The sequence below is a fragment of the Thermobia domestica genome, chromosome 17, assembly GCF_964235325.1.
Source record: "Thermobia domestica chromosome 17, izTheDome1.hap1.1, whole genome shotgun sequence".
NCBI lineage: Eukaryota > Metazoa > Arthropoda > Insecta > Zygentoma > Lepismatidae > Thermobia > Thermobia domestica.
Genome location: NC_137470.1, coordinates 145,648,945 through 146,193,483, shown reverse-complemented (window position 1 = coordinate 146,193,483; position 544,539 = coordinate 145,648,945). Strand labels below are relative to the sequence as shown.

Below are 544,539 nucleotides of genomic sequence, written 5' to 3'. Positions count from 1 at the left end.
AAGCTAGTACAAAAAAAAGGCACTATACCTCATCTGAGGCCTCATTCATATAGATTTTTCGCAAAACTTGAGGATCGCAACGCAACGGAAAAATGCAACAAGCAATTATAACTTCTATGGCAATTATCGCCAACTAAAATGCAAAATTTACGCTGCGATAGCGGAAACCGGTACGCAATAAGATCCCTAATGTATTAGTACTATTCATAGTAAGATTTTTAATCTCTCTTTTTTTTTCTTTCTCAGAACTTGTTACTGAATGCAAGCTCCTAAATTTTTCATAGCCTCTCTGTTTTATACTTTCTTACAAGACCGTGTCCTGTCACTTTTGTTTCCCCAAACACCCGAAAGGATAGCCTTTCGTCAACATTCGTCCACGTTCGTTGCATCGTGTTGAATTTGTGTATTGCTCATGGTTTTCGTCTGCTGAGGGTGACGGGAAAGCGATTGTCTCCGCCCCATTCTCAAGATTACATGGGAAAGGCGAAAGGCTAGCGGCCTATAGCCTACAATGCGTACTTGCGAAAGCTTCAATCTATTCTCGCGTGATGTTTAAACAGCGCATCATAAAATAAATCCATTTTAATAAAATTAATTGTATCAATGTCCAAAAGCAACATTTCAGGCTTAGCCTTATAGCCTCAATGGATACTACGTCCCTGGAAATGCGTACTCTCTAAAAATATAACAAAATAACATAATACCGTTCAGAATATACATTTTAAAGAATTTTCTTTAAATAACAGTAATTGAGCTGAGCGAAGTGAAGCTCTTATACTCGGGTTAGCCGTTTGGTTGTCCGCGAACTCCTCCTAGACCGTTTGGCCGATCTCAACCAAACTTAGCACGCTGATAGAGTATGTCGTGCTGAGTGACAACATAGGTCGAAATCAAAAATCCGATGTACCATCGAGGAATAATCACCGAAAAACGCTTCCTCCTAGACCGTTTGGCCGATCTCAACCAAACTTACCACGCTGATAGAGTATGTCGTGCTGAGTGACAACATAGGTCGAAATCAAAAATCCGATGCACCATCGAGGAATAATCACCGAAAAACGCTTCCATAGACTTAACATGGGGAAAAGTTTTCACGCGATTTTTTTGTCAACAATTAAAAATGGCATTTATTATTGCATAATGGCCAGGAATGATTACGTAGTTTAAGCTCGCTCAGCTCATTTCATTGCAATCGGGTACATCCATTGCATTCCTAGTAATAAATATACTTTGATTTAAAAAAAATGATTTTTATTTTGAAATCATAATATACCGTCAAATGGGGTAAATAGAAACATGGGGGTGAATAGAAACTAAACTTCCAGATTAGTTTTGGATTTATCTGGACTATAAATTAATCAACAAAACTGAATTTTTTAAAACATAGTCTTTTACGGTTAAAATGTTCAGAGAAGAGACAAAAGGTTTTAGTGAGTTGGCAACATTTGGCGCTCCACAAACTTTCTTGGAAAGTATGACATTTTCATGTTTGTTAAATTTGAACATATGCTTATTTTGTAGTTTGTTGCTTCATTTAATGAGATTCATAATAAAAGTTTTCCTTTCGTAAATGATTTCTATCAAAATTTAACTTTACTGGGTTATTGTTATGATTTTTATTTGGTGGGGTGAATAGAAACACAACATTGTTGGCAGATTGAAATTATTATTCTTATTAAAAGTAACTTACAAATTGTAATAATCTGAAGACTAGGTAAACAATAACTAAATTTGCATTGTAAAAATGTTTTTGTGATATGTTGTATATATTTGTGATTAATTCAAGCCATATTGTTTGGTTTTTGTTTGTATCTTTCAGATGTTTGACGTCTGCATTACCGTACATTTGCCACGCCTCGCACCTACAAACCTGTTTTGGGTGGAAAAACCTATAATAGTGCGTGGAGTTAGCATAAAAATATTTCACTTCCGGCTACCAGTCTGCAATTTTACACAGTTCTTATATGTATACCAAAGAACAGAAAACCGCCGGGAGACACTCGATCCAATGTCCAGAACTCGTGTAATGACGTCATCAAAATGGCGGACAGCTCGATTCATAAAATAAGCCATATCTCCGTTATTTATGATCCAATTTTCTTTAAACGTGGCTCATTTTAAAGGAAATTAAATTTGCAATAAAACATGTTACCAAAATATTTCCTCTAAAATTAACCATTTCGGAGTTATTTAAAAATTTAATAAATTAATAAGTATTTATTGAAGAAAAATACAAAATAACTCCGAAACCGGAACCTTTAGTTTTAGACGAAACACTTACGTAACGTGTTATATTATTAATTTCATTACCTTTAAAATGAGCTATTAACGAAGGAAATCGGCCCATAAATAACTGAGATATCACATATAACGTGTTAATTACATTATTAAAATGGCGGTCACGACTTTTAACAAATAGCAAAAAATTCAGCCAAAATACTTCACTTCCATATACCAGCCCCAAATTTTACACAGTATTTTTATACATAATAAATAATTTTAAAATACTTGGGAGGCACTTGATTTAACACGCTGAACTCCTATGTTGACGTAATCAAAATGGCCGCCGGCATTAAAAACATAAGTTTGATTAAATACACTTAACTCCGTTACCAATCATTTTATTGAGTCTTCCAATTGTTCCATTTGAAAGAGTATGAAATAAGCTACAAAAATTTTATTCGATTTTAAATGGTTTATGGCGATGACAGCGTGGAAGGGGATAAAAAATGAATGTTTTGAAATGGTTGCTTTTGGCTTACTATATTTTGCAATGACATTTCTGTTATTACAAGAGGCGTTAACTCAAGTAAATACACATTACATCCATTGCAATGTTGCATGCTTGTATAATTTTTTTTATGAGTGATTCGTCTTTAATTATAAATTATACCACAAAAGAGTGAACATGAAAATAAAAAGTTATTTACATCTTTTAGTGGATCCAATGCCTTCTTTTTACTGATTGGCAAAAATTAAAAAAAAAAACTTTTCTTTTTTAGAAAGGGTAACAGATATTTACAACAGTTTCTCACAATGAAAACATGTACAGTCCATATGGATTATTAACGCGGAAGGCACAACTATTTAAAACAATGTAAACTTTAAACAAAGTGACAAGTTTGTAAGATTAAACTTAATTTCTGCATTGACCCTTACAACTACAAAGTAAAGTGCGAAGTTCGTGTATTTTTACACATCGACAGCGCGTGCAAATCTGTTTGCACTTGCATGCTATCAACTCTTTTAGCTTTTCCATGGTGAAGTTTGGGCTTGTCGACCAGAGGGGTTCATAGTCATCTGCGGTCTTCTTCCATCCCCACTCACAAGGAACCATGCGGTGACTGTTCCGTTGAAGACATTTTGTCCACAAAGAACATTGTAGGATGGCCCTCTTCAAGTGTTGCAACAGAGCGTTGCTGGTTGGTGGAATATTTTCAATGGGTCTGTTTTGCTGGGTAAAGAGAATCCGCCTGGTTTCATTGACGGCCTCTGCAGAACTTGATGAATGGTACATAAGAAGTACAAAGCGTTGAATGAGTAAAAACGTGTCGTCATCTTCAGAGGCGTTGTCCAGAACTTGAGAATATGCCGAAAAAGCTTTGTCTAGGTCTCGGAATGTCATCCACGTTTTCCATGCAGTTGTTTTACCAATATTTGCAAAACTTGACACAGTGTCAGCCCCCGCAAATGCATGGAAGAAAGGCAAAAGATCTGGAACTCCTCGTGGAACGTTGTTGTGTAACTCATGGCTCGGAAGGTATTGGATGTGCTTTCCACTGCCGTATTCCATCCAAAATTCTTTCAGTGTATTGAGTCTAGAAAAGACATACATAACAATTACTACCACGTCACTATCAACAGTTTTCACAATGACCTTAGAACAACCCGAGTATTTCATGGCATGACATATATGAAGTAGGAGAGTGGCATCGGCTTCTTCATGGAATTCGGAAGATATAGCTTCAAATGTCACCTCCATTTGCGATCCAATTACCGTGTCTCTGTAGGTGCAAATGACTTTTTTTCCCGCCGGGGAGATCCATTATGACCAAATTTTTAGCTAAAAATTCAGAGTTCTTCTTTGTTTTTACTGTGAGCAAGGAACTTACTGAAAGATTTGGGGATGACAACATTAGATTTTACATTTATTCTGAGCCCAGACCCTCTCGACTGTCTTACGTCATTTTTTAGGCTTCCTTCTAGGTAGCGGTCAAAAACACGGGCAACTCTTTCCACAGATCTTAATCTCATTAGAATGTATGGTTTAACAATCTGGTTGCAGTACTCTTGAAAGGTCCGGCTGGATTTAGGGAAAAGCATATGGATCAAAGCTGCTGCATCGATTATGAGCGAAGAAACTTCGGGCTCATGAGCAGTGGTCACTCGAACTCCACTTGACTCGACGACACAGTGGCCCACGCAATAGCCCACGTCGGATTTTTTATTGGGTTTCTGAGCTTACCGCGGTCGGATATGGAAGGTGGACATGAGCTATTTTTATGGGCAAAGAACTTTTTGACGTCAATTCCCCTTGATTGACTAGCAACGTACAACTTGGCATAAAGAGTACTGTCTTTTCTCAGGTCTACTATATTTTGCTTGTCTTTGGACTTAATTGTAACTTCCTTAGCACTCATCAAGGGAAGGTTGTTACTGTTGATGACTTCATTGATGGAAACTTTCCTAAGGATCAACCGATCTTCGACAAACGTATCAAATTGGCTTTTCTCTGTAGCATTTGTCGACATGACACTCATCGCATTTTCATCTGGGAGAATGATTCTACTGCTGTTGACTGTAGTTAACTCGTCATCTTCGAATGGGTTGCCGTGTGATTCAAACACTTCAACAAGGGCAGAAACAAGGTTTTCGAATTTCTTATGAAAACTTGGAGTATCTTCATGATCCTCCTCGAAAGTGATGTTAGATTTCAGGTTCCTATCCTTTTTCGAACTCTCCAATCATGCGAACAACTTCGGGTCCTGCAACCATCCATTGCAATAGCCCCTCCCCTTGACTTAGACGGGATAGGTTAATAGAAGAATTTTTAATTAGTTTGTTGTTCTGCTCATGTAATTGGTCATGTGCCATCCTGGAAAATTTTCTTTTGGTTTTGCAGCCAGATATATTTCCGTTTTGGAACTCACGGAACATTGTTGGATGCATCTTCTTTGGCAGTTGCTTTAAGTTGTACAAAAACACTGGCAGCCATCGCGCATAGTTAGTATGATCGAGAGCAAACATCCATGGACAAATTTTCTCCAGAGTAGAAATAAAGTCTATCAAACTGCCCTGTCGAATGCTGTGGACCAAATCTAAAAGGAGACATTCTAGCACCATGGTGGTCTTCCAGTACATTGTGTGATAGAATATTTGTTTCTTTTCTAATAATTCGGTAAGTAACAGAAGTTACCACTAGTAAAAACAAAAGAAATGTTTTTGCGTTTTCTTCAAGTAGGAACTTATGCCATCTACTAGAAGAAAATGTACAGATCTTCTTTTCATCCACTTTCAAGTTGTCATCGCCATATATAGTTCATAAACCATTTACCTATAAACTAAATCGAATAACATTTTTGTAGCTTATTTCATACTCTTTCAAATGGAAGAATTGGAAGACTCAATAAAATGATCGGTAATGGAGTTAAGTGTATTTAAGCAAACTTATGTTTATAATCCCGGCGGCCATTTTGATGACGTCAACATAGGAGTTCAGCGTGTTAAATTAAGTGTTTCCCAGGTATTTTAAAATTATTTATTATGTATATAAATACTGTGTAAAATTTGGGACTGGTATATAGAAGTGAAGTATTTTGGCTGAATTTGTCGCTATCTGTTAGAAGTCGTGATCGCCATTTTAATAATGTAATTAACACGTTATATGTGATATCTCAGTTATTTATGGGCCGATTTCCTTCGTTAATAGCTCATTTTAAAGGTAATGAAATTAATAATATAACACGTTACGTAAGTGTTTCGTCTAAAACTAAGGGTTTCGGAGTTATTTTGTATTTTTCTTCAATAAATACTCATTAATTTATTAAATTCTTAAATAACTGCGAAACGGTTAATTTTAGAGGAAATATTTTGGTAACATGTTTTATTGCAAATTTAATTTCCTTTAAAATGAGCCACGTTTGAAGAAAATTGGATCATAAACAACGGAGATATGGCTTATTTTATGAATCGAGCTGTCCGCCATTTTGATGACGTCATTACACGAGTTCTGGACATTGGATCGAGTGTCTCCCGGCGGTTTTCTGTTCTTTGGTATACATGTAAGAACTGTGTAAAATTGCAGACTGGTAGCCAGAAGTGAAATATTTTGGTGGTTTCTGACACTAACTCCATGCACTATAAGAAGCATCGACAGGATAACATTCAACGTGCATTAGAAGAAATTCGAAATGGTCTCTGTTTAAGGAGAGCAGGTGAGAAGTATAACATTAATTATTCGGTACTTTACAGACATTTGAAACGAGGTGACAACCTAAAAAAACAAGGTGGTCAAACTGTACTAACTTCAGAGAGAGAACAGATTCTGGTAGAGAGACTACATATATGTAGTGAATGGGGATACCCCGTAGATTCTTTAACATTGAGACTTACAATAAAAGAGTTTCTAGATCGAATGGAAAAGACTGTGAAGCAATTCAAAGAAAACTTGCAAGGTCCAGACTTTGTTCATTCATTTCTAAAGAGACATAAACAAGCTCTCTCAATGAGAATATGCCAAAACATCAAAAGAAGCCGCGTAGCCATCACTCCACAAACAATAAACAGCTATTTTGATCATCTGGAACAGGAGCTGAGTGATGTACCATCCAGTAACGTAGTTAACTATGACGAGACAAATTTATGTGATGACCCCGAGAAACGAAAAATTATAACACGAAAGGGCTGTAAGTATCCGGAGAGAATAATGAACTCAACAAAAGCGTCAATGAGTGTTATGTTTGCTGGGGCGGCCGATGGTACTATATTTCCCCCGTATGTCGTATATAAAGCTGAACATCTCTATACTTCTTGGACGGAAGGTGGTCCGAAGTATGCAAGATACAATCGAACAAGATCCGGGTGGTTTGACCAATGTTGTTTTGAAAACTGGATAGAAACAATCGCTATTCCATATTTTAGAAAAACTAGTGGTAAGAAAATATTAATTGGTGACAATTTGTCATCACATCTCTCTCCTGAAACCATTAGATTGTGCTCAGAAAATGGTATTCGTTTAATATTTTTAGCTACCAACTTGACTCATCTTACACAGCCACTAGATGTGACATTTCTTCGCCCAATGAAGATTCTCTGGAGGCAAATTCTTGAGGAGTGGAAAAAAGGATCTTATAGGAATGAATCAACCATCCCTAAAGATAAATTTCCAAGTCTTCTGAAAAAAACTGTGTGACAAACTGAAGGAGGAAAATATCAGGGCTAGATTTAAAAAATGTGGAATTTTTCCCCTTTGTCGAGACCAAGTACTGAGGATGCTGCCAAAAACAGACACCGAACGAGAAGGAATAGAACAGCAAGAGACAGCTCAGGCCGTAGACCGTTCTCTTATTGACCTTCTCAAGAGCATGCAAGATGAAAAAATTAAACAACGAAAAAAGAGAGTACGAATAGATGTTGTTCCTAGTAAGAGTGTTGGTTTTCAGACCATCATCTTCATCAAATGACAAAGAAACTCAACCTGGATCCCCTTACTCCGACAGCAGCGGAACGGATCTCTCACGGCAAGTTGATGCACGTGGAACACTCGTCATCAGAGAGCTCTGACGATTATTCTATTCACGACAGTGACGAAGATTTAAGTTTAACCGGTATATTATCGGAAGAGGAGAAAAATAACACTCCAGAAGATAATATTCCAGACGATGACGAACTCGATGATGGTTTTCTAAAAGCTGGTAAAGGTTTATGTTAAGCAAAAATGCTCGGCGAGACTATTCGTTGCCCAAGTGCGAAGATGTGAACATGGTGGATATGTGGGAGTGTTTTATAAGAGAGCACCGCAAACAATGAAATTTTCAGAAACTTCTGAAGAATCGTTCTTTCCATATGAGGATATTGTGATGAAGTTGTCGCCACCTACTAGAAGTTCGGCAGCACGCTTTGAGGATGATGATTTCAGTGGTTTAAGTGTTTATTAAATATCACCTAAACTGTATGATCATTTCTACTCACTTTATGTACTGTATTGTTTTATAATTTTGTATAACTTGTGTAATACTGGTCTCATTGAACTTATATGCTGAAAGTATCATGTAAATAGTACGTTTTAATAAATACGCTGTTTCCTTTCACCTTTTCAATAGTATAAAAGAAACAACAATGAAAACAAAGTCATTGTTTCTATTCACCCCTACACATGAGGTGAATAGAAACAAAGAAAAATCAAGGTGAAGAAAAGTGGAATTGATAAATTAATATGACGTTTACTGAATTTCATCAGCATAATAAGACCGGTTTTTTGGAATAATCTAATACGCGATACCTTTAATATAACCAAACTTACATACTCATATATCCAAAAATGTGTTTCTATTCACCCCATTTGACGGTAGTAATAAAATGAAATTTTCTTTGTATTTGTACATAAATTCCTGGAACATTCCCATTTTTGGGAATCTTCCCGAAAAATATATTCCCGGGAATTTACCCATCACTATCTGGAGTCGATTCTGTATTCGGTTTTATTATGCTCAGTTTCTGACTTTCCTTGCTGGTTCCACGTTCATGTACGCGCTCTCTCTGGAATCGATTCTGGATCGGTTTGGTCAGGGGACTCTCGGGATAGCCTTTCTGCTCTGATTTTTCCCAGGATTCTTTGCGGTCAGTGATGTCAGGTGGAGGTATCGCGGTATCAAAATAACAAGTGAAATAGTGAATGAACAACAACACTACTGTTTCAAGATGGGCAAAAGTCATCTTACTTGTGCAGTAGCTCAGTGTAAGAATAGAGGAAGTAATACCAATGAAATATTATTCCATAGGTTTCCTAAAAATGAAGCACTTAAAAGAATATGGGTTTCCCGCTGTAAGCGAATGGACACTTTCAATGTGAATAATGCACGAGTATGTTCGGCTCACTTTTCTCTTCAGGATTATCTCAGGGATTTGAAAAATGAACTTTTAGGTTTAAAGCAAAAGAAATGCTTAAGATCAGACGCTGTTCCCTCATTATTAATACCAAACTGGCATGGGGAAATAACTAAACAAGACACTAGTAAAGTTGGGGAACAGGTGTGTAACAATAATAATTTATTTTACATTTATTGGCATTTGATTCTGAGGACCTAAAACTTAAGGAGTTCATGCAGGTAAAGCGAGGTGGAGAGGGCTACCAACGAGAATATAAATGTATATTCTCATATATTCTTTAGTTTAATGATATTCTTAAGTTTTGTTGGGGGCCGCGGTGGCTCAGTGGTAGAGCGTTCACCTCTGGTGCTTGGGGTCCCGGGTTCGATCCCAGCCCCCGCCAAGTGAACTTTGTGGTGGATAAACACCGTGTGCGTGGGCTTTCTCGGGGTTCTCCCGTTTCCTCCCACTTTCTTCATTCCACCATTTCATTCATCACTCATCATCACCGTCTCCTTTAGCCTAACCGGCATAACCGTGGGACGTAAAACTCAAAGATTTCATTTCATAATAGACATAGACTTCATAATCGTAAACGCGTACTTTAGAAAAATGAACACTGAATTCCTAATATTATCTATAAACTTTGACTCTCCTGGTATTTCATTTTTTTCGGCAATTGAAATTTATTTTTGAAAGATGGCTTAATGAAATTTTAAAAATCTTGTAATGGCAAACAAATTAACTAATTAGACATTACTTAAATTGCAAATATTCCCATTTTTATTTTCAAACGTATAAAATTGAAATTCCTGATTTATACTTTCCACAGATCTTAAGTGATCGTCAATCGAGACATGAAGCGAGGGAAATTCGGAAAAGAGCTTTGGTAAGACTAGAAACCTTATCACCAAAGAAGCGAAAAATAGACCAAACAACGAACACTGTACAGCTTCCGAGCATACCAGATGATAAGGACAAGGAAATTGAATATCTTAGGAAGCAGGTTAAGCAACTGGAAGAAAGAAACAAGGCAAATTTGAATCAAATTAAAGAATATGAAGAAATTTTGAAAAAGGCAAAACAATCAAACCTCAACAAAGCAGCTAAGAAAAAATTTGTACAAGCTATCCACGAGAAAAATATTAGTAGGAGAATGCAGCGAGTTCTTTCCCAGTGTTTTACACCTGGGCAAATAAGATCTCTTCTAACGAATAAGAAAGTAAAATGGTCGTCAGAAGATATTGCTAATGCCCTCACATTAAGAGCTCTTTCAAAGAAAGCTTATGAATATTTGCGAAAGCGTAATATTCCACTGCCAGGAAGCTCCACTCTTCTCAGATGGATTAATGGTTGTAAATTCCAGCCAGGCATCTTAAATGAAGTCCTGAATTTGTTTAAAGCTAGAGCCGTAAATTTTAAAGATGTGGAACGATACGCCATTTTAACGTTCGACGAGATGAATATAGACGGGCGTATTTGCTATGATCAATCCAACGATGTTATTCTGGGACCTTGCAACAACGTACAGATGGTCATGGTTCGAAGCCTGTTTTCTAATTGGAAACAACCTGTTTTTTTATGATTTTGATGTCCCTATGAATTATGCGTTATTATTTGACATAATTCGTAAGATTGAATCTTGTGGAATAAAAATTGTCGGAGTAACGTGCGACATGGGTGGCAAAAATCAAAAAGTGTTCAGAGAGTTAGACATTGGCATGGATAAAACTTATTTTATAAATCCTGTTAACAATAATAAGATTTGGGTTTTTTGTGATGTGCCTCATCTATTAAAATTGATGAGAAATCATTTGCTTGACGATAGATTATTTCTTCCAGATGGTACTCAACTAAAAAGAGATATTTTAGAGCAACTTTTAGAACATCAAGGAGAAGACCTAAGTATAATTCACCATATATCACAATCCCATCTTAGTGTGACAGGGCGAGCCCGGCAAAATGTTCGAATGGCAGCTCAACTATTTTCGCGACGTACTGCACAGGGCATTAAATATATCTTAAACAAGCAAAAAGAAAGCACTTTTATCGAATTAGTGAACGACACTTTCGACGTATTAAATTCGATAATGCCAAAAGATGAAAGGACTCCTCTCAGAAGTGGATTTGGACTATATTATCGAAGTCAGGAAAACACATTGCAGCGGTTTATGGATGTTTGCCTTCAGATGCGTGTTAGAAAACGAACTGGTTTGCTACCATTTCAGAAGGGATTTATTATATCCATCAAATCGGTTATTGGACTTTTCCAAGATATGAAAAAGCTAAACCAAGGAATCTCATACATTCTTACATCCAGACTAAATCAAGATTGCCTTGAAAACTTTTTCTCTAGAATCCGAGGTTTGGGTAGTTTTTACAACAACCCTACCCCCTATGAAGTGAAAAATCGAATTCGCCTTTTGTTACTTAGTGGCAATATTAATGATATTCCTATTTCCAGTAATAGTTCTGTGTGTGAAATGAATATCCATCCGTCGACAAGTACCGCAAGTTCGAACGATTCCGAAGATTTTATGTCTTTCATTACCATTGAACTGTGCATTACAGTAACTGATCAAGCAACAACAACTGCCATTCCCAACAGCATTAACACAGAAGAAGCAGAATTGCTAAATGTAGAATGTGGAGAAAGTTCAATTGAAACGCAAGACGTTAATCATGATGCCTTAATATATCTTGCTGGCTACCTGGCATTTAAATGTAATCCAATTGATAACAGTTTAGGTATTCGTGACGAAAATTGTATCATATCTCCGACAGAGAGCAATGATTGGCTTAAAATTATTTCGAAGGGAGGGATCACATATCCAACCAAAAAGTGGTTAAATCAAGTGAAAGAATTTGAAGTTATATTTGGAAGTTTTCATGGTTTACGAATATCAAAATCTAAGGACGTTATGAAAACTCTAACTACAATAATAAAGTCTAAATTTCCACATGTATACACGACTCCAAAAGTGCATTACCACCTGCAATTCTCCCTTTCCTGCAATAGCAGGCAACCCAAAAAGCTCAGCGCTTGGGTTGGTTGCACATTCGAAAGGCGTTGGACCAAACCTCAATTTTGTTACAAATATATCAGTGTGGCAAACTGCAAATAAGAGAATAAAATAAATTGTTAAGACTTACCATTTTATTATCGTGATGGCAATGGATGACATAAAAGTTACAAAATCATCTTACCTAAGCAGTTCAAACAAGGTGAATGGTAAGAAACACACATAAGAGGAAAGCAGTTTCTTTCCTTTTCCAAAAGAAAATCTCGTAAAAAAGAAAAAAGATTATATAATGTAACGGTTTAATATAAAAGCCTAATACCCCAAAACAAACATCCACACGACACAGAAAGAGAGAGAAACACAGAATGAGGAACACCAATGGCTTAGCTGACTAGCGGGCCTCTCATACAAGATAAAGAGATGGGACCCTAGTTGTAAACCTAATTGTTATAATAATAATAATAATAATAATAATAATAATAATAATAATAATAATAATTATTATTATTATTATTATTATTATTATTATTATTATTATTATTATTATTATTAAAAATCGTCTACTTTCCCAATCTCTGACCTACCTAAGAGCATGTCTGTATATAGCGGTCATGTGAGTACCTTTTGTCAATGAGTGGCCCTAAAGGTAAAAGGGATGCAAATCTCTGAGAGAGGGGAACAAAAAACTTTCTTATGATAAATTCTAGGGGAAAGTTCGAGGAATTGCTTTTGACGGGTGCTTTCTTGATTTTCGGGGACAGAAAATTGTATCGGCGAAGAAATTGCAGTATATAATATTGCAAATTTGCAAGTGCATTTATTTACAATGCAATTTGAGGTAATAAAGAAATTGAGGACTTCGGGAAAAACGACTTGTCAAGTCCAAGAAGTGAAACTATAAAGGAGATAGCTTCACAAGCATTTCTATTCACATCTGATTTTCTTGAAACTTGGCACATATATACTAGACCGAAAATAAATGCACACATGTTTTTTTTTTGTTTCTTTCGGAGAACAGGTTAAAGGAAGCAAAGGGTCCCTTTTAAAAAGGGTACCTTTGATTTAAAAGGACCAAATTAAAGGAACGATACTCTGCCGATGCAAAGATGACTTCAAAGTACAAAATACGGGTTTTCAAGTTTTTCACAGAGAAGTTTTGCAGAGGCAATGCTCCTTCGAAATCAGAAAGGACCCCGAACAATCTTTATGGAAATTGGATTTCGGTGGAATTGCTTGGAACCGTGTTATGTTGTAGATATTATGTTCCTGAGAAAAAGTCTCAATGGACACAACCAAAAATCGTTGGCCGTTTGGCCACCATGAGGCCACTTTCTTAAAAAAAGCCGAAGAAAACAACATTCGAGATTTTGAGCAAAAATACTAGAACCGTGATGTTGTAGATATTGTGATTCCGAAAAGGTCCTAATGGCCATAAACACCAAACACTGATATTTGGCAACTACAGGGCTACTTTTTTCAAAACAGCCAAACAGTGATATTCTGGATTTCAATGAAAATCAGTAAAACTGTGATGGGTTGTAGATGTTGTGATCTTGAGAAAAAGTCTCAATAAGCACAACCACCAATCACTGACCGTTTGGTAACTACAGAGCCACATTTTTGCCAACAGCAGAACTTAACGTTATTTTGGATTTCATAGCAATTGCTTGAAACGGTGATATGTTGTAGATATTGTGATTCTGGGAAAAGGTCTTAATGAGCACAACCACTAATCACTGATCGTTTGGCCACTACGAGGCCACTGTTTTGAAAGTAACCGAAGATGGCGATGTTTTTGATTTCGGTAAAAATGACTAAAACTGTGATATGTTGTAGATATTGAGATTCTGAGAAAAGGTCTTAATGGGCACAAACACTAATTAATGACCGTTTGGCCACCACGAGGCCACTTTCTTGAAAGTAACCGAAGATGGCCATGTTCTGGATTTCGGTAAAATCACTGAAACTGTGATATTTTGTAGATATTGTGATTCTGAGAAAAGGTCTTAATGAGCACAACCACTAATCACTGATAGTTTGGCCACCACGAGGCCACTATTTTGAAAGTAACCGAAGATAGCCACTTTCTGGATTTCGGTAAAATGACTGAAACTGTGATATGTTGTAGATATTGTGATTCTGAGAAAATGTAATAATGGGCACAACCAATAATTACTGACCGTTAGGCCACTTTTTTGAAAGTAACGGAACATGGTGATGTTCTGGATTTCGGTAAAAATGACTGAAACTGTGATATGTTGTAGATGTGGTGATTCTAAGAAAAAGTCTTAATAGGCACAACCATTAATCATTGACCTTTGGCCACTACAGGGCGACTTTTTTGAATGTAACGGAACATGGTGATGTTCTGGATTTCGGTAAAAATGACTGAAACTGTGATATGTTGTAGATGTGGTGATTCTAAGAAAAGGTCTTAATATGCACAACCATTAGTCACTGACCTTTGGCCACAACCAGGCCACTTTCTTGAAAGTAACCGAAAATATTGATGGCCTGTATTTCGGTGAAATTGACTAAAATTGCGATATGTTGTAACCATTGTGATTGTGAGAAACAGTCTTAATGGGCACAGCCAATAATCACTGGCCGTTTGGACACTACGAGGGCACTTTTTTGAAAGTAACGGAACATGATGATGTTCTGGATTTCGGTAAAAATGAGTGAAACTGTGATATGTTGTAGATGTGGTGATTCTGAAAAAATGTCCTAATGGGCACAACCAATAATTACTGAGCGTTTGGCCACTACAGGGTCACGGTGATGTTCTGGATATTGGTAAAAATGACTGAAACTGTGATATGTTGTAGATCTTCTGATTCCGAGAAAAGGTCTCAATGGGCACACCCACTAACCACTGACCCTTTGGCAACAACCAGGCCACTTTCTTGAAAGTAACCGAAGTTGGTGATGTTCTGGATTTCGGTAAAAATGACTGAAACTTTGATATGTCATAGATCTTGTGATTCCACGAAATGGTCTCCATGGGCGCACAAACTAATCACTGACCTTTGGCCACAACCAGGCCACTTTCTTGAAAGTAACCGAAGATGGTGATGTTCTGGATTTCGGTAAAAATGACTGAAACTGTGATATGTTGTAGATCTTGTGATTCTGAGAAAAGGACACAACCACTAATCACTGACCGTTTGGCCACTACAGGGCCACTTTTTGGAAAGTAATCAAAAATATTGATTTTCTGGATTTCACTAAAAATGACTGAAACTGTGATATGTTGTAGATATTGTGATTCTGAGAAAATGTCCTAATGGGCACAATCAATAATTACTGACCATTTGGCCACTACCGGGCCACTTTCTTGAAATAACGGAACATAGTGGTGTTCTGCATTTCGATAGAAATGACTGAAACTGTGATATGTTGTAGATATTGTGATTCCGAGAAAAGGTCTCAATGGTCACACATACTACTCAGTTTCCGTTTGGCCATTACAGGCCACTATCTTGAAAGTAACCGAAAATGTTGATGTCCTGGATTTCGGTAAAAATGACTGAAACTGTGATATGTTGTAGATTGCTGATTCTGAGGGAAGGTCCTAATAGGCACAACCACTAATCGCTGACCATTGGCTAGAAGCAGGCTTCTTTCTTGAAAGAATCGAAAATATTGATGGCCTGGGTTTCGGTAAAAATGACTGAAACTGTGATACGTTGTAGATATTGTGATTCTGAGAAAAAGTCTTAATGGGTACAGCCAATAATCACTGGCCGTTTGGACACTACGAAACCACATTTTTGAAAGTAAGCTAAAATGGTGATGTTCTGGAATTAGGTAAAATGACTAAAACTGTGAGATGTTGTAGATATTATGATTCTGAGAAAATGTCCTAATGGGAACAACCAAAAAATTACTGACCGTTTAGCCACAACCAGGCCAATTGAAAGTAACCAAAGATGGTGACATTCTAGATTTCGGTAAAAATGACTGAATCTGTGATATGTTGTAGATATTGTGATTCTGAGGTGCATTTCGCCAGCTCCCCCCCCCCACCTTGGAGTTTCGAAAAAAACTATGCCAATCGTTTGTGCTACGTTTGTGCCGGAATGTATCGCAAAAATTTTCGTTTGTACCACTTCCGGTACGAAGTTATAATAGTTTTAAAGTGGGGGCTGGAGAAACGACAGCCCCCCCCCACCTTGGAATTTCGAAACGAAACCTATGCCAATCTTTTGTGCTACGTTTGTGCCGGAATGTACCGCAAAAATTTTTGTTTGTACGACTTCCGGTACGAAGTTATAAGGGTTTTAAAGTGGGGTGCTGGAGAAACGGCAGCCCCCCACCTAAAAATTTTAAAACAAAACCTATGTCAATCGTTTGTCCTACGTTTGTGCCGGAATGTACCGCAATAGTTTTCGTTTGTACCACTTCCGGTACGAAGTTATAAGGCTTTTGAAGTGGGAGGCTGAGGAAACAGCAGCCCCCCCACCTAAAAATTTCAAAACTAAACCTATGTCAATCGTTTGTCCTACGTTTGTGCTGGAATGTACCGCAAAAATTTTCGTTTGTACCACTTCCGGTACGAAGTTATAAGGGTTTTAAAGTGGGAGGGGGCAGGAGAAACGGCAGCCTGCAAACTTGGAATTTCGAAACAAAACCTATTGCAATCGTTTGTGCTACGTTTGTGCCGGAATGTACCGAATAAATTTTCGTTTGTACCACTTCCGGTACGAAGTTATAAGGGTTTTAAAGGTGGGGTGCTGGAGAAACGGAAGCCTCCAACCTTGGAATTTCGAAACAAAAACTATGCCAATCGTTTGTACCGGAATGTACCGCAAAAATTTTCGTTTGTACCACTTCCGGTACGAAGTTATAAGGGTTTTAAAGTGTGGGCTGCGGAAACGGCAGCCTCCCCCCCACCTTGGAATTTCGAAACGAAACCTATGCCAATCTTTTGTGCTACGTTTGTGCCGGAATGTAACGCAAAAATTTTCGTTTGTACCACTTCCGGTACGAAGTTATAAGGGTTTTAAAGTGGGGTGCTGGAGAAACGGCAGCCCCCCACCTAAAAATTTCAAAACAAAACCTATGTCAATCGTTTGTCCTACGTTTGTGCCGGAATGTACCGCAATAGTTTTCGTTTGTACCACTTCCGGTACGAAGTTATAAGGCTTTTGAAGTGGGAGGCTGAGGAAACAGCAGCCCCCCCACCTAAAAATTTCAAAACTAAACCTATGTCAATCGTTTGTGCTACGTTTGTGCTGGAATGTACCGCAAAAATTTTCGTTTGTACCACTTCCGGTACGAAGTTATAAGGGTTTTAAAGTGGGAGGGGACTGGAGAAACGGCAGCCTGCAAACTTGGAATTTCGAAACAAAACCTATTGCAATCGTTTGTGCTACGTTTGTGCCGGAATGTACCGATTAAATTTTCGTTTGTACCATTTCCGGTACGAGGTTATAAGGGTTTTAAAGTGGGGGGGGGGGCTGGAGAAACGGAAGTCTCCAACCTTGGAATTTCGAAACAAAAACTATGGCAATCGTTTGTGCTACGTTTGTGCCGGAATGTTCCGCAAAAAATTTCGTTTGTACTACTTCCGGTACGAAGTTATAAGGGTTTTAAAGTGGGGAGCTGGGGAAACGGCAGCCCGCCACTTAGGAATTTCAAAACAAAACCTATTGCAATCGTTTGTGCTACGTTTGTGTCGGAATGTATCGCAAACATTTTTGTTTGTATCACTTCCAGTACAAAAGTATGACAGTTTTAACTAGGGGGCTGCCGTTTCCAGAACCCCCCACCTTGGAATTTCGAGATAAGACTATGTCAATCGTTTGTGGTACGTTTTTACCGGAATGTACCGCAAAAAATTTACGTGCCTGAAGTTGGCCCCCACCTCTCCCAAATTACACCAAACGTTGCACATCGTTAACGCATCGTTAGTGCACGTTAGTGCATTTAGAACTAACGTTAGTGCTATCAGCGTTTACGAGATATTGAAGATTTTGGTGGGGCACCAACTTCATATGAAGTTAGCCCCCCACCCATCTTTATGCAGACAGATTTTCACTAAACTTAGCGCATCCTTAGTGCATCGTTAGTGCACTTAAACACACTAAGCACTACCGTAAGTGCTACCATATTTTGGGATTATTCAAGATTTTCGGTGGGGGGGGGCAACTTCAGAAATATCAAATTCCATACAAATAGAGGTAGAAACATGGGGTTGACGGTAATCGTTAGTGCATCGTTAGTGCACTTTAAAAGCACTAAGCACTAACGTTAGTGTTACCACATTTTGAAATTTATTCAAAATTTTTGGTGGGGGCCAAATTCAGAAATATCAAATTCCATACAAAGTGTCAGTATTTTCAGGAATCAGGAACGAATGCACTAATTACTTTGTTAGTGCTTGAAGAGGCCCCAAATTCACGCTGACCACCAAAGATATTTTACTTATAGCACCTACACTAATTAAGCACTAACGTTAGGGGTTGGTGCACGAAGAAGCACTAACTATGCACTAAGGATTGTACTGGAAATGATCATTAGTGCTTTTTAATTTGGCAGAAATTGGATACAGTGAAAAACTCCCCTTAAATTTCTTATGTGAGTTTCCTGATATGTAACTGGCCATAACTACACTAATAGTGAAGCACTAATGAAAACGGCTGTATTTTTTTCGTTATTGGTTGAAGTGGGGCGCCAAGTTTATGAAAGCTTCCAAAGGTTTTTTTTTTTTACTTGTAAGACCTACATTAATGAAGAACTAACGTTAGGTGTTAATGCACTAAGAAGCACTAACGATTTCAGTAGAAGAGGTCATTAGTGCTTTTGGTTTTGGCGGAAATTTGACGCAATGAAAAATTCCACATAAATCTCTTATGGGATTTTTGTGGCATATAATTGGCCATATCTACATTAATAGTTAAGCATTAACGGAACTATGAGTGTTTTGCAGAAGCGCTAACGATACATTAACGAATGGACTTATTTTTCGTTACTGCTTGAAGTGGGAACCAAGTTCACGCTGGCCCGCAAAGGTTTCTTACTTGTAGCACCTACACTAATGAAGCACGAAACTTAGGTGTTGGTGCACTAGGAAGCACTAATGTTACAAGGAAAGAAAACTTTCGAAATTATCGTGAACTTAGCCCCCACTACAAGCACTAACGAAAAAATTAGTTTTATACGTTAGTGCATTGTTAGTACTTCTAGAAGATACAAGTAGTTTCGTTAGTGTTTCACCATTAGTGTAGAAATGGCCAATTATAAGTCTCAAAACTCCCATAAGAAATACATGGGGAATTATTCATTGTATCAAATTCCCATTGCATTCAAAAGCACTAATTACTTCTGTTAGTGCAATTGTTAGTGCATCGTAATTGCTTCTTAGAGCACAAACACCTAACGTTAGTGCTTCATTAGTGTAGGTGTTACAAGTAAAAAAAACTGTGGGGAAGTCAGCGTGAATTTCGCACCGACGCTTTAAGCACTAACAGAAAAAAAGTCCAATTCGTTAGTGCTTCTATAAAGCACTAACAATTTCGTTAGTGATTCACTATTAGTGTAGTTATGGCCAATTACATATCACGAGACTCACAAGAAATTTAGGCAAATTTTTCATTGAATCAAATTTCCGCCAAATTCAAAATCACTAATGATCTCTTCTAGAGCGATCGTTAGTGCATTGTTAGTGCTTCTTAGCGCATCTACACCTAAGGTTAGTGCTTCATTAGTAAATGTGCTACAATTAAAATACCTTTTGAGGCCAGAGTGAACTTAGCGCCACCACTTCAAGCACTAACTAAAACTTAGTGCCATTCGTTAGTGCATTGGTAGTGCTTCTGGAAAACACTAACAATTTAGTTAGAACTTCAATATTAGTTTAGTTATGGCCAATTACATGTAACGAAACACATAATAAATTTATGGGAAATTTTTCATTGCATCAAATTTCCGTCGAATTCAAGAGTACTAATGATCTATTCTAGTGCAATCGTTAGTGCATCGTTAGTGCTTCTAGGAAACACTAACAGTTTCGTTTGTCCTTCAATATTAGTGTAGTTATGGACAATTACATGTCACTAAACTCCTATAAGACATTTATTGGGAATTTTTAATTGCATCAAATTTCCGCCATATACAAAAGCACTAATGATATCTTCTAGTGCAATTGTTAGTGGTTCTTAGTGCACCAACCCCTAACGTTAGTACTTCATTAGTGTAGGTGCTACAGGTACAATATCTTTGGAGGGCACGGTGAACTTGCGTCAACTTCAAGCACTAATAAATAGTTAATGCCATTCATTAGTGTATCGTTAGTGCTTCTAGAAAGCACTAAACGTTTGTATGGAATTTGATATTTCTGAAGTTGGCCCCACCAAAAATCTTGAATAAATCCCAAAATATGGTAATGCTAACCTTAATGCTTAGTGCATTTAAGTGCACTAACGATGCAATAACGATTGTCTTTAACTGCATGTTTCTACCTCTATTTGTATAGAGTTTAATATTTCTGAAGTTGGCATCTTGAATAAATCCCAAAATATTGTAGCACTAACGTCAGTGTTTAGTATTTTAAGTGCACTAACGATGCACTAACGGTTGCCGTTAACTCTATGTTCCTATCTCTATTTGTATAGAATTTGAAATTACTGAAGTTGCCCATTCCACCGAAAATCTTGAATGAATTCCAAAATATGATAGCACCAACGATAGTGCTTAGTACGTTTAAGTGCACTAACGATGCACTAACGTTTGCCATTAACCCCATGTTTCATCCCTATTTGTATAGAATTTGATAATTCTGAAGTTGACCACTCCAAATTTTTTCAATAAATCTCAAAATATAGTAGCACTAACGTTAGTGCTTAGTGCGTTTAAGTGCACTAATCATGCACTAATGATTGCCGTTAACACTATGTTTCTACCTTTACTTTATAGAATTTGATATTTCTGAAGTTGGCCCCCCACCAAAAATCATGAATAGGTCCCAAAATATGATAGCACTAACGTTAGTGCTTAGTGCTTTTAAGTGCACTAACGATTGCCGTTAACTCAATGTTTCTATCTCTATTTGTATAGAATTTGATGTTTCTGAAGTTTTCCCCCCACTTTAAAACTATTATAACTTCGTACCGGAAGTGGTACAAACGAAAATTTTTGCGGTACATTCAGGCACAAACCTAGCACAAACGATTGACATAAGTTTTGTTTTGAAATTCCTAGGTGAGAGTCTGCCGTGTCCCAGCCCCCCACTTCAAAACTCTTATAATTTCGTACCGGATGTGATACAAACGAAAATTTTTGCGGAACATTCCGGCACACAAGTAGCACAAACGATTGGCATAGGTTTAGTTTTGAAATTCCTAGGTGGCGGGCTGCCGTTTCCCCAGCTCCCCACTTTAAAACCCTTATAACTTCGTACCGGAAGTGGTACAAACGAAAATTTTTCCGGTACATTCCGGCACAAACGATTGGCATAGTTTTTGTTTCGAAATTCTAAGGTTGGAGGCTTCCGTTTCTCCGGCCCCCCCACTTTATAACCCTTATAACTTCGTACCGGAAGTGGTACAAACGAAATTTTTTCGGTACATTCCGGCACAAACGTAGCACAAACGATTGTCATAGGTTTTGTTTCGAAATTTCAAGTTTGGAGGCTGCCGTTTCTCGAGCCCCCCACTTTAAAACCCTTATAACTTCGTACCGGAAGTGGTACAAACGAAAATTTTTGCGGTACATTCCGGCACAAACGTAGCACAAACGATTGCCATAGGTTTTGTTTCGAAATTCGAAGTTTGGAGGCTGCCGTTTCTCCAGCCCCCCACTTTAAAACCCTTATAACTTCGTACCGGAAGTGGTACAAACAAAAATTTTTGCGGTACATTCCGGCACAAACGATTGGCATAGGTTTTGTTTTGAATTTTTTAGGAGGGGGCCTGCCGTTTCCCAGCCCCCCACTTCAAAACCCTTATAACTTCGTACCGGAAGTGGTACAAACGAAAATTTTTCCGGTACATTCCAGCACAAACGTAGCACAAACGATTAGCATAGGTTTAGTTTTGAAATTCCTAGGTGGGGGGCTGCCGTTTCCCCAGCCCCCCACTTCAAAACCCTTATAACTTCGTACAGGAAGTGGTACAAACGAAAATTTTTGCGGTACATTCCGGCACAAACGTAGCACAAACGATTGGCATCCGTTTTGTTTTGAAATTCCTAGGTGTGGGGGCTGCCGTCTTCCCAGCCCCCCACATCAAAACCCTTATAACTTCGTACCGGAAGTAGTACAAACGAAAATTTTTGCGGTACGTTCCGGCACAAACGTAGCACAAACGATTGGCATAGGTTTTGTTTCGAAATTTCACTTTAGGGGGTTTCCGTTTCTCCAGCCCCCCCCCCCCACTTTAAAACCCTTATAACTTCGTACCGGAAGTTGTACAAACGAAAATTTTTGCGATACATTCCGGCACAAACGTAGCACAAACGATTGCCATAGGTTTTGCTTCGAAATTCCTAGGTGGGGGGGTTGCCGTTTCTCCAGCCCCCCACTTTAAAACTCTTATAACTTCGTACCGGAAGTGGTACAAACGAAAATTTTTGCGGTACATTCCGGCACAAACGTAGCACAAACGATTGGCATAGGTTTCGTTTGGAAATTCCAAGGTGGGGGGGCTGCCGTTTCCCCAGCCCCCCACTTTAAAACTATTATAACTTCGTACCGGAAGTGGTACAAACGAAAATTTTTGCGGTACATTAGGGCACAAACGTAGCACAAACGATTGGCATAGGTTTTTTTTTTCGAAACTCCAAGGTGGGGGGGGGATGGCGAAATGCACCTGTGATTCTGAGAAAAGGATTTAATAGGCACAACCACTACTCACTGACCGTTTCGCCACTACAAGGCCAATTTTGGAAAGTAATCGAAAATGTTGATTTTCTGGATTTCGGTAAAAATGACTGAAACTGTGATATGTTGTAGATATTGTGATCCTGAGAAAAGGATTTAATAGGCACAACCACTAATCACTGATCGTTTCGATACTACAGGGCCACTTTTTTTGAAAGTAACGGAACATGGTGATGTTCTGGATTTCTTAAAAAAATAACTGAAACTGTGATATGTTGTAGATCTTGAGATTCCGAGAAAAGGTCTCAATGGGCACACCCATTAATCACTGACCGTTTGGCAACAACCAGGCCACTTTTTTGAAAGTAAGCGAGGATGGTGATGTTCTGGATTTCGGTAAAAATGACTGAAACTGTGATATGTTGTAGATCTTGTAATTCCGAGAAAAGGTCTGAATGGGCATACCCACTAATCACTGACAGTTTGGCCATTACAGAGCCACTTTTTTAAAGTAACGGAACATGGTGATGTTCTGGATTTAGGTACAAATGACTGAAAAGTGATATGTTTTAGATCTTGTAAGGTCTCCATGGGCACACAAACTAATCACTGACCTTTGGCCACAACCAGGCCACTTTCTTGAAAGTAATCGAAGATGATGTTCTGGATTTCGAAAAAATAAAACTGATATGTTGTAGATCTTGTGATTCTGAGAAAAGGGCACAACCACTAATCACTCAACGTTTGGCCACTACAGGGCCACTTTTTGGAAAGTAATCGAATATGTTGATTTTCTGGATTTCGCTAAAAATGACTGAAACTATAATATGTTGTAGATATTGTGATTCTGAGAAAATGTCCTAATGGGCACAACTAATAATTACTGACCGTTTGGCCACTACCGGGCCACTTTCTTGAAAGTAACGGAACATGGCGATGTTCTGGATTTCGACAGAAGTGACTGAAACTGTGATATGTTGTAAATCTTGTGATTCCGAGAAAAGGTCTTAATGGGCACACACCCTAATCAATTTCCGTTTGGCCATTACAGGCCACTTTCTTGAAAGTAACCCAAAATGTTGATGACCTGGATTTCAGTAAAAATGACTGAAACTGTGATATGTTGTAGATATTGTGATTTTGAGAGAAAGTCTTAATGTGCACAACCAATAATCACTGGCCGTTTGGACACTACGAGATGACTTTTTTGAAAGTAAGCTAAAATGGTGATGTTCTGCATTTAGGTAAAAATGACTGAAACTCTGATATGTTGTAGATATTGTGATTCTGAGAAAGGGATTTAATAGGCACAAGCACTACTCACTGACCGTTTCGCCACTACAGGGCCAATTTTGGAAAGTAATCGAAAATGTTGATGTTCTGGATTTCGGTAAAAATGACTGAAATAATGGAGTGTCAGTGGGTCAATTGGATTAAGATTTTTAAGTGGGTTGTGGGTCAACAGGATATGACTCACTGCGACACACAACCCACCGTGACCCACTTTGACCGAACAATCCGTTCTGACCCACGCTGACCCCCCGAACTACTGTGACTCGCCAACCCATTCTGCTCAGTGCATTGTAGACAGCTTCTGAGAACTGGTGAATTTGTCTACGTTTTACTTTCAAGACCTTCTTTTTTCTTCTTTTTCATTTGTTTCTATTGAAGAAAGAACTTCAGGCACTCTTGCAGAACTTTAGGAAACTGATCATATTTGCAATTGTAATAATAGCAATAGGACTTACTTCTTGACTTTTCAGACACAGCCTAAGAGTTTTTAGAGGAGCTAACTACTTGTTTTATTTTGAATCATCTATAATGTATGAATTATTATATAATAAAGAACAAATAATAAAGAAACTAAGTCTACCTGATGGATAAAAATAAGAAATTATATAAAATGCAATGATCTGATCAGTACGGTACTGTATACGTACTTTTGGGCCACCCTGTATATTATTAATAATTTATTTCTTGCATTTAATAATAACTAGCTGAAAATAACCACTTTTCGCATGGGTCAGATAAAATATCTATGTAAACAAACTGAACAACGAAACGAAAATATATCTGTAATTTTCTACTACTTTTACATATCGCGGGAAACGCCCCTTAGACCCCCTGGTTCAAAATTTAAAAAGAACGCCTCTGGCTCCCAAGCGATGGGAGCTGTATTTAGAATTCAACGCCTCTGGAAGAATCACCATTCATCTCAGCGACCGTGAAAACTAAGGATTTGATACTAATATAGGTCATTTTGGATTATTTTTACGTGTTTTTGTACCTCTCCCCCCTCCCGGTGACCCCGGCCCGCACGTAATGGTAGCTGATTTTGAAAGTCATCGCTAATTGAAGTGTCACCATTGATCTCAGTGACCGTGAAAACTATGAATTCGACACAAATAGCGGCAATTTTCTAATATTATTACATGTCTCGGTAAATGTCCCCCTCCCCTGAGACCCCTGGTTCGATTTTTTAAAAATAAAAACCACTTGGTCCTGGTCTGGGGCCTGGACAAAAGTATCCGTTATTAAAATTATTAACTTTTTGTCAACTCGTCTGATCCCCAGGCCGCACACAGACAGACACACAAGCAAACTCGAACAGATAGAACAAACAGCGTTCTTTCGCATAGAATGTTGTTGCTTCCACCCAGCCTAAGTGCCGGAGGGCTTCTTTTATACGTAAACACGTCTATTGAATCTGCCTCTTCTATCGAAGTAATGGGTCGCGTGTAGTGCTAGTATTAGCTATTTTGTTGTTATTGACCTTGAAGAACTAACAAATGGTTTCACATCAAGTCACAAGTCGCTTTGGTCCGTGAAGTTGATATACAGTAGAAATGACCTATGCATTACTCATCCGTTGTGAAATAGAAATATTATGTTGGTTTTATCTGAACACCCACAAATCTGTTATAGCAAGAGGCCTTTCCACAACTACTTCCAATCTACATTAAATTTCACGGCTAACTTTTTGAATCATACACAAGAGTATCATTGATATGTTAGTGTTAATAATATCTATGGAACCAAAGACAGGTTTTAAACTACCAAACTGTGCTGTGCATAAAGTCGGAAATCTTATAGAGTGGTTTCATCCGTGTGTCTGTTGACAGATACCAAAGCAAAGACAGAAAGTGATATAGAGACAGGGGCGGATCCAAGGGGGGGCGATCGGGGCGATGCCCCCCCCAGAAGAGGAAACTTTCTTATTTTTTTTATATAAATAAAATCCATCCCAGAGTTTGGAACCCTTAAAAGTAGCATTATGACAACCCACCGCCCCCCCCCCCAGAAGTCGGTCCTGGATCCACCCCTGTATAGAGAAATGGTTTTCTGCTATTGATTCTTCATCCAATGAATAGAATAGGTTCCATCTCATCCGTTAACTTTATATTGAACCCAGAAGTGGTTCAAATTAGCAATTTCCGGTTCTAACATTTAACCCATAGATGAAAACGGTAACATACATGAAAACTTTTTTTTTTTTTTTTTTTTGTAAACGATTGCACGTGTATAGGCAACATATCATGGTCATTCACAATCTCTACTAAAATTGAAAATGGTTTAAATTTATTATTACCTCCGGTTTCAACAACAGTTTCAACTTTCATCGTCATAGCATAAAACGGCAACATAGCGAGAACTGATTTTTGAAAACGAGTTACCATCTAGAGTCAACATCATGGGTACACAAAATATTCTACCGAAATTATAAATGGTTGAAATTTACTATTACTTCCGGTTTCAATTTCCAATTTCCGCCTAATAGAAATAGTAAATGCTTCAAGATGTGGTCTTTTGCAATTAATTCAGTATCGAAAGAATATATTTTATTTCCTCCGTTAACATTCTACTCAAACCGGAATTGCTTCAAATTAGCCATTTCCGATTTCAACGTTTGTCGATATATAAAGAAAATGATAACGGATAGTGAGAAGTGGTTTCTACAAACGATTTAGAGTCTAAAGACAAATATCTACAATACTAAATTCGGCTGTAGTTAGAATTTATTATAACTTCTGGTTTCAATAACAGTTTCAACGTTTATCGCTATAGAATGAAAACGGCAGCAGATAGCTAGAAACGGTTTTAAGCAAACGATTCAGCCTCTCAACAAACATATCGTTACTATCCATATAACTCTACTAAAACTGGAAATTGTTCAAATTTACTAGTACTTCCTGTTCCAATACTGATTTCCGTAGAGCAAAAATGGTAAAAGATATTAAAAAGTGGCTTTTTGCAATCGATTCATCGTCTCAAGAATAGCCTCCTCCATTTCCGTGGCAGCTTTGATCAAAGCAGAATTTGTTAAAATTAGCCATATTATGTTTGAACGTTCCTCGCTATAGAGCAAAAACAGTAACAGATAGAACATTTTTGTCCAAACGAATTACCGTCTCGAGGCAACATACCATAATTATTGTCAACATCATACTGGAACAGGAAGTGGTTCAAATTAATTATTACTTCCTATCTCAATTCTTTTTTCCATAGATCAAAACAATAGGAGATATCAGGATACGGCTTTTTTTAACGATCAACAGGAAGTGGTTCCAATTAACTATCATTTCCTATTTCAATTCTTGTTTCCAGGAATTAAAACAATAGGAGATATCAAGATACGGTTTTTTTAAATATATCAGAGTCGTAAGGAAATGTTCCTCCAAGAATTCAGCATCCCAAGAATACTTTCCACCAATTCCTATTCAAAAAAGAAGTAGCTGAAGTTAGCCAAGCTCGGTTTCAACGTGTATTGCTACATTTTTAATCTATGACGAAGAGTTTCAACTTGTTGCATATATTAGAGGAGTTACCAGTACCAATACCAAACTAAAAGAAGTGAGTATCGTTTCACAGAATGAAACGAAGATTTCCAAACAATATGAATTCAATAGTGAAACTTGAAGTAGTGTTATCATCTGTCACAAAAGAAAATGTACGTTTTTCGCGGGATAGTATGTTTCTATCACCTCTCGATTTAATTAAATGTTTTAAAGGACCAATCCCTAACCATAAATCGATAAACGTATTACCTCTCGTTTTGCAGCTCAGACAAGATACGATAGAAATATCGTAAATCTTAATAGAAAGACAAAACAGCTACGTTCTTTTACAAGCTTGAAACTTACGAATATTAGCAGTATATATTTACAGAGTAGGGAGTTTCTGCTACGTTATTCCGTAGTTCATTGGATCCGTACAGAACTACCACCCAGATGCTATGTGAGCTTTGTGGTGGACAAATACCGTGTGCGTTGGAGTTTCCGGGGTGGTCCCGCTTCCTCCCACTGTTTTCATTCCACCAATTCATACCATCATCATCCATACAGCCTGAGCCGTAGTTACCTAAAGAACGTATGACAAAGTCAAGTACTTGACCTACTAAGTAGAATTTGGTACGCTACCTTTAGACCACGGAGGTCAAAACCGTGAACTGGCGTGCTCATAAGATCAGTGCAATTTGTAGTTATGTTCAATTAGCAAGCCAAATACCAAATGATGTTACATGTTCCTGTATTCTTTATATCATAGTATGATACTACAAATATAACAAAATATTATGATAAAATAAATCACCAAGACGCCAGGGCGGATTAGGTGTTCCTGGAACGGTGGCTCAGTGATTGAGCGTTCACCACTGGTGGATGGGGTCCCTGGTTCGATCCCAGGTCTCGCCAAATGAAATTTGTGGTGGACAAACACCGTGTGTGGGGGTTCTCGACGTTCTCCCGTTTCCTCCCACTTTATCAATTCCACCATTTCATTTCATTTATTCCACCATCATCACCGTCTCCTTTAGCCTAGCCGGCATAACTGTGGGACGTAAAACTCAAAGATTTCATTTGCATTGTTTTGTTTTCGTATTACTAGTAATAGCAGTAGTGGTATTCGCTGTCGTATTAGTATAGTAATATGTAGTAGCAGTAGTTGTAATAGTAACAGTAGTAGCAGTGGCGGCAATAGTGGAATTAGCACTAGCATTCGTAATCGCAATAGTAATAATAGTATTAGCAGTAGTAGTTGTAGTATTAGTATCACATACGGTGTAGAAGTTTTACATATCTTCTCTGTTACTTGTAATGCATTAATGAGTGTAGTATAAGACTTTTACGTCCATGAGCTGTATTATTGTATAATAAACATGGCTGGACAGAGCAAGCACAAATAACAAATAGACAGACAGTATAGGGATATAGAAAACAAACCTTGGGTAACTTTTCACACGATTTTCCTATTTGAGAAGGACAAATAGACAGTGCAACATTATGACGACATATTTCTCATTTTCCATTACATATTGAAGGATTGACTTGATTTATCAACTTGGTTGTTCTCAGGCTGGTTACGCCCGGCCCGTTTAGAGCCCGGCTCCTTTGTGCCCGGCCAGTTTAGAGTCCGCCCCATTCTCTGCCCGACTCGAGATTCGGGCCGGATCGGGTCGAGACGAACACAGAATACAGATCCATCCGGGCCGTCTTCGGGCCTGGCTTTGCAGGGCTCTGGTCTACAGACACACGGATAAAACCGTTTTATAAGACTTCCAGCATTTATGCACAGCATAGGTTTGAAGGTCATTTTTATATTAACTTCATGAATTAAAGGGAACTTGTATTCCTCGAAAGGCATTTGTTGGTCCTTCAAGGTCAATCGAACAATGAAAAAACTGATACTAGGAGTATTTTAACATGCCACTCACTACAACGATATAACAGAATGCTGCCTCCGGCTGTTAATAAAAGGCTTAACTAGCTGGAACTCGCTAGTACAGGAGCAACGTTATATGCCAAACAACGTTGTACTGTGTAAGAAATGCTAGGGGTTGTTCTGTCTATGTGCGCCGCCTCCTTGGTGTTCCCTGGTTAAAGCACTCACACAAATAATCTTGTCAGGGCCGCTGCAGGCAAGATTTTTAATTTCGAAACATAATAAACATAATAAAATAAATATTTCTCGCTTGACACTATTAAAAAATAAACAATTAAAACATAGAGATGGGAGTTAAAATTTCTAACCTCTAAAACATAATTGATTGTTTCAAGTGTGTTTTTGCAAAGGCAACCAAGGAACACACTAAGTTAGTCACTTTATACTTTGTGTCCACAACAAAATCCTTGCAGGGGGCGCGGTGCCTCAGTGGTAGAATATTCACCTCTGGTGCTTGGGGTCCCGGGTTCGATCACAGTCCCCGCCAAGTGAACCTTGTGGTGGACAAACACCGTGCTCGTGGGTTTTCTCGGGGCACTCCCGTTTCCTACCACTTTCTTCATTCCACCATTTCATTCATCTCTCATCATCACCGTCTCCTTTAGCCTAACCGGCATAATCGTGGGACGCAAGACTCAAAGATTTCATTTTCAAAATCCTTGAAAGTTCTTTTTGCAATACCATTAAAATTATTTTCTTTTATGATGATATTTTCATTTTAATTTGTATGAATGTGGTATTTTCTTTTAGTAACGTTTGATAATATCACTGCCTCTTGCACTCATTGTGCATCATGTAAGTTGTTGAAAATATACACTAAATACCACGATTATATATGTTGGGAATATGCATTACAGGAATTAAACTTGAACCCGGGTTTCAATCTGTTTCTTTACGTTTAAGTCAGCCGTGTTACCGACTGAGCTAGAACAGTCCCAACTTATCCTTATATTACCGGTATATTTTACTTTATCACAGCACAGCCCTTTATGACAGTGTTCATAAAAGATTTTAACTAAAAAGAAATCAATCAAAAAAAATCGAGACTCCCCTGAAAACATATAACACGCCCCGCCATTGATATGCACCCACATACATTTTGGAAAGTCGGCGCCGTTGGTTCTATCTGTTGTGTTTGAAATCAGTGTTTCTTTCAGAAACTATGTTCCCGGGGGGCACATTTCGTATTCCGGGGGCACTATCGATAACTTTCTATTTTTTATTATATTATAGATGTATTATTTTGGTCTCTTCCGGGGGACACTCTCAGAGCTCCGAGCGGGCAGTACTCCTAAAAACACTTCTGGAAGAAGCACTGTTTGAAATACACCTAATCTAATATAAATAAAATAAAAAGTTTATTTGTGTGTCTGTCTGTCTGTATGTATGTATCTGTGTGCTGCCTGGAGACCAGACAAGAGGACCGAGAGTTACCAAATTTTGATCTTGGGTACCTTGGCCCAGGTTCCGGATCAAGAGGAAGCGTTTTTTTATATCGAACCAGGCAGTCTCAGGAGACGTTTACAGGGACATGTAAAAGTAGTAGAAGATAACCGATATTAGTGTCGAATTCAAAGTTTTGGCGGTCGCTGAGGTCAATGGTGAAACTCCGATTGTATTAACTTCCAAATTAACCTTACTTAGTTGAGGGTCAGGGTACCGGAGATGATAACTGACATGTAAAAATAATCCAAAATAGCCTATATTAATGTCAAATCCAAAGTTTTCGCACTCGCTGAAATCAACGGTGATACTATAGAGGTGTTGACTTCCAAATACAGCCACCATGCGAATAATGGGTTTTTCTGATAGTTATTAATAAATGCAAGAAATAAATTATTAATAATAAATGGGAACAGATAGGAATGCATTTTGAAAGAAAGAAACGAAATTGTAAACATACATAACCATGTCTGACTTTACATAATCTATCCTAAACCACGATCACTAATCTAACAAGAAGAAAGTAGACTTTGGTAAATTAACTTCGGGGTCATTTTTCGCGAGGTAGTATTGCACATTTAAAATATGAATATTTAGGTATGCGCACGAGTCGAGACATGTCTCGAATCTGGACTGAAATTCGAGTTGACATACTTTGTAAAATTCGAGACGAGTCAAGACAAATTTATTTCTCGACTCTAATTTTCGAGCCGAGACACGAGTCGAGTCGAGACTTTTCGTAAAAATCTCGACTCGACTCGAATGTGTCGAAAATCTTTCTATAATTTTTAATATTATTTTGAAGAAAGTATTCAGTCAGAAACAGCCTTGAAACCAATTCCAGTATTTATTACTTTAGAAAGGTACCGAACGCATAAACTTAATGGTTAATCTTTCGAAATCAAGATTTAATTTTCAGCTCAATTCCGTTAATTAAAACTAATAATTAATGTTGTGATATTTAATTGTACTTCAAATATAATAATAATAATAATAATAATAATAATAATAATAATAATAATAATAATAATAATAATAATAATAATAATAATAATAATGCTCTGGGGGACATACACGTGAGCATGTATCTAGTATAGCTCGAGCAAGGCACAATGACGGCCGACGCGTATCGCACACTGCATGCAGACTACGTACACCCCTTGATGACGACCATGTTTCCCAACGGTAGTGGCATTTTTCGACAAAATAATGCACCATGTCACAAGGCCAGGAGTGTGATAAAGTGGTTCAAGAAATGTTCAACAATGTTCTATATCTGTTGACGATGTGCGAATTACAAGGGGGATGAGGGAAATCCCCATTGGTAATACTATATGTTCCTATAGCCAAAGGAGATTTCCCTCCATGTCAAAGAACTATTTGCTGTGTAATTAAAATGTATGAGTTGTTTTATCTGTTGTGTGTATGAAATAAATTATTAAAAAATGCAACAAATAAATTATTAACAATACATGTGATCAGATCAGGGCCGGCGCTACCAGTTTTGCCGCCCTGGGCGGTACTTTCAAATGCCGCCCCTTTAATCCGCAAACCTTATTTTGACAGAAGACGTTCAGGTATTAAGAAAAAGTAAGATACCATATTTAAAAACATGTATGAAAGGAACCTTCAGGGGACTAAAGGGGCGGCAAAACTGCTAGCGCAAACATAGCGCAAAGTATTTATACTTTTGTAAATAAAAAATTGAACTATCTCTCTCGAATGCTTATGTAATTTAAACGACTCCATACATGACACAATATTCAGTATGATCGATTTCGCTGTACGTGATATATAGCAGGGCATACAGGATTTTTTTTTAAATGTACTTTAGTCCGGCTTTATTACAAAAGGTGTTTCCAATAGAGTATGGAGCAAAAGGATAATATAGTGAATCAAATATTACGGCAAAAGTAAGTAATTAGCTTAAGACTTATTATGTACTAAAACACAATAGAAACACACAAATGTAACATACTTTAATTGAAAAAAACTTTTCTTGTTTTGGTATGAGCAAATTCCTTTATCACATTCGCGTAGTCCAATGTTTCAGCCAATTAATGTCCCATTGATATCATCACTAGACCACTTAAACGTGTTTGAGATATGGAAGAACGTAGATAGGTTTTAATAAGCTTAGAGTAAGTTTCGAAAAATTTCTTTCTCTACTTGCCACGGTTACTGGTAGGGTAAACACAATCATAACTGCAACACTGACATAGGGAGCAAAGTCATATTTCTTAATTAATTTTAGTTTCTTTTGGTGAACTTTTAGGCTTAATTATAGCGGTTAATAGTTTCAGTTCGTCTTTCAAATCACTGGGGTTAATATCTTTTGATTCTTTGCATATTAAAATGCAGGCACTTTTCAGACAAATGTCCAGGTGCCATATCGTTCAGATTACTTATATCATAAAGAAAATCGAAATATTCGCTGTAATGTTTAAGTTGCTCAAGCCATTCTCTTAAAGCTAACACAATCACGTCTAGAAGTAGTAATAAAAATCGATCTTGTATTTTGTTATGTGGGTCTTCAATAGCTTCATCCTCTGCCTCGTACTGAATCTCTCTTTTTCCATATCCGTGGGTCATCCATATCTAATGCTGATGCCAAATCATATCAACTAAGATATATTGAAATTTTACATCATTTCAGCTCCTCTCAATTTTCAAGAAACCCCGACTGCATTCAACACACGAGAATCAATGTTTTGGAGACTTTTGCTTACTATGTTTAGGTGGAGTAAAAAGTCATACCAGATAACGAAAGAGCAAAGGAAAGTAACGTCACGCAGCTAGTTTGCCATACACAGAGCATCGTAGGGGACCATTCTATGTATTCTATTATCGTTATTTATTTGAAATAAGGTATCATAAACCTCTATTTGATATCTAAGTGGAGTCAGAGCATCAACTCGGCTCTCCCATCTTGTGGTGCTGGATAACTTTAAAGTGAGGCTGCTAATATATTCCTTTAGTATGACCCAACGTTGAACTGACGCAGAAAAGAAGTCATAAAAATTTTTTTAACTATACAAAAAAATGAAACTGTGGACTGAGATGTTTTGGCTGCATCGTTAACGACAAAGTTTAGTAAAGGAACATAGAAGGCTTGGGAATTTGGTTTTGCTTTTCATATTGGAACTATTGTCATATCTTTGGCCCTTCATGTCTTCGATAGAAGTTCATTTCTTTTAGCTGTTTAATTATTACTTCTGTCAGTTCTAGACCAGTGATGCCTTTTACTGGTACGGAACCAAGAAAGTGTTCGCAAATTTTTACAAGCCATTCTCCATTACTGTATGCAATTTGCACAAAACGAACGATCCTTTGCTCTTTACCAGAAATATCTGGTGTACAGTCTAGCATTATAGTGTAAGATGTTGCAGCTTTCAACAAAAACAGTATTTTACTTTCAATTTACTCACTAAGAATTGGAATAAAAAAATGGACGTCTTTTTGTAGTGGTATTTATTTTGTCCTCCCATGGTTCTTTTAATGTGTTCGACCATGACGCAGTCAAACTTGTATTGTTTGAATATAAAAACAATTAGATATAAATATATATATTGTTGATAAGATATGATAATGAAAAAATTTGTAAATTAGTTAAAAACTCGCTGCTAGAATCTAAAAGTCTATAGAGGTGCTGTAGGCTAGAACGGCTTGTCTCAAGCGGGAGTGTGCCTTTTGCGTACTTGGAGTGGAGCATTAGAATATTGCTAAATAGAAAAAAAATATAAAAGATACTTGACAATCTTATCCGTCCTAGCTGAAAATCTTATCTACGCCGCTGCAAGGGAAATCTTGAAGAGATACCTGTGACTAGTACTTTTATAATTGAAAATAAGAGGGAATGCTCTGAATTTCCCGAGTGAGTATTTTCCTGAATGTGAGTGAAGTTTAATTACATTCTCAGGGAACACAATTTTATTTTTCCATGTGGGCCTATTACGAAGCATTATATTTTAATAGTATTCTTTTCTTTTTCAAATTTTGCCGCCCATTAGACGTGCCGCCCTGGGCGGTGGCACGGCTCGACCCCCCCTCGCGCCGGCCCTGGATCAGATAGGAATGTATTTTGAAAAAAAGAAAAGAAACGGTAAACATACGTAACCGTATTTAACTATACATAATGTGACTAAACTAACCGATGGTAACTAATCTAGAATAATGTAGGAAAGATGCAAGAAAGCAATTAATAATAATAAATATCAATATATAGAAATATATTTTGAAAGAACAATGTTTCCCAGATGTAACTTTGTAAATTTAGGATTTAGGATTTAGATTTCTGGGCTTTCGGCATCTGAGACCATTTAACCCGTCACGTTCGAGGGATGACATCTCTAGGCGAACACACTTTCCGGGGAAAGGGAAGGAAGAAAGGATTGGGGAAGAAAGGAAGTGATCTGAAACCTAAGGTATCACCCTGGCATCTTCCTGGTGTGAATGTGGAAAACCAAGGAAAATCTCATTCAAGGTGACTGGCCAGAAAAACTTTTAAATTTTTCGACCGAGTGCCCCCACCAGGAATCGAACACGGGACCGCCTTCATGTAACCATATAAACGTATGTTTGTCTATTCCATTACATTGCGAATAGGCGAAATTGGAACAATGTTGCATCGGAGTCAGTCAATTAGTTCGAATAAAATCTGTTATTCATAGCACAATCCCTTCGAGGACATTTCCAAGATCGAGGCAGTAACCCACATGGTCGAAAGTAGTGTTTCCACGAGATGAGACGAGAGAAGACTTCAAGCTCTCTAGTCTCGTGAGACGAGACACGAGAAATGTCTCGTCTCGTGGCAACACTAGAGTGGATGAGGCCCACAAAAAGGAGTTGTTATACAAAGTGGTTAAAATTACAGCTTTTAACCACATTTGTTTGGTCATCAGCACAACACACAACACGACTACAATCTTCCAATCAGTGTTTCTTTCAGAAATAATGTTCCTGGGAGGGTATATTTAGAATTCCGGGGGTACTGCTGGTATTATTCTATTATAGATGTATTATTTTGGTCTCCCCGTGGGGGGTACTCTTAGAGTTCCAGGGGGTAGCACCCCAAAAACATGTCTGGAAGAAACACTGCTTAAAACAACGACTACTTAGTATCGACCACGGGTGCCCGAAGGGAGGGGGAAGGGGCCCGGCCGCCCTTGCTCACGAAAATATATGTGTAATATAGCAAACTACGTATATTAAATATCAGGCGTAATATAGCAATCAAGGAGATGACCCCCTTAAAAATTCTTCGGGCGCCAATGGTTTCCAGTAATGAATTATTACGACAGGAATATTTGTCAATATCGTCGGTACAGTCGAAAGGCAAGCCTTCCCCACTTATTCTGAAATCCTTTTTTCAAAACCTCTGGAGCCACTTCAAAATATAAGAAGGCCCATGTGACTTTCTGATTTCAAAAATGACTTTGGTTCGAATAACAACATAAAACAATAAAACGAAACTAAATTTTATTGTCAAACCAGCATCCTTTCAAACTCAGTACAGGAAAAGGCCTACACGTTTCTGTCTTTGTTCGGAACGAGAAAACTCATGAACAATGGTTAGTTGCTGATGAAACTGGCATTAAGAGAACTTGTATTTCTATAAAGGATTTTTATACATAGATATAACCACCAGCCCTCGGAATGAAATATTCTGAAACACTGATCTCAAAGAATGGTTTAACATTTTACTTGAATCTGGAACAGTATCACTAAATATTTAAACTTGAATCGGTTGGAAAATAGAAATAAAAGCTGTTTGTAAGAATCATTTAAAAAATAACTTTAGGTCTTCCTTGTTCTTTTATCATAGTCCTCATTTGAAATAATAAACGCTGGTATACTTTCGAAGGCAATAATTTATTCCGAGTTAATAATTTTTTAAACAATTTCAAAAACTGTCTTTTCATTTTTGAGATATGAGACGATACGAGGCATTTCAAGAGACGTCTCGTCTCGTCTCGGAAACGAGACGGGACAAGTAATCTGTCTCGTCTCGTGTCTCGTATCAAAGGTTTCTGTCTGGTCTCGTGGCAACACTAGTTGAAAGAAAGAAACTAATGAAATCTTTGGGTTTTACGTCCCACGATTATGCCGGTTAGGCTAAAGGAGACGGTGATGATGAGTAATGAATGAAATGGTGGAATGAACAAAGCGGGAGAACCCCGAAAAAATCCACGCACACGGTGTTTGTCCACCACAAAGTTCACTTGTCGGGGACTGGGATCGAACCCGGACCCCAAGCACCAAAGTTGAACGCTCTACCACTGAGCCGCCGCGGCCCCAAGAAAGAAACAAATATGTAAAGATACATATATGAGTACACACACACGGATAAAGTAGTCATACATGTGTTTTAATCTTCTGACTACTTAACCCCGACTAATTTAAGATTGCAAGAAAGTAATTATTAAGAGGAAATATAAACATATAGAAACGTATTTTGAAAGGGAAAAAAAGTAAACCGTACCAGCCGTGATATGAATCTGGGTTGTCCACTCAACAAGCAGACACCTTACCGAATTATCTGCGGCAGAACTTGCAATTTGTGGTTTTGAAGCTTTATTTATACTGTGTGTGTTACGTAACGACGCTACGGGATGTCATTACTAGTGCGACCACCTCATTCAAGACCCTTTTTGTAAATTGTTTGAGGAAAAAAGAGTGATTTCGTAAATCAACAAAACGGATCTTGTATATAGAGGGTGTAACTAAAAGGTACGACAAAACTTCATGGGTGGATTCCTTATTGGTAGACAAGCAAAGACGTTCCGATGACCATATGTCGGGAAATGCGTCGTTCCAGAATTACGGCCTTTGAGCCGACTACTGGTGTGAAATAGTCACATTCTGGTCGCTCCTTAATGTGTCTCAATTTAAACCTCAATATATCAAACTCTGATTAAGATAGGAAGGTAATTTTAGTAGCAACGTGTTCTGCAAAAATTAAGCTTTCCGCTGACATGCATTTTATGAGTGTATCCCCAAGGAATGCCATCTCCAAAATGCTGATGCAAAAATCAAACAAAAAACAAATAATTACCCTCCCATGTCCACCGTGGTACTCCCACACATACATAAAATATACAGGGTGAGTCAAAAGTCCTTGGACACCTGCATAAGTGAAAATCGACGGGAAAAGTAAAAAGTAATGATGGGAACAGAGGTTTGATGAGGGGCCGCAACTTTTGAAGTGTATGTCATCTTGAAATCCGCCATTTTGGATTCACGTCATTTTTTTAAATGGGAAGGGGGTGTATGACCCATCAAATAACACTAGCTTGAGCTCAGGAATTTAGTGGTGTAATTTGTTTTTCCTATCTAGTACAGTTTAGAAGTTATTAATGTTCAAAGGTGGGAAATTACTTTGATACTGAATGCTACAACACATGTTCTACGTGTTGTCCATTTCGTGCAATGCACAACTATAGTCCCTGCAACCACTCTGACTGGAGTCTCATACGGAGGAGATGTCTCCTGAAGTTTGGTCACAGGCTTGTTGGATGCGTTCCTCCAGGTGTCTCAAATCACGGATTGTCTCAGCATACACTATCTGCTTAAGATGTCCCCATAGATAAAAATCAAGGGGCGTTAAGTCAGGGGATCTGGGCAGCCACTCCACGGGACCACGGCGACCAATTCACTTCCGTGGCAGTTGTTCATCTAACCATTGACGGACACCAAGTCTATAGTGTGGAGGGGTCCATTGTGCTGAAAATAAGATGGGAAAATGCCGTCAGCGTTCAGTGTGGCAGGGAACACAAAGTCCTGCAACAGCATCAGATACTGTGGTGCAGTTAAGGTGTTGTAACTGAAAAATGGCCCAATGATGCGGGTGTCCCATATGCCACACCAAACCATCACCTTCGCTGGACTATGTTCTCGACTCGGGCCAACCCAGATCGGATTTGCGTCACACCAATGTCGACAATTATGTCGATTAACCTCCCCGTTCAAAGTGAGATACGTCTCGTCACTGAACAGTATGCCCTTGACAAACGCAGGATCCAGTTCGTGTTGTTCAGTAGCCCACATGCAGAACTCCAACCGGCGATCAGGGTCATCCTCGTTCAATTTATGTTGCATGTGCAGCTTGTAAGGATGCCACTGATTGGTGTGCAATATCCGGATAACGGAGGATTGGCTTATTGGACATGCTAGGGACACACGATGGGTACTTCGTGTAGGACTTTTCACAAACGACGCAACAACCGCCGTTGCAGTTTCGTCATTGGTGGCAGTCTTTGGTCGCCCACTACGTGCCCTATCTTGAACAGAGCCCGTCTCTCGGAATTTGGTGATCACGTGAGCCACCGTGCTGTGCGATACCGGTTCTCTGTCTGAGTGCCGTCGGTTGTAGTCAGCTGCTATTGTTCGGTAGCTGCGTTCCACTGATATAAGGATGATTTCGATCTTCTGTTCACGTGTCAGGCCTATTTTAGATCACCTGGAACAGAGAGAACTGGGTCAGTATCAAGGTAATTTCCCACTTTTGAACATTAATAAAATAACTTCTAAACTGTACAAGATAGAAAAAAAACAAATTACACCACTAAATTTCTTAGCTCAAGCTAGTGTTATTTGATGTGACATACACTTTCCCATTTAAAAAAGACTTGAATCCAAAATGGCGGATTTCGAGATGGCGGCCATGAATGACATACACTCCAAAAGTTGCAGCCCCTCATCAAACCTCTTTTCCCATCATCACTTTTTACTTTTCCCGTCGATTTTAAAACTTATGCTGGTGTCCAACACTTTTGACTCACCCTATATATATAAGCGGAAAGCATCGTCCTTTAGAAATACATAGATATCAAAAATATCTTCCTAGGTTAATTAGGGTCTGAGTTATTGAGGTTTAAATTGAGTCACATTAAGGAGCGACCAGAATATGACTATTTCCACCATTAGGCGGCTCAAGGGCCGTAGCTCTGTAATGATACATTTCTCGACATATGGTCATATGAACGATTTTGCTTGTCTACCCATAAGGAATCCACCTCTGAAATTTTGCCGTACCTTTTTGTTACACCCTGTATATATGTGTGTTGGTGCAACAATAAGTTCCCAAGAATATAGATTAATTCATTTTTGATTTTAATCTATACAAAAAATGCTTTTTATGAAAGCAAGGAGCCTGCGAGTTAAAGATGGTTAAAGACCGTAAATAAAATTGAGGATCTGAATTGCAGAACATCCGAAGTCCACCGGAGTACTTTTTTGTTTTTAGAAGAAAGACAAGAAGATTATACTTGGAATGCTATTCTGTTTAGCTGAAATTATTTTGATTTTTTTTTAAAAAGTTTTGACTTGGACTTACGTATTATGCAAGTGAATATCTCTGAAACAGATGCTAACATAAAAAACAGAAAACGAAAAATACGAAGAAAAAGAGTGGACTTGGGATGTTTTGTAATTCTGGTTTTCAATTCAAACTTCAAATGGAACTGGGGTAACTCGCAGACAATGGCTGACTTAACACTTTGATAATAGCTGGTGTAATGGCTGGTTTGAGAACACAATTGATATGGCCTCTGTAGCTAAGTAGACTCCCACCCTTCCCCCTCAACATTGGATACGGAAATGAAAAACTTATTTAGAATTTGATTGTTGATTCCAGTATATTTCAAGCATCACTTCTCGGAATCTGGGCCTGTGATATGTCGATATATCGCTATCATCAATATCTATATTATCATATATCAACATTCGATATCGCAAATATATGGACATGAATATAATCATTCTAAATTTTCGATATCGATATTCGGGGTGTGGGGATGCGAGGTATAAAGGTCCCCTAAGACTTGCGATGGATGAAGAAATTAAACTTACTTTTTGCAAGATTGCTTTCTAATCATAATATCTTTATTACCAAACATTGCAATGTAAATACATCCACTTGCAAATTTGCAATATTATATGATGTAATTTCTTAGGAGCTAGAACTTTTTTGTTCCCTGAAGAAAGAAACAAAAAATGACGTGGAAAAGCAAGTACTTCGAACTTTGAACTAGAATTTACCGCAAGAAAGTTTTTTGTTTCTCTTCCTTGGAGATTTCCATCCCTTTTGGCCTTTGGGACCGCTAATTGACAAAAGGTGCACACATGATCGCTATATGCATTTATGCTCTGAGGCAGAGTCAGAGATTTAGAAAAGGAAACGACTTTTTAATAATAATAATAATAATAATAATAATAATAATAATAATTATTATTATTATTATTATTATTATTATTATTATTATTATTATTATAACAATGGGGTTTACAACTAGGGTCTTGTCTCTTTATCTTGCATGGGAAGGCCGCAAGTCTGCTACGCCACTGGTGTCCCCTATTCTGTGTTTGTCTCTTTTTCGTTTCGTGTAGATATTTGTTTTTGTGCTGTTAGGCTTTTATATGAAACTTTTATATTATGTAACTTTTTCTTTTTATGAGTTTCTTTTTTTTGGGTGGGGCGGGGGGAAAGAGAGAAATGCTTTCTTCTGATATCTGTTTCTTACCATTCATCTTGTTTGAACTGCTTAAGTAAGTCATTTTGTAACTTTTGATGTCATCCAACTCCATCACAATAATAAAATTGTCATTCTTAACAATTTGTTTTATTCCCTTATTTGCAGTTTGCCACATTGATATATTTGTGACAAAATTGAGGTTTTGTCCAACGCCTTTCGAATTCGTAACCAACCCAACCGCCGAGCTTTTTGGGTTGCCTGCTATTGCAGGAAAAGGAGAATTGCAGGTGGTAATGCACTTTTGGAGTCGTGTATACATGAAGAAGTTATTTCCCTCTATGTGAGAACACGCACATTTATCCGTATTCGACATCTCAACAAAAAAATGAAAATATTATCCATGGAAAAGAGTACCGCAAGAAAGAAGAGAGAGTTGGCATCTTCCTCTGCTGCAAAAATTTAGAATTTTATTGTAACGAGTATTGTAAATTTCTTCACAAGTTGCATGTTTGAAATTATATTTTACTACAATGATTGCTTTAACTGACTGTAGTAATAGGTTATTTCCTTTGTTTGTTCACTCAGAGTGTATTATAAGAAAACAGTCTGCATTCTTGTTTGAAACTGCAAAATAAAATTGACAAATTTTAAGAAGTTCACTGAACGTTTCATTCATTTAGTGCATTTGTTAATTAAGTAACCAGATAGATAGGGATGGGCAGGAGCGAGTTTTCCTTGAAGCTTGACTCGACTCGAAACAGACTTCTTTCAGCTTGGCTTGAAAGATTTCCTCCAACACGACTCGAAACTCGACTCGAATTCAGGTCGAGTCGAGCCAAATCGAGGTAAATCCTGTGTGTAGTTTCAAGTACTATTTTCAAGTATTCTAGATAGACAATATAATTAGTATCAATGATATTCCTACTACTAGTACTACTACTACTACTACGTATAATAATAATAATAATAATAATAATAATAATAATAATAATAATAATAATAATAATAATAATAATTATTATTATTATTATTATTATTATTATTATTATTATTATTATTATTATTATTATTATTATTATTATTATTATAACAACATCGCATATAACAATGAAAGGTAAGCGGTTTGCATCTCAATACTTAAAACTAGTCAACTGCAGATCTCGGTTGTCGAAAAGTCTTCAGGAAGCAAGGACGTCGTTTACGAGGTTCTGGATTTGAGTTCCGGAGGAGCAAGTGTTCGGACTCGAGCCAAAAGTTGTTAAAAGTTATAGGGCGCCGGCCAAACATGTTCAAAACTGCTCTGCCCGGGTTTAGGGTTGCCAACAGCTCGAGTGGCCCGGCTTCAGCTCATTCACTATCAAGCCGAACCAAAAAGTGAGCCGAGCCAACAGCTCACCCAACCGAGCCGGCTCGAATCGATGGCTTACCCGAGCCGAACCGAACCGAGCTGATGTCTCACCACAACCGAGGTGGTTCGAGCCAACGGCTCAGTTGAGCCGAGTCTAACCGAGTCGGTGGCTCATTCCAATCGAGCCGGCTCGAGCCACCGGCTCAATTGAATCGACTCGATGACTCATCCCACCCAAGCTGACTCGAGCTTTTCACTCAACTGAACCGAGCCATACTGGTTGATATCACTACCTGGGTTGGGCTTCTGCTTCGGCTCAAAACTTAGACCGTGCATATCTCAGCCTTGATGGTAAGAACCATACTATATATTTATATTGATGCTCACGACATTTGAGGTTGTCTCTTTATAAAAGTCTATTGTCGTCCCGTTATCGAGACGAGGCGAGATGCTAGTAGTGCCCCCTATCATGAGCAACACTAAAAGTATTCCACATTACTGCTTACATTTCTTATGACTTTCGCATTCCAGTTTAATCAAACCATGATTTCAAAACAAAACTAAAACGAGCTGAACGAGCGAGCCATTTATCAAACTACACTCTACTCGAAACTCGACTTTAGAAACAGGGATACGGCTCGGAACTCGACTCGACAAAATTACCTTTGACTCGAATCGAGCTCTAACTCGACTCGTGCCCATGGATTCTTGCAATTATTTCGTAGAGTTAATTCAATATACTCTGAATATTTTGAATTCTGTTTATTTATGTATTTTACTACCTGAAATGTTCTCATGGAGAGGATAGATTTATGTAAAGTATTGAACACCATCCTCCCTTAGAATTCATGTTTCAATGAAAGCGCAATGACAAAAATTCATAATGCCACCCCTTCCCCACGCCCAAAGAGAATGAATTTGGATTTAAACGGTATCTGGAAGGGACACTATTCCTCTCAGTGACCCCGAAAATTATGGATTGGACACCAATTTCGGCTGTTTTCGATTCTTTGTCGTCCCCTTCCTAGCTCCTCTCATCTCCGAGCCGAAAATATGATAAGATCCTAAGTTAGACCTGGTTGCATTAAAATACCAAATATAATTAAAATTGGTCGAGGATGAGCTAGCCGACAAACATTGTTACAATTATTGTTATTTATATGGATATAAAATGCTCCCTCTTTCCTTAAAACGGAAATTTTCAAAAACAATGGGACATGTTTTCCCTTAAATTTAATGAGAGTTTATATACCGAATTTCATCTTTCTAACTTGATAGGTTCGTGAGATACTGTAGTTTAGGCAGTGTTGCCACAGTCTTAACTCTGGAGTGGGCTGAAAATAGTACCAAATTGAAACAAAAAGGGCTGAATTCATTATTTTATACCAGTGTATTACATGGCTCTATAACATAAAAAAAATAATAAATGAATTTTTTGAGTTTTACGTCCCACGGTTATGCCGGTTAGGCTAAAGGAGACGGTGATGATGAGTAATGAATGAAATGGTGGAACGAAAAAAGTGGGAGGAATCGGGAGAACCCCGAGAAAATCCACGCACACGGTGTTTGTCCACCACAAAGTTTACTTGGCGTGAGCAGGGTTTGAATCAGAGACCCCTAGCACCAGAGGTGAACGCTCTACCACTGAGCCACCGCGGCCCCTATAACATGAAATTAAAAGAGGTAAAGTTGTAGAACACTACCCTCCCCGTCTTCCAAGAGTCCAAATCAAGAAAGTGCTCTTTTTAAAATTTACTTTTAAAAAACATCTAAATAGGAGAACCCCGAACAACTATGCAAGTAGATGAAACTTTTCTCGCACGTAGAAAGTATAACAGAGGCCGAAAATTAAAAGAAAAACAATCATCATCTTCGGTATGTATTGTAAAGAAACCAAACGCCTCTATTTCAAAGTCACCAATAAACCAATATAAAATGGTATTATGGCCATATATAAAAAAAAAATTATAAAACGAGGAACAAATAAATAATCTCCGAGTTCATGTGTAAACAGTACGTTATAATTGCACCTTATTCTCGTTTATTTCACGGCCGAAGGAGGAGGATAGACTGTAAGAAGAATATAAGGCAAGTAAACTGACATTTGTAAAAAAAAAAAAAATGTGCAACTGGTTTAGTGTCTTCCTGAAAACGTGACAAATATTTATTAAATGGTGCTGAATTGGGTAGAATTGTACCAACTCTTTCACAAAAGGGGCTGAAAATGCCAGTGTGGTACCAAGGGGCCGATGAATGACAAAAAGGGCTGAATTTGGTACAATTGTACCAAGTGTGGCAACACTGAGTTTAGGTACAAATTTTGAACCCCTTCTACCCCTTAGGATTCGCCCTTTAATCAAAGTAATAAGGGCCAGGTCAACTCATGTACGGTACTAAAAATTATAAAAATCGATCCAAAGTTCTAGAATGAATTATCGAGTAAACATTATATTCATTTTTATTTATATAGATAATTAATCATTATTGACGGTATTTATATATTTATTACATTATATTGTCTCATCTGTGAGTAGAAATAACTCATTATTTGTATTTGGAAGGACAAGGAATATCATAACTATGTTTTGAATCCAGTTTTACGAATACAGCGCAAGTGTAACAAGCAGGCAAGCGAAAAAAATCTTCACCGTTACCTCCACATGACGTCAGGGACAGGGAGCCAATCAGAACGCTAATCGCGAACTGGGGCTACCTGTTATTTTATATACCTTGGGTTTGGTTACGCTCACTTACTGGCTCGCCTCTCTGGCAGTGCATTCACCAGCATGCCGCGCCACAGAACCCATTTCTGCTATTCGTACATCTGCTTATGGGAAAATAATCCTAAGGCTAGTTTTAGACGGAAGCATTTATCGTAGCATTTATCGTAGCAGATGTGCTGTCAAAAAATTCATATAATATTCTATGGCATGAAAAGTATATGGTACTTTTAAGCGGTAGCATTTTGATAAGCATCTGTTGTGACGTAGCAAACAAATCACGGGAGAAGAGCGCAATTATGGCTCTGAAATTAAGCTTGAGGTAGCTAAAGCTATAGTAATTGTAACAACAGTTCTCGCCGGCCATATTAAAAAACGAAAATCACAAAGAAGTATGTGGACAAAGAGCATCCCTAATCCAACTCATTTTTTGTTTACTACAATTCAATTTCCCACCCAAAACAAAAAGCATGGATATTTGGCCCAAAATCTTTCGCTTCTTTTTAACACACCACGGCGCTGCAATCGGACCAGAAATGCTGGGGAAAATGCTACGAAATAAAGCAGGTTCTATCGATAAGAAATGCCATAGGATATGCCATGGCATGGGAAATGCTATAGCATTTTCTACTTTACACGGTAGGATATCGATGATACGATTTTTGCTATGAGAAATGCTACGATAAATGCTTCCGTCTAAAACTAGCCTTACACAACCGAAAGAGCTCTAACTGAATTCCTCTTTCGTCTCGATATCAGTGGAGTGGAGGGCCAGTAAATTAAGGCAATCAATCAATAATAAATTCGAAACAAGAAAAAATCCAGACTAGCAGAAACAGTAAATACTATAGTGATCGCAACTAGTCGTGAAGCTTGATCTACATCTATCGATTTCAGCATCCATCAGAACGCGAGGGTGTATCTTGGTCGTCGATCCCGATGCATCAAATTATGCCAGTTTCGTCTCTCTTGCGCTACACGGAGAACATCTTCAGAGATTACAGTGTTGTCGGATTGCTGCTGTTTCGTTTTGTTGTTATTGTTGTCGTTATTTTATACTTTTGCTAATATTAATCGTATTGATAGAGATAATTTCAAGTGCTTCATCCATTTTGCTCTGATGACAAGACACAACCTCGATGTCATCATTCTTAAATATTAAGCAAAAATGATACAAATTGCCCCTATTCTTCACTTAATACCGAAATTTCTAAACACGGTAGGACACGTGCACACTCGTTTTAAATAAGATTTTATGTATATCAAGTTTCGTCTCACAAACGTTAAATATTCTATTTTGGCATAATTTTTTAACCCCCTCTCTTCTGTTAGGATACACAATTTAATGAAAGTGGCGTGACAACACCCAGTCCGAGGCAGGTGTTAAGTACATAGTATGTTAATAAAATTCATTTCAAACGGTTCAGCCATTTTTCGCTATGATAGACAACGTATTTTTCAATTATATACTATGTAGATATAGATTAATAATATTATGTGATATAGATTAGTAACAGACATTCTAGAGGGAGCTTTGCAGACCATTTTCTTCATAATATTTTTCTCTTTTATACCAAACAGAACAAACATATATGTATAATTACAAGCATTCTGTAAGACCTTTCGAAGTATTCAAACACCTAAAAAAATATGTAGGAAGTTCCAGCAAAAATAGGTTCTAGCAGGCAAAGTAGGCTATTTTTGGCATCATTCAATTTGATCAGTTGCTACATTTGCTAATGAAATATTGACGTTACATGTTCTCCCTGAAATATATGCAAAGAAAAATGTCTTTCGTCCTAAAATCCGACGTTAAATATGTTAATTTATATAAATTCCGGAAAACAGGAGCTGCTTCAGTGAGCTGCTCCCTGTATTTATCGCTAGTTTAGTCAGTTAATAACGACAATAATATAACCATGGGACGTCAAACTTGTGTTGCGTTCTTCAAGTTTTAAAGTTCTTAACATATTTCCGATTCTATAGGCAGTAAAATTTATGGTGTATATTTCAAGGTGAAGTTTCCTTATCTATTCAAGAAACTTGTATTTCAGCATATAAGTGCAAATATTTTTGCTAACTTCAAATACCGTGCATTTCATTGCAGTTTATTTTATTATACACCATTTCTTAATTTTGTTATAGAATTGTTCATTATATTTGTTATGTTATCTTTGACATTCCCAACTTTAAATTATCATTTTTTAATTTATTTATATAACGAAATGTAATGCCATAGTGACATTTTGCACTATGATCTCTGCTTCGTTAAGAACTAATGGTGAGTATTTTATATCTGAACGAAAAGTGAAATTAATTATATTTAGTTCCAGAATTAAAAATGATGGAAACCAATATGCTGATCATACACAACTGAAATCCATCTCCTTGACCATCTCCTGGACCACAATTGAAGAGAATTCAATTTATTTTTGAGCTGTAAACTTATTCATAGTTTTTATTAATAGTCAAATTTAGAACAGTTTTATAGTACGCTTATAAAATTCTACTTCATCTTGTTCGCTTGACAATAAATATATATAAATAAATACTTGCAGAATATCGAATAACACCTTAAACTGTAACCATATTTTTCCTTTTTACTAGAGTTCTATCAGATCAATGAAAACATAAAAAATAAAAAAGTAGTAGGACGAAGATTCGAACACAGGTTGCGGGAATAGGAATTCTACATTGATCAAACGAGCTACAGAACAAGATACACATGTCATCCACTCTATAAATATATGGAAATAACCGTAAGCTTCACTCTGTGAAAAAACGTTGTTTTTTTCCTTTTTATTAAGTTTTACGATATTCCTGTAGTGTCTTGTGTTAACTGCAAAGAGAGAGATCATGTAGTTTTCAATTTGGTTAGGGATTGAGATTTTAAAACCTTTAAAACATTTAATTAAATCGCGAGGTGGTAGCAAGGAATGTGTACCGATTTCATTCTTTTAGTAAGGGGCAAACGATACTATCCCGCGGAAAATATGCATAAACTTATGTGACAGATAATACAAGTGTTCCTGAATGGTGGCCATCTTCGATGTCGGTGGAGTGCCACTTTTTTGCATTTGCAAGCGTTTACGGAAACTACAGTTGCTCAGGACGTACATATCAGACGAACACCAAAGAAAAACGAATGTTTAGAGGAGAGACTGAGGTACACGGAGAACATAAACTCTTGCTTCTAAATAGATATGCAGGGTTGCAAACCAATACATGAAATCACTAGAAAAAGTACAGAAAATTACACTTTGAAAGGGCTGCATTTTGGAATGGCATAAAGTGGAGGGTTCATAAGTTTTGTGCTGAATACTATTTTATGTAAAGAGTCTGCAGAAATATCTACACCTAGGATACTACTAGCCCTAGGAACTTCATAATTCCAGCATGTGGTTCATACGGACTGCCACAATGAGTCTGCCTAAATCGTAGAATGGACTGAACGTGAAATTCTAGCTGAACTGCAAGTCTTCCTGTCAGTTCCTGATGTAATAGTCAATTTCCTAAAAACATTGCCTATAGACAGAACTTCGTGGTAAACTAATTCCCATTCTGCAACATATTATTTTCGCCGGTTTTCTCCATTTATCCGCCACTGGATTTTTGACTCTAGTTTATAGTTTGTTCTAAATCCATATCAGCTTCCACAGCATTGAATTGAGTATTTGTACGCCGAACAACAAAATGACCTTCAATAAATTTCGTATAGAGGTTTGGATGATCACTGCTCAGCAAATTCATAGATTCCAAGTACAACGAACACCATCTGACATAATTAATACAATTAAAAGTTGTAAATATTGGTAATAACTGTTGTACTCTCTCCAAATATAGTAGCCATAGTCGTTCTCTAATGGCATTTTTAGAAGTGTTACCTTGTGCAAAAATCCATTCCAATAACAAGCCATTTCATTTCTTTCCATGCAATCTAAGACAAAAGCTCTTAATTCGTGACGAAGGTCAGAAACTAAATCACTCAGCTTTTGATATTGTCCTTGAGCACAAGGTTTGTTCCTATTATTCACTTCTTCTAAGAGGATTTTTGCCTTATCTTTTAATTTTTGAAACTGCTCCACAAACGTCTGGAAAAATATTTCGATTGCATACGTTCAATAGCATCTGCTAGCATTAAAAAATGCTTTTAACGAGCGATTGTAATTGTTACATTTTAGAATTGATGGCATAATGTTGACACCGAATACCCTATTCTCTGTAAAAGCATGCTCAATTCCAGTTCCTAACAAATACTTCCCAATGAATTTCATAACAATTTTGGAAATGTGGAACGATCCTAACATCAAGATAATATCTTTAAATTCTTCTGTGTTCAGAAGTTTTATAGTTGCAGCAATATGACAGATTCCTTCATCACAAACAATTGGTAGTGCTTCTTGACGCAGCTGTTTCCTTATATCTTGGAAATTCTTCATATCCGTATATACAGCTGCCTCACTTGTTGCAGGATATGGAATAATTGAAAGAAATCGTACCTTTTTCTTTGGAACGTTGGCCGAAGATATAACAGCATTGAAGCTATTCCATGTAGGCACAGTAGAATCAAACTTGTCCTCTACATGAGGTAAGGCTCGGCACAAACTGATAACTTTCTCTTTGTTTGCAGCTAAGTTACTTTCTTCATATGGTGTTCGCACGTCTTCTGGAAATTTCATTGATTCTGGGAGATGTAATACCCTTTCACGATGGTGATAATTGGCATTCTCTTGCGTTCATTATATAAATTCATGGATGAAACAGTTGGCTTTGTCGGAAGAGTCGTTGGGGCATCTTGAAAGAGCAACTTGGCAATATCATGTATTCCATGTAATCCACATAAAGTAACTTCCTCCTGATAAAAATTATCGAAAGCGCCTACAATAAACCCATGTCCTGTTACATTACTAGGTAGTGGCACACTACTGTTGCTTGAGCTAATGTCATATTTAAATAACATTTGACGATTTCTCATAAGATCATCTTAGCTTACAGATAAACCTAGCGTGTTGAAAGATGTAATAAGTAGCTTGCTTTGGCATTTTTCATATATCGCTTGAGCATTCATTAAATGAAGAGGAGTTTTCTTCTGACCTCTGTGAACATTGTAGTGAAGAATTTGGAATAATGACATTGCTTTCAGTCCTTTCCCTGTCACATTTCCAGAAAAGTTCTGTGGTTCCCTTCTTCTTCACATTCCTCCTCAATATCTTCGTTATTTGGAAACTTTTCTGATCGTTTCATACTAAATAACGCAACAAGAAAACTTTGAACAACATTTTTTTTTTGTACTTCTCCATGCTGTGTTAAGTTGCGCAGCATCACAAAATTGATCTCCCAAACATTTCTTAAAGCTGATTTAAGGAGTTGGGCTGCTTCTTTAACAACATCATATGCTCTTACTTTGTCTGCAATTTCTTCTGCACTAATTTTAGATGGAAACACCATCAAAGACTCTGTTCTTTCTTCACGTTTAGAAAAGCTAATGGCTCCTCCATATTGTCGCAATAAAAGTTTCAAAACTTCTTTCTTGCTTACTACAATTTCGTTAGCAGTATTGTTTATCATATCTTTCGCTTAGTGTAAATCCCCAACCACTTTCAAGCAAGGATAAAATTACATCATTCACTCTCTGAAAAGCTGAAACTTTAATATTGTCCACCTTAGACACATTCTCACGACATTGACGTTCATATTTAGCAAAGGATCCCTCACTGTGATAATATACATCGGCACCAAACACAGCAGCAGGATCTTGTGAATCACAAACACGTATAAATACCTCATCTTGAAAGTGCATAGTAGAATTTAGAAATCGCGTCGAGTAGTAGAAAATGGATCGATCTGGGCCATATTAGAACATAAGAGGCCAACTCACGAGCCCCTGGGAAATTGAGCACCGTACACCGTCAACCCACGGTCTTTTACGACCTCCATTTTAGGGGTGTATTTGTTCCCTTTTATGACCACTTTTTAGGGGGTGTACTCGTTCTCTTTTATGAGCACATTTTAAGGGGTGAACTCGTTCCCTTTTATGAGCATATTTTTCCAACCCCTACGAACACATAACATAACAAGGGTATATCCGTTCTCTTTTATGAGCATATTTTAAGGGTGAACTCGTTCCCTTTTACGAAACATGGCAAGGGTGTATTCGTTTTCAACCCCTTAGCATCAGACTACATAACATAACAGAACTAGTAAAAGAGTATGGTATATTTTCCAACATAGCGCATCAGACAGAGACTACGAAACATGGCAAGGGTGAACTCGTTTCCAACCCCTATTTCAACACATAGCAGAGCATAAGACTACGTAACACACAACCACCTCCATTTTAGGGGTAAACTCGTTTTCCAACCCTTATTTGAATATAGTCCATTTTAAAGGGTGTACTCATTCTCTTTTATGATCACTTTTTCCAACCCTATTTTAATGTAACATAGCAGTTGGCCTATTTGAACTCGTTCCCTTTTTCAACCCCTATTTGAACTTAGCAGAGAATACATAAGGTTGTATTCGTTCCACCCCTATTTGAACAGCAGAGAATAGGGGTGTATTCGTTCTCTTTTATGAGCACATTTTAGGGGTGAACTCGTTCCCTTTTATGAGCATATTTTTCAACCCTTATTTTAATTACGAAAACATAGCAGGGGTGAACTCGTTCCACCCTTATTTGAACATAGCACAGCTAATAAAAGAGTATGGTATATTTTCCAACCCCTATTTGAACATAGCAGAGATTATTTTCTTTTATGGGGGTAGCAACACCCCCAACCCTCCTCCTTTCTCATCCAGGGCTTGGGACCGGCAATGGCGGAGTTTAAAAATAGCAAAGATTCTTTTAAGGAGTGAACTTGTTCTAACCTATATTTAAAGATTGCAAAGAATGCGAACTTCCGTGTTTTGTTATCAGTTACATAATAACTTCCGCCATATGTGGATAATTCTCATTACGTCATTCATCCGGATTTTAAAAAACATTGAGCTAGTTTTCTCTTCAACAGACAATAACTTGTCATTCAACGATAGGATTGAAAAAAAGGAATCCCTGAACGTAATGCAATCAATCACAAAGGTATATGTTGATCGCTCGCGGTATAACTTGTCATTCAACGATAGGATTAAAAAAAAGAGGGGAATCCCCGACCGTGACTCATCCCTATTGCGCAATATGACATAATGCGATCACACAGGTATAAAAGACTGACCGAGATGTTTTTTTGTAATCACTTCCTTCTTGGTGTTTCAAGTGTAAAGTTCAGATTTTTTTGTGTGTGTGTTTATATTATTAGTATAAGATTTTTTTCAACCCCTATTTTAAGACAATGAATATCTATGTAACATAGCGATTCGATACACTCTTTGAACCGATTTGAATGAAACTCGGCATATGGGGGTTTTCGACCATGCTGAGTATGAATATCATACTTATTTTTACGTGGGTCCTATAGTTTATGTGGCATACGCCCTTTGCATGACACTTAAAACCCAATCTCGAAAACAAAGCAACGTATTGAGATGCTCTTTCCACATTTAGTAATTGGTCATCAACTACTACAAGTTCCAAAATAATGACCATCGAGGTCAAAGGACAAAATACTTAAAACCTAATAACTCGAAAACGGAGACAAATATCGAAGTGGTGTTTCCACATTTAGTAATTGGTCATCAGGTACTACATGTCCCAAAATTAGTGGTCATCGAGGTCAAAGGTCAAAATACTTAAAACCTAATAACTCAGAAACGGAGCCACATATTGACATGCTCTTTCCACATTTAGTAATTGCTCATCAACTACTACATGTTCCAAAAATAATGACCATCGAGGTCAAAGGTCAATCTCGTAAATGAAACCACATATTGAGATAACGTTTCCTCATTTAGTAAATTTGTGTGATCTATTCAATTTTGTACAAAGCAGAAAAAAAAAGTGAAGAAGGAATAAATTTGAGTGGCTTATTTACTTTTGTATTAATGAGAAAGAAATCAAAGGAACACAATTTTAACTAGCGCAGACTTTCTGTACCTTTTTGGGCTATTCAAATGGATTAACAAGAAAGAAAGCAAAGATATGCCATATTAACTAGCTATGTATTATTTAAGCAAAACGAAGGGCTAAATTTGAGAAAGCGAACATGGACCATTTTACTCAAATTTGGATGGAGTATTTATCTTTGTATGAACCAAAAAAATGAAGAAGGTTCAATATTTCTGTACAATTTTGTACTACCCAAATAAACGAAATTTTATTTTTGTACCAATCACAAGAAAATCAAAGAAGGGTCATTTCAACTAGCTCAGCATTTTATACCTTTTTGTGCTATTCAAATAATAGAGGGAACAAATTTCAGTGGTCTATTTTATTTTTGTACCAATCAGAAGAAAAGCAAAGATATGCCATTTTAACTATTTAAACAAACGAAAGGATACATTTGAATGACTTCAATTTTGTACCAACGAGAAATACCATTTTGTACTACTCCAATAAACGAAGGAATACCAACCAGAAAAAAAAAAGAATTGAAGATTAGGTGGATTATTTTCTTTTGTACCTACTAGAAAAGAGAAGAAGAGCTACTTTAACTAGCTCAGAATTTATGTATCTTTTGAACTACTGAAATGTTCTATTTTTGTATTAATCAGAAAAAAGTGAAAAAAGACCATTTTAACAAGCTCAGAATTTATATACATTTTGTACTAATCAAATATACGAAAGAATAAATTTAAGTGACCTATTCAATTTTGTACCCATGAGAAATTGCATTTTAACTGGCTCAGAATTTTACTACTCAAATAAACAATGGAGTATTTAGTTTTATATCACCGAGGAAAAAAGAAATTGCACCATTTTGGAGTATTCAAATAAACAAAGGACTTATAATTTGTGTCAACACAAAATCAATTAAACGAAGTAATGCATTTGAGTGAGCTATTTAATTTTAAAAAAAACCGAAGCAGGATCATCTTAACTAGCTGAGTATTTTATACCATTTTGTATTATTTCAACAAACAAAGAAATAAATTTATATTAACTAGAAAAAGCAAAAAAAGACAATTTTTACTAGCTGCGAATTTTATATTATTTTAAACTAGTCTAATAAACGAAGGCATAAATATGAGTGAGCTATTTAGCTTTGTACGAACCAGAAAAAAAGTGAATAAGGTTCATTTTATACCTTTTGGTGCAATTCAAATAATCGAGGGAATAAATTTGGGTGGTCTATTTTATTTTTGTACTCATTCGAAAAAAGCGAAGAAATGCCATTTTTAACTACCTCAGAATTTCTAGACCATGTTGTACTATTTAAACAAACAAAGGGATAAATTTGAGTGGTTATTCAATTTTGTAGCAAGAAGAAAAAGGAAAGAACTAACATTTTGTACTAATCAAATAAATGAAGGAATATTTAGTTTTGTACCAAGCAAAATAAGAAAAAGCAGTGAAGAACGAATAAAATTTGGATAGACTATTTTCTTATGTACCAACAAAAAAGAGAAACCGAAGGAGGAATAAATTTGGGTGACCTATTCAGTTTTATACTACTAAAATAAACGAAGGAATAAAATTGAATGTTCTACAGAAGAAAACGGAGAAGGGCCATTTTATTTAATTTTGTAGTACTCAAATATACAAAGGTATAAATCTGTGTAACCCATTCAGTTTTTGTACTAAGCAGAAAATTTGTTGGCTTTTTTTTTAGAAAGACAATTTTATCTTTTGTATTCAGATTTTCCAGCTACTTTTTGCGCTCTACAAATAGAGATCATTTTATGTGCCTTTTGTAACGAAGGAACAAATTTGAAGGAGGCTCATTTTAACTAATCCTGCTTCGAGTAGATCAATGTGGCATTTTTGCGACTTTCATTTTCGAATACATACGGATTAAACCACTGTGGCAAAAAATACTACTCTCTTCTTATGCTTATTTGGAGTAGACTTAAAAGGATCAACAATTAGAAACACACTAGTAGGGCGTCGATTCAGTAAAACCCGTTATGCTTTAGAAAACAAATTCTTTCTTCTACGGTCTTCAGCATGCATTTTAAACCAAGAGCAGCAAGATTAATATTTGTATTCTCCTGCTGGATAGAAATTCGATACTTGGAAATTGACCCAATAAGCATCTGTTAAATTTATCCATATCCGTAAAATATTCTTTGGTGTGTAAAATTGGATCCACTCATCAGTATAGTAGTTAAAGATAATTGCTTCCAATCTCGTAATACCCTGTAAAGGCTTGTCTGAACAATGAACAAAATCAATTAGATAGTTACCCAAAAATTTGGCAAATAAATTTGTTGTAAAATTTAATGGAAGAATTACCTGTATTCCATCTAAGACAATCTACACTCACGGAATCATCGTTGTTACAAATAGTGTTAATATTCTTGTCCTTCCATTCAAAAATTATAATACCTGCAAATCTTGTATAATATTCTGTTTGTAGATGTTCTGAAATTTTTCTATTGGCACATCTGCTAACTCCATCCTAGTACTTCTTACTATATCTCCCAAATACTTTTGCACAATTTGTGGTACACCTCTTCCTAATTTAATTTAGCCTTAAATCTGACAAATTAGATGGAATAAATGTGTTCGGAACATTGTCGCAGAATGGTGGTGTAATTGTTATCGGGTAAGTTTTTTTCTTTACCTAATAACTCTCTCAGAGATCATTATTGCTGGTAGACTAGAAAATGTACACTACAATACACCTTTAAAACTCTTGTGCAATGTAACCTATTTAAAAAGTTTTAATGTTCTTGTAAAAACTACTCTCATTCGAAAAATAAACTGCACTATTACAGATTATTATTATATTATAAACACAGTGCAATACCGCTATTAATTAGAAATTCTTACACAATGTATCATTCTTGTAATCGAAGTATAATGTAATACCACCTAAATTCTCTTAAGTCTACTCCAAATAAGCATAAGGAGAAAGTAGTATTTTTTGCCATAATGGATTATTCTGTATGTATAGCTTTATTGTGAGAAAAAACATTTGTTATTCTTTTCCACCAAGTTTCCAAATACTGCGAGGCCTAACAGATAGGTATCAGGAGATACCGTAAGAAGACCAGTTTTACTATATCGTGTAAAGAAACCAAGTAAATCTGCAATCTGGATACTTGACCTGAACTCGCACTCATGATTCCAAAACTGTAGTAGCTCATCCAAAGTGTCCTGTGTTCTCCCATAGCGAAAGAAGCGATAATAGCGACCATTAAACAAATATCTATCCATCAAATAATTGTCTACCACATCGTTATAGTGGGCACAACAAAACATGGCTGTATACCATTATCCAACCGAAAATATCTAACCTACAATACTATGCCTTGGTACAAAACTAAATATTCTATCCCAATTTATACCTTCATTTATTTGAATGTTTTTTTCTCGGTGGTACAAATAGTACAAAATACTTAGTTTGTAACAATGGTACAAAACTAAATTCCTTCACTTTTCCCAGCTGGTACAAAAGAAAATATTCCATTCTTCACTCCTTTTTTTGCCCGGTACAAAACTAAATTCCTTCGTTTATTTGAGTAGTGCATTTCCCTACATTTGTTTAAACAGCACACGATAATATAATAAAATGGCATATCTTGTTCGTACATATGACACTCAAATTCATTTATTCTTCCCTTTGACCTCTAAAATAATAATAATAATGATTTAAAATTTAATTATTCATTTCTTCACACTCTCTCTTTATCTCTACTTAATTAAAAAAAACCTTCGTTTCTACTACTGCAGTATTTACCCATATGGAACTGTATCAAAATTATCTATTCGTTTTCTTTTACTAGCTGTAACCTCATAAATTCTAAGATATGGATAAATTTAACAGATGGTTATTGGGTCAATTTCCAAGTATCGAATTTCTATCCAGCAGGGGAATACAAATATTAATCTTGCTGCTCTTGGTTTAAAATGCATGCTGACGACCGTAGAAGAAAGAATTTGTTTTCTAAAGCATAACGGGTTTTACTGAATCGACGCCCTACTAGTGTGTTTCTAATTGTTGATCCTTTTAAGTCTACTCCAAATAAGCATAAGAAGAGAGTAGTATTTTTTGCCACAGTGGTTTAATCCGTATGTATTCGAAAATGAAAGTCGCAAAAATGCCACATTGATCTACTCGAAGCAGGATTAGTTAAAATGAGCCTCCTTCAAATTTGTTCCTTCGTTACAAAAGGCACATAAAATGATCTCTATTTGTAGAGCGCAAAAAGTAGCTGGAAAATCTGAATACAAAAGATAAAATTGTCTTTCTAAAAAAAAAAAGCCAACAAATTTTCTGCTTAGTACAAAAACTGAATGGGTTACACAGATTTATACCTTTGTATATTTGAGTACTACAAAATTAAATAAAATGGCCCTTCTCCGTTTTCTTCTGTAGAACATTCAATTTTATTCCTTCGTTTATTTTAGTAGTATAAAACTGAATAGGTCACCCAAATTTATTCCTCCTTCGGTTTCTCTTTTTTGTTGGTACATAAGAAAATAGTCCATCCAAATTTTATTCGTTCTTCACTGCTTTTTCTTATTTTGCTTGGTACAAAACTAAATATTCCTTCATTTATTTGATTAGTACAAAATGTTAATTCTTTCCTTTTTCTTCTTGCTACAAAATTGAATAACCACTCAAATTTATCCCTTTGTTTGTTTAAATAGTACAACATGGTCTAGAAATTCTGAGGTAGTTAAAAATGGCATTTCTTCGCTTTTTTCGAATGAGTACAAAAATAAAATAGACCACCCAAATTTATTCCCTCGATTATTTGAATTGCACCAAAAGGTATAAAATGAACCTTATTCACTTTTTTTCTGGTTCGTACAAAGCTAAATAGCTCACTCATATTTATGTCTTCGTTTATTAGACTAGTTTAAAATAATATAAAATTCGCAGCTAGTAAAAATTGTCTTTTTTTTGCTTTTTCTAGTTAATATAAATTTATTTCTTTGTTTGTTGAAATAATACAAAATGGTATAAAATAATCAGCTAGTTAAGATGATCCTGCTTCGGTTTTTTTTAAAAATTAAATAGCTCACTCAAATGCATTACTTCGTTTAATTGATTTTGTGTTGACACAAATTATAAGTCCTTTGTTTATTTGAATACTCCAAAATGGTGCAATTTCTTTTTTCCTCGGTGATATAAAACTAAATACTCCATTGTTTATTTGAGTAGTAAAATTCTGAGCCAGTTAAAATGCAATTTCTCATGGGTACAAAATTGAATAGGTCACTTAAATTTATTCTTTCGTATATTTGATTAGTACAAAATGTATATAAATTCTGAGCTTGTTAAAATGGTCTTTTTTCACTTTTTTCTGATTAATACAAAAATAGAACATTTCAGTAGTTCAAAAGATACATAAATTCTGAGCTAGTTAAAGTAGCTCTTCTTCTCTTTTCTAGTAGGTACAAAAGAAAATAATCCACCTAATCTTCAATTCTTTTTTTTTCTGGTTGGTATTCCTTCGTTTATTGGAGTAGTACAAAATGGTATTTCTCGTTGGTACAAAATTGAAGTCATTCAAATGTATCCTTTCGTTTGTTTAAATAGTTAAAATGGCATATCTTTGCTTTTCTTCTGATTGGTACAAAAATAAAATAGACCACTGAAATTTGTTCCCTCTATTATTTGAATAGCACAAAAAGGTATAAAATGCTGAGCTAGTTGAAATGACCCTTCTTTGATTTTCTTGTGATTGGTACAAAAATAAAATTTCGTTTATTTGGGTAGTACAAAATTGTACAGAAATATTGAACCTTCTTCATTTTTTTGGTTCATACAAAGATAAATACTCCATCCAAATTTGAGTAAAATGGTCCATGTTCGCTTTCTCAAATTTAGCCCTTCGTTTTGCTTAAATAATACATAGCTAGTTAATATGGCATATCTTTGCTTTCTTTCTTGTTAATCCATTTGAATAGCCCAAAAAGGTACAGAAAGTCTGCGCTAGTTAAAATTGTGTTCCTTTGATTTCTTTCTCATTAATACAAAAGTAAATAAGCCACTCAAATTTATTCCTTCTCCACTTTTTTCTGCTTTGTACAAAATTGAATAGATCACACAAATTTACTAAATGAGGAAACGTTATCTCAATATGTGGTTTCATTTACGAGATTGACCTTTGACCTCGATGGTCATTATTTTTGGAACATGTAGTAGTTGATGAGCAATTACTAAATGTGGAAAGAGCATGTCAATATGTGGCTCCGTTTCTGAGTTATTAGGTTTTAAGTATTTTGACCTTTGACCTCGATGACCACTAATTTTGGGACATGTAGTACCTGATGACCAATTACTAAATGTGGAAACACCACTTCGATATTTGTCTCCGTTTTCGAGTTATTAGGTTTTAAGTATTTTGACCTTTGACCACGATGGTCATTATTTTGGAACTTGTAGTAGTTGATGACCAATTACTAAATGTGGAAAGAGCATCTCAATACGTTGCTTTGTTTTCGAGTGATTGGGTTTTAAGTGTCATACAAAGGGCGTATGCCACATAAACTATAGGACCCAGGTAAAAAATAAGTATGATATTCATACTCAGCATGGTCGAAAACCCCCATATGCAGAGTTTCATCCAAATCGGTTCAAAGAGCGTATCGAATCGCTATGTTACATAGATATTCATTGTCTTAAAATAGGGGTTGAAAAAAAATCTTATACTAATAATATAAACACACACAAAAAAAAATCTGAACTTTACACTTGAAACACCAAGAAGGAAGTGATTACAAAAAAACATCTCGGTCAGTCTTTTATACCTGTGTGATCGCATTACGTCATATTGCGCAATAGGGATGAGTCCCGGTCGGGGATTCCCCTCTTTTTTTAATCCTATCGTTGAATGACAAGTTATACCGCGAGCGATCAACATATACCTTTGTGATTGATTGCATTACGTTCAGGGATTCCTTTTTTTTTTCAATCCTATCGTTGAATGACAAGTTATTGTCTGTTGAAGAGAAAACTAGCTCAATGTTTTTTAAAATCCGGATGAATGACGTAATGAGAATTATCCACATATGGCGGAAGTTATTATGTAACTGATAACAAAACACGGAAGTTCGCATTCTTTGCAATCTTTAAATATAGGTTAGAACAAGTTCACTCCTTAAAAGAATCTTTGCTATTTTTAAACTCCGCCATTGCCGGTCCCAAGCCCTGGATGAGAAAGGAGGAGGGTTGGGGGTGTTGCTACCCCCATAAAAGAAAATAATCTCTGCTATGTTCAAATAGGGGTTGGAAAATATACCATACTCTTTTATTAGCTGTGCTATGTTCAAATAAGTGTGGAACGAGTTCACCCCTGCTATGTTTTCGTAATTAAAATAAGGGTTGAAAAATATACTCATAAAAGGGAACGAGTTCACCCCTAAAATGTGCTCATAAAAGAGAACGAATACACCCCTATTCTCTGCTGTTCAAATAGGGGTGGAACGAATACAACCTTATGTATTCTCTGCTAAGTTCAAATAGGGGTTGAAAAAGGGAACGAGTTCAAATAGGTCAACTGCTATGTTACATTAAAATAGGGTTGGAAAAAGTGATCATAAAAGAGAATGAGTACACCCTTTAAAATGGACTATATTCAAATAAGGGTTGGAAAACGAGTTTACCCCTAAAATGGAGGTGGTTGTGTGTTACGTAGTCTTATGCTCTGCTATGTGTTGAAATAGGGGTTGGAAACGAGTTCACCCTTGCCATGTTTCGTAGTCTCTGTCTGATGCGCTATGTTGGAAAATATACCATACTCTTTTACTAGTTCTGTTATGTTATGTAGTCTGATGCTAAGGGGTTGAAAACGAATACACCCTTGCCATGTTTCGTAAAAGGGAACGAGTTCACCCTTAAAATATGCTCATAAAAGAGAACGGATATACCCTTGTTATGTTATGTGTTCGTAGGGGTTGGAAAAATATGCTCATAAAAGGGAACGAGTTCACCCCTTAAAATGTGCTCATAAAAGAGAACGAGTACACCCCCTAAAAAGTGGTCATAAAAGGGAACAAATACACCCTGCAGTTACTTCCGATTGCCGTACTGGGCGTTCTCTGTTTATGAAATCTCCATTTTCTAATTCTTCATCATCGTTAGTTCCTTCAGACGTACTTTTAAGTTTGTCAAAAGTCTTCTTCATTGTATATGTTTTGTAACATTCATTATTTGAATGGTACACAAAAGATTGATTTTCTTTAAGTGTCTTCAATCGTTTCCAAGAGCATCACATCGTATGGCATTTACGTCTAAAATTCGTTTGCGCTCATATTCAGATGTAGTTCGAACTTTTCCTGGTATGTCTTTTTGACAGACAACACATTTTGACAGATTAAAATCTTTCTGTTCAGTAGACTTGTTAAGGGGCACTCCTTTCCCAGATTTAATAACCATAATATTGCCTACTCAAATTCATCTGCAAGAAGAAAAGGTGCAATTAACAACTTTGAAATAAGAAACTGAAAAATAAGTTTACATCCAATTTTTAACAATTTAACTTACTAATGCCATACATTATAACATTAAACATGTAACTTTCCTGGTTTAACATCACACAGTTCATTAAAAATAGCTTCAATTGTGAGAGGAAATAACCAGTTCCGAGCAATACCTCTGTAGAAATTTCATACTTGAGGACATTTTTCTTCATATTCAAAGAGAACATAATTGTTCAAATTAAAATATCCGAAGTAGACGTTCTGCGTACCGGGCGTAACCTCAGAATTCGCCACATCGGAAAATTTTGATTACTGTAAATGTATAAGTGAAATATATCATACTTTACACTGAGAAAAATCCATTATCCGGACAGCGGTATATTGTACAAATACAAGGATTCGTTATGTTTACTAAGGAAATCTGTACGGAGTGTACTTTATCCATATACTACACAGGTACTGCCTTTTACCCGCTTAGATATTACATCATGTCTCTGCAGGATGTCTGACATCTAACAATCTTCTGTATTTTACATACGTATACGTATGTTAAATACTTCAGCTATATGTTATATACGTCCATCTGTGTGTGAGATCCAGACCGCCTATAGACACTCTTTCTTTCGAAATGGCTGACGTCATTGAACTACCGTCTTTTGCTTGCGAAATGAGGTTGTTTACAAACGGAAAAGAAGAGAGGAAGGAAACAAAACCCTGGGTAAGTACAATAGTTAACTATTACTTTAGTTAAATATTCCATTAATTATATATTCTTTTAGTGTAACTTGCTTTAATATAGTACTAAGTAAGTAATATAGTTTATGACTACAATTCTTACTATTGTAACTCGTTAATGATTGAGGAGAATGGAATGGGTGAATCTGAATTTTGAGAAATCTTTGAATATTAATGTTTTGAAACATTTTACGTCTCAAGGTATGAAAATGAATGTTACGAGTTTATTCATTCCGTTTTATATGTGACGATTTAGTACTTGGTGCAGAGCTACTACAGGACTGCTTATCATAATTGCTAAGAAACCGTTTCCAGCGCGAAATTTTTCCTTCTGTAGTGAAGATTTAGGATTTAGATTTCTGGGCTTTCGGCATCAATGGCCTTGTTAGTCCGTCACACATGAGGGATGACTTCCCTCGGTGAGCACACTATCCGGGGAAAGGAAAGGAAGAAAGGATTTGAGAAGGAAGAAAACGGCCTGGGACCTATATGTTAGGTACCACTCCAGCATTTGCCTGCTGTGAATGAGGAAAACCCAAGGAAACCTCATTCAGGATGGCTGGACATAAAATCTTTTGATACTTTTTCGACTGAGTTCCCCCACCGGGATGGAACCCGGGACCGTTCGCACCGAAGGCGAGAGCGTTAGCGACTACGCTACGCGGGGCTACTTGTGTAGTCTAGAAAACTCATTTTTACTAGGATATTTGCAAGATTTTTTTTCTTTTAGTTTAACGCCCCATGATTGTACATAAATGTAAGTGAGAAGGTGACGATGAGATACATGATAATGGTGGAATCAAGAAAATGTAAGGAAACTGGAAAGTGTTAAGAATAACCATACCTACAGTGTTCACCAAAATCCTATTTGTCGGGAGCAGGAATCGAACCAGGGACCTAACGGGTCAGAGGTAAGCGCTCTACTACAGAGCTTTCTTTTGTTTAAAGAACTTGTTTACATTGAAATATATATATTTTACGAAGATATTGACATATTTTACAGCCTCACGGATTTTTTTAAAAAATAAAGTAGTCAGGGAGAGCTTACTTGTCAGGTTTTTATTTTTTTATTTTATTTTATTTTATTTTTATTTATTTATTTATTTTTGCTTGTTATGTCCCCTAGTTAATCAATGTTTAGGTTACTGAGAATTAAAACCTTTTTTAGTATCATTGTTATGTCATCACTTTGGAACCAAAAAGTTAGAATTTTTTTCTTGTGTTTTCATATAGGAAGTTGGTGAGTTGGTGCCTTTGCGTTGGTTTGGTTTCTAGAACGTAATTGAAGGTTATGTTGAGTTGAATCTTGGCAGGTTTGAGTTCGTGAAGTGTCAGGCACTGCTTGTGCCCCTGTCTTCTGTCTGTGATGTTTCCTGGCTTTGGGCTGTGACGTATTTATGTTGAGGAGTACCAACGCAGGCCGCGTGATATAGCTACAACAGCTTCAACAGCTACGAGTGCCAGGGGTTTGAATTTCACCTTTCGTTACGGCGTGAGTAATGCAGTATAGTACTAGGTTCAAATTCTATGGCTGGTAAAAACGGTATATTACTTTCGTCGTGTGGTAAGAAATACAACGTTAATAGTTATTAGTTTAATTAGTGTTTCTTAATAGTATTGTTTCACTATTTCTAAAAGGAATTAAGTATTAACGAAGTAATGAATAAGCAAAAGTACACTTTGATTGACGTTTACTATTTCTCATACTCCATTGAGAACGTTTTAATACTCAGTTGCGCAAACATCCAGTGTTTTTTGTTGTTGTTGTTGCTTACACTGCCTTACAGATGAGTTCCCTCGTGGCTAAGTGATTAGTGTACACGCCTTTGGCGTGGGACACCCGGGTTCTATTCCCAGTCGGAGCTTATGTGGTTCGAATTCCACGTTAATCTGTAGGTCCGAGTCTCATACAGCCTTACTGCTGAAAAGAGCGTTAAAATCAACTCCGCACTGCTTTACAGATGCAATTGTTCGATTCCGAGTCCGGGCAGGGGGCGACTTTTATATATACAATCCAAGCATTTTAGTTATCAGTCAGTCATGCTATATATGTATATATATATATATATATATATATATATATATATATATATATTACAAAATTGAAAGTGACTATGTTTGTGATTCATAATCTCTTAGGGCCGCGGTGGCTCAGTGGTAGAGCGTTCACCTCTCGTGCTTAGGGTCCCGGGTTCGATCCCAGCCCCCACCAAATGAACTTTGTGGTGGACAAACACCGTGTGCGTAGGTTTCCTCGGGGTTCTCCTGTTTCCTCCCACTTTCTTCATTCCACCATTTCATTCATTACTCGTCATCACCGTCTCCTTTAGCCTAACCGGTATAACCGTGAGACGTAAAACTCAAAGATTTCATTTCATTTCGGCTCTTCCCGCAACCAGTGTTGCCAAAATGTTGACAATAAGTTTGCGAAACGAGAGGTGACGACTCCAATTTTGGGTGAAAAGTCGCTATAAAAAATAATCGAGAAATTCATTGTCTCTAAGCATTGTTTTAAAGTTGTAGATGTAAACTAAACAATATGTTCTACTCACTGGCGCAAATCCCTGGGGGGGGGATGACGGATACATGCCCCCTCCAATCTTGGAACTGAGGGGGACTTTTCCCCAATAATCCGATTTGAAATGTGTTTTTTTGGGAGAAATTTGATGATTTTTGTCCGATTGCTACAAAAGAACGTGAGATAAAATAGACGTCTTCTAGAATAAGACTCAAATCTGCAGCCTCCCAACGCTGAAGACAACTCTGATCCTCCACAACATTGTTTTTCAACTTCATAAGTATTTTGGACATCGCAAAAAAAAAAGTATGGAACGGTCTTACCCTTCCCCCCCCCCCCAATGTTGAAGACAGATTTGCGCCGCTGGTTCTACTCACATTTTTGTAAACAGAGTGCAACCAATCCTTGAATTCAGGGGTCATTTCAGATTGTTTCGGGTACTTTTGTTCATATTGTGGAGTCAAAATAGTTCCGAAAGAACTAACACTACAGTACTTACGTTAAGCAATTTTTTGTAAAAAAAAAAAAAAAAAAAAAAAATACAGAATAATTAAAAGACCCCAAAGGACAAATATAACAAACACCCACTTCGTCTTTATTCACGCATTTATAGCTAATCTTGTTGCTATCGGTAATGATGTATTACGTGTGTGTCTCAACGGAAACTGCGAACTAAAGGACATCAAGTTTGTAGTTGTTCTTCGTTAGAGGGCAAGGGTAACATAACAATGCAGGATTGTGGGGCAGTGAGTACGCTGTATTTCCAAACTCATCACTTGCGCTGATTAAAACAAACAAACAGAAAAAAAGAACGTAAAAACTGTTTTGAACTAATAATGCTTCTCTACAGATGAACATTTTGTTTGCAGCAAAAGGTCGCTAAATGTGCAAGTAACTAAATCGTCATTTAAAAATCACCGAAAAAAGTCTCCAATCGGGAAAAAAAATTTGTCGCTATCGTAGAGCGACCATACGTCCCGTTTTGACCGGGACAGTCCCATTTTAGGGGCGTGTCCCGGCTGTCCCGTTAGTAGATGGAAAAAAGTAGTATTCGTCCCGTTTTATGCAAATGAAAGAAGTAAATAACAAACCCAGTACCTTTACTCCTTTTAAAAGTAATTATAATTAATAACAACAAAGAAGCAAAAATTGAACTGAAATTCCCTATATTAAACATACTCCATAGTTCGCAGTACTGCTCGAAAGGCAGCATAGGCTTTAGCAGTTTGTGTGTTGAACAAACTTCAACGTGTCTTTCCTTTTTCATAAGTGCCCGCTCTGTAATAACTGGGGGAAACTGATATCAAGGCAGGGGGCGCGGTGGCTCAGTGGTAGAGCGTTCACCTCTGGTGCTTGGAGTCCCGGGTTCGATCCCAGCCCCCGCCAAGTGAACTTTGTGGTGGACAAACACCGTGCTCGTCGGTTTTCTCGGGGTTCTCCAGTTTCCTCCCTCATTCTTCATTCCACCTTTTCCCTCATCTCTCATAATCACCGTCTCCTTTAGCCTAACCGGCATAACCGTGGGACGTAAAACTCAAAGATTTCATTTTTTGATATCAAGGCACTGATAAGAACAAAGGTAGACCTAAAAGTCTAGGGTTGCCAGAACTGAAAATTTTATGGTCACCCTACGCTATCGTGGAGGTCGAATTCTCCTGATTTAACGACTTTTCCCAAAATTGTCAACATTGACCCCCACCGAACAACACCCCCGACATCTTTAGCCTAGCCAGCATAATAGTGGGACGTAAAACTTAAAGATTTCATTTCATTTCGAACAACACCCCCAGAAACCTACTGTTATACCATTCCCAAAACACCCTTTTGTACAGTTCTCCCTATTCGAAAAACCTGTAAATAGCAGGGTTCATACATAAATATGGAACTCAATTTCCCTGAATTTTCCAGGTTTTCCAGGTATTAATTTTGCAATTTCCAGGTATAGTGGAAGAAACTAACAATATGAGAACACATAAATTTTAAGAATAATATATTTATATATTTGAGAATGGCCACCCTTCTCCCCAATGAACGATTGCAATTAAATATTGAGTCACAATAAACTAAATAATTAAAATAAATAAAATTTAAGTTGAAAAATATTAAGTTGAGAAGCCTACTAAGGGAATTAATTAAATACTTTTGTTCCGTACTTGAATACATTCAAAATATACAAAAATATTGGGAAAGAAAAAAGTGCCCGCGAGATTTTAACCGATTCTTGTAGTATTCGACGACAGAAATCGATTACTGAAAGAATTTTCAAAATCGGCGCATGCAAACATGGAGAAAATCGTATTTTCATGTACCGGTTCAAAATGGGGAAGAAAAAAGGACCACGAGATTTTAACTGATTCTTGTAGTATTCGACGACAGAAATCGATTATTGAAAGAATTTTCAAAATCGGCGCAGGCAAACATGGAGAAAATCGTATTTTCAGGTACCGGTTCAAAATGGGGAAGAAAAAAGGACCACGAGATTTTAACTGATTCTTGTAGTATTCGACGACAGAAATCGATTATTGAAAGAATTTTCAAAATCGGCGCATGCAAACATGGAGAAAATCGTATTTTCATGTACCGGTTCAAAATGGGGAAGAAAAAAGGACCACGAGATTTTAACTGATTCTTGTAGTATTCGACGACAGAAATCGATTATTGAAAGAATTTTCAAAATCGGCGCAGGCAAACATGGAGAAAATCGTATTTTCATGTACCGGTTCAAAATGGGGAAGAAAAAAGGACCACGAGATTTTAACTGATTCTTGTAGTATTCGACGACAGAAATCGATTATTGAAAGAATTTTCAAAATCGGCGCAGGCAAACATGGAGAAAATCGTATTTTCATGTACCGGTTCAAAATGGGGAAGAAAAAAGAACCACGAGATTTTAACTGATTCTTGTAGTATTCGACGACAGAAATCGATTATTGAAAGAATTTTCAAAATTGGCGCAGGCAAACATGGAGAAAATCGTATTTTCATGTACCGGTTCAAAATGGGGAAGAAAAAAGGACCGCGATATTTTAACTGATTTTGGTAATATTCGACGACAGAAATCGATTAGTGAAGGAATTTTCAAAATCGGCGCAAGCAAAGAGAAAGAAAATCGCATTTTCATGTACCGGTTCAAAATGGGGAAGAAAAAAGGGCGCGCGAAATTTTAACTGATTCTTGTAGTACTCGGCGAGAGAAATCGATTAGTAAAGGAATTTTCAAAATCGGCGCAGGCAAACATGCAGAAAATAGCATTTTCATGTACCGGTTCAAAATGGGGAAGGAAAAAGGGCCCGTGAGTTTGAACCGCTACGACGTATGTCCACGAATGTGCCCGTCTTCTCAAATTTAGTTAATTACTGTGACACTGAAACATGTGACACAGAGTCACATTGTGGATGACTCTGCAATCGGCAACCACTGGACACATGCTCCTCCCGCCCTACAGTTTGATTATTTCGATCCATTCCTCACGTGCTAATGGCATCTGCAAGAAAGATGTAAGTGTAACGTTCAATTGGCAATAGCTTTTCACCAAATTAAGCTGCATGAAATCTGATTGCATATTTGACATACTGAGAAAATTCTAACCCGTGGCCATATGTATCATATATCCCACCAGTTCATAATAAAAATTTTGAACACAAAATTACGGTCGTCCGTGTGACGTACTCCCAAAAGGCCTAATGTGTATCACCCACCTCACATTCAATGTAACCACATCCACCTCACATTCAGTGTAGAATTTAGAAAGGAACTTCTTATGATGTATACAGGATGTTTCAAAAGTTCCTTAACATAGGGTAACTCTGTTATCAGAGTTACAACAAAATGTAAGAGGAAAAAAAAGAAATCTCGAAATATGACGTTTTCAATCTAAAGTGAAAACTTTAAAAAAAAATCGGACGAGATGTTTGTGCTGTATACTCTTTATGCACCCAATTTTAAATGAAAATGCAACGTTGCCATTTACCTGAACCCACAACATAAGTGAATGAAGTTACTGTTTGAAACGGAGGCTGGCCATCAACATGTTAGCGTAAAAGACAGTAACTTCACTCACTTATGTTGTGGGTCCAGGTAAATGGCAACGTTCCATTTTCATTTCACATTGGGCGCATAAAGAGTGTACAGCGCAAACGGGCCATCCAATTTTAAAAATTCCTTCACTTTAGATTGGACACATCATATTTGGAGATGCTTTCTCCTCCGACATTTTGTTGTAACTCGGATAATAACAGTTACCCTATGTCAGGGGACTTTTGAGACACCCTGTATATCTTATTTAATATATGTTTGATGTCACTATAACTGTAGTATAATTTAGTTTGTTTAAATTTACAATTTAATACAAGTAGATTCGGATTTACATGCGTAGGATTTTGTATGCATCTAACTAATGATTTCTTTTATTTCCATGCTTAACTTAGTGACTTCGCTTTGGACTGCAACTGATTATTGTAACCCATTATTGCTTGAGAAGAAACAAGATATCCGAATCTTCATTTGGAGAAATCAAATGTCTATTGGAAAGCTGGGAATTACAACCATTAATTTCTACATTTCAAGGTGCGTAAATTATATATTCTGTGTTTACTATTACTATTATTGGGTTTAGAATTAATCAAGCACTTCATGATATTTTAGGGGGATCAAGATGGGTGCCGGATAGATAAGTATTTGAGCGTCAGGCTCTTATTTCTTTTCAATTTAATATTTAATCAATGATTATTTTTCTCCCTCATTATTCCACCAAATCGTATTCCAAGATCATAAATTTTCATTGCTCATTTGTGACCGTCAGCCTACATAACATATTCGTAGGACGTAAAACAAAGATTTCGTTATTTTTTGTTTCTATCTCTTTTCTCCATAGCTGTGAAAAATAATGCCTTCAACATCATAAATTTGTATGCCACTTGCCTGCTTTCGCCTTCAGTCGTCTTACTCTTCGGACATCACGAAGCAAAGCAGGTACTTTGCAGTTGGCATAGTTTTGAAAGGATGTGACATAACATAATGATGTTGGTGTTGCGATGTTCAGTACCGTAGATAATTAAACAATGCTAGTAAACAAATCGAGTAGCAATTGTAATTTTTTAGCTTACATGCCTTTCAGACCGGCCATTTTTTCTTACAACATATTGTTATTTCTACTCTATATGAAATATATTCTGAGGTTGTGTTTTGGGGGACGTGGTAGCTCAGTTGTGGAGCGTTCACCTCTCCTGCGTGAAGTTCCTGGATCGATCCCAGCACGTGCTAAATGGGCTTTGTGTTGGAGAAACACTGTGTGTGATTTTTCTCGGGGTTTTCCCGTTTTCTCACACATTTTTCATTCTACTATTCCATTCATTCTCATCATCATCGTCTCCTTGAGCATACCCGGCATAATCGTGGAACGTAAAACTCAAAAATGTCATTTCATTTCATTTCATATAAACTTTGTTGCAAAGTAACCTGATAGCTGAAGATACTTTGCAACACATACAAAAAACTATTTTCAGCATACGAACATAATGTTTCTGTGCAGTGTTTTCTCTCCTGTATGGATACATTTCACTTCCTACACAAAACTGCATGCAGTCTACAAATATTGAGGTCAGTACTTAGTACGAATTATTGATATTTGTAAAGAAAATTATGTATTTTCTGGTACCGACATAGGAATCACATTCTGATAGTTTAGTATGTCCCACAAAAATGGCAACTCAAGAACAGCAAAAATCTTCGAGATCTGATTTGCCTTGGTTGCTCTTTATATCCAAGAATATCATCCCAACCGTAATCAGTGGAAGATTTACGGGATTTGAAGCTTTCAGGCTGAAGCTCACCCAAATTACAGGATTTCTTTTTTAAAAAAATCTGATGTTAGTCATTCCTATGCGTCTACGCTTCAAGCCCTTCAAAAAGTCTAGTCGTTTCTAAATAAAAGGAAGTCTTTCTGTGTGAAGTCCCTCTCAAACTATTTTTCTGAATCCGCCGCTGTTCGTAATTTATTTTCCAACAAGAAATCCATCCCGACATTTACCTGAATAGGAAATTTTCCTAAAGTTAGATGGCAGGAGGTACCCGTAGTAATAATTTCCTATCTGAGGGGTTACGTTTGATCGGTGCAAAGTAGCTCCGATTAGAGGCTGAAACAACCTTCTCCCAGTTTTATTTTTCTATGACTTTAAAACGTTTCACACTTCAATTTCAACTATTGTCTCAAAGTCCCATTATACACAGAGTATTCTACGAAACTGACTTTGACGAAAATTCTTGTCTTTCTACAGGTGATATCTTTCAAATTTTGTCGGCCTTTACAGTGACTGCTTTCCATACCTCTACAACAAACCCTTCAGGTAATTAGAACTGATGTTAACCGCCAACCAAATAATCAAAACCCAGTTAGATGTTCTATCTTACGGTGACAGTTGAAACTTTCTCTTTACAGTCCATCATTTTACCGACAGAGGACTGTGAAACTTTTGCCGTATTTTGTGCAAAGTTAATCCTGAAGTGCAAAATAATCCCGTCTTATGTTACTTACAGAAGATTAGTCAGCAATTTTCACATTAATTTTAAAGATGACAACAGTTGGAGCCTAGGGCTGTGTGATATTTAGATCGAACGGTTGATATTTTCAAATATCAAAACATCGATATCGAAATTTTTGATCGATATATCCATATTTTTTTTATCTCTTTCGTATTTCTATATTTTCGATTTTTGATATTGTTTATATTTCGATATTGCTGTATTTTTCGATATTTCGAACAAGTTTCGATAGTTTGTCGATATCAATTATCTATATCTAAATTCGGATATCGCAAAGCCCTATCGAACCCTTCGGAAATGAAGTTTTTGGCTATGGACCTGATTAGGGATGCACACGAGACAAGACGAGACAGAATTTTGGTTACGAAATTCGAGTCGAGACAGAGCTCTTCCAATAGAAACGCATCCAGTTTTTGAGACGATACATACCTTTCGCGGCACCTTTTCGAGAGGAGACAATCTCAAATCTTTTCTCTTGCGCATCCCTAGACTTGATCATGAGTTATCAAAAAAAATGTTAATGAGAAATAACATGTAAATACAATATAGGTAGCTAAAACATTTTTGTTTTTATTCTTCAGTAATGCATTGTTATTAATCTCAGTATTTTATAGTGTATTCTTAAGCTTAAGGTGATGTATAATTAAATTTTGAATTCAGTGAACTTATTTTGTTTCTCATATTGTTTTTAAAATGTATGTAGAAACGTTTTTCATTCTTGAGTGTTTAAAGTGACGTATAGTTATTAAACATAGTATTTAATATTGTACTCTTAACGTGAAAGTGATATACAGTTAACTTTTGAATTCAGTTAACATTTTTCTTTTTAAAATTGCTTTAAAAAGTATGTAAAAACGTTTTTATTTTCTTTCTTGAGTGCTAAAAGTGATGCAAAGTTATTAAGCTTACTACTTTATATTGTATCCTTAACCCTAAACTGATACACAGTGCGTTTTTGTTAAATTATGTCAAGTTATTTGAGTGACGAACACTGGTAGAAAATCCTGACTACTACTGGAACATTTTGATTTTAAGGTGACGACTACTGGTGCAAGGATTTTAAAATATTGTATTTCCTTCAACGGCTACTTCTTTTTTTAATTCTGACTACATGGTCATTATAGGAAGGATCAGTGAGTCTTTCCAACTATGGTACATCTCCGACAGATGCACGATGCTCAGAGAAGAGACAAAATAGTATGTTTTCAACCTTAAAGTGAGAACCACTGGCGTTTTTACACTGCTATGCAAAAGTAAGTGGGTACTCCAGTGGGGTTCCAATGCGGTACCTAATTCCTGCATTTTAGATATTTGGAAATACATGTCTCTAAAATGTAAAGAACTGATTATTTTTTAACTGAAAATTGCAACTCGGTAAGCCTTATGGATACCGATATATGGGAAAATAAAGAGCGATACCATAGGTATGTGGGGCTTGCATACTTGACGCTACAATTCGGAAAATGGATTAAAATATGACTAACGGCTATCAAGATGTCAAATAAAGGGAGGACCAACACAGTTACGAGGGTTTCGTGTTAGATGCTAAAATTTCCGAAACCAGTCATGGAAAGTTAATAAGCACAAGTAGCAATTTCACCTTAAAGTAATTAGATATCTTCATGGGGTGTTAGAACATCATGGAGTCTACCAAAATTAAATTTTAAAAGCTTTTGAAAATATAATCTGACATTTGTAAACAGTATTTGAAATATGTGTTTACCCAAAACTTCCAGCTAGTACATCTAACATCTGGAGAAACACTGTGAAATAAAAGTGTATGAGATCTTGAAATTTCGGAAACAATTATTGGTCGCAACAAAATTAAATAAGATGGTACTTCTATGGGTTGAACGAGTACCTCAGTACAATTTCGATCGAAAGATTAGTTCAGTCCTAGGTTTTCTTCAGGCAATTCCAAGGGTTCATCGAGCTGTGAAAAAGAATGAAAATTCGCTGTCGATATCTAAGATAGTAACCAAGATATAAGGAATTATATATTTTATGACGTAAAAATAGAGATCTTTATGGATTTGTACTTTTCGGTCTTTCCTATAAGAAAAAGATTCAGAAAACTACTGTATATACCTTAATAGACAATTCAATGGGCGGGGACACAGTAGCTTAGTGGTAGGGTGTTTAACTAATCTTTTTGCAGAAACTATTGGAGTATTCACTTAACCCATAGAGATAGATCATACTTAACTCCCTATTTAATTTTAAAATTAAATAAAAGGAAATATTTCAGAGTAGCGACCCACGATTATGCATTTTAGTCTCAGGGAGATTATGATTAAAGCAAGTGAATGTTGTTGACAGAATTGATGGAATGCAAAGGTAGGAGAAAAGAGAGTACCCCGAGAAAACCCACGAATACGATGTCCACTACAAACTGACGGCCGCGGATCGAACCAAGAACCCAATACACCTGTGGTAAGCACTCTACCACTAAGCCACCGTGCCCCCCGCCCATTTATTTGTCTATTAAGGTATATACGGTTGTTTTCTGAATTTTTTTCTTCTTACAGTAAAGACTCAAATGTACAAATCTATGTGGGTCTCTATTTTTACGACGTCATAAAATACACAATTCCTTATATCTCGCTTGCTATATTAGATATTGATAAAAAAATTGAGTCTGTCTGAGGTATTCACTTAACCCATAGAAGTACCATCTTATTTAGCTTTTGTTAGGATCAATAATAGTTTTCTGAAATTTCAAGATCTAAGCTAATATCAAGATCTACGCTTTTATTGTATGGTGTCTCTCTAGCTGCTAGATGTACTAGCTGGAAGTTTTAGGTAAATACATATTTCTAATCAGTGGCGTATTTACGATTTTGTTTCGGGAGGGGCTTTGCTAACTTTCGGGGGGGGCTTTGCCTGGAAATGTGAAAATTCTGCAAGATATTTCATTTATTTTACTATACTAAGTCCGAAAGCTTAAGTCCGCTTAAGCCCGAAAGCCTAAATACGCCACTGTTTCTAATACTCTTTAGAAATGTCAAAATATATTTTCCAAAGCTTTTAAAATTTAATCTTGGTAGACCCCATGATGTTCTTAAACTCTATGAAAATACCTAATTACATTAAGATGAAATTGCTACTGATGCTTATTAACTTTCCATGACCGGTTTTGGAAATTTGACCACCTAACACGAAAACCCCATAACTGTATGGATCCTCGCTTTATTTGACAAAATCTTGATAGTCATATTTTAATTAATTTTCTAAATTGTACTGTCTAAAATGCAAGCACCAAGTACCTATGATGTCGCTTTGTATTTCACCATATTTCGGTAACTGTTAGGCGTACCGACTTGCGGTTTCGGTAAACACACATCTCTAACGTTCTTTAAAATGTTATTAAGACATATTTTAGAATGTTTAGAAATGAGAGTTCTGCGAATGTCATGGTACCCGAAAACCCCCATCAGGGCGTGTGTGTAGTGTATTTAATTGAAACTACTTTTGAGGTTGTTGTAAGCCCTCGTAATTACGTTTCCGAAACTGCACCATCTAGTACGCAAACTCCACACTTCTGTAGTGTCGCTCTTTATTTTCCCATATCTCGATATCCATAAGGCTTACCGAGTTGAGATTTTCGGTAAACAGATGTCAGTTCCTTACATTTTAGAGACATATATTTTCATATATCTAAAAAATACAGACATTGGGTACCCCATGGTACCCCGAACACCATTGAGGTACCCACTTACTTTTGAATAATAATACATTTTGAGTTGTTGTTCAGCATCAATAAACACTTCATAGTTTTTCTACGTGCAACCCAAAAGTCCATACCTGACCGAACAGATTTTGTCCATTTAATCTCAAAAATGTTAAGATACTTTGTATTGTTAAGTACAACCAAATTAAGCACACTGAATGTAACATTTTAAAAATTTTCTGATTTTTGTTTCAGGTAATTCGTGCATCAAACCACGAAGACAGTCGGACCAACAGGATTCTGCTTGAAAGACAGTCAAAAGAAGCAGTGTAGGTTGTGGCTAAAAGTACGTCCTTTCTGAAGACAGACCGAATTGTACTTACATTCTTTTGTACGAATATATAACCCTAATAAAGATACTGTACTACAAATTATTTCTTTCTTCCATAAATTAGAATAAAATATTTTCTCTGTTTAAAGAAAATGTTTGTTAGTGTTAAGTCATTTCAACTCTTTTTCTCTGTAATAAGAACATTATCCCTCTCAATATTTTTTATCTTTGTGCTTTACGATTGGATGAAGTAAAATTCTATACGAAGCACTATTATTTCAGACATGCATTAATAACTAATGTATTGTTCTGTATGTAAGACAATGTGTATACTGAACATGTCTAGCGAAAGTGTTGTTTTAATACAGAATCTATAACTCAGCTTTTCAGTAGTCAACTTTATTGGGAATTCGAAGAAAGAAGTAAAAAAAAAATATGTTGGACTTACCAACGTATGTGTGTTCGAATTCTAGACTAATCCAAATTATCCAGAGAAATCATTATATATTTCTTTGTTGCTATTTCAGATGTATCCTTTATCCAAGTCGTATGAAACGGAGACTTCATACATCGCTATACTTTGTATGAACTATGTTCCGTATTTACTTAATCACTTTGTAACTTTCTCTAGTGTTGACAAGGCCGCAGGTGTCAATCGAACAGTTTAGTGTTTCACTCATGTCACCTTGTGACTAAGGTACGTCCTGTCGGTATATATATGGTACTGGGTTCAATTAGCGATAAAATACATTTTTAGCATTAAACAAATGCAAAAATCTACACGAAATGAGATACCGTGATCTCTGACTTACGGATAACACCAAGCAACTAATGGTACTGAGTGTGATTGAGTTTACTAGTTACTAACTGGCTAAAATTAGTGTTCCTTTAGCTATACTTCTTTTCGTGCTCTAAATTGCAAAGTTTGAAATAACCGTTTTAAATTATTGTACATATATCTTCCGAGTAATTCTGAGAATCATTGCTCTTTCTTTAACCAATGTATGAGACTGTTAAACTGCTCGTTGCTTAAAATGTTGCACTAAGAAGGATGCAGCCAGGAAAGTCCAAATTTGTAGAATGTCTATAGCAGGGAAGGATAAATATATTTAGTCGATGGCTGCACAACACCTCCGCTGTCACCACGTTGTCACACAGCAAATACAGCGGATGTTAAGAGTATTCTGCACTTACTATTAGATATCGGCCTGGGAACTTTGGCGCAGCTATCTTGTCTCCTTCTTGGTGTTGCATTTTTAATGGCGAGTACTGAGTAAGAATCATCTTTTGAGCGAACACGTTTTCGGCTGATACCATACTTTTAATTATTGCGACATAAAAAAAAACATACCTGTTAATTAAAATGTACAGAGAAGTTATTTCTGGAAAATTCTATTTAGGCCTCTTGTGGTAACAACTGCACTTTAGAAGAAGATACTATTAAGGAAAAGAATGAGGTAAAATAATCTTTATATCGTACAGGCAATGGATGATAACAGCTTAATAAATGATTGTACGTAAATCTTGTTTGTTTGAGTTTGAATATAGTATTGTATATGGCTGTGCATTTTGCATTATTATTGAAGTGCTGCAACTAACTGCAAACCTATGATAAATTCTTACAGTAATATATCACATATTGATTTACTCTGTATGAAAACGAAAATAGTTTAACATATGGTTAACCTCCTTTGTGCAAATAATTTGAAAATTAACGATTGTGTCACGTTTCAACGTTTGGCTTTGCAGTAGCTTTCCAACGAATTAGCAGGAAGCCCAAACTTATAGGACACCCTGCAGGTAAATACATTCCTTTGGACAGTTTCACTGCTCCAAACTAAGATTTGAAAAGTGTAGTATTGTAAATTTTATTATTATTGGCACAAAGGAGATCAGTCGTATTTTAAGCTATTTTTGTTTTCTTACAGAGTAAAACAATATTTGACAACATTACAGTAAAAATGTATCATGCATTTTGCAGTATGTTGCAGCACTTTAATAATGGTGCACTATACGTACAATCTAGATCCTGCATATGTCCAATCCATATATTACAAGAAGGCAATACGTATGCGATACAGGTAAAATCCGTATATTTCATATAGAGAACCAATTAGCTACATACATCCAATCCATACATTACATATGGCCAACCTGTACGCGACATAAGTATAATCTATATGCTGCATGCAGACAGTCTGTAAGCTACGTATGTGCACTCTGTATGGTGCATATGGATATTCTGTATGTTGTATCTGGACAAGCTGTGTGCGACATAAGGAAAATCTGTATAATACATACGTACAATACGTATACTGTATCTAGTCATGCGTACGGGGCATAAGTACAATATAGATGCTGTCTCAGGGTTGAACGCAAAAAACATACGTACAGAACGTATATTGCATACTTCTTGAAATTATGCTCTGTCCTGATAGTCAGTGAGTGTCGTCATTATTAACCCACATGCTACATACGATCCTGACGTCACAAAGCTAGATATTACCTCCGTATATACTTGTTACTACAGATGACGTCACACGAATGACGTCATTACACTTATGCGGACAGTTCGTATAATGCATACTTTTTCAGCTATACGTTTGCTGCAGGATGTTATATACGGTTGTACGTTAAGTCCAGAAACTACAGGAATTACGAATGTAACCTACGTTTTTAAGTATGCCACCTACATTTTTTTCTCTCAGTGTATATGTTAAATTTTTCCTCATATATGACGCCACAACATTTATAGTCTAAGTTGAATTATATATGGACAAGTTAGTTTCAGTTGCGTAGTGGTTGTGGAGAACAGTATGAAAAGGGGTGGGGGCTCCATAATTCTAAATAAATGTGCTTCATTGACAGTATTTGATTTTTGATTTTTTCTTACTTTGTATAACATCGATCTGCATGATTGTTGCGTATGTTTTACAGAAATATCTAACAAGTAACACTTCCCAAGTGTAACAATTCGATTTTGAAAACATTTGGCAGGTAGATAGTACATATGAAATACACGAATAGGTGTTTTTTTTATTTCCTGCGGAAAAACGATTTTAGATGGCAAAACCCCTATTCAAAATTTTGGAAGTTGACGCCCGAAAGGCAAAACAAGTGGACCAAAGTGAACGAAATTGTGCACAGATATTACAGACGTAAAATGAGGGAATACGTGTTTCGTATTTTCCTGGAAGAAACGGTTAGGTGGGGCACGGATCCCTCCAAACCTTTGATCACGAAATATCAAAAGTGCTAATAACAGTATGTCAGATGTGTCTAAAGGACATGAAGAATTGCAACGAAACTTTATGTAGGGACAATGCGCAAAAGTGAACGAACACGGGATTTTCTGCATTCCCATATTTTACGTCTACAATATCTGTACACAGTTTCATTCACTTTGGTTAATTCTTTTTGTTTTCGGGCGTCAAATTTCAAAATTTTGGGTGGGGGCTTTTGCCTCTAAAACCGTTTTTCCGCAGGAAATAAAAAACCCGTATTCGTTTATTTTTGCGTATTGTCACTAAGCAAAGTATCATTGCAATTCTTCATGTCCTTTAGGCACTTCTGATACACTTTTATTAACACTTTTGATATTTTATGATCAAAGGTTGGAGGGGTCCATGTCGCACCCAACCTTTTTCTCCAGCAAATGCGAAACCCGTATTCCCTTATTTTACGTCTGCAATATCTGTGCACAATTTCATTCACTTTGGTGCACTTCTTCTTGATTTTCGGGCGTCAACCTTCAAAATTTTGGGTGGGGATTTTGTCCGATAAAACCGTTTTACCGCAGAAAATAAATACGTATTCTTTTATTTTTTGCGCCTTGTCACTACACAAAGTTAAGTTTCTGTTCTTCATGTCCCTTAAGCACTTCTGACATACTATTATTAGCACATCTGATATTTTATGATCAAAGTTTTGGAGGGGTCCGTGCCCCACCCAACCGTTTAATTTAGGAGAATACGAAGCTCGTATTCCCTTATTTTACGTCTACAATATCTGTGCACAATTTCGTTCACTTCGGTCGACTTGTTTCTGCCCTTCGGACGTCGAATTCCAAAATTTTGGGTGGGGTTTCTGCCCCTAAAACCGTTTTTCCGCAGGAAGTAAAAAAACCCGTATTCGTTTATTTTTGCGTATTGTCACTACGCAAAGTATCATTGCAATTCTTCATGTCCTTTAGGCACTTCTGATGTACTGTCATTAGCACTTTTGAAATTTCGTGATCAAATGTTTGGAGGGGCCTTGCCCCACCTAGCGTTGTAAAAACCTGAAAAAAAACGGAAATTTTGGGTAAAAACAGTTTTTTACCGTTTTTTGCTGAGCTTGGAAAAAATGGAAAATTGGGAAAAATTGAAATTTTCGAATATTTTGCTACATTATGCTTTTAAAATTAAAACTATATTATATTTACTGGTTTACAGTAAAGATCATTGAGTAGTTATTTTTCTTGTATTAGAATAGGAAAATTTTGTAGCAACGAATATATTTGCACCACTCTTTTAAAGTTATCACCGTGATATGTCTACAAAAGATACTAAAATATAATTCTAGTTAGATTACTTAATATAGACGCATTTAAATTATCTTAAATTGTCTTATAAAGTTACTGTTTTATGGCAGGGAAGTGTTAAAATAACAAGGCCAGAACCATTTTAGTTAATAGCAGTATGCTAAAATCAAATATATATTTTATGGAGATACATATTTTCCTTGTGCTGTGTAAAATTTCCGGAAATTTGGAACCCCTTAGGAAATAATCTTTTGTTCGGAAATATTGGCAAAAACCGGAAAATATAATCTAAAATCTATTTATTCGCCTGATGACAATCTTATTTGCTGTAACGTGTCTGCAGTATATATACAATGTATTTGGCTAGCAGGAAAAATACTTAGAGCGATAGCTTTTAATTTTACTTTTTAGTTTTCTGATTTCTGGTAAAAATCCCTCTTTATTATTTGTATATTTTTCGAACAACTCAAAAAGAGAGATGGTCTTATTTACACATACATATATACACCGCATAATTGTAAATTTGAGCAGCGAGAAATATATTAAAGAACTTAACATGTGAAACTTCCGTTCGTTATTACTAAAGACTAGCAGAATACCCGTTCTTCGCATGGGGTTCATTTTGGATATAAGGGGCACCAAAACTGTCACCAATGAACTTAGGAACTTGAAGTGGGACATTATTATGAACGAGAGGATAAGAAGGCTTGGTGTATTTGCCACATAGAGCATGAAATATTTTCCAGAATTTGGTTGGGTGGCTGGTTTCGTTGAGATTATTGTAGGTCTTGACCCAGTGCCAGAGTTTGTACGCTTTGATGTAATTGCGAACAGTGCGCTATAGTTGAGTGTGATGATGGAGGGTTTCAGGGTTCCTAGTACGGAGATAATTACGATATAACTGACGGGAGGGGCGAATCATGGATAAATATTGAGGTGGAAGATGTGTTTATAGGGAGTAGAGTAAGTAATTGGAATATACAGTTCGGAGGCACGACTGAGAGTCGAGTTTATGGTAGTGATGCTGTCGTACAATTACTCTTCTGTAGCAGGTGGTGTGTGATGTAAAGACTGAGAGATGTAATCGCGATATTTGTGCCAATCAGCTTTATTGTGTCTAAGTGTTGAGCGTGGAGGTGGTAGATTAGTAGATTGAGTGGCCTGGGTATGATGATACGTCAGCTTAATAGGTGCGTGATCGCTGCCAGGCAATGCTAGTACTTCAACGATGCAGTGGGAAGAAAGAGTGTTGGAAGTGATGACTGTATCGGGAGTTGTCTGAGAAACAGGTGGTCGGTGTGGAGAATGTCCAAAAATACCGGATGGTCTGTTTGGATGCGAGAGCTTATGTCCCTAAGACGAAGTTGTGCAAGATGCTCGGTGATCTTTGGGAAGTCTATGTATTCCTATGTGAGCCACGTAGGATATGGAAGTTTAATTCGATATGCCAGTCGAATAGCATGTCGTTCCAGTGTACTAAGTTTTTCATAGAAAGAAACAGAAGCATTGCACCCAGCTGTATGCGCAAAAGTAAGGATGGGACGAAGGAATGCTTTATAAGTATACAGCAAAACATCGGCTTTTAGTCCTGTGAGACGTCGCAAAAGATTTAATCTAAGTATATATAATAAACGACTGAGAGATGACCCTTGTGGTACTCTAGTAAGAGGAAATATTGGTCAAGAGAGTGCTGTACCAACTGTAACATAAGCAATGCGATTTGAAATGAAAGAATATATTAGCCTGAGATGGCATATGGGAAGTTTGAACGACTGCAGTTTTTTAATGGAGGCCATAATGCCAAACGTTATCGAATGCCTTCTCTAAATCCATGAGAATGAGACACGATGGTAGAACTTTGTTATATTGATTAGTAATTATTGAGCTGATACGAAGTAGATGGTCATTTATGGAAAAACCAAGGACGAAAGCCCACTTGATGGATATGTAGTTTAGAAGTGGAGTCAAGGTACTTATCAAGTCGGCACACGAGAATTTTTCCCAGGATCTTACTGAATACTGAAGTGAAATGAATGGGTCTGTAAGAGGTTACTGAACGTACATGTTTATTCGGTTTATGAAACATGCAGATTTTGAAGACTTTCCAATCTAAACGGTAAAACCCAGTTCTAAGAATGAAATTGTATATTGTGACGAGCAGTAGCAAGAGAGATGGCGGGGCTTCTTTGATGTCGGTAAGATATCGTATCGATCCCAGGTGCTGTATTCTTTTTCCGTTTTAGTGCAGTGCGCAATTTGTCGACAGTGATGGATGAAGTAAGAGGATGATCTAGGTCAAAAATATGCTCCGTGGAAGGTTGTAAGGTAGGAAAACAAGAGATATCTGTCCGTTCACAACGATTGGAAACAGCTGTAGGCTTGAAAACGGTCTGTAACTGAACAGCAAATGCGTTTGCACTATCTGCGTCAGAGAAGAGAGGAGTACCGTCGGCTATTATAGGATAAGTTATTTTTGTGCTTTTGCCAACAAGCTGGTGAAACCGCTTCCAATAGCGAGAAGAATGTGCTTCCTTTGATCAGTTGTAACAAGTTTTTATCCAGTTTCGACGTTTATACGCAACAAGATAGTTACGAACGGCTCTTTGCCATTGATGATGTAGGCGTAAATATGCATCATTCCCAGTTCTATAGTATTCTAGAAATTGTTGGCAAAATTGTTGTATGAGTGTAACATAGGTCGGTGGTAATTTCAGTTTGTGCGGATGCACTTGTTCTGTTGGGATATGATGCTTAGCACTAGTTGGTATTGCCGTGGTGATAGTTGTGAGACAAGAAGCTAACTCGGTTTCGTTAGTTAGAGGTGTTTTACTGTGAAGTCTGCGCTCAAGGTCTTGTCGGAAGAGAGGTCAATTTGCCTTATCATATCGTGGAACCTAGCGAGGTGCGATTTCTTGGCGTGGTCATTGTCCTCCAGTGAGTGTTAGTTTTACTGGATGGTGATCGCTCCCGATTGAGTCTAGAACTTCAAGCTGGCAGTTAGTAAGAAGATTTAGAGATGTAATTGCAACATCGGGTGTAGTCTGACTTATAGGTCTGATGTGCGAAGGAATGACATGAAGATGGAGTTGGAGATTGTCAGTTAAATACTGTTGAAAATCTGCATTTAACGATATATTAATATGTATATTAATGTCCGCCATGATAATAATATTTCGATAATTATTGACAATGTATTCGAAATAGTCTAGCGGGATAGTCTGTCGTGGTCGAATATAGATCGTACTAAAATTGATGATTATGGACGGATAATATATGGAGCAAAGGAGGTATTCCGGCAAAGTACTAAAAAAGCATGCGGGTTGTACGATCGAACTGGATACTTTGCAGAAAAGCCTATTGCAACTCCACCTTGCGCACGAGCCAGTTGATCACGATAGTCATGACGTTCTAGTTGATAGACAGGAATGCGGGCTAGCATGCTCGGTTTTAAACCGGATTGGTTAAGTGCAAAGACATGTTCCTTCAACAACAACGCTTCTAATAACGGTTTATGATGCGAAAAGGATCGAATGTTGACAAAAAAGAAAGTAAGTTGATGAACACTATGCAGATTGTATTAAACAGTAGTTTCCAGAGATCCGATATGAAAATGGACATAGTTATTAGAATATGTTGCATGAAGATTGATGTGAAAGATTGATTTTGCGGCTCGCTGAAAGGGGAATATATATTTTGGAGCACCAAACTGATGTAGCGGAGAAGATCTACGACTGTTATCGGTGGTAAGATGGATTGGTTAGGTTGAGTTGTCGTGTCGGTCGTTTTTAGTGGTACTGTTAGCTTCGGGTGTTCTGGTTTTGGTACTGGTTTCTCTTTGCAACGATAGCTATATGTAGGGTGATCCCCACTGCCACAGGTGTTACATTTATGTGGTCCTCGTAAGTTGGGACATGCTTTGATTTCATGTAGCCCCGAGCAATATCCGCACTTAGATGGATTGGAACAAGCTATGGTCATTGTATAGCTGACATTTTTCGCAGCGAATAGGTAATGGTCCTTGTGTTTTAGATGGTTCTACACGATGTAATTTCTTGTAAATAGGTGCGCCGAAACGTAATAAGTAGTCAATAGTATCTTTTTGCTTAGAAAGTACATGAACCATGTACGTCGGATCATTATTATTTCTAATTCGAATGCATTTATCCACTGAAATCCCTTCTTGTTTCAGTTCTTCTTGGATTTCTGCATCGGTAAGCTCTGGGGAGACACCTGTAATAACGACCGATAGAAATGGTTGTTTTCGAGGTGGTAGAGGTTGTTTCTGCCGCTTATCGGTCAATTTTATTAGTTTAGCGCTCTTACCGAAGATTTCGTAGGAGGCTTTGTTGCTAACAGTAATTCCAAAATTTGGATCTTTAGATTTTAGAAGTAACCGTTTCTAGTGGGAACAATTTGAACCAGAGTATCCCGTACATGTAGAACGTATTTCATGATTTGAAGAAAAATCGTTTTGGGATTGGTGTAATTTGTGTCGTAATCAGTGAGTATGAAATGATAAAGAAGATCGACATTTGATTGTATTGAGGATGTACCTTGAACCCTAGTAGCAATATTGGTATGCTGCAGATTGAGTTCTACATCCATTGGTACCGTTGGGTGACCGTGACCGTATGCGTTTCGCTGACTGTGTAGAATCATTAGAATTATCTCTATCTCTAGATACAGACGGTATTGATTGTCTTCCCCAAGAAAAGTGCCGAGTCCGGTTAGAAGGTGCAATAGGTGCCGTTTGTGTAGACTGTGTGCCTAGGGTTGAAGAAACTATAGCGGGTAATTCGAAATGTTTGCCGAGATTCGATTGTCCGTTAGTGTTGCTAGAGTCCGCCTTCATAATGAAGCTGCCGAGAGCCGAAGCCCAGCCGAAAATGAAAAAGATGATAGGATGAAGTTCAAAAAGCAAGTTTGCCCTTCGAAAGTGAAAACTTCCGTCAACCCTCTAAGTGGTGTATGTGTGATTTGCTCCCAAATGCGTATTGCAACACTTGATCCTCTCTGGCACACTAACTAGCACAAGAGAGGTTAGGCTCCTTGGTTCAGTATGTGAACCACCTCTTTTTTTATTATTTATTTTAATTGCTAGCCGAAGGCTAGCTCCCTTGCGAGGGTTACACCCTCTATTCGGGGTGAGAGGTGCATAGACTGGGGAAAGAAGGATATTAGAGGTGGTCTATGGGAAGAAAGGATAAGCTGAAAATCATTTACTTTGTTTTAGACCATAATGATAGGTTATGATTTTTATTTTATTTTATTCAATTGCAACGGACATTATGAACTTTGTTCATAATCATGAGGACAGGAGAAAAAATAATGACAGTGAAGTGCATATCACAGGACAACACAAGGAAATGTTAGTTAGACGAATGCAGATTATCTTCTTATCGAGGGGCTGCTCTGGACAGTGATGCAGACCCTGTTAGTACAATAGGTTACAGTGCAACGTATGTAGGTGATATATGAAGTGGAAGGTGATCAGAAGAATAACCTGAAGCGACAAAATGATCTGGATGGTCTGGTGGAATGGTTTTGAGATATAAAGAGAAGAGTAGGGATAGGGGGCAAGTAGAAAATTTATATCCTAAATCATAGTTGCGGTCGGCGTCCATAGTATCCAGAAGTAATGGATGACATTGCTGAAACCGGTTAGTAATGAACTTTACTCGTAACTGTTCAAGATGACAGAGAATGGTAGGAAAAGTGATAAGATCATAAAGCTCCTGCATCGGACTGGGAAGCTTGATTCTATAAGCCAAACGATATGCATGTCTTTCAAGAACTTGTAATTTCTAATAGAAAAAAGGTAGTGCAGCGATCCAAGCGGGATGACCATATGTTAGAACTGGGCGTAAGAATACCTTATACGTATTAAGGATTGTAGTGGGTTGCAATCCCCAGGTGGTACCAACTAGACGTTTTATTAAATATAGCCGAGCATACGCTTTGCGAATGATTGCTTGAAGATGTGGTCGCCAAGTTAAGTAATGATCGATGATGATACCAAGATAGGTGACCTGTTTTGTAGGTGATATCCGTGTACAGTGGACCTCAAAATTGAGTACATTGGGGTTTTCCTGAACTCGAGAACGTTTTCGAGGGGGTATTAAGACTATAGCTTGAGTCTTAGTCGAGTTTATATGAAGGAGCCACTTAGTGCACCAGCGGAGAAAAGAGTCTATTGCTAGGCCGAGAGCAGAATTGATTTGTTGAATAGTTCTGGCCGTGCAAAGAAAGGCAGTATCATCTGCATATTGAAAAGTATGAACATTAGGAGGAAGTGTTGGCATATCAGGTACAAACAGAAGGTAGAGAAGAGGCGAGAGAGCGGAGCCTTGAGGTACCCCAGAATGCATAAAAATCTTATGTGATGAGGAACTATTGATAGTAACATAAGACAGGCGGTTAAGAAGAAAATGGAATATGAAGCGGAGGTAGGAGAGTGGACGCCTAAAGCGATGAAGTTTGAACATGAGAGCTAAATGCCACACTTTATCAAAAGACTTCTCTAAGTCAAAAATAATGAGGCATGAAGGCCGAGCGGTGTTATAATGATTCGTGATTAGATTGAGAAGTCTGAGTAATTGATCATTGACACTGAAATTAGGTCTGAAACCTGTTTGGTGTACAGGCAAGAGATTATGTTGAGAAAGATGGTGATGCAGTCTGATGACAATGATGCGCTCAAGAATTTTGCTACGTACGGAGGTTAATTGTATCGGACGGTAAGGAGCAACAGAATCTGGAGGTTTGTTGGGCTAAAGAAACATAAGAGTGGAAGAAGTCTTCCAGTCACAACGGATGTAGCCGGTACGGAGAACAAAAGAGTGGATATATGAAAGAAGCATAAGAAGACAATAAGGAACCTCTTTGATATGACGATAAGTTATGCGGTCGATGCCAGGAGCTGTGTTGCGCTTGCGACTTACGACAGTAGTGATATCAGATGTTGAAATTGGAGCTGTGAGAGGATTGTCGTCTGGAAGAATGTGTGCTGCACTGGATTGTAAATATGAAGATAAATTCAAGCGATCAGTAGGATGTCTTTGAACAAAATCAGATGAGAACGGGGTGAAGGTAGTCTGCAGGTGGTCTGCAAAGGCGTTTGCTTTCTCTTCATTTGTGTGTAATGGTTGGTTATTAACTAAGAGCGGATATGGTGTGCGAGTAAGCTTCGCAGTTAACATATGAAATTGCTTCCAAAACTTAGTGTGGTGTGAGGTTTCGGCTAAGTTGTTACACGTCTTTACCCAGTTGCGAAGCTTATGTGCCTTGATGTAGTTACGCACAGTGCGCTGGAGTTGGCAATGATGAAGAGCTTCTAGGTTACCAGTGCGCTGATATTCGCAAAAGAATTCGCGAGAACGATGTACGAGAGGTAGGTAGTTTGGCAGTAAACGTGGTTGGTACCTGGAGACTTCAGTTGTAGGTATATGAAGGTCAGAAGCTTGATGGATGGATGGAGTGAGTGATTTCAGAGACCCGTGCGTAGAGATCATCTTCGGTAGTAGGAGTCTCGATAGTAACCAGATCTTCAGCAATAGTATTGCGATAATAATCGCACTTTGCTTGATCAAATTGTGGAACACGACAAGGTTCAGGTAGCAAGCGAAAAGTAGGAGCCTGTGGTTGATCGATATGAAGTTTGATGGAAAGGTGATCACTACCTATGGAATCGAGCACTTCAAGAGTGCAGCGCTGGAAGAGATTGCCAGAAGAAATAACGACGTCAGGTGTGGTATTCGTGATGGGTATGGTTGCTTTAGGTATATCAAAAATATGACCAGTGGTATAAGTAGTAATGAGGTCAAGGAAGCTTTGTTTCTGATTATCCGGACGGCAGTGAATATTGATGTCGGCTGTGATGATATAGTATTTAAAGTTATTGAGGATGTATAGAAAGAATGAGCGTGGGATGGGGTGTCCAGGGCGTACATATATTGTAGCTATGGTAACATAAAGGGAGTTGAAGTACAACGTAGTAATGAGATACTCTGAAACATTAGTCAATGCAGGATGATATTGGCGGTGACTAATCAAAGGATGGAAGCCAATGGCCACTCCCCCATTTGCTCGGCGTGCTGTGATGGTAGAATCAGAACGGAAAGGATGTATCGAGGTATCCTGAACGTCATAGACGGAATAAGGAGAGTCTCGTTCAGAAGGAAGGCCTGAATAGTTTCTTCTAGAAGTAGCTGTACGAAGAGAGTGTACTGGGTAGTAAGTGATCCAATATTAAGAAACAGTAATGAAATACCCATGACTAAGGTGCAGGAGTAGTGTTTGAAGTGACGGAGGAGGCATGTAATTCCTCAAGAAGGGTGGCGTGAAAATAAACATGAGGTACAGAGTAAGTAGCTTGGAAAGAATATTTAAAGATAATGCGGGCTGCATGATTGACCACCTGGAGAATATGCTGACGTAGAAACGGGTGAACATTTTGCAATGCGATGGTAAAGAATGAAAGGAGTTGCTGTACAGAAATTGCTTCACCAACTGGTTGTGGTGCTACATTTTGTTGAACTTCTGGTAGGATAGGTCGCAGCGGAACAGTGAGCTCCGGATTCAAAGGTTCGGCCGTTGGCCTTCCTTTGCAACGATAACTACATGTGGGGTGTTGTTCCTGGCACGTAGAGCATTGAGGTGGCTTTGTTAGGTTAGTGCAAGCTTTCGTTTCGTGGTTTCCGCTGCAGCGCCCACACTTGCTGGGCTGGATGCATTTCGATGTTGGATGCGAATTGTATGCTTGGCAGTGCTCACATCTCAATGGTAAAGGTGGCGGCGACTTTGATGGCTCAACTCGATGTTTCTTTTTATAGATGAGGGCACCATGAGTGAGAAGATCATCAGTAGTGGTTTGTGAATTTGTTAAGACTCGTACCATATAGGTAGCTCCTTGGTCGTTTTTAATACGAAGGCACTTTAGAATAGACTGTCCTCAAGAGTGAGCTCTTCCACGACTTCGTCCTGTTAGAGAAGGGTCAACCCTTCTAATGACAACCGAGAGCGCCGGTGTTTTGCGTGGTGGCGGTGCTTTTAGAAATGTCTTAGGTTCGAGGCGCTTTATACTTGCGTGCTTACCAAAGATTTCAAAATTGCACTTATTTCGCACGGTACTTATGAAAGTGGAATCGTAAGATTTGAAAATGATTCCTTTGCGAGTGCGAACTATATGTGCTACAGAAGCGCGTGGCAGATATTGTACAAGCTGTTGGAAAGCTAGTTTTGTATTTTCAAACTTGGTGTCAAAATTGGTTAGTAGAAATGAGTACAGACATGGTTTGGTGGTATCCTGAAGAGATAGAAATTCATTGTCGTCGTCTAGATTCATTGAACTGATATATTGTTCAGAATCACTTACAGTATGATGACGTTTAGACGGTGGTTGATGAGAAGTGCTGTTAGCTTTATCCGGAGTACGAGAGCGGGATCTACCAGTATTCTTGCCTTGAGATGTAGTTGATTGTCGGCCCCGTTACCTACCGAGGTAGGTTCGATAGACAGACCCGGAGGTAACGGCGGTAGTCTTGGATGGCCTCCTGATGCCATCCCGTAAGAAGTAGACGACAATGATAATGAAAATGAGATGAGATGATAACAGATGAGATGAAGAGTGAAAAGGTACAAAAGACGACCTCGATCGGGTGAAACCCTCTGAATCCTCTCCACAACACTTCGCCCTAAATTCAGATCTGCCTGATCTGCGTCCACAGAACAGTAATAATCTGAATATAGACTTGGTACATAGATGCCTCTCTGGGAAAGTCAAGGACGGATAAGTATGACCACCTCCCTGGCCGATATAATATAAATATAAATTTCACTCAATATGATTCACAGGGACACAGGTGTCGTTATGTCACCTCACTAGATACCACAAAGTAATTATACAAATCTCTGTAGGTTAAACAATTTATATTTTGCATTAAATTTAAAACGAAAATTCAATTCTTAAACACTCTATCTCACTTTCTGCAATGCCAGAACATGCTCTGATAAAGATGCCATCTGTTGGCCGTTTTACAAATTAAAAATACTAATTCCAGAAATCAGAACTTTGGTTGTAGAACTAGAACCTACTTTTCTTATCCACCAAGGGCACTGAGTTTTGTAAATCAGTGTGAGTGCTCTCCCAGCTCACGACCGGGGATCTCGTAGTATGAAATACCACTAAGGTTTAGTGGAGTGTTCGGGGGTTCTCCCTAGAACATTTGGGAAATACATCATCCTGAAAATGCAGTTTTAGGTATTTTTGAATGAAAATGGAACTTTTTAGCCTTTGTTTCCTCCTTTATTCACAGTGGATATACAGGTGTATTCTTGAAAGAAATTGTGAATTCGTAACCAGGGACGTTCTAGGTTCTAACTCCCGACTTAAGTTCTCGTCACACCACTCTGAACGCCGACCATTTGCGATATAATTGAGTGGAACAAATTTTAGACGAAAACACTTTTCCACGGAGAAATGCTCGTTTAGTTTGTCACTTAGAAAATCTTCAGCGCTACAATTTCGAAATTATGTGTGTTTTCTTCCCTGGTAAATACTGTATGAACTTTATCCGCCTTGTGCAGAGTCCTCTTAACGTATGATTAGCGTCAAACTATAGGGAGTTAATCGCAGAGAGTATTCCTTATTTATTAGTTGTTTTAAGAACATACAGCAAAAAATAAATGTGTACTTAGGAGGAATATATGGAAAATGTTAGATGTAAATTAGTTGGTGGGATTGAAGTTTAGCATCCTTTTAAGTTCCAAGGCTATATAAGACAAGGAGCTACAGCTTAACGTGGGATCCAAACCTCAGAAGCTCCCACCACGTATTGGAGTCGCGTCTCCCGTGCCGAAGGCTCGCATGCTAAGCAAATCGTGGAGTGGTGGTCCTTATCAGCGTAAAGGAAGTCACGCATACACAAACCAAAAATTCATATGTCATTAATGTTCAATGGGTGTACAGAGTATCCCCTGCAGGGTGAAATTCCCAGACATGCCATCAACTGAATTTTGAGATTTGCTCTGAATTTATGATTGGTCCAAAGTAGGCAAACGTAAGGCTTGACAGCAGTGAACATGGAATCCTTTGGTGCTATGTTGGAAGTGTTAAGAATCGTCAACAGCACCATTTCTGGTACTCGGTAAAAAGCATGTTGCGATGTTTTCTTTTACGCTTATAGGTGAAGAAAACATGAAATATGTCGTGACGAAATACATCGCATCACACGTTATTCCGAACACACACACTCACAAACACACACACACACACACACAAAACGGTTACCTCCTGCCTAGTTTGGACCCTCCTGAAATAAGGTATATCTGAAAACTCTATTGAGAGCATATTTAAAAATGAGTACCTGTACAGAATACCTTGCACATCCATTGAAAATTGATGCAATATGCATTTTTGGATTGCCTATGCATACGCTGATAAGTTCGAAATAGGGCCTCTTAAAATTTAGCTTTTTCGCAATTTTGTAGTCCTATCTCTGGAACTACGCACTTTTCGCAATAGGTCCATATGAACTTTTCTCTTATTTTGATGTGAAGAATCACAGCTTAAAGTTTGTGGGTATAGTTCATTAACACCCTGTATATATATATATATATATATATATATATATATATATATATATATATATATAAATATATATATATATATATATATTAGGTTGTGGGTCAAGATTTGTGAGTTGGTTAGTGGTTCGTGGGTAAACAGAACGCAACCCACCACCCTGCGTGACCTACCGTCTCACTATGGCCCACTCTGACCTACCGACCTCAGTGCATTGTAGACAGCATCTTCTGAATACTGATGAATTTGTCTACGTTTTACTTTCAAGGCCTCCATTTTTCTTCCTTTTTCATTTGTTTATATTTATTACTTGAGGTGAGTAAAAATACGAAAACTCGATTTAGGGGCCATTAAAAATTTTCGGGGGTCTTGATCCAAAAACTCCAATGTTTTTCATTCAATTAGAAATTTTCTTGTAGGCCTTGGAACCTGGAGAACTACATATACTGTAGCCAAACCAAACCTACCACTTAACTCAGTATGATGTGCTTATTCCGCAAAAAATATGAAATTTCGATGTAGAGTCCATTCAAAAATTTTGTGGCCCCTGATCCAAAAATCTAATATATTTCATTCAATCAAACATTTTCTTGTACACCTTATATCTCTACATATAGTGCAGCCAAATCAAAACTACCACTTAAATCAGTATGATGCCCTTATTCCGAAAAAAATACGAAAACTTGATTTAGGGGCCATCCGAAATTTTTGTGGTCCGTTATTCAAAATATCCAATGTTTTTCATTCAATTACAAATCTTCTTGTTCGCCTTATATCTCAATAGCCACATGTACTGTAAGCAAAGCAAAACTACCACTTAACTCAGTATGGTGTGCTTACTTCGTAAAAAATATGAAATCTCGATTTAGAAACCATTCAAAATTTTTCTGGTCCCTCATCCAAAAAATCAAATATATTTCATTCAATCAAATATTTTCTTGTACGCCCTTTATCTCGAGAACTACATATAGTGCAGCCAAACCAAAACTACTACTTAACTCAGTATGATGTCCTTATTGCGTACAAAATACAAATCTCGATTTAGGGGTCATTTAAAATTTTTGTAGCTCCTGATCCAAAAAAATCCAATATATTTCATTCAACCAAACGTTTTCTTGTACGTCTTATATCTGGAGAACTGCATATAGTGTATCCAGGAGCGTCATTTAGGGTTGCAGGGAAGGGCATTTGCCTCCCCCCCTCAGTTGGAGATTTATATAGATTTTATCAATATAATAATAGTAAGTCAGTGAACAACGCGAAATTTTACTTATGTCAAGGGGTCTTGTCCCCTTCAAGCCAAATCTGAAATGACGCTACTGAGTGTATCCAAACCAAAACTACCACTTAACTCAATTTGATGTGTTTATTCCGTAAAATATACGGAAACTCGATTTACCTAGAGGCCGTTCAAAAATTTTGTGGCTCCTGACTAGTGATGGGTAAATTCCTGGGAAGATATTTTTCGGGAATATTCCCGAAATGGAAATTTTCCCGGAAATTTATGTACAATCACAAAGAAAATTGCATTCTATTACTATATTATAATTTCAAAGTTAAATTCGTTTTTTATCACAGTATATTATTACAGCTGTCTCCAGAGGATACTTTAAAATGTATAGTCTTACGGTACTACGTTACTTTATTAATATTTTATTATATTTAGAGAGTACGCATAAATGTATATTTACTTACAATATGTTCTATGAAAGTAAATATGTGGAAAAAATGGTATAGTAAGTCAATTTAAATTTAAATTTATTAATTATACCGCTAAACAATTTAAACTTATAAGTAAGTGGATTTTCTAAACTTCACTCTAATACTGATATTATAAACATATTAAATTTTTAAATGTTATAAACAAATTAGATTGGATAACTTCCAGAAGATACATGTCTCACCAATTTATCAACATTTGCGCATACATATTTATGTTCACAAAATTTGCAAGATACTGACATATCTTTATAATTTACCACGTAACATTGCCATACACAACCTTTCTTCCTACCTATTTCTCGAAATTCCATGCGTTAATTCACATATAAGAGAAGTCCGAGTACCTCTTCAGAAATTCGAGTCAGAGACAGGAGACAGACCGACGTCTATTACTAACGATGGTTCGGGGTGTATTAAGTGTACTTCATCTCTATTTCTACATAATTTCTATATTACTTTACAAACTGGTTTCTTTTCGTCATTTGTAAATTAGTATTTTGCTACTTTTTAGTGCAAATGGAAATGGAACTAATAAATCATATGATTAGTTATATAAAGTAGTCAAAGAATTTTATTTTTTTATTCTCCAAATTATTTAAAGCCTAGAAGTAAATCATAATAAATGAAAATAAAGTAATTAGTCATACGGTTCTTATAATTGGAAGATAAAATAAAGAAATGGAAATAAATTCCTTCTCGGGAATTTATATGCCAAGGAAAAAACGCGGGAATATTAACATTTTTTATTTTCATTCCTACCGGGAATATTCCCACTGCCCATCACTACTCGTGACCCAACATCTAATTATTGGCCAAGAGCGCAGTCTTTTGATCCATTTTTTTGGATCATTCCTAAAATTCTTGTTATTTACAGCAATTATAGGTTTCATTTTGCAGTTGTGTTTTAAAAGTTCTCCAGAAAGAACGGTGTAATATATATTTACAAAGTTAAGCCCGAAAAGGCCCCGGAAATATGGTTGTATAACTAAACATTTACGGCCCGAGCCCGACCCGGGTTCGAAGTGATATATGCTTTGTCGGGCTTAGGCCCGTGGGCTCTGCCCGAGCCTGTGCAGACTTCTACAACAGGACTTACTAATTGGCTTGGCCTCCTTTACCTTGATTTGAGACTTTCAAACATCATCTCATTTTTTTTTTTTTTTTTTTTTTACTGAAAACTATCTGCAGTTGAACAAGGAAATAATTATATATGATAATTAAATTGAAATTCATCGTAATATAGCCCATGAGAAACACATTACAATTGTATATTGTAAAGGTTAGATCCATCAGAATTGTAACAGAGCGGTGTTTGAGCGATTGGCTGTAGAAATTCAAACTCCAACTAAGTTTAGTGATAATTTCACAGCCTTTTTTTATTACAAGTGTAAACTCTTTAGTCAGTGGAAAGGAGGGTGTGGATCATGGGTCAAGTTTTGAATGCCCAACATCTCTGATATATATATATATATATATATATATATATATATATATATATATATATATATAGATAGATAGATAGATAGATAGATAGATAGATAGATACATAGATAGATAGATAGATAGATAGATACATAGATAGATAGATAGATAGATAGATAGATAGATAGATAGATAGATAGATAGATAGATAGATAGATAGATAGATAACGCTTGCAGGGACATGGGTTTAGAAGTAAATGCAGAGAAAACTAAATACATAGAAGTGCGTCGGGACCGTAATACAGCAAATTATGGATGCGTTAAAATATTAAATAATACTTTTGATAAAGTGAATAATTTCAAATATCTAGGATCAATATTAACAGAGGAAAATCATATCCACGAAGAAATTAAATGTCGAATAAAAGCAGGGAATTCGTGTTACTATTCGGTTCAAAATCTCTTGTCGTCGCGAATTCTGTCGAGGAATTTGAAGCTTAAAATATATAAAACGATAATCATGCCTGTTGTCTTGTATGGCTGCGAAACATGGTCACTTACTCTGAGGGAAGAACATAGACTGAAAGTATTTGAGAGCAAGATCCTGAGACGAATATTCGGACCCAAGAGGAACGGGAATGGGGAATGGCGGAAACTTCATAACGAGGAACTACATAATTTATACGGTTTACCCAACATTGTTAGGGTCCTCAAGTCTAGGAGGCTTAGGTGGGCAGGTCATGTAGCTAGAATGGAAGAAAGTAGAAACGCTTTCAAAGTCTTGACTGGAAGACCAATCGGAAAACGACCATTAGGAAGACCTAGGCGCAGATGGGAGGACAATATTAAGATGGATCTCGCAGAGATTGGAATACAAAGTAGAAACTGGATGCAGTGAGCTAAGGATAGAAGTCAGTGGAGAGCTTTTGTGAACGCGGCATTGAACCTCCGGGTTCCATAGGCCATATAGTTAGTTAGTTAGTTGTATATATATATATATATATATATATATATATATATATATATATATATATATAGAGAGAGAGAGAGAGAGAGAGAGAGAGAGAGAGAGAGAGAGAGATAGATAGATAGATATAGATATATAGATAGATGTAGACCCTACCAAAAATAAAAATTTCCATCTTAAAAAATGGTTTTATGAGGAACTGAAAAACACCATCTTTTACACCCCAAAGTGTTTAGGCACTTCCGGCAGGATTAGAATGATAAAATTTGGTATGATTGTAACCTTCCGGTACTAACCCACAGAAAATTGCCAGAAGTGAATATTTTTAGTTTTCAAGTAGTCTAAAGGGAGGAAGAAGAAATTCCCATGTTATTCAAATAGGCGTTTTCTTGGGATACAAAATCTTATCTTTTAAATAGTTGAAGTACAAAAAGAAACTTGAAATTTAGTAGAATTTTGGGTTAAAAAGATGTAAGAATCTAGGCTGAGTAAACGTGGGAGTCAGGTGGCGAAGCCCCTAGCGGAGCCAAATTCAGGAAATGTTAGGAACAAATGCATGAAATTCATTCTTGATGCAAAGGCTTGATGCATAAGAGACTCGATACCGTAGACCGAACAAACTCGGGGGGTCTGTGGTCAGAGCCCCAATCTAACCAATCACTAGTATATATAATACTAGCTTTTGGCTAGCTGGGGTCTCCGCCCTAATGTCCCCGCGATTACTCGGCCTACGGCCTCGCATTTCTTTAACCCACAATTCTACCAAATTTCAAGTTTCTTTTCGTATTTCAACTATCTAAAATATAAGATTTTGTATCCCAAGAAAACATCCATTTAAATAACATGGGAATTTCTTTATTCCCTCTTTAGAACACACAAAAACTAAAAATATTCACTAAAACAAGAATTTTAGAAATGATCAAAAAATGGACCAAAAGATTGCGATCTTGGCCAATAATTAGATGCCGGGTCAGGAGCCAAAAAATTTTTGAACGACCTCTAGATAAATCGAGTTTCCATTTATTTTACGGAATAAGCACATCATACTGAGTTTAGTGGCAATTTTGGTTTGGTTAAACTATATGCAGTTCTCCAGACATAAGACGTACAAGAAAACGTTTGGTTGAATGAAATATCTTGGATTTTTGGTTCAGGGGCCACAAAAATTTTAAATGGTCCCTAAATCGAGATTTTATATTTTTTACGGAATTAGGATATCATAGTGAGTTAAGTGGTAGTTTGTTTTGGCTGCACTATCTGCAGTTCTCGAGATATAGGGCGTACAAGAAAATACCTGATTGAATGAAATATATTGGATTTTATTGATCAGGTGCCACAAAATTTTTGAATGGACCCTAAATCGAGATTTCATATTTTTTACGAAATAAGCACACCATACTGAGTTAAGTGATAGTTTTGCTTTGACTACAGTGTATGTAGTTATGGAGATATAAGGCGTACAAAAACAAAATTGCAATTGAATGAAAAACATTGGATTTTTTGGATCAGGGGACAAAAAATTTTGGATGGCCCCTAAATCAAGATTTCGTATCTTTTACGGAATAAGCACATCATACTAAATGATAGTTTTGGTTTGAATACACTATATGTAGTTCTTCAACGTTTGATTTAATGAAATATATTGGATCTTTTGGATGAGGGGACACAAAAATTTTGATTGGACACTAAATCAAGACTTCATATTTTTTCAGAATAAGCGCACCATAATGAGCTAAGTGGTAATCTTGGTTTGGCTACAGCATATGTAGTTCTCCAGATCTAAGGCCTTCAAGAAAATTTATAATTGAATGAAAAACATTGGATTTATTGGATCAGGGGCCACAAAATATTTGACCGGTCCCTAAATCTAGATTTCATATTTTTCGCTGATTAAACACATCATACTGAGTTAAGAGATAGTTTTGATTTCTCTGCTCTTTATGTAGTTCTCGAAATATAAGGTGTACAAGAAAGTGTTTGATTGAATGAAGTATATTGGATTTTTTGGATCAGGGGCTACAAAATTTTTGAATGGCCCCTAAATCAAGATTTCGTATTTTTTACGGAATAAGGATATCATACTGGATTAAGTGGTAGTTTTGGTTTCGTACACTATATGTAGTTCTCCAGATCAGAGTTATCGTGGGTCAATGAAAACTTGACCCACGACCCACTAACACCACCCACCATGACCCACTGTGACCCACGATAACACACTGTGACCCACCATGACCCACCATCCACCGTGACTCACTCTGACTCACCGTGACCCACCGCCCACCATGAACCTTTCTCATCCACTGTGATCTACTCTGACTCACCAAAATCCATCGTCATCAACTCTGGACACGATCCACGGCTTCTTCTGTATTGACTAAAGAGTTTACACTTGTAATAATACAAGACTGTGAAATTGTCACTAATCGGACCGGAGTTTGAACTTCTAGTCAATCGCTCAAGCACCACTCTGTTACAATAACGGTGGATCTTATCTTTACGATACAATATGGTAAAGTGTTTGTCAGTGAGGAAATTGAAACAGTCCGAGGTGGGGGGAAATTAGTGTATGCCTAAAATATACTTGTATTAAGAGAGTATTCTTGCAAGTGTTAATTTCTCAACGCATTCCAAAAGAAACCTCTATTCAAAGGAAAATGCCCCTGTACAATATGGAAAAGGTTATGGTTTCTCAGTTCACAGTATTTTTCTCACAAAATGCTTGAAAAATCAGTTTTTCATAGTGTGTAAAGGTGCTCGGGTACCCTATGTGAGAGCATCTCTATAAAGTATACTCATAATTGTAATTTGTGTAATCACTAAAACACAACGTTAAATTTAAGTTACAAATATGCATAATTGTAATTATGAATATTTATTCAAAGTAGTTTACCTAAAGCAAAGAAGAGACATTAAAAATTGGGCACAAAGTTAAATAACACAAATAAACCATTAGTAATACAAGTATTCATTTTCCATAACTCGTAATTTTCCACCTTAAAACAAATCTGAAATCGGGTTTAATTCCTGTTGGTAACTTTTTCGTGGTAAATCATCCGCAGCGGAATGATGTCCATCCTTCAGCCAAGAAATAACTAACTCGTCTACTTTGAGCTTGTCTAGCGGTGGGCCATTAACATTGATGAACAACAAGTTAGACAATGTTTGAGCACTTAGTCTATTTCTAATATAAGTCATCTGTAAATTCATAAGGGGAAATCCCCGTTCGCACTCTGTCGTGGAAATTGATATTAGATTACCCGATTTCTGCAACTCCTCGTCGACAATCTGCTTGTTAGACTTAAGTCTGATAACGATTTTTCTTGGTCAGTTTTGAAATACTCAGCAAGAAGTATCACCTCTCTATCACCATACAACATCTTTTCCACATCGACCATGTCAGTTGGCAATGTCGACTCATGGAGAACAGAAACTTCATCTACCACGCCTTCGATAGGGAATCTTGTGAATAAATTATTAATTAAAGCCTGATAAACTGATGATTTCTTATTTGTTTATAAATTTAATTTTTGTAATTACACATGAAGGTTTGATGCCATTACCAAGTTCCCTCCTCTCTCTAGAAAGCGAAAGGGAATGAGGTTCCTGGAAAGTGTTCAGAGGTGAATGGGAATTTCCCTCCTTCTTCCCCTTCAATTACCACACTGCTGTTTGCCATGTGCCAAATTACGAGAAATTATCATAGTATAATTATTTCCTTGTTGAATTATCGATACTTTTCAGTGGAAAAAAGGATGAAATTTGAAAGTTCCAAATCAAAGTAAGTAAACCAACGTAAAGGGGAAAAAAGTGGAAAATTTTCAATATAATTATGCGTACAATCCAAACTTAAAACTTCCGTGTAATTAAGCTTACAGTACAAATTTTACACCTATTTTTCTCACAACTTTATGGGTTGATTGTCCTGTGCTGTAAGCGCTCCATATAATAAACATAAGCTTCAGCAATTATTATAGTAGAAGGCAATGGATATATGAAGCCAAGCACTGTATTTTTTGTTTCTGATTATTTTCTTAAATAACATCGATCGTTTTCGATCATTTTTACAAACCAACTCACTACCAATTTTCCATATATAGAAAGCTCCCCCCCATAAAGGAGAATTTTAAAAAATGCCAGGACACATTCTGTTTATTTTGAATAAAGAGTTAATACACTGAATTTCAGCTTCGTAAGTTTAACGGCGTGCGAGATACTATTTTTTTTTTGCAAAACTTCGGATCCTCACTACCTCCTTAGGATATTATGCATTATAATGAAAGTATGCATTATGCATATAACATCCCAGTTTGGATTAAGGCCTAACTATATACCAAAAGTAATTTCATTTGACTTTGCAATTTGACCGTGATTATCAGGCACACATAGTTACATTCAATTTTTTATATAATAATTTATATATTACAGTTATTCAAAAATGTATTTTTTGTCAGTAGTTAGCTCCTCTAAGAACTCACAGGTCTCGAAAGCCAAGTAGTAGTATAAGTCCTATTGCTATTATTACACTGAAAAATATCAATATCCAAAAGTACCTGAAGTTCTTTTTTTCACTTGGTTAGGTATAGTCACCTCAGGTAGGTAAACAGAAACAAATGGAAAAGGAAGGGAAATGAAGGTCTTGAAAGTAAAACGAAGACAAATTTACCAGTCTTCAGAAGACACTGTCTACAATGCAGTGAGCAGAGTGGGTCGGTAGATCATACTGAGTCGGTGGGTCACAGTGGTTCATGGTGGGTGATGTGTCGCAGTGGGTCACTGTTGGTGGTGGGTCACATTGAGTCACATGTTGTTGAGCCACGACCCACTGACCCACTCGGAAAACTTTACTCACCGACCCACTGACTCACTCCATCTCTGCTACAGATATAAGGAGTACAAGAAAATATTTGATTGAATGAAATATATTGGATTTTTTTGGATCAGGGACCACAATGGTTCCTAAATCGAGATTTCGTATTTTTTACGGAAAAAGAACACCATAGTGAGTTAAGTGGTACTTTTGCTTTGGCTACCCTATATGTAATTCTCGAGATATTAGGTGTACAAGAAAATGTTTGATTGAATGAAATATATTGGATTTTTTGGATGAGGGACAACAAAAATTTTGAGTGGACCCTAAATCGAGATTTCATGTTTTTATGGGGAATAAGCATATCATGCTGAGTTAAGTGGTAGGTTTGGTTTTGCTACAGTATATGTAGTTCTCCAGATATAAGGCCTACAAGAAAATTTATAATTGAATGAAAAACATTGGATTTTTTGGATCAGGGCCCACAAAAATTATTAAAGGCTTTAAATTGAGTTTTCGTATTTTTTACGGAAGAAACACATCATGCTGAGTTAAGTGGTGGTTTTGTTTTGGCTATACTATATGTAGTTCTCCAGATATAAGGCCTACAAGAAAATTTCTGTCTGAAATATATTGGCTCTTTTGATCCAAAAAATAAAAAAAATATAAAAAATTGACTTCCAAGTCATTCAACAGTTGTGGTAAGGTGTCCATCACCGCAAGGTCGTACAACGTTGCATGGGAAAAATGATTTTTTTCCGTCATAAAACCGAAACAATCATGCACATTGAACAACAGTACAGTTGGTTTAATGTGCACCTCATGCCAAAGCCATCGTATTTAGATTCAAAATGTCATTTGGTAGCCGAATACACTTTAGTTATGCCGCTTCGCCATCTAGTTATACACTGTGGAAGTTTTTTCTTACGCCACGCAATTTTTTCCTTCTTCAAGTATATTCAGTTCAAATTTGAAGTCATTCTGACCAGTGGTTGTTTCTTTCTTTCCTCTTTTTACAGCATTTTGAAGGTGAGACTGATTAGAATCACCTTGTATATAGGACTTTAGCATTATGCCATTTTGTGTTATTCTGTTGTTTCAAGCTGTGATATTTAGTCCATAACTATATACATACGTCTATAGTTATTTCAAAGCATTGGTTGAGAAATATTCTTTTGCTACATTCTTTTGTTTTGTTTTTCAATGAAATTGCCAAAGAAAAACAGTGTCTGATTTACAGTTTTAAAAAAATTGAAAAGCGAACTACGCTGGAGCAGTATCTGCCTACAATCCGCCTTATGGAGAATCGTTTTGAAGTATGATTAACGTCATACTAAGAGCTAGACTACTGCAGGAATAATATGCTTATGTTAGTCGAACTCTTTAGTATGGCACTAATTACGCGTCAGGAACGACCCTGCTAAGACCCAATGGGCCTTATGCAGAGTCGTTTTGATGCGTGATTAGTGTCATACTAAAGAGTTCGACTAACATGTGTTTCCTGCAGTAGTCTGACCTTTAGTATGGGGCTAATCATACGTCAAAACGACTCTCCATAAGGCGGAATATGACTTAGAAAATTAACACTTGTGTGAAATTGAACTATTGCGGTTTTATCATAAAAATTAAAGTTCATTTTCGTTAATGGGCTACATAATGTCAATTTCCTGTCTCGTTACGGTATTACGAATTTTGTACGTGATTAAATAAAGTCCATATGGAGAAACTAAAAGCTAGGTACCACCTTGGGGAATCTGTAGAATGATAAACTTGCAGGTTACTTTTTTTAAAAAGTATATATATGTATATGACCTAATGGACATTACTTTTTCACTATCATACATGTTTATTATATGTAAAAATGTTTATTTTCATTACCATATTCCCACGTAGAACAGCACAAGTAAGTAAATAATACTACTAATTTCCATTTCTATTGCTGCCTAAAGTGCTATATAAAAATTATAAATTGCAATGCAAATTTAAATTTTCTTCGCAAATTGCTACGTAAAACGCTACGCATAATCTAAAAAACACTGTACTAGCATCAATTACCCGCTTCGCTGGGTTAAATTAAGAAAAAATAGTAATATGTTCCGTTAGTCAGTCACTTTTTATAATACGGGCCGCGGTGGCTCAGTTGTAAAGCGTTCGGGCGCGTGGGGTCCCTGGTTCGATCCCAGCTCGCGCCAAGTGAACTTTGTGGTGGAAAAACACCGTGTGCGTGGGTTTCCTCCGGGCTGTCTCGTTTCCTCTCACTTTCTTCATTCCACCATTTCATTCATTTCTCATCATCACTGAATCCTAGCCGGCATAACTGTAGGACGTAAAATTCAAAGATTTCACTTTTTACTATTACTAAAGCGCTGTTTGGTATCGGTCATTTTCGATCATTTTTATATATCCCCTGCCGGGCCGTCCCCACGTTGCGGGAAATAGCATCGGAAGTGTAATTATTCATCTCAGAGACCCCCAAAACCATGAATTCTACACTGATATTGGTAATTTCGATCATTTATATATATATATATATATATGTGTGTGTGTGTGTGTGTGTGTGTGTGTGTACAGGGTGTTTGAAAAAGAACACCCTAGTTTTAAGTATAAATTTAATCGAGGAATGAATGAAAACTTACATCAATGAGTAGGCCTACATATCATGAAGAGAATTACTTCAAGTTTTCTTTAATGTTGGTAGACTTAAACGTGGGATCCATTTGTGGCCTTGTACACGTCGAGACGATATTCCACTTCTCGCCACGTATTCACCAACATTTCAGGTGTAACTGTCCCAACCGAAGCGACGATTCTTTTCCTTAAATGATTGATGTATCTGATCATTTCACTGTACACAAAATTTGTATGTGGCCCCAAAAGATAATGTCCAGTGAGGTTAACTCTGAGCTTTGTGGTGGCCAAGGTATTTTGCCAGCCCTGCCTATCCACCTTCCTGGAAAACGAGTGTCAAGAGCCGCACGTACATGATTACTGTAATGAGGTGGAGCGCCATCTTGTTGGAAAAAAGCACAAGCCCCTTTTCCGCCTCAATATCGTCCATTTGGGGAAAGACGTACTCTATCAGCATGTCATAGTAAACGTAACCGTCTATTGTTTTCTCTACAAAAATGAAAGGACCAATCACACGATCATCCATCAAACCGCACCAGACACTAAGTTTTGGAGAGTCAAGTTGATGCTGAATAACTTCATGTGGATGCTCTGCCCCCCAAATTCTGCAGTTATGACGATTAACTATTCCACTGACATGAAATGTAGCCTCATCAGAAAATAGATTTTTTTTAAAAATGACATCATCGTCAATTCTGTGTAGAAAGTCAGCAGCAAAATCATACCTTTCGATTTTATCAGTAGGTTTAATTTCATGTAACAGTTGCAATTTATAGGCGCGCAACTTAAGTCTTTTACGCACAACATCATACACAGTACCTTTAGGCACTCCTAATTGTAGACTACGTCTGGCCAATGACTTCTTAGGGATCCGAACACAAGAAATACGGATCTGTTCAACAACATCTTCAGAAATTCTCGGTCTACCTGGTGATTTTGCTTTTAAACACTGCCGGTTTTCTTGAAAGACTTTTGCCAATGACGGATAGTTTTTGCTGTAGGTGGTTCACTACCATACTGACGTCTAAAATTACGTTGCACTGTTATAACTGACTCAGTTTTCACAAGCCAAATTACACACTGCGTTTTCTGTTGCGGAGTACACATTGTTGCTGAGTTGCTCTGCACTGAACGCCTGCCTGAACTGAACTGAGGAAACAGAGGGAAAAAACAGTACTGGTGCCTTCTCAAGCTCAAGCAAACCTGCCAACTGCAGGGGAGCCAAACTTGGAGAGTTGATTAATCGAACACCACAAACTAGAATAGTGTATGTCACTTTGTACAGATTCTAGGACACATTAAAACTAGGGAGTTCTTTTTCAAACACACTGTATATATCCCCCACGTAGCGAGGGTGAATTTGGATTTAATCAGCATCAGAAGTGTCACTGTGCATCTCAGCGATCGCGAAAACTATAGATTCGCAACTAATATCGGTCATTTTCGATCATTTATAAATATTCTCCCGTCCTTCCACCTCTAAGTTGCACCGAAAAAGTTATATGATAAAACCATCTCACAAGGGACATCACTCAATTGTCCGGCTCCGATTTCAATGATTTTTTTTTTTTTTTTTTTTTTTTGCTGATAGAGGACTTGTATTCATTACTTGTGATGACAGAAATGTTTGCCATGGTGCATGTTTTCTATTTTTCTATAATTTTTAAAAGTTGTGATGTGGTTAATAGAGATTACTGCAGAAGTCCCTTACTCCCCTTTGTAAACGGAGTGCTAATGAAAGAACAACCATGTAGATACATATAGATACATATCAGGCTTAGGAGAAATCGTATGGTACGTATGATCTTGACGGCAGCCATCTTGAAATCCGCCATTTTGAATTAAAATGGAGTTTGAAAAATAAGTTGAGTTGAGTTGATTTTGAGTTTAATGTCCCGTCCAGTAGCGAGGCTATATGAGACGTGGACCTACTGATTAACGTGGAATCCGAACCACATGAGCCACGCCAAAGGCGCGAACGCTAGTCGCTTAGCAACGAAGGAGCTCCAAGTTTGAAAAATGGAAACCATAGTATGTGACACTTCATTTTAATAGCAAATTTTCACAAAAAGCCAATTGTATGCTTATTTTTGTTCTATAGTTAACCAGTATGAATTTAAAACTGCTTCTAATGTGTACCAAATGTCCATTATTCAATCTTTCAAATTGGCAACATTCCTAAATTTCACCGCATGTTTTAAGATTCCAACTGGCAGTTTGCAATTGTTACCATGGCTCATATTCTCTAAATTTATTACATTTTTTTTTTTTTTTTAAAGTTGCGATTTGTCAGTTCGTGAATAGAGTTGGGATAAGCATCCATCAATCTTTCTAAATTTTGAAAACTTGCAGTGTAATGATTTATTTTAACCTAGAGTACATGAGGAACCTATGGACCTATGTGACGTAAAGAAATACAAATGAAATTATAACAAATTGGTGTTATACGAACACAAAATTATCATGAAATGTAGCAAACGAAAAACAGTATTTTTTTAAAAATAAATACAACTTTAAAGGAACTGCAGCAATGATAGAAAATATCAAAGAGACATAATATGACTGTTCCCAACACGCTGTTTGTACCATGAACAAAATATGAAAATAGGTAACTTGTTTATAGGTGTAACTTAATCGAGTTCCCGATCAATACTGGTTATAAATCTTACAAACATGAACCATCGACAACAATCGCTAGAAAACGAATGACTTTCTTTGTCTGACTAGCTAAAATATTGCCATAGAAAATAAATAAATAAATATACAATAAACAAATAAATATAAAACAAAACAAAAGACCATTGATTTACACAACAATCATATTTCGTTTTCCTTTTTGAAGTGAATTTTCATTTGATTTTTCGTTTCATCTACTGTACAAGCTACGTCTTCGGTATTACCTGAATGCAAAGTTGGAGTTGTTTCGTTCTGCGATGATTCATGTCAGTAAACGAGGTTTTGAAGGGCAGATATAGGAAATAAATAATTACATTGCCTAGGAAATTAATAATTATATGGCAAGTCTTCAAAATTCAAAAAGATTGCTGGATGCTTATCCCAACACTATTCATGAACTGACAAATTTAAACTCTTAAACGGTTGGAATCATAAAACATGCGGTGAAAATTAGGAATGTTGTCAATTTGAAAGATCGAATAATGGACGTTTGGTAGAAGAGTCCTAAATTCATACTGGTTAACTATAGAACAAAAATAATACCATTGGCTTTTGGGGAAAATTTACTATTAAAATAAAGTGTCACATCTATGGTTTGCATTTTTCAAAACTTCACTTTAATTAAAAATTGCGGATTTCAATATGACTTCCGTCAAGGATACCCTTACCGTATCACTTCCCTCTAGGTGTAATATTTATTACCGGAACCTTTATCCACTTATTATCATTAATACGCGGGTTAGAAGCGGAGGTAAGGGACTTACGCACATAGTAAGTATAAATAATTAATATGCCTGTAACTTTCCCCAAATGGGCGTATTTTAAAACTAACTTCACCATTGTCTTCCTGATTGAACTCTAGACCGAAATTATGTATCATAATACACTACTTCCATTTAAAAACTTGACCTTAATTCAAAATGGCGGATTTCAAGATGGCTGCAGTCAAGGTCATACGTACCATACGACTTCCCCCTAGGCCTTATACGTATCTACATGGTTGTTCTTTCATTTACACTTCGTTTACAAAAGGTAGTAAGGGACTTCTACAATAATCTCTATTAACTACATCACAACTTTTAAAAATTATATATATATATATATATATATATATATATATATATATAATAGAAAACATGCACCATGGCAAAAATTTCTGTCATCACAAGCAGTTAATACATGCCCTCTATCAGAAAAAAATCATTCAAATCGGAGCCGGACAATTGGGTGATGTCTTTTGTCAGGTTTGAACCTCATTTATGTTGAAAATTTTATTGAGATCGGTCAGGCGGTTCAAGAGATTGAGAGTCACAAACATAGTCACTTTCAATTTTATAATATATACTAGCCTTTGGCTCAGGGTTGCTAGATGTAGTAAACGAAAAACCGGGACACTAATCTCAAGTTATATACATGGTATTTGAAAACAACACCGACAACGTTTGGGAGGTGATTCCTGACATCAAGATAAGAAAAAAGTATAGACAAACCTGGATGCACAAATGCTTCCTTTGGGAGTTATAGGCTGCTGAAAACATGAAAAACTGAACTTTAAAAATTCATAGCTCCAAAACCATGGAACCTACCCTAACAGCACAACTACATAGCAGGCATATGCCTATTATGTTCTCTCAGGTACACCTTGTCTCAAAAAGGTTGAGCGCATTCTTTATTGCTGTTTCGAGGCAAAAATTTTCTAAGTCCAACTTCGGGTATCTTCGGGAAAATGTAAACCAGGTTCGAACCTCGAAGCCAACCTTTGCAATCGGGAAAAATCTTGCAGATGTGTTTTTCTTCTTTTAAATATAATAAGACTTGTTACCAATTATATATAAAAAAGCAACATTGATTGAAATACTTAATGATACAATATTTCGAAACCGTATTAATGCCAGCACATGCTTGTTTGTCATTTTGCTCTCCATACTTAATGGAATATTTAGATACGTAAACGAATCTTTCCATATGTAAAAGAATGGTGAAAGTTAAGACATAGAACATTATTCTCTCCTGAGTACTAAAATGAAAGTCAAAGTAGAACAAAAACAGCGTTTGCAGTGGATATGAATGTAATTATTATCTTAAATACCGTTATATATCGCTAGAAGTATCATTCCTGGAGCGCTTGTGTTAGCTCAGTGGTACGCCGTTGGATTTCAAATCGTAAGGTCGAGGGTTCGATTCCCATCTGAGTCAATTTTTTTTATGAAATTCTATTTTCCGCAATGCATGAAAAATTATATAAAATAATTACATTAAAATACGTCAGTTGTATATATATAACATACAATCATTGCAGAACAAAGTGATTATTATGCTTAAAATATAACAGGTGTTCACAGTACGTTGGTATTCTATGATATATGTGAATGTTAAATACAAATTAAGAAAATATCATCGCAATGAATAAATTATGTAGTGTATTTATTTGGAGCTATTTGTCATCGGAAGTTACTTCTGAATTTTCTCATTACAGCAGGTGATTTACGCTTTCTGAAAGGTAAAGAGACTATTCGGGTATAAACAGAAATTATTATACAAACTCCAATCTTCGTTACAGACACAAAACTCCCGATCCCCAAAACTATGTAAACAGGAAATTTACGAACACGAAGTCATGTCTAAGAGACTTATTCATACTCGAGAAAGAAGGCAGAATAGGATTTCTTTCCAAAGGATTTCAGTTCAATAATCTGCAAGGCTTTTGTATATGGATGTAGTCCCTTTCTCTCCGTCAATATATATAAAGTAAAAGCGATCGATATTAGTGTCGAATCCATAGTTCTCGTTGTTGCCGAAATTAATAATTACAACTCCGAAAGCGTTAAAGTCCAAATTTAACTCTCATCGTAAAGCTCCTTTGTGGTTAAGCGTATAGCGTACACGCTTTCGGTGTGGGAGACCCAGATTCGGCTCCCAGCGAGAGCTCATGTAGTTCGCGTTAATTAGTAGGTCTACGTCTCATATAGCCTCACTGCTGACGGGACGTTAAACTCAAAATCAATTCAATTGATTCTAAACCCATTATTATGGCGGGCGATAAAGGATGAAAAATAAAATGTCTCAAGTGACTGAGAATAGTGTCAAATCCATAGTTTGAGTTCGTGACACTGTTACAAACACAATGTCATTTAATGCCACGTTTTGGTATGAGCGACTATGCCTCCTGAATTTTGAATTTACAGGAGCAATATCAAAGGCATTGCTCACACAGCTCTAAATGTTTTGATGTATGTATACGTGTATATTCCAGCGAAACCCCGGAACAGTGTTGAATTCAAACATTTTCACCCGGGGGGGAATGTGAACTCCTCGGGGGGAAGGGTTGTTTTTCTGTATTTTTGCAAGAAAGCAGCATATTTAACAATTCCATTCACATGCACATCTTACCTAATATTGAGACTAATTACTGATAAATATTCAATGAGAGATTAATTTTAAAAAAAAACAATCGTTTAATTTTATCTAAAACATTAAATAAAGACTGGCAAAAATATTTTAGACTAAACTTTAACTGCTATTTACAGTAGCTATTTTTGTTATTATTTCCTATGTTCAGTAGTTACTGTTTGTTACTAATGTAGAAGTTTTCAAAAAGATTTAAATTAACGCAATTTTTTTTTGTCCTAAAACAAACATACATAGGAAAATCTTAACAAAAACTTATCATTCTTTCTCACACTTCTGATTCTGAATCAAGCATATTAGCCTTGGTTTCTTCATTGCATACACATCAATAGTTTAGTTTACGAAATCTTCAGTAGGACTGTCTTCAGTAGGATTTTCCACGACTTTGTGCCGTGTCATGGAAAATCAGCGCTTGGGGCGAGAGTATACGACGTTAGCCCCGTACGTGTAAGTGAGGTCGACAGACCAGCTGCGAAAGGTGAGAAAATTTTAAAAAGTAAACCCTGCTTTTCCTTGATTTTGAGCACTTTTTATTACTTTTTTTCCTTTCATTTTATATATGTGCACATGCCCACATGTGCATATGTGTTTCATTCCTCTCTTTTTCTTTCCTTCTTTTCTTTTCCTTTTCCCTCCCGAATTTTGCGCCCCTTACTTCGGCGCCCGGGGCCGTTGCCCCTCCCCCATTGCACGGCACTGAGCAGGATCTTCGTCACCTTCAATAGCAATCTTTCACTTATATACTACTATTATATTGATAAATTCTATATAAATCTCTAACCCAGGAGGGATAACTGTTCCTCCCTGATCCCTCTGAATCTCACCCTTTAACTCACTTATTTTCAGTTAAAGAAAGGTGTGTTTACTTTAACAATCGTCAAACACATGGAATTTAGGCGCTCTATTTCAAATAATGCAAGAACCGTACATTTTCAAGAACTGAATGAAGTCTGCTTACATCAGAGATCATATGGAATGATCAAAGCCCTATCTTTCCTTTCCTATCTCAATCTGTGCTAATGTTACCTACAGTACTAATATATAATATAGGGCGAGAGTATAGAATAGTACTTACTAAAATGCAAACCTTTCTTCAACAGTTGAAAATTTCATGTTCTGCCAAACTCGGTCATAGCGTTAAGAAATATAGGTTTTATTGACTATTTTGGTATTCTATCTTAGATGTTAATTGTTTAATATTTATATACAATGGGTCTGCGTCATTTATATGTATATTGAGAGATCGGATTTCGTCTGCACGTGCACGGAAAGAAAAGCAAATAATTGGGTGAAGTAATTTCTACATTTTGTGACTGAAATTTTGGAAGTTTCTCTGGGGGGAATGAATTTTCTTCGGGGGGAGATTCCCCCCCGGGCTACCCCCTGAATTCATCCCTGCTCCGGAATGTCTGGAGCAACTTTTACCTAACATGGGAGACATATTACTTTCAATCTAAGGAAAAAAAATTGTGGAATTCAGATACCTCAAGGGATTGAAGTTGGGAAGAGTGGCATGTAAAAATAGTGTAAAATGACTGATTGTAGAGTGTTATCCATTGTTTTCTCGGTCGTTGAGATGAGTAGTGAGGCACTCAATGGCGTTATATCCAAATTCATCCCCATCTTTACAGGATGAAGGGCTTGGAGATATGATTAATAAAATGTAAAAACTTACTTAAATATTTGTCGAAGTAATAGTTTTCTGGGGTCGCGAAAGCGTTTCTAATAACTTTGGAGTGTAGTTTGTAACCACTTCAAGATGGGCTCTTTAATCATATCAATTTCTCACCTTAAGAAGAAATTACCATCTCAACTAGTATATGTATCAAGCTAGCCTTCGCAATCGAGAAAAAATTGTGTAGATGTATGTTTCGTCTTTTAAATGATACCGGTATACTAAATGTAAAATCAGAGATTGAGTTGGTCGGTGGGTCAAATGGGTCAAGATTTATGAGTGGGTCAGTGGATCGTAGGTCAGCAAGGCGTGACCCACTGCGAAACACCATCACTGTGACTCACACTGACCCATTGACCCACCAACCCATTCTGCTCAGTGCCTTCTAGATAGCATTTTCTGCACACTGGCAACTTTGTCTACGTTTTACTTTCAAGACCTCCATTTTTCTTCTTTTTTTTCATTTGGTAGTAATGAAGAAAGAAGTTCAGGCTCTTTTGGATTTTGATATTTCCAGTTGTAACAATGGCAATAGGACTTACTGCTTGGCTTTTGAGATGCAGGCTATGAGTTTTTAGAAGAGCTAACTACTGGAAAAATTGGTTTATTACAAATATAACCTCTTAAGTCAGTAGAGAGGATGGCGTGGATAATGGATCAAACTTAATGACGATGTATTTTAGTGGGTCGGAGTTGGTCACAATGGTTCAGAGTTGTTTCTAGTTGGTGGTGGGTCAGAGTGGGTCATGGTGGGTGAATGGGTCACGTTGGGTGTTGAGTCATTGTGGGTCACGATGTGTAGTGGGTCAGTATTTTGTGGATCAAGGTTTCATTGACCCACACCATCTCTTGTCAACATTGCACTAAAGAGGAGAGTTTCCGAAGGTGCGCGTCGGCGATTTTCTCAAATTTTGCACATAGATAGTACCCCACCAGAAAGCAATAAATCTTGAAACGGTTCACAGTACCATCTCACAGAACTCGAGATAGAGGGATTTGTTTGATTGGCTAAATTAAGACCTCAATAATTTATCCTTCTACAAGCAAGATTTTCTTCATCGTTTCCGTGGCGAAGTCAGAAGAATATGCGGCAAGTAAACTTAAGGTTGAAGGTTCGCGCCCACCTTGGGATACTTGCTTTTTTCCCCTAGTGTTTTTTACACTCACCTGAATATAAACAAATCAAGCATATGGGCGATTTAACATATTTTGGGGGAGAAATTTTGTGGTTCGTTGGCGTTTCGTTGAGTCTCTGCCGCTGGTGGTATAATTTTCAAAACCGAAGTGGGGCCACCACGGATCGTAGCTGCGGGATTACCAACTTTTGGCGAAATGTCGCCAGTTGCGCATCGGTGGTCCACTGACGCTTACGACATGGGGGTTTGTATCTGAAAACTAATAGAATAAAGAAGCGTGGTATCCATGAAGCCCGTTGACACTAATAAAAGTCTGAAACGATGAAACAGATGTCAACACCGGAAAACATGTATTTTATAATTTGAAAGGTTCGACCCCGTGTCGAGGAAAAAGATTTTCCCCAAGGTTCCCCGGTGGGTCTCAGGAGGAGTGCAACTCAAAATTTGAAAATGGTAAGGGGAATCAAGTAGTATGTCATTTAAAAGTATTACTAAAATTTTAAAAAAGTGGTAAGAGTCCCGAGTCTTTATGCTAACTTGTGTTCAAGATGGTAATAAATCCTTCATTGAAAACTCCTTGACCACCTCTACAAATTTGAAACTGTGAAACTACCCAGAAGAGGTAAACACTTGTCTTACCATTGCAAAAGTATAATGCACCAAGGTAAAACAAGATGCGACCCATTATGGGTTTATTACATCACTAATATTAAATTCTACGTTCCACAATTGTGTCTTTAAGCTAAAGGACAGGGTGATTGCGAATTATGAAATTAATGGTAGAATACAGAATTGACCCACAACCAACTATGAACCATTCTGAACCATTGTGACCAACTCCGACCCACCAACGTAATCAACTCTGACCCATGATCCACGTCCTTCTCTCCATTGACTAAAGAGGTTACCCTTGAAATAAAACAAGACTGTGAAATTTTCACTTATCGATGTTTGAATTCCTACCGTCAATCGCTCAAGCACCGCTCTGTTACAATACCGGTGGATCTGACCTTTGCGATATACAATGGTAAAGTGTTTCTCATCTTTCAAATTAAGATGAATTTAAATTTATCATATATAATTATTTCTTTCTTGGCTTACATATACATTTCAGTAGAAAACAGGATGAAATTTGAAAGTATCAAATCAAGATAAAGTAGACCAACGTAAGAAGAAAAGAAAGAAAAACTAGTTTTCCATATAATTAAGCATGCCGTACTAATTTAAAATGCTCATGAAATTAAGCTTGGAATACAAATGTTATGTCTATTTTTCTCACAACTTTGTGGTTTGATTGCCTTATGCTGTGAACGCTCCATATATTATACACCAGCTTCACCAATTATTATATTAGAAAGCAGTGGGTATAAAATGCAAAGGACTGTAGTTTTCATTCTCAATTAGTTTCTCAACTAATATCAATCGTTTTCGATAATTTTTACAAATCAACCCACTACCAATTTTCAACATATAGAAAATCCCCCCCCCCGCTCATAAAACACATTTTAAAAATGCCAGGACACGTTCTGTTTATTTTAAGTAGAGTTATATACTGAATTTAAGCTCTCTAAGTTGAACGGCTTGTAAGATACTCAGTTTTCCGGTAAAATTCGGAAACCTACTCCCCACTTAGGATATGTGTTATAATGAAAGTGATATGCGTATGATAACTTCCCAGTTGGGATTGGGGCTTGATTATATACCAAATGTCATTTCATTTGACTTTGCAATTTGACCGTGATAATCACGCAGACATAGTTACTTTCAGTTTTTTATACTAGGTATAATAATTCATATATTACAGGTGATTCAAAATTTTTTTTCAAGCAGTTAGCTCCTCTAAAAGCTCACAAGCTTTATCTCAAAATTGAACTCCTATTGCTATTGCCACTCTTACAATTGCAAATATCAAAATCCAAAAATGCCTGAGCTTTTTTCATTAGAAATGGAGATTCAGAAGAAGAAAAATGGAGATATTGAAAGTAGAACGTAGACAAGCTCACCAGTGTTCAGAAGATGCTGTCTACAATGCGCAGAACAGAATGGGACGGTGGGTAGTTGGGGGTCGTTTCGTCCAAAGATATTTCGTCCAAAGGATTTTCGTCCAGAGACATTTAGCCCAAACACATTTGGTCCAGGGACATTTGGTCCAAAGGGCAATTTCTTCAAAGAACATTTTGTCCAAAAGACAATTGGTCCAAAGGACATTTCGTCCAAAAGACATTTGGCCCAAAGGACATTTCGTCCAAAACACAATTGGTTTAAAGAACATTGCGTCCAAAGGACATTTCGTCCAAAAGCCAATTGGTCCAAAGGACATTTCGTCCAAAAGCCAATTGGTCCATAGGACATTTCGTCCAAAAGCCAATTGGTCCAAAGAACATTTCGTCCAAAGGATTTTCGTCCAGAGACATTTAGTCCAAACACATTTGGTCCAGGGACATTTCGTCCAAAACACAATTGGTGCAAAAGACAATTGTTCCAAAGGACATTTCGTCCAAAACACAATTGGTCCAAAATATATTTAGTCCAAAGGGCATTTCGTCCAAAAGACAATTGGTCCAAGGGACATTTCGTCCAGGGATGTTTAGTTCAAAGAACATTTGGTCCGGTAACACTTGGGGGTCAAGGGTTTGCTTCTATTAGAAGAGTAAAAGTGATGCATATAACATTATGACTCACAAGTAATACCTCCCAAGTGCAACACTCCGATTTTGCAAAAAAAAAAAAAAAAAAAAAAAAAAAGGCAGGTAGATACTACACACAAAATAAACGAATATATGTTTTTCTGCGGAAAAGTGGTTTTAGGGGGAGCAAAAGCCCCTCTCAAAATTTTGAAAGTTGACGCCCGAAAGGCAAGAAGAAGTGGACCGAAGTGAACGAAATTGTGCACAGATATTGCAGACGTAAAATGAGTGAATACGTGTTTCGTATTTTCCTGGAAAAAATGGTTACGTGGAGCACAGACCCCTCCAAACCTTTGATCACGAAATATCAAAAGTACTAATAACAGTATGTCAGATGTGTGTAAAGAACATGAAAAATTGCAACGAAAATTTGAGTAGGGACAATACGCAAAAGATAAATAAATACGTTTTTTTTATTTTCTGCGAAAGAGCGGTTTTAGGGGGCAAAAGCCCCAATCCAAAAGTTTGAAACTTGAGGCCCGAAAGGTCACAAGAAATGAACCAAAGTGAATGAAATTGTGCAGAGATATTGTAGACATAAAATGAGGGAATACTGGTTTCGTATTTTCCTGAAAAAAAGAAAAAGGTTTGGGTGGGACACAGACCCCTACAAAACTTTGATCGTGAAACATCAAAAGTGCGAATAACAGTATGTCAGAAGTGCTTAAAAGACATGAAGAATTGGAACGACATATTGTGTATGGACAATACGTAAAAAATAAGCGAGTTCATTTTCTGAGGAAAAACGGTTTTAAGGGACAAAATCTCCCACCAAAAATTTTGAAATTTGAGGCCTAAAAGGCGAGAAGAATTGTACAGAATTGAATGAAACTGTGCACAGATATTGTAGACGTAAATTGAGGTAATTGGGCTTCGTATTTTCCTTTTAAAAAAACGGTTGCGTATATCACGGACCTTTTAAACTGTTGATTACGAAATGTCAAAAGTGCAAATAATTATACGTCAGAGGTTCTTAAAGAGTATGGAGAATTGCAACGAAACCTCGTATAGGGACAATTCGCAAAACAATAAACGAAACGTGTTTTAATTTGTGCGGAAAACAGTGTTGGGGCCTAGGCCTTCTCCGAAAAAAAGTAAATATTACAGTAATAGCGCAGGAAGTAGTGGACCAAAGCAAATGAAATTGTGGGTAGACATTTTAGAGACCCTATGTAAAATAAGGTCTTTCGTGTTTCTGAAGTATCCCTATCCATTTTGCTTCAAATTTGGCACATCAACAGCAAACAGGAAATTAATCGACACGTGTTTTTGTTTATGCGGAAAAACATTGTAAGGGTTAAAGGTGCCTCCTGAAATGCTATAAAATACACTATACTGTTTGTGCTTGTTGTTGATCTGCCAAAATTGAAGAAATCAGATGGAAACACTTGTGAAACACGAAAGGCCTTATTTTACGTATCCAATATCTACATACAATTTCATTCACTTCGGTCCACTTCTTCTTGGCTTTCGAGCTCAACTTTCAAAACTTTGGGTGGGAGTTTTTGCATCCTATAACCATTTTTTCGCAGAAAATAAAAAAAAAAAAAAACTGTGTTCATTTATTTTTTGCATATTGTCCATACACAAAGTTTCATTGCAATTCTTCATGTAAATTTAGGCACTTCTGACATACTGTTACTAGCACTTTTGATATTTCATGAGCAAAGGTTTGGAGGGGTCCGCGCCCCACCCAACCATTCTTTCTAGAAAAACACGAAACCCGTATTCCCTCATTTTTCGTCTACAATATTTGTGCACGATTTCATTCATTTCGGTCCACTTCTTCTTGCCTTTCGGGCGACAACTTTCAAAATTTTGGGTGGGGGCATTTGCCCCCCTAAAACCGTTTTTCCGCAGAAAATAAAAAAAACACGTATTTACTTAGTTTATGTGTAGTATCTGCCTGCCAAATTTTTATCAAAATTGGAGTGTTACACTTGGGAAGTGTTAGTTGTGTAGCTTCTTATTTCTAAAGGAAATTTTGAAATAGAGATTTATTCCGCAATTTTCTTTTCGATAAAACAAATATATGTTAAGATATTCAGAAAAAACGTAAACGCCTGAAAACTAAATGGCCACCTTTCTTTGCTTTCATTAATAATTTTACAAAAATACAGTTTTAGCTTCGCAGAAATACAGTTGTAGCTTCGTTGGTTAAGGAATTCACCTCCCAAAATAATAAACAACCCTTTGAAGAGCATACTCCCTCTTCCTTTGCGGACAACATTGCCTCCGCATGGTCACGTGAATCTTGTATTTGGTTTGAGACTTTGCAATGGATATCTTAAATGTACTGTGCTGTACCGAGAAAATTAATATGAAAGCAAAAGTATATAGTATATTTGCATAAGGAGTAACACTGAAATAAAAATACAAGACAAGTTAACAATTCTGGTTTGTCATACAACTCACTAATTATGTAGAAACGTCTGCCGAAGTTACACACTATCAATAGTCTACAAATAGAAACCAGACTTGTGGTTGACCTGAAAAGATACGTATATTCTACACGAAATGGTCCAACTTTCATCTTATATTTGTCAATCACTTTTCACAATGTTGCAGCCAAGAATGTGACTGTTTAAGAGTATTATCTTTGGACACTCAGAATATATTTCACACATGTGTATTTTTCTATTCTCAGTATTTCTTCAAAGATACTTGACACATAATTTTTCACTTTTCTAACACAAGGGTTTGAATACCTAATATTTAACTTACTCAAATTTAAACTCCATTAATTTTAGTTACCGGTACTTATTTTAGAACTATTTCATTCACAACATGAAAATTTTAGATGTCATGTTAGCAGTTATTACAGCAACATACTTCACACTACAACCTTTCCCTCATTCCTGTTGTTCGGCCATGTTGTGTTCAGGCGTTTACGTTTTTCTGAATATCTCAGCACTATTTGTTCTATCAAAATGTAAATTGCGGAATAAATCTCTATTTCAAATTTCCTTTAGAAATAAGAAGCTACTGAGTCATAATGTTATATGAATAACTTTTACTCTTCTAATAGAAACAAACCCTTGACCCCCAAGCAGTAGCGTAGCCAGGATGTGTGTTTGGGGGGGGGCCCAAGTGCTGTTATAGGTACATATAGAAAAATTGCAAACAAAAAAATATATGAACATAAAAATATATAAAAAATTACAAACATCAAACTACCAAAGTACATTGTCGGACCTCTTTGGGGGGGCCCGGCCCCTCCGGGCCCCCCCTTCCCTACGCCACTGCCCCCAAGCGTTACCGGACCAAATGTTCTTTGGACGAAATGTGCTTTGAACTAAACATCCCTGAACGAAATGTCCTTTGGACCAATTCTCCTTTGGACGAAATGTCCTTTGGACCAATTGTATTTTGGACGAAATATCATTTGGACGAATTGTCCTTTGGACCAAATGTCTTTGGATTAAATGTCTCTGGACGAAATGTTCTTTGGACGAAATATCTTTGGACTAAAATGGTGGCCACCGGGTGGGCCAGTGTGAGTCACGGTGAGTGGTGTTTCGCAGTAGGTCACGTCCTTTTGACCCACGATCCACTGATCCACTCACAAATCTTGACCCATTTCACCCACTTACCAACCGACCAACTGACCCACTCCATCTTTGATTTTAACATGTCTTGTTTCATTTAAAAGACGAAACATACATCCACATAATTTTTTCATCGATTGCGAAGGTTGGCTTAATATCATAATTGTAATGGTAATTTCTTCTTAAGGTGAGAAATTGATATGATTAAAAAGCCCATCTTGACGTGGGTACAAATTACCTTCCAAAGTTATTAGAAACGCTTTTTCACCCCGAAAACTATGAATTCGACAAATATTTAAGTAATTTTTGAGATTTTATTTTTAGCTCTCCCAGGCCATCATCCTGTGAAGATGGGGATGAATTTGGATGTAACCTCCATTGGGAGCATCACTATCCATCTCAACGACCGAGAAAATTATGGATAAAACACTAAGATCAGTCGTTTTACATTATTTTTACATGTCACACCTCCCAACTTCCATAACTTCATACTACTACAATATTTTCTTCTTAGATTGAAAGTAATATGTCCCCCAAGTTTGATAAAGGTTGTCCCAGACATTCCAGAACTACGCTCTCCTTATTAGATGTGCTGGGGGATCTTACTCTTACTGGAAGTTGAACTTAAACTTAAAGGTCATCAGAACTGCTCCCAATGAACTTGGCGACCACGAAAGATATGGGTTGTATACTAACATTGGTTATTTTCAATTATTTCTACATGTCACAAACTTCACAAACTCCTTCATTGTGTTAATGAGGGCTTAACTTACATAGCATCTGAAGTTCCAATCTTTACCTAAGAGACCCCCAAAATTATAGATTCGACACTAATGTAGGTCTTTTTTTTTATAATTTTGATGTCAGTCCCTTTCATTCCTCCTAGGACAGCAAACGAATACTGCCACTGCTAGGACTAAATTTGATCTTAAATGGCATTAAAATTTCTACCAATTAATTTAGCGAACAGTGCTGCATTTAGAAGCTCGGCGTCCCTACGCACTTTTGCTCCCGGCGCCCCCAATAACTACACATTTCTCCGCCCCTTGATCCCTAACTTACAAATAAAACTTAATTCGAATATGCTTAATTAGTGAATTTATTGCAGTTAAATACCACTCACTAGATGCTACAGCTACAATTACGTAACAAAAAATAAATGGGAAACATGTTCTGAATTATTTTCAGATTTCTTACGCTATCATTAAATATATTAGAATAGTAAAAGAGGACTGCTCATGAAATAGTATATTTGCTCTCGATTTTTTTAAACTTTTTCATACGAAAAAAATAAAAATTTAAACTTTGCGCTCTTCAAATATGTTGCCCTCTAGGCACGGGCCTAGTTGGACTAATGGGAAATGCGGCACTGAAAACTTACGCTTCGGCTAGTAGTTGTGGGCAAACTACTCGCCCAAATGAATATTCATGAGTGTGTACTTTTTTGACATTTTAGCACTTCCTAATGCACGTTTAAAAAAAAATGGATACACCCTTTTACGCATACTAATGACACATAATGTATGCAGGTGCATCCGGAGGTAACATGACATATAATAAATGTTTCCGGTTAAAAGAAATGTTAATGGGACAAGCAGAATACAGAAAAGACCTTTTCGGAAATAAAATATGCAGATCACACACGTAGAACAAGGTAATTCATTAATATTCAGCACATGTAACGCGACAGCTGCTGCTGGAGAACATTCTAGAAATTTGGATCGTTGGTATGAGTGAAAGAAAGTACTAGAAACTTCGAGATCTTTTTTAAATTTATTATTGTTGGAATAGGGGGAAGAACACACTCGAAACTTCTAGAAAGATTGAAGGGCATATAAATACTGATGCATTTGCATGATGTGTACATTTAGAAAGAAGACAGCAGGAGCATCAAGTGTTAACTTTGCGAAGAAGATATTTTACTACTAGGAGAGATTGGAAGATTGGTAAGTACTAACATTGTAGTTTTCTTGTATTATACTTGTTTACTTTTATATGGGAAAGGGACATATTGTAATTGTTGGAAGTATAAGGGGACGGAACTGTTTTGTTTTATCGGAAAATTGATTGCGGAATTTCCGGCATTGAAAAATGATATGACTCGGTGTACTTTTATGGAATTATAACTTGTCTAAGATATAGTATAATGTAATATGTAGGGAATCAACATTCATGATTGCACCGGGAATCGAATGAGTATTCTCCCAGGTGGAGAACCGTACGCTAAATTTTATGCTTGCAGTGTGAACTTATTACTTATATGTAGCTATGAATTGTGTATGACACAACAGGTATATACAAATTATATTGTACAGAAAGTTAGCAGAATGTGCTCCCGGGAATCGAACCAGTGCTATTCTACGTGGAGAACCGCACACTTGCTTGCATTGTAGACTTTTGTCAGTTATAAATGGTATATTTTACAATCTTATATTGGATAGGTAGTTAATAGAATCTGCACCGCGAATCGAACCATGGCTCTCTTACATGCAAAGCAAATATGGTTGAGCGTTAGTGTTACGTTGAATATCATATTTTGTAATTTGAAAAGTCGTAATACGGTAACTAATTGCATTTTTTTTTCTTTTCTGTTTTAGGTGCTGAAGCAAATAAGTGATAGAAACGAGAAAAAGCAGAGAGCACGAAAGACGTGGATTTCAATTGGATTATCACTTAAACAGAGATAAACTAATATTCGGTAAGTATTATTATTATTATTATTATTATTATTATTATTATTATTATTATTATTTTCAAAATTTTGTTTGTTTTCAGGTTTTTAGTCATTGTATACATATATTGATTGCACTTTTTTTGTCTTGTATTTTACAGAAAAATGGAGTTTTACTTTGAGGAATTTAACGTGATTGATGAAACCATTTTCCAGGGAAGACTGAGAGGCTTGGATAGTGCTGAACGTGTTTTACAGACTTGGCAACAAGTAGTGGACCTGCAAGCAGCAGGGTATGTTGGATCGTCTGAAATTGTAAGTGATCTACTATCGCTTTTGTACCTATATTATAAACATAATCAATATATCATTCTGAATAATGTTCGCTCAGCAGCGGATATTATAGAGCTTTTTGACCACGGATTTTTCCGTGAAGATCGACTGTATGATGCGGCATTTATGTCATATTTAAATTATATGGCTTCTGAGAAGGGGCAGTTAGAGCGAGTGAGTGACAAAAGTGTATCCGCGTTCTTTTCATTTACGGGAAATCGAGAAAATGTTCAATCAGAACATAATGATGATGATGATGATGACTCATTACATATTGATTGGGCACTATTAAATGAAATTAATTTGGATGAACCAGTAGAAATTCAAAATTCCGAAACTGACTTTACAGAGATGTTGTGGCAAAAATTACAAGAAATTGAGGAAGAAAATGCGCGTGTTGATCGTCTGAATAATGCACATTATTCAGAAGATATGCGACCCACAACTTCTCAGCACCCTCCATTGCGAGGATATGGAGGGAATGAAAGAGAGTGTAATATGTTTGAAATTGTGGGGAGAAATGTGAGAGAGTACCCGCGTTTCAATATGAAAGGGGTGGAAATTATTGTAAAACCAACGGTGCAACATATAATTACAAATCCCATGGATTATATTACATCCATGATGGATTATGCGCTTTCTACCGTTCTGAGGGATACACGGCCCCACGATTTTGTTGGTTTAAGAATAAATTCCGACCGAGATCTTCTGAATAAAGAAGTGTTTGTTCCATGGAGAAAACGTCAAAATTTGAATACCGATGTGGTTCTTAGAACGGTGGAGAACGTACTAAATAGCAATGAATCATTTCTTTTAGGAAATCAATTAGAATTCCGGTTTGACATCGTTGATGGATTACACGGACAGGGTATATCTAAACGCGCAGCGGTAAGAAAATATGCAGAAATGAGTATGTTTTTCAAGGATCATGTGGTGGCCACAAAGGCTAGCGATTTTCTTTGTCTGCCAAAATCCATAGTATATTGGATTACGAAACATGAACAAAGTAAGGATGCACTATACAATATGACCTTGCCTACGAAGAAAACATGGGTTAATAAAGCACAACAATTGTGTAACGATGCGAAAATGTACGTTGAACGGAAACAGGGATTTGATTTAGAAGATGTAGTTGCTTTTCAAAATTATTTAGTGAAAAAGAATTATCAAATTGTAATATATGAATTACCGGAAAATTCCAGAACACCTGTGGTACGCTACCCAGGAATAAATGCTGAGAAAAAGATATTTATTTTGTATCAGAGAGGGGATACTGTGGGCCATTTCCAGCCCATTAAGAATATTACTTCGTTTATGGGTAAGAGAAATTTCTGCTTTTCGTGCTTGGAAGGATTTAGATCAGATCGTAGTGCTCACCAATGTCAGATGAGATGTTCGTACTGTGAACATTTTCATAGTAAAGAAACTAATGCGAAATTGGTACATTGTACACAATGTAATAGAAACTTTGCTGAAGGCATTTGCTTTAATAACCATTTAACACTAAATAAAGTAAAGAAATCCACATGTGATTACGTAAAATTGTGTAACGCATGTGGTGTAATTTACGATGTGAGAAAAAGAAAATCAGCTCATGTATGCGGCGACTACTATTGTAGTCTTTGTAAAGTGCACGTAACTGTTGGCCATCGATGTTTCGTTCAAAAGTGTAAACTAAAACGCACTGAACGGTTTTTGTATATTATATTTGATGTGGAAACCATGCTATTAGCACCAAATGAGGAAGGTGAACGGGAGCATGCCGTAAATTTATGTTGTTGTTTGAATGTATGTTTTCACTGCATAAATACTGGAGTAGATAGTTTGTGTTTCAAGTGCGGAGATAAAATATCCGGGAACCGTATGTTTTCTTTCACAACCATGGAGGCGTTTATTGAACATGTGCTTATGGAAAGACCAGAGTATCAGATCATTGTGGCACTTGCTCACAATAATTCGCGATATGATGGTCTATTTTGTGTGCGGACACTTATTGAGAAACAAAAAATAACTCCACATGTTCTTATGCACGGTCAAAAGATATTTCAAATTAGTATTAGTAATCGTTTTTATTTTCGGGACACTTTTCTTTATCTTGGTGTAAAATTATCCAAATTACCGAAAACCTTAGGATTGAATGTGGAATTGAAAAAAGGAGATTTTCCATACCTCTTTAATACAGAGGAACATCAAAATTATGTTGGAGAATGGCCGGCATTGCATTATTATGACCCAGACTCACGTAGTACGGCAGACCGGGCAGAACTTATGCTGTGGCATGAAGAGCGAGTACGGAATGGTGATATTTTTGATTTTCAGAAAGAATTGATGGAGTACTGCCGGAACGATGTGCGTATATTGGCGGAGGCAGTAATTAAATTTACCTCCATGATTGAAGAGAAAACAAATGGTATTCAATGTTTTATTTCCAGCACAACGATCGCTAGTCTAGCAATGTTGACGTACCGGTGTCATCACCTGATTGAAAACACAATTCCAGTTATTCCTCCAAACGGGTTCCAACTTACTCAACAACAGAGTATTAAAGCATTAAAATGGTTGAAGTATATGGAACATGTAACAAAGAGATCTATTGTTACTTCGAATAATGCGTTGGAGGAACGGTTTGGCAGATATAAAGTCGATGGTTTTGACGCTAAAACAAACACTATATATCAGTTCATTTGATGTTACTGGCATTCCTGTAAAAGCTGTTATAAAGATAATAGAAATAGCATTTTATGCAAAGAAAATGGTGCGTACAACACTTTTGAAAAGAGATACGAACAAACAGTGCACTGCCGCAACTATTTGAAAAAATTAGGTTATAATTTAATAGAAATTTGGGAATGTGAATGGGATGCAATGGTAAAACGTGATAAACATATACAGAAGATCCTCGAACAACGGTGCAAACATATTCGTGATCCTCTCATTCCGAAATCTGCCTATCAAGGAGGTAGAACAGAAAATTTTAAGTTATATGTAGACTGTGCAGAGGACGAATACGTAGTTTACGTAGATGTCACTTCGCTTTATCCCGCAACAATGTGTAAACGAGGCATGCCTGTGAATGTACCTAAGTACACAATGGCCCCAATTTCCCCAATGTGCGAAACATTCATGGACTTGTAAAATGCAGTGTTCTTCCACCCTCCGATTTATATTTTCCAATCCTCCCGTATGTTACGGGAGGAAGATTAATCTTTGGATTGTGTAAATCGTGCATGGATGAACAAAATGATGATGAATGTACGCACATAGATCTTGAACGTATCATTACCGGTACGTTTTGTACCCCGAACTGCACAAAGCATTAGACAATGGGTATGAGCTAATTGAAATTCATGAAATATGGGAGTTTGATTTATTAGTCCCGGAAAAAGATGTTTGTGAAGGATTATTTGGGTCATATGTGAAATCCTTTTTACAAATGAAACAAGAAGCTTCAGGCTTTCCTGCAGAATGCACTACAAAAGAAGAGCAGGAAAAGTACATTCAAGAATATTTCAGGCATGAGGGAATACAGTTAAATTATGAGAACATAGAATATAATCCAGGCCTGCGCAGTACAGCGAAACTGTTTTTGAATTCGCTGTACGGGAAATGGGGACAAAGAACAGACCTTTCACAGTGCACAATGGTTGATACAGCAGAAGATTTTTTAAAAATTTTAACAGATCCTAAATATGAAATTCAAGCTGTAACACCAGTTGGTGAAACTCATTTAATTGTTCAATATAAAGACTGTGAGAGTGAAAATATCCCATTAGCATTTTCAAATGTTGTGCTGGCAGCATTTATAACCTCATGGGCACGACTGTGGCTGTATGATCTACTAACAAGTGTTGGAGAACAGAATGTAATCTATTGCGATACGGACAGTATCATGTTTATACAAAGAAAAGATGAGCAACTCCCATTAAAATTAAGTTCGTATTTGGGGGGGTTAACAAATGAAGTTCCCGAAGGTTGGGAAATACGTAAAGTAATAGCATTAGGTGCAAAGAATTACGCCTACGCTTTACGCAATGCTAGTGGGGAAATGAAATATGTCTATAAAATACGTGGAATAACATTAAATCACAGAACAAGTGATAAAATTAATTTTGATAGTTTTTATGATTTAGTGACGGGGAATCGGGAGGCAACTGTAATCGAAATGCCATCCAAAATTGTTCGGAAACCAGATTTGCGCATCTTTTCTCGAAGAGAACTAAAGACACATCAAATGGTGACCAGTAAACGCAGACGAATAGACGCTGACATTGTGACTGACGTACCAAAAAGTGTTACTGTTCCGTATGGCTATAGATCTCATAAATGATTGGCCAGAGACTCGTTTTTTGGGGAATAAAAAGCAGAGTTTCTATCACATTGTGTCATTTGCAACGAAGATGTTACGTTTTAAACATCCGTGCACTATTCTCATAGCCGGCCCTTCCCGTGCTGGTAAAACTCACTTTGTGAATCGATTAATCAAAGAAAGAAATGATATGTTTAATGTTTCCTTTAAAGAAATTGTATGGTGTTATGGCGCAGTTATACCAAACTTGGACGTTGATGCAAAAATACGTTTTCTGGAAGGAATCCCCGATATAAATACTTTTGATATAAGTGAAAATTCATTACTCATATTAGATGATTTAATGTCAGAAACAAATGATGATGTGGCCAAATTATTTACCAAGTACGCTCACCACAAGAAATTAACCGTAATATTTATTGTTCAAAATTTATTTCTAAAAAACCGGCATGCTCGAGATATTAGTTTAAATGCACATTATATAGTGGTATTTAAGAATCCACGTGATAAGTTACAAATTGAATATTTAGCAAGACAAATTATGCCTCGTGAAAGCAAACAACTCGTAAATGTCTTTGAGGAAATTACACAAAAACCACACACGTATTTATTGTTTGATCTTACACAACAAACACATGATGCCCTACGACTGAGAACAAATATATTTCCCGGAGAAATAATGCATGTGTACAGTAGTGTTAAAAACGCGGCCACACCGTTTTATGTTTAGTTGGCATCAAGATGTTGAAGGTAAAACATCATTACAATACGCTCTGCACGCTTGCGAAATGCAAGCCATCCGATCGGAAAGTTATTCTTCAAAACGCACCGGATGATTTGATTCGTACCATATCACAAGTAGCAAAAAATACTATAAAAGGAAATATCCCCATATCATTAATTCAGAAGCAAAGGCTCCGTAGACATAAGAAGATCTTACGTGCTCTCTCCTCAAAACTTTCTCTTAAAAAGAAAAAGAAATTATTACTACAGAAAGGTGGTGCATTACTTCCATTAATTCTCGGGCTACTCATTGGTGCCTTAGCCTCAACAATTTTTGGAAGATAACATGTCGGAATTACGTAAAATGCTATTAGTTCCAGAAAATGCACTTCATAGAATACAATCTAATTTAAAGACGCATGAAGCACATCAATCAAGACTAGATAAAGATATGAGCGAAATCTTACATCGTACAGATTTGAGTAGAGAACAAAAATGGAAATTGTATCAGCAAGTATTACATCAATATTTACATTATAAATCGGGTCCCACACCGGAAAATCCTATTGCCTTACCCATTGTTGACTCAGAAAATGCAAGTAGTCGTACAGATAGTGGTATTTTAACTCTTGTACCCGATAAATTACAATCAGTACCAAAAACACTTCGAAGGAAAACGGATTTATTACTTAAACAACTCATTAATTCACAGAAAATCTCGTGGGATCAAACAGGTACAGTAGCTATCGATGGAAATATCATTCCCGGTTCCAATATTATCGATTTAGTAAATGATGTCGTTCGTACACGAAAATATTCAACACAACCAGTAGGATTACAGCCATTTAAAACGTTATTGGATGATATTAATGTTCCTCGGGAATTTATTAGTTCACGTACACCAGGACCGCCTTCACCTGCTTTTACAACCCCGAAAGTGACTGGCAGTAAAATTAGAAAACGGCATTCTTCTTCGACTGCAGTATCTCCCGCAATTGCAGCTAACGTATTTCGGTATTGGAAAGAATATAAAATGTAAATAAGAAATGACAAAATTATCAAAAATATATTACAAGTATTCAGATCCTGCATCTTTATCCAGTGTTAGTACATTAGAACGTAAAACAAAATTATCCCGAGAGAAAATTAAAAAATGGTTAGCATCACAAGATGCATATACAATGCACGCTCCAATACGAAAAACATTTCCACGGAAACAATATTATGTTAGTGGTCCTAATGAAACATTACAATGCGATTTGGCGGACATGCAAAATATTGCAAAGTATAATGACGGATATCGCTATATTTTATGTGCAATTGACATTTTTTCGCGGTACTTGTATTGCATTCCTGTGAAAACAAAGAAAGGGCCTGAAATGGCTAATGCAATAACTTCAATTTTAAATCAAGTGCCATTACTGGTTCACGTTCAAACTGATTTAGGGTCAGAATTTTATAATCGCCATGTAAAGAAAGTGTTTAAAGATTTTGGGATTAATCATTATAGTGTACATTCGGAAATGAAATGTGCGTTAGTAGAAAGAGTAATTCGTACCATTAAAAGTAAAATATATCGTTATTTTACTGCAGAAAATACGTATCGGTACATTGATGTCTTGGATCAAATTGTACACAATTATAATCATAGTTATCATTCAACTATTAAAATGGCACCCGCAGAAGTAAATGATTCAAATATCAATCAAGTGTGGAATACGCTGTACGGAAAGACTGTACATAAGAAGAAATTAACTTGTAAATTTCAAGCAGGAGATTATGTTCGTATTACTAAATATAAACATAAGCTTGAAAAAGGATATTTGCCCAATTGGTCTCGAGAAATATTTCTCGTTGATAAATGTATAAAATCAAATCCTGTAACTTATAAATTAAAAGACTGGAATGGTGATGAAATTAAAGGAATATTTTATGCTGAAGAATTACAAAAAATATTTCTAAGCTCAAACAAAACCTATTTAATTGAAAAAGTTCTTCAACGTAAGAAGGGGTGGGTTTTCGTAAAATGGTTAGGCTACCCAGAAAGTATGAATTCGTGGATTCGAGTATCTAGTATTCAGTCTGCATAATGAATTCGTCATTGAAACACGGTTTTTACGTGACGTTACCTTCCAATGCAAGTAGTACACTTTTTGATAATACAACATCCTCATTTCGAGTAAAACTTGCAAGGGCCATAGATTTAACGGACGGAGAGTGGGTTGTGGGCTTAACACAAATTAATATACCGTGGAGTTTTTATAATGTTGGTCCGGGTGAACAAATTACAATCGATACATTTATTGATGGTGAATATATTCGATATCCTGTTAAAGTAACGGAGGGATATTATGCATCCATTAAAGCCATCTTAAATCTAATTCCCGAGAAAGTACGTATAATAAAATATAATTATTTTAAGAATCAAGTGTATATTCAACATTCCTTCCGGTCACGTGATCGGTGTATTCTAGACATAACAAAAGGTTTACAACATATACTCGGTTTTATGAATGAAAATTCAATTTTTTATAATTCAGTGGTGTATATAAAAGATCAACATAGGGAACAATTTCTGGCTCCTCAGGGAAAATATCCCTGTAACCTTGATTATAATATTCCAACAGAAGTTAACGTATGTGTGGATATTGTAAAACAACAAGAAGAAATTGGACCTTTACTTCGTAAAATTAGTATATTTTACGAGCGGTATGGACGAATCAAAAATATTTTATTTCATAACCCGCAGTACGTGAAAGTTGAAAAGAAATATTTTGATACGATAGAAGTAAACTTAAAAGATGAACTCGGTATAAACTTACCATTTCGTTTTGGAACTTCGAACTTGACACTTCACTTTAAACGAAGATGATTTCTGAAAGCATTGAAGACAGTTTCTACATTACACTGGTTTCAAATGCAAGTACAGATGTTTATCCTAAAAATAGTCCAACTCATTTCATTAATAATTTGAAAAATACTGTACGTTTAACAGATACGGATTGGTGTGTCGGATTAAGTGAAATACATATTCCTTTAACGTGTCATAATGTCACCGAAGATGAAAATATCGTTTGGTACAAATTAGAAGGTCATGAAATTATGAAAAGTAAAATTACTCCTGGATATTATGCAAACATTGAACACATACTGGAAGAATTAAATAAAGTTTCAGAATTTATACGATTTAACGCTTCCAATATTATTCATGTTACTTCTGAACCAAACGTTGAATTTATAACACTTTCACCTACTTTGGCTATACAACTAGGTTTTCATGAAAAAAATGACCTCATTATTCAAAAACAGGGATTTAAACAACCATACTTAGATATTGGATATCCTTTTCAAATTTTTGTGTATACTGATCTTATTGAATATCAATTGGTGGGAGATACGCAAGCTCCCTTACTACGTATTGCAACTGTTGGCAATATGACTTATGGAAAAGTTCAAACGTTACGATATCAAGATATTCACTATATACCACTCTCTAAATTTTGCTTTAACAGTGTTGAAATACTACTAAAGGACCACGCAGGACGAAATTTACCATTTCGTTCCGGGACATTGACAGTAACACTTCATTTTAAACGTTCTCCTGGAAAATGAAAAAGCAACATACGTATTATCAGCGGGGACGTGGCCTTCCCTTCTTTTCAGGTCCAGTTTATCAACGGGGTCATGGGATTGGTAGTTTCTTTAAAGGTTTATTTCGTTTTGCATTGCCTTTATTAAAACAAGGTGCCAAAGCTGTAGGCCGGCAAGCGTTACAAACAGGAATACAAGTTGCAGGTGATGTACTAGAAGACCGTCCATTTAAAGAATCCGTTCGTGCTCGCGTAGAAGAAGCTGGAGAAACATTAAAAACTAAAGCTGCAAATAAACTTAGTCAGTTGTTAACCGGTAGTGGTAAGAGACGTCCACGAAAACGTAAGGCTCCTGCTATTGTACAATTCGGTCCTCCGGTCAAACGTAATCGAAAATATTCCGGTGATATATTTAGTTAATCATGGCTTTACTCAGTGGAAGTAGTCCTGAATGTTGTACAAGTGAACTTGATTTGTTTACTATTCCAATGACTCAAACTGCTATTGAGTCATCTTCCACTGTTGAATATCGTCCGGTTTCTACTTTATCGTCAGAAGGACCAATTGAATTTGTTGTACCTGGTGAAACTGGTGATTTTATTCACACTGCATACTTGTATCTCTATGTAAAATGTAAAATTACAAAAAACGATAATACAAATTTACTTGCGGCGGATATTGTTGCACCTGTAAATAATTTTCTTCATTCGTTATTTAGTCAAGTTGATGTTTTATTAAACGATAAATTAATTAGTTCATCATCTGGTTCATATCCGTACCGTGCTTATATCGAAACATTATTAAATTATGGTAGTGATGCCGCTCGAACCCATTTAACTGGGGGATTATGGTATAAAGATACTGCAAACCAATTTAATGTATTAGGTAATGCAAATACTGGATTTACAAATCGTGCCCAGTATGTTAGAAATAGTGCATCATTCGATATGTATGGCCGTATCCATGCTGATATTGCCGGTGTGGGATGTATGCTTCCTAATAAAGTAAGCTTACGTGTAAAATTACATCGTACAAAAGATACGTTTTGTTTAATGTCTGCTGAAAATACAGCATATAAAGTCAAACTTGAAGACGTAACACTTCACGTGCGGCGTCTAGATATTGCTGCCGACTTAGCTATGCAAATCAATGCTGGCATGGAACACATTCCGGCCAGCATACCTCTTACTCGTGTTGAAACTCGTACCTATACCATTCCCGCAGAAGTAAGTTCATATAATCTCGATAATTTATTTTTGGGTAAAGTACCAAAAGGTGTTGTTATAGGTTTTGTATCAAACGCTGCATTTAATGGTCAACCACATGTAAATCCTTTTGAATTTCAACATTTTAACGTTAACAAACTGCAATTACAAGTTGGTTCAAAATCATTTCCACCGACACCCCTCACTCCTAATTTTGAAAATGGATTATATGTTCAAACATATTCCACTCTGTTTTCCGGTACCGGTATATATTATCAAGATCATTCACATACAATTTCCCGTGAAGAATTTCGACATGGATACACTTTGTACCCGTTCATTCTATCTCCAACAGGAACATTAGATGATTCTACGTGGGATGTCATACGTGATTCCCCTGTCAATTTAAAATTATCATTTTCTCAACCTCTACAAAATTCCATTACATGTATTGTGTACGCTCAATTTGACTCTCTCATTCAAATCGATAAAGACAGGAATGTATATACTGATCATACAATGTAAAATTTCGTCATTTGAGTGCCATGAGGGTTATTGTTCACTTCTCCGCGTTCAACGATAATGATGATCATATTATTATTAAGGAACTTGCAATTGTAAATCCTGATATCCCCTTTGTACAAAGCTGGATTTTTAAACCACCATATCCATTACATGAATTACGTGTGCCGCTCATACTTTCGAATAAACATCTAGTACAACATGATTATGGTATTGACTGGTACAATGGCGATGTAGATTACTCATTGTTACCTACTATATTGAAACAATATTGTGCTAATACCTGTACCTTGTATACTTATGGTAAAACACGTCAGGACTATCTGCAGCAACTATTGGAACGGACTGTTGTGAATTTAGAAGATTTACAGTGCCCAAAAGCGTCTTCCTTGGGATTTCATGTTTACTCTTGTGCTTATTTAAAACATAGATTTGGACAATTTAAGTGTTGTGTGCGTGAAGCTTTATTATATGCCGAATACTTAAAAGTCTATGGTTATGTTTTATACGTAAATCCAAATAGTGCAACGTATGTTCCATCAAAAATAAAACAAGAGGAGGAAAGTAAGGATGAAATAGACTAATAAACATGTATAGTGATCAATTATTACAAGTGTTACTAAAGGACTGTATTACCGGTGCAAATGTGACTGGAATTTATCCCATTGATCGTTTACCTATACTTGTTCAACACCCTGTAGGACTGATTATTAATTTGGACAAGTCTGATTTACCTGGTAGCCATTGGGTAGCGATCTATATCAATAACAATAAACATGGATACTATTTTGATTCTCTGGCACAGGGTGTGCCTAAACTAATTCAACAGTTCCTACAAAGGAATTGTAAACTCTATTTTGTAAATACTGTACAAGTTCAAGATAATCATTCTATCATGTGTGGATATTTTGTATTATATTTTCTGTATTATATGATACGTGGTGTTTCATTTGACAAATGTATTGCAATGTTTAATCATAAAAAATTAAAAAATAATGATAAGCTTGTCAAAAAACATGTAGAAAACATAATGAAAAAGAAAAAAAGTAGATGTTTGTAGATTTTTAGAAATAAATAAATACCAATTTTTTTAAACTTTTATATTTTTATTTCTCCATAAAATATATCTTCCTTACAATAATTTTAAGATTACAATGAAAACATTAAACTTGCTATGCCCTTAGTAAGGGTTGTGGATCGCTCATTTTTCCACCAATAATTCAATTGTTGTGCATTTCGATATGCACATGCCGATTTTGATTCTACTTGCTTATGAAATGAACAAATTTCATTACAAACGGTACCTTGTAATTCTGTTAATGGTGGACAACCTTTTCTTTCCAGATCCACAACGTTTGCTAACGCAAAGATTTTCTTTATCCAATTGGCTTTTTCCCCACCTTTACAAAGGAAAGTTGCATCTGGTGCACAAAAATCATACATAATATTCCGAATATGTGATACGAGATAGCCAGTCTTACTAGACCATGACAAGCCATGCAAGTGGTTTGTAAGCCAATCGATTTGTTTTTGGCAACCTATTGGTAAATCGTTAAATTCACATGGTACTTTTACTAAACAATGAAAATTTAAAGTATCATCACACGCAGTAAGACAAAATTCACGTATCACAAATTCATTCGGGGAAATCTTAAATCCCTGTATGTCTACAATATACATTTTATGGCAAACTGAAATTTCACACGAACGTTCCATGACAACTGGAATAAGTTGTCCAATAAATTCAGTATTTTTTAAACATTCACCAGTTTTTAACATAAAGTTTGTGATTGAAATTTCACGATGCCGTTCATGAAAAATTTCAAAGAGTTCTACTAAAGTCTTATCATTCAACAAGTGCTTTTCAAGAAAAGTTCCAGGATTATGCTGCATACCACTTATTCCATTTGAGCGTAAGTATACAGTTATCGTTTCTAACACACAATTTTCACTAATGTTTTGTCTACAATTCTCACTATCACAATACATGATTACTAATAAAAGGAAATCAAACAATACACAATTTAACATATGTCCACGTATTTCCCATAATCTTTTTCTAGTAAAATTTTTAATAAAATGGGTCTGTATTCAAAGTCCCACACAAGATCTCGGAAACGTTCAATGAAATTCCATATCATCGCAAAAGGCTGTCCATGCTTTTTTCTGTAAATTGATAATAATTCTTCACGAACTTCAAATTTCGTTACAGCTTCTATAGCTTTCCGTTCAAGAGATTCCGTATCCAACACCAAACAATCATGTGTCCATTGACTGCCGTCTCCGAACCCGCAAGCAAAACAAATACATATATCGTCTGGTTTCCAGTATATTATACAGTCTTTTATACAATCCAATGATGTACACCTTGTCTCAAAAAGGTTGAGCGCATTCTTTATTGGTGTTTTGAGGCAATAATTTTCTAAGTCCAGCTTCGGGTATCTTCGGGAAAAAAGTAAGCCAGGTTCGAACCTCCAAGCCAGCCTTTGCAATCGGGAAAAAGTTTGCAGATTTGTTTTTCTTCTTTTAAATATAATAAGACTTGTTACCAAGTGTTTAAAAAAGCAACATTGATTGAAATACTTAATGATACAATATTTCGAAACTTTTTTTTTTTAATGTCAGCACATGCTTGTTTGTCATTTAGCTCTCCATACGTAATGGAACATTAAATACGTTAAAGAATCTTTCCATATGTAAAAGAATGCTCAAAGTTAAGAAATAGAACATAATTATCGCCTGAGTACTAAAATAAAAGTCAAAGTAGAACAGAAACAGCGTTTGTAATGGATATGAATGTCATAATTATCTTGAGATCCGTTATACATCGCAAGAAGCATAGTTCTAGAAGTCCTTGCGTTAGCTCATTGGTAAGCTGTCGGATTTCTAATCTTAAGGTTGAGAGTTCGAATCCCGTCTAGGTTAGTCCTTTTTTTTTAAATTATATTTTCCGCAATGCATGAAAAATTATATAAAATAATTACATTAGAATACATAAGTTGTGTATATATATAACATAATCATTGCAGAACATAGTAATTATTATGTTTAAAATATAACATCTGAGATAATTTTCACAGTAGGTCGGTATTATATATGAGGATGTAAATACAACTTAAGAAACTCGTTCAATAGCAATAAATAAGTTATGTAGTGTATTTATTTGCATCTATTTGTCATACAGATGTAACTTCTCAATATTCTCATTACAGCATGTCATTTACATTCGTGAAATACAATATATTCCTACGGATATAGAAAGTGTATAAACAGAGTATCCAAAGTCGTATCCTGCTTCAAGACACATAACTTTTCCCGATCCCCTTAACGTCACGGGAAGAAACACAAACTCTCTTTAGAACGGAATGTCGTTACTTAGAGTCTCATTCGAATACGTTGAATATGCTTTTGTGTATTCATCTCTCTCTCTCTCTCTCTCTCTCTCTCTCTCTCTCTTTCGCTTTGTTTATGTATGTGTGTGTGTGTGTGTTGCGGAATATCCCAAGTTGAATACAACATTTGCCAAGTATATGAGCATCATTGTCATCGAATACCAGAAATTGAAAGTCGTGTTTCTTCAGGTTGGGTTTGCGTGTTCATGTTAGCTCACTGGTAGAGTACGGACTTGACAATAAAGAGGTCTTGAGTTCAAAGCCTACAGCTAATAATCATTCTTTTGTTAGTAGGATTGCACAGAAATCGGATACAAGGAGTGGTTTATTTCTAGAAATATTTTCAGAAGCGTTTAGGTAGCCCTGAAAAGGGCTGTTTTCGGTAGTTAAGGCGGGGACATTAATATTGTGTCCAAGACCCTTCTGAATTTATTACACGCTCCATTCTTCTGGGCATGGAATCTATTACATGGGTGACAAATCTATCTCCTTCCCCTACCTCCAGCCATGCTTCGGAAACAAGATGCCACAGGTCATCCTGAGTTCTTGGTGGATCTGCCTCAGGCCAACTTTCCCTTAGAGTACGCTTCACTTCTGCCCACATATTTTCCATGAGATTGAGGTCTGCTCCACGAGCGGCCAGTCGATTAAATCAATCTCAGGATGCCCTGCGAACCATTCCTGAATCACACGGGAAGTATGTATTGGCGACTGGTATTGCTGGAACTGAATTACACCATCAGGCTGAAATACTCGTACAGATAGCACCATGATATTACTGATAATGTCTAAGTACTGAGCATTGTCCAGATGTCCTTCAATTCTATGAAGCTGTCCTGCTCCGCGACTGGAAATCCAACCCCAACATAAAATAGATACATGGCCACTGCGATTGCAAGCAGCCACATATCCATGGTCATATCGGGTGACTCTCGGACGATACACAAAACGGCGTCCCTCCTTTGATGTTGTGAATATGGATTCATCTGAGAAAACTACGTTTTCCCAATTGAGACCCACATTCGCCTATGCAAACGCGAGACGGTAAATTTTGTGGTCGTCTGAGAGTTTTTCCTTCACGGCAGCAACACGGCCACGTAACCTAGCATGACGAAGCCTTCGCAGAGCTGTATGCTTTCAACCAGGAAAGAGAGAAACTTCCCTTAGCTGTCTAGACGTCCTTAGTGGGTCTAACCGGGCTTCGTTTACTAATCTCGCATCTTGGGCTTCGGTTGACACATGCGGACGACCAGGAGATCGTAAATTATCAGTCTGACCTGTAGCACCATATTTCCGAATCCATAGCCTTCCTGTAGAGGCCGGGTCACCTACTCGCCTGCTAGCTGCAGTTGCAGAATAACCTTCCAACTCCCATAAAGTAATTACTGCTGTACGTCTATCCATAGTTACCAATGTTCTGAGCTGTGAGAAGGAAGCAATAGGTAAAAGCTAGTACCTGACGTGTGATTGGTTACTTGCACGACACGCCTATTGTGGGGAACAGCGTTGCCAGATCTAGCATAATGATGCTAGATCTAGCATAATTTGCATGTCTAGCATCTTGCTTTTAGCATCCTGCCCAAATCTAGCACAATTTCAGCAAGTTTATCAGAAAGCCGTAAAACCTGGAGATGAGAAAGAAGTTGGTCGTGGGAAGAAAAAGAACGGCAGAAATGTATCCTCTTCCATTGATTCATACAGTCGGTAAACCATACAGGCAGTCTTATTTTCCGAAGTAAGTTCGAAACGTCTTTGGGATTTTTTGTGGCTCCACCCAGGGTTTTCTAATCCTTTAACTCCGAGGCATGGGCGGAGCCATGGGGGCCATTCTCCCCCCAACTTTTTGACAACTTCGCCATCTTTATTTCTGACTTCACGATCATATTTATTCCTGAAATGACAGCTCCGAGACCGACCAAAAATCTGCCGCCCCCCCCCCCCTAGCAGACGATTCCCAACTCCCCTTATGCTGCGAAGTAATTTTCTTTCAAAATATGTAAACAAAAACTTTGCATTCATTTATACGATATATACGCCATTGAGTCTGGCAACGACTGCATTAATTTAGCTGAGTTAAAATTTTGGTGCGTGAAGTATTGCATTCTTGCTCTCTGTGTATTTTAAGTTACGTTATCGTATCTCAACTTCGTTTTTTTAAACTCCTGAATTAGTAATTATGAGGATCTAGCATAATTTGACCGAATCTAGCATAAGTTCGATCAGGTTTTGGAATAATTCCGAGCTGTGAGTCTGGCAACGCTGGTGGGGAACGACTTGGTCAACGACTCGCGAAAGAAATCTGAAAATGGTGTGCCGTAATAATAATATCAAAAACAGTTTTTATAAAGGAATATTAATACATACGAAAAGCTGTTTAAAGAATGAATTGTTATACTGACTTTACACGTATAAAAACATATACCAAACAGATTGAGCGATATGATGATAGCTGTTTTGAGACAAACTCTTTCGAAGTCCAACTTCGGGTATCTTCGGAAAACAGTAAACTAAAGCTGCTGGTTCGAACCTCCAAAGCCAACCTTAGTAATCGGGAAACGATGTACAGATATGTTTTTCCTTCTGTTAAATATAATAAGACATGTTGAAATGGTATTAAGTGTAGAAAAAAGTAACATTGAAATACTTAATGATACAATATTTCGAGACTATGTATTCACACTCTCGTTTCGTCATTGTGATTTCCATACGGAAAAGAGCATTTACGTATGAGCTCAGTTATATTTCAGAAGCAGCTTCCGAAAAGCGGTCATGTTAGCTCAGTGGTACACCACCGACCGTTTAAATCGTGAGTTCGATACCCGTTCAGGTGAAATTCTTTTATGATATTCTACTTTCCTCAATGCATGAAAATTATGTAAAATAGTTACATTACAATTCATCAGTTGTATATATCAGTTGAATATATATATTCATATCATCAGTTGTATATATCAATTGAATATATATATTCATATCATTTCACGACATAAGTAATTCTTATCTTTAAAATATAACATCTGAGGTATTGACAGAACGTCGGTGTGTTATGTGTGAATATTGAATACAAATTTTAAAAAATCGTGTAATAGCAATAAATAAGTTATGTAATGTATTTATTTGCAGCTACTTTCATCACAGATAACTTCTCAATATTTGTATTACAGCATTTAGGTAGAGCATATCGAAAATCGGATCGTGGTCCAAGACAAAAAACTAGCTAGCCCCAAACTGTCACGTAAGAAATTCGCGAATCGCAAAAGTAAAGTGAAGAGATTGAGAGCGGTAATTCCTTAATCGCTCTCTCTCAACTCTCTCTTATCTGCATTTATACACATAAAAGTGTATGTATGTATGTTCCAACATAACTCATGTATGCCTAGGGCAGGGTTTCTCAACCTGGGAGTCGCGGCCCCTAGGGGATCGCGAAGATAGGCGGAAGAGATAAATATAGTTAGAATCTAATACCAGAAATTATTTTTAAATATTATTTTTAATTTTGTTCTGATAGGCATACTTTTGTTTTTTATACACACTGTAAAGAACAATAAAAAATAAGTCTACTGAACATTTTCAAAGGGTGTAGAATTCGTGTTACTATTCGGTTCAAAGTCTTGTCGTCGCGAATTCTGTCGAGAAATTTGAAGCTTAAAATATACAAAACGATAATCATGCCTGTTGTTCTGTATGGTTGCGAAACATGGTCGCTTACTTTGAGGGAAGAACATAGACTGAAAGTATTTGAGAACAAGATCCTTAGACGAATATTCGGACCCAAGAGGAACGGGAATGGGGAATGGCGGAAACTTCATAACGAGGAACTACATAATATATACGGTTTACCCAACATTGTTAGGGTCGTCAAGTCTAGAAGGCTTAGGTGGACAGGTCATGTAGCTAGAATGGAAGAAAGTAGAAACGCTTTCAAAATCTTGACTGGAAGACCAATCGGAAAACGACCATTAGGAAGACCTAGGCGCAGATGGGAGGACAATATTAAGATGGACTTCGCTGAGATACGAATACAAAGTAGAAACTGGATCCAATTGGCTAAGGATAGAAGTCAGTGTAGAGCTTTTGTGAACGCGGCATTGAACCTCCGGGTTCCATAGGCCATAGAGTTAGTTAGTTAGTAGAGTTGTTTAAAAATGAATTTAAATCAAAGAGGTATGATATAAAACTAATGAGAACTGTATATAGAAATACTAGAAAAATACACATGCAACAAAACCTGCACATTGAAATACAATTAAAATTAAAACCTAATGAGACACCTAAGCATGGTGTAATTTCACTAGTTCAGCAATGTCCGGTTCAATCTTCATGACGAACATTATCAAGCCACTTTCAACTGATAAGCGATTTCTTATCTTTGTTTTAATGTTTACCATAAAAAACACACTTTCGCACAAGTACGATATAGCAAATGGAATTATTACTTTTAAAGCAGCAATCCCCAGACCAGGATATTCTTCTCTCCTCATCAGGCAGAACTTGTCCAAGTCTTCGTTACAAAAAAACAGTTGCAAAGACTTGTCGCATGATCATTCTATTATTTGGTAGAGAAGTTGTGGGCTTAGATCGGATACGTTAATGGCCTCTTCAATGAAGGAGTTTAACATCCATCTTGAACCAGCACCTTCGTCGTTGGGAATATTGATATTATAGTTACTGTATCCACTGTCAGTGCCGGGCGCCGAAAAAAGGGGCCACACATTTCGGAGGAAGTGTGTTACTCATGTTAGGAAAGTGCATGTGCACATGGGTAAAATAGAAGGAAAAAACTAATAAAATGTGCTCAAAATTAAGGAAAGGTAGGGTTTATTTTGAAAATGTTATTGAGCTTCGTGCCAACCATGGTGGCGCTTCGTAGCTAGTCTGTCGACGTCACTCATATATACGGTGACATCGTACTATACTCTCGCCCCGGGCGCTGATTTTCCATGGCACTGTTCACTATAAACAAAAAAATGGATTCTACTATTATAGAAATAGGCATGTTAAAAATCCCACACAAGCTTATTATAAAACAAATTATAAAAGGGTCGCTGGCAAGAGCGTGTGATAAAAGGGGATCGTGATAGGAATTAGATTGAGAACCACTGGCCTAGAGTAATTTTAACCACATTTCTTATAGTTTCGAAAAGAGTGCTGTCGGGTTACCTATGGTGAATGGGAGGGGGATACATATAAAAGATTGGTAGAAAATGATCGATATTAGATTCATAGTTTTCGGGGTCGCTTAGATAAATAGTGAGACTTTCAATTTCGCTTAGCTCCGATTAAGCTCTCATTAGTAGGGATGGGCACGAACGACTTTTCTTTGAAACTCGACTCGACTCGAAACAGACATCTTTGAGGTCTACTCTTGGACTCGGCGCGAAAAATATCTTCCAACTCGACTCGGATTAGAGTCAAGTCGAACCAAAACGAGCAAAATCCTGTGTGTAGTCCTACCTGGACAATACATAGACAATAATTATTCTATCATCAATTATACTACTATTACTACAAATAATAATAATAATAATAATAATAATAATAATAATAATAATAATAATAATAATTATTATTATTATTATTATTATTATTATTATTATTATTATTATTATTATTATTATTATTATTATTATTATTATTATTATTATTATTATGACAACACCGTCTACAAACATGAACAATAGATGGTTAGTAAAGGAATACTAAAAGCTAGTTGACTGCCGACGTCGGTAGTCATGAACTCTACAAGGCAAAGACATCGTTCATCACTCTAAGCTGTAAGCGTCGGTGGACTACAGATGGTCAACTATTGACCTCTCGCCAGAAATTGGTGGCCCCGCAGCGACGATCCGTGGTGGCCCAAGTTTCATTTTGAAAACTTTACTACCAGCAGCAGAGACGCGATGAAACGCCAACGAACCACAAAATTACTCTCCCAAAATATGTCAAAATGCCTATATGTGTGATTTGTTTATATTTAGGTGAATCAAAAAACACAAAACAAATACCCGGGGTCGACGCAAACTATCAATATTACGATTACTAGGCACGTGTTCTTCTGACTTCCCCACGGAAACGATCATAAAAAGCTTGGTTGTTGAAGGATAAATCATTGACGTCTTAATTTAGCCAATCAGACAAACCCCTACATCTCGAGTTCTAGAAGGTGATACCGTGAACCGTTTCAGATTTATTGCTTCCTGGTGGAGTACTATCCATGAGCAAAATTTGAGCATAATAGCCGACATGCATCTTCGGTGCCTCTTATCTTTAGTACAATTTTAACCAGAGATGGTGTGGGTCAATGAAAATTTGATCCACGACCCACCATGACCCACTATCACCCACCACCCAAATGCCCCATTGGCCCACTCTGATCTATCAACCATCGTGATCCACTCTGGCCCACCACCAACTATGAACCACTCTGAACCATTGTGACCAACTCCGACCCACCAAAACCCATCGACATCAACTCTGACCGATGGCCCACGTCCTCCTCTCCATTGGCTAAAGAGGTTACACTTGTAATAAAACAAGACTGTGAAATTATCACTTATCGGAGTTTGAATTTCTACCGTTAATGGCTCAAGCACCTCTCTGTTACAATACTGGTGGGTCTGACCTTTACGATATATAATGGCAAAGTGTTTCTCATCTTCCAAATTAAAATGAATTTAAATTTATCATATATAATTATTTCTTTGTTGCCTTACAGACACATTTCAGTAGAAAATAGGGTGAAATTTGAAAGTTTCAAATCAAGGAAAAGTAGACCAACGTAAAAAAAACAGAGAGAGAGAGAGAGAGAGAGAAAAACTAATTTTCCATATAATTAAGCATGCCGTACTAATTGAAAATGCCCATGTAATTAAGTTTAGAATACAAATTTTATGGCCATTTTTCTCTAACTTTATGGCTTGATTGCCTTATGCTCGGAACGCTCCATATATTAAACACCAGCTTCAGCAATTATAAATAGAAAGCAGTGGGTATAAAATTCAAAAAGAACTTTAATTTGCATTACTCAATCTGTTTCTCAACTAATATCAATCGTTTTCGATTATTTTTACAAATCAACCCACTACCAATTTCCAATATATAGAAAATGCACCCCCGTCCCCCCGCTCATAAAAGATAATTTTAAAAAATGCCAGGACATATTCTCTTTATTTTTAATAAAGAGTTATATGCTGAATTTCAGCTCTCAGTTGAACGGCTTGTGAGATACTCAATTTTTCGCTCATGTGGTTCGGATTCCACGTTAATCAGTAGGTCCACGTCTCATATAGCCTCGCTGCTGAAAGGGACGCTAAACTCAACTCAACTCAACTCAATTTTTCGCAAAAATTCGGACTTCTACTCCCCCTAAGGATATGTATTATAATGAAAGTGACACGCGTATGATAACTTCCCAGTTGGGATTGGAGCCTGATTATATACCAAACGTCAATTTATTTGACTTTGCAATTTGACCGTGATGATTACGCAGACATAGTTACTTTCAATTTTTTATGATACATATCCTTATTTCATATGTTACAGATGATTCAAAAATACTTTTTCAAGCAGTTAGCTCCTCTAGAATCTCACAGGCTGCATCCCAAAATCCAACTCCTACTATCCTATGACAATCCAAAAGTGACTGAACTGTTTTTATTAGGAGCAAATGACAAAAGAAAAATGGAGATCTTGAAAGTAAAATGTAGAAAAGCTCGGTGCCCCCAATAACTACATATTTCTCCGCCCCTTCATCCCGAACTTAAAAATAAAACTTAATTCGAATATGGTTAATTAGTGAATTTATTACAGTTAAATTCCACTCACTACATGCTACAGCTACAACTATGTAACAAAAAATAACAACTGTGAAACATGTTCTGAATTACTATTAGATTTCTTACGCTATTATTAAACATATTAGAATAGTAAAAGAGGATTGTTCGTGAAATAGTATATTTTCTCTTGATTTATAACTTTTTCATACGGAAAAAAATAAAATATTATTCAAGTTTTAAACTTTGCACTCTGCAAATATGTTGCCCTCTAGGCAATGGGACTAATGTGAAATGTGGACTATTGTGGACTAATGGGAAATGCTGCACTGTTAGCGGCGCTGAAAACTTACGATTCGATTCTAATATCGAATGATTTCGATATCTTTATGTCGCTACGTAACCACCCTGGGTGCTAATGGGAGCTTAGTTGGACTTGAATTGAAAGTAGAAACATTCACCTAAGCGACCACGAAACTATGGATTCGATACTAATATCGACCCGTTTCTAGCATTTTTTTTATATGTATCCCGACAGTACTCTTTTTCCAGACTGTAAGAAATATAGTTAAAATTGCTCTAGATATATCAGAATTATGTTGAAATACACACATAAATCCACTTTTATATTCTGTATAAATAGAGAGTGAGCGAGCGAGCGAGCGAGAGAGAGCGACTGAAGGCATCACCATTTCCACATTGCAAAAGCATATATCAGGAATTGAATTGAAAATCTATGTAAAGACTTTCTGCTGTGGCATGCTTCATAAGGACAATTCCAGTCTGCTCACGTGACCTTTGGGGTTCATGAATTTTTTTGTGAGCGTTCCGACTTTGGATTCTCTGTTTATACCTTCTGTTTATGCATCGAATAACTTTTCAAGAACATAAATGACATTCTGTATTATGAATGTTGAGAATTACCCTCTATATGACAAATAGCTGCAAATAAATACACTACATGATTTATTTATTGCTATTGAACGAGTTTCTTAAGTTGTATTTACATCCTCATATATAATACCGACCTACTGTGAAAATTATCTCAGATGTTATATTTTAAACATAATAATTACTATGTTCTGCAATGATTATGTTATATATACACAACTTATGTATTCTAATGTAATTATTTTATATAATTTTTCATGCATTGCGGAAAATATAATTTAAAAAAAAGGATTAACCTAAACCGGATTCGAACTCTCAACCTTATGATTTGAAATCCGACAGCTTACCAATGAGCTAGCCCAAGGACTTCTAGAATTATGCTTCTAGCGATGTATAACGGATCTCAAGATAATTATGACATTCATATCCATTACAAACGCTGTTTCTGTTCTACTTTGACTTTTTTTTTAGTACTCAGGCGATAATTATGTTCTATTTCTTAACTTTGAGCATTCTTTTACATATGGAAAGATTCTTTAATGTATTTAAATGTTCCATTACGTATGGAGAGCTAAATGGCAAACAAGCATGTGCTGACATTAAAAAAAAAAAAAAAAAAAGGTTTCGAAATATTGTATCATTAAGTATTTCAATCAATGTTGCTTTTTTAAACACTTGGTAACAAGTCTTATTATATTTAAAAGAAGAAAAACACATCTGCAAACTTTTTCCCGATTGCAAAGGCTGGCTTGGAGGTTCGAACCTGGCTTACTTTTTCCCGAAGATACCCGAAGCTGGACTTAGAAAATTATTGCCTCAAAACACCAGTAAAGAATGCGCTCAACCTTTTTGAGACAAGGTGTACGTTCCACAGTACACTCACATGGCAAATTCAAAAATTCTTCCAACTCCCAATTCTGCACCGGGGAATTACTCACTGTTGGTGAAGGTGTAGGGGGATATTCTTCTATTTCGTTTTCAACATCAAGTAACGGGAAAACTTCTGTTTCCAGTGGCGGAGGTTGCGGGCTCACCAGCGGTTGGGATGAAAATTCTGTTCCCGGTAATACATCCAAGTTGGCCGGGGTAACTTCTGTTTCCAGTGGCGGAGGTTGCGGGTTCACCACCGGTTGGGATAAAACTTCTGTTCCCGGTAATACATCCAAGTTAGACGGGGTAACTTCTGTTTCCAGTGGCGGAGGTTGCGGGTTCACCACCGGTTGGGATAAAACTTCTGTTCCCGGTAATACATCCAAATTGGCCGGGGTAACTTCTGTTTCCAGTGGCGGAGGTTGCGGGTTCACCACCGGTTGGGATAAAACTTCTGTTCCCGGCAAAGATGATGATTCTGCGAGATCGCTTTCACCTCTTGTACTAAGATCCAACGGTTTCATTGAATCCATGCTTTAAAACCAATCTATAACTCCTTTTCACTAAAACACCGGCTATTTAATATGCTTCGTCCATCACGTGATATCCCATACCAACGATCACAATTTCTAGAATGTTCTCCAGCAGCAGCTGTCGCGTTACATGTGCTGAATATTAATGAATTACCTTGTTCTACGTGTGTGATCTGCATATTTTATTTCCGAAAAGGTTTTTTCTGTATTCTGCTTGTCCCATTAACATTTCTTTTAACCGGAAACATTTATTATATGTCATGTTACCTCCGGATGCACCTGCATACATTATGTGTCATTAGTATGCGTAAAAGGGTGTATCCATTTTTTTTAAACGTGCATTAGGAAGTGCTACCATGTCAAAAAAGTACACACTCATGAATATTCATTTGGGCGAGTAGTTTGCCCACAACTACTTCGGCTCTAATATTGGTTGATTTCGATATTTTTTTTCGCTACGTATCCACCCTGGGTGCTAATGGGAGCTTAATTGGACTTGAATTGAAAGTAGAACTGTTTACCTAAGCGACCACGAAACTATGGATTCGATACTAATATCGATCCTTTTCTAGCATTTTTGATATATATCCCGACAGTACTCTTTTCCAGACTGTAAGAAATATGGTTAAAAGTGCTCTAGACATATCAGAATTATGTCGAAACACACACATACATCCACTTTCATATATATAAATACAGAGTGAGCGAGCGAGAAAGTGAGAGAGAGCACATTGCAAAAGCATATATCAGGTATTGAATTGAAAATCTATGTAAAGACTTTCTGCTGTTGCATGCTTCATAAGGACAATTCCAGTCTGCTCACGTGACCTTTGGGGTTCATGAATTTCTTGCGAGCGTTCCGACTTTGGATTCTCTGTTTATACCCTCTTTTTATGCCTCGGATAATTTTTCAAGAATATCAATGACATGCTGTAATACGAATGTTCAGAAGTAACCCCTATATGACAAATAGCTGCAAATAAATACACTACATAATTTATTTATTGCGATGATATTTTCTTAATTTGTATTTAACATTCACATATATCATAGAATACCAACGTACTGTGAACACCTGTTATATTTTAAACATAATAATCACTTTGTTCTGCAATGATTGTATGTTATATATATACAACTGACGTATTTTAATGTAATTATTTTATATAATTTTTCATGCATTGCGGAAAATAGAATTTCATAAAGAAAACATTGACCCAGCTGAGAATCGAACCGTCGACCTTACGAATTGAAACCCAACGGCGTACCACTGAGCTAACACAAGCGCTCCACGAATAATACTTCTAGTGATATATAACGGTATTTAAGATAATAATTACATTCATATCCACTGCAAACGCTGTTTTTGTTCTACTTTGACTTTTATTTTAGTACTTAGGAGAGAATAATGTTCTATGTCTTAACTTTCACCATTCTTTTACATATGGAAAGATTCGTTTACGTATCTAAATATTCCATTAAGTATGGAGAGCAAAATGACAAACAAGCATGTGCTGGCATTAATACAGTTTCGAAATATTGTATCATTAAGTATTTCAATCAATGTTGCTTTTTTATATATAATTGGTAACAAGTCTTATTATATTTAAAAGAAGAAAAACACATCTGCAAGATTTTTCCCGATTGCAAAGGTTGGCTTCGAGGTTCGAACCTGGTTTACTTTTTCCCGAAAATACCCGAAGTTGGACTTAGAAAATTTTTGCCTCGAAACAGCAATAAAGAATGCGCTCAACCTTTTTGAGACAAGGTGTACATGGGAATGTGCCCAGTGTGTGCCTTATATACCTATTAGAGAGAAACCACATGGGTGGCAAGTGATAGCCACAGTCTATGTCCGCCCCTGGGCACATGCCTGACATGCACCTGGGGAACTTACCTAGGATGTTCTAGGTATGTTCTTCCCCATACCGTAAGCAAAAATTACTACCCGAAAATGTGTTAAATCTTCTTTATGCGTAATTTGTTTATATTAAGGTGATTCTAAAAAACAGTTTAAAAAGTAAGAAAAAACTACCCGTGGGTGGGCGCGAACCACCAACCCTTTGATTACTAAGCGCGTGTCTTTCCTACTTGGGCACGGAGGCAATAAAGAAAACGTTGCTTGTAAAGGGATAAATCCTTGGGTTGTTTTCAATTTGGCACTAATCGTATGAAGCCTCTGTAAGGTGGAACTAGGGAAGTCGTAGTTTTCATAAATTAACACTCTGAATTCGCAACTTTGCTTACGTTTCAGTGCACCAAAAGGTGTGTTAAGGATCTGTCTACATTATGCAATTCCTGAAAACAATGAAAAACAAACTTTGAAATTATCATGATAAAACGTTTACTTACATGCACCCGGCAACACTGCTACTATCAGAAATGAGTTACAAGCTCTACAGCGGATGCTGGGAGTATCCCCTGTTTTGACTCAAACATTGGTTCACACGTTTCACCAGATTGACATCAACTTTACGAAGATTAGACGTGTTAGTGTTCTCAATGGCACTGCGAATGTTCGTTTCCAGGTCTTGAATAGTTCGAGAATTGTTCTTGTATACCTCTTGCTTTAAATAGCCCCATACAAATGAATAGCAGTGTTGCCGGATGCATAAGTAAATATTTTATCATGATAATTTCAAAGTTTGTTTTTCATTTTTTTCAGGGATTGTATAATGTAGACAGATCCATAACATACCTTTTGATGCACTGAAACATCAGCAGGGTTGCCAATTCAGAGTGTTAATTTATGAAAACTACGATTTCCCTAGTTCCCCCTTACAGAGGCCTCATTCGATTAGTTATGGGTGGAAATGAAAAATTCTATTTTCTGCTCCATAGTTTCCAAGCCACTCCAACTAAACAAACTAAAAATTAACTACAGAACATCCATACGTATGAGCTGAGTCAGTTTACATGTTTTGCACAAAAAAATATACCTTAGGTTACATCTGGCAACACTGTTCAGTTCTTAGTGTACTTCAATCCTTGCTTCCTAGTTTAAAAATATATACATGAACAAGGCTTCATTTTGGTATAACCATTATTTGTGTATCATTTCAGATTCAAAAGTTCTACTATCCCAAACTCCGGGTTGCATTGTATATTGGACACCCTGTAGTTGATATAAAAGCCTCTTAGGCGGGCCGAACATTGACCAGAGGACAGGACAGCCGAGCCGAGGTAGAGTACTGTGAGCAATGTAACAAAGCCTCGTACCGTGCATTCATTCCACTACTTGCAAGGGAAAAGCCTTTCTAACGTTTTGGTTGAGACGTACGATAAACTCAGATCTCTCTTTGCATTATCAGCTGCCTCCTTCTGATAGTTCGGAAATAAATTTATGATGGTGAGGTTTTGGCCTCGTAAAATTTTGGGCGGTCATATTTCGGCCCAAGATTATGTCCGTAAACTGTATTATCCTTGAAGAGGGGACAGAAAGAATATACTTTACAATGTACAAATTTATTTGGCTCAGTAGGCTATATTACCCAAAAGCAATAACCACAAAATGTTAATTTACAAGTAAATACTAGCGGATCTAGCGGATTTGTTATTTGATGCTTTTGCATATTATTGCTGCAGCGCTGAACCAAATATGAATTATTTCTTTGATATTTCATAACTAAACGTAGGGTAAATAGTACACCTTTCAAAGTTTTGAGTTATAGTATGACAATTTAATATTTTTTTACTTGTGTAGTTAATCAAGAACTTGACTAAGGTTCGTGTCAGTTCAATAGTTATCGGCTTCATATAACAGATTGTTTTAACGGAAATGGACTAATCAAATACTAGCATATATTACCCACTTCGTTGGGTTGAAATGAAAATTTAAATGCACAATTCTGTATCTTATGTGTTTAGTAGCCGTGAAATATGCTGTTTTCGCTTTTAATGGCATGGATTTAAACAGCATCGGAAAGACCATTGATCATCTCGGCAACCCCGAAAACCATGGATTCGACACTAATATTGGTCATTTTCGATCATTTATATATATATCGGGTGTTGCAAAATAAGTGTTACAACTCTTGGGAGGTGAATCCTGCCACTGAGACAAGAAAAAAAGTTCTCTTGAACTTTCGGCTATCGGACATAGATTCAGATCTACAAGGTGCCGAAAGCGTGGGAAAATGACTTTCGGGCGCTAATAGTTCGGAAACTATCCAACGTAAAGAGTGGCACCTGTTCACATTTTTCCATTAGCTACATGTCGGTTTCAACACACAAATTGTCCGCATTTCAATATCGATTATGTGATCCCACTAGAGATATTCATTTAGTTTACTCAGTTTCTTAGTGAGTCCCTTTGCACAATTTCAACTTGGCCTCAGTTGTTGCATCCTTATTAGTATGCAACCGTGCACATCATATTGCGTCGGTTTGAGGGAATATTATTGGTGAATTGACTTTCATGTTCTTGACGCTAATCCTTACATTTCCGACGCTTTGAACTCACGTTTACTGAGTATGAGTGCGTTTCTGGGCATTTTTCGTTACGTGTTTCCACACATGTGAATCACCCTGCTCAATCTGTTGTGCTCTACCGACACTCCAGATGTCTTTCTAGAGCATCTGAGTACAAATACGCTACACTTAATACTCAGAACTTCACTGTTGCCCATCATCCGTACCTGGCGATTATGCAACCACACACAACGGGCATGAAAGTGTCCGCCATTTTGTTTTTGTTCTAGATATCGACTTAATACAAACGAATTATTGTTACCTGGTAGAAACGCCATCAATTCATATCCATTTAGACCAACTTTCATTTAGCAGATTATCCGGGACTCCCTACGTTCCTTTGGGGAATCCCTTGCGCGTGCATGGTAGGATTGTGAAACATGGAAAATTCAATACAGCAGGTATGACTTCTTCAGTGAATTTTTTACCCGCCCTCTTTACGTTGGATAGTTTCCGAACTATTGGCGTCCGAAAGTCATTTTCCCACGCTTTCGGCACCTTGTAGATCTGAAACTATGTTCGATAGCCGAAAGTTCAAGAGAACTTTTTTTCTTGTCTCAGTGGCAGGATTCACCTCCCAAGAGTTGTAACACTTATTTTGCAACACCCGATATATGTATTAAATATATCCTCCTCCCCCATGTTGCGGGCCATGGCATCGGAACTGTCACCGTTCATCTCAGCGACCCCCAAAAATGTGGATTCAGCACTAATATCGGTCACTTTCGAACATTTTTAAACATCTCTTCCTCCCCCAAGTGGCGGGGTTGAATCTGAATGTAAACAGGATCGAAAGTTTTGCTGTTCATCTAAGCGACCCAGAAACCAAAAATTCGACACTGATAGTGGCCATTTTCGATCATTTATATATATATATATATATATATATATATATATATATATATATATATATATATATATATCTCCCCCTCCCCCAAGTGGCGGGACTGATTTTGAATTTAAACTGGATCGGAAGTGTCACTGTTCATCTGAATGATGTCGAAAACTATTTTCGATTATTATTATTATTATATATAGCTTCCCCTCCCCCTCCTATGTGTTGCGGCACACAGCATCAGAATTCTCACTCTTAATCTCAGCTACTCCTAAAACTATGGATTCGGCACTAGTATTAGTAATTTTCTATCATTTTAAAATGTTTATCCCCCTCCCCCACGTTGTACCCTCTCCCCCTCCCCAACGATCAGGGCTAAACTTGGATTGAAACAGTATCAGAAGTGGCATTGTTTCTCACATCGACCCCGAAAACTATGGATTCAACACTAATATCGGTCATTTTTTATCATTTTTAAATTTCTCTCCTCCTCCCCCTCCCCTAAGTTGAGTCGTCAAAGTGAATAGTCTAAATTAATCCCTGCCCTTAAACTCATCTATGTTGAAAATTTAATCGAGATTGGTTGGGTGGTTCAAAAGTTATTAGGTTTTATTAGTTTTTATTTACGCGTTCCCCTCTTCTCCCCCTCCCCGAGGATTTACCGTTAAAGTGAATGACAAAAATGTTTCCAGATCCGATCCTCACGTATCTTGAAATTTTAATTGAGATCGTTCGGATAGTTCAAGAGTTATTAGGTTACAAAAATAGTCACTTTCAGAATGTATAAATTGATTTTTATATATCTCCCCCTCCTTTTCTTTCCCTACACTGTCCCGTCAAATTTAAATCATTAAAACGATCCCAGGCCAGAACCTCATCTATGTTGAAAGTTTGATCAAGATCGGTCGTGTGGTTCAGGAGTTATTAAGTTTTATTTATTTTTTTCTACCCCCTCCCCCAACCCGCACTTCTACAAATCAAAGTGAATAGCCTAAAACCAGCCTAGTCTCGAACCTCATCCATATTACAAATTTGATCGAGATGGGAAGGGAGTTTCAGGAGATTTAGAGTCACAAACATAGTGATTTTCAATTATATATATATATATATATATATATATATATATATATATATATATATATATATATATATATAGAGAGAGAGAGAGAGAGAGAGAGAGAGAGAGAGAGAGAGAGAGAGAGATTAATGTACTCATGGCAAGGAAAACACATTTAAAATTTGACACTTTTTAAGCCTCAAATTCAAGTTTTCTCCTTATAATGTCAACAAATAGTCCTAGACTTGTTACTTCTGTACTTTGCATAGCAATGTTTATGAGATATGAAAGTAAAGAAATTCGGGTAAAAACAGAGGATTAGAACGGGAGAGGAACAAATTAAACAAATTCTTTATTACTTAATAGGTGGAAATAGTGTAATGTTATGAATGCACAATCTGAACTCGAAATTTTCTTTATATCTTTTCATTTCATGTACATTTCATTGTTTTGAGAAGTTCCAATTTCACCCTATTTTCCTCTGAAAAGTACCTGTAATTTAGAAAGGAAACAATTATATATGATAATTTAATTCAAATTAGTAGAAACATGGACCACGGCAAACACTTCATTCTAATTATGGTATAAAGATGAGATCAACTAATATTACAACGAAGGTGTTTGAGCGATTGGCCGTAGAGAGCGACAGTCCGACAAACAACCTTTGGATGTTCTTATCTTTCTTCTTTCCCGGTGTAGCATTTATTGAGTAATCATTTAACAGTTTTTTTTTTTTATCACAAGTGTCAACTTTTTAATCAGGAGATGATGTCAATTGTGAATCAGAGTGGCTGACGGTGATGGTGGGTCAGAGTGGTTCACGATGTGTGGGTCCGCAACAATTGTATATGATATACAACAACTGTATACTGACTTATCCTCGTATTACTGTACCGTTTGGATCTGTAAAAAATAAATAAAAAAAACTCCGAACCAGTCTTCTTTGTACAGCATCGTAACACAATAACTCCAAAATGTAATTGAAACTGCTATGCCGCACAGTGGAGTATTTGCGCTGAAAACCTGGCCAAAACTCTTTGCCCTGATATTGCAGTGTTAGTTTTGAATAAAAAGGTTATATTTGAGTAAAAAAACAGTTTACACATTATAAATACTCAATACTATAATGGAAAGTGGTGATAAATAATATATTCTTAAGAAGCTAAGGATTTGTAAAGTTGGACATGTAAACATACATAATTGAATCAACACGCACTGTTATTTAATTAGAAAATGAGTGCTAGTGGAAATAATGGAATCTTTTCGCATCAAAAATAAGATATTATTTATTATTATCGGCTTCCTCGGAGAGTTGTCCTATCGGTACTATTGCATGTCTTATTACAGTTGCTCCATGCACTAAGACCTTATGCAATGTCGGTGTCATGGGGTGCCATCCATAATGCTCTACGCATAATTTGGCTGTTGCATACTATATTCTTCAAACCTTTTCTCATCAATGTGGTGTCCACTTGTTATTGTTTCGAGGATGACTTTCAGTCTGGTGATCAAATCTAAGTGTATTCCTGTGATTTGTGAGGCTGTAGCCGGATTTAAAAAAAAAAAAGCCGTCTGGCCGTGTTTCCGTCATTGGTGCTACCAAATCCCTGTTTAGGTACATCAACTAGGAGTCCTAATTCTTCCTTACATTTCATCTGAATTTCCTTTTTTCTTTCACTAACATTCTTCTTCTCTTCCGGACTTCTCGCTTGCCACTTCTTGATGTTCAGTTTGTATGAAAAATGGAGAACTGACTCGAGGAATCTAATCCTCGTGTGGAAGGTTGAAAGACCAAATTTCAAATTTTCAGGGTTTACAGCACCATGTTTTTCAAGGTTATTAAAATCTTTTGACGTCAATCCACAGATATAACACCTTGCAGTTGACGTTGTTCCTGATGCCGCGTTACATACTTTTCCGTCAACCATTGTAAGTAAAAGCGTGTGTTTGATGATAGCTGGGTTGTCACCTAACTGAACTTCAGTGTTCTTTAAGGCTTTTATTTGGTCTTCAACATACTTGATCTCTTCTACTGTTATATCTGTACTTTCATGTACAAATCGTATACGTATCGGTCTGCACAACCTAGTGGAAGAAGGGGTTGGGTTTTGCCAAATAACTTTTTTCTTATCCTTTACGTTTGCCATCAGTTTAAGGGGAACAAACGAACTCTGGAAAATGTTTGCATCACTTTCACTCAAATTCTGGAACTTTTGCTTAAATTGTGACTGCTGTGACCCATCACACCCCCATTTTGAGACCAATTCTAAGTTTTGTTTCTCTTCAACAGAGACATGTTCCAATACTTCCTCCAGATACTTACATAATCGGGAGGTTGTGTGGTCTAGCAATGCCTGCAGTTTAAGTTCAGAGTTATTAGGTAACGGTAATTAAATCCTCAGGTGGATAGCACTAATTTGTAGCCTCCTTTACCAATGAATAGCAGGAGTAGTAGTGGTCCCGTTATGCCCGAATGACTCATCCTCACTCTTGTGACGTCATAGGTCAAAGGTCAATGACCTTGGCCCGGGGTCAATGACCGAGGGGTACCTAGGACCACCCCCTCTAAATTTTGGCAGGGGTATCTTGGCCCACCCCCTAAATTTTGGCAGGGGTACATAGGACCACCCCCCTTAAATTTTGGAAATTGCCAAATCTAAAAATTTGGTATGGTAGCCTAGGACCATAGTATGTACCTCTATCAGTATTGGGTGTCTATGTCGTTCCCTTTCATGGGTAAAAAATTGCCAAAAATTCAAATTTCGGGGTTTTTTGACCTAATTTATCCCCTTTGATGAGGTGTTATTACCCTATATAGTTATATGAGCGTATACAGGGGTCCATTACCTTTCATAACATATGGGTATATTAATGCACCCCTTTAAATTTTTGGGAGGGGTACCTTGGCCCACCCCTTAAATTTTGGAAATTGCCCAATTTAAACATTGGGTATTATAGTATAGGACCCTAATATGTATCGTGATAAATTTGGGCGGTCCACCTTGTTTCCTTCTAGGGGTACAAAATTGCCAAAATATAAACGTAAGCAATACGTTATACCACGTGTTTGGTTTTCGACCTAATTTATCTCCTTGGATGAGGTCCTATTACCTTATATAGTTATATGGTCATGTATAGGGGTCCATTATCTATCATAAGACATGGGTACATTGGTGCACCCCTTGAAAAATTTGGGAAGAGTACCTTGGCCCACCCCTTAAATTTTGGAAATTGCCAAATCTAAAAATTTGGTGTGGTAGCCTAGGACCATAGTATGTACCTCTATCAGTATTGGGTGTCTATGTCGTTCCCTTTCATGGGTAAAAAATTGTCAAAAATTCAAATTTCGGGGGTTTTTGACGTAATTTATCCCCTTTGATGAGGTGTTATTACCCTATATAGTTATATGAGCGTATACAGGAGTCTATTATCTTTCATAAGATATGGGTACATTGGTGCACCCCTTTAAAAATTTGGGAGGGGTACCTTGGCCCACCCCTTAAATTTTGGAAATTGCCCAATTTAAACATTTGGTATTATAGTACAGGACCCTAATATGTATTATGATAAATTTGGATGGTCCACCTCGTTCCCTTTTAGGGGGTACAAAATTGCCAAAATATAAACGTAAGCAATACGTAGTACCACGTGTTTGGATTTTGGTCGATTTTATCCCCGTTGATGAGGTCCTATTACCTTATATGGTTATATGGGCGTATACAGGTGTCCATTACCTTTCATAAGACATGGGTACATTAATGCACCCCTTGAAAAATTTGGGAGGGGTACCTTGGCCCACCCCTTAAATTTTGGAAATTGACCAATTTAAACATTGGGTATTATAGTATAGGACCCTAATATGTATTATGATAAATTTGGATGGTCCACCTCGTTCCCTTTTAGGGGTATAAAATTGTCAAAAATATAAACGTAAGCAATACGTTGTACCACGTGTTTGTTCTTTTGGCCCATTTATCCCCTTGGATGAGGTCCTACTACATTATATAGTTATATGGTTATGTATAGGGGTCTATTTCCTATCATAAGACATGGGTATATTGGTGCACCCCTTGAAAAATTTGGGAGGGGTACCTTGGCCCACCCCTTCAATTTTAGAAATTGCCCATTTTACACATTTGGTATAATAGTATAGGACCCTAATATATATTACTATACATTTGGATGGTCCACCTCGTTCCCTTTTAGGGGTACCAAATTGCCAAAATTTTAGTACAACCACGTGTTTGGACTTTTGACCTAATTTATCGCCTTTGATGAGGTGTTATTATCCTATATGGTTATATGGGCGTATACAGGGTTCATTACCTTTCATAAAACATGGGTATATTAATGCACCCCGGGAGAGGTACCTTGGCCCACCCCTTAAATTTTGGAAATTGCCCAATTTAAACATTTGGTATAATAGTATAGGACCCTAATATATATTACTATAAACTCGTTCCCGTTTAGGGGTACAAAATTGCCAAAATATAAACGTAAGCAATACGTTGTACCACGTGTTTCGTTTTTTTTACCTAATTTATTCCATTGGATGAAGTCCTATTACCTTATATCGTTATATGGTCACGTATGGGGATTCATTTCCTATCATAAGACATAGGTACATTTGTGCACCCCGTTTAAATTTTTTGGGAGGGGTACTTTGGCCCACCCCTTTAATTTTGGAAATTGCCCCTTTTACATGTTTGGTATTATAGTATAGGACCCTAATATAGATTAGTATAAATTTGGATGATTCACCTCGTTTCCTTTCATGGGTACGAAATTGCCAAATTTTAGTACAACCATGTGTTTGGTTTTGGCTCAATTTATCCCCTTGGATGAGGTCCTATTACCTTATATGGTTATATGGCCATGTATGTATTGGTCCATTTCCTATTATAAGACATGTGTACATTGATGCACCCGAGGGAGAGGATTCGGTATCATAGTACATGCCTCAACATGTATCATGATAAATTTGGATGGTCCATCTTGTTCCCTTTCATGGGTAAAAAATTGCTAAAATATAAACATAAGCAATATGTTGTACCATGTGTTTGGTTTCTGGCCCAATTCTTCCCCTTTGATGATGTTCTATTACGTTATATGGTTATATGGACATGTATATGGGTTCATTTCCTATCATAAGACATGGGTACATTGACGCATACTTTAAAAATTTGGGAGGGGTATCTTGGCTCATCCACTCGGTTTTAGAAATTGTTTAATATAAGCGTTTGGTATCATAGTACAGGACCTCAATATGTACCACTATAAATTTGGATGGTCCACATCGTTCCCTTTCACGGGTAAAGAACTACCAAAAATCAAATTTTGGAGGTTATTGACCCCGTCTTATAAGGTTTTAACGCGTTATATGGATATGTACAGAGGTTTATTACCTTCATATGTTTATGTTCCCTTTTAAATTTGGGAATTATCAAATAACAAAATTCGGTAAACGTTTTTTAGGACCCATTGGTGTCCCTCTTATGGCCAAATATTCAAAATTTAAAGGTTATTGACCGGCTTTATTATTGAATAAGTACAGGATTTATTACTTTTTTCATAAGACACAGGTGTGTTTGTGTACCAATCTTAAATTTTGGGAGGGGGTACATTTCTTATTGTCATATCAATAATTGGTAATTGTTCTTAGAATTGGGTGGTATCTCTTTCTTTGGGTAAATCATTGTGATCACGTGATCAGTTATTGACCTATGATGGGATTAGGAGCCCAGGACATTGGTACATTTAAACTTTATAGGATAATTTGAGAATGCGTCATTGGTATTGATTATTACAGCCAAATATAAACGTAAGCAATACGATGTACCACGTGATTGACCTTGATGAGGTAGTGTACAGGGATACATAGCTAACCTTATTGAATCTTATGACTCATAGTCTTAAGGAAATACATGCTACAACACTGGCAAAGTTATTGTTGATGCAATTTGATTGGTGGATCACTATCTTTCGTGCAATCTGATTGGCTGATCACTATCTTTCGTGCAATCTGATTGGTTGCTGATGTTCAAATCTTTGCTGCATTCAGTTTTATTTTAACATTTAAAAAGTTTGAAACTTTGGTTTGACATTTTTTCGTTTGAAATTTTTCGTTTAAAAATTTTTGTTTCGTAATTTTTTGTTTCAAAATTTTGTTTGAATTTTTTTGTTTCAAAATTTTGTTTGAAAATATTTTGTTTAAAATTTTTTGTCTGTAAATTTTTGTTTCAATTTTTTTGTTTAAAATTTTTCGTTTCCAATTTTTTTTTCTGTTTCAAGATTTTTGTTTGAAAAAATTTTTTGTTTCCAAATTTTGTTTCAAATTTTTTGTTTGAAAGTTTTTGTTTGAAAATTTTTTTGTTTGAAATTTTTTTGTTGCAAAATTTTGTTTGAAAATTTTTTGTTTAAAATTTTTTCGTTTGAAATTTTTCGTTTCCAAATTTTTTGTTTAAAATTTTTTTTTTGTTTCGAATTTTTAAAGAACCGGAACTGTTAGAACTAAAACCTCTGGCAACATTGTGGTGCACGTCAGAACATGGGGTTGTACTTGAAATGAAAAAAACACTTCATTGAAATGGATCATTTTATTACACTCCACATACATCCATACCAGATAGTGGTTCTGGATATTGTCGATACAATGTATTTTGAACTTCGTGCACTAGTTTGTCTTTAGCATATAATTTTAATTCCAATTGAAGTCTTTTAAGGTCTATTGCGATATCAATTGGTGGAAACTCAATGTCCATTTGATCACAAATAAACTGTTTATCAATACAGGTATGCACCCACGAACGATGTTGACAACCATCACAATATCTAGATACATGTTGTACAATATGCATAACACATTTTTCAAAATAGTACTTTTTCAGGAATATACTTGTTTTGTTACACACTTCCACTGCATGTTTCACACACTGAAATACGTTGATAAATTTGTTCCATTCAGTTTGTGTTAGATACACCATGTTGCGAGGGACATGGAATGTACTCTTTTTACGTAACAGCATCATCTTCTCTTCGAGGACCACTTCATGATTTGAGCCTAATGATTTGACTATGGTCACATTTAGCTCATCGTTCATTTGGTCGATTCGTGCCATTCTTCACAGGTCAGTTGTACACCAAATTGTTCTGCTTTGCCCAATCGAATCACTAGTTCAAATGTTCTAGCACTGATACCAATCATCACATGTTTTGTTTATTGGATAATAGCTTGCGAAGATGAACTCTTTATCGTTAGAAGTACACATCTTTCCTCCTGAAAAGCACTTGCTCAAATGATTTCGTGGGATGACACTGTATTTGCTGGTTTATAGTTATTGCTGATGTCGAATGTGCTGATTCATGATTTCATCACAGTTACAGACGTCATGCCGACCAACCAAATTCATACAACTATGTCTAATGTGCTGACGTTTGAATCACAATTGCTGACGAATCCGGCTGTGTACTGATGACTTCGACCCAAGAATCCTTTGTAACATAAAGATACAGATCCAGTATTTAAGAAACGCAGCAGTTCTTCTTGTTTTGATGCCTCCATGGGTAAATATCTTGCTGGTAAAATTATATTCTTATCATTTTCAAGCTTCACTACGATTCTTAATCCAAACTTTGTAGGGATTTTTTGGCTAGCTAAGATTCTATAAGGTACATTCTGTTGTAAATCAGTAATCTTGGTAAATGATTTCATCACATCACGCGTATTTAGAAACTGCAGACAAGTAGCCATGATGACGTTACCACGAATACTAACTCGATCGATGATGCAAAACCGATGTCGTTGCATTATCATGTTCTGACGTGCACCACAATGTTGCCAGAGGTTTTAGTTCTAAACAGTTCCGGTTCTTTACTAATGAGTGCACAAACTTAAAAGATGTCAAACCAAAATTTTCCAAACAATAATTTCAAACAAAAAAGTTTACAAACAAATATTTCGAACAAAAACCTTTGAAACAAAATTTTGAAAAAAATTTTTTGAAACGGAAAAACTTGGAAACGAAAAAATTCAAACAAAAAATTTCAACAAAAAATTTTAAACAAAAAAATTCAAACAAAATTTTGAAACAAAAAATTTCAAACAAAAAATTTGGAAACGAAAAATTTCAAACAAAAATTTTAAACAAAATTTTGATACAAAAATTTTTTTAAATTTCAAACGAAAAATTTTTAAACAAAAAATTTTGAAACAAAATATTTTCAAACAAAATTCTGAAACAAAAAATTCAAACAAAAATTTGAAAGCAAGAATTTTCAAGCAAAGTTTCAAACAAAAAATTCAAACTAAAAATTTTACGTTTCACGGTTAACCGTCAAACTTTATCCGGTTTTTTAACTATTCGATTAACAAATAAACGGTTTTCAAAAAAATTCAAACAAATTTGAAACAAGTGTTTTTAACAAAAACTTTCAAACAAAAAAATTTTACGTTTCACGGTTAACCGTCAAACTTTATCCGGTTTTTAACTATTCGATTAACAAATAAACGGTTTTGATCATATTTATCAGTGAGTGCAAAATGTTGAACGAAACCAAGATTTTTAAATGTTAAACAAAACTTAAAACTGAATGCAGCAAAGATTTGAACATCAGCAACCAATCAGATTGCACGAAAGATAGTGATCAGCCAATCAGATTGCACGAAAGATAGTGATCCACCAATCAAATTGCATCAACAATAACTTTGCCAGTGTTGTAGCATGTATTTCCTTAAGACTATGAGTCATAAGATTCAATAAGGTTAGCTATGTATCCCTGTACACTACCTCATCAAGGTCAATCACGTGGTACATCGTATTGCTTACGTTTATATTTGGCTGTAATAATCAATACCAATGACGCATTCTCAAATTATCCTATAAAGTTTAAATGTACCAATGTCCTGGGCTCCTAATCCCATCATAGGTCAATAACTGATCACGTGATCACAATGATTTACCCAAAGAAAGAGATACCACCCAATTCTAAGAACAATTACCAATTATTGATATGACAATAAGAAATGTACCCCCTCCCAAAATTTAAGATTGGTACACAAACACACCTGTGTCTTATGAAAAAAGTAATAAATCCTGTACTTATTCAATAATAAAGCCGGTCAATAACCTTTAAATTTTGAATATTTGGCCATAAGAGGGACACCAATGGGTCCTAAAAAACGTTTACCGAATTTTGTTATTTGATAATTCCCAAATTTAAAAGGGAACATAAACATATGAAGGTAATAAACCTCTGTACATATCCATATAACGCGTTAAAACCTTATAAGACGGGGTCAATAACCTCCAAAATTTGATTTTTGGTAGTTCTTTACCCGTGAAAGGGAACGATGTGGACCATCCAAATTTATAGTGGTACATATTGAGGTCCTGTACTATGATACCAAATGCTTATATTAAACAATTTCTAAAACCGAGTGGATGAGCCAAGATACCCCTCCCAAATTTTTAAAGTATGCGTCAATGTACCCATGTCTTATGATAGGAAATGAACCCATATACATGTCCATATAACCATATAACGTAATAGAACATCATCAAAGGGGAAGAATTGGGCCAGAAACCAAACACATGGTACAACATATTGCTTATGTTTATATTTTAGCAATTTTTTACCCATGAAAGGGAACAAGATGGACCATCCAAATTTATCATGATACATGTTGAGGCATGTACTATGATACCGAATCCCCTCCCTCGGGTGCATCAATGTACACATGTCTTATAATAGGAAATGGACCAATACATACATGGCCATATAACCATATAAGGTAATAGGACCTCATCCAAGGGGATAAATTGAGCCAAAACCAAACACATGGTTGTACTAAAATTTGGCAATTTCGTACCCATGAAAGGAAACGAGGTGAATCATCCAAATTTATACTAATCTATATTAGGGTCCTATACTATAATACCAAACATGTAAAAGGGGCAATTTCCAAAATTAAAGGGGTGGGCCAAAGTACCCCTCCCAAAAAATTTAAACGGGGTGCACAAATGTACCTATGTCTTATGATAGGAAATGAACTCCCATACGTGACCATATAACGATATAAGGTAATAGGACTTCATCCAATGGAATAAATTAGGTAAAAAAAACGAAACACGTGGTACAACGTATTGCTTACGTTTATATTTTGGCAATTTTGTACCCCTAAACGGGAACGAGTTTATAGTAATATATATTAGGGTCCTATACTATTATACCAAATGTTTAAATTGGGCAATTTCCAAAATTTAAGGGGTGGGCCAAGGTACCTCTCCCGGGGTGCATTAATATACCCATGTTTTATGAAAGGTAATGAACCCTGTATACGCCCATATAACCATATAGGATAATAACACCTCATCAAAGGCGATAAATTAGGTCAAAAGTCCAAACACGTGGTTGTACTAAAATTTTGGCAATTTGGTACCCCTAAAAGGGAACGAGGTGGACCATCCAAATGTATAGTAATATATATTAGGGTCCTATACTATTATACCAAATGTGTAAAATGGGCAATTTCTAAAATTGAAGGGGTGGGCCAAGGTACCCCTCCCAAATTTTTCAAGGGGTGCACCAATATACCCATGTCTTATGATAGGAAATAGACCCCTATACATAACCATATAACTATATAATGTAGTAGGACCTCATCCAAGGGGATAAATGGGCCAAAAGAACAAACACGTGGTACAACGTATTGCTTACGTTTATATTTTTGACAATTTTATACCCCTAAAAGGGAACGAGGTGGACCATCCAAATTTATCATAATACATATTAGGGTCCTATACTATAATACCCAATGTTTAAATTGGTCAATTTCCAAAATTTAAGGGGTGGGCCAAGGTACCCCTCCCAAATTTTTCAAGGGGTGCATTAATGTACCCATGTCTTATGAAAGGTAATGGACACCTGTATACGCCCATATAACCATATAAGGTAATAGGACCTCATCAACGGGGATAAAATCGACCAAAATCCAAACACGTGGTACTACGTATTGCTTACGTTTATATTTTGGCAATTTTGTACCCCCTAAAAGGGAACGAGGTGGACCATCCAAATTTATCATAATACATATTAGGGTCCTGTACTATAATACCAAATGTTTAAATTGGGCAATTTCCAAAATTTAAGGGGTGGGCCAAGGTACCCCTCCCAAATTTTTAAAGGGGTGCACCAATGTACCCATATCTTATGAAAGATAATAGACTCCTGTATACGCTCATATAACTATATAGGGTAATAACACCTCATCAAAGGGGATAAATTACGTCAAAAACCCCCGAAATTTGAATTTTTGACAATTTTTTACCCATGAAAGGGAACGACATAGACACCCAATACTGATAGAGGTACATACTATGGTCCTAGGCTACCACACCAAATTTTTAGATTTGGCAATTTCCAAAATTTAAGGGGTGGGCCAAGGTACTCTTCCCAAATTTTTCAAGGGGTGCACCAATGTACCCATGTCTTATGATAGATAATGGACCCCTATACATGACCATATAACTATATAAGGTAATAGGACCTCATCCAAGGAGATAAATTAGGTCGAAAACCAAACACGTGGTATAACGTATTGCTTACGTTTATATTTTGGCAATTTTGTACCCCTAGAAGGAAACAAGGTGGACCGCCCAAATTTATCACGATACATATTAGGGTCCTATACTATAATACCCAATGTTTAAATTGGGCAATTTCCAAAATTTAAGGGGTGGGCCAAGGTACCCCTCCCAAAAATTTAAAGGGGTGCATTAATATACCCATATGTTATGAAAGGTAATGGACCCCTGTATACGCTCATATAACTATATAGGGTAATAACACCTCATCAAAGGGGATAAATTAGGTCAAAAAACCCCGAAATTTGAATTTTTGGCAATTTTTTACCCATGAAAGGGAACGACATAGACACCCAATACTGATAGAGGTACATACTATGGTCCTAGGCTACCATACCAAATTTTTAGATTTGGCAATTTCCAAAATTTAAGGGGGGTGGTCCTATGTACCCCTGCCAAAATTTAGGGGGTGGGCCAAGGTACCCCTGCCAAAATTTAGAGGGGGTGGTCCTAGGTACCCCTCGGTCATTGACCCCGGGCCAAGGTCATTGACCTTTGACCTATGACGTCACAAGAGTGAGGATGAGTCATTCGGGCATAACGGGACCACTACTACTGCAGGGATATATCTTTTTATTTGCATCCTGTATGACTTCATACTGATGTTTGATAAATTCTGCATCTATCAAAATGCCTAATGCCTCAGTAGGTGTATGTTTCTTTATTTCAGTATGTTCGGAACTTCCTAATACCTTTCTGAATTTAGAAGCCCTAGTTGGGGTTTCCGTGATTTATTTCAACAAATCTGCTGCATCAGGATTCCCTGCAGCCCTCAGGCTCATGGAAGCAGCAAATGTTAATTCTTCAGGGGTAGTCTGCTGTCTCAACTCTTCAGTTTTCCTCCGTTTATCCCTTTCGCTAGACTCTTGAAATTCTTTTTCAGGGCGGCCTGGAACTCTAGATGAAAATGTTGGCACCTTTACATCACCCGCCAACCAATCTTCATTCTGCTACAAAAATCATTCCTCCTTGTTGCGTGACTGTGACCATCTTTGTTTAAATTGGGTTTAAAAATATCGGAGAGACCGTTTCAGGGCACTTCTTTGAGCTTCGGGACATTTTGTCATTTCTGCTACTCTGTTTTCCATGTATAGTAACTTTTCTTCAATAGCTCTGATTTCGCATTCCTTAATTTACTCGTATTGTTCTCGCCTTTTAAACACTTTCTCCATCTACAGAATCCCAAAAATATAATAAAAAAAATAAAAGCTGAGTATATAACGATAATAATGTTTTATACTTATTAAGTATATTTTATGTGAAAGTCAATTAAAATGACGGTTAAAGGGTTTCGTTTCTGTGCATTTCTGGCTCATATGTATATATTTTGTATATAAATACGTGTGTATATATTTACAAAATCAATGTTTTACAATTCTGTTATTTATATTCACCCCTTTTACGCACGTACATACAGTATAATAATTTGATTTTTGTGTTTCAACCTCATTATGGGCAGTAATTATCACTTCGATTTACTGAAAATCTATCTGCATCATGTTACAAAAGTATATACATACGAAAAAAGCAACTGGTTGCGGGAAATTTTATTTTTGAATCAAGTAAGTAGTATACCACTGATTCAGAATATCAATGGGATAAAGCTTGACAAAGCTTGACACAGTGTTAGAATCACTGTGGTAATAAATGTTCTGCAAAAATTTATAGTAAAACAAGTATTCTATGTTTAGACAACTAGAAAAAATAAAAGGAATAATAGTAATGCAAATATACGTACATAAATCAAAAGCTCTTACATTCCGTTACATCCAAGAAAAGTACGAAGTTGATCCTTTTATATACAGTCTCACAGAAAAATATAAACTGAACGAATACGAAAAGAATGAACTTGTGAAACACACACCCGCGCAGACTGATACCCAACCATCAACTAGGTTTGTGACCCACCAGGAGTGACTCAGGCAGCGGAAGTGGTCATTGTGTGACTCACAGATATGTCCCCTTGGCGCGGGAGTGCTTTTCACACCTATGTGACGGATTTTAAAATTTGCCTTTTTGGCCAGGTTTATGGCTGTAATACTCCACTGTGTGCCGATTACGCAAATTTTGGGTTTTGTTGATATAAACCGTTTCGGAATATACCTGAAAGTCTTTTTTGCATTGCTTTGAGGTCCCTACATTTTGTGAAGATCTGTAGGGAATGAGGTTCATGGTAGTGGTTTCATTTTCGAAACCAAATTGGGCAACATTGACATATTTTCTCAGGTTATATACTGTGAATTGCTTCCCGAGTAATTTGTATACAATTTATTTAAAAATAACAAAAGTACGTTATGTGTACGCGGGAATATTTATGCAGCTTAACGGTAGTAATTACTTGTTTGTGTAGTACAGAAAGAAATGAAACATAAGGGAACACTGATATACCGTAGTACGTACTCGTTTCAGGTTGGTATATCTTGTCAACAATTCGTAAAATATTCGGGGTAATTACGTGTTTAATATAGCTACATAGTTTTCTTCACTGATTGTATATATGTACAATTCATGTATTGCATGGTACTATTAAATAATAGGCTGGCATGGTCTGGGAAGTTACGGATAAAGTATGTTCCTCCCAAAGTAAGAACTTGGCAGACTATGTTCTTTTAAACTATTAAGTTAGAAAAAGAAGAAAAATGAAAAAGGAAACACATAACTGTCACTAACTTCTTCTCTCTGAAATAATTAGTTCCTGTACACACTTCCTACATTTGACACGGAAGACAATCTAAACAACGATTTAAAGAGCGCCCGCTCTTGCTCTTTCTGCTCCATAACAGTCTGTACTTTCCCTCTATTTATTCGCTCCGACTTCATTATTTGTAGTGGTTTATGATACAAATCACATGAAATGACACTTAGTAATAAAATATCTTAATCGTCCATGTTTGGTTTAGGTTCACAATGATCTAATTTTGTGAGTAAAATTTGTTGCTTCAAATTAAAACTAACTAATAGGAGACAATATACTTAGGAATGTTAATATGTTTAGGGATTTTAAGAGCCATCTCATTTACTTTAAATTCTGATTTTTAAAACTTCCTTGCACTTCTACGTTTTAGGATTTTTCCTCGATCTTTTTTAATGGAGAATAAAAGTAGATGCCATCCATGGAAGAGCAGGCAGAATCACCAGAGAAGAGCAGGAAAGATACACTTGTCTATTTCTGCTTGTTACTTGTCAAGTAGAAACACGGCACAGTGTAAAATGAACAAAAAAACTCACAAAATAAGACAGCCATTTTATTGTCATTGATGGTTCTAAAAAGCTAAAACCAAACAAGACCATACTTCCAAATACTAGTTTATGAAGGCTAATTAAAGCCATTAATTAATACACATTTAAAAATAGTTCTGGTAATACAAGAAAACGACTATAAGAATATACAGGAAAGCTCCATAAAGGTGAGTAACTTGGGAAGTTCACACTTCAGACTGATGAAGCTAAGATAACCTTTCATGATGTAAAATACATAGCAGAGGTCCGGTAGAAAAAAAATTCAAAATATGAATTTCTTTAAGCAGAATGATTAAACAATGATTAATAAGCAGTATCTCTAATACCAAAACTAAAAATAAAATAAGTTGCTTGAAAGCTTTTTAGCTTTAGCATTGAAGGGTAGAAGTGCACTTTGTGCAAAACATCCATAGGAACCGATACAATGAATAGCAATACGAGCAATTACACCCTGTTAATTTTAACAAAATGAGTCCAAACTTGCCTAACCCTAAGCTAACCCGACCCTGCCTTCTGATTCCTACTTTGTGTCATGTCAACAGCGTCGCAAAATCACTTCTTCTGCATAAAGTGCACTCTTGCCACATGGAAGTCATGAAGATACAACTGAAACACAATTAAGAACAAAATAATAGAAATATTGCAAAAGAGATCCAAATTCAAAAATAACATAGAAAATAGAATAATTGTACCTTCAGATTTAATTCTAACTGAGAATGACTAAAACACTCCTAAAATTCGTTTGCACAGAAATCAAATGCTCAAAATTAGGGCTACAGAACTGAATAGACCCTAGTACGCCTATGAAACTCCGCAAGTTGGTACTCAGATGATCTTAACAAATATAAATAAAATACCTTTGTAGCCACCACCTTGAAAAATGAGAGAGAATAGTATAACATGAAAGAAAAAGTAATGTACCCACTTTTCAATTTCAGAAGGAATGGTGAAGTTATGCAGTCTTAAAAACACCGGATCGAAAAAAAAAAAAAAAAAAAAGAAAGTAAGAAAGAAAACTCAATACAAATGGGAGAAATTTAGATAAGGATTGAAATCTTTTGGTGTGGAAAACGTGGGTTTGCTTCTTGGCTAGAGCTCATCTAGTTCTGATCCCATGTTAAGCTGTGTATCTACTTGTCATCTAGCCTTGTCGCTAACTGGGATGCCAAACTCAATTCAGTGCAAAAGAATTGGAAGATTACTATAAACAACTTTATTAAAAAAAAAAAAAAAAAAAAAAAAAAAAAAGAATCAACTTTACAACAGCCACATACAAATTCTACATATATCCCAGATTATTTAGCTTAGTCTTACCACCACTGACAGATTTGAAGTTAAAAGGTGTCACGTATTTTTAGAGGGTTAAAGAGGGGATGAAAAATTTCCCCATGTTATTTAAGTGGGACTCTTTTTGGATCTATAATCTAAAGTTTTAGGTACTTAGAATTAAAATAAAAATTGAAATTCGGTATGCTTGTACGTTTTCGTTAGCACTACCCAAGTAAATCAGTAAAAATAGAAAATTCAGACTAAGAGTGGTTTTATGGGGAAGTGAAAAATCTTTCCCATGTTATTTATATGGAACACCTTTTACACCCCCAAATTATTGAGCACTTCCTGTAGGGCTACAATGATTAAATTTGGCATGATTGTAACTTTTCGTGACAAACCCACAGAAAAATTGCCAAAGGTAAATTTTGGTAACTTTTAGGGGGTCTAAATTAGGGATCAAGAATTTCCCCATGTTATTTAAATGGGCCTTTTTTTGGACTTATAATCTCATGTTTTAGGTACTTAGAATTGGAATAAAAACTTGAAATTCGGTATTCTTGTACGTTTTCGTTAGCGTTACGTAAGTGAATAATCAGAAATGAAAATTTCCGAACGTAGAGTGGTTTTATGGGGAACCGAAAAATCTTTCCCGTGTTACTTATATGGGACGTTTTCTACACCCCAAAATGTTTAGACATTTCCGGCAGGATTAGAACGATGAAATTTGGCATGAATATAGCCTTTCAAGACTAACCGACAGGAAAATTGCCAAAAGTGAATATTTTTAATTTTCAGGGGTCTAACGGGGGTATGAAGTAATTCCCATGCTATTTAAATGGGCGTTTTCTTGGGATACATAATCTTATGTTTTACATAATTAAAACAACAAAAAAGAAACGATAGAATTATGGGTTCAAGAGGCACGAGGCCGTAGGCCGAGAAAAGACAATGAGTGCGGGCGGATCCCTCGGACGGGCAGATTCAGGAAATAAGAAGAGCAAGTTCATGAATTTCACTGTTGATGGAAAGAGCGATAGATAAAAAAAAAAAAAAAAAAAAATGCTAGGCCGTAGGTCGAGCAGATTAGGGGGCCTGGGGGCGGAGCCCCCAGCTAGCCAAGGGTTAGTCTATATTATAAAATTGAAAATGACTTTGTTTGTGACCCTTAATCTCTTGAACCGCCAGACCGATCTCGATCAAATTTTCAACGTAGATGCGGTTCTGGCCTGGAAGTATTTTTTTAGCTATTTACTTTGACGGTACAACTTAGGGGAGGGAGAAGAAGGGGACAGAAAAATAAATAAAACTTAATAACTCTTGAACCACCCGACCGATCTTGATCAAATTTTCAATGTAGATGAGGTTCTGGACTGGGATGATTTTTATAATCTCACCTTGACGGAGCAACGAAGGGTAGAGGATGGAGGGGGAGATATACAAAAATCAATAGATATAAAAATAAAAGTGACTATGTTCGTGAATTAATTACTTTTCAACCATCCGATCGATCTCAATCAAATTTTCAACATATATGAAGTTCAAACCTGGGAAGTTTTTTATCATTTCATTTTGACAGTAGATCTTAGGGATGGGGGAGAGGGGGAGGTTAAATATATGAAAATAAATAAAACTTAATAACTCTTGAACCACCCAACCGATCTCGATCAAACTTTCAACATGGATAAGGTTCGGGCCTGGGATGTGTTCTTCATTTCACTTTTACAGTGCAACGTATGGGAGAGAGAGGGGGAGATATATATCAAAAAAATAAAAATAAAAGTGACTGTCTTTGTAACTTAATCACGTTTAAACAACCCGACCGATCTTAACCAAATTTTCAACATAGATGAGGTTCAGATATAAAGTGGTTTTTATCATATCACTTTAACTGTAGAACTTAGGGGTGGGGAATGGGAGGAGAGAACTCTATAAAAATAAATAAAATTTAATAACTCCTGAACCATCCGACCGATCTCGATCAAACTTTCAACATACATAAGGTTCGGGCCTGGGATGTTTCCTTCATTTCACTTTTACAACGAAGGGGAGGAGAAGATATATATGTAAAAAAAATGTAAAAATAAAAGTAACTGTCTTTGTGACTTCATCAAGCTTAAACTACCCGACCAATCTTAAAAAAAATTTCAACATACATGAGGTTCAGACCTGAGGTGATTTTTATCTTATCACTTTAACTGTAGAACTTAGAAGAGGGGAAAGGGAGGGGAGAAATCTATAAAACTTAATAACTCTTGAAACACCACGCCTATCTTGATCAAACTTTCAACATAGATAAATTTCGTGCCTGCGATGTTTTCATTGTTTCACTTTTACGTTGGAACCTAAAGGAGGGGGAGGGGGAAGATATATATGTAAAAAGAATAAAAATAAAAGTGACCGTCTTTGTGACTTCATCACGCTTTAACCACAGGACCGATCTTAATCAAATTTTCATCATAGATGAGGTTCGGGCCTGGGATGGTATTATCACCTTGACGATAGAACTTAGGGGAGGAGGTAGAAGGGTGAATTCTATAAAAATAAATAAAACTTAATGACTCTTGAACCACCTGACCAATCTTAATCAAAATTTCAACATAGATAAGGTTCGGGCCTGGGATGTTTTCTTCATTTCACCTTTACAGTGCAACGAAGGAGAGGAGGTAGATATATGTAAAAAGAATAAAAATAAAAGTGACCGTCTTTGTGACTTCATCACGCTTTAACAACAGGACCGATCTTAACCAAGTTTTCAACATAGATGATGTTCAGACTTGAGGTGTTTTTTTATCATATCACTTTAACTAGAACTTAGGGGAGGGGAGAAATCTATAAAAATAAATAAAACTTGATAATTCTTGAACTACCAGACGGATCTTGATCAAAATTTCAACATAGGTAAGAAATATGGATGAAGTTCGGGCCTGGGGTGGTTTTTATCATATCACTTTGGCAATAGAGCTTAGGGAGGGGATTAATATATCAAAATAAATAAAACTTAAAAACTCTTGAACCACCCAACTGATCTCGATCAAATTTTGAACATAGATGACGTTCGGGCTTGGGATGATATTTATCTATTCACTTTGACATAGACATAGAACTTATGAAAGGAGGTAGGAGGTGGAGATATATAAAAATAAATAAAATTTAATAACTCTTGAACCTAGGACCGATCTCGATCAAATTTTCAACCTAGATGAAATTCGAACATGAGATGATTTTTGTCATATCACTTTGACGATGTAACTTAAAGAAAGGGAGAGACATTTACAAATGATCGAAAATGACCGATATTAGGGTCGAATCTGTAGTTTTTGAGGTCGCTGAGATGAACAGTGACACTTCCGATGCCATTTAAATCCAAATTCAGGCCTGCAAACATTGTGGAGGGGAGGGGTTATATATATATATATATATCAAAATATCAGGGGTTATAATATCAAAATGATCGATATCAGTGTGTCGAATTCATACTTTTCGGAATCGCTGAGGTGAACAATGACACTTCCGATGCCGTGGCCCGCAACATGGGGAAGAGAGGGGATTTATAAAAATGATCGAAAATGACCAATATCAAGGAGCGCTTTAGTAATAGTAAAAAGTGACTGACTAACGAAACATATTACTATTTTTTCTTAATTTAACCCAGCAAAGCGGGTAATTGATGCTAGTATATTAAATTTTACTGTCGGAGAGATTTTTCAAGTAATAGGAAACTGGTATTTTATGTTCACAGGTATAATGTTATAAGTATGAAACTATAACCAGAGGTATACTACGGTTAAAATTAATTAGTGCATACCAAATAGTTCTACGTAACATTAATTTCGGCATTTATTTCGAAGTTGGTCATCCACCTAGTTTTTGGCTAAAAGCGTAATAATTGGTTCATTTCTGTACCAAAGTTTAATATTTAATTCACATAGTATTGCCGAGCGAGCGTTAGCGAGTGAAAGCGGGTTAAACGCCTTGGCGTGGGAAACTCGAGTTTAATTCCCGGTGGGGGCTCGTGTGATTCGGATTCCACGTTTAGCAGTAGGCTCATGTGTCATATAGCCTCGCTGCTGAAAGGGTTGTTAAACTGAAATGAAAAAAAAATATTTGAGTTTCGCGTCCCACGTTTTTACACCGAGGCTAACGGAGCCGACGATAGTAAAATGGATGATAGTAGTGGAATGATGAAAGGGGGATTAAACGGGAGAACCCCGAGAAAAAACACACACACACACGATGTTTGTCCACTACAAAGCCCGCTTGACGAGAGCTGTAATTGAACCAGGGACCCTACACGCCAGAGATGGACACTAGCAATGAGGCATCGCACCCCCAACGTAAATTTATTTAACCTAAGTTTAACTTCCGTAATCTAAGCTGAGAAATAGATTTACTCCAGGAAAGAGACATGGTTAATTTCTTTGTCTACCTGTAAAGTAAATCCAAGATATGAAATGTGAAATCGCATATCAAATACTGATATATAAGAAATATATTCGTTGTTATAAATCCCTTGGCACAGTCTTGAGAAGTAATGCGTTACCTTTTAGGTAACGTTTCCTAGTAACGCGTTACAGTTTTCCACATTCACTGTAACGGTAACGCGTTACAGATTTTTAAGTAACGTACCTAGTTCGCGTTACCTTTGTTGCTTTACATTTCGAATGAGTAAGAACAATATTATGTCCATATTTTTTTTTCGGAAATAAATGTTTCTTTCCCGTAAGTGAATTTCTCAGAATGAAGCAATGGAGCATGAGCTATAACTGGCCTGCAAGTTATCTGCCCTTTAGAGTAGCTTTAATAAAGGTGGAATTTTAACAGGGTGCGCATTCACTTTCGGTAGGAGTTCAACGTCCCGTTCAGCAATAAGGCTATCGGAGACGTGGACCTAAAGTGTAACGGGAGATCTGAACTACATAGCTCTCACCGGGAATCGAACCTGGGTCTGCCGCATTGAAGGGGCGTACGCTAACCATGTAGACACGAGGGAGCTCTACTATGCCATGGCAATGTTGGGTAAGTTACTTGTAAAAATGTAACGCGTTGCACGTTAGTGTACTCTCTCTTAAAATGTAACGCGTTACATTTATGTCCGTACTTTTGAATGTCCCCATTTTCGTACTCATATATTATTATTATTATTATTATTATTATTATTATTATTATTATTATTATTGCACGTACGGAATCACCTGTGCAATAACAAATGCATGTAGATGCAAGAACAAATTCTTAATTGACAGATGTGTAAACATTTTCTTATAATGTAACACTGACTAAAATGCCATACCGCGTTAGAAAAAATCGTTGCTTATATTTATTGTGCTAAACTAATTATATAATAATACCAACCAAAGTAAACTAAAATACCATTGCACTCGCTGTTCACTCACTGAATGTATTGATTTGAAACTGACAAAATATTCCAGGTGCTTGACTACATACCATATTACTGGAGACTGGTCGTAGAATTGACGAAGATACCTTGTATACTCTTACATTATATTGTATCTAAAAATGAAATGCTTTAATGAGATTTCGAGATGCAAGACTCAATCTTACGTTTCAGAAATAAGATGACTAGCTAAGATACGGGACTTCAGTAGTACCCTCGTTTCTGCCCTTCTGCCTGTTCATAATTGTTTCAAAGAGTTGATAAATGTATGTAAGGGGGTCATAAATGACGCATCTAGTTGCTACATAGCATTGGTCCAGAAGTTCTTTTTTGCCAAACCCTCTTGTTTTTATTGAAAATGTGAAAAAATGTAATGTTTACTTTCCAACTTTCAGAAAAGTGAGAAATGAACTGGATCCGAGTAACATTTGGCTACGAAATCAGTTACGAATTAAGCATGTCTATGAAATTAACTTATTTTATCTATATTCCAGTACTCTATTACGTGACGACGTTACGAATCCAGTAAAACTCGATATGCACGCATTCGAAACGTGCTGCCAGCTTAGACAATCAATAGGATGAAGTTAGTACTTTAAAAAATTAATGCATTTTTTATATTCTTTGCAGTACATGCCCATATAAAGATATCTCCTAGCAATATATCTGTCTCTTTACTGGAAAGGATATCACTACAGTATTTCGAGCACAGTACAATATTCCGATATTAAAGTACATGTACAACTTGTATTTACTGTATACAGTATACAATTACTTCATGAGCTGTGAGTAATCAAAATTTGTGTACCCGCCCCCCCCCCCTCTTTTAACGGACATCTCTCATTTACGGACAAAAATTCATGTTCCAACTGTGTCCGTTATTCAGAGTTCTCACTGTACTTTCTTCTGAGTTGTGTTCTATTCACAACATTCATGGATTGCCACTTGGTGCTTAGTAAACATACGTAGTTAGTCATTTTATGCTGTTGCATGTTCAACATGCTATTGTAGCTCGTTGACATTTTTATATTTTTTCCGTAATTAAATTGATTAAAGCAGTATAGTTTCAGTTACTCCTGTAATTAATCTCCAGCATCTTAATAAAACCAAACGAAACGTGGATGATAATTTTTTTTAAAGATTTGTCTTAATATCTCAGTTTTTATTAGTTTAAGCTACAATGTGGTATTATATTCTGTGCCTGTCAATTGAAACAGTTATGAACTTTTTATAAATTCTCTTTATGCATTTCCTAGTAGCATTTAAATGCATACTATTCATATTTTGACAGAATGTATAATATAATGATAATAATATAAAAGAATAATATCTTGTTCCATTTACTGTTGTTAAATTATTTGATATGGATTAATCTGTTGTAGTATGCATTATTCTGTGTTACATAATTTCCTATCATTGCCGTTTCCCTTCTTATGTCGATTCTGTGTGGAAAATTTTAAATGTGATTGGTATTACCTAGTTTTGTTTTGCACAGTCGTATGTACATTTTTACTATTTATGGTATTGTTGTAATATTATAATTTTAATTTATTATACAGGGTGTCCCAGAAGTAATGGCGAAAAAGGAAACCACAGATTCCTGACACCAAAACAAGGAAAGAAGTCTATATGACATATAGTCCGGAAGTGGACAGGAGCGGAGCTAGACAGCTTCGAATATGGAGGGAAAGGAATTTCACACCTGCCAACCGAAATAATGAGAGAAGCTAGGAAAAAGATTCCGAAATGCCTCAAAATCATATCGGCTTTACCTGTTAAACGCATGTTACATAACTGCGCCAGAGAGTCTCCATACGTCATTTAGAGATTTACCGAATGTCTGTACTGCAGGGGTAATTGAATAGTGCAGTAAAGATGGAAAACATACAGGAAAAAGTTGTTACCCATGGCACTATTGCACACACATGTACAATGGGAGTCAAAGCAAAGACCACTTAGCATGCTAGCATAATCTTAGGGCACAATGGAAAGTAGTATACCAGATAGAAACTTGCAGAGAGAGGATAGAAATTAGAACAAGGGTAACTAGTCGTGTAATGTAATGAAATAACAGGCGGAATCCACAACGACGTACTGTATTTGTAACGTAGTATTTTACACATAGTAGTACTACAAACTACTAGATCATACGTGCTAATAATAAATGTATCTACTAAAGATGTTCAAAGTGCTGTCCTCCCACATCTATCTAACGTGTTAATCCTGCGTTTCGAATATATTCCATTACTCCCGGTGAGTTGCGTAACTGTTCACACGCATCTTCAATGCGGTTTTGTAAGTCGTCAAGTTCCATTCCTTAAGTGTGAAGTTCCTTTCCCCCCACATTCGAAGCTATCTAGCCCCGCCCCTGTGCGCATCCGGATTATATGTCATACAAACTTTTTTTCTTGTTTTGGTGCAAGGTATCTGTGGTTTCATTTTTCAAATTTTCTTTTGGGACCCCCTATTACATTTAGTGTTCAAATGATTGTGTTTGCGTATAGCTTAGCCAATCCATTAAAAAAAAGTTGATCAGGATCCACGTCTTTGAAACACTGAAACAAAAAAAAATATATAAATACTTTAATTATGTAACATAATTTAACCGTCAAGTGTTTATTGTTTATTGTGTGAGTTACTGAAGTGCTATTAACTCTAGGACTAGGACAGTGTTTTTTACTATAGGAGCATACCCGTAAAATGTTTATGTGACTATGAAGACTAGATGTACAGACTCGTGAATTACGTATTCCGATAGCGTTATTATTTATAAATTCAGTATTTACATCCTAACTATATATAAAACTACATGAGCTGACATAAATTATTGATCAATTCCTGTAGGGCTACAATGATTAAATTTGGCATGACAGTAGCTTTCCGAAACTAACCCACAGGAAAATTGCCAAAAGTGAATATTTTTAATTTTTTTTTAGCGGTTTAAAGGGGGATGAAGAAATTCCCATGCTATTTAAATATTTTCTTAGGATACAAAATCTTATCTTTTAGATAGTTGAAATAGGAAAAGAAACAATAGAATTGTGGGTTCAGGAGGTGCGACGCCGTAGCCGAGCAAAGACAGTGTGTGGGCAGATTCAGCCCCCGGATGGGCAGATTCAGGAAATATGAAGAACAAAAACACGAAATTCACTGTTGATGCAAAGGCCGATAGATAAGAAATGCGAGGCCGTAGGCCGAGCAGACTGGGGACTGGGGGCTTCACCCCCAGCTAGCCAAATGCTAGTTCTATATTATAAAATTGAAAGTGACTATGTTTGTGACTCTTAATCTCTTGAACCGCCCGACCGATCTCGATAAAATATTTGACGTAGACGTGGTTCTGGCCTGGGAGTGTCTTTAGCTATTCGCTTGCACAGTAGAACTTAGAGGAGGGGCAGGAGGGAATTATAAAAAAAATAAAGTAAAATAAAACTTAGTAACTCTTGAACCAAACGACCAATCTCGATCAAACTTGCAATATAGATAAGGTTCTGGCCTGGGATGTTTTTGTTATTTCACTTTGACGGAGCAACGTAGGGGGGAGGGGGATGGAGGAGAAGATATGCTAAAATCAATATATATAAAAATAAAAGTGATTATGTTCGTGAGTTAACAACTCTTGAACCACCCGATCGATCTCAACCAAATTTTCAACGTAGATGAGATTCGAACCTGGAAAGCTTTTATCATTTCACTTTGACGGTAGATCTTGGGGGGGGGGGGAGGTGAAGGAGGGGAAACGTATCAAAATTAATATAACTTAATAACTCTTGAATCACCCGACCGATTTTGATCAAACTTTCAACATAAATAAGGTTCGGGCCTGGGATGTTTTCTTCATTTTACTTTTACAGTGCAACGTAGGTGAGGGGGGAGATATATATGTTAAAAATAAAAATAAAAGTGACGGTCTTTGTGACTTCATCACGCTTAAACCACCTGACCGATCTTAACCAAATATTCAACATAGATGAGGTTCGGACGTGGGATGGTTTTTATCATATCACTTTTACGGCCGATCTTAGAAGAGGGGAGGGGAGAGATCTGTGAAAATAAATAAAACGTAATAACTCTTGAACCACTTCACCGATCTCGATCAAATTTTCAACATAGATGAGGTTCGGGCCTGGAAAGTTTTATATATATATATATATACACTTTGATGGTAGAACCAAGGGGAGGGGGAGATTTATATATAAAAGTAAATAAAACTTAACTCTTGCACCACCGAACGATCTTGATCAAATTTTCAACACAGATGACGTTTGGGACTGGGATAATTTTTGTCTTTTAACTTTGACGGTGCAACATAGTGGAGGGGGAGGGGGAAATATATGGAAAAACTAAAATGAAAGTTACTGTCTTCGTGACTTCATCACTCTTGAACCACCCGACCGACCTTGATCAAATTTTCAGCATAAATGAGGTTCGAATCTGGGATGGTATTTTATCTATTCACTTTAACGATAGAACTTAGGGGAGAGGGAGGGAGGAGTTAAAAAATAAATGAAACTTAATAACTCTTGAACCAAACGATTAACTTTGATCAAATTTTTAATATAGATGAAGTTCGGGCCTGAGATTTTTTTTTATCATTTCACTTTGTCTGTAGAACTTACGGGAGGCGATAGGAGAGTGAGATATATAAAAATTAATAAAACTTAATAACTCTTGAACCACCGGACCGATTTCGATCGAATTTACGTCTTAGATGAAGTTTAAACCTGAGATGGGTTTTGTCATATCAGTTTGACGGTGTAACTTAAAGGAAGAGACATTTAAAAATGATCGAAAATGACCGATATTAGTGTCGAATCCGTAGTTTTCCTGGTCGCTAAGATGAATAGTGACACTTCTAATGCCGTTTAGATCCAAGTTAAGCCCGCAAGTTGGAGGAGGAGGGGGGAGATACATAAAAACCATCGAAATTGACCAATATCAGTGTCAAATTCATAGTTTTCGGGGTCGCTAAGGTGAAAAATGACACTTCCGATGCTGTGCCAGTTACATGGGGAGGGGGGAATATATAAAAATCATCGAAAATGGCCGATATCAAAAAGTGCATTACTAATAGTAAAAAGTGACTGTCTTAATTTAACCCAGCGAAGCGGATAATTTATGCTAGTCTATATTATAAAATTGAAAATGACTATATTTGTGACTCTTAATCTCTTGAACCACCCGACCTATCTCAATCAAATTTTAAACATTCATAAGCTTCGGGCCTGAGAGTGTTTTTATCATTTCACTTTGACGGTAGAACTTAGGGGAGGAGGAGAAATTAAAAAAATAATAAAACTTAATAACTCTTGAACCAAACGACCAATCTTGATCAAATTTTTAACGTAGATGAGTTTTGGGCCTGAGATATTTTTTTTTTTTTTTTTTTTTTTTGTTTCATTTTGACAGTAAAACTTAGAGGATGATAGGGAGAATATATAAAAATAAATAACACTTAATAACTCTTGAACCACCAGACCGATCTCGATCAAATTTTCAACCTAGATGAAGTTCAAACCTGGGATGGTTTCTGTCATTTAACTTTGACGGTACAACTTAAGGGAGGGGGGCTGGGGAAAATATTTAAAAATTCGAGATGCAAAAAAGCCGGCTTTTTTGAATCGATGGTTTTTTTCACATAAAAAGCCGGCTTTTTGGGAAAAAAACGAGAATTTTGGAAATTTTGGCTTTTTTCATTTTCATGATTTTTCTATCTAAATAGCTTTCTTATAGTATATTCTATAGTTAGATAAGAATTCCATGACGTAAATGCCATATTTCGCTCTGAAATTTACCATCAAGATGGATGGAGCACATGTTTTACGAATTAAAGCAAACATGAAGAATGTAGTATTTGAGGGAAATTTTAGAGGCTATTTAACTTTATTTTAACTTTTGAGTTATCGACATTTATTTTCTTCTCTAGATCATTTTAATTTGTCATTCGTGTTTCATTTCTAAGAGCTTAGTACTCTAGCTTCAAGCGCAAACTTACGTTTTTCTATATATCCGTCAAAGCGTACGGTGCGTTTTCAATATATCCGTCAAACCGTACTTACACATTTATGTTATACTGTAGCTGTGTAGTGATGTAGCATTAATTTTCCAGACACAACCTTGATTTAGAAAAGTATTTTAAGAGGGGTTTCTCTGATTGTTTCGTTTTCTAAAAGGTCCTAATTTTATTTGGGAGGTACTTGAAGTTTATGAGTACAGGCATAACTAATATTTTCTTTCGTTTATATGTTTAGCAATAATCTTCCGGATAGAACCTTAAAGATCATTTTATACTGAGACTCAGTGGCGGATTTAGAAAAGTATTTTGGGAAGGGTTTTTCTTACTAATGTGTAGTTTTTCTAAACATTCGTAATTTTTATTTGACGGGAGCTTAAAGTTTATGAGTAAAGGCATAACTAATAGATATTTGGTGTTTTGCAGACATTCCGTAACTTTGGGGAACAGGCTTCAGTCCAAAAGACCGCCCCCCTAACCTTCGCAAAACCGTCATTGCTGGTAATTAGTAATAATAACGATTTAAAAACAATAAGAAAGGAAGTCGACCAACTCACAGTATACGCACTATTTCTACATTCACAGATGGAATGAAGAAAAGCTTTGTCAGAATGGTCGAATGCTGGGTTGAATCCCTGACTTCCCGGTAGAAGCGCAAAAGCTAACCACTCAGTCATGTTTGTTGTGCAGTTGTATTTAGCTTAACTTAAATATATTCCGTAGTCCTTTTTTTTGGGGGGGGGGAGTTACGTAATGATATGCTGAATCCCTCTTGTTAAAAGGGGGCCGCGGTGGCCCAGTGGTAGAGCGTTCACCTCTGGTCCTTGGGGTCCTGGGTTCGATCCCAGCCCCCACCAAGTGAACTTTGTGGTGGACAAACACCGTGTGCGTGGGTTTTTCTCGGGGTTCTCCCATTTCCTCCCACTTTCTTCATTCCACCATTTCATTCATTACTCATCATCACCGTCTCCTTTAGCCTAACCGGCATAAACGTGGGACGTAAAACTCAAAGATTTCATTTCATTTCCCTCTTGTTAAAAGTAAAGAAAACTCGAGGATTGGGTAAACCGTGATGGTGGTTATACTCTGTATAAAACAACTGTAGAATTTCAAGAGTATACAGAACCAAAAGCTCTAGATGTGCAGCCTTTAAGTGTATCATATAAATCTAAGTATTTCTCTTATGTTTGTTTTAATTTTATTTTGTTTCAAAAAAGAAGATATGGAATATTTGAAGTAAAAATACTACATACAATTTTGCTAGTTATTTGTGTATTTTTTAAAAGAAGTGTTTACTTTTAGGGTTGGCTGGTTTACACCAACTTTTTTTTTTTTTAATAACTGGTTTAAACCAAAAAATAAAAAGAACGAAAAATGCGAATCGTGTGAACTTCATGATGACGTTTCCACATATCAAACCACCTGCAATAGTTTTATTTCCCTTTCACCTTTTAATCAAGGTGTTCCATGTTCATTCGCCAAATACTCGAAAAAAAAGTGGGAATACAATACCCCGGTACATCAACTATTTATTGATTTTAGAAAGGCGTACGACTCGGTTAGGAGAGAAACATTATACAACGTTCTTACAGAACTTGGAATACCGAGAAAGCTAATTAGATTAAGATATGTTTAAATGAATCCCAAAGTAAAGTCCGGGTAGGAAAATTTTTGTCCACGAGCTTTCACGTCGAAAATGGCCTGAAACAAGGAGATGCGTTGCCGCCATTATTATTTAACTTTGTTCTGGAATACGCTATAAGGAAAATCAAAGATAGCAACAGGGCCTAAAGTTGAACGGTATTCACCAGATTATGGAATATGCTGATGATGTAAATTTAATAGGGGATGATAGGAGAACAATAGAAAGAAATGCAGAGATCTTATTAAACGCTTGCAGGGACATGGGTTTAGAAGTAAATGCAGAGAAAACTAAATACATGGAAGTGCGTCGGGACCCTAATACAGCAAATTATGGATGCGTTAAAATATTAAATATTACTCTTGATAAAGTGGATAGTTTCAAATATCTAGGATCAATATTAACAGAGGAAAATCATATTCACGAAGAAATTAAATGTCGACAAAAAGCAGGGAATTCGTGTTACTATTCGGTTCAAAATCTCTTGTCGTCGCGAATTCTGTCGAGGAATTTGAAGCTTAAAATATACAAAACGATAATTATGCCTGTTGTTCTGTATGGCTGCGAAACATGGTCACTTACTCTGATAGAAGAACATAGACTGAAAGTATTTGAGAACAAGATCCTGAGGCGAATGTTCGGACCCAAGAGGAACGGGAATGGGGAATGGCGGAAACTTCATAACGAGGAACTACATAATTTATATGGTTTACCCAACATTGTTAGGGTCGTCAAGTCTAGGAGGCTTAGGTGGGCGGGTCATGTAGCTAGAATGGAAGAAAGTAGAAACGCTTTCAAAGTCTTGACTGGAAGACCAATCGGAAAACGACCATTAGGAAGACCTAGGCGCAGATGGGAGGACAATATTAAGATGGATCTCGCAGAGATTGGAATACAAAGTAGAAACTGGATGCAGTTAGCTAAGGATAGAAGTCAGTGGAGAGCCGGATTCCATAGGCCATAGAGTTAGTTAGTTAGTCCCATGTTCAATTCTCGGTCGAACCACAACCCTTCTTTCATGCGTAAACCAAGTAGCGGTTCGGATGTCACTTTAAGCAAAAGTCTTCTCCTTGACAACCTCGGTATTACGTAAGGATGTTGAGCCTAAACATACGAAACGAAACCAAATTGTATATTTCTGCATACCTAAATGCCTGTTGTTTTATAAAGAAGCCAAGATTGCTTAAATATATTGATAATTGGCAAAATTTATCGGTTGCGTACGTAGCTTCCAACATTAGCTTGGATTGGACTTTCAATTATATCTACGTACTAAATTTGTAATTTAATACCTCAGTTTTAGCGTACTGATTATGATATGTTGACCTTTAAAATTTTACATGCAAAGCAATAACAGGATTTTCCCGTTATTGTTTTACATTTCAAGTAATGACGGGATTTTCCAGATGACTAGGGCAGGAGCTTCTCAATTTAAGAAATTTACTGACCGGACTTCTTTAAACTTATGGGACTTCTTCCAGCATAACCCCGCTGTTGCATAACAACACCAAGGCGAAACAAACTTATTTCTGTGAATATGTAATATAAATACATAAAACAAAATATCTAAATCAAAAAACATGGTTTAAACCAAAAAAGCCTGGTTTAAACATCCCCCCAAAACGGGGTTTTTGGCATTTTCAAAAACAACCATGGTTCTTGCCAGCTCTGCTTACTTTTGTATATAGGAGGTTAAAAAATTCTTATTATATACATTGGTTAATCCTTTGGAATTCATAATGTAAATATGTTGAAGAAATATTGAAGTAAATATCTTTTCGAAATTCATGGTTTATTTTCGAGGTTTAATATTATTATCAGCATCAACCACTAATTAAATAACGTTTTGTGTTATAGAGAAGCGAAATAAAGTCTGCTTTATCAATTTAAAGCAGAATTTTGAAAAAAGCCCAAAATTTCCCAAGCAAAAAAGCGAACCAGAAAAAACCGTGTTTTTTCCGAGCCCTTGCATCTCTAAAAATGATCGAAAATGACCGACATTAGTGTCAAATCTATAGTTTTTGGGATCCTTGAGATGAACAGTGACACTTCCAATGCTGTTTAAATCTAAATTCAGCCCCGCAACTTGGGAGAGGAGGAGAATTGAGATATATAAAAATGATCTAAAATGACTTATATTAGTGCCGAATCTACAGATTTTCAGGTTGCTGAGATGAACAGTGACACTTCTGATACCGTTATATCCAAATTCAGCCCCGCAACTTGGGGGAGGGAGACATAAAAAATGATCGAAATGACCACTACTAGTGTCGAATTCATAGTTTTCGGGGTAGCTGATATGAACAATGACACTTCTGATGCCGTGTCCCGCAACATGGGGAGGGGAGGGGATATATAAAAATAATCGAAAATGATCGATATCAGAGAGTGCTTTAGTAATAGTAAAAAATGACTGACTAACGGAACACATTATTTTTTTTCTTAATTTAACCCAGCGAAGCGGGTAATTGATGCTTGTTTTGTAAGTCTTGCGTAGGCTAGCGGTTAGAGTATTTGCTCTGCAGTCACAAATCGTAGGTTTGAATCCCATGGATGTGAAATTACTCGAAGTTCTTCAAGGGTTTTTTTTATAGTTCCATCTGGCGAATGCTTAGATGGTAATTTTAAGTACAGGGTATTTCAAAACAACACCAACAACAACGTTTGGAAGGTGATTCCTGACATCAAGATAAGACAAAAAGTATAGACCAACCTTGGTGCACAAATGCTTCCTTTCAGAGTTAGAAGCTGCCGAAACACATGAAAAAAAAATGAAATTTAAAGGTCCATAACTTCAAAGCTATGCGACTAGCGTAGTCGTGTCAAGACTTCACTTAGGAACTAGTATGTGCGCTATCCAAAAATACAGGTTTCAGAATCCTAAAATATTCACGCAGCAATTTTTATTGAGGGAGTTTGGCTACGGGCATATAATTTGAAGTACTCACAAACTCCGAAAGGAAGCATTTGTTCACCCAGGTTGGTCTATACTTTTTATCTTATTTCGCTGTCAGGAATCATCCCCCCCCCCTCCCAAAACGTTGTCGGTGTTGTTTTGAAACACCCTGTATATGCCCTTACCTTTCACTTTCTTATGATTGTACTTAATTGTTGACGTAAATTGGGCTCACATGCTTTAACCGGACCCTTATTGAATAAATGGATAATATACACCTAGGTTAGTGCAAGCACAATAGTTGTGGTGCAGTCTAAGTGGTCCAAACGGTCTAATACCGAATTGAGGAGTGAAAATGGGCGGTTTCTGTAGACAGAGACTGGGCAGGCACTGGCACATTAAGAGGCCTCATCGCTGCGAAATTAAAATACCGCTAATTTTACAGTAATTATGTGATATCTTCACATAGATAAAAGATAATCGTAAAGTGGAACAAGACCTCCCCAGACAGTATTATTTTGCGTGAGATACCGTTATCACGACTCATTTATCTGCTTTCGATTTCCAGCCATATAGAAAATCGGCATTTATTTTCGCATTTCTAAATAACAGCAAACGAAAAGCTACTACGTGACTCGTGAGAACGGTACCTCATGCAAAATAACATCGCCTAGGGAGGTCTTGATCCACTTTTCGATTATCTTTTATCTATTTGAAGATATCACATAATTACTGTAAAATTAGCGGTATTTTAATTTCGCAGTGATAGAGACTTAAGCGGGAGACCCGGTAACAATCTCCAGTTCAGTCTAATTTTTTCACCCTTTAAATTTCTTTTCATACCTGTAGAGAATATAGTGTAAGAAAATAACGGTCGTAATAAAATATTTCCTTACTTTACTTGAATATTGCTTTGTTTCCTGTAATGTTGAATGTAAGTACCTGGAATCCATTCTTTTGAATGAATGAGTAGAACGGAATTTTCAACAATGCTTTAATAAGAAAATTAAATTTTCTCGTTTCTTTTCTATTTGTAGACTAGTGAAATTAGAACACAAATGAATCAGCGACGAAACAAGACATTAATAGAAGAGTGTGAAGAGACAGACTATGACTTAAGATAAACGTAAGTATATAGAATAATCAAGTGAAAGGTCTCAGTTTTCATGTTTCTGCGGTTTAAAAAAAAAAAAAAAAAAAAAAAAAAAAAAAAAAAAAAAGCCGTATTGATCTAATGTGTAGAATTCTATAATAAGAGAAGTGTTATGGAACGCCAATATACATACGTAATGCCGACAGGTATCAGAGCAAGAACAGTCAGAGATAGCGAGAAGCGGTTTTCTGATGTGGATTCATTCCAAGAATAAACTCCTCTTTCGGGTTAAGTTCCAAAGTTGGTCGTCCGTTTCTAGCAAAATTTTGAAAATTTGCCGGGAAGAAATTAATAATTTGTTCGTTTATATGCTTAATAATATGTAAGAAGAGTGGATGTTTTGTTTATTTTATACAGGGTGTTTAATAAGTAATGGTCATAAATTAAACCGTAGATAGTACACGCCAAAACTAACAAAAAAGTCTCAGTAAACATGTGTCCGCAAACGCTTCGTAACGGAGATAGGGGCTGTTGAAAGTGTGGGAAAATGAAATTTAAAGACGAAAAAATGAAATGAAATTTTTGAGTTTTACGTCCCACGGTTATGCCGGTTAGGCTAAAGGAGACGGTGATGATGAGGGATGAGTGAAATGGTGGAATGAAGAAAGTGGGAGGAAACGGGAGAACCCCGAGAAAACCCACGAGCACTGTGTTTGTCCACCACAAAGTTACTTGGCGGGGCTGAGATCGAACCCGGGACCCAAAGCACCAGAGGTGAACGCTCTACCACTGAGCCACCGCGCCCCCTAAATTTAGAGACGAATATCTCAAAAAGTATGAATCGGACAGAGGGCGGTCCAATGAATGACTATCGAAGTCAGACTTGCGCTATGCAGAAATACATGGTTGATAACTATGCAATGCGCGCGCAAGGGATTCCCCAAAGAAACGGAGGGATTCCCGGAACGCGTGCTATAGGCAGTGGACGAAAACCCAGGAACGAGCACAAGACGTGTGGGACTTGCCGAAGGCGTATCCAATGCTTTCGTATGGCACATTCTCCATGAACAGCAGTTGTACCCATACCATCTGCAACGTGTCCAACCTCTGACCCCCACAGACTTTCCGGTGAGAATGCAGTTTTGTCAGTGGGTCCGAAGACAAATTACTGGCAATCATCATTTCACTGATGACGTCCTATTTACTGATGAAGCACAATTCACCCAGGATGGCATTGTAAATTTTCACAAATCTCATATCTGGGCCACTGTGAATCTACTTGCAATAGTGAAATTAGGACATCAACGTAGGTTTTCCTTAAACGTGTGGGTAGCACTTAGGTGATGAGCTCGTAGTGCCATTCTTTCTTCCTAATGCATTAACTGGGATCTCGTATTTGAGATTTCTCCAACACGATTCTACTCGAAGATATACTTCTCGATAGGCGTCAGCGACTGTGTTTTATGCATGATGGAGCGCCAGCATATTTTTTTTCAACCGTGTCAGAGAACATTTACGTGCACGATTCGGACGAAAGTGGATAGGACGTGGAATTCCGATTGCTTGGCCACCGGACTTAAATCCTTTAGATTTCTTTCTCTGGTGCCATGTGAAATCGCAAGTTTATTCTACCCATGTTGCAACATTAGAAGACGTTCGAGAAAGGGTTGAACAATGTTGCGGACATATTCAACAGGATGCCAACATGTTATCACGAGTACGTGGATCTTTGCGAAGACAGGTACGAGCATACATTCGCATGAATGGACGAAACTTCCAACATTTACTTTAATGATTAAGTAAGTTAATTTCATATGCAACTCTTCTGTAGTTACACATCTGGGTATTTACTGTTTACCTTATGATTAATACTGTACACATTACCAACATGACGATTCTGGTTGTTGATATGAACAAACACGACATGTCCATCATTTTTCGCTTGTTGTAATACACTTACGCGTTCAACATGCGGAATGTTTCAGATTCGCCTCCCACATACTCGAATGTTGTCATGCTTTTTCCATTGCATTCCAGTTTGCGGATATTCGTTACGTTAACTGCTTAGCACATAATGCTTCATCAGTGCCTTGCTTACCGTTTGATTTACCTAAGTGCTGCCACACTTGTACGTATGCATTAGTTGTCGGAATTCTTCCTGGAGCCATTTACAACGTACATCACCACACTTCAATTGCCTTCCTCATTTCCTGCTGGTTATGCAACCACACACGGCACGTAAACATTGCCCGCCATTTTGTATCTTTTCGAACTTTCGAACTGGTACGACTTATGAATTACTGATGGATAGACTCGCTCTCGATGTTCATCTCGAGCCTCATTTCCTTGGACAATTTTCCGGGAATCCCTCCTTTTCTTTAGGGAATCCTTTGCAGAGTTATCAACCATGCATTTCTGGATAGCGCAGGTCTGACTTCGATAGTCATTCATTGGACCGCCTTCTGTCCGATTCATACTTTTTGAGATATTCGTCTCTAAATTTCATTTTCCCGCACTTTCGACGCCCCTATCTCCGTTACGAAGCGTTTGCGGACACATGTTTACTAAGACTTTTTTGTTAGTTTTGGCGTGTACTATCTACGGTTCAATTTATGACCATTACTTATTAAACACCCTGTATATATATATATATATATAAGCAATTATAGACATGGAATTATGGACATTAGGACGGAACTACTTCGCGCAAGGTTACCGCATGGTTGGATTGTAGGAAAATAACAAACATTTGTACTCTGAACGTGGCTGCAGGTATACAGAGACGCGCCGTTTGGTGTCCTTACGCAGGAATGTGAAATTACACTCTATTATTTTTAACAAAATGGGTCAAAATTTCCCTAAACCTAAGCTAACCTGACCCTACCCTACCCTTCTTATCCTTGCCATACTCTACTCTATCCTATCCTACTCTATTATACACTTTTAAGCGATCCTAAAAATTGATTTTTGAACTTTAGTAGCTGTTATTACGTTTTTTACGGAAAGCCAGGCGGACGACCAACTTCGGAATAAATGCCTCTTTTTCACTTCTTTGTTTAATAAGCAAGTGGTACAAATTTATTACTGCATCCAGTTTCAAGATTCACATCGAAAACGCTAATCGCAAAAAATGTGTACGAAAAGGGAAAATACTTAGAGTCTAGGTGCGCACGCAGCTATAGTGTTGGGTGCACAAAAGGGTTTATATCGAAAGTTAACATTGGTGACCAAAGTACAAAATAGTCATAAGATCTGACGTAAGTTGCAGAAACTTGTCACGTTTTTAGCATTTATTATAAATGTGATGTGTCTCCAAAAACTTATGTAACTTTGTAGACACACGTCGTAGTGTATAGCTCGGGAGTCCGTCGGTCAACCTTCTTTTCGGCGTTTGTAGATCTAAATTAACCGACGGACTTCAACTGTAACTTACTTTCTTTTAAGCATCATTTTACAAATAAATTGAGATATTAAATTCGTCTCTATTATTCAAAGTGTACTTGCACCCCCGGATCTGTCTGCAGCTAAAGATTAAGAGAGATTTAATATGTTTGTTGTTTATTCACGTGTGACCGCTCGCATACTGTTAATCCTGAAGTTGAAATTGTAAAGTACGTTCCGCTCGCGTACTGGAGCTGCGACATTATGGTATTTGTCAATGCATGAACTGACACGATGACTTGTGAAAGGTAGCTGACTTTAGTATTTGGAAACAATTTTAAAGACAGAATTACATAGCAGTTTACAGGTAAAAAATTCATTAGTTAATCACAATTGAGTTTTGAAATATTTAACTTTTTTTTACTGTTTTTTTTAAAAGTCATTTGAAGAGTAATAAACTATAAATACAGTTATGGACAAAAGTTTAATAATTAAGTTGAATAGCGTCCGTGACACTATACTGACGTACAAATCCTTTGATGAACTTCACTCTTATTTGGACGATGTTCTGAATTAACTTTGTATTTATATAATTTCATGGATATTGTTTATTTTTGTTAGATCTGATTTCGTAAAGAATACATTGTGTCACATTTAAGTTCGATTTTTAACATCGATGTAACAGCGAGATAGTTGTAAATACACATTTGTATGATAGACGCAAAGATCATCATAATCTTTTCTGCTTGATTTATCGGTTATGACATCTTGGTCGCAGGCCCGTATTTATGTATTGTGCGCCCCCTGTGCTTTAAATAATCTACCTCCCCGGCACAGAATTTTCCGACCCCCCCCCCCCCCTCCAGAAGAAAAACTATCAATATTAAGAGTTGAAATCATAGTTTTTGGGGTCACTGAAATGAATAGTGACAGTTTTAATCCAATTCAATTTCAAGTTTATCCATCCACTTTCCAGTCATATTGGAAGGCGGAAATTTTGGCACCAGTAGTTTTGACACGGTAATTTTGGCACCAAGAAACGAAGAGAACTGAAATTTTGGCACCATTTATAATAGAAGTACAGAAAATGTGAGAAAATACTCTGAATGTAATAGATGTTTAAATTTATATGTTATTAACTATAACTGCTCCAGCGCGACGAATCAAACCAGTGACGAATGTACAGTCAGCGACAAAATTTCTTTCTCTTCTGTAAAATTTATTTTGCTTATAACTTTGGAATTGATGGACTGATTTGAGTAGTTTTAGCAATAGGGCTTGTGGATTACTTCGACCAGACCTACGTTTCCGGTACATACTGGCGTGTTCGGGCCTTTGGAAGAAACGACGATAACATCCATCTGAGAAATGTGCGCCCTATTTTCCCTCCAGAAGTATGGAATGGAATGTTCACGACGTCAGACTAAATAGCGAACCGAGAACAAACAACATGTGCGAGTCCTGGAATAACAAGTTCAAACATCTGGTTGGAGTCTCTCATCCGTCAATGTGGAAATTAATCCAATGCATCCAGCAGGATGAAGCCATGGTCTCGACACTGCTTTTGCAGATTGCTGTAGGGGAGCGTCCAGCCAAGAAGACGAAGCGGATCTATGAGCATTTGCAGAAAAGACTTCAAAATTTGTGCTTGGCCTACAATGGTGGAACAAAGAGCATGCAAGAATTTTTGCATGCTGTTTCATTTAATGTTGTGCACAACAAAAGTTAAAGATATAAAGAAAAGGTGCAATGTTTTACAGTTGGGCTTATTGTGAACCATATGCTATTGCAAATCATGTGTTATTGAAATTCATTTATTGATTTGTTCATTTTTCTTGCGTGAGTGTGTATTTAAGTTTTCTTGAGTTCAATAATTTCCATTTTGGCTTGCTTTGAATACCTAATGAAGCTACCAATATTACCTTTTACTGGTGTTTGTATATTCGTCGCTAGTTTCATTATTCGTGCTGATACAGTTCTAGTCATTAACATGTGAACGTAAATATCTATTATATCCAGAGTATTTTCAATTTTTTTTCTCTGTACTTCAATTTCCATGATTCGAATCAGCTGTTACTGTTTGCACTTGAAAGTAAAATACAAACCCATTAGGGGATAATTTTGACTTGCTTTGAATACCTAATGAAGCTGCCAATATTCTTTTACTGGTGTTTGTACATTCGTCCCTGGTTTCATTATTCGTGCTGATACAGTTCTAGTCATTAACATGTTGACGTAAATATCTATTATATCCAGAGTATTTTCTATTTTTTTTTTTTTTCCTCTCTGTACTTCAATTTCCATGGTTCAAATCAGCTGTTACTGTTTGCACTTGAAAGTAAAATACAAACCCAGTGCAGTGAACATAGTGCAGTCTTCAGCAACTCAAAGAAGATACAGTTTTCCATAAATTACAGAAAACTACTCAAATCAGTCCATCAATTCCAAAGCTATAGGCAAATAAATTTTACAGAAAAACAAATTTTGTCGCTGACTGTACATTCGTCACTGGTTTGATTCCTCGCGCTGGAACAGTCCTAGTTAATGACATGTGAATTTAAATATCTATTACATTCAGAGTATTTTCTCACATTTTTTTCTGTACTTCAATTATAAATGGTGCCAAAATTTCCGTTCTCTTCGTTTCTTGGTGCCAAATTTACCGGTGCCAAAATCACCGTGTCAAAACTACTGGTGCCAAAATTTCCGGTGCCAAAATTACCGCGCCCCTACTCAGGGAGGGGGGCGAGATTTTAAAAGTAATCGAAAACGACATATATTGGTGTTGAGGTCATAGTATTCGAGGTCGCTGAGTTTAACGATATCAGTTTTTCATGATGATCAAGTTCATCCTCACCCTTTGAAAGGGGTAGGGGCTGGGAAAGGATGACTTTTAAAAATAATCAGATAAGTTAGCTAATTAGCAACTACCGTAATTAGAGTGAATTAAACACATTTTCTCGCGCTTGTGCGGGACTCTGTGGGTTGCTAGTTTTAAGTATTACTTTATTGTGAATCCTAAAAGAAATTACAAAATTTTGCCGCCCTGTGCTCAAGCACAGAATAGCACTTACCTAAATACGAGCCTGCTTGGTCGGAGTCCGGAAGCTAATTCTTTTTCACTGTTACATGCAGTCTTGCGTTTCGCCATTTCTTCTTCCTCAGTGGCTCACCAAAACTGAGAATGAGGACAACAATGACAGGTAATAAGAGGGAGCTCAAATATCTGAGAGGGGGCGCAGTGGCTTAGTGATAGAGTGTTCACCTTTGGTGTGTGGGGTCCCTGGTTCGATCTCAGCTCGTATCACGTGAACTTTGTGGTGGACAAGCAACGTGTGCGTGGGCTTTCTCGGACTTCTCCCGCTTTCTTCCACTTAATTCATTCCACCATTACATTAATTTCTCATCACTGTCTTCCATAGTGTATGTGCACAACCGTGCATCGTTAAACTGAAAGAAAACCTCGGAGGTATTTCAAAATTAAATGAAAATAAATCTTTCAGTTTTATGCCCCACAGTTATGCCGGCTAGGCTAAGGGAGACTGTGATGATGAGATGGATGATAATGGTAAAAATGACGAAAGTGGGAGGAAGAAGAATCCCTATAAAGCCCAAGCAAATGGTATTTGCCCACCACAAACTTCACTTAGGTGAGGTTGGAATCAAGTCAGGAACCCGACGCGCCAGGTTGTACGCTCTACTACTGAGCCATCGCGGCTCCAAATGTGGCTATGTTTGCCACTCAAAATCTTTCGGCGGGCAATGTGAGCGCAGAAAGTCAAATAAAAATTATATTTCAATTAGGGATGGGCAAATCCGGTTTGTGGAAAACCGAAAACCGACACTCGGTTTTCTCGAAACCTGTTCGTTTTTCCACCTAAACCGGTTTTGATAGAAAACTAAACCGGTTTTATAACCGATACTGGTTTTCATGGGTACTATTAATTTCAGTTACATCTTTTATTCTGTTTTACAAGTAGCCTAGTATTTCCGTCAAGAGTATGCACGTCATATTTAAAAGAAGACGAACAACAGCCTGCTGTATTATCGGGTGTCCCAGTTAAAACGGCACGGATAACTTCTATTTTGGCGTTCATAAATAATTGGGTGTTGGCCTTACTGCTTGTCAGGCTAATATAGTTGGCTACACTGAAATATGGCATTACTTATAGAGAGACATAATTGTTGAGTTGTGTTCGATTGTTTGTAAGTGATCGTCGTGGAAGTGTCATGGGGAAATCGTGCAATTAGCAATTGAACGCTGAATTGACATTGTGAAACAAGAATTTTAGGAATGATAAAAAAAAAAAAAAAAAAAAAAATGGATCAAAAGAATGCGATCTTGACCAATAATTATATTTTGGGTCAGGGGCCACAAAATTTTCGAAAGGTCACTAAATCGAGTTCTCGTATTTTTTCACGGAACAAGCACATCATACTGAGTTAAGACATAGTTTGAGTTTGACTACACTATATGCATTGCTCGAAATATGACGCGTACAAGAAAATGTTTGATTGAATGAAATATATTGGATTTTTTGGATTAGGGGCCACAAAATTTTTGAACAGCCCCTAAGTCGAGATTTTTTTTTTTTTTTTTCGTAATAAGCACATCATACTGAGTTAAGTGGTATTTTTGGTTTGGTTATGCTATGTGTAGTTCTCCAGATATAAGGCCTAAAAGAAAATTTTTGTCTGAAATATATTGGATCTTTTGATCCAAAAACAAACTCCATTGAAGAGACTAAAGAAATGTTTGTGGTGAAATACCTTGTTATGAAGCCTCCCACAATCAGTAGAATTCAATATCTGTTCAAGAAATGGAAGGATGCAGGGTCCATTAGGAATGTAATGAAGAATAAGCGTCCGACATAAACCGGGCGCATTCGTTATAAACCGAAACTTTTAAATAGGAAGTTTACATAAGATGTGATAATATAGTGCTACATGCTTTGAAAGTCGGTAACTTTGCGATATTTACATGTGAAGTAATGTAAAATGTCTTTTGCGTGAAAAGTAGGTAGACAGTGAGTCGTGCCGGTTTTATGTGGACACCCTGTATATATCCGATACATAGATAAATAGCAGTCCCTTCCAGCAAAATAATAAAAAAAAACTATAAACTATTATTGACAGAGAAGGACATACTTTTAGCACCAGGGTTGGGCCCACCTGAAAAAACACCTTAAAACCCACCTGGGTTTTTGAGCTTTTTGTTATTATTTTATTGGGACAACTAAGGTGATCACATTGAAAATGATTTTTATCAGATTTTGGACTTTCCTTGGGCGAATTAGTTGCTTTCACGTTAAGGTATACAACAACGTTCAACATTAAGACCTTTATCAAGTTCTGAATGCACTGAATGGATAAGAACCTTAGCTTAGCTTGAGATAGTTATAGAACAAATTAATGTATGGATTATGCTTATAGCCTATTTGAAGTAAAATATGCAATTTTATATTTTAAAAAATACTTTTCGTGAATAGTGTGCTTCCTGACTCGGCGCTGCCGAGGGATGTTATCCCTTATACCTGTGATGGGTTTAAGGCCATAGGTGCCGGTACTACCAGTAAATATGTAGTGCATTAGTAAAACTATTAGTATTATTTTTTATTACCTTTGATGTTAACACAAATATTCTTCAGTAAAATTTGGTTTTCCAACAACAACAGTTTAGTGCAGTTATTTGTTGCTACTCTTCAAATAAGCATTCTGTAGAATCAACACCAGCAATAGCGTAAAAATTCTTGTCAAATTTAAGAAGCTTAATGCTCAGAGTTCCGAAAACCACGTAACGCTTATTATTTCAAGTACCGAATTCAAACTTCCATACTAGTGGAAGTTTCGATGTACAGTAAGGAAAGTTTGCATTTTCGAAGGGGAAAAAAAGTCGCGAAAGAAGTGCTCGGGAAGTTCCTGCAATTGAACGTACAAAGCATCAGAAGTGAATACTTCAACAATAAATCTATTTGTTTTACGCTGGAAGACATTTGATTTCATTTAAGACATTTTAAAACATTTAGCTTATAAAATATAAATTATATATTTGTTAATTGTTTTAAATTAGTTTTCTGGAAAGAACCGTCTTGCAACAGGTGCTCGGGAAATTCCCGTAATTGAACAACCAAAGTACCGGAAGTGAACTTCAACAATAAAACCATTTATTTTACGTTGGAAAATGTTTAATTTCAGTTGAGACATTTTGAAATGTTTATTTTAAAAAAACATATATTTGTTTTAAATCAATATATTTGGTGTTCATATGTGGCGAACATCACTGAGGTTCCTGGGGTGATTCGATCTACATTTGTTCGTTAGTCTGCCTGTACCGCGCATATTACAGGGTACTACTTTCGGTCTTTTAGGTTTAAATTTTCAGGGTACAAGCACGAGCCACACTAAATTTCCTGTACAGATTTTGGCGGCAAAGCAACGTAAAATTTTAAAATGGCGGTCATTTTTTTCAAAATAGCGCCTATCCGCGCTACAAAGCGCAGTTTTCCGTCTTTTAAGTTTTTTTTTTTTTTTTTTTTTTTTTTTTTTTTTTTTTTTTAAGAGTAGAAGCACGGGGCACTGTAAATTAGCTGTATACATTTTGGCAGCGATCCTACGTAAGCTTTCAAAATGGCGGCCATTTTTTCAAAACAGCAGTGAATAGGAAATTGTTGCTAGTTGTGACAATGATAATATTGAAATATAAATCATATTTCGACACTTTTACCCCAAAGACATTGAAATATTTCGAAAAAAAAAATAATAAACCCGAAAAAACCTATATGGGCCCAGGTGGGTTGGTCTTTTTCTTTTTTTTTTCTTTTAAAAAAAAACGGGTTTTCTCAAACTGTTTAGCACCATAGATGTTCGTTTTCGATTTCTTCCAAAATTACGCATGAGGATTTCCAGTCGCTCGGACTTTTTTTTCTGTACGCTAATGATCGAGAATTTATCTGAATAAAAAGTAGTTATCAATATTCTCGTTAGAAAGAAAACATTTGCAGCAGGGTTGGCTGGTTTAAACCATGCTTTAAACCAGCTGTTTTTTCGTTAAAAAAAAAAAAAGATTTTTAAAAAAAAAACGAAAAATGCGAATCGTGTGAACTTCGTGGTGACGTTTTCACGTTTCAAACCATCTGCATTAGTTTTATCTCCTTTTCACCTTTTAATCTAGGCGTCCCATCTCTCGGTCGAACCACAACCCTTCTTTCAAGTGCAAACCACGTAGTGGTTCGGATGTCACTTTAAGCGAAGGTCTTTTCCTTTATAACCTCGGTATTGCATAAGGATGTTAAGCCTAAACATACGAAACGAAACCAAATTGTATATTTCTGCTTGCCTGAATGCCTGTTGTTCTGTTAAGAAGCCACTGTTGCTTAAACATATTAATAGAAATTGTCGATGTGGCTTCCAACATTAGCTTGGATTGGACTTTCAGTTTTAATTTTATTGAATGATATCCACATACTAAATATGTAATTTAATACCTCAGTTTTAGCGTACTGACAATGATACGTTGACCTTAAAATTCTACATGCAAAGCAATAACTGCATTTTCCCGTCATTGCTTTGCATTTAAAGTAATAACAGGATTTTCCCGATTTAAAAAATTTACTGACATGATTTCTTTAAGCTTGTGTGATCCCTTCCAGTATAACCCTGTTATTGCACAATATCACCAAGGCGAAAGAAACTTACTTCTATCGATATGTAATATAAATATATAGAGCAAATTATTTAAACTAAAAAAAAAAGGAACGTTTAAACCAGAAAACCTTTTTTTTTTCAAAAACCCATGCGCCGGCGGGAGCTCATGTGGTTCGGATTCCACGTTAATCAGTAGGTCCACGTCTCACATAGCCTCGCTGCTGAAAGGGGCGCTAAACTAAAATCAACTCAACTCAACTCAAAAACCCATGGTTATTGCCAACCCTGGCCTGCAGAAATAGTAAATAGCTTTCACTTATTGACATGTAAACTATTGAATACGTAACAATCTATGAGTTCCCTTGATAGTTTTCAATGACTTGATTAAACTGTACGAGGGTATTTTCAAAATTTTCCGGTCTGACACAGAAATGTTTCGCAACTGATAATAAGCCCCTCATGACGTGACTATCGAAGAAATAATGTATCAGTTTCAACTGTGTAGCTGCGTCAATTCGTTGTAAGCAGTCATTTGAATCAGTCACTGTGGGTTAACACTGAAATATCACCCCACTACTAGTGAGCCATTCACGGCATGTAGTGCCATCTATGAAAGAAATAAGGTATCAGTTGTTTCATCTGTGTACGTGCGTCAGTACGTTGGAGGCAGTCATTTGAATCAGACACTGTGGATTAACACTGGAATATGGCGCTACTAGTAATAAGCCATTCACGGCATGTAGTGCGATCTATGGAAGAAATAATGTTTCAGTTGTTTCATCTGTGTAGGTGCGTCAGTACGTTGGAGGCAGTCATTTGAATCAGTCACTGTGGATTAACACTGAAATATAGCGCCACTAGTAATAAACCGTTCACGGCATGTAGTGCCATCTATGGAAGAAATAATGTATCAGTTTCAACTATGTAGTTGCGTCAGTACGTTGGAGGCAGTCATTTGAATCAGTCACTGTGGATTAACACTGAAATATGGCGCTGCTAGTAATAAGCCATTCACGGCATGTAGTGCGATCTATGGAAGAAATAATGTATCAGTTGTTTCATCTGTGCAGGTGCGTCAGTACGTTGGAGGCAGTCATTTGAATCAGTCACCGTGGATTAACACTGAAATATGGCGCTACTAGTAATAAGCCATTCACGGCATGTAGAGCCATCTATGGAAATAATGTATCAGTTTCAAATGTCTAGCTGCTTCAGTTCGTTGGAGGCAGTCATTGGATCAGTCATTGTGTGTTAACATTAAATATCACGCTGCTAGTAATAAACCATTCACAGCATGTAGTGTTATCTATGGTAGAAATAATGTATCAGTTTCAACTGTGTAGCTGCGTCAGTACGTTGGAGGCAATCATTTGAATCAGTCACTGTGGGTTAACACTGAAATATGGCGCGACTAGTAATAAGCTTTTCACAGCATGTAGTGCCATCTATGGAAGTAATGTATCAGTTTCAGCTGTATAGCTGCGTCTGTTCGTTGGAGGCACTCATTTGAATCAGTCGCTCTGCATTGTGCTCGCATCCTGCATGACAATGTTCCAGCCCGCACGGCTGTTGTTGCTAAGGCTGCGACTTCGAGGAGATTCAGCACGCACCATATAACAGATTTAGCACTACAGCTTTGGCAACAACAGCTCAATGCACAACGACTGATTCAAGTGATTGCCTCCAACGAACTGCTGCAGCTAGATATTTGAAACTGATACATTATTTCTTCCATTGTTGGCACTACATGCCGTGAATGGCTAATTACTAGTGGAGTGATATTTCAGTGTTAACCCACAGTGACTGATTCAAATGACTGGCTTCAACGTACTGACACAGCTACACAGTTGAAACTGATACATTATTTCTTCCATAGATGGCACTGTATGCCATGAACAGATTATTACCAGTTATGCTATAATTTCAGTGTTAGGCCGGAAAATTTTGAAAATATCCTCATACACATGCCAAAACAAGTTTAATTATTATTTGTGTCAGATTTGTCATCTTCAGTGTATTATTGCTAACATAATGAATATTAACACTTGGTTCTAGGCGCAGGAAAGACTCGCGCACGATGAGACACAGGCGAAATAAACCGTCAGTCACTATGCTGCGCATGGAAATTTTCTTTCGTAGTAACAGCTAGAGATGGAATTAGACGTAAGTACAATTCAGTTATTGTCTTAGATATTGTTTTGTAAATTCTCAAAATTTGTCTTAAGGAAAATTTATAGTAAAAAAAAAAAAAAAAAAAAAAAAATCAAATCTTGGAAACTGGTGAATGGTTGAAGTTGCCTAACGTAGAAGTAATGCTACTCACGAAGACACAAGACGGAATTTTCGTTGCGATATACGAAACCGAAACCACTTTTACGACATCTCAAGTTTTTGTCCTTTATGCAGTCAGTCATACGTGGAAGTCACCAATATACTAGTATATACTGGTCAGCAAGTTTACAGTGAGCTAAAAGGGAAATTAAAATCAGTCACGGATTAACAGAAATATTTCAAAATATGCCTAAAGTCAGGGAGATCTGCTATATTTTATAGAAAAGTCGAGGATTCTTTTTTTCTGCCAACGAAAGATATGAAGAATGTCTCTGAGAATCAGGGAGATTCAAGAGGATGATAATAAAAAGACTGAAGAAAGAAAATTATCCCCAGAAGTAAAAAAGTTTAAGGAGCGCCGAAATATGTTTAAACTTCATACTTTGATAGAAAAATTATAAAATAAATTAAAAAATTTAAATGCTGCAGAAGAAAGCTAATATGTTGTTTGTAGATTAAAAAAAAAAAAAAAAAAAAACATATGTTGGTTGTACGTAACACAGCCACAGACACACAAAAAAAGTTCTATGTACCGGACCCCACGGCATGGATTCGATGTATTTTGTTATGGGCGAAAAACCTGAGCGATGTTGGAAATGAAATCTTTAATTTTCACGTCCCACGGTTGTGCCGGCTAGGCTAGAGGAGACGTTGATGATAAGAAATGAATGAAATGGTGGAATGAAGAAAGTGTGAGGAAATGGGAGAAATCCGAGAAAACCAACGCACACGGTGTTTGTCCACCACAAGGTTCCCTTGGCGCGAGCTGGGATCGAACCCAGGACTCCATGCACCAGAGTTGAACGTTCTACCGTTGAGCCACCGCGGCCCCATTGAGCGATTTTGGATAGTGATCATACTTGTAATACAGCTATACAAAAGGAAAGAAAGTTCCGGGCAGCGAACCCCAGCGTATGGATTCGATCTATTTTGTTGCACAGAATCCAACTTTTGAAACCCCAGGACGATTAAACATGTCATTCTTTTTATGGGCGAAAAATGTGTGTCCTGCCTATCCAAAATCGCTCAGATTTTTCGGTCTTAAAAAAAAAAAATTGACACGTTCAGTCGTCTTGCAATCGGGTTTCGAAAGTTGGATTCTGTGTAACAACATACATCGAATCCATATGCTGTTGTCCCCTGCACAGAATTTTTTTTTTTTTTTGTATTACTGTGTTACATGTATTCGCCTTATCCAAAATCTAACAAGTTTTTCACCCATAACAAAAAATTGACACAATCGATCTTCCTGGGGTTTCAAAATTTGGATTCTGTGTAACAAAATACATCGTATCCATACCTGGGATCCGCTACACAGAACTTTTATTTTATTTATTTATTTATTTATTTATTGTGTGGCTGTGTAATTAAACAAAATGTTAGGATTGTTGTTTGTAGGAAATAAAAAAAATACGTTAGGTATGTTGATTATAGATAATCAAAGAGGAAGGCTAATTATGCTATATGTTTGGTGGTTTATGTAGTTTATAATTATTTTTTTGGCATTAGTGCTTAGTTGTATTCTAAATACAGGAAGCTTAACTCAATTCCAATTTACAGTAAGAAAGTAAGTATATATTATATTTTAACAATAAAAATAAGAGGGTTTCGGGGATGGTGAAGGCTTTTTTTTTTTTTTTTTTTTTTATCTTTCTTCAAACCTTAGCATAAATGACAGTGTTGGCGACGTCATATGCCAGGAAGAATTCACTTAATCACGGAAAGTCAGGGAAATCAATAGCAGAATTTCAGTGTGAGGCCTCAAATATGTCTCTAAAATAAGTTCCATTTTATGATTAAAAAAAAAAAAAGAAAAAAGAAAAAGAAAAAGAAAAAAACTACTGTACATATCATTTGTGTTGTGTCACATGGTGCATTAATCCCTAATGTTTTGTAGTAGAATAAAGACATTACATGAACTCAATGTGAGTGCCGTGTATGGTGCGATAAACATCGATGTGCTAACCTAGCTCTTGCCGGACTCTGGTTAACATGCTTGGTGCGACTATAGCGGCAGCTTTTTCAATTCGAATTCGCAGTTCATAACGGTCTTGTGGAAGAAGAAGCACGTAAACACTGTTCTTAACCCCACAAGAAGAAATTCAGTGGGGTTAAATCTGCTGATCTTTGAAAGTCTTTTCAGCAGCACTGAACTCCATTACGGTTACTTTGATGAACAGAGGCTTATGCGGTCAAATTTAAAACCTGTAATGAAACGAAGAAAAAAGAAAGGAGAAGAAAAAGAACCGTAGGGACCTGTGTACCATGTGCAACTAACGTCATAATCTAAAGTACAATACTTTTCAAATAATAAAATTTACTTTAGAGACAATTAACAAAAAAATGGTTACTTACCAATAAATCCCTCCGTGAGAAAATTAAACAGTCTCCATACGTTCCGTCTTCACTGGTAGAGTAACAAGGATAAAAACGGATAAGTCCTTAATGTTTTATACCACCGAGGACGGAACTAGCTTGGTGTTCTGAAACGTATGCAGAGTGTTTAGTTTTCTCACGGAAGGATTTATTGGTAAGTAATCAATTTTTTCTTAATTTGAATCATCCCCTCATGCGCCTACATAATTTTAATTTTAATTTTTTACTTTAGAGACCTCGGTTATTTTGCTGATAATGAAATTGACGTAGAAGCAGCATGTCGAGCGCTTGTAAAACACGAGTTGATGCAAGAATAATTAGTTCAAGAAATTCTAGATAGACGTCATTTGAGTAGGGAGATCAAAACATGCCAGAATAATATAAAGATGAACCGTAGAAAATGAATAATGACTAGCTTAATTAGATTGGTTTTAATGATATGATCCACTAGCCAGCTCTTCTTTCTGCGGCAATGAACTTTCTCGTTCGTTAAGCCATGGTAAGTTCGTTTGTAGTTTTACATCTCAGGGTAGCGACAAACTCAAAGAACCAGGAAAAGTCGGGTAATTTGAAAAGATCGAAAACATCAGGGAATTTGAGAAGATGGGAAAAGTCAGGGAATTGTGAGAAGGCCGGGAAAAATCATGGGATTCTGCTAGGATTCCAAGCGTAGCGATTTGCTAGGAATGAGATTTTAAAAATATTTAAATGAAAATTTTCAGACGACTTCATATGTAGTTGAATGCTTGTTTTTTAGTTGACAACTTCAAACTTAGAAACTTATCTGTGGTTTTCACTAACGATCTGTAAACGAACTTATATTCTTTAGTTGTGCGCATTATCTTTTTCTTTCGCATGTGCATTGGAAGATCATATTGGTGAATCATCCACAAAATGCAGTTGGGTCAACGAACCAATGATAAATTAATTCTGACTCACGCATAATTCCAATCTTGCATCTTTTTTATTCGGAGTTTCTTATCGTGCATTAAGTGAGGGTAGCTTATCGCACAAATAAAAGTATTTTGATATACGATTACTCGTATTTGAACTTTTGTGATTCATTGTTATGTATTTTAATTCGCAATTAAGTAAAGAGGCTTATTTCGGAAGAGTTTACGAAAATAACTGATAATGTTGCACATCAGCTTATCCGTTAGGTCAATGCTCAGTTGATAGCTGGACTAATTTCATCGGACTCTTAATCTTGAAATTTGGGATATGTCTATGGATACCAAAGTGTATTTTCTACTTCGTGTTTATAATGCAATTGTATTAATTCTTACACATTTATAGGTATATTTTTTTTTCTCCTCTGATGATTCTTCCCGGAGATCCGAACGGGGGACTATTTTATTTCCGGAATTTTTTACCTCTGGAAGAACCATCAATATTTTGTTCTCTTCCTTCGTCCCTTCTGGGAAAAAGATAATGTGGTAGTATTCCCATTTCCTTTCCACATCTCCATGCTGTTGACGACCTGGTGGTTCAGCCACCTTTTAGGACAGTTTCCCCTCCTAAGGACAAGAAGGTATCCTGACCTCCACCCTCTCATCCGCCCTCCGAAAAAGCCGTTGGCACTTGGTAGAAGCTGACTCCTTATCCCGGGAGTCAGTCGGTCGCCACCGACGATAGCCGTCCAAGACGTTGCCTGCTTTCTTCGGCGAGGAGGTGTAGGTTGGGATTTTCTCTTTGTTCAGAATGAGATTCGAAGGCTTTTCTCAAACCTCTCCAGTACTTTTAGAAAGCATAGGTACATATTTTATCATTTTCCATCAATGGTTATACATTCGTAATGATTTATGAATGTTGATTCGTTTCATAAATTTAAGAAAAGTATAAATCATTTATACTAATTTTAAAATTATTGACATTAAAAATGATGCAGCAGTTTGCGAACAGTATTTATAGTAGATGGGTTCAAATGGATTTACATTCTCCCTCTCCCTTTTGTTATTCTTTGAGCCAAATTTATGTATGCTTTTAGAATGTCATTACGACATGTTCAAAGTTTTATAAAACCATTTTTTCAAGATGTGTAAAAAGTATTTTGTAACTGAAACCAACTTTTGAGAGGAGCACAAAAACTGTTCTGGGAGCTGGAGGGTGGTCCATGATGGAAACGCCCCTGCTTAAAACCCCTCTTCAAAAATACGTAAGAAAGACTAGATTTCTTTACTTAGTAATTCTCATTAAAACGAAAAAAAAAAAATGGGAGAGTCAGAATTTGCTAGTCAAATTATCTAATATAAATAAAATATAGAGTTTGTTTGTGTATATGTCTGTGTGTGACCTGGGGACCAGATGAGTGGACCGAGCTTGGTCCATGCCCCGTGGTTTTCAAAATTCGTACGAGGGGGGTCTCACGGGGGCGCTTACCGGGACATGTAAAAGTGGTAGAAAATGACCGATATTAGTGTGAAATTCATAGTTTTCGCGGTCGGTGAGATCAATGGTGATATTCTTACGGGCATTGACTTTCGAATACAGCTCTCATCGGCTGGGGGTCAGAGGAGCTTTTTTTTTTTTTTTTTTTCCAAAACTGGAACCAAAGGGTCTCTTCAGGGGGCGATTACCGAAATGTAAAAGTAGTAGAAAATGACCGATATTTTTTCTTTCGTTGTTCAGTTTGTTTACATAGATATTTTATCTGGCCCATGTGAAGAATGCGTATTTCAACTAGTCGTAAAATAATAATAATTTGTTTCAAGTACGCTGTGGAAGTAATGAAGATTCATGGTGTGTGATTCCTGTTTCAGTGTTTACATTTTCATACTTTTATTGTAGGAAAAGAATCGTAAATCGGATCTCCATCATGCACTTGTATTGTTTAGTATCTGGTTTCCCGGCAAAAATTTTTAGGTTTTGGAATTAGGGAAGCAAAAAGGTTTTGGAACTACAGAAGCAAACAGGTTCCTTGTTGCGGACAGTTCATTATGACGTATTACGTTGAATGAAGGAAACTGATCAAAGCGACCCATTTTGCGGGTTACAAATATTGTACATGTTGATACTAACTTGAACATAAGTTCAGTGTCGTGGTCGGCAGAGCGTTGACTTCTTCGTCCCAAGTTCGTGCGTTCATTTTTTTTTTATTTTACAAATAAACACCAAGTGGGCAGGTTTTCCGGAGTTCTTTTGTTTACCCTTATTCACATTTCTTTTGTTCTTCCATCATTAACTCAGTAATTACTCTCTCTTTTCTTCAACTGTAAACTAATGCTTTAATGTGAAGTATAAATATTAGGCAATTAATTTCGTCTGTTAGTCACCTTCGGGCATTGTGAAACTACGAATTTTGAATGATTGACTTTACCTGTGTATACGTTCCGGGACACAATTTTATTTTTCTCGGGAATAAGATGTTCTCTTGCTCACATTCTGACATGGCAATTTAGTTTACTTTTACGATAGTATTCGTTGCTGGAAAATAGAATTTGGTAAATACCCAAATGTGGGAACCTAATTGTTAATACAAAGTAGTAAAGACATTATTACAAGAAATTTGAAAATGATTGTATACGCTTTATAATCGTGTATTAAGCGGAGAATGTTTACGTGCTTTAGTTCAGTATTTTATTTCTTATCTTAGAAACTTACCAATGCTACGCCTAGGCGAAACATGGAAACTGACTGTGTTCCAAAAATTAAAAGAAATAGTAAATGTAAGTTGGTTGATGCAGTGGATCGAGGCGGCGTACGTAGAAAAAAAAATGCAATCTTCAACAATAGGCTTTTATTTACGAGAGTGTATTGTTGTATAGAAAGGTGGTCGAGAAGTTTGGGGGCGGAGTGCATAGTAACAGCTTTCTGCTGGTTTAGCGCGATTATTCAATTGCAGCGTCAGGATCAAAAGTGAGGTGATGTAGTTGTGGTGTTTGGTACAACCATCTCAATTTCCAACTTTTCCAAGACCACGTTCAATCCTGGTTGTTAGGTGCTTCTTTATCATGGATTCGGGAAATACCAAGTGATAAATTTTCTGCGTGTTGCAACGCTTGCCAGAACTTCCTTTTGTTGAGTAACATGAGACGGCAGGCGATAATGTTATGAAGAGTTATGGCCTTGTGAATCAATAAAGCAAATCCGTGCCTTTTGACTTGGAGTGTCATAAACATAAAGGTTTCTGATGTTGCATGCTCAAATGTGGAATCTACGATGCAAGTGGCTACGAGTTCGGGAACGAAACAGTGTAGTTTATGTACTGAGATTGTTACTAAAAGATTGTATTATAAAAGCAGAATTACTATGATGTATCTAAAGTGTAGTGAATGTTATCAATGTGGACTGCTGAAAACGTGTGGAAGTATCACTTATGTTACGAAGACGGTAAGATTGCCAGGAAAATGCAGCTTCAACGTAACAAAATAGAATGGGTTTATGGGTTATCGCCATACTTCAGAAGTGAACTAGTTCTGTTGTTGAAGGAGACATAAATGTGTTATTCTGATGTACCGTAAAAGGGCAAGTGTGCACATGTTTTTTAACATGGACGATTTTAGGGAATTCTACAACTTCTCACATTTTAATTACTTTGAAAGAGACGTTTTCACCCTTGAAGTTGAAGAAAAGACATCGCCAAATTACCATGTAGAGGAAGTTGGGGGTTACTTACTTTGCATGGAGCATTTAAAGCTGCAGTTGAGGTAACGAACTGGAGAATCGTTGAATTTTTAAGACTTCTGCATAACTTATTTAAGGTTGTTCCAGTGAGCCGTGTCAACTACCTTTCTATAGAGGCGCAGAAAATTATCCAGTGAAGTTTCGTTCTGTGTTACCTTGAAAATAGTAGTGTTACTTAGCGAGCCACTGACATTTATCCTTACCCTTTGTTGTATATTCAACATGTTAGGAAGGATCAAATTTCCAGCTTTTCGAGCTGTCAGATCGTGTCAAATAGGTGGGAATAAGATAAAATGCTTAATCCTAAAATTACATGTTTTAAGGTGCTTGCTTCAGAAGTAAAACAATTCCTTACTGAATTTCAGAGTGACTCTAATCTCAGTCTATTTCTTTAAAATAGTTTGTCACAGGGTTGGCTGGTTTAAACCAGAAAACGAAAAATATTCGTAAAATCTTGATGAACACATAGTTGTGGGTTATCACGTTTCACTCCCGTATATTATTCGTATTGTATTCAGACCTAAATTCCCCATTTATTACTCAAAGAGATTACACTATAAAAGCAAGTTTTTTTTTTTTTTTTAAATAAGTTTATGAATGTTTCTTTTGTGATTTTTTACAGTGTGTTATTGCTATGCAATTGCAATCAAAGAAAAACTCCAAATATTGTTTCGTTGTAATATTGTTTACTATTGATAAAACACTTAGAGATGCCGTACTTTTCTTTTGGGTTGGGGGAAGGGAAGTCATACAAACTCCACGATAGGCATTTATTGAAATCAGAATATCTTTGGTATCTATTTATGTATAAATGGGTCAGAGCCAAAGTGGACTCAAATAATTCGTATCTTTATTCACTTTTCTTACTGGTATACAAATTAAGTAGTTGTATTTTTTTTAACTCGGACTAATAAAAGTCGTAGTGAATTAACTTGGACTAAATTAGTTCTTCTGTACTCGGCAGTATTTTGAAATTGTCCATATGTAATTCTCTATAATGGTTTCACTTGTGCAACTGTTTATCTTTTTGTCTTTCTGAAATGACTCTTTGACAGTTTTATTAACAAGTATGTAAAGATCAGTATAACGTATTTTTTATCAGGAGTCCTTCGTGAGTGAATCGGCAGAGGTATCGCACTATGCGGCCAATTAGTCCCGGTTTCGAGTTCAAATGGAGGACAATTTGTCTGGGATGTAATCCGAGAAGCGGGTTGGATTCCGCTGTAAGCTTATGTGACCCCTTCCAGCATAAGCCGGTTGTTGCATAATAACGCCAATTGTAAAACAAACTTATTTCTGTTCATATGTGATATAAGTATATAGAGCAAATTATTTAAACCAAAGAAACCTGGTTTAAACAAAAAAAAAAGGCTTAAACAAAAAAACATGTTTTTTGTTTTGTTTTGTTTTGTTTTTTCAATGAAAACCTTGGTTTTTGCCAACCCTGGTTTGTCAGACGTGACAAAAAATGTGCACCGAAATAAGTTTACAAAAAAAAAAAAAAAAATAAGAACCTTTTAGTTCTTTGAATTAATCTATATGAATTGATGTGTAAAATTAAAAAAAAAAAAAAAAAATCTTCCTGTGAAAAACGTTGACATTGGTTTTGCTACACATACTGACTTGAAGAAATGTTAACCAATAACGGATTTGTAGATTCTGAATTTTCGCTGAAATTGCACAAAGTGTCTACAAAAATCTGTTTTCAAAGTTTAGGAGAAGCTTTAACTATAAACTGACTAGAGCTTTTTCGTATTTGGATCTTAATATTTCTACAGGATGTGATGTTGGAGTGAATCGCATGAAAAGTTTCTTTTAGCTGAACTCAGTGCCGGATTTACGTATTAGCTAAACAAGCTGTAGCTTAGCGCCCAACTCTCGTAAAGGCTCAAAAAAATTTACAGAAAAAACTGGATGTATATTTCCAAAATATATAAGATAAAAAATAAGTAAAATAAAACTTGTACATGAACAGTATTTGTTTTTGTGTGTGGGGGGAGGGGGCAGGCTTCTGTGATGTAAATAATGGGGCTTCTCCTACTAACCTGCCCCCCAAAATATCACTAGTTTGCCAATTTTGCACATAGGGTAGCTACGTTCTTCATGGACTGATTGCATGGCAGTATGTGGCATGCAGCTGCACACTGAAATGCAGAAAATTTGTCATTGACAAAGGACAACTGGAAATATAAAATTCCCCATTACCTTCAATAGCTTAGAGCCTCATCAAATCTAATCTGACCCTGGCTAAACTAATTGAAAACAATTGTTTAGATGGCAATAGGGCAGATAGAGTTGTGTTGCAGTTCAAAGATTTTTGTTGAAATTCAAATCGTAAAACAATTATGAGTCGTATTCTAGAACTGGAAAGTATTTGGATGCCATTTGGTTAAAGAATTTGGATACTTCAGAGTAAAAATGACGTAGGCATTAAAATTTTTTTCAGTGAAAATCTAGAATCTCCAAATTCGAATCCTTCCTGATAATACGCATGAAAAGTCTGTGCCCGCTCCGTTTATACCGTTGAGTACGTATCAATCACTCTGGGCCTTATAGCTACCATTCCATTATTCGCTTGTTAGCGCTGAGGAAAACCCTTGTTCCTGATTGCTTTATCTTGAGATTGAACGTAGAACCTCTGATTAATGAAGTTTGCATAATTGCTATTCCAAGACAGATTGAGCATCTTTACCGTACTGGGATGATATTTTGTCTGTTCCCCATGTCTTTAAACATAAATAGTAATGAAACTTCGAAACTAAGTCCTGTATCTTTAATAAATTATTAAAAAATAGATCACGTTATAGGAGAATAAAAGTTTTACAAAGCAAACCTACAGACTGCATGTCTTAATGCTGTCATGAATTATGTCAGCAATTCATGTAATGCTTATTTTCTGCCTTATGTTTCGAAATTTTTCTAAGTGGAAACAATAACCAGCCAGCTACGGAATGTTATTCCCGATACTTGATATATTCCATAATAACGTTTACTCTTATATTGTAAAAATCAGACATATAATTTATTAAATTATCTATAATAATACAAATTTAATTTGAAATTTGATAACACACACACACATACAATATATATTTAAAATTCTGAAAAAAATATGTTAATCTATAAATTAGGCATGGAATTTTTCGAAAAATCTCTTTTTCGATTCTCATTTTTCGAAAAAAAATCGTTTTTCGATAATTTTTCGTTTCTCAAAAAAAAAAAAAAATGGACTTTCGATGTTTTTCTGTTTTTCGATAATTTTTCGCTTTCCGCTTTTCGAAAAAATTTGAAAACTTTTTGGCTGCTTTGTTTTGTGTTCGTCCTTCCTTTGGTTTTTCTTTTAAAATGTCAATCATCATCCTTTACTTGACTTTTCTTATTAAAAATCAAACAAGGATAGTATAAATCGTAAGCAATAGACGAAACCATTCGATTTTGATTGAAATTGGCATGGCCGTAAATTTGGCCAAGGTTCGTAACCATGTGTGCTGTTATGGTATACATTTGGTTTCCGAGTTATTGGCCATCAAATGTGGGTTTGGATTTCTTTGTATGTCCCACGATTATGCCCTTTATTCTAAGGGAAACGATTGAAACAAGTGAGTAATGGTGGAATGATAATGTAGGAGCAAGCGGGAGTACTCCTAGGAAACCCACGGACACGATTTTGTCTACCACAAACTTTCTTGGGCGGGAATAGAACTAGGGACTGCAGGCTCCAGAGCTAAGCGCTCTACCACTGAGCCACCCGCCCCGTGGGTTTGGATTTAATGAAAGGATATTGTATAACGCATACTATCGATGAAACGCGCCCAATCACGATCAAAATTAGTGTGGTTGTGGATTGCGATGTATTTAGTAAGTACGAGCATGTGTATTAAATGCTAGCTGAATATATCCATTCTTCACATGGGGGCTGTATTTGGAAGTCAACGCGTGTGGGAGTACCACCATTCATTTCAACGATCGCGAAAATTATGCATTTGACACTAATATCGATCATTTTGGGCGATTTTTACATGTCTCGATATCCCCCCTCCCCGGTGACCCCCGGCCCGCAGCCGAATAGGATGAATTTGGAAGTTAATGCAATCGGAGTTTCACCATTGATCTCAGCGACCGCGAAAGCCATGAATTCGACACTAATAACGGTTATTTTCTACTACTTTTACATGTCCCAGTAAACGCCCCCCTGAGACCCCCTGTTTCGAATTTAAAAAAAAACGCTTCGTCTTGGTCTGTGGCCTGGACCGACATCCGTGACTAAAATTTGGTAACTCTGGGTCAACTTATCTGGTCCCTAGGCTGGACCCGGTAAACGCTCTCCCTGAAACCCCCTGGTTGGAAATTAAAAAAAAAAAAAAAAAGACGCTTCATCTTGATCTGGGGCCTGGACCAAGGTACCCGTGACCAAATTTTGGTAACTCTCGGTTCACTCGTCTGGTCCCCAGGCCGCACACAGACAGACAGACAAACAAAGTCTATTTTATTTATATTAGATTGGAGTGTGTGGGATTTCTGTTCCAGAGTTATTGTCCATCATATTTGGGTTTTAACTTACGTTAGTGATATCAAGAAATTTCACAAAGACGCATATGATCTTGACCAAAGTTGGTATGATCGTAAATATTGACAAACATAAAAGCTTAGTATGAAATATTATGGTGTACAGACTTTTGGCTCCCAAGTTATTAGCCATCGAAGTTAGGTTTGGATTTCACGAATGACTATTGTTTAACGCATACTATCGACGGAAATAATAATGTATGTTGGTAGATCTTGACGCAGTTTCTACGCATGTTAAATATTGTAGTATATTGGTAAATATTCCCGATAGGGTTACCAATTTAGCCAGTTTGTGACTATTTCTGTCCATTTTGAGATCCTGGATAGCCATAGATTTTTGAAAAAAGGCAGTAGTTGTTTTTCTAAGTTATATATTCTTGCTTTTAGCCATTTTCTGACTTCAGCAACTTTTTGATACATAGAAGGTTGCTCGCTTTATATCCGACCATTTCTGACGGGTACTTACCTTATGAGATACTGCGCCACCACAATTGATCATTGTCTGTTGGACCTCCAGCATTGTGGACTATCACAAGTATTGCAGTTTCCAATGCAGCAAGCTCCCACGCAGGACGGGTATGCGGATTCTATCTCACTCCTCCCTTCACGCTTTCCATAGACCAGGGGCCGCGGTGGCTCAGTGGTAAATCGTTCACCTCTGGTGCTTGGGGTCTCGGGTTCGATCCCAGCCCCCGCCAAGTGAACTTTGTGGTGGACAACTTTGTGCGTGGGTTTTCTCGGGATTCTTCCGTTTCCTCCCACTTTCTTCATTCCACCATTTCATTCATTACTCATCATCACCGTCTCCTTTAGCCTAACCGGCATAATTGTGGGACGTAAAACTCAAAAATTTCATTTTTTCATTTCATTTCCATAGACTATCCAGGATGCGCGGGCGGCGATGTTGAAGACGTCGTTTCAACAGCCCAAAAAGCAAAAATCAATTGGACTGATGTCTGGGCTTTTCACAGGAATGTCTTCAAACGGAATGACACGAATTCCTAATTCTTCTGCTATTTCCTGATAAAAACGTAGTGATATTCTGGCGGTATGACTCGAAGCCTTGTCCATACGGATCATCACCTGGTTCGCGTCCATTCCATACAATTGTGGGATGTCTCTCTTATAGATAGGTGTCAGAATGGAAGTATCTTGCATTCAGTTTTACGTTTTTGTCTACTTTGCGTATCAGCAGCTTACCTTCATATCCGAATTCCGTAACAACCATGAAGCCACAAGGGAAACTTTCCCTGCACTGACGAACAAATTTGCTGCTCTTTGCCAGCAATGTAACGGTATGGGACCACCAGCTGCAAAATAGACATATTACTCATCCATTGTGACTTTTTTTCATTTGGAACTCGCCAGGTACTTTTCATAGCGTTTTCTGGAGTTCGTCGTACGTTCGGCAATGTGAGGTGGTAGCAGATATTGTACATGGGCCTTCACTTCAACTTGAGGGGCTTGCGAATTATGTTCACAGTTGACGGTGCTAAGTGGAATCTGTGGTCCATACCATGTTGCGTCGGAGGGTTTTCTTGGCAAGCCAATCGACAGATCCCCCTTAGTACTACAGGTGTCACTTTGCTTGCAGCCCTTATCATGGTGGTTTTCTGAGTGAAAATTTCGCAAGGGGAGCCTGTTATGCGTAACGGGATACAATAGCCTTTGCATTAGTCACCACAAGTGTTAATCCATTCTCCCGACACTGTTTCACAATGCGTACGTACGAAAATTTAGCATGGGAAAGGGCCATTACGTAACCATTAGGTGCAACCACCGAATCGAAAATGGTCGGATATACAGCGAACAACGTTTTGTATTCTATGCGTCATTTTGCTATTTTGTGAAGTTTGCTTCGTTTTCTAATTTTGGTAACATTATAACCTCTACTGCTAGAATTGACCTCCTAAAAGATAGCATTAGTGGTCATATTGATGCCTCCCCATATCCTGGTTACACAGAAGAGGAGCTCGAAACTTGTAAGTTACCTGTAGACGTTGAGAAAAATCTTCGGGGAGGACGTGCAAGTTTTAGTTTTTAAAAAAAAACCTTAAAGAAGTGCAGACTTCCTGATAATACATACAGGGCCGGCCTTAGGTGGTGCGGGGCCCGATTGGGAACATTTTGCGGGGCCCCAGGTTTACAACTAACTTGCATTAAGGTCTGTAGAGCATATATATATATATATATAAATTGAGCTCTCTCTTTGCTGGTCTAGTGGTTATATCCGTTTCCCTTTAGGTTTATAACGTTTTTCCATTTGCAAACTGTTCTGGTGAAAACGCTCACTCTGTTCATTGCTTATAGCATATTTTTTTTTTTTTTTTTTTAAAGAAATACCTCAAATGGAAATGCAGACACTGAATGAATTTTAAAATACATAAATTTCATTCTTGTGCCTCGCAATTTTTCAAGAAGGTTTTGTACCACTATTTGATAGTTTTCTTTTCTTACAAGTAAAGCTATCGATGTTGAAATCTAGTTTCTTGACCAAACTTGGCAAAGAAGTGTGGATTATCAAGAAACAACCGTAAGCAAAATTGAAAGTGCTTCCGTCCATAAAGACGGCCGCAGTGGTCAAAAACCTGATTGATCAGAATAAGGAAGCCATAACAATGTGTTTCAAGTTTGAACATTTCATTTTATTTGTAAAACGGGTAAATGGATGAAAAACAAAACCACATTAACCGACACCAGGAGGAAGTAGACATCTATTTGAGGGTATGCTTATTATGGCCGCTATCTTGAAGTCGGTCATCTTGTATCTCGCTCGACTTTTTTAAACAGGAAGGAGCACGGGCGCCCGAAGAAAATTTTATAGGGGGCTCATCTCGCTGGTTGCTATATTACGTTTGATATTTTTTTATTTGTAGTAAGAAACACTTAAGAAATTTAATACATTTTCGTGAGCCAGTGAGGGACGGGGCCCCACCCTGCCCTCTTCTTCAGGTGCCCATGGGAAGGAGGTCATATAATAAATCAAATTGGGCTAGAATTTTACGAGAAATACAATGGTCTATTTTTTTCATAAGTTTATATTTGTAAGACATAATGAAATGCACGTTTATATGAATTCGTTGGTTCAGAGATTTCTTAACAGCTGTATCTTTTTGAAGAGAGTTCAAGTCAGGAAAACCTAATGTACGGTAGTGAGAACATCGTAGAGAGCTACTATGAAAAAGTATAATCAGCTTGAAATCGTTATCGACTGCAGACAAAATGAAATGATGATGAGACTATCACAGGAATTGATGGAAGATGAATGACATATTTTCTATTTAATTATTTTAGCTAGAAGACAAACCTTCATACACACTAGTATACATTCCGTTTTCCTAATTGATTAAAAAAAAAAAAACATCCACGTGATATTTAGCAATAGAAGGCAAAGTTTGTCCTCTGGTTTTGCATTTTTAATATAGCTATAATAAGAGAAAGGATATGCAAAGAAGTCGCACATCTCGCTATTCACGGTAGTATCATATGACATAATCAGTAAGAACGCCAGAAACTTTTACTTAGTAGGGTGTTCAAAATAAAAGAGGGTATGCACTCAGAATAATGATATACAATTTTACACAAAGTCAAAGAAAACATTTTACGCCCAGGGGTGTGTAAGGAAATTTGGGGGAGTGGTAGGGGTGTTGGGGGTGTGCAGAATACCCCCTGGACATAATATCTATTTTTACAACAGAAGTTGTAAATATATATATATATAAAAAATAACAAACTATTGCAGCATTAAATTCAGAAAATATTTACTTATGCCTAGAAGCTTAATACAAGCTATTCATTTACTTGTTCGGAAGAGGCCATACCCTTCCTTGTAGAGTCCATGGATGTACCTGTATTGCAATAGTTGTTGTGTCTACTTGACATCCGAGAGTACCAGAGCCATCCCAACGATATCATAGCCACTTGGTTGGGGGCCCCGCGAGCAGAATGGCATGTATTAATTACATTTGTTAAGAGCAAAATTTAGTTATAGGGAGCACAACACACTTGTTTGCTCTTGCAGCTAAAACGGCACTGGAGAGATTAGACTGGAGACTCGACAGTAGAATAGACGGCACTAGCGCGGGGCCCGATTAGGAGCAATCGCTCCAATCCGGCTTAAGGCCGGCCCTGAATACATATACACACCCTTCAGAAAATGGTGCTTTTCAGTGTCAATGAGAATTTGAAACCAGTGAATTTGTCCTGTACTGACTTAGCTTTATCTTTAGCTTAGGGATTTGAAGATAATATCGATAAAATTGATCATCAGCGGCGAATATAAACTTCATGAAATGGGTAAATGAGTCTTCAACTTAAGAATTTCGGCAAGAGGTAAATTAGTACACAGATGCTGGGCGAGAGAGTCTTTTTGAAAATTTGTTTCGTGGCTTTCATTCTTTCTTTTCATACTAATGGTTACAATTTCGAACGCGGAAGTGAAGAGTGTATCCAACCAGGTGAATATGGTCAAAAACAAACTCAGAAACAGGTTGGAAACAAAAACGCTTTTTTCAGTTTTAAGAATGAGATTTGGGTTGCGCCGTGTGCGAAAGTGTTATTTCCTACGCGAAATTTTACACACAGATTTGGAACTACAGTAAAACGCAGATTATCCTCTAGTGCCGCGAAGATTGTTTTTAATCCTACTGCATTCGCGCTCATTTATTTTTCATAAGTATTTTTCACAATTATTATTATTTTTTTTTTTTTGAAAGGCGTAACTGGAAACGTTTTGTTTACAGCACAGTATTGCTTTTGTTTACTGGTTTTTATTTTAGTGATTTAGACGCAGAACAAAGATTTCTGCTGTACTGTACATATTTTAAAAGTGTTATTGTTTTTTGTGCAATAAATCATTGTTTTTATGCTGAATTATTTTTCGTTTTTGCACCAAATTTAAGGTCTTTTCGGGTTATCCGCGATTTTCGCTATCCACTGTGCCCTTGACACTCTATTCCGCGGATAGGGGGGCGCGGTGGCTCAGTGGTAGAGCGTTCACCTCCGGTGCTTAGGGTCCCTGGTTCGATCCCAGCTCGCGCCATGTGGACTTTGTGGTGGACAAACGCTGTGCTCGTGGGTTTTCTCGAGGTTCTCCCGTTTCCTCCCACTTTCTTCATTCCACCATTTCACTCATCTCTCATCTTCACCGTCTCCTTTAGCCTAACGGTCATAAGCGTGGGACGTAAAACTTAAAGATTTCGTTTCATTTTTTTTCAATTCTGCGGATAACTCAGGCTTTACTGTAGTTGGAACAAAAGCAGCGTGGTACAAGCAACCGAAACACAAGAAGGTTCGCCTTAACCTGAAGAAGAAGAAGAAGATTATGACATTTACTGTATTTCTGTTAGGGGAGATTTGATTTAATTTTATATTATTACTAGCCTTTGGCTAGCTGGGGACTCCGCCCCGAGACCCCACGTTTGCTCAGCCTATGGCCCCGTGTTTCTTATACAGTGGGTAAAATAAGTATTTGGACAGCTAGACCTAGGATGAAAACACAAGTAAATACCATATATGCAAGTCAGTATAGACCAAAAGATTATTGGAGTATTAACACCAGAGTTATGATAGTTTTGTCGCCTACTGAATACTGCCATGTACCCCATATGACAGCCGTGAGTGAAGGAAAAAGAAATAGGTAGGTAGGAGGGTAGCAAAAAAAAAGTATTTGGACAGCGCTGTGATCGCGAACAAATCACGCAAAAATTGGAGCAGAAGAGTTGCTTCAGTACATCTGGGTAGTCTACACTCTGTAAAGAGAAAATAGCGACACCTCACTTCTCAAGCTAATTTACACAAAAAAACATACTTGCAGCCTGTTAGAAGAGGAATAGAAGGAAATGAAGAGTGGGATAGTTCATTTGCGTTATCTGTAACACCTGTGGTGTACGACATCGCTTGCCAATTGTTTGTGTATCAGTAATATTTTCGCTAGATGGCACTGAGTGCGTCTCGTAAATTATTGTAGTGAGAATTCTGCATTGCATTTGTGATGTGTAGGTTGAGGTAAATAGCATTTTATGATTGTTCTTTGCTTTCTCATTGTTTGGACAGTGTCAAGTGGCAAAATTTTTGTTGTGCAGTGTTGTTTGTGTGTGATATTGTTGCTACATGTGTACTGTAAACAAATAAGATGGGTAAGAAATGTGACTTGTTCCCATGTGAACATGACCTAATTCTTGCTTTGCGCAGCGAAGGCAAATCTCTAAGAAAATAGATGGAATACTGAAAATCCATCATTCTACGGCAGGAAGAGTAATTCACAAATGGAAACAGTATAACAAATCGTCCCTTCGTCAACAGTGTGAAAGAAAGCATCACCCAGAGCAGATTGCTAAATGAAGTCAATAGCACTGCAGAATTGGGAGTGATTTCCCCCAAAATCGCTTCTGTGGTTTGATATGATCTTGGAACTGCAGTTACTCGTACAACTGTATTGTCTTGGCTGTATGAAGAGGATATTACAAAGAATAAACCGCGTAGAAATTCGAAACAGACAAAACACAGAGGACTTCAACATGTAATTTTGTGAGTCGATATGCAACTTGGACTTATGACAACTGCAAGCACGTCGTCTTCTTCGTTGAAAAGAACTTTAGAATAGTGGGAAACGATGCTGGTTTAAAGTGTGGATACGAACAAGCAAGGAATTTAACAAGGATTTTGTTTAAGAGACTCAAATATTCAGTTACTGAGTGATGATATGGGCTTGGTTAACTGTTAAAGACGTCAGAACGACGGATATATGTGAAGGATCGTTTGATGCACGAAAATATCTTCAAATTCTGGTACGAAAAGTTTTTGCAACAGCTAAAGATGACTTTTCTGAAGAAAATTTGGACTAATTCCTTTTCCAGGACGATAATGCCTCATGTCAGCGAGCGAAAATCGTTAATATGTGGTTCAAGAATATGACTGTTTAGAGACTCATGTGACCTACAAACTCACCTGACATGAATCCAGTTGAAAATTTATAGATCAATATGAGTAGAAGATTCAACAGACAACTATCTCAAATAGAATGGAATTCAAGGGACAGATAATCTGGGTGTTATTATGTGAGATCGAGGTTGCAGTTTGCAATAGCTTTGTTACCAAAGGGCTCCGATGATTCGCTGCACTGCAAAAAGCTCATGGTGCACATACAAAATACTAGTTTGGTGTATGGTACTTCCCGATGTTTGCACACAATATGTCTTACCCTTAAGAAATTCAGTTTCTTGTTTTCTGCTATTGTTGTTGATCTTTTTCAGTTTTGTGTATAACTCTTCCTATAAACTATTTTGCTCAAAACACACATAGCTACTTATATATGCATATAAATTCATTAAATTCATGTCAAAAGCCTGAAACTCTGGCGCAAGTATTAAGAATGAACTGCTTATTAGAAATATGCATTGTAATATTATCAGGAATTCATGTAAAAAATCATATTGATTAAACTATGTTGTGAAAACCATATCCGAGCAAGTGTCGCTATTTTTTCTTTACAGAGTGTAGAAAGTAGAGTGAGGCAGTTCGTAGCTGCTGAAGACGAAACCAGTACCATGGGGAGAAAACAGAGAGAGACAAATTTAGAGGAACGAAAGTTAATTGTGAAATTGTATGGAGAAGGTAAAAATTACCGAGAATTTGGCCGTATAGTGGACAAGTTACCTTCCACTATTAGTTATATTATAAAGAAACACAAAACAGAAAGAAATACTACAAAATAAACCGCGAACAGGCCGACCAATGAAATTAAATCCCCGACAAGAAAAGTACATCATTAGAACTTGTGAAGAAAAATTCACGAACAAGTGCAAGACAGGTCGCCACATCACTCGCCCAGGACATGCAAGTCAATGTTACACCTCAAACAGTAAGAAATACACTTAAAACAGCAGGTTTTCGAAGATGTACAGCAAGAAAGAAAAACATACATTTGTCAGACAAACAGAAAGAAATGACTAGAATTTCCAAAGAAGTACCAAAATGAACCTGTGGACTTTTGGCACAATGTGATTTTCACAGATGAAACTAACATCAACGAATTTGGAAATGATGGATACCAACATGTGTGGCGAAAGAAGAATAAAGCATTCGGAAAACAGAATATCGTTCCAACAGTTAAATATGACAGCTGTTCAATGATGGTGTGGGGGTGTGTAAATGCTAATGGAGTGGGAAATATCCACGTGATTGATGGTATTATGACTGCGAGAGTGTATTTGGAGATCTTACAATCAAGCTTAAAGGATAGCGCGCAAAAAATTCGCTAGGATGATAAGTGGATATTCCAACAAGATAACGACCCCAAGCACCGAACTTCCGATGTTCGCCAGTGGATCCTTTATAATACACCCCACTAGCTGGAAACTCCGCTGCAATCACCAGATTTGAATCCACTGCAGAACTTATGGTTTGAACTAAAGAAAAATATCCGTAAACGCAACCCTACCAGCAGACAACAGTTGATTCAGTATGTTCGACAGGGATGGGCAAAACTTGATTCCGCCATTTGTTATAAATACATCAATTCAATGCAAAACGTCTTCAAGCAGTCGTCCCAGCTAAAGGGTATCAGGCAAAGTACTGAGAGGTCCTCTTGTTTTCATTTCATAGCTTTTTATGTTCATTTTTCGTTGTGTCCAAATACTTTTTTGTTCTACTGTCAAATGTTCTTATCTTTCGTTCGATATTATAGCGTATAATTTTGAGATTTGTTAATACGTATACATGCAAATAAAAGATTGTATTTGCCCCTTGTTTCCAACATACAATCCAATCTATTACCTTGTTATGTACGCTGCGAAGTAGCGGCTCTTTTGTTTTTGTGCGAGGTGTCCAAGTACTTTTTTACCCACTGTATATATATATATCAGACTTTGCATTAGGAATGGATTTTGTGCATTTACTATTAACATTTTCTGCATTTGACCTACGGCCTCGCACCTCTTAAACCTACAATTTTACCAAATTTCAAGTTTCTTTTCGTATTTCAACTATCAAGATTTTTTATCCCAAAGAAAATGTCCATTTAAATAACGGAAATTTCTTCATCCTCCCCTTAGACCCCCTAAATATTAAAAGTATCCACTTTTGGCAATTTTCCTGTGGGTTAGTCCCAGAAAGGTAGAATCTTGCCAAATTTCAACTTTCCACGTGAACCGGAAGTACCCGTTATTTAATGTCAATTCATGTAGTTTTATATATAGTTAGGATAGGAATCAAATTTATTTAGCTTTGTCTCAGCGCGAAAGCTTGCTTTTTTCCTAGTCATTTCTACAATTTTTTAGCTCTTGATTTTAGCCACTTTTTCTGGTTGAGTGTTTGCAACACTACGCTGTGCAAAAGTTTATCATTCTGTGACGTCGAAAATGAGTTGATTTTAAGGTTGCAAGATTTGAGGGCGCGTATGAACCATTGTAAATTTAAAGAAAAGCTGTAATTCGGTACAACATACGAAGAAAAGATATGATCATATCCAACCGACATGAAAGGTTATAAAGTTAATGTTTCTGATTGGTAGTACCATGTACAGTTGGCACCTATGACTAGTAGACGCAAATTCTGTACGTGACTAAAGAGCCAAACAAACTGATCATATACGATACATACAGCTTGCACGTGTGTGCCTGTGTACAGTGACAGCCTTTTAATGCATTTTCATTTAGTTTTTACAATTTGAAACTCTGGTCGTAAAGAACGATGTAATGAAGCTTTTTTCTATATCAATGTGAGTGTTTCTATGACTCATAATTATGTTCTATATGTTAATTACACGAGCAAATGAATTATAAAAAAGAAATTAAAAGAATGATTGACTGCTGGATTGTAGTAACAGAAAGTATCGTGATCAAAATAAAAATAACCAAGGTGACCAGAATTTTTACTTTCAAAAACGGGACGCATACGAATCGTCGAGGAGGAGGGGGGAAGACTTCCACATTGCATTTTGGGACAGCAGTGTTTTCAATTTACAAAATACACAAGTAAGAATGATAATACTACGTTTTTAACTTAAGTACTAGACCTACCCAACAATACGTTTAACTACTTGAACACTCAGAATTCCCACTTAAACCACAAAACACTCCATTCTCATTTGAATATTCAGAAATTCTAGGCACGCCTGAACCTTACCATTGACTGTTGGTACGGAAGAGTAGAATTTGCATTGACCATTTATATTTTGAATAATAATTACGGGATAACTGGGTCAGTTTTGCTTAAAAACGGGACATTTAGGCGTCCCGTTTGAGAATCAGAAAAAAACCGGGACAACAGTTGAAAATAAGGGACTGTCCCGGCTAAAACGGGACGTCTGGTCACCTTGAAACAACCTTTGTATTGGTTCAGAATCATATGTGCAACACTTGCATTTGCATGGGTCGACAAAATCTATCACCACAATATTATCTTCTTATATAAATAAAATGAAGAGTTTGTTTGTGTGTCTGTCTGTGTGTAGGCCCTATGTGTGCGACCTGGGCAGGGGTGTAGCCAAGAGGGGGCCATCGGGGCCAGGCCCCCCAAATGGTTTCCTCCCCCCCCAAATGACCAGATTTTAAAACATCATAGTAAAATTATCTCGCTTCATTCATTTAAAAGTAACAAAGTTTATTGACAATTAATAATTTACGATAAAATAGTATGGAGAAATATTGTTTTTCTATACCGATCGAAAAATAGTATAGTATCTCTTCCTTATACCGATCGAAAAATAGGATACTTTTTTGTGACAGCAAATTACACAATTTACTGCGATTTATATTTGACAGTTTGAAGACAAACATCTTAACAAGGTACTACAAATACAGCCATAAAACAAAGGTACAAAACTGATTTGTAAGTACAGTATATTTTATATGCTTTACAAGTATTTTAAAAGACATAGAGGATGGAAAATTTGGTGAGAAACAATGATTTTATTCAATTAGGAATTCATTCGCGCTCTCTTTTATTTCTACTCAGTGTAATAAAATAATTATGTTTTTTTAGTCACGAATAATAAATAAATATTTTTGTCAGAAAACCGTAAAGAAATTAAGTGAAATTTCAAAGCAAATCAATCTTGTGTAGAAAGGTTCTGCATACAAGGTCTTAAATTTAAATATAAAGGCAACCAAGAGAAGGTTTGTTGCTTTTTCACCCACCACCTTCGAACATCGATATGTCACCTAACCTGGAAGATCAAAAATAGTCCCCATCAGCATCGACGACCTTCTGAAAACGTTCTGGAAGGCTATGTAATCCATCGCGGTAGAACTTGGTGGGCCGTGAGACGAAGAAAGTATCAGGTGCATTTTGGAATTTTACTAGGGATTTGAACTGGCGTCCTCTAAGGTGATTGTCCAAAGAATGGAACAGGTGATAATCGGACGGTGCAATACCCGGGGAATATAGTGGTTGCAATATTGTTTCCCATCCAAGGCGAAGAATGGTGTCCTGAGTCATCCTAGCCACGTGGGACTTAGCGTTGTCCCGTAAACGAGGACCCGTTTGCAATTCAGAAGTGATGGCTCCAGAGTTTTTGTTGAGCGCAGCTCAACTGCTGACACTACACAGTTGCATTGATACTCTGACCAGCTGGTAGCAGTTCCCGATGCACGATGCACCAAACACACAGAAGGACCTTCTTCTGGTATAGTGCTGGTTTTGGCTGTTTTGAAATCGGTTCATGGGATGCTAACCATAATAGATAATTATTAGAAAAAACAGACACGACGAGATTGTATTTGTAGTGTTTAGGCCTTTCTGAGTGCGAGTGTACTTTCCCTCCCCTTTGTTGTTCATGATGGAATAGCATACTTAAAATCGTAGCTTCTTAGGATTTGTTCTTTCTGGAGAAAGGGGGCGGCAAATGATGCTATTGCACTGGGCAGCAAATTGCCTAGAGCCGGCCCAGATTCAGAATTAACATCACACAGACTAGTTCAAATAGTCAAGTAGTTAACATCAAATATGATCACCTCTCATGAGTAAGAGAGCAGGGGTCTTATTCAAAATCGTTTTTAGCGTTATATGAAGAGCGTGAGTAATGCGCGAAACTAACTTCCGTATTTAGTCACACGTAAGTGAATTAATGATCTACATTGAAAAAGGAAAACCTGAGCCTTTTCACAGGGTTGTCCAGAGACTTTAGGAGAAATCAAGTGAGTCCTGTTCTCTCTCATATTCATTTTCCCTTTTATATCTGGACAATTCTGTGGAAAGGTCGTGGTTGGCCTGTTTCTATATAGATCGTTGTTAACTTCTTCTTCTACTTCTTCTTCTTATAATAATAATAATAATAATAATAATAATAATAATAATAATAATAATAATTATTATTATTATTATTATTATTATTATTATTATTATTATTATTATTATTATTATTATTATTATTATTATTATTATTATTATTAAGTATTCTGCCTTTCGGCAGGTCATCGGACTAATGGGGATTTTTTTTTAAATTTTAGATTTTGGCCTGCGAATATTTCTTGCATGTTTCTCCATCTTCAACTTCCTTTTTTAACTCCCAATATTTTCTTCTATTTGTCAACTCATCGATCTGTTGTGTTGTTCTTCTTGGTATTCCTCGCTTTCCTTTCATCTTTCCTTCCATTCCGGTATGAAGAAGACAACTTCTTCGCAAGATGTGTCTAATCCAATTGCCTTCCTACAAAGGATGCTTGCTAAATGCATCCTCTTCTCTTCTACCCGTTTTAAAACATCTTCGTTTGTTACTTATTGTGTTCATTTTATCTTTTCCATCTCCCTCCAGCACCAAATTTCGAAGCTCTCTGAATATTTTTTCTTCACTTACATGTTAGGCTTTCAACACAATGCTAAAAATTACTCTACATAAGACCCCGGATGTTTAATTACTGAAAAAGGGTCGAAAACAGGCATTAAAATTCAAAAGGTTGGTAGTAAAATAGACACTAAAATTTAAATTAAAACTATTAAAATAAACATCAGACGACATACAAAAACTGAAATCAAATCACCTACAGTGTCCTAAATATAAAAGTGAATCATGTTAGTTTGTGCATCACGTTATCCTGGAATTTTATACAACCTTGCTTAAGATATTTGTAATGGTAAGGTTGAGGAAAGGCAAGGGGCAAAATGAGAATTTATTATAATAAACGGCAAACGTCTCAATGCCTCACTTAAATTTCTAATAATAAATAGTCTCTCTAGTAGGTGTCGCTACGTGCACTATCACTTACATGCATGATGTTAATAGATGCCCCTACTTGGGGGATTGTGTATAGCAACGTCTTGAACAATTGCTCTAAAAATATGGTATAGAGTTTGAGATGGTTGATGGGTACATTTTAAGAGAGAGTAAATAATTTGAGCTTTTAATTAGGCACGATTTTAACCTATACCGTACATCCAGTGGTTCCCAATCTTTTTCCACTGACGACACATTTTACGGAACGTCCTCGACACAATCGACTTTCTATAATTAATAATTATAATTCTGTAAACCTACAAGTTTGTCTAAAAGTGCTAACACTTGGTAGTACTCAGCATTGTTGCTGCCATTGCAGGCGTTGACTGGTACATTCTGTCTCAGAATTGATTTTAATTTATCATCAATTACTTCATGATTTGTATGTTGAAAAATTTTGCGACATACCGGTTGAGAACCACTGTTGTACAGAGGCAGACTCGAAACCTGCCACAGAGCTTTTGGGGGGGCTTGAATATGTTAGGGGGGCCAAGTCATTAAAAATTATCTTACAAATATTTAAATTTTGCATTTTGTATTGAGGTCTGGAGGGGCCATGAAAAGTTTAGGGGGGCCAGACCCCGCTAGCCCCCTCTGGTTGCGGGCCTGTACAGAGGGACAAAATATTAAGGAATAACTAAATCAATTGATTTACGAACATCCTGATCGTTGTTAATAGTGAATATTTTAAAGAAAGAAATGAAAATGAAATTAAATCTTTGAGTTTAACATCCCACGATTGTGTCCTTTAGGTTGAGGGAGACGCATGATTAAAACAAGTGAATGGTGATGGAGAAATTGGTGGAATGACAAAGTGGGAGGAAACAGGAGTGCCCGAGAAAACGTATGCACAAGATGTTTCCCACCACAAACTTAACTTTGCTAGGGATCGAACTAGGGATCTCTCACACCAGAAGTAAGAGCTGCACCACTGAGCCACCGTGCCCCCTTTTCTTAAAAAGATGAAATTCTTTCCATGTACGCATGGTAGTTTTTTTACTATATTATTTACAACAAATAGATGATTATTCTATTACTAACTTGCTTGGGGTCCCTGGTTCGGTCCCAGCTCGCGCCAAGTGAACTTTGTGGTGAACAAACACCGTGTGCGTGTTTTTTCTCGGGGTTCCTTCCTGTCCTCCCACTTTCTTCATTCCATCCATTTCTCATCATCATCTGGGGGCCGCGATGGCTCAGTGGTAGAGCGTTCACCTCTGGTGCTAGGGGTCTCGGGTTCAAACCCTGCTCCCGCCAAGTGAACTTTGTGGTGGACAAACACCGTGTGCGTGGGTTTTCTCGGGGTTCTCCCGTTTCCTCCCACTTTCTTCATTCCACCATTTCACTCATTACTCATTATCACCGTCTCCTTGAGCCTAACCGGAAAAACCGTGGGACGTAAAACTCAAAATTTCATTTCATTTCATTTTTCTCATCATCATCTCTTTAGCCTAGTGGACATAACCGTGGGACGTAAAGCTTAAAGATTTCATTTCATTTCTATTACTTAACTCTACCCTCAACAAAGAAAAATCATTCCATTTTGAGAAATGTTTGTTTATTAAATTAAATTGCACATGTCAACAAGGTACGGTACAGTATATATATGCATACAAAAAATAAAGGTACAAAATTGGAAAAGAGAAAAAAGATAGAAAATTGCACAAATACAGAACAACAAAAACTAAAAGAAAACAACATGAATATTAAAGTCTACGGGTGTTAATACCTAAATAATGTATAGGGTGGCCCAAAAGTAGATATACAGCCCTGCATTGTTCTAGTACAATCCTCTAGCTTATAGGTTTATTTCCTCCGGCTGTTCCGAGCTTAAGATATAAGTAAAACACACACTATGAACAAATAATAAATGAACTAAGTCTATCTCATGGATAGCAATAAGAAATTATATAAAAAGCAATGAGTTGATCAGTATAGGGATGCGCACGAGACGAGTCGAGACAGAATTTTCGTGACAAAATTCGAGTCGAGACACAGCTCTTCCAATAGAGTCATATGCATTTTTCGAGTCGAGACATCGCTTTCACAGCACATTTTCGAGAAGAAACAGCCTCAAATCTTGTCTCGTGCGCATCCCTAGATCAGTACGGGACTGTATACCTACTTTTGGGCCACTCTGTATAATAGGTGGCTCTGAGTATTACAAAGCATATGTACAACGTTTGCATGCCCTATTTGCTAGTATTTGTCATAGCAAGCATAGGAATAGGGAAAGAAGCCTTTAGGAGGAAGAAAGTGGTGTTTTGTGGGACCTAGAGAAAGACACACAAAATGCTTGGCGTGGAGTATTGTACTGTATGGGTAAGAAACATGGACATTACGCAAAAATGATCAAAAACGACTGGAAGCTTTCGAAATATGGGTGTGGAGAAGAATGGAGAAAATTAGGTGGGTCGAGCGGAAAACAAATGAGAGGATATTAGAAATAGTGGGGGATAAAAGAAAAATATATTATTAAGAATAGGAAGAGAAACTGTTTGGGACATTGGCTAAGAAGGAATTGTATCATGAGGGACATTTTAGAGGGTATAGTGGCAGGAAAGAGAGGGAGCGGTCGAATGAGACTACAGTTAATGGATAATATCAATACATAAAAATCGTACGTGAAGACAAAGATGTTAGCGGAAGACCGTGGAGCATAGAAGATTCTCAGTTGCAGCAAGTCACCTGCCAATAATGGCAAAATACCCATGATGATGATTATTATTATTTGTCATACGGGAGACGGAAATCTAAATCTTTCTGTTTGTAGATAAGGTAATTATACGATCAGTGAAACACATTCTTATCATAGGTTAATTCTTAGAATGTTCATTTTTAGATCTATTATATAAAAGAGAACGCACAAATCCTTTGTTAGCTCATCACGCTAATACGGCTGAACCAATTTCTTTTATTTTTGGGGGGTTATTAGGATTTGGACCCTAGATGGTTTTTATCATATCACTTTAATTTTTAATTACCAGTGTCTTGAGATAATTGACCATTCAAGTGTCCATAACGTACAAATCCTTTGTTAGTTCATCATAGGTATAAAAATAAACGTATTTATATGCAACCCGCATGACCGTGTCACTCGGCGGGTTAACATAAATGACAGGCGCTATAATGTTAACATTAATGCAATCTTCTATGGTTTTTATCATATCAATTGAAAGCGAAAAAGTAAAAATTATCTAAGTAACAAAGTTTATTGCGTTCCGGGGTGACCGCAGCGAAGCGGGGCGGGTTAACATAAATGACAGGCGATATAATGTTAACATTTACTGCAATCTTCTATGGTTTTTATCATATCACTTGAAAGCGAAAAAGTAAAAATTATCTAAGTAACAAAGTTTATTGCGTTCCGGGGTGACCGCAGCGAAGCGGGGTGAACGCTGCTAGTTTAGAATAAACTAAAAAATGGTCTTGGTTTCAAATTAGCCTTTTTGATATTATATCCATTTTTCATAAGTAAATCACAATTATCAAGGTCATTAACAACCAATTTATACAAAAATATTTTGTGAGGCAATACCAGTGACGGATCTAGAAAGTAAAAACTGGGGGAGAGCAGCCAGAAGCCAGGGCCGGATTAAGGGACTTTAGGGGGCGATAGCCCCGGGCCTCCAGGTGGACAGGGGCCTGCATTCTGATCTGATCAAAATCGCAACTGGCTACGGTATAAAGAATTATGAAGATACAGTCATCATATTAAAATAAAATATGACCAAAAATACGAAACATATTCCCTTAACTTTCCTACTATACTTTCACAGAAATGCATTAGGTGTCGGCAGCAGAGGCCACATATTTTTTCTAGCCCCGAACCTCCAAATGGGTTAATCCAGACTGCCAGAACCCTGACTATGATAGGTATATCATGAGTTTACTATAAACTTCCAAATATATACATATATAGGGTGTTTCAAAACAACACCGACAACATTTGGGAGGAGATTCCTGACACCAAGATAAGACAAAAAGTGTAGACCAATCTGGTTGCACAAATGCTTCCTTTTCGGAGTTATAGGCTGCCGAAAACACGAAAAAATGAACTTCAAAGACTCATGGCTCCAAAACTATTGGACCTACTGTAGTCGGGTCAAGATTTCACTTAGGAACTAGTATGTGCCCTATCCGAATATCCAGGTTTCTGAATCCTGCGTTACTTCCGTAACAATTTTTATAAAGGTAGTTGGTGAGTACTTCCCAATTAAATGCCCGTAGAAAAACCCCCTCTATAAAAATTGTTGCGGAAGTACCAGAGGATTCTGAAACCTGGATTTTTGGATAGCACAGATACTAGTTCCGAAGTGGAGTTTTGACCCGACCACGGTAGGTTTCATAGTTTTGGAGCTATGGACCTTCAAAATTCATTTTCTCATGTTTCGGCGGCCCATAACTCCAAAAGGAAGCTTTTGTGCACCCAGGTTGGTTTATACTTTTCGTTTTATCTTGGTATCAGGAATCACCTCCCAAACGTTTTCGATGTTGTTTTGAAACACCCTGTATATCTGTGGCTTCGATCTAAAAGAGCCAATGTCACTTTTTGACAAAAATCAGATGTTCGTCAATTTTAACGCTTATAAATTGATATTTTCTTGTGCAAGAAGGCAAATATTAATATGAATGGTATATATTCTAAGCTATTTCGTGTTGACATTTGCTCTTCTTGCACAAGAAAACATCCATTTATACACGTTAAATTGAAGAATATCTCATTTTTGCCAAAAAGTGACATTGGCCCTTTTAAGATCCAAGCTACAGAATAAATTATTTTTGTCACTCAACAAACTGGGTGACCTAGGTCCCCCCGGCCCCGAGCTAGATCCGCCATTGGACAACACCTGTACTCAGACTCAGTCTGTGATGTTTTATAAGAGATTTTGTTCAGAAATGTAGATTATGTGATTCTTTTAAAATGTATTATTCTTATCACTTTTAGTATTATTTCAAATTGGGCAGAAGTGGGAAAATGCAGATCTTCGTTCCCTTAGCGAATGCACCAAAAACCGTTGTGGTGAAAGGCCGTTTTCAGTGCTTGCTGTTGAAATTGCATTACAGGAGTCAGTGTCCTGAGATCACGGAATTCTCTTCCGCTTGGCAATCCTCTTTTGTTCCTGTTACAGCAACTGGGCAACCAGACCTGCCGGTTCTTTCCGCGTTATCTTTGCTTTCACCAGTGTAGACAACTACGTGAATTGTAAATTTACACTCCAACTTGCATAGAAATCAGGAGTGAATTTGACTTCATCTGCCTATTTCCGAAATTCTGGATCTTAGAATCTTATGTGAATAAATTGTACATTTGCTGATGAACGCCTCCTTTCCCCTACAAGCAGTTTCAGGCATGAAAATATAGTACGAGGTGTGTACCAAAATTACGTACCGGTTTGCACAGTTCAAAAGCAAAGATAGTTTAATATAATTCACAAGCAAATTAAATTCAGACTTAAGGCTTAACTGTGCAAAATTAAAAGCGTCTAATTGTGTACATTTGTAATATAGTCACCTTTCAAATAATGATCCGGTTTCGAAATCGAATCCTAGTGGAACACTCGGTCGAAAAGGTGCAGCAGTTTTTTCAGGCCAGCCATGCTGAGTGAGGTTTTTCCTGGGTTTGCTTCATTCCTACGAGGCAAATACCGGGATAGTACCTAACTTAATGGTCCCAGGCCGCTTCCTTCCTTCCCCATTTCTTCCTTCCTCTCCAATTTCCCGGGCAGTGTGGTCTGGAAGGGACGTCATTCCTCATATGTGTGACAGGCTAATATTGCCATAGGTGCCGAAAGCCCAGAAGTATAATTCATAATCCTAAAAATTTCCAAAAATGATTTTCGTTTGTATATAGTGACCTGAAATGGCGGTTTCACCGTGGAGAAGCAACATGCTGTAATAAAGCTTTTGTCTTTACGTTGTGATTTTATCCTCATCATAAGTATTCTGCCATTATTGGCAGGTCACTTGCTGCAACTGAGAAGCTTGCATGCTCCTCGGTCTTCCGCGAAGCTCTTCGTCTTTACGTACGATTTCTCTGTTTCAATATAGTCCATTAATTGTAGTCTCTTTCGTCCCCTCCCTCTCTTTCCTGTCACTATACCCTCTGGCACGTCCCTCATGATGCAGTTCCTTCCTAGCCAATGTCCCAAACAGTTTCGCTTCATCTAAAAGTGTGCTTTTCTCCCCCACCATTTCTAACACTGTCTCTTTCTTTTCCACTCGACCAGCTAATTCTCTCTATTCTTCTCCACACCCACACTCCCAATCGTTTTTCATCGCTTCTGAGTAATGTTTATGTTTCTGACCCATACAGCACAATACTCCACACGAAGCATTCTATGAGTCTTTCTCTCAACTCTATTCAAGATCCCACAAAATCTTTTCTCCCTAAAGGTTGTTTTCCCATTCCTATCCTTATTATTCACGTTACGTTCACACTTCATATCATCACTAATAATACTACTCAGGTATCGAAAAATAGTTATCTGTTCTATTTTCTCCCTTCCTACTTCTGTATTTGACCGATCGCTTCGTTCCAGTCATCGTCGTGTATGGCTTTTGTCTTTCTAACATTCATTTTCATCCCATATTCTTCACAGCCCGTACTCAAGTTTTCTAACATCGTGTTAGAAAATATGAAAATTCATTTTGAAAAAGCAAAATATACGGTATTTAATTAGACTTTCGAAGAAATCAGTAAAATAATATTATTAAATTAAATAAAAAATGTCATACATACATATTCAACATCACAAATCCCCTAATTACAATCCCTTATCATTATAATAGCAACAGCTCCACTGTATAAGCCACGCTTCTAATACGTTGCTGAAGTTGTCTGCTGTGAATTCTACTGGGCGCAGCCATATTGGTTACAAACAATCGGTTGCTAAGGCAGTTTCAATGGCGTTGTATGTGGCAGCTGTCAGTCTTGTGCCAGACGAACTTAAAATTATGAAAAAAAAAAAAATGCTCATTTTTTTACGAATAGCAGTGAATATATTTACTTTATACGTATAGGAAGGCTATATTTATCATAATATGAAACAAAATTGCTCTACATTTTAATTCCTTCAATTGCCAATAACTTACTGGACAACAAGTGAGTGAGAATCCCAAACATGTACATGAGCGCCCCTTAATAATAATTTTAGATTGAGTTTAATTAAAGTTATTGAAAATTGTTATGCTATATACTTCTGTCGTATTGTTTGTTTAGCTTCAGTGAAAATGTTTAATATGGAAGAAGCTTGATTTTTATAAAATTAGTGATCAGATATTCGGAACAAAGGAGTACAGCGCTAGAATAACCAATGCATTTTAAAGCATACAATTACGAATACATAATCTCAGAAACTTAGCATCTTCGTAGAAAAAATTCCTAATTTATTCTTCATTCTTTTGTTAGCGGGTGTCCATTCTTTGCTTGGCACTGGTAAAGTTGAAATGCGTCACAAGAAATAATTAAATAATTTAAAAGGTATAACTCTCTAACTATCCTATATAATGTCCTAATGTTATCTGAATTATTTTCTTTGCGTCTACTACAAAGAGTGTACAGAATTCATAAGGAGAACACATACCAACTTACGCTGGGTGGTCACTCTTCACGTAACACTACATCTATGATGATTAAGGGCAGCTTGAAGCTCGAACGCATATAAGGATGCATCTGTAGGGCAGGCCCGCAACCAGCTACAGAGGTTTGAGGGGGGCATGAATATGTTAGGGGGGCCAAGTCATTAAAAATTCTCTTACACATAGCTAAATTTTTTTTGTATTAATAATAGCATTTTGTGTTAAGGTGTAGGGGGCCACGAAAAGTTATGGGGGACCTAGCCCCCTATAGTTGGGCCTGCTGTAGGGAGCAGGTAGATCAGTGAAGTTAGGTATGCCTGAAAGAAAGACAGGTACTAAAAGCGTACACTAGCCAGGGCTAGTAATCACTACAAGTGGATTTGCATTTCAATTTCTTAGTAACCATGGCACATTTTTAACGCAGTTTCTATGTTCTCCCTCTACATAATTTTCTTGCACAAAAGTATTTTCGTAGATTAGACAAATTTTACACATAAATTTTCAAAAAATGACCCCGTATTTTTCACGCGTACTTAGCGTAGATCGATAGGATCGAGCAATTAGATCTATATTTTATGTCAAACGGGATTTGACAAATTAACAAGTCGGATTTAAACTTTAGGGCCTACTATATTGCCTGTACTATACTCTTACCAACATTCATATGCGGTAAGGTACGGTTAGGTTAGCTTGTGATGCGCTTGTCTTACATATATGTATAACACCGATTTACCAATTTTAAAATCATCCATTGCCTGTAAATCTCAATTGTGTCAAGAGTTTCAATTTTTTACACATATATGTAACCACAAAGGTAAAATTGTTATCGAACTTACGCTGGTGAGGATCGGAAAGAGTGGAGGCAGACGAATATCACACTTCATGCTGGGGCAGGCATTGTTCGAAGATTATAGTGGGCCTTTAAACGTGTAATTCAATTATAAGTTTACTAAGAAACGATTTTACAGTGTTCTCAGTATCAATATATATTAGACAGCGAAATTAGCTTAAAATGTCACAAACAAAGAAAAAAGATAGAGCAAGGGAGCTCTGATAAAAATATGTGTATTTTAATTTCTTTCTGGCAGAATATGCAAGGAGAAAATGTTCTTCGAAAAGATTGAGATATATCTGTTCGCTCAATAAGTAATTAATCATTAACCCTATATCACTTGTTGTACAGTGTTACTTTGTTTTTGTTTCTCTTTAATATGTTATATAGTACAATATTTCTAATTTCATTCTTGGGGAAACAAAAAACATTTCATGTACCTCCTAAACTGTTTTGGTTATATCCGAAAACGAAAGAAATAATTTTCATAGGCGATTATCGTGTAAACTTCTTCATATTACCCGCTCAAAACTGGTTTGTTTGTAACCAGCTAGCTGAACAGGAAGCGGAAATAACGTTTACTTCACCAGCGTATAGTTAACAAAAGTTGTCGCTAGCTATGCAGCTTTCTGCGTAGCGGCAAGAGATGTCGCTAGCGTACGGGCAAGTAGCAGACAGAATGCATAGGGAGATGAACAACTAGTTATGGTAAGTAAAATGGAGTACTAAAAAAAATCCATACAGACACAATTCCGTGTAACGTGGGTTCCTGTCACCACGGCTTGGCGCGTCCTCAGGTTGCGGATCGAGGAGAAGGCCTCTAGATATAGAGGTTAGCTGCGAATATACTAAATAAGCAGTCGCAGACAGCCGACTAGGAGTGGTACTCCAGCTTGGGGATTTGGGTAAGGCTAACAACCTCATCCTGTTTAAAAAAAAAAAAAAAAAAAAAAAAAAGAAATATTCACAAAAGCCACGGACAAGGACTTGGCACGACCTCAGCAAAAGAAAATGGACATGAGATTTGGAACATGGAATATTAGAAGTCTTTATAGGGCAGGAGACTTAAAATCCGTAACGAGTGAGTTGGAGAAATACAGGATGGACCTAATAGGAATTCAGGAAGTTAGGTGGGAAGGAAATGGATCTGAGAATTCCGGAAATTTTACGTTCTTTTACGGGGAGGGAAATAAAAATCACCAGTTAGGAACAGGGTTTTTCGTTCACAAACGAATATTACCAGCAATTAAACGGGTTGAATTTGTTACTGACAGACTTTCTTTTATTACTCTTAAGGGAGGGTGGTGTGATATTATTGTTTTAAATGTACATGCCCCAACTGAAGATAAGGAGGATGATACAAAAGACAGTTTTTATGAAGAAGTGGAACGGATATTTGACCAACTCCCGCGATACCATATGAAAATTCTATTAGGGGATTTCAGTGCGAAGATAGGACGAGAGGATATTTTCAAACCGATTATAGGGAACAAAAGTCTGCATAAGGAAAGTAATGACAACGGTGTTAGACTCGTGAACTTTGCAACATCCAAAAACCTAATCGTGAAGAGTACAAAATTCCCACATCGCGACGTTTCATAAATACACTTGGACATCACCAGACGGAAAAACATAATCAAATTGATCACGTTTTAGTAGATAGAAGAAGGCAATCTAGCATAATTGATGTTCGGTCGTTTAGAGGGGCTGATTGTGACACTGATCACTACTTGGTAGCAGCGACAATACGAGAGAGATTATCGTTGAATAAAGGTAATATTCATTGTCCGAAAACGGAGAGATTCAATTTAAGGAAATTAGAAGAGAGCCAGGTAAGAGAGGAATACCAGATTGAAGTTTCGAATAGATTCTCGGCTTTAGAAGATTCGGAGTGCACTAGTGTTGAGGATACCTGGATTGAAATTAGAGATAGCATTAAAAGTTCAGCAAAAGAAAAATTGGGACACGCAGAAATACGTAGGAACAAACCATGGTTCGACCAGGAATGCATAGAACTAGCAGAGAAGAGAAAACAGGCAAAATTACGCTGGCTACAAAATCCGAATGAAATAACTACACAAAATTTCGCAGATATAAGGCTGGAAACTTCCAGAACTTTTAAAACAAAGAAGCGCGATTTTCTGAAAGCTAAAATTAAAGAACTTGACTATAATAGTAAAAATAAAATCATCCGGGACATGTATAAGGGAATCAGCGAATTTAAGAAAGGTTATCAACCTCGTGCTTATATAGTAAAGAAATCTGACGGTACAGTTCTCACTGACACAGATAGCATCTTAAATAGATGGAAAGATTTCTTTAACGATTTGCTTAACACACAACCAAAAACTAGTGTGCATGGAGAAAAGGAGATACACACCGCAGAACCGTACATTCCAGAACCCAACCGAATGGAAGTAGAAACCGCTATAAAGAAATTAAAGAAACACAAATCTCCGGGTGTAGATGAAATTCCGGCTGAGTTAACTTTAGCTGGTGGCGAAAAAATGTGGAACAAGATACACAAACTCATTCTCCTTATCTGGAACAAGGATGAATTGCCAAAAGAGTGGAAAGAATCAATTAGTGTTGCCACGAGACGAGACATTTCTCGTGTCCCGTCTCGTCTCGTCTCGTAAACGAGACGAGACACGAGACGAGACGGAACCCTTTTAGACGAGACACGAGACGGGACAGACTACTTGTCCCGTCTCGAAAACGAGACGAGACACGAGACGAGACGGGACGTCTCGTGAAGTGTCTCGTCCCGTCTCGTGTCTCGAAAATGCAAACGCTGGCGGGAATGGCCAAGATTGAAATTGCCAGTGGTCATATAGATTGCAAAAGGAAAATCCCCTTTGTGAGAAAACATGTTGAAAAGCCATCATAGAAAAGTGTCCTCTGTCTATTGAATGAATCAATCGTGATACATGAGCTTCCAGGAATATCATCCTTAATGTCTTGTCCCCAATTCCCCTTGCTGTAAACTGAGGAATTCTCATTTCTTTTTTCTTTTTTTTTTTTCATTTCTGGCTGGAATGATGACAAACAAAATCAAAGACAGGGAAGATTTTTACAAGGTCAAGAAACCGAACTACCACCCCATCTATTCAATTTGAAAACTGGATAAGGTCTACACTCATTACAGGCTGTAGTTGAAAGTTCTGGTTGAGATGGCGGATTCTCTGGTGGCGGTATTCTTTTTGCTATATGAACCGAAATTAACCGAAAACGGCAATTGAAGTATGTCATCTTGCAACTAATATTTTGTCTTCTCTCTCGTTCTCTCTCTCTCTCTCTCTCTCTCTCTCTCTCTCACACACACACACACACACATACACATAAAAAAACACTTTTAACATTTCACCAATCGCTCGCTTATTATACAGCAGTCATGTTGTTAAATTCACCTCTTCGTTTGGAAGGCGGGCGCAGGACAAAAAAAGCAGATATTATCGACGAACCCTTCAAATTGTTTGCTTTCAGCAAATTTATGATACTAACAATAACACTTTAAATGAAGAGGTTTTACAGGGGGACCTTCGTTTTGTTACGCGGAAATGTTTGATCTGACCAGTGTGCGAAATTGCCCTCTGCTTCCAAGGTTCGCCGACCCTACTGTTCCTTTCCTCTTTTAAGGTCGCGTCATAACTACCCTTCTTTGAAAACCGAAGATGCAGTAAAATTGTGACGTCACGGCGGGAGCAGAAACAGCTTTTGCCCAAGGTCCTTGTCATCCACCCTTGTTTGTTCCTTTGATTTTTGCAGGAAAGTGAGTGATTCTTGCTTTCCTGTATTAAGAAAACATTAATTACTGTAGTGCTCGTGTTAGCCTATAAGCATGTCGAATTCTACACTAAGTATTTGTCGCAATTATAGTAGAAATACTACGGGTTCCAAAGTTATTTATCATATATTTCCCTCGGTTCCTTTGCGGAAAGTTTGGCGAAAGAAATGCTGTCGGAAAGATATCTTTAAAGTTGAAAACGCCAGCGTCTATTCCGATCATTTTATTCCCGAAGCTTATGGACATAATTTAAAATGTGAGCTTCTAAATATTCTACCCAAGAAAAAGTTTAAACAAGACGTGCCTTCACTAAACTTACCTTTACTATACGGAACCGTGTTGATGTAAATAATGAAAGAATTAAATGTACGGAAGTTAGGTGTTTAAAGAAAAAACAAATCAGACATTGGGGTGCAGCCAGATGAAATAACTATTGTGACTGAAATAAAAAAATAACTCTTTGTTTATGTTATTTTTCGTTTGTTTTGTGGAAAGCGAGGGGCATAAACCAAAGAAAGAGCTCTCCTTTTTGCGTAAAGAGAACGAAAAACTGAAGTCTAACAGTATGTACAAAGCCAAAATAATATGTTTATAAACGAAGTTAAAAGAATTGGAAAGCAAATATAATAAAGAATTAATTTCAAAGGCCAGTTCTAAAATATAATATTGTGAACGTTTCAATAAAGTGGTTAATAACCGGTGGTGGATATATTACGAAAAAGTTTTATACAGGGCCAAGTAAATATGCTAATGAATGGCAAGAAAAAACTAAGATGGATTGATTAAGATATCATTCGTGCATTAACACAACATGCCTCATTGATAAATTATACAATCATCTGCGGTTACAAGTTCGAATCCCCGTACCCAATGTGTCAACATTTCGACGTTGTATGATTGCGAATAGATCACGACAATATAAGAAACTTTAATCCAAAATGGCCACCCAAAAATCAACTTTTTTTTAGACCACTAGCTAATCTGGGTGTACTGTCATGAGTTTGTTACACAAACGGGGCAACCACCATATAGTGGCACACACCCTGCGGTTATGGGAACAGATTTGTACCATGGAGGTGAAGACTGGCCCCAAGCATTCTTTGGTCCGATGTGTCGTTCAGCTCCCATTACTATGGCACTTTAAGTAGAGCTTACTGTGCAGTAACATAAAATTTCAATCAAATACTTTCCATTACTCAATAAAATTATTTGGTTCCGAGCTTTTTTTTAAAAAAAAAAAAAAAATAATTGCAACAAATCTAAACATGCTAAAATGAAAAGTAGTTTTTTGATTGGTACGGAAACCTAAAGGCTGGAATATATGAAATCAAAGTGTACACACATATCTATCTCTCTATCTCTCTATTTATCTATATATCTTTCCATCTCTTTGTCTCTCTGTCTGTCTGTCTGTATAGACACTATAAAGCAAGTGGGCTGATAGTACACGATAGTGTCGGGGATGGTGACACCTTTACATCGAACTTTGCTTATCGTGTAAACATTATTTGACATTAGTGTCTTCATCTTCAACGTACCTATGAGCAATTTACTGTATATTCGTGTATTGAAACTGGTGAAACAAATTTCAGTTTCAGAATGTAAAAAAAAAAAAAAAAAAAAAAAAAAGCCAGGGTCGAGAAGCCTAGACAACTAACAGCAGAGATATATTATCTTGTAAATTATTTGTCCTTGCCTTGTGAGCTTATTTGAATTTATTTTTAAGACCTTTAGGCAACTTTGGCCCACCCCGAATGGATGATGATGGGAAAATTAGTGGAATGAAGAAAGTGGTAGGATACTAGACAACTTCGAGAAAACACACACATTCGAAAAATGAAATGAAATGAAAAATTTGAGTTTTAGGTCCCACGGTAATGCCGGTTAGGCTAAAGGAGACGGTGATGATGAGTAATGAATGAAATAGTGAAATGAAGAAAGTGGGATGAAACGGGAGAACCCCGAGAAAACCCACGCACATGGTGTTTGTCCACCACAAAGTTCACTTGGCAGGGGCTGGGATCGAACCCGAGACCCCAAGCGCCAGAGGATAACGCTCTACCACTGAGCTACCGCGGCCCCAACACACATTCGATGTTTGTCCACCACAAAGCTTACATGGCACTAACCGAGATCGAACCGACTACCACATACACCAGAGGTGAAGGCTTCACGGTGTAGTTACCGTGACATTTCTTGTCTTTGTGTTCTGGTTAATACTTGTAACTTAGTTGTATCTTGATTAGCATGGGGTAGCCTGCTACATTTAACTTTCGTTCCCATAGTATGCTGCCATATTTTTTACGAGACAAGACGAGACAAAACGAGACGAGACGAGACGAGACGGGACAGAACCTCTCGAGACGAGACACGAGACGGGACGAGCGCATTTTTTCGAGACGAGACACGCTTTAGACGAGACGAGACGAGACAGCCTGAAGTCTCGTCTCGTCTCGTCTCGTGGCAACACTAGAATCAATCATTGTTCCAATTCACAAGAAAGGAGACAAAACTGACTGTAATAATTATCGAGACATTTCTCTTCTGTCAACATTCTATAAAATCCTTTCAAATATTCTATTAGCAAGATTGACCCCATACGCAGATGAAATTATTTGAGATTATCAGTGCGGATTTAGGCGAAATCGATCAACTATCGACAAAATATTTACCATTCGCCAAATACTCGAAAAAAAGTGGGAATACAATACCCGGTACATCAACTATTTATTGATTTTAGAAAGGCGTACGACTCGGTTAGGAGAGAAATATTATACAACGTTCTTACAGAACTTGGAATACCGAGAAAGCTAATTAGATTAATTAAGATATGTTTAAATGAATCCCAAAGTAAATTCCGGGTAGGAAAATTTTTATCCACGAGCTTTCACGTCGAAAATGGCCTGAAACAAGGAGATGCGTTGCCGCCATTATTATTTAACTTTGTTCTGGAATACGCTATAAGGAAAATCAAAGATAGTAACCAGGGCCTAGAGTTGAACGGTATTCACCAGGTTATGGCATATGCTGATGATGTAAATTTAATAGGGGAAGAAAGGAAAACAATAGAAAGAAATGCAGAGATCTTATTAAACGCTTGCAGGGACATGGGTTTAGAAGTAAATGCAGAGAAAACTAAATACAGTGAAACCTCTGAATAACGGACACCAATGGGACATGAATTTTTGTCCGTTACTGAGAGGTGTCCGTTACAGAGAGGTTACTGAAATTTAATTTATCATAACGGTAATTGTATGCAATAATATACAGTAAATACAATATGTATGAGCATAAAAACGTAAAATTCAATACGAAAATACTTTATTTAGTACGTATTTGTATTACTGGCAGAGATGAAGGAGAATCTGATGATGAATAATATGCCAAAGATGTTTGGATATTTTCCTACATGGGACGGGATAGCGGGAGGGAACGTTTTTCATTTGTTTCAAATTCTCAGAACCTTCTCAGAAGATGCGTTAGGAACCAACTAACCGGGTAAACTCTGTTGTTTAGCACGGTTTTCCCTCTACAAGTTTAATAAAATTCATTAAAAGTGTCCTCTGAGAATCCTTAGTACGGTTTCGGAAGAAACATCTGTGTGTTTGTGTACTGGCGCGGTATCTTCGTTGGCGGAATGGATGAAAAGGCAAGTTATTGTGAGTGCATATGTTTATTGACCCAGCCCCAGTCACAAAAAAATATATTCTTAGAGAAAGTGAAAAAGGAAGCCGGAAAAACTCCAACCCAGACTTTTCAGTATCATAAGTAAAAAAAAAATGTTCCTTTTCCAAAAAAAAAGTAGAGAGGAAACATTGGTCATTGAAAATATTATTGTAAAACAATGTTTTGTTACCTATGAAATTGTCGGGAAAGATGCAAGACCGAGAGGGAAAAGGACTAAATTTGTTAGGGATGGGAACTTTCGCATATAGTTCTCGGCCATACGACTGACCCTGCATGAATTTTATTGCTTATTGAAGGTTTTCTAGGATTTCCACCAGAAAACAATTTATTGCGGGCAGAAAAACTGAATTTCAAGTTCAGCTTGAAAGTGTTTTGTTTGATGGTTCAGTAGGTCTAGATTCATGATAGATACACTTGTAGGGAAAAGACTTTTCTGTCTACTGTAATATATCGCAGAACCGAGAATAATTCCTAGTGTCCGTAAAAGGGAGGGTTTTGTTCCGTAAGAAAACATATATTTTTTGCCGGGACAAAAACATCTGTCCGTATTATAGAGGTGTCCGTTAAGGGAGGTTTCAGTGTACATGGAAGTTCGTCGGGACCGTAATACAGCAAATTATGGATGCGTTAAAATATTAAATAATACTTTTGATAAAGTGGATACTTTCAAATATCTAGGATCAATATTAACAAACGAAAATCTTATTCACGAAGAAATTAAATGTCGACTAAAAACAGGGAATTCGTGTTATTATTCGATTCAAAATCTCTTGTCGCGAATTCTGTCGAGGAATTTGAAGCTTAAAATATACAAAACTATAATCACGCCTGTTGTTCTGTATGGTTGCGAAACATGGTCACTTACTCTGAGGGAAGAACATAGACTGAAAGTATTTGAGAACAAGATCCTGAGACGAATATTCGGACCCAAGAGGAACGGGAATGGGGAATGGCGGAAACTTCATAACGAGGAACTACATAATTTATACGGTTTACCCAAGATTGTTAGGGTCGTCAAGTCTAGGAGGCTTAGGTGGGCGGGTCATGTAGCTAGAATGGAAGAAAGTAGAAACGCTTTCAAAGTCTTGACTGGAAGACCAATCGGAAAACGACCATTAGGAAGACCTAGGCGCAGATGGGAGGACAATATTAAGATGGATCTCGCAGAGATTGGAATACAAAGTAGAAACTGGATCCAGTTGGCTAAGGATAGGAGTAGAGAGGTTTTGTGAACGCGGCATTGAATTTCCGGGTTCCATAGGCCATAGAGTGAGTGAGTGAGTTAGTTATACAGACACAAATTACGAAATTGATGAAGAAATATATCGACTCAAATGTAGGTTCCTGACGAGGCAATGCCTTATGCAAAAAAAAAAAAAAAAAAAAGGCCTTTTTAGTTATCCATAACTGTCATAAGGCATCACTTTGTTATCACTCTCCGCTGATCTGCTACCTAGCGCATGCGCCTTTGTTACAGGAGAACCCAGGTTGAATTCCCGGAGAGCGAACATTGAACTCATAACGGTGGCTCGGATTCAACTGTAGGTTCACCTCTTAAATAGCGTCGGTGCTGAAAAGGTACGCTAAAGTTAACAACCAACTCATCAGCTTCTTTGTTGATAATACAAAAGTGAGATGAAGATATAAATGGTCCTTGAGAACGAAGAATAGACCACCTGAAACAAGCTCGCACAAAATGAAATTAACATTTCATATTTATTATAGGAGTTTTAAAAAGCAAATTAATAATGATGGGAAAGAAAGTAAATCGAGGGAAACGCTATTTTCCTATGGCAGATTTTTTTTTTAAACTAACTTTTTAAAAAAATCAAGAAGTCAATAATTTATAGCGCTTTCGAAGAATGATACCAATTTTTTTTCCCCCACGAATATCCGAAATTTTTATCTCCTACCCACAATATATCTTAAGCAGAGGCGGGTCTTGACGGAAGGCACATTGGTCAAAATTTAAACTGTATCGCTACAAAGTAAGGGAAGTAAGCTTCAGAAAGCTCCACACAAGAATCAATACACTATGTATGCTGTCATACATCAGCTTGTAGCAATAAAATTATTTTTTTTATTTTTTAACAATCACCAGATACAGCGCAGAGGCCATTGTATACTGGATATCTAAGAGCAACAATAATAACATTGGGAAGGTATCGGCTAGGTTCTGTTTAGTAGGTACTAGGGTAGAGTGACCAAATCGTCAACTAGAAAAAACGGGAAATTTTTTTTTCTGAATAGGTTGCTCCCATAAATATATTTTTTTAGCCTCTCCTCTCTCTCTCTCTCTCTCTCTCTCTCTTTCTCTCTCTCTCTCTCTCTCTCTTTCTCTCTCTCTCTCTCTCTCTCTCTCTCTCTCTCTCTCTCTGTCTCTCTCTGTCTCTCTCTCTTTGTATCTCACAAAAAAGGGTAAATTTACACTTTTCACTACTGAAAAGGTTTTGAAATTAATTAGATAACAAGTAACTATCAGCAGCTAACAAAAAATGAAATATTTGAAAACATTACTAAAAATATATGAGCACTCAAATCTGTCACCAACAGGATTTATAATTCTCTCTCAGCATCGGATTCCAACTCCTTTTATTTGCATTTTCTTACTTTTAAACATTATTTCATTTACAACTAGTTTTCTTTTTACTTTCACTTTTATAGTTCTGTACCTTTGTTCCCCTTTCGTAGTGTGTTACATCTAAGTCAAATTACGGAAATACTGTACTGTACTGATGACAGTGCCTCAATCTTCCACCGCCCGAAACAGAGAGTAAAAACAGATTACATTTGTTCTTCATAAAACTTTCAGCCCCTTGCACTGTTGTCTGCGGAATGGGGAGGCCTGAGGGGAAAACAGTGCAGCCACCACATCCAATATCGCAAACGTCGTAATGACGTTACTCAGTAATTAGACGTTACTCCAATATAATCAAATAGCTTAGAAAATAATATAAATTAGGAAATTTTAGAGATTCGAAAGATTTTTTTGTGCCCAATGTACGTAAATACGGGACATTTTGGCGTCCCGAGAGAATTTTTCGAGACACCGGGAATGGTAGTGAAAAAACGGGACAATCCCGTTTTTACGGGACGGTTGGTCACCCTATACTAGGGATGCCCAGAATTTTCCAGAATCGGAAATTTCACTTTCCGGATTTTGGAAAAATAAATTCGGAATTCCGATATCTGAATTATTCCGGATTTTCCGAAATCCGGAATTTTTTCGATTTTACTTTCCGGATTCCGGAAAGTAAAAATTCCGGAATTGGCGATCCCTCGTACGAACCATCCCAGAATTTGCTAGTAATACTGGAAAACTGGAAAATCTCTGTGAAGATGGTCGGCAGCGGGAATCAAATCCACGACTTCCCGAATGCGAAGCCAACCTTGAGCTGCTTCGCTCGGTTAACAGGTGTTACTTGCTTTAAAACCTTCCCCAGTTCATGAGCATTCGATTACGTAAAATAACTGCATAGTGAAACATATGATGGGTCAGATACATTGAACAATGCTGTGAACAGAGAATTAGTTTGTGTGAACAACACTAGATGGCAGAAGCATATCTCTCAGAATCATCGCTCTGCGTGCACCAGTGTTGCCAATTAGAGCGACAAGTCGCTAACTCGATCGTATTTGGAGAGGTGGATAGCGACAAAGTTTTACAAAAGCGACTAACTACTTTTTCAGCAACTTTTGACGAGTCTTGGCGACAGAACCGGCGAATTCTAGTGGTGCTTTTGCTTTGTAAAAATTTCAGTATTACTTACTGGGCGCTTCTCACGTGATTGGCGAATAAAACAAACGCGAATCATTGTGTGTGTGTCACTGAGCATAATTCGGGAATAACTCATCTGGTGCATGACTGATCAAGGCCTATACCGTGTATGACAAATTCGAGAATTCTCTGGTAGTTCTTGACAACTTACAACACCGTTCCTTATCGTATTTGTGCGTCAGGTCAATTGACACAGTTCAGGGGGGAGCGAGGTTAAAATTATTTGTAGATCATTACTGCACGTGGAAGAACGAATTATGATATTTCAAACGAATTTTTGACTATGCCTAGTTGCAGTGCGTAATGTGTAGTGATAATGCTCCGTAACTCATAAATTGAAGTGACTAGAGTCACAGAGAAAATAACATTTATTATTTTCTGTGTGCTGGAATGTTTTTATTCCCCCTTAAAAGTGTCGTTTTTTTTTAATTGGCTGGTTCCGTTCAATAAGTGCCTAAGTCCGGAAAAGTAAATGTTACAGGAGAGCAGTTTAAAGGTAAATTTTACAGCAGTTACCTGGTTAATTTTGACATAACTGGTTATGCAAAAAGCTGTAAATTCCTCAATTTTATGAATTCGCCTTAGCCGCTTCTACACAATATAGAACTCACACAAAGAAGCTTATACCTGTAAAATCTCAATTTTCAAAAAAAAAAAAAGTCGACTTAGCCGGTTATTCACTGGAACCAGCCCCAGTTCCCCATGGGTGAATCCCAGTTTCAACATTATTTATCTCTTTCCCGACCGATCTCGATCAAATTTTCAACGTAGATGAGGTTCGGGCGTGGGATGTTTTCTATCATTTCACTTTGACAGTGCAACTTAGGGGAGCGGTAGGACGGGGAGATATATAAAAATAAATAAAACTTAATAACTCTTGAACCACGAGACCGATCTCGATCAAATTTTTCACATAGATGAAGTTCGGGTGTGGGAATGTTATCATTTCACTTTGGCAGTGCAACTTAGAGGAAACGGGGATAGTTGAAAATGATCGAATATGACCGATATTAGTGCCGAATTCATAGTTTCCGGGGTCGCTGAGGCGAACAGTGACATTTTGATACCGTTTAAATCCGAATTGAGGACTTTATGTCCAAAATAAAATGTATTCACCCCGTGCAAAGAACGGGTATTCTGCTAGTAGAGAATAAAGTTAAAAAAACAGTTTTTAGATTTAAAAGCGACAAATACGTGTTTCAACACTTTTTGGCGATTTTCAGAGTTTAATTCAGCGACATTTTGTCAATAACAGTTGGCAGCAGTGGCATGCGTGCAGTCGTACCATACCACCGATGAAAGAAAGAAAAAGACAGGAATGAAGAAGAACTGAACAGACTGAGCTGCGAAGGGAGAGAGTTAGTTCCATGTGAAGGAAATGGTATAGCTAAGTTTGATGTGCGGCAACGCTGTTGGAATTCTCGATGGGAATCAGGCATCAATACCGAGCAAAGTGATGACTTAATCGTACAAAGTACTGACGGTCGTGATCTGTGTTGGCTCAGGTTCTCTCATATATTTGATGATTTTTTTCCTTTGTTGAGGGAAGATTATACTGAGAGATAAAAATGGTGCTTGTTGTTCCTATGTTCGATTTGAAAAACATGTTGGACGTTAAGAAAAAGTAATAATATTGTGAGAGCCCAGTTTTCCCACTATATATATATTGTGTGTGTGTGTTTTTTTTTTAAATAATATAACCAGTAGCGGATGATGAAGGAAATAACACTGAAAAGTAACATTTTATACCTACAAATTGTACACAAGAATTAGTGCATCTCTTTAGTTCACTTAGCGTTCTTCTTCAAGAGCCGCTACTGTACATAGCATTAACTTGAAGAAAAAAACACAAGCACAAACTAATCAGTGAAAATGTAATTATTTCAGCAAAGAGCACTTTAAGATACTTCTTGTTGCAAAGTTCGATGCTTTAAAGAAAAAGCAAACATTTTTCGATTTAGAAATTAGATTTGTAGGCTTTCGGCATCTATAGCCATCTCAGCTCATCACGTGTGAGGCATGACCTCTCTCGGTGATCACACTATCCGAGGAAAAGGAAGCGGCCTGGGAGTTGTGTTACATACCATCCCGGCATTTGACTAGTGTGAATGAGGAAAACCTCTCTCAGGATGACTGACCTGACAAAACCTTTACACTTTTTCGACGGAGTCCCTCCACCGGGAATCGAACCCGGAACCGCTCGTATCAAACACGAGAGCTTAGCAAGTACGCTACACGTAGCCACACTTAACGTTTTACGAATGTTTTGATAGAATCCGTATTGATTTCTATTGTACAGGCTTTGCTTTCTATGGACTTAAATTTGATTTAGAGGCCACGGTGGCTCAGTGGTAAAGCGTTCACATCTGGTGCATGGGGTCCCTGGTTCGATCCCACCTCGCGCCAAGTGGACTTTGTAGTGGACAAACACCGTGTGCTTGGATTTTCTCTTTGTTCTCCAGTTTCCTCCCTCTTTTTCATTCCATTTATTTCTCATCACTGTCTTCTTTAGCCTAGCCTACAATAACTGTGGAACGTAAAGATTTAATTTCATTCAAATTTGATTTAAACCACTTGCTGAGCAAAAGAATATGTTTATTATAAAAATTATTAACGTGTAAAGGGAGCCATAGACGCACACACTTGCATGACCAACATGCGTGAAAGATAGAGTTGCCAACTGTAGAAAATAAAAAACCGGCACCCCTCAAAATTCTCTATGATATACAGGGTGGCCCAAAAGTAGGTATACTATACCGTACTGATCAGCTCATTGCATTTTATATTATTTCTTATTGTATCCATCAGGTAGACTTAGGTTCTTTATTATTTGTTCTTAATGTGTTTTTACTTATATCTCAAGCTCGGAAGAGCCGAAGCAAATAAACTCATAAACTAGAATGTTATACTTGATCAGTGCAGGAGTATATGCCTACTTTCGGGCCACCCTGTATCTCTAAATATGAAGTATTTCTGTTCGGACCCATCCATGGAACGAAATGTACTATCGTGAAAAAAGTGCATTAGTGACTCGGGATCGATTCCCGGCGGGAGCTCGTGTGTTTCGGATTCCACGTTAATCAGTAGCAGTGTTTCCTTCAGACATGTTTTTTTGGGGAGCACTGTCCCCTGAAGCTCTGAGAGTACCCCTCGGAGGAGACTAAAACAATACTCTATAATATAATAATAAATAGAATAATACCAGCAGTGTACCTCCGGAACATTTTTTTTTATGAAAGAGACATTATCAGTATGTCCCGTCTCATATAGCCTTGCTGCTGGAAAGGATCTTAAACTCAAAATAAACTCAACTCAAAAGTTCATTAGCACTTGTTCATTCTGTATATCCGTAGTATATTCACTAATAAGTTTAATAGACACATTGTGCTATAAATGAAAAACTGAAATAGGCATTGATCGTTCTATTGTATTTACCAGTAACTGCCACTTCTTTAAAATTATCGAAACAGATGAACAAAAGTATATTAATCCTTACGTGACAATTTTGGATTTACAAAATGAAATTTACTCTAAACTTATACTTGAACTACAGGTAGTCACTTTAAGAAGTACTTTTTCACTCTCAATAAATGTGTAAAACTCCTTACAAGTAGATTTTAAATTTTCCCTGACAGTTCCTGTCATCTCTAAAATTATCTAAACAGATGAACAAAATATAGTAATCGTTGGTAGATAGTGAAAGGTGATACTTTTGGATTTACAGAATGAAAGTTACTTGTTAAATTTTTAATTCCAACTAGATGAAATTGCTTCGAGATAGATACAAATTTAAAAAAAGTGGTCATAAAGGGGCTAGTAAGAAGTTTGTACCGGTCATCGGCTTTAACCAAAATAACAGCAATATAGCCGGCCAGGCTGGTGAAAAACCGGCCAGTTGGCAACCGTAATAAAAGATTTGCTTCATCATGCATGTTGGGAAAATTTTTTGCCCACACATGTACAGTTATGTCCAAAATTATTGTCGCTTGTCTATAAATATGTTGTTGTAGGAATATAATTTGATAAAGGATTCGCCCGGTATTTCTTATAATGTTAGTATGTGTATAATCGGCAAGGACATGTATGTGGCAAATTTCATGTCAGAAGAGCAGTAAATAAGAACAAAACGAAAATAAAACTTTCTTGTCCATTTAGCAACATTTTGTTTTACTCATTCTAATTTTCGTATGTATAATTCTTTTCCTATGAAATTTACAACAAATATACATTTCCCGGTTATACATGTAGTATCAGTATTAAAAGTACCATGTAAAATCATTATCAAATTATATTCTTACAAGAAGACAGTTATAGATATGCGACAATAATTTTGAACATGAGTGTACCAACTTGCTGTCCAACTTACGACCTTGGCATTACGGAGGAAAGAGTCACGTGGTTTCTTCCGCTGTCGTGATTGGTGGACCTAGATATAAAACAACCAACTTGCATGAACGAGCACATACACAATAAACATGCAATAAGAACTTCAAAACCATCATGCATGTTTACAGAATATTTTGAAAACTTTCAACATGCATCAACGTCCATATAGGATTAACTTGCCTTTGGTTTTATCATTTTTCATGCATGTTGGTAGGTTTCTTCATGCATGTGTCTGCCTGTATGGGTTCCTTAACAGTTTCTCCAACTATTCTGATTGCACTCAGCAAACCACATGATCGTAAAGTTTACCACCTTCGGTACGAGTGAGACGCACATGGTTCCCCGATATTCCAGAGACTAAGTTCAAGCCCCTTTACGAATAGAGAAACGTTAAGAAATACCGAGAAGCGGTTTATGGATCATCAAACGTAACAAACAGTTTCGGCATAATCCCAAATTTTGATGTTTCTGTGGTAAAAATGAACAAAACTTGCATTTTTGGATCAAAAGATCCAATATATTTCAATTAAAAAATTCTTGTAGGTCTTCGCCTTATATCTGGAGAACTACATATAGTGTATCCAAACCCATACTATCACTTAACTCAGTATGATGTGCTTATTTCATAAAAAATACGAAAACTCGATTTAGAGACCGTTCAAAAATTTTGTGGCTGCTGATTCAAAAACTAATTATTGACCAAGATCGCAATCCTTTGATGCATTTCTTGGATCATTCCTAAAATTCTTGTCAAAAATTTTTTTTCAGAATGTTTTTGTTCATTGAGATTTCGAAAAAAAATCAGCTTTTCGCCTGAAGATGATGATCGAAAATAATTCTGCTTTTATGGAGCATATTCCATTTCTGAATACAATTAACCACTTACCCATTACTTCACAAAATATGTCTATGCTATGAATAGTGGCGCTTTTGGCGTGGGAGACCCGGTTTCGATTCCCGGCTGGAGCTCATGTGGTTGGGATTCCACGTTAATCAGTAGGTCCCGTCTCATATTGCCTCGCTGCCGAAAGGGACACTAAACTAAAATCAACTCAACTCAACCTATGAATCGTTTCTGATAAATGCAAAGGAAATAATTTACGAAACCGTTACCTGTTAATATTTTTTTACAATAAATATGTTTTGCTTAGCAAGTTGTTTAAATCAAATTTAGAATCCGTAGACGCTGATATAATTAAAGCTAATATCACGGCTATTTCAGTGGTTAATGGCTGTTTATTGGTAATGCACTCGTCTCTGTTGCGGACACTTCGTGGTTCAATGTTAAGAGTTACAGAATTGTGGTTTGGAACATTGGTCATTTTTTCGGGGAGTGGTTAGTTTCTCTGTGTTTCCTTCCACAATCGTGTGCCAAGATCCAATTTTGCTGCAGAGTTCCTCCGTGGCTAAGCGGTTAGCGTACGCGCCTTTGGCGTGGGAGGCCCGGGTTCGATTCCCGGCGGGAGCTCATGTGGTTCGGATTCCACGTTAATCAGTAGGTCCACGTCTCATATAGCCTCGCTGCTGAACGGGACGTAAAACTCAAAATCAAATCAAATCAATTTTGCTGCACGATTAAGATAACATTTCATTCTCATCAGTGAATTAATAGTTTCTCAAATATGATTGATTGTTATTTATTTGCGATTTAAGTTCAACGCAGAACACCTTTCTTATGTATCTAATGAACTAAATAATTTATCTTAAAATTTTAATATGCGTCATAATGCTATGCTGCTGTTGTATAAAGTACACAGAACGCTGTTTGTGAATGTTTTGAAATTCCTGTTAGAGCTTTTTGGGAGGTGACTACCCACGAAAATAAGTGGAGAGGTTCTAATGGATGGCGTTTATGATTTAGAAACGTGGTGATGTCTACGAAAATAAACTTTGAGCGTAGCATAGTCATTTCCATCTGTTCTCTGTGATGCTACAGCTCGTTGTTCCTCTTGTCAGTAAACTTCAGAGTATATCTCTTTAAAGTTCTACGTCCCAGGTCAGTATAATATCGTATGTAAAATTGTCAGTTTCTTTTTGGTACGCCCTCGGATACCTCATTAGAAAAACTAACGTTCCAAAATTTAAGATCTGCTTGAGTTACGCTATATGTGGCACAAAAACCCGTTTTCTTTGTTTTCATTTTTAGAAAAACCGATACCTGTTTTTGAAAAAAAACGGTTTTTGAAATCGGCCCCGTTTTCTATCCAAAACCGGTTTGATTTATATCAATAAACCAGTGTCAGTTTTCTATCAAACCGATTCGGTTTACTATGAAAACTTTTTCTTTGTATATATCTAATTATTGTTTTGAAATAAATACTAAACAGATACTAGCTTCGGTGAAAACCACCTGGTTCCAATAAAATGCCAGAACGTTTTTAGTGAAGAAGAAAACTAGTTTGGGTGAAAAATTAGAATGTTGGGTTTTGTGTTTTACTACTAACCAATTCTTTTCTTTTCTTTTCTTTTCTTTTCTTTTCTTTTCTTTTCTTTTTATTATTATTTTTTTAAACTTTTACTCATCCCTAATATGTAGCTGTGTATGTTGTAAGGGCCGAACAGAGGTTTCTAAGAAAGAGAAGCTCTTCATGGGGTAGAATAAGTTAAAATGAAACGATATGAAATCTTTATAAGTTTTACATCCCACGATTATGCTGGCTAGGCTAAAGGAGACAGTGATGATGAGAAATGAATGAAATGGTGGAATGAAGAAAGTGGATGGAAACGGGAGAATCCCCAGAAAACCTACGTACATGGTATTTGTCCACCACAAAGCTCATTTGGCGCGAGCTGGAATCGAACCAAGCACCCCATGCACCAGAGGTGAACGCTCTACCTATGGGATAGAATAAGTGTTCAGACAAAAATGTTTCCCTTGTTTTCAGCACAAAGTCATTCTAACATTGATCAGAGAACCATGTAATCCCGTATCAGTAAAAATGGTTGATTAATGGTGTTCTTGCAAATCGGCTTTCCTGTTAACAAGCAATCTGAGAAGTGGATTGGTATTGCAGACCAAAACCTTTGATTTCTCAGCTGTTATCTGAAAATCATGTTCCATTGGGCCGATGGTTGCTGAACAGTGAATTTTCTCACATGATTGTCAGCATGACCTGCATTCTATTGTGAAAGCACGTGACGTCAGAAGAATCGAACCCCGATACTTGGCTCACAAAGTGACCCACATTCCTTAGCTAACCAATATAGCGGCACTTGTGGATGCTGCGTTCTACATACTCATCTCATCATAACTGGAGCGTGTTCTACTCTCGGATCTTCACTTTTCCAGTCTTTCCACAGCTAACATTTTTCTGAAAAAAAAAAAAAAATAATAATCTGATTGCCTGTACTGTGAATGTGCAAATCAAACCGTAATAAAACTTGCAATATTTGTTTTTCATCTTTCATTCCTTTCTGAACAATAGAAATGACATCTTCCAATTTAGCGACCCTCATTTGTCCTTTAGGCTAAGGGAGATGATGTTTAAGGCAAGTGAATGATGATGGAAGAATTGATGGAATGAAAATGTTGGGGAAACGGGAGGAACTTAACCGGGAATCGAACCAGGAACCCAAGCACCAGAGGTAAGTGCTTCGCCACTGAGTCACAGTGCACCCTTTTTTGAACAATTGTTCATATATAGTTGTTGAAGCGAACGGACGCCAGCTTAGATCATTTGATTTAGCTAGCATTGTGCGTCTGTCTGATTGTCCGTCCGTCTGGGCGTTAGGAAATAAGCCTTGTATTGAGTGAAAATACGTGAAGAATAAATAGGTAAAATGAATCAAATCCTTCTATCTAGCAGTCCTATTTATACAAGATGTCTCAAGAGTCCCCTGACATAGAGTAACTCTGTTATTATCAGAGTTACAACAACATGTAAGAGGGGAAACCGTATACAAATATGATGTTTTTAATCTAAAGTGAAGGGTTCTTTTAAATCGGACTACCCGTTTGTGCTGTACACTCTTTATGGGCCCAATGTTAAATGAAAATGCAACGTTGCCATTTACCTGGATCCACAACATAAGTGAATGAAGTTACTGTTTGAAACGGGGGCTGGCCATCGACACGTTAGTGTAAAAGACAGTAACTTCATTCACTTATGTTGTGGGTCCAGATAAACGGCAACGCTGCATTTTCATTTAACATTGGGCGCATAAAGAGTGTACAGCACAAAAGACTTGTCCGATTTAAAAGAACCCTTCACTTTAGATTGAAAACATATTTGGAGACGGTTTCCCCTCTTGCATTTTGTTGTAACTCTGATAATAATAGAGTTAGCCTATGTCAGGGGACTTTTGAGACACCCTGTATATGGTAAACGTCTCAGTGCGTCACGCTAATAGATGTTGTTACGCCGTTACTTACATGAATGACGCTGATAGATGTCTCCAGCGTGCAAGCAATTTGTTGATTTAGAACACTTGTGAGGTTTTAATTGGACTTCAATACTGTATTGTTTCCATAGGCGCCGACTTTTAAGTTTATCAATGGGTGCTCAGGTGTCGGCACCAACGTCACATCTTTTCACTATCTTCTTTTAGTAGATCCAGTAGAGTACTGTTTCCCAGATTCTTCCTGAGAGGCAAGGAAGACTTACCAAGAACTGTTTAAATTGGAAACGTTAAAAGTAGCCCTCCAATTAAGCAAAAATGTTCCGAAATTTTGAAAATATTAGTAATAATAAGTGTGAACGAGAAGTGTGTAATAATGAAGTGTGAACGTGAAGTAAAAACAAGAATGGTAATGTCTATATAAACTCTTAGCAATAATAATAATTTTGTGGGTCGTAGAATAAAGAACATTAGGATAAAACTCATAAAATGTTTTGTATGGGATGTTATTGATGGCATACAAATATGGAAGCTGTGGAAAAGTGACAAAGTAATGAAGGTTTCGAAATGTGAGTGTGGAGACGAATCAGTGATAATTAACCTGGATTGAGCGCAAGAAATCTATGAAGAAGTGTTAGGGTAGAAAAGAACAGCATTGGGTATAATTCTTGGAAGTGAAAATAATTGAGACATTGGCTAAGAAGAAACTATGTTCTGGAGGGTAGATGAAAAGTGGAGTGGAAGGAAAATGAGGGAGTGGCGAAAGAAGCTGCAATTGCTGAATTGTATTAAAGCAGAAAATCGCTACGTGAAGACGAAGACGTTAGTTGTACCCTCGGAAAATATGTGAACTATACTTCGGCTCAACCAACTTCTCTCTGTGACGGATGAAACCCACCCTTTGCTCAGGGAAAAGAAGTGAATAACCTCCGCTGTGTTGCCAATTTGTCATTCAGTCGTTTGGTCTTGACTAGGGATGGCCTTTTTCGAAAAATCTGTTTTTCGATTTTCGGAAATTTCATTTTTCGTTTTTTGAAAAATTTTTCGTTTTTCATTTTTCGAAAATTTTTCGTTTTTCGAATTTTTTTTCGTTTTCTGTTTTTCGATGACTTTTCGCTTCTCGAAAAGTTTTCGGAATTCGTGGAATGATCATGTGGGAGGAAATGGGAGTACCCCAGGAAAATCCACGGACACGATATTGTCTACCACGAACTTACTTGGCCTGAGATCCCATGCACAAAAGGTAAGCGTTCTAACACTGAGCTACCGTGCCCCCTTGGATTTGGATTTAATGAAAGGATAGTGTATAATGCCTACTATTGACGAAACTCATCCAATCACTACCAAAATTATTATGATTATGGACTGCAATGTATTTAGTACGCACGTTAAATATTATGGTGTTTGGGACTTTGGTTCCAGAGTTATTGCTAATCAAATTTGTGTTGTAAGTTAGTGATATCAAGAAATTTCACTAAGACGCATTTGATTCAACTCAAATGATCTTGACGAAAGTTGGTAGGATCGTAAATATTGACGATCTTGGTATGCATGGAAGCTCAGTATAAAATATTATGGTGTACAGATTTTTTGTTCTTGAGTTATTAGCTATCAATGTTAGGTTTGGAATCCGTGAAATCAAGAAATTTCATTAAAGTGCGAAAGATGGAACTCATCCAATTTTTTACCAAACTCGGCATGGTGGTAGATCTTGACGAGCTTAGTAACTATAAAGGTAACCAAGAAAGATCTGTCGCATTTTCACCCAACACCTTCGATCATCGATATGTAACCTAACACGTACCTGGAAGATCAAAAATAGTCCCCATCAGCATCGACGACCTTCTGCCAACGTTTTGGAAAGCCATGTATTCCATCGCGGTAGAACTTGGTGGGCCGTAGAGCGAAGAAGGAATCAAGTGCATTTTGCACCTCTACTAGGGATTTGAACTGGCGTTTTCTAAGCTGATTGTTCAAGGAATGAAACAGGTGATAATCGGACGGTGCAATATCCGGAGAGCTGGCGGATGCAATAGTGTTTCCCATGCAAAGTGTAGAATGGTGTCCTGGGTCATCCTAGCCACGTGGGGCTAAGCGTTGTCCTGTAACAGGAGGACCCCTTTGCGATTCAAAATTTCTGGCTCCAGAGTTTTGTTTTTTTTCTTGAGCACGGCTCAACTGCTGACAGTACACAGTTGCATTTGATCCTCTGACTAGCTGATAGCAGTATTTTTTTTTTCAAAATACTGTCCAAAAAATTTGGACTTGAACTTAGTAAAATCAAGGAATTTCATTGAAACGCATTAAACTCATCCGATATTGGCCAAAGTTGATATGGTCATAGACTTTAACGAGTCTGGTACGAGTGCGAGCTCAGCACGAAATATTGTGATGTACAGACCTTTGGTTCTCGGTTCTTGAAAGATATAAATTAGAAATAATAATTCACAAAGGTAAACAGTGTAAAATTTATGCTTTACAGAATATTAAAATATAATTATTCACTAATAGTGATTATCAATGCGTTATCAACAATATATTTTATAATGTAAGAAAAGACTAACAAATAACGAAATAGAGGGATCCCTTATAAACTGATCGTGATAGTATCAGGCAACTCTGTAATAAATTGACTTTTAGCAATTGGTTTTAACAAAATATGAAACATGAAGTTATTATATGTACTGATACTGATTCTAAAGACTCTTCACTAAGATCCCCCATTCATTTCTCATATTTTCAATAACTAACTAAGTCAGTATCAAAAACAGTTTGATTGCTTTCAAAAATAGGCAATTAAATACTAACAAAATATTATTGAATGGTTTATTTGTTCTAAAGATGTTTTATATACGGTAGGACAAAGAACTAAGTATCTGACTATAATAATCTCATCAAACGAGAATTCCATTTTTAAACAGATGGGTCTTCGTTTTCGTATTAGTTTTTACTGCTACTAACTTCAATAGAACTACTAAGATGAAATATTTTTATTTGGTTGTTTATTGAAGTTCAGTGTCCCTTTTCAGTATCGAGCGAGACTATACAAGACGTGGACCTACATTTTAAAGTGGACTCCGAACCACCATAACACGTTGAGTTGTTTCCCACTCGGGACCCTGTGCATCAAAGGAATACGCGCTAACCACTAGACCTATGGGCAGGGCTTGAAATCTTTTCTTGGGATTATGAAATTATATATTTAAAAGAAACGTTTGTAGCTTCCCAGTATCTCTCTCATTCTATGAGAATCAGTATTGTGACCGGGGATTTAGTAAGTATTTATCACTTTCCCTTGCATTAGAGATGGAAACTACCATTGTGGCACAGAATCCATATCAAAAACTGCTTCCAGCTATCGTTTTTTTCTTTACTATGAAACTGGAAACAGTAGCTTCTCACAATTTCCGGTTTACATAGAGGGATAGCAATCGAGATGACAATCTTCGAATTCTGGATTCATATTAAAAAAAAAAAAAAAACATATCTCCTTATCTCGTCATTTTTGCTCTATAGTGATCATTATTGAAATTAGAAGTGGCAGTAAATTTCTACCAGAGGATAAAATTTAAAAATAGAGTTTTCCCCAAGGTACTGAATTAATGCTTCTCGCTAACTATTACCATGCTCTATAGTGATCAATACTGAAACCGGGAGTTGTGATCAGGGGCGGATCCAGGACGGACTTTGGGGGGTGGCGCTGGGTTGTAATACTGCTACTTAGAGCTACTTTTAAGAGCTCCAAACTCTGGGATGGGTTTTATTTATATATAAATTAGAAAGTGTCCTTCTGGGGGCGATCGCCCCGATCGCCTCTCCTTTGGATCCGCCCCTGGTTTGATACATTTCTTCTACTTCCTGCTTTTGTAGAGAAACAAGTGAATTTCGTTTCACAGTATAAAACTGTGGTAGACTTCCAATCTATGCGAATTGAATACTCAAACTTCAATAAAACAAGTAGCACAACTAAAACTCCTGGTTGGAATATATTAATAAGATCAAAGATAGAATCTGTTCCTCGAATGCTGAACCCGTATCAAAAAGCCATTATTAGCTATCACGTATCGTTTTTGTTCTATGGCGATAAAGATTGAAAGAAGGAATGGTTAATTTGAACCACTTCCGGCTTGAATAGAGGGTTAAGGAAGGAGATGGAATCTATCCTTAGGACGCTAAATCGATTTCAGAAAACTTCTTCTCGATATCTTTTATAGTTTTTGCTCTATGAATATAAGTAGTGGAACCGAAAGTAGTAGTAAATTTCAAGCATTTCGGGTTACAAAAGAGTGAAGCAGGTTATGACGATATGTTCTCTTGAAACCCTGAATTGGTTCCAGAAAATTGTTTGTCGCTATCTATTACAATTTTCGTTTTATCGCGACAAGTGTTAAAACCGGAAATGGTTAATTTTTGAACACTTTCGGTTCAAATAAAGTGTTAACGAAGAAGATGAAATGTATTCTTGGGATGGTGGATTGATTTTTAAAAGATGCATCTCGATATCTCTCACCGATTTTGCTCTATGGAAATTATCATTACCCATAAAATCAAAAATAGTAATAAACTTCAACTATTTCTGCCTTTGTGGAGTGTTGAGGATTGTAATGATATTTCCTCTTGAGACCCTGAATCGATTGTAGGTGAACAACTTCTCGCTCTCTGTTACCAATTTTGTTCTGTGGCGATAAATGTTGAAACTTGTAATCGTTAATTTGAACCACTTCTGGTGTGAATAGAGTTCAAGGGAGAAGATAGAGCCTATTCTTAGAACGCTTGGTCGATCGCGAAAAACCGCATCACGATTTCTGCGATTTTGCTTTATAAAAATCAGTATTGAAACCAATATACTAGTAAATTCATCCACTTTCGGTTTCGATAGTATTGTGGGTTGTGATGATATATAGCTTATATACTCTTGAGACGCTGTATCGATTCGATTGAAAAAAATACTTGTGGCTATCTATTTCTATTTTTGTTGTATATCGATTAATGTTGAAACCGAAAACGGTTAATTTGAACAACTTCCGATCTGAATAGAGGGTTAATGGAAAAAATAGACCTATTTTTTGGAAGCTGAATCGATTGCAAAAATCTACATCTCGATATCTCGTAATTCTGTATTGAAACCGGAAATAATAGTAAATATAAACAATTTCTGGCTTTGATTGAATGTTGTGGTTGCAATAAATCGCTTTTCACTATTACCCTTTTCGTTCTATAGCGATAAAAGTTGAAACCAAAAAAGGGTATTTGAACCACTTACTCCTTGAATAGAGCGTTAATGGAGGAGATGGAATCTATTTTAGGGGCTCTAACTCGACCGCAAGAAACGACTTCTCAATATCTGTTACTGTTTTTCCTCTGACACCTGTCGACAGACAGACGGACAAAGCCATTCTAAAGACTTCTGACATTTATGCATAGCTTAAGCTGCAAGTGTAATAAGGTTGAACATTGAATATATTCTTGGGACACTTAATTGGTTGTGGAAAACCGCGTCTTTCTATATATTATCGTTTGTGTTCTGTGGTGATCAACAATGTAGCAGAAAGCGTTAGATCTCTACCACTTCTGGATTAAATAAAAGTAAAATGGATTAGATGAATCTATTCGTGTTGCAAAAATTCGCTTCCGCAAAAATTCATTTTTCCAAAAAGTATTTTTCAAAAAAAATGGGGCCATCCCTAGTCTTGACGAGTGAAGATCTTACGACTTCTTAGAGTGGCTAACAAGGCACAGCATAGCGAAATCCATGAAATAATTCGTTGTGGCAACGCTTCCGCATCAAACAATTGAAAGATTTCGGCCTCAGCAACTTGTTCCTCCCTTTTCAAGGGAGGTACAAGAAATCACATATCGCCAGCAAGGGCACAGTTGAAATAGAAAGGATCGAGTAATGTGTACGATACGATAACGACGATAATAATAGTAATAATAATAATAATAATATAGCAAAGGATTAGAAATGAAATCAAATTGAAGTTTTAACGTCCCATGATTATGTCCTTTGGGCCAAAGGAGACGGATTATTAAGGGAAGTGAATGATGAAAGAATTGATGGCATGATAATGTGGGAGGAGACGAGAGTAGTCTAGAAAACCCACGGACACGATGTTGTCTACCACAAGCTTACTTGTCCGGGAATCGAATCCGGGATCTCAAGCATCAAAGATAAGCGTTCTACCACTGAACCACCGTGTCCCCTAACGAAAGGGTTTAATAGGGTGAATGGTAGGTAATTTTACAGTTAAGCGCGGAACAGAGAGTGAGTTCTGAAGTCGAGAGCTCACGTAAGTATTTTATAGCTCATGTTCTTTTTATCTTGATATCTGTGCGGTCGACGATTTATTACCACCTCATGAGATTACCACCTTTGTTTTAGATTAACCTTCTGCGGAGTTTGAATCCCGGTTCTAAGCACACAAATCAGGATAGTCGGACCATTCACCCACAATCATTGAGCTCTGTGAGCTGGGGAAGGAGGAATAGAAGACTATAAATACATTTGGTGTTTATTTTCTTACGAGTTTTTGTCCTTGTGCCCACATACCTGTATCAGAATAGTGCCAACGCTGGAGGGGTGCTTATGGAAGTTCCACATCAATATAGGGTTCAGTACTGAAAACTGTCATGTCCTACCTGCTACATTTGTATCAAGTTTTGAAGGCTATTGTCTTCAAAACTATAGAAAAACTGTCGTTTTCCCTTTCATGATCATAATGGGCTAAAAATATAAAGCACCTGGACACGGAATTCAGGTTAGAAGGTCAATGACCTCGAACACGCGACAGGGAATCACACTGACTGCAGCACGCGTAGTTACAGGAGAGCGTCCTGTCATGGCCTTACTCCAATCTTGGTTTCACTTTTCCTTTTTTTGTTTTGGAAATAAATTTCAAATTGGAAATAAATTGTTTGTATTCTGGAATAAATTACAAGCTGCTTTTATAAACGTAATGTAACCCGTAAGAAGTAGCCTTTGTGAGTAATTTCCAAGTTCTACGTAATGACATTTGAATTGTTTAATGAATTTAACCTGGGTCCAGGATAATATTGAATACCTGTATTTCATGGCACTTTTTTCTTTAACATACTAGACAAGACAAATTCTGAAGCGTTTCTCGCTAGTCCAGCGGCTACCTCGAGATGCCGGGTTCGATTCTCAGCAGGAGAGCATCTAATAGGGTGAGACCTCTCTTGAATAGGCCGCGATGGCTCAGTGGTAATGCGTTTACCTGTGGTGCATGAGTCCCATCTCGTGGCAAATGAAGTTTGTAGTGGACAAACATTGTGCGCTTGGGTTTTCTCGGGGTTCTCCCCTTTTCTTCATTAGACCATTCATTCATTCCTCGTCAACACAGTCTCCTTTAGCCTAGCCGAAATAACCGTGGGACATAACACTTATATTTCATTTCCAGTCTGTTCTAGGGCTAAAGGAACTTATCACCCAGTAGTTACAAACGATAAAGCGAGCTTTGTGGTAGACAAACATCTTGTGTGTGGGTTTTCTCGGGGTTCTCCACTTTTCTCCCACTTTATTCATTTTACCAATTCATTCATTTCTCGTCGTCACAGTCTCCTTTAGCCTAGCCTGAATAAACGTGGGACGTAAAACTGAAAGATTTCATTTTTAAATTAAAAAATTGTGAAAATTTTAATAGATTCATTTAATCGTTAATTTTGTAACGGCTTAATTACAAGTCTGGTATTTAGATACACTACTTTTGCTTTAAAGATGGAGCTAGTAATGAGGTAAAAGATACAAACAATGAATTTCAGGATTGCGAAGATTTGTCGTTCATTCATTTCGGCAAATCCGTATTCAGTCATGTGAGAAAATTCACTGTTCACTAAACGTCAGCCCAATGGAACATGATTTGCAGATAATAATAATTGAGGATCAAAGGTGTTAGTCTGCATTACCAACCCACTTCTTGACATTGCTTGTTAACAGGAAAGCCGGTCTGCAAGAACACCATTAATCAACCATTTTTACTGATACGGGATTACATGGTTCTCTGATCAGTGTGTTAGAATGTGACTTTGTGCTGAGAACAAGGGACACATTTTTGTCGCAACGCTTATTTTATCCCATGAAGAGCTCCATTTTCTCACAAACTTCCGTTCGGTGCTTACACAATACACAAATACATATTAGAGATAGGTATAAGCCATTTTTTTTTAGAAAATAGAAACCGGAAATCGGTTGCTAGGAAAACAAAGAAAAAAGAAAAGAAATTTCGGTTTATTCAAAACTGGTTGTTTTTTTTTTCACTAGAGTCGGTTTAGGTTTTCTTCGAAAACTGGTTTAGTTTTTCACCGAAACCGGTTTCATTTTTTTTTTTAAAGAAAAACGGTTTGGCGCTCTAAAAATCGGTTCGATTTTTCACCCAAACCAGTTTCACCAAAGGAATTATTTTATTATTATTATTATTATTATTATTATTATTATTATTATTATTATTATTATTATTATTATTATTATTATTATTATTATTATTATTATTATTGGAACAAGCATCATATTCGCCGAAGCCGGTACCTGTTCTTTTCATAAATTAATTTCGCTCGTAGAATCTAATTTTTCTATACTATTACATTTCCAAAAATAATACTGTTACATTTCACGTTAGTCACATGAAAAATGGGGAATGTTATAAAACGTTTCTGATCAGAGACAATAGGGTTCTTATTTAATGGGTATTTACATCTTGTAGTACTTGTTTGAAAACAATAAACAAAAATGTTTTAATAGTAAACTGAACCGGTTTCTGAGGTTTCGTTGATATATTACCGAAACTTTCACACATGTTACTAATAATAAGCGTTTGCTTCAGTCAGATTTTAACGGGTGTTTCAGTGAAAAAGCCGTGATTTTGAAGTGCAACAACGTATTTTATTGATGATCATAGTAAAAGAAATTTACATGGTATGATAAGTGAAAGACTAAAGTTTAATGTAACACATGTTCGAAGTGTCCACCCTGACGATTGGACACTTTCCTGACCCTGATGCGCATATTATCAAAACCCTTACCAAGGGTGACGTGATTAACTGCTGCCGTACACTGTTCGATGTGTACTCTTAATTCATTTAAATATCGAGGTTTAGGCTTGAATACCTCCTGCTTGAGGTAATCCAGTAAAAAATAATAAGGATTAATGTCTAAGCTGCATGGAGGCCACTCTAAGACTGTTCCAAAAAAAAAAAAAAAAAAAACAATGGATAGCGATTAGAGATTACACGATTGCGGAATTTTGTGTGATGGAAATTAAGGACAGGTTCTGTTGTATGCGGTTTAGCTCCATCCTGCTGGAATCATTGCCGACGAAGTGGACACCTTTTACGACAAAGACTAGTATAGAAGTAATGCTCAAGCATTTCCAAATAATTTTCATAGGCGTCAAAGAAGAAAGGTCCAATTATGCCACGTTTTGTTACAGCACACCAAACCGAAACCTTTTTCGGATGCAGATGTGAGTCTACCACTTCATGCGGATTTTCTGTTGCTCAAAATCTTACATTTTGTTTGTTTACTTCACTGACTGACAAAAGTAAACTTACCCTGTTCAGAAAGAAGGCGTCTGTACACCACAAGTTTTCAATAATGTCTGGGTCATCAGCAATTAATGCACTGAACTGATTTGCAAAATGCAGACGCCTTCTTTTTGTAATGTCTGTTAATTTTTGAAGCATCTTCATTTTGTAAAGGAACATTTGCAAATCTTTTCGCAGAATACGCCAACATGATATTACGGATATTGCATTTTCTGCTGACAAACGTTGCAGAGATTTTTTTAGTCAGGCTAATCACATTAGATGCTGGAACTACTGCAATACACTGTTCTGTACGCACAGTTGATCTGGATCCCCCCTCTTCGAAGTCCTGTAACATTGCCAGTCTTATTCAACTGATCAACATAACGCCATATGGACTTGGTGGATGGTGCCCATGAACAATGATTCTCCAGTCGGAACCGTCGTTGGAGACCAACAAGGGAGCGTGATTCAATGAACCAAGGCACCAACGAGATCTTCTGCTGCTACGTAAGTCTACGGTCCGCCATTATTATACTGGACTATGGAACCTTAGAAAAACATTATAAAACAAAATTTATCCTTTTTCGCTGTGTATTTACATATAAATATTACTATAGTATTATTCAAATAAATTTTGTAGCCGCTAGAAATCACGGCTTTTTGGGTGAAACACCATGTATTTCTGCTTTTCGTTTCACTTTGTGAAATTGTGGTAGACTTTCAAACTACAAAGATACAATATAGAAACCGAATTTGATAGAGAAATGCTGAATCCATATCTAAAAACAATTTCTTGCTAGTTCTTACCGTTTTCGTTCTATGGGCATCCACCATTGAAACTAGATGTAAATCTACGATTTCCAGTTTCAATAAAATGATAAGGACGAAGACGCAATGTGTTCTTGGGACGCTGAATCTATATAAAAATCATGTTTTGCCACCTTTTAAAACCACTTTTGCTCTATTCAAACCTAAAATGAGAGATTTGTACCACTTTTCGTTTGAGTATAGAGATGAAAGCGGAGACCAAACCTATTCTTGGGCTTCTACCGGCTTCAATGTAGAGATAAGGGCAGAGATGAAACCTGTTTTTGGGGCGTTGCTGCTTTTCGCGTATAGATAAGGGCGGAGAGGGAATCTGTTCTTGGGCCGCTACCGGTTTCAATATATAGATAAGGGCTGAAATGGAACCTGTTCCTGGGCCGCTACCGGTTTCAATATATAGATAAGGGCTGAGATGGAACCTGTTCCTGGGCCGCTACCGGTTTCAATATATAGATAAGGGCTGAGATGGAACCTGTTCTTGGGCCGCTACCGGTTTCAATATAGAGATAAGGGTGTAGATGGAACCTGTTCTCGTGCCGCTACCGTCTTCAGTATAGAGATAAGGGTGGAGATGGAACCTGTTCTAGGAACACTGAATGCGCATGAAATATATTTCTTCTGCTGACAGAGGGCGTGCGTGTGGACAGATTTCTCCAATATGTATAATCCTTTTGATATTTAAGAACTCCCCGTATATTTATTTGCATCTCTGTAAATATTTTGTGACAAAGCCAGTTATGTTTATCTTTTAAACCACTTAGTTCAACAAGTTTCTAATGTAGCCAATCAAATGCCGTTGTTATGGTTATTGCTACAAAACATCATCTACTGATTATGAAAATGTTTTTCATTTCTTTCATTTTTATCGCTTGTGTTCAGCTGCTCATTGAAGTTCTGAATGACTGGGCGGGGAGAAAAATCGTGTGTAGACACGTACGTTCTCGGCTGCCACCTTACAATCATACGTGCTCATAAGAGTTTTTCATTCATTCTGCAGTTTATATTGCTCCATAACACCCGAGTCTTTCCACAGTGTTGTCAACCCTGTTCGAATTGAAGTTAAGCATCAAAGTCTCGAGATAGAATTTTAGAAAGAAGTATTTAAAGTTATCACACAATATTTGGGTTAGGATTACCATATTGCCTGCTTTTACCCGGTGCCGCCTATTTTTCTGATTGCAGCAGAAGGCCTGATTTCTTGAGCTCCAAGAAACACGAAAAAGAAAATCATTCCTTTGTAGTTCATTTTAATTTAATGCCTTTACGTTTCTATTTCTCCTCCACTTAAACCTCTTAAGATACGCATTATAATTAAAGTGTAATAATAAAGGTCCATAATGTCACCTCACTTTCATGCTGAAAAGGATTAATTTAAATTTAAACGTCATTGTGAGTATACTATTCATCTTAGCGATCCCGAAAAATATGGATTAAACAGTAATATCGGCCGTTTTAGATTATTTTTACATGTCACCAGTTTTTATATATATATATATATATATATATATATATATATATATATATTGTGCATAAAATATGACCCCGCTTCACCCTTAGGATATATATTTCAATAAATTTAATATCATTTTGTCTTTCGGTGGCCAATTGCACCAGGTATCATTTGAACTGGTTCCGTGGTTATTGCATTATATGATCAGGCAGAAACTCTCATTAACTTTTATATAATAAAAGGACCCCGTACGATTCTTATGGAGATTGGATTTCGGTTGAATTGCTTGAAACTGTGATATGTTGTAGATATTGTGATCTTGAGAAAAAGTGTCAATGGGCACAGCCACCAATCACGTATCGTTTAGCCACTCTAGGGGCACTTCTTTAAAAACAGCTGTAGATAACGATATTCTGGATTTCAGTGGAAATGAATGAAAGTGTGATATGTTGTGGATGTTGTGATCTTCAGAAAAAGGGCTAAGTTGTGGCTGCCGAGAAACTGTAAGTCAGTTGGTAAAGAATTTGTTCGCATTTGGGAGGTTTGACCCGGGCCAGCCATCCTGGATGGAGTCTTCCGGGGTTTTCCATTGTCCGGCAAAGTGAATATCGGGGGGTTACCTAGTGTTGGCCGCTATTCTCCCCGTCCGTTTCCTGTGTTGTGTAATTGCTTAGGTACGTCACCCCTGTTACGTGACGGGTTTAGGTGAAAGTTAAAAACCTGTACAAGAAAATGTAGATGTCAGTTGAGGTTGCAAATATCATAGCTGCCGCGGCTCTCCACTGTCTGATGTGCAGTGACACTATGTTGATACTCTGAAGACAGGTGGGCTCAACCTCTGCTGCAAACGCTTTGACTGACGTTTTCCAGTTCTTTTACACAGATGGATGCCCTGAAAGTACTTGAACGACAACCCTGGTCATTAACGTCTCTGTCTTGGTATTTGGATCAGTGTTCGCCGAGGAGTGTTGTACTCTTGACGTAAAATATGCATCCATCACAATCACCAAAGCAGTCTAGAAATACCAACGAAACATCGGTTTAATAATCATACATACTTTCAATGAATAAAAGCCTTTGTTAGTGAAATATGCACATACTGTGTATATGCACCACTAAACAGTCACTGATAGGTTTGCGTTCAGCCGTGACGTTTTCTAAGGATGAGAAGTTCCAAACCTTTTCACGGTTTCATGAAATTCCGCCGAAATCCAGAATATCGTTATCTTTAGCCGTTTCTAGAAATAGTTTCCTACTAGTGGCCAAACGGCCAGTGATTAGTGGTTCTGTAGGCCTACATTCAGACTTTTCCTCAGAATCACAATATCTGCAACTTATTACGGTTTCAGTCATTTCAACCGAAATGTATTTTCATTTTATCCATTATAAAGGGTGTTTCAAAACAACACCGACAACGTTTCGGAGGTGATTCCTGACACCAAGATAATACAAAGAGTATAGACCAAATTGTGTGAACAAATGCTTCCTTTCGGAGTTATAGGCTGCCGAAAAAAAAAAAAACTTTAAAGATCCATAGCTCCAAAACTACCGTAGTCCCAAGATCCATAGCTCCAAAACTACCGTAGTCCCAAGATCCATAGCTCCAAAACTACCGTAGTCGGGACAAGAATTCACTTAGTAACTACTATTTGCCCTATCCAAATATCTAAGTTTCACAATCCTGCGGTACTTCCGCAACAATTTTTATAGAGGTAGTGGTGAATACCTCAAATTATATATGCCCGTAGCCCAACTCCCTCTATGGAAATTGTTGCGTGAATACCGCAAGATTCTGAAACATGTATTTTTTTATTTTTATTTATTTATTTTTTGGATAGCACACATATTAGTTCCTCAGTGAAGTCTTGACGGGACTACGGTAGGTCCCATAGTTTCGGAGCTATGGACCTTAAAAGTTCATTTTTTTTTTATGTTTTCGGCAGCCTGTAACTCCGAAAGGAAGCATTTGTGCACCCAGGTTGGTCTATATTTTTATCATATCTTGGTGTCAAAAATCACCCCTCAAACGTTGTCGATGTTCTTTTGAATTATCCTGTATAATCAACGTTGCATCCAAAAATCGTAGATTTACACCAATTGTGATTGTAAAAGATAGATAAAAGACGTGATATAACTCTTTCTTAGGACTCCAAATCTGCGTAGAAGAAAACGCTTTCTGGCATGTCTTACCGTCATTGCTCTATTGATATAAATATTGAAACCGGAAGTGCTAGTAAATTTTAACCACTTCCGGTTTCCGTAGCGTTGCGAGTCGGAATGGTACGTTCTCTTGAGACGATGAATCGATTGCAGAAAACTACTTGGCGCAATGTATTACCGTTTCTGTTCAAGGTTGATCACCGTCGAAAACGGAAATTGTTGAGTTCTACCACTTCCGGTATGAGTAAAGTACTAATGGATGACATATAAGCTATTATTATGACGCTGAATCGATTGCATAAACTGTTTCTTGGTGTCTCTTATTGTTTTATCTCTGATACGAGTGGTCGATAGACGGACGGACGTAGCCGTTGAATAACAAAATGATATCAAGTCTTTAAGTGTTACGTCCCATGGTTTTGCCGGCTATGCTAAAAAAGACGGTGATGATGAGAAATGAATGAAATGGTGGAATGAAGAAAGTGGGAGGAAACGGGAGAACCCCGAGAAAACCCACGCACACGGTGTTTGTTCAGCACAAAGTTCACTTGGCGCGAGCTGGGATCGAACCAGGGACCCCATGCACCAGAGGTGAACGCTGTATCACTAATCCACCGCGGCCGCCCGTTCTATAACACTTCTGACATTTATGCATAGCAGACTTTTCAAGTCTAAAGTCGAAATAGTACGGTACTACTTTTACGGAGAACGTATATATTTTAGTATATATATGTATATAATTGAAGTAACTATGTGACTTCGTACTTTTTGAACCACCCGACCGATCTCGATCAAATTTTCAACACAGATGAAGTTGGATCCTGGGATGGTTTTTATCACTTCACTTTGACGGTGCAGCTTTTGAGATGGAGGGGGAAGATATTAGTGTCAAACCCAGTTTTCGGGGTCGCCAAGATGGAAAGTGACACTTCCGAAATCTTTAAGTTTAACGTCCTACGGTTATGCCGGTTAGGCTAAAGGAGACGGGTGATAATGAAAAATGAGTGAAATGGTGGAATGAAGAAAGTGGGAGGAACGGGAGGACCCCGAGAAAACCCACGAGCACGGTGTTTGTCCACCACAAAGTCCACACGGCGCGAGCTGGGATCGAACCAGGGACCCCAAGCACCGGAGGTGTGACACTTCCGATTCCGTTTAATCCAAATTGAACCTCGTAACGTGTGGAAAGGGCTAGATATACAGGGTGGAAAGAGAAGGTCATTACAAACTTCAGGAAGTGATTACTGAAATCAAAACCGGTTTCAAAGTAAAGGGTTGCCAACTTTGAATCCAAAATCGACTCGTGACAATTGAAACTGAACAAAACGTGTGGACTAACTTCGGGAGGTGGTTCCTGAGATCAAAGCAAGAGTAAAAAGTCTTATTGCAGTTTCTCGAATTCGTCTTCGTTTGCGAGATACAGAGTGTCCAACCTAAACTCCAAAAAACAATTCCGTTCAAAGGAAATACACGGAATACTTCTATGTAAATCAGAAGCGAAAGATTATTAGAAAAGTTGCTTGTCAGAAGGTAATGTGTAGCAATACGCTGGGGATTAGAGAAGAACAAGTGATTCAATCAGGCTGTCAGTGCTGCCATCCTGGTATATCGAGTTTGGTTTGCATATTGCACTGTCATATTATTAGGCATCTAAGTATTAGTTAATGAGTGCATGCAACATATGAAGCAGAGAATAGAGTCATTGTTGTCCTTGTTTTACAATACACTCGTTTTTGGAGTTTATTTTGTATTCCAAGTTGGCAACCCTGTATCTCGAAACTGAAGCTGGATTCGAGAAACTGCAAGAAGACTTTTTGTCTTGTTTTGATCTCAGTAATCACCTCCCGAAGTTTGTAACGAACTTTTCTTTACATCCTGTATATCTAGCAACTTCTCCAAGTTACGAGGCTGAATTTGGATTTAAACGCCAACGGAAGTGTCATTGTTTATCTCAGCGACCCTGAAAACTATGGATTCAAATCATAACGGTCATTTTCGGTCATTTTTAAATCTCCCCCCTTCCCTCTCCTGAGCTGCACCACCAAAGTGAAATAATAAAATCCATCCTAGGATCCAACTTCATCTATGTTGAAAATTTGATTGAGATCGGTCGGGTGGTTCAAAAAGTACGAAGTCACGAACATAGTTATCTCATATATATCTCTTATCTAATATAAATAAAATAAAGAGTTTGTGTGTTTGTCTGTATGTCTGTCTGTGTGCAGCCTGAGGACCAGACGAGTGGACCGAGAATTACCAAATTTTGATCAGGAGTACCGTAGCCCAGGCCGCAAATCAAGACGAAGCCATTTTTTTCAAATTTCGAACCAGTGGGGTTTTAGGGGGGGTGTTTACCGGAACCGGCTTCGGAACCAGACAAATTGACCGAGAGTTACCAAATTTTAGTCACGAATACCTTGGTCCAGGCTCCAAACCAGAGTTAAACGTTTTCGTCCAAATTCGAACCAGGGGGTCTCAGGGGGGTATTTAGCGGGACATATAAAAGTAGTAGAAAATGACCGATATTAGTGTCGAATTCATAGTTTTCGCGGTCGCTGAAATCAGTGGTGACACTTCCATTAGCGATGACTTGCAAATTTAGTTACAATTGCATGCGGGCCGGGAGTCAGCGGGAGGGAGGATATCGAGACATGTAAAAAATAGCCCAAAATGACCGATATTAGTATCAAATCCATAGTTTTCACGGTCGCTGAGATCAACGGTGATACTCCCACAGGCGTTGACTTCCAAATACTGACCCCGTGCGAAGTATGGGTATATTCAACTAATATATATGCATAATGCTATGCATAAATGTCGGGTGTGTTATAGAACTGTATGAAGGAGTTGTGTAATCAAAGTTATTATTTCAACCCATCGAAGCGCGCAATCAACGCTAGTTTTTGATAAATTCTACTTCCTTCAGAACAGGAAAGGCACACACTCCACTGGGAAATTAGAGAAAGGATACATATTTGCCCTTATATAAGTAATCAGTGGGTCGGATCCAACCCGGATCATACTATTTGAAAGTTAATTTCGTAATCAGAAACATGCCTTAATATTTTCCTGCATACAACTGATATTCTGTAACCCCTATGGAAGATGATTGGAACTGTCTTCGCCAGTTGTCAGTGTTTTTTTAGTGTAGACAGGTTACTCTAGTATGAACAGTCTTCGATCCACCCAAGGTAAAATAGAGGCAGACGACGGCGCTCGATAGCTTTCTGAGACGAAGTGGGTGTTCACGTGTGTTCGCAGAATTGCATTACCTGATAGCGTTTCATCCATGGCAACGTATAGTCAGGCAACATCTAAGAAACGATCGGTCAGCGGAGTGCGCAGGCGACAAAATTCGTTTCGTGTTCTGTTACTGTGGTCGCAGAATATTGTAAGACGAGAGAAAAGGCATGCGCTAAGGTTTAACCACACATCATGTCGCTTGTTTCTTTTTCTTCCTTTCTTAATTTTTATTTATTTTCTCTTTCTTTGTTGTGAATAACTTAGTAACAATAAACAATGTGATTATTTTGTAAAGTGGGCTTGTTTCTATTGTTTGAAGACTGGCCTTACAAAGAAAAAAAAAACGCTTCCGATTTTTTACGTTGATCGCTATAGGGCAGTGGTTCTCAACCCAATTCCTATCACGACCCCCTTATAATTTCTGGTTTTTAATAAGCTGGTGTGGAATTTTTAGATCAAAAGATACAATATATTTTTCATTCAAAAATTTTCTTGTAGGCCTTATATCTGCAGAACTACATATAGTGTAGCCAAACCCAAACTATCACTTAACTCAGTATGATGTGCTTATTCCGTTAAAAAAAGAAAAGAAAAAGAAAAAATAGAAAGAAAAAACTCGATTTAGGGGCCGTCTAAAAATTTTGTGACCCCTGATCCAAACACTAATTATTGGTCAAGATCTCAATCTTTTGATGCATTTTTTTCGAACCATTCCTAAAATTCTTGTTAATATACCTATTGTGGATAAAATAAAGAAAACCATTAGAACTGTTCCGAAAAATTGCGATATTTTATTTTCGTCCTGAAGCAGGCTACCCTTATTTTGGGGCATAGGGAGAAAGATGTTGAAAAACCTCATAAAAGCACTAAAATTAGAACATGATCTGCATACCTTGAACGGTATGCCTTCTAGACAGGGGCTCACCCACGCGGGGTGTCCACCGATTTTGAACACCCCTAAAAACTCCACAACTCGACTAACATTTGTACACTTTGTTCGTAGTACTATACTTGTTTAGGAGAGAAGTAATTGAGGTACCCTAAAGATTTCATTTTACATCTCATCTGTACTTTTCTTATAAAAATAATCTAGTTCTATTATCTTTTTTCTGAGACTATGAGTAATAATTGCTTATTGTGTTTTTGAGTGCAGAATAACACAGGTTCAATACTACATAGATGTATAGACTCCTCCCCCCCCCAAAAAAAAAATTTGGACCTTTCCCAACAAAAAATTCTGGGTACGCGCCTGCTTTTAGACAAATATACCTATTTACATTGGGACGGACAGATACCCGAAAATCATGTTTTCTGCATGTAAATCAATTGAAATCTCGATTGGATTGGAGTTCACCACTTTCAGCAGCGAGGATATATGAAAGGTTGACCTACAGTTTAATGTGAGATTAAAACCACATGAGCTTCCTACGGGAATTGAACTCAGGTTTCATGCATCGAAGACGCATAGGCGAACCTAATAGCCACGAGAGAGCTCTTGAAACCTCGAATTCAAGTTGTTTTTTTTTCTCACGTTCACCATACTTGTCTCCTGTCGTTGCCGAATAGTATAAAGGGGTGGGTGGACAGTAATGAAGGCTTTTAAAATTTGCGCAGTGGCAAGCAACAGTGCACACTTTACCCTTCGTGATTTTAAAGGTAAATTTTGAACTTTCAGTCAAGCAGCTACTGCATCATCACTATTTATCCTAGAATGTTGTTTTGTCCTTCATTCTCTTCAGAACAAAGCAAACCTTCCAAGAGTTACCATTCACATGTCCGTATCATATACCTGAAAAGGGGAATTCGTCAAAAATGAAGATTTTTCTGAATTTTAAACTGAAGACAAGTGGCTCTTAACTTGAAGCAAACAATACTAAATAAATTTTAGAGGGGGAGAGGATAGAAGGAGGAGGAAAATGCCATAACACTTGTACTCCATCATCGTCGACGTATAGTACTTTTTTGGATCTCATAAAACATTTTAGACAGCATTTGAGAGAACAAAACAAGCCTTTTAGATTGAACTATGGAAGGTCAAACAGATGATGTCATGACCCCACCAACTTGATGAGCTTCTTAAAACACATGGAACCTATTTCGTAATGCATGTACGAATGAACAATAAACAAACTCCAGCAGTAGTAGATGTTAAGTGAGCGTTTTAAATCAACGCTCACACACACACACACATATATATATATATATATATATATATATATATATATATATATATATATATATATATATATATATATATATATATATGTGTGTGTGTGTGTGTGTGAGTGCGCCATAAATGCCGAAAGGGTTAAAGCACCTTTGGCTGGCGTGAGATTAGAACAAAGGACATCTGACTAGTTCCAGAGCTGTACGACATTTCTGTATATCAATCGATCAATATCAAGATATTAATATTCAAAATGTTACTAATCTATGATTCAAAGCTTTTCGCAAGAAAGGTTCTTACGTACAAAATATCGAAAAAAAAACTATCTATTAAAATGCTACAATAGCAATCAAAAGCGCCTGAGCTCCAACCTATAACTTTGGCTTTCAAATCTTTCATTTACGGTTGTGTGTGATTTCACGTTTAACAGAGACAAACATTTTAAGTATTTGTACTTTAAATAGTCTAAATTAGTTAACTATATCTTTTTCATAAAGTTTATGATATAAAATTATTGTTCAAAGCCTTTTTGTTTTAATAAGCCTTCTCTAAAATCAATGCATGTGAGTTGTGCTTCCATCTTCCGAGTCCTTTAAACTATGTTTATATGTTTGTGGTCAATCCTTTCGACAATGAGATCTCGGAAACTACAGGATCTAGAAAGATGACGCTTTCACTGATCGATTGGAAATTTTGCGTAGATTGTCCAGTTTTAATTGAATATTTAAAAAAAAAACCATGGCTATTATTTCTTTATTACATTTTTTAGGGTACGCTGGAAGCGTTGAAATTTTTAAAAAAGTAAAGCATAATATCCTATGTGTTATACATTCCAACACCACCATGTATATTGGGGTTGTATATGTCTCAGGCGTTTGTTCCATGACCAAATGATAGTGAAAAAGGATGGATAACCATTTCTCGAGCCTTAAGATAAATCTATTTTTTGAGTGTTTCCCCCAATGAACACCATATATAACTGACATTATAATTAATTGTACGGTATATGTAATGTATTTGCTAATTACATACCACATGCAAGAAGAAAGAAAACACTGGTCATACATGAATTAGAAACTCCAATCGGAAGTAGGCTCAAATCTTGCAAACGGTGCGAGATATTGAGAAAAAATAATCGAAAAAATCTCCCCTTTATGATACTCCTTGCCGATTTTTTGTTTAAAATCAAGATGTCTTTCACTTGTGTCTGTAAAGGGACATGTACATATGTTGTGAGGAAATTAGAAGGAGATTTATGCTCATATGCGAATGATGCGCTGTGTAGAGAGCGCAGGTTCAGCTAGTTAATTATTAAAAAATCAAATAATTCTTCGAACGCCTGAGGAAAACTTATCCTAAAGTATGCTGCAACCAGATACTCCACAAAGTAAGACTGGTTGCATATAACTAAGGGATTAAGCCCCTTTTTTGTAGCCAGCTTTCTCCAAATAATTTTTCAGTAGTCATTGACGATGTCATTACAGTTTACTTGCCGGTCTTGCACAACTTTGGCAAAATATCATTCATTTTTGCTATGATTGATCGCCCACTGCGAGGAGCATTTGGAACATCGAAATTTCTGGAATGAAAACGAATGGATCATATTTTGTTTTTTCATGTTGATTTTGATAACGTATCATGCTCATGAACAACACCAATGTCTTCACGGGCCTGCGAAGCAATTGCGCCATTATGGAAGTAAAATTGTGTAATGTATCTCAGCAGTTTTGCGGAAAGTTCATTCATCTTCACGGTGCAATACTTTACGTCTGAGTATAAGAATTACAACTCTGTTTGCACATCTACTAGAGTCTTTCTATTTCAAGTGTGCGCCAGCTAGCGCTGCTGTCAGTGTGTGTTTTCCCGTACCTCCCTCCCTCCCTCAAAAGAGGAGGGACAAGTTGCTGTGGCCGGCGTCCTTCAATAATTGGATGTGGACAGGATTCTTTCCCCAAAGGAAGGGGAAGGTTCCTCTGAGATGGGGCCAAGGTATGATTCACATATTTTCGAAGGGCACACTTGAAATACAAAGTCTCTAGCTTCAACTGTCAAGTGTCAAATGGCGTCAGCCCTGATCCACTGTGACTCACATACTGGGTGATGTGCAACACTAATGCCGTCTTGTGCGCAAAACGCTCACTACTTTCTTTTACACTACGTCACATCTTGATGCTATTTTCACTAATATAACGAGCTATTTCCAAGGAAGCTTCTTAGAATAATAATATAGTAAATTTGATAATTAATTATTACGTATAAATATTTTTTCACGGATATTTTATAGAGAGACACATTTTATAGGAAGTTTGTGTCGTACTTTTAGCTCAGGTATCTAACTAAACTATTTGGATAACAATAAACCGGGGAAATTAAAAAAAAACTAAAAAGATTAATTTGGTCGGCTTGGTGCGACTTCAAATTTTTTTATGGATAATAGTAATAAATTATTTTGTACTTTAAAGCTCTTTATTATTATTATTATTTTGTGCTTTTAGAGCTTTTATTATTTTCTACTTTTAGTGCTTTATTATTATTATTATTATTATTATTATGTGCTTTTAGAGCTTTTATTTTCTACTTTTTAGTACTTTATTATTATTTTATGCTTTGAGAGCTTTCACCTTTCTCTACCTTTTAATGCTTTATTATTATTATTATTATTATTATTATTATTATTATTATTATTATTATTATTATTATTATTATTATTATTATTATTATTATTATACGCTTTTAGAGATTTCATTTTTTCTACTTTTAAGCGCTTTATTATTATTATGTTGCGCTTTTAGAGCTTTTATTATTTTCTACTTTTAAACTCTTTATTATTATTATTTTTTGCTTTTAGATTTTTTTATTATTTTGTACTTTTTAGTGCTTTACAAAGTCGATTCATATTTTTAAAAAGTTTTTATTGATGCGTCGATCAAGCTACAATATTTCGTCGATTTCTATTTTTGATATCGAAATCCGGATTATCTCAAATTCTATACCAGACGTAAGCTTTTTTGACACTTTTTGAAACCGCTAAACCCACGAATATGATATTGTTCACCACACGCGAACATACCTTGGAATCGAGCTATAATCCCATTGCATCAGACGTAAGTGCTCTGTCACTGGCCCCACCGTGGCCTCCAAATTTCTAAACGTTATCGTGATTTATCACTAGTACCGGAAGTTGAGGGAAAATCCTCTTTTTTACGAGTGCCCGAAGACGAGGCTTAACGTATGTTCATTTTGGGTGATTGTAGGCTAGAAAATGGTGGGTTTTATTTGTCCTTTTTGCCTTTCTCGCTTTTTTTTTGTTTGTTTATTGGTCCTTTTTTTAAGCTTTTAATAGGTCTTAACGTCTTTTTTTTCTTTTTGCCCTTTCATCTTTGGACAATAAATTTACTGATCATTAACTAGAATCACCACCACCTCTTACACGTAAAGAAAATTCAAAAGATAAGACATTCTTGAACGACTGGACTGATAAGACTAGATCTGCATCAATCACAAATCAGATAAGGATGCGTAACAATGTCCTCCAGCAAGGGAGGGTGAGGTTGGGGATGTTTTCTGATTTTAGTTTGTACTTCAGTTTCTGGAAGAAGGGCAGACTGTTAACCTACCAGAAGCTTGTATTTCTTGAGCATTATATTCATTAAATATGTAATTCTAATTAAGTTGGGTCTTATTTTTATGTCCATTTTTCCAATTTTTAGGTCCGTTTTTAAAGATATTTTAAAGTGTTCTTATAGGTCCTTTTTAGGTAATGTTTAGGTCTTCAACTTCCGAGACATATTTATCACCAAATTTTCAAAAGATGATTTGCACTTTCAAAAAAAAAAAAAAAAAAAGTATTTGGTGTATGTAGCCGACTTAGGATATTGAGCTCTCTTTGTCCCCATGCGGTTGTGTCAGTGTTTGCTTGGTGGCAGGTCCTGGGACTATGATTTCTTTTTTCTTTTTGTTTGTGTGTATAAGGTTTGGGCCTCAAAATGTTTCTTGCATATTTGTAAATCTTCAGCTTTCGTCTTTTAACACCCAATATTTTCTTTTATTTTTCAAATTATCGATCAGTTGTGTTCTTATTCCTCGCTTTCCTTCCATCTTTCCTTCTATGAAGAAGACAATTTCTTCGCACGATGCGTCAATCCAATTGGCTTACCTACGAAGGATGGTGGCTAGAAGCGTCCTCTTCCCTCCTGTCCGTTTCGAAATATCTTCATTTATTACTCTCTCTGTCCATTTTATCTTCTCCATCTTCGTCCAACACCACATTTCAAAGCACTCTAAATATTTCTTCTCTAATTTCTGTAATGTCCAAGTCTGAACCATACAGTCTAATTCTCCATATATGCACTTGACCAACTTCTTCCTTAGTCCAGTATTAAGCATAATAGTTAAGAGGGACCTTTTCTTGTTGAATACTTCTTTGGCTATTGCAATTGTTGACTTGATCTCTTTCGTGCTGTAAGAGTCTCTCGTCAAAACATTTCCCATATATTTGAAATTAAGAGCATTTTCTAGTTCTGTTTGTTCTACTCTCACCCGTAAGGGCACGTTTCCACGAGTTATTCTCATGATTTTCGATTTTTTTAATATTATTTTCCATTCCTTATAGTTTCTCAGTATCAACTATTTTGTCAATCTTCTCCTGTAGCCCTCCTTCGGTTTTGGCTATTATAACCGTATCACTTGATCTTGTTAATGATCTGCCCTCCAATCTTGAAATATCCCGTTCCCATTAATACGTCCTTCTCCGATGTAAGTATGCATGCAAAATTCATATAAAATCGGGCCGTATAAGTGAATAAAAAAAATGACAAAATCGAAGAGAGAAAAATAGAGATAGGAGGCTAAGTAAAATCAAGTTGAAACAAGATTGGAACCTCAACATATTTCTAAAATCTATGAAGAAGTGCTTTCCATTACAGAAAAAAAAAGAAAAGAAATCAGTAGGAAGATACAATGGGTTATTGATACCTAAGAATTTCTTCCTCAAATGTGATTTATTAGTGCATTGGAAATGTGAGCAAAAGGGAAATTTACCAATCTCTTGAAAGCACTTTCATACACTTGGGTGTGATTATTTAGGTCGAATATGTTAATAGGCGTCGTGCAGCGCCTCGCGTGTGCGTGCATGCTTGCGATTTTCGTTTCGCTTCACATAATCTCTTGTTTCGAAGTCTACTGTTTTTCATTTATTTACGTTACATTGCATTGTTTTGTGCACACAGTTAGTTGTCTGTTCCCATGTGTTCACTTAGGAATACAGAAACTTCCGGGTTCAAACTTTGGTCGAAATTCAGAACTGCTTATGGTCTCAACTAAATCTTGACACTCATACGCGAATATTTTTTTTCAGACAAGTTAGGCAAACAGAAAAAAAAATATAAAAGTTGCGTAACACCTTACAAACAGGTGTGATCGGGTATACGGCTTTTAGTTGAGTGATGTGTGTGATCAAGCCATTGGATTCCATCACACTAATTTCTGGCTTTCTGGGTGAACTTTACTACCTATTAATTCGACAATTCTACTATTGTCTTACAATGAGTGGCGTACGCAGAAGTTCATCAAGGGAGGTTCGAGCTGCCAAGTTCATATAATTTTATAAAATGTTTGTAATTTTTGCATATCATCTTGCTCAAGGGATTTAAAACCCCGAACTTCCCTTGTGTACGCCATTGCTTATAATATTGGTGAATTCAAAAGTGTCTGCAGAAGACATGATGCCTCACTGATGTGGAGTCCAGCTGCTGTGTGAAGAGTTCCTGTTTAGACACCCGGCCATGAGAGTTGTAGTGGACATTATATTGTGCAAGGGCTTCCCGTTTTCTCTCAAATTATCATTCTACTAGTTCTTCCATATACTTTTACTTTCACTAATAAACCATTTTCTTTTGCCCATAAACGATAAACGTGAAATGTAAACCTAAAAATATCAGGATTTTTTTTTTTTTGCGCCCAATCAGAAACATATTTAATAATAAAGTTTACGTGTCTTTTCCTTAGAATGAATGAGTTTTAGAATATATGTACAGTATAGGCTTTACATGCAAAACTTTTTTTTTTCACGTCAGAGGCAGGCGAGAATATTCAGTTAAGTAATTACTGCAAATTTCATTCATTTTCCAGAGTCTATTCTTTTCAATTCACTTCATACAAGGATCCGTTTCTGTGTATGGAATCCTTTTATTTCACTTCATTGAATAATTCTGAGTTCCTATGTGATTTTCCAATTTTATCTCCCTAAACATGATTTCGTTCTTATGGATCGAATTCCATGGTTCTGCTAAGTTGAAATAGTTCCGATTTTCTATACAAGTTTCTAATCTTCATTTCGTTCTTCATGCAAAGTTGCCATACCAGTTTCATCGAATGAACAAGTATAAGAAGTTGGGTTGGGAGGATTAATATCCCTTCTCTGACCTTCTGTCCGTTTTGTAGCATTATGATTATCAAATTCTGTGTATCTGAATCCATCAACTGAGCCCACCTGTCTAATTTGCTCCATCAAGCAAATCCAAAAAATAGATTCGTCTTTTGATTCCGCCCAAATCCATCCGGTTTCTTTCAAAGATTCGATTCTTTCATAGCACAAAGGATTCGTTCTTTTGAAACGAATCATTCCGCAATTATCCATCACTGCAGTTAAGGTTTAAAACCAGCTAATGTTCCATTGCCAGCTGTTTTGAGTCTATAACGTCTCATTCTTTGCAATTGGTCAGTTAATGGAATTTAAAATTCCCATTCTGAAACCATTAGCCCTTTTAGGATTTCCACTTTTTGAGGTAAATTTTAGACTTTCACTCAAACAGCTACTGCTTCCTTTCTATTTATCGTAGAATCGTGGTTCATAAGTCTTTTTTTTTTTTTTTTTTTTTTTTTTTTTTAATAAAGCATATTTTCCAACGGTACACTGGCTTGTCCGTATTATATACCAGAAACGGAAAACCGGGAGATTTTTCGCAAAAAAAAAAAAAAAAATCGAAATTTTTGCGCTCCCATTGGCCCGGGCCTGTGTTCACGTAGGGATCTGAATTTTTAAAAAAAATGTTACGTGCACTCATGCCCAAAATGATTTGATTTTCGCATATCTATAACTGTCTTCTTGTAAGAATATAATTTGATAATGATTTTGCAGGGTACTTTTAATACTGATACTATGTGTATAATCGGGAAAAGTATGATTGTGGTAAATTTCATAGGAAAACAATTATAAATGCGAAAATTAGAGTGAGTAAAACAAAATTTTGCTAAATGGAGAAGAAAGTTCTATTTTCGTTTTATTGTTCTTATTTACTGCTCTTTTGACATGAAATTTACCACATACATGTCATTGCCGACTATACACAGACTAAGCTTATAATAAATACCGGGCGAATTCGTTATCAAATTATATTCCTACAACAACACATTTATAGACATGCGACAATAATTTTGGACATGAGTGTACATAATGTGTGCAAAATTTCAATCTTGTATCTTGAAAAGTAAGATCTTGAGAAATTTTTGAATGTCTGAAGGTGGCCCCATTTTTCATATATATATATATATATATATATATATATATATATATATATATATATATATATATATATATATATATATATATATATATATATACCTCAAAATGTACTGCGTCATTATTATTTGACCTAGAGTCATGGTTTAAGGCCATTTTCTTCAGTATAACAAGCTCTTCCCAACGGTACCCCTCACATGTCCGTATCATACACCTGAACCGGAAAAATCGGGAGAAACCGGAATTTTTTGAAAAATCACGCCCTCTGAACACTTGGGCCCGGCCCCGGTTTCACGTAGGGATCTTAAAAATTTTGGGAAATGCCCAAAGGTACTCACAATCCGTATGCAAAGTTTCAATCTGATATCTTGAAAACTAAAGTCGTGAAAATTTTTTGAAATTTGCCTTAAGAAGAAAAAAATGTCACCCTGTTCCAAACCCCTCCTAGAGTGTTCTTTGGTTTATCCTTGACTTGACCAATAAAAATAAAAACCGGCTTAAATACCTGTTACAGAACTTAAATAAGCGGTCAAAGACGATATTAAGCCATGGTATATAAATATACCATAAATCCTAAAAGGATTAATCTGCTGCTCATTTTAAAGAAAATTACAAATAAATGATGGGACAAACTAAGATGTCACATTTACGTCACTGCCTTAAGAATTTGATAAAATCGAATGTGAAATAATTGATAGGATCACAGCACCTAATTCTCGAGGAAGCTTTCGTGTTCGAGCTTTGCTCGCCTCTTTTAAGACTTTGGAAGTGTCTAAATAAATTAAAGCTGGCGACGTCACTATTTTCTTCCCATTGTTATTATCATTGATTTTTCTGATTTTCATGTAAGTTGGCCTCCCTTGGTTTATCTGGAAGTTCATTGCGTAAATATTTACTTTTTATTTGTTTATTTATTTATTGTTGATCTTTGAAGGGGGAAACAGGAGTGAAAAAAGAACTTAGCATTGGAATGCCTCACTATACATTGTTTATATCCCGGGTCAAGAATTGGAGATACTGTTAAGCACTATTTCACCCATCGATTACATGTAAAATACATGTTAATTACGTATCAACCGGTGTAATTAATTTGCAAACGTCTGATAGTAGTGTCACTTCATTCACCTACAGTCAGTCCTCGAAGCGAGAGGGTATGGAATACTCTACCTCAAAGAACATGGACATTAAGCAAAAATGTTGGAAAACAACTGGAAACTTTCGAAATGTGGGTGTGGTGAAGAATGGAGGGAATTAGTTGGGTCGAGCGGAAAACGAATGAGAGGGTGTTAGAAATGGTAGGGAAGAAAAGGATGCTTCTAGATATTATTGAGAAGTGGAACAGAAGCGGATTTGGACATTGGCTAAGAATGAACTGTATTATGAGAGACGTGCTAGAGGATATGGTGGCAGGAAAGAGATGGAAGGGGCGAAGGAGACTACAATTAATGAACGATGTCGAAACAGAAAAATCATAAGTGAAGACAAGGATGTTAGCGGAAGACCGTGGAGCATGGAAGCTTCTCAGTTGCAGTAAATCACCTGCCAATAATGGCAGAATACCTATGATGATCTCCGAGCTCTTCCTTTTTTTTTTCGCGACAAGAGCTATGCTTACTCTGAATTGTACTGAAACATGTTGCTTTTTTAGGTTGTCCACTTCGCGCACTGTCCTTAGTAACTTAATAGTAGGGGTAATTTCTCCCAGGATTTCGTAACCTGCGTTGATCTACAGACTAAGGTGAAATCCGAACGGCCGTAATGCGTTCAAATTACAGTAGTGCCTCCGGGAATGGAACCTGTGGCCCTGTGCATTAATTGGAGCCGCGGTGGCTCAGTGGTAGAGCGTTCACTTCTGTTGTATGGGGTCCCTGGCTCTATCCCAGCTCGTTCCAAGTGGACTTTCTGGTGAGCAAGCACCGTGTGCGTGGGTTTTCTCGGAGTTCTCCCGTTTCATTCCACTTTATTCATTTCACTGTTGCATTCATTTCTCATCATCACCGTCTCCTTTAGCCTAACAGGCATAACCGTGGGACGTAAAACTGAAAGATTTCATTTCCTGTGCACCAGTGTCGCGCGCTAGTCACAAGACCAGAAGGAAAGTGTTTTTTTTTTTATTGTTTATCCATCTTCCATAATATTGTTGGTAACAATGATGTAAATTTAAAAAAATTATGGAACATCTATCTACTCTTGTAATAGAATTATATTTTGTTTTAGGGCGTTCCAAGATTTTAACATGTAGCTATATGGGCGAAAAAATAAGTTTCTTGTGCATGTCGATTTATCGCAATACATCATCACGATTTCGAAACCGAAGGGGCATTCCGTTGACATTGTGGAGTCGTGTGGACAGTGATGTCACTATTTAGATGAAGACAAGTTATCTTCAAATCAACTCATCCGTAGTAAATAATTTGAGGCATTCCTGATGTGAGCAATGGAAGTTTGAACCGTCTGCTAGCAATCCAACTCCGCCCCCTTTAGTTCTTATTGGCCATTCCTAAATATTTTTATTTTCCTGGAAGATTTTGCGCAGAAAAATCAGTTTTGATTTTTCCGCGGTTCAAGTGGTGTGGATGCGGAAACTGTATACATGCCTACCAAGGATGCCCGTGCTGCTGCACAAGGTAAAAAAAAGCATAAGAACAAAAGAAGTTGAAACATATTATGCCTTTTTCCCTATATACTGTATTTCTTGAATGATATTAATTTTAAGTTAGCCATTGTCCTTAAGTGCATGTTTAAATTTTGAATGCCCTTGAACTGTTGATGCGCGCGAAAGGAATATATGTATATATATAATGTATCTACCGTATATGTTGTTAGTCATATCGTAGCTGTGTGGTCACTGCAGATTAGAGTATTTATATTGATTCACGACGTGACTAGTCAGTAAACCCTTCAAGTGGTTATTTTCCATTATCCTATAACAATGCTTTATTGAACGATAATGTTACGTTGTAATTTCATAAGGTGATTTCTTAAGAAATATTGCAGTTTAAAGGTGTAATCTGTTCCAAGTGTGATACAAACTAAACACAAAGAAACACATTTTTCATTTCCTGCTGGTATGCGCTCTTAAATACGCGCGGGGAAATTGTATGAGAGTCAGTATTTTTTTTCTTCGAATCTTATGTGCATTGAGAAAAAAAGAAAGAGATGTAAAAAAAGAAAACAGAAAATGCAGAGTGGAATTGATGTTTACTACTTTTAAGTTTTCATGTTCCTTTTCCCGTCGTTTACGACGTACGTTGTTGACCTGCCTCCTGATAAGCGGGAGAACGCACAGGAGGATGGGGAGAGAAGGAGAAACATGGCGGAATGGTTGGGGTATTGCAGACAGTGTTGGTGGAAAGACATGTTTTTATTTATAGTTTGATAGTGTCGTACAAGGATATTAACTATAGTGTAATTCTCTTTATATTCAGGTCTATACAATGACCCACCCTCAGGAACAACGTGTGACCAGTTCGCAAGACACTTTCGGTTTGTCGGAAGAGAGCAGATCGGGTGAGTAGCACAAAACACTAACATGGCCGCTTCGGGAAATTCATATGATGATATCTCCCTCAATATGATGTGGGTTGCAAGATATTTGAACAAACTTTCTGCATGCTGTAGCGTTGAGGGAGTGTAATATGTTAATAAATAACTTTAATGTGATTGTACAGTGCTTTACTGTTACGTGTAGTGTGCATGTTAATAGGTTAGAGAAACGTATACAGTATATTGTCGAACATTCCCGATACGTATAATGGAATGATAAAAAGGCCATTTCGAAGAATTCACACAATGTAATTCCAGTAGTCAAGGTAATGTATACAAACCAGCCATAAAGACATAGGAAACATTGTAAAATAAAAAGGAATGTTATGGTCCCGTTGTGTGTCTTATGTAGTAGCAATTCAAATACCTTAGTTTTGAACAAGCATTAATAAAATAAATACTCAATTACAGTCAAAATAAGTAGGTAGGGAGTATTACAATAAAATATATTATTTATAAATAATAATAGAAATTTTAGCGGGAATGGTTAATCTGTTTTTGTTTATTTAAAAAGACCGAACGTGTATTGTGTGCTACTTTTTCCTTGATTGCAACGTTGCCAAATTTCTCGTCGTGGGTTGTAACTGCGGGAGATGGTTCGGGTCAATATAATAACATTCCGTGATTTTTAAACGTTATAAAGTGTACATTATATAGGTTTGTTGCGGAATATTGTGTCAAGAGTAGTATTGATTACTAGTAGACAGCTGAGGGGTGACTGAACCAGACAGTTTCCGTAGACGAGGCTGATGAATTTGGAGCCGGCTTCCTGTTGTTACATTTATCGTCCGCAAGGTCGTGCCCGTGTACTGGCGACATAAAAATTCATGATTTATGTAAACCACGGTGTATGTAAAGAGAGAACTACTTATAATGACGTGCAACTGTCATATCGTACCATGTGATAAGTCTCGTGTTATAAGAATCATTATAGCCCTCTGTGATCTAGTACGAAAGCTTATTTTGCATTATACCTATGAGAGAGAGGATGATAATAATACGGTGTATTGGATTCACATCTAGAAAGTTAAAATTTTTGGTCAAGTGTTTATGAATGTGATCACGTAATTCATTACTGATTATAATAAAAAAACTTACAATTTTTACTTTGTTTGGTATTTCACTTAATGAGTTTTAAATAATTTGAATTTTATGCGTATTCATTAACTTTTACATGCCTGCACTTGCGTTTTCGTCAGTGGCGGCTTTAGAGGAAAAAAATTAGAGGATATATTGCATGTTATGTGCTGTCCTGCTGTCCATAATTTACATTCTTTTTTTCTCTCTCTTTTGCTTTCCCACCAGGGGAAGGGTGAAATTCCCCCTCACATTTTAGATTTTTTGTCCCTGGAGGGAAATAGTATAAGGGAGGGAACATTGTTTCATAATGAAAATCTATTTTACATCTATTATTTTTGTACCGCAGTCTAGTGCCCTAACCATCAGGCTAGAGAGAAGCTCATCAGCCCATGGAACTTATGGAATTTACAGAGATAAACTTACAGTTAACTGCCAAATTTACAGCTGATAAAAAATCTTGATTGGATTTTACACTATAGGCTATAAAATGGCATTACAAGTCCCCCCCCCTCTCTCTCTCTCTCTCTCTCTCTCTCTCTCTCTCTCTCTATATATATATATATATATATATATATATATATATATATATATATATATATATATATATATATATATATATATATATATATAATACACTTGCGTTTTCGTATATATATATATACTTAAAAAATCTATAAATACCATACTGGATATATTGATATAATTCAACACCAATTTAGATTATTTCAAATAATAATAATAATAATAGAAAAAACAGCAACAAAGATTTCCATTTTTTATTTTTTTTAAGTGAAAAGAAAGTTGGACAACGATTAGCGTTCTGTCATTTTCGGTATAAGCTGCTGGTCAGGGGCGGCGATTAGGGGGGTCAAGAGGGGACACTTGCCCTCCACTTTTTTGAAGTGACCTTTTTAATATACATATAGTTTCATTTGGAAATGTAGCCTTTTCGTGTGTATTAGTGGTGTATAGAAAAAAAATGATGCTTTATATTTGCCGTTGCGTGAGTACGTATTCGTTATTTGTCTTTCCGTGGGGTTAAGAAAGCTACAGGAATTGCGTTTTAACTATTAATATTGCAATTGCTTATTTCTTTAAATATCGTAGTATGTGCTTGTAATATTTACTGTCTTTCATTTTCTGAGAGTAATAACATACATTTAATTGCTTGTGTGGAATTAAAAATATAAGTTGTTCAGTAATCCTCAGTTTCAATGTAACTTCTACTAAACAAGCCTCATTATTCATTACTATGATTAATATTATCCTTCCCTTTATTTGTTTGCAAATTTGTTATTAAATAATCTGATCACACAATTTTCTAGACAGATTTTTAAGATGTTCATGAGCAAGGAATCAAATCTCTTCTTACACTTTCGTTGTTTAAGTGTACAAAGGGCTAGTACCTACTTGCGTTGCTCTTATCAATTTACTTAAAATATGAAATACGATATACGGTATTTTAACTGAAAAGTATAGTATCCTATTAGTTATACAACCTTTCGTCAAACATAATGTTAAAAACAACCAGGAAAACTAACATTGACATATAAATATTCAGATCATGTCTTGTCCCCACTTTTAATGTTCAATCGCCGCCCCTGCTGCTGGTGGTATAATTTCGAAACAACACCGCATTGCTTATAAGCAATAAATTAATTTTTTAGATGATGTGGTCTTCCCTTTGTTACAATGTTGTTGATAGTGATGAAGACTTCTAAAATGTTTTAAAAGCAAAAATACTGTTTTACACAACCAAAATAAATACATAAATAAATAAAAATAAACACTTGAAACTTGTTCGAAGACATTAAAAAATCGTTTAAAACTCGACAGAATGCAGTTTCTAATATACACGATGACTCCTTCCTCCACCCTATGTTTATAGACGCAGGTTATTATGGTACAATTCATGTTCAAGAATCGATAGCATTAAACTTCTTGCAAAATAAATATTAATTATACTATTGTAAATAATTCAAGACAATTGAAAATATTAGTTTATCATCACTGCAAAATGCTGGGATCTAGGCCCTCCCGGCCCCGGCCTAGAATCGCCACTGGTTTTCGTTAATATTCCTTTCTTATGTGCCTGCACCTGTTTTACTTGCAGTGCGATTATACTAAATTAACATTCATATTACTATGAAAGGTTTCTCACAACAGCAAGTTTTTGTATGTTTTTATTTATCCAATTAGGTTTATTTCGTAGTCTCTCTCATCCACTGCATTTCTTTTATTAGTTTGTTGGCAGAGAAGTTGTTGCTTAATATACATGCATTCTATATATCATGAGAGATGTCATTACAGTTTTGCAGCCTCGAAAGATACAGATTGTTAAAGTTCTTTTTTTTTTCTTTTTTTTCAGTTTAAGTATATTGCCCCCAGAAAGCCGAAAGGTGCTAAGCGCCAAAATGCAAATTTCTCAGGGGATGAATAAAAACGAATGAAACACTAATTCCGATTCTTTCTTTCTTCTAGAATTCAGTTTTCACTGCAGACCTTTCATATTGTCTCCTGCCACTTGTCTCCGTTCTGCACAAGATAAAACATGAAATGGGTAGTCAAAATATGCACTTAATTGGAAATCAAGGAAAGTGACGCTTAGCACCTACCTGCTATCTGGGGGCGATATACGAAGAGACTAATTTGGTTTGAGTTCAATGTCCCTTTCACAATCATGGCTGTATGAAACGTCGACCTACAGCTTAACGTGAGAGACGTACCACATGAGCTTCCTCCGGGAATCGAACCTGGGTCTCGAACACCAAAGGCGCGTATGGTAACAGCTTAACCACGAGGGACCTCCATAAAGAGGTTAATGTAGTAATAATAATAACATGTAGTATTTATAAGAAATTGGAAATAAAATAAAGGCGATGGTTTACATATGAAGAGAATAGTCTTCTTTGGTTTCAAAATAACACATCACTGCCACAAGGTTACCTATTATTTTAATTTATTTATTGAAATAACATCCTTAATGAAAGACAATACTAAAGGAATAAACAATCACGGCAAACAAGTACAAACAATACATTTAGTTTTCGGATGGTATTTTGCATTAAAATCAGAATCGGAAAATAAACTAAATCGCAAATTGGAATTGTAAACAAAGTTTTACTGAAACCGAAAATAAATTCTGTGGGGGTAAAGGGGGGAGGTTATAGAGAAACAGAAAGATGGAAACAAGCTAAACGTAAGTCATGAGAAGGTAAAAGAAGAATTTTGCTTCTTCTGTAGTGTGAGTTGGAAATAAAGAGAAAAGTATTTGGAGTTCTAGTGTTTCAAAGTAAAGCCTTTTACGTAGTACCCATATTAGTATTTGTGGTCGAAACTTTCGTTAGCAATTATCACGTTTTTTCATTACCGACACACTATGATACGTGGATTTACAAGCTAAAGTGGAATCCGAATCGCATGAGCCATCAGCAATCAAACCCGGGTCTTCCGCGGCGAAGGCGCATACGTTAACCTTACAGTTGTGAGGAAACTCTTCAAAACTTTAATGTAAAGCTTAAGTTGAATCAGGGAAAATGTTTTTGGAGAAGGTTTGAAGGGAGGAGGACTAGTTAGACCACTGATGGTTTCAGGGGTTGTTCCAGAGGGGGAACTTCGCCCCAGGACAAACTTCCGATCGTACTCAGCGAGAATTGCCTATATTTTCACAGTACTGCTTTCACCCCGCGTGCATTGAAAGTCCTCTCCCAGGGAAATTTTCTGAAATCCACTGAATTAGACAGCATAGAAAACTAATGATGAAGTGCTTAGGGGAATACAGGCAGAAAGCGAGTTGATAAAGTTGCAGACTAAAGGCATCTTCTCTAGCAGAATATCCTCTTACATAAATTTCGAAGGCAAAATCGTGGGCTAGAAACTGAGCAGGCGTTCAAGAATTTCCTATGTCAAAAATGAGGACAGTGAAATGGGATATAAATCCTATAATTAGGTGAAAAGTATTTTTGAGGACCTAAAGTTGCGACAGAACGACAAAGCCGTGAGGTATGAATGAATGATTAAGCATTTATTCACATGAATTATGCACTGTTACCGAAATTCGCAAACACTTTAAAACTTACGATTAGTCATGTAAGAAATTTAATACCTAAACAACTTGCACGGTTTCCAGAAACTTGGTAAAAATTTTACATGTTTTTTATTGATAAATCAATTTTTAGAAAATACTGCGTTTTTGCTTTATCTATTAATGCTCGTTGATACCTCTAATTTTTCGGATTCTCATTATATAGTTTATATCTTGTAGTTAACATAGAAGTTGTAAAGTCATAAGCTTGGCTCGAAAAATTTGCTTGTAATCTAGGCACCAATTCTTCAAGCCAGGTACAAGGAGCACGGTGGCTCAGTGGTACTGCGCTTACCTCTGGTGCGTGAGGTCCCTTGTACGATCCCCGAACAAGTAAATTTGTGGTGGACAACATCGTACTCCCGTGGGTTTTCTCGGGGTACTGCCATTTGCTCATTCCAGCAATTTCTTCATCGTCCACTTGCCGTAATCATCGTATCTCTTAATCTGAACAGCATAATCTAAAGGGTACATCGCAAGAGCGTGTTAAACTGAAATTTTTCATTTGATTTCAATTAGAGATCTTTTACTTCATTCACACTATCCCCAAGGCCCTGAGTGGAAAAAATGAAATGGAATCTTTAACGTGAACACGCTTTTGCCGTTTAAGTCAGAAGAGACAGCGGAGTAAGGAAAATGAAGGATTACGAAAGAATTGGTGAAATGAGGCTGTGGAAGGAAACTAGAGAATAGAGAACTTACGAGCACAAAGCGCATGATCTCAGATCAAACCAGGACGTCTCACACTAGAGGTAAGCTCTCCAACACTGAGCAGCCGTGCCCCCAAGACTGCAAATTGAGTGGTGGTGGAAAGATAACTTCCTCTAAAATAATTCTTCTTTAATAATTTTCACTATATATCTATATATATAAAAGAGAACGCACAAAATCCTTTGTCCGCTCATCACGCTAATACGGCTGAACCGATTTCTTTCATTTTTGGGGGGTTGTTAGGATTTGGACCCTAGATGGTTTTTATCATATCACTTTAATTTTCAATTACCAGTGTCTTGAGATAATTGACCAATCAGGTGTCAATACGTACAAAAAATCCTTTGTCCGCTCATCACGCTAATACGGCTGAACCGATTTCTTTCATTTTTGGGGGGTTGTTAGGATGTGGACCCTAGATGGTTTTTATCATATCACTTTAATTTTCAATTACCAGTGTCTTGAGATAATTGACCATTCAGGTGTCCATACGTACAAATCCTTTGTTATTAGTTCATCATAGGTATAAAAATAAACGTATTTATATGCAACCCGCATGACCCTGTGACTCGGCGGGTTAACATAACTGACAGGCGCTATAAATCACTTGAAAGCGAAAAAGTAAAAATTATCTAAGTAACAAAGTTTATTGCGTTCCGGGGTGACCGCAGCGAAGCGGGGTGAACGCTGCTAGTAACCTCTATAGGGAGTTTGTAATTTTCTACTGTGTATGACTTTCTCTAAAAATTTTGCAGTTGTTTGTATGATTTTCTCTCAAATTTTCCAGGCATCATTGTGAATCAATGGTAGAGTGTTCACCTTTACTGATGGAAGTTCCTGTTTCGATCCCAAGCCAAATGAGTGTGTGGTGGAAACATCGTGTGCATAGGTTCCTCACGGTTCTCCCGTTTCCTCCTATATTCTCATTCCACAACTTCTTTCATCATCATCCACATTCATTTATTATCCATCATCATTAACCTATTGCAGAAATTTTTTCTATTTCCAAAATTTTCCACCACATAGGCTGACTTTCTTTAAAATATTCCACCATGTAGGACTTCCTTGATTTTTTTCACACAACTTCTTGTAAACCCAATAGCTTTTGTAAACAAAAAATGGAATAAAATCTTCCAATTTTACGTCTCACGGTTATGCCGGCTAGGTTAAAGAAGACTGATTGTGAGAAATAAATGCAGTGATGGAGTGAATAAAGTGGGAGGAAACGGGAGAACTCTGAGAAAACCCACGCACACGGTGTTTGTCCACCACAAAGTCCACTTGGTGCGAGCTGGGGTAGAACCAAGGGCTCTACAAACCAGAGGTTAATGTTCTACCACTGAGCCACCGCGGCCTCACCAATAGCTTTTGTTTTATTTTACCGAAACCCATTACTAGAAACAAAGTAGATTTTAACTTCCATTTACATAGATTGTGACGCGTTTTTTCTGAATAGAATGAATTTACAAACGTAAGGTAAACTCCTTTGTGAGGTGCTTTATCCCCTCAATTATTTGAAGCATTCTCTGATTTCCTCAACATTAGAAGCTTTACAAAAATACTTTTCTCATTAAAACTATCGCGAGTCTTTTTACTTTGTCTGCAGAAGTGTCTAATGCATGTGCCTTTGGTGTATGTGGTCCCATGTTCGATTTCCGGTGGGTGGATCTACATCTCATGTAACTTCAGTGTTGAAAAGGGATATTAAATTTCTACAAAGAAAGTCGAATTTCTGTGTATACTCCACAATACCAAGTTAGGTCATCGCAGTGCTGATTTCAGGTTTCCCTCGGGTAGGGTTGCCAGACGTCCCGGTTTTCCGGGACAGTCCCGGTTTTCAATGAAATAATTAACTGTCCCAAAAAAGACTTTCGGGACGCCCGTTTGTCCCGGTTCTCGTACTTCAGATTGAAAAAAAAAATCAACCCCCAAGAAATAGTATGTCTCACTTAAAAACGGAAGATAGTATTTCTTACTCAAATGATGACGCAACAAACAAAAAGCCCGATGGCAGAACTTTCTTTGTGTTTCTGCGATGAGCTTTTGTAAGTCAAAAACATTCTGCAGAAATTCTGCAAAAAATTTTTGCAGAAGAAACACTTGAAGGGTAAGGGGAAAAAACAAGGAATGTCCATGTATGAGGTTTTTCAGGTGCTTTGTCCTATCTGTTGGTGACTCTTGGTACTATTTGACTGTATATGCCATGCATGCGTAGATGTAGAAATGTCCATGTAAAATGGGCAAAAGATTTAACTAACACTATTCTTCTTACGCGGTTTTCAATATTAAAACGCCGTTTTCTCAAAAAGGCAGTTTTGTGACATTTCTTCTTTTTTCCCCATACCCTTCACTTGTGATTGTTAAAAATACGCTTTACGCGACGAAGAAAATAGTTCAAACCATATTTATGCGAGTCGTCCGTGCATTAAGACATCTACTCATAGCAGGCATGTTTTTACACATTTCTGTTGGCTATATTTTTTTCCTCTGGCAATTTTTCTGCATAGGCGCGGCAAATTTTCTGCGATAAGATCGCAGATCGCGGCACATTCTGCTATGGGGACAAAAAGTATTTCTTCAATCATAAATGGGAGAGTGTGTCGTAATTGGCGCAATATTTAGGGCCTGTTAAGCACAAAATATCGGAATTCGGAATAAGGGACACCAGGCAGCTCTCTTTATGTTACCTTTTCACATACTTTATACATCTTTTGTGAGGCTTCATTTGTGTAACTATATATAGAATGAACTGAAAAATTATTATTAATAACCTGGAAAAGATAGCTAATTAATTGATTCTGACCAAATGAGTAGGAACCGTGATCTTATATATAGAGCCTGAGATTTGTGTCCTGGTTTTTCGCTTACAAATCTGGCAACTCACCCGGGGAGGACTTTCAAAACACAGAGATGCAGTACTGTAAAAATGCCGTTAACCTGCTAGAGCACAATTGAAGAAATGTCCCGGGGGGATGTGTAGCTCCGGCGGGGATTTCTCCCGAGCTAACCCCTGAAGTTATCACTGTTTCCAGGGCGTCATCAAAGAAGCTCATTATGTAGGAATGTCCTTCGGTCTTTTGAACTAACACGATTATAAAGATTAATGTCAAATTTAGCTTATGTAAAGTTAATCGATCTTTGTTGCTTTTTTTTTTTTAATTAGGAGCTTATTTAGTCAGTGGCCATGAGTGAAACAGTAACTTTGTTCTTGCTTTTAGACTCTGAATGTCGTATAACTTGAACACATTAAAACACTTTTCTTCTGTTGCTCCAAACTCACCCCACAACAGTCATAAATTTTCCTCGGTGAAACGGTTGCTGCATGAAGAAGAGAAAGAAGGAAAAAAAACTGGAAACTTTTTCAGCGAGACGTTATACGTTGCAACACATATGTGTACTCGGTGCTTGTTCGCTAATAAAAACTACGTTTAGCATCAATATTCTGAGACAATTTCTTTCAACATCAAAGGTATCGGCATAGAGAGCTTCAATGAAGCTGAGTTGCCTTCAGTTTTTTACAATATTGAACTAACCAAACCACAGAATAATCAGTTAACTAATATATTAGGTAGTCTAAAAAGTATTGAGCCTTTTGCGCACGAGATGGCGTGAGTGTTCTAAATCTCAAGGTATATTAGTCTTGGCCATTTGGTAACACAGATGAAACTAAACGGCGTGACAAACACCTTGGCATTTGAAGGCGGCGCTCCAAGTTCCCTTTAAATGCTGCTAGCAAATGAGAGACCAGCGGTATTGCCACGTTTATTTTGTACACATCCACATCTATCCTCTGCCACCTGATCGCGCTATAGTTCGTCTGCTTAACCATAGCCACACCCTTTAGCACTCGGCTACATCGCGTCGAAGCTTGCGTTTTATTCGTTTAGCTGAAATGCCAAGATGTTTGTCACAGGCTTTAACTGTAAGAGATGTGTAAAAACTATTGGAATTCCTATAATCAGGCGTAATGGGGGCCATAGACGCATACACTTGTATGACCAACTTGCGTGAAACATTTATCATGCATGTTGGAAGATTTTTTTGCCCACACTGGCACCAACTTGCTGTCCAACTTACTAGAAGAATGACTCGAAGGAAAGAGTCACGTGATTTCTTCCGCTGCCGTGATTGGCGGACCTATATATAAAACAACCAACTTGCATAAACGAGCACATACCATGGTAAACACGCATGAAGAACGGCAAAACCATCATGCATGTGTACAGAAGATTTTGAAAACTTTGAACATGCATGAGCGAGGTCAGACACGATCAACTTGCCTGTGGTTTTATCATTTTTCATGCATTTGGAAAGTTTCTTCATGAATGTGTCTTCTTATATGGGCCCCTTAAGGTATTGTGCCGTAAGGATGAGTAAACTTTCCGCAAAACTGCACTATATTTTACAGTTCCATTTCGATAAAAAGTACAAATGACGCACAGACCCGTAAAGACATGTGTGGTTAAGACATGTTATCAATATCAACAACATTCGCTTTCGTTATGGGAATTTTGATGTTCAAGATGTTCCTCGCAGTGGGCGAGCAATCGCAGCAAAAGTTGATGTGATATTCTGGAAAGTCGAGCAAGACTGGCATGTAAACAGCTATGACATTGCCAATGACGTGAATATTTGTCAGCAGTGTTAAAGGTTTTGGAAAAAGCTGGGTACGAAATGAAGCTGGATGTTTGAGTGACACATTATCTGACTGAAGACATTTATTCGATCGAATTTCTGTCTGTGAATCTCTACTGAAACTTAACTAACTCGAACCATTTCCGAAGCGGTTGCTAACAAGTTATGAAAAGTAGATTACTTACGACAGATTATGGTCGAAATATACAGTTCGCAGTCTGTATGGAAGCCCACACTGACACCCAGGAATGCTATGCTCTGCGTTTCGTGACATTGGATAGGCATCGTGCATTATGACCTGCTGTCGCCGTGCGGAACAATAAACTCATGTTTGTACTGTTGAAAGTTATCTTGTGAACGTAGCAAGTCAAAAAACGGCCAGAACTGGTGAACAGAAAGAATGTGTCGTACCACGCCGACTACACCACATCACATCCATCTTTAACGAACGACACGGCAGAAGTTGAGAGCACTTGTATGCGAGGTTTTAATTCATCCAACGTATATCCCGACCCAGGCACCAGGTATCATTTGTTTAGGTCTCGGAAGAATTCCCTGAATGATGTTAAATTCGTTTCAAAATAGGCTTGTGTAAACCACATGGCACTTTTTTTGGGGCCAGAAACCACAAAAGTTGTATAACAACAGAATTATGGTGTTAACGGAAAAATGACAGAAGGATAATCGAACAGAGTGCTGCATATGTCGTTTCATAATGAATATGCTCTCCCGGTTAATGAGTGTCAGGGTGTCGAGACAAGCCATGTGTTCTATTAAGCGGCGTTCCATCTATTTGGTACATAATCCGGCACTGGATATTAAGAGTGATATCTTGCAGTGCAGAAGGTAAACGTTGAAAGAAATCTTTCGGCTCTATTCAGAGGGCTTTCAGCTGCATGCTTGCCTGTACATATGTAAGTATGCATAGTTAGGTTTTGTCTGTAGTATAGAATACGAGTTGGTATCAGTTGTACTCTGGATTTGTACTGTCATTTCAACCGAAACTGCCTTGGACCTATTGGTTGCCAGTGTCCGTGAAGTACGTTCCCATCTGTAAGTATAGGATGACGTTGCGAGTTTACAGATTTTGAAATGCACCCTGAAAGTTGTCTTTGGTCAGAACGTGTAGCATAACTGCATTTCTGCTTTATTCATATCAGTTCCATTGAAATAGTAAACTTTTAACTCCACTTTCGGTCTGGGAATTAGAGAAAAATCGCAAGGGTGAACAAAAGAGGTAGAGAATGATACTCGTGATTTTTTTTATATCAAATTAATTCTTCGTGCTATTTTCTCTGATCTACTGTGAAACCATCACCACCACTACCCACATTGGCATAATGGCTCCGTGGGGGCACAGTAGTTCAGTGGTAGAGCGCTCACATCTGGTGCGTAGTTCCCTGGATCGATCCCCGGCCAAGTAAGTTTGTTGATAAACAACATCGTGTCCGTGGGTTTTCTCGGGAACTCGTTTCCTCCCACTTTCTAATTCCACCAATTATTCTATCATCATTCACCTGCCTTAACCATTTGTCTCCCTTAGCTGCAAGAGACTAATCGTGGAAAGTTAAACTCAAAGATTTAATTGTTTCCAAAGTATTCTCGTGGTACTGTTTTTGTTTGTTGAAATTTAGCGTCTCTTTTCGGCACTGGGGCTATATGAGACGTGAATCTACAGTTTAAGGCGGAATCCACCGTAATGCGTTCAAAGTTTTTAATGCTGTCCCATTGGGAATCAGACCCGCGACTATGTGCACATAGGGCGCATGCGCTAGCCAGTAGACGAACGGGGAAGGTCCTAGTGCTGCTGTTGATCAATGTTTTTGCTGTTATAGCAGTTGTTCATATAGCAGCACTAATCCTGAATATGAGGGCGGCAGTAGCTTAGAGGTACAGCTCTCTGGTGCATCATGTCCTTGGTTCGATGCCAGCCCTCGGTAGGTGATTGATTGATTGATTTTTGAGTTTTACGTCCCGTTCAGCAGCGAGGCTATATGAGACGTGGACCTACTGATTAACGTGGAATCCGAACCACATGAGCTCCCGCCGGGAATCGAACCCGGGTCTCCCTCGGTAGGTGAGATGAAATGAAATTGCTAGATTCAGATCCTACTGTTTTGCTAAGGGAGGTGATGATGATGATTACAACGAACAAAATGGTTGAGTGAAGAAAGTTGGAGGAAACTTTTAAAAAGCCAGGAACACGGTATTTATTCACAACAAAGTCGACTTGGCGCTATCTGGGATCGAACCAGTGGTTTTTCCGTTTTCTTCTACTTTGTTCATTTCACTGTTTCATTCATTATCATCAGCATCTCCCTTATTTTCAGAGGATTATCATGGGACGTTAAGCACAAATAAAAAAAATCCAGAATATATTAGTTTCTACTTCGTAGGAAGAATCTAGTTTCATCCACTTTTTTAATACACTAGTTCATTTCTGTTCGATTGTTTTCAAGCTCAACGTCGCTTTTCAGCGTCGAGGTTGTATGAGACATAGAACCAAAATTTAACTTAGGTTCGGAACTATGAGCTTCCACCAGAAATCGAACTCGTTACTCCCTCATCAAAGGCGCAAACACAAATTATGAGTGAGTTCCGACTTCTCCAGTCTTCGGTTCATAGCAACTAGATACCGTAAGCCAGTTGAAGATTGAACACTGCACTAAACACAGAGAAAGAGTTTTACGTGGTTTGATTTGACAATTTTGTTAGATCTCGTCTGGTCGCTACCAACAAATATTCAAAAACTGTAAAGCAGATGAAATTTGTAAAGCCTAATGACTGAAATGAACGCTTAAAATGACAGATCAATAGCAATAAAAATAAACGGTTATACAGTGAAACCTGTCTTTAGCGGAATCGAGCGGGACTTGCAAAAACTTCCGTTAAAGTCAGGTTTCCGCTTAGTGGAGGTAGACTTTTCCTTTCTTAAAAAAAAAAAAAATACATGCTTATAAAGGGGCATACTGAGAAAATATATTGCTGTACGTACATTGTTCGATTACAGTACTTCTTTCTTCTACGAATAAATACACAAAAAAATTAAAATGAATACGAAATATGCTATGCACACTTTTTGTTTATTTCTCTAATAGCCAAGGAGAGTTTTATGTGTACGTTGCTGCTTGGCTGCTTGGCTGCTTGACTTTCCGCATACAGTTTAGCCTGAGAAATTATACTAAGTGAATCAGAATCATTTTTTCGTAAGGCAAATTTTCGAAGTTACTTTAAACTTCTGAGACAATCTTGATATGTATTTATTCTACACTGTTCTTGGAACTCGGTATCGTATTCCTCTATCTCGTTTTCTTCTTTCCGATATTCCGTATGATTCTTCATTAAGTTTCTGGGATGAAGGACAATTTGTGGTGGTGAATATGAGCAGTGGTTGGGAAAGGTCAACATTGTCCATAAATATTTAACAAAAGAACGAACATTTTATCGCAGACAGCATAATGTATATGTCTCACAAAATGTCTAAACATCATCTAAACGTAGTAATCCGAAACTCAGAATTTTCCGTTAAATGTTTATTTTTCTTTCCGTTGTCCGCGTAACACAGTTTCCGCTTAATGAAGGGAGTTTTACATGTTTTGTTCTCCAAAATTCATGGGACCGTGAAATATTTCCGTTTAAGACAGTTTTCCGTTTAATAAAGGGTCCGTTGAAGACAGGTTTTACTGTATAACATTACAGAATAACAAGAAATTAACAATAACAACTGATAAAAGAAAATAGCATAAAAATTCAAAAATACTTTTATGGTCAGTAGATATTCCTTTTGTGACACAAAAGAAGGGAACGTTTCATGAATTTGGCACTTCTTTTGAAAAATTCGTTAGCTAAGGACATCCTGCAATGAAGGCTGCGACCATTATACTCATATACAATTACCTCCTGCAATATTAAGCTTTCTGTTTGTATACGAGACCCGTTGATTGGTTGGAATTGAGCCGTTGCTCTTCGAAGAAAGAAAAAAAAAGGAAAGAAAAAAAGAAAAACTCATCCCCAATAATAAAGTAGGCCCTACCCCTTGTTTGTTTTTTCAGGATAAATTATTTTTGACGTATTTTCAGGTTAGTAACGAAATATTATGGAATATGAACAAAATCGCCTGAGATTTGAGAAAGTGCCCCGGAAAAATCTCACCCCCAAGAGTAAGCTACTCCTTGTGAATATTTTCAGGACAAATGAATCACGCCCATTGAGATAATATAAACAACTAGAGATCCCCGTTCCTATGTCACCGTTGATTCGAGCGTACTATCGAGTTCCCCCGTAGCTAAGCGGTTAGCGTACGCGTCTTTCACGGTGGAGACCCGCGTTCGATTCCCGGCGGGAGCTCATATGGTTTGGATTCCACGTTAATCAGTAGGTCCACGTGTTTTAATGGGACGTTGAACTCAAAATCAACTCAACTCGAGCGTGCTCTCGATTGTAGCGTTTGATTTGAGATATCATCTTCCAGGATGGCGTATTTCGCAAATTTCAGTCAGCTGATACATGTAAACAAACAAATCTGTTTAAGGCAAACTTGGAACAAGTGCTTAAAAAAGTTACCGTAGACTTTGAACAACACCAAATGCTACAACCCTTTACGTTATCCGCTCTACGCTTTACGACACTGAAACGGAAATTAATATTTTTTTTAAACGTTAATCGTAGCGCCTGTGATTTTTAACTAATAAATTCCACCAAAACAAAAATAATTATATACTATATAAGAAATATGAATTTTTAATTTGGTAGAACCGTCTGCTAAAGTGAGCGTGAACCCGTTCACAAATATATATATATTTGGTACAGGATATCGATAAATAATGTGCGACTTGTATGAGAGATATAGGCCTGTTGTTCCTTTTAATAGTGAGAATTATTTTATGCAGTAATTGCTATCATTAGCAATTTGTAACGTATCACTGCTCCCTCCACAACCAAACAGTTGCCTTGCCAAGGTGTCACAAAACACTTGTACGTTACATAATTTTGACAAAATTTCCATCAACTCATAAACATGTAGTTCAATAAATAAGCAAACTTAATAATAAGGTTGACAATTCTCTAGAGTTTTTACGACTGTAAATTCAATGCATATGCCTATTCACCAATGTTACTACAAGCACACAACCACTTTATATTATTGACTGTTACAGGGTAAAAGAAGAACAAAAATGGCTTACCTTTGACGTATTATGAAATTCAAAAGAACGCTGATTTTTTTTTCGGCATACAGTTTTTCCTAGGAGCACAGACAATCGACAATAAAACAGACATAAATTACTATGGAGCCTTACGTTAAAGACACCTCTGTATCCTCTTCCAATATGGTGGATCGATTTCGATATATGCGAGTTCGATACCATCAAATATCTCGCATCAGGGCGTCTCTGGTTGTTTATATCATCTCAATGATTACGCCATATTGTCAGGTTGCTAACGAAATATTTATTTATGAAATATGAACAAAATCGCCTGAGTCGTTTATGAGAAAATCTTACTAAATGAACTTATCTAAGAGTAAACACTCTCTCTTCTGGATTTTCTCCACATAAATAACTTCTACCACATAATAGTTAATAAAATATTGATGTATAAAATTTAAACAAAATTGTTAGAGCAGTTTTTCAGAAAAGCACAATCTTCAATTTTCACCCTTCAGTAAACTACTCTTAATTTTGGAGGTAGGAAGGAAATTTGAGAAACACCCCTAGAGAATCTTATAAAAATGTTAAGTTTAAAATGTTGTGGGAATACGTTGAACGGTACGGCCTCTAGGGAAGTGAACACAGCACGCATTCAACTTACGGTGTGAGAGCCAATGGAACACAGACCTCCACAAAAAGCGTAGAACTTTGTTGCTTATCTCTATAAAAAATGTTTTAACTTTGAAACAGCTATATCTCAAAACTAATATTTTGTACTTAGTGACTTCTGCCAAGAAGACGACAATATATTTTACATTCTGCAAATGCCTCCATTATCATTGTGTGCAATAACAAAATCGTAAATGAAATAAGAAATGAGGGTATGTCGGAGAATATGTTACAAGTGTGGGAGTTGCTATAACAACATTGTGATATTGAGTACTGTCTTTTTATTTATTTATTTAGAAAAACGCACTGTGATGAATTGTTCATACCTTTGAGTAAACGAAGAAGATACATATCGATTCAATTCTGGTCATTTGATTTCGATATATTAAACCATGTTTACTCCTAAGCATCCTGGGGAAGGAGGGGCACGGTGGCTCAGTGGTAGAGCGCTTACCTCTGGTGTGGGGGGTCCCCGGCCAAGTAAGTTTATGGTGGACAATATCGTGCCCATGGGTTTTCTCGGAGTACTGTCGTGTCCTCCCACTTTCTCATTCCATCAATTTTTCCACACCATTCACTTGCTTTAATCGTCGTCTCACTTAGCCTAACGGGTATAAACGTGGGACGTTAAACCCAAAAGTTTCCTCAACATCCTGTACAAGCGGTGAACATTCCAAAACCACTATATCGACAGATAGTGGTGATGAAACGTGTAGATTCTTTGAAATGCCGAATTCGGTTATTTTATTAGTACAGTGAAACATGCTTGTGTTGTCCACTTACTAGACAGTACGGAAAATAAGATATGGGAATACGTAGTTTGAATAAGAAAATAATAGTACTGTCAGTGCTGTTGTAAGGCAGTTTTCTCTTCTTGGCAATTGACAAGGCCTGACCGCTTCGATCACTGGTCCTCGCAATCTGTTCAGTTGTTCACAGTAGAAGGGGTAGCATTAATGGTTCCAAGACTTCCCAGTAAATTATTCCTTTCGTGTTCCACCATACACTTAACAACATTCTTGGGATTAAATTCTGGTTTGGAATTCGATTTGTGGTAGTTCCGTAATGCGATATGTATTCCTTCGACGCTTGACGTTCCGACAGATAGCCCACTTTTCATTGCTTTGACAATCCGTGGCAAGAGCTAGTCATTTTTATATTGGAAAACCAAGGAAATAGCTCGCGACTCACCCATTTCAGTGATTTGCACTCAACTGATGCGGAACCAAATGGCTGAAGTGTGTGGTGAATCCTAATGCTTTGAGCCATCTTTTAATCGTTGTTTCGTGTAGTGACGTCCACTAAACCACCACATTTGGCTTCGATCTGTTTCTTATGGCTTGTTCAAAATTCTCTTCAGAGAACACTTCTGGACGTCTTGACATTTTGTGGTTGATTCTAGGTCATAGGCAGTCCCTAATAACGCATGTACCTCTTTCAACATGAAACAAATATCTTTCAATGTCGTTTGACATTTCGATATTTTTTGTCCAATGTCGGCCGACAGCATACATGGCTGTTTGCCTTAATGTCTATAACGGAAACATATACACAGTATGTGTATATTTCAGTAGCAAAGTATAGTATCCATTGAAAGTAAGAACGATGATTACATCGACGTTTCGTTGGTATTTCTAGACTGCTTTGGCGACTGTGATGGAGCACGTACAGTGCAAGGTTACAACAATCCGAGGTGAACATTGATCAGAATATGAGACAGAGCCGTTAATGATTAGGCCTGTCGTTCGAGTGCTATCAGGGCATTCGTCTGTGGAAAAGAACTGGAAAATGTCAATAAGAGCGTTTGAACCTACCTGTCCTCAGAGTGAAAACTTTAGTGTCACTGCACAGCAGACAATAGGGAGGCACAACATTTGTGGTATTAGCAACAATTGACATTTACATTTTCTTGTACAGATTTGCAACTTTCACCTGAGCCCGTCACATAAAAGGGATTATGTACTAAAGCGATTACACAATTCGGTAAACGTATGAGGATAGCAGTGCCCAACACTATTTAAGAATAGGTAACATCCCGATATTCACCTTGCGAAACAAAGGGAAAACACCGGAAAACCACAGACAGGATGGCCGGCCTTGAACAAACCTCCCGAATGCGAATAAATGCTTTACCAACCAATGCTAAGTAGCCATAGCGTAACACTTCTTCTCAGGATCACCTTATGTAGAACATATCATAGTTTCATTTATTTTCACCGAAATTCGAAATATTGTTACACTCGTGTTTTTTTAAGTGGACTTGTAGTGGCCAAACGGTCGTTGATTGGTGGCTGTGCCCATTGAAACTTTTTCACAGGATCAAAATATCTACAACATAACACGGTTTCAGTCTTTACCACCGAAATCTAGAATATCATTATCTTCTGTTTTTAAAAAGTAGCAATGTAGTGGCCAAACGGTCAGTAATTGGTAGTTGTGTCTATTGAAACTTTTTCTCAGGACGAAAATATACAACATAACACGATTTCAGTCTTTTCCACCAAAATCTAGAATATTATTATCTTCGGTTGTTTCCAAAAAAGGACCCTGTAGTTCTCAAACGGTCAATGATTGGTGGTTGTGTCCATTGAAACTTTTTCATAGGTCCAAAATATCTACAATATAACACGGTTTCAGTCCTTTCCACCGAAATCCAGAATGCCCTGTTCTTCTGTTTTTTTAAAAAAAAGTGGCAATGTAGTGGCCAAACGGTCAGTAATTGGGTGGTTGTGTCCATTGAAACATTTTCTCAGGACGAAAATATACAACATAACACGATTTCAGTCTTTTCCACCAAAATCTAGAATATCATTATCTTCAGCCATTTCCTAAAAAGTGTCTTGTATTGGTCAAACGGTCAGTGAGTTGTGATTGTGCCCATTGAAACTTTTTCTCTGGTCGAAAATATCTGCAATATAACACCGTTTCAGTCTTTTCTACCGAAATCTAGAATATCATTATTTTCGGCCATTTCCTAAAAAGTGTCTTGTATTGGTCAAACGGTGAGTCAGTGGTGGTTTTGCCCATTGAAGCTTTTTCTTGGGATCACAGTATCTACAACATATCACAATTTCAAGCAATTGCACTAAAATCCATTTTCCATAACGATTGTGCCGGGTCCTTTGACGTGCTCATAGATCTGGACATTTGTTTTACTTATTTATTTTTTTATTTCCAAATTTGATACACAGTTAGTCGGGAATCAAAAATCTGCATATCGTATTTCATCCACCCTGTGAATTTATCAAGGTGTAGCATCATTTGGCGTAGTGGATACTTTTGGTTCCCGAGTTACAAGTTATCAAATTTAGGGTTTGCACTTAAGAAACCTGTTAAATGTGTAGTAAATGAAGTTTATACTTGTAATGAAGATTTGATAAGAATCAGTGAAGGTTATTTAGTTTACCACTGTAGGGAAACTAATTAGTTATTTTAATGTGGTGTGTTTTTGCTGTACTTTTAAAGATACGTTTTTGAAGGCACCTTTCGAATTTTTTTTTTTAGAAAATAGGCAAGTAACCCAAAAGTAACTTTCGTTGTCTGTAGGTAGTATTGGGTAATTTAAGGTATCGTCAATCAATTTACACGTAATTTTTCTCATTTTCAGGCGTCAATGCCTTGGTCAGCAGGCTTAACTCTTCCGCTTTGGGTGTGGAGCCTTACTGCGAAAATGAAAGGACAGACGTTACATCTGAACATGAAAAGAAGATCCAAGATACATTCCCCTGGATGGCGAGCTTCTGCAGTCAATGCCAGGCTGCAGTGGGAAGTAAAAACATTAAAGTGTTGGAGAATCTTGTGTCAACATACACGCAGTAAGTTTGTGGAAAATACATAGCTGTTTGTAGATGTGAAGTCACGATGAATATGTTCTTATGTTTACGTTCTCTCGAACTTGTTAATGACAGTTCGTGCACCGCGTTCTACAATGTAGTCCAGCTTGCCAGGGAGGGTAGAGAAAATTAGGATAACGAAATGCAACATTCTAGGTTTCATCCATTAAATCACTTTATGGCCCACCCAGAACTACTCTCAATTTCACTCAGTTCAATTCCATTCCAAAGTTATATCAGGGTTCCTACTGGTCATGAAAGTCAGAGAAAATGGTGCAGGTCAGGAAAGATCAAGCGGAAAAGACTGCAAGTCAGGAAAATGTTATAAAATATATTTTTCTAACATTAATTGTGCACCAATTTCAGCTTAGCCAACTATTATAGTAGAAACAGACGTAAAGCAAAGGGAGATTACAACTCAAATTGATGACTTTGAAAACTAAATAAGCAATATTGCACAAGTCACAGATCTTAATTGAAACGAAATGTGGATATTTTAGCGTAGCCTTGTCACTTTATTAATGAATGTATAAGATGTGTAGTGTTCTTTCAGTGTCAGATGTTCATAGGTAATGTAATAATAGCAGTATTGGATAAGTAACATATCTTTATTGAAACTGGAAATGGATATTTTAAAAGAGCCTTGTCATTATTAAATGAATGTGTAAGAAGTATCGTATCTTCAGAGTAATTGATTGTCAGACGTTTGTGGGTAGATATTAATGATCACTGTATGGGACGTTGCTCAGATTTTTATGGGAGGTAAGGCAGTTGAATGTTATTTGTCTCTATAGAATAAATGTTCATATATAAATATTCACCGGTATTTATTCCTTATTTATATGTCAACGTCATCCCACACCTGTCACGGAAGTCAGGGAATTTCCTGCCAAAGGTCAGGAGAAGTAAAGGATATAGATTTCTCCAGATCAGTAGGAACCCTGTATCGAATCTTCTGGTTCGTCTTATTTTCTATATTTCCATCCAAGACTAACTGGGAAGGGTAGGGAAAATTAATGAAACACTGTAGCTGTCATTCGATAGAACTCTTTATGGTCTACTCAGAACTGCTCTGAATTTCATCCCGTTTGATTTATTCCAAAGTTATATCGAGTCTGATGGTGTGCTTTCATTCATTTATTTCTTCCAAGCTAAGTGTTTTTCTCCACACAAACAACTGGACGATTGTATTTCGTGAAGATGTACCATTGTTTGTACTACAGTTTAAAGCAGTTCGAAAGAAATTGTACTTCATAAATATTATTATTAAGAGACACGATTTTGTGGTAAATAAGAATTCGTAATTTCGTTATAAAAATATGCGTAAAGCGGGATAAAATCGGTGAACAAAAGTTCAATGTAAGAACACTATTTTCAGTGGCAATTACGTTTAGTTACTTTTTATTTCACCTTAATTTACACTCACCAATCATCATGACATGAGCTCATGCATGACTATATTAAACAATATTTGAAGTTTTGAAAAATAACACTAAGCATCCTCATTGAATGAAAGTGTCATTTAAAGAAAGAAACAGACAAAGAGAGAACATCAATAGAAAAAAAAATAACTTTTAGTATTCACAGTTTACTTATGCAAATAACACGTAACCATTGTTTCAATGTTTTTTCGTGTTAAATTTGTTCTTTTGTCGGTTAAGTATGGCATTGTAAGAAGAGCGAGCTCTCTCCACATCCACATTCGAAACTGATATGTACATTAGTTGGAGACACTTTCCAGCGATTTCTGAGTGCTCATCTAATATACCGCGCAACACTCCTTCCACACTATCCACTTCACCAGTAGATACCGTTTGGAGCTCATTTTGTAACTGCATGTAAAATTTCAAAAATTCATGGTAGTTATTTTCTCAAATATGGAGATTTTCACCACATTGCTAATAACTGCCTAATAATGGTAATGAACAAATCGTAAAAACTCAAAAAATTGTCGCTTTTGCCTGAATTTCGTGGAATATCGAGACTTGTAAGTTTCGCTAATTCGACAGAATTTCGCGTTCAATCGCGAGTGTTATATGGCCTAACAAATAGTGAAAAATTGTATATTTTAGGTACACAACTCTTTCATACAAAACTGATAAATTTTTTTGCGTTTTCGCGTGTCACCAAATAATCGTTTCTCTAATTATTATTCCTGGTAATATATTAGTAACGTAAGTTAATTAATTTCGATTTTAAATAACTCGCTGTATCTGAAAAATAACAGCAAATTGCTCTTGTCACGTAGGGTTCCGTTTTTGTAATAACTTTGTAGCTCATTTGATAAGTGACTAAATTTGTCGAAATTGAAGATAATAAATTGTTCTCGATATTAATGTTTGTGAGTGAAGCTGATAAATGGAATAATATAGTTTACATTCGATAAAATGTGTAAAATTTTAGATCATTTCCAACTGGTTGTGGTTTACTTTTTACACCAACAATGGCGCATTCTTCACGACATATTGTTCAGTAGTTGACGTTGAAAACATGCCTTAGTTTGGAAGGGAAAAAATGGTTTGGTACAGCTTTAGAATAGAATCGTAGGAGGTGAAATTGAGAGTAGTTCTAAGTAAACCATGATGAGATCTATTGGATGAGATCCAGAACGTTTGATACCGTTGTCGTAATTTTCCTTACTTATTGATTAATACTACATAATCGCTTCATTATTTAAAATTAAAAAAAAAAAAAAAATCTTCCTTCAGTTTCGGAGAGATGCATTATAAGTCCAGTAGATCGATCAAAAATAATTCAGCCGATTGGAGATACGTTTACGGAACACACTGACTTTCATTATACGAGGTTTAAGCGTTACAACACAGTTCCAGGCATAAGCTTCTCAGTGAAAGAACATGAATGATAGGCAATAGTGAACCTTTAGTGCAGCCTACGCTATGTTACACTTGTACACAGCATGTTACACTTGTACAGATGTATGACTCAAATAAGTAATTAATTAATTGTTTTCGTGTGCTTTTATTAATCTTTGGAAACTAGATTAGTATTCCGCAAACATACGAATATTCATCTCAGCTGAAGTATCTTCTTTGTAGGTTCAGTAGTGGAAAAGTAGCACTGATTCTTGACTTACTGAAGAGAATAATTCAGTTTTGTTATTCACTTCCATTTCGATGATTCGGAATCGAGCATTTCACTGGAGTGTGTACACAGATAATTAATATATTGGCTTAGGAATGAGCTGAAATCGATTTAAAACTTGAAACAAAAGTTTCTTGTAGCATCAGAATTCTTTTACACACACTAGAATAGATTTGTGTAGGTGTACGGAATTTGAACACCAGTAGATGAATTCTTCCAGGGGTTTTGTAGTAAAACAAAATTATTTGGTTTAGAGCTAGATGAAAACTTTCTAAACTGTGTTTACAGAATCCTTCAATAATTTTAGAAATAAGGGTGAAAGAGCAGGAATGATATACATACGATTTATTTTTACATAATTGCATTTCTTTCATTTTCTTCTTCTTTCAGCGGTAATGCATTATTGGTGGTGAATTGTTACTTTACGTTTCTCTATCCCCTTTTAAGTCCTGGCTTTTTTGGGGTAAATTATAGACTTTCAGTCAAGCAGCTACAGCATCATCCGTACTTATCCTAAGATCATGATTCGTATCTCATTCTCTTCAGAATAAAACAGCCTTTCAAACGGTACCATTCACATTTCCCTATCATGTCCTCCAGATTTGAAATTTTGAGAGAAATCGCGATTTTTTCTTTTTTCTTCTTTTTTTCCAAATTTTGATCCCCTCTCGACCGCTGCTCTTAACGCACAGATCTCAAAATCAACTGAAAAATACTAAGGATATACTAAGTTTCAAGCTTCTATCTTGAATAGTAAGGGCGGAGAAAATATTCACTAATCAGCCCCACAATGCCCGGATGTAATATAAAATTTTTTTGAGACACCCCTATTTATTCTAGAATCATGATTCATACATCATTCTCTTCAGAATAGAACTGACTCAAACGGTACCATTCAGTGTCTTCATGATATATCTAAGTCGGGTAAATCGCGAGAAAAGGGATTCTTTGTTAATATATATATATATATATATATATATATATATATATATATATATATTACCTTTTTACCCCTCTGTACCCCCTGTTTTAACGCAGAAATCTGAAAAATAGACTTTCACTGAATGTGTGTGGAAAATTTCAATCTTCTAGGTGCAAAAGTAAGCCCACCAAAAAATAATAAAAATATTCATAAGAAAAAAAATAAGATTATGACGACATCACATCCTATGTCTCGGCGCAGAAAGGCGTAGGCACTAGAAGTTAGAAGGGATATTCATGTCAACAGAAAATATTACAGCAGGTTTTGCTGAATCTACTACTGCCTTGTACACACCTTACTTTCTTTTTACAGAAAAGTGGCGGTGAATGTGAAAGACTGCTATATGAAGCCTAACAGAGCAGCAAAACTCAAGAAATTCATGAGTGAAATATTGGTGTTTTTCCATCTACGGTATCAGGAGATAAAAGAGGTAAGTTTAGTTTCTTATTGTAAATCAGCATTTACAAGTTATTAGAGATCTTTATAGCACGCCATTACGGTTACATCTCATGTAGCATCAAAGTTTTATTAAAGATAGCCCAGGTTTAACAGTAAACAAAAACAATCGTATTATTATTAGTATTATTTTAACTGCCTAGAATTATGCAATAATCAAAAATTGAACTGCAAAAACTTGAGAATTTTACCTATGGGATATTCGGATTTCTTCAAGGAAGCTGTTGGAGGTACAGATACTTAATTACTTACTATGTGTAGGGGAACAGTGGATGAGCGGTAGAGCGCTTACCTCTGGTGCGTGGGGTCCCTGGTTCGATACCCGGCCGAGTAAGTTTGTGATGGACAATATCTTGTCCGTGGGTTTTCTGGGGTGCTCCCGTTTTTTCTCACATTTTCACTTCACCGATTTTTCCATCATCATTTACTTCCTTGATCATCCGTCTCCCGCAGCCTAAAGGGCATAGTTGTAGAACGTTAAACTAAAAGATTTATATCAAATACGGCGAAAAATCGACAAGTAACACACAATATTTTCTTTTTCTCTCAATAGTTTTACAGCTGTCTAAACCAAAAGCATTACACAATGATACTACATAACTTATCCATTTTGAACATAAGAACCAAGACATGTCTCGTAGCTAGTCTTAGTATCCGTGTTCATAAAAGTTCGTGTTTCTCAACGTAGAACCAACCACCTGCGGACGGCGGATTAAACTTCTTCGGTTTAATTGCTGACCGCACATGAACCGGTTGAGACGAGCAGACAAGAATCAGTAGGATCAATGTTAGGATTGTTGTGAGTGTTGGAGTATATCCCAGCTAAATTGAGCAGTTTCGCCACAAATGTGTCGAACAACAAGGAAGGTGGGGGTGGAGGTCCTTGTTTTGAAAGAGTCTCGTTCCATGCTTTTGACGAAGGGCACGACGGATGTATATCAATCTAACATCCAACAATCATGGTCCGCGGCTAAGGGAGACGACGATAATTAACAAAATTATTGAATGATGAAAGTGGGAGAACTTCCAGAACCCCCCCCCCACACACACACACACACTGTTTGACCACCACAAATCCTACTTGGTGCAAACTGGAATGCATCTGGACCCACGCACTGGGACTTGCCACCCTTTATTTATGTACCTTTCAAATAGTCAAGTTCTTCATAATGGACCAATTGGTCCAAAAATTCGATTTGTTACTCACACTTTCGTATGTTGGAATGTACGAAATGTTGAACTTCCCTGCCAGTGTTGGCAGATAGATCCGTTGATCATTCCGAATTCCTCGTGAATGTTTCTGATAGTGGCTGATGGTTATGGAATGACTAGAACGAGGTAAACCGGTAAGGTTTACCCGGTAATTTTTTATAGAATTTATGTATTCAGTGCCATACGTCAGTAGTTCCTAATCTTTTTTGACTGACGACACACTTTGAGTTTTTTTTATTAATAATAATATAATTGTGAGTGCCTAAGCGTTCGTATAAAAGTAGTGACACTTTGTTATACTGAGCATGGTTGCCGCCTTTGGTGGCGCTGACTGGTTCAGCATGTCTCAAAATTGAATTTAACTGATTATTAAATGCTTTATGTTTTTTTAAAGTCTAATGTTTTCCGAACACATTATAAGACTGCTGCGCATTGTATCATTTGTGGTTGATCGATACATTAGGGAAGTTTTAGATGCCGAAGTCGAAACTTTTTCTTGAGACAACTCCGGACCCATATTTCTGCAGGATAATGCCTGGCCACGTGCAACCCTGAATGTGCAAGGAAGCTTCTTTGAGTGACAGCGGATACCGATGCTTCCGTTACCTCTGCAGTCGCCCATTGTCCACGTGTGGGATATAGTTAATGTGCATCAAGAAGTTGTAGAATGTCGAGGTCATACTCTATTTTCAGACAATTCCAGACGCCATATTTTAGGAGGATATGCCTGGACACATGTATCCCGTAATGTACAAGCTTTTCTCGAGAAACAACGGATACCGGTGCTTTCATGAACTGCGTCGTCACCTGACATCTTGAACATCATGCCTGTAGGGGATATAATTGGTCGTCACCATGTTTGATACAGTTCTGTAAGTTTGAATGTCTCATGGACTCATATGGAAGCAGCGTGACAGACAGTTTCTCAGGAATACTTCCAACCTTGATTCCGTACCGCGATGTATATAGAGAGGCTTTGGTTGCAGTGCGTGTTGAGGCTTCAACCCATACTGATTTATTAGAAATATTGTTGAGTTTAGAAATTGCAGTTATTTACGTAGTCATGTAACGAATCTATAGTAAAGATTTTATTCTTTTCCTCTTTTGGTGTTACAATTTCCACCAAGAACGATGTGTTTGTGACGTTCACCACACGTCTTCCACCGAGGTGAAATACAATCCCCATGAACGTCAAACTAATTGTCTGCTTATTTACAGAAGTCATAAGGCACATATTCATAAGAAAAGTGACTTGCTTTGCACTTCCGTGTTCGTTGAATATTTCTTTCCTCTCAGCGAAATGAAGGACTTTGAAACGTTGACACGAGCAATTTGTCTGTTGGTAGTTGCAGTTGACCCTGGATTGGTATACGTGTGAGCGGGACTCTCACTTGCGGGGAAACTCGTTCATTTCTCAGACATTACTAACAGCAGCATTGTGGAAGTGTTTCTAACTCTTTTGTACTTCTGTAGTCAAGGGGTATAGCTACTGTAGTGGTGCAACGTTGTCAGTTAAAGATCAGGCATTGTTAAAAAATAGCGTGTCATGAATGTGAGCGCGGTGCTCACACGTATACCAACGGCGATAGTTTTTTTTTTTTTTCTAGACGCACAGTTTGTTATTCTTTTTACACGTGTAATTTTGTACTTTCCTGTGATATGAGTAATCAAAAGGAAGTCCTAGCATGGCTAGATGGTTTCAGTGCAATGTATCATTTTCAACGCGTTTATGTACTGTGCTTGAACTAAGATTTCTGTATGTAATTGTGCCTTAGTGAGTACTTATTCTGTTTTCTTCTATGTAGCAACAGCGACTTTGTTAGTGTTATTTATATATTCACTATGTTTAACTTCAAATATGTCTTAATTCTTGATACAGACAAAACAATGGGGTCAATATAACGCAAGTAATATTTTCTATAACATTAAAACTATTTCTGTTTGTAACATCTAAAAATTATATGTCTATCAATATGAACCTGAGTATATTTAATGACGAAAACAATTATTTGCTTTTATCAAGTAAAAATGATGGACCACCGTACGCTATGTTTATTATTATTATTATTATTATTATTATTATTATTATTATTATTATTATTATTATTATTATTATTATTATTATTATTATTATTATTATTATTATTATTATTATTATTATTATTTGAGTGAATATGAGCTGTCTAAATACATGATAACACTATTAATCATAATTAAAACATTATTAAACAAAGTAATATTTTTTTATTATTAATGGTTCTCATATCTTTCTGAAAATATCGTGATAGACAGAAGCTAACAATACCAAAAACTAAAGAAAAACAGATATGAGCTCGGCGCTCACACGTATATCAACAGTGTGACATCAGACACATCCCAATTTAGGATTAAATAAGTAACAAAGTTTGTGGTGTATACTTTTTCTAAAACAGGCTATTTGTGTGGAGAGTGGCCTAGTGCCTTGCAATTTTGACAAGATTAACAAGAGATTTACTGTTAAATATTAAACGAAAGAGAAAACCATAGCTGTTCGGAACAACATAGCGCTATGCATAAGGAAGGATATATCAATCGTTAAGAAGAATAACAGTCTTATCAAGGAAGCTAAATAGGATATCGACAAGTGTTTCCAGAAGATTTTTCAGATCACTTCGAAAGTTGGATCTGGCCACATTTAACCCACTTTGAGGTGAATTGTCAGTTGAACATTATTTTGAAATTCTATTCCTACTATCAACAAAAAGCGTAGAACTTTAGCTTGCAAGAAGAAATCGTATGGACAATCTACACAGAGCCAAAATAAGTGTTCACAATCATATAAGTCCTAAATTTCAAAAAGTTTTCGGAGTGTTAAATGTGCCAGCAAAATTACTGTTTATCCAGCCAAGAAAATGGATTGAAGGACAGACACATTAGATCAATAAATTAGATATATTGTGGAGTTCCACATAAATATTAATGTTAGAGCTTGCCAATTTCAGCTGTGCCCTCGGAAAATGTGGGAAACATACTTTGGCCCCATCCCCGCTGTCTTCTTGCTGAGGAAAGCTTCCCTTGATTTTGAAAAAAATGAAATGAAATCTTTAAGTTTTACGTGCCATGGTTACACCGGTTAGGCTAAAGGAGACGGTGATGATGAGAGAGATAAGTGAATTGGTGGAATGAAGAAAGTGGGAGGAAACGGGAGAACCCCGAGAAAACCCACGAGCACGGTGTTTGTCCACCACACAGTTCACACGGCGCGAGCTGGGATCGAAGCAGGTCCCTTGGTTTTGAGGGAAGAAGTGAATGATCTCGGCCGTTTTGCCAGTTTTTCATTTAGTCGTTTGGACTTGGCGAGTGAAGATGGTAAGCTACTTAGAATGGCTAACCAGACAGTGCAGAGCGAAGCCCGGGAAATAATCCAGAATGGCAACCCTCTCCGCATCCAACTATTAAAGGATCTCAGCCATAGCAACTTGTCCCTCCTCTTTTAAGGGAGGTACGGGAAAACACACATCGTCAGCAGTGCCAACAGCGACACACTTTGAAATAGAAAGGCTCTAACAAAAGTTTCTAAAAATTTGAATTGAGAATAAATACAGGGACATTCATTAAGGGTAATCAAAAACAGAAATTATGTCTACAAAGTACTATGTACGAACTGTTCTTTTAAAACAAAATAAAGACCACAAAGAGATGTAGAGGTAAGAATCCGTTGACGGAGTTACAAAAATGGAGTTGAAGACGTTCTCAGAGAGGAAAGAAATATTCAGTTAAAGTAACAAAACACAGAGGCACAATGTAAGTCACTTTTCTTGTTTGTCTGTCTCTTCGTATATTAAAGGAAGGGTACGTTATTTGTCGATCTTGTCGCATTTATGCTTAATTTACATATCACGTCTTCTTAGTAAACTTCGAAAATGTAATTAAATCAGTAAGTTAATGAGATACTGTAACTCTTCATAAAATTGTTTGGTATACCTTAGCAACAACCAGGTGTGTGTGTGTGTGTGTGTGTGTGTGTGTATGTGTAAACAATTGTACTCTTTGATTATTATTCAATCTTTAATTACAGGAAGGGGTCGTGGCTGCACATAAACTTGCTAGTATGTTGTACACTATGTTTTAGGAATACATACTCAACTTTGCTGTTATTTGTTATGTAGGTTAACACTTTTGTATTACCGTGAAAAATATAGCATAGGAGATACCATGGGGTACCTTAGAGACTCTAATTAAAAATAAGTAATTATTGGTGTTTCGTAAATGAATTGTATACGAATACATTTCAAAACAATACTTTATTGCATTACACTCCAAGTCATACTGTCACCTTCGACATCACTACCATTATCATCATCCAAAATAGAAAGGAAATACTTGACGACCTTGTCACCAGGTAATAGGCACAACTACAACTCAGAATAGTCATGTCATCTTCTTAGGATTGTTGCTTTAAGTAACGGGCTTTAGCCCTTTGAAACTAGTCACTTTATTATTCATAAACTGTTCAGAAACATAAGCAGGTTTCAAGATATGCATTGCTTCAAACTGTAACCTGAGGAAACAAGAGACAAAGTCACAAGAAATGTAAGAAAACTTTTTCCTACTACGACCCCAGTAGTAAACAATCATGTTTTACATAACAGAAAAACAACAGCAAACTATATTTTGTGTCGAATACAGTGTTCGAAGTGGAAACAAAGCAGAGGCGGTATGTTTTATTATGATTTTGACTCAACATACCGGCTGTTTAGATATTGTATTGATCACTGAAAAACCAGAGATGGTATGTCCTCATTACAGAAAAACCAGAGGCGGTATGGCATACCACCGCATACTGTCTCACTTCGACCACTGGTTGAATATATTTAATATACATTGGGTAGAAAATATACATCCTTCCTTTCCCAGTCCTTTCTTTCTTCTCTTTCCCTTTCACCGCCAAGAGACGTCATCCCTCATACGTGACGGCCTAACATGGACATTGATGCCGAAAGTCCAGAAATCGAAATCCTAAATCCTTAAGAAATATACTACATTAAATATCTCTGATGTCCCAAAAGGGCCCTAAGGTAGTACACAAGTATTAAATGCTTAACTGTGTATATTAAATGAAATCTTAGAGTATTGCATAATAATTACAAACAAATTTGCATATAGTTTCATTGTGAGTTAAAAATAATAATAATCTACTTACTCTTGCTTTCATTTCAGACCTTCGAACATTCTGCGTATCTAGATAAAATGACCGACCTAGTAGCAATGTATATGGATATGGAATTTAAAGCTTCGAGGTAAGTATTGCGTAATTTTGATATAGATAATAGTTGTATTCCTAGGCCTAATTCGTAACCTGGCTTTTCACACGGTTTCCAATTTCGCTTTTCTCACTTCTTTTCAAGCGCAAGAACTACCTACTATATTCCTGCTGTATTGAGTTGTTGGCTTCATCTAACTTTGTTAAGTACATAAAATATTTCTGATTTCAAGATAGTATACATATTCTTCCCTATTCTATTTATTTAGTTTTTATTGCAGTGGGCTAATTGATATTTACGGTTTCACTAGCAATTGGCATGGTTACTGAGGAAGGTTTTTACTTCATCCACGTTTGTTCACTTATTTCAAAGAACTGCCGTCAGACTTCTGAAATGCGTTTCTTTCCACTGCAGAAGGCTTATCGATTCTTTACTACTACTGCTACACATAGTGATCTCTCTATTTCTCAAGCATGCTTGGACGCCAGTTTCCAGGCTTCAATGTAAAATCTACAGTAACCCATTGATAATTCATTTTAGATCTTTTCAAGAATCTGTTTAGGGAAACTTATGCAGTTTTCTCTCCTAAACTGAATTTACATTATAAGGAACAATGGGTTTCTTGTAAATATATCTAGTGGGCCAAAAATAATGCACTTGTACCGTACAACCGAAGGAATATTTTGTAGCAGAGTTATTTTGGAACTTTTCTTTGGCAGTGTTTAACATTTTTCTTAATATTTTTAGCTGCTTGGTAGATACGATGTTTGGCATGTTTCTAATGAATCCAGCTATTACTGGGTTTGTTTCCTGAGTTCCGAAAGTAAATATGTCTGATCACAAATATGTTCAAGCTTCGTCATGATTAAAAACAAACTTCAACGTATCATTTGTTAGGAAGGTAGAATTTCTCGTACTTTGTTTCTTTGCAGTTTGTCTCTGGACAACCATGACTTCTCGTATTGGGATTCCAAGAGAATTGATTCCCATCTTCGACCTATTTGTGTACCGTGGGGCCATGGTGGCTCAGTGGTAGATCGTTCACCTTTGGAGTGGGGTTCTTGGTTCGATCACAGCTTGCGCCAAGTGAACTTTATGATTAATAAACGTCGTGCGCGTGGTTTTTCTCGGGGTTCTCCCATTTCCTCCCACTATTCATTCCACCATTTCATATTTCTCTTCATCACCGTCTCCTTTAGCCTAACCGGCATACCGTGGGACGTAAAACTCAAAAGATTTTAATTTTCTACACGTCAAAAGATTAGAAAATGTTCATATTGACCTATGGCGAAAAGTACATAGTTGAGAGCTAAAGTTATCCAAAATCATCAAAAAGGTAAATTTCAACACGGGTTATTCTGAATTCGGGAAAACGTACAGTGGCAGTCCATAGCAGCATAAACGAAGTCACACATACGACATTCAAAATGCATATTTTATCAGTGTGTAATGGGTTTCCAAGTTATTCCCTACTGGAAGTAACAGGTCACGGTGGCTCAGTGGTAGAGCGCTTACGTCTGGTACGTGTAGTCTGTGGTTCGATCCCCGACCAAATAAATTTGTGGTGGATGACATTGTGTCGGTGGGTTTTGTCGGGGGTACTCCCATTTCCTCGTACTTTCTTCATTCCACCATTTCATTCATTTCTTATCATCACCGTCTCCTTTAGTCTACCCGCCATAACCGTGGAACGTAAAACTGAAGGATTTACGATTTCTGTTTAGCCTAAGATAGCTCTTCAATCTTGGTATATTGTATCCCAGCTATACTCCATTTCTATCACTTTGGAAGAACAGTTGTCCAATCTCTGCAGAGATTACGGTCTCTGTGACGTCAATATCGGATGAAAATCACTTCCCGAACAGATTTTCTTTCAATTTCTAGAAGAGTTTAGTGGTTTGAAATGGAGTGAGGGGAGGTCAGGTAAAAAACAGAATGTTCTTTGAAGTAATTTGAAGTATGCGAACGATTCAAAGTATACAAAAACAGATTAACTTCACGAAAAATGTTGAAACAGCTTTAAATCCATTTTTAGGGGTAAATTTGTTCTAATTTTATCACCTATTTACGCGATTCGTATTATTATTATTATTATTAGCCCAACGCGTTCTCTCCAAGAAGCATACGAGTAATCGAAAACCCTCTTCTGAATAGCACTACCTGAGTGCCGAAAATTATTTACCTGTTGAAGTTCACTTGTTTCACATTTTCAGTACCCTATAACTCCAAAACTATCCACTTTTGAGCACAGGTCCATATCAATTTTTTTTTCTTATTTTGATGGGAGAAATCTATTTTCTTATTTTATTGTGACACATTTTGTAACTCTCTCTATTGAATTTTGAGCTCGCGGTGTTGTTAAATGAAATAATCTTGATATGCAGTTATGATACTAAGGTTTAATGTGCAGTCACTAATATATATTGTACTGCGCTGTATACAAGTGTATTTTTCGTGTCCTTCTAATTGTTGGAAAGCTTTGAAATGTAGAAGTTTCGCACATTTCCATGGAAGGAAGCGAAACACATATCATGTAAAGCACTTCACTTTTTTTGTATGATTTCGTTATTTTGTTGGCTGCACACTGATCATCTTCTGTTTTGTCCTGTAAGTAATATGTGCCCAGCATTTGATGATCGCACCACATTTGAAACATTTCTACCTCTGTTTGGAAACACACTTTGGTCGAGAACTAATATTTCAGTGCCATGTACCAACAAAGAGTGCGTGCAATTTTCGTGTAAGAGCTAAATGGTCTAATGTGGTTCCACAAGCTCTTCCCTAAACTGTGTACTGTTCATAGCCACTTCAAACGCCCAAGATAAAGCATAATTAAAAAAGATCTTATACATAAATCATAAATGCACAGTAAAATATCATGTTTACAATAGAAATCGTTATTATTCATTTCCTAAGTGTGAACTCTCAACAACTGTCATGTTAGAAAACGAATTTAAAATATAAAACTTCAGGCAAAATTAAACCATGCAGGTAGAGTTAGAAATATTTATATTTTTAATTAAAATATAATTTTTCCCCTTACTTTTTATGCAGATGTTTAAAAAAACATTAATAAGGTGCGTAGAATCTCACAACTTCTCTCGAAAAGGTATGATATTTACCCAAGACGTCGTTAACGATCCACTAAAAATTATATGGAATAACACGTAGTATATAATATTAGTGCTCATGAAATTATTGTCAACGTGACAGACTACGCCTACGCTTTCTAGAGTAACATCGAAACCACAAAACGAACAATATTGTATTACTGAAAAATAATAAATTATTCTATGACGGTGTAGCGTTAGTTACATAATAGGAAGAAAACCATGTAATTTGTGCGAGGATTATGAACTTTTCGTTCATATTAGCAGATCCAATTATTCAGTTAGACCCTAGAACACCTGTACAAAACTACAAGTATAACAAAAAATAAAGTACGTGTACTAGAAGTGACTTTATGTTAAGTGTGTTGTTAACGACCTACTTGGGCATAAATGGTTAATAAAATAAGAAAACATTTAAGAATAGTGACCATAACTAGAGACAAAACTTCTGTTTTATGACCAATGCAGTAAGTACTATCCAGATTGAAGTTAACCCTTAACTAGTGTGGTGGTACGGGTCAAAATGACCCCAACGGTATTTAAACTAAACATACTAAATATAAAAGACGAACAATATGAAAACATTTTTTATGTTCATTCACATACCATTTGTGTGTATTTATTGAATAGCAAATTATTATACAAATTACAGGAAAATATACTGAAGCTGCGTTTACATTTTCACAGTAGCAAATTTTAGCATCGTATTTGTTTTGTTATTCGAAAAGTATTATTTATAATAAAAGTAATTTTCTTCTTTAATTATGTTCTAAACGCGTCTTCAATACACACACTCAGAAAAAAAAACTAATCCACTGTTTAGTTCTTGTCCGTAGTGCACACCTCATTCTACATGACAATTTACACAAACTCTAACTGTGCAGTTTCCAGAAATTGGTCGTTTGCACTTCTTACATGATTCGATTGTTCACTGCCCGTATCATGTTCAGTCTCTTCCTGATTATCTTCACCCACAGGAACATCACTTTTAAATTCACTGATATCCGAGTGAGTTTCATCCTCGTTACTTAGCACTCAGTTTTGACGTGAACTGCATGCCATATTCACAAAATGTGATGTACAGAATCATTGGGCACACATCTTAGTCAAAATAGAATGGTTAATAAATACACAGTTCGAAAATTTAGCAACGGTAGAATAAGCTTGAACAAAATTTGTAACACTAACCGTGTTTTATGGCTCTTGAAGACCCGAGCGCGCTATAACTACCCAACTGGATGATTCACGCTTTCAGCGACAACTGTTTCTCAGAGAGCAATGCAAAGAATTCAGCTACTGGTTGGTACAACCATCTAGCGTGAACAATAAAAAATATACATCCAAATTCTTACTTGTTACAGCGATTTGACCCGTACTACACTAGTTAAGGGTTAAAGATTATTGCCTGTGGAATGTTCTTAACGTTTTTTATATGTTGCTTCTGATTTTAAAGCTGATCTTTTCTTGTTTTGTTTCAGGCGAGGCAAAGAAAGTATGAGAAAGATTGCTGCAAGGCTCACCGTTGCATTATATATATTCTTAGGTAAGGATGTCCAACAAGGAATAGTATTCATGTGTTTTCTTCTTCCTTACTATTAAGAGTTCCAAACTATGAGAATTCTTATAAAACGATAGTGTCTGGCTGGCTGTCTTCCGACAGATATCAGAACAAAAATTAGTTCTCCCCTTTCGTCGTTCGAAAGTAAATAAAACGTACGGAACACCGCACTAAACTTTCTCGCGCCAATACCTTAAACTAAATCATATTATGCTGCAGTTATTAAACACTTTCTTGTGAAATAGGGACAAAATTACATGGCGTTTCCGGAAAACTTCACTTGAAGGAAACTTATCCGAAGAGTAAATTATCCTTTGTAGACATTTTCGTAAGGAATAAAATTATTAGTGAAAAGATAGGCTGAAACAACATTATAGTTCAGGGGTTTTCAAACTGTGCGACGCGCCTTCTTGGGGAAACGAAGAATTTTGTCAGGGAAGGCGCGAGGACTTTTAGAAAAAAATCCTGCAAAGGAACATATTTGTAATGCAACACGCATACTTAAGTCTGCACCCTTCTTCTTTAGTAATATATAGTGGGCTAAACATTTGTATCACCTCGTTTCACATATGATCAGGGATGACCCTTTTACCTTTGGCTTAAACGTGTTTAATGCTTGTTAGATGGCTAGTAACGATCTTCTGTTTATCTTTGTAGAATAATATGTCTTCTTAAATGTCTGGAATTTTGCACGACATCATGTTAGCTGAATTTTTCTTTCTCTTAACTTTCTGTTATTATATTTGAGACGATTCTTGGTTTTAATATTTTCTAGAGTACTACCGCCATTCACGAACAGTCTTATCTGTTTTACTTTCATTGATCGAAGCCGTCTTGCCGTTTCAAAATATGTGCCGAGATTTAATAACTTGTGCGACTCAGAACAAGGTCATACATCCCATTGACTTTGCTCAACATTTAAATGTGCCGGAATTATGTGCCACCAATTCTCTCTCTGCTGGTATTTTTCAACTATAACATAAATATGTGACTTACCACAATTTGCAATTATTAACACCGGTTAATAACATTAAACGATGTAGTCAGTGCATACAATGTAGGTCACCTGTATTAATAAATGAAACATAGTTTATCATATTGATAGTCTTTCTCTTAGGGACACATGACACATTTCATTTTTGACAGTGGAGGCGCGTTCAGATTTTGGTGGTTGAGGGAAGCCTCAACTGCAAAAAGTTTAAAAGCCATTCTTATAGTTATTAGTGAAATGTATAGTTATGAAATATGAACAACATCGACTTGGTTCTTTTAGAGAAAATCGGCCGAAAAATCTCAAACCAAGAATAAACTACTACTCGTATATATTTTCATGAAAAATGAGTCATGCCATATTGTCAGGTTATTACGTAAATATTTATTTATGAAATATGAACAAAATCACTTCACTCGTTTCTGAGAAGTTACGCCCATAAATAAATTACCCCGCGTAGATTTCTCACAGTAAAATGATATATCTATACCAGGGTATAGCGTTGTTAATGAAATACTGATGTATATGAAATATAAACAAAACCGTGAGGGACATTTTTGAGATAATCACTTTTTTTATTTTTACCCTTCTGTAAACTACCCTTAAGTTTGGGGGTAGGAAGAAAATTTCAAAAGTCCCTCTGAAGAATCAAAAATCTTAATTTTAAAATTTGGTGCGGACATGAACGGCACGGCCCCTAGATAAGGGAACAGACTTAGGCTGGGACGAGCTTTTTCGTGTTGTAGGGGCCATGAAACGTGTAAATCCGTTGCAATCTCAAATTCCATTTTTTTTTTTCACTATCATAGTATTTTCTTTTCTCCTGTCGTCGCTCGAAAGTAAAAAGGAGCAAAAGAAATTAGGATTAGGAATTAGATTTCTGGGCTTTCGGCATCTATGGCCATGTTAATCCGTCACGTATGAGGGATAACGTCCCTCGGCGATCACACTATCCGAGGAAAAGGAAGAAAGAAAGGATTGGGAAAGGAAGGAAGCGACCTGGGACCTGTATGTTAGGTATAATCCGGCATTTGCCTGGTGTGAGTGAAGAAAACCCAGGGAAATCTCACTCAGAATTGCTAGCCTGAAAAAGCTTTTACACTTTTTAGACCGAGTGTCCCCACCGGCAATTGAACACGGGACAAGATGGGTGATTAATGAAAGTAACTGACAATGAAAGAGTTCCAGGACCCCTCGCACCAAAGACGAGAACGTCAGCGACTGCTCTACGCGGTGTCATGAGTGAAGGAAATAATAATAATAATAATAATAATAAATCAGGGAAATATAGAAAAATAGACTCCCCGGAGAACACCAGTGAAAATACCGTATACCTTGTCAATTTCTGTTCTTGTTACAACGTGTGAAAAGAAAAGAACTTACAACTTGAGCCTGCCACTTTACAGCTTGCCACACTACTACTTGGCGAGTAACAAGCCGCAATTGACCCATTGTATCTTTACTGCTCGTTTCTTAAATTCCTTTATATTTCTTTGATGTTTTTTTTTATTCTTTTTACCCAATTTTTTTCCTCCATGAACTAGGCCCCCAGTAAAGCCAAACGCTTGAAAGTGTAGAAAGTTTTGAGTAAAGTAACGAACACCTTTAAACTGCAACATTTTCATTCTTTCGTGAGCCACTGGGTTCCATTTATTAACTGCACGGTGGTTCAGTGGTAGAGAGCTCACCTTTGGCGCATGGGGTCCCTGGTTCGATCCCAGCTCGCCCCAAGTGAATTCTGTAGTGGATAAACACTGTGTTCGTGGGTTTTGTCGGGGTTCTCACGTTTTTCATTCCACCATTTCCTTTATTTCTCATTATCACCGTCTCTCTTATCCTAGCCGGCATAACTATGGGACGTAAAACTGAAACATTTCATTTTCCCATTTATTAACTCTTTCCCCAGGAATAGGCTGCATGTAGTGATTGTCGTATTAGCTGGAAGTGTCCTTTTTCCCACGGCACCAGACAAAATTAATGGAAAATATTTGAAGCACATATTATCCGTTAGTTTCTGGCTCGGAAAACTGACAAACGTTAGTCATGAATTCGAGTTCTTTACTAGAGTGCCAAAATTTGTCACCCCGAATTCGCTGTAAGTCGAGTAGAAAATAAATGAAATTAAGAACAGAGAACGAAGCAACTGGAAAATAAAATGGTAAACTAATATCTGAAAACATTATACCATTTGGGGGGGGGGGGATAACTAACTTCACGAATATTATGGAAAGGAGAAAAACATATGGCATCTGAACAGATGACCCAATAGGAACAGGACGAACACATTGAGATGTCAAAGACAATAATTTTAGGAATGATCCAAAAAATGGATCAAAAGATTGCAATCTTCGCCAAGAAGTTTAGGAATGATCCAAAAAAATAAATCACAAGATTGCGATCGTGGCCAAGAATTAGTTTCGGGGCCACAAAATTTTTGAACTGCCCCTAAATCAAATCTTTGCATTTTGTACGGAATAAGCACATCATACTGAGTTAAGTGAGAGTTTGGATTTGGCTACACTATATGAAGTTCTCCAGGTATAATGTGTACAAGAAAATTTTGGTCTAATTATATTGGATCAGGGACCACAAACTTTTTGAACGGCCCCTAAATCGACTTTTTGTATTTGACGGAATAAGCACATCATACTGAGTTAACTGATAGTTTGGGTTTGGCTACATTATATGGAGTTTATCAGATATAAGACCTGCAAGAAAATTTTTGATTGAAATATATTGGAGTTTTTGGATCAGGAATCACAAAATTAATTAATATCGGATCTTTTGATCCAATCACTTTTTCGGTTTCTGTGGGTGGGTTGGAGGTTTCTGTATAAATATGTAGAAATATCATTTTTTTTTAACGGTCATCTATACTTTCTTCTCTTTTTTTGTTGCTCGGAAATATATATATAAAAAAAGTTAAGGGTTTTCGAAGAGTAAGTGAGGTAACTAATTTTATCTTCTAAAACACGTTGTGACACACTGTACTGTTCGCCGAAACATGTATATTTATATCGAGTCGGTCTAGTCCCGTTATCATTTTTCAAATAATTATATCTTAGTGCCGTAGTTTTCAACATAAAATATTCCAGAAACTAATTTACCTAACTTGCAGCAGCCTCTGAGAGAACATGATATCCAATTCATGATTTTTAGCAGTTTATTTGATCAGAACTTGTTGTTAAATTCTTGATACGAAATTTGTGTTTACTGTATGTTTAATTTGGATTTAAGTTTGGGGTTTATTATCTTTAGCACTTCAGCGGGTCAGAAGAAAAATTAACTAGCGTTCTCGAATTAACTTCTGGTATTATTATTATTATTATTATTATTATTATTATTATTATTATTATTATTATTATTATAACTGTGAAAAATAAGTGTAACTCTCCTATATCTAAAATTTTTTGAAAGCTATTTGATTAGTACAACATACCAAATTAAAATTGAAAATCTCCTGTCAGATTCATCCACTATCAGCACCGTGTTCCTCAAGGTTCTCTTCTGAGTCCATTACTTTTCTCAATTTTTATTAATGACTTACCAACAATTTCAAATCATTAGTAGTAAACAATATTGAGGACAACGTTAGGTTACAAGAAAAGAAGACTTAAGTAGAATCATTATATAGTGCAAAGGTAACGGTATGAATATAAATTGTTTAAAAACTAAGTGTATGACCTACAGTCACAAGTCACAACCAATACGAAATACAAGGTAATATATGATTTAGGTGTAACATTTGACAGGTCATTAGGCTTTAGTGACCATATACAGAACATATGTAATGAAGCAAGAAAAATAATTGGTTACCTGTTTAATCAATGACTTTCTTTTTGTCAGTAAGATACTTATGTGCTTTTATATAATTTACTAGTAAGATCGAAACTAGAACATGGATCTGTGATTTGGAACAGCCTAACAAATACTCTCATGAACAAACTTGGAATGGTCCAAAATGCTTTCTTAGAATACTTTGTTTTAAGTTAGGACTGGATTATTAATCTAGCACGTATAAATACTGGAAAACACATTTGAAATTGGTATCACTGGCTGACAGGAGAAAATTAATTGACTCTGTATTTGTAGAAAAGATACTTGACAACCGATGTAACTCGGACTTTTTTTTTAAAAAAGGATTTTAAAGTTCTAATATACGGTACAAGGGTAAAAACATTGCAGCCACATAATAGGAAATATATTTTAATCTCTATAAACTTTTAACAAACTATAATAGATGCATATGTTAAAATATGACTTTATTTTAGAATGTTTAATATAACTTAGTAGTTGTTTTTATTTTTGCTTTTTGACGTCTCAGTGTTTTAAGAATTGACATACATACATTGCACTATCAGTATTTATCTTACTATCAATTCATGTTTAAAAGTTAATATTTATCTCTTTTACTATATTATAATGTTAAAATAATGTAGAATATGACAAAGTCCTGTATTTTTGCTGCATTTCAGTTGTTCTCAGCACGTAGAAATAAAGTTTATTATTATTATTATTATTATTATTATTATTATTATTATTATTATTATTATTATTATTATTATTATTATTATTACAAATTTGAAAATTATGAAAAATTCTCATTTTAACGAAAAAATGATAAATGTATTGAAATATGATTTTACTTGTATGTACTTAAAATACTTAAAATACTTTTTAATACTTAAAAAAATTAAACATTGTATAATATTGAAGCTTGGTATTCTGTATATTTTCAGATAACTCCGAGGAGCACATTTTGGACACAATTTTAAAAAGTAAATTTGTCACGAAAAACTACAATGAGATATGTTACTTAATCTTTGGGTAAGTTCTAGTTATTGTTTATAAATAGTACATTTAAATTTAGCCCTGTCTCGTTTCTATATAATTATTAGATCGTTGGTACGGGACACCCGGGTTTGATTCCTGGAGGGATTTATGTGGTTCGGATTCTACGTTAAGCTGTATGTGCACGTCTCATATAGCCTCGGTGCTAAACGGGACTTAATAAGTTTTTATCAAGCCACCTAACAATGAGTGTGACTGCTCCCTGGGGTTGCTAACGGAACCGATAACCGTCAATGAGTTCTACTAGGTTTCGGTCCGAACCGAGTGGATATATGTATATAATTAGTGTCGTAACAAATTATATGCAATCCCATGTACATACATTGTTATCTTGGTTTGATTTTTTGCTTGCTTTAAAATGAAACGTGTTGTTCCAAAAATTAGGATATTCAATTGTTGAAAAATGAAAACTTTTGAGGTAGACTTGTGGTTTTACTTTCTGTAATGAATTTTAGTGTATATATAGTGCTAGTAATTTCTTCATTGGTATACGTGAGAAAACGAAATTTAATTTTGATATGTTTTTAATATAATTTAGGGTAGTATGTTGTGTCTGCGTGTGAATGGGGTAACAGAATCGCTGACTGAAGACGAAATATAGCATTTGACTTCAGCACACTTGTTTAGATGAGAATATTGTCTGTATAATTTGATAGGACAATTTTCAGCTCACTTTTTGAAGGTGTTGATCAACCTGATTTTCCTTCTAGATTTTCTTATCTGGTCATCCCGTAGCGATCTAGCTTGCTACAGGTTTACTAGTAAATGTTATTGTTACATGTGCTGTCCAAACAACAGTTTGTTATTTTCACATAAAGGAAAACACTATAAAAATGTGTGCTAATTATTAAATACCAACACATAATACGCCTACAAGTAATAATATACTGTATGTAGTATATCGAAGGTTGATAGTTATTTCAATTGAAAAAAAAAATGTAATTTTGGTCCTCTAAGCACGATCGCGGTAGCGCTTTACACACGAAAGGTTCTCCCTCACACACTGATAAAAAAAAACTGCTTGGGAGTGGCCTAACTAAATTTTGAAGAAGGGGAGGAAAGGAACCAGAATGCGAAACTCCAGGGTGGAGAAAAAGTGACCCCATGAGCCATCTGTCCTCAAAAATTGGCACTACTAATTTGAGAATTTCACTGTCAATAGATCCAAAAAATTGAATATGAGGCTGTCTTTAAAATTATTATTAATTATTTGGCAGAGGACAGCATGGCCCAAACAGTTATCATAAGCTAACTAGTAGAGCAGTGTTTCCTAACCTTTTTCAACTTGCGGCACACTACGGTTGTAACTTGAATTCTCGCGGCACACTCATAGATATTATTATTTGTAAATATATATAATACCGTTGTATTTTTTTCTGTGATTACTGATCTGCTTCTCACAGAGAAGAAAGCTCGATCACTGTTTCTTTCCCGTGGTAAATCATTATGCTTATTTTTCATTCTAATTTAAAAATAGAAAACAATTGCAATGAAATATTGGACTCAGGTTTTTAAAACTAAGCTTTCTTTTTCGAAAAGTGTATCCAACTTTTCAAGAAGAAAGATCACTAAATAACGAACGAACAAACAAATCTCTTTTAGTTTTAAATCACAAATGTAGGTAACTTGTATGCATGTTTGGTTTGTCGAAAGGATTGAATGATATTTTAAAATTTCAAGTTAACGAAATAGTCTGCAGCAATAAAGAAGCAATAATAGTCATAACAATGATAACAAATATTTTTTTCAACATTAAAAATGTACAGAAAAGTAACACAGTATGAAACTTAAAGTTGTAGATTCATAGTAATGTGAAATACAAATATACATTTTTCCTTTGTCTTGCAATTTGATTGCTATAGAATTAATAATTTGTTTCGATTTCCTCGCGGCACACCAGCGGCCCATTCACGGCACTCCGGTTGGGAAACGTTGTAGTAGAGAGTCGATAGCAGTAGATCGTAGTAGATGTTGGTCAGACCTAAGTTGGAATTCAGGGTCCTTCTAACTCTTGATATTTATTGCAATATGAAGTCTTTTAAATTCAATACTTGTTATTTATTTTGGGTTTTTGAACAAGGTGTTTGTATGAAAAATAAAAGTTTAGCCTGTATCACATCTATTTGACATAATTCACAAATGCAATGTTGTGCTGTCGAAGTTCCGGTTGCGGTATTTTGGATTGTGGAAATTAGAAAATGAAATCAACGGTAGCTGAGAGAGAGACTGCTGAGGGGATGAACGAAATGGTGGAATGAAAAGAGTGGGAAGAAACTGTAGAATCCCAGAGAAAACCAACGCACACGGTGTTCATCCACCAGAAAGGTCAATTGTTGCGAGCTGGGGTCGAATCAGGAAGCACACGCACCAGAGATGAATGCTCTACCGCTGAGCCACCACTGTTGTTGTCATACATACTTTTTAGTTTTTTTTTTTTTTTTTTTTTTTTTTTTTTTTTTTTTTTTTTTTTTAAACATAAAGTTGCAGTATAAGCGTGTACTACCTCATCCACACACGTGTTACATATAGATAGAATATTACTCATTTAAGAAATTTTTTTAGATAGACAGTACACTGGTAAATTGAGACTAATATATTGTTGATCTTTTACAATGTAATAATAATTCATTCTTTTCAGGAAAATATTGGGAGCAATTCCAACGTATCCGTTGCACAAGATGCTTTATGTGAGGTATCTCTTAGTCTTCAAATTATGGAAGAAAGTAGTTACAACTGCCGAAGAAAGACGGATGATAAACAAAGTGGCATCACAAAAAATTCCTGCTCCGCCAAACGTGACGGAAAAGTGCAAGTATCTAGAGAATGTCCTCCCGAGAATCCCAAAGAAGAAGAAAAACATCACTTTGTTTTTAATGCAGTCAAAATTTAACTTAAAAAATGCCTGCCAGGTATGGAAAGTAGCAGTAGTGTTTACAAAGTGATTTTTCAATGTTACATCTTAGCAAAGTTTCGTTCGTGTATTAACTTCCCTTGATTTTCTGTTTCTGTTCTGTAACCCGTTTTGGTGCACTGTGTCTGCCATTAGTAGAAAAGAAGTGGTGTATGCCCTATGTTGACAATAGAAAATAATAATGAAGTCTTGGTGGTCGGGGTGAAAACTGCCAGACCCACCAATGTAATTTGTATATCAAAATGTAAATATTCGTGTTTATTTATATTATAAATAATCTCTTTTGAATCCGAAATTACGTAATAATTTGACATTGTATTAGGATCATTCTGATAAGTAAATACATATTGGTAGTATTATTATATTTAGGGAAATTATTCATATTATATTTAAAAAATCCAATAATAAATCTTCCTCTGTTTAAGAAGGCTTTCTTCCTGTAAAATTTAAATTTTTGCATCACACAGCGCAACAGTGATCGAAGTCGGAGGTCAGTAACTTCTACAACAAATATTGTTGCTATCTTAAATAAGAACTAAACCCAAAGAAAAACAGTTCATATAGTGTATACCCTATAGGGAACAGAAATTAGAGAAAAACAAAGTGAAGTTAGAAGCACTGACTAGAACTACCGTTACTTGGAAACCTATTCTATTGGAGAATTTACAGTCACATGCGAAATTTTTGTTACAATAGGTGTGATCTTTGATTTGGTCTGTATTTTCACACAGTCAAGAAGGGACGCGTCGCTAGTCGACCAGCCTTACATACAAAAAGAGAAAAAACCTTGGCTTCTGTATCAGGAGTACCAGATTCAGAGGGTTATTATTAATAACCAAAATTAATATTAAAATGTTCTTGGAAATTCCGACACCAATTAAGAAATGTGTTGTATGTGATTTTGCATCGATATTTCCTTTACAGCATGATTTTAGCGTGTTTAAAAGGAGTTCGCCCGGCCACTGATGGACGACGGAGCGAGGCATGTCTGACGGGAAATAGCACAGGTTAATTAGGCATGTTAATTTTAGAAGGATAACAGACGTGGAAAAGTTAGATGAAAATTTCAGTTGTGTAAGGATCATGAAAACGTAATTGGTCAACTAGAAATTATATTTACATATTAATTTCACGTGCATCTAATTAGTTTAAATAAATAAGTACTCTGAGTAACCCAAGCTACATATTATTTTACGTAATTGAGTAGAATCGAGCACAGCAATAAGGTGGATACCACTATTTTCTCTTGGAACATGGTGGAAGTACAGGTAATAAGGGTGTCCCAAAATAACTTACAAAGCATTGAAAGAGATACGATAACTACCTTAATCAGCAAGGAAATGATCACATTTCTGGAATTACGTGTGCTGTCTATTCAATCGATTGCAAGTACCCAGGTTTCCTGACACTTTTCAAATGACTGTTGGAACGCTGTCTACGAACCTTCCACAATCTGTTATGGCTTGTTGATCAATCTCAGAGTTTGTTCCACGTTAACGGTTATTCTAAATTTGGAAGTTTCATGATCACAAATCTCGACTATATGAATGTTGTGACATTACTGTGACATTCAGTTTTTATAAGAAGTAATTGTATTGGCCGTATGTGGTCTGACGTTATCATAGTGTAACACGCATCTTTTTGTGCCACACGTTTCCTCGATGTGTGCAACTTTAATAATCAGTATTTACTATAGTGTTTGGGGAAACAATGTGTTGATAAATCAGACTTCGGGAGACAAAGAATGCTATCAACGTAATTTTTTTTTCAGCTGCTTTTGGTGGGCAAACCTGTTTTGGCTTAGGTATTGAAGGCGATTTTTCCAGTGCTGTTTTCTGCTTTCTGTGTAGATCATCGTACAGAAGACGGTTTCTTCAGTTGACAAAACAAAACTTCATGGAACACCTCTGCTCTTAATTCATATCTACTTTTCCATGAAACCTCAAACACTTGTAAAGGTTCAGAAATCACTGCTCACTCATCTTTGGCTACAATCCCCACAAATGCAATAAACACCCATTTTCCGTTGCTGTCGCTACTAGATATTCTTTCTTATAGCCTCCAATATTCCCTTTGCCATTACATATGGTCTTATCAAATGACAGAGGCAACTGTTTCTGTACTCGTAATTCTCACTCTTAAGTTCCTATGGTATTCCCTTCTCTTTTTAATAATTGGCCTCAGTTAGGGTGAGCTTAGACCTTTTTCTCACATCCCTAATAAGGATCTATTCGGTTTGCAATAAGGACCAGACTGTGTCACGTGATCAGGTCAAAAATTACGTTGCGTGCTAACTCGAATCTGGAAATTCCAAATTCAGATGTGAAATATTTCAAGCACGTAACCTGCGCGTAGGGCGCCCTGAGTAATTCGAAGAATATGTATATACTTTATCATTATTATTGATTTTACTCAAACAGTTTGACTTTTGACAATGTTCTATCCATATTTCCTTTACGTGCATCGTTTTTAAGCTCTTCATAATGTCTTTGCAATAAGCTTTCAATTAGCCATCTCATTATAGTTTTTGAGATATATAGGGTATAACAAAAAGGTACGGCAAAATTTCAGGAGTGGATTCCTTATGGGTAGACAAGCAATAAAGTTCACATGAACTTGTGTCGGGAAATGCATCGTTACAGAGTTACGGCCATTGAGCCACCTGACGATGTGAAACAGTCACATTCTGGTCGCCTCTTAATGTGACTCAATTAAAACCTCAGTGGCTCACCCCCTAAATAAGCTAGGAAGATAATTTTGGCATCAATGTTTCCCTGAAGGACAAAACTTGTCGCCTATATGCATTTTATGTATGTGAGGGGTACCACGTGGGAGGGTAAAGTACGTAATTTTTCAATTTTTACATCAGAATTTTGGGGATAACATTCCTTCTCCCTTGAGGGTACACTCATAAAATTTGGTATATGAAGTAGTTCACTCTATGGTAATACCGTGTATGTGTACTTGTTGCGTAGCAGTCTTATATGGAGCCGCCCTGAAAATAGATGTATTTTTCAAACTGAGACTCAAAAAATTGGCCAAATTTGCCCTCCCCTTCACTCCCCATAAAAACAACAAGTACATAAGGCTATTATCATATAGTGGACTATCTCATTGCTTCATATACCAATTTTTATGAGTGTACCCCTAAGAAGGAAGGAATGCCATTATCAAAATTCTGATGCAAAAAACAAAAAAGGACATACTTTATCCTCCCCCATCCGCCGTGGTATCTCTCCACATACACAAAATGCATATCGGCGGAAGCTTCGTCCTTCAGGAATACATTGATACCAAAATTATCTTTCTAGCTTAATTAGAGGCTGAATTATTGAGATTTAAATTGAATCACATTGATGGGCGACCAAAATGTGATTATTTCAGACCGTCAGGCGGCTCTACGACCGTAATTCCATAATAATGCATTTCCCGGCATATGGTCATATGAACTTTTTTGCTTGTCTATCCATAAGGAATCTACCCTTGAAATTTTGCCGTACCTTTTTGTTACACTTTGTATGTGGACGACTTCATTTTTTTTCCGCTGATTTTCCATTCATGTTTAGTAATTTTTGATTTTTTTTATTTTATTTATTTATTTATTTTGATTGACTATGTTCCATCCATTTTAGGACAATTTCTTTTTTAAATGTAAGATAAACATAGTCTGTTCTATATTTAAGCTGATTTTCAGCCATGTTCCTCTTCGGTCTTTGGGATAAGTGAACGAATTATTTATTTTTCATTGATTTTCCATTGACATTAATGTTTCTTGCTTTTTGACTATATTCCATCTATTCTAGAACGACTTGCTCTTGGAATGTAAAATCTACATAGTTTCTTGTATATTTAAGCTGAATTCCAGCCATCTCCCTCTTTGATTTTTGAGATAAGTGGAGGAATTATTTGTTTTTCGTTGATTTTCCATTGACATTAATGTTAATGTTTCGTACTTTTTGACTATGTTCCATCCATTTTAGGATAATTTGCTTTCGGAATATAGAATCTGCGTAGTCTGTTCTACAATTGAGCTTAATTTCAGCCATCTCCCTGTTTTGGTTTTTGAGATAATTGGAGGAATTATTTGTTTTTCATTGATTTTCCATTGACATTAATGTTAATGTTTCGCGCTTTTTGACTATGTTCCATCCATTTTAGGATAATTTGTCTTTGGAATATAGAATCTACATAGTCTTTTCTATATTTAAGCCGAACTTCAGCCATCTCCCTCAAATCTTTTCACATCAATGCAACTAGATGGGCCCTTTTAAAGCATGCCCTATTCTCTCTTTATTTCTTTATTGTTTTATTTATTTATTTAGTACTAGCAGCGTTCACCCCGCTTCGCTGGGGTCACCCCGGAACGCAATAAACTTTGTTACTTAGATAATTTTTACTTTTTCGCTTTCAAGTGATATGATAAAAACCATAGAAGATTGCAGTAAATGTTAACATTATATCGCCTGTCATTTATGTTAACCCGCCGAGTGACACGGTCATGTGGGTTGCATATAAATACGGTTAGATTTACCTATGATGAGCTAACAAAGGATTTCTACGTTATGGACACTTGAATGGTCAATTATCTCAAGACACTGGTAATTGAAAATTAAAGTGATATGATAAAAACCATCTAGGGTCCAAATCTTAATAACCCCCCAAAAATGAAAGAAATTGGTTCAGCCGTATTAGCGTGATGAGCTAACAAAGGATTTGTACGTTCTCTTTTATATATATAGATTATTTTGCAAAACCTGTAAAGATATAAGCTAAATATCGTTACTACAGTAACTGAACTAGACATTGCCGCATTTTGCCTGTGGTGTTTAGTAACAATAGTTTCACCTAACACACTATCCACCTTAGTACTTGCGCCAAATAACCGCGCACCAACAATTTGGCCTCTTTGACACTCAGAGAGGTCTACCCGCTTCAATACACGTATACCCGATTTGAATACTACAGACGATCACTTAACACACCACTGACAACGGCCAGATGCTGCAAATACATCCTCATATCATTTGGTACTTACGTGTTCCAAGCTACAGATGTTTCCAGTATTTTGACAACCACTGCACAATCGTTCCAATGTTTCTGTTGTAGTCTTTAAGCTAGGTAATATGTCTTCTTTTGTTGAAGGAAAATTTCTTAGATGTAATGTCTATTCATGCCTTTGTAGGTAATGAATAGTATGCAAGATTCATAAAGAAGTTAACATTGTTTGAATGTTTCTCTCGTATTTTCAACGAATGATATTAATTAATAATATTCTTGTCATTAAGAATTTTACTACCCTGAAAGATGGTGGAATCGTTTAAGGATTGGGAAGCAGGAACGGTAATGTTATGAGAGTTGAGAATAAATTTGAAAGAGTTTCGTGAACTTGAAGATAAATCTCACTCCTTCAAACGTGAAAGCTAATATAGTCAGTTTAGAGATAGAAACGACAGATCGTGGTACGCGAGCAAGGAATCTGGAAATAGTCAGGAAAGGCAATGTGCAAAGGCACTTATATTGTGATTCTTTGGCACCTGTAGTAGACTTTGAAGGCTGAATCACACCAAAACTTGCGATACTATAGACTAATTGCAGGTCTCTAGAGTCGAAGAGTGGATGACTGAATCCATAAGGCTGTTTAAGAAATGTTTGAATATGTTTCAAATGTCTTCCGTATTTCCTCGTCAGAGTTTACACGTCTCTGTCTGGTAGAATAACATACATTTTGGTTAACTTACACGCCTATAGCGTGGAAAACTCAGGTTTGATTCCCACCTGGAGCTCATGTGATTCGGTAAGCTGTAGGGCCACGTCTAATATAGCCTTGCTGCTGAAACGGACGCTAAACTCAAAATCAAAATACGTTTTGGGGATTGTTGTCGAATTAGATTTTAGAAATAACCTTAACTTAATTCATTCAATTCCGTCTGTTGTCTATGTATTCAAGCCAGACTTAAAGTATTTGCATAATTTTTCGAAATACAAAATGTAAACATATACAATTTACATTAATTTCATAGCTTTGATTTTGGTGTACTACAATATATCAAGGCATTGATATATTTTTCTCTCTTTTTCAATATTTATAATACTTCATTCATTCAGAGACAATAAGAGATCATGAATATGTCGAGGTACAGATTAGGGTTAAGACGTAATTTTACGAAAGTGTTTCCGTTAGAGCTCCCGTTTTCAAGTTACAGCTTTTGTATACTGTAGATATAAACAGCAGATTTCGTATGTAAATACATACCATTTAGAGGCGGTGACACAAGGATGTTTGTAGAGTAATATATGGGTTGGTAAGATTACATGTGAAGTAATTTATGGAGAACTGTGTACTTAGTTTTTTTTTTTTAAATAAAAAAAAGTTGACCAAAAAGTGGTTGGGCGCAGTGCAGTGATAAAAAAAAGATAATAAATGAAATAATAATAATACCATTAGAATAATCTCACAATGTTACGAAGCACAGAGGGTTGGTTTGTTCAGCAGATTATAGGAATAAAAGGGAACACATTAAAAAGTTTTAGGACGTATTCTAGACCTGATGGTGATATTATTATTATTATTATTATTATTATTATTTTATTATTATTATTATTATTATTGTTGTAAATAATATCTCATACGGAGTACCAGTTCAAAGCGAAAGGAAAACAAATTTATTGTGTAAGAACGGTACGAAGAACTCTGCATTAAGTACCTTATTTATATATATATATATATATATATATATATATATATATATATATATATATATATATATATATATATATATATAAAATTGAAAATCACTGTGTTTGTGACTCTGAATCTCCTGAACCGACCGACCGATCTCATTCAAATTTATAACATGGATGAGGTTCGAGGCTGGGCTAGTTTTAGGCTATTCACTTTGATGGTAGAACTGAGGGATGGAGAAGAGGGGCTATAAAAAATAAGTAAAACTTAATAACTCCTGAGCCACTCGACCGATCTTCATCAAATTTTCAACATAGATGAGGTTCAGTCCTGGGATCGTTTTTATGATTTAAATCTGACGGAGCAACGTAGGGGATAAGAAGGTGGGGAGATAAATAAAAATCAATTTATATAAGACTGAAAGTGACTATTTTTCTAACTTAATAACTCTTGAACTATCCAACCGATCTCAATCACATTTTCAAGATACATAAGGTTCGGATCTGGAAACATTTTTCTAATTTCAATTTAACGATAGATCCTGAGGGGGGGGGGGTTATAAATAAAAATTAATAAAACCTAATAACTTTTGAACTATCCAACCAATCTCGATCAAATTTCCAGCGTATATGAGGATCGGGCCTTGGGTGTTTTTTTATCGTTTCACGTTGACGAGCCAACGTAGGGGAGGAGGGGGGAGATATATGTTAAAAAAAATAAAATAAAAATGACTGCCTTTGTGACTTCATAACTCTTGAACCACCCGACCGATCTCAATCAAATTTTCAACATACATGAGTTTAGGGGCAGAGATTACTTTAGGCTATTCACTTTGACAATGCAACTTAGGGGAGGGGGAGAGAAATTTAAAAATGATCAAAATGACCGATATTAATGTTGAATCCATAGTTTTCGGGTTCGATGAGAGAAACAGTGACACTTCTGATGCTGTTTCAATCCAAGTTCAGCCCTGATGGTGGGGAGGGGGATAAACATTTAAAAATGATCGAAAATGACTAATATTAGTGTCGAATCCATAGTTTTAGAATTAGCTGAGATTAACAGTGACAATTCTGATGCCGTGTGCCGCAGCACGGGAGAGGGGGAGCTTTATATATAATAATGATCGAAAATAACCAATATTAATGTCTAATACATAGTTTTCGGGATCATTCAGATGAACAATGACGTTTGCGATCAGGTTTAAATCCAAAATCAGCCCGCCACTTGGGGGAGGAAGAAATATTTTAAAAAGATCGAAAATTACCGATATTAGTACTGAATCCACATTTTTTGGGGTCGCTGAGATGAACGGTGACACTTCCGATGACATGGCCCGCAACATGGAGTAGGGGATATATATATATATATATATATGGTCAAAAATGACCGATATTAGTGTTAATAACAGAAGACCGCACTCTTAGAAATTAGGGTTGTGTTACGTTTTTTAGTACTTTTATAATGTTTTATCCTGTTATAACAACAAATCATACATGAATCTCTTTTATGAATACTTATATTTATATTTTATTATTAGACAATCTAATCATTAAGATTGGGGCTATTTTAGTGTTTCATCTTGTTATGTTTTACTTTATATGACTTAGTTTTGAACTGTGAAATATTACAATTGTACTCTTATATGGTATTAACATTGAATTTTAAGTCTTTAAGTTGTATTACAAAGGGTACTAGGAAAGTTTTGCAATACAACCTTTTTTTTTAATACTTTTTCAAAGTACTTTCCACCACACATTACACATGTTTCCATTCTTCGAAACCAGTTGTCGAAGAAACTGCCATCTTTCGGCAGAGATCTGGGCACATCCATCACCCCAAGTCATCGCATGTAAAACGCCTTCCATTTCAGTCAGGTCTTAACATGGAGGAACACCGCGAAGTCACAGGGAGCGAGATCTGGACTGTACGGAGGATGCTCTAGCAGTTTAGACCAGTGCTGGCCAAATACTCTGAGCAAACTTTTGAACGGTGCGTTGGAGCGTTCTCGTGGTGAAGAAACCATGTGTTCATCCTTGAGTTTGGGCGCAACTTCTTGAGAGCTGTAAGAACTTTAGGCAGACGTTCCTCGGTATACGACTTCCCGTGACTGTCTCCTGTGTTTCTAAGACAACTCCCTTGATAATTCCTCGCACACTAAAAAATAACCGCCACCATTCTCTTCTTCGCTAATGTGAAGTTACCAACAGCCACGGTGGTCTCCTTATCTTCGAACAGCCACACTTTGTTTTGAGCCTTGGTTGGTACGTCATAGTAATACAGCAAAGTTTCGTCACCTGTTACACTACTGTTCACAGAGAAAGATTTTCCATTTTTAAATGTTTTCAACATTTTACGGCACCATGAAACACGGTGTGCCATCTGCTCGTCGGTCAAGTCATGTGGTACCCAAAGGGTACAAAGCTTTCTAACTCGAAGGTGTTCGCGGAGAATAGCACGAACTGCCGGTGCATTAATGCCCAATCATAACTCTATTTGATGGTATGTAACCCGTTTATCTGTCTCAAGCATTTTCCTTACTGCAGCAATGTTCTGTTCAATCACAGATGAGGATGGCCGACCTGATCCTGGAGCGTTCTCAAGGCTGAATTTTCCTTTTTGAAACTCTCGGTATCACCTAAATATCGTTGTACAATGAGGACAATCCTCTCCAAGCACAGGAGTCATTTCCTCAACACTTAAACCAAGTGCAAAATTGCCGGGTATTCAGTTTTTGACAGGATGACATCTCCACCTCTTTTCACTAACACACACAGCTGAAAATAAACTGACATTGAGACAATGACTAGAGCTTCTACAATGCAAGTTTGGACGTGTCTAAACACGAATTTAGTTGCAAACCCCTGTGATTATCCGTACTGTTCTGTTGCAAAATTTTCTAGTGCCCTTTGTATGTACAAAATATTCAATTACTTTGTACAGTGCTATACTTCACTAACGCTGTTCTTGGCACTTTAAATATGTTCTTAAATTATTATTATTATTATTCAAGAGAGAAACTTTTAGAGTTCTCGTCTCCTTCCGGCTGTGCTTTGAAACGGTATGGAATCATTTTTGAAAGTGTATTCCTTGTGCAATATCTAGTTTAATTATTTCAGCATATTGATAACTGACGTGTTTTTCAGGCGTTTCTCAAGTGCTCCAAGGAACAACAGTTGACACAAAATCTTGTTGGCATCGACAAAAATTTGTTTTTCGTCGAACGCGGTACGGAATCCTCAAAGCTCGGTGAGAAAGGGGAAATGGTAAGTACTAAAAAGATGGGTCTCCAAGTTCTTTGACAAAGTTTATATGGAAGGTGAATCACCATTAAGGTAACACGTAAAGCACTTATACATACAGCACTTAAATAACGTTGGAAGAACATCATAGAGAGTCTAACAGCTGTTGGTAGGGTAAGGTAGTTGGGCAAAAATACATCGGTGACCTCTCAGCCTGTTTCACATTGTGATCCACACAGTATAAGAGGTTGAGTAGGGCGTATAAAGCGTTGGGACAGACAGCTATTGAAATGGAATTAATTACATCAGTAATTCGTTTCTTCAGTTCAACAGTATTGTTCATTTTCTGTTGCACATTCTTTACCACACTACCAAAAATTCATGGTTTGGAGAATAAGTGGGGAGGCTGTTACTAAACTCCATCTTCTCCTGTCCGTCGCCTAATGAACACCTTATCAAAGAAAGCATACACAGCACGCGCAAAGTAGGCAAATGACCCATTCTGTGTTAGTAGCCCTGTGCACAAACTAGCAAAGGAGGGTGATCAGCGGCGTAGGACTCAATATAATGACGTAGGAAATAGCAATCAGTCGAAATAACAGTACCAGTGACAGTATCAACAGTGACGACACAACTGGATATCAACCTTTGGGAACACGCGTTCGTGCTCACGAATAATGGGAGAATTTTTGGTTCCTCACGAGATATTTAGTCGGTTCAACTGTCCATTAACGTAAAATGTGGTACTATCACTAAGATACTATTTAGTACACAAATGTCCGGTTGGGTATGTGGCATTTTTGCTCAAATCTGCCAGCATGCAGTCACAGCTTTGATACTATATTTAAGGGCTGAGTGGTTTGAAGGCAATAGGTGAACATGGAAGTCTTGCTTCACTTCTTCTGTGAAGCTTTCGCAGGGATCCACATTGACTTTCCAGGTCTACACAAAAGTGCTTCCTGCACAACAGCGATGTTCACTTGGTATTCTAGGGTGTTCGGAATTCTCTTTGTAGTCATATTTGTCACCGAGCCCGGTCGCACAGACTCCTCGTGGACACGATAACTTAGATTCTTAAACGTCTCAATACATGTTTCCATTGTAGACTGTCTTATCCTAGCACGATATTCTAACAGACGATATCCTAGCACACCGCTAACAGCGGTCACATGATGCACTTGTCTTACATGTTACAAAGAGTAGGTATTTCCATTATTTCTACTATGCAAATAAAATTTACCCTTTTCTTATATAAGGGAATCCATAACGGAAAACATATTTATTTGAGGGTGGGGGGACTGTTTATCTTACACAAGGTTGTAGAAGTCATACTTACGGAAGGTTTGTTTTTCTGAAAGTCGTCTTTGTCACAATTCGAGTTGATGAAGAGCCAGAGGTCTTTGAATAAGTTCTCTCCTCTAGTCGGGAGCTTTCCAACACCAAAGTAACATGACTAGACCTCCGAAGGCAACATTTTCTTGTCCTCCTCAAAAACTTGCTCTAAATACAAGGAAAACAGTATTAATTGAAAATGCGGGTTAACTTTTTTCTCTAAATTCGTATAGGATCATCAGATGTTAGCTATTTATATTATTGTGTTTATTAAGCTCTCCATTCAAAATATTTTAACATATTCAGTGTAAACTGATTGGGATTAGGATACCAAAATAAACGTTTGATTTAGACTTTCATTTTTAATTAAAAGAAGAAAGTCAAGAATTCTGTTTTTTGAAGTTTGTTTAATTTTCATAACAGATTGTTTACCCTATTGACCACCACATACAAAAAAAAAAAAAAAAAAAAAAAATATTAACTAGGTTTCGGGACATTGCCAGAATCATGACAATTAATTAAGCATTTTTTTTTTTAAATTTAGTTTACGTAATTTTTGTTTCACTTCCGCGTCGTTTCTAATATTTGAGACCTGTGCACGAGATACCTACGCATTTCACTGCAAAAATGAAGACGGCATTTCAGTAGGAGGTAGAATGATTAGGTGTACATGGTTTGCAGATGATATGGTGCTACTTGCGGAATCTGATGAGAAAATTAATAAGATATTAAAAAACGTGAGGAAGGGCTGTGAAAAATATAGGATGAAAATAAATGTTAGAAAAACAAAAACCTCGGTGTTTGGAAATACGGGGTCGGTGTCAAATATGGAAGTACGACGGAAGAAAATAGAACAGATGACTAGTTTTCGATACCTGAGTAGTATAATCAGTAATGATATGAAATGTGAGTGTGAAATAAAAGCAAAGATAGGAATGGCAAAAAAAGTCCTTAGAAGGAAGAAAATACTATTTTGTGGGTCCTTGAATAAAGAGTTGAGAGAAAGACTCATAAAATGCTTCAGTGTGGAATATGGTATTGTATGGATCAGAAGTACGGACTGGAAGCTTTCAATATGTGGGTGTGGGGAAGAATGGACAGAATTAGCTGGATCCAGCGGAGAACAAATGAGAGGGTGTTAGAAATGGAAGAGATCAATTTTAAATAATATTAAGAAAAGGGGGAGAAACTGGTTGGGACATTGGCTAACAATGAACTGTATCATGAGATACATTTTAAGAGGGTATGGCGGCAGGAAAGAGAGTGAGGAGGTGAAGGAGACTACAATTAATGGACAATATTAAAACAGAAATCATGCGTGAAAACGAAGAGGTTAGCGGGAGACCTTGAAGCATGGAGGACTCTCAGCTCCAGCAAGTGACCTGCCAATAATGGCAGAATACATATCATAAAGATGATACACGAGATTGAAAACAAATTATGTTAGGAGAGTTACTCATATTACTTGGAATGCCTTGATATACACCAACTGTAGTAATTTAGATGCGATTGTTTAGGTGGGTCTGTATAAACAGTTTTGTTGTACATCACAAAAAAGGATGAAAGACAGTGAATCAGGATTGTTTTCTTTCAGCTGATTAACTTACAAAACTACCGTTGAAGCCCTCTTGTATTTACTGTTATCCTAGGAGTCATTCGTTATCGGTTAATTTTTCTGTAAATTAAATACTTGTTTTGTTAACAAGGTATATTTTCACAAAGAAAATATGATTCAGTATTTAAAGTATTTCAAATTATTTATTAATTCGTTAGTGAGAATGCAAAAGCCCTGCTCAAGAACAGAAAAAGAGTGCTTTACGTATAAGATCAGACTTAAAGCTTTTGGATTAAATCAACATGTCTTTTGGCAAAGCTAGATGAAGGTAGTAGTTTGTTACATCTCCGTAATACCTCTGGAATACCGACATACAAAATTTAACGTTAAGTTTTCTTTACTGTATTCTTATAGAGCAAAAAGTGAGAAGATTTAGAATAGTCCTTTTTTCGCATTCATTATTACGTTTTAGAACTGTATGTGTGAAGTGGTAAGTAACTTTTATTTATTTTTTTATTTTTTTTTAACTTAAGTAGATTGTTAAAGATAAATTTATCTAATCGAAAAAGAGATTTGATTGGTGGATGTTTACAGCTGTGATAACAGACGGGTCCAGAAAGTAACGTTACAACGACTGGTATTCATTAAAGAAAGAAAAAAAAATGTGTATTTGACACACACACACACACACACACACACACAAAAAAAAAACAGTTTACTACAACGTATTCAGTGATACAAGGTTCAATTTTCGATGTAAGTGCCGACACTGTTCAGACACTTGTTAAGTCGGAGCATTAGCTGCTGTATTCCCCCGCCATAGAATTGTAATGCCTGCTGCTGGAGCTTTGTTCTTCATCTCTTTGTCGTTGTGTAGGTATTGTCCAGCAAGAGGTTTCCACGAATGGGATCAAGAGCTTTGTGATTGTGCTTGGAAAAAATGTATGACGAAACGCGCTTCAGATTTGGCGGAATTCTAAATCGGCGCAGCCATTGTAAACATGTGTTAATCGCATTATACTCCAAATGGCAATAAGTAATAACCACAAAAGGGAAGCAGAAGGCTAATAGTGAAAGCTAATGTAGCTTATTTACGTATGAAAACATTACTTGTCCATCTAGAGGAGTTGTAACGTTACTTTACGGATACGCTTCGTACAAGGTATAAATGAATAAGAGGAAAAGTACAGTAAGTTCGTAAGATTTAGTTGCATTCTTTCATTGTACTGATTTATTTTCAGTATTTTAGACAACGAGTATGGTAACCAAATTTTCCATTGTTTATGAGAAGTGAAGGTGTTCCAGAAAAACTCGATTTTTTAAAAGCTATATGTTTTACATGAATGAAAATAGAACCTTGCGGGAAATATTTTAAATACAGTTCGAAACTCATATTTTTCCTTAGTGTTAGTTTCAAGCCGCTGGTTGACGTGTTTGTTGGCACGAGTCTTCCTAATGCACTGCATACAATAGTCAAACTGAACCCATACTTGTGTGAACATGATTGGTGCTACAGCAACCAATTCTGTTTGTATGTAATGTCGTAGTGCGTCGACACTTGTTGGAAGGGGAAGCACATAGACGGAGTCTTTTACAAACCCAAATAAAAACAAATCATACTAGGTACTGTACGAGCGACCAAGCTAGCTAGCTACACTTGGGAGACTTACCGACAACCTATTAAATGAGCAACTTGCACCAATGGCAAATTTGAGTTTAGATCTGTATTTTAAAATTTTCCGAAATGTTCTATCTTCTTTCATGTAAAAGCAGTGTTGCCAGATTGGGCTACAAGTAGTGGATTAGGCAATTTTTTAAGTGCCCTTCCTACCAAAATTTCGAATTGGGCGACACGCTACTTTTTTTATTTTTATGTATGAAATGACGAATTATTAGTTTTATATAATACAATAAAGTTTTGTTGGTTGAGCGTTCTTTTCACAATGAACAGCAGTTTTACTAAAATTAACATGTTCGATACTAGTTCCATCTTGTTTTAGTACTTTTAATCTCCAGATCTAGCAATACAATACTTCCGTTAAGTTTGTGCTGTTGCTGTCAGTTAATGCCTGGACCTAATAGTTATGCAGAGCTGTGTAAACAGGAACATCGCAAATTTGTGTTCCTATATTGTCCATAATAACAAAATGCGTAAGTGGAATTATAATAAATCTTCAAATATTAATGGCTCCCTGTAAAAAAAAAAAAAAATGAGGAATAACAGTGAATAAGCACACTGAAAACGTTGTAAAGTGTATTTCAGAGCCTACAAAACTGATTTACGCAAACATATCTGCTTGAAAATCAGTAAAGTCACTCATTTGATACTATAACCGCCTGTACAGTTCATTGCATGCTGCAATTCCTACTGCAGTTGATGTAACATGGCGTTTGCCCTAACACACCACTGCCATCAATCCAAAATTGCGGTCACCGCATGACCATTGCCAACTCAGACATCTGGCATATTAATGTTTGATCTGCAAATATTTCAAATCCGCTACTTCTGAAAAACGATCTCGCTACTTTTTAATCTTCAGATCTGGCAACACTGTGTAAAAGATATAACCTTATTAAATGGTCGTCATTTTTTAAGCACCCTGTATATTAAACTTGCTCTATTATTTGTTGGTTCCATTGCAGATATACGATTAATGAAAGACTAACATTCATAATTTTCAAATTTTGATTTGTAACTAAAAAAAAAAAAAAGATCGGTAGTTAACGCGTTTGGTTAACTACGCGTTATCTACGCTATGCCATCTTTTTTTTTTTTTTAAGTCCATTGATTGGAATTATTTGTTTTCTTCTTAATGAACTTGAAATTTAGTTATTTCTTCGAGTCTAGTTAACTGCTCATTCCTTGCTCAAAATTGATATAAAATTACAAGAGTTACAAGTTATTTAAATTTGATTATTAAATATTAACATTATGTATAACAAAATTTCCGTTTAACAAAGTAAGGAACATTTAAATAGATTTGAAGAAGAACTTAGTAAAATCATTTCAGTTCATTTGAAATTAAACACAAAAGTAGTTCTCTAATAAATCAATGGGCTAAAAATCAAAGATGGCATAGGTATTCAACACCGTTAAAGGAGTTATCAAGAATGTTAAGGATGGATAGTTAAAAAGGCATGTAGCTGTATAATGTGCTATATTTATATACCAGGTGTTCTAAGACTAATATTAAATATCTTGCTTGCCAAGAAACCACGCAAGCTGGACGATTACAGTTAGAAACTTTTGAGAGCCCCACGCAAGCTAGGGGAGCGGTTCAGTTTACACAAAGCTCCAGCCAAGTTAAGAGGATTTTCCAAAGCTCCAAGCTAAAAGAGGGGAGTTGACCAGTCGAAACGATGCTTGGAGTTTTATACTTTCTGAGCAACGGTGGCACTGGCGTTTCTCTTCTCTTATGAATGTTACAATATATATATAATTGAAGGCTGTCAAGAGTAATTTATAAAGTAGGAATAGGAATCAACTTCATAAATTGTCAGTCGTGGGAGAGATACTAAAAGACGCTTGTTTTTGTAATTTCTAACGTCTGAGATTTTCTGCTGTAGTGTGTGATACACAGTTCAATTGTAGAGCTCCTTCGTCGCCAAGCGGTTAACGTGCGCGCCATTGGTGTGGGAAAACCTGGTTCGATTCACTGCGGGAGCTCATGTGTTTTGGATTCCGTGTTAATCAGTAGGTCCCGTCTCATATAGCCTTGTTGCTGAAAGGGACGTTAATCTCAAAATCAATTCAGTTCACTTGTATTGTTTTCCTGTCTAAGCTAATGTTCAGTCTAAAGGGACCTCAAGGACCACAGTTTGAGAAACGCTGTGCTAGACAATCAAGACTCTTTCCGAGGATAATACAGAACGAGAGAAGTCATGTTGTCAGCTCTTGTACGTATCAGTCAAGCGGCATTTTTGGTAATTGCAGTACCAAAACTTATTCCCCGTTGCGAAAGACAGGTCCAGAATAGACATATTTGAAGTTCAGAATATGCTTTCTCTCTCTCTCTCTCTCTCTCTCTCTCTCTTTCTTTCTCGAACATCTACGTCCTGGTGTACAACATGTATAGCACTTTTTCAGAAGTGAACTGCAATTAAATATAAAATAATATACTTTTGTCACAGACTCCAGCACTTTCTTACAGGTGTGAGTTTGTGTAGGTAAAGTTGTGCTCCTAATATTAACTTGTTGGCCTTAACACACTTTTATTCTGCATCTCTCAAATATGTTTTAAATATGATTGGCAGTACGTGAAAGGGTATCATGATTATTGTGTGTAACGTTGTGTGTACTACATGATTTTCTTCCCGATAGTGAATACAGATTTAGTGGCAGTTATTTCAGAAATAATAAATACATAAAGTTCTAAATATTGATCGAATTTCAGTTACGATTGGACTATGTGTCTAAGGGTGCTTCCACAGGGGTCCACCGAGTTCATACTCACCCACCCAAAACTTCGTAACTTGATATACTTTTTGTACAATTTCTTAGCAAATATTTAGCAGGGGAATGAGAGAAATGATTGGTGTAGCATAAAGATTAGTTCTTAACACTTAATGTGTGCTTTTTCTTTTCTTACGAGAAAAAAAAAAAAGAATCTGGTTTCATGATTATTTCTGAAAACTTAGAAAACCTTAGGATTATTTCTGAAAACTGAAATCACTTATCGTCTTTTCGGGAGCCGAATAACACCAGCTTAAAACTACATAGACGTATTGTTTTATGGTATTGGACCCTTCTCAACAAAAAGTTTTGGCTGCACGCCTATACATTTCTTGTATTGAAATTAAATGAAATCTTTTGAGTTTTTCATCCCACGGTTATGTCAGCTAGGCTAAAGGACAAAGTGATAATGAGAGATGAATGAAATGGCGAAATGAAGAAAGTGGGAGAACCCCGAGAAAACTTACGCACACGGTGTTTGTCCACCACAAAGTTCACTTAGCTCGAGCTGAGATTGAACCAGGGACCCCAATTTCTCGTATTATCTATTAACAGCTATTTTTTCACGAGTCCGAAATATAAATGATATCTAAACATCAAATAAACGTGCTTTTTAACCTATCTTTATACTTTATTTATTTGTTTTTCTTCTGAACTTCGCATCATTGTATACTGGCTAAAAATGCAAGATAAATACTGTTGTAATTCATATGAAATAAAATTTCGGTATTATTAAAAGAAGTTCTGAAACGAATATATTCAAAATGTGTGCAATATATGGCATAAAACTTAGTAAAAATTTAATGTTTGTAGCAGAGAAACGAAATAAAAACATTTAAATTAAATACATGCTCGAATTTACTAATGCTTCTGAAATACCCTTTTTGTTTCTTACGCCTTTCTTTCTTTCTAGGGGGATACTGGAGGGAGTAGTAGGTTGATCAATGACATCTGGACGAGCATCTCTACGGTAGAAGGCAACTTGCCCGAGACATCACAGCTTCAGGAGTTCTCGAAGGAGAAAGCGGCCAGTTTGGGGGAGATTTCACGTGTGGTAAAAGTGAAAACGAAACTAAAGTGTGATAAAAAGGTAAAGAAGTTAAAAATAAAGAAAGAAAAGGCGTTGAAAGGTGTTAAAAAGAAGAAAAAGAAAAATAAGAAAAAGGCGCAAACAGATAAGAAAGATATTTCGTGTAAGGTTTCTTCTCAGAGTGATACTAATGTCAAACGGGCGAAAGTGCAAAAAGTGAAAAAGAAGAAGAAAAAGAAAAAGAAGAATTTAGAGAAAAAGAAGTTAGAATCATCGTTATCTATGCCATTAAAAGATTTAGTAATTCATGCACCTCCTTGTGATAAATTAAGCTGTACAAATGCGTCCGGAGACGAAATGCAAGACATGGACAAGGGTGAAATTCTTGTAACTGATCTAATAAAAGAGAAAGACATTACAAGTGATGTCCTCGTACCTCACTTGGTTCATGAAAAAGATATTACTAGTGATCTTCCAATCGCAGGACACAATATTGAATCGTCGCCTGCACCGAGCGAAGAACATCAATTAATTTCACCGTCCGCGGTGAAAGTTGAGGAAACGGACTCATTTGTGTCGTCTGTAACAGAGGACTCGAATAGTGAGCACTGTATGGATGACTTGTGTAATTCTAATAGTTATGATTCTTCTGATCATATGGACATCAAAGTGAAAGAATTAGCGAACCTCAGTGATGTATCAGATTCCGTAATCGTTCCCACAAGTACTGATAAATTGTTAGGAAGTCCTTCGTCAATTGATGCTAGTCATAAACCGGTTGTATCCACTGACAATGAAAGTGAAGAAGAAAAACCATCAACTAATAATGAGTCCGTGCAAATGTCCCACTCAGATGTGTCGACAAAACTCATGCAAGATATTAAATTCGATTCCTTAGAAGAGGAACAAAAATACGTTGCAAGTAGTAGTCCTAGTCCAAGCACAAGTAGTAGTGTTCCATCAGGTTGTGTGGTATCTTATGAAATATGTGATTCTTCGTCTGTGAAAATGGACTCTTCGAAAGAAGAAAAACACAGTGAGAGCAATATAAAGTCTTCAGTTCCTGTGGATACGGAATTAGTTCCAATGGATACAGATTCCGATATAGAAATTCTTGCAGAGTTGAGGCCTCAAGGGTCTAAAGGCCCATTATCAGTCTTCAGTGAAGACACAGTTTTGAGCGACGATGGTGATATACGAGAATCCGCACTTGACCATTTCTTTGGAGTCGGCAATGAGGAGGTTGTCATGGAGATGCTTGGTCATGTATCGAATGGGCAGTCTCCAACATCTGGCAGTGTATTAACAGTTCATCCAATGGAGCTGGAAGGTGATATTCCTGCAGATGAAATTGGTGCAACTCAGGAATCACCTGAAATGGGAGGCTTTTGCAGTTATAATTTAACGTTAACGGAAATGATGAATGCATTGCTAAAACCTAAGGACGATGTCCCATTATATGATAAAGAGCACAGAGAATATATGTATCCAGAACCTCCTCGAGAAGAGGCATTTGATGAAGAAGTTGGGTCTTCTGAGTATAATAAATTTATGTCATCGCGTGAGAGGGCATTTTACGAATCAACTGGTAACAGCTATGTTGGAAATGAAGAGCAAGCTGGAACTCATACAGAAAGTGTAAACGATCCCGCCGCGGTGCAGTCCAATTCACGTGAAAATGCTAACATCTTTGATATGAGGACAGGTAAGCGGGGATTAGGTAAAATTTCGTACCATGATGCGTTTAGTTTGTACGGGGTATCGAAACGGGAAGAGTTCGTGCGTTCAGGGTATGAGGAAAATCCTGTCCTTAGTGCTTCATCATCAGGTTTCAGAGACAATAGCAATATAAGTAGTACGGAGACTACTTCCAGTTCCGATAAAAATATGCCAAGTGCCCTCTCTACTGCCATTAGAAATCCAGGCGAGAAAATGCCTTCATATTATGAAGTAAATCCTTACCAGGATGTCAATATGATGAGATACTATACTCCTCTTAGTACACCGCCTGTATTTAATGAACAGTGTTTAGAAAGTACTGGCCAAGCTAGTGGATCGACAGACGGCATGAATTACAACAGGCAGTATGTTCCAACTGCTAAGAAAATTCCTGCTCAAACATACAAAACTGATACTGCTGAGTCAAAGAATGTTAAACAAAGTGAAAACACAACTTATGCACCGTCATCTGTTTCGTCTAAGATGGCGATGTCGTATCGTTATCAGCCAACAGTTGGGCTGTCGCCGCTTAAGTGTGATGAGAGCTGTGAAGTATATGTTCCACACGTCATAGTAGATGCCAAGAACTCGCCTCCGAAATTGTCGTCTAGTGGATCCAATAAGGAGTCTCCGGCGCGGAAAAAATCAAGTTCATCTTCTAGAGGTACGTTATCAGAAAATATATATGGTAAGTCAGCACGTAAAGTAAACAAGACTGCATCGTCGAGTGCAGTCATAAAGAGTACAGGGACTAACAGAAGTGAATTCACTCAGGAAGTCTTTACAGGTGTTCCTTTACAAGCTACAAGACCTGCCATTAGCTACACTCGAATAAATACGTCAAGCACTCCAAATAAGGCAGTTAAAACTCTTGCAGAAATCACCAGTGCTATGAAATGTAATTGCTCCGAGTGCACCACGTACAGCGTGTATAATGCTGTTCCTGATTATATGTCAAACAGGTCGCTGCGAGGTAGTTACCAGTATAATCAAGTGCCTCCACGATATAGCAACTCAGGGATGAAAGAGAACTCTCAAAAGCTGTTGCGACCAGAAGATGAAGAACTTTTGAAACGAATCCAAGAATCACTTTCCCGTGATTCATATGACTTAGAATCAGATTCGTCTTTACCATTTAAGAAAAGACTTAAAATGTCAAGTAAAACGACAGAAAAAGACAGCATACAAGAAATAAGTGAAAGTTTGAGATCGAAAGCTAGCACTCCACGTTTAACATCATATCCACCTACACCAATGATAAGTATTGCAGAATTAGAAGTAAATAATAACGATTTACTTAAAAAAATGTATCAAATGAACAAAACATCGCCTAATCCAAATGTTACAGTCAGTCAAACAACTAGTATGACATCTAGCAAAAATACAAGTGCCAACGTGCAGTATTATCAACCACCTGCATTGAATACAGAAAATAATACTAGAAAACCTATACAAAATGTAAAAATTGAAAATTCACAACAAAGCAGTCAAAATGTAAGTATAAGTAATTCATATACCGGGAAAAACGAAATAACTTCACAATCTGAAGTGTATAATATTACAAAAACTGAATCTGTATATAATTCTGTAATTATTACGGAAACTAATGCTGATAGTGCAAAGTACACTACTCAACATGCTCAGTCAAATGAACGGTATTATAAAAAAGAGAATGACCGTAGAAGTATAGCCGATTGTTCACAATACAGTGTATATGGTAATAGTTGTACATATACTAATGCGCAGATGTATTCAAATTATGGAATAATCGATAGTAAAAATATTTATCCACATTTCAGTGTCACGAATTCTGAAAGTGCATATCCACAACGGCCACAAACAGCTGATCCAGTAGATAAAATAAAAATCGAACGAGAATCAGCGTTAAAAGAACTCTTAGGTGAAAATAAAGTACAAAATTATAAGCCACAAGTTTCCGTTGCTAATTCATTTGATCTGCAAAACTTACCACCGTATAATCCAGGTTTTTATGTGGAAAGAACTAGTGATGAGACTGTGCAACCAAGTAGCACATACGTAAATGTTCAAAGTGAAATAAGTACTAGTGGAGAAAAAAAGTCGGAGCAAAATGTGTATTGTGTGCAGTGTAGAGATCCAACATGTAAAGGAAATTGTAAAAAAGTATTAGATCTATCAATAGCAAATAACATGCAGGTGGCGCATTACGTAACTCTTGAAACAAAATATGAAACCAGAAGTAAAGACTCATCTACTACAAAAGAGAAAAGAACTCGAAGCCAAAGGAAACATAACACTAGAAATCAATCCGTGATTCAAAATTCTGAAACAGTAGATGAATTTTTAAATTCTTTCGAGAAAAAGAAACGTCGAAAACGTGTTTCGAGGTAGCAATGATTGAAATTTATACAATCATTCTCATTGAAAGAAGCGAATTTCACTAGCTTTTTATCTATTGAAGCTAGATCAAGCTCTGTTGTTAAATAATTTTTTTTCCATCACTGATTTAATGCGTTAAGCGTTGATCAGTTTAATATTTTAAATGAATTGCATTATTTTCATATTTTTTAAATGAAAAATTGCTCTCATCCTACATCAATTTAAACAGTTTTTTGATTACATTTTTTAAATAATGAATTCTGAATGTATGAATCAGTTTTGAAGTAAACACCGTTCAAATATATGTGTCTATACATATAGCTACCTCAAGTTGCTCAATATATGTGTTCATATATATATATATATTTATATCTATGTGCTGGTATGAGATTTTGTTTTAAAAATGAAAGAAATGAATATGCTTGCCCTTGGTACTGGAGCTTTTATTATAAAAAAGTTCAGCAAATCATATCAATTATAACGAAATGCACGTCCTATACCACAAATAATTATTAACCAAAATAATAATAATAATATCAACTTCAAAATTTTAAAGTGAATGAAATAGAGTGTAAAAAAGAAAAAAGAAGAAAGAAAGAAAATATAAATAAACAAATAAAAGTTTCAAGACAAGACTGAAACTGAAATTATATCTTTAACGTCAATTGAAATTAACAACAAAAAGCTGATTTTATTGGCTGTAGGTGGAATATGTGAGAGCTTTTATTAGATACTAGCAAAAAACATTATTTCCAATGTATTTAAAGAAACAAGCATGAAACCTTGGAAGACTGATTAAATTTTTACAAGGCGAAAGGACACTTTGACAGGGACCATGGAAAGATAACTGGAATAGAATTTGAAAGCAAGAACTTGATCAAAAACACAAAATCATATGACAGATGATTAAAATAATGGTTATTTGAAAACTTATTTTTCAGAATTACTGGAACGTTTCACAAGAATATCATTATTAACTTAAAAAACAGAATATATATATATTATTCAAAATAAAAACAAACAAAGACAAGAAAAAAGCATAACAAAATCATATACATAAAACTTATTTATTTAAGTATATTATGATTAACAATTTTACAAAAAACAAATGGATTTCTAGCAAAAGGAAGGCTACTTCAGTATTTATTTTCTTTATGGCAAAGAGAATGTTTTTTTAACAAAATAAAATTAGAAATTTTATTTCAGAAATGGGAAAGATATTAATTGAAAGAACATGAAATCTTATTACTGAATAATTTGATGAAACACAGTATAATACTTTTAAGTAACATGGAAAAGTGGAATGCAATGTTTTGTTTATAAATTAAGATTTTTATTATTTATTATTGATTCTATTTTCAGTAAGTTTTTTTTTAAAAAAAAGAAGGTTTGTAATTATACATAAAATATGGGAGGGTTATATTCAATTCTGCAATTTAAAGAAGTGAAACATTCTTTAATTACATAGAATATGTTAGTAACAAGAGGATGCTAAAATTGATCTCAGTCCGCAGCATTTAATTGGAATGATATTCCTTGCACGTTATGTGCCTTTTACTTTTTTTTCAGGGGAGATAATTAGGAGGTAAGGTTGTGTAAATAATTATATATATATATACATAAAACGTATGTAAAGTTACCTGTAAAACTGCTTGGCGTCCATTTGTTAAATTATATATATTAGTATATTCTACACACATATTAATATAATATTCGTTGATGCGTTCTTTGATGGCTTAGTTATTCTGTTTCGACAATACGTATGTTGAATAATGTTGTTATGTGCAAATAAAAACACGTTTTCCAGTCTAGCAAAATTAATGAAAAAATAAAATAATTAAAAAATAAAACACGGTATGGATGTTGTGCTTGGCATTCCATATGTGAAATTTTGAGATTTAAAAAAAAATGAAAAAGCTTAATAGGTCAATCAATATACTTGAAATTAAATGACAGTAGTGCAAAGAAACGAGTCTTGAAAGTAACAAGTGCAAAAACTGAAGCAAAATTAAAAACATAAATTAAAAAAAAAAGTGCTTCCTCTATATATGTATATAAAGAGACACCAATTTTTACCTTGTCGAAATACAAATCTAAATATAGATTGAACAACATCGGGGTGGGTTTCATTAATGCACAGCATCTCCAGCTTACATATACGTTTAAAAGTGTAAAACGTTATATGAAAAAAATAATTAAAAAATAAAAAAAGAAAGAAAAAGAAAAAAATACATACATATAATTTATTATAATTCACTGTCAAGGTAGTTTCTTCGAAAATGAAATTATTTACTATCTAAATATTGAATACTATCACTTACATACCTTAATGTTTAATTTTATTTTCAATTATTTTGTTAAGTTTAAAATTGAAAATTACGAGATGCCATCTTTTTTAACGAGAACAGAATGTTGTATAAAGAAATGAATTTATATTTCAATTAGAAAAGAAATGAATTTATATTTCAATTAAAAAAGAAAGAAAAAAACAAATATTTTAATACTGAGGGAGCCAAGAAAGGAGTTTCTAATAATGAACAAGTTCATTCATAGTACAAAAACTCCAGAAAGTGATCTGTTACATGAATTTTCTAAAAGTTTACCAAACAAAAGATGAAAAAGAAAACTAATTCATATACAGATTAAAAAGCTAATCAAAAATGCTTCGTATGTATATACGCAAAATTAAAAATATAAGCAAAGAAACAATATTAAAATTTAAAAATATATATATATACAATATTTTACAAAAAGAAAATCATGTGAAATAATAAGTCATTAAAATTGGTTAAAATACCAGCGGGACTTAAGCGGAAAATGTTCAAACGAAACAGTGGCTTCTAAAGACTTATGATAGACTGGAGGATTGTTAGGACATGTAATGTAGAGGAAACTCTAAATCCAATATTAGTAGAAGAGGCGAATTGTTTTGAGATGAACGGCGACAGGTAAGAAAAATAAGTGGGCTGGTGTGGTGTTTTAATTTTGCATGTTTGGAGTACAAAACATTTTATTTTTTTCAAATAGCAAACTGATGATTTAGCTAGAAATTTCACCTGTGTTTATTTTAATTGTGTAATTTGGTTGTTTTCTTTACCACTTTAGAAGAATTATTTCAAAATATTAATTATTTATAATTATTTAGAGTAATAGTAGCTACATTCAAAGATGTTAATAATACGTTTGATATATTATGCTAAAGTTTCCAGTATTGCTGCTCATTAAAAGGGGTAAATACAGAATTGCCACTGCTATAAAAATTTAAAGAAGCAGACCGGTATTCATGAACGACAGTGATAGAGGCCGTATTTTGTTCTTGTGACGTTTCAGGTTGGTATAAACGGACAAGTTTTGCCGATAGATGTCACTACAGTATTCATATCTCTCATGTATTTTTAAACTTTCACGAAAGTTTACAATTTCTCTTACAAATTTCAACCTAGAGACTTCAGAATTTAAAGAACGAACTTCATAACCTATCGAAGGCAATAATCCGTGCCAATTTTTTATTTAGAATTTTCTTCATTGTTGAAACAGTTCCATTGTTAAAGGTTTGGATATCCATTTCAACAATGAAGAAAATTCTAAATAATAAAAAAATTCACGGATTCTTGCCTTCGATAAGTTATGAAGTTTCTTCCCTAAAAATTTGAAGTTTCCAGGTTGAAATTTGTAAGAGAAATTCTGAATTTTCGTGAAAGGTAAAAAATACATGAGAGAGATACAAAGACTGTAGTGACATCTGTCGGTAAAACTTGTCTCTATAAACCAACCTTAAAGAGTAATTGTAATCTCGACTTATTACATTCGAGCTCTATTTTTTATGGCTGATGTATTTGACTACTCAGATAGGAAAATTCGACACATTAGATGCGATGTAGCCAAATGTGGCTTCGTGAGCAACTCTTCAACAGTGCGGAGATTCCACATTTCCTTAGATATCAAAGATAGATCTAAATTTCTAAGTTTGATAGTAGAAACATAACATTGAGAACAGTTGGCATATTACACACATTTTGTTATTTGTGGAGAATAATGCAAAATAACGAAATTTATTCTAAGAAAGGTTTTATGAATAAAGGATTTAGAAGTTTGGCGGATTTTATAAGTATTTCTACTTTTAGTATTCATTATAACACAAATAAGTTTACATAAAATGAAGGATATCTTTTGAGTAAAATTAGTGCTTTTTGAGGCTAGTTAACCTTTCTCGTAAAGAATGTACAAAAATATATCCGGTGTAACTATATCAGTGCTTCTTTTTCGTCTTATCACATTATTCAGCGTTTCCCGACAATACAAGAGGCACTTATGCAGTGTGCCAGATAAGTAATACAACTACAGTCACTGCGGTAATACAGACAAAAGGGTATGAAAATACACATATCTATCTCTATTGAAAAGTAAAGCTGCCTGTCTACTCCACACAAGGATTACTTCTGGTATACAGCTGGCTGAAGATGTAGATTTCTTGTGTTACAGCAGTAATATCACTGAAACGCAATTCGTTCATAACACTTTAAAGTTTGGAAAACGGGACCATTCTGGCAGATAGAAAGCTGTTTCATCATACAGATCGACTTCGACGTCAGAATTATTCACAGACAGTGTACACTGTGATTGTGCTTTATTACGCAAGAGATCCAGTTGTTCTGGACCAGTTAAGTCTTGAAATGTCCCGTTCAGGCTGTTACGTCTATTGCACGAAAATACAGAAGACGTATCGGTTAGTTCTTTTGATGGTTTATGACTCTGCAGGTATATTTTTTTTAAATCAGAGAGGTTAATTTCTAACAACATAAGTAACAATTTTATTTGTCATGAAACAAGAAGTAAAAATACCAAATAAGTAACGAATGGCAGAAGGCCTATCATATTCAGTAGTTAACATAATCGATTATCCACAAAATATTTAAACAGTGGATCAATTTTATGTATAGGTGCACATTGAATTAAGAAAATACTTGCCCAAACGAAATAACTTCCAAAAGTCCAGTTAACAAATATAATAGAATATAAATATACCCATCCATCTTCTTACGTAATTCAACATCCTGTTTTCCTTAATCTATAAACCAACTTTCTTTCATTGGAACTTTTCTGACTAATAATTTCCGTAAAGATTTCTTTCCACTACAGATACTCATGTTTTCACTTTACATATACTACAGAATTTGCTGATAAAATATAGAAATGATCATAATACTATCGTTTAGAACGTGCCTTTTTAACCATATATATAATTGAGCTACATTTTACGACATACAAAAATTTGATGTAGTTGGGCTTATCTTTGGCGGTCAATTGAAGAGCAGGTGTAAGACATACACCCCCAATAAAATTCTTAGAAAGCAGCACCTCCCACAGTTCAGTTACATGGTAAAGCAATTTGCTGACACTTATACACAGTAACAACCGTTACTATGGATACGTGTGTATGCAACTGAAAGATTGATTTTTTTGTTTGTTTGTTTGTTCAAAACAGATAAATTAGTCACGCAACAAGGTGTACAGATATCATATAACATTCTAATAATAATGGTTATCACGAACAAATTTTCGGTGGATTATGTCATTATATAAGAAAACAGTTAACAACAGTTAACGTAGTAGGACGATTTCAGACCTCATTTTCTTGAGCCTGAACGAATACGTGTCATGCTATTTCAAATTTGAGTACGTTCGTTGTATCCGTCACGTGAGCTTTGTGGTGGAACACCATAATGTATGCGTGGAGTTTTTCGGAGTTCTCTCGTGTCATCCCACTTTCTTCATTTCATCATTTAGTACATTATCATCATCTCCCTAGACTTAAAGCATTAACGTGGAACGCTAAATTAAGAGGAAATCCATTGCACTGTTCTGTAATTCGTAGTAAAATTTTTACTTGCTTTACGTTCCATCGAAGTACTTGTAATAGGGAGCATTTGCACATCCTTATCTCGAAAACTTGAGTTATTCAACACATCGTTCTGCCAGCGAACAAGACACTATTAACTCCCCTTCCGCTAAATGGCCTTCCCTGAAGATGATCTGTCGTGTTGCTTATCTGGTACACTGAATAATGCATATAAATACTCAGAAACCTGCATTAACGCCTGTAGCATGCATATTCTTTCTCTTCAGTTTGTCTTGGACTGATGGTTATTAGAACTGACTGTCGGGTGACACTTCTTTTCTACGACGCAGCCCGAGGGGCGTCAGACATTTTTCGTGGTACTAATACATTGAGAGTTGCAAAAAATGCAAACAGCGATGTGTAAGGAAGAAGGAATATTAACAGCAACACATTGTGAGCTGCCTGCTGTTCCAGTTTTGTATTAAGACGTATTACGATATTTGTTAAAAATCCTTTGTAATTTACTCTCGGTATATCACAACAAATATCCGATTGGGTTTAAATCTGGTTGTGTTAAGAGCCTGACATACTAAAAGTAATATAAAATTTACCATTTTTATCTTGCTTGTTTTTCGTAAGCGAAAGAAGATAATGAAATACAACTTACCACAATCATAGATAATGTTATTCTACAACAGAAAATATGAACCTGAAGAATATTCAGTGTTGCCATCCATAAAAAATAGTGTTGCCAGAATAACATTTCCTCCATGCATTTGATTACTATCATGTTGTTTTTGTATTCTGTGAACTACTTTTTAAACAAAATTGTTTAACATATAGTTATTAAAATTAAATAACAATGTATCTAAAAAGTAGTTCATGGATACCAAAACAACATGATACGTAACCAAATGTAGTTGAATTTGTTTCTCTAGTCGCTGCCTTAACTTAAATTTTGGAGAAAATGTCATTCTAGCAACATTGTAATTTCTGTAGATGGCAACACTGAAAATTCTTCAGGTTCATATTTTCTGTTGTAGAATAACATTATCTATGATTGTGGTAAGTTACATTTCATTATCTCCTTTCACTTATGAAAAACAAGGAAAAGAAAAATGGTAAATTTCGTATTATTTTTAGTAAGTCAGGCTCTTAAAGTGTGTTTTCATCTTTGCACATGGACATTAGATATGTTGTGTTTAAACCATATAAAATGTTAAAAAAGGACAAATCATTAATTTAGTATGTCTTAACAGTCTAAGGGATAGTTGCATCCTAATAGGTTCTTTGTATAATGCTGCTATATGATTTGCGTTTTAAAGTTGTAAAAGAAGAACTCGGGAAACTCGTTTTAAGAAATAAATACAATTTTCTAGTACATGATGTGGCAATCCTGTTACATTTCAAAATGTTCACAATATCTTGAAATAAGATAAATGTGTCGTCGATTTGGAGTACACAATTATGAGATAGAAACATAACAATTAGCTATTGTTATTCTAGGTTCCTTGTGTACGCATAATTGATGTTGATGTTAATGCATTCTTAAGCTGCTGCTTTTTAATATTTTATTAATTTTGCTTTTATTTTCTAGCTGTTTAGACCCACAGTTAGGCCTGAGAGGAGGAAAAAGTGAAGAATCTGAGTGTAGGGGCTTCTGAAAACGACAAATAATAATTACTAATTATTGCTTTAAATTACTAGTATGGCATATTCGTTTGGTTTTCCTCCTTCTCGTGTAACTTTTGGGTTATTTTGTATTGTGAATTGATGTTAAATTTGTAATTACGAAATGTTAAACCACAGTGTTAGTAATCGTTGTGTTTTTGCTTATTCACTGAAAGGGTTGAAAAAGAAAAGCAGCAGTAGTACGAGTAGTAGCAGCAGCAGTAGTACCAGCTCCTCAAAGAAATCATCACAACACTCTCGTCGACTTACAAGACAGGCAGTGAAAGCGAAAAAGCATCCATGCGAAGAAAAGAGTGCAGGAGATTCAGGTAAGCCAATAACTAACTCAGTCACTCTATGGCCTACGGAACCTAGAGGTTCAGTGCCGTATTCACAAAAGTTCTCCATTGGCCTCTGTTCAACTGGATCCAGTTTCTACTTTGTATTCCTATTTCTGCGAGATCCATCTTAATGTTTCCTCCCATCTGCGCCTAGGTCTTCCTAATGGTTGTTTTCCGATTGGACTTCCAGTTAAGACTTTGAAAGCGTCTCTTACTTTCGTCCATCCTGGCTACATGGCCTGCCCACCTGAGTCTCCTAAATTTGATGACCCTAACAATGTTTAGTAAACCGTGTAAATTACGTAGTTACTCGTTATGAAGTTTCTGCTATTCCCCATTCCCGTTCCTCTTAGGTCCGAATATTTGTCTCGGAATCTTGTTCTTAAATACTTTCAGTTTATGTTCTTCCCTCAGAGTAAGCGACCATGTTTCGCAACCATATAGCAGAACAGGTATGATTATCGTTTTATGTATTTTAAACTTCAAATTCCTCGACTGAATTTGCGACAACAAAAGATTTTGAATTGAATAATAACACAAATTCCCTGCTTGTAATCAGCATTTAATTTCTTCGTTAATATTGTTTTGGTCTGTTAACATTGATTCTAGATGTTTGAAAGTGTCCACTTTATCAAAAGTATTATTTGATATTTTAAGGCATCCATAATTTGCAGTGTTAGGATGAGAACGAACTTCCAAGTATTTAGTTTTCTCTGCATTTACTTGTAATTCATGTCCCTGCAAGCGTTTAATAAGACCTCTGCATCAGGTAAGCCATTTCTGTGTTAAAACATTTATGATCAGTGAGGCTTGGAAACATTTGTGATCAGTGAGGATATGCACTAAAACATCTGAAAAAAAAATAATATGCACTCAAGAAAAGCATATTTACAATGTGTACTGAATAGAGAATGGAACTAGGATTTTTTTTCTTTCTACAAATTTCGTCTGTTTGAATGAGCTTTATAGTTGAAAACGACCTTTCAACATTCACTGCCTTAATAAAAAGTTTCGACCATCCTTCTTAGGGATGTTCACAAAACACTTAATGCAGTACAAATTCTAGAACTACATACAGCACAAACTTGCACATATTTACCAGCAGCTACTAAACTGAATAATTATGATTTAACAGATTTTGGATAAAGTTACTGATGTGGTACTTGGTAATTTGTGAAAATGATCACTAACCTTGCAGATATCTCTTAATGTTCAATCCGCGTATGGTGGTCGTGAGGACTTGTGACCGTCATGAGGGCTGTTATGTTTGAGAAACATGCTAGGATAGAGTATTTTCGTTAGTTAAACATGTGGCCGTAAAGAGATTTGTTTGTTTGTTTGTTTGTTTATTGATCAATTTTTGTTGTTTGACAGACATGCTAAAAAAGAGTCAGAATGTGCAGTAACCTTCTACACATGTATTTGCCTATATGCATTTTTCAAAAATCCGGACCCAAGTGATCAGTTATGGCAGTGATCTTTAGCGTATGTACGCGAACTTCTAAGTACATTTCTGTTAGCATGGAAAATATCTCCATTACTGAACTACCGCAAAGCGACTTCTTTGTATGTATCAAATTAATAGTTATATATTTTTAGACTTCCAAACTATGCTATGAAAGAGTGTTGAAAATCTTAATAGAGCGGTTCGTTTGTCGACAGGTATGAGAGCGAAAACGGTAAGAGATATCGAAAAGCGTTTTTTTCGCAATCGATTCAGCATTCGCAGAAAAGATTCCCTTCTCTCTCCTCCTTTAACCCTCTATTTAAACCACTGGAAGTAGTTCAAATTAGTTATTTCCAGTTTCAGCTTTTATTGTAATAGAACGAAAATAAATGGTAACGAATAGCAAAAAGGTTTTTCAAAAGATTCAATATCTCAAGAGGGCCACGGTGGCTCAATGGTAGAACGTTCACCTCTGGTGCATGGGTCTTTGGTTCGATTCCTACTCGCGCCGTGAGCTTTGTGGCGGACAAACGTAGTGTGCGTGGGTTTTCTCGGGGTTGTCTCGTTTCCTCCCAGTTTCTTCATTCCATCATTTCATTCATTTCTCATCATCATTGTCTCCTTTAGTTTAGCCAGCATAATCATGGAACGTAAAACTTAATTTCATTTAATATCTCAAGACATCATATGACTATCCGTAACACTACCTCCGGTTTCAGTACTGATTTCCATACAGCAAAAACGGTAAAAGATATCAAGAAGCGGTATTTTGAACCGCTGAACCTGACTTGAAGATAATGATAGCTAAATTCTACTAATCTAACCCGTCTTATTTCCATATTTCATTCCTCACATCTTGCAATTGTATATGACAGGGCGCCCACCTCTAATATTATAAAACAACGCGACAAAACAACAGTTGTTGACATAAGTAAGTGTATTCCCAATCCTACTATTTGAGGTCACCTTCACACTTCAGTCAGCGTAAAAGAGTCTATTATTTGGAATTCTTGAGAGCACAAACGATAATTTCACCATAATTCTCATCCATTAATCATTGGCCATTTTTAACCTAAAAGACGTAAACATTAGACGTTAAACTAAAAAAAAAAAATTGAAGTTAGTGACATTTCTTGCGAAGTTTATTGTAATTGGTAGTTTTCATGTTTTGCTAGTTCATTATTCTGTGTATAAGATGAGGTTGCTAAAAATTATTGTCTGATTTACTGATTTGATGCACAGGAAAGTTGCCAATAGTAAGTATTTTTAGCTGTTAAGGGATCTAAAGGGGTGATGAAGAAATTCCCATGTTATTTAAATGGACGTTTTCTACGGAAACAAAATATTATATTCTAGATAGTGGAAATACGAAAAGAAACCTGAAATTCCGTAGAATTGTGGGTTTAAGAGGTACAAGGCCGTAGGCTGCGCAAGCGCGGGAGCCTGGGGGCAGAGCCCCCAGCTAGTTTTGTATATAATTCCAGTATTTAATAGCAAAATTTAAGTTAACATATAACACAGATTTATTTCGGGAAAGTAAGGAACATTTAAGAAGCCTTAAAGAAGAAATTTATTAAATGACAATTAAAATTCCAGTTAATTTCAAAATTCCCAATAGAAATCAATTTTAGAAGAAAGAAATACATAGGCACTAAACCCCATTCAACTCTGTTATGCGGTGGATGTGTTCTGATGGCAAGTGTATGAAGGAAATAATCATCTTTTTTGCTCTCTCTTTCTTTCTTTTACAATGCTTGCTATAGAAAATAAACAATAATAGTTCCTGGATACCGCAGTGCTTGTGTGGATGTAACGCTTGGGCTATGTAAATCCAGGAAAAGTAAAATCATGCAGACCTAACAAGGTGGCTTCTTTATGACCACTACGTTCCAATTGCATGTAACATTTTTTGTTAAAATATATTTACAAATAAAATTTGAGAACAAGATCCTGAGACGAATATTCGGACCTAAGAGGAACGGGAATGGGGAATGGCGGAAACTTCATAACGAGGAACTACATAGTTTATACGGTTTACCCAACATTGTTAGGGTCGTCAAGTCTAGGAGGCTTAGGTGGGCAGGTCATGTAGCTAGAATGGAAGAAAGTAGAAACGCTTTCAAAGTCTTGACTGGAAGACCAATCGGAAAACGACCATTAGGAAGACCTAGGCGCAGATGGGAGGACAATGTTAAGATGGATCTCGCAGAGATAGGAATACAAAGTAGGAACTGGATCCAATTAGCTAAGGATAGAAGTCAGTGGAGAGCTTTTGTGAACGCGGCATTGAACCTCCGGGTTCCATAGGCCATAGAGTTAGTTAGTTAGTTATCTGGTGTTTAAAATGGTAAGAAGTAAGATAGAATATTCAAAACGAGGTAGTAGGTTAAGTTGCTGCATGATTACGTTTGAATATGTGAAATAAGCAACAACAGAGCAATTTTTATGTATGTAGTGGTTAGAACATAGAAATCCCACCGTAGGTACATACAAACGTTAGAAATATTTAAATGGTTGTTTCGAGGTCCATACACACACTGAAAGCACACACATATTTTATGTAAAAACACAGTCGCAAACTCTCTCGCTTTCGGTGCGGGCGGTCCCGGATTCTATTTCCGGAGGGGGTACTCGGTCAAAAAAGTTGAGTTGATTTTAGTTTAGCGTCCCGTTCAGCAGCGAGGCTATATGAGACGTGGACCTACTGATTAACGTGGAATCCGAACCACATGAGCTCCCGCCGGGAACCGAACCCGGATCTCCCACGCCAAAGGCGCGTACGCTAACTGCTTAGTCACGAGGGAGCTCACGGTCAAAAAAGTGTAAAACGCTTTTTCAGGGCAGTCACCCTGAATGAGGGTTTTCTGGATTTTCCTCATTCACACCAGGCAAATGCCGGGCTGGTATCTTAACTTATAGGTCCCAGGCCGCTTCCTTTCGAGGTACGTCATCTCTCAGACGTGACGGACTAAATAGCCTTAGATGCCTAGAGCCTAGAAATCTAAAAATCCTAATCCTCTATGTAAAAGCATTGAGAATGGCAGGCAATGATACACAACCAGCCTTCTCTTTTATACTCTGGCGACGAACCGTTTTTGGCTTGAAAGCGAACAATGATATTATCAGTATAGAGCATTATGTACCAGTGCAAGTATCAGGCACGTAGCCGGGATTTCGTAATAGAGGGGGGCGGGTCCGTAATGGAATACTGTGGTTATCACACCTCGGGCTCGATCATTCTAAAGTATTTTACTGGCAATTTATATTGGTTTGTTTAGCCAGGATTTCGTAATGGAGGGGGAGGGTGTGACAAAAAATACTGTGGTTACACACCAGAGGCTCAATTAATCTAAACTATTTTACTAGCAGCATACCCGAATTCGTTGGTTAGGACGATAAAATGAGGATATGGTAGTAAATATTTTAATAATAAACTATGAAGAAATCTCGAGTAAAATATTTACAAAGTATTGAAAAAGAAGTCTTCCGAAGTCATTCGAACTTGGTTCTTCTTGTCTTCTTTCTTCTTTTTGTTATCTTCGTTTTATGTCGTCAAGGATAGTAACGAGATCTGTTTCGGCAACCTATGAAATGCATTAGTGTTGCCGTGAAATTGAAAATTTCTCTAACAAGTGTAAGTGGAATCTATGTTTCCAGGCTCATATTGTTAGCATTTCGTAAGTTCTACCTGAGATTCTATCTGATTGAACCGATTTATCGATTCTCAATTGTAGTCCATAGGATTAGCATGGAGCTAGAGGGGATTTGGAATGCTCCATTCCAATAATATCCATTTTTAGCGGCAGACCCTCCCTCCCGCATTTTTCTCCATACAAAGTTCCTCATAAGAAAGAGTAACTCAGCACTTGTATCTTTTTATTTTTAACGTTGGTTTTTCTTTTCCTCGCTTCTTTTTGTTTCATCCTTCCTTAATTTTTTCCCTTTATGGTTTCGAAGGGGCGGGTCCGGATCCACCCCTTGGCTACGTGCCTGCAAGTACCCACATTATTTACGCAAATATAATGCGCACTCGACATTTTAATAGGCAAAATTGCCGAACTGTTACCTTGTATATAGCGCACAATGCGATTTAGATTCTATTAATGATTTTCTTAGTCTTTATTCATAAAACTGTTGCTATATGAATAAAACCCGAATAGGTCCGGATAATTGTATACAACCTCGTGGGAGTAATTCCATATGTACGTGTTATACGCACTGACTTACTGAAGATACACACAGTTTTGTACAGCGATCGTAGTTATTCCATGTATAACACACAATTTTGGACTAAAATTTTGGAAACATTATACATTATATATGCGGTTCAAACTAATGCTTAAAGCAAAGCTAAAAGTATTTAATATTCAATCATTGAAGATGAAGTACAATTTTAAAAGGCTTAAGTTTGATGTTTACGGAACCAACAAGCAGAAACGCAAACGTTAGTTATGTTTAGAACTTTAACATAATTCTGTTATGACAGTTCTTGGTATACGTGCTACCAAAGTTGCAAATCAGTTCATTTCGTACGAGTTCGTGGTTGTCAAAATACAAAGCATAATCTGAGTACAGTTTTATGTATCAGCTTAAAATTGTGTTTTCTTTCTGTTAAGAAAGATTGGTACCCAAATAGTTGTGTTGAGTAGACGGTCGGCAGTGAAGTATCTGTTGAGTACTGTATTTGCGGAGAATCCACAGTTTCTTAAGAGAACAACGTGGAGTGGAGATGTGTTTTTTGTTGTTGGCTTCTATGCAATAGCATTATTTCATTTCTGGATTCGACAACGTTATTCCCATGTATATTCATATTCGAAGTAACTGCAAATCTTACTTCAATTTAAGCTCACATGTGGCTATATAGTTAGCATACGTTTCTTCGGCGCGAACAACATAAGTTTGATATCCGAAGGGAGTTTATGAGGTTCGGATCCTAGGTTATTAAACTCTGCATCCACGTCTTATATAATTTCTGTGTTGAAAGGGACCTTAGACTCCTAATCTAACTAACCAGCAAAGTTTGCTTCAACTTTGAAGGCCCTATACATTATGCTCGTAATAGAAAGCGTAAATTTAGGATTTAGGAGTTAGATTTTTGGGCTTTCGGCATCTATGGACAGTTAACCTGTCACGTATAAGGGATGACGTCCCTCGGCGAGCATACTATCCGGGGAAAGGGAAGGAAGGAAGCGGCCTGGGACCTGTAAGTTAGGTACCACCCTGGCGAATGGTGTGAATAAGGAAAGCCTCATTCAAAATGGCTGGCCTGAAAAAGCTTCTTACATCTTTTCGACCGAGTGCCCCCACCGGGTATCTACATACATAAAAATGAAAGTCACTGTCTTTGTAACTACGTACATCTTGAACCATTCGATCAAATTTTCAACATAGATGAGGTTCGGGCCTGTTATGTTTTTTTATCATTTCACTTTGACAGTGCGACTTATGATGGAAAATGACCGATATTAGTGTTGAATCCATAGTTTTCGGGGTCGCTGAGATGAACAGTGACACTTCCGATTCCGTTTAAATCCAAATTCAGCCTTGCAACTTGAGAAAGGGAGGGGGAGATATTTAAAATGATGGAAAATGACCGATATTAGTGTTGAATCCATAGTTTTCGGGGTCGCTGAGATGAACAGTGACACTTCCGATTCCGTTTAAATCCAAATTCAGCCTTGCAACTTGAGAAGGGGAGGGGAGATATTTAAAATGATGGAAAATGACCGATATTAGTGTTGAATCCATAGTTTTCGGGGTCGCTGAGATGAACAGTGACACTTCCGATTCCGTTTAAATCCAAATTCAGCCTTGCAACTTGAGAAGGGGAGGGGGAGATATTTAAAATGATGGAAAATGACCGATATTAGTGTTGAATCCGTAGTTTTCGGGGTCGCTGAGATGAACAGTGACACTTCCGATTCCGCTTGAATCCAAATTCAGCCTTGCAACTTGAGAAGGGGAGGGGAGATATTTAAAATGATGGAAAATGACCGATATTAGTGTTGAATCCATAGTTTTCGGGGTCGCTGAGATGAACAGTGACACTTCCGATTCCGTTTAAATCCAAATTCAGCCTTGCAACTTGAGAATGGGAGGGGGAGATATTTAAAATGATGGAAAATGACCGATATTAGTGTTGAATCCATAGTTTTCGGGGTCGCTGAGATGAACAGTGACACTTCCGATTCCGTTTAAATCCAAATTCAGCCTTGCAACTTGAGAAGGGGAGGGGAGATATTTAAAATGATGGAAAATGACCGATATTAGTGTTGAATCCATAGTTTTCGGGGTCGCTGAGATGAACAGTGACACTTCCGATTCCGTTTAAATCCAAATTCAGCCTTGCAACTTGAGAATGGGAGGGGGAGATATTTAAAATGATGGAAAATGACCGATATTAGTGTTGAATCCATAGTTTTCGGGGTCGCTGAGATGAACAGTGACACTTCCGATTCCGTTTAAATCCAAATTCAGCCTTGCAACTTGAGAAGGGGAGGGGGAGATATTTAAAATGATGGAAAATGACCGATATTAGTGTTGAATCCATAGTTTTCGGGGTCGCTGAGATGAACAGTGACACTTCCGATTCCGTTTAAATCCAAATTCAGCCTTGCAACTTGAGAAGGGGAGGGGGAGATATTTAAAATGATGGAAAATGACCGATATTAGTGTCGAATCGATAGTTTTCGGGGTCGCTGAGATGAACAGTGACACTTCCGATTCCGTTTAAATCCAAATTCAGCCTTGCAACTTGAAAAGGGGAGGGGGGATATTTAAAAATGCTAGAAAATGACCGATATCAGTCTTGAATCCATAGTTTCCGGAGTCGCTGAGACGAACAGTGGCACTTTCGATGCTGTTTAAATTCAGCTCTTTATGTTCAAAGTGAAACATATTCTCCCCAAGCGAAGAACGTGTATTCTGCTAATATATAATATACGCAGAAGTGAATAATGAATCATAGACTGAACATCAGGAAGTTTCCATGTATGAAATTTCGTACTTTTGTATCATGTAGTTCGAACGAAACTAGTCATAGTAATAATATAATTTCCTTTAAAAAATGTCCAGGTATTTTCTGTTTTTCTAAACATGACTTCTGTCCACAACCTAGGCTCTGTTAATTTGCAGTTTACAGAATTGTCGTATCCAAAAATTCTATTTTTATCCAATAGATTATACTTGAACTTATATTAATATTGATTGTAACACTCATATCACAGTTTATAATGTCCTACCACCTTATCAGTTTGAGTAATGGCTCTAAGACATAAGCCTTCCCAAGAATTCTGGCCTTTTTCATATTTGAAGCAGATCTTGAAATCTAGAAATTCTAAAATTGTGTATCACACATCATTGAAAAGATCAACATTTTGGTGTATCGTATTTTATATTCCAAGAATAAGGCAATATTGGAAAGTGCATTATTTTACCCATTCTATTTATTTAAAAAAAATTTTTAAACACTGAATTATATTTTCAGCAACTACATTCCACTACAGTATATCAGTTTATGATGTGAAGTCTTTTCTTAAATTAAATGAAAAAAAAAAAAAAACGAAGCAGGTTTCTTTACGAACTGTGACTTTAATGGTGGAGCTTTGTGAAAAAAGTGTTTTCCTGAAGTCAGCATAATAATTACAGATCTTGGAAGTTTCGAAAAATGCATAGTTTCAGAGCTAGGGCAGTCCAAAATCGCGAAAAAGCCAAATTTATAATTTTCAGTATGCATAAATTCACCAAACCGTTAGAAACATGTCAAATAGTTCCGCTTCAAAAAGATTGCCGGCACTTTTGTTAAGTTTCTCTTCTAGATTGAGGCGTATTGCATCGTCAGACAGACATTTTCTCTCCATTTTTGCCGTAAAACAACGGGCGCATCGCTTTCAGACAAACACCAACAAAAAAGCAGGCAAAGGCTCTTTGTTTTAAAAAATGAGTAGGGGTGCTCTCACAGTTCTGACCGGGAAACTCGGGGTATAGAATACTACTCAGGCTTAGCAAGAGTCCTTTCCTGACAAATTTTGAAAATTGGCACTCCTAAAATGTAGTTTTAGATACTTTAAAATTAAAATGTTTTCTCTCTCTCTCTCTCTCTCTCTCTCTCTCTCTCTCTCTCTCTCTCTCTCTCGTGGAAAGTAGTACTCTTGAGTGAAAGTATGGCGGCGTAACCGTAACCATGGAGGTTCCAAGATTCTAACCTCTGATCCAAGTTCTCGTCTTCGTTCTGAACACGGACAGTCTATGATATAAGACGTGTGAAAAAAAAAAATCGGCTGAAAATACCGTTGAGAAACTCTTGTCTAACTTGTCACCTAAAAATCTTCAGCGCCACAATCCCAGAATTGTATGCGTACGTTCTTCTCTAAAAGCTCCAATATAGAGTTGGCAATATCCTTGCCAGTGCCTGACTTTGATGTGGCATGACCCAAGTATTCTGAACCGGGCTCCGATAGAACTGTGATATGCTTTTCTGTAACCTCTCGTCTTCGTAGTTTGCTGTTAATTTTTTTTTTTTCTTGCACAAGAGTGGCATAATTTTTTCCGTCTAAGTAGATACTTGTAATCGCCCGGCCTAGGTGAGCCTTTTCTTTCTGGGTCTTCTCCCCCAGTTTATCTTTTCCTCTTCGTACCTTAGATATGTCAACAACAAGATCTTTGTCGTCTGGCGTTATGAGTCTCGCGTCCTGAAGTACGGCAGAGGCGATCAAAGCAACCTGTCTGTCTGAAGCTCCAGTTCTAAACGTTGCCTCCGCTGTATTTTGAAGACAGATGCGCTTTAGGATATGTTTCCTTCTTGGTCGCGCCTCAAAGTCAGATTCCGACGTGCTTCCCGATTCAACAGCTTCGCTGGATTCCCGTGACGACGTCAGTATCTTTGACCTGTGCCTATGCCTAATCCCACTAGTTGATGGACTTGCTTCAACACTTCCAGCGTCTTTCTTGGTTGCCTGCCCCTTAAATCTTCTCACTTTACGGGAAAATATCTTTGACAGAGATTTGCTTGTTCGGACGTCAATGTTACCAATGCTCATTTTCCGTGATGTTCTCTGGTCCAAATGAAACTTGAATTCTCGTTTTGGAATCTTGCGTGTCGTCTCACAGTTGCAATCTTCGACGGTTTTACATTTACAAGACGCAATATCAAAAAGAGACTTTTCCGCGTGTCCGACAAAACCTCCAAAGTGTTGCTTCTTGTCCTTGTCGACTGAAATATGTTTTCTTGGTGCGACACTTATTATAATATGTTTTCAGCATGTCAAAAACTTTTTTTTTTTTTTTTGAAACCACAGGAATGCTTGCTTTATGCCAAATATGTACAACTTTTTGTCCAACTAGTTTACAAATGTCAGTCACTGGTAATTTAGTTACACTTTCGTCAAGACTTGAACCACTTCGAAACCAATAATAATGTCGCATAATGTCAGCGTACGTGGGTAACTGCACTTCACTCATTCACTTGGAATGCCAAATAAGCCTCGTTTCACACTTTCCCGCGTTGGTCTGCTATGAGGCTTTTTCTTCATCTTGCTTTCCACTGCTTCCGAACTTGGAAACCAAAGTATGCAAAATGTCTCTGAATCGTATCGCACTAAGAAGACTGTAACCTTAGGTACAATGCACAAACTCTCTGTCTTAACAGAAACAGTAACGAACTAAAACCGTTAAAGCTTAAGCTGCAATAAACTGGCCTGTTGGATTGATTGGCCGAAGTACGCAATATTTATACCACCGCCGAACTTCGAGCGAGAATATTCTAGAAACGTCGACGTAGATTCTGAAGACAACGAGGCGAGCGGGAGGTGCGCGAATCTTCTGGACGGAGCCGGACGTTGCGACGACGCTCAAAGAGCGCGGTCAAAGTAAGCAACCACGAAGTTGTGTAGCCTGCCGCTAGATGGCATTTGCTGTCGGTGTACATAACAAGCGAAGAGTTGCCAAAAACAAATCGTGTTATATCAAGAGCTATGCCTATAATCATCGTTAACGTGGCATTCCAAACAAAATGTGGACATTAATTCCAACAACTGAGCTAATATGGCTGTACTTTGACTCATAAACATTTTAAAATTATTTACTGACATTGCTACAAGTTTCTTTTAATAAAATAACTGTATTATAGCCATCAGGTAACTCTAAAAACGAACACAAGTAGCTTTTCTGTCATTGGTGTTGTGCGTGTTGGCTAACCAAACACCTAAAAAACTTTTAAGTCCGTTGGGGCAGGGTAAGGGGTTGCCCAAAAAAATCAGTAAGGTCAGTGCCAGTAATGGCACCTTTTCCGCAGTAGCCGTCATCGAATTTCCAACAAAAGTACAAAACGCTCCACCCTAGTGCTGAGCACCCCCATAAAAATTTGGGGGTGATGGCGCTGAAACACCGAAACAGCCCCGGATTCAGTGCTCCTGACTGTAAAGGACATTTATGCACCATCTAGTGACAATTCTAAATTCAACAAACAAACAACGGATTCCACTTTAAACTGTAGGTCCACGTCTTAATATAGCCACGTTGCTAAAGAAGAGACGTTTAAACTTCAATAACCAAACAAAACAACCCAGGTAAGAAGTCATTGAGTATCGTTTTATATGTAACTCACAGGGCTCATAGCGTGTCACTTTTTTAACTAAATGTTGCTTTTTTCAAGTTGGTCACTAAAAGTTACTTTTTTGGGAGGTAAAGTTACTTTTTCGTGTTATTTATGTTTTGCATTGGCAGTTTTCTAAGAAAAATATAAAAATAAATGGAAAAAGGCAGAAACTTGTTACACATTACTCTTCTGAAAGCTTCAGTACTTGCTGCCACATATGAAACAGTCAGCTTTTATTCTTTCTAAAACACAGTAGGTGGTTAGTGGATGCTTAAGCTCTCAAGGTGGGGTTGAGAACCCTTCTGTGTCTATTCTTTCTTCTATAATAATAGTCTTTTAGTTTTCTCTCGTAATATTTAACGCTCCGCTCAACGTTGTGTGCGTGTGTTTGTGTGGTTCATCATGTTCGTCTTGTGTTATGCTTCTTGCATGTTCTTCTTAGGAATAGGTGATGAATTTGAATATTTCATGGCTTTGAGAACTCTCAGTGCTAAGTTAAATATAATGTCTGGGATGAAGAAATTCGGAAATAGGCCAGAACTGTTTCTACTTACTCAGAAGCTTCTTACATCATCTTAGTACATCTAAGTCTGCTTTCCGTAACTACAAAGAATACTTAGAAAACCTAAGAATGGAGGAAGCTCAAAACAACAAGCAAAGAGAGAGGTGATGGAGAAATTGACAAAGGAAAAAAAGGACATGATGAGATTTTGGTCACTTTTTCGTGTGCTTTTGGTCACTTCAACTATTTACAAGAAACCAGACCACTATGAGCCCTGAACTCATTCTCATTGGTCACATCCACCAGACATACTCTAGTTATTACCAGTTGTACCATCGTTTGTTGTGTAGACAGTTTCAGACTAAAATGTCATGTACTAGATGTACTCTTTGCGCCTCAACCATTGGCGTTCCTTCAAAATTGGATTAAAACTTTGGGCTCATCGTTGGTAGGAGAACTTCTTTCATTAGCTAAGTACTGTTATTCACTCATGGACGTACCAGTCATCTACCGAACAATTAAAATACACTAATTGAAAAAAAAAAAATGAAATGAAATCTTTGAGTTTTACGTCCCATGGTTATGCTGGTTAGGCTAAAGGAGACGGTGATAATGAGTAATGAATGAAATGGTGGAATGAAGAAAGTGGGAGGAAACGGGAGAACCCCGAGAAAACCCACGCACACGGTGTTTGTCCACCACAAAGTTCACTTGGCGGGATCTGGGATCGAACCCGGGACCCCAAGCACCAGAGGTGAACGCTCTACCACTAATTGATTAGGATAGTTGGGAAGTAGTAATTTAAATGATCAAATTAATGTCTACAGCTTAACATATTCATTAAAAACCATTGTTGATACAGCATTGGATGAGAAATTTTCAGTGTCGCCACTTTCAAAATTATATTTACAAATTGTATTAATGGATGTTAAGGTTAGTTTAAAGGGACAAGTTTTGCCAATAAATGTCACTACGGTCTTCGTATCTCTCTCATGTATTTTTTACCTTTCACGAAAATTCACGATTTCTGTTTCAAATTTCAACGTAGATATTTCAAATTTTTAGAGAAGGAACTTCATAACCTATCGAAGGCAACAATTCGTGCCGATTGTTTATTTAGAATTTTCTTCATGGTTGAAATGGCTTGTTTGTTGAAAGGGATATTCAAACCTTTAATAATATAACTGTTTCAGCAATGAAGAAAATTCTAAATAAGAAATCGACACGGATTGTTGCCTTCGATAGGTTATGAAGTTCCTTCTCCAAAAATTTGAAGTCTGTATGTTAAAATTTGTAAGAAAATTTGTCAATTTTCGTGAAAGGTAAAAAATACATGAGAGAGAGACGAAGAATGTAGTGACATCTATTGGCAAAACTTGTCCCTTTACACCAACCTTAAAAAGAATAGATAAATATGGAGTGTAATTAAGCGTGTATATTCAACCAGTAAATGTATTACTCAAGATCAAATATATTACAGACCTTCGGAATATACAGAATGTCCATAAAAATTCAGTCATACTTTAAAGTGGTATTATGTCACTTTGGGTAATCGTATTTAAATGAAATTGGTCACATTTGAAAGAAAATCTCTTTTTTTTTTTTTTGTGCATCTCAACAATGGACTACAATGTCAATAATGAACAGGATCAAACCCGGAAAAAGTAAATTCACTCATGTTTACTTTGTCATTAGTCGATACAGATTCATTGTTGAATATGTAGCAGGCAGTTGCTGTTTCTGCTGGAAGTCACTTGGGAAGCTTTTATGTTTTTGTACTGTTATGCCGTATGTGCTAACGTAAATTTATTTCCTTTCGTTGTGTTGTTATTGAAGAATAAGTTTTTTAAGGAGTTATGGCGACCCCACAAAAACGAAGTTAGTTGTGTTTTGGATTATCACAACATGCAGAGTCTGGTGTAGGTTCAGCGTGCTTTTAGGCGAAAGTTTCAACATCAAGCTCCTACACACACGTCAATTTCGAACTGGTACTGTGATTTTGTGAAGTGTTACCGTGATTCATCAGGTATGTTAGAGCACGTGTGGCGTGAATGGGAATGTCGTCTTGATGTATGCATCGCCACTCGTTGGGCCCACATTCAATGTCTGAGGTATAGTAAAACATATTTGAGTTTTTCTTCAGATGTGACCAATTTAATTTAAATACAGTTATCCAAAGCAACGTAATACCACTTTAACCCATAACTTCCCAGCGTGTCCATATGGACACGCAAATAGGGATAACTTTTTATGCCTGGGAGATTTTGTGTGTGGAATTTTGTGACACGGCTCACAGTGAACACATTACAACAAGAACAACAAAAATTTCTTATTTTCACATTTACTACGATCATATGGAACAAACGTAACTGAAAATATTATAAAATCAGGAAAAACATTAATTCGAGCAGTTATGGGTTAAAATATGATAGTATTTTTATGGACACGCTGTATATAGTATTCTAAGTATATAATAAATTCACAGTCCAACTTAAAGAAAAGACAAATGTTAATTTTACAACGGATAAAAGAACCCAAAGGCATATAAATAAATAAATATTAAAATTAAAAAATTTATATATTAGGCTGGGCCCCATTTACGCATGGGCTCGGGGTGATATATTTATTCGGGCCGCTATTTCTTCATACTTCAGTTCTGGAAATATCAAAAATTTATTATGCATACACACATGAATACAACACGTGATATTTTACTAGCAGAATACCCGTTCTTCGCGTGGGAAGAATACCTTTCATTTTAGACACAAATAGCTGAATTTTCATTTAAACGGCATTGAAAGTATCGCTTTTCGTCTCAGCGACCCCGAAAACTATGGATTCGACACTAATATCGGTCATATTTTTCATTATTTTAAAATATATCCTCCTCCCTTACGTTGGACCGTCAAAGTGAAATGATGGAAACCATTCCGGGCCCGAACCTCGTCTATGTTGTTTCAGTAAAATTGAGCTAACAAAATTTTAGAAATGTATTGAGAAGGATGATATATGTAGTAAGGAGGTAGTCTCACGCTATTTTGCATTTAGGGATACCAATGAGGTTTCTCATTTACGGATTACAACATAACGGGAATTATGTGGTATCTAGAAGACACTACTTAGTTTGACCGTTTCTTAGCAGAACATATATCTACGAAACGAAACAGAAAAGTAAGTTTTGTAAAATCTAATATAAATAGCTGAACCATTAAATGGGATAAATAAGCTGAAGTTAGGTATTAACAAAGCAAAAATAACGAAAAAAAAAAAAACTACATTCCAGAAAAGTGGACAAGAGACGTTTTGGAATTGGACGACTCACTTGTTCCACACTACGTGTGAACAAATTATTAAATTAATATCTGACACAGTATTGAGAACAATGATTAATGAAGCTAAAGGCGCAAAATATTTTCAGTAGTTTCCAATTCTATACCAGATGTTTCTCATATAAATCAAATCTTCAATAGTGAGGCGAGAACGTTTTCTAGGATTTGTACCAAATCAAGGATATAAATCAGCTAAGCTAGCCGATGTACAGGGTAGGCAGAAAGTAACTTCCAATTTTTAATATTTTTCCGTCCTAAAATATTGTAGGTATAAACTCAATTTTTTGCACACATGTATAACAGCAATCCTGCGGCGAGGACCACCAAAATTATAACGACCCACAGTTCATATAAATTTATATAGCGACTACAAGGCTACGAAACCCGGGTTCGATCCCAGCCCCCACCATGAACTTTGTGGTGGACAAACACCGTGTGCGTGGGTTTCCTCAGGGTTCTCCCGTTTCCTCCCACTTTCTTCATTCCACTATTTCATTCATTACTCATCATCACCGTCTCCTTTAGCCTAACCGGCATAACCGTGGGACGTAATACTTAAAGATTTCATTTATTTTTTTACAATTCTACGAAAATCCCTTAATAAAACAATTTACACACTGCATCTAGATATTATCGTTTATTATTTCACGTAACAACCTAAACAAATACACTTCTTAAAATTGTGCAGGTAGCTTACACACGATGGTTCTATTATGATATTGTTTATTTTTTTGTTGCTATGACAACGAATCTCTCTATTAATACAAAAACAGCAACGTATATTAACAGCTAAGTAATTCTATTTTTATATATCCTTTTTTCACTATATATTTCTTCTTCCTTTTCTTTAATAGCTTATGCATCAATTGAAAGCACATTTTGCCCAAAGATGTTGAAATACAAGTTACAAGTATAAAAATACACATATCGTTATACATGTAGTTTACAGCTCAGTGTATGCTTCAGTATTTTCTAGACACTGTATCAAACAAACAGGTACGTTTGCTACGACCTTCCTTAAGATCTCAGCAGAACACTACTTGTGACTTCATCGATCTTATTCTCAAATTTGACAAGAGTTTGTGGTTTGCGTCAATACACTTCTTCCTTAACTCACCCTCATAAAAAGAAATCACATGGAGTGAGGTCTGGACTTCACGCTGGCCATTGTATGGGACCCTGGTGACCTATCGAGAGTCCTACGAAGCATTCATCAAGCTGTTGTCTTACAGACAAAGCGTAATGAGGGAAAGCTCTAGCTTGCATAAATAACACTTCATGTATTTGAAACTGTAGGCCATACTAAATTTTCTAACATTTCCAGGTATTTTTCAGCGTTCGTAGTGTGTCTCAACAGATAGTGCACAATAATGCGGGGAAAAAGTTAACCCACACCACACTGTCACTTTCTGCTTGCCCTGCATTTTCCAGCTTTCTCTTTGGGAACACCTTCTGTCCAATAATGGCTATTATGACGATTAACGAAAGACGCTACATGACACACAGCTTCATCATTCCACAGACTTTATTCAAACAGGTGTGGAAGATCTTCATGCCATGCGAGCATCATTCCACAAAATTCATCACGCTTAACACAATCAGCTGGATACAACTTTTGGACATAATAAGGCTTCCATGGTCTTTAATGTAACTCTTTGTTAAGAACTACACATAGAATAGCGTGTAATGCCACTCTCTCACAGCCTGCCTTGTTGATTTTGAAGGGCTTCGCTCGAAAATTTCCCTCACTATGGCCACCTTTTCCTCAGATACTGAAGTCGAAGGTGTACCTGATGTCAGCGACACTTCTGGTAGGCATTAATTTTCTGTGGCAATTTTTAATTCTTTTTGCATCTTGAAAAGCTTGCCTCCCATGTTGACCCCTCCAACCTGAGTTACAGACTGACACATTTCAAATCTTGGTGAAATTTTGTCTCTTATCAATGCTTAGTAGTCCTGGCATCTCTGTAGCTTCCAGAGAATAAGAAAAGCTTCATAGGACCTGGAAAAATATGGTATACTGTAGTCTATAAAAAAAGATAACTTTTATTTCTATCAACATGTAACATCAATAGAAATTCACAGTTCAAAATAGCAAGTTACTTTCCTTCCACCCTGTAGTTCTAAATAAACTTAAGAATTGGGGACTAAACAGTTCGAATTGCAGGAGGCAGTGTCATGATAAATGTTGCTAATATGCTTGGGGCATATAGTGACTTGCAGGCGCGGATTAGAAATGTATGTTCATAAGTATTTTATGTCCCTTGTTCACCACATTCATTAAATTTGGTAGGAGAGTATGCATTTCAGTCCCGCAAGGAATCATGCTTCTTTTTGAGCGATTTTGAGCACTGTATTTAACGCATCAACACGTCGATGGGAAATATTCCATACAGATTTAATTGTTTCGATGAAGGGACTTTCACAAAGTCGTCAGCTAAAAATGAAGCTTTCTACAGCTTACATAGAAACAGGGATCAAACACTAGAAATGCTGTAACCGGTTTTCGTAGTCTGTCCTCCGTGGTCCTGCCAGTGAGTATGTTTCGGGTACATGCACTTATCTGAGTAGGACGTTGAAGGACATCTCCGAAAAGGGACTACTAAATTCTCTCCGAATTGCCCACCGGTCTCAATAATAAGATGAGCATTAGGCGCCGAGAGGTCCGGATGTCTCGTCTCGAAAACCTCACGGACGATCAGACGGTCACTCAGACCACAACGCGCACAAACATCATTCATACACAAAACAAAAACACACTGGATTAAACGACACTATGCTTATTTATAAAATACTATTTGAAGAAAAAAAATAACGGATTAGAAAAATAATCACAATACATAACACTGCATATGTATAATTATTTCCTTTAATAAAATCACACTTTACTTTCTCACTATACTTTAGCCCTTTGTTACTTTATATATATATTAGGATTGAAGATTAAGATAACGATCTCACTAGATATACTTTTCTCGCACTTGGGGGATTAGCACTGGGGAAAAATCACCGGGATAATCCCACGAAGTAATATAATTGCTGCTCCAAACCATCCTGAAGAGTCGACACGAGTCTTCGGCAAAATTACGTAGTCTCCAAAGTGGAATGATAATGTTGGAGGGCGCGTTATAACTGGTACGCACAAGGTGTGTGAACCTGGGGTTTACTGATTGGAGCTAGCCGTAAGAAAACGTCCTTCACCGGCTAATAGCTTGTGCCCCTTAGCACAATATCATACTTGGTTCCCGATGCGACGTGCGTGGTTGCTGCTCACAATTCCGGAGTAAGACCCCTCGAACTTAGAGGTTCGAGATACGAGCTGCATTGGTCCAAAGATCAATGTTGGCAGTTCATTCTTAAAAGCTCTCAGGTTAAATCACCTGTATGTACATGCAAATAGAACATAAAAAGATTTGACGTTAATATTAGTCCACTGGCCACGACGCACGAGACATTGCGATAACTCGACTGTGAGAATGTTTAGATAACAAACTGGTAAAGCGATGTGGCTGGCGACGATTTGACGCTTGGACACCTGGTCTACTCTGATCTGCTCTAGTCTACTGCAATATTTCAATAAACGATTAAAGAAAGCATTTAATTCAGTTCCAAATAACTGTAGAATATATGCTGTGCATATTAATAAGTCAGGGAGAAACACTGAGAAGCTTCGTTGCCCACTGAAATGTTCTCACCACAAAGCAATGTTTTAAATATATATACGAATAGACGTTATAAACTTCTCTGTCCTGTTGCGTGGGAGAAAACAGTTCCCATAGAAGAAAGAACTTATTGGCGTCGCAGAATATAGTATAAATCGAAAAAAATGGTACTGTCTTTCCAAAATATACAGAGCGTCCACAAAGAAATGCCTCTATAACCTGGTGACGGTTATAATGCTATTCAGTATTGAAAAATGTATGCTAAAATTCTGTGACCAAGAGTGAAGCTAGGGGTGCTAGACTAGCAAAAGTGAAAATTGGTATCTTGGGGGTTGTTTAGAGAGCAATTTTAGAAAAATTAGAAGCTGTAAGGAAAAAAAAAGTTAGTTTCAAGCAGTTAATATTGATTTATGTTTAGTGGTTTAGTGTATGATTTCCTGCACACATACGGATCTGAAATACGTAATATGTATAACCATTTTGAAGATATTACTATGAAAAAATAAAAAGTTAGTGCATATGTGTCTACTAAAAACACATGAAGAGGAAAATTGATGGGTGAAAATGAAACTGATGCTTAATCACTTGCTAGTACTGTTGAAAAAAGCATAGAAGTATATAAAAGTTTGTCATTTCTAAATAACGTAACGGACCTGGCACCCAAAGAGGTAGCATCATCTGCTGCTCTTTTACATTCATGCTATACAACTGATCTATATAAGGCGTTAGTTGAAGAATATATTCATCTACATACCCCTCTACAAAGTTTGTCTTTCTCTCTAAGAATATTCAAGAAACCAGTTCCATGATTCGACAAAAGAATATGCAAAATATTTGTATGTAGGTATACGGTGCATTTGTTTCTGTGTATCTCTGTATCCAGCAGTCACCAGCGCGTTAATTTTCGTCATTAAGACAAATCAAGACATTTCCTTTCTTTTGTGTCTTAGGAACGTTTACAGAACCTTTCTTTCTGTTGAAAGTGACATTTTCTAAAATATCGAGTGTGATGGGGTTGTCATCTTGACCTAAAACGAAACAAAGAAAACCTCGTATTGCTAAGTAATCAAATTAACCACAATTTTATTAACTGAAACTGAAAGTTATTTATTGTTTTATTTGCTGTGTATATTTTGTTTTTAACTTCAGCTTAAATGTTGATTATTCCCTTTACTGTCTCAAATTTTCTTCATCGGTATTTATTGATATTGAGTGGACTTCTTTCTAATGGTCCGGGGCGGCAAAGATGTTGAACACGGCCGTGCATTAGCTTAAGAAAAAAAAAATCACACGAACGGTTTGAAGTCCAAACCGACTGATTCGGTTTAAGCTACAAACCGAACCGAAACCGGTTAACCGGTTTTTGGAACACCCCTATATACAGGTGTATCGAAAAGGACTTTACATTTTTGAGAACTCATATTGGTTTATTTATTTAGCTACAGACATGGTTTTGGTGTCATTTTGTAGCAAAATTCATATATATATATATATATATATATATATATATATATATACAGTAGAGCGTCGATTATCCGAACGTCGGTCAACCGAACGACCGCTTAACCGAACTGTGTACTCGCTCGCACCTGTTACTCTCCCACCCTACCGTCCATCATCCCCCTCACTCCCAAACCAAGTTTCCCACAGTAGTCGCCGCACTGAGCCACCGCTGGCGGAGCTTTGCTTCTAATGGGGCCTTCATAAGGCGCTGCTGACCGGCCAAGCCGCCAGTCGCTGTGTTTCAACAATCAGCACACTTATGTCGGTTTGGCGCTGGCTGTAGAAGTACAGTACAGTACACTTCGATTATCCGAACAAACCAGTTTTCCGAACACCCATGTCCCCCAATTACTTCGGATAATCAACGCTCTACTGTATATATATTACCTTGTACCTAAAGAGGTTCAATGTGGCTTCCATTGGTGATGAGGCACACATCACTTGCTGTACAACGTCTTCAGACATACTGAAGATTTGTTATGTCTTACCGAACATCCAGTTTCACTAAATCACTTATGCCACTGATAAATAATAGGCCTACTGGGAGGATCTTCACCATACTTTGTACGAAAATTACGGTGCACAGTTGTCGCAGACTTGAATTTTTAAAACCAAAACACACAGCTACTCTTCTTTGGACCAGTAAAGGCATTCATTTTGCTGCAGCTGCCGCTAGCGCTTGCGGTGGCTTATTTCTGAACCAGTGTAGTACGTGAGGGAAAACTTGATGTATTTTCCTATAAAATGACACGAAAACTATGTCTGTAGTGCTAACTGTTAATATTCCAAATGTTTAATTACATGTTAGCTTGATTTTAATAAATTGAGGCCTCTTCCGGAAGAAGGGCACATAGGAAAATACATCAGCCTGTGCCCTTTTTCCGGAAATCATTGAAAACGAACCGCCATGTTATACTGTAGGTGGTGTGAAAATTTCATCTCGATAACTTTATTTTTGGCAGACTGGCGATATTGTTTTTGTAAGCCTTTGCACTACTGTTTTGGCGCACAGCTGACTTCAGACCCTAGCAGCGGTAGCTTCTTTCTTATTTGACTGTTTAAAAAGGAACCTCAGCAAGTTTCAGAACCAGGAACAGTAGTATTGTTGTCAAATGCCACAGCTGGACAAAACAGAAACACTACAATAACAAAATGTTCTTGGTTCGCTAAAGTTCATAAAGTAGAAATAATTTGTTTATATCCTGTGCGTGGACACTCGTTTAGCCAGTGTGACCGGAACTTCGGGTTTGTTTGAAACAAAATTAAAAAAAAAAAAAAAACTTGGAGCGAATCGGATCTGCTAAGCCATGGTTAAAATCCATCGTTACCTGTCGACAGAATCGATCTCCTTTTGAACTGACAATGGATAAAGATTTGATTAAGGATTGGGACTTTGGGACTCAGCTCCTGATCCTTTCTTTCGTTCCAACCCATCATCAAAAACTTCAAACTACACCATTATGTAGTATGTAATGATAAAGTACACTGTATCAGGCATTCTGCTGTGTTCTACAGTATTACGTACATGCCAACATCATCTTATCTTTCAAAAACTAATGTCGAAGAGTTGAGTAATATTGACCTTAAGCCTGTCCCTTTTGTTGGAGTGAGCAAACAGAAATAGAAAGATGTTCGGTCTTTAATGAAGTTCTTGTCAGCTGAAGACAGCACCTGGATTGAATATATATTGAATGAGTATGAACAGGACTAAATCCATAATACATCTATTGCGATGGGTAATAGCTTATATTTGCTTTATTTAGAATAAAGACATTATTGTGATGCATTAATAGTGTGCTGTTTCTTCAACCAACAAGGATTTTCAAAAAAAGGGCATATAAGATTTTATACAAATATGTTTATAAATATTTAAAATAAAATATTTTTTCATTTAATGCAAGCTATTTATTAGGCAAACAGATCATTTATATTAAGAAAACCTGTAACAGGTATTTGCAAGCTTATGTTATTGTTATATATTCTAATAAAATTTTTAAGGCTCTTTTTCTTCATTCACGAAAACGGTCTATGTGCCCTTCTTCCGGAATAGGCCTCAATTGCTCTATCTTAAATAATTATATAAAAAATATTGTATTAGTATCGTATCTAGTATTGTATTAGTATGACCCAATGTAAATATTTTGTAAAAAAAAAATCTATGTAATTTTTATTCTGAATAAATAATTGAATTGCATTTTTCTCTATGCAGCGTTTCGGCCGTCAACGAATTGGAGGAAGTCATCCATTTACGAACCTCCGGTAACGAGAAGTGCAACAAAACAGTGTGGTAAGTTCTCTTGTGTTCGAAAACTTGAAATATATATGTAACGTGTTGTAGTTTAAAAACACCCGACATTCTCTCTAATTTACGTAGTTGTATAACAATTTGCATTTTGTAATATGATTGTCCCGTTTCTCTTATTTCGAATCGAAGTAATTATTACATAATGGCACTGGAAGAAAAAGCAATAATAGTATGTGCAACTAATGTAACTTTGTAGATTTTTTTTTTTTTTTGAAATCCTTATTACCCCAAGACCGTCATTCTGCTGTTTTCTCCATTGTCCAATTTTTTATTCTTTGTTTTTTTTCCTTCTTCTGAGTCCTGCAATAGTATTTAACACCTTAATTTTTTTCCGATTGTACTCTGCATAATTTATTTCTCTTACTGTGTCCTATTATTTATTTGCAACCTCATTTTAACAGTACAACTATTACAAGTTTTAAGAACTATCAAGAAAAAAGTTTACATAGCATTTACACATACGCAGCGGGAGGCACGGTTGCTCAGTGGTAGATTGCTTTTTTGCCTGGGGTTCCTGTTTTGATCCCCGGCTAAGTAAGCATGGTGGGCAACATCGTGCCTGTGGGTTTTCTCGGGCTATTCCCGTTCCCTCCCACTTTATCATTCCACCAATTCTTCTATTATCATTCACTTACGTTAATCATCCGTCTCCCTTAGCCTAAAGGGCATAATTGTGGAACGTTAGACTTCATTTTTCGAAACATATACATGAATCATACATTCTTTCATTAAACCACTGCAGCTCAATTAGGATAATTGTGACAGTTGTGTTAATGGAAGCTTAAGCTGAACGATTTTGCGTAATTCGTTGATTTTTGATGGCACGGTGGCTCCGGCCAAGTAACTTCGTGGTGGGTAACATCGTGTCTGGGTTTTCTCGGGGTACTCCTCTCACATTCTCATTCTAACAATTATTCTGTCATCGTTCACTGGGCTTAGTCATCCGTCTCCCTTAGCCTAAAGGACGTAATTGAGGAACGTTAAACTGCAAGTTTTCCTTTGATTTAATTTACACATATGCGTGCGTGACTAATGGAGGTATGTCTTCCATGACTTGTTCTACTATGTAGTGGCACTGAACGCCTTGATCTGTGTTCTGCACTAAAACATGTCCTATCAGTTCTGTATGTCCCACCGAACTAAGTTTAAAAGCACGCTAATTAACATTACTTGTCTCACATACTGTTATTTTGAATTTCTATTTTACACATTACATGACGTATACATTTTACCGTATATATTGTAAAATTTCTTGGGTAGAGCAATAAAATGTACACGGGATTTGGACTTTCCTTTCACCTTTTTATTATAAAAAGCATTTTATGTACACAAATTATAATAAGTAATTCCTCTAATATTTAGGTAAGATTAGATAGGAGCCCGGTAACCAAGCGTCGTGGGCTTTGAGGTGAGATACTCTCGGTGACCGTGCCTCGTGAGAGGGGTTTTAGGTGTTTCGATCAATCTGGGAAGATTGATGTTGGTCGAGGCGTGCAGGTCCCTTTTATCCTCTATTGTCGGCTTCCTTCATTGATTCTCGTCCTTCCGACTGTTGGCGATGGTGATCGACTCCTTTTGGAAACCGTCGTCTGCTTTTTTTTTTTATTTTTTTTATTTTATTTTATTTATTACTAATACATGTAGTTCACACGTGGTTATTGCATGACGTGTAGACATGCGGAACCTTACAATATATTTTAAAAGTTTTAGGGGAGTACGAGTTTTCAGTGGTACAACGCTAACGCTTGGTGCGTGGATCTCTGGTTTGATTTCAGCTCACACCAAATGGTCTTTGTGGTGAACAAACACTATATGTAAGGGTTTTCTCGAGGTTCTTCTGTATTTTTCATTCTACCATTTCGTTCATTATCACCATCTGGGGAGCACGGTGGCTTAACGGGAGAGTGTTTACCTCTGCTGCGTGGGGTCCCTGGTTAGATCCCTGGACAAGTAAGTTTGTGGTGGGACAACATTGAGTCCGTGGGATTTTCTCGGGGTTCTCCCACTTCTTGCCACAATCTCATTCCACCAATTCTTTCGCCATCATTCCCTTGCATTAGTCATCCGTCTCCCTTAGGCAAAGGCCGAAATTGAACGTTAAACTGAAAGATTTCGTTTAATTTTTTCGTCACCGACTGTCATCCTTAGCCTCGATTTATAACGTTAAATTACGAAAATAGTTTTAAGTACACAGCTACATGTAATTTTTTTCTTTGCTTCATTACTTTCGAGCGATGGTAACAAAGAACAAACTCTTCTGATAGCAAAACTAAATAAAATTAGTGATTTCAACAAATTTAAACATTTCATGAGCTACACGCTGAAAAAGATTTTTGGATGTCCGTCCATCCTGACGAATGTACAAACCACCCCCTAGATACAATACCATTCAATGCATCTGGTCAAAACTTTAAAGATTTTATACGTTTTATCAAGGGTGGTGGTTGAACTTACTTTAGAAAACAATGATAGTTCACTGGAGAGTGAATATTAAAAATTACTGTTTTCTTGAAAACTGCTCTGGGGGCATTAAAACCACTGATTCTTCACTTGTCCTAATAATAAGCACCAAAGCATTTATTCAGAATCATTACTATCTATTTTCAAATAATTAAATTGAAGCTTCGCAGTTTTAAAGTAGCAATTGAATCGTTACAACATACTACTATAGAAACACAAATATTAACGCTCAAAACTAAATGTGATTGAGAGTCTTGTGCTGTTTTGAACTAAAGTTGTACTTAAATGGTCACAATAGTTTTAAATTGCAGTAGCGCCATCTATTGGCATCAGCAATGCATTTAACGACATCTATTAGCGTAATTGTGTTCTATTAGAAATTAGCATTACGCAGACTTGACATGGTTTGGTATTATAAATAAAATTGTTGCTAATCCTTGTACAGTGAAACCTCTGAATAACGGACACCAATGGGACATGAATTTTTGTCCGTTACTGAGAGGTTACTGCAATGTAATTTCTCACAACGGTAATTGCATGCAATAGTATACAGTAAATACATTATGTATGAGCGTAAATACGAAAAATTCAATATGAAAATACTCTATTTAGATTGTATTTGAATAACTGGAAGGATGAAGAATAAATTCATTTGTGTTAAATAATATTATTACTGAGGTATGTGTTAATATATTCGTATACTGCAACTGGCTAAACTCTTTTGTTTACCAAAAAGCCATGCTTTTTCCTCTACAAGGGTAATAGAACTCATTAGCAAGTGTCCTCTGAGAATCCTCACTACGGCTGCGGAAGAAACGTGTATGTGTATGTGTCTGTGCGTAGAAAAAGGGACTAAATTTGTTAGGGAAGGGACTAAATTTATTATATTTCGTATAGAATTCATGGCCATACGACTGACCCTGCATTAGTGTTGTTGCTTATTGAAGATTTTCTAGAATTTCTACCAGAAAGCAGTTTACTGCGGGCAGAAAAAAAGAATTATTTCAAGTTCAACTTGAAGCTGTTCTGTTTGATAGTGTATGATAGGTACACTTATGGGAAAAAGACTTTTCTGTCTACTGTAATATATCGCAGAACCGAGAATAATTCATGTCCGTTATGAAGAGGTTATTCAAACGTTTGGTAGGAAAAGGGCTGTCCGCGTCCGTATCTGAGAGTGTCCGTAAAAGGGAGGGTTTTGTCCTGTAAGAGAACATATATTTTTGCCCGGACAAAAAAATTTGTCCGTATTATAGAGGCGACCGTTATTGAGAGGTGTCCGTTAAGGGAGGTTTCACTGTATTAGTTTTTTTTTTAACAATTCATGTCTATTTACTGGTGGTTTTAGACCTCGATTCCGGCCAAGTAAGTTTTTGGTGGACAACATCATGTCTGTGTACTCCCTTTTCCTACCACATTCAGATTCCACCAAATCTTCCATTATCATTCACTTGTCTTAATCATCGTCTCCTTAGCCTAACAGATATAATCATTGGACTTTAAACTGAAAGATTTCATTTCATTTTTCATTTCAGTAGTTGTGTTAGTTCTGTTTTTGGATTAAATTTCTCATTAACTAATCTTTCCTGTTTCGTGAAAACTGTTCAGGATTTTTTTGTAGTTTTTGTCGCTGCTTGAACTAGAGATGAAGAAACGTCCTTTTTTAAGCGGGAGTGGACGGAGATTTTTCCCCAACAAAAGCCGGCTTTGTTGGAGGAAAGACGGAAATTTTCGCTTTCTTGGCTATTTATGACATTCTTTTTCGAGTACTATTATTGTGTCCCTATAGTACGTTCTACAATTAAGAAAGTGCGATTACAACATCCAATATTTGTGGCTTTTATGCTCAGTCTATCTTGATCGAGTTTTCAAACTGGCATTGCAGTTGTTGCCAGCAAGTGCATGTTATATAACCATCATAACCCAAATGTCGTTTTGGTTGCTTAACCATCTTATCAAGCTTCTGGAAGTTATACATCTTGGTATATGTTTTACTGGTTGCCTAAATTCAATCAGGCTGTCAAGAAAAAAATACCATAAACCAAGAAAAAGAGGCAGAACTTTATACATATGTATAAAATCTCGTTTTACACCTCGTTCTGTGTTGGAAAACCTTTTATCCTAAAGTTCAAAGAGTTCAGTGTACAAAATTAAAGCTATTAATGGTTATTTAGGTATCATGTTAGTTTATTGTTTTTCACAGAATTCCTTTTTTCTTTACTGTTATAAGTCAAAATTTTGAAGAAATTTGTAGCTAGCGTGTTAAACGTTCTCTCTCGAATTTAGGTGCCTCAGTAAATATTGTACGTAGTTATGAAGTTTCAGTTTATTCATAACAAATTTTAAATAATAATTTTGTGCCACGAAATCTATTACATTCTCAGAACAGTCCTTGTTAACACTATTGAACTTTTTAGTAAAACATTTTTGTGGATGAACGTTAACCTACAGCTCTGTAAACAATTCTTAGCTACTAGAGTCAGTCCACCGATTTACACCTTTTCCGTTCTAACGAATGGCCGATTTTCTTACATTCTTGAATCTTTCAGAGTTTTCTCTTCAAAATGACAAAAAAAAAAAGTTTTTTTCCCATTTTTTTTCTCCCGAGTAATCATAATGCAATGGGACAGAAAAAGGACACCGGCTTAATTCGAGAGCCATCTGTCACGGAAGTAGGTGACGTAAGAGCAAGATTCTGTAGATGACGATATCACAATGCTAGCATAAAGTTCGGATGAAATGCGCTGCGCACTATGTGAAGGGATTATTACGTTGCCTTTCGCGTCGTGTACCAAGAGAACGAACGTGTTTTTGTTATAAAAGAAAATTAGTACCACCATGGTTTTAATTTCGGAGTGTGTACATAACGATGGGTTGTTTCCTCACATGTCTCAGTGGTGTGGCTCTTACGTCAGTCGTATTTTTGCTATTCGAAGTCAGGTGAGTTTGTGTTGAAAAATATTTGAGAAAAGTTGAAGTGGGGGAAAAACCTCTCGTTTTATTTTTTGTACATTTCTCCAAACCTGACCGACATGAGTTTGCCTAAAGTTACTCCAAAATTGTTGTTCAACTTCTGATTTAATTTATCTGTTGCTTTCTAGTAGATTATTTTAAAGTATCACACAATGTGTAGTGTAATACTGATACTTCTTTGAGGTTTTCCCCTGAGACATTAGTTATAATCGGAGTTGCTTCGATTGAATTTTCCTGAAACTTCTTAGAGACCATAACAATTCAAAACAAATACTTACTATTTCTGCCAATTTCGTAAATAAAATAAACAAACAATAAAGAGAAAAGTAACTCGGAGCTTCTTTTTTTCTAGCTCAAGTATAGTATTGGAAAACTTTTTTATACCTCCGTAGTATTAACGACAGTCAAATCCTTTGAAAAATGTGGAAAAGTTTGTTGCTTTTTAGTTGACTTAATTCCAAAACGAAACTTTAGTTGTTCTTTAGTGTATTATGAATTTATTTTAGTCGTCATTTTTCAAATTCTCCATGCTTTCACTGACAGACACCGAATGAAATAAAAGGTAAAATGTTTTCTTTAAATTTAACGTCCCACGAATATGCCCTTTACACTGAGGGAGATGGAGGATTAAGGCAAGTGAATGATGATATATGAGTCAGTGGAATGAGAATATGGGAGGAAACGTGAGTACCGCGAGAAAACCCACGAGCCCGATGTTGTCCACCACAAACTTACTTGGCCAGGGATCGAACTAAGGACCCCACGCAACAGAGATAAGAGCTCTACCATTGAGCCCTCATGCTCCCGTATGAAATAAAAGATACGGGCCACGCTATTGAATTTTCTCGCTCCCTTATATTGAATTCAATCTGTCTTGCTGTGCAGTTATCACAAGAACATGTATTTACGAAATATGAACAAAATTATGAAAATTTTGGAGTATACTAGTGCCCAAGAGTAAGTATACCTTCTTGGCTTTTTCATGAAAATTTACATGTTTTATTGTAGGAATGTTCGTCAAACATTTATTTATGAAGTACTAGCAGCGTTCACCCCGCTTCGCTGCGGTCACCCCGGAACGCAATAAACGTTGTTACTTAGATAATTTTTACTTTTTCGCTTTCAAGTGATATGATAAAAACCATAGAAGATTGCATTAAATGTTAACATTATATCGCCTGTCATTTATGTTAACCCGCCCCGCTTCGCTGCGGTCACCCCGGAACGCAATAAACTTTGTTACTTAGATAATTTTTACTTTTTCGCTTTCAAGTGATTGCAGTAAATGTTAACATTATAGCGCCTGTCATTTATGTTAACCCGCCGAGTGACACGGTCATGCGGGTTGCATATAAATACGTTTATTTTTACCTATGATGATCTAACAAAGGATTTGTACGTTATGGACACTTGAATGGTCAATTATCTCAAGACACTGGTAATTAAAAATTAAAGTGATATGATAAAAACCATCTAGGGTCCAAATCCTAATAACCCCCCAAAAATAAAAGAAATTGGTTCAGCCGTATTAGCGTGATGAGGGAACAAAGGATTTGTACGTTCTCTTTTATATATATAGATAGCAGCGTTCACCCCGCTTCGCTGCGGTCACCCCGGAACGCAATAAACGTTGTTACTTAGATAATTTTTACTTTTTCGCTTTCAAGTGATATGATAAAAACCATAGAAGATTGCATTAAATGTTAACATTATATCGCCTGTCATTTATGTTAACCCGCCCCGCTTCGCTGCGGTCACCCCGGAACGCAATAAACTTTGTTACTTAGATAATTTTTACTTTTTCGCTTTCAAGTGATTGCAGTAAATGTTAACATTATAGCGCCTGTCATTTATGTTAACCCGCCGAGTGACACGGTCATGCGGGTTGCATATAAATACGTTTATTTTTACCTATGATGATCTAACAAAGGATTTGTACGTTATGGACACTTGAATGGTCAATTATCTCAAGACACTGGTAATTAAAAATTAAAGTGATATGATAAAAACCATCTAGGGTCCAAATCCTAATAACCCCCCAAAAATAAAAGAAATTGGTTCAGCCGTATTAGCGTGATGAGGGAACAAAGGATTTGTACGTTCTCTTTTATATATATAGATAGCAGCGTTCACCCCGCTTCGCTGCGGTCACCCCGGAACGCAATAAACGTTGTTACTTAGATAATTTTTACTTTTTCGCTTTCAAGTGATATGATAAAAACCATAGAAGATTGCATTAAATGTTAACATTATATCGCCTGTCATTTATGTTAACCCGCCCCGCTTCGCTGCGGTCACCCCGGAACGCAATAAACTTTGTTACTTAGATAATTTTTACTTTTTCGCTTTCAAGTGATTGCAGTAAATGTTAACATTATAGCGCCTGTCATTTATGTTAACCCGCCGAGTGACACGGTCATGCGGGTTGCATATAAATACGTTTATTTTTACCTATGATGATCTAACAAAGGATTTGTACGTTATGGACACTTGAATGGTCAATTATCTCAAGACACTGGTAATTAAAAATTAAAGTGATATGATAAAAACCATCTAGGGTCCAAATCCTAATAACCCCCCAAAAATAAAAGAAATTGGTTCAGCCGTATTAGCGTGATGAGGGAACAAAGGATTTGTACGTTCTCTTTTATATATATAGATGATTGAAAGAACTATACTGTATTCAAGAAAGTTGTCCAAAGACTATTCTCCCCAAGAACAAACTACCTCTTGCGGATTTCTTCATGAGAAATGACTTATTACAGGATTATTAATGAAATATTGATTAATGCAAAACAAAATCTATAGAGCAGTTTTCGAGAAAATTGCATACAGTAAAGCTCCAATTATCCGAGAGTGCCGCGAAAAAGATTTTTTATTTATTTATTTATTTATTTTAACCCAGCTTCTGCAGTCACTTTCAATTATTTTCATAACTAATCACTGCGGATTGACACTCAGCATGCAAATAAGTACTGTATGTTCTGAAACATAAAAAGTAAATTGCATCTTAAAAATTAATATTTCCAACAATAGTGCACGTTTCAAAGTGAAACTCTACTCTCATAAGCAGAAGCTAATTGTTGTAAAATTGTGAAAAAACGGGAATTGGGAAGAGTGATTTGCGTGGTAGTAAATTACATTCATTATTCTTTGCGGAGTGAGAGTCCACGGACGTCCACCGGGGGATTAATTACGAGCCAAATAATAATAATAATAATCCAAGTCAACAACCAAGAAAATAGGCCCTACAGTGCAAAGATCGAAAATTACTGACAGTTATATTGTGAATCGTAATCCTATAGGCCTTCTCGGAATTTGTGGATGAGTGGCAGACTCTTGCTCTTTTGTTTTGATCATGGATTTCACATTCTGCACTGAGCTTGACGACCTGTGCAATACAAACAATAAACGTAGCTTGTAATGCTAAAATACTATTTTTTGTGTGTTTACACCTCATTTTTAGCAGTTTTCGGGTTATCTGCGGTGCCCTTGCCACCCAGTTCTTCGGATAATCGGCGCTTTACTGTATTTATATTTTGACCCTTAGGTAAACTACCCTTATTTTAGGATGTATGAAGGAGAGTCAAACTCCGCCTGGATAACCTTACAAAAACCGTAGTTTAGAAGTTATTCCGGGTACAGTCTTTAGACGAATGTACGTACATCGAAAAATAACAATTTCTGTATGTAGGAGATACGAAACGTCTAAATCCGTTGAAATCCTGAATTCGAATTTTTCACGATCAGCATTCTTCTCTCTTAGTGTATGGCTATTTGAGAATGTGTTTCCGATGCGTTACTCCTGCAGCGAACCCGATCTAAGTGGCTACTCAGTAATTTTACTTTCGCCTGAGTTAAAAATCATACTGCGAGCCATTCAGGGTTTCCAGTTTTTTGCCACGTCCAGGTCTATAATAGCAGAGTTCCAATACTCTGTACAAAGTATCTTTCAAGCAGCTGTTTCTTGCTAAAAATTCCCTTGCTTTGCAACAAGTCTTTCCCTTCCTTTAGACATCTTTTAAACAGCAGGCACTCTATTGTTCCGAAACGCACCAAATACGCTCGAACCGACGTTTTCTGCACGTTTTTATTGGTTTCACGTTTGTAGCGCATTCTGATTAGCCATCCACATTTAAATACATGGTCAGCGTATTCCAAGTGCACGCACGAGCAATAAAAACGCGTTCCGAACGCTTCGAATAACTGCTACTTATTGTCGGAAGTAAAAGAGGGGATTAGTGAGGGTAATGTGAATGGGATATATATATATATATATATATATATATATATATATATATATATATATATATATATATGTATAGGAAGCAACTATCTACACTAACAAATTATAACGAGTGTTTTAGAAAAAAAACGTACAGTGCTTATAAATCGCAAAGTGAGAGAGGGTTGATTTTAGTGTTCTGTGTGCGTCATATATCTCCCTTTCGTAGGGCTTTAGGAGTCACCGATAATTTTGAGGGATGAAATTTTTGCATTATTGAGATCATATGAAAAAACAGCTTCTGTAGGAAAAAGCTTTTCATGTGGTTCACTGTTAAGGAAATGACCACCGCTGTGCATTTTGCAATCAGATAAAACGTACAGTTAAATGGAAGCCATTTCGTAATGATATCCCATATGAAAAGTTTCTTACAAAAGTTGTTTGTTTTTCCACGTTGTTTCTAGTTGTGTAGAATATTGCATACGTTACTATTTAGAATTATCGGTGATTCCCGGGACCTCATCGGCAACCAGAGCATTCCAGTCGATGTGCTCTGTTGCCTTTCCTATCCCACTTTTTGTTTCATTCTGAAACACTCGGTGTAAGTACAAGTATAGTACGGAGTGACTCCCATTATGAATGTTTTCATTGCAAATATCTTAAGCCGTTGTGCTGCTTTCTTTGTGTTTGTTGATGATGGTAAAATATCAACTGAAGGGCCCTCTGCAGTAACAAGGTAAGTGAAAAATGGAGGTTTTGAATGACAGAGCTTATAAACTTAAAAGTGCAACGTGCTAATTAACAGGAGTAAATCTGTGTGTACTGTATATATGCCTATGGAGAAAAGTAGTGTAGTACCTGGTCTGTGCTTTGGAACATAAAATGACGAATACCGAAAATGGGGAATAATACATAACGAAGGTGGAAAAGTGAGCATTTACCTTGTTATTGCATAACCTAAATTAATGATGAAAAGAAAAAGGACAGAAGGAACACATTAACGACGTGTGTGACAACGTTTATGTATTGCAATACACGAGGATACAAAATATCAATAATCTGGGCGTTGTAGTAAACAAATTCCGGAAACTGCAGTTTCCTAAGCCTTGTTTAATATTCCAAATCTGACACGTCCATTTTAAATTCAGAATCCGGGAGCGCAGATAAAAACGTCAGCAGGATTCATCACGACAAGAGTAACAAATTGTAGAAGAGCTTCCATATCTTCTTGAAATCCTTGATTCCCGGTTTGACCGGTTTCTTGAGGAAGAACAGAATGGTATCCAGTGGTGGTGCCTGCACCGAATAGGCTTTTTCTCCTAACTATGTTTCCGAAACTGACACAGATCCATGTGGGAGATATCTCACCCCCTCCCCTTTGCACAATTTACTAGTAAATCCGAAAACTGGATTTGGATTAGATATCCAGATTTAAATCTGATTCCGGATATCGGGAATTCAAAGTTTTGAAAATCCAAACATTCCCATATCCAGATTTTTTTACAGCACGGTTTTAATGTCCATATTAATATCGAGGAAAAAAAACAGAACACTGCATTTCGCCCTTATTTCGCTATATTTCTTTGCCAGAGTTCACTTTGTTTTTTCCTCTTCATACCTTCCACTTCTGTCGTTCTTCGACTGCTTCCATTTTTTCCATTTCGAAACAAAATCGTCAAGTATGTATTCGTACCAGTGCTTTCACTTTAACGGACCCTTGAGAACAAAGTTACAGACACGTTGCTTCGCCTCGCCCGCATCTATCAGTGCATTACTACCCGCAGATAGTGGCGCCCTCTGTTTTACTCATAAGGAAACGGCGACTTGGTGCAGATGAATTGTGTTTTTCTCATAACTCACGCTTCGAATACGCACTAGAGGCGACGGAAAAGGAAAATAAGTCCACGCGCCTTCTTTACCTATATTTTAGCAGGAATCGAGGTAACTCGACTTACCTTGTTATTGCAGAAGGACCTTCAATTATTCGAACTTCTGTCCAGAATAGTGATTCAACCGGCTCTACTTGAGCCCTGAGCAACTGCCCCAACTCGAGCTCCGACTCGGCTCGGTTCAACTGAGCGAACAACTCTAGCCGGCTCGATTGCGATGCGCCATCGACTTGAGTCGGCTCGGTTGGTGTGAGCCATCAGCTCGGTTCGACTCAGCTCAGGTGAGACATTGGCTCGAGCTGGCTCGGTTGGATGAGCTGTTGGCTCGGCTCACTTGTTGGTTCGGCTCGATGGTGATGACTGAGCCTTGACCCGAGCCGTTACAACACTAATCCACAACAGTGCCCACGTTGTAAGTTAAATTTGACTTGTTTGTTTTATGAAAATGTCTCATAGAGAAAGTGTATCTTTTTATCGATTATGAATATTTTTATAACCTGTAGTTTTTAGTTTTGGGTATTTTAAAATACTTAATGTTGGATCATTGTTGTGTTTGGTGTCACGGATATGTTTTAGTTTGTGTATGTTCCTTCCCGAATCCTCTATATGACTATCTTAGCATATGCATGAGAATCTGTATACACCTGCACAATCCAGCGAATTAGTAAAGCAACTAAGCTTTTGTGTGTTTAGAAAGTTTGTATCTGAAAGCTTTCTGCATGACAACGAATGAAGTAAAGCAATGCCTATCTGTTGGTTGGTATCACTTTTTTTTTTTAAATCGATGTTTTAACATTGTTAAGTTTCTCGTTGTTCATTAACATTCGTTCTTTTGTTTCTTTCTCGAAGTGTTCCAACTGTAATAATTCGATTTCCTAATGTGCAGTGGAATCTGATTTCAGTAATTTTGCCATTGGCATGGAGTTACGCCTCTATGAAGAAGTCACTTCAAATAGTAGCTTCTGTTTGATATGAATGTATGCGTTGCATTGAATACCTGCTGTAAATCGAAATTTTTTTGTACCTTAACATTTATACTAAACCAAGTCTACGCGAGAATCGCAAAATATGATATGTACACTTGTACAGGCAAGCAGATTTCAACCTTATGAAAACCCATTTTGTTTTTACCAGCGAACTGAAAAATTTAAATGTAAATCATAAGGTTGAAATGTGCTTGCCTGTATAAATGTACATCATTTTTCACCATCAACTCGCATGACTTCGAAACGAAAAAACTACGACCTACGTAAGATCGACACTGATGAGGTACTGTGTATATACAGGGCAGACACAAAGTTGTTTTCCCTAATATGTGAAGAAATAAAAGAAACCAGTTTACTTACTGCACGATATTTCTTTAACTTGAAAGTACTCTACAAACTATCTCCCATCATGTTCAGTGCACAAGGTACATCTCTTCAGCACTGACTCACAAATACAATGACTCAACCTAGGATTGGTATCCAATCTCTCGAATGATTGTTCAATTAGCTGTTTCAAGTGATTTAATCCGCCGGTTGCTCGGAAAACACATCGTCTTTGACAATGCGCAGCATGGTATGAAGTCACATATAGAGGTGGCGGAACTTTCGTACCATGACGACCAATTCATCTAAATGTTGCCGAAGAAATCCTCACAACAACAAAGTGAGGCGGTGCTCCATCCTGTTGTCACGTGAACTGAATGTTTTCGTAACGAAAGCTATTTTTAATTTCTGACAACTTCCAGCAACATCTGAAGGTATGTGTCATTGGTAACGGTTCCTTCAAAAAGAAGGAATAATTCTATAGCACCACCATTCCAGATACCACCAAACATTGACACCAGAGATGTTTAACTCTTCTGTAACAATTTCTTGTGGGTTGATATCATTCCATTGAACACAATTGTGTCTAGATACGCGGCCGTTCAACTTGAATTAGGCTTCATTTGTTCACACAACTTGTTACTTTTCGTTACGTTACGTATTTTGGGGAAAGCGACTTTGTGCCTATAGTTGGCGTTATATATATATATATATATATACAAATGCTACTTTTGTAAAGTAGGATTTTTTTTTTTTTTTTTTAATTTAGCCACTACCAACTTTTTCCAGCATACAGATCTCAGTGTGACTAACTATTAAAGCAAAAACTGAAAAGTGACCATAAAGTGAAACATCCTGTTTTGCCACCCTGACATTGATTGGATTTATAATGTTGAAATTTGCTTGCCTGTGCAAGTATACATACCATGTTTTCTGTTTTGTTATTGTCGCAACTTAACGGATTTAGAAGCGTGGCCATAGATTTTCTGATGTAGGTTGTATTGACATTTTGATCAGTTGCCCGTGTGCACAGGGTTATCGTAGAGAGTTGAGATTTGTTGTATCTTCTTTTATTTAACAATAGCTTTCATACAGTATGCTACTTGACCCCAGGTTCCATTTGCAAATTTTGAGTTGGACCCCGCCTGGGACCCTGCGAGTGCCCCGGGGACACAAATTTTTCATTCAGAAGGTGCTGGGCTCCCCACTCTAATTTGATATGTATTCGCTGAGGTTCCTTACCTGACCGTTTCCGAAAAATCTGAACCGGAAGCTGACTTTGTAATATATAGTATGGAGCTCAATTTCTAACTTTTCACGCTTATATCTCCGCAATGGTTGCGATTGTGGATGTATCCCTTTTCGTGTTATGTTCTTTTGGGACAAGGTATCCAACGACCATAGTCTCGATTCGAAATCAGAGTTAGACTTGGATAGGTTCCCTCGTTAGTCTTATATAAATGTTCTGTATTAAAATTATACATCTAGTTTTGAACTGCGTGTGTTGCGCAAGATTACGTGCGTTAAAAGCTCAACAGCAGATTAGTGTGCTTTATTTGAACATGGTTTTGTTTATAGTTGTTTAGAAGACAGAAGAGATAGTAATATATCGGTGTTTCAACGTGATTTTTCCCCTTCAAGAACCATAACAATTTCTTTTTCAGTAATTCTGACATTGTCATTTGGGTACAAATTTGAGGGTTTGCAAAAGGAATATTTTCTAATAGTAGCTTTTGGTTTATTTGGTATACTGAATTTCCATATATATATACTAGACGCCTGCTACAGGGTTCTCAAATGTCCCGGATTTTAAGGGACATGTCCTTATTTTATGATTTTGTTCCGCGTCCCGGGGAGCTTTCATACGGGACAGCAAAAGTCCCGTATTTTGCCCAAATGACAAATTTATCTCAGACAACGACTTTGAAGCCCGCAATTTTTAATGAGTCGTCATGAGTGTGGGCAGTAAGTGGCAAATGCTATTTCAGAAACGCTCGTGAGTTGCCAAATTTATTTAAGGTCGTCTCCTTTTTCCTAAGCATCCCACCCTCAAATTCATTCATGGAAAGAGTTTTCTCACATATGAATTTGAAATGAACTGACACAAGAAATAGGTGTCCTGTCCAGTTGATGAAAGCTGAGTTTTTTGACGGCCTAAAGAAAAATCCAAACTTGAAAAAGATTATAAGTGCAGTTAAGTCAAGCGTGAAGTACGATTTTTGAAGAAAGTAACCTAAAGCCAACGTTTTAAAAGTATGATTTACCTAATTTTTCTTATAATAATTCTTTGTATTAGTTCAAATTTTGTATTTCTTTCAGTCTAAAATTATTACTGATGCCTGGCTCATTTTTTACCACTAGGTCATGTTTATCAAAACCCTTCCTTTAATACTTATTGAAACTCGTCAACCCGTCCCTCATTTTGACTTTTTTCATTTGGCAACCCAGGCCTGCTATAATTTGAAGTTTTTGTTCTCATTGATAAAAACATACTGCTTTCAGGTGGTACACGGACGTACTTAAATAATTTTCATACACAGATACTCCAAAAACATCAGGCACGTAATATATACGCACAGAATCGCTACACGCATTTAAACTGAAATTTAACATTTGGGACAGCTTGTTTCGCAAAATCTCAAAGGTCTGTTGAAATGAGTGTCAGAATTACTGAAGTCAACTAGATCCGGAAAAGAAACAACATACTTATAGTATGAATGCCTGGAGAGGTGTAAGCAGATTGACTGAAACATCGGTGAAATTTGACATTAGCAGAACAAAGGATGGTACTAGAATATGAAAAGATGTGCCTTTACTTCAAGTAGTTTGAAATAAATTCTCGAAAGGGTATAATACATGGTAACCTAATAGAACTTGCCACAATTTAAAGGCTAATAAAACAAAAATTATTGCATATTGTTGTTTATTGAAAATACAATGGAATTGAAAACAGTTTGTAATTACTGCAGGCTTTCGTGTAAAAATCTTCTTACACTCTCCCTAGGAAGCCCAACAGCCGCAGCATGTCGACCAGGTTTCATTTCTCCAACTTTGTTCGGAAATTCTCGACCAAGTGCAATATGGTCTCCCGATAAGGAACGTGTTCTTTACGTGGAATAGCAAACTTGAAGCGAAAAGCTCTTTGCACTATGGTCACAGAACTACTGATTTTGAAAAAACATTTCGACTGCGTACGCGCTGTGAGTTTTTAACTACACCATGATGACTGAAAACGGCAGAAGAGTCCTGAGCAGAAGCAATCTCCACTCCTCTCGCCCATCCTCGGACTGCGCTAAAGGTGATCAAAAGGGGGAGGTATTATTCGGTATTATTGACAATAATTGTATTGTGGATTGAGTCATTTGAACACAACAGAACAGAGTAATTCAAACCAACACGAAAGAATTTCAATCTGGTTTCAATATCATTTTATATTTTTGAATAAACTAGTTTCTGTCTGTAATACTTTGTGTGTTATTATCCTTAAAAAGTGAAAGGTTTAGTTGAGTCACCCTGTATAATAAATCGGAATAAACTGACAAAACTCGCATACGTGTTTAGAACTTTAATACAAGAAAAAAGTTTACCTGTAATTGTAGTCGGAAACGTCTAATTACGAGGATGAGCCCAATTTAAGATAATTAGTTGAATAGTTCGTAGGGTTGCTACACTTGAAAAAAGAAAACAGACAAACTTCGCATAGGTGTTCAGGATCTCGATACAAGAAAATAAATGTCTGCAGCTTTGGTCGGAAACGTCTAATTACAGAGATGGAGCCAATTTACGGTGATTTGTGGAATTGGACGAACGATGGTTATCTTAAATTGGTTCCATCTCCGTAACTAGACTTTCTGATCCAGATCCCAGATAAACTTTTTGTTTTGCGTAAAAATCACATATTTGTATTCGTGCTTGTACATGCCACAGGTAGGTTGACACGTAATTTCCACATGCAATTCTTATCGTAACTTCGTTCATACTTTGTGGCATGCGATAATTCAGACAATTTGTCTTAGAGTAGTTTGCGAGAAAATCTCGCACTTTTTTTCAGTCATCACATTCCATTGAGTTTGACATTTAGGATAAATACCAAGTGTTGGCAGTTTCACCCTTGAGCACGTTATGCTTGGTTAGTGTTTCTCAAACTGAAAATGAAATGAAATGACATCTTTTAAGTTTTACTTCCCACGATTATACCGGCTAGGCTAAAGGAGACGGTGATAATGAGACATGGGTGAAGTGATGGAACGAAGAAAGTGGCAATATTTTACCGTTTTTGTTCTGTCGACAAGTGGGCGGACGAACCTAGCCGCTCTACTTGTATAAGTCTTCCGGCACTTAATGCATAGCATAATTTGGAAGTCTCTAAAGATTGCTTGTGAGATATCTCAGTTATAAAAAGTCTGAAAGAAACTGTTGGATAGAAAATCCTGGGCTGACATTTGGAGCCGAGACCATAAAGTCAGAACGCAAGTTCCACTGCAATGGAAGTTCTTGGTTTCTGCGAATATCTTGAAGATACAGCCTCGAACATATTACTTTCTCTAAAGCACGTTTTGGGTACAATTGTAATATTTTCCAAATGTGAAACAAGTTTCTCTCATATGAGTCCTCTAGTAACTTCCTATAGGTCATCTGCTTGTACCAACAAACTTATGTACTCAGATTCATTAGGATAGCAAGACTGCCTCTCACAAATTAACAATATATAGGAACTCGAGAATAATTCGAGGTTGTTATTCTGTGATTGATACTAAATCAAGAAGCGATCTAGAGGCAACGAGAGTATGGCAGTGAATGTTTAAAAGTGCTGAGTTGGTGTAATAGCAAATTTGTGGTGCATAACAGCACTTGTTCTGTCAGAAATAAATAATAATATTAAAAAATCGCTATTCGTAAGTAATGATATTACAATGCACTAGACACCTTGGAACCAGGCAATGTTAAATGCTGCTCTGACAGATTGAAATCATAGTAGACGTGATGCCTGTCGTTGAAATGTGTTTCACGTGATTTACAAAGACCTTTCGTTAGGATTGATGAAGCACCTATCGACTGAAAGTGAGAAAACCTGTAAGCCTAACGATTTTCGGCAAATTTTGAAAATGTAATGATTGAAACGAACACTGAAACGGAACATAAATAAAATTCATAAAATAGTGAACGAAAACAATACGATAATAATAATATGATGCTGAAGTTGATACAATACTCTAGTGCAAATTAGGTAACATAATCAGGTAGTGTTTCTTATGCAACTCCTGGCGTAAGCATATGGGAGCTTAAACAGCGTGTGTAAATGAATGGTGCGGTTTTAAAAATTAGTAATTGATTTATTACCTTATATGGGCAAACCTTACAAATATAAGCAGCGGAAACTGTCCCAAGTTTCTGGTGCATTAATCACAATCTTTCAATATGTGCACCCTAGGTCACACGACACATATCTACACGGTAATCAAATTCTTCGCATACTCGTTGTAGATCGTTGTAGTTCATGCGTTATCCGATCACAAACTTCTTCAAGGCACACGGGCGTTGGCAATACATAAACTGTTTTTAACAAACCCCCAAAGAAAGAATTCGTAGTGTTAAATCTGGCGAACGGGTTGGCCAGGGGAAAAGGTGTTGTCTTCTATTGCAGCATGTCCAATCCGGCGGTAGTGAAGAACATGATTAACAAGCTTTCGTACATTCCTGTGAAAATGGGGCGGAGCACCGGCCACGAACTGGAATTGTCACGTATTTATATTATTCGTGTGTGGTGGATCTTTCCTAAACTGTGCACGAAATTCACGCTGCACTGTAACCACAGATCTGGACACCTCGAAACGGAGCACACAGAAAACCTTTTCCTGTTGCGACGCCATCTTGGAAACTGACACTGCGGCCCCGCAGTAATCACGACAAACTAACCAGCATGACAAGCAAATATCAGGTAGCGCGTGAGAAACTTACCTCTGCTTACGGTGTAGGTTTTATCCGTGTAAGATAATAAATAGATTTATTAATTTTAAACCGTATCATTCATTTATAAAAACGCTGTAGTTTCACTCTAGGGGTGTGTGTGTGAGTGAGTGAGTGATACTTTATTTCTCGGTAATTGCTGGCCGGATTTGAACCAGACACTGTAGGCAAGTATCCCATCGTCTAGGGAATAAAGATCGCTATATTTGGTAGGCCAGCTCGGCCAGGGACAGTCTGTGCACGCCGGGATCCTATGAGTTCGATTCATCTCTGCTTGTTTGAAGTAGGAACTACTTTTATTAGTCATTTTGTTCTTCGTATCACAATACCCTTGTTCCCTACAAAAACAAATTTATCATTTTCCCTAATGCTTCGAACATAAATAAATACCAGAATACTTAAATATTTTCAAGTGGTATTAGCCAAGATTCCCTTAATTTTATTTTTGTATTAATACAAGAGAATACATATTAGTTGTTTTTAATCATTGAAAGATATCAAAAAATATTTTATAGAGTAGATAGGGTAATACATTTGATAAATGTTAATTCTAGGAGACAGTGAAAAATGCTTCTTTTGTAACTTCCAAACTATGAGATTCTCAGCTGTAGCGTGTGATCAAAATTTACTTGAATTTTACTTCTTCTATCTTTTCTGGACTAACTATTAATCTGACAAGGGACCATTCCGATTTGGTGAATTCAGTTGCTGAAAATGATTGTTAGCACTGGATTCAGCATCAAAAGAAACAGAGAAAAGGAGGGTGTTTGTTGGCAGATCGTATACAGGGTGAGAGATAAATGAGGGCAACGTGCAAAGATAGAACATAGAAAATGTCTAGAAATGTCACTTAATTTTGAAACAAGTAGAGGGATTGAGTTCAAATGTTGGGTATGAGGAATGCATGTAAAGCTCCACTGAATAGGCATAATATGAATGATGTTTTAACTGCTAATTGCATGTAACTGGTTTTGAGAAGAGTTACCAGTGTTACAACCGGCACATTTTGTTGGAGGGGGTCATTAATATATCAGAACCCTGAATGGAACAGGTGTCTGTGCAAGATACCACGCCAGCATTCATCCAGTGGAACTACTTCTCATTTCGTTACACGTTGTAAACATCCTTCTTGATGTGTTCCAGGATTTGATTGTCTCTCTTTCTACCCCTCGTGCATAGAACGTGCTCATGGAGCATACTACAGGGTCTTTAGTTCCTCATTCACGTCACTTTTACAACAGTATTGATACATTGCTTGTTACAGAGGTCTCAAACTGTATTGACCACTATTGATTTCAATAGACGATGTGCGTTAAGAACCATATGTCACATAACCCCTTTCCCGTATATTCTTCCTGTGCTAAGTACAACATGGCAGCTTTTAAGATGTCCCCCATGATTTACATGACGCGTATTCAGTGGAGCTCTACATACATTTCTCATATCCAACATTTGACCTCAATCCCTTTACTCGTTTCAAAATTAACATGACATTTCTAGACATTTTCTACGCTCCATCTTTGCAATTTGCCCTCATTTATCTCCCACCCTGTATACAGTCTACCACTAAACATCCTCTTTTTCTCTGTTTCTTTTGATGCTGAATCCAGTGCTAGCAATCATTTCCAGTAATTGAATTCACTAAATTGGAAAGTTGCCTTGTGAGGGACCATTCAGGACCACTTGCGGTCCATGGATCATGGGTGGGATTCCTTGTTATACTTAAGTTTCAAATTATATTTAAATTTCTTGTACTTTGAACGTAATCGTCTTTTTCATTAGTCAGAATAATAATAATAGAAGCTTTTGTAAATAGCTGCGCCCGTCGATTAACACAAGTCTTTAAAGCAGAATCTCTACAATTATCAGTCACCAGTATTCTTTATTCTCGTCATTGACAGTTCTATAAAAGAGGAAGCAATGTGACCAACTTGACTGATAACACTGGTGATTATTTCTCTTCAACGTAGTACTTTCGCTGTCCTTCGATCGTCCTTTATTTAGGAGGGTGTATATGTATATATTTAGATAACTTCCGCAATATGTGTGTGGTTCTTTCCCATTTTCATCCTTTTTTCACTATGCCGTTTTGATTTTTAACGACATTCTTTCTCCTAATCAAGAATCACGGTTTTAGGACGAAGTACAAGGAATTGAATACTATCATTTGGAACAGTGAGTACAAGATCATTTTTTGGTTTAATGTTCTCTGAAACTCTCTGAAAACTAGAAAAGATCTGACCTATTTTCATGGACAGGACTTGACACTTGAAACCCACCATGTTTACTCTCTGCTGAAATGAACTCCGATAGCAATAGTTCGTGATTTTTGGAAGTTACTAGCGTCTCGCTTCAGCACCGAGGCTATATGAGACGTGGACCTACAGTTTTAAGGTGGAATCCGAACCACCGTAATGCGTTCAAATTTTAATAACGGTGTACCAGGAGTCAAATCCGGAGCCACTTGCAGAAAAGACGCGCGCGCTGGCCAATACAGTGGAACAGTGGGGAGGGCTACTGGTTTTCATCTTTTCATTATTTTTTATCAGTACAAGGAAGCTGAGAGATCTTTGCGTGGTAGTTACAATAGTTATGCAAAAGAATAAGAACTTTCAATATTCAGGAATGCAATATAGACAGTTCGTTTAGTAAAAATGTGTTGGCAGTTGAATCGTAAGTCCAGAATCGAGCATTAATCATAGTTTGAGAAAAGAAATTCATATTAAGTGCTCTTTCGTTGCAGAATCAGATTCAAGAAAACTTCCTTTTAAGAAACTACATACATTAATTTGCTAGGAATGAGTCCAAAATTGAACCTTGAGTCTGGGGATAACCTATATATTTCCTGAAAGGGTTTGTCGAGCAAGTTCCAAAACAGGTGTCAATTCCTTACCCGGAAATGACCCCACCGCTTCAGAATTGGAAATATATAGAGCAAGTTGACTATATGTCCTGTCAAAGTGCTCCACATGACTGGTAGATTAAGAATATAATATGCACTACCCAATTACATCCTATATCAAGGTAATAAAACCAAAAAAATGATTATTTCACTATAAATATCCTATATTAGTGGACCTATAAAGTTGAGAAAAGCATATCCATAATATCCCGTCAACAGTAAGTCATTTGGTAGCACAACTAATGTGATTCATTGTTATTGCTAGATGTGACACATTCGGTGCACGTATTTCAATTTCTATATTTTCCACGATTTCAGGTATATACGTTGTCAGATCAGTACTTCATTGTATGTTCGTGAACTGCTCATCTAGGCGAGTTGTTTGATAGGTCACACGGTACATCACGTTCAATAGATTTTGAGTTACTAATTAGGGGAGACTAGTCGTGGTAGTAATTTGAGCTTATTTACTCGATCCGAACAGCTCTTTCTTTGTAGGTATGTAAACCCGATTGATCAGCCTCCAGGGTTTAAACCCTCTAGCCATGACAAGGCCCGGATAATGAGAGGGTAGAAGGCCCCGGTGGATGTTGTTTTCCGGAGCTTGGCTTTTGTTTTTCGCCAGTGTGTGAGAGGCATGTAACTCACATGTCACTGTCCTGGCAGGATGGTGCTGCCAAGACTTGGCCTTTGTTTCAAAGGTATGAAGGCCACCTAACTCACACTGCCTCACGATCACTCTATGGCGTGGTAGTGAGGTTCACTAATAGAGGATATTTATAATGAAATAATCAATTTTTTGGTTTATTACCTTGATATAGGATAAAGTGGGTAGTGCATATTATATTCTTAATCTACTAGTTATGCGGAACACTTTGATGTATAAGACATATAGGTTAAGTTGTTCTATATAGTTCCAACCCTGAAGCGGTGGGGTCACTTCTGGGCATGCAATTGAAACCTGTTTCGGAACTTGCTCGACAAACTTTTTAGTAAATACATAGATTTCCTCAGATTCAAGGTTCAACTTTGGACTCATTCCTAGTTACAGGATAATCAAGAGGTTCTCCAATATTAAGTTTATTTGGATAAGTTACTATTTAATATATTAATAGTAATGCTGTATGAAGATACCGTTTTGATGTGTATTGCAGTTTATAGGTATTGATTGCGGTGTTACGAGATGTAAATGTTTCACATAATCATAAGAAAAGGTATATAACTGTGTAGACTATTGTTAATGGTCGTGGTTTCAAAGTGTGCCTTTTTTGCAGTTTCGACTAATATTGATGCAAATAACACTCAACCCGATATGGGCAAAGGGAAATGCAGTAAGGGTGTTCGGGTGGGTACAGGAAGGTCCACGTAAGGCGTTGCTCAGGCCAGTCGAAACACCCACTCTCAAAAGTAATAAAATTTCGATATTTCTCTAGACTAACGCTCTTCTTCTATTACTAACTCAAGATTGTATGTGGCCCATTAGGATAAGATTTAACACATTACCTTTTACCACTTGTTTTTACTACGAAGGCTATTTTCTTTCCAAGTTCTGGTAAATATGAAAGCAAAAAGTGGCATAGAAATGTTAATATATGCCATATATGCCAGTGGTAACTTTCCACATAGTCATTACATGCATTCATGCACTGCTAATGGGGGTATGAGCTTTTGTATTTCCATCTCAAAGTTACGGCTTGACGGGGCCGTATAGAGGTATACCAGTTCTTCAGATGGTCCTTTGTATAATCATCAGACTGGAACTTCAAAATTATTATGTAGGCGCATGAGAGGATGATTCAGATTAGCACAAAATTGGTTACTTACCAACAAATCCTCTCGTGGGAAAATCAAGCACTCTTCGTACGTATCGGAACAAGCTAGTTCCGTCTTCACTGGTAAGGTAATAAAGATAAATATGGTTGAAAGGAAGAAAGATTTGGAAAAAGGAATACATACCCAGAATAGATGAATATAACGTGAAGGATGCTAAAATCCTTACTTTACACAATTATCGACAAAAATTCAACGTATTTCTTGCAAAGCATAACATATCTGCTTCCAGTATCTCCCCCCCCCCCACCGAAAAGTTTAGAAAAACATCTTACCGGATTTAAAAGTTATTTTGTTGATCCACTAAATAAGTCAGGTGTTTATCATGCTCAATGCGAATGTGACATCTCTTATATAGGTCAAACGAAACAATACCCGAATTAAAGAACACATTAGACAATCAAAAAAGTCACAAGAAGAGAGCATGTCAGGATTGGCGCTTCACTGAAAACAACATTCACACAATATAAAGCAGGTTGATGTGATAGGTTTGGGAAAATCAGAGAGACAACAGGAGATTAAAGAATCTTCTTCATTCACAAATATAAACCAGCTTTAAATCTGGATTTTGGCCACATTGATAGAATCTGTTTACGTACCTTTGATGTATATTTTGGATCTGGTAATAGTGACGTAACACAGACAACGCGTTTCGTTCAACTCAGCTCATTTTTTCGTATTGTGCTCCGCTCGTGGTATTTTAGCATCTTTCACGTTATATTCATCTATTCTGTGATATATATTCCTTTCCCCACACGTTTTTTTCTTTCAACCGTTTTTATCGTTGTTACTTTACCACTGAAGATGGAATTAGCTTGTTCCGATACGTGTGAAAAGTGCTTGATTTTCCCCACGAAAGGATTTATTGGTAAGTAACCAACTTTTTGCTAATGAGACTAGAACAGTCTGTCTGCCAACCACATTCTTGTGTGTGAACACATGGAATTGATGTTTCAGTTGGCGTCTTACTGCCACGGCAACAGGGATTAATTTTCCAGACTACTGGAGACGTAGGTACCGTCAGATTCCAACTAACCAAATGGTGGGTATACGAAAACTGTACCTTATCATCACAAGTGCCTGAAATGCGTATGCAGACTACGAGAAAACGTAGCTGAAGTATGAATGAAACGTTTACGTTCACATTTTTTATGTTTTAGGGCGAAACGGAACTTCAAAATAGCTTTCGTATTTTTGTAATGTAATGGGATCAGATTGTGTGTGGGACAAGTCAATATTCCTCAGTTTTACTGAAACAAAAAGTACCTTTTCTGTAAGTTTAATGTTGTGCTTACAACTGCTTTGTATGCTGGAAATGTTTTGTGTGAATGTGTTTGATGCAGGCTTTGGTGTTATGAAGTCATGGTTCGGAGTTCCGGAAAGAAAAACAAATATTTTACGAGGTTAATACGAGTCTGGGAGCTTTGTCCTAATCTTGCTTTATCTGCTTCTTTTAAGTACTATGCTTACATGGTAGTCTCTAGTCTTGGTCGAGGTCTTACAATAAATCGTTTTTAGCTTTTGATTTGGAAATTTTTGTGGGGACATCCATGGAAGAGTATGAAACAGTTTCCTTTATGTGTATTATGCAGTGGAAATGAATGGAATAAAAACTACATTAAAATACGAGAAGTGGTCAGAAAATAAGGTTACGAAGCCTGCAGTGGAACGTGTATATATTATTTCGTATTTCCTCCTGGTAAAAATGCTCTCCTTGCGTGTTCCGCACGTTGTCACGAAGTGCTTTACCTCTTCGTCTGAAGCGAAGCGACGGCCTCCTAGGTGCTCCTTCAAGTGCGGGAACAGGTGAAAGTCGCTTGAAGCGAGGTCCGAGCTGTAAGGAGGATAGTCGATGAAGTCCCAGTGAAACTGCTTCAACAGCGTGGTGGTCTTCCGGGTTGTATAGGGGCATTTTCTCTGCTAGCTGCGAACTTTCGACACCATTCTGCGACATACTGACGAGATATTACAGTCTCTCCTTAAACTTTTACCAGCTGCCGGTGAATTTTAGTCGCGGTTACATATTTCGCCCACAGAAATCGAACACCTGAGTGGACTTTTTCGCGAGGCCAGTTTTCCAAACGAGTCGCCATTTGTGTTTACCTACAACTAGCGCCGTGGGTGGCGAGTGGCTGAAACTCTGTATAGTTGCCAACTTCATGTTTTAAAATTACCGCACACTCCTCATTCATGTATAACGGACAAAACTCCAAAAATATCGGCCTTGTAACCTTAGTTTCTGATCCTCCTTCGTATATGCATGAGATGTAGAAGTAAATGTAATTTTGGGGATTCCTTACAACTGATGGAATAAAAAGGTTCTAATAAACATGTGTTCAGGAACTAGAGGTATGGCACAAAGGTGGCGAGAACTTCCAAGAATCCATTTACGCCAAAGTTTTTGGTGAAAGTTGATGCAGAATTCATTCACGGAATAACGAAAATTTTCCTTCTTTGTTGTAGAGGATTGTGAAGCGTCGGAAATTTGTGCTTGCATATATTTGCCTAAAATTTTGATCTTGATGGATTTTGTGAGACTGATTTAATTTTATGGCACTTATCTGCTGTTCCTACGAGGGAGGATCAGAAAGTAAAGTTACAAGGCCGATATTTCTGGAGTTTCGTCTCTTCTAGAGGAATGAAAAGTGTGCGGTAATTTTAATACATGGAGTTGGCAACTGTGAAGAGTGCGTCTGCCGCCACCTACGGTGCTATTTATAGGTAAACATAAATGGAGACTCGTTTGGAAAACTGGCCTCGCGAGGAAGTCCGCTCAGTTATTCGATCTCTGGGCGAAACATGTAACCGCGGCTGAAATTCACCAACAGCTGATAGAGGTTTACGAAGAGACTGTACTATCTCGTCAGTATGTAACAGAATGATGTCGAAAGTTTGCGGCTGGTAGACGAAACGTCAGCACTCATTAACAGAGGGGTCGACTCAGCACGGCATTAACAGATTTGAACGCAGCTCGCGTGGAGGAGCTGATTCAGTATAACAGGAGGATCACATTACGGCATCTCACTTGAAGGAGCACATAGGAGGCCGTCGCTTCGTTTCAGACGAAGTGAAACACTTCGTGGAAACGTGGTTGAATACGGAAAGACAGGATTTATCAGGAAGGAATCTTGAAACTCATCTCATGATGCGACAAGTGCCTCAACCGATATAGGGACTACGTCGAGACTGCATCTTCACGAAAAATAACCTAATGTGTGTACTATTTGTTGGCTGTATTGGTTGTATGAAATAATATATATACGTTTCACTGCAGGCTTTTATAACCTTACTTTCTGATCACCCCTCGTACGTTTACTTGCTTTTTAATTTACGGACTTACCAGTTTAGCAATAAAATCCTCCATTCACCTGTCTTCTGAATGAAATACTCTTCGAAACATGTTTATTAAAACCAGTTTTTGTCATTTGATGCAACAGATCACTTCCAGAATCTTTTCCAATTAACTTTCTTCACTATCTGTCCCCATTTACAGTCACTATTGTCATACTGTTTCAATGGCAGATCAAAGTCTTCTGATACAATGGATCAACAAAATCAGAAACCGTCATCACTAAATTCAGACTCTTACCTCTCAAGCCTCGAGCGGCTTATCGATGGAATGTAGAGAGGAGAGTACATAATTACTAAAAGAGAAGTTTGGTCGTGTGTCACTGTCTGCTATTGAAAATGGATTTCGATTACCAGTGGTTGTCTTTTACCTTCAGACCTATGTCTTATACTTCTTACGTATCTGTAGCTATCATTAGATGAAGGGGGACGTCATTTTGTTTTAACACTTCAGTACGTAAAAATGGTAATGTGAAACGGTTGAATAAATGGAATTCTTTAATTTTCAGGTAATTTTGAAGTTTTTCTTGTTAAAATTTTGCTACTTTCACTCTACGAGTTGTCCTCTGACAAGCTAGCAGTTAGTAGAAATACAAGGTGTTTTTTCTCGTTTGCTGAAATTTAGCTTCCCTTTTCAGCAGTGAGGCTTTGTGAGAGTGGACCTGCAGTTTTAAGGTAGAATCCGAACCACCGTAATGCGCTTCAATTTTCTAATGCTCACTCAACGGGAATCGAACCTGGGACCATGTGTGCCAAAGTCGCACGTGTTGGCCACTAGGCCAGTCAAAAGAGAGAATCGCAAGTGGGTTGCTCTCTGCTAAACGTTTGAACCAAGTTGGATAGCTTTCGTCTTAATAAAAAGCCATCATTCCCGCCACCTTACTGTGTCTCGCAAGTGCTAACGCGTTGGAGAATCACGTCTTACTCACTTTATTGAGTTTCAATATTTCAAAACAGTACTGTAAGGCATACTGATTTCGGACCTCAAAGTCTTACTGTGATCCACTAGATAAATTTCTAAAAGAACGTTTAGCTTGAATGTACTTTACAAGTTATTGTTAGAGTTTGAGATGTTGAGTACGACCACATATTGTACCCTAATTTCTGGAGGCAGGGTTGAAGTAATGTCTTAGGGTAAAACTGACCCAGATTTGCAATACTTCACGGATATTACAAGCATTTAACTTGTTTGGTGGGTTAGGAGCCACGGTGGCTCAGTTGTAGAGCGTACACCTCTAGTGCATGAGTTCTTGGTTCGATCCCAGTTCGCGCCAAGTGAGCATTGTGGTAGACAAATGCCGTGTGCGTGGGTTTTCTTCTTGTTCTCCTGTTTCCTCCCACCATTTTATTAATTTATCATCATCACCGTCTCCTTTAGCCTAGCCGGCGTAATCGTGGCACGTAAAAGCTAAACATTTCATTTTCTGTGCTGGTTTAAAAAAAACGTTTGTCATGTTTAATTTGCATCATCTTAGCTCCGAAACCAGTTTCCGTAGTCCTGCAATTTTATTGTCTACGTTTCACCTATACATATCAAAATTAGTCAAAGAAATAACACTATAGATGCATGTATTGTACTGTTTGGCAGTCTTCATATTCTTTTTTCATTTTGTTTTCTCTTTTTGCTATACATTCATTTTACTAAAGTTCCTTGCATTCCCGCTTCGGATCCTTCTATTTGCTACTGGAAGCAAGTACACAACTTTGGGGAACGATGGAAGCAAAATTTGATTGCTTGATTTGAAAGTTTATGTTCCTTTTCAGCCATCAAGGCTATATGAGCCTGGGTGTACTTCGAAGTGATACGGGGCCGCGGTAGTTCAGTGGTGGAGCGCTGACCAGGTACAAGGAAGGGTCCGTGGTTCGTTCTCAGTTAGCACCAAGTAAACTTTGTGGCAGACAAACACCGTGTAGGTGGGTTTTTCGGTATTCTTCCGTTTCCTCCCATTTTCTTCATTCCGTCCCTCCATTCATTCTCATTATCAGCACCTCCTTTAAGGTCGGTGCATAATTGTGGGACTAAACTATAGGAGAGAAGTTCCTTTTCATTAACCGTACGGACAGGGATGAGGAAGAGCTCGCATATACAGAAAACAAACTGCAGCTTGACGGTAACAGAAGTTTAAAATGTACTGAGTTGAATGCACATATCGGGCTTCGCAGCTATGTTACTGCTATCTTCAGCTGTTCAACACAGTATAAACTCGGCCTCAGAGTTTTCATTCCAACATTTTCTTAGCCTTGGAAAAGAAAACACCTATCAAGAATTAAAACACATTTCCTAACTATACGTATATGAAACTACATGAACTGACATAACATAAAGGGCTATTTCCGTTTACGTGGAAAGTTGAAATTTTGCATAATTGTAGCTTTCCGAAACCAACCCACTGGACAATTGCCAAAAGTTAATATTTTTAGGGAGACTAAAGGGAGAATGAAGAAATTCTCCATGTTATTTAAATGGACTTTTCTTGACTTATAATCTCATATTTTAGGTACTTGGGATTGGAATGAGAACTTGAAATTCGGTATGCTTGTACGTTTTCATTAACGTTACGTAAGTAAATGACAAAAATTTCCAATTTTAGAGTGGTTTTATGGGGAACTGTAAAATCTTTCCCATGTTATTTAAATGGGATATTCTCTACATTCCAAAATATTTAAGACACTTCCGGCAGGATTATAATGATGAAATTTTGCATAATTGTAGCCTTCTGGAACAAACTTACAGGAAAATTGCCGAAAGTGAATATTTTTAGATTTTAAGAGCTCTCAAGGGGAATGAAGAAATTCCCATGTTGTTTAAATGGGCGTTTTCTTATGATACAGTATCTTACTTTCAGATAGTTGAAATACAAAAAGAAACTTGAAATTTGGTAGAACTGTGGGTTTGAGAGCTACGAGGCCGTAGACTGAGTAAATGCTTGGATCAGGGGGCGAAGTCCCCAGCTGAGCCAAATTCAGGATATGTTAAAGAGTAAATGCAGAAAATTCTGTCTTATGCAAAGGCTGATACATAACATAAGCGAGACCGTCGGCAGAATAAGGGGGGAAGGAGGTGGAGGCGGAGCCCCCAGCTAGTCAAAGGCTAGTCTTCTCTCTAGTATACAATAAAAACTCAAGTAGGTCACAGTTAGATATTAACATGTATAAGAAAAAGAAGCCACAAACGAAACGGCATTACTACAGGGCTCATAGCGAGTCACTTTTTAAATTAAAAGTTACTTTTTTTTAATCAAATTTGTCACTAAAAATTACTGTTTTGGGAGGTAAAGTGACTTTTTCGTGTGATTTATGTTTTGCATTGGCAGTTTTCTAAGAAAAATTTAAAAATAAATGGAAAAAGGCAGAAACTTGTTACACATTACTCTTCTGAAACCTTCAGTACTTGCTGCCACATGTGAAACAGTCAGCTTTATTCTCACTTCAGCACTTATTCTTTCTAAAACACAGGAGATGGTTGGTGGATGCTTAAGCTCGCAAGGTGGGGTTGAGAACCCTTCTGTGTCTATTCCTTCTTCTATCATAATAGTCTTTTAGTTTTCTCTCGTAATAATTAACACTCCGCTCAACGTTGTGTGTGTGTGTTTGTGTGGTTCATCATGTTCGTCTTGTGTTATGCTTCTTGTATGTTCTTCTTAAGAGTAGGTGATGAATGCTCTCAATGCTAAGTTGTGAATATAATGTCTGGGATTAAGAAATTCGGAAATGGGCCAGAACTGGTTCTACTTACTCAGAAGCTTCTTGCATCTGCTAAGACTGCTTACCGTAACTACAAAGCATACTTAGAAAATCTAAGAAAGGAGGAAGCTAAAAGAAGAAAAGATTAAACAAAACAACAGAGAGGTGATTGAGAAATTGACAAAGAAAAAAAGGGCATGATGAGATTTTGGTCACTTTTTCATGCGCTTTTGGTCACATTTTCGTGTGCTTTTAGTCACTTTTCTACAAGAGACCAGACCGCTATGAGCCCTGTTACTATGAAAAATGTTTGCAGAATGGAAGAAAACTTACGTTGACAATTTGCAGGGCTTCAGATTAGTATTAATCTCAAAAGAAATTGATAGCTTTCTTTTTGTCGAATATGCAAAGATTAAGAGTGCTATGCACAAGTAACATGTTTGATCTCGTTTTTGGATTATTACTAATTATTACTATTTGAGATATTTACTAGAATTTTATTTAGGCTTGGGTCGGTAGTTATCGCTCTGGATTTTCTTGATGTCTGTAATCCGCAGTCCTCATGTTTCTGCAAGTGAAGTTTTGTCACAGTGCGCCGAAATTAATAAGTTTGTCTGCAGTAAATACTATCACTTGAGGCAAACAGACTTCCTTTTATCTGTCCTGAAATTCCGAATGTAATTTCGAGCAGCGCAGGATCAAAAATACCATATACTCTGACCAGCAACCTCAATAGATCTACGGCAGTTTGGTATGCCCGATATACGTAATGTCCCGTAGTCCTTTACGTGAAGGCAGTTATAGTATAACGTCATTCCGCGTATTCCTATGCAAGGTAAAACACGGCACATTGACATTATATCACTGAGTTTTGTTTATGGAACAGATTTGCAACACGAACGACTTTAAACTCATTTTCGTCCTTCACATTTGATTTTTCTTAAAATAAACCTATATTCATATATATATATATATATATAAGTCCCTATGCTTGTGACAACTCTTGAATCACCCAACCGATCTGGATCAAATTTTCAATATACTGTAGATGAGGTTCGGGTCTTGGATTTTTTTTAATCATTTCACGTTAATTGTGTAACTTAGGGGAAGGGGAGATATTTAAAAATGATCGAAAATGACCGATTTTAATGTCGAATCCATATTCTTCGGGGTCGCTGGGATTAAGACTCACACTACCAATGCCGTTTAAATTCAGATTCAACCCTGCAACTTGGGTAGGGGGAGAAATATAGAAATGATCGAAAATGACTGATAGAGAGTGCTTTAGTAATAGTAAAAAGTGACTGACTAACGGAATATATCACTATTTTTTCTTACTTTAACACAGCGAAGCGGGTAGTTGACGCTAGTAAATAAATAATAATAATAAGTATAGTATATACTGTACGCGATTGATGGATTTCGACCAAAATTGGGATGGTTATAGTACTTCATAATCATAGTACACCCGTGAAATAATGGGTTTTGCAGGCTTTTAGTTCCTGAGTTATTGGCCATCAAATTTGGAGTGGGACTTCATTAAAGGATGTTTTATATGGCATGCTATCGACGATACTAATCCAATCTTGACCAAACTTGCACGGCAGTAGGTTTTGTATGCCTTAGTATGTACATGCAATATTATGATATGCAGATGATTGATTTTCGAGTTATTGACGATCGAACTGAGTTTGAACATAGTGAAATGAAGACATTTCACTAAATCACGAGCGATAAAACTTATCTGATCTAGTTTGATCTTGACCAAACTGGACATGATGATGAACATTTTCGAGCTTCGCACATATTCGAACACATTATGAAATATCATGTATTGCTCGCGCGCCACGAGAAAAACTCTGACGTAGTTGTATCACATGTGTCTACGCTATCGATTTCACAGGCACGGAGGAGGCCGTTTCATTCGGGCACAAGACATTGTGTGATGAACACGCTGTACTCAAAAATAGATTCAAGGTTGCCACATTATGAATAATTGTTAAAACTTGGAAAAAAAAAAAAACATACCTGTAGCAAATAATATTACACTTAACATAGAACCATTGAATACATTTTGACCACACTTTCACTGATACACAGCTTGGAAATCCACTTGAAAAGTGGCTACTCTTCAAGATTTTTTTTAAACTCCCTTAGCTGGTATTTTTATATTCGAGGAAAGGGTGTTACACATGTTGATTCCTGGTCTTTAAAAATTTTTTAGGGGAGCAAAATCTCACTAAAAAACTCGATAGCGCTACACCCTTTTGTCTATTCGCTCGTCAACGAAAATAAAACTATAATAAAAAAACACTCCTGACGCAACAATCCTACCAGCTGGCTTATGCCTTACAACTGACATACAGATGTTACAGTCAACGTTGTAATATATTTGCCTCTCTGCTCCCCTGAAATAATTTTCGAAGGTCAGTGTACTGTAAATTCACTGCACCTTGCTGGCAACCATTGATACCATATCCGTCCTACAAGGAAATGCCCAGCATAAGCTATTTTTCACCTCCAGATTGTGAAAATAGAATTGTCCCTCGTGCCACTCTTTACTCCGTTTCCCCTCTGTATAGTTTTCTCGTGGCGCGCGGACTGTGCAGATCTTTCGTTTCCAAGTTATTGGCCATCGAAGTTGAGTTTAAACTCAGTGAAATAATAATAATAATAAAGTGCAATTGATGGAGCACATCAAGTCTTGATGAAAATTGGAATGGTGATGGAATTTCACAAGCTTAGTACACATACAAAGTATTATGATTTGGAGGTCTTTGGTTTCTGAGTTATTGGCGTCAAGTTCGGGGTTGGACTTAATGAAAGGCTATTTTATATGACATGCTATCGACAATACTAATCCAGTCTCATTCGATGTTGACCAAATTCGAAACGTTGGTAAGCCTGAACGATCTTAGTGCGCTTGGTAGCTTAACGTTAAATATTATGATATGTAGATCTTTGGTTCCTGGGTTATTGGCCATCAGAATTGAGTTTGGACTCAGTAAAATTAAGTTTTTATCGTTATTAGTATTAGTTTTTTAATGGAGACGTCAGCCCCGAGGCCATTTGTCCACGTCATGTCAACACAATTGCACAAACACGGACTACCATAAACAAAACATTCCAACCACCTCTCAGTATAACATGTTTACCCTGGTGTTACCAGTCGCCAGAGCCTCATTATTCTGCATTACAATGAACGCAATATCAAGGATGCAGTACGAGGAAGTGAGGTTGGCATTTGGGCACTCACAAAGGATCACCCCTTACACCCCAGTAAAATTAAGTAACTTCAGTAAAGAGTGATTGATAGAACTCTCCAATTTGGTCCAAATTTGGTATGGCGGTAAACGTTTATTAGTTGAATAAGTACGTAAAATATTATGATATTCAAATCATTGGTTTGCGAGTTACAGGTCATCACAGTTGTGGTCTGAACTTAGTTTTTATTAAGTTCTAATGACCCGTAGTTTAGAACCAAAATCCTGCAAAGCAGATAATTCGAATACTCATTAAGCCCATTAAAGTCAACCATCATTTGAGATATGGTCAAGTGAGATGCTTTGGGTCTCGAATTATTGGGCATCAAAGTTTGGGTTTGGACAGGATTTGGTCAAATTTTGCAAAAATACATAAAATTACTGGACGCGATAAATGGAACTCATCTGTTTTTCACCAGTTTTAGCGCGTAGTAAACTTTTCTTAGCTTAGTAAGCGTGTAAATTACTATGTTTTGATTTTATTTTATTTTCAGTTTAACGTCCCTTGTAGCAGCGAGACTATATGAGACGTGGACCTATATCTTAACATGGAATCCGAACCACATGAACTCCCGCTGGGAATTGAACTGTGGGGTCTTCCACTCCACTAACCGCTTAACCACGAGGGAGCTCCGAATTATTATGGTGTGCAGGTTTTTTGGTTCTCGTCTTGTCCACGAAGTTGAGATTTTGTCTCATTTTAATTTAAACCCCAAATGTGACAATCAATAATCACCTCGCTATGGGGACTTTATTAGTTCCGCTTCAGTTCTTGCTTCCGATATTTGGTTTGATGTATCGTTTTTTTTTTAATACTCTGCCCATTAGTGCTTTTTAAAAATTGTTTTGTGAACACACACTTCCTCGTAACTTATGACGAAGTTTCGCAACGTGATGAGCAGTTGTCTTTTTTTATTCTATCGCATTGCTTAAGAATGCTTACGGCCAAAAACATCTACATTGAAATTCGATCTGATTGAAGTAATTAACTATGTTACACTTCTTGACATACTCGACTTTTGTAACTTTATTCGTTGAGAGCATTTTATTTTCTCTAACACTTGTATTCTACTGGCATAGCAACTAACAGAAGTACCTGTGACTGGATTAGACCACACACAAATAATGTGCTTGATGGTAGGCTGTAGAGTTTTAGGATGCCATTTAGCTGCAAGGCTATATGAGACTGTGAACCTTCAGCTTAATGTGGGATCTCAACTGCATGAGCCCTCACCGGGCCAAAGAAATAATATACGTGAGCCTACAACGTACATGTTCAACGGCTTTTTCAAGGCAAGGAATGGATGAGTGAGTGAGAGCACGATTCGAACTGTAACGGGAATGTTCAATGTGTTGCAAACCAATGTTATGCATTTATTCCACTGTTCATCTGGGTGTATGAGGTCTTGCATTATCGTCAAGGAAAATGACATCTGATGTGGTCGTGCCTGGTCGTTTATGCTTGATTCCAGCCTTCAGATGCATTAAGAGTTTCACAGTATTGCTGTGCATTTACAGTTGTTCTTCAAGTAACTCCAGAAGAATATCGCTTTTCATGTTCCAGAAGGTGGTGAGGAGCGCTTTACCCGCCGATGAAACCGTCTAGAACTTGTTGCGAACTAGTGAGCTGAATGTTTCCACCCCATGAATGCTTGTTTCATCTCTTTTGGAGCCGCGGTGGCTCAGTGGTAGTGCGTTCATCTCTCTTGCTTGGGGTCCCGGGTTCGATCCTGGCCCCCGCCAAGTGAACTTTGTGGTGGACAAACACCGTGTGTTTGATTTTCCTCGGGGTTCTCCCGTTTCCTCCCACTTTCTTCACTCCACCATTTCATTCATTTCTCATGGGGCGTAAAACTCAAAGATTTCATTTTTTCATTTCTGATTTCATCTCTAGTGTAGTTGGTAAAATACTCGTTTCCTCTGACAATTTGGTAAAAGGCATCTGTTGACCTTCCGCTTGTAACAGAACAGATTCTGTAGAGGTATGGCCATCGTTGTTGTGTTGTGATCAGGAGAGACAACTGGTAAGGCATCCACCGCACCAAAACTTTTCTGTATCGCAGACCATCATGAATGATTGCATGTCCTCGTGCATGTCTAATGATAAGCTTCCCAACAATTATCGACAAACTTCTGTTCGTTTGAATAAGTTAACTCACCCGTTCAATGCTCTTCGCGCTACTGGATGCCGCTAGCTGTTCTGCACAGTCCTTGTCAGTCACACACTCACGCCACATGTAAACTGCCTGCAGCATAGTCTTACCATTTGCACTAACCGGACTTGGGGAAAATACGCATAAATGCGAGTCGAAGCGTGAATTTCAGGATATGACGCTCCATATGCCCATTTATACCGCATTATTGCCTGCATTTCTAGTCGTGTTTAGGATTGCGTCACACCACGGTCTGCCATTATGGTTGAGTTCACTTTTTCTCCAACGCACCAAGTCATAACAACTTTGAACAAAAATATTTAGTGTAAAGCTGTAAAAGTTTTTTTTTTTTTTTTTTCCTTCACACAAGTGGCTAAAAGTGTTTAAGTACATTATAGTAGTAATGAGGCAATTTTGTTATAAAACGCTTTTTACCGTAAGAATGTGACTTTTTTTTGGAGGGGGGGGGGGGGGGATGGTAAACTTTTACTGCTTCTTCCAGTGTCATTTGCATAAAGAGCCACTAGTTTAATTGAAGGCAGAAAGTCAGATGCTTTAAGTGTTCCAAACATTAATTGAGTGAAAATTATTTGTATATTTTTTAAAATAACGTTTTGTAGTTATTTGGTGTGGTCTTTAACTATTTAAATAAATGTACAGACATGATAGAAAATGTGAGATTCCCGTGTAAACTAGTTTCGAATGAAAATTGACCAATACTTCTTGGCACACACTGATTGTTTATCACACTTCTACCCACTTTCTTCATGTTCTTCAAACTACTGGAAAGCCAAGCAGTATTTTTACATTTTCTGTGTGTAATTTTCTAGTAATTACAGGAACATTGTTCAGTTGTACAATCTGTGATTTTGAAGTGATGTTTGGATTAATCAGTTCATTGTCAAACCGATTTGAAAATATATTCCTTGGCAACAAGAAATATCTCAAGAACGTTCTTTATTCCTAGTAATTTGTAAGTACTAGAAAATCACTCGCAAAAATTGTAAGGTTAATTCTTGTAAAAGAAAATTAAGAAATAAATAAATAAATAATAATTATAATAAAAAAAAACACGATGACTGCTTTGTGAATCATTTCTGAGTCTGTAGTCTATCTGTACAGTATCTGTATCTAGAGAGTAGATTGTCTTGTCTTCCAATACTAACCCTGAAGACGAGAACAATGTTTGTTTTTAAAACGTTGTACAAAGAGCATATCATTTAGTTGATATCCCAAGAAAAGTTATTTGTATCACATCGAAAATATTTTCAGGTCCTAAATAGTACTTTTCCCGTTTTATTCACAGGCCAACTGAACCATACACGAAGGCCGCCATTTGGCCATCACTGTTATATACATAGTAAGGCGTTGACCTTTTACTGCAGGAACATATGTGAAAGAGCGGCTTTACTCCTTTTTACTAATGATTTTCGGTGTGGTTGCCGCGGTGGCTCAGTGATAGAGCGTTCACTTCTAGTGCTTGGGGTCTCTGGTTCGATCCCAGCTCGCGCCAAGTGGGCTTTGTGGTGGACAAACACCGTGTGTGTGGTGTTTTCTCGGGGTTTCCCCATTTCTTTCCACTTTATTCATTCCATCCATTTCTCATCATCACCGTATACTGTAGCCTAGTCGACATAACCGTGGGACGTAAAACTCAAAGATTTCATTTTTTTGATTTTCGGTGTGCCAATTTGCAGTTTAGACGGGTGCCACAAGTAGGTCTAAGGCTCCCATCCATTTACAACTTTTGTAAAAATAAATTGCTGTTCTCTGTCACACGTTAAAGATACTGAGTGCTTTTATATATTGGAAATTTAAATTGTATTTCTTCTGTTAATAGGAGTACTAGGATCATGATGCATTACAAAAATAAAATTGGGAGGGGACGGTGGCTCAGTGGTATAGCACACACTTCTGGTGCTAGAGGTCCCTGGTTCCGATCCCAGACCAAGTGAGTTTGTGCTAGATATCATGTCTTTGGGTTTTCTCTGGGTTCTCCCGTTTCCTTTCACATTCTTAGTCCACCAACTCTTTCATTATTAATCACTTTCGTTAATCATCCATCTTCTGCCGGGTTCGATTCCCGGTGGGGAACACTCGGTCGAAAAATTGTTAAAGCTCTTTCAGGCCAGCCTTCCTGATTAAGGTTTTCCTTATTCACACCAAGCAAAATTCAGAGTAGTACCTAGTATACAGGTATCAAGCCGCTTCTTTCCTTCCATTTCTTCGGATAGTGTGGTCGCCGAGGGACTTCATCCCTCATACCTGACGGGCTAACGTGGCCATAGAGGCCATTGATGCCGAAAGCCCAGAAATCTAATCCGTAATCATCCATCTTCTTTAATCTAAGGGACTTATCCATAGGACATAAAACCAGAAATTTCACTTCACTATATTTCGAAATGAAATTGTGTAGTGTTTCTGTTTTAGTTTGAAAGGTAGTGACTTGGTTATGTAATTGAATGGTTTGTAATGCTCACTTCTAATATGTTAGTATTTCAGCATTAAATTTCCCTTAATTGGTAATTTCATTATACCATTTTCTTTTTGTTTTTCAGGTATCAGTGGAACGGATACCCTTTTCGACAAGCTGTGAATTTTGGTGTCTCTTTTACTAGGAGTGTACAGCACCAGAATTATATCCAATTTGGACAAAGATTTGGAGCTTATAGGGGTTGTGTGGTGGTAGATCTTATTCACTATGTGAAAGAAAGTTGTTTTATCTGCATACAAAATGCATCTATTTATTTTCACGGTTCAATTGGTACAATTTTATTTCGTGTAACTCAATCGTTGTGTTCTGTAGAAAATATTGTGCCAATGTACAATGCTTGTGTCCAGTGTAAATAAGACATTTGGTAAGTCAGAATCTGTGGACGAGGGAAATCACTCTGTGGTCTTCGGTGCACACAAACAGAATTGATAAAAGACCATGAACATCGTATTATTTTTATATTTCTAGCGACGTAGTGTAAATCTTTTATCGACAAGAAATCTATTTCCCCTGTCCGTGGATTTTGTTTTTGCCATAATTACGGACATTGTAAATTGATTGACGAAAAGAAGCTATAAATAGAATTAAAAGGAATATTTGTAAAGAAAATAGTGTTTTCTTTCTTTCTCTCAGAACTTCCTTTCGAGCAGTCTTATGAAGTACAGCGGGGCAGTCAAAAAGTTTCCAGAATGTTCAAGTTTTGGCATTTGTGACCCAATCACAATGAGTCTTGTACAGTACAGTCATTACGTTGCCTAATTATGAATTTGATACGTGTGAACAGACCATAGCAGGCAGTGTACGAGTAATGTATCTGAACGAATGAGTGTGTGGTGATCAGTTGGTGCAATTTCAGAGATCGAAGAACACGCAAACATCAAGCTCATGTACAAATTGGTATAATTTGCGTTAGATTTTGATAGCCTTAAAAACACTTTAGCACCATCAGATTTATGGATCTTCCCAAATTTAAAAATGAACTTAAAAGGTACACATTTCGCCAGCATATAAAAGATCAAAACCAACACGACGGCTGAACTTCGAAAGATACCAAAAGATCTTCTTTTTCACAGTGCTGGAGCAAGTGTGTGTATTCCGAAGGTACCCCCTTTGAAGGCGATTAAGTAAATGAGTCAGTGGCGTCACTTAGGGGGGGGGGCAGGGAGGGGCATTTCCCCCCTGAGTTTGAGATTTATATAGATTTTATCAATAGAATAGTAGTAAGTCAGTGAAAAACGCGAAATTTTACTTATACCAAGGGGTCTTCCCCCCCAAGCCAAATCTGAAATGACGCTACTGAAATGAGTACTCACGTTCGGGTAATGATGAGCTACAACAAAATTCCGGGAACTTTTTCATTGCCCCTCGTATTGTCCCATCCGTTTAAAAATTAGTGACTATATTGTCGCATCCTTTTAAAAATTAGTGACTATATATAGTCACTAATTTTTAAAAGGATGTGACAATTTATGGGGAATATTTAGCCCTATGCACTATTTTTGTGCCACAAAAATAATCTAGAACTACAAGGCCTGGATAGAATGTAATAGCCTTGCTTTATACATAGAACACCTGTTACATTCCTTCAATGTAAACATCTCCTGTGCTTATCACCTTCTACTAAATGTGTGGAAGGTGTCGTACACTATCAGCACGCCAATCTATCCATATACCTCAGGGATTGCCATATGACACGAATGATGGCTTTTCTTGTGTGATAGTGCTTCTCACGAAGCGGCTCCGTTATCTTGGCAAAAAGAGTGTCATGAAATCCCTGAAAGAATTGTTGTGAAACACGTCCGCGTGCCACTTCAATTTTGATCACGTACTTTCTTCGTCTTTCCGAAAGGCATTATTATTTCGCTTCCACTTTTCTCCTCTACGGCACTATTGCATTTGACTGAATAACACACATCCCTACCACTTCATTGTCTCACATTTCCTTATCAGCTACAGAACTCTTGTAGAGCTTAAACACAGCTCTCTGATGTGATAATAGTGCTGCCACTATTTTTATCCAACCTATATGTTATGTTATTATTTTTCGAAAATTCTAACTATAAAATGTTCCAAATGCAATTGGAACTATAAAAGCAAATTTTCCACTTTAGCTAATTTTTTTACCTGTTCTTTACATCTAATTTTAAACCTGACTTTGAAACAGTGAAAGAAAATGTGGGCGTCTCGGGAATATTTACTAAATGTTGCTTCTACTCAAATCACTAATTGCTAACGATGCATCATCATTACCACCATTTCTTATGTCTTCTGTGTTCTCTCTATAATTTCTTGAGTCACTTCCAGATCATTTATGATATCACTGGTTAGTCATCTTGGATCACTTTTCCCACTGAAATTGTTTCCAGAATCATATAGATCTAAAAGATCTCCTATCACATCGCTTTTCGACATTTTTCTTTCTGCCATCGTAAAAGAAATATGTTAAGCTTCCTTTCAAGCGGAAGAAAAGACTGCTAATGTTACAACTACATTGCAGACTATTTGCCAGCAGTTGTGCAAACATAAGAACTACGTGGAGAATAAAAGCAAGTCTGCCAAGATAAGAAATCGGATTGCAAACAGTGGTAAATTTCGGTGTAGGGAGCGTTCCGACACAGGAGTAGACGTGGAAATTTACGGGGCGGCTCACAGCTGACATAAAGAGAGCTAGGGTTAACGTGTAGAAACTATCATACTTACGTATAATTTGCCCAAAACTACTCAAACTAGTCTAATTCTGTTGATAGAATATGCTACGAATTTTTGTTGAAGACTAAGGTTTTCGAACAAAAGTAGCATGAAAGAAAGTTGTGTGGACTGTAATTTTTTTGATTTAGATCAAATTTCAACTTAGGGCACATGTGCAGCAAGTTTCACTGTTCTGTTACTTTTCTATGGGAAAAATTTCTCCAGTACTGATGGATTCACAGCGAAACATACCAGTCACATACGAAACCTATATAGTATGACAAAGGACCATAGTTATTGCACCAATCGAAAACAGATTACAGGTGCAAAGCTAAATTCTTGCATTACTTTCCTGTGGTACATAAAAAGTGAGATGCAGATGTCGCAGAAATTTCTCTTCCAGTGTACTAGTTATATAATCATTTTAATAAAAATATGTATAAATCAATCATTGTTAATCAGTTCGTGATTTTTTTAAGCATCTGAATCTAAAACATTTTGCGCACGCATTTTTTTTAAAAGACACAGTTTTTTTTTTTGTTTGTTTGTTTGTTTGTTTTGTTTATTGAAACTCATTTAATACAGCCAATCTTCATACAAAGAAATAATATTTTGTAAGAGCAAGATATCGTAAGACCAAACTTTTTCTTTGCTTTGGAGAGAATTCGAACTTTCAGGGGGTAAATAGGTTGACGGTTTTATGCTATAACGTTTGAAGTCAAAAGCGAAATTTAAGAAAGCAAGCATGTAACGTAAATTGATAAAGAAAAATTATGAAGATCAAATGTTAATATTTGGTTTCCAAAGCGGTTTATTCCAATTCTGATAAAAATACAACGGAATTTGATGCATCCAGTAGTGATGTTAATTTGATTTTCCAGTTTCTGGTCGATTCATTTCTGCAGAAAGCCGTCTTGTGGAGTTTATTATTATTATTATTATTATCAGTTTTGAGAAAGTTTCTCTTTGACACCTTGATCAAACTTATTTAAACAAAGTGGCGACAAGCCCAGAAAACCGGAAAAGGAACTTGGGAAGACCGGGAAAATCAGAAGTTTGGTATTTTCCCTACAAAGGAACAAAATAGGCGGGAAGGGAAAAAAAATGAGGTTAAAATTCTCAAAATAATAACATGGCCATATCTCGAAATCCCTTAAGGTTAGAGGCATGAATGTTGCTATTTAAGATTTTAATTTAAAATAACTAGATATATTTCAGCGGTTTTAAATGTTTCCCTTAGAAGGGAAGAAAATTTCCGGAAGTAAGAAGGCTGGGGTTGTAATTCCCAAAATAAGATGGCCATAGCTCGAAATTGCTTAAGAGTAGAGACATGCTAATTAAGATAAGATAAGATATGCTTTATCGTCATTAAACAACATTTGTTGCAATAGACATTGTCAAAAAATATAACATATATATATATATATATATATATATATATATATATATATTTACAAGTTTTATCACACTATCAGGCAAGTTTTATCTATGTATCATTGTTCTTGCTTTCAACTCTTGATAACAGATTTTTTCAAATTCAGAGATACTATATACAGAATTGCTTATAAGGAAGGATTTACAAAAGTTTTTGAAGTTGTCATGAGGCATTGACGTGACGTATTAAAGTCGTGTTTCAGCAATTTTTAATATTTCCATTAGAAGGGTAGAAATAAAGATGGAGGTTGCGATTGTTATGAAAAGATAGCCATATCTCGAATTCCCTTAAGATTATAGATATGTTAGGAATATTAGAGGGACGAGCAAATACGAGGGCCGTGGTGCAAAGTTCCCAGCTAGCAAAAGGATAATTAATTCTACATACATTTTTGAAGTTTCTAAAAATTCAAATGAAAAATGAAACCACAATAATTTATTTTTATCTCTAGATTCGTTTTCTAGAAATTACATAAGTTAAATCAAAAGACAGTATGAGAAAGGTACTTACCTTTCTGGAGGTTATAGTACGGAAGGTATAACGTCGTTATCTTCCCGCGAAAAGTTGTAGTGACGTTTATGGGGAGTGGCCAGCTTGGCTACTCGTGGCTCTCTGAGTGCAGTAGATGGTTGGTGATGATTGGCCACCCTCTTACCACACCCCCAGTGACGAGCAGGTCCAAACGCGGGAAGCCAACGACGTTATACCTTTTGGGCTATAGCAAGGAATTGACAACAAATAACGATCGGATTCGTGTTGCGAAGTGTTGAAGAATAAAGTAACATGTTATTTCTTTTTTCGTTCCACTGCTTCCTGGTCAACACACACATTAACAGCTGTTTCCAAATATGACGTTTCACTGTTAAGGGGAGTGAAATAGCACGGATGTTTTGAGTATTTCGTGGAACTGACGATCTTATCTGGACCTACCGTCTCAGGTGGAAGAAATAATAATAATAATAATAATAATAAAAGAATAAAGAATGTGGCTTACCCTTTCGTAGCTAATTACTATGCCAAAGTAACAAACTTTAAAACGTACTGTGAGAATGACAAACCAATATTCATATTTAATGCATATGTTGTTTTCACATTGTATATTGCATTTTGTTACATACAATATGTATCTCTCATTGTATAACTTTTACTTATACGAAGTCCTGACTGACTGATCAACGCCCAGGCCAAACAGCTTAAGCTAGAAACTTTGACAGTGTATAGGATTTGTAACGTAACGCCATTAAGGAAAGATTTTTGGAAATTCGATAGAGAAGAGAGGGAATGAGGTTGGAAAGTATTATTATAAAATGCCCATACTTACGAATTTCTGAAGGATAGAGACATGCAATTTGGTATATGAGCTTTCCATTTAAAATAATAAGACTCGTGTTTCACATTTTTTCAAAATATTTTCCTTAGAAAAAAAAAAAAAAAAAAAAAGATGGGGTTATAATTGTTATAACGGATGACCATACCTAGAAATCCTTTAAGGTTAAACACATGAAATTTGGTATTTTGACTTATTACTTAAAATAATTAAAAGCGTTTTTAGATATTCCCCCTATAAAGAAAGAAAAAGAGTGGGTGTTGCGATGGTTAAAATAAGATGTATATTGTAAAACTGTCCCATATAGGTTGTAGGTAGAGCAAGGTAAATTAAATGAGTGTCCGGAATCGACTCCCACTACCGGCTCTTATAAAAATTCACTATATAACAATATTTACAGAAAATACTACAATGTTGTTTTCCTCTAAATTATTAGGTTAGAAATTAGGTAGTCCTTGACCGTGGGATAGGATCTCTACAGAGACCCAAAGCATGCTAATCCAGGAGAAAGGAATAGCCAAGAATCCCGATTCTTTGGGGTTAGGTTATCCTGATGCTCCGAAGCAAGTAGTAGGAGGGACAACAGAGAACTGGTATTTGTCCGTTGGTTGCTGGCAGGGTTGGCTGGTTAAAACCTTGGTTTAAACCAGCTGTTTTTTTTTTTTTAAAAAAGTTTAAATCAAAAGACAAAAAATCTTCGTAAAAGAGTAAGTGTTCGTAAAATGTTGAACACACATTTGTGGGTTATCACGTTTCACTTCCGTATATTATTTGTATTATATTCAGACCTAAATTCCCCATTCATCACTAGGGTTGCCATATTTTAAAATTAGAAAAGCTGGGGGATTCTGAACCGTAATTACTGATCTGAACTTATGTATTACAAATACTGACCTGGGAACCTTCGGACCATTTTTCTTAGTGATTTCTTTAAGGGACACTTCCAATGTGCTTTTCTATCGAAACTACAGTAATACTAATTTAGTTTTTGCCTTTAATGTTATTAAGTTCAACAAATGCGAGTCTCGAATTGTAAAGTTAGCATTAAATAAGTATTACAGTAAAATATCTGTAAGGTTTTTTTTTTTTTTTTTTTTTTTTTTTTTTTTTTTTTTTTTAAGCGTCATACGGTAGATATTGTTCATACGGTTTTCTCTATAAGAAACTCAAAATGATTTATATGAAGTCATGAAGTCAAGTATGTTTGTTACAACATCCACGAACGAACATTCATACGTACGTATAGACTCTCCTGTACATTACATTAAAAACTCATGAACTACACAAAGAAAACCACTGTGCATTAGAGCAAATCTCTTATTAGCAAACAGCTCTGCGCTCGCGCACAGGGCAAATAGCACACAGCCAGAGCCTGAGCCTGAGCGCGAGTCCAAATTTAACTCAATCACGATTGAGATTGACACAGACATGTAGCGGTTTACGTTGAATATAACAACACTTTATCAACAAAGTCGTTTTAGATTTTTCTCAAATCCAAAAAAGCGGATGGTTTTTCGTGATTAAGAGATAATTAAGCGGGGGACGAATATAGGACCTGAAAATCGGGTAATATGGCAAACATATTTATCATTCAAGGAGATTGTACTACAAAAGCAACTTTTTTTTTAATTTTATGAATGTTTCTTTTGTGATTTTGTGTAAAAAAAAAAAAAACTTCTGTTTAAAAGAAAGTCATAAATACCTGTATGTTAAGCCAATGATTTTTACAACAATTAAATCACATATTGATGTAGATAATAAATCAAACACACCTACCTCTTGGTGCTAAGTTGAAATTACTGTTTCTGCATCGATAAAAAGCATATTTTCGGAAAAAAATAGGGTGACGAAATACATTATGGAACAAAAGCAATGTATTCATCGTCATTTTCAACTGATCCAGTGTTACCGCATCCTCTAGAAAAATGATGCACAGGTATGCATCCCTAGCTTCTCTCAATCATTTACATAGCAAGATCAGGAACTGGCTAGCTCGTGTTTGAAGGATTTTTCGGGCTCTGGGTCCACACTGTGTAAGTTAGTGCAGCTAATCATGGTAGAGACTCTTTATGCACACTTCGAGGTGATATTTAACGTTGGAACGAACGAGACAAATCCTGTAACTCATCAACTCCGCAATTTTTCAGTTCTTTTTTTTTTTTTTTTCTTATTTTAAAGTTGAAAAAAAAAAATCTTTTTTCTGATATACGTTGATCTGATTACAACATTCCAACTGATGTTCAATTCGAGGAAATGATAAAAAGTAACACTTTTTACATCAAAATTTACTAAATATTTTAGAAATTTTCTGCACTTTTTAGTACTTACTGCAATGACTCCCCACGATTTTGCTATTATCATAGCTATCTGAAACTCGAGTTCTAATGGCTCCAGGCGTGACCAACACACATTGATAGCTAATTAGCCAGAAAAAAAATAATCTTTTTTTTGAACTTTTGTTCCACTATGACCCGGCTCCGGTTGAGAAGTTTTTCCATGGATTTCTTCATTTTCCCAAGATTAATATAAACACTATGGGCTTTATGCAGAGTCCTTTTGACTTATGATTAGCGTCATACGAAAGGCCTGACTACTGCAGAAAACATATGTTAGTCGAACTCTTTAGTATGGCACTAATCACACTTCAGAACGACTCTGCATAAGCCCTTATATCTTGAAACGCGAGACGAAGAAAAGTTGTTTAAAAACAAACATTAAAGAAAAAAAGGGAAGTAAAATGAAATATTTTATTTTATATAACTTTTCATTCAGGGATGATACCAGAGGGGGCAAGTGGGATGATCGTTCTCCGGAAACGGATCTACGCCTGTCCTCAGTCATGTATTTTAATATAGGTCAAGCAACATCTAATATAGCTCTGCAATCTTTTAGAAAAATATAGCTCCCCAAAAATTTGTCTGCTCCATCGTTTGTTTTTCTCAAGAGATTCATGTGCTAGACAAAAGTCTCTCCTACATTGTCATACAGACACATGATCAGTGCACTCAGGCCTATCTGTCTGCATTATCTCCTGTTTTGCTCACCTTTGCTCTACTGTTATCGGTCTGGACCGATCTGAACTATTACTGCATTTCGCATTGCATGCAAGCTTATTGCAGAGTAGGCTTCACCTATTTTATGTGCATTTTACATTAGGGTTGCCAACCGTCCGGTATTTTACCAGAGAGGTCGGGTTTTTGGCCACCTTGTCCGGCGTCCGGTACGACCTCAAAACGACGTTAAATGTCCGACAATTTTTCCTCTTACTAGTCCTATTCTCTGTTCTATTCATATTATTTTGGAGTGACGAAAGGAATCGTTTGTCGATGAACATGGTTAAAGCAGAGCTTATAATTCGCTTTGATATCGACCTGTCGTGCGCGGAATTTACTGAATTTATCAGAAATGCTAAAGGGCAACAAAAGTATATTTTCAAGAGTGCAGCTAGCACTGGTTCATCCCCAGGTACATCTTCCAATTAAATAATGCATCCAGATCCAGCAAAAGTATGTAGGAATTATGAGACATTACCAGCCTCAGGGAAGCTGGTAAGACTTATTTTTCAAGTATATTTTGTGAATGTCATACTTATATTGCCAATCATATTTGTTGTTCTGTTTTAAATACGATGTATTATTGATGATGGACTACAAAAATTACATGTGCCGACTGAATCAAAACTGGAATAAATAAGTTTAATAAATGTTTCAAAAGTAATTAAAGTTATTAAATTCAAACTCCGAATCGCTCAATTTTATCTGAAGTAATCAGTTTCAGGTTGTTTAGAATTTTGACGATCGATGATTTCATAATCTTCAGAGTATACGTAGTCCAGGAGTTTGTCCGGTATTTTCATTTTAAAAAGTTGGAAACCCTATATAACGTTGTTGTTCTTTACTGGACTTGAAAGTAAAATAAGTAACATTGGATACCTGTAAATTGAGATGTAGAAGTTGCCCCACGCACTCAGTGAAGAGTAGTCGTGTCGAAAAAACTGAACCATCAAGTATTCCAGATGAAAGGTAATGGTATATAATTGCATGCAAATTGATTATACGAATCCATACACAAATTCATGAAATATATACTTCCTTCTATCTGCATTCACTTTTTGTACCTTCAGCAATCATTCTTGATGTATGCATTTGCATTCTCCGGTGCAGATTCACTTTAAAATGTCTTGTGCAAAAACCCCAACCTGTGCTAGGTAGCAACGAAAAACACGAGTCAGGGCAGAGGGTGCGTCTTGAGAGAGCAGGCGCGTCAGCGATGGTAGGTATACGCCTAAATGCGGAAAACCATTGTTTTCACGATGCAAAGGTACGCGATTGTTCCCTTCATTTACACTATCACTTACAAATCTTAAAGAAACTTACCTTTTACTATTTTCCACATTTCGCCACTCTTTCATGCTGACGATTTGTAAGAACTTCACCAACACTTCAATGGCTTCACTTCTTCACTCTTCACCTTCGTATATTCTGAATCACCTTCCTTCACTTTATAAACCGTGTTCAATGGCTACATGAAGGAGAATGTGTGCAACATGTTACATTTCGATTTCCTTTTCTCTACGTACAATCCGTGTCGGACGTAACAACACAACGTACTTCGATTATTCACATACTGGTTTATTAGGTCTACAACATTATTACTAATTTATTCTGTAAATTTTAGAAATTGTCCATCCGTCATCACTTACTTTATGGGCAAATACGTACAAAATTCGACTTTCATGAATTTATTTCACATACAAACGCATCTCAGGTAAAAACATACCATATTTTTATTATTTACACACTTCTCTATTGAAATATTACTATCATCAATTACCTGTTTCGATGGTTTAAATTAAGAAAAAATAGTAATATGTTCCGTGTCAGTCACTTTTTACTGTTGCTAAAGTGCTCTCTTATCGACCATTTTCGATGATTTATAAACTGTCCTGTATATATATATTAGGGTGGTCCTTAATTTTTGATTTCGGAATTTCTATGGACGAACCCCCTAAAATGGTTCCATATGGGACTAAATTAAGCCAGGAGAAAAATTAGCTTCATTGAATAATATTAAATGGTGCCTTAAGCGGCCTAAAGTTTTTAATCCGATTACAATACATACGTAGTATATGGGAAAAATCTGGAATAAACTGTTGTAGTTTAGAAATGGCGTAACGGAATGAAAAGATAACTTGGATAATTTAACTAGATGAAGAAACATACCTAATTTTGTAAAGTATTGTCATAGAGGCCATCTTGAAGTCCGCCATCTTGGATTCAGGTCAAAATGTTTAAACAGAAAGAGGATCATGTGACATATTGTTTTGAGGTAGCGTTTCATAAGAAGCACAAATCTGGCACTATTTTAAAGATAGCTTTAGTCTTTTTCGCAGGTAATAATTCTTGCACTACTAACAGTAGACATGAGTTTGGCACGAAAAGAACGAAAGGGATATGCACGGATTCAAAAGAAAGAGGAACGCAAAAGAAAATGCACTTCTGAAAATGATTTGCTTGAACTTTATACATCAAAAGAAATGAAGGCAAGCAGTTCAAGTAATGAAGAGGATAGCCCAGTTGAGAATGTTCTAGAAAATGTAAAAATGGATGCATGTGTGCCGGACCCTTCAAGAGATGTAACAAGGAAAAAACTAATTTTATTACTCAAAGACTGGTTGCTGCTCTTGATCGATACAAGTTCACTGATAGAGCAGCGATACATATTCTGACAGCGACGGCAGAAGCATTAGGCTGTAATGTAGAGGAACTAGTAATAAATAGGTCTTTCATTTATCGATTCTGAGAGCAAATCCGTAGCGAAGTTAACACAGTACAACAAAAAACAATTCCTGAGTGCATCAAGTACGTTGGTTGTGCACTGGGATGGAAAACTACTGCCGACTTTGACTGGCAGAGAGACTGTCGACAAGTTATCAAGAATTATTACAGGAGATGGTCATGAGGGGCTAATTGGTGTTCCCATTTTGTCATCATTATGAGAACATACTGTTTCTACTATAGTTTGTTCACTTTAAGAATGGAACTTAGTAAAGTTCGTGCAGGCAGTTTGTTGTGACACGACTCTCTGCTATATGGGTCATGTCAACGGTGCTTGCATTCTGCTAGAGCAGAAGCTCCAAAATAATCTTCTATACCTTCCTTGTAGATATCATATTTATGAATTGGTTTTAAAATATGTATTTCATAAGTGTTGTGTTTCGTTTGCATCTGGACGGCACGTTCCCCTATTGAAGTGTTTTCAGAACAAATGGTGTAAAATAGATTGCACAAAGTTTATTCCAGGAATTGATTATGATAATGTAAGGAACAATATTTGCAATGTAATGCTGCATGTAGACGATTCAAGAAAGCTTGAAGAAGATCAATCAATACCTCAAATTTACACGTTCAAAGGAGTATTGTTCGAGACACTTGAAAATATTACATAATTTAGAAAACAGGTCAATTGATTTTGCAGCAATCCCATCGAATTTTCACGAAGTAGTTTGTCCCTTTTACATTAAATGCGAGTTAGGTTAGGTGACGTTAAAAAAGTAAAGCGCTGCTTAGGTATAAAATCGTTCCCTATACTAAGCTTTTTTTTAAAAAAAAAATCTGATTCTTCAAATGGCGTGCTGATGACAGAACCACACTCAAAAAGAAAAATAGAACTGTTTCCTAAAATTGCGTGTATCACGAGGCAATGACGGCCATTTTATGCTATTTATGCTTTAGCATAGAAAACTGTTTTAAGAAAAGGCTGAAATCACAGAAAACCAAAAGAAGCAATGATAATATTTTTCAGCTACAGGACTTACCGCCCATATCTGCATCAGACTTTCTTCACAAATACAGTGAGTGTAAAAAGTATTCATACAGGCAATATTTTTGTAAAAAAATGTGATTTTGTCCCGCTTCCATGATATGTAGATCCAACTCACTGGGCAATTAGAAAAAAGGTGTTCCGGGAAGGAAGACTTGGGGGAAGTATAAACAACAAATGCTATTTTGACCTCTCTTTATAGGGACAAAAATGGAAAAGTCTGAAAATTCATGTGCAAAAAGTATTCATACAGTACCACAACTCTTACAGGAATACCTCACTCTCCGTGTACAGAAACGAATGACAGGCCTATAAAGGCACTCTAATTTGTTCTACATTCCCGTGGAGTGTATTCAAGTTCACAACATTATCGCGGAGTTTGGAAGTACGGCAGTATGGGGCATAAGGCTCGTGAAACTACAGAAGAGGAACGAAGAATTATAATTCATCTGCATAACCAGTGTAAGTCACTTTCTGAAATCACAAGCATTGTTGGTAAGCCTAGAGGGACTATTCATAGTATTATTGATAGAATGGGACAGAGAAAAAACGTTGAAAAATGCACTTAGAACAGGTCGTCCAGTGAAATTAAATACGTGTTGTCAGTCATTGATAGTTCGAAAAATAAAAAAGCATTTGCGTCTGAGTGTGTCAGAGCTTGCAAGTGAGCTTCATAATGAACTTAAAGTGCATGTCTCACATTCTACGATTCGCGATTACTTGAGAAAGCGTGGCGTTCATGGTTGGGTAGCCCGAAGAAAATATTTTGTGAGTGAAGTCAATAGGAAGAAAAGGTTAACATTTGCCAAAGAACACCGAAATACACCACAATAATTCTGGAATCGTGTGATATTTACGGATGAAAGTAAATTCAACATTTTTGAATCGGATGGACGAACCATGGTGTGGAGGCAAAAGAATACATAGTTTCGAAAACAAAACCTGAAACCTACAGTGAAACATGGTGGTGGTTCTATCATGGTTTGGGGGTGTATGAGTGCATCTGGTGTAGGGTCCTTGCACTCTATAGATGGTAGTATGAACCATTATCTGTACACTGATATTTTAAAATCGAATCTCCATTCATCTGCTGACAAATGGGCATTAGACAAAACTTCATATTCATGCAGGGCAAAGATCCAAAGCATTCCGCTTTAAACACGCGCCTTTGGATCTTGTACAGTACGCTAAAGTACATGCTAACACCTCCCCAATCCTCCTTCACTAATCCCATTGAGCATCTATGGGACTACCTTGATAAACAGATTAGAAAACGACCGATTTCGAATAAACAAGACTTGCAAAATGCTCTGCAAGAGGAATGGCAGAAAATTCCCTCATCAAAAACCAAGACTTTGGCAATGTCAATGGCAAAGCGTATTAAAGCTATTAAAGCAGTTAAAGGACCTCCTACGAAGTACTAAAGTGGCCCAATCTGACCAAAACAAAGGCACTAAGTGAAATGTATGAATACTTTTTGTTGATTGATATTTCTTTCTTTTCACTACCTTTTTGAATTTCCTGCACGAATAGTAGATTCTTTTTCAGCTACAGTCCTAATTTGTTTCATATCAGTGTATTTTTGTGTTATATTAACTACACTTGAAGAAATAAAATACAAATTTTCAGTTCAAGTGGTGTTTTCTCACCGTGATAAGTTACATGTTACCATTTTCTGAGGTGTATGAATACTTTTTACATTCACTGTATATCCCTGTTTTGTTACTGGTTAAGAATAACCCGTCAAACGAATAGTAATTTTACTGTTAAAATGTGTGAGTGTGTATGAAGGAGAATTATCTGAAATACCGTAATAATTCCCACTGTCGAAACATGCCTGTATAATGTAGGAAACCAGTATTTTATGTTTAAAAGTTTAATGTTACTAGTATCAAATCATTACAAGAGATATAGTTCAGTTCAAATGAGTGAATACGATGTCAAGGGTTTGTTGCACTATTCTAATTTATACATGATTCTTATTCTTGTACTATAACCTCCGTCGATGACGCGCCTGCTCCGTACGGGCTACTCTCCCGTGGATCCCCTTCAGTGCTCCTGCCCTGACACTGTTAAATAGCATCTCGATTTTTATTTATTATTTTTGCACAGTCTTGTATGCAGCATATGTTAGGTTGCACATTTGTACCTTACGGAAAAGCACTAGTAAAATTATCCTGCACGCGTGAAAGCAACCTCTATCTTAAGAAATAATTTCTCAAATACTACGTGTGGATTTCGTGATAAACTAATTAGATTACAGTAGGATAACATTTTATCATTTCCAGGATACTTCAGTTTGCGAGCATATTATAAATCTGTATACAATTATTTGATATCAAAGATTAATAACAGTACAAAACGTCTTATTAAATCAAGAAAAGTCAGTTATATGTTGTTGTTTTTTTTATTTAATGAGCTCTTCTTTCTTAATCTACACCCGGTATTCTTGTATATTAAATTCACAAATTAATACTTATACTTTTCATTGCCTCAAAATTTAACAAAAGTTATGAGCATGCAAGCATTATAACTATATAAATCGTGAATATTATCAACAAAAAATACTAACAATATCTTCCGGCGCAAATATTAGCTTTTTTTTTTATACGATACACACTTTGAATATCAGATAATTATGCAAAGAAGTAACGAAAAGATATTTATTCAACTACAGCTAAGTCTCACGACGCCATCGTACTTGTTTTGTATTTTCCTGCACTCAAACTCAAGCCTGTTTAAAAATATTTCTCTTTCGCCGACAGTTTCGTTTAACGAAACAAATAAAAACGGGTTTTGGGGGAGTATGCATTTCTCTGATACCACTTATGTTAGTAGTAATCGCGTCACTTTAGGACACTTTTTGGCCCCTGGGTCCCTGCCTCAGGACCCATGGTCCCTGGCCCGGGGTCAATGACCTAGGGGTACCATGGCCCACCCCCTAAAATTTGGCAGGGGTACATAGGACCACCCCCAGGACCCATGGTCCCTGGCCCGGGTCAATGACCTAGGGGTACTTAGGACCACCCCCTCTAGAATTTGGCAGGGGTACATAGGAACCCCCCCTTAAATTTTGGAAATTGCCAAATCTAAAAATTTGGTGTGGTAGCCTAGGACCATAGTATGTACCTCTATTAGTATTGGGGGTCTATGTCGTTTCCTTTCATGGGTAAAAAATTGCCAAAAATTTAAATTTCGGAGGTTTTTGACCTAATTTATCCCCTTTGATGGGGTATTATTATCCTATATGGTTATATGAGCATATACAGGGGTTCATTACCTTTCATAAGACATGGGTATATTGGTGCACCCCTTTAAATTTTTGGGAGGTGTACCTTGGCCCACCCTTCAATTTTGGAAATTGCCCAATTTAAACATTTTGGTACAATAGTATAGAACCATAGTATGTATTACTATAAATTTGGGTGGTCCACTTCGTTCCCTTTCAGGTGTAGTAATCGCCCCACTTGAGGCCATTTTTACCGCCCCCTGGAGCGAGGCGCCTGCCGCCGCCGCCAAAATTTTGCGCCCCGGGCGCCCGGCGCCCATTTTTTGGGTTACGTGGCCCGGGGTCAATAACCTAGGGGTACATAGGATCACCCCTTTTAGATTTTGGTAGGGGTACCATGGCCCACCCCCTAAATTTTGGCAGGGGCACCTAGGACCATCCCCCTTAAATTTTGGAAATTGCCAAATCTAAAAATTTGGTGTGGTAGCCTAGGACCATAGTATGTCCCTCTATCAGTATTGGGTGTCTATGTCATTCCCTTTCATGGGTAAAAAAATTGCCAAAAATTCAAATTTCGGGGTTTTTTGACCTAATTTATCCCCTTGGATGAGGTGTTATTATCCTATATGGTTATATGGGCGTATACAGGGGTCCATTACCTTTCATAAGATATGGATATATTAATGCGCCCCTTGATTAATTTGGGAGGGGTACCTTGGCCCACCCCTTTAATTTTGGAAATTGACCAATTTAAACATTGGGTATTATAGTACAGGATCCTAATATGTATTATGATAAATTTGGGTGGTCCACCTCGTTTCCTTTTAGGGGTACAAAATTGCCAAAATATAAACGTAAGCAATACGTTGTACCACGTGTTTGTTCTCTTGGCCCAATTTATTTCCTTGGATGAGGTCCTATTACCTTATATGGTTATATGGTTATGTATAGGGGTCTATTCCCTATCATAAGACATAGGTACATTTGTGCACCCCTTTAAAAATTTGGGAGGGGTACCTTGGCCCACCCCTTAAATTTTAGAAATTGACCATTTTACATATTTAGTATAATAGTACAGGATCCTAATATGTATTATGATAAATTTGGGTGGTCCACCTCGTTCCCTTTTAGGGGTACAAATTTGCCAAAATATAAACGTAAGCAATACGTTGTACCACGTGTTTGTTCTTTGACCTAATTTATCCCCTTGGATGAGGTCCTATTACCTTATATGGTTATATGGGCGTATACAGGGGTCCATTACCTTTCATAAGATATGGATATATTAATGCCCCCCTTGAAAAATTTGGGAAGGGTACCTTGGCCCACCCCTTAAATTTTAGAAATTGACCAATTTAAACATTGGGTATTATAGTACTGCACCCTAATATGTATTATGATAAATTTGGGTGGTCCACCTCGTTCCCTTTTAGGGGTACAAAATTGCCAAAAATATAAACGTAAGCAATACGTTGTACCACGTGTTTGTTCTCTTGGCCCAATTTATTTCCTTGGATGAGGTCCTATTACCTTATATGGTTATATGGTTATGTATAGGGGTCTATTCCCTATCATAAGACATAGGTACATTTGTGCACCCCTTTAAAAATTTGGGAGGGGTACCTTGGCCCACCCCTTAAATTTTGGAAATTGACCAATTTAAACACTGGGTATTATAGTACAGGATCCTAATATGTATTATAATAAATTTGGGGTAGTCCACCCCGTTCTTTTTCATGGGTAAAGAACTACCAAAAATTAAATTTCGGAGGTTATTGACCCCTTTGATAAGGATTTAACATGTTATATGGGTATGTACAGAGGTTTATTACCTTCATATGTTTATGTGCCCTTTTAAATTTGGGAATTATCAAATAACAAAATTCGGTAAACCTTTTCTAGGACCCATTGGTGTTCCTCTTATGGCCAAATATTCAAAATTTAAAGGTTATTGACCGGCTTTATTATTGAATAACTACAGGATTTATTACTTTTTCATAAGACACAGGTGTATTTGTGTACCAATCTTTAATTTTGGGAGGGGTACATTTCTTATTGTCATATCAATAATTGATAATTGTTCTTAAAATTGGATAGTATCTCATTCATTGGGTAAATCATTGTCAAATATGAGTATGATCACGTGATCAGTTATTGACCTATGATGGGATTAGGAGTCCAGGACATTGGTACATTTAAACTTTGTAGGATAATTTGAGAATGCGTCATTGGTTTCGATTATTCCAGCCAAATATAAACGTAAGCAATACGATGTACCACGTGATTGACCTTGATGAGGTAGTGTACAGGGATACATAGCTAACCTTATTGAAACTTATGACTCATAGTCTTAAGGGAATACATGCTACAACAGTGGCAAAGTTATTGTTGATGCAATTTGATTGGTTGATCACTATCTTTCGTGCAATCTGATTGGCTGATCACTATCTTTCGTGCAATCTGATTGGTTGATGAGTTTCAAATCTTTGCTGCATTCAGTTTTGTTTTAACATTTGAAAAGTTTGAAACTTTGGTTTGACATTTTTTCGTTTGATATTTTTAGTTTAAAAATGTTTGTTTCGAAAATTTTTGTTTGAAAATTTTGTTTCAAAATTTTGTTTGAAACTTTTCGTTTGAAATTTTTGTTTGAAAAATTTTTGTTTGAAAATTTTGTTTGAAAATTTTTTTTTGTAAATTTTTGTTTCAATTTTTTTTGTTTAAAATTTTTTCGTTTGAAATTTTTCGTTTCCAAAATTTTTTTCTGTTTAAAAATTTTTGTTTGAACAGTTTTGTTTGGAAAATTTTGTTTCAAATTTTTTTTGTTTGAAAATTTTTGTTTGACATTTTTTTTTAAAGTTTGTGCACTCATTAGTAAAGAACCGGAACTGTTTAGAACTAAAACCTCTGGCAACATTATGGTGCAATAGTACACATCAGAATATGGGGTTGTACTTGAAATGAAAAAGCACAATTCATTGAAATGGATCATTTTATTACACTCCACATACATCCATACCAGATAGTTGTTCTGGATATTGTCGATACAATGTATTTTGAACTTCTTGCACTAGTTTGTCTTTAGCATATAATTTTAATTCCAATTGAAGTCTTTTAAGATCTATTGCAATATCAATTGGTGGAAACTCAATGTCCATTTGATCACAAATAAACTGTTTATCAATACAGGTATGCCCCCACGAACGATGTTGACAACCATCACAATATCTAGATACGTGTTGTACAATATGCATAACACATTTTTCAAAATAGTACTTTTTCAGGAATATACTTGTTTTGTTGCACACTTCCACTGCATGTTTAACACACTGAAATACGCTGATGAATTTGTTCCATTCCGTTTGCGTTAGATACACCATGTTGCGAGGAACATGGAATGTACTCTTTTTACGTAACAGCACCATCTTCTCTTCGAGGACTGTAAGCAGCACCACTTCATGATTTGAGCCTAATGATTTGACTATGGTCACATTTAGCTCATCATGAAAATAATCGTTCATTTGGTCGATTCGTGAACATAATATTTGCCATTCTTCACAGGTCAGTTGTACACCAAATTGTTCTGCTTTGCCTAATCGAATCACTGGTTCAAATGATCTAGCACTGATACCAATCATCACATGTTTTGTTTGAAATATATTTATTGGATAATAGCTTGCGAAGATGAACTCTTTATCGTTAGAAGTACACATCTTTCCTCCTGAAAAGCACTTGCTCAAATGATTTCGTGGGATGACACTGTATTGGTTGATTTATAGAACTACGGCTCACGTCATTGGAAAGGAATGTGCTGACGTTTGAATTCATGGTTTCATCACAGTTGCTGACGTCATGCTGACCAACCAAATTCATACAACTATGTCTGACGTCAAAGGAATGTGCTGACGTTTGAATTCATGATTTCATCACAATTGCTGACGAATCTGGCTGTGTACTAAATTCAAATTGATGACTTCGACCCAAGAATCCTTTGTAACATAAAGATACAGATCCAGTGTTTAAGAAACGCAGCAGTTCTTCTTGTTTTGATGCTTCCATGGGAAAATATCTTGCTGGTAAAATTATATTCTTATCATTTTCAAGCTTCACTACGATTCTTAATCCAAACTTTGTAGGGATTTTTTCGCTAGCTAAGATTCTATAAGGTACATTCTGTTGTAAATCAGTAATCTTGGTAAATGATTTCATCACATCACGTGTGTTTAGAAACTGCAGACAAGTAGCCATGATGATGTTATCATGAATACTAACTCGAACGATACTTATATATGATGCAAAACTGATGACGTTGCATTATCATGTTCTGACGTGTACTATTGCACCACAATGTTGCCAGAGGTTTTAGTTCTAAACAGTTCCGGTTCTTTACTAATGAGTGCACAAACTTTAAAAAAAAATGTCAAACAAAAATTTTCAAACAAAAAAATTTGAAACAAAATTTTCCAAACAAAACTGTTCAAACAAAAATTTTTAAACAGAAAAAAATTTTGGAAACGAAAAATTTCAAACGAAAAAATTTTAAACAAAAAAATTGATAAAATTTACAAAAAAATTTTCAAACAAAATTTTCAAACAAAAATTTTTCAAACAAAAATTTCAAACGAAAAGTTTCAAACAAAATTTTGAAACAAAATTTTCAAACAAAAATTTTCGAAACAAACATTTTTAAACTAAAAATATCAAACGAAAAAATGTCAAACCAAAGTTTCAAACTTTTCAAATGTTAAAACAAAACTGAATGCAGCAAAGATTTGAAACTCATCAACCAATCAGATTGCACGAAAGATAGTGATCAGCCAATCAGATTGCACGAAAGATAGTGATCAACCAATCAAATTGCATCAACAATAACTTTGCCACTGTTGTAGCATGTATTCCCTTAAGACTATGAGTCATAAGTTTCAATAAGGTTAGCTATGTATCCCTGTACACTACCTCATCAAGGTCAATCACGTGGTACATCGTATTGCTTACGTTTATATTTGGCTGGAATAATCGAAACCAATGACGCATTCTCAAATTATCCTACAAAGTTTAAATATACCAATGTCCTGGACTCCTAATCCCATCATAGGTCAATAACTGATCACGTGATCATACTCATATTTGACAATGATTTACCCAATGAATGAGATACTATCCAATTTTAAGAACAATTATCAATTATTGATATGACAATAAGAAATGTACCCCTCCCAAAATTAAAGATTGGTACACAAATACACCTGTGTCTTATGAAAAAGTAATAAATCCTGTAGTTATTCAATAATAAAGCCGGTCAATAACCTTTAAATTTTGAATATTTGGCCATAAGAGGAACACCAATGGGTCCTAGAAAAGGTTTACCGAATTTTGTTATTTGATAATTCCCAAATTTAAAAGGGCACATAAACATATGAAGGTAATAAACCTCTGTACATACCCATATAACATGTTAAATCCTTATCAAAGGGGTCAATAACCTCCGAAATTTAATTTTTGGTAGTTCTTTACCCATGAAAGGGAACGAGGTGGACCACCCCAAATTTATTATAATACATATTAGGATCCTGTACTATAATACCCAGTGTTTAAGTTGGTCAATTTCCAAAATTTAAGGGGTGGGCCAAGGTACCCATCCCAAATTTTTTCAAGGGGTGCATCAATGTACCCATGTCTTATGATAGGAAATGAACCCATATACATGACCATATAACCATATAGGGTAATAAAACCTCATCAAAGGGGAGAAATTGGGCAAAAACAAAACACGTGGTATAACGTATTGCTTACGTTTATATTTTGGCAATTTTGTACCCCTAGAAGGGAACGAGGTGGACCGCCCAAATTTATCATAATACATATTATTATCCTGTACTATAATACCCAATGTTTAAATTGGTCAATTTCCAAAATTAAAGGGGTGGGCCAAGGTACCCCTCCCAAATTTTTCAAGGGGTGCATTAATATACCCATGTCTTATGATAGGAAATGAACCCCTGTATACGTTCATATAACCATATAGGGTAATAAAACCTCATCAAAGGGGAGAAATTGGGCCAAAACAAAACACGTGGTATAACGTATTGCTTACGTTTATATTTAGGCAATTTTGTACCCCTAGAAGGGAACGAGGTGGACCACCCAAATTTATCATAATACATATTAGGATCCTGTACTATAATACCCAATGTTTAAATTGGTCAATTTCCAAAACTAAAGGGGTGGGCCAAGGTACCCCTCCCAAATTTTTCAAGGGGTGCATTAATATACCCATGTCTTATGATAGGAAATGAACCCCTGTATACGTTCATATAACCATATAGGGTAATAAAACCTCATCAAAGGGGAGAAATTGGGCCAAAACAAAACACGTGGTATAACGTATTGCTTACGTTTATATTTTGGCAATTTTGTACCCCTAGAAGGGAACGAGGTGGACCACCCAAATTTATCATAATACATATTAGGATCCTGTACTATAATACCCAATGTTTAAATTGGTCAATTTCCAAAATTAAAGGGGTGGGCCAAGGTACCCCTCCCAAATTTTTCAAGGGGTGCATTAATATACCCATGTCTTGTGAAAGGTAATGGACCCCTGTATACGTTCATATAACCATATAGGGTAATAATACCTCATCCAAGGGGATAAATTAGGTCAAAAACCAAACACGTGAATGTATTAAAATTTGGCAATTTCGTACCCATGAAAGGGAACGAGGTGGACCACCCAAATTTATAGTAATATATATTAGGGTCCTATACTATTATACCAAATATGTAAAATGGTCAATTTCTAAAATTTAAGGGGTGGGCCAAGGTACCCCTCCCAAATTTTTAAAGGGGTGCACAAATGTACCTATGTCTTATGATAGGGAATAGACCCCTATACATAACCATATAACCATATAAGGTAATAGGACCTCATCCAAGGAAATAAATTGGGCCAAGAGAACAAACACGTGGTACAACGTATTGCTTACGTTTATATTTTGGCAATTTCGTACCCATGAAAGGGAACGAGGTGGACCACCCAAATTTATAGTAATATATATTAGGGTCCTATACTATTATACCAAATATGTAAAATGGTCAATTTCTAAAATTTAAGGGGTGGGCCAAGGTACCCCTCCCAAATTTTTAAAGGGGTGCACAAATGTACCTATGTCTTATGATAGGGAATAGACCCCTATACATAACCATATAACCATATAAGGTAATAGGACCTCATCCAAGGAAATAAATTGGGCCAAGAGAACAAACACGTGGTACAACGTATTGCTTACGTTTATATTTTGGCAAATTTGTACCCCTAAAAGGGAACGAGGTGGACCACCCAAATTTATCATAATACATATTAGGATCCTGTACTATTATACTAAATATGTAAATTGGTCAATTTCTAAAATTTAAGGGGTGGGCCAAGGTACCCTTCCCAAATTTTTCAAGGGGTGCATTAATATGTCCATATCTTATGAAAGGTAATGGACCCTTGTATACGCCCATATAACCATATAAGGTAATAGGACCTCATCCAAGGGGATAAATTAGGTCAAAAGAACAAACACGTGGTACAACGTATTGCTTACGTTTATATTTTGGCAAATTTGTACCCCTAAAAGGGAACGAGGTGGACCACCCAAATTTATCATAATACATATTAGGATCCTGTACTGTTATACTAAATATGTAAAATGGTCAATTTCTAAAATTTAAGGGGTGGGCCAAGGTACCCCTCCCAAATTTTTAAAGGGGTGCACAAATGTACCTATGTCTTATGATAGGGAATAGACCCCTATACATAACCATATAACCATATAAGGTAATAGGACCTCATCCAAGGAAATAAATTGGGCCAAGAGAACAAACACGTGGAACAACGTATTGCTTACGTTTATATTTTTGGCAATTTTGTACCCCTAAAAGGGAACGAGGTGGACCACCCAAATTTATCATAATACATATTAGGGTGCAGTACTAATACCCAATGTTTAAATTGGTCAATTTCCAAAATTTAAGGGGTGGGCCAAGGTACCCTTCCCAAATTTTTCAAGGGGTGCATTAATATATCCATATCTTATGAAAGGTAATGGACCCCTGTATACGCCCATATAACCATATAGGATAATAACACCTCATCCAAGGGGATAAATTAGGTCAAAAAACCCCGAAATTTGAATTTTTGGCAATTTTTTTACCCATGAAAGGGAATGACATAGACACCCAATACTGATAGAAGTACATACTATGGTCCTAGGCTACCACACCAAATTTTTAGATTTGGCAATTTCCAAAATTTAAGGGGGATGGTCCTAGGTGCCCCTGCCAAAATTTAGGGGGTGGGCCATGGTACCCCTACCAAAATCTAAAAGGGGTGATCCTATGTACCCCTAGGTTATTGACCCCGGGCCACGTAACCCAAAAAATGGGCGCCGGGCGCCCGGGGCGCAAAATTTTAGCGGCGGCGGGCGCCCCCTAGGTCATTGACCCCGGGCCACGTAACCCCAAAATGGGCGCCGGGCGCCCGGGGCGCAAAATTTTGGCGGCGGCGGCGGGCGCCTCGCTCCAGGGGGCGGTAAAAATGGCCTCAAGTGGGGGCGATTACTACTATGTTCAAGGTTGGTTTAAATGTGTTCAAGCATCACATTCACCATTACAAGACCTCCAATATTTGAAAAGTTTGTACAGCTATAGACAAATATATGCTGAATTATCTGCAGTGGCTTTTTCCAAATTTTCACGCAATCTCTGGTACTTGACGGAGGAATAAGTAGCATTGGGTTTTTTGATGATGAAGTATTAGCATAATGGAAAAACAAAAAAATGGTTGAAAGAATTAAAACTGTAAGGGAAAACCGTGAAGCAGCAAGGAGGCTTGAGGTACGTAAGAGGTGATGCCATAAAATTCTTGTGAAAAGAGAAATTAGTGATTTTGTTGCAACAAACAAACACATTTTCCTCTAGAAATTTAAAATATCCAAAGGATTTCTTGAGTGTGATCCGATTTCATGTTCAAATAACAATGACTATCTTCAAGGAAAGACAATAGTTAAATTCATCTACGTAACAAACGATTCAGCAGAAAGGGAAGTGAAACTAATGGAAGATTACAACAACATTCTTGCGAAAAATGAGGATCAAAAACAGTTTCTTTTGCGGATAGTGAAGACACACAGACAATATTTTCCTAGATGTGACAAAAGTAAACTGTGTAGCAAATACGATTGAAACCTTTCCATAAACCTACTACATAAATAAGGGATATTTCAGTTTCTTTTTAAGTTATAATTTTTCTTTTTCCTCATAATGGCCTATGAATCATCTTGATGGAAAAAATATATTTGTAGTACATAGCGAGACAAAGATTTAACTTTCTCTAGCAGTTTGTTTCAGTTTATGTAAAATATTTGTAAAATTCTTGCAAATCTGTGGTCCATAACTACAATAAAATAACATTACATCAAAGCATTTTATTTTTCATACGTAATAACACTTACACGATTATAGGTAGCTTGAAAATAATGCCAGATTTGTGTTTCTGGTAAAATGCTATCTCAAAACGATATGTCACATGACCCTCTTTCGATTTGAAAATTTTGACCTGAATTCAAGATGGCGGACTTCAAAATGGCCAACATGATAATACTATATTCGACTAGGTTTGCCTCTTCCTCTAGTTCCATTATCCAAGATATCTTCCCATTCCCTTAAACCGTTTCTAAATTACAATGGTTTATTCCAGATTTCCCCCATATACTGCGTATTGCAAATACATTCAAAATTTTAGGTCGCTTGAGGCACCATTTAAAATTATTCAATGGCTCTAATTTTTCTCCTGGGTTAATTTGGTCCCATATGGAACCATTTTAGGGGGTTCGTTCAAGGAAATTCCTAAATTTATTTTTCCCCATATAAATAAGGTCCACCCTAATATACAGTGCGTCCCACTAGCTTTCGAACCCGAAAAAAACGTTATAATTTCCGAACAAATGTGCATAAGAAAATGAAATTCACAATACACGTACCTTGTTTCATGCTAAATACGAGAAAGTGTTGAACAGAAGCGCACACGTCAAAACAAAAACGATAGGGGCGCCAGGGGAAGTGGTGCGCGTGCGTTAGTGTGAATCAAGTCGCTCCATCGCGAGGATGGTTATGTACACAGTACAGGAACGCGTGTTCATTGTTAAAAAATATTGGATATCGGGACCGTATCAGACCGTTCAACGTGAATTTTGCCGTGAATTTGGATGCCGTAAAGGACCATCGAAATCATCAATACACCATTTGGTGAACAAGTTCGAAACAACAGAAACGTTGCTTACGGGACATGGAGGCGCGCGTCCGCGGATGTCCGAGGAGACAGTACAGAATGTGCGGCAACGTCTTTTGCAGTCCCTAAGAAGAGCCTGCGTCGATTATCACAAGAGGTAGGAATGTCAAAGTCAACTGTGCAAAGAGCCGCCAAAAGAGCCAAGATGTTTCCATATCGCATTACAGTCGTCCAGGAGTTGAAGACTACAGATTGGGAAAAGCGCGTGATGTATTGTTGGTTGCAAGCTTTGTTGCATGACAATCCAAGAATCCTAGACTATACTTGGTTCACAGATGAAGCTTGGTTCCATCTCTCCGGTTATGTGAACTCGCAGAATACTCGGGTGTGTTCCGCCGAAAATCCACATGTGTACCATGAGATTCCACTTCATCCCTTGAAGGTGGGAGTTTGGTGTGCAATTTCCCGACAGCGTATCATTGGACCCATCTTCTTTGAAGATACAGTAAACACACAAATTTACTTACACATCTTCAGTGAATTTGTGAATCAGCTGGACAATCAAGAACTGCGTCGCGGTTATTTCCAACAAGACGGAGCAACATGCCATACTTCTAACGTGGTCATGGCAGAAATTGAGTCCTTTTTTGGTGACAGGATAATCTCCAAAGAATTGTGGCCGCCAAGATCCCCGGATTTAACACCACCTGATTTCTTCTTATGGGGTTTTCTTAAACGTTGTGTCTACAGAAACAACCCACGATCACTGCAAGAGTTGCGAAACAACATTGAGAATACGATTCATGAGATCACACCGGAGACTCTACATCGGACTTTTCCAATATGAAACGCCTTGTACAAACATGTCTTCACGTCCAGGGAGGACACTTTCAGCACCTGCTTTGACTGTCATGTATTCAGCACGAAACAAGGTACGTGTATTGTGAATGTCATTTTCCTATGTATATTTGTTCGGAAATTATAACGTTTCTTTCGAGTTCGAAAGCTAGTGGGACGCACTGTATAAACCATGTTGTGGGACATGGCACCGGAAGTGTTACTCTTTATCTCAGCGACCCGGAAAACTATGGATTCGCCACTAATGTTGGTCATTTTCGACCATTTTTATATATATATATATCTACCCTCCCCCAAGCTGCGGAGCTGAATTTGTATTTAAACGGGATCGGAAGTGTCACTGTTCATCTCAGCGACCGCGAAAATTATGGATTCGACACTAATATCTGTCATTTTCGATCGTTTTAAAAATCTCCCCCTCCTCTAAGTTGCACCTTCAAAGTAAATGATTAAAAAAGAACATCCCAGGCAGGAAGTTCATCTATGTTAAAAATTTGATCGAGGTTAATCGTTTGGTTCAAGTTATTAAGTTTTATTTATTTTTTTATATTTCCCCGTCCTTCCCCTACCATAAGCTACATCATCAAAGTGAACAGATAAATACACTCCCAGGCCCGAACCTCGTCAATGTTGAAATTTTGATCGTGATCGGTGGGGCGGTTCAAGATATTAAGAGTCACAAACGTATTCACTTTCAATGTTATACTATAGGTTACAAAATTTGTTCCGTAAGTTTTACAAACCCATGGATCCGTATAATCATACCGCGCTCATAACTGTGTTCATTTCTTAAATAATTTACACTGAAAAGCAGAAAGTGTTAATAAATATATTCGTGTTATATGTGACTAATATATGTACTCTTATAATTATGCCGTAGAAAAATCCAATTTATAACAGTGTACAACTTTAAACTTTAAAGCTGTTAGCATATTATAATTCAAGACAAGAGGAGCAGTCATGTTGTGATAGTCGTGCAGCACATAAAAGAAAATAAAATACAAAACATGAGCACCAATTAGCAGTCGTCTCGTGCTTAGATTTACCATATATTAGAATTTAACCATTCACATTGTTGATTTCAAAAAAAGAAAAATCACATTACAATTTATAACAATGTACCTTTTGTTAAGTGATTATTGTTATGTAACTATGGAATGGTTTATTTGTTATTAAATTTCTACACAACAAGTCAATTAGATTGGTACTCTCTATGTTAAATCTATTGTAAAGCTCTCTCCTGTGGTAACTGAAAGATCAGTGTATTTTTTATAAACACGTTGTGGAATATTGTCATATTATTTTGCTTTGGGTCGCAGTGTCAACAATGAATGCAAGAACTGTAATGTCAAATGCATAACTTCTGGTAGAATTGTTTTTGAGAAATATCATTGATATTTTATCACGCTTAATAGTTTTACAAATAAATGAAAAATGGGTGGTAGAAGCACGAAATTATCTCAGGAAGAGGTTGAACGCCTCAGAGAAGAAACACACTGTAAGTACAATCTGTTTTCTATTGTGATTTTAGTGACTTACCATTTTATGCATCAATATTATAATATCTGTCTTAAACTATGAAAATTATTTTTTTAATGTTTGAGAATTCGTTAGTACAAAATAGCGGCATATTTTGGGATTTAGGGAGCCAGAATGTTTTGAGATTTTACTTTCTTGGTGTATTTTCTGTATTTTTTGTTGGTTTAGGTTAGGTTAGTTTAGGTTATGTTAACTTAGTACTGGCCCCCTCCAAAATCCAAATCTATACCTAAAATTACTTTTACAATTCCCTTATGTCAGGCACTTATGTAAATTTGCGAATTTAAAAATGTAACTTTCCATCACTTACTTTAAAATGCATTGTAGATATTTACTTGGAAAGTTTCTGCTAGTACTGTAATTAGCATAGATTCATAACTAGTACGTCATTGTCTTATGAATTAGACTTTTGTACACGTCTCAAAAATGCAGAATTACATGAGAAAATGGGGAAAATTTTCAAATATAATGTTTATTTTCGGAAAGGAGAGTTCCTAGTGTGGTTCCGGCTGCTGATAATCAGAAAAAGGATGTTTTAGGCTATGAATTTGTCAAATGAATAAGATCAGTACATATGAAGCATTGAGAACACAGTGTATTAAAGTCCAATTACCAAGGTGTTAGAAAGAGAGACAAAGTTTGTACGCTGCGTTTAAATATGTGGAAAAGTGAACACCTTTTTACATTATGTAAGAGTTATTTACGATATATGGATACGAATCTCTTAAGCACTGAGGCGTTATCGTTCACGATTTGGTGTGAGTGGTCCCGGGCACAATTCAAACAGGCGTCAACTATTTTTAGGCCAGCCATGCTGAGTGAGTTTTTTCTGAGTTTTCCTCATTCAGACCAGGTAAATCCCGGGTTGGCGCTTACGATACAGGTCCCTATTCCTTTCTTTCTTCCCCATTTCCAGGATAGTGTGCTTGCCGAGGGATGTCATGCCTTATATGTGACGGGCCAAAAGCCGAAGGACGCAACTGCTGCGTTAAGGCTTTAAACCTTCATAGCTCAGTCCCTAATTAAGCTAGGAAAATAATTTTAATATCAATATGTTCTTGAAGGATGAAGCGTTCCGCCAATATGCATTTTATGATGTGGGGAGTACTACGGCAGAGAGGAAGAGGGTAAAGTTAATATTTTTTGTTTTTTGCATATTTTTTTGGGGGGGGGTCAGAGCCCTATAATCATTCTCACTCTTGTTCGATCCCAGTCCCCACCAAGTGAACTTTATATATATAATTGCAGCGGCGCAAATCTGTCTTCAATATTGGGGGGACAGGTAAGACCGTTCCCATATTTTTTTTTTTTTTTTTTTAAGCTATGATCAAAATATTTATGAAGTTGAAAAACAATGCTGTGGAGGATCAGGCATCAGGGGAGCAGAGTTGTTTTCAACATTGGAAGGCGGGCAGATTTGGGGCTTATTCTGGGGGAAGGAGGAAGATAAGACCAATATTACGGTAGGTGAATCTGTTGTATATTATACAGCAAGGGACATCAATTTCATCTCTCTTTCCTCTGTGGCAGTCGGACACAAATCATCACATCCCCCCCCCCAAAAAAAAAATCAAATCGGATTATTGGGAGAAACAGTATCCCAGTTTCAAGTTTGGGGGACATGTCCCCCTCATCCCTCCTGAATTTGCGCCAGTGTATAATTGTATACCTTTCGGGTCCTTGTCTCAAGACGCAAATTGCATTATGTGGCAAAGTTGCAGATAAAGAACCATAGGGTTCAACTACATATATATGATTATGTGTATAGGTTTGCAGATTATATGGCCCTTGTTGTGGAATCTGAAGAGAAAATGAGTAAGATGTTAGAGAACTTTTGGAAGGGCTGTGAAGAATATGGGATGAAAATAAATGTGAGAATGACAGAAGCCATGATGATTGGAACGAAGCGGTTGGTGTCAAGTATAGAAGAGGAGAAAATAAAACAGTTGATTAGTTTTCGATACCTGGATAGTACTATTAGAGATGATATGAAACGCGAACGTGAAGTAAAAGGAAAGTGAAAGAAACATTTAGAACAGCGTTTCCCAACCGGTGTGCCGCGGCACACTGGTGTGCCGTGAATGGGCCGCTGGTGTGCCGCGAGGAATCGAAACAATTATTAATTTTATAGCAATCAAATTGCAAAAGGTAGGGAAAAATGTATATTTGTATTTCATATTACTATGAAACTCTACTGTGAATCTACAATTTTAAGTTTCATACCGGGTTACTGTTCTGTACATTTCTAATGTTGAAAAAAATGGTTATCATTGTTATGACCCTTATTGCTTCTTTATTGTTGCAGACTATTTCCTAACTTAAAAATTTAAAATATCATTCAATCCTTTCGACAAAGTACCTACATTTGTGTTTTAAAAGTAAATGAGATTTGTTTGTTCGTTCGTTACCGTATTTAGTGATCTTCCTTCTTAGTGAAAGGTTGGATACAGTTTTTAAAAAGAAAGCGTATTTTTGAAAACTTGAGTCTAATATTTCATTGCAATTGTTTTCTATTTTTAAATTAGAATGAAAAATAAGCATAATGATTTACCACGAAAAAAAAAACAATGATCGACCAATAATCACATAAAAAATACCAGTTTTATATTTACAAGTAATAATATCTATAAGTGTGCCGCGAGAATCCAAGTAACACCCGTAGTGTGCCGCAAGTTGAAAAAGGTTGGGAAACGCTGATTTAGAAGTTCTTGAATAGAGAGTTGAGGAAATAATTCACAAAATACTTCGAATAGAGTATTATACGTTCTGAAGCAGCAACATGAGCATTACACAAAATTGATGAAACCAGATGGGAAGCTTTTGAAATGCTATTGTGGAGAAAATTGGAGATTAGCTGGATCAAACGAAAAACGAATGAGAAGGCGTTAGACATGGTGGGGAAGAAAGGAACAGTTTTAGGTATTGAGAAGAGGGAGAGAAACTGGTTGGGATATTAGCTAAGAAGGAACTATATTATGAGGGAAGTATGGTGGCAGGAAAGAGGAGGAGGAGGCGAAGGAGACTACAATTGAGGAGTTTGATGTAATAAGGGTGTAAGCGAGTTTACGCCCATTTTGCATCAAACGCATGGCTTTTGCCATGTTTGTTTTGCCTCCTGGTAACATTTCAATTCAATATCGGAATAAAATGCTGCATATTAGATTGTTTTACGAAAGAAAAAAAAACACTTAAATTTTCAACATCGTTTTTCTCGAACTGCACGTTTCAGACTTACGCCCCTATAGCATCAAACTCCTCAATGGATAGACGATATCAAAACAGAAAAATCGTACGTGAAAACGAAGAGGTTACCTGAAGACCGTGGAGCATGGAAGCTTCTGAGTTGCAGTAAGGACATGCCAATAATGGCAGAATACCTGTCATGATGATAATCCATGCTGTTCTAAAATACAAAATACTCTTTTCACGATACATATGTTTCGAGCATAAAATTTTATATCCTTAAGGCTTTTTATTCCAATGTTCGGTTTTCAATCTCGATTTCTACATTATAGAAATGTTTTACAGTTAATTTGTTATAAAATTAAGTTATTGTCAGTACTATAAAAATATTTCATAATTGTTTTTTTTTCTTTTCAGTTAGCGAACAGGAGATCCGCAGATGGTAAGTGTCAGTACTTTAATTATTAACTTCTTACTTATGATACAAGCTTTAACGATATTAACAGTAGGAAGTTTGTAAAGTTTGCTGATGTTGAAAATGCATTGTGTTTCATATTTACTTTGTAATAACAAGTCTATTGTATATGTGGCATAGTGAAGTAATACCAACTTATTCTCACAAAATGTTAGATATTTAAATTTCTTACCGCAAAAATATGTTAAAACCAATAGTAAAATATATATACTGGCGGAAATGAAATTCAGAATTCCAACAGGAATTCACGATTCAAGCCCAAAATTATTGTACAAGAAAGAAAAGGTGGTAGTAATTCCAAACTAATGCCAGTTGTAAATCAGAAACATGCTACAGATGAATTCAAAGGTGTATAGCACTTACTTCAATAGCATATAGATCTATATAGGCGACACAAGCTGCTGTTTGGGAACATAAATTCGGTCGTACAGATGCTGGATATCTGTCTGCATTCCACTTTCGCTGCCGGTAGTTTGCGAAGCCCGTCTGGCGATCACACACCGTTTTGCCTTGCCCCACACATGCTCAATACAGTTTAGATCCGGGAACCTGATGGACCACAGTGGTTTTGATTACACAAGAGGTTAGTGTATGGTTACTCAAGGATGCGTTTTCGATGCTTTAGTGCCCGCAGCGAACGCAACCTATGTGGCTACTCGGTAATTTTACTTTCGCCATAGTTATAAATCATACTGTGAGCGAGTCAGGGTTTCCAGGCCTTACTGCCACACCCTTATTCTTATTCATGTGAATCACGAGAAATAACCCTATATTTTTACATAGATTTTTTCTGTGATTGGCTATTTTTTTCGGAATTTCCTTGTAATTTTGTGAATTTTCTTTTGTTATACACGAACATACTTGATAAGAGCAGAGTTCTAACGAATACTCTGCACAAAGCATCTTCTAAGCAGCTGTTTCTTGCTTAAATCCCCTTCCTTGCCTGGCAATACGTCTTTTCGTTTCTTCCCTTCCTTTAGACATCTTTTACTGATTCCGAAACAGCAGGCGGTCTGTTGTTCCAAAATGCACCAAATACACTCGAGCCAACGTATTCTGCACGTTTTCATTGCTTTCGCGTTTGCAGCAATGAAATTAGCAATTAGCCATCCACATTTAAGTACATGGTCATCGTATTCCAAACGTACGCATGAGCCATAAAAACGCGTTGGGAACACTTCGATAAGCCGTGTACTTAAGGTGGCGCGAACTATTTTTCTGCTCAGTGAATTTCCAGTGCATTATGGGCACACCGAGAAAGAAGTATTTAGGCTAGTTTTAGACGGAAGCATTTATCGTAGCATTTCTCGTAGCAGATGTCCTGCCAAAAATCTTGTATAATATTCTATGGCATCAAAAGTATATGGTTCTTTTACACGGTAGCATTTTGATAAGCATCTTGGCGTGACGTAGCAAACAAATCACCGGAGAAGAGCGCAATTATGTATCCAAAACTAAAGCGTGAAGTAGCTAAAGCTATAGTGGTTGTAACAACAGTTTTCGCCGGTTATATTAGAAAAACGAAAACCACAAAGAAGTATGTGGGCAAAGAGCATCCCTACTCCAACACATTTTTCTTGACTTCAATTCAATTTCCGACAGAAAACAAACAACATGGATATTTGGCACAAAATCTTTCGCTTCCTTTTAACACACCACGGCGCTGCAATCGGACCAGAAATGCTGGGGAAAATGCTACGAAATAGAGCAGGTTCTATCGACAAGAAATGCAGGGGTGCCCACAAGGGGGGGCTATGACGCAAAACTGCGTCATTGAAATATTTGGGGGGTTAAAAATCTATATAAATATGTTTGAGAGGGTGTAAAAATTAATCGAAAAGTTATTTTTTTCATGGAAGAACACCTACGGATAGACAATTGAAGGGGGGGGGCGTCATGAACATGAGGGGGGTGGGCACCACTGAGAAATGCCATAGGATATGTCATGGCATGGGGGAATGCTATAGCATTTGCTACTTTACACGGTAGGATATCGATGATACGATTTTTGCTACGATAAATGCTTCCGTCTAAAACTAGCCTTATTGTGGTAACTCTCTTCCTCCGAGCATGTACAGTATGCCATTGATGGACCACCGACACATCGGAACCTACACGAGAGGCAATTCTACGGGAAACCACCCAGTATTCCGCACCCTTATTATGTGCCCTTGTTCGAAATCACTTTGATAAGCCAGAAAAATAAATTTTAAAGAACAGTTTAACACTAACTATAATTGCAGGGACTAATTACAAATGGACATATTAATATTTTTAGCTATATAACAACAACTTACATTATTAGAAACTCATAGACTATGGTTTAAATCGATCAAGGATAAGTTCGTACAAGGGTGTGAGGTTTCCCAAATTTCCATATTCTTTTTTTTTTTTTTTTAATATGATAAGAAAATGACTTTGCTGTACAGCTTCCACCAAAATTATGCTATGTCGATACATACGGCGTATATTTTTTGTGTTGCTTACCAATATTCCTAACTGCTCCGTCTTAAAGTCTGTTAAGAATGGTAGAATGAATTAAATCCCATTGTCAATATCTTGCACGATAATTTTCGTAAATATACAGGGTGGCCCAAAAGTAGATAAACAGTACCAGCACTGATCAGCTCATTGCATTTCATATCATTTCTTATTGTTATCCATCAGGTAGACTTAGTTTCTTTATTATTTGTTCTTAATGTGTTTTTACTTATATCTTAAGCTCGGAAGAGCCGAAGCAAATGAACCTAAAAGCTAGAATGTTATACTTTATCAATGCGGGGGTATATACCTACTTTTGGGCTACCCATTATATAACCGAATATCCTAAGCTTATGGTAATACTGTTTTTCGCATGCGAAATGAGGAGACTTGTAACGCCTATTTGAAGCACCGTACCTTCCTACAGTTCAGTGCTTAATAGGAAGTGCAAAGAGTGTTATACATAGTTTCGACGGTGGGGGAAAGAAAAAGAAACAAGAAAGTTCCTGCACATTTTTTAACCTGATGTTACTTTTTAGTGGAATATGTTAAGGTTTTACACAGAAGTAATGGTCAGCAAATGGTTAAGAAAAGTAAGACATATATCGAAGCGAAGATCCTACTTTACTAGACGCATATTGGAAGAATTTTATTACCTTGCGCGCGCATACTCTAGGCGTGCACAAGTTTACAGTGCTCAAAACGGGCGAATCCGGACGTTTGTGGAAAGGTGAATTCGGACACGTTTATTACGTTAAGATGAATCCGGACAATGTAATTAATGAACTAAGAGGATTCAGAACACTCTCTCCTCTCTCAATTTTCACGTTTATGAGTGTGAAATAGTACGTGAGGTCTATTGTATATATCTAGCGTTTTTTCATTTTTGCTATAAATGGACTCACCAGAATCTTCAGAATCACTCACAGGTATCACCAGAAGAAGCTATAAAATTATCTTAGGATCTACCAACACAACTAAATTACAAAATGCTAATCACAAGTTGCTCAGAAATTCTACACTACTGAATGGCTGCATCATCTGGTATATTCGCATTTGATCTGCAACAAGTTCAGCAACATGAATTTCTTTTGTCGAATGAACGTAATCTGCCAGCAGCTGCAAACAATTTCTCTTCTGTGTTATCAGACTTAGACTTATCCTCAAACACGTTTCAATCGTCTTCAGAGTCCTCAATTAAACAGTTGCTATCTTTCCCTGCTGTTGCTTCTCGCATACCCACTTCCCCAAGGTCCGCCGTTGCTACAAGGTTAAGTATCACGAAATGGAGTTTGTTTCAAACTGTCTCCTCAAACACAATCGAAGGTATGGATGAAAACAACTGTGGATTTTGTGGGAAGAATTATTATGCACCATCATCAAGCAAATACGGTTCTTGGATGTCCTGTACTGTGTGTAAGACCTGGCTTCATGAAAGATGTGTGGGAGGTGAAAGGAACTGTATTTCATCTGTGGGCGATGTGTCTGAATTGTGACTAGTGCTTCACGAAATTGGCAGACGTCATTATCGCAAGAAAAATAAATGCTAGTCTTAGTACACAGATATTATAGATTTTACTAATACTCTAGTTGTTACTAGCAAAAAATAGTAGTACAATGTATTTCTAATGAAAAAAATATGTGGTTACTATGTTAAATGACTAAACGCTGTAGTGGTAGTTACACTACTGTGCATTTAGCTTACTCAACAACTGAACTTCGTGCTATAGTGCGTCTAGTAGTCTCATCAATATGTATTGTGGTGAGTTGATTTTGGGTTTAACGTCCCGTTCAGCAGCGAGGCTATATGAGACGTGGACCTACTGATTAACGTGGAATCCGAACCACATGAGTTTCAGCCGGGAATCGAACCCAGGTCTCCCACGCCAAAACGCGTACGCTAACTGCTTAACCACGAAGGAGCTTTCAATATGTATTAATTCCATTTCTACTACTTGGGCACAAATTGCAATAAATGCCAGAGGAGGATAGGCCCCTCTCCTCATGCTGGAAAGTTGTCTCAGCTGTAGGTTCGGGCACACATTCCGGGGAAATGGGGGGAGATGTCCCCCCAACATTGGAGCTGGAGGCTCTCCCAATAATCCGATTTGAAATGTGCTTTTGGCAGATAAGTGTGATGATTTGTGTCCGACTGCTACAAAGGAAAGTGAGATGAAATTGGTTTCTCTTGGTTTTCCATTTTTAATGAAATTGAAGGTGTGCGACTGTGCGTGACGTAACCTGATGTGAAATCTTATCTCCTCCTCTCCCTAGGCCCTAGCATACAAAGAGTAGATATATAGACTACCCAATGTCAGTCTATGTGCATTTCATCTATTTGTGGTATCAGTCTAGGCATCTACTCATGCTTCGTAAGCTAACTAACTCTATGGCCTATGGAACCCGGAGGTTCAATGCCGCGTTCACAAAAACTTTCCACTGACTTCTATCCTTAGCCAACTGGATCCATTTCTACTTTGGATTCCTATTTCTGCGAGATCCATCTTAATATTTTCATCCTATCTGCGCCTTGGTCTTCCTAATGGTCATTTTCCAATTGTTCTTCCAGTCAAGACTTTGAAAGCGTTTCTACTTTCTTCCATTCTAGCTACATGATCTGCCCACCTATGCCTCCTAGACTTGATGACCCTAACAATGTTTGGTAATCCGTATAAATTATGTAGTTCCTCGTTGTGAAGTTTCCACCATTCCCCATTCCCGTTCCTCTTGGGTCCGAATATTCGTCTAAGGATCTTGTTCTCAAATACTTTCAGTCTATGTTCTTCCCTCAGAGTAAGCGACCATGTTTCGAAACCATACAGAACAACAGGCATGATTATCGTTTTATATATTTTAAGCTTCAAATTCCTCGACAGAATTCGCGACGACAGATTTTGAACTGAATAATAACACGAGTTTTCTTGTTTTAGTCGACTTTTAAGTTTTTCTTGAATATGATTTTCGTTTGTTAATATTGATCCTAGATATTTGAAAGTATCCACTTTATCCAAAGTGTTATTTAATATTTTAACGCATTCATAATTTGCCGTATTACGGTCCCGACGCACTTCCATGTATTTAGTTTTCTCTGCATTTACTTCTAAACCCATGTCCTGCAAGTGTTTAATAAGACCTCTGCATTTCTTTCTATTGTTCTCCTATCATCTCCTATTAAATTTATGTCATCAGCGTACGACATAACCTGGTGAACACCGTTCAACTCTAGGCTCTGGTTGTTATCTTTGATTCTCCTTATAGTGTATTCCAGGACAAAGTTGAATAATAATGGCGACAACGCATATCCTCGTTTCAGGCCACTCTCGACGTGAAAGCTCGTGGACAAAAATTTTCCTGCTCCGACTTTACTTTGGGATTCAATTAAACATGCCTTAATTAATCTAATTAGCTTTTGGGGCCGCGGTGGCTCAGTGGTAGAGCGTTCACCTCTGGTGCGTGGGGTCCCAGGTTCGATCCCAGCCCCGCCAAGTGAACTTTGTGGTGGACAAACACCGTGTGCGTGGGTTTTCTCGGGGTTCTCCCGTTTCCTCCCACTTTCTTCATTCCACCATTTCATTCATTACTCATCACCACCGTCTCCTTTAGCCTAACCGGGATAAGCGTGGGACGTAAAACTCAAAGATTTCATTTCATTTCATTTTTCATTTTCTAATTAGCTTTCTCGGTATTCCAAATTCTGTAAGAACGTAGTACAATATTTCTCTCCTAATCGAGTCGTAAGCCTTTCTAAAATCAATAAATATTTGATGTACCGGGGTATTGTATTCCCACTTCTTTTCGAGTATTTGGGGAATGGTAAATATTTGGTCGATAGTTGATCGATTTCGTCTAAATCCGCACTGATAATCCCCTATACTTTCTTCTGCGTATGGTGTCAATCTTGCTAATAGAATATTTGAAAGGATTGTATAGGATGTTGACAGAAGAGAAATGCCTCTATAATTATTACAGTTAGTTTTGTCGCCTTTCGTGTGGATTGGAACAATGATTGATTCTTTTCACTCTAGTGGGAATTATTCCCTGTTCAAGATAAGGAGAATGAGTTTGTGTATCTTGTTCCACAATTTTTCGCCTCCAGCTAAAATTAACTCAGCCGGAATTTCGTCTACACCCGGAGATTTGTGTTTCTTTAATTTCTTTATAGCGATTTCTGCTGCTATTTGGTTGGATCCTGGAATATACCGTTCTGCGGTGTGTATCTCCATTTCTCCACGAACATCAGCTTTTGACTGTACAACGAGATACTTTGTATAAATCGATAGTTACTTGTATTTTTGGGCAGAAAGTGCTTCTACATAAGCACTATACCAGATATAATGTTAATTTAAAAATAACAAAAGAAGAATGTTTTTAATATATGTAAGAAACATACATTATTGTATATTTAGTTGCTATGTAGTTGTTTATAGATACCTAACAAACATGTACGATTGCAAGACAGTCTATGTGCATATTCGTTCAAAGAGAATCAACGAATAAAATTGTTTAATACGTATCATCGTTTTGTAATTTCAGTATAAAAGGTGAGAATACTAGTAAATGTAATCACGGAAGATATTTTAAGGTGTGAATAATTACTACCACTAAAAATTTACTTACATTATTAGCCGAACCAGGGTTAACGACTACCTTTGGTGAGTCGTTGTAAAAATTTTGGTTTACCTCACCCGGGATTCTTGTAAATTCATATCCCGAAGTAAAGTAAGGGTGAATTTACTTCTATAATAAAGTTAATGACAACGAACTCAACTATACTGAGAAGTGGTAGAATAATCACAAGAAAAATGAACGGCGAGGCAATGGAGAAAGAAACCAGTGACAGTGGTAATGACCAACAAAGTGCAGCGCCAGGAATGACATTAGAAGACAGAATCCTGCTAGCCTTACAGCGGCAAGAACAATGCCGAAAAGACGATTCGGAAGCCATGAAGCGATTGGAACAAAATTTGGTTCAGATGTCCAACCAATCCAGCAGACAATATGAGGAATTAAAGCGGATGATGGAGCAGAAATCCAAGGAATCCAACCGACAGTATGAAGAAATTAAGACGTTGCTGATTAAAGATAATGCATGTCATAACAACATGGTCAATGATTGTGTGGAAGTTCCTTGTTTACAAGAGATGACCTCGCCTTCACCCGTATCTGATGAGGACACTATTTTGGAAGAAATCCATCCGAAGAATGAGGACATTATTTTGGAAGAAATCCATCCGAAGAATACAATTGAGCGGAAAAGAGACGGTGGATCTACACATCATGCCGTAGATAGGAATGGTCACTCAACAAGAACACGGAATGATAAAAGGAAGGTAAAGTTAAGCGTAAATATGAGTGAAATACGTGTTATGAGTAAATGCATTGGTAAATGTAACGAAAATGCTACTTCTTTCCTAGAAAAATTTCAGGACGAGTGCAATATAATGTGTATAGATAGATCGCAATATATGAAACTAATCCCTCATTTATTACTCCCACCGAATCATCAAGCGGGAGTAGATAAAATTAAAAACAATTCAGATTATTTTGTACCTGTTCGAAATCTAAATATCCGTAGTGTGAACGATACGGAACACAACCTAAACCGAGTAAATTCAAGCAATCAGAACGAGCAAAATAGGCAAAGCTATGTAGGGAATCAACCTAACCTAACCAATCGTGACAATAATTATGTCAAATCACTCAACCGAAGTAGACACAAAAACAATCGAAATACATGGCGACATTCTAGAAATGCTACAAATCCTATGTATAGACATAATCGTTGTTCAAGAGATGGCACTTCGTATCAAAATCAGAATCACGACGCAATACATGTACAAAATAATACGGAACCTAATCATGATTGTGCAGTACAATGTACTTTATTAGAATCATATGCAAGTACAAATTTAAACTGACTCTAGTTAATGAAGTAAGGGTTAAACCCATACCAGCTATAGATTCTTATGAACATTTATTTTTAAGTTTATGTGTTAATATCAATAATGAAAACAATTCTTATGACTTTGATATACAAGCACTATACTTGATAGGATTAGTTAATGGACTCATAAATATTTTATCACATTTGTTTCAACAAATGATAATTTTCAAATGATTTTAATTCTTTCTTGTTAATATGAAGAATTATAGGCCGATTCATTAAAAGCAAAGGTTATTTATAGTATATTTGATTTGTGTTGAAACTTAATTGTCAAAGATTATGTTAAGTATATGATTCATTCTATTAAGCTAATTATTCGACGACTGTCTTCATGCACCATCTTATATGCTACTTGAATAAGATTCTTCTATATTCTGACGCCTAATTGATACAATGCATACTGTAAAATATCATTTAAAGTGATTACTATATAATGCGCCCTTGATCATGGTGACTCATGTTTTAAAATGTAATTGCTTCTTACTATTTTGAATTTGTACCCTTCGTTGAGTATATTAATAAGCGACGACGTTTTAATAATAATAAAATATATATTAATGTAATAAAAGATAAATGATAATGAAATGAAAGATTTATTATAAATATATTTATATGAATGAAAATAAATAATGTTATATATATGCGAGGGTCGATCAAAATGTATAGGACATAATTAATGGAATATTGTTCTTATAAACGGACCAGTGGTTCTTAAATATAAAAGTCAAACTCCCTTGTAACTTTTATATTCAGTCCCATCGTCGGGCGACATTTTATACAACGAGATACTTTGTATAAATCGATAGTTACTTGTATTTTTGGGCAGAAAGTGCTTCTACATAAGCACTATACCAGATATAATGTTAATTTAAAAATAACAAAAGAAGAATGTTTTTAATATATGTAAGAAACATACATTATTGTATATTTAGTTGCTATGTAGTTGTTTATAGATACCTAACAAACATGTACGATTGCAAGACAGTCTATGTGCATATTCGTTCAAAGAGAATCAACGAATAAAATTGTTTAATACGTATCATCGTTTTGTAATTTCAGTATAAAAGGTGAGAATACTAGTAAATGTAATCACGGAAGATATTTTAAGGTGTGAATAATTACTACCACTAAAAATTTACTTACATTATTAGCCGAACCAGAGTTAACGACTACCTTTGGTGAGTCGTTGTAACTGTTTGTTAAGCAAATCGTCAAAGAAATCTTTCCATCTATTTAAGATGATATATGTATCAGTGAGAACTTTTCCGTCAACTTTCTTTAATATATAAGAACGAGGTTGATAGTCTTTCTTAAATTCGTTGATCCCTTTATACATGTCCCGAATGTTTTTATTTTTACTACAAGGTTGTCCCAAAAGTTCGTAAACACTTGCTAACAATTGACATTTTATTCGCCAAGTCGTTCGAACATACCAAACATTATTCCTCAAAATAAAGACCATCATGTTCTAAGACTTTCTGCCATCGAACTGCAAGCATTCGGATCTGGTCAAAGTACCATTCAGCCTGCTTCGAATTAAAGAATTCTTGACACGCTTCCGTGACTTTATCAAACGATTCGAATCGGTGGCCCTTCCGAAAGTGTTGCATTAAGCGTAAAAAGGCCGTAATCTGATGGAGCACAGTCAGGACTCTATGCAGGATGTGGCAAAACTTCAACGCCGTCCAGCTCTGCAAACTTGTCTTTGGTCTTCCTGGCGGTCTGTGGCTTTGGATTGTCCTTTTGCATCAACGCGCGCTTTCAGTTGATCAGAGTCGAGTACTTTTGGTTCAACTTGTCGTAGACCCGCTCCAGTTGCTGACAGTAAAGTTCGGCATTGACGGCACGACCATTCGGAACCAACTCAAAATGCACAATTCCTTCAAAATTCCACCACACGCACAACATGACTTTCTTGCCGAAGCGATCTTGTTTTTGAACTGGCGGTGTTTCTTTCCCTTTCTTAAACCATCGCTTGCCTCGATTGTGCTGGACCAGATAGACCCATTTCTCGTCCGATGTCACAATACGCTTCTAAAAACGGTCGTCCAATGAATTACCGAGCAATTGACGGCAAATTTCTACTCGTTTGTTGGCTTGTTCTTCGGTGAGTTCGTGTGGATCTTGGCGCGGCTTTTTGTGAACAAAATCAAGTTGCTTCAAGTGTCGGTGAATTGTCGATTTGCCAACTCGAAGCTCAGCAGCCAATTTCCGAGTGGTCGCTGAAGGCACAATGTCTAGCCCGGTTTGCAAGTCTCCATTATCCAACTTTAACGGCTGTCCGGAACGAGGCTTATCTTCAAGACTCATGTTGCCTGACTCGAAACGCTTGTACCACTTTGAGATCGCAGCATATGCAATTGTTCCTTCACCTTCGGCAGCACAAATCTCTTCTGCAGCTTTTCTGGTTGAGAGTCCTCGCTTCCAGCAATAGCAAATCAAAACTCGCAGCTCCATTTTATTAATTATCATCTGCAATACACAAATGAAGAGCATCACTATCACGTTATAAACACACAAAACACTTAACAATTGCACAAAATTTAAAGTTTTTGCATGTTTTTACGAACTTTTGGGACAACCTTGTATTATCTTCAAGTTCCTTAATTTTAGCTTTCACAAAATCGCATTTCTTTGTTCTAAAAGTTTTGGAAGTTTCCCGCCTGATGTCTACGAAATTTTGTGTGGTTATTTCATTCGTATTTTGTAGCCAACGTAATTTTGCCTGTTTTCTCTTCTCTGCTAGTTTCATGCATTCCTGGTCGAACCTTGGTTTGTTCTTACGTATTCCAATTTTTCTTTTGAGAGAGGATCTTTGTAAAGAAAGAAAAGAATTCAATTGCCGGAATATTTTTCTCCATAATCTTAAGGTTACATTTGTTAACTAAAGAGTATATTATATGCATCAGATTTCTGTAACGATTCCTGTAATGCTATTGAGATTATCATCATTTTGCTCAAATAAAAGTATTGTTGCGTCATACAAAATTGATATTCTTTCTTCATAGTTTTGGGGAAGTCATTATTTATGTTATTATATTATTATAAAGCAATTTTAACGTGGATCTTTGTGGATGCCTAATTAAAAACATACGAATTATAAATATGCATGTATTCAGATTTCAGAATGTGTTCACGGCAAAGAAACATCAGAACTGTCCGAATTCACCCAAACTTACCCTATATATGTATATATATATATATATATATATATATATATATATATATATATATATATATATATATATATATATATATATATATATGCTTTCACGGTGCAACTTAGGGGATGGTGGAGGTGAGAGACATTTAAAAATGAACGAAAATGGCCTATATTAGTATCGAATCCATAGTTTTTGGGGTCGCTGAGATGAACAGTGACACTTCCGATGGCGTTTGAATCGAAATTAAGCCCTTTATGTCCAAAATGAAAGGTATTCTCCTCGTGCGAATTGAAGCAACTTGGGGTGTATTTGCTTTAAAGCTTCCTAATGAACTCCACTGCATGGAGTTATAATCACTGCGTGGAAAGTAAATAGAAGATTTACCACCCCTTCAATTAAATTTAATCTGATCCATGATAACTTTCTTAAAATATTTAATATTTTAAAGTATGGCTTATGTTTTTCTTAAGCTTCTCAATCATACTCTGCTTAGGTTTAAAATCAAACGACAATGACAGTAAATAAAGCTCGATCTAGGAAGTATGTTCTTCAGTAGTTATGGGGAAAAAATAATGGATTTTGATAGAAATGAAATCTTTCAGTTTTACTTACCATGATTATGCCATATAGGCTAAAGGAGACGGTGATTATGGTGAGACGTGAATGCAATGGTGGAATAAATAAAATTGGGAGGAAACGGGAGAACCCCGAGGAAACCCACGAACACGGTGTTTTTCCATCACAAATCCCACTTGGCGTGAGCTGGAATGGAACTAGAGACCCCACACACCGGAACGCTCTACCACTGACCCACCGGTTTGGGTAGAAAGATGTGCATATTTTATGGGGTTTTCGCATAAATCCTACCATTTAGATTTGAAATAAGTCTATAATGAGTGAGTGAGTTTACCCCTCCCCTTCACACTAAAAATATAAGTTCCGCGAAATCTTGGTAAAAGCTCACTGCTTCTTATGATACATTAGCAGAATACCCGTTCTTCGCACAGGGAGAATACGTTACATTTTGGACATAAAGAGTTGAATTTACGTTTAAACGGCATCTAAAGCGTTACTGTTCGTCTCAGCGACTCCGAAAACAATGGATTCGACACTAATATCGGTCATTTTCGATCATTTTTAAATGTATCTCCAAGCTGAGGGCTGAATTTGGATTTAAACTGCATTGCGTGTCACTATTCATCTCAGCGACCCCAAAAACTATGGATTCAAGACTAATATCGGTCATTTTTGACTATTTTTAAATGTCCCTCCAAATTGCGGGGCTGAATTTGAATTTAAACGGCATTAGAAATGTCACTGTTCATCTCAGCGACTCCGAAAGCTATGGATTCGAAAGTAATATCGGTCATTATTTTTTCACTTATATATATATATATATATATATATATATATATATATATATATATATATATATATATATATATATATCCAGGGTGCGAATTACCGGGGGGGATGAGGGGGATTTTCCCCCTCAATCACATTTTGTTCCCCCCCAAAGAAGTCAGCTGAAGTATCCCCACCGGGGATGCTCGCTTTCCCCCTCAAACTATGCTTAGTATAACTCCAAATTTCACTGATTTTTGTTATTTCTTGTAAATTTAATCTTCTAGCTGTATTTCTAAATAATCGATGTAAACTGTTCAGTTTTGGTCATTTCTACTTACCACCTAATTACCCACTATTTTCAACGTTGTTTAGTAGAACTATATTATTATGACTACGGTTGTTACTTGCAACTGTACCTTCGTACCCTTCAGTTCGTCATCGTTTGTGAATTTGAATGTACTAATTGCGTATAACAAAGCCACATATATATTTATAACTGTTCTTAGCGGTTGGCCAAGAAGAAGTAAACAAATAGCTTCTTCTACCATACTTGGCGAAGTTCGGATATGTCATATTCATCCTCTATATTTGTATCGATTATCATCTTATTTTAATTTTTGTTATAACATGTTATTTCATTTTCCAGTGTACTCTTTGTTAGCACATGGTCTTCATTCCCTAGTAGGTTGTGTGTATGCAACTCAAAAGTTGCATTTAATTTGTGATAATTAGCATAGTAATCACTGCTTTTACAGTTTACGGAAATGAACTTTTGAAACTGTACTCAAAATCTGAGATATAGGCATTCTCTCGTAAGTATATGTTAACGTACACGCTGGGGGATACGCTCCTAGTGAGCAGACATGCTAATGAAGGTGATTTTTAGGTGAATAAGCGAATAATTCAAGATTTGTTTCAGCATTTGTTAATACGACTTGTTCTCCGTGTCATTGTCCGTGTCTGTATAAGCATTTCAACTGGAGCGGGTTTTTTTAAAGTTAACCCTTCATTTTTCCATCTTTTCGCTGTACAGTTTGCTGTCCACGCAATTAATGTTGTCTGAAAAACTTCAGTGTAATGTTTTACTTTATTTGAATAACGTAGCCCACAGTGAATCAACTCATCTTCAACCTAACAGTAAAGTAATTTTTAAGTGTTGACTTTCCGTGCCCATCACGGAATCGATATTTGGAGAAAAAAAAGTCGTGATGAGCACAGCTTTAGCGGGAAGTAGAAGCACAAGCTCGAAATTTGAATTGAGAGATTTTAAATATTTGGCCTTCGATTTGACCTTGATGTGAGAAATCGGGACCAGCAACAATCCATTCCTTATTTGATAGGCTAATATCTAGATTTTCTTAAAAAAAAATGTCCGATTTAACTGATAATTTTAGTGGTTTTCACAAGACTGAACTAGGTTTCTTTTCGCAACCTGTATGTATTAATGCAAAGTGGAAGCTTTCAATATGAGTGGAAAAATTAACATATGCTTGTGATCATGGCTATCGCTCGAGCCGAATTATTAACTAAATAAACCTTAGAGAGCTACGGGGACAAGAGTGAGTACAACATTAAAACACGTTCAGAAAGGTTTAGCGGGGTGTGTGTATGTCACACAATATATGTGTGCATAGTTATTGTCGGTAGATTTATTAAATTAATAAATCTCTTATTTATTACACATGCCACACACACACACACACACACACACACATATATATATATATATATATATATATATATATATATATATATATATATATATATATATATGGGGGTAAGGCATTTATTGTCTCGTTTTGAAATTTGAACCTTCAGACTATGTCCTTTGGCCTAATTTTATCCCCCCCAATATAGGTTATCTAATTCGCACATATCTCCCCTTCCCCTTTCCTACCGTCAAAATGAAACTATAAAAACCATTGCAGGCACAAACTTGATCTATATTAAAAATTTGATCAATAACGATTTTGTGGTTCAAGAGATATGAAGTTACATAGTCACTTTCATTTTAGATATATAGAAAGGTAATGAAATTGGTAAAGAATAATTGGATGAAAATTTCCGATAATAAGAATAAGAAAATAACTATCTCCCGTTTTTACAACGCACCAAGTCAAAATTGCATAAAATACCCCGAAAAGGTTACAAAACTGGCCAGTTCTATAACGCCGGTTATACATAATCAAATATTCCATCATATATTGTATCAAATGTTTCAGCAAATTGGAATTTGAACGTGTACGACACCAAGTTGTATTCAACTTTTACAACTGTTCTAAAATAAAGCATGTTCTATTCCTATTCAAAGTTGCATCAAAGGAAACAAACGAATATAACTGTGCGGTGGCACTAAAATTGAGTATAACGAGGACACGGAAAGTAGTTGAAATAATTTTGATAAATATTAGGAATAACCTGTTATCCGTAACTATAAAATTAAAGAATATGAGGATTAAGTACCGCAGGTGGCCTCCCAAAATTGGTGTAGATTAAGAATATACCGTCATTATAAAATAATCCATTTTTTAAACGATTTTTAAGACGTTCTAGTATCTTATTACTTTGGTGCATACCCAGGTAATTACGTACATAATGATAATATTCGTTCATTTGATGTGTGTGGAATGATTATGTGCTATCTTATTGTATGTAATTATTTTTCACGAAATTCATTCGTAGTGTCTTGGAAATTTTTTCTTAGGGTAGTAGTTGCACTCATGGGTGCAGATTCACTTTACGAGGACCCTCCTTACGATATAAATACGCGTCGGACGTATATCATAAAATAGACTGTAGAAAACACATATGTTAGGTGGCCATTAAAAGCGAGGATGGTATTTAACCATGTCAGGGCAGGAGCACAGCAGAGGACCCGCTAGTTAGTGCAAGGTTGCGTTCGCAAGAGGCAGGGGTGTTAGAGATGTATGCATAAATTAGGACAGTGCAAAAACATTTAATGTTGCATATATCACATAGGTTAGAGCATATGTAATGGTTTCGAATTTCTAAATATAAATTACTGGTTTCGTACACTGTGAAAAATTCTTCCGGAATTCAATTTCCTATACTATCCTCTTTCGTATTCACTTTCTCATATTAACTATAAAACTATCATTTTATGATGGACTATTTATTCTTAATCAGTGCCCAGATGTTACTGGAAAATTAACCGAATTAAATGCAATCTAAGGATCAGACTAACAAATACAATGTAGATTCATACGTACTTAGTGTACACGAAAGAAAACATGAAGATAAAAAATGTTTGGGAATAGCAATAAAAGAAGGAAATGAGACTAAAGTAATTGCTAGTAGTCATTCCATTCATTTCTACAACCTTATTGATCACAGTTACACCACCAGGTGGAACAATAAAACTACACACGTACATTCAAGTAACCTAACAATTCAATCAATAAATATAAACAAATGAGCAAGGATATTCATCGTTATATTTGATCGTTTATAATGGATGAGAAAGTTTTAGCCAACTTATTTGATCAAATTACCATCAAACTAAAGTTTGATACAACATTTGATAGAAAACTACAGCCCGTTGACGATGTATAATGGGCTAAGACACAAAAACATTGCTTAGAACGGTTTGACCATCGTCTCCTTTACAGCATGCAAGATTTATTAGAACTCAATCAACATCTTACAAGTTACTCACTTGTTCATTTCGAGCAAGAGTAGGAGAGATGGTGATAAACAATTGAAATCGATATTTTAACCGGTTTAATTTTTTCATGGCCTATACATTCCGAAAGATTATTTTTTTCTGTCTGTCTGTCTGTTCGGCAATCGTCAACATTCCCGTCCATTCATTCGTACGCACAAATGCCTAGATGCTAAATTTTAAGATCTTGATGATAAGCCTATTATATATCGTTTGTATCATACTTGGAGAGAACGATCCATTGAAGTTTTACTGTATTTTCTATGAGTACATTGCTCTATCCTGACCATGTCACCCTGTCTGGATTCCGCATTCCTTAGTGTACTGGCGGGTTCAATGATAGAAAACTATTGAATTGAACCTAGGAAGTCACTTCTGAATAAAATCCAGAATACAGCGAGACTAAGGATTATTCTTGGTAGAGCCTTTCTATTTCAAATGTGCCCTCGAAAAATATGTGAAACTTACTTCAGCCCCACCCCCGCTGCATTCTTAGGGAAAGAAGTGAATGACCTCGGCTATGATGCCAATTTGTCATTCAGTCGTTTGGTTTTGGGGGAGTGAAGATCGTATGCTACTTAGAATGGCTAACAAAGACAGTGCACAGCAAAGCCCGTGAAGTAATTCATTGTGGCAACCCTGACCGCATCCAACCATTGAAAAATCTCGATCACAGCAACTTGTCCCTCTTCTTTCGAGGGACGTACGGGAAAACATACATCGACAGCAGCACCGGCAGGGGCACACTTGAAATAGAACCTCTGTCCGGCGTTTTATAATCCATAGTGAGAAACCTTTTATAAGAACTACCATTAGGACAAGTGGAGGGCCAGACATGGATAGGAGGAGAGGTATGTGTTGGAAATCTCACTGAGTATGCTATGGCTTTCATCATGGACCATTAGAAATCCGTACGTGATAGATATATATTCCTTTAATTCAGTCAAATATTAATTTATTAGTGCATCCCCAATGCTAACTACTCTGACACAAGTCTTATTATGATCCCAAATAAATTCTCGACTTCCAGCTCTCTCTTCAAGAATAAAAGTAATATTATGTAAAGTGAAATAAAAATTCGATTTGCTGAAAAACAACAACTGTAATAAGTTGATTTATATTCTAGAAATCAATCTTTCGTATTGATACTGTAGTTGAAAAAACTATCAAGATTGAAATTAAGTTATTGATTTTCGTATACGATCTCTAGTAGAGATTAATAAATTTTGTAGATTTTTAACGAGTTAGATTTGGCAAAACTCCTTTATACGAGGGTGATTCAGAAATTAATGCCTCCAAGGTGATAACTTTATTTGTGTTTGACAGAGAGCACCGATGCAGGTATAAGTGGAAAGCTTGCAATGTCAGCTACCAATGGTGGCATCATTTTTCAACATAGTCTCCATTACGGGCAACATACTTGCGCCAACGCGAAACAAGGTTTTTCATGCCGTCGTGGAAGAATTGTGGTGTTTGTTGGCGGCAACATTGCCGAACTATTGGATCCACCTTCGCGTCACAGCTGTAGCGTTGGCCCTTAAGGTGATCCTTAAGTTTGGGGAAGAGTCAAAATTCACATGGCTCAAGATCCGGACTATAGGTAAGATGAGGCAGAATGTCAACAACACTGCTATCAGATGGGACAACTTTGAACTTTTTGGCGGAGGAGAGGGCGTGTGGCAGTACATCATCGACTGACGCTTCGTTTCCGGGCCGTAATGATGTATCCACGACTCGTCGCCGGCGATGAATGTTCCTGAGCGCACAACCTTTCGCAGTCCACCCGACGTCACCACTGGATGTCATGGTTTGTTCAAGATTCGAATAGATAGGAAGGTGAATCAAATTACACTCTCTAGCTTAAGCATCAGTGCATTAATGGTAAACACTTCGTAGTGGGCTTGGAGTCATTACTTTCTGAATCACCCTCGTATATTTATCCTTTTTGTCCGTTCAGGATACGCAAAATCTCAGGATCTGCTTGATGGGTCACTATTAATTTTGTCCAGTATCTATAGGGTCAAAAGTTAGGAATCGGATTTCTTGACGGAGGCGAAATTCACACCGGAAGTGATAGAAATTAACCATTTCCGGTTTTATTGTTGATCACTATAGATCAAAGATGGTAATAGATAGAGAGAACTTGTTTTCTGTAATCGATTAAGCGTCCCAAGAATACTAAAACCAGTAATCTCCTTCCTTAACTCTACTAAAACCAGAAATGAAAGAAATCCTTTACAACTTCCGGTTTCAAAATTGATCTACAGAGTGGAAAACCAATAACAGAGAGCGCGAGATACGGTTTTCTTGGAATCAACTTAGGGTTCTAAGAGTAGACATCATTTCCTCTCTTAAGCCTCTATTTAAACGGAAAGTAGCATAAATCAACCATTTCCGGTTTGGAGCTTGATTGTTATAGAGCAGTGATCGCCAAACCATCGTGTTTACGCTCCGTTTGGCTAACCTTGATTCTTCCACTGAGCTGACGCTAACGACATGGGGCGCTGACGACAACAACTGCTAGTTTCCCCCGCGCAACTGCTATTCTTAGCCTCATCTCAGAGTTGATTGTATGCCGGTTATGTTTTTCGTGTGTATATTAGACATTTGCTAATTTGGAAACTTCGATTTCATATTTAGTAGATATGTAAGTTTATATTAAATAAATAAATGTAAGATTTGTATTTTTTAAAAAAAAAATGTAGTTCTTTTGGTTGGTAGCTCACAGTAGAATTTAAAAATGGTATGGTAGCTCAGAAACTTCATAAGTTTGGTGACCACGGTTATAGAGTAAACACTGTAATAGGTAGGGAGAAGCGGGTTTCTGAAATCAATTATGCATTCCAAGAATATATCTCCGTTCTAATCTCTCTACTAAAACCGCAAGTGATAGAAATCTACTACTACTTCCGGTTTCAATATTAATTGAGAAAATATCACGCCAGACCAAACTCCTTTGTGTGGTGTACACGTCATGATACTACTACTTTTCTTCAAATGTTTTTTGTGATTTCACAACTTCATAGCGCTGATGGCTTTCAATCTAGTAAAAAGAATTCCCTCACGAGTACTGAGATTTCCTAGTCAGCATTTTAAGCGAGATGGGATTAGGCCAGATAGGAATTCGCATCTCGCCTAAAATGGTGGAAATTCTTATTGAGGAGAGATCTGTAGAGTAACGTAACTAAGGGGGGCAAACAGGGGTTGTGCCCCGGGCGCCGGATTGGGGAGTGCAAAATTGGACAAAATATCTAGTTTTACTATAAGGCAAGGAAAGGAGTTTTAGCAAACTAAAGATAAAAAAAAATATATATATATATCTTAGAAACTTAACAGGACATCAACCACTCACCAACCTTAGCATCATATCCACAGAGCATAAGTTAGATTCAAAGCTATTTTTGAGGTCATTGTAAAAACCTTTGCAACCAAAAGAGACCGTAAAGTTAAATTTTTCATTTAACTTACACCGATTTAAGAGATTTGCAAAAAGTCTAAGTATAATACTCTAGACAACAACTTGACTGTTTGGCATGATTAAATATTCTATTCTAAAGCAACAGACTGTTGATTCATTCTGCAGATATACACATCCCGAAATAATCCCAAAAACATTGTGATTTGTAGTTATTATGGTAAGACTATAACTTAAGAATATGTCAAACATGCTACTCTCAGATTATTTGGCAATCAAATACTAATTAGTTTGGTGTTTTATCTTGTACTATAAATTAAATTATGTACTGCAATCTTGTAATCAGGCTCTACCACTGAAGAAAAAATGGAATATGAGAATTACTGTGTGATGCCAATATTAGGTGTACTCGGGGAACGTTTTGATTTGGTTTGTCGGGGGCGGGCGCTAAAGCGAGTTCTTGCCCCGGGCGACAACTAGCCAAGTTACGTCGCTGGATGTGTAGCCTGATAAGCTGTTAGGCAAGATGGAATTGAACTGATAACAACGCCGGTTTCATATTTCTGATGCAACTACACAAGTGACAGCAACGTTGGCTGCGAAATATCAGCTCTTTTTAATTTCTTAAAGCAAACTATGGCATGCTAAACAAATAAGAGATACTTTTATACGGTAAGATTAGTAATGTTTTAAGAAATTTGTACTTTGAAATGAAATTTCTGAATAAAACAATTCACTAATAGTATTTTTTTTTACAGGTACAAAGGGTTTAAAAAGGATTGTCCTCGAGGATATCTCACAGAGAAGGCAAGTTCTTTACTTTTATTTCAAAGATAAATTTGTGAAAACTCCTTCCATTCCAAAGTCTGCAAGATTGAGAGTTGATGGAATTTGATTGAGCTCTCAGTTGGTTTGAATCTATCAAAACAGAATAGATGTTCAAACTGTGAAATTGTTAGTGTTAATAATTATGAAGAACGTGAAAATAATTACCATCATCTTTCAAGTTGTAAATTTGTTCCACCAATGACCTTAGGCTCGCCATACACTAGAGGATAGATCCTAGGAAATCTCTTACAATATTTCTTAGGGAAAATGTAATAAAAGATCTTACAGGAAATCTTGTGTTTGCGTGCCATACACGTAGAGATTTTCCTTATTATAACGATTGACGTTGCCGGATGTTGATCCACAATGCATCATGGTAAAAACGACGCCTCGCGCCATTACTACATTCAGAATAGTATTATGTACGATATCGCGTTTTGGGCAAAATATACTTACCTGTAAAAATGACATTTGTACGTAGGTCGACACAATTGCTTTAATAAACTATCTTTTGTTTTCAAATATGTTTTCACTTTCTCTCACCTAATGTCGCTTAAATCGATATCTTACGAATTTTCTTTCCGAAATAGAGCTTGCTCTAAACAAGAGAAATCTCATAGGATCGTTCAGAACATAGGAAATGACATGCGATCTGACGCCATTCACCTTGAGATTTTGACTCTAAGAAAAATTGTAAGATATTTCCTAGGATCTATCCTATAGTATATAGCAGGGCTTAGAGTACGAGTCCTAACTATAATCCTAAGGTTCAACAAACTTTCAGACTAAAATATAAAACTAATCAAAACAATTTTAAATAAAAGTATTCGAAACATTTGAAATTTTTTAAATTTAAATTTTAAAGTGATCATCTTATCAGATTGCACAAAGAATAGTTTTCCACTAATGACAGACAATGAGTTGTGACCGAAGTTCAGAGTATGAAATTTTTATTGTTATATTAACCGTTAACCGTTTTTAATAATTTAACACTCTTGATTTCTTTTCCTAAATTTTCCCACCAATGATATCACACTACATGTCGTAGCTACAATCCTAAGATTAAAAAGTTTTAAAACTAAAATTTTAACACAGTAATCGAAAATTTTGAGCAAACTTTTTGAAACTTTTTTTTAAAGAAAAATATACAAAGATTTGAAAGTAATCACTCAGTGAGATGGCGTTAAAAATAACTCTTCATAAATGACCTTAAACTTGGAGCTGTAACTATAATACTGAAGTTCAAATATTTCCAAACTAAAAACTTTACAGAAAACCTTTCGCAAACATTAAACAAAGATTTGAAAGCGAGCAACCAATCAGATTACTTTAAAAATAATTTTGCGCCAATGACTTTAGATCAGTAGTTCTCAAAGTGGGGTCCAGCCAGGGGGTCTGCGACGCTTAAAAATTGAAATGTGTTGTAATAAAATGGAACTTACAGCTGTTATGCAAGAAGTATTTTTTAGTTACTAAAAAGAAAACAATTAGAAATTATATATACGTTTGTAAATTTAAATGTTTTCCAACTTTACTAAATTTCTGCCCTGTGAGTATGAAGAGTTGTCTAAGAAGGTGCTTTTCCTTACCACTTACTTATGTGAGCAGACCTTTTCTGCTCTTTGCAGTATCGAACCGGACCTAAAATTGATTGTAACAAAACTTATTCCAGATTTCGATTCAATTGTAAAAAAAAAAAAAAAAAAAAAAAAAATCATTTCTCACATTGGTGACCCCACATTTGAGAACATTGCTTATCAAGTGGATTTTATGAAAAAAGAAAAGACATTGATTTTCATTCTTGAAAGTTAGTGTATTTTCAATTGAAATTTCGTTCACTAGGAAACAGTAATGTACCTTTAGAATGAATTACTTATTGCATTATTTTTCTTGATCTTTCTCTTGTCAGTGGTAATTTTAATTAGTACATTTTTAATACCATGTGAAATTTCAGATAGCATTACAAGAGAGTCCGCAAATCACTTTCCGAGTGCACAGGGGTCCGCGTTATCGGAAAGTTTAAGAACCACTGCTTTAGACTATAAGTTGTAACTTTAATATTAAGGTTCAAAAATTTTGAAACTAAAATTTAAAAAAGAATCAAACAGTGGTTGAGAAAAAAAAATTTCAAAAACTTTTTTAAAAAAGGGAGCGGTAGCAAATAGATAATTCAAAGCCCAATTGATGAAAACTGGAACCAAATTTGACTTCCTCATGGGGTCGAACTATGAGTCTTCTATATGGGATACGGACGGGCTAGTCTAGCTTCGTAAGAATAATATAAATAGATGTGACTGAATATATTTTGCTAGCAAAGTAACTACTTATGTTTCTCGTTAAGAATTGCCGGCCAACTTTTATGTTCACACAGTACAACAAACAAAATTATATTTAATTGCTTCCCTTTTTTTTTTTTTTTGTTTATTTCTTGTTTCTTGATATTAGTTGTAGCAGCAGATCTTCTCGTCGTGTATACGACAATGAAAAAAAAGAATACTGTATCCCTCATCTATTGCAATAATTGCAATATATTGTAGTTACATAGTTATATCTATTCATAATAAATGAGGATAACATGGTCAGAGTATTTAACATAGGTACAAGACCCCAATGAAGGTGAATAAATTATTTACTTAAAAAAAACTTTAAAACTCTAGGGAATACTAAAAAAAAGCAAATTTCCAGTCGTTAATCTACGTTTTTTCCTCGTCAAATGTATTATTATTTCTTATCAGTATATTGAAATATGTTTCCCACCACCACCGTATTGTTATTTTAGTTCTGTTAAGTATTACTAAGTCGTAGTCCAAACCAAACAACTAACTTAAATTTAATCTTTTTGAGCCATCTTTCCAAATTATCCCGTCATTTTCTTTGCTCTTCCATAATAATCGTGTTTCTTCCCCATAGAGTACAACACTCTAAAGGAAACATAAAGGTTTAACATTTTATTCACAGACCAAGTGCTTATTTCGCGATTCCTATCATTGCTCAGTGAAAATTGAATGGAGTCTTTCAGTTTTACGTCCACGGTTATTCTTGTAGGCTAAAGAAAACGATGATGATGAGAGTGAATAAAATAGTGGAATGGAGGAAGTTGGAGGAAACGGAAGTAACCCCGAGAAAACCCACGCACACGGTGTTTCTCCACCACAAACCCTATTTGGCGTGAAGATAGGATCGAACGAGAAATTCCGCGCTGTAGATATGAATGTTCTACGATTGACTCCACCGCGGCCTCTGTCATTGCTTCGTGTCTTAAGTAATAGCCTTTACCTAGGTATCAAACGCTACTCATCTGTTCTACTTTTTCTCCTCATAGTTCAATTTGGTACTAACCGCTTCGTTCCAATCAACATTGATTCTGTCTTGCTAACGTTTATTTTTATCATGTATTAGCTTCGCTGGGTTCAAATAAGTAATTTAAATGCACACTGATATTGCTCATTTTTGATCATTTTAATGTATGTCACTCCTCCTCATCCCCCAAGTGTCGGGGCTGAAAATGGATTTAAACAGCATCGGAGGTGTCACTGTTCATTTCGGCTACCGCAAGAACTATAGAGTCAAGACTAATATCGGTCATTTTTGACCATTTATATATATACATATATATATTCCCTCCCCCATGTTGCAGGCCATGGCATCGGAAGTGTCACCGTTCATCTCAGCGACCACAAAAATGTGGATTCAGCACTAATATCGCTCATTTTCGATGATTTTTAAATATCTCTTCTCCCCTCCTCCAAGTTGCGGGTTTGAATTTAGCTTTAAACGAGATCGAAAGTATAACTGTTCATCTAAGGAACACAGAAAACTATAAATTTGACACTGATAGTAGCCATTTTCGATTATTTTTATGTATCTCTTTCTCCCCCTCCCCAAGTGGCGGGGCTGATTTTGGATTTAAACCGGATCGAAAATGTCACTGTTCATCTGAATGATCCCGAAAATTATGGATTAGACACTAATATTGGTCATTTTCGACCATTATTATATATAGCTTCCCCTTCCCCTCCTCCCTGCTGCGGCACGCGGCATCAGAATTGTCACTGTTAATCTCAGCTACTCCTAAAACGATGGATTCGACACTAATATTAGTAATTTTCGATCATTTTAAAATGTTTTCCTCCTTCCCTACGTTGTACCCTCCCCCCATTCCCAACTATCAGGGCTGAATTTGGATTGAAACAGCATCAGAAGTGTCACTGTTTCTCTCACCGACCCTGAAAACTATGGATTCAATCTAATATCGGCTATTTTTGATCATTTTTAAATTTCTGTCCCGCTTCACCCTCCCCTACGCTGCATCGTAAAAGTGAATAGCCTAAAGTAATCCTTTCCCCTAAGCGCATGTATGTTGAAAATTTGATTGAGATCGGTCGGGTGGTTCAAGAGTGATGAAGTCACAAAGCAGTCATTTTTATTTTTTATTTATTTATTTATTTATTTATTTATTTATTTATTTTTGCATATATCTTCCTCTCCCCTACGTTGGCTTGTCAAAGTGAAACGATAAAAAACACCCAAGACCCGACCCTCATATATGTTGAAAATTTGATCGAGATTAGTTGTTTGGTTCAAACGTTATTACGTTTTATTAGTTTTTATTTATATGGCCCCCTCCCCTCCCCCTTCACTAGGATCTACCGTTAAAGTGAAATTATAAAAATGTTTCCAGATCCAAACTTCATGTATCTTGAAAATTTGATTGAGATCGGTCGGATAGTTCAAGCGTTATTAAGTTGCAAAAATAGTCATTTTCAGTCTTATATAAATTGATTTTTATATATCTCCCCCTTCTTTTTCTTCCTTATGTTGCCTCTTCAAATTTAAATCACAAAAACGATTCCAGGCCTGAACCTCATCTATGTTGAAAATTTGATCAAGATCGGTCGAGTGCTTCAGGAGTTATTAAGTTTTATTTATTTTTTTATATCCCTTCCCCTTTCCCCTCAGTCCTACCATCAAAGTGAATAGCGTAAAAACAGCCCAGCCTCGAACCTCATCCATGTTACAAATTTGATCGAGATCGGTCGGGCGGTTCAAGAGATGTAGAGCCACAAACATTGTGATTTTCAATTTTATATATATATATATATATATATATATATATATATATATATATATATATATATATATATATATATATATATATATATATATATATATATATATATAGATAGATAGATAGATAGATAGATTATATACACCTTTCGATCACCTTACACAACATGTTATTAATTTTCTGAATAGATTTCATTAAAAACTTCATATAGTCCAAATCATATACAGATAGTCCTTTTAACCTCTTCGTTAAAGATGCGTGATTATTTTAGATTGTACAGTATTTCTAAAAGTGTATGAGATGTAGATGTACCAATTCTGTCAGACAATACGAACTTCAGGATGCAAGAAAAGTAGGTAACCAATCTACGGTTACAAGACTTTTTTCCACCGAGTGTACAGTGCATTTTAACCTGCATTTATTTCTTCGTAATATTTCTCATTTTATATTACAAATGCGGAAGCCAAATATTCTGAAATCGATAATCTTGGTTTTTCCTTTATGCAACGAACAATTTTCTTTCTTTCTTTCTTTCTTTCTTTCTTTTTTTTTTAATTCGAGAGACCAGCCAGGTGTTTCTCGAGACTGTTCGTTGCCAAGCAGCTTTTGATAAGACACAAAAGGGCGTGGGAACAAGAGTTTTGTGAATTTCAATGCATAACTGGGCTGGAAACCAAACGAACGTTAACACATTGCAATTCAGGTTGATCTTATATGATTGTGTGTGCAAGTTCTGGTCATAGTTGGGTGTCCATATTAATAGTACGTAGGGCAAGTACGTCAAATTTCGCATCATCTCTAATTTCGCAATACCACATAAAACGAAATAATACAAATTCGTGAAGCGTTCCGAGTGTATTTTTTATCGTTGATAATCAAGGAAAGATATTATACGAAGGAATATTTTTCCTTCTTTGCTATCCTGAGGATTTCTAAGAAACTAGATGAGGGAATTTTGGTATGTTAGGACCTGAAGCGAAGTTCCCAATTTCACCAGCTTTTTATAGACAGATTTTAGTGTTTGTTTAGTCATCTGTGTGGAAATGTGGAGAAATGGCAAGGATTGTTACGTCAGTCTCAAAATTTCCGTTCCATAATTAAAAGCCAGTTGCAAGCGTAGTTACAGTAAGTTTTATTTATTTATTTTTTTTCGTTACAATTGAAAACGATGACAGATAAAAAAGCTCTTTCGCTGAATTATCAAACAGCATATAGCACTGTTGGAGTTTTTGTTCTGGAAATATAAACTCTATAAATATTTTTAACTAGCTGAAATACCCATTCTTCGCATGGATCAGATAAAATATCTATGTAAACAAACTGAACAACGAAAGGAAAACAATATTGGTCATTTTCCACTACTTTTACATATTCCGGTAAACGCTGAGACCCCCTTGGTTCTAATTATAAAAAAAAAAAACTGTCTTTGTCTGGGCCTGGACTAAAGTATCCGTGACCAAAATTTGGTAACTCTTGATGCACTCATCTGGTCCCCAGGCCGCACACAGACAGACAAACAGACACACAAACAAACTCTTTATTTTATTTATATTAGATTCGAAAGATAAAAAGTTTTAATTTAATAAGTAATACAAATGTATGATGTAGAAAATGTCCTAGTGTTCACATATCTAATATATGATACTCATTTTTAACTGGATTGTATGTATATATAGAAGATATATCACAAAAATCAATAACAGTAAAGGGTACGCACCGCCGCGCTAAACTTTCTCGCTCTCCTTTCATTGAATATTATGAATTTGTAATGATTATGAAAAATATTTAGTAGAGCAATATTAACAAAAATGTAATAGACATTTTCAGAATTTTTTTTTTATCAAAGAGAACTCACCCCACAAGCAAACTACTCCGTGTGCTTTTTAATGAATAAAAAAGGTATAGTTCATAATGTGACTTTATTAATGGAACATTTATTTATGAAATATGAAAAGAAATAACTGAGTCGTTTTTGAAAAAAATACCCCGGAGAAACTCATCCCCGAAACACATTTACAATATGGTATAAATCATTTTACATTAAAAAGAACTACCCTTTGTAGCAGGGGCGCCCGAAGAAAATTTTTTAGAGAGGGGCCCATCTCCATGGTTGCTATATTACTTATGGTATTTCTGGTATTTAATACATGTGGTTTACTATATTACGTATACATTTTCATGAGCCAGGGAAGGGCCCTGGCCCCACCCTGTCCTCCCCTTCGGGCGCCCATGCTTTGCATAAATCTTTTAATGCAAAATGATTTATCATATTATATTATAAGTTTCTTAACGGAACATTTACTTATGGAATATGAGCAGAATTGTGTCGTTTAAAAAAACAAACAAACAAAAAAAACGGGAGTAACTTACCCCATACCAAATCATAGGCTTGTTAATGCAATAATTATTTGTGAAATATAAAAATCTTCGTAGCTGTTTTTAAGATCATTCGAAAAAGAAATCCTCAACAGCAAACTGCTTTTTGTGATTTTTTAAACAAAAAATGATTTATAAATGGAACAGTTGTGTATAAAATATGAATAAAATTATTTAAGTCGCTTACGAGAAAGTCAACTGACAAGAATCCACTATTCGTGGTGAATTTTGTAATGAAAAAATAATTATTTATAACATTCTGCAAGCTTATTAATGAAACATTTATTTGTGAGATATGAACCAAAGAGCCGGAATCGTTTTTGAGAAAGTCGTCCGGGAAAAACTCATCTCAATAGTAAACTAACCTTTCTGGAATTCCCACACAAACAGCTTATACGATATTATAACGTGGTTATGAAATATTAATTTATGAAGAAAATGTACACAATCGTTAGAGCCGTTTTCGAGAAAATCAGAATTTTTCAAATTTCATCCTTCAGTAAATTATCCTGAATTTCGGGTAGCTATATTTTGGGTAGATGAATAGATGTATACTAACTACATATTATGGATGCGTGTTGCACTTATTTTTGAGATTTTTTTTTCATATATCTTTTTTGTCTTTCCAGGTTTTTATTGCGTTGTACAAAGATAACTTTCCAAGTGGCGATCCCACCAAGTTTGCCAAATTAGTTTTTCGTGTTCTTGATACAAATGGGGTAAGAACAATTTCTTTTAATTTTTGTTCATAAAATAATTTTGATTGCACAAGAAATGTTAACTGTAATTAGAGTTGCCAACTATCCGGAATTTCACCAGCCTGGCCGGAAATATTGCTGTTGTTTTGATAAAGGCCGGTGACCAGTTCAAACTTCTTACCAGCCCCTTTATGACCGGTATTTTGAAATCCACAATCCAGAATAAAACATCCAACATCGACATTTTTCAACAGTGTCTTTATAAATACAAATTTCTGTTCTATTATATATTAAGCGATAATTTTTAAATCCATGACTTTTTAAAATTTATTTAACAAGAAATTTTATAATAATTAGATTTTATAGTGAAGCATTGTTATCAACAATAGATACAGAGGTGTATAATTTGTCATAATTATGCGGCATAAATATAGCGATAAATTTAAATTGCTCATCGATTGTTGACAAATAACTCTTAGGTATTTCATTAGTATAATGTTTGTTGCATTATTTAGTTACACGTTCCTAGCTGCTGGATATGCCAACTTTCCTTAAACGTCCTACTTTCCTCCGTAGGACTTCTTAAAGCAATTTTCTGCAGTTGAAGTACAAGTTTAAAAAGTAAATTTCATTTCCAAAACTATCACCTAAGATTTAGTATACTTTTGTTCATCTGTTTCGATAATTTTAAAGAACTGGCATCTACTGGTAAATACAATAAAAATGATCAATGCCGACTCCAGGTTCTCATTTTTAGCACAATGTATGTATTAAGTCTATTAGTGAATGTACTAAGGCTATGCAGAATATAGATGCTAATGCACTTTTGTCCACGATAGTACATTTCCTTCCTATAGGTGGGTCCGAATAGAGACATTTCACACTTAGGCCTATATCATAGGGAATTTTGAGAGGATGCCGGTAATTTAATTTTCCAAAGTTGGCAAACCTAACTGTAATGTTTGTTGTGAACTTCAAAATTATTCTTATTTCTTCCAATCCTTCATGTCATTGCAATAGTTACTGTAGATTTTCTGTGATATGTATCTGTATTTATTCTTTCCGCATTTTGAACTCAATGTTTCCTGTCAAGTGTAAATTCTAACAATATTACGTACAAGTAACAATCAAAACACTGATACCAAAAAATTCTTGATGATTAAAGGGCTCCTGTCTCCACGGCATGGCACGTTCTTAGGAGAAGAAGGTCGCCTGCGGATCTATTAAATATGTAGTTTCGGATAGACGAAGTCAACTGGTGGTCCTAAAGATTGAGGATTTAGCATGGAACTAAAGACCTCATCCTATATATATATAACACAAAGTGTCAAACATAGGAATGTGTTAAGTTAGAGGTGTAAAATTCGGTATATAAATTCTTAAATAAAAGTAAGAGAATACGTGTTTGAGCCTTCTCGAAAATTCTGGACAAAACATTTGAATCTCCTTTACCTTCCGTAACATATATTAAATGATAATAATAATAAAGCTCTCTTATTCATTTCTGTCGTAACAAAAAGAATTTTCAGTTCCAATCTTTCATTTGTATATGTGTGTCAGGCGTGCATATGTGTGAGTCAATTTCAGTCTTTCATTTAATGGTACAGATTGCCCTGTTCCCCACTTCAAACGCAGAATTTTTACACAACGCTCTTCAGTTCGTTGTTTTCTGAATGTTCATTGTTCGCACTCTGCACTCTACACTCATCAACCTCAAGCTTTTTCTTTAATTTTTGAAACCGAACATTCATATCTAAACTAATTACTTTCTTTTCCTTAATATTTCCCATACTTAACCTCTCAGTAATTAAATTTTCAGTTCGGTTCACCACCTGACGTAGCAATTAATGGTACAATTGTGACAAGGGACCTTGATGATCAACCTTTAGATTTACACTCATACCATTTAGTTCTTCTATTATGAGAGATCTCACAAGTTCATAATCTTGCTTATATTCCTTCCCCTCTTACTGCTATCACATACTATTTTTCATGAATCACCGTTTCTTCAATAGATACACTATTCTCAACCCTAGTCCTAACTCATATCAATTGATCCACCTCATCGTCGATACGCTACCCGATTATTTAAGAAGGCTTCTCTAGGTAGTCTATTTTGCACCACCAAACGACTTTGAATTACGTACAAGAGTTCTATCTGAAAAGTGAGCATGACCAAGTCTTTTTTTTTTTTCATTTTTTCTTTCTTATATTCTCAGGTGTTACTTTAATTGAGGATTCTTTTCATCCTTTTCCAATTTCTAACTACTCTTATTAATTTTTTCTCACTTCATTCTTGGGCTGCTGTCACTTCCTGATGTTTGATGGCTCTATGAATCACCAAGCCTAAAGGATGGCACAACATTGGCATTTATATTTACACTATTTTCGTGGGCTCATACATTTAGGGAGTAGCAATCGGCGGCGTGTGAATTGTTGAATCTATTTCCACCTACTCTGCACTCAAGCGAATACTGTGTGCAACGGATAGGCCCTAAATGTTTGTAAAGATCTCTTCTGAAGGAACAGGAAATGTGGATGGTCTAAACAATTCAATACCACTAAGAGGGTTATATGAACTTATAACCTATCATGAACCTTATAATTGTGACAGGATTGCCTTACCCCCACAGTATATTTTCAAACTTGTAAGTTGTAGATATACCTAGTTCGGTTGAAATTGCTCCAGGTGTTCCAGACTTATACTGTATACATACAGTGAAACCTGTCTATGTTGGCCACCATCGGTTCCATCGAAAAGTGGCCAACTTAGACAGGTGGCCAACTTACAGAAAATAAGTGTGATTTGTGTATTTTTAGAATAGGATTTCTAGTATTACTCGATTGTAAAATTTTAATAAGCAGTGGCACGACAGCTATTTATAAATAATGTATATAGAATAATCATAAAAATATACAGTACTAGAAAATATTACTATAGTATGCAAGAGCGCAATTTCTCTGTAAATTTGGGGGGGGGGGCATTCAGATGCAAAAGGTATATATATATGAAGATTTTAAGACAAATTGCACTCAAATATTGTATACTCATAAATAAAATAGGGGCCACATTAGCTTTGGGGGCCCGGGCCCCCTCGGTCCTCCCAGGATCGGCGCTCTTGATAGTATGTTTAATATATATGCATACCTTTCTCTTCCTGAAAACTAGTCTGGTACATTGAATTATTCGGATTGAAAACACAATAACACAAACAACCTTGAAATAGAAGTGTATGTACGCAGTTTATTGAAATTGATATTATAGCACACTGAGTTATTTAGATTGAAAACAAGAAAAGCTAAGTTATAAATTGAGAAAGTTATATGCAATTTATATGACTTCTTTTCAGTTGTTAGTGAATGGTGGTTCATTCTAGACATATTTGCTTTATTCTTTTTGGCAGATATGCACATTCTAATATTGTAGTTGACTACCTCTTGTTAATGATCTAGAAGTGTTTCCCTCGGAGCAGATGTTTTGAGAAAATCTTGAGGGAATTCATATCTCAAAACCTCCGCTACCTTTTGACATGCAGTCAGGTGCCAATAGTTGACAATTGAGCTTTAACCTTGAGAATTTTCCGGAATTACTAAAGCTTCTCACTGATGAAAGTAGCCGATACAGCTAATGGTTTTACCAAAACAGACAGGATAAACAAATACGTACAACCATTTCCTGAATTCCTGTACGTGCTTTTTCTTATTCACACCTTCCTTCACCACCCTTTTATGAGGGTAGTGTTCTGGCCATTGACCTACAAGAACAAATCGTGCGAATCTATGCTTCTTTATGTCCAGTACATCATCTGCCTCTCATATGGGAATTGGAAAGAGTTAAGAAAAATAACAAAACTGTATTTTTCGTGGCCAAGATACGCAGGTAAATTTACCATTATCATCATAGGGTAAACATTGCTTCATTGTGGCCAACTTCCAAGATAGACAGGTGGCCAACTTACAGAGTAGTAAGTAACGAATGTCTTATGGGAAAATGCAGGTTCAAGACTAACCAGGCCAAGATAAGCAGGTGGCCAACTTAGAGAGGTGGCCAAGTTCACAGGTTTCACTGTATATACATATGCGACTAAATATATTGATTATAGAAATGTTCCCTTTTCCTTAAAACTAAAATCTTCAAAAACGCTGTTACATGTTTCCTGTTGTTTCTAATGAGGAGTTTATATACCGAGTTTCATCTTTCTAACTTGACGGGCCCATGAACTACAGTATTTTTTATCATAAATTGCTTAATGCCATCTATCTCCCTTAGGATACGCCCTTTGGTAAAACTAATGTGATAAAGTACTAAGTTATTCCATGATCCAGTATTGCACCAAAAGTCATCAAAATCATCGGTCCAGCGGTTTAGAAGGAGTTAACCATCAAATATGTTTACATTTAATTTTTAATTTTTATATATATTGCAAGGATCTGTTTACCCACACGTACTGCAGACCACATGTTTTCACTACAAACACGTGCTTTTGCAATTATAAACAAACTGTGGAGACGACAGAAGGAGACTGCACCTCTAGGATGAAACGAAGAGGATTCGGAAAACTACGAAGAAAGCCGACTGCTTCCCCGCGGGTCATCCCTCCAAGAAGATGGTTATAAAAGAGGACGACGGAACTAAGAAGTTATCAGTGCTAGTACTGATCGCACACTTACAATACCCTCCTCCTGAGACCTTCATGACTACGGAGATATGCTTTGATACCTACTTCCGGGGCTGCTATGAGCTACGGAGTATAACTGATCCCGTCTGAGGCAGCTCTGGGCTAAGATAAATATTCTCTATTTTCCCAAGTTCACATTGTGTGCCGAGGGGCTTCACTCTTACCACACACTCGAAACATTTTAAAGAGACTTAGAAATGTACAAAAACTTTGAAAAATATTATAAGACTTTTATAGTAAAAGAGTGAAGGGTTATATTCCCGTGTACTGTTTAGACTCTACCTACAGAACATTGCAATAGAAATATAACACAGTGTTTACATTAAAAGCAATCTTCGTTTATTGATTTTAATATATGACTGAAAGCTTATTTTTGTTAAGGAATTAAAATATAATTAATATTTATAGTTTAGTGTCTTTCGATTATGTTTTTTTTTTTTTTAGCTTGAAATGGATGGATGCTTATGAAATAATTAGTGAAATGAATATCTGGCAGAAAACGGGAAAACCCCGAGAAAATTCACGGTAACGCTGTTGTCCAGTACAAACTCACATGATCTGGGATCGAACCAGTTGCTTCTCGCATCAGAGGAAATGCTCTACCAGTAAGCCACCTTCTTCCTGATTTAATTTAGTTCTGATGTATTATCAGTCATTGCAACAGTTATTGTACATTTTGCATGGTGTATATGTTTAAAATTTACATTTGTATCTACTGCTTACGTATTTTGAGTTCAACCCTTCCTGCCAAGTAAACATTATAACAATATTATGTCCAAGTAACAGTGAAAATACTGGTATCAAAAAATTGCACCATTATATCCATTGTTTCTTTCATTTTTATTTGATAATGGTTTATACGTCGAAAAAGTTAACTTCTTCTAAACCCAAATGTGATACATTGTCTACATTTAAAACAATCTCATTTGTTGCATTTCTAATATATCACAGAATACTTATTTTTGTTAAGGATATTTCTTATCTTTGATATTTCTTTCTCCTATATAGGATGGAACCATTGAATTTGCAGAGTTTCTGCAAGCTATGTCAGTAACAGGGCGTGGAACTGTAGATGAGAAACTTCATTGTAAGTAGAACAAATAATTTTAGCATTGTGCTAATACGCATAAATTTTTAGGTACATATACATTAAAGTGCTAAATATTTGAACGCTAGGTTAGGCTGGTTAACAATTAAGATTTAAAAATAATTATACAACAGAATATTGATTGTCTGAGCTAATGTGGATCGGATCTAACTCGGATAAGCAAAAACTCGGTTGATACGGATGGGTACATAGAAAATTTTGTACTGTATTTATTATTCTTGTTTATTGATTATTTCTCTTTATTACATTATTCATTATTTTTATATATTTTTTTTTTGTTTTTAGTGGACATACAGTATAGTACATAAAATTATACATACATACATACATAAGGAATTAGTCATAATACAGTAAATAAAATGCGGTTTGATATTGATACGTATATAAGTTAAACACATTACAAAACACAACACAAATAAAATACTGTTTAGCTCACACATAAATCCCTATTTTTTTAAAAAAAAAAGTCTTTCATAATCTGCTTCATTAAGCTGTTTCGTTTTTGGCCGCTATATTGCACAAACGTAGCAACAGCATAATGTCAGCTGGTGCCTTGCCATCTTGCTGTTTGACGCAGAACAGTGCCTTCTCTAACTCAAGACGTGCAATAATTAAACCTCGCTAGCTTAATTATGTGAATGTTGGGCGAAGTCGTCATCTTTATGCCAGCTTTATGTTTGTTTTGTTAGTGAAGCAAAGCTTGTAAACTGTTTATCATTGGAACCGGATTAGTGTTTAAATTTTTGTTTGTTTGGATTAAGCTTGGATAACACGAAACCTTGGTTAATCGAAACTCGGATAATCGGGATTCAACTGTATTCGCGACAAATTTAATATCAAGACGCATACCATTATTCAAGAGAGCAAACGATGGAAAGGTGGCTTTGTGTAGTACAATTTTTGCTGCAAGACTTTGCTTGTAACGGTTCAGATTAATGAAATTGCCTGTAAATTAACACGAAAAATTGCGTGTGATCCTAAATTGTTTAGTGGCAGAACAGGTGATAGTTTCCAAGAAATTATGCTTAAAATTTAGGTGAAGTAAACTGAAAATTTCAGTGTAAACAACAAGCAACTCTGACGAAACAGTTGATGAGAGAAAAATAGTCAAACATCTACTTCCATTGATTTTGTAACATAAGTTTTACGCATCGTCATAAGCAGGACAAATTGATATTCAGTTAACATTTATTTATTCAACACAGCAGGCTCTAGATCCAGTTATAATGGTGTTCTTATATAAATACATTTACGTACAATTGTTATCTTTTACCAAAATTATTCATTTATGAATCTTCGTTATCACATATATTATAAAGTTTATTTCAATATAGTGTTTTCAATACTCCAAAAACATCTATATCACATTTTCTTTCAACTGTATTGTAAGAAGCAAAGCACTCATTCTCTATATAATGGGCTTGAAACATTGGCGTTAAGAGCCTGCCATACAAAAAATACAAAATTTACCATTTTTTCTTTTGCTTGTTTATTCATAAGTGAAAGAGATAATGAATTGCAACATACCACAATCATAGATAATGTTATTCTACATCAGAAAACATGAACCTGATGAATTTTCAGTGTTGCCGTCCATAGAAATTACAGTGTTCCCGGAATAACAATTCCCCCCACGATCTAAGTGAAGGCAGCGACTAGAGAAACGAACTCAACTGCACTTGATTACGTGTCATGTTATTTTTGTATCCTGTGAACTACTTTTTAAATAATAGTTGTATTTAATTTGTAATAAACAAAATAGTTTTAACATACAATTATTAAAATTAAATAATAACGTTCTGAGGGATGAACTACGGATAGACCACATACAGATATGGCGTGTATGTTATCGACTGAGCCTGTATCCATATCACCTACAGAGAGTGCAGTCTTTTGTCAGCAGCCAACTATGTGCCGTGAGTACGCTTTTGCCAGTTATACCTCCAGCAGTGTGCCGTTAATCTCATTTTCCCATCCGCAATAGTGTTTACAGATTAGGCTCAGTTCACACTCAATTACCATAATGTACATGTTTGAGCGGACGATAATCCTCATGCGATCAGTCTCAGGAGACAATAACAGTTTGATCTCAGTGTGTGGTGCGGTATTATCGGTGACACTTTACTAGGTCCACACATACTCCCGCAGAGGCTGACGGGAAACACTTATAAAGACTTGCTGGAAACCCACATTCCGGATGCATTAATAACTTGCCCTTAACTTTGTGTCCAACCGTGAAGATTCATATCAGTGGAAAGCTTGATCTTTCAGGAAGACATTGATACCAAAATTATCTTCTTAGCTTGATTAGGAGCTGATCTATTGATGTTTAAATTGAATCACATTGAAGGGCGTCCAGAATGTAACTATTTCACACTATCAGGCGATCAGTGACTGTAACTCTGTAACGATACATTTCTCGATATATGGTCATTTGAACTTTTTTACTTGTCTACCTATAAAGAATCCACCCCTTAAATTTTGCCGTACCTTTTTGTTACACCCTGTATACACTGTTGCAAGGTATAACCTATGAGTGCTCCATGACGAAACAAAACAATTGGTAAGATTCTCCATAAGGTTGCGTAACTTTTGGAGAACGCTGTTGTAACTTGTTCTGAATATAGTACGTATAGTAGGGCTCAAATTCACTAATAGTGTTAATTTGTGTATAAATCGACCAAATGTACATAAATAGGCCTAATTAATTTACTTTCTTTGTAGTTTGCAGTAAGAAATAATCTGTACCACTTACCTATGAAAGAAAACGAGGATTAACATTATTTTATTATATAAACTTATGTTGTTTTTTTTTTATGTGCAGTCTTCTTTTCAAATCTCGCCTCCTTTTCTTTTCAGTTGCGTTCATGGTTTATGATTTAGATGGTGATGGTTTTATTACAAAAGACGAGATGTGCGAAATTGTGGAGGCCATGTATGAGATGGCTGTAAGTATGGTTTTGTCACATTCATGCATTTTAAAAGATAAAGAGTTCGGTTACCATACACTAATCTCCACGCAGATAAATACTAAGTTGATTGTAATGTTGAATCATGTTTTCTTTATTAATACCGTAAACTGTGGCTACTTGGAAAACTGATATTTTTGTGTTACATGGTATAATAATGAGAGAACTATGGCAGATACGTCGTTTTCTTCCAGACCAATGAAAAGTAGGCACCTAAAAGAGACAATATGGATGGTCATAAGTGATGTGTCTTGTTTATAGACTGGTCTAACAATTCTCACAACAATTGATACTTTTTTGTGTTTTTTGAATTTTCTGTAAATTATACTTGTGTTTCCGTAATGAAAAGTGATTTTTTTTACCTGGTTGTGCTAAATATCATTGCTTTCATAAGTTTCATAATGAGAGTAATTAGTTTTACATTTCCACTTCATTTCTGGGACAATCTCTGGTCATTTTTATTTCCTTCCGTTTTTCTACTAAAAATAATAGTGATCAGGGGATAGACAACGACGACATTATTGAAGTTTTGCCTGAGCCTACCTACAACCGCAGAGAACAAGTTGTTTCTCCATATGACTTTGTAGCAAAGAATTTTAATATGTGATTTTTTGTCCTTATTGTACTGTGTTACATTATTATTATTATAACAGTACCATATGATACTTTTTCAAAGAGTTAACATAAATGTACACTTGTAAAAATGGTACCAGGTAATTTTGTAAACCAATGTAAGGCAATTACTGATCTGATACATACATAAATTTCATAAAATTCTGTAGGGCATGTTTTAGTGCCTTAAAGAAGTCTCAAGAGCTTATGCGTGTTGGCATTTGCCAAAATTTCCCATGCATTGTTTGAAAAACTACCGTTTATAAAAACATATTGCAAAAACTTTTTTTTTTTACTGTTTTTGTAGGCCTTCAGCAAGACAAATTTACCACTTTAGTTAGTTTAGATTGATTCAACAATTTTTTGTGTTTATCTAAAATGTTGTGCAAAAGAAGTATCTCTTTAATTTAAAACAGCCTAAAAACACATTACTGTGAAGAAAACATAGGCATGTTGCATATCAATCTTCTCAGAAAAGTGTGATCTTGCAAATGGTTCTTTCCAAATAGTCCCATCTTTCACACAGCTCTTACTACTATGGAAAGACATACATTTTCCAAGTAGCCCCAAAAGCGGTGCTACTTGGAAACAGCACATTTTGGCTACTGGGAGGCTTTAGTCTCAGTAAAATTTTGTTATGACTGCAGGAAAAGGTAACATGGACTAAACTCTAGACACATCACAAGAAGAAAAATTAATTGCAATAAATAACAACCGATAGTATGAAAAGAAAATTTTCCAAGTAACCCTAGTTTACGGTACTCGTGAATAAGATCGTTCAGAGTTTGTGCATTAATTGTAGCAATTTGACACTCTTGAAACATTAATTATAGCTGATTGAATTTAGAAAAGACCCCTGATAATATTTTTTTTAAAAGGTAGTTTCTAGATTCGAGCTTCTAGATTTCTTAAGCCGACGAGATATTCAAGGTACTATATGCGTTTATGGAACACGAATAATCACATAAAAGTGCATAATATTGGATAATTTCTCAAATTTCGTTTCTGAAGTTCCATAATTACAAATTAGTTTCCCTTAAAGATGTATTTTTCTAAAGGTAAATATCGAGATAATGGAAATGCATAACCTTTAATATGGTATTTTTATCCTTTAATATTGTATCGAGGCCCTTTACTCTGTAGTAGAGCTTGCATTCGTCGAGGAATTAAGGCATATAAAAGGATATTTAGAAAAGTTTCCAGCGTGAATCTCGTTCAGATGTACCGCCTCGATATGCTGAAAATATGAAAATTACAATGGATAGCATTTATGGCATTTTGCCATTAATACCAGACTTTAGTTATTAAGAGCATCGTTTTTGGGTAAGTTAGCAACAAGTTATTCTCTGTGAGTAATGAGTGGTAATAACTATATGATACTAAGCTAACTCCCAGATGTAGAAAAAAATATATTTCAAATTTAAGTTGAACACGTGGCTATATTTTTTAATTTTAAAAAATTCAGTTAGTTTAGTTATGTTGATATATATTTTTATCTCTCTTGACACTAATACCACCTGTGAATAATCTAGACAGGGGCGTATTTAAGGAGGGGCTTTCGGGCTTAAACCCCCCGAAATCTTATTTACTGTATTAAAGTAAATGAAATATCTTGCAGAATTTTCACATTTCCAAGAATAAAGTTAGCAAACCCTCCCCCGAAACAAAATCGAAATACGCCACTGAATCTAGGTAAATGTAATTCTATGTGTCCAGTTGTTTGTTAGCTATTGGAGTTTGTGTTGTTATTGAAAAATTGAAAACATCTCCATTGATGAGTTCAAAACGTACCATAATATTAAATAATTTATTGAGAATAAAAATTTGCTTTTTTTAAATACTAAAATCACATTTTGTTCGATTAAAAAAAATGTGTTGTATGTGCGAAGATGTATCAATATTCTAGTGTACGAGTGAGATATTTCAGTGATTAGCATACTGAAAGGAAATTATGATAGTATAATATAAACATTTTTGGAATACAGATCATTACTGTAGATCCCCTTGAAATAGAGAAACGCGTTGTTTGCTACAACTCTTACAAACCATAGGATAGAACCAGAATTCCGAGGAAACTCTTATAGATGATGCTGTACAACAAAGACACACACGTGCTGAAATTGAACTGGAATCCCCTCACACTACTCGTGTGTAGTTTATAACTCATACTGTATATACATATACGAGCGTCGTCCAGTAAGTAAAGAACGTTTTGGTATGGTTAAATAAAAGCAAAACGTTAGCACAAAACTTTATTTGCAAAGTCACAGGACCTTACTCTACTTTTCTATGTAAGGGCAATAGTTGTCAAGACACTTGTTATAACGTGGGACCAGTTTTTCAATATCGATGTTGTACTCATCTGCAGCCAAATATTTGAGCCAGGCTGTCACTTTAGTTCCTTATCGTTTGCGAACTGTTTTCCTCCCAAAAAATCCTTAAGTTTCAGGAACAAGTTAAAATCACTTGGTGCCAAGTCAGGGTTGTAAGCAGGATGACCAAAGCTCGGAGTGACGATTTCCCACTCCGATCTTCATCATGCACGTTGGTCCTTCCTTGATTAAACATAATGCACCATTTCCTCACTGATGACTTGTTCATTTCACTATCACCATAAACATTCTTTATTTGCCTATAAATTTCAATAGGCTTAACTTTTCGCGCATTCAGGAAACGAACGACATTCGTACTTCACATTTGGCGGGATTTTCGATTGGCGCCGCCAGTTTGAATTGCTACTAAAACAAGTAGTGTGACCGCACAAAATTGAGACTCGGCTCACACTGAGGTGAAGGAAGGTGCTAACTGGCGCGCGATGCGCAATCGTTCTTTACTTTCTGGACGGCCCTCGTATATTTGCATGCGTTTGTGTGTATGTTCGGGAGGTATGTGTTTTGTAATTGTTCCTCTAATATTTTGCTTCTCTATTTTTAGGGTGTAACAGTCAGTGGGCCCGAATTCATTAGACAAAAAGTAGACAGTATATTCGAGATTATGGACGAAGATGGTGACGAACAGCTCACAGAAGAAGAATTTATAGAGGGCAGCAGATGCGACCCACACATTATGAGCGCCCTTAACTTTGGTTCTCTGTAAAAAATAAAATGCTGCCAAACAAGTTACAACATAGCTCAGTTCATGATACCTTTCAGTTTAATTTGAAATTTCGCAGTAAATGTTGAATTGACAATGTGACTTGATTCTTACTCTAGTGAAACATAAATATATAGATGTGTACTATTACTGTATACATACTACCAGACTCTTTGCTTTTCATAACGACAATGTGAAATTATAAGTCAGAGGCCCATGCTAACAATTTGATTACATAAAGAATTTCAGTTATCTCTTATTGTTTGATTTTTATTCTTTGTTTCTTTCATTTCAAACGAAGTGTAAGAGCCTTGCATCTAAAATTAATAAGCGTTGTAGCTATTGTTTAGATATATGTTCAATACATAGATAGATATATATAGGACGTTTGAAAAATTTGTCACATCAAAATAACAAAAACATTCATTAGGGACTGTGGCCGGAAGTCATAGTTTCGTAGTTACAGGGTGCTGAAAACGTGAAAAAAATGAACTTTAAAGGTCCATAGTTCCACTACTATAGGATGGATCGTAGTCGGGTCAAGACATTACTTTTAGGAACTAGTATGTGAACTATCCAAATATCCATCTTTCAGAGCCTCCGGTACTTGCACTATCATTTTTAGAGAATCTGTTTGCGAGTACTTGATCATTGTCCATGTAACTCTCAAAAAATTGGTGTGCAAGTACTGGAGCATTCCTACACATGGATATTTGGATAGTTCACTTGTTTCAGTTTTCGGCACCAAATAACTCCGAAACTATACACTTTTGAGCACAGGTCCATATGAACTTTTTTTCATATTTTGATTTGAGGAATCTGTTTCCAAAATATTGTGACAGATTTTTGGTACACCCTGTATATGCTTAGTCTCAGCTGTTGGAAGCATGTGAACGTTAGTAGAAGCTAGAAGGTAATTGAAGCATCCTACCGAATAACGCTGTATGGCACATTTTGAAATGTGTTGATTTACCAATGGAATCAAGTGTTGTACGGAACACGACTGACATATACGGAAAATTCTCGCTTCTGAATTGGTCAAGAGATGGCACTAGTATGCTGGCAAATTTGTCTCTGATTGTAGCAATACAGAAACAGGAACATACTCGAATTAGCTCAAATGTGTCAGATAGTGTTATTCCGTGGAATGCTTGAATTGTATAAAAATTTAAAAAGAAAAAATGTTTATTTAGTGAATTATTGATGTAATAAAATATTAAAAGATAAATACAAAGCATATAAGTTGACAGAAGTTTTTGGGAACTATTACTGATTTCAACTTAATAAAATTGCATTACAAATACGAGACACTAAACACTATAAAGAAGGGAATTATTTTTCGAGACCTAGAGGAGCATCTACAGAAAAATGAAACAACACTACCTATGTCAGGCAATATTTTCAGTTAAAAGAATATCAATAATAGTGTTTCATTAGTTAGAAAACCCCAGAAGAAATCTCTTGTAAATTTAGTTCCGTCTGTGCGTATATCTTTTTTCCTTAGCATTATACGAGTTCTATCCAGAGAGAAACCAAATTTTGTAAATATGTATAATAATACTTTCCGTTTGTGTGTTATTCAGATTTATCTTTCTCAAAATAGTTCCTTCCATTATAACACAGTAGAGTCCCTAAAAATCGTCATCGGCAGTCCGGATAACTCGGCCACACCCTGATACGGCAGAAAATAACGGCTTGCAGACTCGTTCAAGGTCATTGCCGGGTATTTTTCTGAGGTCTGTCTTGAGTTGAGTTGATTTTGTGTTTAACGTCCCCTTCAGCAGCGAGGCTATAGGAGATGGGACCTACTGATTATAACTTGGAATCCGAACCACATGAACTCCCACAGGAAATCGAACCCGGGTTTCCCACGCTAAAGCCGAGTACCCTAACCGCACAGCCACGAAGGAGCTCGGAGGTGTGTCTTATCAGGTAAACTACTGTACAGTGTGTATTCATTAATTTTCATTTTCATGTATAGTAAAGGCTCTATACCTTCATAAAGTACTTACTTTTCCTTTGTTTAAGGGTAATTGAGTTTAATCTCTGTTGTATTCTCAAGCAACCATTGGATACAAGTACAGTACTGTATTTTCTGAGGAAACACTCGTACTTATTCTTTTTTAACCCCAATCCCCATAACCCGGCAATTTCACAAACTCGACCACCCTTCGGTTCACATTAGGCCGAGTTTTTGGGTCTCTACTATATATCGTTTCCAGAGCTTCGTCCACCGCTAGAACGCACCCTGCAACTCACTTTTTGGAATACCCTAGAAGTATTGTAGCGAATTTTTGGCTATCTCTTCTATGGATTGGAATAGGTGACCTTTCAGGGTGGATTTCAACTTGGAGAATAGAAAGAAGTCTACGGATGACAAATCAGGCGAGTAGGGTGGTTTGAGCACAACAATCATGTTGTTCTAAAATTCCTTAATGAGGAGTACCGAATGGCTGCAAGCATTGCTATGGTGCAGCATCCATGTTCAATTTTTCGACGCTTTTGGTCTCTCCCCTCAAGTGCATCGTCGTTTCTAAATACAATTCTAATACTATTTGTAGATGTTTTGAAACGTGGGACGTATTCATAATGAACAAAACCACATCTGACTACGTTTGTTAAAGAAATGCCACTACTCTATTCACATGGACTACCCATTATCAGCACTAAAGTTAAAGAATCTCATGGCAATAATGTCTTATACTCGTCCAGTTTTGCATGGTGTTTACCGAAAAACTAACATATATACAGAAACAATGGACAGTGAAAATACTCCAGAAGACATTCTGTGTTTCTGTTTATGTAAACTCTGAACATGATTTACATTCAGGCAAAAGTATTTAAGTCGTTAAAACTCTTTGATGTACTATGTTGATTTTTCCACATGGGTATACTACAAACATTCTACCATGAATTTCATAATAAATGCTATTTACATTGAAATTCATATTTTTCCTTTTGCATAATTTACCTAACAATAAGTTAAGAAGTACAAAGTTGACTCTTTATTATACAAATTATGACGCAACAGGATGCTTTAGAAAACTCAGCAACTTCTATTAGAGATACTATTTATTATTAGAAATTGGTGTGAAGCATTGAGACATTTGTCGTTTATTACAAAGACTTCTAATGGTGTTCCTTGTCTTTCTACTACCAACTTTACAATACTCTTACGCAAGGTTGTATGACATTGTAGGATAGCGTGATGGACAGACTGAAATCTTTTTTTCTTTTATAATTAGGATGTAGGCCTAATACTCAACACTACCTGTTTTTGACTTAAAGTACAGTTACAATTTCTAAAATAAAGTGATTTCTGGCATTTTCTTAGAATATGAGAATTGAGAAATACAGTATATCTGAAATTGGTTGCGATAATTGCATGTCTATGTTTTCTTTTTCTGTCCACTAGAGAAAAATTCCATAAACAAAAATGTTCCTTGTGTTATATCTTCAATAGTTGGTCTAACACAAGCCTTGTTAACATGCAAACCTAAGTCGTCGCTCAGGATAGCTTCATGGCTTTTGGAATCATCATTTTCAGAATCTGAATAAAAGCCTCTTAGAAATTTTAAGATTTTATACGGATGAAGCTCTGATTTGAAAGTTCGACGAACTACCAAATTTTCGCTGTCAAATTGCAGAAAAAAAAACTGGAGCATTTTCCCGTCTTTTATTCAAAGCGTCTTTTTTTTTTTTTCAATTTCTGCTGATGATAATAGTAAAACAGATATATTTTGAAACGAAGAAATCTGCTACGAAATCAGCAGCACATTCTACAATTACTTTCTTTTGTTTCACAAAGTTTCATACTGGCCTTCTTGTACGTACTCCAATCCCATCCACTTCTCCCTTGAAACGAACAAAAAGGTGACGCTAATGATATTTATATGACACTTATTTTAAGTTAAAACATCATAGATAATCCTCTATTTAAGTAATTAATGTTTATGCTTAGAAAACGTTATTTTAGTACATATGGAATCATTTTCTACCATGAATAACCAATGTACACAAACTTTCCCACCAGTGGCATTCCCACTGACACGGACAGGACAAGTTTTCAAATTGAAATAAATCAAAATATATTATTAGCATTAGTCCAAAATTTGGTAAATGTGAAGTACACGTGGAAATTGTTACTTCTACTAAGTATGAACCACATTCTCAAATTTAATAATTCAGTACAATAACTTTTGGTAGTTTTCTGTCACGGGCAGGACACTCAAGTTGACGTTTATATCTTTAAAGATATTATAAACAATTTTTTATCCTGTAAACACTTTTTCAACTGCAGCTTGTAGCAAAAAGAAGCATCTCGAATAGTTCGAAGTTACTTCAGCCAAACATGCACAATATACCGTAAAATGTTGCCGATAACAAGAATAAAATATTTCCTCGCATGTTACAAATTAACAACTTAGACTTAAAATTTTACGTGAATTCTAAGTATAAATAAGCTTTTCTTTGTGAAAAAGTAAATTTAGTTTTATTTACTTCATATATACGTAAAAATGCATTGGTTTTGACAGTTTTCGAAAATTTGGATTCAGGCTCACTCTCGCGTGGAATGGTCCTGAATCAACGAGTTACAATTATCCTAAAATATAAACATCAACTTTAAAGAGAAACTTCAAGGACATTATATTTTTACAAGCAATTGCACATATTACTTGGTATTTCAATAAGTACTTCTAAGTGCTTTATATATATATATATATATATATATATATATATATATATATATATATATATATATATAATTTCCTGATATTGGTCTGGATATTTGGCGTTTCGGATGACTAGACCTCGTACAGTTGTAGCTATACTGTATACTAAAATCATATCTGTCTTCAATCTATTCTAGGGTACAGTAATACAGTTCGGTCCAAAAAATCCCCACCCGTATGTTTTCTGGAAAAGCTTTGTTCATGACTTTACTGAGAGGCTATTTACTCATATGTAATATATCTTTATGTTATTGCTTTACAATACAGCTTACATTATTTATTATAGAAATGAACAGTGTTTCAACAATTTTGTTCCTCATCCATTAGCTTTTCTAAGATCCTGAACAATTTTTGACGTTGATGCAAGAAATTTCTCACATGTACCAGGCTCGATTTCATGGTATGAAACATGAACATTTTTTCATTAATTCTGTTATGTTACTACAAAAAAAAAGTTCAATTTGGAAGTCAAAATAGCCCACAAATTTCCGATAGGGTTCATATCAGGTGATTTGACAGGTCACCATAACCTCTGGATACTCAATTTTGACGCACACTTTTGGACATGGGCCTAGGACAAATCTGCCAATGACCAAAAGCGCCAATCGTGAAAATGGACAAATCTGCCAATTGACAAATCCGCCAATGGACAAATCTGCCAATTACCAAATGCGCCAAACGCGAAAATGACCAAATGCGCCAATTGTAAAAATGGACAAATCTGCCAATTACCAAATCTGCCAATTACCAAATGCGCCAAACGCAAAAATGACCAAATGCGCCAATTGCGAAAATGGACAAATCAGCCAATTGACGAATCTGCCAATTACCAAATCTGCCAACTACCAAATCTGCCAATTACCAAATCTGCCAATTACCAAATGCGCCAAACGCGAAAATGACCAAATGCGCCAATCGTGAGAATAGACAAATCTGCCAATTGACAAATCCGCCAACTACCAAATCTGCCAATTACCAAATGCGCCAATTGTGAAAATGGACAAATCTGCCAATTGACAAATCCGCCAAGTACCAAATCTGCCAATGGACAAATCTGCCAATGGATAAGTCACCGAACTATCATTTTACTTTAGACGTATTCTTCAATCATCGTCCCACAGTATTACAAAGAAGAAGAGGAAGGAGAATTTATGAAAGAGCGGAAAAGGGTATTTTAATTTTAATGTGTGTTACTTTTATAAATTCGCAATTATGTTTCAAAATGAATGTTTACTGATGTTGGTTTTTGGAGTTTAGTATACCATTGCTGTACTTAGGTTATATGAGACGTGACGTAACACGTTTGAATTTTAATGCCCTCTCACTGGGAATCGAACCCGAAAAGACTAATGTTTGTTGTAATTATTGGATAGCCAACAAGCCTATTTGGTCTTTCACTTAAGTAGCTATTGCTTCAATTCTGTTCATCCGATTATCTTGGTTCATATGCCATTCACTTCAGAATAAACCAAGCTTGCAAATGGTACTATGCGCATGTGTATATGATGTATAAGAAGAAGGAAATTCAAGGTAAAATTGGGAATTTCCCGTCCAAAAGTCCCTTTGTTCAAACGTAGCACCCCCTGGTACGGCCCCAACTAAAGGCACCCAAATATAATATATCTTTAAAACTACTATAGTTTATAAATAATATATGTGCCAAGTTTCATTGTAATACCTACAATAGTTGTGACGGAAAAAACATTTCTCTGTTTTGCTAGACAATACCAAATTTCATATAGGAAGAAAGTGAGATAACTATAAAATCAAATTAATCCGAACAGTATTATTTATTTGAAATGAAATGAAATCTGAGTTTTACGTCCAACGGTTATGGCGGTAAGGCTAAAGGAGACGGTGATGATGAGTAATGAAAAAATGGTAGAATGAAGAAAGTGGGAGGAAACGGGAGACACCCGAGGAAACTCACGCACACGGTGTTTGTCCACCACAAACTTAACTTGGCAGGGACTGGGATCGAACCCGGGACCCCAAGCACCAGAGGTGAACGCTCCACCACTGAGCTACCGCGGCCTTATTATTTATTTAAGTATGATGACTTATACGTCATTCTCTTCAGAATAAAACAAGTTTCAAATGATATCATGATAATATGTGTGTGTGTGTTGTACGAGAAAAAGGGAAATTAGGGTAAAATTGGGAATTTTCCGTCCAACAAGAATCGGCAAGAGCAGAGTTGCTCCAGTAGCCCTGATATCGTTTCTCCATCATAGATATAACTTGGTAAAAATGTTTCCCATGTTCACCAATGACTGCTCCGCAATTTTCTGGGAGGAAATCTATGTGGGAGTGCAACATATGTATTTTTAGTGATACATTACACCCTATTGCTTGGTAGAAGGTATTAGGTGCAACTCTACTTCCTTATAGTTCTGAGACCGCTCGTTTTCCAAAACATTCGTCACCACTTTTCGGAAAGAATCTCATGCAATCCTCTCTTCATTTTCTAACACTGCATCAAATTCAGGATCATTGAGGAGTTGAATTGAGGAGGCGAATTTGAGTGCCAATAAGGATTCATACCTGATTTTAGTTTCAGCAATTTGTGGAAGTTTACGCAGAATATATTTGAAGAATGTTTTGATGCGTCTATGAATAGCCGCCATTCATTGAGATTATCGTCTATGTTAAGTTTACTCATAAGACCAGTTAGGCCTTTATAGTTACAACGTAATATGTCACTTTCCACTGAAAATACTGTTTGGAGATTCTGACCTGTTCAAAACACGAACACTTTTAGATCTTCAGAATAAACTCCCCACATCTTGAGTTTGGATGCCAGCAGTTCTGCGCCACTGTTTGAAAACCCCAGGCAATTTAATTCAGGTTGAGTATCATATGGTGAATAGATAATGATATTTTGGTTTTGTAGGCTAGGATCGTTGGAAGACGATGAATCTGCAGCAGAATTTGACAATGTGGGTCGACATTGTTCACCTTTTGTTCTTCATCGGGTAAAACACTGGAGTAAGGTACGAGAAGTTGTAGAACCTTTAGTTCTTCAGAGTGTGGCTCAGTGATGAACATTTCAAGGAATATTTGAATTGAATAAGTAGCAGTCCACTGTTTTCTTTTTTGAATATACCTTTAATTGGAAGAACTATGCAAAAATAGCAGTTTGAAGTATGATCTGTCGGTTCTTTCCATATCATTGGAACTGCAAATGGCACGCATGGCCTTTTCCGTGTAGCCAGTCCCGCAAATTTGTAGAACAAGTATTAAAACATATATGTGGTGCTCAGTTCTTGTCCACATCTCCCCTTTACAGCCAAAGTACAAGTGATAGGCTTTCTTTATGATAGGAGCGAAATACCACTTTTCGCTTCACTTCGTTAAAAACAACAATTTGCGCTTCGCTGCAAACACATTTACGCGACATGTTTCTGCTTAGTATAGTCATAGAAAGATAAATAATAATAATAATAATAATAATAATAATAATAATAATAATAATAATAATAATAATAATAATAATAATAATAATAATAATAGCAGCACCCACCCACCCGCCCAATATACCACCACCACTACGTCCGAGATGGCAAATTGTAACTACAAAATAACGTTACACAACATGTTTTCTCTGTAAAACTCTTCAATACAAACTAAACCGTGAAGTGGTTGATATTTCTTTGTCAGCGATGAAGTGCGAGCAATATGAATAACCAGAGACTACACAGGAATTTATTTCGGGAGGGGCCCTAAGCTTTTCGGGGGTCCAAATACAATTTGAAGCTAAATTATATTAAAATTTGTAAAATTTAACCTGAAATTAGACTAAATTTACAAACAAGTCGGGGTGTCAAGACCCACAGGACCCACCCCTGTGTATGTCCCTGAGGGTAGCAATGAAACTAACCGTCAAACAATGGAAGTTTATTGAAATAAGTAGACAGCTTCTGTTGCTACGAACCCTTAATTTGCCCAGCAGAGCACATCGGATGATAACGTATTTCTTTGAAACCCGAACCAATCTTCAGAAACTAATTTCATATTCGTTATCAGCACCCTAAAATTAGTAAGAATTGATTAGTTTTATCTCCGAAGCATTTTCACTGTTGACCAGTGTTTTCAGAGCAAGTTTCTCTTTATGTAGTTAATACGTTTAATGTGGATTAAATATGATCCAAGATTAGTTGATATAAAAGGAAAATTAGTATAATTGAGTTAACTTTTCATCTATTAGTAAATACACATTAGCAACTAGTGTTTTGTATTAATAACTTGTATGTTTAGTGCATAAAATAATTTTGTGATCTTGATAACAGATTCCTAAAGTGAAAAATATTAACTGTTAACAATCGGATTGTACCTTTTGTTGCTTGATTTCTCTTAACACTGACACACATATTTCCAAGAATGATACGCGTAGTCCTAACAGTCTTCCAATGACGAGACATATATCATATATCATTCCATTGATAATATTGAGGTAAACAAAATGCCATGTAAAAACCCGTGTAAACTTTTCTAGAACATGTACTAAAACATCCTATTCGTAGATATGAAAATTGATGCTTTGTTACAGCTATTTACTGATATAAAAGTGAAAGTGAATTATATCGTCATTAACCATGCGCGCTGATGTTGGGGATCGGCCTCCCTGGATGTAGATATCTTTATTCGAATTTGTGACAAGGAACTACACATATTTCAATGCCTCCCCAAAGTTATATAGAAGTCGTCGTCTCTGTCATTAAGATCTTTATTACACCAATTCTAAGACTACATTACTCAGTTAATGAAATATAGTCCAGAATGTTGATTGATTTTCTTCCTTTAAAAATAATATATATATGTCAAACACATTATATATGTATAAATCAATAAATCACATCGAACCAATTAAAATGAGATGCTCGAGTACAAGTTTACATGTTTAGTTTATTTTTTAAAAAAATATGCAGCACTAACAACTGAATCTTTCGTTGCCAATAATCAGTGACAGCTTTCATTCATTATCAGTGACAGCTTTCAGCTGGCAGTAGCGAACTAGCAGCTTGCTTGTCTTTTCGTAAGGTGACACACACATACGTTTTCGAACATGCTATACATTGTTCAGCGTAAGCTCTAAACTCCGATAAACAAAATATTTGTATCCTTCCGCTTGTCACAAATACGATTGACTAGTGATGTATCATTCCCACTCCCCAAGGGGAGCAGCAAATTATACACGTGCATTTTGACAATACTGTCTAGTGTTGTCCAGATACTTACAGCAGCAGCAGAAAAAAAAAGAAACTCGAAAGATTAAAAAAAGTATTTGAATTTCGCTCGTAAACAATTGTTGCTTAGTGAGTAAAGGTTTGCCTTGTTGGTGTTTCACCACAACACTCGCGGAACCAGGATTCATGCCAGTCATCTTGCAGACTTTAAAAGCAGAACACCCGTCCAAAGTTGAGTTGGCGCCATAATTACTGCGCATGCTTAGTGTTTATTTCTATTGTTTCATTAGCCACACTCGATTGCAGTATTATTAGATAATCCGTATTATATTTTAGTCATTTATAATAATATAGCAGTTTTATATGAAGCTTCATAGTAAAAGTAATAATCCAATCACATGAACTATTTTGCGGAGGAGTACAAGCGTCGGTAGGACAACAACAAATCAGCGAGATTTAGTTTCACGTGGCTTTGTTTATCGCAGTTTAGAGCTTACGCCGAATAATGTATAGTTGTAATCGTAGGTAATAACAATCAAGTTAATTAAGAAGTCTTGGTAATAAGTATTTTCAAATTGGTTAAAATGAATCCGAACCTGTTTTCGGGACGGGTAATTTGAATAGGGACATCAAAATATAAGCCGTCACTTTAGAATCTTTTTAAAGAAAATTACAAAAGCGTTTACTTAAAATATTTACTTTATTTATTATTTACAAGGCTATAAAAATATTTATTCACATTCTTTCAAATATTCACAACTTTCACAATTACAAATTATAATTTCTCACTAAGTACAAGGTCGTACAAAAAATAAATACCAAAATTTATAGTTGTAAAACAATTTCTTCTATTATAACTTTCGGTTTTAAATTTCACGACTGTAAATCAGGTCAAGAGGACAACAGTTACTTCTAACATGGGCAAAGTTCCTACAGTCTAAGAACCCAGCGAAGCTGACTCTCAGTGAACTAAAGAAGCTGCTGGATGTATAAACTAACGTCTTATGATAATGTAGCCAACTACGAGTGGTGGTGAAGCTAGAATTAGAATCACAATGTTGAAATTCTTTCTTCTTTTTTTTTTTAAAAAAAGAAAAAAAATAGGAAAAGTGCTTCGTAGTTTACCGTACTTAGTACAGCATTACATAAATTGTGTTGCATCAACTGGAATTTTTCATGTTACAGAAATAAAAGTATACTGTCACTCGTGTGTGCCCGAAGGAGGGGCAGGGGGTCGCTCCCCTAGTTAACGAAAACGTATTAAATTTCTTAATACAAATAAAAAATATCAAATGTATTAGGGTATATAGTGAGTAACTAGGGAGATGAGTTCCCTAGAAAATTTTCATCGGGCGCCCATGCTGTCATTTTTTTTCTGGATGAATGAATTGTTAGATTTGAAAAATATTTCTGTAAATATTTTTATCTTTAATTTTGTTCTGAGTACCTATTATCTGATCTGGTGTCTTGTTAATACATTTGAGCGTTTAATAAACATGCAAAAGTTCGATACTCTGGAAGTTTGGTGACTTTTTTCTTTTTTTGAGCATTGATGCCACTGTTACATAATTATGCAAACAGGTATTTATTAATTTTGGATAGCGGATACTGGATACTGTAGGCAATGTTGTGAGAAGTCATATGGTTTTACACTTGTTTAGTCATGGTTCGGGCCATTCTAAGCTATGTTGTCGGGTGCCTGCTTGGTTATCTGAAAAAGTAATAATGCGACTAATCGAATGAATCGCTGATTATAATTTTTGAGGTCTATTAGTCTACTGGTACAGAATATCTTAAAAGGACATGGATGTTTGTTCCAACTACATTTTCAAAGCGTGCGAAAACTCAGCTATAAAATTCAAGAAGTATTTTTTTTTTTTTTTTGGTATGTAATATCGAATCCTCTTCTGGTGTTTCGTTCAATACATGACAAAATTGGTAATTTTGAAAAGAAAAAGCAATGTATGTTCAAGATGATATCAGAACAAGGGTTCGATATTACAAACTAAGAATTAATTTCAATTTTATTCTTATGGATATTATGCACGTCGTAGGTGCAACGCTTCTTTCATTCACTTCTGTGTTTTCTTTAGTTAAGTAGTCTTTAACACCAGTGGACCAGCGTGCACTCTAGTTGCATCCATCCAGGAAAAATTATTGCTAGCTAGTGTGTGTACTGATACAGTTTCCAGAAATTCGATGAAACTTGGGGCAATATATATTGTCCAGCAAGAATTCTTACTGGATCCAGCAAGAGGGCACGCTGGACCGGCAAGGACGTCTAGATAGGGAATCGGTGTGATAATTACCGTAAATCTTGTACGGTAATAACACACCTGTGCTTTTTTTTAAAAAAAAAAATGATCCCTAAATTTTACGGTAAATTACCGTAAAATATACGGTACCAAATTTGTTTCTAAACACGGTCAATATTATTTTGCTTCTAAATATACGGTCTGCTGTTTTTATGAAAAAGCGGTGGTCCGTAAAATTTAGGGTAATCGGATGGCAGCGAGAGTTGACGGTAATCGGTCAGTAAATTGAAGGTTAAATTTTTAACAGTGTATATGAAAAATAACTAAATATTCTAAACTTTCTAAATATAGTACTCAAAAAAGATCTCAAGATACGAGTTTGTAAACAAGTCATGATTATACTAATTACTGCTTACTTATTAACGATGTTATTATTGCTATAATAATTACATTTCTTCTTACTTTTCTTATCCATTTTCTGTTAAAGATTATGGCTTCTTATTGAAGACTTTTTATTATTAACTGATTACCAGCTGCATTCTTCTATTATAATAAGGAATACATATATTGTTTTATTTCGAAAATATGAAAAAGAAGCTGACATCCGCTTAATGAATTAGGCCAGCTATAGACAGGGCTGCTCGTAGATTTTATGGTCTTTTACAGAAATTCTATGAGAGGTCCAACCAAACTTGTGAAATCTCCATCCCCGTAAAGGTCGTCAGCACAGTTGTAACTTTGTTTTTGTTGAAATTGTAAAGTAACAATATTTATATGGTTCAAGTCCTTTTTTATTATTTCTTCCACTAGTTTTAAAGGGCCTGTGACACATCCATAAGGTGTCTGGGCCACAACCCTCGATTTTGATGAAACTTGGTAGATTAATAGGACACTTTGCAAAACTAATGTAACTAGCAGGAATTTGTTGAAAAAGCTGTAGTTTCTGGCATTCGATTCAGAGCCAGTGGATTCATTAAAAATGACATTTGTCGTGATATCTCGGGAAAGGTTCCACCGAGAACAAGCAAACTTTGCAAGCCATAGTAGATACATGATACCTTTGAAACGAAATTAAAACGAATTGTCTGCACCTGCGCAGAGCGTAAGGATACACTATCAGGCCTATGATCGCGGTCTATTGGAACACATCAGGGTGATGCAGGCATCTATGCATCAAAGAAACATGCCAAAATCATAGCCCATAGGGTTACCTATATATAGTTAGTGTTGCCACGAAACGAACCTTTTTCATGTCTCGTCTCGTCTAGACAACGAGCAAACACTTCGAGACGAAACCTGTCTATTATTTGAAAGACGAGACACGCGACAGTGTTGTAAGGAGACAAAATTCGACAGCCCCAATATCCCGCCTCGTCTCGTAGCAATACTACCCAGTTGTATAAAGCAAAGGCTGACGTAAGAGATCCGCGACGGTAGTTACGCAGGCTTGTTCGGGTCACGACTAGCATATAGTCGGTTTTCCCTTCAATTTTATCATGAGTTTTGTCTCGTAATGTTCTACGAGACGACACGACACCAGGCACAGGCTTCGAGACAAAGACACGAGACGACACCAGCATCTCATGTTTGCGACGAGACTGTTTCACATGACGAGATGAGACAACACCAAAGGTTTCGTCTCATGGCCACACTAACTATATATAAGTAAACCCTATGACCTATGATTTTGACACTTTTCTTTGAAGCATTGATGCCTGCATCACACTGATGTGTTCGAATAGACTGCGTCTATAGGTCTGATAGTGTTTCCTTACTCTCTCTTAATACTGTGTTACTGTTGTGTAACATTGAAGACTTACAGTACTTGATATCACTACACCCAAATATGGCGACTATTAATGTTAACTATATGACTTCTACACAGGTGTAATGGAAATGTATGACTGAGAAGCCAGACAAAGTGCGTAAGTAGAGACGGGTGTCCGGGGCCAGACCACCCTAACATCTTCTCACCTGAATTGGTTGAAAACGCTCACCTTTGAGTCTAGTTTTTCCTTGCATTATGTTATACTTGTCATGTAGTTCAAACTAAGCAAGAGAAAAATATATCGCAGTCTTCACGTTTTCGAGATATGCGAATGCGCACAATTATTTTCGCATTATGCGCAGTTTTGCGCAGGTGCAAACAATTCGTTTTATTTTTTTTAAATCTATCATGTATCTACTATGGCTTGCAAAGTTTGCTTGTTTTCCGTAGATTCGTTCTCGAGATATCACGACAAATTTCGTCTTTAATGAATCGACTGTATCTCAGAAACTACAGTTTTTTCGACAAATTCTTGCTAGTTACAGTAGTTTTGCAAAGTGTTCTATTAGTCTACCAAGATTCATCAAAATCGGTTGTTGTGACCCAGATACATTATGGAAGTGTCACAGGCCCTTTGAAAATTGAAAGAGCTTTTGTGTAAAATGTATCCCTCTCATAGTGGGCTACTTACATGATGGTGCACCACAGGCACTTCGTCGGTAACTTCAAACTTGAAATACTCATAACTGAATAAACAAAATAAAGAAAAGAAATAAACTGGCTCCCAAAAGACTTGTCCAACAATATTTGCTACGGTTACACCCTTTGTGGTCATATTAGTAAAGAAACGCAGTTTGTCCTTTACAAGATAATATTTCCTCGACATACATTTACATTCTTTTTAAGACTGTAATCGTCTCTACCGTGACATTTTTTAAAAATGCATTTTTTTTTCGCTCATTGAATCACTTAAGTTACATTCTTGCACCTGGCAAATTGATGTAAGTTAATTCCCAATAAAAACAGATTTTCAGTTCAAAGTTTGGAAGGCATGTTTCACAAAGTTGTTCATGACAGGAAGGTTTATGTTCACTTACGAATTTATATCAGAAATATAATATTCACATTGCAGGAAACGTATATCTGAGCGTACATACAATGGATGGGCGTAAGTTGAATTCAGATCCGTATTAAAGCAATTGCGACTTCAAAATAAGCCACATTACGTTATATATGTTTTCTCCAATGCTTTGTTGTAGGCGGTGAATAAGTAAACTAAATAATGTTGCAGTTTATAGCATTATTGACCTTTCTTAAGTTTTACAGTGTGTATGGATCTTGTAGTTGAGATGAAGAGAGTGATCAGGATGGACGGTGTTTCGCTATTGGATTAGGAAATATCCAGGCTTTTGGAGACAGACGACTCTGGACACTCCATTACTGATATTAGACTATCGTACGATAGCGATGCCGACTTGGATTTTGAGGTGGACAAAGGTGAAAGTACTTCAAATGATGAAATGCTAATAGAAATAAATGTGGCCACAAAATCATCACATGCATCCAAAGCAAGGGACATACCAATCCCATGAACTGGAAGAAGAAGAAAGCCAAACTTAATCGTAATTTGTGTAAGAAATATGTTACCAGTGCTGGCAAAATTCGTGATTCGCGCAGAGTACCCAATTTTTCATGTAGATGCGTGTACAGTTGGTAACAAATTATCAAAGAAAAAAACCTGGAAATTTGTGCATCGTTTATACTGGAAACTAGGAGACATACATAGACAGAGAGATTACCTTCTGCGTCACATGAAGCGAAGGTTAAAGTTACGCGGAAAATATAACACCACTTCCAGAAGGCAATACACAGTTGACTATTATTTAACTATCGATGGGAAAATGATACAAGTTTGCAAGCAGTTTTTTCTTTGTACTCTTGACGTTAGTGATAAAGTGAGTCGTTTCGTTTTGCAGAAAGGGCTTTCTCCGGGAAGTACAGGTCACGAGCTTCGAGGGAAACACAAACCGAAACACAGTTTAACATCAGCAGTCAAAAATATTGTAAAACAGCATGTGCTATTGATGTCCCGAGTTGACTTTCATTATTGTCGATCTTCAACCTGCTATTATTATGTTGAGGCAGGACTGTCGTATGTGAAGCTTTACAACCTTTATAAGGAATACTGCAAGGAGAAGAAAGTCCCACCTGGAAATGTGATGGGGCTTACTTCATACTGGAAAATTCTGAAAGAAATGAATATCATGATACACAAGCCGAAGAAAGATCAATATAAAACTTGTCAGTTTTAAAAATTTGTCTTCTGAGGAAAAAGAAAGAGAGAAATTGGTTTATGAATAACATTTGAAAAGAAAAGAAGCAAGGTAAGAAGAGCAAAAAGACAAAGAAAAAGCAACAAAGGATGATACTCATATAGCTATCTGTTTTGATCTCAAACAAGTCTTGACAACGCCTTCACGTAAAACGGGTGTTATGTATTGTGTTCGTAAACTTAATGTTTACAACCTCACCATCTACAATCTAGCCACGCGCGAAGGGGTTTGTTACATATGGGATGAAACAAGGGGTAAGAGAGGCCCTGATGAAATTGCCTCCTGCATTCTACTCTACTTGCGAAATTTACCTCCTGGAGTAAACAAGTGACGATATATTCAGACTGTTGTAGTGGACAGAATTTGAACCAGGAAAATGCAGCAATGTGCATGTATGCAGCCATAATACAAGTGTAACCTGTATTGACCACAAGTTTCTTGAACCAGAACACACTCAGATGGAAGCTGATTCCATGCATAGAGTCATAGAACGCGCAAAGAAGAACAGAGATTCCTTCTGATTGGTGTATAGTTGCTAAGATGGCAAGACGAAAGCTGTAGCCATTCACGGAACATTCGATGACAACAGAAGATTTCTATAATTTTGATGCAGCAAAAAGCTATTATAAGTTAGCTACATTCGAAGATCAGAACGGTGTTACTTTTCCATGGCAAAAGTTAAGATGGCTGAGATTCACAAAATACGAAAATAAGATTCTCTTCAAGGAAAGGATGACAGAGCCTTTCAGAGAATCCTCACATTCAAGATCCTTCCGAACACCTAGAAAGAAATACAATCCTTTTCATCTGTACTCAGGACTGCTACCAATTTCCAAGGAAATGAAGAATGATTTAATGAAACTCTGTAACACTAAAGTAATCCTGTAAGAGTATCACAGCTTTTCCATAAATCCTGTTACATTCGATTACGCTAAGGACTACTTAGAGATTTCCTACTCGGGCACTCAGTAAAAGTACTTGTGCGTAATCTGAAATAGCTAATTATGGAATTAATCTTGTTATGGGTAAAAATTAATTAGCACTATTGAATTTCACTATTGCATCTCTATGTATGAAAAAAAAGTATTGAATATTCTCTTTCGTTATCTTGGTTGTGTAAACAGAACGTGGTAAAGTCCAATCTAGAAAAATTACTATTCCTCTGATAGAAAAAAGTACTGACGGAAAGGACTACTGTTATAATTGTGTTTTTAATTCATTGTGTATACTGTATCATTGTGTATACTGTTTTATTATTGCGTAAGTAAACAACAGCGGTATGTAGAAATTCATTTAAGTACTTTGTTGGAAATAAATTGTTTATGACATAAGGGCGTATGTACGACACTAACATGTAGAAATTCAATAAAAATTTTATGTATGAAAATGCACATGATAAAAGGCATAATAAATAAACTTTGACCTCAAATATCAAAATAACAAAAAAGATTTGAGTTTGCTTCTAATCTGAGAGAGTACCGAGAGATTCAAATCAAGCAAAATCTTTTCTCTTCTCTCCTGTAAAAAATTAAAAATGCAACTTACGCCCCTCTGCCATGTGGCCGACGAACATTACTCGCATATTTATCTTCATATTCTCTTGTATTTCTTTCATTATAATATATTCATGGGCATGTTCAGTTTCGCCCTTTGGAAGAAATGATATAACTTCAATAAAAGTATCACAAGTTGCCTACTTATAATACAGTATATATATTCTCTTATTATTTGGGTAAGTGTTATTCTCTTACAATTTTCACTTTATGGTTTTCAATGAATAGGTTAGGTTCTCTAAAATAACTATTCGTATTACATGTTCCTTTTTCTGTACTTATAAATTTATTTATAACTATAAACTTATTTACACAAAACTTAACATTTCGACTCATATTTCTTTGATTTGCATAACTACTGTAGTTATATATTTTTCATTAGTCATTTCGATAACCTGAGAATAGATATAAACTATAAATTTATAAAGTAAGTAGTCGTAACTTCGAAATCAACATGTATTCTTCTTCCATTTCTCATTCAGTCATCTTGTTTTAGATATATAATGTACTTTTTTTTTTTACAATTGCAAACATAATATAGAGTCACAATTACACAATTTAATGACATGTATAAATATTATAGTGTCTTATGTATGTTCGTTAAAATGTCATACATTAAAGCTTATACATACCACGTTCTTGATAAAGTTATTACAACCTATTGCATGCCAATAGAGGCATCTTAGGAAGAAGGGCAATGCATTATACGACATTACATTAGTAGAATCGCTTTTGGTGTTCTTTTAGGTATCTCATTGCAACCACAACATTGGCCTACACCACGGGATGTAGAAAGAGTAGAAACAACATTTTGATTTTTTTCCAGTGATTATGTGACAAATTTAAGAAAAAAGACGATAATAGTGAAATGAAGAAAGTGAGAGGAGCCGGAAATAACTAGAGAAAACTACACGATGTTTGTCCACAAGGCGCACTTGCTGGAAGCTTGGATCATAGCCGGGTCCTCCCCCCAAAAAAACTTTGTTTAAGTCTGATGAAGATACTGTTATAGTATTGAAACTTCACATCTTATACAGTGTTTTTACTAAAAAGTGTTGTACCTTGTTACGACTATTGAGTTAAATATAAAATATGTTTACAAGGTCTACAGGTGGTTTATTTAACGTTAGAAATATTTTTTGAGCATATCGTTGTGCATGATAAGGAGATACAAAGAATTTTCACCTATACAAAATTAAACATCACTTTCATTACTGCTTACAGTAACTGTATACACATACGTAATTTTCAACTTAACCGGTGGTTTTCATTTGATAATCAGATAAAAGTGTCTAGGATAAGCGCATATTATAATTACATATGAGACTGGATTTGAGACAGGTCTAGTGCCTAGGAGATATCTGCCACACAGGAAGTCCTGGGTTCGAGAGATTTTAAGTTTAAGCACATTGCGGTGGTTCGGGTCCCATCTCAAACTGTAGGTCCAAGTTATATATAGCCTCGGTCCTGGAAAGAAACGCTAAACACTAATAATTAACTAATTAGATGAGTGCTTCTGGATCAAACATTTATGGAGGATTTTTGATAGGCGTTCAGCACCCGTAGAATTTTTCGCTGGAATTTATTCCGAAATTTATCACTCTGATGCCGATCGATGCAGAGGAGAAAATGATTGTCACCTAAATTGAGCTTAACCAATGAATATCACTATTTAATTGCACGAATCACTCTTAAAACGGTAGTTACAATCAATCCAACCCACTTTCCCTCTACTGCGCATACACAACAATTTCTTTCTAGAGAGGGGTCCAATTTCAATTTGAGAATAAAGAATTTTAAAATTTGTAAAATCGCTCCTAAAATTAGACTAAATTCACAGAAAAGCAGCTTTGGGGGGGGGGATCTGAGTCCGGACCACCAGAACCTATCGCCTGTGTATGTCCCTGGTTTGTATTTTATTGGTTAAACTAGCTGAAATGCCCGTCCTTCGAATGGAGAGATCAGGTTTATAAAAATATTTGAACTCCTAACTACCCTAACAATATACATTTCAATAATTGATTACATGGTTCATCCCGACTATACATGTCATCCCCCATGTGACCCCGAAGGGTTGATAGCGGTTTATTAGCCACATTTGGACAGAAACGCCATCGGGTTTGGCACCATTTATCTCCACAACTCCGAAAACCATGGATTCCAAACAAATATCGCTCATTTTCGATTATTTGTACGTCATTCCCCCTGTGACCCCCCTAGAGATGGTAGGGGTATCTGACCTCCACTGAGACTGAAACGCTATCTGGATTGTCACCATTTATCGCCGTGACCCCGAAAACTGAGAAATCGACACTAATACCTGTCATTTTCGATTATTTGTATATGTCATCTCCCTGTGACCCTCTTGGGGATGGTAGGTATATCTCACCCCTACAACATTTTGTGTTGGTTATAAGTAATATGTGTACCAAATTTCGTTAAAATTGCTCCCGGCGTTCCAGAGTTATGCTAGACAATATATAGATACATACAGACACACCTACATACATTATTTTTTTTACATATCATCCTCCTGCGACCCTCCTAGGGATGAAAGGGGTATCTTTCGCCCATAGTGTTTGTTTCCTCACTGTAAGTAATACGTGTACCAAGTTTGGTTGAAATTGCTCCAGGCATTCGAGAGTTATGATCGAACATACATACATACACACATACATACATCCTTTTTATATGTATAGATAATGCCTTAACAAGTTTGAAGTTTTTAATCTACGTACAGTACAACCTCGTTTATCCGGCCCTCGTTCACCCGGATCTCCGGATAATACAAACCGGATTTGTAGAAACTTTTTAAAATTTAATGTTCACATAGATAATAATTTTTAACTCTTATAGCAAGAACGTAACCATAAGTACGACAAACATTTTCTTTTTGTTTTGATTAAATGTACAGTTCGTGTATAGATTTCACAGTAAATTATGGTAATACTGTACATAAAATGGTTCTTATCGAGTTTTAGAAAGCTTTACTCACAAGACGTTGAAGTGAATTGACTCAGGATTTGTTTTGCTTATTATCCATATTATCAGGATTATTCGGATTTTCGATTTTCCAGATTGCCTTTGGTTCCAGATAGTCTGGATAAACATGGATGTACTGTATATAAAAAATACGTATGTATGAACGGATGTAGACCCTATGTGTATGTGTGTATATGTTCTAGCATAATTCTGGAACGCCTTGAGCAATTTCAACCAAACTTGGTACAAGTATTACTTACAGTGAGGAAACAAACACTATGGGCGAAAGATACCCCTTTCATCCTTAGGAGGGTCACAAGTAGTAAGTACGCCAGAATTTTTTACTTGGGGGGGTGTTCAACATAAAAGGAGGGGTGTGCTCTCAGAATAGTGATATATTTTTTAAACAAACTCAAACAAGAAATCAGTATATTTTGTTACGCAACTATTGCAATTCTATTATTATTATTATTATTATTATTATTGTTATTATTATTATTATTATTATTATTATTATTATTATTATTATTATTAATAATAATAATAATAATAATAATAATAATAATAATAATAATAATAATATCAGATCTTCGCAGTGGTAGGTTCAATAAAGTAAGTTCACACATTTGAACATTTATTATTATTATTAAACTAAGTAATACAGTGAAACCTCTCAAAACGGACATCGGTGGAACCGATTATTTGTCCGTAAATGAGAGTTGTCCCTAAAAGGAAGGATTCTCTCTCATAACACCACACCACATATATTTATGGAATGGAAGAATAAGAAAGTTTGTCCTCGTATGAAGATGTCCACTATTGAGAGATGCCCGTTAAGAGAGGTTTCACTGTATTAGGAATTAACCACAATTATTTTACCCAGTAATTACATGTGAATTGATTACATACGAATTATTGTAATTATTTTGCAAAATTCTGCTATTATTTCAATTTATTCACCCCCGGCAAGTTTTAGTGGGTGATTTTTTTAAAAATATTATTTGGGAAAAAATTCCCTAGTCCACATTTAACTTCGCATTAAGAGTTCTCAAAAAGTGAAATATTCAAATTCATCACCTACTCTTAAGAAGAACATACAAGAAGCATAACACAAGATGAACATGATGAACCACCAAACACATACGCACAACGTTGAATGGAGCGTTGACTATTACGAGAGAAAACTAAAGGATTATTATGATAGAAGAAAGAATAGACACAGAAGGGTTCTCAATCCCACTTTGAGAGCTTAAGCATCCACCAACCGTCCTTCTGCTTTAGAAAGAATAAAAGCTGAAGTGAGAATAAAGCTGACTGTTTCACATGTGGCAGCAAGTATTGAAGCTTTCAGAAGAGTAATGAGTAACAAGTTTCTGCCTTTTTCCATTTATATTTTTCTTAGAAAATTGCCAATGCAAAACATAAATCACACGAAAAAGTCACTTTACCTCTCAAAAAAGTAACTTTTAGTGTCAATTTTTTTAAAAAAAAGTAACTTTTAGTGACCAACTTGAAGAAAAGTAAATTTTAGTTAAAAAAGTGACTCGCTATGAGCCCTGTTCCGCTCAATGAATTTACATGAATAAAAATATACTTTACAAAAAATTAAGCTAGCGCCAAATGCGTTCCTGTATAACTAGACTCAGTCTAAAATATATATATAATTTTACTTCGATCGATCTCTTCATTTCTAAAAACGTTTTGACTACATCTTTCTAACGTCCGACCGTTGGTACACCACTTGCAGAGTAGGCTCGAAACCAGCCACAGAGCTTTGGGGGCCCATGAATATATTAGGAGGGGCCAAATCATTAAAAATTCTCTTACAAATATCTAAATTGTGCATTTTGTATTGAGGTCTGGAGGGGACATGAAAAATTTAGGGAGGGCCAGGCCCTCGCTAGCCCTCCTCTGCTTGCGAGCCTGTTGCTGAGTAGCACTTGACCAACTAATTCTGGTATAGGCTTCTTACTATATTGTCACATTTTTCCTTATTGAGGAGGAGGTAGGTGAATGGCCGCTCAAGACGTTGCCAATTTCAGTCATCTGCATCTGTTCATCAATCTCTTTTCTCGGAAACGACCGCGGAACCCAGGAGGGTAGTTATCAGCGGTCTGTTTTGTCAATTGTTTCGATCGAAACCGCCCGAAACAATGAGGTCATGTGGTTCTCGAAGCCGTACATGAGAACGAGGTCGCTTCGTATTTTGAAGTGAAATAAATAAATAAGAATATAGCCTTCCTTCCTAAACGCTACACCTTTTTTAACTTGATGTAATAAATAACCTATATGATACTGATTGATACAATTGGATTTGGCGGAGTATTCCTTTTCCATCCAGGTGTGTGTGTAAAAAAATTTGGAGGGGTGTTAGGGGGTTGTTGGGGGGGGGTAGATTACTCCCTGGTCACAAGAGGATGATATGTAAAAAATAATGTATGTAGGTGTGTCTGTATGTATCTATATATTGTGTAGCATAATTCTGGAACGCCCGGAGCAATTTTAACGAAACTTTGTACACATATTACTTATAACCAGGAAAAAATGTTGTAGGGGTGAGATACGTCTATCATCCCCAAGAGGGTCACAGGGGGATCACATATACAAATAATGGAAAATGACTGGTATTAGTGTCAAATTCTTATGTTAGTGTTCGGGGTCACGGAGATGAATTGTGACTTCCAATGCCATTACCGTAAAATATTGCCTCCACTGGTATGGGAAGTGAGGGGGGAGTTAAAAATAAAAAGTCACGGTGAGTATGACATGAACAAAGAATAGATTCAGTCGAAATAAACCGGGTAATCAATCTTTGAAATGAGCATTATATGGGGAGCTGGGGGATTCAAATATTTTGCACAAACTTCGTCATACTGTGCGAAGAACTAGCATTTTAGCTAATATATATAGTAAAACTTGTATAAAACAGAAGGCGGTGGGTCCGAATTTTACTCGAAGGAATAACAGCGATAAGGACTGTGAGGAGTTTCCGTTATAGACAGATTTCCGTTTTATTCAAGTTCCGGTTTCTACAAGTTTCACTGGATATATAATCATAGTCAACCATTGTCAATACACTGCTGGGTGAAGGTCTTTCCAACATCTTGATGTAGCTCAGTTGAAACCGTTTCTTCAACTTGTTGAATTAAGTACTATCAAAATAGTCCAGAAGTTCCAGCTCTTCCTCCGAAGCCTCTTGTATTCCTGATGCACATCTGTTGCGGGAAGAAATGTCAATCCGTCCATTTTCTCCCATAATAGTCATCAGTAAGTACGCCAGAAATTAGTACTTGGGGGGTGTCCAAAGTAAAAGGGGGGGTGCTCTCAGAATAGTGATATAATTTTTTAACAAACTCAAACAAGAAAACAGTATATTTTGTTACGCAACTATTGCAATACTACTACTACTACTACTACTACTACTACTACTACTACTACTAGTACTACTACTACTGCTGCTGCTGCTGCTGCTGCTACTACTACTACTACTACTACTACTACTACTACTACTACTACTACTACTACTACTACTAATAATAATAATAATAATAATAATAATAATAATAATAATAATAATAACAGCTCTTCGTAGTGGTAGGTTCAATAAAGTAAGTTCACACATTTAGGCATTTATTATTGTTATTAAACTAATACAGTGAAACCTCTCAAAACGGACATCGGTGGAACCGATTATTTGTCCGTAAAATGAGAGAATAAGAAAGTTTATCCACTTATGAAAATGTCCACTATTGAGAGATGCCCGTTAAGAGAGGTGTCACTGTATTAGAAATTAACCTTCACTATTTTACCCAGTAACTACATGTGAATTGATTACATACGAATTATTGTAATTATTTTGAAAAATTCTGCTATTTCAATTTATTCACCCCCAGCAAGTTTTAGTGGGTAATTTTTTCCAAAATATTAATTGGGGAAAAAAATTCCCTCGTCCCATGCTCAAATCACATTCGTTTAGTAATTAATACTGTACATAGTTCCAATTTCATTATTTTAATATTCTAACCTTGTTGTTAACGTTAATTGTTGTAATATCATTTGATCTCTTAATCTTCCGTTCCTACCCCTTCCTGGCTACGTTATTCGCTCTGAATAGCTGTCATAAGAAAATTATTCATTGATTTAGTTGTTTTCCAGAAATCCAGTTTTTTAATTTACAAATATTTTGTATCTTTCTGTTTTGTCTACTTTAATATACCCTAATTTTAATAATCCCAGGGCTCATAGTGGTCTGGCCTCTTGTAAATAGTTGAAACGTGACCAAAAAATGGCCAAAAGCACACGAAAAAGTGACCAAAATCTCATCATGACCCTTTTTTCCTTTGTCAATTTCTCCATCACCTCTCTATTTGTTTGTTGTTTTGTTTCTTCTTTACTTCTTCTTTTTGAGCTTCCTCCTTTCTTAGGTTTTCTAAGTATGCTTTGTGGTTACGGTAAGCAGACTTAGCAGATGTAAAAAGCTTCTGAGTAAGTGAAACCAGTTCTGGCCTATTTCCGAATTTCTTCATCCCAGACATTATATTTAACTTTGCATTAAGAGTTCTCAAAAACGTGAAATATTCAAATTCATCACCTACTCTTAAGAAGAACATACAAGAAGCATAACACAAGACGAACATGATGAACCACATGAACACAAAACACACACACCGCTGAGCGGAGCGTTAACTATTACGAGAGAAAACTAGAAGACTATTATGATAGAAGAAAGAATAGACACAGAAGGGTTCTTAACTCTACCTTGAGAGCTTAAGCATCCACCAACCGTCCACTGTGCTTAAGAAAGAATAAAAGCTGAAGTGAGAATAAAGCTGACTGTTTCACATGTGGCAGCAAGTACTGAAGCTTTCAGAAGAGTAATGAGTAACAAGATTCTGCATTTTACATTTATTTTTATAATATTTTTCTTAGAAAATTGCCAATTCAAAATATAAATCACACGAAAAAGTCACTCTACCTCCCAAAAAAGTAACTTTTAGTGACAATTTTGAAAAACGTAAGTTTTAGTGACCAACTTGAAAAAAAGTAAATGAGACATAGTTAAAAAAAAGTGACTCGCTATGAACCCTGTTCCGCTCAATGAATTTACGTGAATAAAAATATAGTTCAGAAAAAATTAAGCTAGCGCCAAATGCGTTCCTGCATAACACTAGACTCGGTCTAAAATATATATATAATTCTTAGTTCGACCGATCTCTTCATTTCTAAAAACGTTTTGACTACACCCGTCCGTCCGTTGATACACCACTTGCAGAGCAGGCTCGAAACCAGCCACAGAGCTTGCGAGGGGGGGCATGAATATGTTAGGAGGGACCAAGTCATAAAAAATTCTCTTATAAATATCTAAATTGTGCATTTTGTATTGAGGTCTGGAGGGGACATAAAAAATTTAGGGAGGGCCAGGCCCCTTTGGTTGCGAGCCTGTTGCAGAGTAGCACTTACCAACTGAATCTGGTATAGGCCTATTACTATATTGTCACATTTTCTCTTATTGAGGAAGAGGTAGGTGAATGACCGCTGAAGACGTTGTCAATTTCAGTCATCTGCATCTGTCCATCAATCTCTTTTCTCGGAAACGACCACGGGGCGCCGAAGGGTAGGTATCAGCGGTCTGTTTTGTCAATTGTTTCGATCGAAATACCGCCCGACACAATGAGGTCATGTGGTTCTCGAAGCCGTACATGAGAACGAGATCGCTTCGTATTTTGAAGTGAAATAAATAAGAATATTGCCTTCTTTCCTAAACGCTAAACCTTTTTTAACTTGATGTAATAAATAACCTATATGATACTGATTGATACAATTGGATTTGGGGGAGTATTCCTTTTCCATCCAGGGGTGTCTGTAAAGAAATTTGGAGGGGTGTTAGGGGGGTGTTGGGGGGGTGTAGATTACTCCCTGATAGTCATTGCTCTTGCACCCTTCTGTTAATCCAATCTCTTGAACCTTTCTCCACGTTGAGTGAGTCAGGTGAAGAAAAAGCAATGCTGTACACGAGTTGATAATATTTCTGTGATAGAATTACTGGAAACTTTTATCTCTTATCTCAAATACGGGTCTAGGATGTTTTAGTGTAGGACATTTCGGTGTAGGGTGTTTCGGTGCAGGATGTTTCGGTGTACGGACGTTACGGTGTAAGGACGCTTGGTTGTAAAGGACGTTTCGGTGTATAGCCTAATATTTGATTGCATTAATCATATGCTTGTAATGAACAGTCATGAAGTGTCATAGTGTAGCCACTCTGCAATGGCGTAACTGATTAATATTGTAATTGAGTCTCATTGTTATTGCTCAGTCTCTTCGTAACATCAGCGTATTTTTTTCTTTTTTCTGACTTCATGTCCGCCAATTAACTTATGTGTTCCATTTGAACAGCACTAACAAGGAGACTTACGGAAGTGTAATTTACTGATTTGAATGAAACTTTGCAAACTTGTAGAATATCAAAAAATAATCGTCACGTATTTTTTTTATTTTGGCAATGGTGCGGATTTAAGGGTAGAAACCACCCTTTGAACGTTAGAGGTGGCCTCCAAGCATAAACAGAAAATAATCATTAAAATAGAAGATTAAATGATACGGCCAGCTTACTGCTAAGGGGGTTTTAGGACAGGTGATTCAGAACCTGATGTTAAAATTACAAAATTCAAATTGGCGGATCCAATATGATGGTTACTATTACAAATAGTCTTCTGGTTTGAAATGTTCTGCAGTTAGCCAAGAACAATTATAATTGGCAGGGACTACTGAGAGAAGGTGCACACTGACGTGAAACCCCTTTCTGTACTTATTTTAACAGGACGTTTGATTAAATCTATAGCCCAAAAAGTTAGAAGCCAGTACCAATGCATTTGTCGCGAAGAAGAAGCAACACATGTTATTGGAAAAGAAAATATTTATAACTCTGATCAATATGGTTTAATTTTTAAATGCAGACGGGACGTACTCTAGTGTTTATAGGGACACAAACAGTAGAAAGTGTGGCGCAGTTAGTAAATTCTATGACTCATAGCTACATCATACAGCCTATAATTTCTGTAAATAGTGTTTTGTTATTACCACTGTTAATTGTTTTGTAGGAAAACAATGGAACATTTGGTCTTGTAGTCCAACACAACCTCTTTAAATTTGTAAACATCCTTCTAAAAGCATCAAATCCGGAAAAATTAACATCAAGTCTTGTGAGATCATGGTTCCAAGAGATTTTTCTTCAAGCGTCTAATCCAAAGTCCATTTTGTTATTAGCTTCGTGGAGTGGTCACATTTCATCAACTTTGAACCTATTTTAAGAACAAAAGAGTAACTTATAATATAAAACATTTCTGCGGGAACGACTGGTAGGATTCAGGCTCTTCTTGTGCTCTTTAGGCCATTAAAAAAAATTTCTTGAGACATTTTTCTGACACTGTCCTTCTCTACAACTATAACATCAATTTACATCTCCGTAATAATATAATTAGGATTCCAACACTGATTCATAATCAGTTTTCTTCTCCTAGATTTGCTAATCTTATTCGGTATGCATGATATAAAAGCGGTTATTTTGAAGAAAAACCTCCTGTGTTTGAAAATTTCCTTTCAAAGATTGTGCAGCATTTTGCGATTTGTGCACAGTTATTGCCGTAATAAGGTGTGTGTGGTGTACACAATGTTTATACATCACACCCTTTTTTTTACTATATATCATTACCGTAAAACGTTTTCCCAATCAATTAATAATTATAACATTTGAGGATATAAGAAGTTCTGACATAGAGTGAAGCGAGGGGACCCACTATATATAAGTAACCCCTGTCAATTACAGCAGCATTTATTTTTTTATTTATTAATTTATATTTTCTACTTCATGAATTTATTTCTCCGTAACGAATAATTTTCATTTCGAAGAGTGGACATTTCGATGTAAACATTGGAACTTTTACACCGAACCAGCCTCACACCTAAACGTCTTTACACCGAGATATCCGTGCACCAAAACGTCCTACACCGAAACGCCCTGCACCAAAACGTCCTACATCAAAACATCCTACACTGAAACAGCCGTATCCCCTCAAATACGATATCTGAAATATGTAACTCTTTATTTAATAATAATAATAATAATAATAATAATAATAATAATAATAATAATAATTATTATTATTATTATTATTATTATTATTATTATTATTATATTTCGATTTGCTTCAGTTGAAGATTAAAGAAAGCAATTTCAAAAACTTTTCCGATTCATTCATTGTACTTGTATTTTCTAAAAGACACTGGTGATGATATTATCGTGACAAAATTTTCGGTGACGAAATTACCTATATGGTAATATTTTGGTGGCAAAATTACCAGTGACGAAATTACCGTGACGAACTTTCCGGTGACGAAGTTTCCGGTAACAAAATTACCGCCGCCCGTTTCCTCTCGACGTTTCTCCCATTGTGACCAGAGAAAAACAAAAAGAGGGAAGGAAACGAAACCTTGCATGAAGCAACTGCAGGAAGGGGGACACCTAGCCACATATTGGTTAATATCACCGGATGTAAAATGTTGCCAACTCAACACAAAGTTGTATTTTTTGAATAGCACTACGTTAAGTTATTACAAATTTTAAGTCCACATACAAATCGAAAACAGACAATACCACTTTTATTGTTCAGTGTTGCTAACTAATTATGCTATAATATCACAAAAATCCAGAAACATCCCAATTTTGGAGGTCTCTATAACAGTGATGACGCAAGTGGGACGGATGGTGCATCGCACATCGAAAGCACCTTAGTGTCGAATACTATGGTCAGCATATGATGTATTTCTATCAAACAGAAGAAAAAAGCTACAAGGAATTCAAAACTTGACTTCTTGCAAGGGGCTTTATTTCGAAAAAGGGCTGAGATAAGTATCATATCTAATTACGTAGATTATTTTCAAAAGATGTAATGATAATAATGCCGTTTACAGCAATTTCATATTTTACACCGTTTAGGAGATATGATAATGAATGTTAAAGTTGGCAATACTACTAAAATTCGTGAAATTAGGAGAATATGTGGTAATCACAACTACCAAAAACTGTTGGTCAAGTATCAAAGGTGCGAAAACAAGCAACGATCGCTTTATAAATTTCTTGCAACTGCGTCATTTTAAAAAGTATTGCCAACTGTAACATGTATATATGATGTCTAGTGATGGGTAAATTCCCGGGAAGATATTTTCCCGGAATATTCCCTGGGAATATTTTCGGGAAGATTCCCCAAAATGGGAATTTTCCGGGAATTTATCTACAACCACATATAAAATTGCACTATATTACTATATTATGATTTCAAAGTTAAATTCGTTTTTATATCACAGTATATTATTACTCTTATTCCCAGCGGAGCGTTTAAAATGTATATTCTGAACGATGTTATTTTACTAATATTTTATTACATTTAGAGAGTACGCATAAATCTCTATTTATTTACAATATGTTCTACGAAAGTAAATATGTTTCAAAATTGGTATAGTAAGTCCACATACTTTTAAACCGCTAAAAAGTTTAAATTTACATGTAAGTGGATTATCTGAACTTGACTCTACTACTGATATAAACATATTAAATTTTTAAGTGTTATAAACAAATTGGTTGGGTAACTGCCAGAAGACACATGTCCCACCATTTTGTCAACATTTGCGATTGCAAGATACTTTCTTATCTTTATAATTTGGCATGTAATATTGCCATACACGACATTTTTCCTGCCCATTTCTCGAAATTTCATGCTTTAATTCATATGTAAGAGAAGTCCGAGTACCTCTTCAGAAATTCGAGTCAGAGACAAAAGACAGACCGACGTATATTACTAACGGTGGTTCAGGGTTTATTAAAAGCACTTCATCTCTATTTCTACATAATTCTACATTACTTTACAAAATGGATTCTTTTCATCATTTGTAAATTAGTACTTTGCTACTTTTGGCTATTGTTTAGTTTGGTGGGTCCAGATTTTGCACCTACTTTTTTGCGATATTCTATTCCGATGCGGTTGTTTTATGGTTTCATACGTTAAATTACGTTACCAACATTAAATCAGACAGCATTGCCGAGCGAGAGTGAGCGAGTGAAGGCGGGTTAGAGCCCCGCAGGGCACGTTGTTTTCTATCTTCGTTACCAAAAATTCACTTTCTTTTCTCACACAAATCACTTCCACTTACCTTTACGGTTTGTACAAATCCCCTACTACCCAAAACAAAATTGTGTTCAATACTTTCTTGACTACTTGAACACCACTATCAACTCATTTGTTCCGTAAATCGTCCTACTTTTTGCTAGTTTTGGGCCCCCAATACTAAACAATTACCCTACCTTTTAGTGCAAATGGAAATGGTACTTAAAAACTCATATTATTAATTATGTCAAGTACAGTCAAAAAAATTTTAAATTTTTTAACCTCCAAATTCTTTAAAATGTAGAAGTGAATCATAATATATTAAAATACTGTAATTAGTCATACGGTTCTTATAATTTGGAAGATAAAGTAAAAAATGGATATAAATTCCTTCCCGGGAATTTATAGGCCAGGGAAAAAACGGGAATATTCCTATTTTTTAAAAAATCCCTTCCCACTGGGAATATCCCCACTGCCCATCACTAGTAATGTCCAAGAGGTCGGGCGCCCCAAAATATAACTTCAGTGCAGAAAGTGGCCAATCACTTCAGCAAATAACAAAAACATTCATTTTTAACAGTTATAAATTCATCAAAATTAACACATAGTTACAAGCAAATTATCTCTCATTGCCTTAGAGCATGTACGATTTATTGAAATTTTACATCATATGTCTCTCCGGTCTTTACAAAATAACCAACTTTTTAAACATATAGGGGAGACCGGGGCTGGTTGGCGAACTTTTCATTCTTTATTTTTTTATGAGCAGATTGTGTACTGTATTGCAATGTAATGGATGTGTACGGACAGACCAATGTTTCATCTAATAAATTCCATTTTTGTTTTTGTTTTGTTGCTTACAGTTTTCGAGAAATAATTTTTCTTTCTTTTAAAACGGAGTATGCCAACCGACCCCTACTGAGGGTCTGGTTGGCTGATAGCGTGGGGTTAGTTGGCATTCTTTTTAAATATAGCAAAGCACACAAAAAATTGGATTTATTAGAAATATATGTTATTTTTCTGAATTCTATTATATATATTGCAATGAAGTAGGCTATTTGAAGTTTGAAATTACTTTTATTCACAACATTTAAAAGAATCAGCATTATGAAATATGAAAACTTCTTTCTTTCATTCTAGCTTGGTTGCCATGACATTGAAAGCTACAAGATTATCAAACCACATCAGTTTTAATATGATTTGGTGTAGGTTAATTCTTCATATTATTTCAAAATGTAATTAAAATAACTGAACTATCAAGAAAGGTAGTTTATTTCCCGCTGTTCACAAAGTAGCTAAGAGAAACTAAGATATGTTTTAGCTGAATTATCGAGAAATGCAATTAATTTCCTACTTTCCACAAAGAAAGAAAAAGCAATAGCTAGGCCTCTATTTTTGTAACAAAAAAGCACATGCAAAATATTCTTGATCCTGAGAATTAGGCCTATTCAGAAAATTCAGAGTCCGGCATACAGTCTTATCTCGATTTCTAAATTTTGACAGCAATCCAATACGTGAATGCTATTCTATAACATTGAAGTAAAACATTGGTAGAACTGTAAACTATATAACAATAAAACAAACAATGTAACAATAAAAATAAAATGAAATAAAATTTCACATGAGGTTGTTTGGCGCACTTGCCAACCAACCCCAAATGCTATACGCCAACTAACCCCAAGCCCATTTTGTGCAACAAAGTCGTAATTACTCAGCAATTGTTTGGCATTTACGTTTTATTGTTTGAATATCCATAAAAACAAAGTTCAGATCTAACTAATGCTATATTACTTACCTCTGTACCCCAAGTAGTGACGATTCTGTGATGTTGTAACAGAGAACTGAAAAAAATATTTCAGACTGGCAAAAATACTCTTTATCTAATAGACACCATAATCCGCAAGTTACAAATTCCATATAAAGGTGGCAGCTGCATCCATAGGTCGCTCTTTTATGACAGTAGCAACAGCTCATTATGTTAATTAATGAAGGAGTTATATGCAGTTCGTCAACCAGCCCCGATCTACCCCAATAAGTAAATGTTAATGCTATTGTAAATGGTTACATCGTTCAAATCCTCAAATATTTGGGCGACGATTTGATTACTTTCTCTTAATTACTCTTAGTTTCTTGCTTGTTATTCATAAATACTTTCTTTCTTTATGTTTTTACTAGATTATCCAGTTATTTGATGATAATACAAACAGAGTTGGGTGTTTTCCGTTTGGCAGAATTGTCAATTGGAAGATTTGTCCATTTTCACGATTGGCGCATTTGGTAATTGGCAGACTTGGTAATTGGCAGATTTGGTAATTGGCGGATTTGTCAATTGGCAGATTTGTCCATTGGCAGATTTGGTAATTGGCTCATTTGTCCATTCTCACGATTGGCGCATTTGGTCATTTTCGCGTTTGGCAGATTTGCTAATTGGCAGATTTGGTAATTTTCAGGTTTGGTAGTTGGCGGATTTGTCAATTGGCAGATTTGTCCATTCTCGCGATTGGCGCATTTGGTCATTTTCGCGTTTGGCGCATTTGGTAATTGGCAGATTTGGTAATTGACAGATTTGGTAATTGGCAGATTTGTCAATTGGCAGATTTGTCCATTGGCAGATTTGTCCATTGGCTGATTTGTCCATTTTCACAATTGGCACATTTGGTCATTTTCGCGTTTGGCGCATTTGGTAATTGGCAGATTTGTCCGGGTCCCTTGGACATTACATCGGTGGTATGATGCATTCTCATCTTAAAAAAATGAATGGTCCTAGGTTTAAACCACTAAAATGGTCCCTAGCTGTATTCGAAAGCTCCTTCTTTAGTATCTCAGAGTATGATAAGCAATCGATTAGACCTGGGCAAACTTTGATTCCTCCTACACCTTCGGAAGACACTGCTCCCCACAGCATTACACTTTCAATGACCTTTTTCTGTTTTTCAATGACTTTCAATGATGTCTTAACACTGTTTGGTGTAAAATACTCTCACCGAAGTCCTCCTTTTTCTTCGCAGCAATCTGCCTTGCACTTAATTTTCTCTCTTCCTTCGCAATCCTTTTGCTTGTTCCGCAAAATCTCAGGTTTACATTTTTTTACGTCCACTCTGATGCCGTAAACTTATCATTTCAGTTTCTGTTTGACGTTTTTAAAACATTACCCACTGCTTTGCGGTCAATATTTAACCTTCTTGCGATTTCCTTATTCGATATTTCTTGCAACTCAGTCACAAAATCATACTTTGCTTTCATAGAGATAGATCCTTTTCCTTTCACAGGGTGTAGAAACTAAATATATATGACCAAATTACTGAATGTAGCGAGTATTAACGCAAACACAGCTTTCTATTCGCACAACCCAATTCGTATTTAGAATACGACAACAGCAGTCTTCAAACTTGTCTATATACACTCTTTTCCAACCAGTCTCCTTTAAAAAAAAAAAAAAAAAAAAAAAAAAAAAAAAAAAAAAAGATTGAAAAATGGCAGGAACCGCACAATGGCGCCACCTAGGGTAACTCTTTTGCAATTTCAAACATTCCTGCGATTTAGTACCTACACACTACACTAAATGGCATGTCTTTGACCTCCATACGCTCCAGTTTCTTATTTAATGTATATTTCCGAGCATCGAAAAAATTATAGTTAAGTACATTTTCCCCCTAAACAAACACACGAAAGAGAAAATTAGTAGATTGTATCAGATATAAGTAGAAACTCCTACAAATGATTTAAAAATTAAACAACATTACCCAATTACCAAAACAGTCTGTATAGAAACGCAAACTTGAACGAAGATCTTATTAAAAGATATGCTTTTCAATAAAAAAAAGAAATCTTTGAGTTTTACGTCCCACGGTTATCCCGGCTAGGCTAAAGGAGACGGTGATGATGAGAGATGAATGAAATGGTGGAATGAAGAAAGTGGGAGGAAACGGGAGAACCCCGAGGAAACCCACGCACACAGTGTTTGTCCACCACAAAATTCACTTGGACTGGGATCGAACCCGGGACCCCAAGCACCAGAGGTTAACGCTCTACCACTGAGTCTCCGTGGCCCCCGTTTTTCAATCAAAATTCATGGCAGGGATATTTTTTTGGGCCGAACTGTATAAATACATCCCGTCTGTTCTTTATAATTAAGATTAAATTCAGTGGCGGCCGGTGGATTGTGGTTTCGGGTGTTGCAGTACGAACGATAAGAGACAAAAGACATAAAGTTGACTCATTGACTAATAAGCATAACTTTAGATGCAAATGCTGTGTGACATGTTAAATTAAATAAAATTCTGTTTTTAAAAAATAAAAATGCAGAACATTTCATCCGATTAATCACCTTAATTAATTAGTAAGTTCATTCTCCTCTCTTGGATTGGAGCATTCTCCTCTAATACATGTTGGTTGAGCTCTGGTATTCTTATTGTCAGGGCTTTTTCGATGGAAAGCATAACCAATGGTGATAACCTTTCTTGGGACATTCAATTCCTTGAAAGTGTCAATTCTTTCTCATGTGGAAAAAAACTTTTCGTCTTTTGCTGACGCCATAGATACAGTTAATATTAATTTTAGAAGCTTTGTAGATTCACTAAATATTTTTTCTAGATTATTGTGAACGATTCATTCTAGCAAACTCAGTTCCTGACAGTGATCCGAATTCCCCTTCAACGTTGACTGAAGAGAGTTCGTAGCAGAGATTAGTGTTATAAAAAATGTACATTGAACACACTTTATTCACGGTTTATCCAGGAAAATTTAAAATAAATTGAAGAAATGTATCTGGTGCAAACAACACTACTGCCATAAGATATCCTGTAAATTTAAACTGGATTTTTTAATTGCAAATTTTTCTTCTGTTGAAAGCTGGTCAATGGTTTTTGTAAGTTATTTACAGAAGCCATGGTATACAATTCATTCAGAATATGTAGGTTATTTACAGAATTAAAGCACACACAATAAAATTAAACCTAATAATCAAAAACCAAAACAGCTGATACAAAATAGGTACTGGTATACGAATTCCGAATGTCACATATTCATACATCAACACACACACATGTGCGTAAAAGAAAAAAAAACATTCCAAATCATCCGTTTTGGTTCTTACGCAATACACAATGAACACATTATACTTCCACATGAGGCGAAACAATGCTTACCAATGTGATATGTTCTGGAAAGGAAACCTTGAAACCCGCCAGATGTCAGCATGTAACAAGCCAAAAATCAAAGAACATCAAAACAAACAGCACTGCCAGTTCTACACCCAGAAATGTTAACTGGGAGGGGTCCAAAGTATTTGAGGGAGGTCCAATACGTCTACATAATATGGAACCTGTCTTATACTGCACCCGAAAAGACGATAAGTAATTCTTACTTACTGTCATCTATATTTTTAGAAAAAATGATAGAACGATTATTTTTATAAGAAAAGAAGAGTACATGATGAGGCGTAAAATAAAATATTTAGCCTTCGTCAATCGTTTCTCTGTTAAACAAGTATAGTTCGTTAAGAAAGTCCACAAATGTTAGTGAAGTTTCGAAATTTTTGGGAGGTTCGGACCCGGTGGACCCTCCTTCGTGGTTACGCCCCTGAGCATTGCTAACTAGTCCCAAATTCAATGTGGCGTTCCCCATCATACAGTTTTCTGTGGAAATTATCAAGAGTGTAAATATACTTATTTTATAAAAGAAATATGTTTATACTAGAATACTATCCACAGAGGGGGGAGGGAGCGGTTCTACATACTGACTTATTAATATTTGATTCACAAATTACTGTAGAAGAAGCCTTCATTATCAATATAAGCTAAGAATTAACTTGTTAATGCGGGTCTACTTTCATTTGTTTTCTCCTCTACTAGATATTTTCTTTCTTATTTTGTAATTCTGCAATCACTTTTTTAACTTAATTGTCAGTATATTGATTTGCTTCAGTATGGTCCCGTAATTTAAAAATATGAATGCATAAAAACAAATTTCATTTGTTAATTGCTAGTGGAAGAAAATTCAGAAATCTTATTTAGCGTGAAAAACCTTGTCATTCACTGGAAGCCGCGCTGTGTTGCAAAAGCACTGCAACGACCAGTCCCTTTAACTTCTGAGATAGGGGAAAGGAGACTTAACATTTGCTCCAATTGCCGCGCTGAAGGAATCTGGTCGTTGCATGCTCGCTGCAACACAATATAAATTAGAGACTCTGTGACGGATTATTTTTCGCTTTTTAAAACGGATTAACGGAACGGACAGTTACAGAAATAAAAAAAATATGTTATTTAAAGTGTATATATGCAAGTATTAAAAAGTATTTTTTCTGTTCTTCACTACTATTGATGATAATATTTAAAAAAAATACTTTGGTCGTTGCGCAACGCTGCAACACTAATATTAGCCGCAAATGATTAAATTAGGTCCTAAAGGAGTAAATTAATACAAGACAAGATCAAGCTGATACAGTGACTCTCCATCAAAATTTAGGGGAGTGAATTTTGATCCTCTGCACCCATCCCTTCCTTCCATTGACATTCTTTTCTTGTTTAAAAAACAATTTCCATCTCAATGTGTACAACTTTTTCTTGTACAGACAAAGACAAAAGTTCTTTCGCTCTGATGAAAATAGCTTCATAAATATAAAGGTATCCAAGAAAGTTCTGTCGCTTTTTCACCCACCACCTTCGAACATCGATATGTCACCTAAGACGTACCTGGAAGATCAAAAATAGTCCCCATCAACATTGACGACCTTCTGCCAACGTTCTGCAAGGCCATGGATTCCGTCGAGGTAGAACTTGGTGGGCCGTGAAGCGAAGAAGGTATTAAGTGAGTTTTGCACATCTACTAGGATTTTGAACTGGCGTCCTCTAAGGTAATTGCCCAAGGAATAGCTAAGGTGATACTAGGACGGCGCAATGTCCGGGGAGTATGGCGGATGCAATAGTGTTTCCCATCCAAGGCGTAGAATCGTGTCTCGTGTCATCCAAGCCACGTGGGGCTTAGCGTTGTCTTGTAACAGGAGGACCCCTTTGTGATAGTTTTTTCTTGAACACGGCTCAACTGCTGACACTACACAGTTGCATTGATAATCTGACCAGCTGGTAGTAGTTCCCTATGCACGATACCGCGAGCAGTGCACCAAACACACAGGAAGACCTTCTGGTGCAGTACTGGTTTCAGCTGTTTTGGAATCGGTTCATGGGATATTAACCAATGACGACGGCGTCGTAGAACTTTGTACAGGATCCACTTCTCATCACATGTCAACACTGTCCAGAAATGGCTCCTTCCTCAGACAAGACAGCAAAGAAACACAGGTGTCTGTTTGCGTTGCCTTCTGGCCCGGAGTCAAATCATGTGGGACCCAACTTGTAGTGCTTCCCAAGTTGATGGATGTGCTGCCAAATGGTTTCTCCACTCACACTGCAACCGTTGATATTTGCAGTGCACAGTTATTTTACCCTGTCAGATTGTATAGTGTGCTTCATTAAATGTACAGTACTCCACTATTCCACTTTCTTTCATAATAGAATCATGAATGTTAGCCAATGCAGATTTAATGCCCGAACTCAAAGAGCAACCGGATCGCTGTTGCCCCTTTTTTATCCATTAAAATGAGGGATGACTGCATTTTGTAGCATTCTGTTATTTCTTCCTCGGAAGCTTGGTAATCCTACCTATACTTTGCAAGGGAAGAGAGGGAGATTATATATCGAAGTGGAAAATGGTTTATACACCAATCGAAAGCACTAATGACGCCTATTACGAAACTGTAATAAAAATTTCCTGAATGCATATACTGTGCGAGTTATATGAATATACACGGTGTCCAGAAAATCCGTTTCTACCCCCAGAAATCTCAAACGGTGAGACAGATGCCAAAATAGGAAAACACGTGTTTGATCATTTTAAAAGTACAACGTATCAAAGCAAAAAATGTTGTCCCAGGGCAACCCGCAAGGTCCCAGGAGGGGTCCAACTCAAAATTTTCCAATAGCAAGAGGGACCAAGTAGCATATCGTTGGAAAATTATTGAGAAATGAAAGAAGGCGGAACAAATCTCGACTCTCTAAAATTACCCTGTGCAACATGGCAGCCGGTCAAAATTTCATTGTAAAATCTATGGCCATCCGAAAGTACCCGAAATGGTGAGACAGATGTCAAAGCAGGAAAACACGTGTGTCATCATTTCAAAAGTACAATGATTGAAAGTAAAAAGATTTGTCCCAGGGTTCTCCGCAGGGTCCCAGACGGGGTCCTACTCAAAATTTTCACATGGCAAGGGAGGTCATGTAGCACATCGTTGAAAAGCTGTTAGGAAATGAAAGAAGATGGAACAAGTCTGGACGCTCTACGATAACACTGTGCAAACATCTTGTGTTTTAGTTCTTCTTTCTGTAGTCGGGTTTTAGTTTGTTTTCACTTTAATCCTTAATGAAACAAAATTAAGTTAAGAAATAAGGAAAAGAAAAGAAATAACGTTTGACATTTTTTAGTATAGAACTGACTAGGTAACATATAATTTATAATAATGATATTGTCTGGATTATCAAGTATAAATGATTCAAAAAAAATTCTTGTACCAGAAACAGCGAATACGTGCAAGTGTCTCACATTAACAATAAGTGCCGATTGCAAAATGGAAAGCGAATGCGCTCGGACAATTGAAATGTGGATGTACATTTTGACCGGCCGCCATTTTGCGCAGGGTAATTTTAGAGAGTCGAGACTTGTTCCATTTTCTTTCATTTTCTAACAGCTTTCCAATGATATGCTACTTGCCCCCTTTTGCTATTTGAATATTTTGAGTAGGACTCCATCTGGGACCCTGCGAAGGACCCTGGTGTAATATACCATCACAGTCTAATGTGATGATGTTTTTAATAGGAGGGTGCCCGAAATTTTTTGCACCGACTGTACTTGATGTTTAACAAAAAATTTCTGGCTGTTCATATAATTCGTAATTTTGTTTGTTATTCTATAATATTTCAAATTAACATGGAAAACTGTAAAACTTCATTAGGAATTATAGTTTTGGGAATCGATATCTTTATTTATATATTAAATTAGTTATAAGTCTTGTATATGGATATGTAAATGGATTATTACAAGTCTTACGGTGTCAGTGCTATCTGAAAATATAGGTCCACCATTGGACGGAAATTTTCGAATAAATAACCAATCTAAAATTCGGCAGAATTTTCTGGACCACCCCTCACCTCTCTTTTAGATATTTATGTCCTTCCGATATCTAGTTCAATCCAGATTTTACCAAAATTTATTCGTTTCAAAGCCCCACCGCCAAAAATGCTTTGTTTTGATTGGAGGATTCACCCACGCTATGATGTTAGAGCGCTATTATTCCCATTCCCTGCCTAGAATTTTGCTGAAGACAGCAGACCCAGATCTTCCCAGCTCAGAAAAGGGTAGAAATTAGCTAGAAAGCTGCATTAACAAGGTAAATCTAGTTTGATAATTGAATAAATACCATCCAGGAAGCTACGGAGCCATAATTTACTAAATTTCATAGTAAAAAACCGGACTGAAGAACTGAAATAGGAAGTGTAATTCAGTGACGCCATGTTTTGCAGATATAATTAGTGATGGACAGGTTCTACCAAGTGAAGTGCATCAGTTTGTTAGTTGTTCTTAAAGATCCATAAACAGTTTCGGAAGAGTAGTGTTTTCTCCCTTAAAATATTTTTAAACTGAAAATTATTCCTTTTAGAGTTACGTAAGGCCTGCCCCACTGCCGTTTGTGTTCGTGTATGTAGTGAATGTGATTTCTTTTTTGTACTTATCTAGTAGTAACATGGCGGTATTTAATTTCGTTGTAGTTAGGATAGTGATCATAATGCACGTGTAAAGTTTCAAGAGGGCTCCTGTTTACTCCCAACGTGGGGGTACAGCTTCCAGCAGGGATGGGTTGAACGTATAGTTATCATAAGGTTCTTTTCCCTTCAGGAAAGGGGCCCATATATTTTTTTCAATAAATAGTTTGGGTATTAACTAAACAGGTTGAATTAAGAATGTGATTTAGTGAATACAAGGGCCAATTGGCCCTGTTCCTTTCTTTCCCTTTCCTTTCGTAAACCGATAGAGCCGATTTTAAAGAAAATGGTAAAATCTGAATGTTGTTTATGTGAGTAAATAGTAATGATTATGTAACCGGTCTCGAGTTCGTGGTCCATGTTCGGGCAGCTATTTATCTGTAACCAGCTGGGGTTCGAGTCGCTGTTCGGGCGTCCATTTATCTGTAATCGCAGGAGTGCGTGTCGCTGTTCGGGCAAACATTTATTTGTAACCAACTCAAGTTCGTGGTCCTCGGCTCGTGGTATTACCAATAAGTATACTCCTGATACTTTAACTTACCTGGACAGGACGACGAAGACCTCTCCAAGAAAGGTTACAAACTGTTTCCCAAAAAGTTCGTCGGTCTCAATAATGAGATGAGCATTAGGCGCCGAGAGGTTCGGGTGTCTCGTCTCGAAAACCTCACGGACGATCAGACGGTCATCCAGACCATAACACACACAAACATCACTCATACAAACAACGAAAACACACTGGATTAATTGACACTATACTTATTTATTAGAACACTATTTTGAAAAAAAAAATAACGAAGAGAATGAATACAACACTGGACACTAATAAATTTTGCCGCTGAAATTACGTTTTGCCCTTTACGGGAAATATAGCCCTTTATATATATATATGATTATAATTCAGATATCACTATAAATTCTTCGCTCACACCATTAACACACTTGGGGGATTAGCACTGGGGAAAAGTTGTCTGGATCGTCCCACGATGAATCCAATTGTTACGCTGAACAGTCCTGCAGCGTAAAGGTGAATCTTCGAAAAAAAAAATCTGCCCAGTGGGATACTGATATTGGTGGGCGCGTATATAACTTTTTAAACGCACAAGGTCTGAGGACCTGGGATTTCACTGATTGGGGCTAGCCGTAAGAAATCGTCCTTCACCGGCTAAATAGCTTGTGCCCCTTAACACAACTTATGTTTGAAGTTCAACGCGAGATGCGTGGTTGCATCTTCCAGACCTGGAGTCAAACTCTCCGAGCGTCCAAGCTCAAGCTACGGGTTGCAATGGTCAACGGAATAGTGTTGGCAGTTCATTTCAAAAATTACTCAGTTACTCACCTGTATGCACATACAAACAGAATACGGAAAACAATTTATGTTAATTTTAGTCAACTGCCCATAATGCACTAGACACGGCGATAACACTGGCGTGAGAAAGTACAGATAACGGGCTGGAATACAACGCAGTTGGTGCCACTTCGGCTACTGGGACATCTGGTCAGCCCGTATTTCTCTAATCTATTGTAATGTTTCCATAAACGATTAAAGAAAGCACTTAATTCAGTTCCAAATAACTGCAGAATATATACTGTGCATATAATAAGTCAGGGAGAAACACTGAAATGGTTAGTCACTAACCGAAATGTTCTCAGCAAAAGCAACGTTTTAAATATATATATGAAAAAACGATGAAAGACTTCTTTGTCCAATTGTGTGGGAAAGAAGCAATTCCCACCAAAGAAAGAACTTATATGCGTTGCAGAATAAAGTATAAATCGAAAATAATAATCACTGTCTTCACGAAATATACAGAGCGTCCACAAAAAATCCTTCTATAACCTGGTAGCGGTTATATATGGTGTCTGAACGTGGAACGACCTGTCAAGTGCACACGTAGACAGGTTGAGAACCCTTGGTCGTCTGACGAAGTATGAATAAAATTAGGTCTTTCACCTGAAAATTTAAAATAAGTTAGTTGGCAACACTGTCATATGGTGTGAGACTTACGTGCATAGACGATGAATGGTTTTTCACCTGAAAAAAGGGCTATTAAAATAGTTAAATATCTTGTTCACTCACTACAACATGATGAGGTTCCTGCATGAGCAATGTCCAATCCAAATGTTCCATAAAGTAATAAGATCCTCTTGAACAGTTGGTGCAGTTGGGTTTCCTTATCTTCCGTTTCTTCACATGTTGAAACCATGCTGTCTTCCTGTGTTGAGTATCCTCCGCGATTCTCCAACGATGAGTTGATGAGGGGAGAAGGGGAGTTTTTTTTTTTTTTTTAACACTGGTGTGAGAAACGAGACATGGTTATAACACCTGTATGATAACTTTTTTTTTTTTTTTTTTTTTTTAAGTTCGCAGAAAGCGTTTATAGGGCTATTAAAATTCTTATAAAAAAAAAAAAACACAAATACTTTTTGTAAAATGTTTAAGTGTTCCGTTTCGATCACTTTATTTGATATAATATGAAGTAAATACGTTATAGGGCTATTTAAATGCTTTTTTTTTTGTTTTTTTTTTAACACTAATAAATTCTTTTCATAAAATGTTTAAGTGTTCCGTTTCGATCACTTTATTTTGTGTAATATGAAATAAATATACACACACGATAACTATTCTTGAAAACATCGACTTGAAGAATTATCAAATATCTTAATAAAAATTAGTAAATATACTGATATCTGTATTTAAAATATCAAAATGTGAATGAATAAGCAAATAGCAAAACATGTTAAAGGTACTAAAATATTAAAATTATTGTTAAAGTTTCGATATCACTCTAATATATTTGAAAAATATGAAAATCATTGAATAGTAAAATGAATGGAAATGTAAACACATGATAAAATGACAATATATAAACAAAAATAAGATTTTCACCTGTATGTCCTTTTTTTTTTTTTTTTAACTGTGCCTCGTGTTGTTTGGTAGAAAAGAACGAAAAATCGTTTTTCAAAAATAAAAAAAAAAAACTTAAGTGTCAAAATTGACGTTCATAGTAATTCCAAGAAACAAGCATGATTCTGCATATCAAAGAAAAAGATTGTGATTTCGTTGACATGTATGAAGAAAATTTGGCACGCCATAAGATCAAATGCCATCTGCTCGTCGTGAAAATCGAGACTTTAATTCAATAATGCTCATTACAACAAATGGTTACGTTCTGAAACAAAGTTATTATTAGCTTAGGCCTAGAATAATGGTAGTTGTTCACTTCCAAAAACGTAAACATTGTAGGGTTACCAGAATAGGTGGGTATTATCTGCAAAGAATTTATTAATATAGCGTTGAAAACTATTCAATATTGATCCAAGTTTTTCAAAGGTCTGAATCAAGGAAGTTGACTCACTAGTCCAAACATTCCTGAAAATAAATGGTCATTACACCATGAATTGACCAAAACCATAGGTGGGAAAAATGTGTAATACTACACGTACTTACACACACAATATGCCATCGACACCTGCGAGGCAAAAAAAACTAGAAACGAGGAAGGCCTGCAACCCTAGGCACTTACAAAATTGTTTCTGCACAAAACTGAAATATAAACATTAATATTCAGTAAACTACGCGTATGTTCCCTGGAACATAACATACGTCTTCCACCTAGAAAAAATGTGTAAACACACAAAATACAAATGCTCTCGTAGCATCGTAAAGATATGTCTCTATAAGACAAAATACATGAGACCTACTAAGAGAAAAACATGAGATACAAACAAGAATATAGTCAACGACATTACCACTTTCTGGTCAGTCCGAAACATCAAGATTAAATTCCCTACAAAACGGTTATGTAATTTCACGACAGTTAAACTTTCTTAGGCATCCTCGCTACAAAATTTTCAAAATGGTCTTATTAACATATTAAAATTCAGTCATCGAGCATATGAAATAATTGACAGAAAGTAATTCTCAAAAAACGTTATGGCTTCATACTGTCGGAAAAAAAGAAAATAAGTTTATTTTTCGGGATCTATATCAATATTTCTAAGACGGCTGAAACCTCATAAATAATGGGCCATGTCGATTTTTGAAGAAAATCATCCGTCATTGGCAGTATGGCTGAAACCTAAAGATTTATATTCCAAAACCTTTGGCCATGTTGATTTCTGAAATCCTCCATACTGTTTGTTATGGCTGAAACCTAAAGGTTTATATTCCAAAACCTTTGGCCATGTTGATTTCTGAAGGAAATCCTCCATAACAAAAACAATTTTACTAAAAAATTTCAAATAGTTTTGGGACATACTGTGACTAAAATATAACTTTCTGAAAATTAACATGAAAAATAAACATTACAACTCATTAGCATACAAGTACACAATATAGTTACGATTCATAAACATTAAAATATTCACTGAAATGTTACTAGACATTAAAATATACTCTAAAAATCTAACCTAAGAATACGCATGCTTAGTTACGGGTACCATAAAGGAAGAAGAGAAATGAAAAACTATATTTTGCGATTGATGGCGAAAATACAGTTAGCTATGGAATATCCAATGGATTAGCCACATCCATTTTTGCAACAGATCTGCAATTCCAGGAAAAATTGCCTCCCTAAAAAAAATTATATTTATCTTTATAAAATATCCTACCCGAAGAAGTTTCCCTACGGTCGTTCAGTGGTCTAGAGAAGACGAAAAAAAAATGTTAATTAGAAATTACAAGAAAATATAGAAGTTAAACATATTTCCGCATATATAATAATATGAGGGGAAAACGACCGTTCACCATCAGAATATCTGTTCATATAGTTCCTTCTACAATAAAAGATTACTGCTTTCGTTCGGAGAATTATACTATTCACACGACATTCCTGCACATTCTATTACCAACAAGGAAATGTCTGTTATCACTTGTTTAAGGCTTAGCCTACTTTCCGTTCTAAACTTTTCTCTTTGAACAAAATATATCATGTCACATCCTGGAAATTCAAATAAGTCAAAATCGGGTAAATGACGTAAATGAGGTTCAATAAAATTACAGTAAACACTTCAAAATGAAAACGAAAATCTAAGATTAACACTGAAAAGAAATTTAACATTGATTATAAGTGTAAAATTCCATATTCTACGCATGAGATTACATACTAAGTTTCAATGACAAATATACACGTGTACAGTATATATAATTAACAACTAAAAATTTTCTTATCTATACATTCTACTTTTCTTAAAGGGAAATCAAACATTAATTCTAAATAACATGTAATAACATATTTAAGAATTTCGAAAGTGGGAAGGGATCCTAAAAGATTTTTTTTTTAATTTTAAAACACAATAAAAATATATATTATAACGCCAAAACATCTTCCCACTAGCTGAGGTACGGATATCTCGCCAAGATATCAAACCGTTTTTGGATAAGTACGGTCCCTCTACGTATATGATACGTTAATTATTTACTAAAAAATCTAAATTCAAACATCTGAAATGAAAACAAGAAAAAATTAATGACATTAAACTAATAGTAAGTCAGTGATAAGGTTTGCAACATTAGTATTCAATTGTGAGGCGCGACACGGAGTAAAGACCAAAAGCGGAAAAGAATCAGCTGTGTGTCGTTCGTCATTCGTAACCATAAGCACAGGTGGTCGAGAATGCAGCGACTATCTTATCAAAATAAAGAAAGAAAAACGTGTTATCTGCTCATTGCCGAACAGTTAAAAGCTAGAAGCAAAAATAAGTTTGAGAGAAATGCGTAGTTCTTCTTTTCGTATCCAGGTGTTCTATCAAAAACTAAAAGCAAAAAGGAAAAAAAAAATGAATACATGTTTATCGCTTAGAAATGTGTCGCTCTCCTAGGAGAAAGAATTTTATCAACACACAAAGTCTTGGTTACTTTTTTTTTTTTTTTCTATGATTACTGTTTCTGCTTTGATAATTACGGTTTGTTCGTCTATTTCTACGGTGGTTACCTCTCCGTACAAATCTATGCTTAATGTCACACAAATTGCGGTTCCTGTCTAGTATGTGATAACTCAGGCTACGTGGCCGTGATTTACGACTCCTTCTGTTTCTGTTACTACCTTTTCGAGTGCGGTCTTGGTTCTGATTCCTTTTAAATTTCGTTTTGTTTACGCTCCGGTCTGCGTATCTTTGCCTATTGCTATAACTGTAATCTCGTTTACGCCTTTTCTCTCTGTGGTTTGTGGTAGTTATTCTTGTGCGCTTACGACCTCTGTCGTGTACAATCATATGTTCGCAATTTTCACTACTACTGTGACTACAAGTGGTGTTGCTAGGTTCTGAATGAATAAAATCATTATCGGATTTGTTACGAGGTTGGTTGAGACTACCTGTCTCTGGTTGGAGTTCAGATTCCTGCGTTTCCTTTTCATTAGGAGGATTAGCTTCTACCTCAGGTTCCAATTCCAATGTTTTGTTTACACTAGGAATATCAGTCACTAATTGAGGTTCAAATTCCGGTGTTTCGTATCCAGTAGGAACATCTGACTGTAACTGGGGTTCGCATTCCGGTGTTTTGTTTTCAGCATTTTCCGTTTGCTGACTATTTTCACGAAACACGTCCCGTAAACCGTCTATCTTCTGACCTAATTCGCTCTTTACCTCAGCAAAAGTCTCTTTAATTTCAGCACGGTAGTCTTGACTTTGCTTTAATAATTTAGCAAACTTTTCTTCGTTTTTATCTGCTTTTTGTAAAAGTAAATCTAGTTTCTCATTAAATAAAGCTAATTCTGCTTGCGTATATGGCATCTTGAACAAAATAAGCTAGGCTATCACAAAAACATGATTAAAATCACCTGAAAGAGAAGTTTTTTTTTCCAGACTACTGGTACTAAGCTGAAAGAGAAATGATATATTAAAATATTAATCTTATATGTATATTCGAGCACCAACGGTCTCGATTCGGGTCGGTAGTTCGGGCGTCATTTATTTGTAACCGGTCTCGAGTTCGTGGTCCATGTTCGGGCAGCTATTTATCTGTAACCAGCTGGGGTTCGAGTCCCTGTTCGGGCGCCATTTATTTGTAACCGGTCCTGAGTTCAAGTCGCTGTTCGGGCGTCATTTATTTGTAATCGCCTGGGTGTCAAGTCACTGTTCAGGCAGCTATTTATTTGTAACCGCCTGTAGTTCTGTTCGCTGTCCTCGGCTCGTGGTATTACCAATAAGTATACTTTTGATACTTTAACTTACCTGGACAGGACGACGAAGACCTCTCCAAGAAAGGTTACAAACTGTTTCCCAAAAGGCTTGTTGGTCTTAATAATGAGATGAGCATTAGGCGCCGAGAGGTTTGGGTGTTTTGTCTTGAAAACCTCACGGACGATCAAACGGTCATTTAGACCATAACGCACACAAACATCACTCATACAAACAACGAAAACACACTGGATTAATTGACACTATACTTATTTATTAGAACACTATTTTGAAAAAAAAAATAACGAAGAGAAATGAATACAACACTGGACACTAATAAATTTTGCCGCAGAAATTACGTTTTGCCCTATTCGGGAAATATAGCCCTTTCTATATATATGATTATAATTCAGGTATCACTATAAATACTTTGCTCACACCATTAGCACACTTAGGGGATTCGCACTGGGGAAAAGTTGTCTGGATCGTCCCACGATGAATCCAGTTGTTACGCTGAACAGTCCTGCAGCGTAAAGGTGAATCTTCGAAAAAAAGATCTGCCCAGTGGGATACTGATATTGGTGGGCGCGTATATAACTTTTTAAACGCACAAGGTCTGAGGACCTGGGATTTCACTGATTGGGGCTAGCCGTAAGAAATCGTCCTTCACCGGCTAAATAGCTTGTGCCCCTTAACACAACTTATGTTTGAAGTTCAACGCGAGATGCGTGGTTGCATCTTCCAGACCTGGAGTCAAACTCTCCGAGCGTCCAAGCTCAAGCTACGGGTTGCAATGGTCAACGGAATAGTGTTGGCAGTTCATTTCAAAAATTACTCAGTTACTCACCTGTATGCACATACAAACAGAATACGGAAAACAATTTATGTTAATTTTAGTCAACTGCCCATAATGCACTAGACACTGCGATAACTTTGGCGTGAGAAAGTACAGATAACGGGCTGGAATACAACGCAGTTGGTGCCACTTCGGCTACTGGGACATCTGGTCAGCCCGTATTTCTCTAATCTATTGTAATGTTTCCATAAACGATTAAAGAAAGCACTTAATTCAGTTCCAAATAACTGCAGAATATATACTGTGCATATAATAAGTCAGGGAGAAACACTGAAATGGTTAGTCACTAACCGAAATGTTCTCAGCAAAAGCAACGTTTTAAATATATATATGAAAAAACGATGAAAGACTTCTTTGTCCAATTGTGTGGGAAAGAAGCAATTCCCACCAAAGAAAGAACTTATATGCGTTGCAGAATAAAGTATAAATCGAAAATAATAATCACTGTCTTCACGAAATATACAGAGCGTCCACAAAAAATCCTTCTATAACCTGGTAGCGGTTATATATGGTGTCTGAACGTGGAACGACCTGTCAAGTGCACACGTAGACAGGTTGAGAACCCTTGGTCGTCTGACGAAGTATGAATAAAATTAGGTCTTTCACCTGAAAATTTAAAATAAGTTAGTTGGCAACACTGTCATATGGTGTGAGACTTACGTGCATAGACGATGAATGGTTTTTCACCTGAAAAAAGGGCTATTAAAATAGTTAAATATCTTGTTCACTCACTACAACATGATGAGGTTCCTGCATGAGCAATGTCCAATCCAAATGTTCCATAAAGTAATAAGATCCTCTTGAACAGTTGGTGCAGTTGGGTTTCCTTATCTTCCGTTTCTTCACATGTTGAAACCATGCTGTCTTCCTGTGTTGAGTATCCTCCGCGATTCTCCAACGATGAGTTGATGAGGGGAGAAGGGGAGTTTTTTTTTTTTTTTTTAACACTGGTGTGAGAAACGAGACATGGTTATAACACCTGTATGATAACTTTTTTTTTTTTTTTTTTTTTAAGTTCGCAGAAAGCGTTTATAGGGCTATTAAAATTCTTATAAAAAAAAAAAAACACAAATACTTTTTGTAAAATGTTTAAGTGTTCCGTTTCGATCACTTTATTTGATATAATATGAAGTAAATACGTTATAGGGCTATTTAAATGCTTTTTTTTTGTTTTTTTTTTTAACACTAATAAATTCTTTTCATAAAATGTTTAAGTGTTCCGTTTCGATCACTTTATTTTGTGTAATATGAAATAAATATACACACACGATAACTATTCTTGAAAACATCGACTTGAAGAATTATCAAATATCTTAATAAAAATTAGTAAATATACTGATATCTGTATTTAAAATATCAAAATGTGAATGAATAAGCAAATAGCAAAACATGTTAAAGGTACTAAAATATTAAAATTATTGTTAAAGTTTCGATATCACTCTAATATATTTGAAAAATATGAAAATCATTGAATAGTAAAATGAATGGAAATGTAAACACATGATAAAATGACAATATATAAACAAAAATAAGATTTTCACCTGTATGTCCCTTTTTTTTTTTTTTAACTGTGCCTCGTGTTGTTTGGTAGAAAAGAACGAAAAATCGTTTTTCAAAAATAAAAAAAAAACTTAAGTGTCAAAATTGACGTTCATAGTAATTCCAAGAAACAAGCATGATTCTGCATATCAAAGAAAAAGATTGTGATTTCGTTGACATGTATGAAGAAAATTTGGCACGCCATAAGATCAAATGCCATCTGCTCGTCGTGAAAATCGAGACTTTAATTCAATAATGCTCATTACAACAAATGGTTACGTTCTGAAACAAAGTTATTATTAGCTTAGGCCTAGAATAATGGTAGTTGTTCACTTCCAAAAACGTAAACATTGTAGGGTTACCAGAATAGGTGGGTATTATCTGCAAAGAATTTATTAATATAGCGTTGAAAACTATTCAATATTGATCCAAGTTTTTCAAAGGTCTGAATCAAGGAAGTTGACTCACTAGTCCAAACATTCCTGAAAATAAATGGTCATTACACCATGAATTGACCAAAACCATAGGTGGGAAAAATGTGTAATACTACACGTACTTACACACACAATATGCCATCGACACCTGCGAGGCAAAAAAAACTAGAAACGAGGAAGGCCTGCAACCCTAGGCACTTACAAAATTGTTTCTGCACAAAACTGAAATATAAACATTAATATTCAGTAAACTACGCGTATGTTCCCTGGAACATAACATACGTCTTCCACCTAGAAAAAATGTGTAAACACACAAAATACAAATGCTCTCGTAGCATCGTAAAGATATGTCTCTATAAGACAAAATACATGAGACCTACTAAGAGAAAAACATGAGATACAAACAAGAATATAGTCAACGACATTACCACTTTCTGGTCAGTCCGAAACATCAAGATTAAATTCCCTACAAAACGGTTATGTAATTTCACGACAGTTAAACTTTCTTAGGCATCCTCGCTACAAAATTTTCAAAATGGTCTTATTAACATATTAAAATTCAGTCATCGAGCATATGAAATAATTGACAGAAAGTAATTCTCAAAAAACGTTATGGCTTCATACTGTCGGAAAAAAAGAAAATAAGTTTATTTTTCGGGATCTATATCAATATTTCTAAGACGGCTGAAACCTCATAAATAATGGGCCATGTCGATTTTTGAAGAAAATCATCCGTCATTGGCAGTATGGCTGAAACCTAAAGATTTATATTCCAAAACCTTTGGCCATGTTGATTTCTGAAATCCTCCATACTGTTTGTTATGGCTGAAACCTAAAGGTTTATATTCCAAAACCTTTGGCCATGTTGATTTCTGAAGGAAATCCTCCATAACAAAAACAATTTTACTAAAAAATTTCAAATAGTTTTGGGACATACTGTGACTAAAATATAACTTTCTGAAAATTAACATGAAAAATAAACATTACAACTCATTAGCATACAAGTACACAATATAGTTACGATTCATAAACATTAAAATATTCACTGAAATGTTACTAGACATTAAAATATACTCTAAAAATCTAACCTAAGAATACGCATGCTTAGTTACGGGTACCATAAAGGAAGAAGAGAAATGAAAAACTATATTTTGCGATTGATGGCGAAAATACAGTTAGCTATGGAATATCCAATGGATTAGCCACATCCATTTTTGCAACAGATCTGCAATTCCAGGAAAAATTGCCTCCCTAAAAAAAATTATATTTATCTTTATAAAATATCCTACCCGAAGAAGTTTCCCTACGGTCGTTCAGTGGTCTAGAGAAGACGAAAAAAAAATGTTAATTAGAAATTACAAGAAAATATAGAAGTTAAACATATTTCCGCATATATAATAATATGAGGGGAAAACGACCGTTCACCATCAGAATATCTGTTCATATAGTTCCTTCTACAATAAAAGATTACTGCTTTCGTTCGGAGAATTATACTATTCACACGACATTCCTGCACATTCTATTACCAACAAGGAAATGTCTGTTATCACTTGTTTAAGGCTTAGCCTACTTTCCGTTCTAAACTTTTCTCTTTGAACAAAATATATCATGTCACATCCTGGAAATTCAAATAAGTCAAAATCGGGTAAATGACGTAAATGAGGTTCAATAAAATTACAGTAAACACTTCAAAATGAAAACGAAAATCTAAGATTAACACTGAAAAGAAATTTAACATTGATTATAAGTGTAAAATTCCATATTCTACGCATGAGATTACATACTAAGTTTCAATGACAAATATACACGTGTACAGTATATATAATTAACAACTAAAAATTTTCTTATCTATACATTCTACTTTTCTTAAAGG

General features: G+C 36.5%; 2 protein-coding genes across 11 annotated transcripts; both read left to right on the top strand.

The window, feature by feature from the left end:
• The first annotated feature begins 165,713 nt into the window (after window positions 1–165,713).
• LOC145674390 (uncharacterized) lies at window positions 165,714–419,255 on the top strand. 8 transcript variants are annotated; one of them, XM_081744379.1, is made up of 14 exons: window positions 280,940–281,090; window positions 281,892–281,973; window positions 301,943–302,150; window positions 306,565–306,682; window positions 313,120–313,199; window positions 317,752–317,816; window positions 323,562–323,649; window positions 326,312–326,582; window positions 336,413–336,532; window positions 344,762–346,583; window positions 356,642–356,794; window positions 380,053–380,130; window positions 403,149–403,281; window positions 418,711–419,255. In XM_081744379.1, exons 1-13 carry the CDS (start codon window positions 281,040–281,042, stop codon window positions 403,241–403,243), a joined length of 3,231 nt encoding a protein of 1,076 aa, XP_081600505.1. In that variant the 5' UTR covers window positions 280,940–281,039; the 3' UTR covers window positions 403,244–403,281; window positions 418,711–419,255. The 8 variants fall into 8 exon arrangements, with proteins under 8 accessions (XP_081600500.1, XP_081600498.1, XP_081600499.1 ...); XM_081744377.1 differs by having other exon boundaries at window positions 280,942–281,090; window positions 344,762–347,261; XM_081744378.1 differs by lacking the exon at window positions 403,149–403,281 and having other exon boundaries at window positions 280,944–281,090; window positions 344,762–347,261.
• An 8,788-nt stretch (window positions 419,256–428,043) lies between these two features.
• On the top strand, window positions 428,044–493,201 carry LOC145674389 (frequenin-2-like). Of its 3 annotated transcripts, none has more exons than XM_081744369.1 (7): window positions 428,044–428,118; window positions 450,418–450,442; window positions 471,267–471,315; window positions 479,410–479,499; window positions 485,166–485,244; window positions 488,125–488,213; window positions 491,781–493,200. In XM_081744369.1, the coding sequence occupies exons 1-7, from the start codon at window positions 428,112–428,114 to the stop codon at window positions 491,940–491,942; spliced, it is 501 nt and encodes a 166-aa protein (XP_081600495.1). In that variant the 5' UTR covers window positions 428,044–428,111; the 3' UTR covers window positions 491,943–493,200. The 3 variants fall into 3 exon arrangements, with proteins under 3 accessions (XP_081600495.1, XP_081600494.1, XP_081600496.1); XM_081744368.1 differs by lacking the exon at window positions 428,044–428,118 and adding an exon at window positions 446,463–446,776 and having other exon boundaries at window positions 491,781–493,201; XM_081744370.1 differs by lacking the exons at window positions 428,044–428,118; window positions 450,418–450,442; window positions 471,267–471,315 and adding an exon at window positions 477,095–477,166 and having other exon boundaries at window positions 491,781–493,201.
• Window positions 493,202–544,539: the final 51,338 nt, after the last annotated feature.

Coding starts and splice junctions, on each gene's coding strand:
- LOC145674390 (XM_081744371.1), top strand. CDS start 281,040: ATGCGGAAACTGTATACATGCCTACCAAGGATGCCCGTGCTGCTGCAC. Junction 302,151..306,564: donor CTTGTGTCAACATACACGCA/GTAAGTTTGTGG, acceptor TTCTTTTTACAG/AAAAGTGGCGGTGAATGTGA. Junction 323,650..326,311: donor ATATGTTACTTAATCTTTGG/GTAAGTTCTAGT, acceptor CATTCTTTTCAG/GAAAATATTGGGAGCAATTC.
- LOC145674389 (XM_081744368.1), top strand. CDS start 446,713: ATGGGTGGTAGAAGCACGAAATTATCTCAGGAAGAGGTTGAACGCCTC. Junction 485,245..488,124: donor TGTAGATGAGAAACTTCATT/GTAAGTAGAACA, acceptor TTTTCTTTTCAG/TTGCGTTCATGGTTTATGAT. Junction 488,214..491,780: donor AGGCCATGTATGAGATGGCT/GTAAGTATGGTT, acceptor CTCTATTTTTAG/GGTGTAACAGTCAGTGGGCC.